The sequence below is a fragment of the Lycorma delicatula genome, chromosome 4 (assembly GCF_047948215.1).
Source record: "Lycorma delicatula isolate Av1 chromosome 4, ASM4794821v1, whole genome shotgun sequence".
NCBI lineage: Eukaryota > Metazoa > Arthropoda > Insecta > Hemiptera > Fulgoridae > Lycorma > Lycorma delicatula.
In genome coordinates, this window is record NC_134458.1 from 63,096,588 (window position 1) to 63,673,303 (window position 576,716).

Sequence of the window (576,716 nt, forward strand, 5' to 3'; positions counted from 1 at the left end):
TCACTGGATTTTAGGACATTGTTTAGGTCTAGAGTTTCATAGTATGTTAAATTATGTTGTAATTTGTATTATAACTCTAATGATATATTTCCAATCAGTTTGAAGGGTCATATATACTGTTCCTATTTGCACTATGGTGATGTTCAGAGAACTTGCATCTCATTCAGAATGGTTTTACAGTCAGGTCATACATGCCTGTAAATTGCTTTCATCAGAATAATCAGACTCATTATTCATTAAAAGAATTAGTTGCAGTATTGTAACATTGAGATGTGTATATTTCAACTCTGTTATTAATTCCTGTTCTTGAAGATTTTCTAGTTCTATTCTTTATTACCTTTTAACTTTAAAAATATACTTCATGAAAAAAAGATTCTGTTATGTAGTTGATTATAAATATGTGGGAATTATAGCCTAAACAAAAACCTACTCTTTTGTTATAAATGTAAGCATTGTTTCATGCATGATAAAGCTGGAATGCAAAAACGAATGTAAAATACAACTAATATGAGTATTAAAGACATGGTGCTGTTCCCTTTGCTATATACAAAAGAACATTTTGCACTTCATAACAAAAGAACACTTGACACATGACAAAATGTATTTAAAAGAAAGATTTAAATGTATCTAAGAAGAAAATGTATTTAAAATAATGAGAAATGCTCTAACAGATGAACAGCTAAATTTGAATAAGATACTATAATTTGTTTTAGCAGTGTTCGATTAGGTTATAGCTGATGGGAAATTAAAATTAATAAATTGTTACTCTTAAAATATTAGATCCTGATGTCGAATTAAAATTCAATACTTCGCCATAAATTTCAGTTTTGCACACCATATAGCTGTTTCTAAGTGAATTCATTGCTGTCAGAGTTACTACATTTGAATTTGTTTAATGAAATTGCAATCAAGTTGTAGTTTGAATTTTAGAAAATTCCAAATAGTTAACAAATATCTAATAGACTATTAAAATCAAGTTATGAGCTTTAAGACAAGAAAACTGTAATTGAAATAATCGAATGTCGCTCAGCTCAGAGAACTTTCCAGCAACCATCACTTGCTTTCTAAAATCTCAGAACTTGTAGATCATACGGCCTAATTTATTATATTATTTTCTTTAAAACATATATTAATAAGACTTTCAGTTAAGAACTGGTTCAGCATTTAAGAGAAATTTCCTGTAAAAAAAGAGCCTTCTTTCTAATAAAATATAAATTAATAATATTTAGATAATATTAAGAATAGGAGATCAATTCTATTCGATCAAGCCTGCATTTAGTTTACCATTTCTTCTACAACTTCAAATGATATTTTCTTACTCTGGCTATTTTCTATAAATCTAGGGTTTGAATTTGTAATCTCTGAGTCACCTCTCTGGAGATAAATTGCATTGAGTTGTAAGTTATATATGATTGTTCACATTTTGGTATTAATAACTGCCATCATAATTTTCCTCTCATTGTTAATGTTAACAAACTCATAATTGTATTACCTGGAACCCAAATTGCATCATTAAAAATATTTAAAAAAAGTAATCAGATGTACAAAACAACTGTCAGCTATAGCCCTCTTTAAAATAGAGCCTGACACTACATCCCTTGATCAATTTCTTTTATTGTGGCCCCACAACCTTTTCCTTTAGCTCAGTTAAAGCGAACTCTATTTATGCCAATTCCTTACCTTTGTATAATACTGCCAGATTTCTCAGATCCTCAGTGTGGCTGCATTACTGTGGCTATACCAGTGGTTACATACATATCAATATATTTATACTACATCTTAATTGATGCAATATCTTTGCATCTCGAATCATAAAAAATGAACTAGGTATTAATATTAATTGGATTACATTCATTTTTTCTTTATTTTTTTCATTACCTCTTTCTGTAAATTCATTTATTCCTTAAGTCATGTTTACCTCATGAAATGATATTTAACTATAAATTAATCATTATACAGTACAATAGAATTTCTTTATATCAACAAACATCTTTTTAATTTCACATATGTATGTAAATGTATATAATATATCTTCTTATCAAATGTTTAGATTTTCTTTTTCTAATGCATTCTATATAAGTATGTTTTAATCAATTTATGTGTAATTTTATATTTTTAATTTTTATTTGTATATAATCATCTAAATAATTTGGGAAGGTAAATGAATGAGATCACTCTTACATCTTGTCTTCATCATTTCTATGAGATAATGTTAAGTCAATGTCATCGCATCAGACAGTAGTTGCATGACATCTAACATGTTCTGAAGTTTACTTTAGATGTGTCAAATAAAAGTATGAAAAAAAATTTATGTTAATACCTGTCTTAAACTGAGTTGAGGTAACCTACCCGCTCTTGAAGGGATAACTGCCTGCCTTGCTTGTTAGCCTGGATTAGATATGATTCATCACTTAACTCCAGTTCAAATATGAAAACTTTATTTTTATATCTGTTTATAAAAATAAATAAAATCATAGTTAATTTGTTGAACATAGCTGTTTTTGTCTTGTGTCAGTTGGCGTATTTGTAATCATTTGCATTTTAATTGCCTGAAAGATAGACTGGGCAAACACCACTTGTTCATCTGGACTGCTAGATTAGAATAAGCTGCATTATTCCATAAATATATTATTTCATAATTATAAAATTATTATAATTTAACTGGAGCAAGCTATGAGTTTAACAGATTTATATCAACAGGCAAGTTGACCCTCTCAGCAAAAGAGTACCTTCACTGAACTTAAGATGATTTGTGTTATGTGATAAATGAATGTGATTGTTTTCTGAAAAGTTTTTATTTTTATTAAGCACTTAAATGTATGATACTAACAAATCTATATATTTTAAAATAATATACGTCTAAATTAGTAATTAATATGTTTTTTTATTATCTCTTTAAAAATCTTGATTTGAACACTTGTATAATCTGTTTTATATTTATAAATCCTGTTTTTGCTGTTGTTTATTTTATTATTTCTCTATTGAATCAGTATGTAGTTTACATTATGAAATAAAAATAGTTTTATATTATACATATTTGTATGTCATATATTGTGATATATTGCATTTGGTGCATATAATATTATATTGTTAAAGTATAGGCTATAATATATATATATATATATATATATTCTGTATATATATTTTTTAATATGTTGTGATTTATTTTTATTTTTCCTTTATTCATCTGTTCTTACATTATTTTTCTAGTATCGCCTGTCATATGAGATGTAACTAATAACATATTGCAGAAGTAACTTAAGTTTTATTTAATTCAATAAGGATTGTTTTTCAGCTCAAAATTTTGTAAATTTTTGGGAATTTGTAAGACATTAGGAACTCATTAATTTACTCATCTTTTATTCGAATATTAGATAAAAATTTCTTCTGACCTGCACTCAAAATATTCCTAAAAATTACTCACAGTTTACACTTTTAAATATCCTGCCGTATTATTATATTATGTTGAAATTATTGTTAATTCTAATAATTCACTTTATTGATCTTCATCGACTGAAATTTTCTATCTGAGAAAATTTAGTTGAGACATGTTTACAGTATCATGATTGACACTATAAACATAAAATGGTACCTAAAATTTTAACTAAAATCCAAATATTATTTCAGTTTTCATTTCATATAAATATATTTTGTGCGATACCAGGCAATTTTCTATTTTGGAAAAGTGATTATATAGTTAGGTATTTTACTAATAATCATTCTGCTTTGTTTTAGGCAAAAATGGTATAAAAACTCCTTACCTGGATAAAATAATAAGTACCTTACCTCAAAAATACCATAAATTTAAAAACTTATCTCAATTAAATGTCTACCTTTAATTTAATACCTTACTTTTTTATGGCAGAGTTAATTAGCTCCAAGAGTTGGCCAATAAGAAATCATCAAAGTTTAGACAGATTGAATTGTGCATAGTGCATGTATTTAATATGTTGTCTAACCAGATCCCTAGTCTGTTACACATAAACATACTCACTTTATTCTGTATTAAATACATATTAACTTGTATTAACGTGTTATGAATAAATTTCGTTGTGTTAGTGAGAATATGTATGACAAATGTAAGAAATTAAAAATTATTTAAATCAAAAATACTTGTGTTACATTTTAAATAACACAAGTAAAAGGTCCCCAAACTGTTTATGATAAAATCATTCAAATTTCCAGTAAAATCAAAATCTAATAAATTAATGTATTCTTTATTTTTATTTTTTGTTCCTTTTTTTAAATAACTTTATTAGTACTTTGTACTTTTATGAATGCATTTTTTCCTCTTTTGTTAATTACAGCTTACAGTGTGTTCTTTCTGTACTATTCTATACTGCCTGCTGCTGTGATAGAAAAATATAAGTTCTATTTACTTTTAAAAAAACAGCAGCAATTTTTTTTTCGTTTGGACCACCTAGGGATCACATTGAATAGAATTCAATTTCCTGTCCTTCCAATATTTAATCATTCTTTCTCTGTGATTCTTTCTTCTGTCCATGCCAAGCTTTTTAAGATGTTCCTTTCCTCTGGAAACATAATTTCTGAAAAGAGATCGAGGAATTCCCTGATTGTTAAATGTAGATCTTCATTTTTAAACATCTGATTTTCATCCAAGGGTATTATGGTTGTGTAACCATCTAATAGAGCTCTGATGTCCAGTCATTCTGAATGCTGTATGATCATTGGGAATGTATGACCATGCTAGATTTTCATCTGAGGTTGAACGATCTTGCACATTTCATGTACATAGTGATCTGTGTAGATGAAAAGGGAGATCCTGGCGTATGAGGGAAACCTGTCATGATGGGATGGAATCTATGGTTGGATGGACCCGTAGAGTGCTTTAGCTTCCAATTCAACTAAACCAGAGGGCAGAACTTAGCCATTGCTGGTAAGTCGACTTGTCCACAACTAAATATCTCACCTTTTGTGGACAGGTATGATCACAAAAACCCCCTGTTATTATTAACTTTGGGGATCTATCAAAGTCTGTCTCATTATTAGCTCTGTTGCTTGAGAAGTTATATCAGGATATGGACCAGTGGGTGGGGAGCTGAGGAAATGAAGATTGTAGCATATATTCACTGAAGAAACATAGGAACAGTAAAACCACATAAACCAAGAGACAGCTTTTAAAAGCTGCTAGCAACACAATCCACTCATTCACACAGCCCACTCATTCATTCATTCAGATTCATCTGATTTCTTTTGAGTTAAAACATTCATGAATTTCTTCTGGATACCTTAGGAATGTGGTTGCCCAAGCTATCCTCTCTTTGTTTTGTTTTCTGAGACTAGGAGCGGAATCAGTAACATCCCTTCAGGACTCCTCTGGTAGCTAGATCTTAATCACTAGACATAAGCTAGGTTCCTTTGTCAAGGAAGACTAGGTGGATCCGTGCTGATGGTGGGCCTCAAACGACTGTTAGTGTCTTCTGATCGACTTCCATCTGTCAATCAATTGGTTGTATCCTTGTAAATTTTACATTCTCTAAAGCTGAAAACAGTTTATTTTGTGAAGTAGCATGAGCAGACTTGAATTTTGTTAATGGACCTGCATTCTTATGGTGTAGGTGTTTAAAATCCTGAAAATATAAATTTGTGCATGTCCATAACAGAGAGCACTATTATTTGGTTAACAATAATGTCTATGAATCTGGGTTACAGAAAATTCAAACAATTTTCCTGTTGAATGAGCTGATTTTTTTATTAGTATTTTTGTTTTCCCTATTGTCATTTCTATCTTAAAAAATGTACAACTTGACATCACTGAGTATGACTGCAGCTAACAAATAAAGGACTTTCTCTAGAAGTATCACCTTTGGGTAACTCGTCTCTGCAAGCATATGTAGCTCATTACATCCTGCTGAATGATCAAACCATCAGTCAAGTATGTTCAGACATCTGAACGACCGACTGTAGCTTGCATCCTTGTGGTAGTGACATTTTATGAAATGTAAGGAAACAGGAGGAAGAAGGTAATGTTTCTCCTTCCACTACATTTTCAGTCACTTGCATCCTTTAACACCTTTAGACAATAGTTCCAAATGCTGGTTAGTAGACAGTGAAACACAACTACTTTAGAAATCCATGAAATTCTTTACCATCATCTATATCAGCCGATACATCTGCCTGCGATAATTTTGAAACACGATTGTTATTACCAGTTTCATCATAAGTCTTGTATCCTTCATAGATTGAGTAGTCAATGCATACATAGATTGCCTCAGTAATGGTAAATGTCTGATCTCAGAAGTCGTCAACACGCCTTGTAGTTAAATATGTGGGAGTTAGACCCTTGTGAACCAATTACTGGACTCCAAATGCATAAAACTGTGTGCGATCTTATTTTTATGCATTAAAACATCAGTGTTCTTAAATTAATAAAAAAAATTGTACTCATTTTTTAATATTTATCGATTAAGTGACCAGTTATGGATAAGTAACCGGTTAGAAAACAAAAAAATTTTTTTTTACTGTCTGCACTTTCCAATGGAAGCATTGGAAAAGGCAAGGAAGGAAATATAGTGGGTGAATACGGGCTGGGCAAAAGGAATGAAAGAGGGGACCGACTTATAGAGTTTTGCACGAAGTATAATTTAGTAATTGCCAACACCCAATTTAAAAATCATTATAGAAGAATATACACTTGGAAAAAGCCAGGCGATACTGCAAGGTATCAGATAGATTATATCATGGTTAAGCAAAGATTTAGAAATCAACTCGTTGACTGCAAAACTTACCCTGGAGCAGACATTGATAGCGACCATAATTTGGTGATAATGAAATGTAGATTGGGGTTTAAAAATCTGAAGAAAAGGTGTCAGATGAATCAGTGGAATTTAGAGAAGCTTGAGGAAGAGGAGGTAAAGAAGATTTTTGACAAGGACATCGCAAGAGGTCTGAGTAAAAAAGATAAGGTAGTAAATGTAGAAGAAGAATGGGAGAATGTTAAAAAGGAAATTCTTAAATCAGCAGAAGCAAACTTAGGCGGAATAAAGAGAACTGGTAGAAAACCTTGGGTTTCAGACGATATATTGTAGCTGATGGATGAACGTAGAAAATATAAGAATGCTAGTGATGAAGAAAGTAAAAGGAACTATCAGCAATTAAGAAATGCTATTAACAGGAAGTGCAAACTGGCGAAAGAAGAGTGGATTAAAGAAAAGTGTTCAGAAGTGGAAAGAGAAATGAACATTGGTAAAATAGACAGAGCATACAGGAAAGTTAAGGAAAATTTTGGGGTACATAAATTAAAATCTAATAATGTGTTAAACAAAGATGGTACACCAATATATAATACGAAAGGTAAAGTCGATAGGTGGGTGGAGTATAGTTTGAAGAGTTATATGGAGGAAATGAATTAGAAAATGGTGTTATAGAGGAAGTTGAGGAGGATGAAATGGGAGAAACAATACTGAGATCTGAATTTAAGAGAGCATTAAAAGATTTAAATGGCAGAAAGGCTCCTGGAATAGACGGAATACCTGTAGAATTACTGCGCAGTGCAGGTGAGGAAGCGATTGATAGATTATACAAACTGGTGTGTAATATTTATGAAAAAGGGGAATTTCCGTCAGACTTCAAAAAAAGTGTTATAGTAATGATACCAAAGAAAGCAAGGGCAGATAAATGTGAAGAATACAGAACAATTAGTTTAACTAGTCATGCATCAAAAATCTTAACTAGAATTCTATACAGAAGAATTGAGAGGAGAGTGGAGGAAGTGTTAGGAAAAGACCAATTTGGTTTCAGGAAAAGTATAGGGACAAGGGAAGCAATTTTAGGCCTCAGATTAATAGTAGAAGGAAGATTAAAGAAAAACAAACCAACATACTTGGCGTTTATATTCCTAGAAAAGGCATTTGATAACGTAGACTGGAATAAAATGTTCAGCATTTAAAAAAAATTAGGGTTCAAATACAGAGATAGAAGAACAATTGCTAACATTTACAGGAATCAAACAGCAACAGTAATATTGAAGAATATAAGAAAGGGAGTCCGACAAGGATGTTCCCTATCTCCGTTACTTTTTAATCTTTACATGGAACTAGCACTTAATGATGTTAAAAAACAATTTAGATTCGGAGTAACAGTACAAGGTGAAAAGATAAAGATGCTACGATTTGCTGATGATGTAGTAATTCTAGCCGAGAGTAAAAAGGATTTAGAAGAAACAATGAACGGCATAGATGAAGTCCTACGCAAGAACTATCGCATGAAAATAAACAAGAACAAAACAAAAGTAATGAAATGTAAGTAGAAATAACAAAGATGGACCACTGAATGTGAAAATAGGAGGAGAAAAGATTATGGAGGTAGAAGAATTTTGTTATTTGGGAAGTAGAATTACTAAAGATGGACGAAGCAGGAGCGATATAAAATGCCGAATAGCACAAGCTAAACGAGCCTTCAGTAAGAAATATAATTTGTTTACATAAAAAATTAATTTAAATGTCAGGAAAAGTTTTTTGAAAGTGTATGTTTGGAGTGTCGCTTTATATGGAAGTGAAAGTTGGACAATCGGAGTATCTGAGAAGAAAAGATTAGAAGCTTTTGAAATGTGGTGCTATAGGAGAATGTTAAAAATCAGATGGGTGGATAAAGTGACAAATGAAGAGGTATTGCGGCAAATAGATGAAGAAAGAAGCATTTGGAAAAATATAGTTAAAAGAAGAGACAGAATTATAGGCCACATACTAACGCATCCTGGAATAGTCGCTTTAATATTGGAAGGACAGGTAGAAGGGAAAAATTGTGTAGGCAGGCCACGTTTGGAATATGTAAAACAAATTGTTAGGGATGTAGGATGTAGAGGGTATACTGAAATGAAAAGACTAGCACTAGATAGGGAATCTTGGAGAGCTGCATCAAACCAGTCAAATGACTGAAGACAAAAAAAAAATTTCTGCACTTGTTATATTGTGCTGTCAGATATTATCTCTACAACTGATATTTACCTAAAGTATTAATTTACATGATGTATTTCTGAAAACCTACTTCCATGTATAAATCAAGCATCTAATGTAAGATGTTATGTTTACGTCTAAAAGGAACAAATTTGCACCACTATCACCATAATCGTTAAAATTTGTTAATACACTGTATACACTTATAGAAGTTTACTCTTTTGTACATTTAAATACTGTTTATAAGTGATCTACAATTTAATATTAATGGAAGGTAATTTAACCAAATGGCGGAAGAAGTAAACTGTACAGGACAACTATAATAAATGCTGAAAATTAATCTGTACATCACCTACTTTTAATGATTAATCATAATGTAACTTAATTTACATTATGTTATTTATATAATGTAACTTTAATTAACTGATTAATTTTAATGTATTTAAACATTAATCATAATATAGCTTCTGATTTTGTTGTAAACAAAAATGAGATAATATTATAGCACAGTATCATAACATCTTAATTATAGATTTTTCATTTTTAGCTTTTAAGTTGGAAGCTAGCTTTGAGTCTTAATGAACTCTTGTGTAATATTACATCCCTGAGCCCGGATTTATACTGTTGTATCTAGAAAATCACTCTTGTGGATTGTATACATACAAGTACTATTAGTCTTCTGCATTAATAGTGTCTGACCGAAACTCAAAATTTGGCTTTTGTTTGTCATAGACACAAACCCAATGTAATTAATAGAAAACTACAGTTTACGTTGGTTTAGCATTAGCCTGAAACTGTTATGTTGTGTGTAAAACACCATCTGATCTCGTTAACGGTATTTCTTATCAACGTTCATTGCATAGTCTGTAACAATCCCAATATTGTAGCATAACAGTTTTGTAGATGAAATTTAAATTAAACGGTGGTATCCTTTTTCAGAACTGACTTGTACTAAATACCGTGCCCGATCGTTTTGTGTAGCGGTCAGCCAGCCGGTCCTGAGGTCGATTCCTGTTTATAGTCAGACATTTTTCCTTCCATATTACATACATAGACGTCATAATAATAATAGCACCCGGTTTTGAAGGATAACTGCTCCCGGCGTCGTTCGAATTGAGCGGTTGCTACTCGCTGAAAAGTTTCATGAGTTGAAAGGTCAGGTTGAATCGAAGAGAAGATCGCCGTTTCGCATAGGATCCGCATTTTGCAAGTAAAATATTTTGTATGAAAAAACTACTTATTATCAGGGCTTGAGTTCATCGAAAGGCTGGAAACTACCCGTCTATAACTATAGAGTCCTTCAGAGTTCGATTGAACGTTCGGATGTGTAGAAAATAATTATGCAGGAACTACATCAGGCGGCTGGAACTATCATTTTGAACCGTCGGCAATAACAACCGGCCGACTGGTAGTGCAATCATTACTTTCAGCTATACAGAATTCCTGATTTTTTTATCTGATTAACAGAATCATATAAATGTGTGAAAGAGCAAAAATCTTGACAGTAAAAAAAAAACAACACGATTTCCGTTTTATGAAAAAAAAAATTACTATTTGCACATATAGACAATACTTACAATTTTTAGGAATATATATCTTGCCGTAATCGAATCCAGATAAACGGTTTTTAAAAAATATTTTTTTTAATTTTATAATAGAAAAATCTCGTCGGTTCAGGCAAAACAACAACGCTTTCTCCTTTTTTATGTGAAAAATTAACTTTCATCGCTGGTGAAATCCTTAGCGTCGGATCACCTCAAATCTGCTGAGATGATCCTCGTAGATTTCTGCTCTGTGTTCAGGGGATTTTATTTTATTTTTTTTTTTTTGTTAGGTTTACTTTAGATATTCTTAGGATGTATTTATTTTTTTTTGTTCGGGTAGCCTTATTTTAAAGCTTAACATTGAAATTGTTATTAAGCCTTGCCACGAATGCGCCCGTTACGCGGTGTTCAAATCGAGCGTAAGGAATGCGTGCACCGTTTCACAGGACCCATTGTCGATGCTAGAAACTTCCCTTATAGTAATCTGACGATCCTACACCCGAGAAAATTCTTGAATCCGAATCCCGACGTATAGGGAACGACGCTCCTCCTCATATAAATTCGTAAAGGCTACTGCGTTATGTATATTTTTTTTGTAGGTCTTTATACGCGAGCCACCGGGTTGGTCTAGTGGTGAACGCGTCTTCCCAAATCAGCTGATTTGGAAGTCGAGGATTCCAGCGTTCAAGTCCTAGTAAAGCCAGTTATTTTTACACGGACTTGAATACTAGATCGTGGATACCGGTGTTCTTTGGTGGTTGGGTTTCAATTAACTACACATCTCAGAAATGGTCGAACTGAGACTGTACAAGACTACACTTCATTTACACTCATACATATCATCCTCATTCATCCTCTGAAGTATTATCTGAACGGTAGTTACCGGAGGCTAAACAGGAAAAGAAAAGGTCTTTATACGCAGTTTATCATATCACGCAGTTTTTTACAGGTCATGGCAATTTCAATGAGTACCACCATCGTGTTGGAAGAAGGCCAGGTCCAGAATGTATGTACTGTGAGAGAATTGACAATACAGAACACACATTTTTCTGCTGCGTGAGGTGGGCAATTAAAAGGAGGAACTGTGGCATAATAGGTATGAGCCCAGCTGAGGTCCTAGAGCACTTGTTGAGGAGCGAAATAAACTGGAAGAAGGTTTGGGAATTTATAGTAACAGTATTAACAGAGAAGGATATAGATGAAAGGCGACTAGGTTACTAGTGTAGAATAGGGTAGGGTGGACATCCTCAGTGGTGAGAGACGGCACGCTGAGGTGTGTCGTTCTCAATGATTCACTGAGGACTCCAAGGATTTAGATAGGTTCTGATGAAGAAGAAGAGTAAGAAAAGACCCGGTGCCACGTTACGGCTATTCGAGGTATGTCGTGGTTACCAAATGGGCAAACAGAAAATCACTCAAAAGAGCTGACACCGGCGAGCCGACCTGCCATCTGCCGGCGGGGAGGCTCGTTAGAGTTTACCAGACACTCCCCTGGGTGGCGCAATACCAACCAGTCGGACCGGCCCAGGGGAGTAGAGTGGAAAAAAAAGAAGGTCTTTATACGCAACCCACCGGGTTGGTCTAGTGGTGTCTTCCCGACATCTTCCCAAATCAGCTGATTTGGAAGTCGAGAGTTCCAGCGTTCAAGTCCTAGCAAAGCCAGCTATTTTTACACGGACTTGAATACTAGATCGTGGATACCGGTGTTCTTTGGTGGTTGGGTTTCAATTAACCACACATCTCAGGTATGGTCGAACTGAGAATGTACAAGACTACACTTCATTCACACTCATACATATCATCCTTATTCATCCTCTGAAGTATTATCTAAACGGTAGTTACCGGAGGCTAAACAGGAAAAGAAAGGTCTTTATACGCAGCTATAGTGTGCACAGAAGAGCCCTGATAGGAGTAGTTGCCGCCTACAGGACGGTTTTGTACGAAACATTATGCGTTCTTGCCTCGGTCCCGCCAATCGAGTTGCAAGTAAATGAAAGGGTAGACATAGCATAAGGCCTGAGTAAGCAAGATTGATTACGGAATGGAAGAACAGGTGGGGAGCAAGAGGGGTAGAAAAGTGGACCAAGAGGAACATGCATGATTTAGAAGCGTGGAACGGAAGGAAATTTGGACTTGTGAACTATTACACAACACAGATTTTAACGCGACACGGTAATTTTCAGGATTACCTACATAAAATTGGTAAACGAGAGTCATCGACATGTATGTTTAGTGAGGAGGAAGACTGTGGAACACTCAGTCTTCAGAAGTCTACGATAGGACACACTGCGGAATAGGGCTGGAATTGCTCAGTGTACACCAGACGACCTGGTGGATTTCATGTTAAACAGTGAAGATCAATGGAGGAGAGAAGACGCATACGCTAAGGAAGTGCTAAGTAAGGATCGAGGGCAGGGCATACCTAGGTGTGACAGTACCAATGAACCTCTGGGGACTCCAGGGGATAGTAGGCTGAACACTAAGAGAAAAAACCTGACGCCGTGTTTTGCAGAATTGTCCGGACACGATGTCAAAAAGGCACAAAAAATTCCTCAAAAGAGCTGATCGGTGAGCCGTCCTACCATGCATAGGTAGATAGATAGATAACAGCCGGTAGGTGGGAAGGCTCATTAGAGTAACCAGACACTCCTTCAGGTGGAGTTATACCTACCAGTTTGTTGTCCGATCTGGAGGAGTAGAGAAAAAAAGGCCTAGTCTTGAAACCCACCGGGTTGGTCTAGTGGTGTCTTCCCAAATCAGCTGATTTGGAAGTCGAGAGTTCCAGCGTTCAAGTCCCTAGTAAAGTCAGTTATTTTTACATGGATTTGAATACTAGGTCTGGTTACCGGTGTTCTTTGGTGGATGGGTTTCAATTAACCACAGATCTCAGGAAGGGTCGAACTGAGACTGTACAAGACTACACTTCATTTACACTCATACATATCATCCTCTGAAGAATTATCTAAACGGTAGTTACCGGAGGCTAAACAGTAAAGAAAGAAGTATTAAGAAAGTAACATCATTTTTCGAATACAAAACAATTATTTTTATTTTATTTTTGTTTCTCTTGCTTTTCCATGTATATAAAGTTCGGCTCTGTGGTTCTGCCTCTCAGTACGGTTCTTTTGGCATGCGTCGTGCAATTTATTACATAGTTAATTAATATACGATACAATATTTTAAAAGGTTTTTATCGTAGTTTACGGTTCAAATCTTTTAAAGTTGTACATTCACGTGCGAGTAGTATAACTGCATTTAGATCTGTTGTGAAAGGTAAAACACTTCGAAGACAGGCGCGCGAAATTATAAACAACGTGTATGATTTCATGAAGAAAGAATCTTGAAAGTTGTAGGAAAATTAAGAATGACGAGCATAATTGCTGTACAGAAGTACGAAAAGAGATCTGCAGCTGCCTGTGGCATTTCCAGGACTCGGGTTCAAAGCCTAAGAAAAAAAATAGAATTTCTTCGATCCAAGGGGCCAGAATGTTCGTTCATCACCCCGAAAAATAAACGTTCTAAACCAGGTAGCGGATTAGATGATTTTGATAAAAGTGTGGTTAGGCGAACTGTGAATGAATTTCACACAAAGGTAGAAGAGCTGCCTGCCAACAGTTAAACTCTGTAAAGAATTAAAATTAATTTTAACTGTAGTGAAACTAGTTAAAGAAGAATTTTGAAAGAAGTGGCGCAAAATAGAAAACGAAAGGAAAATTTTAGTAAAAAATATGATATTAGGTAAAAAAGGATTTCATATTTGCAGGCAATCGTTAATTTTAGAAAATGTAACCGGGTGATTGTATCCTTAGATGAATCCTATGTTTTATCATCTCATTCAACGGCAAAATCATGGGCTGACGACAGCGGTGCAGGACTTCATTTACCAATAACTAAAGGTAAACGCTTAATTATAATTCACGCCGGTGGTGAATGAGCTTTATTCCAAACTTAGACGGCCAATACAAAAAGTGGCGATTACTATGATAACATGAATACTAAAAATGACTTGAAATGGGCTGAAGAAAAATTAGTTTCTAATCATCCTCCTGAGTCTGTAATAGTTATTGACAATGATTCGCATCCATAATACCCTTTCTGAAAAACTTCCAGTGTCTTCAAGCAAGAAACAGATGACGTTTGGTTACAGAAACATCATATTCGATTTTCGTCCTAACTGATTAAACCTAAATTGTATGAACTAATTAAGTTGAACAAAAGTAACAGAAAACGATACCGATTTGATGAATTGTTGGTAAGAAATGGGCATCAAGTTCTGCGGCTTCCACCTTACCATTCTGATTTAAATCCAATCTAGATGGTATGGACAGAGGTAAAACGACATGTTGCGAGCCACAACACAACGTTTAAGATGTCAGAAGTGCAGAAACTGTGAAAATAAAATGAATTCAATGAGCGACGAACATGGGAAACCTTACTGTGAAAGGTTAAAAAAATCGAAGGTGAAAAGATTGGGCCAAGCATCGTTAACTGATTCTCTGACAATCTTTTATTGTCTCTTTATAAGAAGTGACAGTTATAATGAAGATAGTGCACAGCCAGAAGAGCGTTCTAGCCGAGGAATTAAACGGATAATTCATTTTCCAGTAAGTAATTAAAGTTACAGTAATAACTATCTATCGCAATATTTACAGTGTAATTAGAAATAAATAATATTTTGTCATCCGTTATTACATTTCACATTGTACAGTACAGAATTAGCAGACTGTATTTCATTTCAAAATTGTTGCATTCGTTTGTTAAAAAGAACAATTATTTGGTAAGGGGGATTACTAAGAACGGGAGTATGTTTTTATGTTGGGTAGTAATCGTCGCCACTCCAAGCTTGCCCTTGGCGGCGATTATACGGCAATTTTAGTTTGAAAAGGCGTGGTGGGCATATACTAAATGTCGAAAGCATATTACAACCTGTGTTTAGTTAACCCGAAGCCGAGATACCTCTTTCTATATATATCGGGTGCTTACCAGATTTCAGTTTACTCAAATCAGTGTGTGTGTGTTTCGATATAAGGAACTATTTTACACCGTTGTTTTCTGAAGAAAACAATACTTCGATGTACGCATTGGCTGAACATACTTTTCTTTCACACGGTCATAGAAAGTTTCAATAGTCATTTGTTTTATTTATTTATTTTATTTTTTAATATAAAGTACAAAAAGTAACCTAGCGATCTCACAATAATCCATATGCTGCAAAGTTGGCGACACCACATTGATTTCTGTTTCTTCTAAGGTGCATGTAACCGTTCTGTCCCCAAGTTGTACTCCACCAGTTCTTCAAAATCCAAGTCGTCTTCGTGTAACCGATCAGTAACATCGCATGATTAATTGTATCCGAAGAACAAGCTATGTCATCGTAGACGCCGTTGCTGAAAAATAAAGAAAATATCGTTAAAAAGAAGCAAAAACTATAAAAAAAAATTGTGGTAGCAAAATGATATATCTTATGGTAACTTAGGTTTATCGGAATAAAAGAGGAAGACCGAATTCAACCGGTTTCGTAAAAAAGTATTGTTACAGCAACCTTTTTAAATTCCAAAGTCTATATTTATTATAGATTGGTAGAACTACATATACTCTCGTAGGAACACAGACCTTAAGCCCGTATAAACACCTGATGTGTTTTTTTACAAAAAATAAAAATCATATATTAAGTAGTATGATATTTTTTTTTGCGATTCCTCTGTTTAAAAATTTAATAAAACTGCGTAAATAATGTCAAATAAATTGATGTAAGCAGCGACTTGATATATCAAAATAAAAATCGCATGCTTTTAAGAAAAAGATAACTCTTGCTTAATCATTCGAGTTCGTAATTCTTTTGTAAGACTCTCGATTCGGTTTCCAAAGGCCGCCTTCTGAAAAAAAGTCGGCCGAAATTGAGTTTATTTTCTCTAGTCTATTTTCTCATTAAGCATCAGCCGTCTTCATCGTATGGATATCTCCACCCAGGCAAGTCGTTTGCCACGGGTTCACCTCTTTTCTCCTTTGTTCCCGGCTCCCTCTTAGGTCGTCTATATTATTTACTCTTTTCTGGCCGATTTTATTTTGCACTTTCTGATTTAGCACGCTTTAATCGATCTTTTTCTTCTCTTGATACGTTCCGACGGATCGGATTTCCTATTCTGGGTCGTTCCGATTAATGCATTAGCAGCTGATGTTAGTAGATTTTTAATTGCAGTTTTTTAGTCGTAAGTTTAGAAGCGATTTACTTTAATTACGTCAGCGTATTGTTTCGTACTTCTACATTTTCTATTCAGACCTCAGGAGTAACTGCTGTAATTTAGTTTTTAGAAATGCTATGACTGCGTAGGAGAAGAAATTTTGCATTTCTTCATTTAAATAAATCACAAAACCCTATCACATGAACTTGAAATTATTTCGTTTAACCAAGACAGATAGATTTTCGTCGCCCCACGATCTTAAGGATAAAACCTGCAGTTTGCAAATTTTACTCTCTCTAATATCGGCATAATTGTGATTTTATGATAACTGCGTAAATAAGTGCGTAAATAAGTTTATGATAAGTGCGTAAATTGTTATAAAATTGTGAGAAATCTGCTGACGAAATTTATTAGACTATTATAAACGTGTAATGTAATTTCCCTTTTTGGTATAACTGAAAAACGACAAGTTTATTTTAATTTTCATCAAAGGCTATGCACGTACAAACGCTTACATACTCGCTTGCGCGTGGTCACACACACACATATTTATAAGTGAAGTGTGGAAAACTTTAAATAAATTCTATGTACTTAAACAATTATTGCAAATGGAATCTGAAAATCTTTCTCGATTTGACAAGCCTAACAATTTTCATTCTAAAAAACAAACGTATAATATTTCTATTAAGCTTTAAAAATTAAGTTGGTTTTGAAAATGGATTATATTCATGTGTTACAGTTAACGAAACATTTAATATACACAATCTTACAATTTAGTAGGCGGTCACGATTTTGTGTATACTAGTAATAAAGTTATTTGTACAGGATTATTATAAATGAAATAAATATTTTTCGTAGTATGTAAAATATTTAGTTTTCAAATATGGAGATTATTACTTACATAATTTCACAGGAAATTTCTTAAAATGTGTATCTATAAGTGTTCCGTTTGGTTTGCACAGCAGACACGGTAGTCAGATTCATTCCAAAACACGTGAAATATATCCTCTCGACTCTAGCAATATCGTTGGTAATAATTGTTTTAATTCGTGTATACCAGCAGGAAGAGGAGGGACAAAATGTTTGCCTTTTAAAAACCCCACAAAAAGTAATCGCAAGGCGTTAAGTTTGGTCTTCTTGGAGGCTGACTTATCAATACCATGTTTTTTGTCGTTCGCTTGGTCGATCCGACCTCTTGAAAGGTGTTCATTCAGTTAATTTCAAACCTCTTGTGCAGAATGAGGCGAAGCTTCATTTTCTACGAGAGTGAAGTACTCAGCGTCTTCCTCGGGTCGAGACGTTAGCCATTCGCTTAACGTGTCAAATTAAATTCCTCCAGTTGCTGTGTGTTCGTGATAAATAGAACGGTCAGAACACCTTTTCGCAAAAAGTAACACAAAACACGTTCACTTTTTTGTCAACGCGGACGGATCTCGTATGCTGCCCAGTTTTTCTCGGATTTTCTGTTCATATTTGTACGGTTTTCTGTTACCCTTTCCAATATTGAAGTAGTGTGTGGAGTTGATGAAGCAGAATGTCTCCTCCAGCATTGATCGCTTCGGCTGCGACCTCATCCACTCCAGGTGCTTTGCCATTCTTCAACAACCTTATTGTTGCTTTGACGTCTTCAATTGTTAGTTGGTCATGGTATAATGGCGTTGCTGGTGCATCAATTTGTGGCGGGGTTGCGGGAGATCCTTGTGGAGGATTGCGGTTGTAGTGTTCCTGGAAAAACTCCTTCCAGAGCTGTAGCCCTTCATTTGGTGATCGCATAAAGAATCCATCCATCTTTCGGATATTGTCGTTGGTCGATTTTGTTTTCCCGCTTAACTTTCTGAGTGTGCGGTATAAAGATGGTATTTGTGCTTGGATGCGGGGCTTCTTTAAGGTCAGATGCTATCTCATTCCAATATGCCTCCCTACCTTCTTTCATTTTCCGTCAGATGTCTTTGTTTAATTGCCGATAGTGTTCATAGTTGATTAATTTTGCTTGTTTCCGTTTCTCTACCATGTCCAGGCACTGATTTGAGATCCATGGCTGCGTTCTATGGTGGATGGCAGGGCACGATGGTTTGGCGCAATCCATGATGACTTTAGATATTTGGTTCTCCTCATCATCGACATCTGTTGTTGCCAGTTGTTAAAATCGATTCGAAAGTGCAATCTGGAATTCCTACCTGAGTATGGGATCCAGCAAGTGTTACCAGTTAAGTCTGGCTGTTGGTGGTAACTTGTGTACGGCCCGACGAAGACGCCGATATATTTTGGCCGGAACAAGGTAGTGAATAGATCTCTAATCTGGTCTTCCCATGGCACGCACATCTTGGAGTGATGACCAGAATCGAGAACTAATCAGGATATAATCCAATAATGCAGAGTCGATGGCAGATGGATTTCGTCAAGTGATCTGGTGCTTGAGCAGGTGTTGGAAGATGCTGTTTCCCACAACCAGATTATCTGATGCTGCGAAGGACAATAAGCGCAGGCCGTTGTCGTTGATGACTCCACTCCCGAAGTTGCCCATTGTTAGCTCTCATCCAAGCCTACACACACGTGTGTCCAAGCCTTCACACCGACTTGGGCATTGAAATTGCCTGCCAGGATGATTACATCAGTTTTTTCGGATTGAATCCAGTGTGTGCTGGAACTGGGTATAAATTTATCCTTGGCTGAATCGGAGCTTGTTTCAGCTGGGGCATAGACTGACAGGATGTGGGTCCTGATGGTGCCATCGATGCTGAGGACTGCTGGCTGAATTGATAATGGCTGGAAGGTGATTACGCTTTTAGCCGTTCGGCTGTCCACCATGAACTCAACACCTGCTTCCCGTTTATAAACACCGGAGTAGAATAGTGTCATTGTCTCATTGGCGACTGCAGGTTGTACTGTCATCGATCCAGATCCAGTGAGTCGTAGTTCAGACAAATCTGCTATCGATATCTTGCATTCGGCTAGTTCCTGTGCTATGATCTTCATTTGGCCAACATGATGTCTAAATTCAACTAGCTAGTTGAATTCAACTAGTTGAATTTCTTCTTTCGGACTGATCACTAATTTCTTTCTTTCTTTAGCCAGTAGTCCACTTCTCATCAACACTCTGGGTTTCTAATGTTTTGGAGCATCGGTTGCCCTGTATGCGGTAGCATGAACGGTTGAGTTTGATTCAATTTCCAAACGGTTTCATCTCTTTCCGCTAGTAGTATGAGAAAAAGAATTAGTTAGTATGAGTAAAAGAAAGTAAATTAATTTTTATCATCTATTGTAAGACCGACGGTATTCCAATTTTAAATTCACAGTTTCATATTAAATCGATGAAAAACTTCCTTCTCGTTTCTTTTCTTCAAACATAATTTTTTTTCAGCGTTATATGACTTATCTCAACATTGTAAAAAATATCTCGCAAATACGGCGAATTAATTTCTAAATTGTTATAAAAGTAAATTTAAATCGTTTATATTTTACACTTTCTTTTCCGAATTATTAGAAATATGCTTCTGTAAGATCTTTCCAGAACAAAGATGTTCATCGCAACGCGTAAATTATTACAAACAGCACGTAAACCGTAAAATCCCCGTGGTCGAAGGATGTGAAATTTATAAAAAAACAGTAAATTTTACCGAGAAATACACGATATAGACGAGCTATAATCGTTTGTCCATTCCTTCTGCGATGTCGCTAAAGAAGGAACTTCATCGTCCTTTTAAAAAGTATCTTGGGAAACTGCATTTCCAAGTATTTAGAAAAAGAATAGTTTGGTACTTTTTATAAGAAACAAGTTTTTTCGGGCCACGGTATATATAATGTCAAAATTTTAAATTAGGCTATTGAAATCTGTTAAAATGTAAAGCGTACACTACTTATAAATTATTTTTCCTCATAATCTCTTGTTTTCGCTTACCGTTTAAAATAAGCTTCTGTTATATAACTATCGTAAGACACTTTTCATTTGTACACAAGTATTTTTAGAGAGAGGAAACAAAAATACTTCGAAATTTTGAAGAAAAAACCTTCGTTCTTCAGTCTTTTTACTGACCCGTATTACTTTCCCGTCTAAAAAGCGCTAGCTCTTGAGAAGGGAAAGTATCGTAATCAGTCCAATTTAGGCATGTGCGGTTTTCACCGGATCTTGACGTTTTGACACCTAAGTAACCCAAAAAACCGGTTGGAAATTTTCCGGATGTTAATGTTCGTATGTACGTGTGTATATTCAGTTTTGGCATCTAAATCACCTTATATCTCCAGAACTACTGGACCGATTTTGACCAAACTTGGTCAGATTACTTCTATATATGGGGCATTGATGCCATTAAAGTTTCAACTTAAAAGGTCGAGGGGGTGAGGCTGTAGAGCAAGGTCTCAGTATCTTGAGATTTCGCCTAATTAAGGTTGTATTTTTCTTAGGCACGTTTGTTAAAAAATAACAATAGTTGCAATAAAAATATTTGCAAAATCGCACCCCTACTCCAAAAAATTCTGTTGTAGTCGTCTGCTATACTGTGATGTCACAGGCGAGCGGTAGAATTAACTAAATGAAAAATATTTAAAGTGTAAAAAAGTAACTCAGTCTGGCTGGGTCTCGAACTCGATCGCCCGGATGACTGGTACCTCATGCGTTAAGTCTCGGGGCTACACCAGTCTGCCGAGCGAACAAGCGAAATTTGTTCTATGAAAGTTTGAAATTACATTAGTTTAGTTAGTACCGCCACACCCGCGTGAATTAAATACGGTATGCGTGCGCGCTTTAGTTAGAATCATTGAATTAAATAAACTAAAAAATATATTTAAATAAAATGATAAATATTTTAAATTAAGTTGCGTGTGTAAACCGTGCATCGGAAACAACCCACAGTTATAGGACTTTCTTTTTGTTTTTGGAATTTTTTTTTTTTTTTTTGGTACAATTACTGTTTGTTTATTTTTAATGTTTAATAACGACATAGAAATAATATTAGGCCGCTGTAAAATTAATAGACGTAGCTATAGAATTAACAGTGAATTTCAATTAAGTTTAAATTTATATCTTTTGATTTAACAACATTTTTCCTTGAAAAAAATTATAAAGAGTATTTTTGAATTTAATATACCAAAAAAGTATATGTTTGTCCTTATTTATTGAAATTCCCTAAAGAATTATTTCTGCAGCTCACGATAAATTTCTTCAGTTTTATTACCGAGCTGTAACTGAATAAATAAATTTTTTTATACTCACTGATACAACTGAAAAGTTGACGGGCTGGCGTTTATTGCGACAGCGATCGGACCGATTACAGCGACTGCAACTTTGAGTGCGTACTCATCTTTTGGTGGAAGGACAGTCCAGGTCTTTATACGAGTATGTGTTACTTTATGATTCTTATTGTACTTGCATTTTGATACCTGTGAAAAATAGATTATTTTAAGATATATGCTTTCCTTAAGCGAAAAGGTTTCCTTTGACGTTTAGGCAAAATAAAATGTAGCCTATTATTTTCAAAATAAATTAGAATTTTTTAATTAAAAAAGATAGTTATCAAAAATAATTGTTATTACTGTTTTGTTTTATTCAAATTTTCCCTTTTAAAACTTGCTGCTGTGATTTTATTTCGGATCCGTTCATGAACGTCCGATAAACCACGGATTCCTACCGTTGTAAACGGGATTAACCTCACCGTTTACGGTTCCTGTAAAACGCCCTAGTTTTGATAAACTGCTTCTTTTTTTTTTGTAAATTATGTCATCAGGATTAACCAGAGAAACAGTTAGAATAGGCTTATAGAAATGCGATCGGTTTTGATACGCACGTCCACCGTTCCTTTATTCATTAATTGATCTCGTTTCCACAGATTTCTGAAACGATCAGAAACGCGATACCAATGTACTTTGACGAAATTCAAATTTCTTGTCTCAGTATAATTTAGTCTCATAAAATTCTTTGTTCAGCAGTTCTTGTTCAGCAGGGGCGCTTCGTGCACAGGCATGCGGTTTGGTCGTTGAATTCGACTCTCTCATGCGGTTGCGGATGCCAGTGGCTGCCGCATCGTGGCTTATGCCGACGATGGGTTGCTGCTGGTCGAGGGCAACTCGCGTGCCGAGATAGAGCTCAGAGCGACGCAGGCATGTAAGGTTCTCAGAAGTATCTGGGTGTTATCCTTGATGAGAGGCTTCAATTCAAGGATCACCTTCAGTTTGTTGCAAAGAAGGCCATCGATGCCTTCTTTGGTGTCCGTAGAGTCATCCATCCCGATTAGGGGTTGAATTATCGTACCATGCGTATTCTTTACAAAGGTGTCTGTGAGGTCATAATGTTGTACACCCGTCTGGGCTCTTCGTTTGCAATTCCAGTGTTATGGGAACATTCTTTTGCGGGCCCAGCGTCTTCTATTGTTAGATGTTGTCGGTGGCTACAGAACTGTATCGAGAGACGCAGTCTCTGTGATCGCTGGCATTAAACCCATTGACATTCTAGCTACGGAACGTAGCAAGCGGTACATTTCTAAGAAGGAAGGCCTTCTTACTTCTGGGAGTATGCAAGAAAGAGAAGACCAATGTTTTGACTCTTGGCAAGCTAGGTGGAACAATTCTTCCCTACTTCCACGCATGGTATCTTTCCAAATGTTAGGGAGCTGCGAGCAATTAGTTGGGTTTTCCAATCGGTATACAACTCAATTCCTTTCGAGACATGGTGCCTTTAGGAATAGCTTGATTTGGTTGACTCCGGCTTGTGTTCGGACTTTAGGGTCGATGACACTGTGGACCATGCCTTTATCTTTGTTCCCGGGACGAGGCTGAACGTACCAGAGTTGTTAGGGAACTCGAGAGAGTGGACTCCTTCTTTGATCTGCGTATTAACTGGAAGACTCGCAGAAAATGAACTATTGTGGCTAGCTTCCTTCGATTCCTCGCCCTGAGCAGGACGGCTGAAGGGATATAGTAGAGTAGTACCTCGGGTGGCTACGGACCGCCTGGGTAGTTGATTGGCCGGAGGTAGGCGTATTGGCGACGAGCCACAGTTAGATAGAAATTGTGGTGATTATTTGAATGTTAGCAATCGGCGGAACGGTGACTGCACTGCCGAGGACATGAGTTACTATGCAGCCGTAAGGTGTAGCGCCGTTTTGACGAGGGCAGTTTGAACGAGCATACGACACTGTCGGCGGGATGACGACTGCATTACCGAAAGCATGGATCCCATGCCGCCGTGAGATGTAGCGGCATCTCGACGATGGTTGAAGAAAGTAAATGTCAAACGGGACTCTGCGATGGAGCTGAGTGGGAGTAGGAGGTCTGTCCGCCTCTCCCTTGTAATTTACGGAGTCCGTAAATTAACCTAAAGTCAGGGGTATTAACTAAAGTAGAGTTCACTAAGGGAACTAGGACTAAATTTTGTTGTTGGGAACAACATTTTTTATGGTATGTTGTTTTTATTTTACCTCGAATTTCGAGACATTTACTAGAAATTGGCTCAATAAAAGTAGAACTAGGCGCGGGGTTAAGGTACCAGCGCTGCCCCCCAACGGGGATTTCGTTAATCATGTGCGTGCTGAGCGTCTTCGGATCTACCGGCGTGCCCGTAACACATATGTTCACGCCATCAAGGAAGCCAAACTCAAGATTTGGAAAGACTCCATGCTCGAGTTGCAGCGCGATCCTTGGCAGCTCGCGAAGACCTGCTACCGACCGAAGCTATTGCACGTGTTGTCCAGTGTTCGGTGCGGGTTAGGTGGTCGTGAGCACACTTTAACATCTGTGGCGACTTACCGGGCGTTCCTGGATACTCTGTTTCCAGATGCTCCGGAGGGTGAAGCGGAAATCGGCGTTAGGGCGGGTGAAACACCATTCCCTGGCGTTCGGACCGTGGAACCCGAAGATATAGACCGAGTGGTTTCTCGAATGGCATTAAAGAAGGCACCGGGGATTGACCAACTTGACCCGGATATTTTCCATCATTTATTGCCTGTCATAAGAGAGCCACTCGGCAGACTGTTCACGGGATGCCTAAGCTGGGGCTGCTTTCCGGCTTGCTGGAAGGTTGCTTTGGTAAGGGTACTCCTGAAACCTGGAAAGGATCCTGGTGAGGTCGGCAGTTATCGACCCATCAGCCTCTTGCCGGTTCTCGGCAAGTTGCTTCAAAGGCTGGTTGTGGAACGGCTCGAAGAAAGCATCGATATGAACTGTATTCTAAATCGAGGCCAATACGGTTTCATGAAAGGGGTTGGCACCGAGGATTGCATCTTAAATGCTCTTACCGAGGTGGAAAGCGCCGACTGCAAATATGTTTTGGCTATTTTTATTGATATAGAGGCAGCATTTCCTTCCTTGTGTTGGAGTTCTGTCCTCTATGCTTTGGAACGCCGCGATGTTCCCGAAGCCATACAGGCCGTGGTACGAGACTACTTGTCTAACCGTACGGCTCTGTTTAAGGATGCGCACCTAGTTGTGGAAAAATCCGTCACCAGGGGAAGCCCGCAGGGTTCCGTTCTCGGTCCCCTGCTGTGGAACCTGGTGTTCGACGGGTTTCTGGGGTTGACATTCCCAGAAGGAGTCACGGCCCAGGCTTTCGCCGATGACTGTCTCCTTTTAGTTCGTGGAAATTCACGATCACAGCTAGAAGGCAGAGCGCAGGCGGCTTTGTCAACCGCCGAAGGCTGGGTGGACATACAAAATTTAAAGATTTCTGTGCCCAAGATGAAGTTTATGCTTCTGAAGGGCGCAGACAAATTATCATGCAGTCGAAATCCCCACATTAAGTATAAAGGCTGTCTAATCAGCCGAGTAAGGGTTCATAAGTACCTAGGTGTTTTGTTTGATGACAAGTTGCTTTTTAGCAACCACATTAAACAAGTTGCGGCGGACGCTGTCTCTGTGATGCACAAACTTAGAAGGATTGCTCGGAAAGACTACGGGCTGTCTGGTCGCCAGATGTACTTGGTGTACCGAGGTGTCTTCGAGAGTATGATCGCATACGCGGCGCCAGTTTGGGCGCACAGGTTGGATAGAAATAGAGCACTGCTTCTAAATTTAAGGAGTGCCCAGCGCAGAGCCTTAATTGTATGCACTGGTGTTTTTAAAACAACCTCCTACGAGGCTACTACCGTATTGGGAAAGGCTCTCCCAATCAATTTAGTGGTGAAAGTTCGAGCAGCCATGTGGAAGTTGCGAAGAGGTCGGGAAACCGAGGTATTTGGGATGCGGTTTCGGGCCGGGCTAGAACCGGATCGGAACGGCTATCACAATGCACCGGGTCTAAATTTCGAACAGTTGCCCATTTCCCGCCTGCGGAAGAGGCTTTGGAGCCTCGTGATGGAGGCATGGCAGCATGAATGGCACACCACGACTAAGGGAAGATCTCTGTATAGATTTATACAGGATCTGGGGGGATGGTATGCCTCGAGTTCATTTTTAAGGGCGGCGGGTGCCCAAGTGCTCACCAACCATGTGAATTTGATACAATATCTGTTCAGGTTTCGCCTAGCGGCTGATGAGTTGTGTGTCTGCGGGGAGGTCCAGTCGAACGAACATCTAATGTTCGACTGCCCTGCTCTTGGGGGGGCCAGAGACCGGGCCACCCTGGAACTTAGAGGTCAGAGGGAAAACTGGCCGCTCATAAACGGCGAGTCAATGTGGCGTGAGCTGCATTGTCGGATCGTGTGGGAGTTCCTCGATGAGGTTGCGATGTTCAACCGTCATCGTTAGATTGTTTAATTTAAATGGGATTTATTGATTCCGGTAGCGTGTCTGTGGGAAGTCTTCCTTGAAATAACGGCTGCCATCAGCCAGTAATAAGCTCTAAGCGCTTTAAATGGTGGACAGGCACTAGCTGGCAAACAGCGACCGAGGCGTGGCGGCTTAAATTGCCGTCTTTTTAACTTATAACTTTTTTAGTTTTAAATTGTAACAAGGGGTGCGCCTCCCCGATCTAGTTTTAATGTGACAAGTGAGCGGTAGGGGCACATAAAGCGGGTGCTGTACGGCACCCAGCTTAACCGCTCACGCAAGATAGGAGCTCACTAGGAGCATTAGGAATAACGAGGTCGCAAATCTGTTTTTGAGGCACAGTAGCCGTTATTTGGCACGGAACATTTGGTCTATGCTCTAGGGCGACCGAATGGGGTGGTGGCGGGAGAGATGCCAGCTAACCAATAGGCGCGGGGTTCGTGCTTCCGCGAGCTCGGTTAGCTAGTTCAGAGAGCAACGATGTAGTACATTCAAGATGTCCGGATGAGGCCTGCAGCGAAGGCAACAGCTGAGTTTAAAGATCACCGATGTAAACGTCTACCGAGGCATTTACATCGGCGGCATCCCAACGAGGCCTGGCTTATTACTATGAGATGTAAAAAGTTAGAGGGCGAAAGACGACTCCCGTTAAAGCCCATCAGGGCTATGAATGGGGGCGGGGGTTGGCGACCGAAAGCGTCACAAGGCGGGTGTATTCCCCTACGGGATGTACCGCGGCAGGCGATAAATTGAGATATGGTAAGATTAAATTTTCGATTACTCCAGCAACTAAAAATTAAGAGAACGAGTACGATTTTTAAAATTTAGATTCGCTAATTAACAAATTACACCGTAAAATCAAGATTAAAAAAACTTAGACACAAAATTATAATTCATTTACATTTTGTATACTTATCTTGTAAGGGAAGCCCGCTTCACGAGTTCGATTAAACAAACTTCGGTAAAAATTAGTTTAAGTAAAGTGGAATAAGACAAACGCGTACGACTGCCCCGTTACATAAATTATAAAACAAATGAAGAAAAAAAACAGGCCGATCGCCGGCTAAGGAAACGATGTGAAGTTGTACGTGTAAAAAAATATAATTCGACGTGTCGAATCTGAATTTCGTTAGCGAAGTACTTCGCCTGAAATTTTCGAAGTCGGAAGTCGGGCTGCACTCGAAACGACAGTCGGTAAACATTACATCCGGTTTCGGGGAAAACTGTCTGTGTGCGAGGAAACTCGACGATGAACGTCACCTTATTTTAGAAAGAGTAATCTATACCCTCTAAAGCGATATTGTTTCCGGACGACTCTATAGAACCTTTAATATTCCCGGTGATAGTGATCGAAATTATCTATAAACAAGTAATATCTATAACGCATCGTAATTTTAAACATAATGCAGGAGTTATACAAAACTATATTTCAACTACGAACAACCTTTGCGGTATAAGGATACACAGAGTCTTCGACCAGCCCTTCTTTCTGTATGTAGGACAGAGTATTACGGAACGATCCTCCGTTGCAGCCCATATTTCCAGTAGTTGTTGAACAATCGACCATTTGCTGCACGCTGCAATAATAAAGATTATAATGTTAGACATTTATATTTATAAACGAATGTTAAGTAAATATAAATAAAGATCTATGCTAAACGGTTATCAAAATAATTTTGAAAACAAGAAAACACCTTTTTAATTTAAAAAACCGTTTATAAAAGATTTTGAATAAAATCTAAACTAAATGACCGTTTCCATCGTTTAGATTTTTATTAAGTTTTAAATCGTAGAAACAGTAAACGGTTATCCCCTTCCTTAGATTTTGTTCATGAGAGGGGATTTCTCTTCGATCGCTTCACATTGTATCTATTTTTCTGGAGATACATTTTTATTTATCGTATGTATATAAGAAGCTTGCATTAAATCGTGATGGGCTATCCGAGTCAGAGCTTTCAGTGGCTTGGATAGTTTGGAAATAAATTTACTCTTTCTTTGAGATCGCCTAAAACGACAACAGCCGTTTATGTATATATATATTTTACTCTTATTCCAAAAAATTGTTAAAATACTCCTTTTGTAGCGTTTCTTAAGTAATATTTTTTTTTTTATTAATATTTATTATTTCTTGTTTTTTTCATTATTTATTTTCTTGTATACACAATTCCTTCGGTGTCTATCGACGATGATCGTTTGACGATCAAAATCATCTAGTTTTAGATTTAAAGTTTTTAATGGTTTTGAGCGTTTTCTTGTTTTTCGATTTAAGTATAAGTTTGGCCGATGTTAACGATATCATTTAAATTAATTTTCTATTTAAACTGGGGATAAAAATTAAGTTTCAACTAAAGGTTTTATAAATGGTACTGTTAAGTAAAGTTAAATAATCTAATGAATGTAATAATTTTCTGTTCTAATAAAAAAAAAATTATCCTTTTCCTTTTCAACTCCATAAATTCGAATGGATTAATAAAGATTTAATAGATTACGTTTGAAAAAAAAATTATCCCTGTTTAAAATAAAATAAATATTACCAATTAAACATAAAACTAATAATTTAAATACTCTATAGAATAAATCCAAATCGTACAAATATTTGAAATAAAATACCTAAGTATTAAATATAACAGTATAGAAAAAAATCTAAATTAATAATAGCAAAAATTAAATCTTTACATTGATTTACTTAAAAGGAAAAAGGCAATAAGTGACAGATTATACTTACTAATACCGAATAAGTGCAACTTGTGGCTTCCATAGTGTCGGGATATAAATGAAATTCGTTTTCGTGTGGACCACGATACGAAGAGAACTTTTCGCGATTTTTAACTTAAAATATAAATTTTTAACCATGTAATATCTATTTGTTTTTAATATATAGACCTATGAAATGCGGACTGAAGACGTGTCACTGTTATCGCGTGAAAATGTTAGGCGGTTAAGCGTTACAGAATGTTCGTAATCTAATACAACGTACAGATTTTTTTCTCGCAATTTCGATGAATCGATTCTCATTGCGTTCCAAAAGACTAGATATCTATTTCAGCTTTCTCGATCGAAGCCCGTAGGCGGCATCTGCAGCTCGTCAGATCCGTGAATCGGCTGGTCAGAAAGTATTATTAATTAAAATCCGACTGCAAAATTATAACCAAGGAACATTAACGTATGTTTTAACCTTCGAAGATACGGACCGAGTAGCTTATATTTTAAAGCTATTCGGGCCGAGTAGGTTTAAAATACAAGCGATAGTATTCCAAAAAAACGAGCTCGATATTTCGGCTGCGGTATGGTATTAAAAATCGGCTCGTTTTTCATCCGTTAAACGACGTTAAGGGCCCGTTTACCGGGTTCAATTTAAGCGAATCGAGAGGACTCGAACGCATTTTGTGCTCAATTATGAAAGAAGAAAATCGTGAATGTACAAAAACAATAATAGGTCCGCAGTTTTTCAGAGTAAATTTTAAGGAAAGAAAATTCATTACCTTTTTTTTTTTTTTAGTCTGATTAAAACGCTTCTTTTAAGCGGAACGAACGATAACGGAAATTAACGAATCGACTCTGAGGTGAAGTTAAGACGATCTTACAACCTCCTTTTACCCGTTTTCCCCATAGCGATGTACTGCTACCGTACCGTTTGGGATCTTCCTGCAGATCAAATTACAACGGCCCGACAGACATGGTACGGTTAATAAAGACCGATTTATAGCTTTGCATTAAAATAGTACGGATAAAACCGCACGAGTAATCGAATTTCAACGATTCGGCCCTAATTATCCCGCTTCAATGCCGTTACGGTCCGCGTAATTAAATTGATAATTCCGTCCATTTTTCGCTGTGATCGACAAGGGAACATACGGGTACAACTTTTTTGAGAAACAGGAAGTAAGTTTAGTACATCGGATGTAGAAAACGTATCGAAATAGATTTTCTACTCTCCCGTTTCAATAAGTTTTACTATATCGCGGCAAAATCTTACCTTAAGATTTTTAAATGTCCTTTCTTCTTCAAATATTGTGCTTCCACCATCGATCCGATCGCAAACGCATAACAAGCACCACAGCTTTCCTGATTCCTAACCGGCGTGTTGTAACCCTTCTCTCTCCAGTCCAACTGCAAGTAATACATATGCGGTTTCAAGGATACTCTTAATCAAGAATAACAAGCATCAGCGCCAAGGTAACCGGAGAAAGTGAGGAATGAGTTTGTTACCTTCTTCATTGAGCCGTATACACTGTTTCACAGCCCTTCTAGCTGAGACAACAGAAACTCAAAAAGCCTTAATCTCGAAAAAATTCCCTACACCAAATAGATTATTGGAATTTATTATAATTAAGCTACTCTACCGTAGCGCGATTTTGGTGCTTATTGTAAAATTCGTTAGCGCTCTTAGTTTTGCTCGTAATAAAAATTACTTGCGAGGTTTTTTATGCGAAATTTCCTGAACTCTATATTGGTGCTTTTTATTTTTACATGCAATTAAAATTAAAGCCGGTGTTTGCGAAAAACTAAAAATCTTACCTTAATTTGTTAATAAATTAAATAATTAATCGCTCGTGTCCGCTAAGGCACGCTTTTATTCTACATATATTTCTGAACCCATTCCAATAATTTATTTGCTGTAGTAAATTTTTTCGTGGTCAAAATCTGTAATGACTCAGCTATTCGTAATTCGAGCCATATTCAACCCTATAAGTGATGCGATACGAGGTTCACATAGGTCTCAATAATAATGGCCGTGATAGATAGTCTGAGGTAACGAATTAATGAACCCCTTTCTATCGTGAAACAGTGTATCGTATACGCTTTCTCTGCTCGGAGAAAGCATTACTAATAGTTATTATTAATAGTTAATAATAACGATCTAATACAATCAATGGAATAGAATGTTTAACTACTACATTTTACTGAACGCAGATTCAACCTACAAAATAAAAATCGGACGGAATATACAATCAGTCAGACTACTATAAAAAAGGAAATTTCTCGTCTTAAAATTCTTGAGTAGAAGGTGTCTTTTTTCTGAACAATCCGAAATATGTGCAGATAAAATCTTTGCTGTTTATTCCCTTTTGTGTCAGTACTTTATACTAAAAAAACTTTCACATGATGGAAAATTTGCGTCCGACACTCAGATAAAATGACCTGTGTGTCATTAAAATCGTGTCGAAAAACTCGTTATTTACAGCTAGAACCGATCAGGTTTAATACATACTTTCGTACCCATGGTACTAATTAATATTCGTGTAATTTTATTCGTAAAAAGACTATTTCGTTTTCAAATAGCGACAGTAAAATGACTTTTACTGTAACGTATGGTATAACATTATCATGTTGTTTCGCGACTTTATGGCGATGAAGGTCATTTTTGCATTTTCAGTATTTTACAGTCGTTTGTACGTACCTTCGATATACAGAGTGTTCAACTTAAAAGAGGCCCCGTAACTTAATTTAGTCTATAAATAATAGTTTATAGGCAAACACATAATAATTTTCAGGAGTTGAAAATTATGTCCATCCTCATCACACTCATCCTCTTGCAGTAACGCTATGAACTGTTGGATAATCTCTTGATAGACGGCAGCATCCGCAGTTTTTTTTTTTTTCAAAAAACAAGGATCCTATTATTTACCGCCTTGAAACCGCATACTATACGCCTAAATTTTATGGGTGTAGGGGAGATTCAGTGAAAATGTGCAGGTTTTCAGTACACCGAGTCTGGTTGTTCTGACTATGAATATACCCACCGAGGTGAAACCACGCTTCATCTGTGAAAAACGCTTGATCTAAAATGCCGATGTTGTCTAATGATGTTCTTGACATTTATGAACTCTTTTAGCATAATCAGCATTAGTTAACTCATGGAAAACCAGTATTCAATACAAATTACATTTCTTCATTCTCCTCACAGCAGCGTGGGCTGAACCTACTGAAATGATCTTATCCCGGCTTAGTCTCCGCAAAGATCTATGAGGAAATTTTGTTTGTAACGCCGAACCTGTTTCGCGAAATGTTTTAACTAACGTCTGAATAACACGTTACACTGGTGCTTCCTTTTCAAATTTCTCCCTGAATTTTCACCGACACACAACTTGAGATTTCATTTCCAAATAAGTAGTCTTCATCGTGATTTAAGTTTTTCAACAGTTAACCGCATTGTAACAAACAACGACATACGATTATGTAACCTTGTTCAAAAGCCAGTGTTTGACACAGACTGGCAGTACTGAAATATCCAGACAATGTCCTCCCTATTCCAGCTCCAGTCGTACCAACATCTTCCACGTTATTTTACTCATTTCGCATCAATATATGCATTTTAATTAAATTATACATTTAGTATAAACTATGGAGTGATAGCCGAGTCTCTTTTATATTGAACACTGCAGAATTTCTATATCGATTCTTCTATGTCAAAAGACCTTGCAGATCTCGTCGCGCCACGACTGTAAAATTCGGCCTGAAAATGAAGAATATCCTTTAACGATACCGAGCGATCGTAATCGTTGATTTTAAATTATGTCGATAGGGTGTAAGCGGTAACGTCGGCGAGTCATCACCGCATAATTTATTTCGTCTTGTATATAACGCGGTACCTTTACGGTTATCGAGAAGGAAGTAACACTGCAGGGGGAGGGAGAAGAACGACTCGAAACGGATTTAATTCATATTTTTCGGATTTTTTTATCCGTATGACACCGGGACTCGCTGTTCTCAGAGAAAGCGACTCTTGACACGTATATTTTGTATTTCGGTGGTAATAATAAATATTGTAAAAAATTACGCGATGATATATAAAAATCAAGCAAAGAGTATATCGAGCGATCGAGTACGGTTTCTTTGAATTTAGTGATTTTGCTTCACAAATATGAGATAATGACGTTTAGCTGGTCGGAATCTGAGAACGACCGCATGTCTCTACGTTTTTAAATCTAATTTCTTTCCTAGGTTTCGGGCAAAAAAATCTAATAAAAGATTAACAGGTTTCATAACATTTTTCCATCGTTTATTCGTTATTCGAAATAGATTATTCCGCGATATAGGATTCGCAGTTGACTTATACCATTCATTGCTGGTTCGTGTTCTACAATTTTAATCGTTAAAAGTCTAATAGGTCGCAGTCGGCTACTTGTACGGTTTACCTTCGTATTTAAATTTAAAGTTTATGTTCCTATGAGGAATACAAATAAGTTCAGTTCGATCGGGCCGCTCCGATAAATTCTTGTAAGGTTTCTTTTGTCAGATGCAAATATAACCTGTATTTTCCCAAAACGGTCGAATTCCGTAGAATGACTTCATAAGATGTTTTAAAATCGGCTATAATATTTTATTTGGAATTCGTAAGGTAACCGGAAAGTTTTGTCATAGGATTTTCAATTAGTTTACATAATGGGTTTCTTTCCCGAGCTAGATCACAGCTTCTTACCGCGCTAATGATCTAATAACTGTAAAAACCTAAACTTCTAAAATTAATATCGATGTATATGAAGTTGACATATTTAATGTTACTTACTACTGCCAGTACATTGTATTTTTCGTCGGTGTAATAGTAAAGATGTTTTTACGAAATCATTGAAAATTAGTAATTATATATTTGTTTGTAAATACGTAAAAAAATGTAAAATTATACGACAGAAATGTCCATGTAGTCAAATCAACAATTTGGTGAATTTACGTATCTTAACAAAAAACAGAATTACATTACGTTTGAATTTATAAGGTAATAATTAACGAGTAATACAAAAGATTACGATGAAAAAATTAAGTGCGTACTACAAAAATATTAAATAGAATTCTTTATTTTTCGGTATGTAAATTAAGCGACAGCCTATAAATCAAATAAAAAAGGAAAGCAATGATATTTCCAAAACACCGTCACAAACACCAAATACTAAGAAAACAATAAAAAAATAATAAAAAACCCATAAAAACAATTATAGATAAAAAATAAAATAAAATATAGATCAAATAATAAATATTCCAAAACCAAAAGATACAACAAAAATGTTTGTGAATAAACAAAAGAATAATTAATCTAAAAATTAACAAAAAAGATAAACATCATAAGGATTAATAAAAATAAGGAAATAAATAATAAAGTAAAATAAAAATATAATAAAATAATTAAGTAAAATAAAATAAGTAAATAAATAAAATAAAAGAATATAATAGTCAATCCGATGATTAATCGAAGCAGACAATCGAATAACAGTCCCGTTCCAAACTCGCCTCCGATTATTGTATCATTATCGGACGTAATTAATTCATGAACAGTGCCACAAGTATGAGTTGTATCGGTTAATATACCAGAGTTATTTATTTTATTTAATTCAATATTTATTTACCTTTATAATGATTTGTTCTTCCGTTATTTTTTCTTAAACTTGCCTTTTTTTTTTGGTCTTTTATTTTTTTTGTTATATAAAAACTAGCAGATTAAAAGTTGGAATATTGGGGGTAAATTTCATCTTTAGTAGCTCGGTGACTTACTGCCTTTTTTTGATGATGTAACAAAAATGTTTTACTTTTTTGGTCCTTTAATTTTTTTTTATATATAAAAAAACTATAATATTAATATTTAATAATAATTTCTTACAAAACTGAATATAAAATCAATAAATAATGAAGAATGCTGAAATTATTTTCAATAGTCGTTAAATTGTCTTAACCGAAAGCAAAACTTAAATATTGATGTATCATTATACGCTCTCATACGTTTGTGTCGTACTTAAACGACAGTAAATAAAAATAAACAAACTTCTATTTGTAATATACACGAATCCGGTCGTATTACAAAAACTTGATCAATATTACAAAAATTGATTATTTTAAAATACAACTAGTTTAGAAAAAATAAGCAAACTACTCAGTCTATTTAGAGTAACATCATTATTTTATTTATTATTTTGTAATAGAAATAGCCCCGTGGCGTGTGAATTTTTATAATATTTTTCAAGTTTTTGTACGATCTCATTTATTAAACAGTTTTTCTCTGCGTTTGTAGCAAAGTATTGTGTTTTAGATAAGTTTGAGAGTAGCAAATAGTATTCAGTTTCTTTGAATATCGCTTTTTTCGGAATCGGGGCAAACAGTTATTTTTTGAGGGATATCTTCACACTGTAAATGTTTTTCTGGGATTTGTATTATTCAACATTTGTTTTATATCATTCTGTTTTTTGCGTAAGAAGATTAAAACTTTAACAATGAAATTCTTTTATTATGCGGCTGTGATATCAGTTATTTTTATTACATCTTCCATCACTTTCGGCACGATGTTTATGATGAAATAAAACAAACAAAAAACAATGTATTTAGATCATTTTAATAAACCAACCAATTAAATACGTAAAAGTTACCTTTAGATTACAGTTGATTTCCTTACAGTCTCAGCAATGACCGTCTGTGACTACCGATATCAAGAATAAAACCGTCGTTGTCTTTGAAGACAACGACGGTTTTCCCCGGCAAAAACACTTATTTCACGTATATGTATTATACACTATTTTTTATTATTTAATAATTATTTCCATTTAATTGGTAATTACCTTATCATAGATCAACTGATCGTATTCAGCTGTAATGTTACTGTGATTACCTTTCATCTTAATAATACACAAAAAATATAATTACCTTTGTTATTATTTAATAATAATAAATATTATTATTTTTATTAATAATTATTATTCATTATCATTATTCAATTTAAATACATAATTTATTAAACAATCTTTTCATAATAAACTTTTGATATATATCCTAGTATTTTCTGAACCCTGATAGCTTGCGCCATCTGACGAAATATAAACGGAAAAATGGCGGTTTCATTTTTCTTGTGAAGAGTGTAAAACAGGTAAACGTATCATTCTATCAATATTTGATAGTGAAAATATCTTTCATATAAAGAAAACTGCAAAATAAAGTGGTATTACCGACATGTTAGTGTATGTTTTTTTAGCGAATGAAAAGTCGACCTTTTATGTGAAGCAACTGTAAATAACTCCCGTTTGTCATTTTCTTGTATTTTTTTTATTCTTGTGTTTGAATTTTTATCGAAGAATCACTCGACTCCCAAACGGGGAGTCGAGTGAATCTCGATGTTTCGCTGGATCGACGACCCCGTTCTGTCAGTAACAAAAAAAGAGAATGGGAACGAGAAATCGAGTTGTCGATATCGCGGGGTGGGCGTCACCAAAATTTCGAATGGCAAATCAAATTATTCGTTAAATGACCTCTGGATACGATCGTATACGACGTATAAATGTGCAGAAAACGAATTCGGTGGAGTTTAAATGTAAAAATCTAAGACACCAGTCAAATTACTACTTATGTAACAAATACTATCTAATTATTAATACTAATATGACCGGTCGCTTACCTCTTCTGGAATTTCGGAAGGATCGTGATGCGGTAAACCCAGCATGTTTTGACTGCTGACCTTTCGTAAACTTTTTAAAAGTTTTATCATTTTCTTCACGTACTCTATAACACCCTGTAAAATACATATTTCGAGAGTTATTTGTTCATTAAAAATTAAAACTTTCTGTACGCTCTGTCAAAACGTACAAAACGGCTACTTGTTCGACTAGTACAAGGTGCCGCAAAAAGCTTTATCGAAATTTATTTAAATAACCTGTATCTTTTTGTTAAAGCCGGACCCCCATTTTCATCGATAGTTAAAGTAATGTAGAACCAGGTTAACTCGCCCGCTACCTCCGACCGAGGTTCTTCCTCTTGAACCACACAATTTAATTGAAAACTGACAAATGAAAATCGTCTGCAATTGTTTCTTTGTTTTAGTACATATTTTTAACACTACACACAAATCAATATATACAAGAGGGTGTCCTTGGAAGAAACGGAGAAACTTTCGGAACATGTTATACTGGTGAAAAAAATGGAAACGTTTATATAAACATAGGTCTGGAAACGCTTTGTTTTCGAGTTACGACTAGCGAAATATTTCGCCCGGTTTTCAGCTTTTCTAATAAAAAGAAGCCATGCTGTAATTTTTGGGACCCAAATTAAGGAGTAAAGTTGGTGGTTTCTTATGTAATTTGAGCTGAAAAATAGCATAAAACAGATCCCACAACTGTAATTTTTAAGATATCTGAAATAAAAAACAAAATTCGGTGTCAAAAAAGTTTTTTTACGTTTGTAACACCATGGCTTTCTTAAATGACTGATAAATGCGGAAGATTTAATAACAAAACTTGTGGAGAATTTAATTCTAAAAAAATATTGCAAATATAGCCAATAAAAAGTAATAAAAACTTTTTAAATTTTTTTTATTGAAGCAAAACAGATGAAAAATAGATAGAAAATCATATTATTCTTTCTGTACATAATAAACATTATTCATAGTACAGCAAAACAAAAAAATAAAATACATGAAATGATAAATAGTGACAGAATAATAAACTTCACTTACAGTAATTGTTCGAAATTCCCTCTTCCCCAAAGTACACAACACTCTGTCCGACATAAAATATTTCCGGTGGCTTTCCGTATCACCTCAGAATCGTTTCGTATAAATTCAATAACATTTCGTATTTTAATGAGTAACTCTTCTTTAGTATATATTCTTTGTTGGTATACTGTAGTTTTTATGGCCCCAAATGAAATAATCTAGTGGCAGTTGATCATGGTATCCAACGCAATTTAAGAAATTAGTATTCAAGTGATTTCTAGCTACAAAAGAAAAATGTGGCGTTGCACCATCGTGCTGGAAAATCATTTGCAATCTAGTTTGTTACATCCTCCAAGAGAACCGGCAAATTATTTTTCAAGAAATAAACGTATGCATCTTCCGTAAGGTTTTCATTGAAAACAAACTGTCCCAGAATTTTGTCATAAATAATGTCACACGAAACATTAATGTGAAATTTATGCTGGAAACTGGTTTCCACACTATCATGTGGATTGTCTTCGTTCCATAAATGACTATTTTTAGAAATAGTCCGAGAAGACTCCGTTTCTCGTAAAAGTGGTTTCATCAGTAAGTAAAATTGTATTTATCTTATCAACGTTTTTTAGAAGCAAATGATATAAGTTTAACCGCCGGAGGTAATCTGTTGGCCGCAAATTTTGAACCTTCTGCAGGCGGAAAGGATAAAGATTTTCTTTCCGTAGAATGCGCCACACTTTGTTTTTTGACAAACCAGTGCTACATGAAATTTGCTTTGTATTAGTGCCTAGGCTACGCCGAATATGTTGAATCACATGGTATTCATCATTAACTGTATGATTTACTTGGCGTTCAACAGAAAACGAACACGCTCGAAATGATCCTTCGTTTGTAAATGTCGATACACCGAAAAATATTTAAAAAGAGTACCTAAAAGAATGCTTTTAGAAGAATTTTATTAGATACAAAAAGAATAATACGATTTTTTGGTCTGTTTTGCTTAAAAAAAATACCGATTTTTAAACGTTTTTATTGGCCATATTTAGATTAATTTCCACAGAATTAAATTCTTTACAATTTTTGTTACAAATCTTCCGCATTTATTTGTCATTTAACAAATCTTTTGTACACAAACGTAAAAAAAAACTTGTTTTCGACACCGAGTTTTGTGTTTTACGTCGGATATCTTAAAAACTGCTTGAGTTGGAGTTGTTGTATCTGTTTTATCCTATTTCCCAGCTCAAATTACATAAGAAACCATCAACTTTACTCCTTAATTTGGGTCCCAAAAATTACAGTAGGGCTTCATTTTATTAGAAGAACTGATATCCGGGCAAAATCTTTCTTTAGCGTTAACTAAAAAAAAAAGCGTTTCCAGACCTATGTTTCTATGAACTTTTTTCATTATTTTTACCAGTAGAATATGTTCTGAAAGTTTCTCCGTTTCTTTGTGAGACACTACATATATTCTTGTATTATTTATTTTGACTTGAAATATAAAAAATTAAAATCGGAAATGTGTACCGTTCTGTCGGAGGCATGTACTCACCATGTCGGCCAAGTGATTAATCCTAAGAGTGTAATTGTGGAGACCCAAAGCGGCTTCGTCATTATGTTTCACTACTTTCAAATAATTTTCCTTCCAGATCGCTCTGCGCTCGTACTCGGCCTCTAAGGTGTAGTTTTTACCGTAGGTTTCCTGTAATTTAATGTATTTTAATCACTTTGACATATTTATTTTAAAAGATGAAAAAATTATGAACATGAAAACGCGCATTATCCGTAAATAAACACTTATGCAAAAAAAATCAGGTTTTTAAAAATATTTTTTTAAGTAACTGTATTGTTGAGTTTATGAATAAAGTCTACATAACATTTTTTTCCATTAAGAGTAAAACGTTACTTTTTTGTTTTTCATTTATCTTTCCACATTTTTATCTCTCGACGTTTTCTTTTTTCATTTCAACATTCATTTTCATTTTCTTTTTTTTATCTTTCATTATTTTTTCCATTAAGAGTAAATCGGTACTTTTTTATCTTTCATATTAAGATAAGTAATTATTTAGGAAAAAAATTGTTTTTTTCCAAAACGATAAAAGGACTGTGCTGAACAGCAATTGAAATAAATTGTAACACAAAAACCGTTTACGAAAAAAGTTACCTAACATCTAAAATTACATGGATAGTTAAATACCATTATCATCTGTAGATAATGAGGAATTAGTACAAAAAAAAGACACTGATCAATGAATAAATAATAATTGATTAAGAAATAAATAGTACTTGTGCATAAGTTAATAGGCGATATCATGAATCGGAAGTTTTAAAGTTTTGCACCATTTTTAAGTTAATTCTAATCTTTCGACAGGAATCGCCTAAAACGTACTTGCTGTTTTGGTCAGTTATATTAACACCAGAAGAAATACCAGTTTTTTAGTGTTTCATAAGTATTCCTTTTTTAATAATCGATTAATTTTTTTTCTTTGTTATTTCTTTCCGCTCGGTTATCATCAGTTATCGTTTCATTTGTAATACAGAGATTGCTGGGTAATAGATACTAGCCATTTACTTTCAGATTTTAAGAAGTATGGTATCTTGTAAAGGGTATTCAGCGCTTTCTGTTTTATAATTTATTTTTTCACGTTAAAATTTTTAATATTTATTAAAGTTTATAATTAAAAATCACTGAAACATAATAATATGGAAAAATTGTTTTACTCGACTGCATTGCTTTTACTGTATAATATAGATGACTACAACGCCCCGTATATAAGTTCATATGTAGATATGAAATCGCTGATGTTATTTTTGAAAAAAATATTTTTAAGAAACCATCGATTTGTTGTAGTATTTTTGTCCGTAACTCGATCGGTTTTGTTCTTATATATTTACTCAAGACCGGCATACGGAACACTCTTTTGCACCAAAAATTCATAAACTAAAAACATTGTTATTTGATTATTTTTTTATCGTATAGAGTAAAACAAAGAAAAAAACTCGCAGTGGGATTTTTTAAACTCTAAAAAAAACTTATACGTTTTTTCTAAAATTATTATTTTACGAGATATTTAAAAAAAAATACCGTCCATTTTATACACCTTTTCTCCTCCCAAGCCGTTAAAGACGATCCTATCTGCTAAGACTTTTCAGAATCTTAATAAGCATGTAAATAGTGGCGTCGATCTAAAATATAAACGGATAAAATATAAAATAATTATTTCACAGTGACATCCTATTTTCTCTCTATTTTTTATTCTACCGTACTTGTTAATTTTTAATTCTATTTGATTTTTTTACGTCTCATATGGTTTACAATATCACCTTGATGAAATAAAAGATGAAATTAATCGATTAAATAAATTTCCTTTATTCTGAGGAAATTTTGAATAGATTTTTCAACCACTCGGTTCAACCGGTTATTTCTAGATACCCTATCGATAAAACAGTACCTTAGCACACGATTAATATTGTTAGAATTTTTGTATTTTTCTACCGGTTCAACGAATTATTATAGACTTTTTAATTATCTTTAATTCGGTAATAAAATAAGTAAAGCGGTGAAGATAACAATATTTTTCGACTTTACCTTCGGGCAAAGGGTGGTTTTATGCAAATTTGTATGGAAAATGTAGTAATACAGTCGTCATTTTTTATATAATCAGCTTTAGTTATAAGTTTGTAACCCCGATATTTTTTTAATTAAACATTTAGAAAATAATGTAAACGGATAGTAACGCATACATTTTTATGTATCATGCTGTCGATTCGAGTGCCAATTCGACCCAAATTATTGTTTATCGATGAATTAGTTACTAATTACCAGTGAGCAGAGCTACTAGTGAAGTTCCGTACCAAAGCTCGTACCAAAACAGGAACGATGCCGATTAAAAATCATGCCGAATCAGCGTCAGGAACGATGACGTTCAAGGAATGATGCTCGTACTGCAGTTTACCGTATGATGATGTTATTATTCTGTATAAATTACTTAAAATTAAATATATATATATACATATATATATTTAATTCGCTGTCGTATTTAATTACAAATAATTTTCGTCATTCCTGTTTACTATTAATACAATTATTTATATATATATATATTAAGTCTTTAAGATATCAATAAAAAATACGTGTTTTTAAAAAAATCATTTTAGAAATAAAACGTTTCTTCTGCGACAATTTCTGATTATTTCGTCCATCTTTATACTGTTTAGATCCAAAAATGAGAACGTCCTCGCCATCTTCGACAGACAAATAAAAAGCATTCTCCTCGTATCGTATCCGACTCGATATTACAGACGTAGAGCGATTTGAGCGAACTTGGATAGCTGTAATTTAAAGTTTCAAGAATTATAAGAACGTGAGGTATACTGTACATTTTATTCACCGGAACGATCTAAGCGAGCATCCATCTACTCACAGATTATGTTACACGGCGAGTGAACCGCGCAGTCTTACGCGGTTCATTCGCATACCGATCAACGCAAAACAGCGATAGGACTCGAGGAGATATTATCGGGTCATCGAGGTCACCTTCCATTAATATGTTGATACTAACGATAAGCGCTATGCGTGATAGAAGATAAGTCAACCTATTAACGAATGTTCACGTATCGACGTTCATTTACAAGCTTTACGGAGTTCGAGTACAGTAAATATTTATTTTTATTGTGAATATATGTAAAAATGATAACCGGATTCGCTATCGTATTTAATTACAAATCATTTTCGTCATTCCTGTTTACTATTAATACAATTATTTACCGAATCATTATTTAAAAATTTTTAAACTAGCGGTGCACCGTGAGAGAAAGAGGTGTATCGTATTCGACCGATAAGTCCCTTTGATTATCCCTGAGAACAACTCGATGGATTTTTTTTTTAGCGAGTTTCTTCAACATATTTTACTCTCTTGATAAAGCAAAGATCGTCAATGAAATAATTGTTGAAAATAACATTACCGATAGTGCTGTCTTGAATACTGTTAAGCTTATTTACTTCAAAATGTAGTCACCGTCTGCGAAATCTTGCCCGGGAAAATTACGACTAATCTTCTTCCCTCTTTTTTAAAAACGATATGAATGTTGGGTACCGTGACCTAACGGATCGGGGGTGACGCGTCACGAAACGCGAATCGCTTACGAAAATGACAAACCGTACTCGAGTATAACTATCATCTCATGACCGATCAAATTAGGTAAAACGTGGAATGAAACTATTTCCTGTCGCCTTCTTCACCGAGCCGATGTATTGCTGCGGGAACACGCTGAGCCGGAAGAAACGGGAATGATATCGAGGCGTACGAATGACACTTTCACTCCTTTATCGCATCGACCATGTTTCTAAGAAAAATGGCCCTGACGTTTACGATTCGTACTTCGGAAGCTTTATATTCTTCTCGCCAGAAAAAAAGAAGACACTCAGTAAACGGTGTAAATCGACAAATTAATAACAGGTAGTCTAAAAAGTATTGAGCCTTTTGCTGACAAGGTAGCGTTAGCGTATTCTGGCAAAAATCGAGGAAGGCCGGCATGTAACCAGCCATGACATCGCCAGTGACATAAACATCCCATCACCAAATAGCGTTAAACCGTTTTGAGAAAGCCGAATACAAAAAGAAGTTCGACGTTTGGGTACCCCACGATATAACTCAGAAATATTTACTCGATCGACTTTCTTTCTGCAAATGTCTACTGAAACGCAACGAAATCGAGACGTTTTTGAAGCGGTTGATCGCAATTGATGAAAAGCGGATAACCTACGATAGCATTGTGCGAAAAAATCGTGATCGAAGCGAGGAGAAGCTCCACGATCTATGACAAAGCCCGCACGGACGCCCAGGAAGGTTATACCATGCGTTTGGTAGGATTGAAAGGACACCGTGCATCACGTGCTGTTGCCGCTAGGCAAAACGATAAACTCAGATCTATACTGTCGACGATTAGCTCGATTGCACTTATAAGTTTAAAAGAAACGGCCTGACTGGTGTCGTATACCGCGCTGACAACGCCAGACCGCATACATGTTTAACGACCCGTCAGAGATTGAGAGAACTTGATTCGCTTTAATACTTCTATTCCAGAGATCTTTCTCTAACCTCGGTAACTAGAAAATAAAAGAATTTTTTGAATAGTCGGGAGTTGGAGCCCACGATTTTAAAATTAGTTTCATAAAAAAGTTACTGAAAATTTTACGGGTTTTAAAGATTTTACAAAACAAATTCATGAGTAGACGGATCCCTTAATAAATATCATCAGTTAAGACCTATCTAATATTTCAATCGCCATTATAATAAGTTATGATAAAATCACTACAGCCGTTCTTGAATATACTAAGAAACCAAATTCTGAGACGTGTAGGTTTATTTTGTTTAATTTTGTACGACATATTTTGAAGAATATTCCATCGATTTATGAAAAGAAACTTACAAGAAGAAGGTAAAGCATTTTACGGACGATGTAAATTTAGTCTACCGCTTTCATCCGATATTTGTAAGGAACAAATTCATAAATTAATTAAAGGAAATGACATAAATCCCTTGCCTAATCGACGCGATGTGTATAATTCATCGATTCATAACAAAAAGGAATGCATATTAATCTGTCGCTTTACGCTAGCCTTCCTGGTGTTTCTTACAGCTTTGACGCGTATAAAGGACTTCGAGTACAAGAGGCACCAATCTGAATATCTTTCTCTGATAGTAATGATGTTTACCGCTCGGCCGGTTCCTGCGGTAAACCAAAGGAAGGTGTCACTTGTAGGGCCGAATATCACCTGCGTTTCAGTGGATTTGGGGTACCGATACGCGACCGTATATTCGGCCGAGTGAAGAACAAAAAGGAAAACCGCTTAGTTCCTCTTTCTCCTTTGTAACTCTAGTCAGTACGGGACGCTTGCTACTCTTAGAAATTGCTGTGTCGTTTTCGGAGACGACTTCTGATTCTTGTCGGGTCGCCTACGATTAGATCATGGCACTAAACATGGCAATCTTTTTAATCGATAAGAGATAACCTCGTTTAATTTTTATAAAAAAATTTGAGATTAAAACCGAAAAAATTACTGAAATTATAAAACAGAATCGGCTTTAGCGCTTTTGGATATTACAAAGTACACATTAGTATACGATCTTTGAATAAGACATTTTTTTAAAGATATATACATCAAGATCGATATTAATTTTTTAGCTTCTCGTCTTCAGAATACTCCAGCACAAATAGCAATTAAAGTCTTAAACGATGCTAATGAATTTACATAATAAAAATCCAACGCAAAAAAGAGTCTATCGAGAGATAAGTAAACTTAATTACAGTTTTATTTATATAATAATAATAAAAGTTTTTTTTTAGTAACACGGTCACTATTTCAAATTTGAAATTTGTTTTGAATATGAACGTTTGTATTTATTTTGCTTCTACGATTATACTTCCTGGGGTCGGCTACTGTGTTTTGAAACACTCCGTGTACATTTTAAATCCAAGACATAGGATGAAGTTTATTTGATATATCAAGAAAAAATAATAATCTTATTGGAATAATAAGTAAGATTGTTTAATATAAACGATTAAAACATTTGACATTTTTAAAAAATTTACGAATAAAACGGTAATCCTAAGGACGATATAACGGTAGAAACGCAAAAGATATTTCATTTTGTGTATTCTATCTGTAAAATGTGTAGTTTTATTTTTATTCTTTATTAATTTTTAAAAACATTTTAATTTTAAAAAACATTTAATTTTAAAAAACGTTTTAAAGACACATTCTGTGAGATTCTATTTAATTTTTACTCGTATAGCGTGTTCTAAAAATACTTGATGAGATTTATAATTCGAGGAAAAAAGGATTAGTGTTCAATTTTTGCATCTCCTAAGCAGAAAGATATCTACGAACTATACATTTTTGCGTAAGATCTGAGAAACCTATTTTAGGTTTATTATTTGTTTATTTACTGTTACTCCTTAATCTATCACTTGAACAGCTATCGACAAAAATTAACCTTACTATTTTAGATGTATACATTTTCCTTTCTTACGAAGAAAAATTCCTTTTAATACAAATATTACTTTTTTTTTTTTAATACAAATACTATTTATCTATCGAATTACTTTACAGTGAATATTTTTCGACTGCCGGTATCATACGACATTATTACTAGAAGCCGTTATTAAATAAAAGCCATCACCTTGTATGATGTCCATTCCTCCATGAGTTCAGCATCCTTGAAATCCTGCAGTGAAACTACATTTCTTCCTCTTAGAATAATAGTTAATAAAAGATACGACGCAAGATATTGTTTCATACGAACAACGGCAGACGTTTCATCGACTGACATCTCACATTACGATCGGTTACGTGTACCTTATTCAGTTACGAAATTAGTAAACCGTTAATATTTATGTTTTTTTTATTATCTTTAATAATAGTAACAATAAAAAACAATTATTAATAAGCAATTATGGCGATTACAAGAAATGTTTATTAGCGATTCCGTTGCTAGTAAAAAAGAAGCGTCGAATCAGCATTTTAATCGATCACTTCTGGCCTAGAAACACACTTTACAATTATTAATAATGCAATATTTGTGTGTGTGTGTGTGTGTGTGTGTGTGTGTGTGTGTGTGTGTGTGTGTCTTCGCACAAACACGAGAGAAAGAGAAGTATTGCGTTTGTGTAATGCGATGCAATGTTATGTAAAGTGAGGAGATCGTGTTATAAGTTCTTACAGATTTCAAAAATAGAAAGTAACTATTTTATTTTTGAAATTTACGATAACTATTTTACAGTAGAGTTTGATGCAAAATAATCTTAACGGTCGACAAATCCTTTTTTCTGACGGTTCGGGTCTTGAGCCGCCGAATGTCATTAGGTTCGTATAATTATGACGGTAAATAAAATTGGATGTCCTGTTTGTCAAATAAAATCGTGTGTAGCGAGAAGAACGGAAGCGAAAGAACCTTCGTTGTAGGGACGCTTTATTATGATGACCGCTGTGTACAGACGCGCTGTCAAAATCGACGTCCTATATTCCTATGAATATAAAGGTTTTTTTGTGATGAAGAAAACGAACCGAATCCGTAAGAGGAAACAAAAGATAGGAAACACGTCCGAGAGTAAACAAGAGGCAGTAAAAGGTAAAGCACAATGAATTTATAACAGGTCTTCATAACTGCGATCATATTTCAAAAAACATACGTCCCACCACCGAGCGGCATCCCTTCTATCTTCTCCTTCTACCGTGCCCTTTCTCCATAGCCTTCCCCTTTTCCGTTCGTTTACAGTTCGCATGAATTTTGCCGCCGTATTTTTCCAAAGAAAGACATGAAAAGGGTATATGTACCGGTTCGAAGCGTTAGAGATGTATAAAAAAATACAATTTCAGCACCTCTGTCCCTAGAATCCTTGACGACAAATAAGTGCAAGAGGATACGCGTAAGTCGGTTAAGTTTTCCGCGCCGTAATAAATCGACACAGCGGAAAAATCTTTAAAGATCGATAAACTTAAGTGAAAGCGTTATAAAAAATATCTTTTTTCTTTTATTGACGGATGATGTTATCATCTTAAAATCGATTATCGATAAATAAAAACATACGATTTTCTTATACGAACATTTCGATTCTTCTATAAATTAATCTGCAAATTCCTTTAAGAAAATAGCTCGGCTGAAAAAAGTTCGCTTTCGCTGTAGGTAAAGCGGCTAAGACATTATTGATTCGAACGCCGTCTCGCATTTATACCAGTCTATGGATTACTAATATCCTATTTTACATCAATACGAGTGATGTCAGTTAACGGAAGAGTACAGGAAGTAATTAAAAAATTTGATTAAACTTCTTAATATATTTATTAAGATAAAATAAATAAGCTTAATAAATTTAATTAAATAAAGAATTAATTTTAAAAAAGTAAAAATTTGTCTAAATAAAAGCCGCTTCCATCGAGATGAGCACTACTTGCAAAGACAAGAAACACACACACACATATATATATATATATATATATATATATATATATATGTGTGTGTGTTTTGTTTATTTTTTTCTCTTTAATTTTTATTTACCATTTTATTTCATAAACAAGAAAAACCAAAAATAGCTAATTACAAATCTTCATTTTGTAACCTTATTACAGTCGGGAAACTGATTCCCCCATACCTCAAACCAAAAAAGTGATTTTTTAAATAAAAATAAAAAATATAAAAATAATGGTAGTTCCGAGTTCCCATTCACAAGCAGCGTTCGGTTACGTTGTGAAGAATTTATTCATAATCCTATTCCAAAGATATACTACATCGATTTAAAATTAAACTATAGAAACGATTTATGAAACTTGAGTTTTATACCCGAGTGTTTTAAGATTCTATTTACATATTTTTTTAAAAGTTTTTATATGGAATTAAGGATATACTTCAGAAAAGTAGATCGGCTAGTCCGCCTCGACGGCCAGTCGTCTGTAAGTTGTCTCATATAAATGTAAAAAAAATCCCGTAGGTTTTAATACTCTTAAAGTTTTATATCCTAAAGACCGTTTCGGAAAAACCGTGACGAATTTCAACTTATAATCGTTCGGGACTTAGAGAATTAGAGATGAACGAGATGGGAAGGGAATTCCTTTTTAAACATACAGATCGGGTTGCACCCCCTTTTCTTCTCTTTAAATCGAATTAAAATATGGTTCTCGGTTCGAGCAGAACATTTTGGCCTAAAAGGCTTTTAGCGTGTCGCTCCTAAACTCTGAGATTACAAGCTCAGCTCTACATTTTAAAAAAGATGAGGAGGGACTTGGAACCTAATTCTGGAAAGAAGGATGTTTCAGAGATTAAAGCTTTTTATATCGAAGCCGGTAGCATTTTAGGAACACACCAGTCGAATACTTCTGCACCCCATCCGACTCGAGGAACAACTGAGTGCGGTTTCATTAAAAAGTCCGAATGCCTTGTCAGTTGGTCATTTAGTTCCTGAGGAAAAGCGATTTCCTCGAAGCATATTTCCGAGCCGGAAAGAGCAAAATCTTCCGTCGGGGATGAGGTACTTCTTTTCGGATTGAAAGCGAGCCGATTTCCTGAAACGCCACCGCCGAACAGGCTAACCGAAGCAGGTTTTTAATAGATTTTCTGGTCTTGGTCGTCGGTTTGGTCTCGCGGTTTCTTCGCGGATAAATCATCCTTTTTCGCTATCCACTCCTCATTTTAATCTATATCCCATACCACGCGCTAAACCGTTTCTTCTATTTCCGGCTAAATATTCGATCTCTGTTTCATCACTTAACTAAAGCGATAGATCATTTTAACCCCAACGGGTAGACGATGCTCTTTTTATTCTCTCGATACTCTCGGCGACCCGACAATTGTAAAATGGTCTATCTGGATCTAATATTGAAATAATATTTGAATATTTATGAACGATAAAATGTAATGTTATATGTAAATACTTTTCTTTATTGATAAACTGTAAATAAAAGTGTAATAATATCAAGGGTCCAGATTTAAGACTGTCGTATGGGGAAAGGGAGAACTAACAGATGACCGGTACACACAGAACGAAGAGGGGAAAAATATTTGAGGATGCGCTAAAGGAGGAAAAGGAATCGATTTTGATCGCAGGCTTTATAATAAATTTGTGTACTAGAACCTGAATTAACAGAGGTCTGTGAGTTTTTTACAAGAAAAGGTCAGAAGGATCGACGATATACCGTCTGAAGGAACGGAGAAGTAAAACCGAATAGGTTGTACAAATTATTATGAAGTCGGAGAAGTATTCTAAACTTTTCATAAAAGCACCATTTTTATCGTACCAAATAAAGCGAAATCAGGTAAATATGATAATAATTATCGCGCTGCAAGTCTAAGGTTTCACACTAGGCAGAATAATCGACAGAAAAGTCAACTCGTATTACACGAAGACGAATTTGGTTTCAAAAAAAGCACGAGGACCTGAGAAGATGTTATAAAGTCACATATTTAGAAAGCGGTTGAAGAGAGTTACATTTTCTGTTCTAAATCTGAACGATTTGATAACGTAGAGGAAACCCGGTGTTTAAGATTTAAAAAGAATGGAGCGGGTTAAAGTATGGAGAAAACAGAGTTGTTGCACTACCACTATATCGTCTAATGATAAATTATCCGCTGAACGATTTTTATACACACGATATATACTATTCTTCTGTCGTTCCTAGACGAACTATTACTAAGTTTCCGATATTTATTTATATTTTCAGAAACGTAGTATTAATCGTATAACATATCGTTTGTTTTGTTAATGTTGACGCTTTTTTACTGTGTTTTTTAAAATCGTTCTGATATGCATAACGTGTGCTACAGTTATGAAAATAAAAATTGGTTATAGTTTATTAATTATCCATCGAATTAAACAAAAATTAACATGTCGATATAGCGTGTAAATCGACTTTACATGATACATTTTTTTTATCGCAATAATTTTGATTGTCACATAGATAATCATTATTATACATTTGCTGGCTATACTATACGAAGTCGTTGTTACAACTAATTTTCAACTTACTGTAAAAACGACAGTACCGTTTTTATTTGATTATCTCTGTCTAGCACACCATTAAAGGAACGGTAGCGTCCTATTAGATAAACGATAGGTTCTGTCATATTTTACTGCATTTGACTATCGTTGAAGTTCTAGAGCATAAGGATGTTAACGAATTTACGAATGCGAATGAATGAGCGAAGAATCTATTTTTGAGTTTTAATCTTATTTGTAACTAGTTACTGTTTATTATTTTTACTAATTTACAGGCAATTTACTAATTACCTGTTCTATTATTACTAATAATAGAAATCATTAGTAACTATTTTTTATTTGATTACTAAAGAAAGTAAAGCCAGGCACAAATTTGTCAGATTACATAATTTTTGAGATCCATTTTAACAATTTCAGCTGTTTATGAACCGATTTGAAATAATAAGATGTCATTTTGTTCACAATAAAAGGTCTAACGTTTCTTTTTTAATAAAAAAAAAGACTCGAAAATCTAATATTTAAGGAGTTATTACTGATCAAAAACTTTTATTGGCCGCCGTTTTTGAATTTTCATATATTTTTTTTACAGATGTTGTTTGAAGAATATGTTTCTGTACTACCGTACACCTAACTTTCTTAAAATATCTCCATAAGATATATGTTTTTATTGAAAAAACACAAAAAGACGGAAAGAGGGAAAATGTAGCGAGGTAGGGCATTTATCCAAATTAACTTTTTTTTGTGTCCTGAATCAATCCCTTAAGTGCGCCCAACACCTTCCGGAACACTGTGTACTGTCATAAACAAACGATCTGATCTCCATTCCGGATAATTCTCCAAAATTATTACTGCTAATTTTGGAAAAGAAGGGAGTTGACTGGATAGAGGCGCCTAATAAAAGAGCTGTACTATAAAAGTACCAAGATCTGTACCACAAAGAGAAAGTGATGGTAGGAGACGAAATGACTGGAAGAATAGGAATTGGAAGGGGAGTGAGGCAGGGATGATGCATCACACCGACACTGTTTAGTATATATCTGGAAGAAATATTGAAATTCTGTCTGAATGGGAAAAGAGGAATAAAGATCGGGAGAAGAAGAATTGAACGTATACGTTTTGCTGATGACATGGCGGTATTGGCGGAGAGCCGATGTAAACTAATAGAAATGCTTGATGACTTAAATAAAGCTTGCGAAATTCAGGGTATGAGGATAAACGAAAAGAAGATAAAATGTATGGTATTAGGTGGAAAAAAGGAGAGGATTGAGATTAAGATAGGAAATGAAGTTTTAGAGCAGGTGAAGAAATTTCAGTACTTAAGGAGCTTTATGACCTGACTTGTACAGTAGAAATTAAAAACCAATAGCAAGAAGTAAGTATGCATTTAATAAAAAGGAAAGACTGCCGAGTAGAAAGTTAGACTTAGCGTTAAGGAACAGATTATAAAATGTTTTATTTGGAGTGTGATGTTCAACGGAGTTGAAACGTGGACGATGAGAAAGGCAGACGGAAAACCAATTGAGGCTTTTTAAATGCGGGTGTGGCGCAGAATGATAAATGTCAGAGAGCAAAACCATGTAATAAATGAAGAAGTACTAAGGAGACTCGGAGAGAACAGGAAAATGTTAAACGCGATTGAATATAGGAAAGGAACCGGCTAGGATATTGTATGAGAAGAAGGTGTTTATTAATGGATGCAATAGAAGGTTTTGTGAGTGGAAGGAGAAGAAGAGGAAAGAAGAGATTTCGAATAGTGAATGGAATTATGGAAAATATGCTGAAACAAAGTGGTTAGCAAAGATAATACAAGGTGGAGGGCAGCAGCCGTGTCAGGACCTGTCCTAATGGCAGAACACTATGAATGAATGAATCTCCGATCCGAGTCATCGCCGTCGGGTAGGGTGATGTAGCAAACTTCAGCAAATATTAACGTGTATATCCTATGAAAGACGGCAAACGAAACCGCATTCCTTACGACCCGGAGTTTTGCATCACTTGAAACTTCTCGGAGAACGATTTAGTGGAAATCGGAAGGATGTGAAGTAAGCCTAAAATGGCGTTGGAAGTAGTTAGTAAATCGGTTCCTATAGATCGGAAGTAAAACGACGGCTGCGGTTTCACCGCATTCTGAAGGAATTTATTAGTCGGTTAAAGTTTTAGATGACAGCGAAAGATTTCCGGAAAATTTTCAAGAACAAGCTTAAGTGTTCTGAGGAAAATCGAAGCGGTTTCCCTTGTCTTCTTCACGGTTTTTACATAATACGATATTAATGACTATTTTATGAATGATAGTATACAGGAATACTTTACGATGAAACTGGTCGAAGGGTTTCAATATTTTAAACTAATTAATTAAACGGCATTATTATTTCATTATTTCAATGTATTATAACAATAAAATTTATTTTTAAGGAGCCCTTAGGTACACAATATTCGGTTATCGTCAGCGAACCGACTAAACTGTAGACATTTGTATATATATATATAAATCGGATTATCTCAAGTTAACCAGACTATCCGATTTTATCGGCTCACTTCTATATCACCGAGACACAGAACCTATCCTATAGAATCGTAACCTTCATCAGTGGAAAGACCGGAAATTATTATTTTTTCGTTTCAGGACCCTTCACTTTCCGGAAGTAAACGACTGCCGGTGTCGAATCGTGTCTATGATTTTTCTTGTTTAAAAAACTTACGGTTTTTTAAACATTTTCTGAATATGAAAACGGATCGCCTTCCGTTGTGAGATTTCGCGTAGGTAATATAACATAACAAATAACCTGATAGAAATTTACAGGGTTCTTCGTCGTGAAACCTGTAAATTTATCGCGGGACCAGTTCTTTGCGTTTCAGTAATTTCTTCGGTTACATTTCATACGATTGTAGTTTAGCCGGTGATATAATTACTATGGAGGCCGGATCGGGTACGATCGATGATATCTTAGCACCCTTTTCGCCCAGAAGGCTGATTCTCGATCCGGGAGTGCCGGAACACCGATTCGAGTTCAAGGCCGTTAAGAAACGAGAGATTTAAAAGCCTTGTGACATTTTCACACCGGTAAAGAAAAAAACCGAAAAAATTACGTATGCCATTATGGTTCCATCTTAATAATGATTCATTTACTTTATCGGTACTGATCTAGTGTGATCGACTAAAGGTTAGTGCCGTTAGAGTCCGATGAAACGTTTTCGCGTTGAAATAAGAATTAAATTTAAATTATTACGTATAAACAAGAGAATATCATGAAGTCAATCGTACTTTCATGACTTCCGATTGTTACATCCAATTAAAAAAATAAATAAATAGAAAAAACTGACAAATATGTCGCGAACTTCCCCGTCGTTCGCGTAGAGCTTAGAGTTTAATTCTACTATCGTAAAAGTTGAAAATATGAAAACTTATTTTCTTATTCAGTAATTTTTTGTCGGAAGTAAGGAAATAAAAAGTTTGTTGCCTTATTTATTGAATTGGTAGCGAGTAAAAACGAGTAATTATTATTAATTTGTGTCGATATACAGTGCCATCGTAAAAGTAATCAAAGCCGCATAATAAATGTAATATGCGAAATAATCAAAATACACCCTCTACCTTTGCGATTGAGGGCTGAAAACTATTTGTGATAGCGTTTCATTCAAAAAAATAATTCGGATAGATTGAAACTCATAAAATTTATACGAGTTTATTTTTAGACATCCAGGTCGAACTGAACTCGCGTTCCGATAACACTTTAATTAAAATAAATAATTAAATTTAAAAAAATAAAAATTTTAGTCGTTCGGTCGGTAAAAATAATAGGTCAGGAAAATTTATAAAAAATAAATATTTAGGGATGAAGTGTTGAAAATTGTCTTTTTCAACGATTTTTTGATAGCACCTTTTCCATAGATGTTATATTTTAGATATATGTTTATGCAATTGGTTTTATTCAATATTTATAAACAATATTAAAATCTCCCTCACTTAATTATAAATCACAATCAATATAGTCCCGCATCAGTTTTTTACTGTTAATAAAATCGATCTCCCTTGAACGAAAGTTATCGCAACGAATTTCATGGCTGTAGATTAAACCCGATACAGAATTGATCTTGAGATATCAGTCTTAACTCGATACACACTTGCATACGTACCCTGATATCGGTATTTTTGGATAGAAAGAAATCCGGTCCCTTTATTCGACCTTCACTTAAAATAACTGTATTTCGAAAATTACTTTCTCTAATAAAAATCGTTTCGGAAAAAATCGGATAAAAATTTTAAAGTTTTAGAGTGAAAAGGTTAAATACAAATATTTATATCCCTGTTCAACGGGATTATTTACTTTCGAGCGAGAGTTTAAATGGGTGAAATTGAAATTCAAGTGATAAAATTATCTTAAAATTTTAAATTCATAAATTTTTTTAATAGGCCAGTATTTTAGTTTTTAGAACAATTTGAAACTAGTCTCGTAAAACTTGTTTTGCATTATTAATATCGAGTATGATAAATCTGATGCTAGCCTTAAACGATATACATGTTTTTGTTATGCGTCCTACAAATTTACAGATTTTTCATGAGCTGCATTACTTAATTTTTGATAACGCGATAAACGAAACTTCTTTAATCGGTTAGTTAATTAAAACTTAATTCGTACTACAGTGTTTTTTTTCGTTCATCAGAACAACGAAACATGGAAATCGGTTTCAGATTTTTGTTATCTCTTCCGAAGGAGCTGAACTGGATGCATCGCTATACAGGGTTCTGCTAGTAGGCTTCTAAGATAGTTAAGGAAATTTTTTTATTAATTTTAAACCGACTAGTTAATCTTTTTTATATTTAAACTAAACTTGTAATTACTATCAAGCTTCCTGTGTAAATTAATTTCTGTAGTACTCACCGACTGCTATAGAAGTATAATTAGTTACGACTTCAAACATAATTTTTGTATTTTAAGTTCAAACCGTTTAGTTTTAGTGAGTTTTACCGTTTAATATGTAAAATGTATAATAATAATAATAATAATAATAATAATAATAATAATAATAATAATAATAATAATAATAATAATAATAATAATAATAATAATAATAATAATAATAATAATAATAATAATAATAATAATAATAATAATAATAATAATAATAATAATAATAAAACAGGTCTTGTGGTGGAGTGGTCCACCACAATCTTTCCGAGCCGACAGTCTTAGATTGAACCCTACTTCTGTGACAGATCGACCACCCCAGAACGTTGTCTGACATACGATTCGATAACGGGAAACTTCTACAACCTTCAGGAAACGACTCGCATCGTTCGACCTAAAACTCACACCGCGTCAAAAAATTATTTTACGCTTTCAGTTTTCCTATTAATTCGGTGACCGTCATAAATGAATAATATTAGTGCGGGGCTTCTCGTTCGATGGTGCACAGAGTTCATTCTTTAACGAGATTTATTGCGCGTTGATTTCCTACGTGAAAGGACAATGCCTCGGATCAGGAATGCATAAATTGTTGCGTTTCACCTTTCGAAGACTCGGTACCGGCCGCTGGTGGCCTCTGGCGGAATTTCTAGGTACTCCGTAGTAGTTTGAGGGTGGTAGGGGCAGGCGCTTGCTCTCTTTCAGTAAGAGTCGACCTATGTATGCGGGGTTGTGTCGGATTGTTGCGTTATGTCGGTCTGTTGTGAAATGAAAACCTGTCCTTCGATAGTTTGTTGTTTTATATGTTTCTATACGTTTGTGTACACCGTGTTATCTGGTCGTGTGTATTAACCTGCGTTTAAAATATAATCGAGTCGTTAACGTAATATACGGAATCGAATAGCACAGGAATATTGGATTCGCTTTGTGGCGTCTGGAATCCGGGTGCATTTGTGCAGCTGCCGCCGCAGATCGTGTGAAACGGCTGATGTAGCCCCTCTCGTTCTTTCCTTTCTTCATACGAATGCGCTTTGGAACTCGTAATATCGGATACGTCAAAAACGAATTGTTCTAGATAGGTTTAACTGTTTTATTAATGTTTAAATATATTATATATTTATTTACAATAAACGGCATGTTATTTGTTAAACGTGTGTTAAATGCATCGCGTTGAAAAACATACCATGATAAACGGTCGGGTTAAATAGGCTTCAACGAAACTCGTTAAAATATGACAGGGAACACGGTATCTCGTGTTAAGAATTATGTGTGGCATAAATTATGTGTTTGTGCATTGCGACTGATATTATTCTTATTCACCTAGGCTTTTGTTAAATACTTTTTTCAGTTCTTAATAAAAATAAGTTAGTGTGTTGTGGTTGAAATATTGTGTTTTTGGTGTTCAAGAATACATATATTCTACAGTGTTTGTTATGCTTCAGTTAAAAATACTGGCTTCCAAAGTTTACCTGAAGAAGAGATCTTCGGTATCAACTTCCTAATATTTCAAGAAAACACCCTCTTCCAAGTAAGTTATCGCATTTCATTAACGTGCTGGAACCACAAAACACATTTTAATCGCTGATGTCATTGATAACCTTTTATTTCTTGATTTCGTACATTCATTGCAATACTTGCAGCGTACAAATAACGGTCGACGTTTAGATATTCAGTGCTGTTTGAGCGCTAACACAAGGCATAAGTAATGCATGAAATAGCTTAGGTGAGTCTAAAAATATTAACTTTAACTTGTCTTCTTATTACCCACGTATAAAACATTTTGATATTGCACGTGGGTATAGGCAAGCCCGTACTCCTGCATACATTTAATTGTTTTATTACCTGGAAATGTATGGGGATTGGGACACCGTTGTTACCATGCTGTTAATTTTTTATCGAAGGGAATGAACTGTTAGGTGTATTTAGTGTCGACGCTGCAAAGTAAAAATTAAGGGGTGTAACAAAATTACTTTTCAAGTAATAATTATTTTGTAATACTGTGATGTGTCATCAGGATAAAAACCCGGGTTGTCTGGATTTTATATTATTTTCGTTAGTTAATTACATAATATTAATAAATATAATTTTCTGGAGAGTGTTCCATTTTTTCATAAAAAAATAAAACGTAAATGTGTTTTGTGAAATATAAGCAGGTTCAGATTGAAGTTACCGTTGTTTTTAGATTTTATTAATCGGTTATTAACATATATCAATGCATGTGCATGATCTTTGAAATTTTTTTTAAATCGTTTTCCATCGGCTAAAAAATTACGACCATTAAGCGATAAACAGTACGATTGAATAGAAAATTGTGTACCATAATTTGATATTTTTACAAGAAACATCTCGAAATAATTTTTATTGGAAAAATTTTTTTTTTTGTAGACAATAGTAACCTACCGTAATCATATCTCTTTAATTCGATGTATGCCTTTTGTAATCTGACTTGTAATTTAAACGGTTTTTAAAACATGCGCGGTCTAATATGTCGCCCTGTAAATTAATAATCGACACGTAGATTAATCCATTCTGTAGGCCTAAATTCTGTGTAAATAAATTCGGTGAAGGTCGGGTAGTATCGAACCGAACTATGTATGCACATACGTAATTATTTTTTTGTGAGTTAGAGCGAAGTGCAAAGTACAATATATTATAGTACGATATCGTTAAACGATTAACTGCAGTAAAGCAGTATTACATCGCAAAATTCACTCTGACTTCGGTTTTCTCGACCGGTTAAATCTGATTCCCGATGAAAAATTAACTATTCACATTAAATTTGTAATTTGTGTGTCTACGAAGGTTTGAGATTTTAATGTTATACATTTACGTTGTTGTTTTTAAAACTCTTTAACTATACTTCTGACCGCGACCTTCGACAAACACCGATCGGTATTTATCTAATATTTATATGCGGATACCTAGGGCATCTCGGTAAGATACCTTGTACCGTGCAGTTATAATTTAGTGGACGGCCCCGAATCAATGAGATCGTTACTTAGTGGTTTTTGTTGGGGGTCGACGAGTATATAGAACGGTAGAAAAGTTTGTAAAACCCTTTAAAAAAGAAGGCTTAATATCTGTGTTGTGGGTGGGGGAGGGAACTGGGAACAAATGAAGTAATAGAAAACTGCTGTACTTTAGACGGTTAAGTGCATCGATTTGAATATTGATAGCATTGTTGCCCGCTCGAAATCTGATTCGAAACTATATTATATTATTATTAAACTCGTATTATATTCGAGATTAAAAAATATATTTTAAAAAAATGTACGAAGTACATTAAAAATATTCTGTAACAGTGTATTAATTTTATTCGTCTGATTATAGTTTTATTCTTTATAATTTATTCATAAAGCGAGTACACTATTGGATTCTATAAGGCAGTTATTTTGGTAGTTCTGAAAAGATCTTCCGGATTGTCATGGAATTTCTGCCCGTAATTTACTTACTATTAAGTCGGCCCAGTTTGAAAACAGCTGAGTCCGTTAAAAATTTATCAGTCGGTCAAGTGTATTTATATATGATATTTCTTAGCTTTGATGTTAACCTTTTATATTGTTATTCTTTTATTTGTTGTTCGCTAGTATAGTACAACCTCGATAGCCGTTCCAGACCGTTCGCAATACGATATTTTTGAGTTAATTAATTTATTTTTTAACAAAATCCATATACATATTTTTAATTAATACTCATTTATTGTGTTGTTTTTTTTAACGTATTGTTTTTTATTTATTGTTTGTTTAATAATGCGGTAATGTTGATACCGCGTTATTATTGTTTGATTATAACTTCGCTATAGTTTTTTTTTCTAACTTAATCTTAAAGATATATGATTATTATTTATAAGCTCCGCTTTAACTGTAGTTGTTAGCAACCGCAATCTTTATGTGCAACCCTACACGAGACACAAGGCATACCCGACGATGCCATAGCCCTGCCATGAGCAGGGCGATCGAGAACAATAAACGGGTATAAGTACTAAGAAACATTCTGTATTTCCAAAAGCACCATTTTTTACCAAAATGATAATTCTTGAATTATCTGAAATTAAATGGTCTTAGTTTCTTCTATTGTCCGGTAATTCTAGATCCGAACGTGATATTTTGAAGTAAAACAGTAACGGTTTGTGGCACTGTTTTTTATTTTGGCATTTTCAATTTCCCGATTAAAATTCAAAAACTCTCCCAGAAATTAAAACTCCCATCCTGCCACTTTTCCAAAACGACTCGGTTTCAGAATTGCCACAGAAAGTGTGAATTTTACAACAACAAAAAAATCGGTCTTAATTCGTTTTAGAAATTTATTATTTTTCCACCGTTGTTTTATTATTTTTTTCCTAATGTGTGCAGCCTGTTCAACTAGTGAACAATAAGCAACCACCCCCACAGCCCAATGCGATGAGGATATGTATGACTTGTTAGTGAGGTGTAGTCTTGTACTGATTCAGGCCGACTATTTCTGAGGCGTGTGTTTAATTGAACCCCAACCACCAAAGAACACCGGTAACCACTGTCTTAGTATTCAAATCCGTATAAAAGCAACTAACTTTTACTAGTTCTTGAACCTCAGAACCTTCGACTTCGAAAATCAGCTGTTGCGACAATGAATGGGCCAATTATTTATTTTAGTATTAGGAAGATGCTATGTTCCGTTTGAAATTGTAATGTTTATCTGATTCATTCGATTTTTTTAAGTCGAATTTCGAAACTATTTTTTTTATTACCTTTCTTACTATGATTTTCTCAGAATAAAATTCTTTACATATTCTGTGTTTATTAATTTATGAAGAGATTTCATAAAGTTAATCTATGGTAAATCTAAAAAAAGGAGTTTACGACTCCAATTTTTTGGGCTTTGCAACAATTTTTATGTTTATTAGGAATGTTTTTCCTTATATCGATGACCCGGTTCGGCTCCCTAAGTATCGTAGTGCAATTTTTTATCGCCTCCAAATAGAGAATTCTATGCGCGATAGGTAACAATGTAAAAGTATGCATCGGCAGGTTACACTAAGTGAACTGATGGTTTGCAGCCCCCTGTCTTTGTCAACCGAACTGTCGGCTTTCGGGACGGGCGAGCGGGTTTGTTGTACTATCTAACCAGATGACATCATCCGATTACTAATAACATAACACACATTTATATAAAATGCAAACTAGTACTCTAGACACAGCAGTAGGTGAAGAGGAAAACTTTCAGCTCACGTATTGTACTTAGAGGGCAGTCGTTCGGAGGTTCAGACCGATACCGATTATGGAATGCGTGCTTTCGGTAATGTTGCTTAACATTTAAGTTCTGCAGTCACCGTACAATCAGTAGTTGACAAACCTTATAATCTCTTGTAAACTGTATAATCCATTATTAAAAATAAACATTGTGATACAGTATTTATAGTTATACTCTGTTATTTAGAGGGAAAATGTCTATCGATCGGTGATTTATACGTACGATAAATTTCTTGTTTAACACTTTTGTTCGCTTTAATGCATGTTCTGTTACGATACGAATATTTTTCATCGGTCTTTACTCTTTTTCAGTCGCATAATGACATATTTTGCAAAATCCAATGAGAACATAAGGCGTCGTTATTATTTATGCTACCGGCGCAGCGTTCCTGCCGGTGGCACCGGAAGAAAAAAAAAGAAATCGGAAGAGAAGAAAGATATAAAAAAGAAATTAATTTATGTTAAATAATTAATTCGATTAAACATTTTCTTCGTCTCATATCCTGAATTATAGGAAAGCCTGTTCGTAAACACGACTAAAAACATAATGAGAATCTAACATAATTATTACAGTTAATTTATTTTATATAAATTAATAGTAATATTACTAGTTAACCCTCTCAGGGCATCGGGAATAAGATGAAACTTCCTTATTCACCCGTCAAGCGATAGGCGAATTAGAATTGACGAGAATCAAATTGAATCGCTTAAAAATCCAAAATCGTAAAGTATCCTTTTTATTGCCAATAAAATCTAAAGAAAAAAGTAACAGCCCAAGAAGTATAAAATAAAATTCCCGCACTTAAAACCGACGCAAACGATTCGCGTCTCTGTAAAGGGTTCTCTGTAAATCGAAATCATTAAATATTCTGATGTGGCGACCTTCATTAAAAAGCCGATTTCTTACCTTCAGTTTTCTGTTTAATAACATAAAAGCTTATTTCAGTTCCTCCCCCCGATTATATTATCAGGGGTCGTACAACGTTCACCTGCGTCACAAGTCCTTGAGTGTGTGAAATAATTTTGGTCTTTCTTGTGGTCGCGTTCGTGATTAAAAACGTATTTAAAAAGTCCTACTCTGATATCTGTGGCTATTATAGCAGAAAAATTTTCTCCTTCCTTACGTTTGTAAATGGATACTGTTCATTTTTTATCCAGAAAGATAAAGATTACATTTTTTTTTTTAATCAATCGTTTTCGTAGAAATAACGAAGTTCAGGTTCAGTTTCGTCCGTTGAATAAAATAGTATAATCTTAATAACTTATAAAACGGTTTAACCGATCAGATGATACTAAAACGTACATATTTACCGACTAGAAATCCCATAAATATATTTTCTGTTGAAACAAAATTATAAAATAATTTGGTCTTCAACGCTAAATAAAGTAATTTCGCCTCGTAAGCCGGGCTCTGTTTCTCTGGACGTATCCGGAATATATGTCGTAACCGTACCCGATTTCGATCTGATTGTACTTTCGTCTCGTCCGTTCGTATTCAGCAGTGTTGCGTATCGAAATGCGATCCCGGATAGATCATCGATTTCAGTCCGAAGCTAATAATTACGAATAGGAGATAGAAACTAGAAAACGGTTGGGTTAAAACAATTAACCGATGCCGCTACGGCGTCGCCGTGGACGTCGAAAAGATGAGCGATTGACCGTCGCATTAACTGACTTTATCGTGGCCGTGGATATATAGGCATTGAACTGTGCGCAAGAAGACCGATGATGATCGATGAAAAGTGCTGGATTTACAATGTACCCGAGCCGGTCGATTTTATTCTTAGCTTGATTTACATGTTTATATTGTAAAAAAATCGTCTCGTTAGTCAGATATTTTCGTCGCTTTAAAATTTAAGGTTTTTCGATAATAAACTTTTCTTCAGAACATCATCTGCAAAGTTTATTAGAGAAAGCGAACGCAGCCAGTGTCACAAGGTAACACGCCGATTGGCATCGGGTAATTTCGAATATTTTGTAGGCCTTTTAAGTCTTCTCATGTCTTTTTAAAGAAATCATTCCTCTTCCGTGTTTTGTTAGTGTGTACGTACGAATTAGCGGGTGCATTTATGCCCAGTAAGCTCCTCGTTCTAGGGTGGAATTTGTATACTATATGCAAATTTACCTTATACGTCCGGCGTAAGTAGGTCCTTAGACAAATCTTCCCTACCGAACCGAACTGCACAAATACTAATCATTCGATATCTTATACGAAATCTCACAATCTCAGCACGGATCCGTTTTTTCTGAAAAATTGTGGGATCTTATCCTTCTTATACGTAACTTGCGATGGGTTCATCGCTACTGGAATGTATAATTAAAAAATCGTAATACAAAACATTTGTTGCTCCGACTGATTACATGTTCGATGTCCGTGTTAGAAAGCACATTACAGCCGTTAAAAATAATAAATTTTACCGTTTATAATTTTCCCGATTATTATGAAAATTAAGCACAGGTAAGAATCTAAACATTTTATGAAAATCTTGGACGTATTCGATGACTATTTACGTTGTAAAAGTTAATAGTGCAATAATAATAATAATTTTTAAAAATAATAATGATTTAGTTTGTGTACGTGTTAGTATTTTTTTCATTTATTTTTCTTTCCGAATTTATTTGATTTAAAATCTTTCCGTTTTCAGTCCACACGGAGTAATAACGTTGACCTAGAACTGGAATGAAAAAAATGTATGTACTTATGATAGAGAAGTATCCCTAATTATGATCCAGCATCGACAGGATCATTTTATTACATTTTTTGGTTAGATTTCTACGTCGTTATAAGTTCTGTTTATTTTCGATCCGTTACGTTGTTATTATAAGGGTGACCGATGCATTTACAGAAATTTGGTTTTGCGCATGTTTGAATCGGTAGTATAAGAAATTTTATAGTGTCCGTTTTTAAGACGATTAATTTAAAACTGTAATAATTTACCTAAAAAACCGTTTACCGATCGGATTTATTTATTTGATGTGCCGGTTGTATGAAATCAGGAGGGACGACCGTTTATTTTCAATTAAATCCGTGTCGGCAACGGCAACACCAGCAGTCGTCGGTATCGAAGACGTAGTCGGGATAGGGCATTGAACTCGAAGCCGCGAGATCGGCGTGTCGGTCGAGCCGTTGGCATTTTTTAGTCGTAAATATTGTGACTGCAGCGAGTCGTTCCTCTCCTCCTTTTCACTTTTTTACACCCATTTAAGCTTTAAATTTCTTGTAACAAATGGATCGTCATCTATAGGAGCCGTTTAACGGGGAAGTTTGCATCTCTGTTATTATGTACCGTGGACTTACTGATTTTACCCGTATGTGTTTAAAACCGATTGAGCATTCCATTATTTAAGCCCTCGCGCGGTTTACACACAAACCGCTGTTTCACAGAAATGACAAATAGTCGAATGAGAGTCCTTCACTATCCTCAATGCTACTACGTTTATCGGGATGACTAACGAAAGGTTACAACCGCAAAAGTTATTGCGGGTCGATATTGCTGGACGCGCACGTATCCCGTAACGATTACTCTTCTTGTCTCTTTCATTACAGAGTGCCTCGGAATCGCTTTCTGACGCGTGTTCTTATCCGTGCTACGTATAAGTTCCCTGTATAATGTGTATATGTTGTCTGTTCGGATATGTTTCATTTATATCGGTCGAACTTTGCTCCCTGTGTTTATTGTCTTAATTGCGATAAACACACACCCACATATATATGTATATTTTTTAACATCCCATTTCGGCTTTGCCCGCGTTGTATGGTTACTTGCTTTCCCCGTCACCGGTAATTGCTTTTATATTATATTTTTTAGTCAAGTAACCGGAGACAAACGTAGCCAGTCGCGTCGCACATATAGTTACAGTGACAATGGCTGTATTGGTTGAGCCGCCGCGACGTATATTCGCATGAAGATTACACACACCAAAAATTAAATGGATGTTTACATTTGTTACCGAAAAAAAAAATTGTAAATTTCATTGTTACTCCATTTTAACTCTTTAAACTCGGAATTTCAAAAACTCCTTCTTAGTGTGCACTTACACCATAAGAAGAACACGTGTACAAATTTTTATCAATTTATCTTCAGTAGTTTTTGCTGGACTTGATTTTGAATGACTCGCGACGTATTATGTTGTACATATATATATATATATATATATATATATATATATAAGACAAATTTTAAAAGATTTTATTTACTTTTTATTGACTGTATTTACATTAATTTCCTCAGAATTAAATTCTTTACAATTTTGTTACAAATCTTCGCATTTATTTGTCATTTAACAAATCTCTTGTACTACAATCGTAAAAAAAACTTTGTTTTCGACACCGAGTTTTGTGTTTTACGGCTTACAGCAAAGAACCGTGCTATATAAAGTTCGGGAAAGGGAGGTGCTACTTTGTTACTTGATGTCAAATCTTAAACCCGAGGCTGTATGCACTTAGCGATCTAGAAGTAAATGTTTTCCTTCGGTTTTACGAAGAAAAATTTTAGTATTAAATAAAATCGTAAATAAAAGCGATCCAGAAATAAAATAAATCGTTCTCGATTTCTTACCGTCGTTATGGAAAAAATGTTACTCATCAAAGTTTAGAAAGCTCAATCGACGCACAGAATGTGGATGAATTGCTGAACAGGCCTTGTTGCTACCAATGAAATCTTTGTACCGTTCACTATCCCGGCTATACTGTTAGCAGTTCCGACTGTACTTGTCATCTCGAGTAGAACTACTGCTCATCTTCTACTGCTTCCTAAACTTTGATCGGTATAGTGGTACTGATTTTTACGACTGGTTTAATATTGTATTTATATGGTTTTACCTTTTTTTAATATCGTTATCTCTACGCGCTGTGCTGATGGTTATCTACGTAACCGTTACGATGAATACGTTTACTGCTTAAGACCGTGCTTGCCTCGTTAATTTCGCATCAGCCGTCGTCGACTGATCTCAGCGTCCTTGATAATGTTTATAGCGTTTGCGAAACTATACGCTTGACCGCTATTTACGTGCTTCACGCTGGCGTGGTATAATTTATGTTATTGTGTAGTCGTAGCACGTTTATGATAATATCGTTAATTCGTCTAATAGAATAATTATTGATATCTTTTTCTAACTTAGTAAATATTTTTATTATCTTTAATGTTTCAATTTGACGCTTACTTAAGTTATAATTTTTAATTACTTTTACGATTTCTGCATTCTATTTTAATTATTTTAATTTTTTTTTTAATCGTTTTTTCCAATGTTTATATATATTGTTTCATTTATTTTTATCACTGCCCCATTCCGTTCTCGAAACCGATGAAAAATACCGAACCGTAAACTTCTGCTTTGAATTTTTTTTTCTTGATCAGAATGTTGTGCCCTGAAGATAAGATTTAAAAATATAACGAAAGTTATTAGCAAACTTTCGGAACGATTGTTAGCGATTACATTTCGCACCAGTTTTTTGATCTTGTCTATTAAAAAAAAATTGGCAAATAACCCGTTTAGTAGCGACTAAATGTACTTTCCTACTGCTTTTCTCGTCCATTACAGATCGCTCTGACTACAGTTATTGCTGCGAGTTGCGTTTAATATCGCATATTAAGATTTTAAGCGAAGTAAAATTTTGCACCGCAGAGCGCTATTTTTGAGATGATCGCGAAAAAGCACATACGAGTTGAAGATCAAGGTTGTGGTTTTAGGATTTTCAAGCGTAAAGTTATCAGGGATCGGTGGAAGGATTCTTCGGCTATCCGAGGCAGGACGCCCAAAGAAACTGCCTGACGAAGGGGTGGTTGATCCTCGGTTTAACATCGAATAATAAATGGAATAGTGCAGATAGAAGCATACCGCTGTTTTCGTTGGAAAGGCTATTTTGACTACTGTGTTACTATAAATAGGTCTATTCCAGGATTTAATTTAGAATCCATCTAGTTTAATTTAAATTTAGACTATTGTCTTGTTGTACAGTGCGTTTAATATCGGGCCGTGAACCGTTGCTATTTGAAAATTTATCGGTTCGATAACAATTTAAAAAATTTAAGTAAATGACAAAAAGAATTCTAATTATAAATTACAATTTTCCATAATTTTTTTTCGGTTTCTTAAGTATTAAAATTTTTGAACTGTGAAGCAGAACGGTTTATCATCATCACATGGTTATCTTCCCTGAGGCGGGTCCCTCGCACCGTATTCGTTTACATTCTTTTCTATTTCCAGCTCGACTTTTTGATAGATTCCATTTTCTTAGATCGTCTGTAAATTTTACTCTTTTTCGTTCTTTCTTCTAAGCGACCGATTTTTTTTTTAATCGATCCTTCTTTCTCCTCACGATATGTCTCGGAAGGTGAACTTTCCTATTTCGAATCGAGCCGATTAAGCTTTTATTTTCGTTCACTGTTTTCATCACTTTCTGTCAATCTAACTTCCGATCTCCTTCCTGTCCGCTTTCAAAATGACTCCAACCTTTCTTCGTGTCTATGTATCACATCCTTTACGCTCTTAGTTTTTTATCCCATACGACGAGTGTAATATTAAACGGGGTTATACCTATCGGGTTATCGAATTCAAATTTGGCAACTGTGTCATTTCTTTCCTGGAATTTCAATAAAATCTACATTTAACAATTTACCCGGTGATTAAATTGAAAATTATTATTACCTTTGAGATGTTATTTTCATATTTACGTATCGATTTGTTTTATCGGTAGTAAAGGTTCAATTATTGTTATAGCAGAAGAAGTATATATTGGGTATTAATTTTGTAAACACGACTTATAACTGCACCCAAGTTAGACACCAAAAGTCATTTTCAGATCTACTTTTCTTGAATTCTATGTAAGTATGAAATATAGGCTGTTTAAAAAAGAATATCAGAATTTTAAAGTGATTTAATATCGCTTTAACTTTGGCAGTTACGAATAACAAATGAAATGGAAGAATAATACTCATAGTTTTTCCCTACAAGTGTTTAATGTGAATACTTTTCGTCAACCGGCACACATCCAATCGATATGAAAATTTGTCTCGTACTTTAACCAGTTATATGGAGTAATGGAAGGGACGATTGCTTTAATTCCGTTCCTCAAATCAGGTAGATCAGTAGGTAGCGGAGGCACATACACAAAACCCCAAAGGAAAAATCACGGGGTCAGATCGGACACCTTGGAGGCCACCGCAAACAAGCTCTGTGATCGGGTCCATGCCGACCGATGCTGCAGTTGAAGAAAGGTGATTCTTGTACAGAGTTATGCCAGTGAGGTGCTTTAACAAAAAAGAATGTCCCGTAAACTTGCCGTCAGGATATCGCATAGAAAACACTTGATTTTGGGAGTCCCTTTCGGATAGTAAGAGTTTATGGGGCTTTTCTGAAACTCAGTTACGGACATTACGTGTGTTAACTTTTCTGCTAAGATGAAATGTCGATTCTTCACCAAACAGTACTATTAAGAAAGTCGTCATCTTCATGCTGCGCTTTTTCTATCGTAAATTCGCCACGCACAGCATAATCCGTAGGCTTCAAGGCCTGTAACAGCGGTTAGGGCATGGATATATATGAAAGCGTTTCCTTAAACTATTCCACACTGGTACCGCTAGTTCGCGGCCGGTCTTCCAAACAAATGTTTAGGATTACGCAGGAAAGACTTCCCGGCAAGTTCAACATTTTCTTCAGACACTCAGTCGTCCTCTACTCTTCCCTTTACACAGACATCCAATTGTTTCAATCTGATTATGCCATCGACAAATGTTATTGTCACTTGGAGTATCACAATTAAACGTTTTTACGGAACGCACTTCGAACTAACTACAGATTCACATTTAGCAAAGTGCAAAATAGAAGGCTTTTTATTCTGGAGTCACCATCTTTTCTAGTAGCGCTGTCAAGCGGTACTATAGGGAATCACTATAGGGAAGACGATACAAAACAGGTGGGGTACTCGAATTTTTATTGCCCCGAGACGTTATGCGACACAACTGATCTTTGTTTGTCATTAAATGTGTACTTTTTGCATGAATCTCTACGGAGGAGGTGCACTGTCCGTCGTTATCGTCGCTACTGCCTCAGCTTTCGATTTTGTTATCCCTATTATCGTTTCGTCTTCCGTCGTGGTCTGGAAGCACAATTTCTTCGCTCCCTTGTGTCCGTTCTGTGTCCACGTCAGAGTCGGTCTGTAGTTTGCGTTTAGAATTGACAATATACTGGACCATATCGTCCGTCGAATAATCAGACTGCTCGTGTTCACCAATAGCAAGTATAGCTTGGCGCCATTGTCTTCCACCAGGAGTTGGAAAATGGAATCCAACTCCTTCAGTGGATCCACAAATTGGTGATTGTGGGTGTTTGTTATGATTTGTTTTATGTCGTTTAGTTGCTGGTCCATCATCGTTGGCTGTCCTGGTTTCCGTATCAGTTGTGTCACATAACGTCTCGGGGCAATATAAATTAGAGTACCCCACCTGTTTGTATCGTCGGATAGTTTTGTTTGTCCGTTATCTGGTTCGGCCAGGCCCATGCTCGGTGTAATTGTGTTAGTTTGTCCATGCTTAGAAAAAGATTGTTGAAGGTTACCTGTATATAACTGTATCTGTCGTTCTCGTTCTTGTAGTTCTGATCTCTATTCTTTGTATGTAGAGTCCTCGAAGTCGTCGTATGATCGTCCGTTGTTAAAAAATTCCTTTACGTAGTTTTCCTTGTCTGCTTGTAATGGTGTGAACCAGCCCGGGCACTGTTGGTCGACGTTCCCGCAGTATACACAATTTCACTTTGTTCACAGTCTGTATGTATTAATTAGGCAGTCTATAACTTGCTCGTTGATCATTTTTTGATCGACTGATCCCGTTGTCAGGGATGCTCTCTTTTTATACTGTCGGAGTAATGGACGTGAAAAATAGCGTGATAGTTTGCTTGGAAGATGTGGACAATACTCGGAGCCTCCACATGGTGACTGACGTCTTAATTTCTTGTTCCATCTTCCTGTTGTGGATACATATAATGTAATCCTTAATAAAGTTGCTTATTGTCAGTAATCTGAGAAAGAAATATATATATATATATAATCTTGTAATCTAGTTCCTTCCAGCTCTCCCCCTTTGGGTTCTTTGTGTGTCTATATATACAACAGTGTGTGTGTCTATATATTTAATTATAACTGTAGTACAGTTACGAAGAACCCAAAGTATACATAGATGACCCTTTTTGCTTTTTAATTTTAGTTATGTGTTTTACATTAACACAGATGATGTCGGGTCATCATGGATGTTTTGGTTACTATTTAAAAAGATTCGGCAAGAGAGACACACTCAACTGCGACCACTGCCAGGAGGTGGACGACGCAGAGCATACGATGTTCGAATGCCGGAGATGGGCATAATACAGACAATTCATAGCAGTCAATAACCTGAACGCGAATAACATAGTAGAGTGGTCGCTAAGGAGGAAGAAGAACTGAAACGTTTTTAACAATTTCGCCGGTACGGTTCTTCGCACTAAGGAAGAGGAGGCGCGACGAAGGAATCGTTAGGTTTAATCGTTAATAGAGATAGGTGGACAGCCCCGTCCCTGAGAGCCTGTATGCCCTGGCGTGCAGGTTTCGGTGAGGGGACGGGGACTCCGAGTAGATTTCGCGGGGATAAAATTAAAATACCTAGACCCGGCCGGTGTGGCTGGTTTTGGGGGTGCGTGCGCTCCTTGTGCTGGTCGCACCGGTTTGAGGCAAATGGCATAAAGACCGAAACCCGGTTTCTGTAGGCGGCGGTGGGGAACGGCATAGCCGGGCTTTGCCCTCGTCGGCGGGAATTAGAGGCTGGCAAGAAAAGATCTAGTACCGGGGCGGTTGACCTGCCGTGCCGGGTGTAAAACCGGTGGGCGGGAAGACTGCCTTAGAGTCAAAAGACACGTCCCTGGGCCGAGTATACTTAATTGGATGTCCGGCCCAGGGATGTAGGGGGGAAAAAAGAGATTTTTTGTACGCGTCATATATGTATAATAAAAGTATTTTTTGAAATATGTTGTTTACCGATGATGTCTTGTATTAACATTTTATAAACGTGCTTCTATACGTTAGTCTTCTATAAAATATCCATTCGATTTCCCCGTTTTTCTTGGAACATTTCCTTCGGCATTTTTCTCGAAAAATATTGCTTGTAATTTAAGTCCCGGTGGGTTCTTAAATAAATATTTAGCAACAAACTAACAAAAAGGGTAATTATTTAGTGCGCTCTGTAGTTTTACCGGTTAGAGTTCGGAACTTAGGTAGTAACATTTTTGATTTTTCATTTTGTACCTTTCTGTTTTCAAATTACATTTATATATCCGGTTGATTATACATAATTCCAGTATAATATTTAGCCTGCAGTTACATATGGGTTAATTGTAAATACATGTGTGCATTGTTTATGAGACTTAGTAATTTATATTATAAGTATTGTAACTCATACCCACGCACAGATGTTGTCTTCGTGGGTATTATTACACTTACCACACTAATGTATTAAGTAACGTCATCTGTTTATTGTGAATTAAGGAAACAATAAAGATTCATTTATTCAACATCGTTGTTACGATGTTGAATAAAAAATCAAGGATGTATGCCGATTTTAATAGAAACTGTCGTTACGTACCAATTTTTGGTTTACAAAATAACTTGAAAACAAAATTTGGTTTACCTTTGGGTAAATGTCTTTACCGTGTTCTTTTGTGGGCCGTTATCAAGTATTTTGTCGTTCACCCGATCTTATTTTAGCTTATTAAAAGCTCGATCTGTTTTTTATGGGGACCGTCCCTCGTCTAATATTTAGTGAGTGAGCTACCACAAAAAAAGAACTTTCCTCCGTACATCCCTTAAAGCTGAGTTTTGACCGTAATACTTATTCCGACGTTACCTAAAAACAAATTATATCCTCCTTTCGTTCTTGATCCGTACTGTCATGGTCTAACCGTGACAGATTAACCCGTCGTGGTCTAAACTTGAAATTCGACCGATGTATCACTCAAAATTAATCCGAAAATATATCTTGGAGTATCTGTTTAAACTGCCCTTTAGAAGATGAAAAAAAATTTCTCGACCTCCGTTTTGGAATATATATGCAACACCACGTGAAGCGTATGTGTTCGGCTGCCGAGCAGAAGTTATGAAAAAAATAAGTCAACCGTCTTCGATGGACCGAAGAAGACTTACGATGCGAAATTAGCGGTTCCTAGACCTCTTGAGGACGTAAATACGTCCTCAATACGAATACGACTTATAACCGACACACGACGAGACTGATGAGTCTTTAGATGGCGCTAACTTCCCCTCGTTGGCGGCGGTCCCCCTCCTAGGTCAGTCGTAACGTGTTATGCGATAAGAACGTCAGTTGGTTTATGATCGCTGATGCAGTTGGTCCGTTCACGATATCAATAAACGTTACGCGTTAGCGGTTCTCTCCGCCTTCGTTATCATTCATCGCTGAAAGCTTGTATGTTCCGTCGATGTTATTTACCAGGTACTTGGCATTATTAATAACTTAGCGCTAATTTATGACGTTTTATCAGCCCGAACGATTAATAAAACTGTTGATATTCGATTTTATGCGGAAGAAATTGTATATTTAGTTTTAATTTATTCGATTCGATACTTTTCTTTTATCGAACGACTTAATGAAACGTAAGGAAAATTTAACGTTAGATCGAAATCAAAAGTAGATTGTAAAAGGTTATCTTGACTATCTGTGCTCTTTTATTGTCTGCCGGCCGGTCGAAGGCGAATTCTTTTAGAAAGTACTAAGATCGTTCGTTTATCATCTTTCCACCTTACGAAATAAGATCGCACCGAAATTTTTTTATAGTGCAGCGCAGCAGCGTTGAAATTTAGTCTTGAGAAGTTTTATTTTGACTGTTCGATAAAAGTTATGCTCGACGCGGTCTCGATGAAAAAAAAAAATCAGGTTATCGGTAACTTTTACCGTAGATAAACAAAGCTCATATAGATTCGAGATTTCTAAAATTAAATGTGATAAGTTATTAACCGGAAAATGTGTGATTAACTGAAATACGATATTAGACACTTTGCCCCAGGCCGAATTGCAGATTTTACAGGTTTTTTATTTTAACTGCAAATTAATTTTTATCGTGTAGGGGTAAAAATTTCAGTTTTAAAATAAGAGCATACCTCATACAGTGGATCGAACGAATCTTTTGTGCATTAAAATGATCTAAGATCCACCGACTGCTGTTAAATGTAAAACCTCTTAAAATAAACAGTCTTGTTTATCTGTGATACATTTTATGGACTTTCATTATTCTTATAATTTTGTGATTGTCTTCAAAAGAATTGCTGTTCATTTCCACGTAGAGGATAGGATTTATTTTAACCATCGTTGGTGTTAAAATATATTCAGAAAAGGGTGCGTCATTAAACCTTTGGACTTTATTGAACAATTCGGTCGAACTTTATTCTAATTAAAATTCCACCCCATCCACCCCCACAAAAACAAAATAAGTAAACTATCTCATCGACGATGATCTGTGGTGTACCGGTAATCGGACTTTTTTATCAGCTTCTGAACGAATCGCTTAATATTAAATGAGAAAGCAATATTAGTAATTTAAAAATAGGGATGGATATTAAGTATTAATCGAGGTTAAATTCTGTCAGTCGTAAGACTTAAAACGTTTGTGGGAGGATATCCTATTAATTTTTTATAATTCCGCTATTTTATTATTTATAACCGAATGAAATACAATTTTGCACATTTTACGTAATTTGATGTAAAACCGTGCGCAAACGAACCGGCTTTTCATTCCATTTTTTTATCGTTATAAATATAGACGCAAAACATCTATCGTATATTTAAAAATGTATCTAGAATCGTCGGTGATGTGCTTTTTTTTATGAGAAATGATTAATTAAATAATTAAAAATCGTTTTAAGTTTTTATCGATTGCAAACTTAAAAAAAAATTATTCGCATAAAACGTCAGTTATTCCGGTATTTAATTCACTTGAATGAAAAATGACCAATTTTTTTGTAGCAGCGTTTTAATATTAATCGATCAATAATAGCCGAAGCTCATTTATCATTCGGAAGGGTTTAGACAGCGATGGCCTGCACTGTGGATTCGTGATTCCACGAATCTCTTGATTTTTAATGACAATTGAATTTCAAATAAAAAAATAACGATTAGAAAACTTGTTTAACTGCTGAAAAAAAAAAGATTTGAATGTACTACATGAATAATTTTGTATCTAAATTAGCTTTATAGCGGTATTTATATATTACGTTGCATGTTGAATACGGCCTTTAATGTTTACTTAAACATTTCTGAGCCGAGTTCGTAAACGTTAATCGAACAGAATTATGGAATCAACGAATTCTTATTAAAATCAAAATAGAATTCAGAGATTAGTAATATCGATATCGTTCTATTACATATTAACATAGTAAACTATTAATCTGATGTAATAAATATTTATATTGAAATGTAAATTAGATTTATATTTATATAACTGAAGGAAGATCGGATTGAGTTTCTACGGTGTATGTATAGAAAACTCGGAATTTGTAATTGTAATGATTTACGAGTATGACGATTGTTCGGTATAAATTTATATAAGATCGGGCAGGAACTAAACGTTTATTTTACTATAAACTACGTAAAAAAAAACTGGAGGTTTCACGCACTGAAACGATCGCTACTCCAGTTCAACGTTATTCGGAAGTAAATTTACTTCAGAAAGACAGAGAACGGGATCACCGGAAGGTTGCGGTGTCTTACGGATGAATCGACCGGGCGGTAAAAACCACCGCAACCGTAGGTAAAAATGCTCTTTACAACGAAATTTTGATTAATAGTCTACAGAACTATCTGGTTTCACAAGAATCGTTCTGCCGAGTGGCCGGATCGAATATACTTGTGTCTGCTATTTCAGGTCCAGTCGGCTCATCTAAACGGGCGATTGTTTACGAATTCAGTTAGATTTTTTTTGGGGATATAAATGTAATATTTCGTAACGTCTTTTAATTCGATCAGCGTCATCGAGGAAGTCGGCCGAATTTCCGTTTTAATCGAATACTTTATGTATTTTCGCATAAGCGTCGATATTCCGTTTTATTTATGTTTTTTTTTTTATTTTATGAAAACTTATTTCGGGGTTTATTTTACGTTATTTTATTTATGTACTTTTTACGTTATGTACTTATTATACGTTTTATTTTATTTATGTAAACGATTACAAAACTGGCCTTCATAATCGATCCTATCCGATAAAAAATTTATTTTATTTTATTTTCAAATATTTTATCTTCGCATTGGAAACGAATTTTGGAGAACACCTTATGTAAGTGTTCCGTGTTGAAGTTTTGAATCGTAAACTTATCGCAGCGTGTGCCCGTAACTTTCGCTCGTACGAAAAGATATTTGAAAAAATAAAATAATTACAAATCGACGACGTAATATTATAAAAATTAAATAGCAGTCGGTGCTAGAAAGCAAGACGAAGAGATTTCTTTGTCGATCTTTGTTTTTAATAAATTTCGGTTCATTAATTATTAGAAAAAAGAATTAATAAACTAATTACAGCCGGTCACATGCAGCATTACGATTTTAATCGAGGCGTGCGTGTATGTGTGTGCGCGCGCGCCAATGTTGGCACGATAACTGTAAATGAACAAACGATGTTTTTATGTGATTTTCTGAGGTCGAGCTGATTGTTAAGTTATCATAAGGTCATTATGATGTGTAAGCAAATAAATGCATCAACAAACGTACTTTTTAATTCCGTTTAACAAGTATGGAATTAAATTCTCCTTATAAGATTTGTTACATCTGTGCATGCTTTGATGATCTACAGAACTACCGCATACATACATTTGCGGATCGATGTAATAATATTAAAAAAAAAATAGTTACCGATCAATATACATATTATTAAGAAGTGTTTCGCAAAAGCGTAGGCTCGCTTAGACACATAGGTCAATCCATTTGTAGTGTCCCAAGAAAACATAAGCTGGTGTTTGACCAATTCTAAAAAAATTGAAACTTAACCCACTTATTTCCTACATGTCTCAGGACCTTAAAACTATTTACTTATTTTTTTATGTAAGCAGTTTACCTGTAGTGACAAGTTTTGTTACGGTATGTACACCTATTTTTGTGATTGTAAGGGTTTACGGAAAAAATCATAACTAAAAATCTATTGCTCCTGGAAGGATGAAACAAAAAGCAATTTAATCATATTTACTCAAGGTAAAAGATCGGTCGAGGGGTTTATTTACCTATTTCTTTTCCTTCTGTGAGAAAATTACTAATACATTTGAACATGAAAAACTGTGAAATTTCACTTTTGGTAATTTTTTTCAAGAGGCAGGGATGGCATACATAGTTTGAATTATTTGTTTTATATGTAGGTATATGTTAGTAGTTTTACCATAAATAATATTAATGGTGTGATATACTTATCCCTAAACTTTTATGAATTTTAGAAAATAATTTTTTTTTTTTAAATTCAAATTTTGGTTTCAAATAACTCTGATAGGGCTGATGATAAAAATCTCAAATTTGCACAACTTTTTGTGTTTTTGTAGATCTTTATGGTAAAAAAAATGTTTTCTTGTGTATTGTACTAATAAAAAAGTTATAACTCCTCAAAAATCACGAAAAACCTCTTAAAAGCGATACCATTTGATTCACTAAGTGCTCCAAGGGGATTTCTTGTCTTCTTGGCACTTAACATTTTTATACTTATTACTATAGTTGAAATAGACTTGTTTGAACCATTCAACTGTGAAATATATATGTATATTTCACTTTCTTTTGGAAGCGATAACTGCCGTGATTTTGCGCCAATCATTTTCAAATTGATACATTAAACATAACGACCCAAAATCTCCGTTGAGTTCGTTAACGGGCAAAATCGGACCGTGTGGTGGAAATGGGGGCTTTTATGAAAATAAACATATTGCTCTAACGTTTTTATTAAGTAAAATATCGAATTTCTTTAAAATCCTACTATTCTTTGGGTAAGGGCTTAAAACTTATCTAAGTAAAGTTTCTTGATATCACCAACCATTGGCCCAGGGGGTTGAAAAAGTGGGGTTCCGAAGACAAAAAAAATCATACCTCCCTGAATAGGCACAGTATCGAATCGGTTTAAAGTGGTCGTTAGTTCTCTAAGCATTACCTAAAACGTTTGTCTGAAACAATTTTTGATATGAGCAACCCTTACGGCAAGGGATGACCAAAATGTTGCTGGAATTGTAAGATAGGGCTTGTCGTATGCTAAACATGTGAAACTTTTTTTCACATGCAACCGTTGTATTGAGTAAATTTGAAGTTTTTCTTAACTTTAAGGTGGAAATTTTTTTTATCCCCTACTTAGCACCGGTGTAATCTACCTCTGCCTTCCGGCGTGCCGACAGGGATTTTTTATAATTTTTTCAAGGAAATTTAATTTAGTATCTTTTTGTATCGGTCTTGTCGCGTTTTATATCGGGATTTGAAATGACAGTTTAGTTTTTTCCGTAGAGGAAACTGCGGATGTGTTGGGGTAGATGGAGAATAGCGTGAGATGATATCTCTCGCACGAGTATTAACTTTCCATTAATACCGTTGTGAACTCGTCAAATTATCCGATATCGCGACATTTTTAGATGATTCTTGTTAACGGTCACAGAACAAGGATGTAAAGAGTAAATAAACTGGAAGAAATAATAATAGAACACTTCCATGTACACAGATTATTGCTATCGTATATATTTAACCACAATTTTATATATTCGCTATGCGGTTAAAATGCGGTTTGAATTTTTTTTTTATAAAAAAAAAAATTTCTAATATTTATCGTTATACTGTACATGCAAGCAAGTCTTTATTTTATAGTGGAGGGTTTGAGATCTTAGCGTGACGTCATTATACGAAGTCGGTCGACTGCTACCGAATGTAAAAACCGGCTTAACGCTACACGTCTTGACTCGTTACGATCCGGCTTTTTAGATCTAAAGAAGCAGTACTTCAGAACCCGTCTTTGTTGATCTTTGCCGGGAATAATTATGTGTACCTCTCTTTTCCTATATTACAGTCCGATCTAAATTGAAACCTTACCAATTTTTTTCGTTCCGCACGGTCGGATGCATTCTCCGAATTTACAAATGCCTTGTAAGTATTTTATCATCTTAAGCCCGCTTTTAAAACTAATCTGAGGGACGGAAAGGCCTTTCGTGTACCCGAGTCCTAACGGTCTTCCGAGATACCCCTTCCACCACGCGTTCTATCCGCCTGTAACTTGTTCTACTTATTGTTTTTCGATGCGTTATTTATCAGATCGATGATAATGCACCAGCCGTCGTACCTACTGCTTTCTTCGGTATAAAAATACTTAACATTTTAAAAATCTGTAAAAATTATCCGCTCTCAACCTCTAGATACTAATCCCTATAATCTGTTGGTCTTTTTTCTAATATTATATTAATATAATTGGTTGAACGCGTCTTGCCAAATCAGCTGATTTGGAAGTCGAGAGTTCCAGCGTTCAAGTCCTAGTAAAGTCAGTTATTTTTATACGGATTTGAATACTAGATCGTGGATACCGGTGTTCTTTGGTGGTTGGGTTTCAATTAACCACACATCTCAGGAATGGTCGAACTGAGAATGTACAAGACTACACTTCATTTACACTCATACATATCATCCTCTTAAGTATTATCTGAACGGTAATTACCGGAGGCTAAAGAGGAAAAAGAAAGAAGATTGTGAACTAGCACCCACCGGGGTGGTCTAGTGGTGAACGCGTCTTCGCAAATCAGGTGATTTGGAAATCCAGAGTTCCAGCGTTCAAGTCCTAGTAAAGGCAGTTACATTTATACGGATTTGAATACTAGATCGTGGATACCGGTGTTCTTTGATGGTTGGGTTTCAATTAACCACACATTTCAGTAATGGTCGATCTGAGACTGTACAAGACAACAGTTCACTTACACTCATATTTATCATCCTCTGAAGTAATGCGTGACAGTAATTCCCGGTGGCTAAACAGGAGAAAAATAAGAAGGTGGTGAACTAGGAATGGTGGGCAAGATGAAGGTGGCTGTGACGTGCATTTTGGAAGTATGACGTATCTCTGATACAGTTGTAAAAATGATCAACTATGTAAAATCTCGACCTCCAATTTATATTATTTAAAATTTTATGCGATGAAACGGGTAGTCGACATATTGAATTTTTATTGCACACTAAAGTAAGCTGGCTATTCAGAGGTAAAGCGTTATGGAGAGTGTTTAAAGTGCGGAGCGAGTTATTACTTTTCTATTCATGAAACAATTTGGGGCAAACTTTTATGGAATTTTTTAACAAATCCTACATGGTTAATGTAACGAAATAAATTTATCATTATAAGGGAGAAACATTTCCATTTTTAGTTTAACGGAAATTGCGTCTTTCAAACGAAAATTGACATTCTCGATTTCACTAGATGACCTTTTGAATGAAGAAAATTTAAAAATAGACAGTGAAATTCACAATGAAATTTTATAACATTTGGGTGACTTGCAGTTTGTTAACATTTGATCAATATTTTCCTCAGTGCCAGGAAGACGATTCTTGGATTCGAAATCCTTTCGCGACGATAGCTAAGCTAACAGATATGAGCGCAGCCGATTTCGAAAAGTTAACTGATTTGACAACTGATTCTGGCATAAAACAAAAATATTATAACTATCGGTAAACGAATGTTGGTTAAATTTTTCAGAAGAATATTCAAACTTATCAAAACAAGCTATTCATATTTTACTTCCTTTTGCGATAACGTATTTGTGTGAAGCAGGTTTTTCACATAACGCTACAACAAAATATAGAAACCGACTTGATGCTCTGATATAAGAACTCAGGTTTCTAACATTGTGCTTGCTATTAAAAGAATTTGTAATCCGAAGACTCAAACACATCGAAGTCATTGAAAAGTAAAAATGTGTTAATTTCTTTTTATAGTTTCATTTGATTTTTTGTATAATTAAAAATTGTTCTTTTATAGGTACGATATAAAAATTGGAATAAATGTTTGTTTTGTTTATCTAATATATCTATGTTATCATATATTGTAATTAATTAAACATAGAAATTTACTTTAATTTTCCTTAAAAATTTTAGAACTTAAAAATATGTTCCACGATGAGAAAAGTTTCGAAAGTGACGATCGTGACCGTTCGACGATTTTCGCGGCAACTCATAAAGTGCTATTTCTAACTGTTCATCTATATATCGATTCATTTTAAAGGTATGATCCAAATTCGATGACAGTTCGCCGGTCTGACGTGTATACGATGTCCTGAGCGATCGGTTAAAATATTTTTCATTGCGCTCCGAATCCGCTGCATTGAATTGGTCGTCGTTATAAAATCATTATTACTTACTTTATTTAAACTATAAACCTACTTTAAATTAATGATCGGTTATTTTTATTTGAATATTCATTTTTTACTTAAAAATTTCAGGTAATTTTTGGTTTCAAATTTGTAAGTTTCTGGTTTCCAAATTTACTTTCCCTACAATTTGATTTTTTTCTTCGTCGTTTTACCGATTTTTACTTTTATCAAGAAGGGGACACTATTAAATTTCCCGAAATTTAATTTCGGGGAAAAGTTCTAGTTTAATTCGCTCCCTCCCCGAAATTTTTAATTAAAAAGCATCTCTACAGAAAAATTTACAAAATAATTGCATCCTCCTCTGGAGACGAGTTATCATTTGAAATCTCAAAACGGTTTCGTATGAAGGCTTTTTAAAATTCCATTCACTTTCATTTTTTCGCTGAAATGTATTCTCAGCGAGTAAGTCGTAAATATAAATACGATTTTGTAAACAGGCAGAACGGAGCCCCCTTTTGATATCTTAAAGTATTTCCGAGAAAAGTTTTTCAGGTTTCATCGTAATTCAATTTCTGTAATGTGGAATCGTCTTCTGAAACGAAGTGAAAATAATAGACGTTTCAGCTAGACGGATACGAAGTTCCTAAAATAATGTATATTCTTCAAAATTAAAAGTTTAACATACAATAATTTTCGTTTAGTTTAAAAAAAATTGTCTTTTGTGATTTTAATCGGTAAAGTGCATCCTAAACCCTAAACAGTTAACAAATTTTTTAGTTTATTCATCGAAAACCAGGCTTCCCGAACTTGTAGCATATCTATGATTTGAAACTAGATGTATACGATTTATCCTACATTAATTTCTTAGAGTTTGTTTAAAATGGTGAAGACCGTTATCATCTGATAGTGTGATCGCGACCATAAATCGAGGTAATCTGCTAATTTTCTTCTGTTTAATATGGAAAAAAAAGAATACAAAATTTGCCTACGGTCGTAAAAATCTTTTTCAGTAAAATTTACGAACCGGTTGTATGCCGATTTCGGGTAGGGAGTCAGTTCTTTCAAAGCAAAATCTATTTACGGCTTACCTTCGGGTACACGCCTTTACCGCATTCTTTTATAGCCTGCTGTTTAGTTTTTTATCACATTCCTGTCTGCTGCATCGCTTAATTTGCAAATCCTACACCTCGCTCGTAATTTTCTTCTTGAAACGTATTGCAATCCTATCGACCCTTAAAATTTGTTTATATCGATTTTTTTAACATGAATTTCTCGGTGTAACTAAGAAAAGGAATTTTAAGGGCTATTCGGTATCAATTAATCATTACGGTGGTGGGGTGTCGGTGTAAATTTTGAGAATACAGTCAGCGGTCGTGTAAGTTCGAGTAGGGTAGTAATATTTTTAGTTTTTATATTACAGTTTTTTTTTCTGTATTATTACACTACAAATATTATAAATTAATAACTTCTGTGCACTTCATCCCATAGTAAAAGCTTACATCTGTGGGTGGAAATATTTGATCGTTATCATATGCGTTTTATTTTCTTAATTTGTCTATTATTGCTTTTTAAGCTGCTTTCAGCTGAGGCTATTGTGAGTTGGTAACTATAGGATTGAATTTTGTTAAAATAAATTTTCAAAACTGCACCAGGGAGCCGAACCTTCGCTGTAACCGGCGATCTTTGAGGGCAAGAAGATGTCCTTCGTTAAAGCCACTGCTGGCTAGGAACGGAGAGGGTGGTGTAGCGAACTGACACGCTACGAGGCAGGGATCTTCTCCCCTCGGGGGGGAATCGAGATGTAACCGATCGCATTCCCGCCTGTAGCTTCGAGAAAGTCATAAGGGTTAAATTTAAAGATCCGTTAATAAACAAATTAGTACATCCTCACAAAATTTTATGTTATTAAGTCGAACAGTTTCCAAAAATTTCGGCTTTATCAAACGGATCTCTTTGACTCTGTATAAGATGTTGACACTTTTGACTTAGATACTGAACGCTTATCCGCGCTTAGAGTACAGAATTTTGAATCCGTGTTTCGTGTATTTTTTCATTTCGGCTCTCAAAAGTTTGAGAAATGCAAAATATGCAATAGTATTTTTGAGCGGCAGAATTATATTCCACAGTGGCGTCCGGTTTTTTGAGGGACTTGCACGATGTAATCGAATTCGAACAATCCGAATTAGTATTACGAAACGCTACGCTAGACGGTCGTACGCTTCGATGTCTGTAGTATGCGCCATCCGCGTACATCACTTCATGATCAACCGACACGCTGAGCATCAGATTATAGTTTCTGTACCTGATCGTAACCAGGTATGTTACGATCGATTTGATTTAATATCCTACTCTGTCACTTATCGATCCATTTGCTAAATAACTGTTATCGATAATTTTTTAATCGATGTATGAAACTTGAGGTCACCGAAGAAATTAATGTTTCTGTAAGCGTTGACGTTTTATATATTACATCAGCGGTTACAGAAACTAATGCGGGACTTCTAGTATTTTCTTACAGGCTAATAAGTTATTCGTGTTATTTACATGATGTAAATTCAGAACGTGAATTTTGGAAAATAATGTCGTAGCTTATTGACCCTTCGTGCTGTACACCGACAACGTGAATACGAATCGAATTGGGTGAAATTCTATTCGAGAAAATTGCACCTCTGTAATTTTGCGATCTCAGCGGTTCGACCGATTTTCGAGAGAGAAAGTATGGTTTTATGTAATTAAACATCTCTGTCTATTATAACTCATGTTCGCTACAATTGCTGTGTCTATGAGAAACTAATTTATTCTATACACATTATGAGTCGTGATAAACGGTTATCGGAATCAAACAACCAGAGTGCTTTTACTGACCTTTGGCAGTAAAAATAAAATACGCATTTTGATCTTTAAACTATCATCATCGGCATTTATGACCAAATCTTTTTTTTTATTTTTATTAATAATTGTTTATAAGTGAATAAGACGTGAGAAAAATGTGTGATGTCCCGACGTCGTTGGAAACCAGGTATAAAGTTACAGTCAAAATAAAAAAAAGGAGAGCTTTAGTCACTATCGATTACTTTTTTTACACTATGTAACGGTATTCGAACGTGCTCTCAGTTATCATATTTTTATTTAATAATAAACAGTAATTTCTCATTAATTTATTTATCGTATCCGAAATAAATAATTTTTTCCGTCTTTTCTCGTTACGGTACAATTATTTTCTCGAGCCCTGATAACAGATCGATCGTTTCCTCGTCTTACCGTGCGCTTTTTATGGTTTCGGTAAATACCATGCCCCCTTTTCGTTCTATTGGGAGCCTTCTTTATCAGACACTTGATATCGCCGCACAAGTGCGGGCCGAGCTGAAAAGATAAGAGGAAGGTAATAAGTGTATACTATAACTATAACGATTGTACGCATTCGACTTTTCTTACGGTATTGTACATCGAGTTGGTCAACTGCGAAAAAATATTGAAAATAAAATAATGAACAAAAGGTACTCCCGTTATTCAAATAGATCGACATCAAATGCAGGGAATTCATGGGTGTAAATCTGTGTTTAAAATGCTTGATATTCTAACCTTACCAGGCCCGGAGCGGCAGATTTGGGGGGAGGGAAATAGTTGTAGAGAAAGATAACCTTTATAAAAACAAATAAAAAATGATAAAAACATGAACGTGTCGTACATTTTCAAGTAGATACTTAAGAAGTTAGGCGACCCTTCAGTGTGCTAAATGGAAGCACGTTGGGACGGCATGCATTCTGAGAGCTTCAATAGAATCTCCAAAGTGGCTATGGTGAATATTGGAGGGGGCTTCAACGTGTCTTAACGTTGACGCAAATCAGTCACCGTGCGGACCCTTGGGGGCGCGCCTTCCAGATTATTACAAAACGCCTTGGAAGGCGTCTGCCAACTCTAAATAAGGATAAAGTGGCACAACAAATGACTATACTTTTCCCGCGGGGGGAAACTGAGAGACAAGGTACAGTCCTGTGTGAACGTGGCAGGTTCACACAGGACGAGGTGACTGCTGCAGTCAATAATCTGAAGAATAAGAAAAGCCCGGGCCCAGTTGGGGTTCCGGCTGCAGTCATTAAAGGTCTAATTAGGATCGTCCAGTGGGAGATGACGGACGTCGCCAGTTATGGTTTACAACACCGCACATTCCCAGACTGTTGGAAGGCTGCGAGAACGGTCTTCCTACCTAAATCAGCCGCTAGTCTAGGCACCAACGACTACCGTCCAATAAGCTTAATAAACATGGGCAAAGTCGTGGAAAGGCTTGTAGCAATCAGGCTACAAGAAGAATTAGAAAGAAACAACAGCCTGCACGGTGAGCAATACGGTTTTCGTAAGGATCGCTCGACGGTAGACGCAATAAATAGGGTGGTGCGATGGGCAACGGAGGTCCGACAGGGCACTTGGCGGACGAGAAGGATACCGCTAATGATACAGCTTGATATAAAGAACGCGTTTGGGTCCGTTCCGTGGTCGGCTATAGTGGCAGCGTTGAGAGGAATGAATATAAGTGACTATTTGATTAATCAAATAAATTGTTATCTCAGTGACAGATGGACAGAGGTCAACACGGTTGAGGAGACGGAGAGGTACCAGATTTTTGGTGGTGTCCCGCAGGGATCCGTATTAGGACCCCTGCTATGGAACGTCTTTTATGATTTCGTGTTTCGGCTTAATTAACCAGACGGCGTTACAATCGTAGCATATGCCGACGACGTTGCTGTACTGGTTAAAGATCGGGAGCTAGACGCTGTGGAGGCAAAGGCTAACCCCTCCCTTAGATTGATAGACGAGAGGCTAGCGAGAAATAGTATGGAGGTGTCTCCTACCAAAAGTAGGTGTATCCTCTTCACGGGTTGACGGAGACTTCGCGGTGTGAATATTGCTATCCGTGAAGAGGATATTACTAAAGTTACTAGCACAAAATATCTGGGGGTTGTGCTAGATAAGAATCTAAAGTTTGGCAGGCATATTGAAATGGTATGCAAGAAGGCTTCGTCGACAGTAAAAGCGATCAGGGGGCTGTTTGGTGGACACACAGTACCTAGAACGTCAAGAAGGAGGCTCATCACGTCTGCGATGGTGTCGTCTGTACTATACGCGGCATCAATATGGGCTGATGCTGTAAATATACAAAGAAACAGACAAAAACTGACAAGTATGCATCGGGCGGCGATATTAGGTGTAGTGGCAGGTTACCGTACAATGTCGTACAACGCGTTATGTATTTTGGCATCAGTTCCGCCAATTTACCTTCAAGTCAAAGGTAGGAGGCTAAGGGCGGCTGGTCATAATAAAATTGAAGCAGAGAGGTGGTCAAGAATGAGTGGAAGACGGTCTGGACCGAGTCATCAGTAGTAGAGTGGACCAGGCGACTAATACATGAATTAGATAACTGGCTGGACCGGCGTCACGGTGATATGGATTACCACATTACCCGATTAATGTCTGGCCATGGCTGTTTCAGCACCTACCTGAATAGAATTGGTAAGAAGGAGGCGCCTGTTTGTGAATATTGTCAGGGCGTAGATGACGCCGAAAATACACTGTTCGAGTGCCATAGATGGGCGCAACACCGCCAACGATTAGTAGATGAACGCATTGTGACGGGAAATCTTGTGGAGTGGATGTTGGCCTCTGAAAATAACTGGAAATGGTTCGCAAACTTCGCGAGAACAGTTCTCCGTACGAAGGTGGAGGAATATCGACGCCGGGGTTACTAGAGTGCTAAGTGTAGGGAAGGATGGACAGCCCCGTCTCGGAGGACCCGTATGTTTAGGTGTACGGGTACCTGTGAGGGGACGGGGACTCCATGGGAAAGCCTTCGCGAGGGGTTAAGTTAAGACCGAGACCCGGCCGAGGGTATTGGTTTTCTGGGGGTGCTGGCACCTTTGGTTTTGAGGCAAGGAATAATGACCGAGACCCTGTTCCTTGGGGTGGGGTGGGGGGAATGGCATAGCCGGGCCCTGTTTCCCCCGCCGGGGATTAGAGGCAGGCACAAAAGATCCAGAACCGAGGGGGTTGACCTGTCGTGCCGGATGTTAAGCCGGTGGATGGGGAGACCTCCTTAGAGTCGGAAGGACACGTCCCTGGGCCGAGTATACTTAATTGGATGTCCGGCCCAGGGATGTAGGGATTAAAAAAAAAATCACCGTAATAAATATTTTGAATTTCTTTATAATATATATAATTCAAGAGAGATGACTAAGACTGAGCTTTTAAATCATTGCAAGGACTTGGAAAATATTTTAACCGATGAAGAGTCATCTGATCAATAAATGCAGTAGACCTTGCATATAAATTGTGAGTTCTGTGCACATTAATAGAAAAAAATGTCTCCACGGGAAGCGTTAAATTCTTTGCATCATTAAATTTCGGGCCGATTATTAATATTGCCCTTAAAATTATACCAACTTTGCCGCTATCCGTAGCAAGTGGTGAAAGAAGTTTTTCTAAACTAAAAATTATTTGAGATCGACAATGACTCAAGATCGGCAAAATAAATTGGCTACGATAGCTATCGAACATGAGTTAGTTTCAAAGAATTTATAAGAGATTTTGTTGAAAAAAAGTTAGAAGTAAATTTTTTAATATTCAATTAAAAAATACTTTTTAAAATTATTATTATTATAAATTTTACATTTTTTAAAACCAATTTATTTTCTTTCATTTTTAATTATATATATTTAAATATTTATATTGTTTATTGTACTTGAAATGAAAATTTTAAATTTGTTGTATTTTTTTATGTTATTTTTTGTATAAATAATTTTTTTTAACGTTTTTACTTTTTAATAATATCTACAAAAATTCGCTACCAAAAATTATGTTTCAAAACAATAATGATAATATGTAAAGGGCGGCGAAAAAGATGGATCGGGGCGTAAACCTTATTCTTAATTCGAATCGGTCATTGGGCAATCGAAGTTAAGTTTTAGTAAACGACACTTCTTTATAATCACAAATTACAGTGACATCACTACGTTACAGTGTTTCGAGCATGTTTAGTTTTTTTTACTGTCCCGTAATAAAATCACATAGTTATTAATACGCTGCTGGAATTGTACGACCATAAAACCGAAGTTCGTCTTTCAGATCGTAACGCGAATCAACTCTTCGCGGTCCGTTCTTCTGTCAGATGACCCAATCGCACCGGCTAAGCGTACGATATTTGGGGTGTATTGATCGAATCCTCTCTCCTGAGTGCTATGGAATACGTAGACGACAAACTTATAATACTTGAATTCGGAAAGCACCCTTGTTTATATGATGTCAGCTATAAAAATCCAAACAAAAACTAGATGTGTATGTGTGCGCGCGTACGTGTGGATGGGTGGTTTGGTTGGTTGGCTGCGATCGCCAGGAATTCGTTGGAAGATACGAAAAGAGAAAACAGAATTAGTGTTCACATTAACACGTCAATGTAAACAAAAAAATAAACAAAGGCTAATAATAAATAATAATAAAGACTGATAAATTTTGTTATTAATACACAACTGGTATTTATTAATGTTGCAAAAAATTAGTCGTATGTATTAAATTGCTTGATGTGAAATACATTTCATGACTAACAACGCCCTTAATTAAAATATTGTTATACGATTATATGGTTTCTTTATAAAACAAAAATGCAACTAAATATCATTCGGTAAAGAACTCGAAAGGCTCTTGCCTACGCTGAAATGAAAGCGCTTTAAAGATTGATCACAGAGCCGATCGGTTGTGAAACCCGTGTTAGACAACGTGGGAATTAATTTATAATTTAACGTACAGACAAGCCGGGCTTGAACTAAATAAAACGCCGCGTTAATTGTTAAAAAAAGCTATCGATAATTAACGACGTCTATCGTACGATTGGCCATCCTGTACCTATACCGTTTGCAAAAATACATGTATAGTTCTGGTTTTGACAAAAAATAAGCTTTTCGTTAATTATAACGACGGTTAATTGTAATATACTTATACGGGTTGTCCCATATTAAACGCAACCCATCAATCACTCATCCATGAAATTTCAAAAGTCAAGCTTACTCCTCTACTCGTTACTGAAATGGACTCGTCCAACATCTGAACATCGCGGCGACGCAGTAGAACACTGCCGATTTTAACAACAATGCAATCATAACGTTCAGTGTATTGCTAGAGACAAGATTGTGTTTTCGCTAGATGAACGTGTTTTCATTGTTGAGTCGTACTTCAGTACGAAATCAGTGGTTGCAGTGCAAGATTTTTTCGCCATAAGTACCCAGATAAACCAGCTCCTAACAAAACATCAGTATTAACGTTAGTCGCAAAATTTAGAGAGACCGGTTCTGTTAATAACAAGGAACACAAAAGATCTGTGTCAGTGTTGAATACAGATACAGTCACTGAAATCAAAGATCGATTACTCGCCTCGCCAAGTAAATCGATCAGACGTTTGTCTGCTGAAATTAATTTGTCTAAACCAACTGTTCATCGGGCGACCAAACAATTACAATTACGACCGTATCGCATTCAAACGGTTCATCGACTTCTTGAGCCCGACAAAGAAAAACGGCTACAACATTGTCAACGGTTCCGTCGATTTCTGTGTGAGGGAATTAATGTTATGGATTCGTTATTTTTCACAGATGAAGCACGGTTTCATTTGGATGGCTACGTAAACAGCCAAAACAGTAGAATTTGGAGTGCTGAAAATCCGCACGTTTATCACGAAAAACAATTACACCCGCAGAAGTTGGACGTGTGATGTGCGATATCGCGGAAGAAAATAATCGGTCCTATTTTTTTCGAGTACACCATTTATGCAGAAGGATATCAGAATATTCTATTTCAGTTCATTGCACTCTTGGAAGAGGAAGACAGACACTGCTGGCTACAACATGAGGGTGCGACATCGCACAACGCAGGTTCAACTTCTGATTTCGTTCAGGAATTCTTTGGTAATCGTGTTATCGGTGGAGGCTTGTGGCCACCAAGATCTCCAGATTTGACTGCGGCGGATTTTTTTCTACGGGGTTACCTCAAAGAAAAAGCCTACAGCAACAAACCACGAACACTTGAACAATTGAAAGTCAATATTGAACAAGCTGTATTAAATATCCAGCCACAAACTTTGAAAAAAGTTGCAAGAAACGCTGTAAAAAGAACTGAAGCTTGTATTCAAGAAGATGGCGGCCCCTTCCAACATTTACTCTAAATGTAAGATAATGGATGGTAATAATAAAAATTACATTTATATGTACACATGCCTTTTTGTTATTTCAATACCTACCAATATAAGGTTGGGCTGCGTATGGTACAACCTGTATAATTAAATCGTGTTAATTAATCAGTTTTGTTTTGTTGCCAATCCTTTTCGCGGTCCGAAATATATTTTTTTTTTATCCCCCCCCCCCCTCCAGTCGATCTCACTATACAGAAAAGTACAGATTTATGAAAACGTTACATTCATTCGACTGTAAACAGTACTCGTATCGAGTTACATTGAGAAACTTAGTAATATTTCATGTAATTAAACACATACATTTGTATTTCTAAATTTAATTTAAAAGCCGAGTAATTTTTCGGAAACCCCGTAAATAACGTATATTTTTCAGATTAAGACGAGAGTAATGATTTAAAAAGTAAAAAGCTGTTCAGTTATGAAAACAAAAATTCCTGATTTTTAGTAGTTGAATTAGTTAAGATATAAAAAATTACAACAACGCCTTCTATCGAAAATCTAAGAGAATTTATTGCTTCTATGAAACCGGGGTCGACTGAACGCAAGGATTCCGTAAGTTTATTTATCACTAATATGAGTTAAAAACAGTCGAGTATGGATACTCAGCCTGAGTGGACGTGTATTTCTTGCTCTGCGTTTTATGCGTTTTTGGTTTGGTTTTTTGCGGCTTTTTTATTGGACAAGTAGTGAATCATTTCGAGGTAAGGATAACGGACAATTGTGTAAGATTTTGTGAATTTTGGTGACCGGACTGTGCTGTAATTACGTTTTTTTTTGTTTTTTTTTTCTGTCGTAACGTTTTTCTCCATAAGAGCCAATATTAAATTGGCTGTTGAGGCTAGTGAAAATAAGTTAAGACAATAGACAAGTAATCTTATCTATAATTACTTTATATTATTAATAACAATAGCTTACAGTGATAAGCTATTGTGGCTTGAACAGAGTTAAATTTATTTCTTTTGTTTGCGTTATCTCTTTATAAGAGACCTGTAAATATAATATTAAGCTTTTTTATTATATTAAGACTGTGCGTGTAAGACTATACACAAGTAAGTATACTTGTGTATAGTAGTGAGTAAACTATTTACATTTAACTGCATTTGTGTGTGTGTTATTAACATGCAGTGTGTTAGTATATAAATATTTAATTTATAAGTTACTGGAATAGAAGTCAAGTTTAATCTTGTTATATATAGACCTAGTTTTATTGAAATTGCTTCTAGTAAGTGACCCCCTGACCCCCGTATTGGACCCCCTCCGATTATAGTGAGTGGGGTATCAAGTTAATTGGGATTGAGTTGAGAGTTAGATTTCTTAACATTTTATAATTTTATCTGCTCTTGCTGAATTGTGAGATGGCTGACAAATGTTTTAAACCTAAAAAAACACTGGCTCGTTCCCCTGTTAGAATGGAAGTATCGCAGCAGGAACAGTCTGTGAGCCAATTGGAGAGCGTGTCTCCGCAGACTACACCTAGTGTACGGACAGTTCCACTTCCACAAAGAGACAAGAGAAGGGAGGCCCCTGGCGATAAGCCTCAAAAACGTAAACTAGAGGAGATTGAAGCTAGCACAGATAGTGATTCTATCGAGGGCACAGACTTTGATCAGTTGATGAAAGAAGTTGGAAATTTAGTGAAATTAGTGCATGGAAGCACTAATACTAAGAAAGAAATTAAAGAATGCGCTTTTAAGATTCTTGAATTAGCTAAAGACTTAGGAACCTCGGTGAGGGCTCTTTATGAGCTCTCACATCCGAAGCAATGTAATGAGATTCCGACTCAGACTGAATTGCCACACCAAAGTCAAGTAGTGGACATTATGGCGGATATAACATCGGACGATGATCTGATACGCCTCCTACATAGGAAATGGCCTATTGATTTATTGCAGCGTCTTGTACAACTAGAGGAATATCCACAGGAGGGTGACACGTGTCATTTTCATGACATTGTGGAAAATAAAAGCGTTCAAGAATCTAGGAGGTACCAAGCGAAACCAGGTGAAATAAAGCAAGATATCTCTACTATAATGTGTAGTGATGCTTCTACGATTCAATTTACGCGATATACAATATTTTATGACTCATCGGAGCATGAGGAGCCATTACTCAAGACGATATTAGCTGCCTTGAAAAGAGTTGTAAGTAGTTCTGCAGTGCCGACTTTCGTTCTTCCTGGAGGCAAATTCGGGACAAGCTTACGCAAGATTATATTGTACTTGCTTCGTCAACAGGAGGAAAACATTAAGATTTATGTCCGACCAGGAGAAGGACGTCAAGAAGTAAAACAGGTCTTAAGAACTACACCCGCGGTAACTGATAGCGGTACTGTTATTGTTAAAGCGCAGGGAAGATCCTACGCGGATTTATTACGGACTGTCAAGTCTTCGGTGTCACAAGAAGAAGTGGGTGATATTTTGTCACTAAAGAAAGGTGTAAATGATGATTTATATATTCGGGTCCAAGGTTCAAAGAAAGCTGCTGAGCTGAAAACGTTATTGAAAACCAAGGCGGCTGATCTTAAAATTGATCTCAGGTCACGTGAAAGCAGGCGGACGGTGGTACATGTTAAGGGCATAGCCATGGATACAACAGAAGAAGAAATAACCACTGCGTTATCGCGAGTACTCGGTGAGGACGAAGACTTTAAATTATTGTCAATAAGACAAGCTTACGGTGAAACTAAAAACGTCACCGTAATCACGAACTTCCGGGCCGCAAAAAAATTAACGGAAAGACGGGTTCGCATCGGCTGGGTTCATTGTGGAGCGTACATAAGAGAACCGGAAGAAAGATGTTTTAGATGTTGGTCTTTCGGCCACGTCTCTGCGACCTGCAAGGGTGTGGACCGTTCGCAACTGTGCTACGGGTGTGGAAAAGCGGGTCATCACAGAGCACAATGTAAAGACCTGACAACGTGCATGCTATGTGGTAAGGAGGGCCACAGGACCGGTCGGTGTTCTGTTGCAAAATAAGATTTCTACAAATCAATTGCAATAGGAGCCGACAGTCATTGGCTTTATCGTGGGACACCGCTTTGACGGAGCGCTCAGACATCATTTTTGTGTCGGAACCTCCTTATGATCTCACTTCTGGAACAGGATGGCTAGTGGATGCGACAACGACAGCAGCTATTGGTTTTCCGGTGTCTGGGATCCCTATAATTAGCAGTGGCAGCAGTGACGGTTTTATATGGGCCGACCTCGGTGAAATCGTAGTATTTTCTTGCTACAATTCTCCAAATGCGGGAATAGATAATTTTTTAGTATTCCTAGAAAATCTTGCAGGAGAGGTTATGAGGCATAGAGGTCGTAAAGTCTTAATCGCTGGAGACTTTAACGCCAAAAGTCCCGAATTTGCGGGAACTGTAAACAGTCTAAGAGGGCGTCACCTGAGTGAGTATGTTAATACACTAGGGCTGACTTGTATAAACGGTGAAGATATGACGTTCCGTAGACGAATGTCGTGTTCGACAATAGATTTAGCCTTTACAAGGAGTACTGATATTAACGACTTCTTTGATTGGAGGATTATTAATAAAGAGAGTTTATCGGACCATCTATTGATAGCATTTGAGTCCCGATCCAGGGAAATTCATGTAATGTCGGGAAGGCTGATCGTCTCCAAAAAAGGATGCTTACGGTTTAGGGACAGAATAATCCTAAGACTTGCTGGCGATATGTCCCCCGAAGACTTTGTGGAACAAGTTCAAGAGGAATGAGGAAAAGCGGGGGTCTTAGTTTATCCCCGGAGGCAGCAACATGCTTACTGGTGGTCGCCTGATTTGGAACAACTACGGAAGGCAGCATGGAAAGCAAGAAGAGCCTACCAAAGATCGGGTAGGCAGAATGCTAGATTAAGGGATGCTGCGCGTGAGGTATACGTGGAAGCAAGGAATGCATATAATGCATCAATTAAAAGGGCTAAAGCCAGTTGCTGGAAGCGACTGTGTCAAGATATAGATGCTGATCCATGGGGCAGGGGTTTTAAAATTGTTACCAACAAGTTAGGGAAGAGATTACCTGCCTTAACAGACGATAAGATCCATCGTGTTGTTAAGGAATTATTTCCTCAGCAAGCGGATCCTATTCGGGAAGAGATTGTGGATAATAGCTTTGAACTTCTTGACGCTAGTGAGCTATTAATGGCGGTGAAAAGACTGAAGCTACATAAGGGACTCGGGCCAGATGGCATTCCAGCCGAGATAATCAGAATATTAGCAGAGAGGATGCCTGCAGAGCTTCTTAATATCATGAATAAGATCCTGAGAGATGGTTGTATTTCAATGCAATGGAAAGAGTCCAGGTTGGCCCTTATCAAGAAACCGGGAACCGATGACTTACAAGTAGCATATAGACCTATATGCATGATTAATAACATCTGCAAACTCCTAGAGAGATTGTTGGAATTGCGGCTGAAAAATGCGATTGAAGAACATGGTGGCCTTTCTAACGCACAATTTGGTTTCCGTAAGGGGCGTTCTACGGTGGGTGCTGTTAAGACAGTTATGCGTCTGGTAGACGAAGCGGCATCGGGTACTTGGCGCACCAGGAAGATACCAATTGTGATATTGCTTGATGTGAGCAATGCTTTTAATTCGCTGAAATGGGATGCGATCCTACAAGCGTTGAGAGATAAGGATATTCCTGGATACCTAAGAAGAATTATCCAGAATTACCTACAGGATAGGTTTGTTGTTTGTCACCAGGGTAGATCCTGCTTCCGCTTCAAAGTGACGTGTGGAGTGCCTCAAGGCTCTGTCTTGGGGCCACTCCTTTGGAATCTGGTCTATGACGGAATTCTCGGGCTGAGTTATCCTCTGGGTGTTTTCCCAGTGGCTTTTGCTGACGACCTGGCCTTGGTTGTTACTGGAAAAACTGAAGTAGAGGTATCGGAGAAGGCAAACGCAGCGATACGAATGGCAGAAGTCTGGATGTCTACTAAAGGCTTAAAACTTTCGCATGGTAAAACAAAATACGTAGTCATGACAGGTCGTAGGAGAATATCTGACATCCTAATTCGAGTAGGAGGTAATCTTGTCCAGCAACAGACTTCAGCCAAATATTTAGGCTTATTCAGCAAATATTCAGGCAAATATTATGGCTTGACAAGAGGAGAAGTTTTACGGCACACGTGAATGAAATACGTAAACGAGCTGAATGCACGGTCAAAAATCTTAGCAGATTACTCGGTAATATGACAGGATCCAGAACTGCGAAGCGTAAGATTTACGCTCACGTAGTTAATTCCATCTTACTTTACGGTATACAAGTCTGGGAAAGAGCTCTGCGTGCCGACAAGAACAGAAGAACCCTTGAAGGAATTCAACGGCGCATGGGCTTAAGAGTGATATGCGCATATTCTTCAGTCTCCACCGAGGCAGTACTCGTAATTGCAGGAGTTCCTCCGCTTAAACAACTGGCGGAGATGCGAGTGAGTATAGCATGTGGACAACCTTCTAAAGAAGCATATGAAGAGATGCTGCGTAATTGGCAACATCGTTGGGATGTAGCCAACACGGGACGATGGACACATCGTTTGATACCTTTGATCCGACCATGGATAGAAAGGAAGTTCGGGGACATAAATTACTGGATAACGCAATTTTTTACAGGGCATGGGTCGTTCAGGTCCTATTTATGTGCGAGACTAAGGGTAGATAACAACAACTGTCCTTACTGTGGGGCTTATGATTCCCCTGAACATGTAGTATTTGAATGTAACCTTTGGACTGAAAGCAGGCAATCCTGTGTAAGACGTATAGGGCCATTATCTACGGAGAATGTGGTGGATAAAATGCTACTTAACGAGGATAACTTTAATGTGATCTCGTCGTTTATAACCGTAGTTATAAAGAAGAAAGATGAGGAAGCTCGTCAAGAAGAAACCGCTCGCTGATGACGGCTTGTCGTAGGTGGAATTTCCACCTACGAAATAAAAGAGCTAACCGGTGAACTGACCTGCCGTGCCGGACATACAGCCGGCGGGCGGGGAGGCGAGCTAGAGTAGAGGACACTCCTCTGGCGCGAGTCAAACTTGATTGTAGATCCGTTCCAGAGGAGTAGGTGGGAATATAAATTAAAAAAAAAAAAAAAAAAAAAAAAAAAAAAATACGAGTTAAAAAAAAAAAAGTAACATTAAGTAGCCGTTCATTATTCTTCGAAATGTTTACTAAATAGACATTGAAGTGGTTGGTTATAATTACGTAATTATTGTCAAAATGTTTCTGAATCTGTTATAAACATTTACGTACACTAGGATAGCTTGAACGTTTGAAAATCGTTTCCCACGCTTTAATTTGTTAAAGGAAAGAAAAAACTATTAATTTGTTTCCGAAACATATGTTTTTGTATGTTCTTCTTTCGTTATTAATGTCAACGGCTTGATTTCGAAACCGCATCGATGACAAGACTTTACGGGATGGTATTCGTTTTTTGATTCCCGTTCCGTACGGGATTGAAACGCCTGTGCCTAAGGTAACTCGTTAAAGCCCGTCATACAACGAATGGGGGGGGGGGGGGGGTATGGCGACCGGAATCGTCATAAGGCGGGTGTCTTCCCCTGCGGGGGTTGGAATGTGCCTAAGGTGGCTATTTCCGTACTCTATTCCGGTTAAACTTTTGATAGCCCTCTTTTTATTTAGATCACCCATAGTTTTCACTATTTTCCGGTCTGTCTTTTTTTGCATCTTTTTACTGTGGCACCGTTTTATCACCTACTTGTTTTGTTTTGTTTTGTTCGACCACTTTTGTTTAGTTTTTGTTGTTAGCACTGTTTTTTTAAAGTCTCTTCACGATAACTCTTGCTCTTGTGATAGGTCAGTTTAATAAGAGTTTTGGAATATGTGAAAATTTCTGACTTTCAATTACTAGCGGGTTTGTTGTAATGCGATGATTTTGTAATTTTATATCGTTTTAACGACATACCGTCTTTACTGTACCGATGCTCGTATACTGTGCGATTGAGTTTCCTTATCGTAACTGGTGTACTGGTGATTGATTCTAACGCTTAAATTTGACAGGTCGTGGAATTACAAAATTATCACCGTGGCTGAGGTTACATTTAAAACTACGATTTCCATTTTTGGGATTTATCGGTTTGATGTAAGGAAAAATTTGCCTTGAGACATCTGATTCTTCTGTTCTGTGAATAAAACTATTTTTACTGATAAGAAATTATTAAAAATATAACAGTGTAAACGAACAGAAGGAAATAGTGTAATAAAAATACGTAAATAATCGCATACTAGTCCACTAAAGGAATTTTGGTTTGATCTATCGTCGATAGTTGATTGGACGTTATTTTTACTCCATTTTCTCGTGCTAACTTTTATTAACGACGTGTAAAATTATCAGCGCTCTTTTTTATACGATATTAAATAAAACTTATAATTCTCCGTTCGTTTGTATTTGGAAAAAAACTACTACCGCATTGAACTGCGGAAATACAATACATAAACTTATCAGAAAGGACATAATCGCTATTTATTATGAATAAATTACCATCCTTGTAAAAGATTTTCCTCTGATTTATTTGTACGTTAATTAACAGTTTCTTTTCATTTGGGTAGTTTACGAGTAAAGTATTATTTAAAATAATATTTTATTTTCAAGGCGAGTTATTAAAATTTACTCATCTGAAAGATAGTGCGAAGTCTAACTTCCTCGTTCGTGTGTATCCTGAAAACTGTGCGTATAGAATGCGGTTGTGCCCGCAATTGTTGCTGACACCCCCGTGGACTACTCTGCCCTTCGACCGCGTAACCGTCCCTTTAGGGAAGCCTAATGAAGATTATTTGAACGATTAACACCATCCGTTTTCAAAAGTAACTCATGAAGAGGAAACTAAAAGAAGAACGACACACTTATACGATTTCCTGAGGGATTATATTTCGAGTATACATCAAGGATAACGGTTAAAATACCGCCATATCACTGAATTAGTGCGAATTCTGAACCGGGAAGCTGCTCCAAAGTAAAATATCCGTGACCGACATCAGAACACATCGTCTTACTTATGTGAAGCGGTACGTTTTATTTGCAGAAAAAATTCTTGATAAATATAAGCAACAGGACGCGTTATTTCATATAAGGTTTTTCTTTTATCCGTCTTAATACGGTGATCGAAAGTCAGATTAAGCCAAAAAAAAATTTTTTTTCTTTAACTAGTTAAAAACGAAATCAAATTTTTTTTGGTAACACCAAAAGGATCGACTTTAGAGAGATGTTTCGAGGACGGTTGTGTAAAATTTATGACCGTCACAGAGTTTTGGCCTAGGATCGAAGAATGCTTCTGTAAAATATAAGTGAAATTTGTAGCATTTGAACTATTTAAATTGTCGAGTTTTCAACAACTATGAGTTTTTGGATACAAAAATGAACTGTCGCACTTTTTTGGCTCGTAAATATGAATCCTTCATATCGTATTAAGTAAATAAAAAAATTCTAACTTATTCGTGCGTAAGTTTACAAACGTGCTACTTAGCTATAAAAAAAAAGATACTGTTTTCTTATTATACGATATAATACTTGAATACTGTCTAAAAACAGTCGCATTTCCCGGCCTACGATGAAAGGCCTTTATTGCTTTGCTTCCGTTGTAAATTTTATTTATTATTAAACTATCTTTTCCCTTTATCTTTAGACTGAAGTATATGAAAATTTATTTTTACAAAAACAGTATTATTCTGTCGAAGTAGTTTGTATTAACCGAATTATTTTTTTTATTAACGCCTTCAAAATTATTATTTTGTGTAACTAGCCGGTCGGGCCTCGGCCCCCTGAGCCGGCCCCCGGAGCCGGTCCAAGAGGTCCCCGAGGCACGAGGCCTACCTTAGGGCTGCAGAGTTCGCCGTTCCCGTCTAGTCAGTGGACTCCGTCCCCTGGATCCCCACAGTGTTCGTTACCCTCATGGTTGTGAGAATAATACTGATTAATAACAGTTAAAGTATTCAATTTTTATAGAAACCTGAAAAAGAAACTAAATTACAAAAGACAGTATAGTAGTAACTAAATTACACACATCTTTAACGGGGAAAAGTTAATAACATATTTCTGTTGCCGTGGTGACAGAAATATAATAATGATGTGAGGGATTAATTTTATTTCTTTAATGAATATCTTTTTTCACAACATCACTTCCATGGAGGCTGGAGCCTCGGACTATGGCTTAAAACCTTTTCCTGAGATCACACGAAACTATCCTGTAAATTTGTAAGCAATCGTTCGGTTGGTTCTCGCGTGATGCGGTAACAAATAAACAGACAGACAAAAACCTTCGGATTTATAAGTAAGATTTATTCATTTACTCTTCTGCAGTTCTATATATTGACTTTTCACGTTATTGTTTTTGTATATTAACATAAATTATAACCGCTTTTCCATTGTAAGCATTAAACCTCCATGGCGAGTGACGGTCCATTTTTTTTCTTCAAATTCCTGACGAATCTTTGTAGCATATAACTATGTATTTTGTGTAGTAATAATACTTATCATGCATAATTATGTATTATAGTTATGATCCGAACAAAATATGTGTTTACCGCTGAATGTAAAAACGAATAATGTACTAAACGGCCGAATTAAAAATGATTTAGTCCGGTCTAAAGACAATTTAATTATAGAAGAATAACTGTGCAATGAGAGAACTGTGTTGATCTTATACGGCTAAATTTATTTATGACTATATTTTTTATACGTATAAAATTCAAAGACCGACGATCAGTTAAACCTCTCATTTCCTGATCGGATAGTCCCACACGTCGCCGGGGACGGACGACGTGTTCCCTATAGAAACTAGGTACTTGTTCTCGGTTAGGTCATTAATATCTGAAAGAAAATCAGTTTTTAATATGTCGATAGCGAATATTGAAACCGCTCCGATCCCGGATAAAAATGCTTCCATCTCCCGAGGAATTGTAGACGGTTTACTCGTTTTCCTTAACTTTGATATTTTCTTCTTTGTTTTTTATACCTTCGGTCGGTACAATAAAAATTACGTTTTGTTTTTTAAAAATTATATTAAATCGATTTTTAATTTTGTACTGTGAAACATAAGTATACCAATTTGTCGGTATTAAAATGTTCTTAATCGTGGATCAAACTATTACTCGTTTGATTTCACCCTAGGGTACAAGCTCACAGAAATATGAGGTTAATCTAGGTCAAAAATAATGTTAATCTTAAAGAGAAAAAAAAATACCATTTAAAACGAAATTACTGTTCCTTTTCTTGTAAATTACCATTATGTGTAGTTTCGATCGGTATTTTAATTCTGTTTCGTTATTGTCCGATTCGGTGTAACTATAACTAAGTTCTTCCTGTACTTTGAAAGATTAACCGTTTGATAAAAATCAAAATAAAATACCTCATTTACCGTAAAATTATTAAAGTTGCAAATGTGAAATCGTATATTTCATATTGGTATCGCAAGTATTCGCTTTGCGGTCGCTTATAGAGTGATCTTAGGTCCGACGGAATGTGAAACAATTGTAGACTATTGAAGATTGCAAGTGTGCTAGAATACAGCAGGAAAACTTTCTTTAAACGTTGTGCTTCAAGCCATTTACAGAAGCGACGGAAGAAAACTGGTCACCGGAGGAAGCCGTGAAGGGATTAATTTATTATATTTGACGATTATATAATAAGACAAAATAAATTGAATCGTGCGCAAGGTATTATATAGCTGTTGAACGGACCAAGAGTTCCGAACCGGATCTTTCGTTATAATCAGATCGAACTCTTGCTCGAAGTAAGCACATTTAAAATTAAAAAAGCTTATAATATATCCATGCGTGTTCTTTTATAAAGGTATTTATGGGGGCGTAATGGTCTACGCTGCGCCTGTATGGGCTCATTGTATCCTGTATAAAGGTTATAGGGACATTTTGTACGAGCACAGCATCTTTTAGTGTTCTGTAATTGGTGGTTACAGACTGTTCGCGAAAAGCAGTCTCTGTTATTGCCGGTATAAAATCTATTGATTACCTCTTAGCGCAATTTGTGCTGTATTGCTAAAAAGGCCAGTTCACATCCGATCACAGATTAGAAATTGAAGACCGAGCTTTCAATCTTGGCAAGTTGAATGAGTCTTCTCAGGGTCTTTACACGCCTGGTATTTTCCCAGATGTTATAGGTTTACGTTTCTTCTTACTATAATTGGGTAGAATCTTTTTGACGTAAATACCTTCCTGATGGATGGCATCTTTTTATAGACTCCTCAAAGCGTAGTTTGAAACCCTTCTGTATGTTGGGGATAAATTCCATTAATCCCTCTAGTTCAAGCAGCTCATTTGAAAATATGAGCTTGTGTTGGATGTGATTCAGTATGAGAAACGTTTGTGGGGGCCTGAAAGTGATAGCAGTTACTCAGTTTACAAATTGGTTATATTAAATTTTGTTGCTTCTTGTGTGAGTGGCACAGCAGAGATAGGAAGAATCTTTATGTTAAGAAAGTGTGTCCAAAAGCAAAGGAACATGACTGAACGAGAGAACTTTGTGAATCCGGCACTGATAAAACCCGATAATGTTTACCTTCCGCCGTACACATTAAGCTAGGCTTAATGAAAAATTTCGTTAGCGCTATAGTTCGTTAGGGACTGGATTCCACTTTCTAAAAAACAAGTCCCTAATGTAAGTGATGCTAAGGTAAAGGAAGGCATATTTGTTGGACCACAAATCTGAAAACTAATGAATGATGTAGAATTTGAAGACAGTTTGAATAACTGTGAGATTACTGCGTGGAAATCTTTTTAAAAGATTGTGAACAACTTCCTTGAAAATCATACGGCTGATAACTGCAAAGAACTTATAATTGAGCTTCTTAAAAATATAAAGGCCCAGTATGTAATATGTCATTAAAGATGAAGTAAGGGTTTACGAAATATTTTATCTTCATATGTTAGATATAAGCAGCAAAAAAATATTTGCAAGTAAGAAGATTAATGCAGGTATCGTAGATGTAAATAAAAAGAGTAGCCGTGGAAATGAAGTTTTAGATCCGATGTTAACGGCAGGAGTTTGTAGACAAATTTAATCATTTTCAGCCGCAGTCACACTGCTATCGAGCAGAATCTGAAGGAACAGTATTTCGATGGTAGTCTCAGTTGTATAAGGATTTATGTGAAAATAAAAGTGAACCGTACGCGAAGCAAAGCACGCATGAATTCATATTTAACGCTGAGAAGAACCCTATGGAAAAGGGTTCTTTTATCTAAAGAAAGATCAATTTTTGATCAAAGCAAGTTTTGTGTGTTACTGTGGAATATACGCAGATTCACAAGAGCTCGACAAATAATATTTTTGTACCCGACTGAGCGCTTCTTTTTTCAGCCGGTCATTTTTAATATAGAGTATTTCCTGTCTGTGAAGTCCCACTCTCATAAGAAACAACATTGTTTAGTATAACCTAGCTGTAGTCCTAATAAAATGGCCTTGTAAAGCTCAATCACCTTAATTAGACTTTATTATTAATGTCTGATCACCTTTAGATTTTCACGTAAGTATCAAGTATGCTTTTCATATTGCATCATCGTTAGTAAAAATTTCATACCGCCATATGTATTCTTCATTTGTGGTGCAAACGCTAGAGGAATTGGTTACTAGTTTCATTGTGAAGGAGGACGGCTTTCAAACTCATTTTAAAAGAATCTATAAACGATCTCCGTTCCATAAAATTATGATGCTGTCTTGGTAAATCCAATAAAGAATTTACGTCATTACGGTATACTATTTTCTTGTAACGAGAATAGGTACTTCCTTACACAAAAAACCGTATTTTAGAACCACTTTCGAGAAGGTTCCGGCCTTTTAACCTTGAACCCTGTATTAATCGAATTTTAGACGAATTAAGATCACGAACCGGATCGTTAAGCTGTGCTCAAATAATTTACCTCGGAAACCTGGATTCTCTTCGTTATTATTTTCTTAATCACCATAGCCTTCCCCATCGTCGACATTTTCTCCTAAACTCTATTTTTCTGGAGAAACCTGGACCGGTAACTTCACCGTATGAAATCGATGTTACGGCTAAATAAAGATTAGATTACGCGATCGATTTCTCGAAATTTTTGTCACGACTTTGATGTTTGCGATGTAAAAATAATAGTTGTCGAGTGGTCGTTAGACTCTTTCCGTACCGTAGAATAGCAAAAGGCATATGTCGCGGGTCCCCACTTAACCGGCCGCTTAATAAAGTTACACAAGAATTACAACAGATGCGAGGGGCCCCGATATTTATCCCGATCTATTTTACACCCAAAATAGAATTCATATGATTTTTTTAACCGAAAGAGTAATATTTCTTCTTTGAGATTTCAAAGTTAATTCTCCACATGGCAAAAATTGTCGGGATTATTTATACAACTTTTAGGTATTTTAGTATAAATTTCTAATAACGTACATAAAGCAATACTTATGGAATGTAACAAAAGCTGTACGCGTCTGTATTATATTAAGTAGGAATAAAACAAAAGGCCATATTCCCATGGTGTTCGCATTAAAGTCAAAATGAAACGATTCTCTTGTGTGGATTCTTCCATAGTAAGAATAGTGATCGAAATGACTACCAATTATGATGTGATTAATAGGGGTTATTGATTAAATCCTATTACTGCGATAAATTTATTTTCCTAGAAGAACCGAGCGATAATAAATATTTATATTCGATAACATTCTATGATGTAATACATAAGTCACACACCATCGTCAAATTATTCCAATCTCAGCCATTTTTAAATACGGTTTGTTTATAGATAACTTCAGAGATTTGTATTTCATTCTAACAAACCTTTACGAGTGTTTAGAGAAAATAAATCGTTGAAAACGATTTATAAAACGAAATATCGTTATTTTTTAATTATCTTAAGTGTTTATTAAGATTTAATTTAAGGTAAAGCCGAATTCAGTCGGTTTTTAAGTTAAGAATAGTTAGACAACAATAGGTTCATTGTAGCAGTCGTATAGTCTTCAATTTTTGTTTAATTTTGAACATTTAGGTAACTAAAAAAATCTTTCTTAAGGTTTTACTAATTTTAATCGGTTTGTGTTATTAGAGCTTAGTACAACATCGTTATAAACTTTATATTTAATATTTAACTTTTTTTATTTCTTAAGATTTTTAAAGAATTTCGTACGATATTTAAGCGATGCAATAATGTGTTATAGTTCAGAATTCGATAAAGACACATTCAAAAAATGTTTAATTTCTAAAAGAAACTATATTGCGAAAACTTCTTTAAAATTCATAAATCCCGGTTCGATAGGGTGACAGCCGCGAAAAAACACTTTTCACGGTTTTCTTTACGGTTATCATTAAATTGATTATCGTATTACAAATATTTAAATCTATACTATTATAAAAAATTTAAACGTTAAAGATAATGATAAGCGACGAGTAAAAACAACAAAAAACTGTGTCTGTTAAAATATACGAATTAATTTTTCTCAAGACAAAGTCTTTTTAAATTGTTGAATTATTAAATCGAGTAATCGGTATGTCGAAAAGTAATCGAGATCTTTATACCGCATTTGATTTATCGTAATCTGCACTCTTATATTAGGGTAAATAAACGTAAACTCGTGGAACATAGTTACATTGAATTATTAAAAAAATAGCTGTAGATTAATAAAATAATTGTCGGTTAAATGGTAGCTAAACTAAATAAAAATTAAAAGAATTTCGTAGGAAAAATACCTAGTATTTATCATTTCTTTAATTCTTCAGTCGACGCAGGTTATAATTAAACGCAAGGATCGAGTAGATTTTAGATTAATTACCTCTTTTTAAGTGTTTTAAAATCATTCGACTTCGTATTTAAATAGGCAATTTTAATTTTTTTACATTACCTACACAGCAAAAATTATAAAAGAAATATTTAGTACTTATACCGGTCTATTAGAAATAATTACAGCGATCGATTCATATTATATTGTTGATATATCTAGGGTTGCAAATTTTTTATATTACTTAAGCAGATCGAAAACAATAACCATTACGCAGACTATTAGATGTGCTAATTTGAAACGAACCGTTTTCCTGTAAATGAGAACATAACCGAGTCTTTGAAATAAATAAACTACAGAATATATAAATCGACTTCATTTAACTATTATTTATAATAATCTATTGTAATTTTCTACACGTTCTTGAACAGTTACTTTTTTTCAAACCGCTGAACGATCGTCTCTTGACACTTAATAATTGTAGATTATTATTTTAAAAGAATTTTCATTTGCGTGACGAAATTTTATTAAAATTTTAAAAAGCGATAAAAGGTTATTGTAGAATTACGCGTCCATAACGTTAAATTGTAAGTAAATCATTAAGATTAAGTAAGTAATCGATTTAATGATTTACGAATTACTACAAAGCGACGTAGGGATAAATGTAACTTACTTGATGATACTTAACGATTACTTAACATGTAATTGTTGCGACTAGGAATGATGGTTTACACGTTTCCCTTTTAAAATGCAGAACGTTTTATTTGAAAAACTGCCGATATAAACTTATTAGGTATAATTTAAGGTATAACTCATTAGGTAGGTGATGGGTATTAAGTATTTTTAATAACTATAATATCAGTGAAAAATAATTCTGTTCTGTATTTATTTTAAAGAAAAAAATCAATTTTCTCATATGTTCCTGATACTTAAAAAATTGTAATATTTGGATTAATCCTCATTGATTAATGGATCCTAAAACATCATTTAACTGTTTGTAGACGATTTTTTTTTTTTGTTGAACATATCTTAAACTGACGTTAAAAATAAATCATTAAAACTAAGTTTTTTTCTCTCTAGTAATAATTGAACCGTGGACGATCGTAAACGTGACTTAATCATTTTACGAGGAATTATTACGGGACGCAAGAACGATGATTTTTCATTGCGCGTTATAGATTCTCTTACATCTGATACAGCAACGGACATACTGATATTGCTGTTAACGCATTGTATTAATTAGCCGTTAAATAAATACTGTTTTCAATGTGTCCTTTACTGTACTCGATGTATACAGTAGTCGATTTTTCTACAGTCGTGGCGGTTCTTTTGCCGATTCCTGAATAAAATTGTGACAAATAAGAATCCGTTTATTTACATTGGGTACCTTATTTTTTCTTATCGTTTTACTTCTTTTTGCGTGCAAAATTAGACTTCCGTTTGAATAACTTTTGTTATTTTTTTCTTTTTGATTTTCAGATACATTTTAGGAAAATATTTCAGCGGGTAGAAATAATATAGATTTCATTCGGTTTTGGTCGGAACATTTTTTTAAGATTTCTATGACGAGTTCAAACCGTCTCTGCTGAAAAAAAACGTTTGTTTGCGATACCCTTCCTCGGGAAGCTATTCAGCGAAAAAAATTAAAGCTTATAAAATTTTATAGCGTTCTACTTATCGGAAGTTTTTTCTCATGCGGTAATTCCTTTATTCGATAATTTTAGACACGGAGGGCGTAGAAGGTTCCTTTCCTTAAATCGTTTATTGCTGATAAAATAACAAATTATTTGTGTTCGCCCGTTATATTTAACGATAGCTCGTTTGTAATCGACTTAACTGATCGATTAAATAATCGTTCTTTATTCGATACGATTTTACTAATGTTTTACTAGTATTTGTACGCATTAAGGCGAATCCTACCGTGGAAAAAGCTTTTGGTAAAATATCAGAATGGTCGTTTTGCGTTTTGCAACGATCTTTGTCTCTCCAGAAAAGAAGTAGTTAAAAAAACTTAGTCGTCGACACAAAAATTCAGAAGAGAATTAACCCAAAAAATAAAAAACCGGATTTTTCTGAAAATTTAGTTAACCAAAACATCACGTAAGAATTAATTAACATTTTTCTTTTTGGAACGGCCGTCATGAAAATAAGTCGACGTCGGTGCTCGAGTAGCGCCAGAGCTCGCGTTCTTGTACAGCGAGGTCAGCGGCCCACACCGTCCTTGACGGCCGACTCGTGCAGGCCGCTACAAAATGAGGTCATCTGGCTCGCCCGGTCGTGTTAAAATCGCATACAAATATCGGGCATTTCTAACATAAGTAGAGTTTATTAAACGTGGATTTCAGTCGATCGTTAGATAAAATTGATGCCGATTTAATGTAACTCGGCTTAAAATTACCGGTCGTATCTCTCTTTTAGGGTACGAATCCGTTGAATTCCAGTTATTTCGGTGTTGTATTGAACAAAACTAAATAAGACCGCTTTTTTTAATTCTTCCTTTGTTTCTGACCTAATCATGTAATATTTTTTCATCGGCCGCATCGAATACCTTTTTAAAAATTAAATAAAATAGATTTACTACCTATCGAGATTCTTTCGTGTAAATTTCGTTGATGTAACTCTTTGTAAATCTTAGGAACTAAGATTTTGTCGATCAGAGATAGGACATACGTAGAAAATAGTATTTTATGTGTAGTTTAAAATCATTCGGTTTAAATTTCTTTTTAATTTTCATAAGGATATTGAAGAATATTCTACTCGATAGGTGTATGATAAGAATTTTTTTTCTTGATATTTTACCTTCATTTTTAATTAGGGTACGAAAAATTCAATAATGAATCTTAAAAAAGTAAACAAGAAATCTTAATCCGTCGAATTTGCATTATAACTTTACTCATTTGTGCCGATCCTTTTCACAAAAAAACGGATAAGGTTGTTTGGTGATTTGCTCCTAAAACCATTAGGATTTCCAGTTTCGGCAGAAGCTGGAAATTTAAGGAAAGCTGGAAACTTAATTCCTTAAATTTCTTCTAAAGTTTAATAGTCTTCAAACGATTTTAAAAATCGTGTACGAATTTTCCAATCAACGCATGAAGTGCTTTGGACTACTCGATAACTGTCCAGTTTATTTACGCGGTTACGTTGCAGATACGAAAAACCCACTTTTAATTTTTTTGTTCATCTTCAAACGTTTTCGGTGTCAGTATAGGATCTATATCTTATTTATTATCACTGCTGTAAGTGTCAGACGTAATTAGCTTAGTTAGAGTAATTAGGTTATCCCCGTGAAAGGTCGGTGTTAAGAAATAGTTGACAATTTTTGTGGAAATTTCGATCCGAAACTGGCACGATAAACTTACCATTTATCAGGCCTTCGTAATTTTTTTTTTTTAAATTTAGACCTTAATTTTAACCGCGTATAAACGAGATTTCGTTAGTCGAAATTTGAATAATGCCGATTTTGTTGACCCCATTGTAGTTTTTTCGATTTCTTGAAATTCGGTTTTTTTTAGTTTGGAAAGTACAAACTTTTGGGGTTTTCTCATTGTTACGTCCGATCGATTTAAGGATTTTTAAAAAATATTTATGGAACCTCTCCGTAATCGTTGGTATCATCGATTAAAAAAAGTAGTTATTAAAATCTCTCCATATGTCAAACCTCTTACCGAACAATTTATAATGTATTCGAAAAATTTCAGTTTCAGAGGCCTTTTTCTCTCTAAAAATCTCATAGTCCTGGGAAATTGCGGGTTGTTGTTTCCAGCACCGGCAGATCGGGGAAAGAAACTAACTTTCTTAACATACGAGTATATAACAATAATCGTAACAACGACGATAATAGCGGGTGACTGGTATCTACCGGAATGAGCCGTCCGTTTCGTATGGGTTACCGATTACGGTGTTAGTGGTGGACGGAGAAACACGCCTCTGAGTTCTACGAGAGTAAATCACTGCCTACGAGAGTAAATCACTGCGTCGATAATTACTGTTAACGCGCGGTTTTCTTTTACTTAAAAATTATAGATTTTTCTATAATTTTAAAGTAAAATTTAGTTTAAAATTGATCTAGTTTTAAAAATAATAGATTCGAAGCTTGTTTTTTCCTGCTGATAGGTTAATAATCATTTACAAAGATCTACTTTATCCGAGGGAATCACGAAATTAAATGATATTTCACGCTTCACTTAGGCTCTGAGGGAGGTCGAAGCGACAGTTCGATTGATCCCTTAGTGCCGATAAAAATGATGGATATTCTTAAGTTCTTACGTACCCCCCCCCCCCAAACGGATCGGATTGATATTCGATTTAGTTTACGGTTCTACAACCCTTGTCCATTTTATTGGATCACCCATGAGGACAAGAATCGAAGCGCAGGTAGTTTTTGTTTTAAATAATTGTGTAATTTTTTAGTTGTTCTGCCGGTGAATAATACTTTTCGACATTGCTGCCCGCAAAATTCCATTCTTATTATCGTGATTATTTCGATAATGGTAGGCTGAAGCGTCTTTCAAAAAATAAAAAAGGGCTGTGATTTCAGGAACCTTAATTTTTATTTACTTTTTAAGTAAAAGAGAGAATTGAAAAATGAAGATTTGTTTGCTTGCATTGAAACATCAGGGTAGCGAATAAAAAAAACTAATTTCAAAAAACTAGAGAATTTGGACGAAAATATTTCTAAGACTTTTGCCGATAACGGAATATTAATATCCAGGCCGTATTGAACTAGTAGGCCTCTATGTTTTTGTTGTATTTATAACGCAATAGCTATGTGGTAATATTTGTGAATTTAGTATGAAGCATACTTTTTTGCTGTAGTAAGTTTATTACTTTACGATGCAACGTTTTTGGTTTTTATTTTGTTTTAACGAGCATATGTTTAAACAAGTTATTTATTAATTATTTTTTTCATTTCACGATTAGTATATATACACCCCTTTTTAATTCATATCTCCTTTTCTTTTATTAACTTTTTTTAAAGTCCGTTTTATTTTTACTTTTCTTTATTCGTACTCCAGTCGTCTACGCGTAGACAAAAATTTTTCGTTTCGGTATACAGCGCTTAAGTTTACAAATGACGGCTTTATTCCGGATTATATTATTACTGTTCCCAATCCTTCGTCCTTTTCCTTTCTGTACTTTATTCTCTCTCTTGTTCTGCTTCTTTTGTAGCATCAGTAGTGTATCGAATTATTTCATTCACAACTCATTGAAAACTGAAACGAACGGTCGACTCTTCGATTTTCATGCAGTCTACTTTTATTAACGATATCTAGAATTCGGGGTTTGTGTGAGAAAATAATGAGTTGGAATGTGAAATCGATGTTTTGACTGGAAGAAAAGAATGAATTCGGCCCTTTTTTCGATTCCTACAGCTAAAGCACAGACCACTTCCTAACGTCTTCCTTTGATTTTCATCGGCGAGAAATATTTCCACTCGGCTTTAAATTTTTTTAAATTTTACATCGAAAATGATATAAAGAAAAGAAGAAGAGAATCGGCAGCGATGGCGTTTCTGTACGCTTCTACTCTGAGCGATCGGTTAATTTCGTTTCGGACGTCTTTTCCAGCATCTAGGAGAAAGGCTCCGTTTCTTTCTGTGCGATCTTAAGAGTGATACATAAGAGGAATGAGACATGTTTATAAGGAATTTCGAAAGAAAATCGATGAAAATTTGAAACGTTTTGTTTTGACCTTCACTTCGGCTTAAGCTCATTGTTCGATGGGGCGGGCCGATACTGTCATTTAAAGGAGTTATTTAATTTAACCAACATCATTAGCCTATGTATCGTTTTTTTCCGGATGTGATCTTTAAGTGCATAACTCGAAGATCACATCTGTACTCTTCGTACTTCCAGGCCGCTTTCTCATGGTGAAAATAAAGAAAAATGTTCAGTATAAACTTAGGTCTGGAAACGCTTTGTTTTCGATTTACCTCTAGCGAAAGATTTCGCCCGGTTTTCAGCTCTTCTAATAAAAAGAAGCAAGCCCTACTGTAATTTTTGGAACCCAAATTAAGGAGTAAAGTCGGTGGTTTCTTATGTCATCTAAGCTGGGAAATTAGATAAAACAGGTCCCACAACTGTAACTCCAGTAGTTTTTAAGATATCCGAAGTAAAACCCAAAATTCGATGTCGAAAAACAATTTTTTTAGGTTTGTAGTACAATAGGTTTGTTAAATGACTAATAAATGCGAAAGATTTAGTAGTAAAGCTTGTAGAGAAATTAATTCTTAGAAAATTAATGTAATTACAGAGAGTAAAAAGTAAATTAAAACTTTAAAAATCTTTTTTTATTGAAGCAAAACACGAAAAATAGACAGAAAATCGTATTATTTTGTACCTAATAAACATTATTTTTAATATAGTCGAACAAAAAAATAAAATACATGAAATGATAAATGGTAAAAAAAATAACAAACCTTAGTTACAGCGTTTGTTCGAAATTCCCTATACTACATTATTATGATTAATTTATTTTCATTTATAAAAATACGGCCTTCTGAAAATCACACGGATGAATGTCAAGCTGATCTTTGGAATCGAGGTTTGTAGCCGTTATTTCCGGTATTGTGTCTAGATAATTCGGGTAATTTTTCGGATTTAATTTTTTGTACATCTTCCTGAAAACCATTCATTTTTCTTTTAAACGCATTGAAAGGGAAAATTTTCCCCCCCCCCCGATATATGCACAATGGCATTAAAACTCCGGCAAAATGTACATTTTATCGCGTAATATCAAGAACTTATTTCGTTATTTTTTTTTTTATGACAACTAATCTATTTCATGTTTAACCGTTTTTTATTTACCTCTTCAGCCTTGAAGAGCATATATTTTTAATCTTTTCTCTTTCATCTCGTGTTATGTAACGGTTCCTGTAGGTCCAAATTTAACAAGATTAATTAAATAGTATATGCGATTGCGTTTTATTCATTTAAATGAGTAAAATTTCTTGTTTTCATTATATGAAGTAAGTCGTTTATAGACGTGCACGGAATTGTTTTTTCCTACTATCTTTGTGCTCTCTCTCTGTGTGTGTCTTTATCTTTGCGCTGAACCTTTTGTGATGCTTTTTTAATGTTTTTTTGATGTTTTATGACCTTTTCGTAGCTTATTGTTTGATGCTTATTTAAAATTAAACTTTTCTTTGCGTTAAGTTTCTTTTTTTTTGTGCTTCATGCTTATGATATTTTTATCTCCTTTATTAATATATTAAATTACCGTAGTTAACACCGTCTTTCAGTTATCGGTGTTTGTCTTTGTTTGTTTTTACGTTGAATAATTTTTGCTGACTTCGTTTGCGTAGGATTTTCTTGCGGTATAAATTCGATTTTTAACCGGATTACGAATATTTTATTCCTTATTTCTCCTTAAGAGGTGAAATTTAAAAAAAATTACTAGTATCTTAGTTTTCGGGATTAATACGTTCTTACAAACATGTTACCTAGAGTTCAAATTTTAATTAAATAAAAAACCGAAAGAAAACCTTTTTTAAACCGCTACAGTGAGGTTTTAAACTACGTGAACGGTTTTCGGAACGTTTAGTGAAGTACTGCTTAAGGAGCCGTGATCCCAAAAACGTGTAACAAGAAATTGATTTTTAATTTCGAAATTGAATTGAAAAGTTTATTTTAAATTCACTGATGAGAATTAAGAGATGTGAAGATTAGATAAACCTACAAGACCTGTATCGAATCAAGTCGTTTTTTAGCTTCGGTATCACTCGGTTTCTTTTTGTGCTTATCGAATCGTGCGGGTCATGCGGCTTGCTCTATCGATTGACTATCGCTTAAACCTTAGGTATTTCCGTAAAATCTTTTTACTCGAGCTATCTTCGTTTAATATTTACTGGTTTCAGTTGTTACGAAACTGAGCGGTTAAGGTTTACGGAAAATTGCCGTATAGTGTCAGGCGCTTTTTTCTCAGTTCATGTAAAAAATGAAACTGCAATTTATTTTATTCGGACGATAACGTATATTCGAGGCATATTCATAAAGTAAGGACCGTCGGCTTTTATTTAAATATGAGCGGGTCTGAACACAGTTTCACGCATGCAGGGCCATCTATCGGCTATTTACGAAGCCACTGCAGTTGTTTTGATTAAGTACTCGTTTGCCTGCCGGTGAATGCAGATCGCAATGACTGCGACAATTGTTTCTTCCGCCAGTTGTGAAGTGCGCGCTGTGATTCGATTATTGTGTGTAGAAGGATCTTCAGCTGCTGAAATTCATCGGGAGTTGTGACTAGTGTATGAACCTACAGTAATGAGTGAAAGAAAGGTTAGACAATGGTGTCGAAACTTTAAAAATGGCCGCAAAAATGTGCATGACGAAGAGCGGAGTGGCAGGCCCAGAATTCAGACCGACAAAATCGTTGAACAAGTGAACCGAAAACTTCGATGTGATCGGCGATTGACGATTAGTGCTCTGGCTGATGAAATCCCGCTTGTTGGTCGCACCTCTGTCTACACGATTATCACAGAAAAGCTCGGATATCACAAATTGTGTGCGAGATGGGTACAGAAAATTCTCACCGACAACACAAAGAATGTGCAGTGGACGAGCGTTTTTGGACCGCTATCGACAAGATGATTTGTTTTCCTACATTGTTACGGGCGACGAGACGTTGATACTTTACACCGACGCAGAATCGAAACAAGTCAATGCAGTGGTGCCATTCAAGTTCCCCAAAACCAAAAACGTTTAAGCAATCTCCGTACTCGATTCGAAAAATGTTGGCCACCATTTTTTGGGACGAAAAGGGCATCATTTTGGTTGATTTCATGGAACGTGGATCAACAATTACAGCTGACATGTTCTGCAAAACGCTCGCCAAACTGAGACGTGCGATCCAAAATCGACGACGCGGGAAACTGTCGTCCGGCTTAATTTTCCTTCACGACAACGCGCTTCCTCATACCGCTGCCTTAACCAAGAAGAATATTCAAGATTTTCGTTGGCAACTTTTTGACCGTCCTCCATTTAGTCCCGAACTTGCAAAGTTGCGGTTTGAAAACGACGAGGAACTCGACTGCCGTTGTCAGCTGGTTCAATTCCCAGGCGGCGAACTTCTATGCAGAGGGCTTAAAGAAACTGGTGCAGCGTTACGAAAAGTGCTTAGAACTGAATGGCGATTATGTGGAAAAGTGAAGTAGATGTGTAGTAAACTAAAACCGTAAGTAAAAACCTTTTCTCACGAGTTAATTTTTTTTAATGACCGAACGGCTCTTACTTTATGGATATGCCTCGTAATAAGACCTGTAACCGTCGAGTTTAGTTTACAAAATTGTGAATAATTTTTCGGAACTTCTTTAAACGTCATTGTTTTACAGACGGTTACCAAAAGGGATATTTTTAAAAAAAGTGTTTTGAATAGGTTTAACGCTATCCGAATACACGCGGTACGAGTTTCAAATCGGTTTTTCGGTCGCGTTCTAGAAAGGCACAAAGTCAACCCGTTTAATATCGCAAAGTATGCCGTTCCTTAAAGGTTTTGTCGACTTAAACTGTTAACGACCTTCTCATGTCATTACCTACCGCGAAACCATTTGTTTGCGTTTCGGCAGGCCCGTATTTAACTGATAGCTGCTTTGGCTTTGGAATGGATATTTTGCTGTGAATTTACTGTATTGTTTTTAGGATCTTGGGAAGCCATGATGTGGAACGGTCTAAATACTTAATGAAATATATCGCGTTAATATTGACAAATATTAACGGAATAGAAATGTATGTCTTCTAATTTCTTTCTGAACCGATTTAAGTTATTAAATATTCTTTGTAGTTTCATCTATCGTCTTTCTGTATTTCTGAAATTAAGATAAATCACTCCGTACCCATGTGGAATTGTGGAAAATATTGTTTCAAACTATAAAATGGATCGGTCTATCGATTATATCGCATAGAATAAAAAAATATTTCCTAATAGGAATTTCTAACGATATCGAAACAAATTAATAGTTTATATCGGTGTCGGTTTTATTACGACAATTTTGATAGGTAATTAATTTTATGGAAGTCAGATTGATAACATAACGGTGTATTCAGTATTCCTCGCGACAGTGTCGTGTTCTTAAAATACAATGATTTTCCAGCGATGCCATTAATAAAAAATATCGTTCTGTCATTTTGTAATTGACCTGTTCAAACGGGCGGAATCATTACCGTATAGTGCTATATGTGCGCAAAATGTGTGCGGGCTGTGAAAATAAAATTAATTGCCGACGATATTTTTCAGTTTTCACTGTTGTAATACCGTACTCTAGCGTAATTATCTTTTGTTTAAATCGTGTATATTTTCTTAAATAATTTTATATTTTTTAAGTTTATTATTATCGTCTACATTTATTATTATTATTTATTTATTGCATTCGAAGTACTATTAATAGATATAAAAGAAGGAAAAATCGAACTATTGCGTAATAGATATAAAAGAAGGAAAAATCGAACTATTGCGGCGAAATCCTGTAATTTATGATTTAGGAAATGAAAAGTACACGATTTTAAGTCATAAATACACTATTTTTATCGTAAACGTTTTTTATGATATGATATAGGAAAGAAAGTTGTGCCGACAAATAGTACTACAGGTTTGCGGCGCGATCCGTCGGAACCGCAAACCTATATGCGACAGTTGTACTATTACGTCTCTGTAGCGAGTTCAGGTGCAGATCGCGATTCCGACGAGTTTACTTTCCGGCGTTTATTTGAAGAATGTCTCTTTGTGAAGTGGAAATCTTTTGTCGATCGATTTTTTTTACTCGCACTAAGAATTAAAGTTTTTTACGATTAAAAAGATGTTTGTTCATTATTCTGTTTCGCGTAATAAAAATAACAATAAATTAAATAATATTATGAATACCGATAAGAATAATATTTGAAGCATTAATTGTTGTGGAAACGGGAATAATTGTAAACTGTGGTTCGATAGAAACATCGGCTGCCGAATTACGATTACGTGTATGATTTCGTGCGTACAAGAACGAGCTTAAAATTCGACTTTGTAAGTATAAATATTACAAAATTAATTAGTTTCTTTCGCCCTAAACGAACGACTACAGCGGATATCACATCATCGTTCGTCTCCAGCGGGTATCTTGTTTTTTTCAGATGAGATTTTATTGTAGTCAACGATAAAATAAGTCGTTTTGAAGTACTGGAAAAATTCATCTTCGTCAATAATAGGTTCTTTATAAAATGCAGCGTTCTCCTCCGGTTTATCCTTTTAACCGCACGTCAGGTATCCGTTTTCTTTTCCTCTTCTTCACCGATTATTAAGGTTGTGATTGAAGGTTGGTTACTGAATCTTAGTGGGGGCATCGATGTTGAATAGGTGCTAATAATAATTGCCGAGAAATGGTATACGTAACCGGCAAATCTTATCTCTGGTGGAAAGGGTGAGCGTGACTGTCTAGCGCCTCATCATCGGGCCAACTCGGCTAAGGTACTGCAATCCTGGTTTAAGAGTCCCTGATCCTCCAGGTCTGGGTGGTTGGTCGTAGTGCTCTACACCTGGAAACCTTGTTACGGATCCAAAGGAAGAACTTCGGATAGGACTGGAAAAACGTTATAAACAAAAAACGGAATGACATAATTAAGGCTACATGAAATGTACGGACGATGATGACACCGAGAAAATTTAGAGGTCGTGAATGAAGTTTTAGATTATGGAATCGATCTTACACCGTAGGTGTGAAAAGTTTCTGAACTAAATTTCTTTATTCGATACAAGTAGCGCCATCTCTTGGACAATCAAGGAACTGTGTAATACGATGTCTGACGAGTGCGTGAAAAATATTTCATCACGATTTTTCACTCGTCTCGAGTTATATTCGGCCGCGTACGTTGTGTTCGTGTGACCTTATGCGAGCTCGTGACGCGCTTCTCTGTTTAAAAAGCGTGATAAAACTTCGTGTTCGACTTCAAAAATCTTTTGTTGAAGCTTGTTCTATGATACAGCAAGCATTCGGTGATGAAGCCGCATCTCATACTACAACGTACACGTGGTGGAAGCTGCTTAAAGACGGTATAGAGTCGGATGAAGACGAACGAAGCGGGAGGCCGTCAACAGCTGTTCACGACGAAAACGTTGCGAAAGTGCGAGCGCTCCTGCTGGAACAACCTCATATTACCCTACAGGCCATAGCAGACCTCGGTAAAGAGGCGGTACGCACAATTTTAACAGAAAAAATACCGCCGAAAGGTGTGCTCTCATTTCGTACCGCACTTCTTAACCGAAGAACAAAAACAGGTGCGTCTTTCTCTCGCGCAATACTGACTTCGTTGAAATGCCGATAGCGACCCGAATTTTTTACAAACATTGTAATTGATAATGAGAGCTGGTGCTTCATGTATGATCCGCAAACGAAGCGTCAATCCGCTCCTTGGTTGAATCCTGGCGCACAAAGACCGGCGAAAGTCAGGCAGCAAAAATCAAGAATGTAAACGATTTCGATTGCATTCTTCCACTCAAAGGGTCTGATTCACATGAATTTGTCCCAACTGGTCAAACCGTGAATTCTAAATTCTGTTTGGAAGTAATGAACGCCTTATGCGTCGCATACGTTGAATCCGACCCGAGTACCGGGATCCGGGCAGTTGTACTCTTGCACGACAATGCCCCGCCACACATGGCAGCAGTTTTAACATGTTATTACGTCGAAAATCAAATCACCGTGTTATCCCCACCCGACTTGGCTTCAGCAGACTATTTTTAGTTTCCGAAAATCAAGATGAAGATGAAAGGCCGCTTTATCGACCACATTCCGGCCATCCAAAGAGTTTGCACCGAGCAGTTGAAGGCGATACCACAAAGTAATTTCTCCAAAGCGTTTGACGGGCTCTACCGGTGGTGCAACGAGTGTATAACTAGAGAAAGGTTCTATGTAGAGGGCTGATGTGAGTAAATTCGTTTATCTTTAAATCTGTATTTCTATTTAAATTAGTCGGGGAACTTTTCAGACATACTGTGTACAGCGCCGCAAGAGATACGATGGCAGGGACAGTGGAGAATGCAGCAATTCGCAATGATTTACAATACGTCAGATAGAAGAACCGGATAGTTGGGCTCTGAATTTCTGTTGAACAGAAAAATGGAGACTGTTGGAATATGAAAAGATAAGTGACAAAGCTTGAAGAATTAGAATTAATTAGAAGCTGTGAAACACAGCAGTAATGTCAGTGCAGGCACCATCGAAGAAAAGGAGGAAATAAAAAAAATTCTATGATTTGTTGGAAGAGGTATTGTAAAATCCCAAGAAACGATGCCTTTATTATATTGGTTGATTTTAATGCCAAAATTGGACAGAAGAAATAGAAAAAATAACTAAGGGAAGCAGCGGAACATCATTTAACGAGCGTACACTCATTACTCAGTGTGAGTAATGAAAATCGTAATACGCAAAATTTACTTTTAGAAACAAATTGTTTATAAGGAGTACCACTTTTCTACATAAGCGTAAACACTTGGGAATTTAGGAATTACCTGGAACGAGCGAAGTGAATCGGCTTCATATTTTGTCGATATCCGTGCAGAATTTTCCTCGATAATCGAGTTAGAAAGTACCAAGAGTAAAAATAAAATGTAGGACACATCTGAGTTAAGCAGAGAATCAGATTGGATAAGAGTTACGAAGAGGCGATTAAAGTAGAATCGACTGAGGACGGATATGAGAACCGGAGAGGCATTGAGGTAGATAATATTGCTAAAAAGACGGTCGGTTTGAAACAGGGAAGAAAGAATGAAGACTGGTTTGATGAAGAGCGGGCTGTGGTAGTGAGGAGATTGAGAAAAAGCAAGAGAAAGAATGATGGAGAGAGAAACCAGAACAAACTGTGAGGAATGCAAACGATTAAGAAGGGAAGCCGATAGAATATGTAAACAAAAGAAGAGGGAGATGGTAAAGAAGAAACTGAAATTAAATATTCAATTTATTTAATTAAATAACATCAGTTAAATAATCAGAATGAGGGATGAAAGTTTATACACCGATGGACAGGACAAGGTGATTCCATCTGTGGATAAGTGTAGGTATATAGGGATAGGGATGGGAGAGTGATTGGAGAGAAAGATATAGTAGAGAGAAAGGTGCGCAGCACATTAGAGAGTTATTAAATGGCCCAGAGGATTATGAGGGAGGAGATGTTGGGTTGGTGGAAGAGAGAAAGGGGTTGCTGGTGTTGAAAACCACCTTCAGTACTTGAAATAACGAAAATAAAAGGGTACCAGGAGAAGATAACATTGTTAACTTTATAAATATGGAGAGGGACGATATCACAGCCCATACATGACCTGATATTTAAACAAATATAGGAAGAAGAAAGAATGCCAGCTGCTTGGAGTGCTGGTATATTGTGCTCGATACTTAAAAAGGGCGTTCAGATTGGAATATAAAGTTATAGAGGAATAACTTTGGTTAATGTAGCGTATAGAATATTATCTAGTTGTATAAATGGAAGACTCAGGAGAATTACTGGGAAGAGATTATTGGTGAATGTCAGTTTATATTTCGCACAGATAGTGGTACAACGGATCAGTTATTTATTATTAGACAGGTGATAAAATGTTATCAAGATGGAGTGGATCTGCATATGCTTTTCGCGGAATTTCAACAAGCTTTTGATAATCTGAATAGGAAATGACTCTTAAGTCATGAAAGTTATGAAGATTCCGATGAAATCATTAAATGTGATTTCGGTGAAAATGTTTTTGAGGTAGTTAATAACTTCAAATACTTAAGGAGTAAGTATTACTCGATTTGGCTTCACTAGTCGATAGTGAAACCAAAACGCGTAGTACAGCGAACCTAAGACGGGAATAAAATATACTTTACCGACTTGGAAACTGTCAAAGGAAGATAATAAACAGAAAGGCAAAGCTGCAAATATATACAAAACTTATAAGACCGGCAGCTATGTATGGATATAAGACCTGAACGTTAATATATTAAGAACATTTGAAAGAAGGAGATACTAAGGCGAATTTATGGCCCTGTCAGAAGAATGGAGTATGGAGAAGAATCAGTAACAGTGAAGTGATAGACAGAATAATTGAACGGAAGTTATCGTACGGTTTCTGAAGACTTGAAACGGCTTTGACTGGTTGATGTAACAAGGATGAGTGATGTGGCAGTCCCCAAGAAGATATTGAGCGCAAAGTTGTAAAAAAAAAAGTGGTAGACCTAGATCAGGATGGATGGATGATGTGGTGGTGGATTTGAGGATAGTGAAGGTGACAGGATGGGTGCGGAGGGCGAAAGATAGAGTGTGGAGGCTAATTGTTGAGGAGGGTATGGCTCACCCCGGGCTGTAGCGTTGAGAAGAAGGGTGGAAATAGTTTCTAGAGCTTTGTCAACCGATGAATTGACGACATTTTTTTAATTATATTAATTTTTTTCGAATACTTCAAAATATTGCCGTACTAGTAGTATGTTTTACGATTCTTTAAACCTCGAGTGACTCGGGACGAAATCGAATTCGTTTTAAATATAACTTTTTACTGATTTAACGAATAATATAATATTCATCTTATAGGAATATACTAGTCCTGCGAAAGGCTTAAATTTTAAGCTTCTGCCAGTGAAGTTCAACATCATAGTTGACGGCAGTTTTAATTATTGTTTACTTATCTTAAATCGATAAAAATATTTTGTACTTTTAGGAGTCATTAAACATTTTACTGTTTAATGATAGAAAGTTTTAAAACGTTAATACCGAGTGAGTGTATAAACAAAAAAAAGCCTTTGACCAAAAAAGGCGGCTTGTTTTTTTTTTTGTGGTGATACATAACGAATTCTACATCGGATTTGACTTTTGCTTTTCTTCTTTTAAGATTCTGTTAATAAAGGTATTTTATATTTCTGTATTAGTAGTCGATTTACATTAGTGTTTTAGTGGTCTTTCAGATTTACGGCACATGAATCTATGTTTTTGTCTTTGTGACAGAGAAAAATTTGTTCGTTTATAATTGTAATACATTCGTCCCAAGAATCGGCGTAACGTTTCGGTTGGAATACTTATTGAATAGGTCGGTTTTATTTTTTAAAAGTATTCGAACTGAAATGTTTGTTGTTTCTCGTGCTCGATTTATAATCGGTCGTGAAATCGTTACATTTTATCTAGTGTTATGATTTCGTGATATTTAGCCAGCCGAGTCGGCGGTATCAGCTCTGTTCGGAAGCGAGCGGTGTCCTCCGGTTTAACTGCTCCTCGCTCGTGTTATATGGTAATGACAGTATGTACCTGGCCGTGTATCGACCGCTTGCTCTTGCCCCGCTTCATAGCAGTGTTGCCGGATAGTAGCGGAGCTACATTTGGCAATCTCGCTGCCCAGATCCCCACTCGTATTACCCCCCGCACGCGCGGCACCGCTCTCGCTCCCCCTCGTATCTCGTTCGCGCACCTCTCATTCCTTCTTCTTCGCTCGCTGTCTGCTTCAACTCTTAAACGTAAGGCCGATTTTCCGGACCGATCTTACCGAAGATTTCGCAGATCGTATAATTTCCTCCCCCCCTTATTTTTTAGGAAGCGGACGGTAAAATTAAATGTGATTCGAGGAAGAAATATTACATTGAATGATGAGCTTACATGCCTTTGCGGTGTTAAATCTTGTAATCCTGTTTTCTTTTTATTTTAGCTACCGCTATTATAATTCCTTTGAAATAGATTCTTTATTTTATTTTTATTTTTTTATAAATTGATTTCTAATACAGGGTAAGAAGATTTTTTTAACTTCTAGCCGTTATCGAAACACCAAAAAGTGTCCTCTCCAGCACTCCTCTTCGACGATGATTCTGTTTACAATTGTCACGGCTGCAGAATTTATAATTTTTGTGGGTCATATTAAATTACATCGTAATTTTGTGAATCGCAGTTAAGTTAATGGAAACTAATTACACCAATAAATAACAAAAGAAAGTAAACATATATGTTATTTGATTTTCATAAAATTATTTAAAAAAAACACATGGTTGATGATTGTGATTTTTTAAATAATTTTGTGAAAATTAAATTACGTATTTGCTTATTTTCTTTTCTCAGTATGGATTATCATCAAGTAATAACTTCATCAATCGAATATTCGCCAGTAAATAATCATATTTTACACTTTCTGTTGTACTCGTACTTTATTAAAATAATTGAATACGTTATTTTTTGAACGAACGAATACGTTTTATTATATTTTTTAAATTTAATATCGTGAAGATTTTCAAAATAACTAAAATAGTTGATTTAATAATATAGGAAGACTTGTTTTTTGATTAGTCGAACGAACGAACTGATCCGTTACTGTGCAATCTTAAAACATTAAACGATGAAATGTTCATACTACGTATACCTAAATATCGTGTACTTAGTCTGGAATGTAAGAGTCAAATCGTCCTGACCCTCTAATAAAAGTATTATATAAAGGTACAAATATTACCTCGAACTTTAATTTCCTTTGTCGGTGTTAATGATCACCGTACTTACAGATGCAGCCCCTGCATAATAAACCTTTAACTCTTGAGTCCATTATCCGACTAGAGGTGTGATATATTACGCGTTTAAATGTCGTGTACTGTACGGGCCGCTTTTATGCAGCCCGGAAAAAATACTTCTATGTGCTCGAGTATGAAAAATCGATCGATTGTAATGGAAAGTACACGTTTCTTCAACTTTAGTGGATATCGCATGTTATAAAGGAATTATAGCTATCGTATCGTTCTAATGGCATTACTGTAATCATAAGATGTTCGGACTTAGGCCATAACTACGTTTGTGTTCACCAGTATTCCGTTTTTTCTCCGTTACATTAATTTTCTCTTCTATATTTTGCACCGGTTAAGGTTATTATTCATCTGCATTCTCTTTTCCGTTCGTATCCTTCTGCATTAATGATCTTAAGCGATATATATTTTTTCATGATGCGTCTTGACGTCCCTTGAATTATTACAGTTGATCGTTCGTAAATTGTGCGGTCTATAAAACATAATCTAGGAAACATCTATTTTTCCTATTAAAAAAAATTATTATTAATCTAATCGTCCGTATAAAATTATATTTTTTAGTTTTATTTTTTTTTTTGAGAGAGGATCCGCTCTATCTGCACGGTTCTGTTTCTTATCGGCTCGTTTTTCGAACAGGTTTCGACGTGTTGTACGTTTATTTTTCTTCGTTTTTCATCGTAATCGGTTGTATGACCGGGTAGGAAATGATTCCCGATGGAGTAATCGGTTCAGGACGCTGTAGCCCTCTAAAAATGGCGATAAACGGAGAATTTATTTCGCACTTGACGCATTGTTAGTACGCGGTTTGGAGAATAAGTTGTATTTTGCGAATCGAAAGCCGGTTCTTCGATAAGTTTTAAGAAGTCTTTTGCCCCGTGCTGTCGTTTATGTGAAATCCTTTACATGTATTCCCGTCTACGATGTGTCAAAATTTAATCAGTAACGAAATCAAGGGTTTTAGTTGAACTGCCGCGGTTTTAAAAACGGCTTTCCAAGAGAGAGAGAGAGAGAGAATCGCTATAATCGTTTTTATTTTGTTCTGTTAAGCATTTTGCGTTAACAATTTTAGTGCTACACCTTTTGTTTATGACATATTACGTGTTCAGTTGATGCATTAACTATTAATTTGCTATTAAATAATCAAGAATGAAAGTTAACCCGATGGGAACGAAACATTGTTGTTAACACTACGGCAAGCATAAAATGCCTGTCTTTCCTATGAAGCGAGCTGCATACGGTCGTGTAATTTATTATAATTCTTTATAAAAAACGATAGTAGTTGCATTAATAATAATAATAATGACGGGTTGTTACGTTAGCGCTTGCATTAAAATGAAGTGAAATTGAAGCAGCTTTTGTAAAACACGCTAGAACCAACACTGAGGTTTAATTTACATTTCAGTTATAGATCGAGTGTAAAATATGATAATGATCGAATCAATTGTTTGTTCTCTCTCTTTGTGTGTGTGCGTGTTTTTTGTTTCTTTGTTTATTGGTTGTTGTAAAAAATAACGAAGTCAGAGATTTGTTGTTGAAATAATTTAGAGTACGTAGACCTGAAATTTATCAAAAATTTGTCAGACGTTAGTTATCATGGCAAACTGCATCCCTTATGATCTGATCGTTTCAAAACACTGGGTCACTCGAGTAACGGATACGGCACCTTAAAATTCAAGAATGTTAAGAAAGGATGAAATTCTGACGACCAACCCCGTATTCAATTACCGGGTTCACGACCACCGAAGTTAAAAAGGTTTAAAAACCGCCAGGTGTAGTTTCACGGTTTGCTCTGCTGGTGTTTAGTACCGACCTCTATTCGAGAACCGATCGATGCCGATTTTGGATTCGATGGTGATGAACGCGACACCGAAGTACTTTTGACGCGGTCCATACTAGACGAACAAATTACAATGAAGGTGATCTTGAAAGTTGTAGATCATAGTTCGTTCGCTTTCATCGGATGCAGTCATCTCGTCGACTGTCATTCTGTCGGTAGGTATTCGCCGATCTCAATCGGTTCACAGAGAGCGTATCAGTATTTTATTTTATTCCTTTATTTCTAACAACGATCAAAAAATCATTTTACATAATAACGAGCGTAAATAATACCCTTTTGAATACGTAATTATAAAAAGAAATCGAGTGTTCTCCTAACAAAATGTAGAAACGCTTTGTTCGCGGGATAGTAGAACAGTTATATTACTCGGAATACAGACGTCAGTCTATTCTGTTCGCGTTGGAATGAGTTTGATGCTTGTTCGCCCGCTTCATAATGACTAAAAAGTAGATAGTGGTGTTATAATTTTTCTTTATTCTCATTTCAGGTTATTCAAATCAGTTAAAAGCCGAAGAGAAACTAAATTATCCGTTTTTTTTATTGTCTTTTCATCCGATACTGATTTATGCCTGTCCGAAACCGCTAACAAAATAAATATTAAAAACATGTTCTTGCTTAATATCTAATTTTTTTCGTATTGTTCGTCCGATTTTGACGTTTTTGGTCTCCTTTTTATGGTGGTTTTGCGTTTTCAACACGCATACGGTGGAGTCGCGCCCAGAAGTATTTAATAAACGGTACTTTTATTTCGTTATTCATTTTTTTCAAGAAGAAAAATCAAAAGACTGTACGAGAAGATTTTCATTTATGAAGTAAAATTTCACCGGTCGACAGTAAACAGAACAGGAAATCAAAAGGAAGAGCGCCCTCGATTATTTACCGTTATTATACGACTTTAAACTCACCGGCAAATTAATCGCGTGACCGGTATAAATCGGCGAGGAATTTATAATTACAAAATTGTGTTTCTCTTTGTCAGGATAATTAAAAAGTGTGTTTTGTTTCTTTACACGGATCGGTGAAGCAAAGGGAAATATTACCTTTTTTTTTTTTAGTTCTGATATTTGTGATACCAAAAGGATTTTGTACAGTAAAGTTAACGGAACTTTTCGATGGATATCAGGGACGGTTGAAGATTATAAAAATGTCATATAACCGATTCTCGTACGCGAATGAGTGTGCATTTTCATTTTTATATTCGGATCGACTTGTTTCTATTAATTAAAAATTTTCTCTCCTTCTCTTTTGGAGTTGTATAAATAATTATTTTATTTTGATATGTACGTAATAATACGTTAACCGTGTTAAATAATAGATAACTAACGTCAGAAACGGGTAGGCATGATACATGACGTAAAAAATGGAATCTCACCGTTTTCATGGAGGGATAGATATTAAAAAATCCATTGTTAACGGTATATAAAGTACACGATTGATGATCGATCGATTGTAAAAGAAAGTCAAAGTAAATGTTAATACTTAAAAATAATAATTAATCGTCTACGTAAAGATAACGAAATAACTATTTATTTATATATTGAAACTTATTTCAGTATATTTGTACGAATTAAAAGAAGATGCTGAAAATTCAGAGTAACATTTTAAAAAAAAGAAAAAATGTATATATACAGTGGAACGCCAATTTTCTCCTTGTCCAAATATCCGGACTGCTTATATCTCTGATATTCAATTAAAAAAAAAAAGAAGTACTATTCAATAAAGATTTGTTTCTGCAGGAAATGTTTTTATCGATCTTTGTTTTTACTGACTTTTTGCAATTCGTATTGCACAAAACATACGTAAGTAAAGGCCTGTGTTAATCTATTATAAAATTAACTTCAGCAGAGATTGATGGAAACACATTAATCGGTTGAACATGAACTACGATGTTATGAAGTTTTTCTTATGGTGTTGTGCATATACATTAGGTCAAAAGTCCGCTTTCAAATTAATAGAAAGACCTTTCAGAGCTAATTAATTATTGATACTTTCCATAGTAACGTTTCCGGTAGCAGTTCCTGGTTACAAGGTAGCAGATTTTAAAATGTCTTACAAAATCTTATGCGCGTGAATGAGTAAATATTCTCAAGCGGATTCATTTCTTGGAAATTATTTAATCTACAGTATTAAAATTGGTGTGATATTCTGTGTTTAGGGTGGTCGATTATATATATTTGTATTTGTTTATATGTTTTTAAATTGAACTACGTTTTATAATTTAAACATTGTTTCAGAGTACACAGGGTATATTAATTTGTTGATTTACACTACCTGCTCCTACGTTTAGCGTAGTCGCGATGTATGTGAAGCATCCGAGGTACAGACAGGGCTAATCGGAACCGCAAGCCGCTTTCTCTGAGGCTGATGGTTTTTGTTGTACTGCCGGTCCGTGCGGTAACGGAATGAAGGCGCCGATAAACGGCCTTACAAAGAAGACCAATGGAAATTGTTCCACTCCTCACCCCTCTTGAGGCTGTCACGGGACGCTTGTTATTCGTAAACGGTTATGTCGTGTTCCGACTTGCGACTCTTGTCGGTCGTTTACGATCGTTACGAATCTCAACGGAGTGATTCGATAAGATTTGTTTCGTGGTAATTTTTGTAGTATTTTATCGATTTAAAAGATCGCTTTGAACCTCTGTTTAAAAATTATTTTCCTTTTGATAAGACTCTAAGTAAATAAATAGATAATAGAATAATGAAGATCTTAAAAAGGAAAAATAGTTACCGATTAAGATCTATGTAAAGACCAGGGAAATATTAACGAGAAGTAAAGACCAAGGATTTATTAGGGATAAATAAAAAGATTTTATCAGATTTTTTATTTATCCGAATTAACTTGATATTGCGCTCTCTAATAATTTTTAAAACTTTTAAATGTTCTCGAAACAAATATTACTCGCCTCTGGACAGTAGGAATCTGTTGTTTTTAATGACATGATGCGTATAAAAGGTCGACTTGTAGTGAAGAAAACATTGAAAACAGTTAACGATAGCGATTACATTAAAATTATTCGAATAATGTACTGAACTTCTATCTGCTGCCGGAACGTTGCCGATTCGATTTACGAAAAAAAAAAATATATTTTTTTTTGATATATACATATACACATATACACACAGCGTTGTTTTCAGCTTTGATCTCGTCTCCTCCCTTTCTCGACATATGTGCAACTAGCCGTTTTATCTTTTGACAGATAACCCTGCCCGGATCGAAATCATAGGAAGCATAATCTTAGCGCCGCAAAAAAATGTTACTTATCTGTTTTATTCGTTTATCGACTTATAACAATAAATTATCTTCGTTTCGTAACGTAAGTAAAGACAAAAAGTCGGTGGAAAGTAATAAACGATGCTATTTGTTGATAATTAAGAAAAAACTAGTTTTAAGTAAATTATGGTATAAAAAGTTTTAACGAATAGTATGTTATAAATCATTAAATTTCAGTAAATACTCTGATTTTGTTTTTAGGGCTGATTATTATATTTTTAAATTCGAAATTAACGGTAGCGAAAGAAGTAATAAGAGTAATTAAAAATCTGAAACGTATAAATTGTTTCATAGATCGACAGACCCGATCGGTGTTTTTTTTTTTTTTTAATAGAATAATGCCGAGATCATATACTTTTACGAACGACCGTACGCACATCACTTCGTATATGCTACATGTAGCGACGGTTACGGAAGAATTTAATTGAAAGAAACAATTATAAGATGGAATTATGACTTATGATGTTGGAAGTCAACTTCTGTACGGATGTGAAACACGGGCGCTAAGAAACGTAGGAAAAAAAGGTCAGATACGCTTAAGATAAGACCACGAAGGAAAATGGAGAAAATTAAACGGACAGAATGAAAAATGAAGAAATAATGAGGAGAGGTAATTAGAACGGTAGCTTAATCAGAACGTTTCGGAATAGGAAAGCCGAACGGTCGGAAAATACCGCGAAAGGAAGACTAAAAACGATGCTGGAAGTATCAGTAGAGGATGCGTAAATGACAGCCCGGATTAAAGATTATAAATTTAGACGATTTAAAAACAGATTGTACTTAACAGCTATATAAAACTGAAAAGTTTAGCTGAAAATACAACAAAATGATAGACACGGTATAAGACACCTACCTACATTACATTCACTCCAAATACCAAACATATAACACTCCTTTTTGGGCAGTCGTGTAATAAATTGTTAGAGTATAAACCACAGTGACTGTTTTTTTAATCTTAATTTAAAATATTTTAATTTTCAAACGTCTATAAATTTTTTGTACTAAAAACAGCTGTTTTTCATTTTTACAAATTCATACGATTTTTTTGTTAAGTGTTTTATTAATAAAAGTTGATTTTTTTAAAAATTGTTTTTCATACACTTTATTAAATTAATTTTCTCAGAATAAAACTCTCTACACGTTTTGATAAAATTTACGCATTTATTATTCATTTAACGAACTTAAATGAACTTAAGTTAGTTACCCACCGGGTTGGTCTAGTGGTGAACGCGTCTTCCCAAATCAGCTGATTTGGAAATCGAGAGTTCCAGCGTTTAAGTCCTAGCACCACCCTAAATACACATTACATTCTTTTTTTGGGCTGTCGTATAAAAGGCTTGCTTATAAATATTCTATAATTTATGAATGCTGTTTGTAAAGATTGGCTGCTACAATTTATATTGTCGAACGTCGTAACAGTAACTTGTCCTTTCGGATGAATTTTACAAACTTAGATTATTGTGGGGGTTGCCTTATATCCTTTCCGATGAGTTTGAAGTTTATAACAACTATTTTCATATGATGAAGAAAAAGTGGGGGTTCGTATTTTGTTGTCTAATCGGTTTTCTGAAAATCTATAAAATTTCATTTTTTTCTAGTTTTTCTTCAAGACAAAGAAAAGTCAGCTTTTTTTCGGATACTTGGTGACTTAAATGGAATTTACGGTCGTTTGAAACGAATAAAAAAAAAGTAAAAATATACCCTATTAACCTCTCGATATATAACTTTTCACTGCCGTCGCCCGATTTAGATGTTTTTGGATCAATTTTCGAGCAATTACTGATTTTTTTTTATAGTAGCTCAAGCAAGAATAGTAATTTTCAAAAATAAAAAATAAACCTTTGTATCTGTAAAGGAACCTTTATTACGATTGAGATCGGTGATATTTGAAAAAAAAATAATTTTTTTTAAAATAACTGCTGCGAAGAGGGAAATAATATTAAAGTTAAGTAATGAATAGGCTATAAAGCTGCTATTGTGTACCTGCGGTTAATAATTTTTTTAAGAGAGTTACAACAGTACATTGCCCGTACTGCCGCCAAATTCTTAATCGTATATATTTTATTAATATTTTTAGAATTTCATTTGCACTTTTTCCGCCGACCGAAATCTATTAAAAAGAGTACTACTAATTATTTAGTCTCGCTTTACTTTTTTTTTTTGAATAGGTAGTTTTTAAAGTATGTTTTAAAAGTTAAGGGATCGGAGAATAAAATAATTCTGCACTTGATTTTTTACCGTACATTATGCTACAAATTCGATGGCAAAGTTACACTGAAAAATTTATTAATTAACCATTAGAAATAGGTAATATTTAAGTTAGGCAACATTTTGCTCTCCCAGATTACGGATTTAATTTTAAAAAAACTTTTGCGGTTTAAAAGCCCTTCCTTTCATATTCGTATTTGTGTGTTGCATGTTTACACGCTTATATATTTCTTTAATAAATTGCACCGAATGATTGAGAAGCAGTCGTATGATATTTGTAATTTTATTTCTTGTTTTGTTTGTTTCTCTGGAAGATAACACTGAATCGTTGTCTAGCCCGCCGGATAAATATTTTTCTTTTTTTTAATTTTAAAGGACATCTAAGCTAAAATTGCAATTGGTTTTACCCTCAGAAATTATCATTGTATACTCTACACGTAATTGTGTATAAAAGGCTTATAAAAAAGAAAAATATGATTGAAAACGTTAAATGGATGTCCTGTTTTTTCATAGGAATCATACTACTTAAGGTAACAAATTTTACTTTCATTTTAATTTTCCGACTACTATAATAGAGTATAAAAGAGGAAACATACTGCTATCCTGTGAAATATCTTTTACGTATATATATATATATATATTTTTTTTTTTATTTTTGAGTCAGGATCATGAAATGTATAGATCCAGCTAAAACCCGCTGACTAAAACTATTTACCCTATATTTTTACGTGTCTTGTGTACGTGAATGGCCTCTGTTTCGCTTTTTACCACAAGAAGTAGTTGATGTAAAAACCTAAAATTCGGTAGGATGACTTCAATATAATACGGGGGAATTGATGTTATATGATTTAAAAAAATCCGTTTGGGATGTGGGGAAATGCAGTGTCCTGTCTAGTTACAGAAGCCTGAAGGGTACTTTCCTACTTTTGCCTTTTCGATATAATGCGAAATAAATTTTAAAAACCCATCCCCTCACCGAACGATTTCAAATATACGAATTTCAATGAATGTCAGTTTTTAGGTAAATTTTATAAAAAAGCTACCTACTGTAATGGCTGGGTACCATGATTCGACTTCCGGAAAATTTCGACATATCTTCGCGTTTCACATCCCTCATACCCTAAAACCCTGTCAGCTCAAAAGTTTATATATGTCTTAGGGAAATGATGAAAACGTCTTCGGGATTTGTCCTCCATATGTCGTAGGGATTTGATCAAATCCCTATGGTAGATGATCAATTCACGGAAGATGTTAAAATTACAATTTTGTGGGTGATTCCCTAAAGAGAGTAAGTGGTTTTGAACAAGCGGCATGATAAAGAACCTCGTTAATCAGACGAGGTTAGCGAGCGTAGGTTATGTTTGATTAGATTATGTCGAATCCGTGTGATGACGTATCGCGCATTATAACAATGTAACCTAACCAAACAACTATTCTAGATAAATCTTCAGGTAATTCAGAATTTTTAACAATTTTTTTGGTTTGAAAGGTAATTAAATAATAACGATGAAATGTTGTAAACTAGTTAATACCGTCTCCGTGGCTGATTTAGCTGTGTAATAAATCGTTCAGATTCCTGGCCGTTGTAGTAAATTAAGTATTTATATATAGATCGACTGTGCTATTACAATATCGATCGAATCTTACCAAAAGTTATCGTCGACTGTCAGCGGAATATTACGAAATATTACGAAACGGTCGGTAAAGAAAGATCGAGTCGATTCACTACCTGGAAATATTTATTCACACAATGAAAAAACATTCGTTTTTACAGTTAATTTTTATACTTTTTAAAGACGAAAAAATACGTAGCTATTAATTGTAAATTTGCTAGTTCTGTTCTTTTTTTCGAACAACGCGGTCGTCTTTTCATCCGCTTGCCGTTTTTATTCGTAAGGTTCAGTATTAGGTTTACTGAATTTTAATCTTCCATATTCATTTTCCATTTTTTTACTAGGACAAATTTTTTTACATCGCTTTCGAAATACCTAACGCGCTGTAAGATGAGGTAATAAAAAGATGTAACGATTATACTAGTCGCAATATAACTGTGATTGTAAGTTTAATGTCTCACTTCAAGTAAACTTAAGAAATCGAGAACGGTCTTATTTTATTTATCCCTAGATCGTTTTTCTTTCAGAGTATATGAATTCACTTTTTTACTGAACTTATCTTAAAAAAAGGATTGTAAAACCGAATAATATACTCCTTATCGACTTATCGACTACTTTTCATCCGGTTCGAATTTATTTATTTATTTTATTATAAGCGGTATTAAGTACTTGATAACAGATGTTTTCTTAAAAAAATGTATTAGGCCTCTGTAGCAGTAATAGACGCGCGATATCGTGCGTTTATTACTTATACAGAAGCAAAATACATTCTTAATTGATCGGTATCCATTTGTCTACGAATTACGGAAGAATAGGGATATCAATTTTAAATGGAAAAAATTAAACCCTTGTGTAATTTACAGCAGCAAAACGTTTAGGAAATATTTTCCGAATTTTCAGCAGGGAAATTTTTTATGATTTTTATTTGCCGAGGATGCTATTTAAAATAAAACTTTTGAGAGACAAACGTATTAAAACTAGAGTTTCGAATATGTTCGTACGAACATTTTAAAAATCTGACGATTGGTCCGACGGTCTTATTTTGTTTTGCGATTTACACTCTTAGAATGGGTTTTAGGAAACGTTTCGAGGACAACATATACGGCAAAATAAAATTTAGTACGGTTTAGAAATCGTGTTTTTGGGTCTTGACCCGGTTTTTATCAGCTTGCCCGTACTCAAAAACTGACTAATGGTTAACGTCGGGTCGTATAATGTTTCACAGATGCGTAAAAGTGTAGCCATTCGAAACGTCTTTTTTTTTCCATTTTACGATTTGGTTAAATATCACGTGCATTAAACTTAAGCGTATCTTTTAATTATCTACGTTCACTAGAATAATTTATGAAGTATGTTTTAAATCCTGACGCGTGAGTACGACGTTAAAAGCCGTTTTGTTCAATTTCGAATATTATTATATCAATTTTATGTAGGAGCCGCAAAAGAATAGGAACGTTGGTTATCGTTAATACTTATACGTGTATTATTGTTATTATTCATCACCGAAAAATATTTTCTTCGTTAAGTTTCGGCCTTTTAAAGTCTGTAGTTTCGAATTGCTCTGTAATCCTACGAGCGTTCGACTGGATGACGTAGTAGATTTTGAAATAGGTGTTTGTTTATTAATATCGTTCAAGAGAAAACTCCTTACCGATGCCGTATTTACAATTTTCTTTGATAAAATTTGTATTTTTGCGTATGTGTAGCGATTACCACGAATGAATCGTTGCATTTTACGACGTTTAACGTATAAAATATCGGACCCGAAAATAATATATATGAAATTAAAACGCCGCGGATAATACGATGATATGCATCCCTAATGAACTTCTGTTCCTTAACGGCCGAACATTTCACGGAATTGAAAATGGAAGGGTATAAGGTAAAATGGAGACGGCTGGGTGCAGTTTCCCCGCGTTTTGGCATTAAATGGTGGCCGATGATGTAGTAGTAGATATCGATGGAAATAAGAAAATAAATTTTAAACAATTTGGTAAGTTAATGTGAAACGATGTTGCAGACCTAAAACAAGGATAAATATATACACTGATAATATTGTGGTTATAATTCGAATCAGGCTTATAAGGAGCTGTCATAAATCCACACGCATGAAGTCGGATTTATCCATCGGTTTTTACTTTTTTGTTTAAAAACTTTAAAAAAGTTTCGTATTAACTTCAATCTCAATAACTCTTCGTATTTTAAATATAATTCATTTCAAAAACTGCGGCTTAAAAACAGACCTACATATTAAAATTTTAATACGTGGTTCCGTAATAACGAATTTACGTTTATTTTCGTAACTTTATCTACTCTTCACTTAAGCGATCGCATTGTCTATCTAAAATACCGAATTATGTACTTAAAATTCAGAAGTTATAGGATTTTCCTTAACGTGGGTTCCGGTCGTAAAATACAGCTTTACTGTAATGGTATATTCTGGTCATCATTCCGTAAAAGTAACGATCTCGATATTTCTTCCATCTCGAAGACAGAAAAATACTTCCGCCATCCCGAACTCGTTCTTTTTAAGATTGGAAAAAAATTCTCCTCAACAAAGTTAGATTTAAAAGATATTTGGCAAACGGATGCGTGTCAGGTTTTTCCTTAAGTTCTGTGTTAAGCGAAATGTTTTATCACTGATCTTGCAGAGAGAATGAAATACGAAAGGTTTTAAGAAAATTACGAAAAGATATAATGAATATCTTTTCATAGAACGTTCATATCAATTCATAGAACGTGATGAAATATTTTAAGCGCATTAAACAACTCCTCGAGATACTGGCGCAGACTAAAGAACGGTTTCCCATGCGCTGGGAAAAATACAGGTAACGGCTACTAAATATAGGGTTGAAGCGTTAAAATTTTTAGGGTCTGTAGCTTTTTCTTCTTTAGCTTGCGAATATTATTTTCTTCTATTGTTTAAAAATTCGGGTCGACGGGAATCCGGCCTGAAGTAACTGTAGCCCGGTAAATGTTTAGAAGAAAATGTTTCTTGTCATTTAGTATGAAATTTTAGATATTTATAAATGTTGAAGAGAATGTAATTAGTTGCGATTCCTGTTTATATGTATGATTTATGTATACTCGGAAGAAAGGTGCGATAAGTTCGGACCCCTAAATCCCCAGCCTTGTTGCTTTCTAGTTAAAATTCCTGAGAGAAAGATTGTAATATCATTCACGGAATGTCATTTTTATTCGTACAAATTGTGGGATTTTAGAGATTATTATCGAAAATAATAATCGATTTTGTGTGTTGATGCTTCATACAAATGACACCTTTCCGTTAAATTTTAAGCAAAAAGTACAGGGAGGTATGTAAACGATGATCGTACGTCGAATACATACAACAAGATGTTAAATCTCATATCTGTAATCGTGGGTATGAACTGCATTATAATTTTAGAAACGTATTAGGTCCGATGTTGAAGAACTTCTCTGTCGTTAAAATTCAGATAATACATAAAAACCTTCAGGATACGAAAAAAACTGTAAGAGATGTAAATATTAAGAACGATGTACAGCTAGTTTCTTTAACTTCGAGCAGGCAAGTTAACCTTTGCTTTAGCCGCTTAGATGATCTGTAAACACTATCTCAGCAAGACATTGTTTACACACGTTATTTAGATACATACGTGCACAAAATTCGAGTTCAGCGATAACAAGAAATATGTTGTATTTTCCGAATCGATAACCTACCGTTGAAATGAGGATAATATCCAAAATCATAAGATGAGCGCTATAAAAATCTTAAAGAATTTTATATTTATAGACTTATTTTAGTTCTTGTCGGGTAAGGTATAAAAAAAATCTCCCTCTAGGATAGTCTTATCGATCCTGTCTACCGCATGGGAATCTGTGGAGAAATTTGCTAAGAATAAAACCCAGTACGGAAACTAAATAAATTTTCATTATTTGCAGTTTCTCCGATGAAGTTAGGGTCGCAAGATTTATATAGTTCAGTCGGCTACTTCCACAAGACATCTCTGGAGGAATGAAGGTATTCAGTTAGGAAACTCCTCGGCCTCCTCGAGGAAAATCAACCGAAGTGACTCTCTTCGGCTGCTGTTAAGCATCCGGGAGAAAAGTATTTTGTTACAGCATCATTTAAACCGGTCAGTGGGAAAAGTTTCGATCGGTAATTAGTTTTTATGCTGGTAAAGATGTGCCCCGAAGGAGTTTGGGAGAAACGGATGCCCGCTGCACGGAAAAGGCTTGATGCACTTATTTGAAAGAGGTCGTTTATCTCAGTTCGCAGACTCTTTGTAGTCAGATATCCCGATTATCTCCACCCGTCTCCTTCTTTTATCATTGTAGTTTGCTATCCGGTGGTTTTATATCGGTTTTTACCGATCCTCCTTTTATTCCGAATAAGAATACGGGGACCAGTTCGAATTACTACGTTCTCGGTGCGGGTACGGTTCGGTGAGGGAAGCTTTGCGGTATGGACCGACGTCTGGTAGGTATAATTATACATAAAACTCCACCCAAGTACGAGAATCTCTTCAGATAGAGTCGGACCTATTAATTCTTTCGGTTACAGCAGGATACGACTATCGACGGTTTAAATAATAAAAATATCTTCGTTGTATTCACCAATTTTTCAGTTTGCATACCTAACACCTTATTGTCTCTCGAGAGTAAGTTTTATTGGATAGTCCGCGGACTAAAAATAAAAACAGTGTGATACTCAACTTTGAAGCTATACATTAGTAGTTTTTAATCTCAGACGGTGGTCAAAAAATCCAAACCGGGCATCTGTATTCAATGATGCCATTGCAGTTGCCGTTGTGGATTTCAATCTTTTCTTATTTTCTCCATGTTTTTTTTTTAGACAGATTAAGTAAAAAATAGTAAAAATGATGATTAATAATATCAAATAGCATCATAACTGTCCTAATGTCATGCGATATCATTTTTGCAAAATCTCATTATGTATGATTAGTTATACGTGCTATTTGTGCTTATTGTAGAATTTAATTTGAAATCGTCGCTCATGTATTAATGAATTTGTAAGCGGTACATTCTACTATATAAATCACTTTATGATGAGGATATCTTTAGTGATAGCCAATATTTTAACACCGGTTGACGAGTTGAACTCGCTGTTTTTTCAGGTCGCATATCCAAATTTATTTCCGGTGATTATGAAACAAAAGTTACTGATTTTATGTATAGTATTCGAGTTTAACTTACAGTTAAGTTTATTTGATATTTATTTTTTAAATAGTTATTTATAGGTTTATTCAATTTAATAAATTATTTTTGATTTCGTTTCAGGCATGGGGATGCGGTGCCACGTCTTGTCGGCTGTACTTCTTTGTAGCATAATGGCGATTCCACTGTCTTATGCTCTTGCTCGCAATCTAGGTGAGTAATTCATCGTGTGTAGTTAATTTCCAGAAAATGTCTGACTTGTAGGTTTTAGAAGTCGAAGACATTTTTACAAGATTCTATTACTGTTAATATAGATCGGCCGGTTCATTTTGTTTGTACCAGCGCATGAATTTAATTTCGATGTAAATTCGTGCGACTTTTAAAATTTGTAGTCGCACAGTAACCGGACGTAGAGCCATCTCGGAAAGGTAGTTAAGAACTGGAAGTATCCTTAATCAGAAAGACACCGGATTGCACCCGTGTGCATTTCACCGTATTCATCTACACGCAAAAAATTATTTATTTTCTTTTTCTTAAAACTTAAATTTCTAAATTGAACTTTTCAAAAACGGTCTGTACGATTTAATAAAATTTGTCTGCTTTATCTTTCTGCGGATGCCAAAAAATGTTTAATGCCACGAAGAAAAGTCTATAAAATACGACAAATATCTTTTGTTTTAACGTATTATCTGAAACGTATAAATCTTATCTAATTCATAATTTAATTAATAAGAATTCATTCGTGGTTTCCGTTAAAGTTTAGGGGATGTCAAACTCTTGTCAGGGAACATGATACATCTACCTTATGTTTGCGTGTTTGCAAGAGACACACTTCCGACAGCAGGACGCATATCTCTTTAAGGGTATATCTATGAAATGTACAAGATCTGGCTTGTAGATGATGGAGGATGTGGTGATGTAGAAATTTGCTAAAGGACTCTGTAGTGGCAACACGGTTTCTGCTTGTTATTCAAGTCCCGGCTGTTGCTTTACCTGCCAAAAGTAATATTTGCAGTTGTATCTTCCGTTCGTTTCTGATTTTTCAGAACTGTATCTTACCGCGGTTCTATCGCAGCTTCTCTCTTTTCTTCGATTGTTGTTAGCGATTTCAACGCACACCACTCGTGGGGTTCTTAGTATTGCTCTCCGATGGGACTTACTATTGATTAAGCGGGGCAAAAGTTTTTGGACTTCTGATTACTAAATGATGGATCGTGGATCTTTCTGTACTCTTCTTGTGGAACATGGTCCAGCATGATTTTTCCTTGTACCCGCTTTATTCTTTGACTTAAAGAAGGCGTATGACACGCCTTGGAAAAGGGGTATTTTAAGTGATCTTAAGGAATACGGAAACAAACCGACCAGTATTAAAGGGCTTCTGAGCGATGGAATTTTTGCATTCGCATTGGAACGACACTTTCTAATAAATTTAGCGTTAGAAAACGTGGGGTTTCGTAGGGATGTGTACAGAGTGTTTTAATTTGCAGTGGTAATATTGTAAAATGTATCCGAAAACCTGTTATATGTCGGTGATTTTTCAATCTATGTTGCCTCTAGTACCTTAGCTACTAAAGAGAAGTTACTACAAAATACAATATCTCTGTTAGAAATAGGTTCCAAATTTTCTGGTTTTACCTTCTCCCAAGAGAAAACGAGTGTATCTCCTGTTCTATTAGCGACATTTCTACCTCCATTATGGTTGTACGGTGACCCGATTGAAAATTTCCCTACTGTAAACTTCTCAGGGTTGTTTTTGGACGAAACGGTGAACACGAATTGAAGGAGGTTAAAGTTAAATGTATAAAAACTTTGATATGCTAAGAGTTTTGGCCAGTACCCGTTAGGGCGCGATTGAATACGTATGCTACGTTTTTATCGATCTCTAGTCCGGTCCCGCTTAAATTACAATTGTGCGGTATACTCTTCAGCACGAAATACTGCGTTAAAGATGCTTGACGGTGCACGTAACTTTTTCCTTTGTCTTGCTACAGGTGTCTTTCGCTCAAGTGCTGTGGCAAACTTATTGGCTGACTACGTGAGGCATAACATTGTTATATGATGCAGCAGTTAATATCTTACACAGTCCGAATCAAAGCACAACCAGAATATCCAGATTACGACATTCTGTTTTCGAATCCCTATTTTCTTCGGTATGAAGAGTATCATCTGTGTTCGTCTCCGGTGGGCATTAGGTTTTACTGTCTGTTTCAGTCCTTAAACTTAAAATTTTTCCTTTCAGTCAGTCCTCTTTACCACCTTGGGAGATATGTTTACGTAATGTAAAATTTACCTTAAGTACATATAATAAGAAATGTACAAACCCGGCTGTTTTTCAGCAGGAGTTTTAAAATATCGTTACTGATGTAAACCCCGATTGTATACACTGACGGCTCAAAATTTTGTACAAAAAAATTTGGAAAATTTTGTACGTTGTGCGTTCATTGTAGATGGTAGGATGTATACGTTTGGACTACTATGTTTAACTAGTGTGTATGTTGCCGAGTATATGCCATTAAGAAGGCGTTTAGCATTATTATTCCACGATATCACCACATTCTCGTTTGTTTAGATTCGATCAGGGCACTGCAGGCGATAGGAGACTTGTATGTCTTGAATATACGTTTTTCTCAGAAATACCTTCGGGTTTTGCTTGAGTAATTTTGCCGTAATATACGTCAGAACTTTTGCTGGATTCTAGCCGTATAGGAATATCCGACAAACCTGCGGATAACGCGGCTAAATAAGCTTGTAGTTAGCCGGCTTTACAAAAAGGCGGGTCTCATCTTCAGCTTCAACCTGTTTTACAAACGACTTCTGTGTAATGAGTGGACTGCTGTTGTGAATAACAAGATCAGCCGCATCTGGGACTGTACTGCGTTCGAATTAATCGCCACGACGAGGAAGTTTTCATTTGTCGTTTACGTATCAGAACATAAGAGAGTCACTCATTGGTATTGATGGACCCAAGTAACGTCCCGTTATGTGAAACATGCGATTGCCGCCACACAACCGGCCACATTTTCGTTTACTGTGTGCTTTATGCGGGCCTTGTGAGCGTAAGTTTAAGCTATCTACTTGTATTCGTGGAACGCTATCGAACGACAAAGTTCTTGATAACTCAACGTTTTTTGCTGAGCATTATGATGACTTTTTTTTATTACATTTTATTTTCGTCACGTCTTTCACATCGTGCAGGAAAAAGCTCTTAACGAACTCTTAATCGCTTCTTATTATTTTACTAATTTATCTTATCGCTTTATTATTTTTTTGTGCTAGTTTTTATTGTTATGTTTTATTCGAGTAGTTTATGCATGCGATGCCTCTATACATTTTCATTTACACTGTTATGTTAACTTATTAGTAATTACTTGTTACGTAATTTTATGCTATCTCTTTAATTTTTTTTATAGTTATATTTGAACGCCATTATATACGCGTCAGTTTTGTTATTTATTTTTAAGTTTTATTTACGATATATCTGTTTTTGTTTAAGTTTTTATTTAATATTATCTAATTGTAAGGTTCTAATTTTTTTTCTGCTTATTGCATATAATAGAATGATGATAACATTTACATGTTTTTAAAAAATCCAATAAAAAAACGATACGATGCCACGATTAAATAAATCTAGATTTTATTGATCGCTGTAATCCTGCTGTTTGAGATGACAGACGAAATGTGGTTTGTAGAAACGATGCAATGGAAGTCGAATTTTGTAATACATTTCTTTTATTATCGCACAACATCAGAGGACCGCCATCTGTGTAACTTTCTTACGTCAGCGAAGGTGGTGGAGCGGCAGTGTTTAGAAAGTTACAGACCCATGCTGTTGCCGTGAGAAGTGCTCCCACCTACGATCGAAGTTCATCGCGATTTCATTCCTTTTTTTTTATTCCTATGCGGTATTTTATGTTGTGAAAGCTCATTATTACATAACATTTTTATATTATTAATTTTTATTCGACTGACGTGAAATCTGAAATATATATATACATTTTTAAATGCAGGCCTTTGAATAACAAACGCATAGATGTCGGCTACTACCTAGCGCGTAACTACATATCGGATTCCCATAAAAAACCTACGTAAACACTTTTTAGACATTTCCCGAATGTTTATACCGTACATTTTTGCTATATTGATTGCAGTTTTTAGAATGTAATCATTAGTGTCGTTTACTGGTGTGGGGAACGATTCGTCCGTGAAAGAATTGCATACGATGATGCTTTCGAACGTCCCTCGTTTTGACAAGACTAAAATTCCTCGAAATCTTGCAAAATCCTTTATCTACCGTTCGACCTATTATTTTATTAATTGTTCTGTTATACAATTAGGTTCTAATGAAAAACCTAATGGCTAAGGAGGTGTAAAACAATCCAGAACTGAAATAAATTTATTAAAATGTACGAAGCAACTTTCTGTTCGCATTAAAGCTAAGTAGCTAAGCATCTGTCCATTCACAGGCTTAGATCGCGTTTAAATAAATCGTTTCTAGGAGTTCCCTTCTAAAAACAGAGCAGTACTTCAAAATTTGTTTGTACGTGCAAAGTTTCAATGGAATACGATGTCGCTGAACTCTATTCGCAACTTTACTGAACGATCAAGGGAATTATTACAAACTAAATTGCGCGATCTGATCGTGTCGTTTAAAAAATCTATCTACAAGGGAATTTTATTATTTTTAATCTGATACATCTACTTATTTAGTATTTATATTTGATTTTTACTTTCTAAATCCTTTTTTAATAGTTTAGATAATAAGTATGAAATTATACTTTTAACCGACGTTTTGTGGTACAAAAGTATCACCAAATATTTCAAAAATAATTTTCTTCTGCGAAGCCCGAAATGGAGAATTTAGAAATCAACTGCTAAAAAAAAAATCCGCTGTTACATAGGAATGCGCATCACTTCATCGTTTTTCATAATTTTTGAAGTATTTTTCTAATTTATAACGTTTACCTCGCATGCTTTGTTTTAAAATCCAGGCCGTAGGCTGCAAATTCTGAATTGATCGATCGTAAAATTTACACTATTAAGTACCCAGAGTTCGATTTTTTCCAGGTTAACACAAGAACAACTGTACCGATATGAGTCCGCCGATTAAGCCAATAATGGCTAGGAGCGGAGGAGGTAGTGTGGTAACCAGACATGTCACAAGGCAGGGTTTCTTCTCCCTCGGTGGAGAATTGAGATGTATCGATTTAAGACATTTTCACACCGTTTCAAAGGCTATTCCTCGAGCATCATAGCCTATATACTAATTACTTAACCCAAATACACTCCTCGAGTTCATTACCCCTTCATTGAAATATGACTCAATATTAGGTAAAACGTAGTCCAAACTATGAAACTGGAACGCATAAAATCACTAGGACTGAAAATATTCCTGCAAGTTTTTTTCAAAATTTATTTCACGATACAAAAATTGTATCGTGGCATTTATTCATCCTCGCTCTGGATGGACTTGTAATTCCCGGTCCCCTAAATTTACAAAAATGGATTATTGTGAAATTTTGCATTTATTATTTTCTTTACCCGTTAATTTTTTGAAATGTATTCTGTCTTAAGGTAAATATTTTTTAAATATGTAGAAAAAGTTCAGGTCTTGTAGTCCGAAGGTCTCGTGTTTCTAGTTTCCTTAAATTAACAAAAGTTGAAATCGGTGATATTCAAAAGTTTTATTTTTTTAACTGCGTTGCAGAAAATAATAAAAGTTTATCTGAAAATCTGCGTTTTCAGACAAAACCGGGTATCGTGATTATAGTTATATTATTATTAATCTTTGAGAAAATTGATTATAGTTGAAATCAACTTATTTAAAATTACAGTATAGTTTACATTTCCATAATTATCGAAATTAACAAACTTCTCTTGTGTAAAAAAATCTTATGAAAAAAAGCCGATTAGAATCCAATTTTACGTATTTCTATCAGTTAATTTTTTTTGTTATCACATAACATTGATACCGGTGTTTTTAAGATATGCACGGTTAGACTACCGTTTGGATGAAACAGGATTTTTATAAAGTAATTCATTTAAAAAAATCATAAAATGTAGGTCACAACGTCAAGGTAGATTATTCCCGCTAATAAGAAGATTCAGTTTGCCGAATTCTCACATCGTGTCAGTATTTTATCGAATGATAATAGGTTATTCCAGACGTATCTTACGCGATGATATGTTATTTAGACGGAGGAATACACGGACGCGTTTTTAGTTTAATATTTTTACTGTTTGTAACAGAGAGTTCTTTTAAACATTTTATTTGATAATCGTATATTTCTTCTAATTCTTTGCTGTAATAATACAATAACAATATCTACTTTTTAAAGGCCTCCATATCTCCAAGTTTAGCCATCCACAACCGACTTCTGAAATAAAATTCTGGGAGCTGGAGTGTAATGTTACTCTGCAAAATCAATCGATCGTATTTAAAATTCACGTTACAGTGCAAATTATTACATCACCTCCTAGAAATAAACGTAGCGATGTCATTTACGTAAAGGATGAAAAGCAGAGGATCCAAATTAGAAATTGATGAACACCAGATGGAGTAGCAGTATACATCAAACAATAAATCCAACCCGACACTTTTACATTAAACGTTCGCTCAAATATATAGCACTTTAGCCAAATTAAATACTAATTTGGACCAAATAGAGCAAGTTTTTTCTAAAGTAAACCACGAGGTATCTTGTCAAAGGCCTTTTGAATCGTGAAATATTGGTGGATAATTTTTTTCAAAACTTTTTGAAACCACATTCAACACTGAGGCCGCACACAAGCCTGCAGTTTGAAATTAAATGGAGATCTCCCTTTTTAGGAACAGGGAAAACCAGAGCTTCCTTTCAACAACCGGGAAAAATTCCACTTAAACAGCTGTTACACTACTGGAGCATTACTAGATCTTTGATTATAGACGGTGGAATACCATCAACACCAGCTGCACCTCTAGGTTTAAGAGAATTGACGGCCCTTATACCTCTTATTTGGAAAAAAGGCACATCAGTAGTATCTGTATTGTTATCTCCATCACAGACAGCAGTATATGCGGGATTATTATTTGAAATCCTAAATGAGAATAATATCCCGATTCCTCGCACAACTCCTTTGCATTAATAATTATCTTATAGTCCTTTTTAATTGGTCTCGACCATAGTTTTCATTAAGAGGGACTTTACGTATTTGAAAACGGTTTGTTGTCTACGTTTGAGATCAACTTCTGCAGGTCTAGCTCTAGAAATTTTATCTTCCCTCAAAAGTATTTTGGATTGTTTTCGATACTCTGAATATCTATGATAGTGAATATCAACCCCATGTTCCGTGTATTTTCTACGGTCGGTGTTTTTTTTTTAATTTTTATCACCGTATCATTACCGTGCAGGAAAGCACTTCAGCAGCGATTTTTTTGAGGAATATGATTTTTTATACGGTTGTAAATCAATTCACCAAAACGAGAAGCAACTATATTAATGTCGGCAGAAGAAAAGTCACTATACTGGTCCTATTGCCTGACAGATTCATAAAAGCCTGAATAGTCACCTAGATGTAAATCAAAAGTAAGCCTCTCATAATTTTACGATACTACTTCCTCAGCTGTTATGTAAATACCAAGGAAATCATGAGGCGCATCAGAAGACAAAAGATGATCGGTCACCGGGGTAACATAAAACTCGATGTTAAATAACAATATCAAGAATACTTTTACCGCTTTTTGGAAACATTATAATTAAACTACTTCATACCGAGGTCATCCGTGAAACTAAACAAAAATCCAGCGTTCTTTTTTAACATAAAAATGAGCATTAGGCTTTATACAGCAGTTTATCCGATGAATGCCAGCTGATTGAAATCATCGATGATCGACACACGATGTAAACTTACGTCAATAAACTTAACTATCCCGTTAAAATACGACTCGAGTAAAACTGGGGGAGTATCTGGACTAAAAGAAAGATTACCGAAAAGGTAATCTTTCCGGCCGACTTAGCTCGACCGGAAAAGATGTTGAAAGACTCCGTACTATATGGAAAATGTAAGATGGTAAACCACAACTGTCTGTAAGAAGACAAGTCGACCCGTATGAACCGTAGATTCTTTTTGCCTCTTTAAGAATATATCCTTCCAGGAAGTACCTGGTTCACGAACGTTACTCGGCCGGACCGGCAAAATACTTTAACAGTAAAAGGGGTCTCGGCATCTATGAAGGTGTAGTTTGCCAACTAGGAGGTACACTTCCGCTATTTAGATAGATGTTAAAGGCCACAGTGTATACGCAGGAAGTAGAAAGAAAATTAAATCACCTACGCTACGACATACTGAGGAAGCACGGGGCAGAGGAATAGAATTGATAATGACCGTAACCATAAGATCATAATAATAATTATCATAAATATTTTTCTCACTTTTGACAATTTACTGAATGATTAGAGAAATTTGGATCCTTATAAAAAATGCTTTAACTTTTTCTGGAACGTCTATTTGAAGTAAAAGTGCCGATTAGATCCGATCATTCCATGAGGAATACGATGTTTATCTGCGTCAACTGCTATTTATAACCTTTTTGTTCGTGCGTTAATCTATCGTATCCGAAGTGATTTTAAAATAAATTCGCATCTAAGATAATGTGTCTGCGATGATTCTACTCGGGAAGCTGTGAATATTTATTTATTGTATATACATTTTCAAACGGCTGTTGCTGGGAAAGGACCAATCCGCTTTTGTATAAGGATACCTTTACCTGATGGCCAGGGCGTCTAATTTTAGTCTTGCAACGGTCAGCTCGAAAAGGCCTCGAGCTAGTGGCCGCATATATATTTATGTCCGAGTTGTTGTCATCTAACAGTTATAAGTTACAGCAAAATTCGTAATTTATCTGGTTGTTTTTACTGTTAATAAAATTCGATCGAAAGTGTCGAATCGCTGAGCGAGGAAATCGTTTTCATCTTTTGTCCGACGGCATCCTTTTATCGAGGATAAGTGTTCAATTTACTGTATTTTACTCGTACATCAAACATTTTTATACAAATTATGGGTGCATTCGTTATTATTTATTTACAGTCGATTACGAGGAATTATACTCGTATATATCAGTAAGTATGACGCAATCATTCTGTGCGATGTCGATGACGTTCTGTTGAAATCACAAAGGAGACGGGACCTCGTCGACCGCAGTATCAGAACGTTCTCAGCCGGTTTATCGGCCTAACAGTTCTGGAGTGGGGGAACAGCAGACAGCGGTGCTCGGAATGTCACTCGTCCGCTTAGTGACTGATGAGGGCCACCCCTGACCGTCGGTATTAGTTCAGTCTTCCAGTTCTCGAGTGGCTCGAATCGTTCGGACGGAAATCTTAAAAATTTAGGAAGCCTAATCGGTCCGTTGTGTTTTTTTTTTCTTTTTATGAAATCATATAATTATTAGATATTTATTCTAGTTAGATCGCTTTCTTGCACGCTTGTATTCCTCCCGACATCCGGAAATATATTTTATTATGATTCTGATGCCCGCTAAAAATGAGATCCTGAGGAAGAAAAGGAAATTTTATCTCCGAATATTAGTCTTATGACATTATTTAAGATCGAAAAAATTGTTAATTTTTTCTTTTCGAAAAAAACCAACAGTAATTGACATAACTTACAATCGAGAATAGTCGCAGACATATTAAGCGGTAACAATCGAATTCTCATCATCCAACGATTTAAAAAAATGATCCTGTGATTTAAAAAGCACAGAAATGAGGAGAAAAACTAAAATGATATAGATAACGGGATATTTTTCCCCTAATAAATAATTGTAGTTTTATTACTATATTCCTTTTTTTAAATCATCAAGATGCAGGAAGTTCTTTAAATTTAAATTCGATAATAATGTATAATGTAGTACGGTGGCCGTATACGATCAAAGAAGAGTTTTTTGCATTTCGTTACGTGAGCCATAAATAATTACACTGAAATAACTAATTATTATTCAGAATCGAGCATGCGTGTGGCGTATTCGAGTCGCAGGTTGTAATTTGTCTATCGGTTATTATTAGTCGGGTCTAATTTTCCCGTTTCTGAGAAGGAGCGAAGGTCACCTCGGCGTTTGATGTGCGTGTTCAAAGGGTATACGTACGACACGTAATCGTAATAACGATAAAAAAATACTGTAACGATAAACGACCGATCGATGGGGCAATGGTTGTTATTTTGTCCCCTGAAAATTCTTATAAAGAAATTTAATGATCTTTTTAGCACCATTTTACCTCGTAGTCGGTCAGGCATCAGCGCGTTCATCCGTCGTGTATTGAGTGTACGTTTCGGTAGGTATTTTACGGTTTGCAACAGGGAATCGAGGTTGCGATTGTTCAAACGATTAAGGGCACACATGTCCGACTAAGATTCGTCTCAGAACGTTTCGCTATCATCTGTTACGGAGTCGATTGCAAACAAATCGTTAATAGATACGACCAGGCCATCTAATTAAAAATTAAAAAAAGAAGTGGATTTTGAGTTGTACAACAACAGTTTTAAAATTTAAAACGTTCGAAATTATTCGATGAGGCTGAAAAATTAACTTACGATTATAAAGTGTATAAACTAAAGACGTGTTCCTGAGTAACTTTTTTTTGCTGATTTATGAAAAAGAGTGCGTTTATCTGTCTTGTGATTAAAGCGTGCGGTTCTATTTTCCGAAGCAAAACTTTTTGTTATTACTTCACATTTTTCATCGATTACATTATTCGGAGTTCGATATATCTTTTTTAGGACGACTGAAATCAAGCGATCGGTCAGCTATTTCGACACCGAATATTCTATACGTTTTATAAACGGTAATAACTTCTGCATTCACGATGCATTTCACTTCGGTGAGTGAAGTAAGTTTCGTACCGTAAGCGAGATGTGTGGGTCGGCCCTTGTCAGTCGGAGAATTTTACCTGCGGCTATAATAATCTTTTAACGGATTGTAAAAATAATACGCAAAGGTGAATTAAGTGTGAAGTAAGTGAAATTTACATAAAAATTAGAAAGTCTTGTTAACACTTACCGTTACGACCGGTAGCTGTAACAAAATCGTCAATTAAAATACAGATACGTGCATGCTACCTGTAGAAGAATTTAAAATATTCGTTACGTTTTATAATGAATCAGAAATCTATCCGATAAATAATTATAACTCGTTAACGATAATTACATAGTTTAACAAGGTTACGACAATTTAATTAAAGTATTTCTCATGTCTCTTTGAATTATTTTTTATAGTAAGCCGTTTTATTATCGAAAAAAGAAGAAAACTTAATTAAAATATCCTTTCAGATTGAATTTTAATATAACGCGGTTTTACTATTTTTTGGCATGTGAAACAAACATTGTAAATTTCTTTTAAAAGACTGTACCTGACCGAAAAATCTCTAGGCCATCTCGATAAACGACCTGTAACCGGAAAACTAACGGTCAAAAATTCTCAAATCGAGCGAGATCAGTAATTGCCTTCGTTAGGTAGAGAATTAATCGAGAAAAGGTTTTTTCCTTTTGTAGTCCGATGAAAGATTTCAGCATTAAAATGAATTTTTTAGTATCGGATTCTGATGCGAAAGATTTCTACGCCGCCTAAAATATGATCCCATCCAAAACTTGTCCTCAAAGTACTTTCGGTTAAAATTTAAAAAAAAATCATTAGACACAGCGAATTAAAATTGTATTTTACCCGGCTTTTTAAAAGCAGCGGATATGTATTTTAAAGAAGCAAAAAAAAGTATATAAATGCGATTTACGCTAATTTTTTGTCGATTATGTTATTTATTATTTTGTAGAAATAATTTCGCATTTAAGCGAAAAAATAACAGGTCACAAAAATCGCTGACGCCGAGTTCCTCGACTAGCTTTATTCTGTGTCATCATAAATAATTCTGAAGATATCTAGCGACAAATAATAGTTCGAAATTCCATGTTAAATTACACTGACGAACAGTAAATTAATTTTTATCTTGTCAACGGTCGGTAAATCTTCAGAAAATTCACCGTATGTCGAGGAACTTTCGCTCGATATTTCCTCCTTCAAACGGTACGAATTTTCAAATACCGATTTTAACTTCGCGTAAGAGGAAAATTCTCTTACGCGAGAATAAATACAATTTTTATTATTCTAGTATTTACTTAAGCGTACAAAAATTATTTACAGTCGAAAAGTTACTCGTTATGTGACTTTTTGATATCGATCAGAATTTAATATAAATCGTTTCATAGCGTCTAGAACGTTCCAAGATAATCCGGATACGTTTCATATTCGTTAGGTAGTTGTAAATTTTGCGTGAAAATTATAGTAATCTTTTAAGATTAATGTTGCGTTTTAGGTATACTGGGGGTAACGTCACGCTAAAAGCTCAAGTTCCTGTTCGTCAAAGATAAACGGCACCTAATACTTTCATTTATCGCATTTAATAACTATTACTTCCGATCGGTAATACATACTGCCGCTCGATTTATGTTTCCGGTGGCCGATTAAAAAAACTAACGCATAAGTAAAAAAATTTACATTTTCTGAATATACATCAACATATTTGAATTTTGAGTCGAAAGATAGAAGTAGAAGGTAGTAAAGCGACATTAATTTTGGTAACTTTCGACTTCAGGCTACCCTAAGCGATTTATCGTTAACGCAAATTTCATTTTTTAACATACGTTTTTTCCTGCCGAAAAAACATTCGTTCGATTTTAAGGTATACATACTAAATTAAGGAAAAACTATTAACAATATGTAAACAGCAACTATTAATAATATTTTAGCAATTTCATTCTAATTTCAGCTTCGTGATAAGAATGATAACCATAAACATTACAAAAATGTAACAGAATTCTAAATTCATCGTACGCGTATATTATCGTATAATATTTCGAAGCTTAATTTTATTTTACTTCTAATTAAAAGAAAATGATTTCATTTTAAAGTTTGTTATTACATTTATTAAATTTCTACCTTTGTACAAACGATGAAAAATATGTATTTATAGAATTCAAGTTATGCGATTCGTAACGTCGTAAGCTCGTGAATTTAATGCTTTTTAAGTATATCTTTGTTAATTTATTTTGGCCGTTATGTGAAAAGTATATATTAATAAAATAAATAAATAAAAAATATAAATAACTGATATTAACGAGAGAGTTTTATCCGTGTTATATAAAATAATAACCTAAGGAAACGGGAAAGGGGATTGAAGTTGCTAAACATGTGTTTACTGGTTATCGAGTTATCGAGCTACTATAACAAAATCGAATTTTTCGTGAATTTTCAAATAAAATTCTAACAACCGAATTCAGGTTAAAGTCTTAATGGAGTAACGAATATGGGTTTCTAGTTATAAGATCGGTCTCTTTTACGATAACGGGTCAATCCATTTGAAATGTTCCAAAAAAACATAAGCTGATAGTTTGAAAAATTCCAAAAAAAATTGAAACTTATCCACATGTTTGCTACATGTCGCAGGACCTTAAAAATATGTTTTTTAAAAAATTTAAGCAGTATACCTGTGGCGGCCATTTTTGTTACGGTGCGCACACGTATTTTTGTGATTGTAAGGGTTTACGGAAAAAATCGTAACTAAAAAACTATTCGTCCTGGAACAATGAAGTAAAAAGCAAAATTGGTCCGGCGGTTTATTTACCTATCTCTCTTCTTTCTATGAGAAAATTACCAATAAAGTTGAACATGAAAAACGGTGAAATATCACTTTTGTAATTTTTTCAAGAGGCAGGGATGGCATACACAGTTTGAATTATTTTTTATATGCAGGTGTATGTTAGTAGTTTTATCATAAATAATATTAATGGTGATATACTTACCCCTACACTTTTATAAACTTTTGAAAACTAATTTTTTTTAAATTCAAATTTTGGCTTCAAATAACTCTGATGCCAAATGATTTTCACAACTTGCAGTGTTTTTATAGATGTTTATGGCAGATAAAAAGGTTTCTTGTGTATTGTATTAATAAAAAATAACTTTTTTATTAATACAATTAATAAAAATTTTATTCACGATCGCTGATTCACGATCCTGGTTTTTATCAGAAAATAAAGTATTTCTTATATATGGACCGGATTGAGGATAACCTCTCAAAAATCTTGAAAAACCTGTTAAAAGCGATACCATTTTGACCTGCTAAATAAGTGCCCCAAGGGGGTTCTCTCTATATAATAGTATAGAGATATAAGTATTAATTTAGCGGCAGGAACTGCCCATCGCCGCGCATTAATATCGTTTATTTTGGGTAGAACCCTGTAAGGAGAGTTAAGAAATTATACTAAATGTACGATTGACTAAGCTTGTTTGTGATCTCATCTGTAGATCGGATTTCTCAAGTATTATGGATCGTTTTCTTACATATTACTTAATATAGATCGATCTCGATTTTTTGGGGTAATAGAAAAATAAATTTAATTTAATTTTCGTTTACTTATTACGTATATTTTTCAGTAGTTTTGACCGTTAAATAATATTACGTATCGATCGAAGCGACCGCAGCATCCCAAAGAATGATTTAATGTGTATGCCCGCCGGACTCTATCTGTGACGGGATTTTTTTTGTGCAGTCTATTCATGGTTTTTTCAGGAACTTAAGATCGAGACGTTTAGGATTAACTCTTCGTGTACGTTCGGTCTCGACGTTAAAAAAAGTACCGGTCAGGCCGGTAGAAAACGGGTAGACCGAAGTATTTCGAAAAATACCTCGTGTTTCACAGAACTTCTAGAAATAAAAAATCGATGCCGAGTCGCGAAAGATTCGTTGATTTAAAAAACAAATTATTTTTTTATAATAAATCCTTCACGAGGTACTCTCGATTCATTATCGAAGCTGGTTTTTCGATTTATCGTCCGAAACAGTGGTCAGATACATATGGAGTTTCAATGTGTTATATCGGAGAGGAAAATAATTTTAACTCTGCGAATTAAATTTTTTTGTGTTTTGTAAGGCGGTATCCGAGTATCCTGCATACTTCTCGGGTAAATTGACGTAAACAAAAAACAAACGTTGAGTATAACTATTTTTAGTAGGATTTTATTTTTTAAGATATTATTAATTTAAATTTAATTTTTCGTTTCTCTCGGCGATCTGTAATCACAGCATTTAGTTATATCGTACGTACCCCATCGTTCCTTTTGAGATAACGGACATTTAAATTTTAATATTTTTAGTCATACGGATGAATTATTTTAACTACACGAAATAGTCTGCATGCTGTGCTGTTCTTTGTAGTTAAAACAATTAACGTACCCCGGGATATTAAAAATAACATTATAAATAAGAAAAGTCAAGAATTTGTTAATGGAGTTGCAGTCCTTTCTCAAATTAAAGGTTTGCGTTTAGACAAAACATTTTCTACAATAATTTACGTTTTTATATATTTAGTAAACCCGATTTTCATCGGTACGTTCTCGAGCCTCAGCTTAAAATTAAAAAAAAAATTAAGTGTTCAAAACGGTTGGACTAATTTTTTGATATATTCTTTCATAAAATGTAATAGACAAGAAGAAATATTAATTAAAAAAACACTGATATTTTCACGTAGATGTTTTTATTTTCACTGTAGGCGTGGATAGTATTTTGAGAAAGCATTAAAGTTTTTAAAACCGTGCTCAAAAGGAAAGCGGTACTGACAGAAAATGTTTTGTTACACTTCTTTGATAATTTGTAAAAAAAAAAAAAAATCGAATAGGTTTGTTACAGACAAAAATTATAAAAGCGATTGAAATCGCCGCACGCGTATCATCACGAATACCATGGAAACGATTTCGCTAAAAATTGGAAATAACAATCGCATTTTTAATTTTACAAATTAAATTATTATTTACAGATTACTTATTATTTATTTATATTTTCTTGTCTAAATTTTTATGCGAATAACATGCAGCCGATTTCCCCCGCTTTTATAGCCTAAATGTATTTATTTTGTTAAGGCCGTGTTTCCCGCGACAATTATATGTTATAAATTACGGTTTGTTATATGGTACTTTTATTTATAACTTTGGAATTACAGTACTTGTCGATAAACCTTTCCATAGAGACATTGATACGTGGTGTTTATTATTTTACGCCTCTACCTTAATTTATTCGTACGATTTCTATCTTCCTACTCTGGAATGTGAAACTCGATGAAGAAAGGAAATAAAAATTTTGATAACGATTTGAAGTTTCCTTTTGATCGAAAGGAGTATCATAAAACGTAAAATTTTAACATCCGTCTATTTCGGTTGTAACTATTCGGTACGGTTTTGATTATACCGGAATCGCGATTTACAGCGACTACGATTTACGTCGTAGACGCTTGTGTGTATTACAAGTAAAATCTATTCGGATCGACTGAAGACAGGACTTATCTCTCTTTTGGGTGCGAATAAAACGCCCAGGAAAATTTCGTTTCTTCCATTTCGTAATTTTTAGAATAAGGGGTAGATTTCGTTAAGCCGATTGTGAAATGGCCTATCTACGAATAAAACTATAATTTATGTTCCCTTGACCTCCTGCTCTAGCCGCTGTTACATCGGCGGGACGATCGACAGGTGAAAATCGGAAAATTACTAGTATCCGTCGAGAACGGTTACCGTTGGACCTCGGAATCGTCTGACAACCCTCGGATTAGAAGAAATATTAAGTCTTCGCTTGGGGTCGATTTTTAAATTCTGTGGATTCGTTTTTGTTCAAAATCGTATGTATCCGGTCATTAAAATTTACTGTATTTACAAAGCCGTGAAGTTAATTTAATAAAGGAGATTTTCTCTTTACGGGTGTTAGGCTTAAACGTTCGATTTACAGGTCGGCGCATTCATCCGCTCCGTAGGATTTTGTGTGGCATATTCGGTTACAAAACGTTCTAACTATCTGCAAACTGTAGGGTTTTCTGAGGTAAACGGTTACATAACAACGACTTGGAGTTTCCCGTCCCCTAATCCCATATACTGCATTTCATCGATTTCGATCCCCTATTATGAAACGCATTACATCGTTCGTAGCAAAATCGGTTACACGTAATGTATTCTATTCTGTTACGTGTACAGCTTCGGTTTGAGCCGTTCGATAATTATATTTTTTCTTCGGTAGATTTCTGTCAAATCAAAGGCGGTCTTGTTGAAAAACCTTTAGTATAAAATCGAGCACGATTTAGTTCATTTTGTCCATTAATTTACTGATTACAATATATTTTGATTTAAAATTTATGTGTACAATATTTTCCTCGCCGATTATTTTAAGTTCTGAATTTAGCTCGTACGTGTGAACGATTAAAAAAAAGTTATCGCTTTACGTTTTTAACTATGCGGTTAAAAAATACATTAAGAAAAAAAACTGCTATTTATGACGCGTACTATTTTTTATTAATTTTTTGGGTTGCTTGTTTTCCCGACACGTATCTTTGCTGTATGTTTTGTTTAATGTCGTCTTGGCCCAAACCGCGCTATAGCAGACCCGATTTAAGCTTTAATCGATCCCGATTTGATTTATTTATATCTAAGGGCGGTATTGATCTGTCTGTGTACTTTAAATGTATATTATGCGCTTGCCTGTGTGGGTAGAAGTATATCGTGTACTCTAATTTCGTTGTGACAAGCATTTACGTAATCCAAACGGATTTAAAACCTATGTCGTAGATGCACTACGGTTCATTTACAAAACATACCTCGTTTACCGAATTGCATATTCGTATATGTATTGATTATTATCCTTTTAGTTTTTAGGGGGGGGGGGTGATAAATTTCACGTTCGCTATCTCTGAGGTTATCGGAACGGCGACTGCTGCTTAAGTTTCTTTGCTTGATGTTTTTGGTGAGCGTTCGTTTAATTCCATTAATTTTTTTTCAGGTGACAGGTATTAACGCTCTGTAGAAGTTTCTATAAACGAATTATTTCACATAATCGTGAAGGTATGTCGGAAAATTCGAAAAACCTACTTTTGAACATTTGTAATATAGTACAATGCACATAACTCCTATAATAATCGCGTTTGAAATAGTGAATCTTTTTAGCGGATATAAGGAGTTTGGCTGATTAACGTCCCTAAATTTCTTATTCGCCCTATCTAGATCCAGTGAAGGTATTACATTAAGCTGAAACTAATTATTTTTTTAATTATAATTAAATTATAAAGATTAAGAAGTAATTTTACGATAATTTTAAAATTAAAATCGATGTATGAAATCCGACTTCGATCTCGAGATATAAATAAACGCGTTATAGTGATCGCCCTCGATACAATCTGGGTGGTCTCTAGGCTAGCCTATACCGCGTTCTTATTCATTTACACGCAGATCTCTCTCAAATTGCACATTTTTCTCGTTGGAACATTACGAATATAGATTCGAGTATATGTAGGAAAGATCTTTATCTAATTTTATAAAACTTAGTTGCAGGGCCGATAATATTCGGGTTAACGAACTTATCACGTTAACAATATTTTTTACTTGTTTTTGTTCGTTCTATAAACTAAAAATGTTTCTTCTTAACGGATTGTAATTAATAATTAAGAGATAATAAAAGCATTTTATATATTAAGTGAAAATCATTGCAGGTTTTGATGATTTTTTTTTTTTTTTTCTTAAAAAGGGCAAGGGGTTTTTTGGAAGATGCACCGGTTCATCATATGTAACGAACACTTCCGTTGCAGTGATAAAGATCGTCCGCGGAGGTATGTGAAGGGGAAAAACTGTTAGATAGTAATTTTTGTCGTCTTAACGACAGGAAAATAATTTTGCGACTGACGACAGTACTTTTTTTCACGGGAATATTTTGTCTCGTCATTAAATCTATAAAATTGTAATTATTACAGAAATTTAGCCAATTCAAAATACGACTTACGGTCAGCTAAAAGTAACTGAATACGATTTAATCGTAAATTAAAAGTTCAGATCGATAAAAACATTATCGGTTAATAGAAAGAAATGTAGTCGAAAGAAGAATAGAAACTTAATAAACGTAACTCAGTCGTACCAAACACATAAAAGATAATTAATCGCCGGCCATGGTAAAGAAGTGCGTACAGAATCATAATTAATAGATTACTTACTTAAATAAAAGAAAAAATGAAACAGGAAATGTTTTGTGAAGAAAAATAAAAGTAACAAATTATATCATATAAAAATACTTCGAGTTTTATAGAAAATTATTTTTAACGTAAAAATCATGGATTATCGGATTCAAACTTCCTAATAGTTTGTTTCATATTATTGTCATCGATACATTTCTGTGCGGCAATAATGATAATTATTCATCCTTAATTAAATTAATGCATGTATGAACTTTGTAAACGATTTCTCTTCGTCGATCCTTCGTATTTATTTTCGTTTCGGTCATAGTTTAATTAAATTTTTGTTTAATAGCGTTTACGTTGTCGTTAGCCGATAAAAAGTTTCGTACTCACACCATTTTGCATTTTAAGCGTATCACATAAACTTGTATACGCGCACCTGCTTCAGCGCGCAGATGCATGTTTGCGCAACAGGCTTTAGTTTGGCCCCGTTCTTCCCCACTTCAGTTCTTTCATCAGATTAATAATTTGTATGTGTGTGTGTGTGTGTGTGTGTGTATATGTTTATATAAATAAGTGTGAGCGCGCGCGATTCGATTATTCCTGTACTGACATTATCTTAACCTTTAACATTTATATAGCTCGGAGAACAGTAAATCAAGAAGGGGAAAGCAGTCGGTATGTGCATATGTAGGGATCGGTTCTACGCTCATCATCGACCGGAGTGTAATCATCTGATTTCGACGTTCTTCGACACGGAGAACGCACAGCAATATGCTATGGGGTGGCCGGGGTCGGCCTCGTTACATGGCCACCTCTTGTCCGGCGTCAAATCTCGTTTACTTTCTCTTCGCAAAGAAACTACTCGTGATTTATGCAGCTTAAAACCCCGCTCGATAAATTCCTGCCGAACTCATGGCTTTTTTCAAAACGGACGTTCGCGCGCGCGTTTCTGTTCATATCGCAGAGCTTCTGCGCGTAATAGCTTTATAATAGGCGAATGGATTTAACGTAAATAATCCGAAATATTACTTTTACGGAACACGTAGATTATAATAACGATCGGGTAAGAGCGTTGGAATATCATCATAAAAATTAATTTTTTAGTAATTAAAGAGATTATAAATCTTTACTTTCGATAAGTTAGTTGAATCGACAGTTTTACGAATTGTTTTATTCAGTGTTTACCTAGGATGATAACTTTCCGATTGCGTTCAAGCGATTAGCGCTAAAGAAATCTCATGAGCGTTTGAAGGTTATCAAATTTAGTTTATTCACAGGACATTGTGCACCAACGTTGTTATAATAATAAAATAATAATATAATATCGATAGTAACATTTGAAGAAAGTTTTATTAACCACAAAGGGGCATCGGGGCTGAAGCCGCAACGGGGATGTTAGTATTATTTTAAAATAATATAAATTATTTGTATTCTTATTATAATACCGGTCGTGTGTTGAATCTGTACTGATGAATTTGGATTTAATAATAACGGTAAAGATTCCAAGATCGATGTATTTCTTCCCCCTTTTCTGTTAATCTATGCGATTTCATTTCGTTATAAAAATTTCCCTTAAACATTTGAAGAAAAAAAAATAGTCTATATATTAATTTTATTTAATTTTAACACAAATTTATATATTTTTAAAATGTACCTTTTTACCCGCTTAATAACTGAACGTTTCTCATCGTTCTAGCGAAAAATAATGGCATATTTTGATAGATGGTTTTGCGGACGTAAGTCGCTTTCCAGGCAATAGCTATTACAGTCAAGAATTGTAATTTTAAAAAGGGCCTGTTTGTTTGTATAAACCGATTAAGAAATTGTGTTATTTATAAGTGGAAACCTTATTCTCAGATAAATCGTGTTTGTAAATAAAGGAGCGTCGCGTCGACGCGAGCTACTTATAGTAGTGACAAACCCAAGAGCGATTACGTTCAGCTATTCTACACATTTTTTTATTCGTATTACCAAAACGATAATACCAATTTTTTTTTAAACATCAATTCTGTAGTTAAATTGCTATTAATTAAAAAACTGAGCTTAATGAAACTATAATTTGACAGCGTGCACATCACATGTCTTTTGAATTTCTGTAATCGTTTTAAAATATCGCTTGGTCGTGTACTTATAACGGTCTGTTCGATTGATTAAAGTTTGTACGACGACTGAATCACGACAGATTCAAATCGATCGCGGTGGCATCGAGTAATCATTTTTATAGTAAGAACAGGTCGGCTGATACAAAATAAATATTTTTTTATTCATTTTTATAGTACAGTAATCGTACCCCGGACACTCGGGGAGTCGTTCAGGGGCCGTAGAGAGAGAAAATCGGAGCGTTTATATCGGTTCCGACGGGATACCGACGCCGGCGGCCGCGGGTCACTCGAGACACTGAAGTCAGCGGGTGGAGAAGTTCGAATCGAGAGGTAACGAGGAGCCTCGGAACCGGTTCCCGGTGTTGCCGACTCGTCGCATCGTTGCCGATTTCTGGATTCACAAAACATTTGTTTTTCGATACACTACTCGAGCCGATGCATTCCTATTCTCTGTATAATCGATTTCCAAGTCCCGTCGCTTTCTCGCTCTCTCTCTTGTCGTTTTCTCTTCTAAAAACATTCCCTCCTCGTCGTACCACATACACACGTGTGTATGTGTACGTGTGGATATATATATGTATATATATATAATATGACTAAGTATAAATTTCTATAAACCACGTATTAGTGGAATAAGTGATCTGCGTATGTTAAAATATTCATAACTGAGTTAAAAGATATAACATTTTAAGTAACAATGCGAAAACAAAATCGCACATAATGAAACATAGTTCCTTTTTTTAATTTATAAAAAACCAATACGCTCAGAAATACATTTCATTCTCTGGTGATAAAATTGAATTTACAATGGTTCATGAAATAAAAATAAACTACGAATACAATCAGGTTAAATATTAATTTAACAACTAGTAAAGTTTTTGTATTTTTTTATAATTTTCTTTTTATAACTTTTAAACCGAAAGGAACATAGTTAAATAAAAGTGGATCGAACTGGTCCTGAAAAAACCGTACAGTATAAACGTAAAACAGTTAAAAGTCTGAGAAATAAAATGCAGGTCCCTTGTAATTTTATGATAAACAGGGTGCGCAAATGAGAATTTTTTAACAAAATTTTATATATATATATATATGCATACACGCATAAATGTGGGTTATTGTATTAAGCGATTCGATAAACCACGTCGTGGAATAGAAACGTCAAAAATTCCAATTGGAGAACGCTCTACGAGTTGGCAAGCGTGCGTGGACTAGACGTCATAGTCCTCGAAACGCCGACTTCTATCAGTGCAAGGGGTCGGTCGAGACCGGGCGTACTCGACAACACGATTCTGAAGGCTTTAACTATATTGTACGCGATAGATAATATCGAAGACCTCAGACTACATTGTACGCGATAGATAATATCGAAGACCTCAGCTCAGACCACTAACGGTTTGACTGGAATTTGGATTAGTAGGGGCCTAACGTGACTTTCTCCCTATGTATAAAAGGTCAGTTAACTAGAAGACGTTCAACGAGACGATCCTGCGTACTGTATGCCGACGGATCAGATCTTCAGAACACACCAGAGGAAATCGACGCCATGGACAACCGCGTCACGTCATTTATCAGCGATGCCTTAAATCGAAGTAAGACGGTAAAAACGGCCTACCCCCACGAAACACGCATATCTCTGAGCCAACAGCAGAGAATAGCATAGCAGCGTGTGTCTTAGAGGTCCTGTTCATGCTGAACCACGCTTACCCGACGACCAAGGCACTATGTAAAATATTTCAACGATTGATTTCTTTGTACGCATTAAACACGCCCCCAGCGGAATAGATTACGTCTCTGAGGACGAAGTATCCACGGCCATTTAAGTTGCAAGTCCGGAGAAAGCCGCTTGAATAGATGGGGTTAGAGCCTGAGCATTCCGGAACGTATCCGGCAATTTAACGACCATCGCCACGCTATTTTAATCGATTTCATATGTAGTGTACTTTCCAACTTCCTAAAAATCAGCATGGGTTGTATGCTTAACGAAATTAGGGACAAACTTTGCTTTTCCTTCAAAACTACAGACCGATTTAGCTACTCCTAGCGTTGTCGAAGTCATTCGAGAGAGTTTTCCTCGAGCGTCTCAGGTGATAATAGGGGCCTGAATTCCGGTTTGAAAAATATGAGTTTCGAGAGGACCATTCAACGGCTCTCCCACTGGTCGACACCATCGCTAAAGGTCTAGACAAGAAAATTGTAAACCGCAGCCGTTTTTCTGGGTGGAGCGAAGGCTTTCTACAAAGTTAGCACGACGGTTTACTCATCCTGTCGATTTTCGGGTCGCTATATCACAATGTTTCGGCCGATTACCGATGCGACGGAGCGTTGCGGCGCAAATATTAAAATTGTGCGTTTCGTAACGAATCGCATATTCTCTTTTAACATTTATATCCTTCTTTCTCGCGTTTAAAGTTCGGTGACTCGTACCCGAATAAGATAATCATCTCCAAAACTTCCTTACTTTATTCGTGAACGATATGCGGAACGTTCATTAAAGAAGGATCATAGTTACGACTCGTAGGTAGCAGTAAAACGATAAATGGAATGCAGCGTGACCGGTAGCGGGTTAGTATACAGATACCTCATGTCCGTTCACCGCTCGACTGCCGGATCCGTTATCATGTCGCGTCGTTTTTATTCTGTTAGGCTTATTGTCATCTGATCTAAACTTATCGATATTTTCTGCTCGTATATTAAATTCTTGAACTTTAGTAAACTGAGAATTTAAAGTTTAATTTTTAACTCCAGACTAACGCGAAGCGTTACTATTACTTCGCCATGTGTAGTTTCTACGACCGTACCCGTAGAAATCGAGTCAGCCGTTCCGATACTAAAAATCTAATGTTTACGGATTATATATTCGCAAAAATGAATTCCTTCTTAAATGTAACGAAATAGATAAACGGGTTTAAAATATCAAAAAATATGTGTAATAATGTAAGTTTATTAAGAATGCTGTGAATATATCCAGATTACAGAGAAGTATTCCAAAATTTCTAAAAGTCTAGTATTACTTTTAAAACATTTCTAGCAGATTTAATCGTTTGCAGAAGACATTTAATAAGTTCATATATACAAAATTAATAAATTTCGTTCCTATTAAAATCCTCTAAATACAAAAAACTTATTTAAGATATGAAGAAATGGATCATGTCTTGTAATGTTTTCGAAACGCTTTCCTATATACTTAAATAATTATAATTTTGTATAATTATATGTATACGATACGTAATTATTTTACTCTTTAAACGCGCGACTAAAATTATTTGATATCTACCGTTAATCATAACGTCATTAATTGTAAATTTAATTCCTAATAAATGCTGTCGGTTTTTAAAATCAGCATTTTAATCGTCTACAGATTTGTAAGGTCATATATATGACCTTGAATACACATAATTTTTTTTGTTTTATTTATATATATATACATATATATGTATTTCAAGTATGTACAAAAATGGAGATAAAATTACTTTTTAATTGAATTTAATTTTAGTTTAATATTTGACAACTAATTTACTTATATATATATATATATATATATATATATATATATATATATATATATATATATATATATATCAGAACCGATTAAGTGACATTTTTAAATCTTAAATTTTTTATACAATTTTGACAATAATTTTAAATATTTGCAAACGCAATGTTTGTGAAATCTCTAAAACAGGTGTATGTATATGTATAAAAAAAGGTAGTTTCAGTATCTTTGTCAATCGTCTCCTGAATGATATTTCCTTTCTTTTATTTTTGCATTAATTATCGGTTATCTATTCGCCTTTACATATCTATATTAATTTATGAAAATTATCTACGCTTTCGGAAATTATTATCTTTACATTCTATCCATAAGAGCTTTATAATACGTTTATTCGTTACTTATAAGATAAATTTCCTTTTGTTTTTTGTTTGTAAAAATGTTTTTATTTTATCGCGATTATTTGTCAGCTAATTTATTTTCCTTCTATTTCATTCTTTTCCTTTTTTTAAATATGTGATTCGTACTGGATTATACCTCTGAAGGTATATTCGTTTCTGTATTATTTGTTATGTATATTTCAAGTATGTACTTAAAAAAATGGAAATCAAATTACTTTTTAATATAATTTTACGTTACTGTTTTACGACTGATTTCTTAAATTTCTGCGAAAAAATACTCCAAACATCGGGATATTTATTTTTTCATTATAAAAAATCTATACTAAACAACCATGATTGCGATAAAAAAATAATGTCCGTATAGAGGATGTGATTTTTCGTTTAAAAGATCTTCCGCTAGAGTCGTTAGGAAAAAACATTCTACGGTCCTACATACAGTTTATAGAGGAAGAACTTCTGAAAAGAATATAAAAAAATATTCATTGTCTTCACAGGTATCAATTGTTCATAACCGACGCAATAATTTCCCTCCATCGCTGTCTGATCCTGGCAGTTCCTCCAAGTCGTGACTCTCAATCCACCACACATTTCTCTTGATCCATCTTTTCCTTGGGCTGCCTCTGCCTCTCTTCACCTTCATTTGTATATTGCCTTCTTAATACTAGAATCCTCTGCTGCTCGTGATACATGCCCCGCTCATCTCATTTTTCTTTTGTTTGCCAGCTCTCCAATTTGGGGTCTATTATACAGCTCGTATATTTCCGTGTTTTTCCTCCTTCTCCACTCCTGGGTATCTGTATCTTTTACTGGACCGTATATCCATCTCAATATTTTATTTTAAAACACTTACAACTTCGCCTGTTGTGTTTTCGTCAGTGCCCAGGTTTCGGCCACAAAACCCGGTCACAACTGAAAGTAATACAGTGTTGTATACACGTATTTTGGATTCCCAGATTTCTTCAGGTGAGCTTAATTATCTTGTGCATTGCTCCCCAAAACAGTTCTCCGCCCGCTTTTACATGTTTTCCTGTAATGCCATCGGATAGGAACCTTATTATTCCGTTTGATGGCTCTTCTACCATTCTCTCGTCGGTTCTTTATTCTCAGTCGCTGCAGTAGTACTGCATTCTTCCAAGTCCCTATCATCCTAGTTGTCATGTATGACGTTTAGGTCATAACAGTATTCTCTCCATCACACTTTAACATCCTCCTTAGCACAAACCACTTCTCCTCTCTTGTTGTTGACAAGTGTCTTACTTGGAACTCTTCCTTCTTTTTTATGACTTGTTCGTAGAATTCTTTTTGGCTTCTTTGTTTATAAGCCTCCTCCAACGTGTTCGGTTCCTTATTTACTATCTCCGTTTTCTTTTCTCTCAACAGCTTCTTCGTATATCTTCTTTGTTCCGCATATGTATGTAGATTTGCCAGGTCTTTTTTATCGAGCCATTTCAATCGTAGTTCCTTTCTGTTTTCGATTGCCTTAGCACAGTCTTCGTTCCACCATTCATTCCATTTCTGAGGCCCTCTTCAGTCAAACATTCTTTAATCCTATTCCACTCTCCACCTATGTTCCCTTTACCGTCCACCTTCCTACTCCTTTGGAGAATCTTTCCCGTTTCATTTACGGTATTCCTCTGCTGTTTCTTCGATGCTTTCGATATTCAGTTTTACCCCTATTCCCCGATTCTTGTTGCCTTTCCCTGTTATCATGACCAGACAGTTGTCTGTATTAACATCTGCTTTCCTCTTGGTAGCCACGTTAATTAATGACTGTTTTGCCACTTTTTCTCGATCAGCACGTGGACAATCTGGTTTCTCGTGATACCGTCTGGAGATATCCGTGTAACTTTGTGAATGTCTTTTCATGTCATCATTGTGCTTTTCACAATAAATTCTTTGATATCGTGAAGTCGACTACTGACATCTCATTGTCGGTCGATATGCTCTGCAGACGGTTCTGTCCTATCATTGGTTTGCAGCAATCCTCTTTACCTTGGCGTTCAAGTCATCCAGAGAACGTTTCACAGTATCATTCGGTAGGCAGTCATTGACGCTCTCTAATAGGCTGTAGAACTCCTCTTTATACTAATTACCTACATCCTCAGTCGGCGCAAGCACATTAACGTTGATTATATCCTTGTGAACGTTCTCTTTATTCAGATCCATCCCAGTCTCTCACTTATGCTTATATATATACATATAAAACCAGGAAACCCATCCGCAACTCATGACAGTCGCTACCTCCATAAACCAATGTGCATTCACCCTTCGCTGTGCTTCCGTCCATCCTGTTTCTTGCAACGCAAGTTAGTTTACATTACCTTTAAGATATGTTTATACATTTCGCCTTTAAGTAGCAGGGTATCAGAGCTCCCTATGTGTATAGAAACTGAATTCCATCTGCCAAGGCGTAAGTTCCTTTTCCTAATTCTTTCTTTAGTGTATTTTCCTTTATTACCCGAATGATCCTTTCCAGTCTGAGGCAATATTTGCGTTATTTAACGGGTTTAGTTTTGGTAGGAATGAGTTGTTAGCCTATTGCCCAACCCCCAACTTGTAGGACCAGGTTATTTTCTTTCAGGGTTGTCTTCCCTTAACCTTTACAGCGCCAGCTCTCAGCTACAAGACAGCAAGGCACTAGTTTTACCCTTCTCAGGTACTTTTTCCCCCTGGTACCCACCATATCTGGTGGTATGTGTTCCCTATCCGCCAATTGTGAGACGACCGATGGAGGACTAGACCCCACACGGGAATAATAATTGTGTGTATATATATATATATATATATATATATCAATGAAATTATAATGGTATGTATATCAATGATAATCTGATGCTTTATCACTTCTTTAATACTTTTGTTCGCCTGAAAACCGTATCGATTCACATGAATTATATTTGTTTAAGTATTTAACTAATCGAGATTTAATTTTTTGCCGTAATTTTGAAAAAACTATGTAATAAACTTATGAGAATAATTTGAAGGGATTTTTGGGACACCAGATTTAATTACGGCGCGATATTGACAAATCAAATTCTTTTGGAAAATATCCTTCTACTAAACATTTATTACAGCTTTCACGGGCTTAATTATATACGTGAACATTTTTTAAAGACTTGACTTACCTATCGATTCCAGGAGCCGGATTATTTTCAAAAAAATTGGTTGCATCGATTATTTGTATTTTATCGGTCGGAGGTGTGAAGAAAATAACGTTTGGGGGTACTACGGTTAATAACCCACCGGGTTGGTCTAGCGGTGAACGCGTCTTCCCAAATCAGCTGATTTGAAAGTCGAGAGTTCCTGCATTCAAGCCCTATTAAAACCAGTTATTTTTACACGGATTTGATCGTGGTTACCGGTGTTCTTTGGTGGTTGGGTTTCAATTAACCACACATCTCAGGAACGGTCGAACTGAGACTGTACAAGACTACACTCATACATATCATCCTCATTCATCCTCTGAAGTATTATCTGAACGGTAATTACCGGAGGCTAAACAGGAAAATGAAAAAAGGGGAGATACTACCGTATTAGGATATTTACTCCAGTCTGTTGCTAGCGATTTCATTTGATAGCTTTTCTGCGTAAATTTTTCTTGCTTGAGCAAAATAGTTTAAAAATCAGAATTTATTTTACGGCTAGACGTATTCTGTTTACCACCGGATAAAATAATTTATACAGTTCCAGGATTTTTTCGCCTTCAGATCGTGAGATTTTGTTATTATAATAGTTATTATTGTATCTTTTTATTAATTTTTTTAAAACGATTTTTTACCTTTTGTATTCGGCTTTTAAAATAGTGATGAAAGATCTCTTACTAAGGGTCGTGAACATTTTGTAACGTTATCGTATGGAGTGTATTAATATGGCTTTTTAAGGGTTTAAGTTTGTGTGATATTACTTTTCCTACGGTTACATTTTTTATACGACTCGTTAGTTTATTTGAAATAGAATGGAGCTAATCGTCTACCTTTATACCGGAATCGATTATATTTTTCTGATTTTCATTTTCGAGGTTAAGTAATAGATTACTAAAATTTGTTTTTTACAGTAAAACATTGCGTTCGAGTAACTTCTTGTTATCCATTGCCAAGTCCTAAGCGGAGACCAGTATAACACTGATTTATATCGCTAGTTTCAGTACTTAAACCGACAGTACTGTCAGAATCAAGTGTTATTTTTTTTTAAATAAGCGGTCGATACGGGTTTTTCAGTTTTGAAACCGTCGGCTGAGGTTGTAATAAAATATTTGTTCACCGCATAGGTATTTAAACGGATACTCAAGTCCCCAATTAAAATAGTGTTATCGTATCTTTAAGATATCGTAAATTTAAGCCGTTCTCCGAAATATCAATAAACGCTGAAGGAAATCGATACACGGTTGTAAGAGTAATTCTTTCTTTTTCCTGTGACATTCCTAGATTTAAAATTATCTAGTCGACTTCAGAGATTTCATAATTTATTTCTACATTTATAACATTTTTGAGAAATATACAGATAACATTATATTCGTTAATCTGTAGCTCATTAAACACCTAATATTAGTTTAAACTATAATAAAAAGCACTCTTGTCGACCACCTGAGTTTCAGCTAATATTATTACATAAAATTCACTTTTATAATTTTTAATTATATATGCGAATTCGTGAAAAGTTTTATTTAAACCGCGTTTGTTTATTCGAAGTACATCGAAGGTAAAATTAAACCTCGGCGTTAAAAAAAAATCCGGTTGAAATTTACTTGGATACTATCGTAATATTCCAAAGAATATTCTAAATCACAATTATTTATAAGAACTGAAACAAGAAAAAAAAAGTCTAAAAATTGAATTATCAAACTGTGAAAATAAGAAAGATGAAAAAATCAAAACATTAAGCTCATGCCGACATTTTTTTTACATTACTTTTTCAATTGTAAAAAGTTCAAAGAAAAAGTTAACTTAATGTTGTATAATAAAGTAACCTTTCTTTATAACGATAGCGATAACCTATTACGATACGCAAACAATTATTAAAACGCTGCAGTATGTAGAAATAAACAATAGATATCAATAATTACCACATTAATATGGTAACAAAGAATGAGAAAGACTAATTTTTATTTATCTCATTTAATGTGTAATTAATTCAATGTAATTAAAAAAAAATTATTTATAATAAATGTATTAAACAGAAAAAAACTGTATTAGATTTTTGTAAAAAATATTATTTCCTACTGATCAGTAATTAATTTTAATGAGACAAACTTGATGAAAAGACAATATATAAAAAAAAAAACATTGAAAATTATCTGTATATTTTTAAAATAGTTCTTCTCACTTGTGAGATTAAAATTTTCTTCTGATTAGAGTTTTGCCATCATGCACCCTCAAAGAAGCTAGTTTATTTCCTTTTTAAGACAGGTAGTCGGCTCCAAAACACCTTTATATTACGATGACTGGAGTTCGTTAGTTATTTTACTGTTTAGTTGATTTCAGTGGTTAGTAATCTTCGCTTTCTCTTTCCTCCCACCATCCAGGTCATCTTTATTCTTCTAGAAACAGATTTGACTACAATATCTGTCGATTTTTTTAATCTTTGGGATCGTACGGGTAGCCTATACATCTTCGTATTTGAATTCGACCTAAATGGCACCCACTACAGACTCGAAGTCGCTGAGTAAATTTTTACCATCAGTTTGCGGAATACTTGTTATCTTGGTGTTTTATGCTGAGGGAAGTATATCTCATTTTGCTGTAAGACTCGTTATTAACCGGGTTGCTTACTTATATTCATCACATCTTCTAACGATTACATTAGGTTCTCTAGAAAGTTGATCCGAATGATTTTGTTCTATTCAGCAGTTTTTTCGATCTAAGCAGGCAGCTCTCCAATTTTTGCAGAAAAAAGAGAAGACAGCTCTGAACGCAAATCGGATTCCTAAAATTTGTTTCAATCTGGCTTTACAATGAAACCTTTTTAGTGACCGACACATATCCAGGCGGCCTTAGCTTGATTATCCTTTTCAAATTTTTCAATCGATTGGAATCCGGTGTAAGAAGTACGAAACGAAAGCTTGGATGGAGTACTGCGAATGGTTTCAGCACCTGGTTGGCGAGGATGAGGAATTGGCAGGGAAGTTTGGATGGGCTGACGAGGCGTAATTCAACCTTAACGGTACTGCTAACCGCCACAATTGTGTCTACTGGGCTCCTGAAAATCCTCACGCTCATGTGAACAAGGCAGTGAATCTATCGGGAGTTGATGTGCGGTGTGGTCTATCAATGCGTGGTTTGATCGGTTCCTTCTTCGAGGGACTATTACTGAAGAGGCGTATCTTGTTAGGCTTCAGACAAGGATTTTGCCTCTTATCCAAAACCTGTATGGTGATGAATGTTTTTACGTGCAACAAGACGGAACCCCGCCTCACTACCATCGAGATGTCAGGTTGTATGTACTTCGATAAAACTTTACCCGGACGGTGGGTGGCTCGAAGAGGTGCTGTTGAGTACCCACCTCAGTTTCCTGATCTGACATCTGCTGGATTTCTACTTCTGGGGAACCGTCAAGAATGACGTGTATCGACAAAAAGCAGCAACAATCGACGAGCTACGTGAAAAAATCGTAGTCATGTACTGCCATTACGCCAGATACATTATCAGCTGTAGTTCGGTGCCAAGATCACTGTATAGAATCTGCTGGTGTCATTTCGAACACATACGATAACCCTCTCTCAGTGTCAAAAATTGTCACGTCAAGTCAAATTTGTCACGAGATATGGACTAGCAAAGAGTGAGAACATTTTTTTGGGCCCCTTTTTATATATAGAATGAATGATGAAATATTTTCTATATTATGGATTACAAAATGATCTGGTAATGATAGAAAATAATAAAGATAAACGCAGTAGGACAGTGACACTTGGCTTAGATGTTCATTTTTATTTAATCTTTCTGGAGTCAACGAGTCCCCAGCGTATTCGATGGAGCCGGTAGTTTTAGAGAAGGGAGAAAGGGATCTATTTTTAAATGTCAAGATATCTGCTTTACAGTTAGTGGAATTTCTTATACTTCGGTTTTTGCTATAAACAAAAAAATGTGTGAAGTACAACGTTTTTAAGTTAAAACCCTCTCATAAAAACCGTGTTCGTAAAATACTACGTCTTAAAATATTATAATATACTTATTTAAATACATCCGGAAAAAAATATTTAACTTGTCGATAGCGCTTCGTAAGATTATTTCGATTAGTACAGATATTTTTTTAATAATAGTGTTGTAAAATAAAGTCAGATTAGAATTTTTATTTTAACCGGTTAACAATAAGTAAGTTAAATAAATAAAAGTGTTTATTCATGCAGTATTTTGATGGTTTGTTTTTTTAAATGTTTCATGGATACTACGCTTGAAATGTCAGTTCCTGATGGTACCAACATTTTCCATAAGTAACCGTTATTTTAATTCTAATTCTACATGAACGTCTTGTAAAGATTTTTATAAAACAAAGAACTTCGGTGATAAGTAAAGCCCATAAATTTTTTCTGAAATCTGTTATTTTTCTATTGCGAATAGGGTAGAAATTGTAGTCTTTAAAATTTTTCGACGATACATTTTTTTATTTATCCGTAGAACAGCTTGAATACAATGAGAAAAATCCCTTTCGGCGCGCCGGAAGGCGGAGGTAGATTTCATCGGTGCTAAGTAGGATATAAAAAATATTTCCTCTTAAAGTTACGAAAAATTTCAAATTTACTCAATACGACAATGGTTACATGTGAAAAAAAGTTTCACATGTTTTGCATACGACACGCCCCATCTTGCAATTCCAGTAACATTTTGGTCATCCCTTGCCGTAAGGGTTGGTCATATCAAAAATTGTTTCAGAAAAAAGTTTTAGGTAATGTTTAGAGGACTAACAACCACTTTAAACAGAATTCGATACTATGCCAATTAAGGGAGATATGATTTTTCTGTATTCGAAACCCCATTGTATATTCAATAAAAAAGTTATAGCGATATTTTGTTTTTTCAAAAAAGCCATTCCCATCCCCATGGTTTGATTTTGCCCATTAACGAACTTGATCGAGATTTTGGGTCTTTATATTTTACGTATCAATTTGAAAGTGATTGACGAAAAATTACGGCAGTTATTGTGTCCACAAGAAAGTGAAATATATATACACTAAAACATCCCAAAACGGAATATGACGGGACCGAGTAAGAATTCCGTTTTGAAGAGGTGTTGCAGAGTTTTAAAAATCGAGCTAATTTATCGTGAGGTCCTATGTTATGAATTATAAAAATGTAAGATGAAGTCGGACACGTTTGCAATAATCCGGAAATTATACTACATATTTAACCATTAATTTTCAAAAATTGTTCAGCTACACTAAAAGAGAGGGTGTTTTTTATTTTTACAGGTTAGTAATTTTTCATTTAAAAGTTACGTTTAATTAGAAGAAATATACTTAGCCTAAAGCACAACATGATCTAACACTAATTTAAAAATAATTAAGTACAGTTTTGTTTCAGTAAGTTACCCTTGGAACTGTCGTTTTCAATAATTATGCACTTCAGTAATACAAATAAATAGAAAAAATTCAGTTAGCCTAAAACATAACACGATCTAACACTTAATTCTACAATAAAATCACTTTCTAAAATAATCAAGTACAGTTTTTTGTTTCAATAATTTCCTCTTGGAACTTTCATTTTCAATAATATTTCTAGCGGTTAACATATTCTGTCGTAAATCATCGCTATTTATACGATCCGCGAATTCTTCCAGCTGTACGACCATACCTAATGCTTCTCCGAAACTGTTAGTTTTGTTTTCTGTGTCCTCTCCTTGTCCTTCTTCTTCTTCTGAACTTTCGTTAATCTTGCTAGTTTTAGACAAAATAATTTCATCTACAGTCTGAAATCCTTCTTCGGTTACCATATCACTATCAATACCCACGTAGTCTTCAGCATGGACCGATGTTTGACCACTTTCTTGCAACAGAAATTCAACTTCACGTAATATTGTTGTATTGCGCAAAGTACATGTATCGGGAACATAATCATTACCCGTTTCCTTGTAGAAGCCAGCTTCTTTAAACTCATTTTAACACAGTTATTTGTCATTTCTTTGTACGATGAAAAGAGCCATCTTAGTGCGTCCAGAACAGTAATCTTATGCGTTTGTTCTTGAACAGATGAACATGACCTACCGGCGACTAGCGACTACACATGTTTCCGATAATTAATTTTTGTTTTTAACAACCCCCTGATCCATTGGTTGAGTTATACTAGTTGTGTTTGGAGGAAAGCGCACAAGTTTTATGTTAGAATAATTTCCATGAGGGTGAAGACGCATTGTCTAAAAATAGTAGAATATTTCTATTTTCAATAACCATTTTTTCATTTAAATTATAGCCGCCATTCTTCCATTATGTTAAAAGTCATCCAAGACTTTTTATTTGCGTACTATTCCACTGATAACTGAACGACATTTTTGAAACATTGCGGCTTCCAAGATTTACCTATCACCAACGGTTTAAGTAACATTTCATCACCAAAACCGCACACCCGAACAGTCTCTTGTTCTTTGGATATTTTACCTCCCATACACCTTTCATGTTTGAAACACAGTCTTTTGTTCGGTAAAGGTCAAAAAATAAACCGGTTTCATCCCAATTACTGATATTTTCTGGTTCGTAACCTGGGTTATATCTTTAATTTTATTTTTCCAGTTTATAACTATTTCTTTGTCTACATTTTTAGCCTCACCTAAAATCTGATTGTAACAAATACAATGCCTCACACGAAACTTTTGTAGCCGTCTATTAGAAGCACTAAATGCTGTAACTCCTAACTTAGCTTCAATTTTTTTCGCCTTTTGTTGCAGGATAGGCCCCGAAATAGGAAGAATTTTTGATCTTGCATGTATGTACCATTTAAATAAAATTGAATCTATTTCTTCATTTTTGGTTTTAGTTTGCCGTTTACAATTCCTTTTTCAAATATTCTTCCTTGATTTTATCTTTATTTTATTAAAATGTCGTAAATTTGTGATTTTACACAATTAAACTATTCACTAAGTTTTTTAACGTTAGTTTTAGAAATTAAATTAATGACCTCTATTTTGTCCTTCAAACGTAAATTATTTTTTCTCGGCATAATTATGACTAAAATTTTAAAATAAGAAAAGCGCACCTAACTAAAACTAAAAAAAGTTAAAATTTTTAAAATGGTAAATAAAAGATAAAGGCATGTATGTACTGTATTTAAACTCTCAAACAGATAAACAGAACGCGTTACTATAACAATTTACTTCTACGACAAAATGAAAACTGCTGCGTACCACGGTGTTCAAGCAACTGAATAAAATTATTCTCAGTATTGTACATGGAATGCTTACATAAGCTGCCGCCCGCTATCAAACTTTATTAATGACCGTTGGCTTATATGCCGGAAGTTTGGAGCCAAGAATTTGGCGTCGTATAATTAGATAAATTATAGTTACAGTACTGTATAATAATAATAATCATCGATTAGATTTATTATTTGTAAGTAGTGGGAATGTACAATCTTTTTTTTTTATTTCCTTTCCGCCTTATGGGACAAGATTAATACGTATAATTAAAAGTAAAATCTACGTTTCCTTTCCGTTTCTGTATTGCGGAGTTTTCCGTCTTGAAGAGATTTATTGCGGAGTTTTCCGTCTTGAAGAGATTAATTTCTATAAAAGTATATCAGGACTTGGGAAACCGTACGTTTTGAACTGAAGGTAGTTTTTGGGGTCTGGGGGATGTGAAACTCAAAGATATGTCGAAATTTTCCGGATGTCGAATCAAGGTACCCGTTACAATAGGTAGCTTTCTTATGAAATCTACCTAATAGCTTTTGTTTTCGAGCGAGGATGAAATAAATGATTACAGTTTTAAAACCCAGAAAATTTACTAAAAATGCTAACTTAAAAGTTGTTTGACGAATTTATGCCCGAAAAATAATAAAAATATTAATGCATCTTGTATCGTTCTTAATCGGGTTAGCGTCCGATTTCGGAACGCGCAGACGTCAATTCCGCTAAGATGGAAACGGACGAAGTAAACATTAATTTACGTTTTCGACCTTGTTACTGGTAATTATTTAGGATTTTTTCGTCTAGAATATTATAATCATTAAATCATTGATAACGTTAAATTAATACGTATAAAATTATAATTATTTATTATTGTTATTATTCTAGTGGCCCCGTGCTTGCAGTGTGTTATTCGTTGACGATTTAATTTGTTGTTCTTTCTATGCATGTACTATGGTCATATAAAATGTATACAGTTGATGTGTTCTACATGAGTGTTTCTCAACTCAACTGATACTGCGGATCTCTAAAAAATTTAATCTTTTATTGCGGACCACACAAAAAGTTACATACCAAATTGAAGAAAGTATGCTGGTCTTTTTTATAGTAATTCGCGGACTAATTACAGTGGGTAACGAAAAAGATTTTTTTTTTCAGGAAGAAATATGCAATTCTGATAGGACTTTCTCTCCTGAATTCAAATATGATATCGTTTTTTCCCATCACGCAAGGTTTCTGAGAGACAAACATTTATAATTTCAAACATTTTAATACTTTCTGCATTCTTAACTACACAATATTCAAACATTTGACTCTCCTAGAAAGTAAGAAGAAGATTTTTATTTGCTACATTTTGCATGTGGAGCATCCCTCTTGATGGTCCCAACAATAATCGGTTAGCATATTAGGATTCCATACCTCTTTTCCGTAGCAGAAATCTCTTGGTGAAAGTGTTCCCCGTGCTCATCGGTCACTGTGCCAAGATTTTCCAGGAAGAAATCTAGGTGCGAGTACTTTTCAGGACATATTACAACCCAGATATTTATAAAATGGTTGACAATATCATGGTAATTTTCCGCGTTTCGATTTCCCCAAAAAACTCTAACGTCTGTGAATCCTTGCCAAGCTGCTTTCTCCAGTGGATTCAATAGTTCCTCAAACTTTTCATCAGTGATCGTATTTGTGGACCCACAAACATATATTCAATTTTTGCATGACTAATTTTAGGAAACTTCTTTTTTAAGTACATGAAACCAGGAGTATTGTCCATGGCCTTGACGAAAGTTTTCATTAATCCTAGTTTGATTTTTAACGGATGTAGATACACATTTTTAGGATTACTCAATGTACCATGTTTCACATTTTTTTGTTCAGGAATGAGTGATTCGTGTTTAGGCCATTCTGTTCCAATGAAATGGGGTTTTCTCTCCCTACTATCCCATTCACACATAAAAACCAGTACTTTGTGTAACCAAGCTGCAGACCAAGAATAAGTGCAATTACCTTCAAATAACCACAAATATTCCATTCATACAGTGCATATTGAAGCTTTTCCAATATAAATTTAAAGTTCTCATAGGTTTCTTTCATACTAGCAGAGTGAGCCACAAGTACAGATGGGAATTTATTGCCATTATGCAGAAGCATAGCTTTTAAACTAACTTTTGAGGAATCAGTGAACAAGCGCCATTCTGTTGGGTTATGTTCATTACAAAGTGTCTCCGTAAGAGAAGAAATGTAATTACAAAACACTAAGCCACTTTCTTCAGAAAAATAATCTTTAAATTCAGAATGAGGATTACGATAAGTACATATCTTTGTATTCTTTTGAAGAAGATTCCATTCTTTTAGCCGGAAAGCAAGCATTTCAGACTGTTTTTTGGATAACTTTAAATTTCGTTTGAGATCGATGAGATTTCCTTGAGTCAGTAAATGAGACTGAGATGAACTGCTTTGTTCAAAAGTTGTATCACCAGAATCTGTTTCTTTTTCTTGCCTACTTCTATCAGACCCTGAGCTCTTATGCTATGGACAATTCTTCGCAGTCTGGCACTGATCTCATTGCAGATTACAAGTTAGGAATACCATTGTATGTTTTTGGTTTTGACGTAATCCCTTTAATGTTAAGCAAAAATAACAGTTATTAAGAGTGATCTTTGGGTTCACTCCAAAACATAGGTATAGTAAATGGCATGTGGCGTGTGCCATTTTTCCATTCAGTGAGAAGCCTAGAACACGATAAACAACGGATATGTGGAGCCCAGGCCCTTGTTTGGTCGTCGACTCTATACCCAAAATAAAGTTCATAACACTTTTTTAGTAATGGAGTAAGGAATAAAGAACAAGCTTTTCAATAAAAGAAAATGATTCATAAAAATAGATCTTCAATTCTACTCCGAGCATAAATATTCTCTATTTAATCTCATTATCTTCTTTAAAAAATAGTTTCTAAATTTAAATTAATATAGAAAAATATTTACTCAGCAGTAGATTTACAGAATTAATAAAATTTTTTCGCCTTTGGGACTTGAGCGTCACTTCATCACATACACAACAAAAATTGTTTGGATGATTTAAACAAATTACATTTTGTAAGTAACGACTGATTAAAAGAAATAAAGTTATAAATATGTAACACAATAATTCAGACACACAAAGCACTCACAACGATGTGTTTACTTGTTCACTACTATCTCACAACTGGAACCGTTCTGATGAATTTGTGCTATACTAGATGACGTTTGTACATGCCTATACGCGTCTGAACCTGCACAACAGTAGCAACACTAACCTTTGAGTTAGCTCATTTGGTTCCATCATATTTACAATGCTCTAGGAGCTTTTAATTGACAATGGACAAATGGACTAGAAAATGTTAAAAATATTTAAAAAAATTAAAATTAAAAAAAAAACTGTGGGTGATGGAGAAATTTCGAATACATACTTGAAAAGAGTCTAAAAAACTGCTTTAAGTACACCTATTGGTACTCGTGAGACAAAAATCATGATGACCAGTGTTACCTAAAAAAAAAAAGCTCAGAGTATACTATAAAATGATGGTATACTTTTCAGTAAAGATCGTGCACAAGATGCTCCGGTAGAGGAAGAGGTGAGAAAACGTTTTAAAAGTTATCTCAAGCAATAGTTTCTGGAGAAACCGTAGGTTTAATTTCTTTTTAGATTCATACATTGTCATCAAAGACTTCTTTGTGCAAATTTTAGAAAAATTGGTGAATTAATTGCCATATTTGACAGAGATAAATAAGGAGGTAAACAGAAGATAATTTCAATAAAACTATGTAATAAAAATATACAAAACCGAAACTTTGAATTACTTTTTTACATTTTAAGGAATAATATTAAACTTATTATATTGCAAACTTAAAGCGATTGTTTATGTTTTTTTCATTTATTAGTTTGTCAATTCTTGGAACTATGTTAGTGACTGCCATACGAAAAGCTGAATTTAAATTCATACGATTGCTCTGTTTTGTTTTGATGATAGTCATTGACGAAAACGTTGATTCACATAAATAAGTTGTTGGAAATGACAGCAATACTCTTATGGCTTTTATATGCAATTCTGGATATTCAGTACGAATTTTAATCCAAAATTGAGTTATACTTAGCGACTTAAATGACACCTGTAATGTACTTTCGCAACTTAATTCTATTAATTTTTCTTGTTCCAAACAGTAACACTGTTTTCTTGTTCAACAAACGTATTTAAAATCCACGTACTTCCTCTTTTGGATAGTATCGATCAAATGCAGAGCTAAGTGCTGTTACATGTTCGACAACAATAGTTTTTTATTTATATCGGCTTCATTAATATATTCTGAAAATAAATGAAACATATAGTTGTTTTCCTTCACACGATGCACCATAACTGTAACTTTTTTTTGAACGTCTCTACTTTATTCCACAAGTCAAAAGTGGTAGCATTATTTTCTTGCTACGTTAAATTGAAATCGTTTAGTAATGAAAAAATATCCGATAAGTAAGCTAGTTTTGCAATCCAATTGCGATCGAGGAAAACATTTCTTAGTTCTGAATTTTTTATTTCAAGAAATGTTTTTACTTCTTAATTCGTTGTCTTGTTAATATTCTTCCCCTTGACAACCATCTTACTTCAGCGTGAATTAATAAATGTTCATGTTCAGATCCCATTTCATTGCATAATTTTGAAAATAGTCTGGAATTCAGTGCATTGCGTTTGATATAGTTTTTTTTGTTATCGGTTGAATAAGAACAGTGTTCAAATTAGGAGACAACCTTTTAGCAGCTAAATGCTTTCGACGTATAACACAATGAGTAAAAATCATTTTTTCATTTGCTACATCTTTAATTTTTTTTGCAACTCCTGAATTTTTTCCAGTTATACTTGCAGCCCCATCAGTGCATAACCCAATTCAATTTTTCCAATTAAGTGAGTTCCTTTCTATATAATTATCAATTGCTTTAATCATTTCTGAACTAGTTGTATGATTAAAAAGCTCAAGACAACAAAAAAATTCTTTTACGTCATTAATTTCGTTTTCAATATAACGAGTGTAACATAAAAGAATTACTTTGTTGGTAACATCAGTAGATTCGTCGAGTTGAATAACGAACAATGATTTGCTAACTTTTTGGATTAATTAGTATTCAACATCAGTTGCTAATTCATTGATTCTGCGCTGAATATTATCGTTAGAAAGCGGTAAGGTTTTCATTATATCTGCAGCAGCCGTACCTAGGGTTTCAGAACACACGTCTATTAAGAACGGTTTTATTAAGTCTTCGGCAATAGAATAAACCTTTTTGCACTTAGCGATTCGTAAACCAACTAAATTTGATGCTTTTAGAAAAGATTTCTCGACAAGAAGAAACTTCTCCAAAGATAACTATTGATTTTTAAATTCAAAACTTTTACCTGCAAAATATTCAAGCGGCTTGTTTTGTGGATTGGAATGTTTTTTTTTATTTGTAAATGACGTACTAATTTTGCGGGCTTCATACATTCATTTGATAAAATTTCTCTGCATGTGGCGCATTGAGTTCTCGGAAAATCTTCTTCCGATTCTGTCGATGAAATAAAACCGTATTTTAAGTAATCCGGGTTATAACGACGAACAAGACAGTATCGTTTTGGTGGAGATGAATCTTTTACAGAATAACTAATATCAGAAGCACTACTGCTACTAGTGGTCGGTTTCTGAAAAAGTCCGTAATACATTTTAATATTTTCTTTTCATTGCTCATTTTAAGCGCCTGAAATGTACAAAAATAATAGTAATAATAAAATTTTCATAATGCTATCTACCACAGAAGAGATTTAACTATTTAAAACTCAGTAAACAGTATAACAAAACACCAATTTCATACGACTGACTGTTGCGAAATGTAAACTTCCAGTTGTATAGTAAGCAAGTGCTGGGTTTTTTCAGTTGTATGCATTATTATTGTCGTTAAAAAAAAAGAGTAATAATGCATTTAAAGTTTGTAAACCTACGTAATAAATATAAAGAAGTTCACGGACCACTTAAATTTTTCTGCGGACCACCGGTTGAGAAACAGTGTTCTACATGCTAGTTGTGCAAACTACACCTTCGTAGGTGCCGAGACCGCTTTTGCGGGAAACGTAGTTTACCTATCGGATCGGGTAACGTGCTTTAGCCGGGCATTTCCCGGTAAGATATGTTCTCAGGGACGCCAAAAGGATGTACGGACCTGTTTTCCTACAGACAGATGGTTTACTATCTTACTTTTTCCATAAGTAGACTCAACATATTTTCCGGTCGAGATAGATCGGGAGGTCAACCGATGTTTTCGCTCGATCCGTTGGCAGGTCTGAGAAGCGATCTCATTTTCTGATTCCCTTAGCCAAGGGTTAAGGCTTTATGTATATGTTTTTTTTTTAATATATTGTAACAGATATTTGCATGATTTCTGTTTTTAGAAGACGACCATTTTGAAATGTGAATTTTTAATTTAGGTTATTTTTAGATGTAGTGACTTTTGATACGATGGCTTCCAAAGAGGATTTAATTTGTTTTGCGTATGATGAAGGATTTTGCTGGGAAGCAAAACTCCCTACCGTATAAAGGCCCATACAGCAGGAATTTTCATCCATCTTGTTTGTAGACTTGAATTGATCGAGTTCGATTTCTATTCAGTTCTCGTTGAATAGATATATAAATTTGACTTCTGAAATATCTGATTTGAAATGTGCTAACAGATTGTAAACTAACCGGCTGATTCGTACCCTAAGAACAAAAAATAATGATGAAAATGTAGTACGCTACAGTCAAATGCCGACTAGGACATTATCAAAAATTCTTTTGAAAAAGATTATTTATCACTTATTTGTCACCAGGTTTAGCCGTTCACCAGGTTTTGCAGGTAATGAAATCGAAAAGGTAATCATTGTATCCATATTAAGGAGGTGAAGTGCACTAAGTTGTCTACGAAGACCAGATATAGCTCTTTTTATATTGAAGTGGATGAATGTTATTTTACTTTGGTTTCGGTCTGCCTAGTATGGCCTTCTAGTCCGTCCATTCTGTGGTCTTTCTTCTAAGATTCTTTTATTTGGAGATGATGTCAGAATTTTCGCTAACGTGATTTGTAAGTATGATCAGTTTGATTTTTCTGAGTCATTAATACATACATGAATAGTCTACTTTTAATAGAATGCCTCTCTAACTAGAAAAAAACCGTTGTCATTATGCATTCTAAAAAAACATTGCAAGTGAAATATTTGTATGAGGTTTTAGAATACGTAGGGAAGATGCAGTTACGGATTTTGGAGAGTTTTGTTTGATTGCAAACTGTTTTTTAACGACCTGTTTTCTAATAATTCTGGAACAGCATCCAAAGCGAGGAGAAACCTTTACTGCTTTTATGGGTCTGTCTCTTTTTTCAAGATGTTCGATCGATACTTCATTTGTATAAGACAGTGGTTATTTCAGTGCTAGAATATTGCTCCCCGTTATGGAATTACAAAAAAACTACACTTCTAATTTAATTGAAGCTGTTCAGAGACGTCTTTTTTAATTTTTGAAGTGTGAAGGTTTTGTTGAAGCGTCTTCTGAATATAAGACCTAATTTAGTTTCTGGGATCTTAGCTTTTAGAACGATCAGCGGTTATTTCAGGATATTATATTTGTTACTAAGGTACTCAAAAGAATTCTTCTCAGTTATATAACCAATGTTGGAATACGACTGCCGTATCTTAGATCCACAAAGAGTTGTCTTTTTCTTTGGATGCAGCAGCCAAGTCCCTTTGGCAAGGTGCTTAAAAAGAAATAATTTTTATCTCCCTGGTAGTGTGGATGTCGTTGTCTATGGTATTTCATTAATAAACGAACCCATCTACTGTAAGTAATTAAGCAACCCGTTGTATAACTTCTTTTGATAACTTAACCAAGGTCTTAGCTCTTGGCCTTTATTATTATTTTATGCGGATTTTACATTCCATCATGCATGACTATTATTGATTTTCTGTGTGTTTTACATATATTTATTTACTTTTTTTTCATTATATTATCGTTTAAATTTTTCTGTTGCTATTTTTCCCTTTCTAGTCGTTCCAGCTTTCCGGAATTTTATTTCAGGACTAGTATGTGAATGGCTAAAAGAGGAGATGTGGAGGCCATAAAAAATTTATTATCATCGTTATTTTCACATTTAAGTTTTAGTAATTTTTTTTTATTTCTGATAGAATTGACTGTAATATTATCATTAAGAAATAATTGAAGTTTTATTAAATAATAATTTTTAATAATATATGCAAATCGATGCTCAGATACATCTACATTATGTTACGTAAATGATATAAGGTCTTATAACGTCGGTTTAGTACCGACGTGTTTTGTTGGTAAAATATTTATATAATTAAGCGGTATAAAATATTTTACATCTTGACCAAAATTTATGTTTAAATTTGTATTTTAAGTTCTTTTTTGCGAATAAATTACGAAAATTCTAATCGAGGTGACTCCGATTTTTTTACGTGCTGTTTTAAGTTTTCTTTTTTCTACGATACAGACATCAGTTGAACATAATGTAAGAAATTTGTACCGTTCAGATTCTGGGTATTAACCTAATTAAATACTATCAACTTTATTTGCGTAGAAGGTTTTGTTGTATTTTCGAGTGAGTTGTAAAAATGAGGTTGTTCAAAGGAGTCAGAAAGGATTATACCTTCAAGGCGTTGTATCTGATCATTCTTTTTTCATTTAGTACATCGACCGAACAAAAACAGGGTTAAAGGAAATTTCATCAGGTCTAAAACAGCTGTATTGACTTTATTTAAACCTCTTATTTTTGGAAATTTTATAAAAAAAGGAGTGTCCCCGGTTTTCTAAGCTGCCAGAAATAGTCGATCGTGCTATGATACATTGATTCTTCAGAGTTTGTAAAAAAGAACGTTTTTATAAATTTTCTTCTCGCCTCTATTTTGTGTTTATCCAAAAATTGATACTGTACCAAAAAATATTGTTTTACTGTACTAAAAAAATGAATCGGCCAATACCATTTTTGTTTGTCAGGGCCCATAAACTTAAGGCTCTTGCGATCAGCCCGATAAGTGTCACTATGCTTGAAAAACAAACAGTCGATAATATCGGGCACGATATCGTCGGCTTATTGAAAAAAATCAGAAGTGAAGTAGTCTTCTGTCGTCTTTTCACAGAACCGAATTTACTGGTATTTTTTCGTATCAGCAAGCCGGCCCCACGAAGATTGCAGACTTTATTCGGCCTTACTAGTGGCAACTTGTTCCATTTATTTTATATTTGGCCGTATATTACTTTCACTGAAATCTCTTCTGACCGGTGTTATAAGAAATATCGGGAAAATTGCGAAAAATAAACCACGAGTATTTCACGATTGGTAATTTCAAAACGGTTTAAGAAGTTTTTTTTTGGTGACGGTTGGAAATATAAGGGAATTTAATTTTAAGGGGAATTTTCTTTTTCGGGATGAAATATAGTTCGTACAAAAATTTGCTTTCAAGAATGTTTTAATTAATTTTCAGGTTTAATCTGAAGAATAAATCACTGTAAATGTGTTTAATTAAAGACAAACAAACGATGTTGTAACTTAAATTACCATTCTTTATTAAAACTTTCTTTATTCTTATTCAGTTTTTTCTCAGAATAAATAACGAAACAATTAAAAATAATCAAACTGATATCGAAACACAAAAAAAGTTAAAAAAAATAATACTACTCTGTTATTTAAATATCGGCTGTTTGAAGTCGTCGCTAAATTAAACGCAAATAGTTTTTTTTTATTCATTCACTAATTGAAGCTTGTGCGTGAAAATTATGAAATGCAGTTCCTAACCTGCGCGATTCGATCACGGGACTTTCAGGATGAAAAGCCTAAACGCTACTACTTACCTTTAATCTGGTGCCGACTTCAAAAGTCGGTAACTTAGAGAAAAATTAAACGGTACTATACTATCGGTGTTAATTACAACTTTTTCCAAGAAAACTATCTTTCTGTAAAAATTCGGTACATCGGATTCGGAATACCGAACTTTTTCCTATCAACGAAGGTCGGATATTAACAGGTATTTTCTTCTATCCCGGTTAGTGGTATTTACTTACGGAAACGGTGTTCGGAATTAGTCTGAAGGAATTAGTCTTTACCATTAAAGTAAAACTTATAATAGACTATTGACAAAAATAATTTGGCTGAACACATTTAGGCATTTATACGTGTATGTGTTTGTATATGTGTATAGATGTTCGTTTAACCCTTTGAAACCTCTGGGTCGATCCGAATAAATGTATTCTCGTTTTTATTGAACTCTGATGAAACGTGTAGTATAAATTTTCCGGATAACTTTCATTTTCAGGCGGGCAGTAGAGTTAAAACCTAGACCAGGCCGTATTATAATATCGATCGTGAACTGTGGTTGTGAAGATTTCGATGATAATAAATTACATTCCATAAAATATTAAAAATTATACGGTTCGCAAGATTAAATTTAGAAAAAATATAAAATTTTATCGTTTAAACATTTTCTTACTTTCGCAGCGTACGTACTGTATACCGTTTTTAGAGTCGATTTATCGTTTGATTTACTATATATAGTTTTTACAATTCGCAGTTTACAATGGCTGAAAGGTTGAATACAACCTTTCGTACGAATACTATATACAGTCTCTACAAGTTAAATCGCTTTACGATACGCTGTTTACAACACCATAGCGGTTGTAAATATCTAAAATGTTTTATTTTTTTATTATCGGTCATCTTTGTGTTTTACGGGAATCGAAATATAAATTCGATATTTTAATTTGTGCCGATCTTCTTGACTCGTGTCCGTTGTAATGTTCAGACGGAATATCCAGGAACAAAATAACTTTGGTTTTACGAAATTCGAACAAGGAATTTATTTTATATAACATAACGTTTTTGGACGTAACCACCGATACTACCGAAATTATAACCGACTTGTGTTATATCATATCTTGGATTAAAGTATTTATCTGCTGACCCCGCTTCATGCGGACAAAGAATAAATTTTGGTATTTATTCTCCCAGTAATAACGTGCAACAAAAAGAAAAAAAATAGGTCGAATAAATCAACACCTCTTTTATTGACGATTTATTTTTATTTATATGCTAAAACTTTTGACAAAAATAATATTTTTAATGATTTTTCTAGGAACGTTTCTTTACCATTTCTAACAGGGACGGAGGTTTCACCATCCTCTCCGCAATGATGCTTGTATGTGGAGCTCAGAATACGTATTAGTGATAAATTTCAAGCGATGAAAACGGATGCGAATAAAATTTTTAACTATTTCATTAATATTTCTTTCCTAATTTCAAACGAAAAATTCATTTATCCATCTTACGGGAGCATTTTTGATTAACTCCTGGAATTAATATTTGTGAAAGAGAACAGGAATTAAAAAAAAACAATCGAAAAATATTCAATACGATCATTTTTTGGAATTTCGATCGAGTTTTCCGGAATGCTTTTCCGGGTTGATGGTACCTCGAGGTATTCGATCGATGGTACCCGGTGATATCATTCAAAGTATTTTCAAGCGAAAGGAATTAGATTTTGTTTATTTAAGATAGAAATATTGTAACAGACTAATACCGTAATAGTAAAATAGGATTACAATTAAATAATCTTGTTTTATATATCTACAAGCTTTTCTCGATAAAAATATCATACAAACAATATATGTCGATTCTGAGAAAACTCAAGAAGGAAAAATGTTGAATTGCATTACAGAAATGCACATGCACATGCGATCTCAAAACTTCGCCACCTCTCGATATCTTCTTATACGTACATTCCATTGAATTCATTTTTTTCCATTTATTATAATTTTTTAACTATTTAGATACGGTTTATGGTTTGATGCGGCTGACCAACACTAACAAATGTTGATGAGCATTCTACGTAAATAAGAGGTAAATATTAAAAAACACGACTGCAAAAAAAAAAAAATACATTGCAAACTAACATTGCTTTTTAATTTAGGTTAATTACTAATAAAGAATAATTAAAGAGCGTGCGGGTGACAATTTTGTATATAGTATAATTTGGTTTTAAATTTTTTAAATTTATTTAAATATATTTATATATAGCCTATGACACTCCTGGTAATGTAAGGACTCCTACGCGGGTTCGTACATTTAAATCGGTTCAGCTGTCTGAACCGATCGTAGACTAATGACATCCTTCTTTAACTGTAGATTTCGGTTATTTCTTTTCTTACCTGAATCCGGTTTAGATTTTGCCGATCCGATTTCCACCGAGCAATCCCTTTGGAGGTATTATCTTTCGTTTCATAAGTATTTTGTAATATTTTGTTTAGATTTTCACCGCTTACTACGAAAAATTATACGTTCTATTTATATTTGTTGTTTTTATTCGCCGTTACATTTTTTACTTTTCCGTAATCCTCACCTCCCTTGTAATTTATTTCCTCGACTATTAGATCTTATATCTCGGCTCGAGTTCAGAATAATTTACCTTTTTCGTGTTATTGTATCGAACTTTTGCGAATTTTTTTTACTCTTTTTGATTCATTACTTTATTCATCTAACTCTTCTCGGAGCGATTTTATATCGTCTACCAGCAAAAATCGTAAAATTCTTCATTCTTCGAATTATTTGAAATATTTCGCCATCGATTGGTCCGGCTTTGATCAAACTATATTCTCCATTAATAAATTAAAATTTAACTCGCCGTACTTTTAACTTCACTTTTGTCCAAATCTCGAGAACTTTTAAACCCCTATCGGTATATTTATTGTTACCGGGTAGAAAAAAAATCGAAATCTCCTTTTCCTTTAGTACGCACTGACAGGTTGCCGGTGTGCGTATAATTTCGTAAACACAATTATTAATAACAACCATAATTCACTGTTAAAATTTTAACAGCGTGGTACAGTATAAAAATAAAAACACTTTTTCGAAAAATATAATGGCGTAAAATAGGTGACGTTAATCGCCTATGCTATTAATGCCTCGTCGATCTTTATTATTATTATTCTCGATTCCTGATAGGAACATTATCTTTCAAAGTCGTCTCTCATATCGTCTTATCATGATACGCTTCTCGTATTTTGTGTTTACTGCTAACCGCTTAATTTCACGCCTCCTTATGTACGATGATCGTTATATATAAATATATGAGTTTTTTCTTTTTTAAATTATGGAATCTGCATCGGATTAACGGCCAGGAGTTTGGCGACAGTTTTGTTTTTTATTTTTGTTATATATTTAAAAGTTAAATCTAAAGGCCGAAAACGCATTAATATTTTTCTTTTCGGTATAAAAAATTCGTCGCTTTCGTATAGATTTCTTACTACGTATATTTTCCGGGCTATATCGCACCTATATCGTATGTACCGACGTATTCTGAGAAGTTATTGTAGTTCGTGCAAAAATAAAGAAATAAGTTCCTATTGACCTGTTCGAAAAGCTTTCGGAAAATTTCAAATCGTTAAAAATTTTTTGTAAACTTCATTATTCTCGAAAGAAATACATTTTTAACGGCGAAAGTCGGTTAAAGTGAACGTTAACATTCAATGAAGTCGGTAAAGTTCTTTACAGAAGGTACAATAAACGATCTTTATTTTCGTACTTATATATTTTTTTTTTAAATATTAACCGACAATAATAATAAAAATAATTTAATAAGGAATATTAATAATAATAATTTCTATTATTATTATTATTAAACTATGATAGAAAACAACAAAATAAATACGGCAGAATGCTCCACCGAATCGTACAAATTTGAACTCGTTTAGAATTGTCGTGTTACTATGAAAACTGCTTATATTCTATGCCGTTCATCGCACTAGGGTTTGTATGGAAAATATCGAAGAGGTCGTTTTAAGTAAATAGATCATTGATTCCCAAAGTGGTCCAGGTGGACCCCCAGGGGTCCACGGGAGACTCGACGGGGGTCTACGTTGGCGTGACAAAAAAATGGGGGTTCACAATTCGTAACCGCCGTCCGCAATTGTAACTATTTTGTGATTGTCATTGTAGAAGTTACATTACGTTATTAATGCTTATCTTTAATTATATTTCGACAATTTTATTATATTACATTGCAATATGATAACAATAATAATTAATAGTGTAATAATTACATATTTGAATAAATGCAACACAAAAAAATATACTATTTTTCTTTTGCTTTTTACCACTCTGAATGGGAAGTTTTCTAAATAAAATAAGTGAGAATCGATTGCTTTCTTGTGCTGTGAGTAGATGTCAAAAATGTAAAGTTGGATGGAAGCATTTTTTTTGCTCGGCCAACTTTACTTTTTTGACATCCACTCACAGCACAGTCAATCAAAAATTAACCGATCAATTCTCATTCTTTTTTTGGAAGCTGTTAGTTCGTGGAACTCAGCCGTAAGTCAAATTTTCATAGTTAGATCTAATCTTCACATTTTCCGTCGACTGGAAATATGGTAGAAATGTAGCTGCGGGGGGTCCACCGGAACCAGCAAAATTTTGAAAGTGGTCTATGAGAAAAATAAGTTTGGGAACCTCTGAAATAGATCATGATTTTAGTCGGTTTGATGTTAGTAATGTTGATTTTTGTTCGGTTTAATCATAATTATCTTTACTGCAATTTTTTTCATTATATTTTAAATTAAGGTCGAATTTCTTCTTAACCTTTTCATATCGATCGACTTTGCTGATATAAATTTTCTCAGTATGAAATTATCTACAAATTTTTTCGAGTTTTGTTTGTAGATAAAAGTTTAGCGGAGTAATCTTACGCCAAACCTTAAAAACATGCACTTTTTGAGTTAATTTTTTAACGTTATTTTACTTTTCTTGCAAACTACCGAACATACAGTTCTGGGACTAGTTTTTCTCTAAGTGTTTAAGTAAAATATCAATTAAGTAACGCCAATTCGGCTTGATTTCTTTTCTAAGAACCGTATATAACATTCTTTTACTTTTGGAGAGCGAAATATTTTTCTAGTCGTTACCATACACATTTACACAATCGTTTACTTCAAACTCCCTAGATCGCGCTCGTAGAGTAGCGGTATAACCTCATTAAACACCTGTATATATATATATATGTGTGTGTGTGTGTGTGTGTGTGTGTGTGTTACCGTGAAAGGTCGATATTTTTCGGTGAATGTCGACACATACCAAATACGTCGGTGAAAGACCGAATTATTTGCTTATACGTTCGGACCTTCGCCGGTATTCGTCGACAAACACAGATAAGGTCTGGTGGGAGTCCAAACGATAGCTAGAAATTAAAAAAAAAAATCCAATACAAATTTCTAAGGTAAATAGATTACGAGAAACCCTGTAAAAAAAGGAAGTTTAAATTTAAGCTAAACATAATCAACGCTCCCTAACCTCGTCTAATTAACGTTAAATATACAGATTATCTATATTATTATCCAGCATTGAGGGGATTAATCAAATTCACCTGATTTATAAATAAAATTGAATGAAATTTTCAGAATTTTATAAATTTAAATGGCCAATCAGGGTATACAGAATATGTTATATGTTAACTACATGGATGAACGATAATTATACAAATAAATGGTCAGATGGTTTGCCCTTTGTTCAATTTTTGTATAAAAATATTTTTATTCAACTTACACCGTCAGTGCATGCTGAATGCGGATAATTTGATTAATCGCCTCCAGTGTTGGAAAATAACATTTATAATTTGCATATTTAACTTTAATTAGACGTGGTTAGCGAGCGTAGGTTATGTTTGTCTTAAATTTAAGCTTCTTTTTTTACGTAGGTCTCTCGTAATCTATTTACCTTAGAGATTATTATTGGGTGAATTCAGGGATCCTTTAAACATTTTTAACTGGTTAAACTCAAACGCAGTAGTACAGTACTGAAAGAGAACATCTTTTGTGAAGATCGTCTATATGGGACGGTAGTTTATTAAAAATGGCGATTGAAGCCCTTAATTGGCATAATGTCCTTTCTCGTAAGCCGTAATATCGCATCGAGTTGCACGAAAACGGTCCTGTAGTCTGGTTTGATAAAACGGACAAAGGTTGCGAATACGTAAATAAAGGGGGCTTGTTTTAAAATACAACCCAATTTAAAGAAAACTAATTTGCTATATTTAATGCGATAAGTTAGATATTAATATTACAATTATGTGTGCAAAACAAATTTTTTTTATACCTAATGTTGAAAGTTACCACCGTTTTCATCAGTGCAAACTCTCGTTTATCATATTCCGTGCAACCTTTCGTAGTGTACCTTTTCTAATATCTCGTAATTCTTGAGTTATGTTAACTTTCAGTTTTTCAATGGTGTGCGGCTTGGTTTTGAATGGCCAACCTTTTAAAAAAAGGTCTGCAGGAGAAAGATCAGGTGACCTAGCTGGCCATAAGCCCGACACGATATCACTGTTTCAGAAAGAAATCTCTCAAAAGGTCCATGTTGCTTTTGCCTTGTGACATGCGGCCCCATCTTGTTGAAACCAATAATCTCTCTCATTTAATTGTAGATTTGTAACAAATTGCGTTACAATTTCTTAATAGAGGTTTACATTAAGAGTTTTTTCAATGAATATAGAGCCGATTATTTTTCGCCTAGAAATTGCATGCCACTCTAATTTTCTGTGGCTGTAGTAGTCATGAATGGATGATGTGAGGATTGTTGTAGCTCCAGTAGCGATTGTTCCGACCGTTATCGTAACCGCTCGAATGAAACCCAACCCTCAACGGTAAAAAATACATTATCCAACACTTTAATACTCTTCCGAACAAACTGATTAAACCATTGACAGTAGTGGAGCCTAGCCGTATAATCTACTGGGTGTTATTCATGCGATACATGAATTCGGTATGGCTTTAAATGAAGTAGCCGGGCAGCTTTAAAGGCACTATACAAAGAAATTTCTTTCTCGCGCAAGTTTTCGTATATATTTGTTAGGAGAGTTTAAAAAGCTTACCCTAAAATCTTCCAATGATTTTTCATTAAGAACTGAACGTTTTAGGCTGCGTCTCTGATTGCAAACAGAGCTCGTCTTTATATTTATCGACGATGAATTGAAGATTTATTTGTTGAACTGCAATTGAAAAGCTTCTTGGCACAAAATAAAAGATTTGGTTGTTAAAGTAATTGTCCGCTATAAAAATCCTTTCTTCGGTGTTCAAAACGATTTCTTCTTAATAAAAAACACAGATAACCAAAAATAACTAACTGTTCACAAAAAAATTTATATATGAATAAAATTATATTAACTGATTATGAAACAACAATAGGTAGTGCTGCCAACTTCTTAATTCGAAATTATTTATTAACTTTTCTAAAAAGTAGTTTGTACGGGTTGCGTTTTAAAACAAATACCTGGTATAAACGCGCGCGTAAGTTAACATTTTTAATTTTTACAAATGACATTATTACTACTGTTATCTTCAGTGAGAATACCATCCGCTCGATCACGGATTTAATATTTACCTAACCTAATATTCTACTGAGACTTTCATTCGAGTAAAACATTTTTTTAACCGACATGCTGGGATAAAAATATTGAGAGCTGCATCAGGATCGAAACACAAATATTGACTTTCTTTTACGAATATGGTATCGCTGTCCGCAGAATTACTCCAGTTTACCCTAGTTATCACCGGATACGTAATCCGAGATTACGTATTCGATGAGAGTGGAGATAATCTTGATGAACTGTTAAGAGAACAGATTACCGAACGATATTTCAAAGAAAATAACCTGAAACAAAACATAAAGAAAAGGACTTGTTATCCTATATCTTATATTAAGGACTTGATGTTACCGAAAGTAAATAAATTACACCGGTCGCGTTATATCTGTGCCGATAAGTTAGAAGTTTAATACTAGTTTCCTAATAAAAATTCGAGCGCTTGCTTATTTTTTCCGGATATTTTTCCTGTTAACCTACGTGAGTTCATTTCATTACTGACATTTTTCTTTAAAAACTGAAAAAAGTTCTGTTATCGGACTATTGTTTAACCTGATACGTATAGAAAGATACCTGTATAGAAAGTTCTGAAGCTCTTTTTTCATATCCGCTTCTAATTCCGTTGAATAAGGAATTACATAATTACCTAAAACAAGATCATTTGCGAAAACATTCCGTTTAATTTAAAATCTTCTCGTTTAGTACAATTTTTAAGTTTTATACGAATGTTTCTTTAATATTTTTTAATTTAATGTGCAAATTGATATCTCCTTCCCTGTACAGTGTCTTTTTTTCACTTCTATTTTATGTATTATTATTCTACACATTTATCGTAAGCAATGTTTTGGGTCCTTCAAAAAATACACTAGTGCCGGAGTTCCCACGGTTTCTAATCGCAGTTATTATATTTTACTTGAAATCTGAGGCCATTTTTCCGGTTTCATACATTTTTCGTACTGACTTTTACAGGATATTACATCCTTCTCATCCTAGTTGTAGTACGAGAGACTAAAAAATAAAAAAGTTTTATTAACGTTCAAAGTTATTTATATTATGATAGGCTAAACATAATCCTGTGTTGTAAGGTAAATTTCTACTTGTCGACCGTTTAGTATTGCGATTCGTAAAAATGACTTCGTCTTGTAATCACACAAAGTATTTATTATTTTTTTGCTGCTTAAGTTAACATGAATTCTTCTGCTCTTTTGTTTTTTAGTGAAACTTCGCGGTTTTGATTACATAGTATTTCACATTCGACCTGTAAAAAGGATGATGTGATACACTATAGTACTTACGTTTCGGTAATTTGTACGAATCGAGTGAGATTTGTTTATTACTAAATTTCTTGAATGTGGTTCCGCTGGTATATTTTAATAAAATAATTAAAAGTAAATAAGTGATGTAGCTACCTTACCAGCAAATACGTGTTAAGTCCTCGAAGATCTTTCGGTTTTTCAAACCATCATCAGGAGTTAAAATATTATAATCAAGTCAAAAGTTAAAATACGTATACAGTCATACCAGTATACTGATGAGAATATAAAGATACTCTAATGGATTGAAAAGTAATTAAAAGGAAAACCATGTTATCAGAAATGATATTTTAGTTATGATTATTACTTCTTTATGTTTGTATTTAGTACTTGTTTAAATAATTCATCTTTAAAAAATTTCTGTTCATTAATTAGATTTTTTTTCTGTTACTATATATGTGGACTTTCTCTAAATTATATGTATTAAAATGATTGTAAGAAATATCTAAATTTATTTGGATTGTAAGTATGACCGTTATCTAAAATAGGTTTAGCAAAATTAGAATTTTCGGGTTTATTGTTTTTGACATTATCAATGTGTTCTTTTGCACGTATAGAAAATTTACGATTAGACATACAGACGTATATCATACTGCAATCCTCACAACCTAGACTATATATTCCCCCTGTTTGTTAAGGTTAGAATAATTAATGTTTATTATCTTATAATTATTATTAATATATTTAATTAATTTATTATTTGTAGTGTAAGCAGGTGTTTATATTAATCTTTTTATTAAATTTGTCAATTTTTTGACCATATGCAGTGCATTCATTTTTTACGTATATTTTTTCAGTTTTATCGAAAACATTTCGATATGATATTTGTCGGTATAATCTAATCCGTCTTCTTTCTTTTTCCTGTTTAGCCTCCTGTAACTACCGTTTAGATAATACTTCAGAGGATGAATGAGGATGATATGTATGAGTGTAAATGAAGTGTAGTCTTGCACAGTCTCAGGTCAACCGTTTCTGAGATGTGTGGTTAATTGAAACCCAACCACCGAAGAACACCGGTATCCACGATCTAGTATTCAAATCCGTGTAAACATAGCTGGCTTTACTAGGACTTGAACGCTAGAACTCTCGACTTCCAAATCAGCTGATTTGGGAAGACGCGTTCACCACTAGACCAACCCGGTGGTAATCTAATCCGTCTGCTAATATCTATTTTTTCTGAATATTTATAACCGATATTTTAATCGTTTTTTGCCATTTAGAGAATGTTTTTCTAATTTTGGCCAGTGTAGTGTTTCATCCCGTTCTAAATTATTTAAATTCGATTTTCTTTATGAATTGTATTCGGTAAAGTAGGGGTTTTATTCTAAATAAGATCAAAAATTGTATCTCAACGATCAGAATCGTATTACGTTCATCAGGATATCGTGATCTGCAAAACCGCGGACATTGATACGTTATTAGGAATGTTCGAAATAAGTAATAGGTTCTGAAACCATAAAAAAATTGAAGTTAAATAAAAATTTAAAAAAACACTGGAATAAAGATAAAACCGAATCCGATTAAATTATCTTGCAAAGATCGTCATTATTTGATTAATAAAAATTAAGAATTAATAAGTTATGTAATGAAAATAATACGCTTGTAAATATAAACGTCTTTTATGTTTACTTCTTTTATTTACTTAAAATGAACTACTAAAATGTTTCATTATATTAAACTTTTTAACGATAAATCATATTGCACCATTAAATAATTAAATAATAAAAAATAAATAAAATTAGTATTAAAGATGCACTACACACATATACAAATATCTTAGTTGTTAAAAGAACATAAAAATTATTCGCATTTAAAAGAAACGGAACAATAAGACGTTAGTTGTAAAAAAAATGTTACATAAAGACACGGTTAAACGATTTGAGTGTTATAGTTTCGACTGTTTGTTACGATATACGATGTTGCTAATTTATTTATTAGACGTTTGTGATGTTGCAACTTTTAAATCCAGTTTGTTGTTTAGTGTAAATTACAAAAATAAAAACCGGTTTCTTGTATGAAAATTCGGCATAAAAACAAAAAAAAAAAACTGCTTATACCATGTGCATCACCGTAAAATTAAATTCGCGCGTTCAGAAAAACTGCTAACACCAAACTGCTATGTGTAGTTTTTCATTTAAAGTTAACTTTTAACGACTATTTCTTTGGGCTATTTTTATCGGAATTATAACGTGAATAATATCTTAACGCTCTTTGGTGTGAAAAAGAAAGATTGCAGAAATTTTCCGAAATAGGATTCTACAACTCTTTCTGTTGTTTTAACACGAATATCGTTCGAGACGAAAAAAAAATTGATTCAGGCGTTCTTGTTAATGTTGATAGACTAGGAAAAATTCAATCGTAACATTACCTGCGATATACCTGAAAAGGATCAAGAAACCTGTATATGCCTGGGTCTCGGATGTTGTAATACGTATCTTTCATTAAAAATTACTGATTTTACTTATGTAGGTTAATATCAGTTCAAAAGTACGTAAAAAACTGAAGGACGGTTTAATGAAGCCCTCCAATTCCAGTGTATTAAGCGTATAGTATATCTTTTTAGAATACCTATTCCGTAATATTTATTCTAATTTTATTTGTATGTTGAAGTAAGTAGTATGCAGTAAGGATGAATGTAAATCTGCGGGTGTTTTCCGCAAAAATATTTCCTACGTCAAAAAAGGACCTTAAAATAAATTTTAGAAAAATTATTGAGTATTTATTTTTGCGAGTAATTGTTTATTTAGAAACGAACTACAAGACGGTGATAAAACAATAAAATCTAGAACCGTTACCATCATTGTCTTAGTTAAGACCGACCTGTTACATTCGGTTCGGTTGTTGAATGCTCTGTCGATAATGGATAATGGCAGTTATTTTACTTGAAACGGTTTCGATGCATTATCTGTTTTTTATTATAGTCGTTTGAAAGTTCACTTTGTTAACATACATTTAATCGAGGTACGTAATGAAACAACGTAATGGATTGAAATGAATCTTGATCGTGATTACTATCTGCATTTCTGTGTTTGTTTACTTTATCATAATTTAATTTGGGATCTTTTAAACAAGTCTTAAATTTGAAGTAAATTAATTTAGATTAAAATTAACTCCTAACTTTTGATTACTACTAGGATATCTCAAATTTAATTCCATTATACGAACTATCTCGGTCTTGCTTATGTTTTAAAACTTCAGTCGTGTAAAGAAACTGCCTGATGTAATTATAACTCGATAAATATTATGTACGAGTCAGATCTGCTACTTATCACGGGTAAATACTCCTTTCTTAGATAGAGAAAAACGCGTCTTTGTTAGATAAAGGCGTTTATTTCCATCTGAACAGCAACTTTTCTGCTTGTAAAACGAAACACCGTAAGATTTTCTCTCTATTTTTTCTATTTAAAAAGTGACAATGTGTACCTATTATATTCCTCCCTATCTTTTTGTATATTTGTATCCATATTCAAAACGACTGATAATGCTTACACGAATAAAAACATATGATTTTATCCTTTACGATAAATTTGGGCCAATTATTTTTTTGTCTTCCTTTTCTAGTTTGTTAACCGTAATCGTATTAAAATACAGTTGATAAACTACGTTTTGAAATATGACCTGTTTGAACCGCTTTTAGGCGTAGATTGAGTCTTCCGTGAAACATAATTATATTAATTATTTTGTGACCTTAAATAAAACTAAAATTTAGGCTAAAGTTTAATTCGATGGTCTTCATGCGATCTGCTAGGCTCCAACCGATGACGATATGGCTCCAGGGTTATAGCTGCTGGTGAAAAGAAATAAAATTGGTATTTATAGGATAAATATCTATTATACCAAAACTATTAACGCCGATGAAAAGGAAGTATTTCTTAGGTAGCTTCGCAAGATAAGATTAAGTACTAGTGGTACCTGGCGCGTGAATGATGTTCATTTGTAAAGCTTCAATGAAGTGGGTATTGTTCTCATTGTGTATGGAACAGAGAATATTGTACTGGAGCAGAAGCTGATTTTAAGCTCACTGCTTTGCATTTTAAAATTGTAATTTATTTTATAAGATTTTTAAGTTATGTTATAGAGGTGATAAAACTACATTTTTAACCACAGTAGGAGAAGACACCTGCCTTGTGACGATTCCGGTCCTCACACCACCACCTCCGTTTCTAGCCCTGATGGACTTTACCGGAGGTCGTCTTTTAGATTCTTTAAATCTGATTACATATCTCAGTCATCAGTTTGGCCTCCTTCAGGACGCCACCGATGCAAATGCCTCGGTGGACCTCGCCCACCGGTGTCTCACTCACCTACAGTGCGGCCGGGAAATCAACGTACCCCTAAAGTTAACGAAAAATATGAGTTAAGATATGTGCTTAGAACATATTTTTCGTTGGGGTCGGTCGGCAACAGTTTTTACAACGTCACACATTCTGACTGAAAGACAGTTGTGCTAAGATGGCTAACACGAGTAGTTACAGCGTCGAGGAGCTGTTAGTGACAAGTGTACGGGTCACGAGCGATAACACTAATCAAAAAATGAAGCTAATTTGTGATACGTTTCGGCAGCGCGTTAATAACCCTTCACCATGAAAAGCAACAGTTTTGGCGTGGGAAAGACATAACTACTACAATGAAAAGGACTACAATGCAAGACCATATGAAAAAGGACTTCACTGTTAGGCCATTTCGTCCGATGTTCATCAGTGAAGTGTCAGATGCAGACATGGAACGTCGCACTACATCCTTCCGGGTTTTATTAGAAAAATTCCCCGCCGCAGTGCACCGTGGAAAGGTGATTTTTACTGACAAATGGGCAATCTATCGCAGTTCGCTTGCCTGTAATGTGTTATTTTGGGCGAAAGAAAATCCTTATTACGCGTCAGAGTTGGAAAGAAATCCACGGCACGTCATGATATGGTCTGGAATGACAGCTCGTCATTTATTTGGTCCTTATTATTTTGACGGGCCAGTGAATGCACAAACTTATCTAGAGATGTTGGAGGCACGGTTAATAACCGCAGCTTCAAAAGAAGGATCTCATGGAAGAGTATGGTTGCAGCAGGATAGAGCACCTGCACATTTTGAATAAAAAATTCCCAGGACGTTGGATTGGCCGCGGTAATCCAGCATCACCAGTTGCGTTATCGTGGCCACCACGAAGTCCTGTTCTCATCACACTAGACGATTCATTATGGAGAATTATCAAGACACACGTAGCGGGATGTCACTACACCACAAATGAAGAATTGCGTGACGCTGTGAGGGACGCCTTCCGTAACGTAACTCCAGAAATGCTCCGTCGCATGTCACAGAGGACGTGGGTGGCGACGTGTAGAATTGTGCGTGCAACATGAGGGCGAACACACAGACCCACTGGACTATTAAAATTAATACTATGTATCAAGTGAGAAATAAAAATAATTCATTATTATATCGTATTTTTCATTTGTAACTCCATTAAAAATGTTTAGTTCTAACTTTAGGAAATACGGTAACTTCCCGGCCACTGTACTTTAATTTGTAGCCTTCTCAACTAACTGGTTAACCGTTCCGCGGAAGCGCGATCCTCACCGCCTATCTCTAATACAGAAGGACTTATACAAAATTACCATTTCCCATAATTAATTTTCAAAGTAGACTACTATCAAACATTTATTCATCTGAATTCTGTTCTTATACCTCTTAAACAAGTTTGATCGCAACGACTACAATTTTATCGTACAAACACCAAATAATTTTAATGATTAAAACCGATTAATAATGATTTAACGAACGATAATTTATTTAAAAACTTTTTGATACGCTTCTTCGTACACCATCAGGTATAGTTTCAGAATTTATCTAACGGGTTAGGAATAAGTTAGAATAAGTTTTGTTTTATCGAGTACTGATTTAACTTATTAGATTGAAATAATCAATTAATCACAGATATAAAAATTATAACTTTTCGATGTTAATGATAGAAGGGAGCGATTTAAAAAAAAAAATTAAATGAATCATTAGAAGCCATAAACGTGTAATGTGTTAGGGCGGCCCGTTGTTCGCCTATAAACTTTAAAATCCAAATAGAGTTTTAAGGAGGTATGATACACTGAAAAAAATCAATTTTTTTTACATTTTTTCAAAAAAAATAATTTTTGCTTAATTTATAGTCCATCTCTGAGATTTGATAGTCAAAACTGAGATTTAAATGAGTAGCCTACATCTTTTCTTCAAGAATTCATTTTTATTTTTATGTTGGTTTATTTTTGTAAACACTATCGAAGAAAAAATAAATTGTAGCAAAATTTTAATTATTCTTCAATAAAATAGCTTGTTTATGTATCAATGAAAGTTTATTAGTTAGTGTGGTTAACCAACAGCTGTTATATTTCTTCTGATAATTCTCTTGAAATTGTGTGAGAACGACCCGTCATTATAATTATTTCAAGTGCTGTCAACTTTCTCAATTTTGATGTAGTTAATAAACCCAAAATGCTACAAGCGGCATCCAGTTGTTCAATATTGTGATGTGGGGCAATGTACTGCTTTTGGTCTTCGCATTCATATAGTTCTTTGGTCTGCTGAGAAAAACTGCTACTACTGCTGAGTTCTAGGATATAATTAAAATTTTTAAAAACGTGTTCTTTAAGAGCTTGCTCTAATGTTATTTGTCTTAAGTTTTTCTTAACTTAAGTTAAGTTATTTAACTTAAGTTTTTTTATGAGTTCTCAAAGGGTCACAACAGAACTATCCATACAGGTGACTGAATTATGACAAAAACCTTTTCTCATGATATTTACAAACACTAGTGACATCTAAAATACGTAAAAAAACAAGTTGTTGGTTTTCATTACTAAATTCACAAATTTTGATGAGTTAGTTTGCCACTGTACCGTACACTGCTTTGTGACATTCTTCATTCACATAAATTCCCATGGAACATAGATCTTCCATTGTTTTATGTGAAATTACTTGAAAATAATGTAAAAATTTCAAAAGTTGTGCAAATTTGAAATTTTATCTCCAGCCCCATCAGAGTTATTTGAAGCCAAAGTATGAATTAAAAAAAAAAATTAGTTTTCAAAAATTCATAAAAGTTTAGGGGTAAGTATATCACTATTAATATTATTTATGATAAAACTACTAACATACACGCGCATATAAAAAAATAATTCAAACTGTGTATGCCATCCCTGCCTCTTAAAAAAATTACCAAATGTGAAATTTCACCGTTTTTTATGTTCAATTGGTAATTTTCTTATAGAAAGAAGAGAGGTATGTAAATAAATCGCTGGACCAATCTTTTACCTTTTGAATAAATTGCTTTTTGTTTCATTCTTCCAGGACCGATAGTTTTTTAATTATGAATTTTTCCGTAAATCCTTACAATCACAAAAATAGGTGTGCGCACCATAACAAAAATGGCCGCCACAGGTAAATGCTTAAATAAAAGATTTAAAAAAATTAGTTTTAAGGTTCTGAGACATGTAGGAAATAAGTGGGTAAGTTTCAATTTTTTTTTAATTGGTCAGGCATCCACCGTTGGGTCACTTTAAGTGGATTGACCCTTAGGTATTTTTGTTACGATTCGCTGTTTACCACCGATTTCATAGTTTTAAAGAAGTAGTGTGTGTATCAGCCGGGAGAAAGCCGATGAGTCGGCAGGACCTCCTCGGATGGGCCACGAACGGGATTTTTTCGGCCCGGCCGCTTCCCCTAGTGGAAGTCCTTTGATCCGCCACCGCTCGTGACCTTATTTTACAAAACATAATGTAGGTTTTCAATGCCGCAAAAAAGAAGAATGAATTCTTTGAAAATAATGCAATATTTTGATTATTGTCAAGGAAGAAAAGTGGAGCCGATTTTCTTTTCGGCTACTTTTTTATTGCTCTTTAAATAAAATAATGATTTTCGAAATGTTAAGTAACACTCCGATATTGACCTATAACTTTCCTGCGACTTCAAGTCACAAAATATTTTAAGATATTTTAAAAATAAAGTGACTAAAGCAAAGCTATTTGTTTCTTGTCTCGACCCGGTTGTTCTTTTATTAAAGTCCGATTGAAAAATATAACGATACAATAGGTATTCATCTCGATCGACTATCTTTCTGCACTACTGGATATTATATTCGGATGTCGCCGTACATATCAGGTACATAAAATTTCTATCGGTTTAAGAATACTCTTATCGATACTCTGAAAGCGAAAATCCTTATTTATTATTCGCGTTGTGGAAACCGTTAAAAAAGTAATCGGCAGAAACACGAGATGTGTGTTCATATATTTTTATAGTCCGGCAATGTTTTCGGATCGACTGATTTTACTGATTCTTATATTTGCGATGAGATAAAGCGTAAGCGGAAAATAAACAGATATAAGAATTTCAATAAAAATCTCTTAAATACTTTGTCGGTGACATGTTGAGATTCTGTAACGGTAGGATCTCTGAGTTCTCAAATCTTAGTTCCGTCCTAAGAAATGATAACGAACCGTATTTCATTTACGATCTAGGAATAGTTTTACTTAAGTATATCGCATTGTGAAGTACGATATATTATCATTTTATCGCTTCAGATCTACACTGATAGGTAAATTACTTTTGATTCATTAACGCTATTCCTTAGATTAACGAAAAATTCATTATAATTTTATCGCTTAATTTTCATGTAGAATATTGATAATTAGGATATAACAGTTGTGATGAATAGTTGAAATCGATTACCGCTTTATTTCACGCGACCCGTTTCTGTTATTTGTTAGAACAAAAATCTATACGACAGCCCCTTTATTATAATATTTATTCTGTAATTTTTGAGTGCTGACTCGCCTAGCGTAATCTAGTGTTAGATTCAAACACGTTGAAGCCGTGTATTTTTTTTTAAATTGATTAACCGTCGGTAGTAACAAATATTACAAGTACAGTAATACAATATTATAGGAATGGAAACATTACATTTCAGTCGATTTTAAGTGGAAAAAAGTATTATATATGTTTTATATTTTCCTCGGCGTATAATTTTATTTTATTCATAATTGTTATGAATAAATACAGATTATTTATTAAAAATTGGGATTTTTATTTCGGGAGTCACGACGTTCGAATTCGAAATTCTGACGAAGCCGAACAGATCGAATCAGAAGACATTACGATCGGTTGCTAATTCCTACATACCCGCATATTTCTTGTTTACCTGTCTCACAGGAAAACTATTCTACTACTTGTTCGAAACGAATTCATAAAATTTAATCTAAATATTATTATTGGGGTTAAAAATCTGGTGTTGTTATCCCTCTATCATTCCTTATCGACTACTTACTAGGCTGTTGAAACGGTTAGGTAACAAAAAGATTTTTTTTTTTTGTGAATCACATTGAAACATCGAATTTCCACATTTTTTACCTGTGAAAAAATTAGTACCTATGATATCAACGGAACCGTTAACTTTACGATCGGTTAAATAAATAATTTTAACTGCCGTAAATACCCGAGTCAACAGAAATTTTAACCTCGAAAAATTTTACTACAGAATAGATTATTGGAATGGATTCGGAAAAAATATATAGAATAAAAGTTTGTCCTAGCGGACATGAGCGATTAACTATTAAATTTGTTAAAAAAATTAAGAAATATCTTTTAGTTTTTCGCCAGTAGCGGCTTTGTTTTTAACCGCATGTAAAAATAAAAAGCACCAATATGAAGCTGAGGAAATTTCGCATAAAAATTTCCGGGTACTATTTTCTACGAGCGGAACTAAGGACGCTGGCGATTTTTACAATAAACACCAAAATCTCGTTATAGCTATCTTACATACTCGTAGGTAGCGTAACTTCAGGGCGCGCAATATATAAATTTCCATAACTCTGTTCCTGTTAATTAAAAAATTCAAAAAAGGTACGAATTCATAAGGCCCAAGCCTATAAATTAGTTAAATTTTCGAAGTATTTTTAATTTCTCATCGCCCGTTAATCCGGATCTACTGTGAAAATTTGCAAGTTGTTGATAAAATTCCTATAACAATAAACAAATTGCAAAAAATGAAAAATTCAATATAGTATTCTGACAATATACAATTCTAAGATATAGAGATAACCCTTACAGAACTCGTTCCGTAAGGGATATCTCTATATCTTATTTGATAGTTTATTTATCAACATTTGAAAATTGATTTTTTTTTCTTTTTAGAAAAAACGATTTAGTACCTTGGCTAACGCTGAAAACCGATCGTTATTAATTCTGTTTTTTCAAATATAAAAATATTTTAATTGTTATTTTTAAGGTAAACCATATACTTTAAGATGGCAGTAATGGTTTTTCAAAAACATTCTTTTTTCAATGAGATTTAGGAAGTAAATTTTAGTACTCGTATACTTCGTAAACACATGAAAATGACGCTATAAACAAATTGTTATAAAAAATCTATGAAAACATAGATTTTTATACAACATTTTTATACAACTTCGTAGATTTATGTAACAATACGTCATTTATCAATATTTAATCTTTTATTTCATTAATTTTGCAAATTTTTGCTGTTTATGGAAAAAAAACGTGGTATTTTGTAAACTTATCTAGTTTTTCGTCAGTATTTTCTTTATTTTTAATCTTATGCAAAATAAATACCACCAGTAGAAAACTAAGACAATTTTGCATGTTAAAGCTCCGAACACTTTTTTCTACGAGCAGAATTAAGAAATTATGGATAAATTATTAATTTATACATTTTATCTTACTGTATACGAGAAAATTCCCGGTTTCCAAGCTACTCTACCATATTGCGATTTTGGTGCTTATTTAAAATTCACTAGCGCCCTCACGTTTGCTCCTAGAAAAAAGTTCACGGGAGGTCTTTTATGCGAAATTTCCTCAACTTTATACTGGTGCTTTTTATTTTAACATCGATTAAAAAGAAAGCCGCTGTTGGTGAAAAACTAAAAGTTTTCCTTAATTTGTTAATAAACAAATTAAATAGTTATTCGCTCTGTCTGCTAGGGCACACTTTTATTCTACATACTTTTCTGAAGCCACTCCAAAATTTATTTGTAGTAGTGATAATTTTCTAGGTTAATGCCCTTTTGAGTATCTGTTGACTCGGCTAAAACAAGTAGTTAAAGTTTTATCTTTTAATAAGAATTCGCATGTAAAAAGCAGGTCCTAGCTGCAAACCATACAGAACGCGGAGCGCCACAGAGACGTGTCCTCGATCGATCGTTTTTTTTAAATATTTTTTTTTATTTTTAATGATCCGTCCCAAAATCTTGAGCCATCCGCTATTTCCCTTTTTGCATATGAGTACAACTGTATATCAAAAAATATTTATTTATATCGACTTGAATATCCAACGTTAACCGTTCTAAAAGTAAAAATCGTCTCATTATCTTCTCAAATAAAGGTAAAATTGTTAATCGAGTGGGTAGAATTCCCATTATCGATAACGATAGTATCTCTGTTATCTATAAAGCGAAATGTCTTGGATTTTTTTCCCTTTGAAGCGTCTTAATAAAACATTACGCTAGTCTTCATTATTAAATATTTATCACTTTTACGTAAATTATCACATATAATGTCATCTCTTGGGCTTCTCTGAAAAAGCCAGAATGAGTATTCAAGATACAAAAACGGGATTTCATATCATCGTCTGATGCCTGTAGGTAATGACCGATATTTTGAAAAGTTAACTTATCCTTGTTTTTGTATTAATGTGCAATCTTTGCTAAAATAATAACGGTTCTTAAACAATAACAATATTCATTTCTATCGAACTGGACAACATCGGGAATGTAACTCTTTGGGACAACTTTCATGTAAAGCGAGATAATACTTTGGCTTACTGAAAAGGCCTTATTATGCTTCTGTTACAGTTTTTAATTGGATAACTATTATTTGTTGCTAAATATTTAAAGTAAATGAAATCTTCATTTAATAATGAGTCGGTCATCGATATCGGTGACTGTCGCGCTCCGGCGAGTGGACCGTACGGTAAATTATAACGCCGCTTACCTCCGGCAGTGAACGATGACACCTTCTTTGTACTGGAGCGATTGCGTTAAATCAGTTAATCTGTTGACCGATCGGTTGACGATATCGTTTATTTTAATCGTTTCTTTCGTATTCTCTAAATATTTTCAGATTATTACACCGCACGTACAACTGCTGATTTTGATGAGATAGGTTTTGGTTTAAATACTCATTTGCCGGTATGCCGTTGATTTTCGCGGATAGTTTACTACGGGTTACGTATTTGAATGCCGTGACGCTGTAGGCGGCGATTTTTATGATGCGCGTTGTCCGTGCCTTTACCTAAGCGACGGTTTTTAATACGTCGCCGTGAGTTTCTATTTTATTCTCAGTCACGTTTGGGTAAATGCGACGATCCCTATGCGACTGTATTAACAGTCGCATACATACTGACTGTTCAAATTTATCGCGCGCGCTCGGATTCACATCGCGATTCTTTAACAGGACCCGGCTGATGCTGTAGAAGGCTAATTCTTAAAAATATTGTCGGACATAAAGCGCTTTAAACGGCAGTACGACCTTCTGTATTCTTTGTATCGCACAGAAAAATTTTGCATTGCAGTTCAGATAATTATTCACGATTCACTTTTTTCGAGGGAGACGGATTAGAATCGGTCGTCTCTGTTTTTTCGGTGGTTAATCTCGTGACCAGGGATACATTTTTTGTGTTATGTTTAAAAATAATAACTATTTTCTTTTGATGTGAATTTTATTTTTAAGCTATTGTGAGATACATTGTGAAGTCACTTGTAGTTAGTAATATAGCAAGCGATTTATTTAATTAATTATTAAAATCTTTACTGCTAGTTAAAACTAGTTGCCTTTTAAACATGTTTAACCCCAGATGACAGGATCGTTTCTATCTTATCGATAGTCGTCTCCCTAGAGTTTTATAGCGCTCCCGAAGGAGTTACAACACCCTCTTTAGGGAAAAGTTATTGTTTTAACTCGATTTTGGTTTATCAAAATATTAATCTCATCGACTTAAGATTTTTATTGTTATTCTCGGATGGGCAATTCGCTCTCTATTTGTTTCTCAGTTCTTTTCTTACTCTTCCATATACAAATTATAAAGTAAATAGGACATCTTTGTCAAGGGTGTCCTATTTGCTTATCTTTCAAAAACCCAAAAAATGTTATTTGTAAGGGTGTCTTCTTTGTTCTATCCGATTTTTGTTATGAGGCTCGTCTTTCCTTGTTTTCTATTTTTATTTTTGCTACAAAACCGATTTACAAATTTTAAGTAACTTATTTCTCTACACGTCTACATGGTTTTTTTAATCTTCACAGTTATACATTTAATTGTTTTCTACATAATCGAATGCTTCATCGAGATCGATAAATATTATTTATTTATTATGTTAAATTTAGGTGAAGAGACTGTGATTAACAGAATCGTCATTAAAAAAAAACTCGTTTTTATTTAAAATTAATCTATTAATATTGATGCTTTTCATGTCTCTGTGCTTTTTTCAGTGACTGAACCTTCATTTTAGTGTTTCGGTTGCATCGTGATATTCTGATATTCAGCTGGATAGCGAATAGTTCTTTATTCAAGCTTTTTCTTTATCACTTTGTTAAAACGGATGCTTTTATTAAGATTTCAAGATATTTCTTCGTTCTAATAGTTTTTACGTACTCTTCTACCGTTTATGCCGTACTACATTTGCCGTACGGCGTAGTAATTCGTATATCATTTCCTTCGGCTTTATTTTTATTAATGTCTTTCAGAAATCGATCGAATTCAATCTTAGTACGGAGTTTCTCTGAAGTCATACTAGGATTCTTTTTGTTGTAACACATAATATCGGATAATTTTCCCCCCTTGATAAACGGAATCAAACGTTTGAGATTTCAAGGAAACTGCGGTCGATATATAGCGAAATAAGAGTTATTCACAATTTTTATAAGAATTATATAGCAGAATATAAAAATAAAATACGAGGAAAGGTGAGTCGTTATACAGAAAAGAGAAAAGGACGGGTAGTCTATAATCTTTTTATTCTAGTTTTTACGCGAAAAATATAATTAAAGAAATAAAATAGAATTTGAGTCCGAGCAAAAAGTCAAAATATAAAAATTTTATAGCAAAATTCAAAACTTATAAAATGCTTCACAATGGCGGTGTGTGGTGTCGGAAATATGTCGAGATAAAATTGCAGAATTAACCGGAAAATAATACTTAGTGAACCGTTCGAATGACTTTTGACAAAAAAAAAAAAAAAATGTTTCTAGTTATGTGAAATATCACCAGAAATTGTTATCAACAAAATTTATAAATCGTCTACGACGTTCAATATTTAAATTAGCAGTTTTCACCGTGAGGAGTAACGACCAGGTGATCGGCAAAAACAGATTTTTGTGCATTTTTATGTCGCAGCCGCTGAGGTTTATTCCTTTACTTATAATAAATATACAAGAATTTTATGAAAAATGAAGAAGAGTCCGATTCCTGAATATAAATTAACGCCTGACGACCGGTGTACGCTTTAGAGGTTTTCAATCTATCGCTCGATCTGATTTACGTAGTCGTAGGTCGCATTCGGATTAAATTGTTTTTCTTGTAGCGAATTAATTGGCGAATTACTGTCAGAACGTCGGATGCTGTAAAATCCTAGACGGGCGATATTTTAAGTGAACCGGTGTTAAGGTGTAACCGGGTCCGGTGCAGTGTAATACTTATATGTACAACACTAGAGGCGTTTTCATTATTACTTACCACCCCCTTGCCGTCAGTAGTGTTACGGCTATTTATTAAAAGGTGTGCGAGCGACTGTGGCCGACCGCGGCCGCCCGTTTCAGAAACCGGTTTTACGTGGCAAAGGCGAATGGATGTATTTCATAGCCTTGCAGAAAGACTGGCTATGGCCGCTGCCGCCGCCGCGGCCCTGCGGGCCTCCTCCTCTGAAACTAGTATTTATGTCAAGAATACCGGACATATTATTGTTTGTTTGTGTCTATGGGTGTGTGTATGTGTGTGCGTACAATTCGGTTCCATCGGACGATCGTATTGAACTTCTACTCGCTTTTCTTCCTATTGCTTTATTAAATAAATAATTTTTTTATCCGAACTCTCTTATTCTTAAGTTTTCTTTTAAAGGCCACTCTGAAAACATATGGAGTACCGTTTCTATATTTATTGTATTTTTTCCTTTCTGTAATAGCCGATAGGTCTTTTTTTCGGCATGCGCGAAGAAGAAAATTATATTCGTAATTAATATTCCTGTTAAAAATTGAGATGCGGACGGTGCACGATTTTACCACCTTCATATTCCCTTCGCTTTAGCTTTCTCTTCGTTCTTAACGCTTCATTGTTTTCGTATTTATTCTCTCTTTCGCCAATCGGCATAAATTATGTAGTTTATAAACTATATAAATTATATAGTTTTGGCTGCTTGTATGAATTTGAAAAAAATCCATAGATATTTCTAGTTATACTTTGAAATTTAAAAAAAAAATGTAAAAGAAAGAATCCGAGAACCGCGTAGTTGTGCGATAACTGTGAAAGATTTGTATACTTGGAACAAAGAATAAATATTTGTATTCTTAATACGATAATGGAAATAATTTATTTTGTTCGGATCATTTTTGTTTAATCTGTTTTATGTTACATTTTGTTTACCGTCAATAGAGTATGTATTTAATATTAATTATAGTGTGTCATGCCGAATGTCATTCGTCTTTAAAGTGTTTTTTTAAACGTCTTAAAACATGAACAAACAAAATGCCTTTATAGAAATTACGATGTTATGTATTTATTTATTAAAGCGTCCTTTATGATGTGAAAAAGTTTCAACCGGTATGATTTTCTATCGAGTTCAATTTTATTAACTTACGCGTTTCGCGATGTAATGAATATTTCTTGAAAGGAATGGCGTCATTCATATCTACAGAACGATATGAATTCGATTACGGTGTGATAGTATATTAAAATGCTGGAAGTTCTAATGAATTCTTGAAGAAAATAAAAATTATATTTGAAAAAGCGAACGGTTCGTTAGCGAATTAAAATTTCCACTACAATGTACAGGTTCCGTTAATTATCGTATTACTCTTCTTAAAATGTGGTTTCTATTGAAAATTTATTTTTAATTTTTTGAATATTTGATTTTTTTTTGTTGTAATTTTTTCGAAATCTAGAACAAAAATTTAGTTACGGGCTTCTTCTGCCGTAGAAATTATAAAAGGAGACTTAAATAAACTATACAGACATTTTCTATGAATTTGTATTTCTGATTCCTTTTCCCTTTCCTGAAGTCAAACTGTTCTGCATTCTCTTCCATTATTTTTACCGATTTCGGGTTTAGGACTTAACAATATTACAGCATTATGGGATATTAAAGGTATTATTCTGTGCCTGTACATTTTCTGGTATCAGTTTTTTTATCACAATTGGTATCATTACCGTTTTCACAAAGTCTTTAGACCAGCCTCCGTACTGTACATCCTGTTACACCGTTCAATTATTTCTTTTATTCCTTCCTAATTTATAAAATTCTTCAAGATTTTTATCTACTCCAGTCGGTTTTTATTCTTCGTTTCTTTAATTGCTTTTTATACTTCACATTTTAATACCGATGTTCCTTTATCTTTTTCGGCTACCTCCTATTCCTTTTCTACGATATAGTACAGCCAATTTGTCATCAAAATATGCTGTATTTGAAAATCCTTACCTACCGATTAATCTTTTGTCCATACGTTAGGGGTGATGAGGGAAGCTTAACTCTAGATTTTTAACATCCCCCTCCCATAGATCATTGAAAAACTCGAAATACTCAAAAAGTTTTTGAAATGCGTTTTTCTCTGAATCTATGCATTTTAGAGAAAAGTTTTTCAAACAAAAAATGTAGAGGACATTCTTCTCTACAATTAATGTCTTTGAAGTTATGCCGTATAATTTGAAATTGAAATACTAGGTGGCGCTGAAGTTGTAAAAACGTGTTTTTTCGGTTTTTTCACCGGGAAAAAATTTTTTTCGTCTGTATTGCATTTGAAAAAGTTGTTAATCTCAACAAAAAAAACAGACAACTTTTATTTAAACAATTTTCTTGTACGACTTACCGTTTTGGAGCTGTAGTTTGTGAAAGTGTGAAAATGTTATGAATTGGGCACGTGTTCCAAACCGGTCTAGTCGTTTACTCCTTCGTTTACAACGTTTTTGTACAACTTTTGAGTATTTCGAGTTTTTCAAAGATCTATGGGAGGGGGATGTTAGAAATCTGGAGTTAAGCTTCCCTCATCGCCCCTAACGCATGGACAAAAGATTAATCGGTAGGTAAGGATTTTCAAATAAAAATACAAATTGACTGTACTAATAAGTTCCCCAGGTTTCTCTCTTCTCATATGCAGGTCCTCCACGTATTCCTTCCATCTTTCTCTTACTTGTTTTTCCTCGTATACATTTTAACATCCTTTTCCTCAATTTCTCTTAGTTTATCATTATTCCCTTTCCATTTATCTTTTGTAATGAATGCTCTTCATCTTGCCTTACATCATATCGTACCTTCCTTTTTTCTATATCATCTATATCATTGCATTCTTTTTTCGACCGTCTTTCCCTAGCTTTTTGTTTCCTTCCTTAACTCATTGTTTAACTTGCGAAAGATCGCTCTTTCATTTTCTGCTTTCTTATTCTTATACCTCCTCATTTCTTCCATTTTCTTTAACATTTCTGTTGTAACCCGAGATTTCTTGGCTCTTATTTCCCTGATGTTTAGCCTATTTCTTCCTCTACTGTTTTTACTACAGCACTTTTTATTCTCATCCGAGTCTCCTCACCGTTTTAATTTTTTTCTTTCTTTAATTCCTTTAGCGACTTTTTTTCCCGTTGTTTCCTCATCCAATTCCTTCAACTTTTCTGAGTTTCATTTCGTATCTACTTTCTCTTTTCTTTAAAGCTGTTTTCATTGACATCGTAAGTAGCCCGTAATCATTATTGACATCTGCGTCTGGTAATCCACCGGCTTTCTTAACAGCATTCCTATACATTTCATCTACTAAGATATGATCTATCTAATAGCGGGGTTTTCTCCAGGGATACCCGCTTAGGTATTTCTCTTCCTTTTATGGTTTTTGATTGAATTTTGGTTGTAAATAATCTTTTCTCTTGGAAAATTTCTTATACGGTGATTTTCTGGGGGTTTCTCTATACGCCCTTGGATCAGTGTTAAGGACAATGGAACCTCTTCGACTCGTTTTGACGTCGTTTTGTGTTTGCGTGGTTTGATGAGCATAAAAATACATGTTTGTCTGCAGATTGTACAAAAGTTTAAAGTACTTCCATACGGTGCTAAAGTGCTTGTCAGGTAAAACGTGATGCTTTCTAATATGATATGATAAATTTTAACCTATACACTTTTACAGTTCCATATCCGGCGGTGACTTACAAAATTAATTTAGGATATGTTTATAGCTTTCAGGCTAATTTTTGTAAAAACAACCGTATAGTTATTACTTGAAACGTTTGGTGCTTTTCTATTGCTTATTTCGTAACTTCAGGTTTTTTTTTATTTGTACAATTTACAACTTGTACAACTAAGTTGTACATATTTTTACAACTTAGCAAAGGCGTAACTTTTTTCAGTAGTTTTTTGGGGTTATAAGCAATTTCCTTTTTTTATCGACGGAAGTTCGGTTCAAGTTTTTATTTTTATTGTTTCTTCTATTTCTTGTTATTAAATAGTTCTTCGATTAAGGTCCGTGGAATTATATTAGTCGCGCCGATGGGTAATGAAAAGCCGAATAATTTCTTTTAGTTATAAATATTTTGTTAATATAGTTAACTATATTCGCGGTAAAAAATTTTAGAGCGGTCTTAATAATTCCCCGATCGCTTTGTCTTTTACTTAAACATGAACGGGAAATCGATCATTTGTTTAATCGCTGTTGATTATCTTTTAATAGATGAAGAAAATTTGAATAAAAGTACCCTTTTTTGATAAGGTTTTATTCCGATGTGACTTCAAACTTGTGAAAATTTTTCATTAAAACGTCCTATTTACCGATAAATTTATAATATCTTATCATCATTCTCTTCAAGTTCGGTTGTTTTTGTATTAACGGTTTCCGGTTATCGGCTATTTTTTAAGTACAGGTATTTCAGTCGAGAACGGTCATTTTTAGTAATTAAAAATTATCACTACGTTTATTTTAATAAAGGAATAATAAAATATATATAGTAGTAATTAAAAGTAGCAATTATTTCAGGTAGGACGAGGTCGCTATACGAAACATTTTTTGAAACTATTCTGTCGTTCATTTTCGCGGCAAGAGAAGCAATTAACGGTCGCGCAGTAACATCGCGTTTATGTAGCATATGGTCGCCGTTCGTACGACTAATTCTTCCGGTTACATCGCTCTTATCGGCACAAATTATATGATCTTATTTTTTATCTACGGATGTCGTCTTCATCCGCGATAGGATAACAGTCGTTTTTCATTACTGTTAACTTTATCTTTCTTGACTTTTCAGAACGAAAACAAACTTTTTTTTTAATTTTTAAAAATGTCCGTTCTTAACTAAAATAGCCGTTAAATTAAAACCTTGCCGATAAATGAAAATACCTCGGTCAAAATCGCTCCGCTCGTTTCTATGAAATGTGAAGAGATTTTTATTTAGCAATTAATAGGACAAAGATTTAGAATTTAAGTGTAAATCGAAATTCAATTACAAAGGGGTTTTTCTTTGTTTATAAAAAAAATTTAGTAATAACTTGAAATTACCCAAGCTAACAGAAAAATGATGTCTGGATTAAAAAATATCCCTCTCAATTTTTTATTATCGTAATGAAGCATTATGAAGTAGGATAACTACCTACTTTTGCTATCTTTGGGCACATCCTTCTGATCATTTGCGGCGTACACGCTTTCGGTTTCGTCCTTTATCTGGTCTTCGTCGGCGCTCTTTGTCTCTGTCTGTTAATTTTACAATGAAAAGCCCCGTATACCCTTTATGTTTTCTGTTTTTTCGCTATCGACGTTATTAGATATCCGTTATATAAATCCTTCGTGATTTTTCTTCCGACGCTGTTCTCGTTTGCGTTTGTCTTTTATAACATGAAACATCTTACTCGGCCAGTTTTTTAAATCTGTTTAATTCTTTTTTCCTCCTTGATTTGCGTCCTCACTGCAGATGCGCTCGGTAAGATGTCTTCGGTCGAATTACGATCCGAATCTTACCATCTCAGATCCATCATACGGATCCTTCCGTATGACCTAATAGCACCGGTTTCCTGCTATCCGTTTCGTATATATATATATATATATATATATATATACTTCTTTAAAGTAATTTATTACGATGTCTTCTAATCCGTTTTTCCTTCTGGAAAGCATTTAAATAGAATTGTTTTTGTGATTTCGATAATCTTTTAACGCGCATCGTAGTGTTTCGGCATACGTTCAGATATCCATTTAAGTATTCCGTTCGTCTAAGAGAGCTCCTTTTGTTGTTCGTCTTTCTTATATTTTTGGCTTTATTACAATTACGTCAGTTTCTCTATTGAAGCTGTCAAATTCCGTACAGTTAGCTTGACGATAAAATTTCAACGTTTTATTCATAGTTTTTTAAATTTTCCGTTTAAATGATTTCAAAGTTTACTGTCCTAAAAATATATCCTACTCTTATAATCTCAGATTTTGTATATAGGATATTGATAATATTTACAAATTTTCCCGCTTTTACGGACGGTCGAGTAGACCATCGGTGCAGGTACAGAATGAACCGTAATATTCTAGTATCTATTCTAGCCGTAACCCACCGGGTTGGTCTAGTCGTGAACGTGTCTTCCCAAATCAGTCGAGATTTCCAGCGTTCAAGTCCTAGTAAAGTCAGATATTTTTACACGGATTTGAATACTAGATCGTAGATACCGGTGTTCTTCGGTGGTTGGGTTTCAATTAACCACACATCTCAGGAACGGTCGAACTGAGACTGTACAAGTACACTTCATTTACGCTCATACATATCATCTTCATTCATCCTCTGAAGTATTATCTCAACGGTAATTACCGGAAGCTAAACAGGAAAAAGAAAGAACTATTCTTTCTAGCCGTGTGAATTAGTGTGGATGGTCTTTGTGTTTGAACATTAGTATTTGTTTTTTTATAATTTTCATTACCATCAATAATATTGAAGATGCTTATTAATTTTTTGTCAGGCATCTACTACTTAGGTCATTAGCCCTCATCAAATAATTTGCAACAAAAACCCATACCTTAATTTCGACCGGATCAACCAATCTTTTCTGTTTCGGTAAATGCTTCATCAGTTTTAAAATTTTTAAAATATTCATTCTGAAGAGGGAGTTGTAAGGCCCTCATCAAAAATAAAAATTAAAAAGAAAATACCTGGCCTTTTACGGATTTAAAAGGCCTGTAAAATAGTCTTAGCAGCAGTTAAAAACATTTAACACATATTACAAAAAAAAACAAACTATTAACGTTCTTAGATATTCTAATAAACGGCTTCCATGCAGACACTTTTTATTTTATTTTCACCTTCCTTGCCTGTCTCAAATTGGCTCAATCATAAAGAGTGACTAATAGATATGGTGAATAGATTATGTAAGGTCATTATCGCACTCAGCAAATCAGACCGATTAAGTGTGGATCGAAGATGTAGATCAGACCGATTAACACTGTCTCTTTGTTGTAATGTATAAAACGACTTGTTGGCTGACCTATAACTCGGCTGTACAAGCTACATGTATTACTAGCTCCCCATTAATGTCCATCGTCGTTTCTACTATGGAGCATCCAGTTCCATTTAGTATTTGATCCGTCGATGTAAATGCGGGTGTAATTTCTGAATATTCATATACTAGCTCCATAAATCTATTCTGAATTATAGTCTAGATATATTCTCTTCTGGTCTATATTAGAGAGATCAGGTCTTACTATGACTTGAGGAATTAGCCATGATAATACTTCCTTTTTTGTAATATCTAATACGAGTGGAAGGACAATATTGTACTTACTCATTATTTTCGCTGCGCGTATTCTTACTGGCCGTGATCGTAAATCTTTCATACACTTTCGTCGGTGAATGCACAATAATTTGTAATTCAGGTGAGTTTTAAATGACCAAGCATGCGTTGCACATCTCAGTATAAAAATCTATTCTATAAGACAGGGTAATATCCCTGCTTCAGAGAAGAGTGGTTGTATTCGGCTCTTCGTAAACGTTCCCGTGACGTACTGAACTCCTGCATGTGTACATCTAACTTTTTCAGATGACATGGACGAGCGGATGAGTAAACAACGCGACCGTAGTCCATTCTCGACTCTGTTACCGACTTGTATAAATTCAATAGAACTTCTCTGTCTGAGCCCCAATTAATACGTGATGGAAGCATATGGGTATTTGATTACATTTAGGGCTTTCGTACATTGGTTGCTTTTTTCGATTTGAGTGGGCCACTATAGATATTTCTCGACCGTGATGCCTCAGAATTTCACGTTATCTTTTATCTTATTTCACGCATATCTAATGAAATGTGGAAATGCGAAGAGGCAGGGAGGCCGAGGTATTTGGGATGCGGTTTCGAGCCGGGCCTGTACCGGAGCGGAACGGTGATCTCAATGCACCGGTTATAAATTTCGAACAGTTGCCCATCTCCCGCCTTCGGAGGAGGCTTTACAGCCTCGTGATGGAAGAATGGCAGCAAGAGTGGCACGCAACGACTAAGGGAAGGTCCTTGTTTAAATTTATACAGGATCTGGGGTGGATGGTATGCCTCTCTTTCTTTTAGGAGTACTCGGGCAACGGGAGCCCGAGTACTCTCCAACCATGCAAATTTAAACCAATATTTGTTTCGGTTCCACCTGGTAGCGGATGAGCTGTGCGTCTGCGGGGAGGTCCAATCGAACGAACACATGATGTTCGATTGCCCAGCTCTGGGGGGGGGGGGGGAGCAGGACTCAGGCCACCCTGGAACTTAAAAGTCAAGGGGAAAATTGGCCACTCACAAGCGGCGAGTCAATGTGGCGAGAGCCGCATTGTCGGACCGTATGGGAGTTCCTTGACGGTTGCTTTGGTCAACCGACATCAGTTGTTTACCTAAGGAAAAAGACTACCGCGCTGCTGTAGGAAGCTAACCGAGAGATATGGCTGGCTACCAGCCAGATTCAGGCTCCAAGCACTTTAATGGTGGACAGGTACTTTCTGTCATTCAGCGGCCTAGGCGTGGCAGCGAATTGCTGTCTTTGACGAAATAAATTTAATTATTGATAGCCATATATGTTTTAGTAGTTGACGGGGTGCGCCTACCCATTTTAGTGATATATGACAAGTGGTCGGTGGGACGCGCAAGCGAGTGGTGTATGATACCACGCTTTTAGGTTAGCTCTAGGAGGTAGTTAGGACACTGGTCGCTAAACTGTTTTGTGGCTCAGTAGCCGTTTGTGGCACACACATTCAGTCGTATGCTTTAGGGCGACCGAATGGGGTGGTGGCGGTTGAAATGCCAAGCAAACCAAACGCCTATCTAAATAAAGTGTCGGGGTTGAATGTGGTAATCTCTTTCTACAGAAGTTCACGCAACTTGTCTTCTCTGGTGAAAATCAAAAACCATTACTTTGACTTCATTTAGAAGGGTATTAATCGCTGGCTGTAGTTTGAATTTCATCATCGCAGTATTATTGCTTCCGTAGAACACTGCTAAATCATCAAAATATAAACTTTTACCAACATTCTCAGGTAAACCGAAGATTAACTTATTTAGGGGAACGGCGAACACGGTGCCAGTAAACCCTGGGGACTCCAATTTTCTAAAACTCGAGAAGCGGATGTTTGATTGATATTACGTACTTTAAATGTACGAACTCGCAAGTAATTATCGATGACAATTGGTAATTCATCTCTGAATCCCCAGTCTTGTAACTTTTTCAATGTGCTTTATCTCCTGGTCATATTAGAAGCTTTTTCTAGATTGCAGAAAACGGCAACCCAGTTTTTATTTACTATGAACCTAGTACATAATTGTCTAAGTTCACAAGTTGGTTGTTTGTAGAGTGTAACCACCAGAACCTTGTTCGATACGGTAATAAACATACATATTCTAGAATCCAGAGAGTCGTTAAGTCAAATATTTTACTAATAATATTTGTTAGTGACATCGGATGGTAGCTCTGCGGATCTGTAATTGGTTTTTCTTTTTTACGCAGCAGAACGATAATAGCTGCTTTCTACTGGTTAAGTTAAAGCCCATTGCACCAGATCATATTAAACAGATCCAAAATTCTTTCATAGCAGTGGAGCTCAATGTTCTTTGTATGCTGTCTGAACCGGCTGCCGAATTGCCGGCTTTTTCAAGTGCATAATTAAACTCTCATTGTAAAGACTATTAAAATATAAACGTCATGCGGTCATGAAATTTATTTCTGGTTCATTAGTAGTTTTATATGCTTGAAAATCATTACCATATTATCAGCCTTGTTCTTAAATTTAAGCTGATACTTCAACGTTCTCATTCGGCAAATCATTATATTTGTTCTTTTTGTTTAATTTTTTATTGTTTTGGTCGGTCACCGGATGGATGTCAGATCCTCCAACTATTGCTTTCAATTTTTTTCTGCCGCAGTAGTTTTTCTGTTAATAGATGAAAGCTTTTTTTCAATAGCGTTGGGTGTAAAGTTGTACAATATACCGTTGTCAAGATTTCTTTTTTGCATTTAACATTGCTCTTTTAGCAGTAGCTTTACATCCCTTAAAGGTGATCAGATTGTCTCTGAAAGCGTTTCAAGATGTTATATACTCTCTTCATTATCTTTACCCCTTTGCTTATTTCTGTACTGTTTCCCGCCAAGGAACTTGTGATCTACCTATTTTCCCAGATTTACTGGGAATGAGTTTTATGCCGATTTAAGAATGACTGAAATAATCTGAACTCCAGTTGATTTTGGGACCTTAGCGTGTTCCCAGTCAACATGATTATCAGCCATCTCTTAGATGTTGTGTAGATGGTTCTCTTTGTATTCGTTGACATTTGTATGGAAAAGTAATAATTTTCGTGTTAGTCATCGATCATTTTACAATTCAAACCGATCGCTAACGATGGGCTAGATTATGTTACTTCAATGAATGATAATGACCCATCTCTGGCGTTAAAATGCGTTCCTGCGCCTATTTTGAATGATATCTAAACATAAGGAAATCTTTTATTATTCTTCCTCAAGGATCGAAATGGTTTGATTCCTAAAGGTTGTTATAAGCATTAAAATCTCCCGGTAGAGGCGGGAGATTTTAATGGTTGAGGCGGTTGATTAATGAGATACAGTAAATCATCTATATTCCAAAAGAACTGCGGTAAATAAATATTTCGGATAGCTAGAGGAATTGCCCAATGAACGCGGATTCCAACCGCGTGTACATCTGTAATTATAGGAAGTGCTTCTACAACACACCTTTTTTTTTTTCTTTTGAAGAGGTGGAGGAACCGCAATTACGGGCGCCGAAGCAGTGTCGGGCTCGCTAACGGGTTCCGCAAGATGTTATTAATTGCGTATATATTCCTGCGCATTACCGACTAAACCTCCAACCCTGGAAACTTACAACACACTTAATCAAGGTTAATATACCTACTCCTCTAGCTCTCATGACAGTAGGTCGATCTTAATACATTATACTGTTCCATTTTTAAAGTGTTCATTTGTTTTTAAGTGTGTTTCATGTAAGCAGACGCACATTGATTTCAAATCATCAATTATAGCTTGTAATTGTGCTAAATATCGTTTGCATCCATTTATATTCCACTGCAATACCACTCATTTATATTCCTGAGTCATCTTCAGGATGACTCGGGATCATAAAATTTTATGTGAGAGCTTTAACCTTAGGTCAACCCCTCTTCTTATTTCTATATTACTTCCTTATAACTTCAACATCGTTATAAAAATCCGTGCTATTGAAGAAAGGTCGCTGTCGCCCCCAGTATCTACAACTGCAGGTTCAGTGGTTTCTGCGGTAACGGCGGGCGAGAAAGGATGGGAGGCGATAGATGACATCGACCCTTGAGTGACAGGGAATTCAATCTCGTCAGTGGCTGGAGCCACAAATAATGCGTCTCCCGCCACGTGTCAATTTGAATGAATAACTTCCACATCATAATTGGCTCTGAGCACTAAGTTTAGTTTTCTGAGATTTAGGTTCTTCTGAAACTTTCTCACTACGTCATTTGATTTTTAGACATTTCTGTATTCATATGTTTATCTTTTTTGTTTGATTTATCAGATACTTCACTAATATTTTCCAGTGGCTTTAACAAATTTGGTCATTTTCTTTTCGATAATGTTTTTAATCATTGAGGCTAGTGACGGACCTAGCTTATTGACCAATTGGGCAGCGTCAAAAACAGAAGATGGTGTTACGGCATTCTCGTATCGAAATTGCTGGTTTCGGCTGCCTGGCTATAAAAATATTTTTTGCTTCGATGTTACTGATTTTTTTTTTTTCAATTATTAATTTCTTATATTGTTACGTTTCTATACGCGGGACAGTTCCGTGACGATATTTGTCCTTTACAATTAATGAATTCAGGATGATCTCGACAAGATTCTTCCTGATGAAGTTTATGTCCGCAAACACAATTTGTTTTCTCTTATAGTTTTTGGCGGTGTGACCAAATCTTTGGTAGGCAAAACAGCGTAGAGGTTGTGGGACGAAAGCGCATACATCCAAACGATGAATTCCCGCGCCAACATATTCTGTTAATGTAGGTCTGTCAAATGTTAATATATGCGAAGCAGATAGAGTTGTCTCGCCGTTCCTTCTGGTGTTCAAACGATTACATTCTGCGATGCCTTGCAGTGCTAGTCCTTGAACAATTTCATGTATGCAGTTTGGAAGGTCTGTGCACATTACAACCTTTTTCGATCGATTATAAGCGCCGTGAGGTTACTCTCCTATTTTCATTTTATCTAGAGCAGTTGCTTATTAAAGTCGAGAAGAATGCATATCATTTAGTTTCATTAAAAAGGCTAGCGAACGTTCTCGTAACCTTTTTCACTGGACCACCTACAATCTCCGTGATTGTATCTCTACATACATCTCTTTGCTACGACGAAAGGGATTACTTTCACCGTTACATTTCTTTCAGGGCTGCCAACCGTGGAGGTCCAACTTCGTACTCCGGTGGAGCCGGCATTTGTCATGGAAGAGAAGGGATGTGCAGCCCTTGCACTGAATCCAGGCCCCTTCTCACGGAAGCTTTCAGGGCTTTTATGTACCGACACATGGGCACTTCGGACGTGCTTCTATCGCGGGGGGCATTTGAACAACGGAAGGGTTTCTGTTCCACAGGCTATCACTTCCACTGGCCTTCACATGGCCAGCTCAAAAGTTAGTGTAAGTCCGTTACCAAACTTTTTCTCATGGATACATTATATGCAGGTGAAGACGAAAAGTCCAGTCCGTGAGCTGACCTGAAATTTTAAGCCAGGTCGGAGATCATTAAAAAGTATTACGTATTTTCTGAGGAAAAGACTCGGAGCACCGTTAGCTGGCTCCTATAAGCTAGGAGTCAGCTATATGTACTGTACCTCTGTACATCTGTTACTGCCCTCGACGTAAGTCGTAAAAAGAAAGTTGTACTCTTTGTCACGAAATAAAAAACTGGTTTTTGATAAAATTATATTTTACGAATCCCTTAATGGATACATTTAGTTTTATACCGTATTAAACATTGTTCTTTTACAGTAGAGAGTTTCAATTTATTCGATAAAAACTTCTAAAGATAAAGAAAATTCGGATAAAAAGTACACTTATTTTCTAATAAAAAAGTTCTGTTTTCCTGATAATGGGATTTCAACGTTCCATATCTTCGTTAAGAAATTATATATGAGAAATTAGTGATGTGAATTTTAAGAGCAGAGATTTTATCTGTCGTTAAATTATTTTTTTTTAAGTTTTCCTACACTCGGTTTGTACATCATACTCGTAAAAAGCAATCGTTATTAAATCGATAAAAGAGAGAAATAATTTTTTGCTCTGGGCTATGCGTTATAACTACTTGTATTACATTACAGGCACGGTTTCATAATTTCAGTTAACGAGAGAACGGAAGGATTTCTTTAAAACCGTTAGGCATCTCGACCGTCCATTAGAAAACTGTACGCTCGCTTCGCGTGAAGGTTCGGTAACGTAAAAGCCTTTTGTACGGTTATTTTCGCTGCGGAGTGACTTGAAGGGCAAATAATAACATTTTTGTTCTAGATTTACTACTCGACTGTTACGTAGCGTTTTAAGCGACAATGTTGAATACTTATTTTTTTTCGAGATAGTGATTCAAAGCTAGGACCCGTTTAAGATTTAAACGAAAATAATCGGCGGTTTTGGATATCTTGCGGCCTTTAAGGAGCAGGTCGCGTGAAATCGCGTTTCATCCGGAGGGATGAACCCCGGAAATCTTGTTATTAGAAGATCTAGCCTTCGACGCAATTATGTTCAAAAAATAACGTCCGATGGGTTTTGTTCTTTTTTTTTTTTTAATAATCGATTTTGAAATTTTAAACCGATCGGTGGCAGAAAACAAATTTAAATTTTAAAACCGGTAGTTTAAGTCGTTTCATAGCGCGTGAGTTTGCAAATAATTTATCGTTTTCATCGTAAAGCATTATTTATTTAGACATAAGTCGATCGATTCGCGAAGAAAATATGTAAATCTCCCGGTGGTGGTCCTGTGCGGTGTATTTTGTCGACAGTCAAATAATAAATACTAATTAATTATTTACGAATATGGATTTTGTTACCGTAGTAGTGAAGTCTATTTTCGAATTACGGTTTGCGTACGTATATCGAGCGTATGTCTGTGTTAATGACATATCGATCTATAACGTACTATTATTTTACGCAAAGCATTATTATCTCGAAAGAAAATTAAAATAAACAACGATCACAACACCCGTAAATAATTCTGCGATAAATCTTTTCAAAATGTTTTCAAAAAACAGATTTTTTTTCTCGTCGAGTTATTTTTTTATCCGATTCATGTTATTTCAGACAGATCGTGTACGTAGGGGACCTTAACAATTTTTTGTTATCTCTATCTAAAAACAAACTCTTACGGGAGAATACTTTTTTATTACGGATGCGGTCTTTTGTAGGCCTGTACAAAAAGATTTTTTGAACTTTGACGTAAAATAAAATTTAATACTTATTAAGAACAATTATACAGATAGTTAATAGAACCCTTGAAAAAGGAACATTAATAAAAAGGTTTTCCTAGGAATATCTAGGAAAATACCTAGGAATATCGACCTTCTGTTAAAAAAAAAATATTTATTAAGATAGCGAATAATAAATTCGAACGAGAAACAGTATTTACTGTACGTAAAATTAAGAATGAACATCTGTTCGAAAAGATTACTTTCCTCGAACCCGGCTTAAAAATCGGGGAAAATTTCCGTCGATGGAGTTCGGGACGCTCTGTATAACATTATTTGAATTTTAAAAATAGGTTCGGTGCCACCATATGTAATGTTTATACGATCCTGATATAAATTGCGGCGGACTGATTTTTCGTTGTTCGACACTTTTCAAATTACTCAACCCTAAATATCAGGCAAACTTTTCATACCCGTGGCCCGATTCGATTACTCTCCCCTTGAATTCATCGATAAGAGGAGATCTTCTAGATCGTTTCTGAAAGCCTAATATTTTATTTAATTATCGTTTTTCTTGTTTTTTCTATAACAAATTTTAATTATAATTATACGTTGTTTAATTACCATCATATTTAGATGGCAGTCAATTCATTTGAATTGACCCGTTCATTTGATTTATGTACAGGTAACTTAGATTAGTTCTTATTGTTTCGTTTGATATGGTGAACAATTTTTTTCCCAATAAAAAGATATTAAATTTTTATTTAAATAAATAAATATACATATGCGTATAATCTAAATTTGAAATTTATATGAATAATGTTACCGTGAAAGATCGAAATTGGAGAATGTCAATAATCTCCGGTGAATGTCGACACATAACAAATACGTCGGTGAAAGACCGAAATATTTGCTTATTCGGATCTTCGCCGGTATATGTTGACAAACACAGATAAGCCCTGGTGGGGATCGAAACGAAAACTAGATATTAAAAAAAAATCACCCAATACATATTTCTAAGGTAGATTACGAGAAACCCTCGTAAAAAAAAAAGGAAGTTTAAATTTAAGCTAAACATAATCAACGCTCCCTAACCTCGTCTAATTAACGTTAAATATAAGGATTATCTATATTATTATCCAGCATTGAGGGGATTAATCAAATTCACCGGATTTATAAATAAAATTGAATGAAATTTTCAGAATTTTATAAATTTAAATGGCCAATCAGGGTATACAGAATATGTTATATGTTAACTACATGGATGAACGATAATTATACAAATAAATGGTCAGATGGTTTGCCCTTTGTTCAATTTTTGTATAAAAATATTTTTATTCAGCTTTCACCATCAGTGCATGCTTAATGCGGATAATTTGATTAATCGCCTCCAAAGTTGGATAATAACATATATAATTTGTATATTTAACGGTTATTAGACGAGGTTAACGGACATAGGTTAAGTTTGGTTTTTTTTTTTTTAATTTGCAGTTATCATTTCGATCCCCCCCCCCCCGAGCTTATCTGCGTTTGTCGATATACACCGGCAAAGGTCGGAATAAGCAAATATTTCGGTCTTTCACTGACGTATTTAGTATGTGTCGACATTGTGTAATTTTGGTCTTTTTCGGTAATATATACATACAGTAGAAACAAAGAATAAAACGCATTGTTTCATTGTGTTAATCTGTCTCTTTACTCTGCCTGTTCCGAAGTGTACAGATAATTCCGAAATTCGCTTTTTGAGAAAGCAAATCAATTTGGTTTGTTTTCAATATATGGCCAGTACCTTTGATCAACACGGAATAAAGGTATGGCAATTGTAGAACCGAATATCATCTTTGATTTGGCGGGCCCACATGCCGACACACACACACACACACACACACACACACAAACGTTCAGAAAAGATGCCTGAACAGAACTAGGAGTATTTCATTTTCGCATATATTATATTTTTAACAAATTCCTGCAGTTTCCTTCTCGGTCCAATAGTTTTACTTGTATGGCATTAAAAAAAAAAAAGATAGCAACAAAATCAGCCCTTTACAATATTTTAACAACTTTTGTTTAATATTTTATTTTTTTATTTTTACGTATGTAAATCTTGCTTATACTTAGAACAGAGTGTATACCTAAGTCTACAAGACTATAGTTGCTACCATTTCGACACGTGGGTATAAACAGCCAAAATAAAATCTGTTTCTAAACAAGAAAACGAAGGATCGTACAATTCAGATATGAAGATTTTATAGTTCGGTAATGACAAAAAATTTCATTCGCATTTTCTTCGACAGAAAAATGTTTTATACCTTAATAAGGTAAATTAAAAATTAAAATCATTTTCAATCGTATTTATGTATTTTTTACTTCATAAAATGCTTATTTATCGTAAAAAATTTAAGTTTAAAAAATATTTACAGAAATAAAAAAGGTGAGGAAGATAGACTTCACAAAAGTTTAAAATTGCTCGACATGGCAACAGCGCGCAAAGAATAGGACTATTAGAAACTCTGTAACAATAGACAGAGACGGTAAATCATTTAACTCCGCTCCACACTGCGAAAATATGTCCGTTAGAATGTTATTGTAAGTTTTCCATGCGGTCATATCAGTCTGAACTGACAATATAATACTGTAGGGATGAGCAAGTTGCGTTTCTTTTGTTTTGTCTCTTTCTAAAAACATTTTACTAGTTCATTTATTTATTTTTTCATTTCTTAAATAAATATTCCATTTCCCCATTAATATATAACAGTTAGTTTCTTCTAAATATATAATTCGTAATACCTTTTTTAATTGTAAAAAATATTTTTTTGTAAAAGTACTGTTATTTTCGTTTTTTATTATCTATATTACTTTAATGTTCCGTGGCTTTCAGGATTTTAATTTTAATTCAATTTGTAATTTGATATCTATAGTTTTTATACAGCTCTACGGGATATTGTTATTTTTTTATAAACGAGTAGCAAATAAACAAGTTTACGTCGAGGACAGTATTTCGGTTTTACACGTCGAAGTCTAGCAGTCGTAAGTGAATCTATGCTCTGAATAGGAACTTCTCACTACCGTCTTCCTATACCCCTCTTCCTAAAACAAAAGAGGGTCATACGATTGAAAGCGCTTCTTATTAAAACAATGGACGCTTTTGTTCGAGAACCATCGTTGTATGCCCTTTTCTCTTTGACTGTTCCTTAAACTCTGTTTCTCGAAAAAAATAATTTTTTTTCTTTCGCGACCGCACGCTACTACACCTGCGCCACCTCACTTTGCATTTTCAACGTTTTCTTTTTTTTCGCTTCGTATAAGAATAATTAGAGCTTGTATCTAGTCTGCGCCGACCGTGTTCGCCATTATTTTACTGTTAAGTTATCTAATTCGTTACTCGATGTAAAAATAGATATTTAAATAAACGTAGTACTTTATTTTATATTAGACCGGCATAATTCCTCTAAGAGCGCTACGGTTGTAAACTTCATATTTACTAATTTAGAAGAGAAATTGAGTAATAATATAAGGGTGACTGCTTTAATTAATTATCAGTTCGCTGGAAAGCTAGTTAAAATTTTGATTCCAAAAACACCGTATAACTTTATTAATATAATACATTTCTTTCTCTAGCGTTTGTGAGGATATATCTCAAATCGTTTATAGTAATAATAACGTGCAGTTTTAGGTTCCTATATTTTTAAAAAGTAACTGAATCAGAAATTATACTTTTTTACCTATTGCTTAAAGAGTAACTATATGCCGTATCTATTTCGCGCGAATAATGCCGTTCGTGTACTCGAAAAAACCCGCGATGAGATTTACCTCATTAATTGTGACGACCAGGCATCATTTTTTCGGTTCACAAAAAAAATATATTTCAGAAAACAGGCGATTTTCGCTCCTGTAGATCCGTTCTATCTGCTCGGTAATCTTGTACTATTCGTAGTACTTTTAGTGACCATTCTCGTTGTTCGTCGCTTGTGCACCTGAATTCGGCGGAGAAAAAACAAACCGAGAACGTTAAAAATTTATTTTTAATGACGTTCTGCGGTCTAGATTTACAGACCACTAGAGAGTCGTCTGTTAAAAGATCATTATTTCCAGATTATTTCTTTCCAAAAAGGCCGGATAAAACGTCTTCAAACTTTTGGATTTTGTTCAACGTGAAATATTTTTAATTCGAAATACAACCTCTTAATTTAGCGTTGTTTTCTGCGGTAAACTCGAGTTAAAAATTTCCAAAATCTTTCTTGTATTTATTTAACGGTTCGACAAAAATCTTCGTAATTCTCGAATTTGTATGTGACGATGGTAGCATTATGATATTCGATCAGAGTAGCAGTCGTCATCTTTGAAAAGTTGTATCTTGCCTACCACTCGATGGGAAAAAAAAATATATATTTTTTATAACAAATTTCATGTTAGTTTTAATAAACCTTGTTTTTTCTGCTTTATTCTTGAAATTTTCAATTAATTTAGATAATAAGTTCGCCGTGAAGTGCAGTGTTCCGAAGGAAACGTTATACGAGCGAGTACAAGGCTTACACACGAATGTTTTTATGAATCGCTTGTACTCTTTCGTAACAAATGATTGAGAATCCCAGAAACTGTACTGAGATTCTTTGATGGTTTTTTTTCTAACTTTTTGCTGATTAAAATGATGAAACCGTGTGTGTATATAGGAACGTGTCTTTAAACGCATAGTCTTAGCGAAAACTAACATTTTTATATTCATTGAGAGCCGAAATTCCAGTTTGTTTTTTTATTTCCGCATCGAAACATTTTTTAAATAATTCAGATAAAATTGATTTTAAACCTATTCAAACAATTTTTTTTTTTTAATGTAATATCTTAACGAAGTTACGGAAAGTTAAAAGCACAGCGAAATCTAAGTACTTTCAATGTATTATTTTTGGTAACTCCTACCTGTTTTCTTCTTATAAATTGAAACTCTCAAGAATAACGCAGAAAAGTACAAGGTTTTAGAAAGTGTAGAACTCATTTTTTTTTCTCATCAAGCGACTATTAAAAAATACTTTTATTCATTAAACAAAATTAACGATCCTCTTACTGTTTGTCGGTTCTCGCCGTAAAATCGCCACTGCAAAAAGATAGGCTTTCTCACGCTTTATCAAAACACTCGATGCCTGTTGTTAGGCAGAGTTTATTTCTGTCTTCCGAGATAAATTAAAAGTAAAACCCGTTACCGTGTGCCGTGATTTCTATGTCGTCTACCTTGAGTTTTCGCGACGAATTCTCTACACAAGTAATAACAAACTATTAAACGTTTTTACGAGTTCGATTCTAATAATGATATAAATTACCAAAAAAGGTTTTATTAAACCGTGAAATAACTAAAATTAAATAAATTTTATGCGATAAAATAAAATACTGCTATAAAACGTAGCTGTAAGTTACAACACCCGTGGTCAAAGTTGTACCAAATCTCTGTAATGATTTGTTTCCGATTTCATTGTCGTATCTGTACGAATTTTGTTTCGGTGATAAAATAACTACAAGGTACGATGTTGCGTTAATCGGACATAAAATCAGATTTGAATGAACACGTTCATCCTGTGTTATTTTCGTATCTTGCTTCGTTTATTGCATATGTCGTACACGGGATCTTATGACACGATCCTTGTATATCGTTATGATAAAATAAATTATTAATCGCAATTTTTGTTTGTCGAAAAGTTTGATTCTTGTTAACTTGTTTCATGACCGCAAAAGATTCGAGGGCAGTCTTATTTTATTCCCCTATCGCTTCTCTTATTTTATCGTATCTTTACTGACATCCGTTTTCTAACGAAGGAAATCTAAAAGACGTAAATTTTGTCGACTATTTAACCTCGACTGAATTTTTTTTCTCTTCGCAGTGGTCATTTCAAAAGTTTTTTTGGAATCCCGATTATTCTCCTTCGTAATAACCATTATTTGTAATTATCACATTAATTTTCTTGTTCCGTTTATCATAACTACCGATATCGGCACAGACATTTTTAAAACAACCATTCTCGACCGAAATAACAATTTCTCGGAAAACTGCCGATAACTGGAAATCTGTTATTCCAAAATCGCCCGAACCGGTCTGAGGAAATGAGGGAAGTTTAGCGTTCGGGCGGTCGACGGGTGTAATAATATATTCAAAAATTGTTATATTAATACATATTTTATTAGCTGCGGTAATTTCAAAACGCGTTGCGGTAAGGTTTTTATGAATAAATATTCCGATTTCTAAAGTGTTTACATAAAACTGTTTAAGTTTTTGTTCTTAAAAATTTTTTCACCGCCGTTTTTGTAGCAGGCGCGCGCGCGTGTACGGTATACAAAAATATTTGTATAATTACATGAAAGTTTGAAATAAGCTTGGTCTAATTTATCGTACGGTTAAAGTTTCCAGCTAGTGTAAGTTAATTAATATTAGCGTGTTGTGAAAGTGAAATTTTATTTTTTTCAAAAGATCAGAATCATATATAGTGAATATAATATAGTGAAATTTATGCAAGATATAACAAAAAAATAAAAGTATAAATTTAACAGAAATTACATTGTCGGAAAAAAGCTCGGAAAATTTTACATTTACATCGGGAAGTTATGATGTAAAACGATGTTTGTAGAGTATTCGATAAATTTTAAAATTTATTACAGAAAAAAAAGAAATGTATCGGTTCTTAGACGGCATGTTAATAAAAGTAAATGTAAGTAGGATTTCTAGCTTACTCCCTGCGATTACACATGAACCGTATCGTAGTTGATCGTATACCAAAAAAATTGTTATCGATGGTGGTTATCGTTTAACCTCTTCATAATTTAAGGCGTAGATAAATTTGCACCCGTCAGTTAAAGTCAATGAAAGTTGTAATTTTTATGATAATGGAATTTTACCATGTACTTTTTTAATATATATTACGATCCAGCTAAGGAAAGAAGGGTTCGAGTCATAAGTTTGTGACTGACTGTTAGAAAAAACCTTTCTGTATTTTAAATTAAACTTTATTCCTTTAAGAACTCGTTTTACACCGGGAAACGCATCGTTTATGTTTACAGAAAAAAAATTCATTGAAATATGTAATTGACGTATTTCAAAATATGGATTTTTATATTTCACTTGTCAGATTACAGCCCCTTTAGGCTATTATTTAGGTTTTTAGGTTATTATTTTAAGTATTACAATAAAAATATTATTTTAAGTTACAAATAATGTTATCTCCATCCATATTATCAAAAAAATTATCGAAATAATTTTTGGCTAATAGTAAACGGTTTCATAACAGAAATAATAACATTTCGCCGTTTCGTTTAAAACACACGGCTTACGTTGAGTCGCCTAAATTACAGCAGTTAAACGTAATTTTATGTAAAATATAATCGAAATTATTATTTTTTAGGAATTTTTAATTATAAACTTTTAAAAATATTAATCGTTAAAAGAGATTTAAAAAGAAAAATTAATTTTATTAATCATATCCGGTTGGTATTGATATATATTAGTTTCCACTTACCAACAATCTTTAATAGTATGTCTGATCGCTTTCGGATTAGTAATCCATCCTCAGGAACATTGATGTGTTATAATTATAATAATTTACTCCACATATTATTAATTATACTAACAGGAATTTAAAAAAAACAATAATTATAAATATAACAATTGATCGTCAAAACGTAAAGTATTGTCATCGTCATTCGTCATGTTGTTTGATAACAATTGAGACCTTCATACCGACATGACGGATAACGTTGACATTATTTTACCTTTTGACAATCAATTGTTATATTTATAATGTTTCTTTTTAAAATTCAAGTTAATGTAATTAATGATAAGAAGTGGAGTAAATTATTATAACACATCAATGTTCCTGAGGATGGATTACTAATCCGAAAGCGATCAGACATACTATTAAAGATTGTTAATAAGTGGAAACTGTTATATAAATAAATTTGAAGAAATGATTTTCGAAAAACGTTTTTCAAAAGAAGTTTTATAAATGTTCACCGACTTATTCCTCACTTAGTTTTATCTAGATCCTATAAGATCGTTTTTATAGGTTATCGCTGTAACCGAGTTGTTTCCAATAAAGTTTTTTTAAGAAAATTTTCTCTTTCGTATGTATCGTCCATAATTCGATCGGTTATGAACGGACAGTAAAGAATATAAAAGCAAATTGTGTTCGGACGGACACGAACGCAAACAAATACAAAAATTTTAGTTAGACATTATTTATGAAAATAATGTCTAAACTTTTTCATAAATAATGTCTTTAACATTTTTGTAACTTTTGTTTTATGTTGCGATCGAGTCGATCGAAAAGAAGCATAAGCACCGTTTCCCGTAAGCCTAAATAAATTCAAAACGTTAAAAAGTCATAACTCTGTTATTCTTTATAGTACAGAATAATAATTATGCGGTACTGCGTGGAATCCTGTAAATTTTAAAAAGATCTAGTGACTTTTTTTTGTTGTAAAACTCAACAGTTTTTGTGGTGTTTGTAAAAAATAAAAATCCTTTTACCCCCGTCCAAACCGTCTACGGACCATTTTTTTCCCGTAGGATTCTATAGAATCTTAATAACTAGTAAAAATTACATCTTAAACGAACAACTCGATGGTTAATTAATCATTTCTTACTACGCAGTTTTCTAGGTCCATTTTTACTATTTAACAAATATTATGCGCGCATAAAGTATTGTATAGCCTTTTTGTGATGGAATGACTAATTTAAGCTTAGGTAATTAATTATACATATATATTTATTTATTTAATATTATGTATTATTTGGTATGTAATAGATATAATTAAATTACATTTATAACATAATAGTGTAACTCAGATCGGAGATTAAATGTTAAAATTATTTTAACGTAAGGAGTATTAGACTATTTAGGAAACAGTTCTTACGTATAAATTGTGCGTTTTCGATGTATAGTTATGTGTTTACAGTGTAATTATATTTTGAAAAAAGAGTTAGAAAAATAAAGTGAATAAGTTATGGATATTACCGAGATTTTTATCGATCGAAATTAAACTGTGAAATATTGTAAAATATTAATTGTAAATTTATCCTGCATTTTATGTAATTTTTACGTTAATATTTCGTTCTTCCTGGCCCTATTAGTCTTGCAAGTAAGTAAATAAAAGTATGTTTTATGAAGTTTCAGCGCGATTGTCTACTTATTTTGTTTCGAGCCGGCTACGAGGTGAGAGATTCTTTATATTATGTGAAAACATAATATAAAGAATCTCCGTACCTGTCGATCCTTCAGGATCGACAGGTACGCTAAACGGTAAAGGGATTTCATTACAGTCGGCCAACATTCGAACAGGTTATCGCAGAAATTCACGCAAACCGTTAAAAAAAAAACAATTGAAGCCTTTTGTTTCGTGAAACCACCGGTAAGTACGTATAAAAGAGAATCAACTGTTTTATAAAAAAGAAATTTGTAAAAACCAATTTTTACAATCGATGTTTAGAAGCTTTTCAACACATATGTGTGTACTTACAGGAACTAGGAAATCTAGCTTTATCAGATAAGCATCTCGGTCCTCACTTACATCGGCTTTTCGTACATCTATCGAATCGGAAATTTAAGATGGATAGTGGGTAGGCAGGGCCGCCTTTACCGAACTGCAGTAATTTAAACGAGTCCCTGACTTACGCGTGGACCCAACGGAAATACCGTCTACTTAAAAAAACGACATAACACAATCGGAATAGAAGAGATTAAAATATCCAAAACGTTAATATTTAAGGCAACGCATAGGTTGCGGTACAAAAGCTCTTACATCTAGACGTTTTATTCTAGCACGTACCCTCCCAGGAAAGGAAGTTCTATAGAATGTGAGTACATGAGAAGCAGAGGGAGGAACCTCACCATCTCTTCTCATGGTCAGCCTTCGGCATTCAATCACACCTTGCTCGACAATTTTTCTATTATTTCTTCTTTAGTACAGTTTAGTAGAACATGAAAAACGACAGCCCCTCTTGAATGCTCTTGCATTTGGCCGTCATTTGCAGTTTCAACGTTCAGACCAGTAATTTCTTTTACAGAGTCACTAACACACCTTATAATCTCACGGGCAATCAAGAATGGACTCATTTTAGAAAAATTACCATTCTCCTTTATAATCACAAGATCCTTGGTGTCGGCGCACTGTTGCTAAAAAAATACCTGTCGACTTTTCAACTCTCTCTAATTCTATCTGAATGTTACTTCTCTTCCGTTTTGCTTCTGGCGAAACGGCTGGTTCTGAACGACGGTGTTTACGTGAACCGAAGCTCTCAGGGCTTCCGTGCACCTTATTACATGCTTGCCATCGCGGAAGGCATGCGGAAGTCTCTTGTTACACCTGCTATCACAACGACCATCCTTAGAGCTGGCGAACTGGATGGTATCGCCAGCTCTAAGGATGGTATAAATCCTTATTCGAAATCGATTAGTAACATGATCTGCAGTAGACTAAAGAGTCCAGTCCTGTGGTGACCTGAAGTTGGAAAACAAGTCAAGATCATTATTATCAAGAACGACCACTTGTCCGAAAATACTCGGAGCCCTGTTAACCAGCTTTATGTTGTACTAATATACAGCTGTAATCGTCATGCAAGTAGAATAATATTTTTTTTTTTTAGATAAGAAAATTAATAAGCGAGGGGTTAAATTTAAGCTACAAGCAAACTTCGGGAAAGTTTTACTTTTTCCTTAGCTATGTTTATTCTTTATTTATTTATTTTTTGTCTATAAGCAAAAGTTAATTTTAAATGTAAAGTAATTTATACGTTTTTTACTTATTTCTGATATAAAATTAATATTTCTTTTTTCGAAGATATCTGATTCAATAACTTTAAAATAACATAATTTCTGAAGGGGGTGATAACTTTAAAGTTCATGTCATTAGTAAGTTTTTCTCTAATTCTCTTAATATACTATTTATAAGTTGCTTTTTTACTGGACAAAGTGGAAGTAAAAGATTGCGAATTCAGGTACTTTATTTGAATATTAGGCTTGTTTAACGGATATGATATTTTATAATGGAATTTTCAATAGTTCTGACGCAAAATATGAACAAAATAATGTTTTTACAGTTTTTTCTTTCGGGATTTTAATCGGTTATTTTCCATAAAAATCAGTTTTTATCATAAAAACACAACTCTTAATTAGGTTTTTCTTTGAATGGATTAAAACTATTGTCACTTAGAAGATCAATTGATATTGATCCCATGAGTTTTACCGTAAAAAAAAAATATTCCGAAAATTACATGAGGTTCATGATTATTATTATTATTCTACTTCCAAGGCGATAACAGGTGTAATCAATACAATATAATGCTGGCTAACGGGGCTCCGAGTAATTTTCTTATATGTGGACGTTATTTATAATGATCTCGACTTGTTTTCCAACTTCAGGTCACTACAGAACTAAACTGTTTGGTCCACTGCAGATCATGTTTATTACTAAACGATTTTGGGTACGTATTTATACCATTTTTAGAGCTGGCTATCTGGCGGTCAGGGCGTTGTAATAGCAGGTGTAAGAAGAGACCCTTCCGTTGTCTACCTGCTCCTCATGTACGTTCATGATTTGAATGCTTGGTATAAAAATGTAACCCATCGGGTTGATCTAATGGTGAACTCGTCATTGCAAATCAGCTGATTTCGAATTTCAAATCCTTGTAAAGGCAGTTACTTTTATACGGATTTGAATACTAGATCGTGGATACCGGTGTTCTTTGGTGGTTGGGTTTCAATTAACCACAAATCTCAGGAATGGTCAACCTGAGACTGTACAAGACTGCATTTCATTTAAATTCATACATATCATCCTCATTCATCCTCTGAAGTAATACCTTACGGTAGTTTCGGAAGGCTAAACAGAAAAAAGAAAGATATAAAAATGTGCATTTATAATCAAAGTTAAACCGTTCAAAAATGTTAAATTAAGTGTTAAACGCGAAATCAACATGATATTAAAGAATAAGCCAATGATGGAGACCGTGTTCCATAATGGCACGTTCCCTTTTTTCGATTTCTCATCAAAAAGGTGTATCTCTATTACTTAGAAGGGAGAGTAGACATATTAGTAAGGAGAAATATCAATCTTATGTTTTTTTCCTCTATTGAGCAGCGTTCTGAAGGGGTACGTTATTAAATATATTGAATGTTTTTATTTTTCCGGTGTAAAATAAGCTTTAAGAAAAACAGAAGTTTTACATTTTTTTTCTTCGAAGGTGATATGAAAAGTTTTTATGACCGCTAGAAATTTTAAAACCGGTATAACGGAATAAACGCTTTTTAAAAAAATAAACGAGAGACCGCGCATTTATCTTCTGATTCGACTCGACTTCAGGTGCTTTAAAAAACTGCGATAATTATTTGCAGCGGGCTAGGCCGTAATTGTTTTCTTCGGTCAGTTTCTGCCTGCGTGCCGTTAATATTTTTGCCGGAGGAGTTATGTCTTTGCCGATGAGTTCTATATTGATAATTTGATCCGTAGTATCTGTAAAAAAATATCGAGGGCGATCTTGCTTTATTTTTAGTTTTTTAAGATTTTTTCTTTTAATTTACATAATTCAGCTCTTTTTTGTTCAATAAAATGAAAATTAAGGAAATCTAGGAACTTTTATAACCTTATTTGATTTTACAGTACCGTGAAACGAATGAATACAATCTTAAAAATACGCTTTATTAATCGCATAATAATTAATAGTTTCTTCTTGCCTTCGGCTGATTAGGAGTTTTTGGATCTACTGTTTTCCATTTACCAGCAGTTTTCGTAGTTATAGTTTGTTTTTTGTCGGGAACGATAATGTTTAGACATTTTCAGAACAGGTGTATTCTTTTCGATAAGCCGAACGATAAAGAAAATAATTATAGAGATTAAAAGTAACCGTCGTCATATTGTCGATGAATTATCTGTTAATAAAAATGTGATTAAAATATCGGGAATGATTTGGATTTAAAAAACAAATGGTTTTTAAAATAACCTTTGTAGCAACTGCTGCGCAGAGGAAAACGTGCTGCAACAACACAGACCGTAAAGCTGCTAGTTTTTACTACTGCTCCTAAGATGATGTGCCGGGTAATCATTTTTTTGCAGAGTTATTATCTTCGCTTCACCGGCTCTCTCCTGGCTCGTGTCGGCCTACTTTTGGTATGTGCCTTTGTCGAGCATCCTTGTTTTTTTCACCGGCCGAATTGCGAATTCATTTACATACTCGTAGTTCCTATTTACGTATTTTTCAACTATCGTAAAATGAAATAACAAGATAGAAGCGAACTAAAGACTCAACATTTAACATTAATCTAGTCAGCACATACGATCGTATACGATATTACGGATATTTTACGAACAAGGCGTTCGGATAATATCCGCTAACACTCCATACGTCCGAACATATCAATAACAATGTAAGATATTGATATTTATATCGTTACGAAAGAAGTATGTTTTAATAAATGACAACGGGGTCGTTGAAGTTATTACAAAACGACTATCTATAATGAAATATTGTTTTCTTTCAATAAAATGTCTAAAAGCTATTAAAAATTAGTATAAAATTTTAAATAATTTCGATGTGTTCATTATTTGTCGCGCCGTTTTAGTTCTATAAGACCGCCTCGAATCCGTCGAACATATGCTATCGCATAGACTACGGCTATCTATGATCAGTATTGTCAGCATATTTACGTATATGCAGTTCTAACCGTTTGGCCTCATCCATTTTTTCTCCCTCTATAGCCGTGAGAATTTATAGTGATAGAATTCGATGATATTGTGGAGTGGAACAAACGGGCAGCCAGAAATCTTATTCCTTTTGTTTTGAAAGTGGATTCTGTTCGTAGCAGTTTGTGGCCTTTTTCAGTGGTTTTCTTATGTTTGAAATCTTGTATAGGTCATATGTAGTAATTGAAATTTGACACACTTCCTGTAATCCAATCAAGCTGAAATTTTGCACACAGCTTTGGTTCTGATGACAATATATCATATTTAATATTAATATTGTTCTAAATACGATATGGCGAACATTGTGAAAACATATTTCTTTATTTGCATACGGATAACAAATCATATGTTTCGGTAACTAAGGGTTTGTTATGATAGCGATAGGATTTTGTTACGATGGATTTGTTACTAAAACCTATCGTTACTGATTTGTTACTTTAAGTTATCTGATTTTGTAAGTTTTTGATTTTTTTGAATTTTGTGATTTTTGGTGTGGGCGGAAAACTAAAAAGCAAAAAATAGATCAATTAAAAAAAATTTAAACAATCGTTTTCTTTTAAAACTGAATTCCTGTAAAAAGTAATTTTTCAATGATAAATAATCAAAATAATTTTCATCATTTGTAAAAAGAAACCTTTGTGCGCTCATAAAATATTACTGAAGAATTCGAGTAGGTGTTCTATGAGACTTAATAAAGGTAAAAATATGAACACAAATTAAAATGATTAGATAAAGTAATCTTTTATGAGCGGACAATGGTTTTCTTTTTACAAATCTTGAAAATTATTTTGATTATTTATCGCTGAAAAATTATTTTCTACTTTTTAGAGCAATTTTGTTAAAAAAAACCATTGTTTCAAATTAAAAAATTATTTCTTACGCGTTAAATTATCATTCGTCTGTACTATTATTGCAGAGTAGAATCGAGACAATTCTTAAACCGCGTACAGTTTCGCAACAAAACGGTTCATCGGCTGTTTAAGCGAACCTATATCGCAGTATAAACGTTATGCGCGACCTCCGGACGAACACATTTCTATAGTGTTGTAGAACTTTTTTCGAGTGTTCACCACTAGACAAACCCACCTGGTTGGTTCATCACTATGAACGCGTCTTCCCAAATCAGCTGATTTGGAAGTCGAGAGTTCCAGCGTTCAAGTTCTAATAAAGTCAGTTATTTTTACACGGATTTGAATACTAGATCGTGGATACCGGTTTTCTTTGGTGGTTGGGTGTCAATTAACCATACATCTCAGGAATGGTCGAACTTTTTTCCTTTTTTTTTTTTTTGCCCTACATCCCTGAACCGGACATCCAATTAAGTATACTCGACTCGGGGACGTGTCCTTTCCGGATCTTTTAATTGCCTGCCTCTAATATCCAGCGTAAGAACCAGGCCCGCTGGGAACGGCTATGCCGTTCCCAGCCCCCCGGCCGGAGACCGGGTCTCGGTCTTTCCTTTTGCCAGCCTCAAACCGACGGCGCAGGAGCCAAAGCGTATCCGGGAACCCACACCGCCGGCCGGGTCTCGGTCTTTACATTCATTCGCACCTAACGGACCCCAGGAGTCCCCGCTCCATCACGGGAACCCACACACCAGGGCATGTGAGCCCTCAGGAACGGGGCTGTCCGCCCAGCCCTACTATAAACTACACCCCTTAGTATCCCAGTCGTCTTGCCTCATCTTCTTTTATTCTGATAACTGTTCTTGCAAATATTGCAAAATTATTCCAGTTTCCGGACATAGCCAAGAGCCACTCCGGTCGGGTATGCATCAGTCCTGCATTTACACGTTGTTCCTCCCATCGTCTGCACTCAAAAATAGTGTGTTCGGCATCGTCAACCGCATCGCAGTAACAACAGATTGGTGACTCTCTCCTGCCAAACCTATGCAGGTATTGTTCAAACGCACCATGTCCCGACATGAGTTGCGTTGTGTAGTAATCTAATTCACCATGAGAGCGATCTAGCCAAGCATCCAGGTCCGGGATAATTCTTCTTGTCCATGCGGCCACTGCTGAACCCGCCCATGCCACTTTCCATTGTTCTCGTATAATAGAACTGGCCTCATCTTTGGCTACACCGGACGCCCTTAGTTTTCGTCCTTTAATCTGCAATTCTATCGGGGGCACCGAAGAAAGCACGCACAGTGCATCATACGATAACGTTCGGTACCTCGAAACTACCCCCAGAAGCGACTTCCTATGACTGCTAGTCAATTTTCTTCTGTTGCGCTGGACATTAACCGCATCAGCCCATACCGGGGCAGCGTACAACAGAGACGACCTTATCACCGAGGTGATAAGTCGCCTCTTCGACGCACGTGGAATTCCTTGTCCCGCAAAGAGACCTCGCATGGCACGGATTGTTGTTTCCACTCTGTCGCAGATCATGGCCATATGGCTGGAGTATTTGAGGTGTTTATCCAGTAACACCCCTAGATATTTAGCCCTTTCCACCTCGAGAATTGCCTCTCCTCTCAGGCGCAGATTTAGTCTTCTGAGTATCCTCCTACCAGTGAAGATGATACCCTTGCATTTGGAAGGAGAGACCTCCAAACTGTTGTTGACGAGCCATTCATTAACTATTTCTGAGGTAATATTCCCCTTGTTTTCCACTTCATCTAAGGTACTGGCCTCCACTAGTAGCGAGATGTCGTTCGCGTACCTACGACATTCACCCCTGGCGGGAGGAATGGTCGAACTTAGACTGTACAAGACTACACTTCATTTACACTCACACGTATCATCCTCTGAAGTATTATCTGAAAGGTAATTACCGGAGGCGAAAAAAGAAAAAAAAAATCTTGCAGCGAGGAGCTTTGTCGAATAATTTTCCGACCCGTTCGACCGACATATCGTTCTAGGCCACACGGCCATTTCCACCAGATGAAGTTACGCAAAACGGTGTTGCAGAACTGCTTGCAAGTTTTCCCGGTCGTTCGATTCCCTCTGATAAGATGGGATTTTTTCAAACTACGTTGAGCCATCCGGTCGTGTCGTTTCATAAATTTATTTACTAGATTATTTATTTATAATCTTTGTTTACTAGAATTATTGTGTTATCTTTTTTAGATAATTTGTATGTTAGATTACACGTTTAACCGACGTCGTTGTACTATATCTAAGAATAATTTTCTTTCCCTTGGTGGTATTCGATATGGAGAAATTAAAATTAACCGATAAAATTCTGCGATTAAAGAGTTCAAATGCATATTTTTAATACATCATTTTTCATAAGTTTTGGTATTTTTTTAATGTTCTAGCACGTTTACCACTTACGTGACTAAAAATTGGTTTAAAATCCAGTTCAAGCTTTTCTAGACTGCATATTTTGACATAAACTGTTCGATTTACACTACTATGAACACAGTTAGCCTTTTATCGACTAATCTCAAAAACTACTGAATCGATATGAAGTATCCTACAATCTTTTAAATGTTATTCTCTCTTGGGTATAATAGCCTATACAAACATACATAACCTCTTTTACATCGCCCTAGTTTCTTATCTTTCGTGGTTGTACGATTAATAATGTGTAGGTAAAAAATTTATTATGGCAAAATCATTTCCCCACGCGTCTACCAGACTTTGGAATTCGATCTGATCTTTTGAATCTATGGGACGAAAAGCATAAAATCATGAAGGTCGAAACGATTCTCCTATGGCATCCTTGGACCCATCCCACCACGCAGAGTTACTTCAGTAAAAGTTTGAATTATCACGATATTAAGGTTTTTATTTTCAAATTTGCGTACTACGTTCAGAAAAGATAAAAATATTGTTACAAAAGAAAGGGTTAAAAAGCTCTCTTGTCGACCAACATCCGGCTAAATTAGCAAAAACTGAAGTAGTTTATTGTCGAGAAAATAATCAAAATATATAATGGTTTCCAACAGTTTCAGGAGTCCTAACTCCTGAATTAATAAAAAAAAAGAAAAAAAAAGAATTATTGCGACATCGGAAATATTTTTCTACAAAATTTTACTTCGATAAAAAAAGAAGAAAAGCAGATGTTTACTCTTTCTGACTCTTCCATGCTGGTCCACCTCTTTTAACAAAACTGTATTTCGATATCACAACCTTATTTTTTCATAAAATTGTTTTACTTTCTAACAAAATTTAAAGTTGGAGAAAAAGAGCTTCAAGCTTTCCTTATTATAGAGTAATCGTGCCCCTTACCCCCTCAGTTAAACATAATTTGAGATACAGAACCGGATTTTTAATTGTATATTATCTTCAGAAATGACAGACCTAGAGGTTTTGATCCCCTTCTTTTTAAAGGAGTCTAGCCTCTTTTCTTCTTTACATGCCATCTTATGTCAAAAAACGATTACCGCTCTAGTAATCATAAATTAATTAACTGCGGCTCTAAATAAAAACGACACTGTTTGAAGACGGCTTACACGATCGCAAACCTAAACCGACGTAACGGGTCGAAACCGAAATAGCTTCGGTTTACGGAAAGGTAATTTGAAAATAGAACGCATTCTTAGCAGTCTACAAACATACCTGAACGTATATAATGCAGAGACGGAGGTCTGTATGAGAAATTATGTCACTCTCCTATCGCCCGATGCACAATTTTCTATTCAATTTTTAATATCCGAAGAAGAGTTCGTCCAATCTGGATAAACGAACTAATAAAACTCTATTTTCCGAATTCGGTTCACCGGATTAACAAACGGCCAACGGTTAGAGAATGAGATTTAATCCGCTACTGTAAATAATACATGAAAAATGAAGCCGTAAATATTATACATTTTTTCGGTTTAAACCTTACCGTTCGCAAAATAGTAGAACTACCTAGATAAATTTATGCTTAAAGCCTTCATTAAAGTTAAATAAGCACAGCGGTAAAATTATCAATCAAATTGATCAAAGAATTTTCGAATAGGCATACATCAGTACAAAGAAATACACGGATATTCGATTTTTATCAATAAATATTAAAATGTTTTCGGAACAGCAGGCGATTCGTTTCCGCTCCATTTTTGAACGATAATCTCTTCCTAAACTTTTTATCGATTATTTACAAGTATATGTAGTAAAAGAGATCGGTGCAAAGTAGCACCTCACGATCGGTGGTTTATATTTTTGCTAATGAATTTAAAGTTTATTACTTTGTTCGTAATAAAGATAAAAAGTCGTGGTCGGGCTTAAAGATTGTTCTCGACAAATTTGAAAATTTTTTGATGATAGCTTTCTGGTGATCATCCGTTTAACTAATAAAATTCATCCGCAAATTTATAATTTGTTGTTTTCCATTACTTTTTAAGTTTTCATATAAAGCTTATCGCAACGAACGTACTGGTTATTTTTATAAAGAAAATCTATTCCTGATCGAAATTGTTATTTATTGAAAATTTCTCGTTTCTTGAAAAATCATTTTTCTAAAAACGCCTAAATTTGTTTAGGACAATTGAAAATATTAGGAAAAATAGGACCGAATTTAATAAATCCTTTCATTCGGTTTAATGTCGAGTTATGTTAAACGGTAATCGAAGGAGGTTGCCTTTTGATCACGAGCCTTAAATTCCAAAAGTTAATAGAAAAGTGATCGGGGAGGGGTAATAAAATGAAGAGGAGTTTCGATTTTTGCCGTTATTATTAAGCGAATTATTAAACCTCAAATTCATGGCGCATTCGACGTCATAGATGTAGCGTCGAATACAATTTTCCGGATCATATCGCTGATGAACGACGCTGTTCTCTTCAGTGAAGTGTTTTTATGGTAGGCTCTTAAGGAATGGTTCGAAGAATCGTTCGGTACATATGCTGTCTATAGGCATGTACGCAGTCGATTAACAACATGTATTATAATATACGAAGAACAAATTATACGAGCCCGCCTGACTTAGAAACTTTAATTTTGAAATTCTAGTAATCAATTTACTATCTCGCGTCGACAGATAAAATATAAACTGTCTGCTCGAAACTAATTACTAAATTCGTTATAGATTTATTTATATGCGATCGGGATCGGTAAAAAATTAACTAACAAAGACAACGTATAAAAAGTATTATTTACTTATACGTCTTAAATTTATATAAAACTATTAAGATAATTATAATAGTAATAACATAGTAATGAATATAGAAATATTAATTAATAGTAATTTATTTGTTTACTAGAATAATCAATGTTTACTTAACCCGCGCGCGCGTGTGTGTGGGATCTACAATTTGAAACCGATGTTCTATAGAATAATGTAAAAGTTATTTTAACATCACCGGTTGCCGTTAAATCTGGTCTATTATGCGTCGTTTTATATTACTGGGCGAATTTTGGTGATGTAAACCTGTATTAAAATAATGAAAGTCGTATGTCTTTTTATAGATAAACCCGAAAGTTTGTCTGTTTGTTTGTTCTCGCATCACGCGAGCATTACCGTCTTGCCGGGGGCCCACCTCATGGCAAGACGAGCGAAGCGAGCTCTGCGATCCTGGGATAGGCTCCGTGGCCCCGGGGAGCCCCTGGGTCGGCTCCAGGGTTTGCCTGGGCCCCGGGGGTCCTGGGAGCGGAACCCCGATCGGCTAGTATATTTATAAAATTTTTAATACGCATGCGTATGTCTGTCTTTGACAAACAAAACGTGAAGAAACCTTCATGCGGTTCGACTCGCACAGTGGACGGAGGATTTTTATAGAATAAAAGGGAGGAAAGGATAATATAAAACTTATAACTACGTAAAAGATTTTATTGTTATATAAGAGGGGTTTAATTTATATATTTCTTTATCTTAGGAAAACTTTTATATTTGTTTCTGTGTAAAGAAAATATTATTTTATACTGCTAGCCGTTAATCGCCGCTTTCAGAAGTTCTTTTTTGGAGTTGGCATTTTTAATATCCTCGTCTACGTGTAATACGGTAGAAGATATTAGCCGTGAAAAGTATAATAAAAATAATACGTATTGAAAGACGTATGGCGTCGAGAACTTAGAAAAATCCTTTTCTTTACGACTTAATAAAACCTTTCGTATTTTTTTTTTACGAAAGCTCACAAAAATCGAAGTAAAAAGACTTTGAACGATATCGATAACGCGTGCGGGACTTATGTCGGGATAGTCGAGTAGATCAGGAATTCTATCGCAAATACCGTAACGATGAGATCACAGCTATAACCGTTGAAAATTTCCACACGTCAGCGCGATGACGATTTATACACATTCGTCGTTCTATTCACTCAATGCGTGTCTGTTCACAACCGGAAAGAAATGTTAACTTAATTAATACCGTTTCTGACGCATAAGCAAAGCTATTCGCTTTTATCGATTCGTTTCCGTAAGTAGCTTACCGCTCTACTTAAGAAAATTACGGGTTTTTTTCATCGATATTTGTTCGAAAAAATATATAATATAAAGTTATATCGTTAAAAAAAACATTAGTAATTTTTATCTTTATTGTTTTTTTTTCTTTTAATGATCGATATCTATTTTTTTTATAGATAGGAAAATGTTATCCTGACTGTACAACATATGTTTTTACGAATTAGAAAAAAAAATCCACAAAATAAATATTCGGTTGAAATCTGTCTTTAAAAACGTGTTTTTTTAAAAGTAAAGTATGAAAGTACATCGTTATTAGAACATCGTGCTAGAAAGGCGTTTTCCAAAAGTTAAAAAATGTATGTGGTTGGTCCGAGGAGTTTCTTTTCTATAAAATCTCTTCGATTTTATTTTATTCGATGATTAAATGCTGAAAATCGAATATCAGTAATATTTTTTTCCGATCCGGAAGAAAACGGTACTTTTTTAAAAAATCTCATTCCGCTCAAACCGAATATTTTTTTCAAAAGCAAATCGACCATTTTCGATTTTTTGACTTGTTCCACCGAGCCCGACAAAAATTTACTCTATCAGACCTGGAAAACCTTTTGATTACAAAATTAATTTTCTGTGTCGTGTGTCCTACTCGAACATAACGTATCATCGATATGAAGTAACGATAAACATAACTGGACTTGTTAACCGGCGTCTCTTTTATCTTTTCTCCGATCGATTCCCGTTCGATCTAGCTCTGATCGAGATAATTACATTAATTCGTGCATCAAAATAAGGAATAAATAAACAATATACATGGTACAAATACATTGACGGTCCGATGTTATTGATCCGATAATTGTACTAACTTTTCGTCTATCGCTTATTATCAGTTAATCGGGAATATAAGACGATCCCCCGAGTTCCACTTCTTTACGTCTAGCATCTTCTCTTCCGCGATTATGTTTATTGTCGCGTCGTCTTGTTCGAGCGAGAGTTATGTAGCGCATAATTAAAAACGAGTCGTGTTCCCGATGTCGCTGCGATTCGAAATATATCTTTCGTTCCGGTTTGCAGTAAAATATAGGTCACTTAATTATCTCGGACGAAGGCGGACACACGCTTAAATACAGCGATTCTGTTCCGTGCCACATCACGATCGGAACGGTATATTTCTCAGAACGACACGTCGGTTTGTTGAAAAGTCGGTGATTCATTCAGTCCCTTTTTATCTGTTATTATCCCGTCGTTTATAATTTTGTTACCGCTCACGTGTCGTTCAGCGAATTTTTATAAACAAGTCGAACTAATCTCGGAGTTCCTTCGGGATCCAGACTTTATTTTACCCGGAAAAAAAACGCTCGGCCAAAAAAAATGTCCGGGTGTTTCAAGTGAATATTACACGTAAATTCATATGAACATACGTTTGGGGGATTCTATATATACATATATAATTTTTCAAATCCGAATTAATCCTGTAACGGTAATTTTCTCATAAATTCGATGCTTCATGTATATATGGTTTTCTTTGCACTCCGCTTTCTATTCGTCATTCAAGTTTTGTGACAATTTGACGACGGAAAAATTTATATTTCTTCCGGAAATTAAATTTTTGAAACATAATGAGGCAGATAATCGTTACAGATTCTATGAAAATTGATCGCCGAGACTAAAAAATAATGCAAAACTAAGGTACTTTTTCATAGCGATTAACGATTTAAAACTATTTTGTAATTTTATTCTATTTTAAGGAATAATTTATTTTTTTTTTGTGATCTGTTTATGTTCACGGACGTTCCATTACTTTGCTTCAATTACTGTACCTTTTTCCGGATTTGTTTTTTTTTTATGTCGAAGGAAGGTAGCTCCGCGGTCACTTTAGTCCTCCTTCGTAGCGTTACCCGCGAAAGCACTTTTCGAAAAAAGGTAGTGGAGTAGTAGACGGGCTTTATGGACTTGGAAATACAGAGAAATAACCTCCTCTTATCTATCAGTTTATTTTTTTACTAATATTTAAGAAAGCGATGACAGTCCCGTTTGTATATACGTATACAGGAAATATCGGGGGTGAATGGACTACGAGAAATTATTAAAATATTTGCTTTTCAATCGAGCGATAAAACAAATGTATTGTAATTTTATACGTGCGATCATTTGCTATTTTTAGTATTCTACGGCCAAAAAGAGTCTATTTTTACTTCGTTCGTTCTAAAAAGATTTTACAGATCTTTTTTTTTCTCATTATTGGCAACGATAGTACGACAGACATTTTTCGCTTTTCATCCGATATAGCTGTAGCTTATAGCGGATGCTCCAGTCCCGTAGCGGAGATAGGAAGAATCATTATGTTAAAAAACCGTGGCCATAAAGAGAAACAATTGACTGTAGGCGAGAAGAACGTTGTGAGTCTAGCGCTAGTAAAACCTGAAAAAGGTTTACTTTCAGCCACTACACATTTAGCTGGGTTTAATGAAACATTTCGTTAAAACAGCGGGTGGGACTGGATTTCACTTTCTAAAAAACAAGTTCTTAAATATAAGTAATGCTAAAATAAAAGAAGGTATATTTGTTGAATCGCAAATAAGAAAGCTAATGAATGATATTAAAGACAGTTTGAACGACTGTGAGGTTGTAGTAGCGTGGAAATCTTTTAAAAATATTATAAACTTCCTTGAAAATAATAATCCAGATAACTATAAAGAACTTTAAAAATTATAAAGCGTTCGGATGTAATATGTCACTAAAGATCCACTTCTTAGATTCTCATCTGGATTTTTTCCCTATCAATTTTGGAGCTGTGAGTGACGATGATGGAGACGCTTTCACCGGTAAATATCCACTATGGAAACACGCTATCAGGGAAAATGTAACCCAAGAATGATGGCTGACCCTGTTAGAATCTTAAGACTGATGTACCAAGAGCAAACTGCACCAGAAAATCCAAAAAAGCAGATTTTAGACATTTAGAGATTGCAGTTTCTACACATTGTGTAGAAACAATATTGTTCTATTTTATTGTCTCGCGTAATGCTCTCTTCTTACAACAAAAAATTATAATTACGAAAAAACTATGCTTGGTAGAAAGAAACCACTTACACGTTTTAAATCGGTGTCAAAGGTACTGTAACGGGTAGAGAAGCTTCCAGAAGAAAAAAGAGAGAAAAAATGAAGAAAGAAAAATGTAGTAGAAATGATAAAGAAATTCTTTCTAGAAAGGGTTTACGGAACGGAACGCAAGATAACGGGGGGGGGATACATATCCCACAATTAATAGCAGAACCTGGAAGACACAGTCCCTTGCTGCTGGGTCTTTCTTATAATCGGGCGAATATTTTTTTATTTAGAGTCGGCTATATATTTGTTTTATTTATGGATGGAATTACGTTCCGACATTTACAGTTCGGTTTGAAATATCATTACTTGGGCTCTCCTTGGGAGACTAACTATGTGTTTGTTGCGTCTTCCTCCCGGCGCAGTTTTATAGAAAAGCATTGAAATTGCGGACAGAGACCATTACGCTTCCACAAACAAAAGGCGGTTTGGCTACTGGTACTGTAAGTCGGGCCCTAAGCTCGAAGATATAAATACTGCCTAGGACTAGCGGAATGACCGCATTCTGTCGGGTTCTTGCTCTGAAAACTCCTTTGGATTGGAATTCAGTCCCAAATTCAAAATCACCGTGAATGCAAGCCAGTTTACTATTTATTATCCGTCAGATCATTAGAAAGACCCAGTAGCAAAGGACGTAAGTCCGTATACTGCAATAAGTAGGAGGGTATTGCACCCTCCGACATTCTTGCGTTCCATTCCGGAGTGACAGTTCAGTACAATGTTCGATAAACGCGAATACCGTTTGCGGTAAATCAAGCGTGCGAGTGTATTTGGAATGAATGTGCGGTTACAAACAAGCGAAGAGTGCGTCACGATTATTCCAATTTGGACATTGGTTAAGAACGAGAAGTTATTCGGTGAGTTTTTGTGAACTGGAGTCAAGGTGACGTTATTCATTTATAAAGTGTAAGCAAGTTCTTTTTATTAACATTTAAAAGTGGATAATTTTTTGCATAAAGTGAACGGTTGAGTTTTTTATCGTTATATTGTATAATTTCTTGTTAATTCTGGATTAGTTCCTATTTACCATTGTAAGGTGTATTAATAAATCGGAATTGTATTTTGTTATTTATGATTGGCCTGTTTTGTACATATAAGTTATTTAAGAGTAATAAAATGTAAGAATTCTTACGTTTACTATCTTTCAATCCTTCTCGAACAGAGAACACGCGACAATACTGTAAGATTCAGCTATTGACGTTCTTGTAACAAACAAAAAACGAAATTTTGTTGTCCAGTGTTATTAGAAGCCCCGACGGCTATCCGTCAAGTTAAATTTATTGATGACCTGAAACCTATACCCTGTTTCGATATGGAATAAAAGGTCTCGCTTCTAATTTCAGCCATTAGCATTTTTTAGGTAATTTTAATTTGTGATCGAAGGGCGAATGTGTGGGTAAAAAAATATTTATTAATTGTACAGCGTTTCATTTTATCGCGATTCCATTTTTTTCTGCGATTCTAAAATTCCTGTATACATTCGTAGCATTGTATCCCGATATAAAATATTTACTGTAAAAGAACGTTTATTGGGTGTAGAATATTGACTGTATTCCTGTGGTAATAGTAAGTTTTTTTCCAGAGCAACCTCAATACGATACCGCTTACGCGTGTGAAGGAAAGACGCTGAAAATCGAGTGCAAGCCCGGCGAATTAATCCATTTAATTCGAGCCAATTACGGCAGGTTTTCCATCACGATCTGCAACGACCACGGCAACACCGAGTGGAGCGTCAACTGTATGTCGCCGAAGTCACTGAGGGTACTGCATACTAGGTAAACGCCAATAACTATTGTACGATAGACTAGATAGTGCTGCTTTGTTAATAATTTTGTTGTACAGTTAATGTAGACTTCCGATTGCTTTCCGTGTTGTATTTCTTACCCAGGTGGGATAGTGGTGAACGCGTCTTCGCAAATCAGCTGATTTCAAAGTCGAGAGTTCCAGCGTTCAAATCCTAGTAAAGACAGTTACTTTTATACGGATTTGAATACTAGATCGTGGATATCGGTGTTCTTTGGTGGTTGGGTTTCAATTAACCACACATCTCAGAGATGGTCGACCTGAGACTGTACAAGACTACACTTCGCCCCTACACTCATACATATCACCCTCATTCATCCTCTGAAGTAATACCTGACGGTGATTCCCGGAGGCTTAACAAAAAAAAGATGGGATAGAGACGTAGAGGGAAGGCCGGCTCAAGAAAATGTACTTTACTGTTCAATAGCATATTAAATTATAAAGTTTCTTGAGAACGAATGTATTTTTTTCGTCAGTTTTTTTTGTATTATGTCGACGACCGATTTTATAACAATAAAGTTTTTTTTCCAAGTTGTGTTATTCGTCTCTAGATCTTCAGTATTCGGATTTAGTTTTCCGATATCGTTTTGAATTTTAGTTACTTATAATAATAATTAGAATTATACGCTTGTAAAAAATAGAATTATTCAAAATATTAACCCGTATTTTTAGGGATTTCTTAGAAGGATGAACCAACAAACCCGGTCTATATCCCTTCTTTCTAGCGATTTAGGATTTATATGAAGAAGAGGCAAAGAACCGGTTCTTTGGGCACGGTCATATCCTCCTTATTAAAAACTTCACTCTTGAGGATAGGTTTTTTGTGTAAAACAGCTTGTATATGCTGTTTCAACATAAAAGTTAAATTTTAAAACAATCTTAATTAAAGCATCTTTTTAGCATTCTACTTTAGCACCGCATTTCAGAAGCTTTAATCTTTTCTTCTCAGGTACTCCGATCGTCCAAGTTTTATCTTGGATATAAAGCTACACTCCAAACATATACTTTCAAAAATGTTTTCCTGATGTTTAAATTAATTTTTAATGTAAGTAAATTATATTTTTGACTGAAAGCTCATTTCGCCTGTGCTATGTGGCATTTTATATCGCTCCTGCTTCATCCATTTTTAGTAAATCTACCTCCCAAATAACAAAATTCTTCTACCTCTGTAATCATTTCTCTTCCTATTTTTATATTTTGTGGTCCATCCACATTATTTCTACTACATTTCATTACTTTCATTTTTTCTTGTTTATTTTCATGTGACAGTTTTTAAGTAGAACTTCATCCATGCCATTAATTGTTTCTTCTAAGTCTTTTTTACTCTTGGCAAGAATTACTACAGCATCAGCAAATCGTAACATCTTTATCTTTTCACCTTGCACTGTTACACCAGATGTAGATTATTCTTTAACATCATTAACTGCTAGTTTTATGTAAAGATTATTAAGTAACAGGGATAGGGAACATCCTTGTCAGACTACTTTTTTTTATTACTGCTTCTTTCTCTTTTTTATGTTCTTTGATCATTACTGTTGCAGTTTGGTTCCTGTAGATGTTAGCAATTGTTCTTCTGTCTCTATACTTGAAATTTAATTTTTTTTAATGCTGAACATTTTATTCTAGTCTACATTATCAAATGCCTTTTTTAAGCCTATAAATGCTGTGAAATATTGGTTTGTTTTTCTTTAATTTTCCTTCTACTATTAATCTGAGCACCAAAATTGCTTCCCTTATCCCTATATATTTCCTGTAACCAAATTGGTCTTCTCCTAACAGTTCTTCCACTCCTCTCAATTCTCCTGTACAAAATTCTAGTTATGATTTTTGATGCGTGAGTAGTTAAGCTAATTGTTCTGCATTCTTCACATTTATCTGCTCCTGCTTTCTTTGGTATCATGACAATAACACTCTTTTTGAAGTCTGATGGAATTTTCTTTTTTCGTAAATATTACGCACCAGTTTGTATAATCTGTCTATCGCTTCCTCACCTGCACTGCGCAGTAATTCTGCAGGTATCCTTTTATCCCAGGAGCCTTCCTGCTATTCAAATCTTTTAATGCTCTCTCAAATTCAGATCTCAGTATTGTATCTCCCTTTTCATCCTCTTCGACCTCTATAACACCAGTTTCTAATTAATTTCCTCCATATAACTCTTCAATATATTCCACCCACCTATCAACTTTTTCTTTTGTATTGTAAATTGGTGTTCCATCTTTGTTTAACACATTATTAGATTTTAATTTATGTACCACAAAATTCTCCTTAACTTTCCTGTATGCTCTGCCTATTTTACCAATGATCATTTCTCTTTCCACTTCTGAACACTTTTCTTTAATCCACTCTTATTTTGCTAATTTTCCCTTCCTATTTATAGTATTTGTTAATTGTTGATAGTTCCTTTTACCTTCTTCATTCCCAGCATTCTTATACTTTCTACGTTCATTCATCAGCTCCAATATGATATCCAAGGTTTTCTACCAGTTCTCTTTGTTCCGCCTAAGTTCATTTCTGCTGATTTAAGAATTACCTTTTTAACATTCTCTCATTCTTCTTCTATATTTTCTACCTTACCTTTTTTACTCAGAACTCTTGTGATTTTTTCCTAAGAAATTTTCTTTACTTTTTCTTTCTCAAACTTCTCTAAACCATCAATTCATCTGACACCTTTTCTTTAGGTTTTTAAACCCCAATCTACATTTCATTATAACTAAATTATGGTTGCTATCTATGTCTGCTCCAGGCCAGGATAAGCTTTGCAGTTGACGAGTTGAATTTTAAATCTTTATTTAACCATGGTCTAATCTATCTGATACCTTACACTGTCACCTGGCATTTTCCATGTGTATATTCTTCTATTATGATTTTTAAACTGGGTGTTGGCAATTACTAAATTATACTTCATGCAAAACTCAATGAGTCGGTCCCCTCTTTCATTCCTTTTACTTAGCCCATTTGTATTCACCCACAACATTTCTTTCTTTGCATTTTCCAATGCTTTCATTCCAATCTCTATTATTAAATTTTCATTTCCTATATGTGTTTAATTGCTTTGTCAACTTCTTCGTATACACACTCTACTTCATCATCATCATGGACACTTGTAGGCATGTAGACATCAACAATTGTTGTTGGCTTAGATTTTGATTTTACCCTTATTGCATTGATTCCATTGCATTTTGAAATACTCTACTTTCTTCCCTATCTTCTTGTTAATTACGAAACCTTCTCCTGCCTGCCTTTTATTTAAAGCTGAGTTAATTATTGTAAAATAACCTGGTCAAAAATCGTTTTCTTCTTCCCACTGTACCTCGCTAATTCCTACTACATTTACATTTAACCTATCCATTTCACTCTTTAATTTTTTTAACTTGCCAACCTTTCCTAACATTCCATGCTCTGACTCGTAGAATGCTATTTTTTAATTTTCTGGTGATATGGCCGTTTAAGTCCTTACTACACCCTTAACAACTACTGAAAGAGCCGCTGCACTCATTCAGGAATCATTCCTTAGTCTGGCTTACAACAGATACTTCTTCAATATGGTTACACCGTCAGTCCAGCTACTCTCTATCAATGAACACTCAAGCCCCCTCACCATCGGCAAGGTCTCATGATTCATAGAGGGAAATAATTTACGTAATATTATTAAATTCAAAAAATGGATTAAGGAATGTGTTTAATTTCGAATAAGACCCAGTTAGAAATGTACAACAAGAAAAAAAAAATATATTAAAAATTCTTAGATAGACTTTTTTGTATCCAATTTAAAAGAAAGTGATAAAACATGAACACATGCGATATGGTTAGTTTTATTACTGAAATATGAAATATGTGCCGTGTGACAATAAATCACAGTACTCTGCATAACATTTATGCATTATGATGGATCATTGTAGCCGACAAACAATGTAGATAAACAGTTATTCTGATTTGCTTGGTCATATTGAATGGATAGCTCATGAAAAAAATGTATCCGTTAATCGACTAAAATTGAAGATTCTTCTGGTATTGATCACGGCTCTCATATGATAAATCCTTTTTTAGAGCCTTTCGTGTGTACCTACCTTTGTGTGAAGTTTTATTTCCTTGGTTTTGTGGTGCATTAGGTGTGCAGAACTAAAAATTTTAGATTTGTTTGCACATGGAATTAAAAATAATTTATTAGTATATGTGTTATTTACCGGATTACAGATGTAGTCAGCAGCAAAACTGTAGCATCCAGGCGAGTACAAGTCTATTCGCTGATCCATGTCCTGGTACTCTGAAATACTTGGAAGCTCATTACCAGTGTATGTCAGGTAAGCAAGTGATTTATTTTTACAATTTACACATAAATGGTCTTTATTTTTCTCATTGTTCTTTTAATTCTCTGTGTTGATTGTTATATTATTCTGTGCATATTTTTATTACTGTCTAGATGATGAAGTAATATAAGTCTTTGATAAGACAGCAATAATACAAGTACTTCTTTCATTCATGAGTCCAGAAGTATACCTGAGTGTCAGTAAGTGGCAATCATCAGGTGATGCATGTGAAGTCTTATTTGACCTAAAATTAGTGCAGGATTGTAATATTTTTCTCTTCTATCTTGGCTTTGACAAAATCTCTTTTTCATCTGTAATTCTAATAATATATATTAGAACATCCCTGTGGGTGTAGGAATTGAAGAAAGATGAAGCAAAAGACAGGTACTAAGAAAGAGGTAATCTATGTGTAAAGAAACTGCAAATTTTGATAAACCACTCTGACAACTTGGCCTTTTGGCTCTGTTGTCCAGATATCCACATTATCTACAATCTGTCAGGTTATCTTTATTCAAAACAGGAGTAGCACATTACTGATCAGTGTGGGTTGTTTTAAGCACAACAAATTACTTCCTGTCTGGATGTTAAAGAATATCTTAGAAAAGAGTCAGGATTCTTTAGCTCTCTTACTATAGGAGAACCAGACACCACTACTGCCGTAGTCACTTGTGTTTGATTTTAAATTGTGCGCTAGAATAATTTTGTACACATAGATCTCATCACTGTACGTAATAATCACATTAGTAGTTTTTTGTTCTCGTAACAGTTTGTTAATTAGGTGAAATTGTCATATAATTTTTTTCAAAATTCCTTTTAATAATTTTTTTTTCTTAGAAACTAGTATAAAGTTTTTTTTTTTCTTAAAAAAATTTTTTTGATATAATTAATGAACAGGTAATCATGATGGGGGACTCGGCAATCAAATCATAATACAATCCTGCTTCGCCTAACATCAACAGTATTCATTTTGATCAGTATAGTTTAAATTTTTTTTAATGAGTTTTTATATATTCAGACTGAATTAGTTTAAAAACTTGCAGAGTAAAATAATCGAAAAAATTAGTTTTAAAATTTTAAGAATTTTATAAAATTTGATAACAAGATTTTTGTATTACTTTACACCAAAACTGATAATTTTATCAACTTTTTTCTAACGATGACAAACGTTATTACAAAAGTAATAAATGCATTCTTCTCAAAACAATCTCATCATGCTTTTAGTTATTTTTTACATTCATGTTCAGTGACTGGTACTGCTGTTGTCGTTCTTGTGTCAGCTAGGATAACATTGTTTTCATGGGTTTTAAGAAGACACATTTAGAATGTGTTTTAAAAGTGACTAAAAATTTGAATTTTTAGTCGCTGATTGATTTTAATTTTTTTGTTTGTTTGGTATATTGTTATGTGTTCTTATATATTTCATGATGTTTGACTCTGTTAAAGTGTAGTCCTTTTTTCTTATTTACTTGTAGAATTTCAAGATTATTATCTTGTGATTTGCATCTATGAGACGGTCAGCAAACCCCTCTTAGAAACCATGTCCAATTTCACATCATGCATTTAGAGCAGTTTAGTTCATTTATTCCAGGGGCATCATATTTACTTAGTGATTGTTTTGTTTATTTTTCTAAAGACCGCACGTTTTACCCAGATATTTCAAATTTGTAAGATATATCGTGTGATGAGCTTTGTTTATGTATGTTAGTCTGATGGTTTGTTTACATTTATTGTAATTTTTATTTATTTTATGTATGAGTTTACTGTCACATTTATTTGTACTAAATATTTTATACCATTGAATTCTACATGAACTACATATGACTTGGGTGTTTAATACCAAAGAGTGGTGTATTAGAAACAGGTGATTTTGTGTCATTTTTACAAAGCCATAGTTTTAGTTTGTAAGACTGCTATGACATAATTTTTTTTCTCTGTCACTGCTATCCAGTTATAATGAAGTGTTTGTCTGGTGTATATTGTGTTTTGCAATAAAAGCATTTTGTATTGATATTTACAAGAATACCATAAATATGTGATGAAGCACTATGTATAGTGAATTTATTGTCACTTTCAACTTTGCTACCATGACCTGGTTCCATCAGGTCCTTGCTGTGAAGGTACAGGTTATACTTCTTGAAGCTATGCATTTAGATTCAGATGCTGCATCCAGAAAACAAAGTGTGATGAAAACAAAAATTTCTTAAAAAATCATTGAATTCTGACAGTTCACTTCAATCTAAACATCTGTGTTGAAGATGTAACCTTCACCGCTGGACTGTAAAAAAACCCTTGCCTTTTATTCTTGGGACTATTTCACAATGAAGTGGTCGTTATTGTGCTCTGTGATCTAAATGAATTACAAGGCCATATTTAAAAAAAAATAACAAGTGGCTTAGCAGTTACTGTGAATTCATAATACCCATTGGTGTAAACGATTTCAAAAATTTGTTTTGGAAATCAAATCATGTACCAAAGTTATGATATGATTGAGCTTGTAAGTACACCATGATTTTTGGTATATAATTTCTGTTTATTGAAATTTTTAAAAGATGAGTGTTCTTTCATGTTTCTCGAAGCATTATTGAACTAAAGGTAAGGATTTGTGAAGAGATTAAAATTAACTCTATCAAGATATTACTGTTAGTTTGCAATTAATTTCCATTCTTGAATGTAAGAGTATTACTCGAAGAGTAAGAGTAGAATGTAGAGTACGTAAGAGTATTCTTGATTGTATGTATGAATAGTCATGAATGGCTGCTATCTATAGGATGTTATCTTTAAGAGATGCCTTTGTGTAAAATCCATGATGAGTAACATAATTCTAGCCGTTTAATAGCCATGTAAGTATGAAAATAAAAAGAAGTTCCAATTTTGTTATCAGTTTATTTAAATTGTTTATTCCTTCGCCTGTTTTTGTATGCAGATCATATTTCGGTAAGCAGATAATTATGAGTTTGGGTGATTTGAGTATGAATGAGTGTATTTATCACTGTTTGTTTTGTGTACATTTTTGGAAAATGTGCTTTTTTCAGTTGTATTTTGTTATTGTGACATCAATAAAAAGTATTTGTTTATTGTGTTCATATTTAGTTTTTAAAGTTAAATTTATTTTTTATTCTGTTTACTTAATGGCAATTTGATGAAATTTATACTGTATGCTTTCTGTTTAACTGAAAAAGTATTTTTCTCATGCTCAGGTTAAAATAAAATAAAAGTGCATAAAATGAAAGTAAATCAGTATGTGTTAATAACTTGCTGATTTTGATAATGTGACATAATATTTGGTCGGTTAGATGCTTTATGTTTTTTTGACCTTTCTAAGCCACTATTTTCTTCAAAATTTAGGATAAACTGTAAAATAAATAAAATGGAATTTATGAATAATTTAATACTTACTTCACTCTCATGTTCTTTGATCTCATCTTTTGTCTCTATTTTTGTCTTTTATAGTGTCATCGACTGCTGTGTTCATTAACCACTAATCATTGATAACTAACAATAACCATTAATTCATGAAACTGTATCTGATGTAGTTTACCTTAGGTGATTTAGAGGACCACTTTACTTTATTAAATGTGATTTCATTTGTTAACCATACTTCTCACTTTTAAATATCTAGAATGCTAATATTTCAGGTTTTGTGAAACAATCAGGTTGTAAGAGTTAGAATAACAGGATTCAGGTTGCAAGATTTTTTTTTGCCCAGGATTCAGTATTTTTCTCATTTTGAACATAATGAAATGGTAATTTGGAAATAAATGAGTGTTTTCAGAATTTATTGTTTATTTATAAATAAATATAATCGTAAATAAATGAAAACTTGTGTAATGAATGGTTTAGATTATCTGACTCATCTCTGATTAAAGTTGTCTATTCAGGTACTTTTATCTTGTTTAATCTTCTTGTGAACTAAAAGAAGCAAAATAACTTTTCTTTCAGCACGTTTTTTTTTGTCGATAAAAACTGTTTATTCTTAATTAGTTTAAGCTTTATTATATGTATAGATTTATTTGATAAATTGTTTGATTACTTGTGCGATTTGTATTCTGTTTCAGCAACTATGACGACAACAACAAATCGTCCCAGCCCACCAGTCCTGATGACCTCACAGCCTAGTTTTTGGAGTACTGCCAAGCCTGCGACACTGCGACCTGCCATTCACCAAATTTCCACTACAGTAAGGCCGCATCCACAGCCACAGCCGCAACCACAGCCTCCCCCAGCACCTTTACCTCCGATCGAAGAATCTGCCCTCGCACCGGTACCTGTCCCAGCTGAGGATACTGAACTCCCTGACACAACTGTTGTAGCGATTACAACGACTTCCATTCACCTGCCTTCACCCACAAGTAATGATATAATAATTTTATGTATCTGCTTTCAGTAACTTGCTTTTATTACATGTAATCATTTTTTAATCTGCTGAATAACATGTCATATGTATTCTATGTTTTGTGTTGTATTCTTGAAATCAGTTAGAAGAAGGAAGAAAGAATAGAAAAAGTAAATAATTACAGATATTTGGGGACTATGAGATTTTTTGTTAGAGGCTGTACTTTTTTTACTGTTAATAAACATTTATCTTCACCTTGTTCCAGTGTGTGCCGGTATATCATGATGGGCTTTTATCAGATAGGTATTACTTAATTTTTTGTTGTCTCAATTTTCGTTTACGCCTGAATATGTTAAAACTATTTTAATGGACTTTTTAGTATTCATACGTTCTACTGAATTACAGTTATCTCAGTTTTGATTGTTTTAGCGTGATAAATGAATAAGGTAAAAGTCCAATTGGCTGCATAATAGTCTATTAAATTAACTCATGAAATTGAAAAATTTCAGCTCTGTATATGAGCCTTTTAATCTTAACTGCTTGTGTTCTGAGAATCTATTCCTGATCAACATACCAAAATCTTGTTCTTTACCTTACAGTTTCACTCTCACTTAAAGGAAACTATTCAGGCACTGTAATTTATCTTCAGATACATCTTTTTTTACTCTGTCATTAATATGTTTGTTTTTAATTGCAAGTCAAAGAAAAGAGTTGTCGAGGATTAATTTACTTCTAAGAGATCAGTGGCCTTGCTTGGCCTTACTGTTTCTGCATCAGTCGATAAGATTGTTACTTCTTATATGTTGGTGCATATTTTATTTTGTTTATACGTCAGTTTATTTTTTATTTTTTTGAGACTACTCTGTCAGGAAATACAAATAGACTTGGCTGTTTATAGCCGATGACACTTTCAGAGTCTCCTTGTCCTTAATGAGGAGACATAGAGGAAATGTAAATTGTTTATACATCAGTGTGAAAAATTTCATTGCAGAAAGTAATGTCATAGTACTGTGTTATTAAAGCCTACCTTGCTCCTTAATTTAAAATACAGTACAATTTTCATGTCTTACTGCCAAGGATTCATCTAGTTTGTCCACATCAGCATTTAATGGTTGAAAAAAATGTTTGACTTGGATGAGTTGTGCTTTTATAATGATTCTTTTTATATAATATACGGAAAGTTACTACTGTAACACACAATAACTACTTAGCATTCATGACCAAAAAAAATCTAATCTCCTGATTGGTCATAAGGAATCCTAACTATCCTCATATCATAAATCCACAACCTTTGCATTCTTAGAAAAATTGTTTTTTTGGTAGTGGTCTTCTGATTGTATACTTTTTAAGCCATTCTCACAATAGATAAAATCATCACATCATTTAAGGATTTTATACTGTGTCCCTAAAGATGACCCGTGCATTTGAACTATTGTATCTTTCTCGGAAGAATTTGTTCATTAAAAATGAAAGCATCATTTTAACCCAAATATAGTAAGTGATCTTTATACTGAGTTAAATTATTACTTTAATATTCTCAGTTAATTCTTAATAAAAAAAGTCTCACCTTTTTTTTAGCCGTTTTTAAATTTTTGCATCAGTGACAATTTTATAAATTGTAATAGAAAGTTAGTGATTTATAATCTTACATTATTGTTATTATTTTTTTAATCTGAATTGATTTAATTATGCCCTATGATCTTTTAATTAGTTTAAAAAGTAAATAACTAACAATGAACCCATTACAGAAATATAATAATTATAAGATTCTATTGTAACTTTTTTTGTATGTTTACTTTAAAAAAAAGGAGATAGTATATGAAGTAGTTAATGTGAAAAACAGCAATTTTTAAAAAAATTTGTTCAGTGACCACTATGATTTTTATAATTAGTCTTTATTTAATCTAAGAAGATACACATTAATTATATGCTGTTGTGACAGATAACGCAGGTCAACAAAAAAAAACAGGTCAACAAAAAAAAAAAATAATTTGGAACTGAGATAAAAGTAGGTGAATTAGAATGTATTTTTTGTGCAGAATCTTAAATGAAATCAGTTTTTCTTTATCACCCTCAGATTTTTAGTTACGACTGTTTAAAATATTGAGAAACGTCTTAAGTAATAGAATACAAAAATAATTATAATTACAATTAAAATTCCTACCTTTATTTTGCAGATATTTACATTTAGCTTAATTTCCTTTTTCTTATTTCCCTTTTGTGTTCACAAAGTCTTCTCTTTTTATCATCCAGCAGTAGTCACTTATCATAGATTCATCCCATCTGTCTTGATAACGTTATTCCATCTGCAATATATCTTGGTGGAACCTTTCTCCTTGTTTATCGTTGATGTCACCCAAGTTTAAAGAGAGAAAGTCCAAATGAGAATGTAAAAAAAAATTTTCAATGACATTCTGCAGCCTAAATTTTGTAGTTAACTAGAATTCATTTATAAGTTGATCATGGTTTTAAGCTTTTTTGTTTACAAGAAAACCAGTAATAACATCTTTCAATCACTTCCATGCTGCTAGTTCTTCAGGATTCAGTTTGCTGTCAACTATATTTTCACAAATTAATTTTCTTATTTGTTTCTTGATAAATATTCCCTCATAATTTGGCTTCACTTAATTGTGAAAAAATCTGAGCTAAATATTTCAATTCATCTCCATCTTTATCTAATGTTTTTACAGAATTCTTCATCAGGCCTAGTTTTATGTGCAGAGGTGGTAAAATAATACGATATGCTTTGACAAGGAGAATATTGACAACATTTTCCTTTCCTGGGGAAAGGAAGTGATTAACGGATTTCTTTTTTGCCAGTCTTTACTGCGTAGTGTTTATCTGTAGCTTGACTATCACACAAACACTAGAAGCACATATATGAAGGAATTTGAAAAGTAACTTCTGTTTGCTCACTATGCGGGAAGGAGTGGGGCTAGCACTACTGTTTTTATACATACTTGCATGGGAGGCAAGTCGGCATCCAGCTGTGGCAGTAGCAAGGTCATGTGATCGCTCGTTGATTTTCTGTGGCTTGTTAAAATGTGTACTGCAATAGAAAACCCCACAAAGTGTCAACTGTGCTCTGTTATAAGATTTCTCACAGCAAAACAATATTCAGCTGCAGATGTTCATCAGGAACTTTGCATTGTGTATCGACCAAAGATTATAAGCGAAGGAGTTGTATGCAATTGGGTTCGTTCATTCAAAAATGGACAAAGAAAGGAGTGGCCGTCCATCTGTGGTCAATCATGAACTGGTTCAAAAGATTGATGCCGAAGTGCATTAATATTGACATTTTACTCTCAGAGCTTTCCAATTAATTCCTGTAAATTTCCAGGACTGTTTTGTTCGAGGTTTTGATGGGAAAGTTAGGCTACTGTAAGTAAGTTCTATAAGTAAGGAATATTTTTGCAGCCAGAATTTCTAAGTTAGTGACAAGGTACAATAAGTGCCTAAATTTAAATGGTAATTATGTTGAAAAGTAGAGGAAAGATGTAGTTTTAAGATATGTATAATAAAATGTATTTACCTACAACTGTGTTTTATTTATAACCAAACTGAGGTCACTTTCCGAATGGCCCTCGTATTTTGTAAACCCACTCTTGAGACAGAAGCCCTACCACTTTCAGGTCAACAGTTGCCATGAGTATTCATCATACTTAATAGCTTTTAAAATTTTTGAAATACTTTCATATGTTTCTTTCATTCCTACAGCATGTGCTACCAGTATAGAAGAAAAATTATTCGAGTTATACAACAATATTGCCTTTAAGCTTCTTTTAAGTGAGTGTAAATAAACACCAATCATGAATAACATATTCAATCTTTAGTTCAGACATTAGCCCCCTAAGATCATGGCAGGGACAAATCAAACCATTTCTTCTAAATTATTTTCTAAAGTAAATTTTCACTTTGATTTCTATATACTGAAATTTTAGTATCCTTGTTTAATAAATTTCATTCTTTAAGACATGAACTAAGGTGTTCTGAATATTGTTTCGACAAATACAAGGCACGAATTAAGTCGCTCAGTTCTGCTTGTGTGATGAGGTGAGGCTCAATATTTGATTCTTTTGGAATGTAATTAATACCTATTGAAGTTGAGGATTCATCAGCGAGCCTTCTGGGAAATTAGAAATTTCTTTTCAAGAAGTTGGAGCAATCGGAATCAGTTAATCAACACCATGAAGTACTGGTCTCATAGCTGCTGATGAACGAACATTTTGGTGTGCAATACTGCTTTTATAGTTTAAATTGAAACCAGTTACATTTGTTAAGCAAAAATAGCAGTCCTCATAAAGGGTTAGTAGGCTATTTCCAAATCATAGGTACACCAAAATGAAAATTCTCTTTTCCTTTTAACCACTGGGTTAGTTTAATGTAGTACTTGATGCGTGCTACATGTGGAGTGCAGGATTTATCATGGTCTCCCAAGGGACAGTCAAAATAGTGTTTGTAAGCAGTTTTCAGCAGATTCGATACTGGTTTTCGTTGATTTTTCGTGGTGAATTCTTTGCATACGTAAAATATTTGGACAAATTTTTACAAGCCTGATTTTTCATTCATTGTAAAATTCGAAACGTTTTAATGAATGAAAGTAAACTGAAGTATTACAGTAATACTTACTTAATTATAAAAATAATAAGTGTTTATTAATAAATACTTAATTACTCAAAGTACTTCATAAAATTTTTTCACTGTGGAGTGCAATAAAACTCAGTGTGAAACACACACACACAACTTAACAAATCTTGTTCAATAAAATTATACCAAAAGTTGTTCTGTCATAAAAATTTTTCACTAAATTTTTGGTATCACTTATGAAACAATCTTTATATGTATATGTAATAACCAGTACCACAACTAAAGAACACAGCAAGTCATTCCAAGAGTTGAACTCATTCTGAAGAAAATTTCATCATATAGAATTACTCATTACTTGACTGACATGTCTATACATGAAATGACGTCATTCAACTGTTACGTATCAAATATAGGTCTACAGCATGCATCACAATATAAATCAGATATGAATATGCAGACATACTGACATACTAACTTGTACTTGTTCTACAAATGATGGAACAAATAAATTTAAGGGGGTTGTAACTTAAAAATGTTACATGAAGGGTTGCTTCAGAATACATATGCAGTTTCAGCAAATAGAATACTACATAGAACACCTACTCCTTTTTCAGTTCCAAATTTTATGTTGACCAGTGTAATAGAGAAGGTTCAAAATATATTTTTGTAGATAGTATCTATGTTCAAATCAGCTGATTTTGAAGTCGAGAGTTCCAGCATTCAAGCCCAAGTAAAGTCAGGTATTTTTATACGGATTTGAATACTAGATCATGGATACCGTTGTACTTTGGTGGTTGGGTTTCAATTAACCACACATCTTAGGAATGGTTTGACTGAGGCTGTACAAGACTACACTTCATGTACACTCATACATATCATTCTTATTCATTTTCTGAAATAATACCTAACGGTAATTCCCGGAGGCTAAACAGGAAAAAATAAGGTAGTATCTGTATTAGATGTTAATGGCTTTCTTTTATAAATTTTGTTTTGTTAGTAATGAATAATTTTTTTAATTTTATATTTCATTAAAAATAATGGAAATAGTTGTTAAATATTGAAGAAATTGTGGTGGGGGGGTGGCAATTATGTCATTAACATTGCCCTTTTGAGATTGTTTATATGAACAACTTGTACACTTTACACAGCTAGTATATTCTGGTAGAGACTGCACTTCAGAAATGAAACGAAATTATCACCTTTTTAAACTTAATTCTTATTTCTTTAACAAACATGTTACAAGCATTCTAATTATAGCATTATAATTTTTTTTTATACCATAATTGATTTAAGGTTATTCTGAGGATTCAAATGATGTCACCCTTTCTGTAACAGAATTCATTATGTTAAAATTCACAGTTGATTCAAAATTCACTTGAGAAAATTAATAATTTTTTAAGTAATAAAGATCGCTTTGTCTAACAAAATAAATTTCTAATTTTCATTTCCACCTATTTTTGTTATGTAAATATTTAAATTTTGTTTTTCTAAACACTACCAAAAAAAAATAAAAACCATGATTTTTCCTTTCAGTGGCAATGGTAATTAAACCTACAAATAAAGTTTTGTGTAAAAATAGTAGTAACAGGTTGCACCGATATTTTTATTTTCTTCTTTTTGTTATTTAATTAGCTCTTTTTTATTAGCAAGATACAACAGTTAAATGCAAGCATCATGTTTCATAATCCAAACTATACTGTATCTTTAGTCATACATGAGAGGATTCACGGTTTCAACAAGATGATGTCACAGTGATAATGACATTAAACTTCTTAAAAATATTATCTTGAAAGGCCTATTGTCAGCTAGATTCTGTAATCTTCTTCCAGTGTTTTTTTTTTGAGTTCATGTAGACTCCTGGACAAAAAAAAAACTGTACGATTCAAGAACTGAAAGAGTATAATTCACCTGATAGCAGGAGTAAGTAAAATCATACTTTAAGATAGTTCAAAATGCAGGGAAAAAAGAGCAAAAATGATACTTTTATTGAGAAAAATTGAGTATTCCCAATACTTACTCTGATCAACTAACTCATAGTCTAACAAACAAACTATAGTAATTTATTTCTTTGAGTTTGTTTTTCCAAAGAACATTCTATTTAAGATTGACACTGCTTGAATTATTTCATTATGTCTAGGACGCAGAAATAATTTTTTTTTTAATAGTTGCTGAAAATCCTGAACCACTTGAACTTTGAAGATGAAACTTTGATTTTCAAACTCCCTCACATTTACAGAAAGCAAATGAAATGCAAACAACTGTTATTTTGTGATGTGAGGAATGTTTTTAGTTTGACGAGGTTGACAAATGAGGTTAATTTTTAGGTTTCTGTTTGTTTTTGATGCTTTCCTTAAGAGCCCATACTAGACATTCATGTAATAAATATTTAAGAATTATTGTCACTAGATGGTTACAATATTTCCTTCAGACTGACAGTTTATGTATGTTTTATTTTAATATCTTAATTACAGTGTGTAGGTAGAGCCAGTCAGCTCATGTGTAAGATGTTCTATACCAAAAAAAATAGCTATGAATACTCTTGGTTAGGAGTAACTTGAACCACTTATGGTTGTTACTTATTAAATTAAAAATTAATGGTAATTTATTTTTATGTTTACTACAGATCACTTTGTGTGAAACATAGTTTATATTATTTTAGGCAAAGATCTGGGTTTCACAATTACAATACCATGATCAAGCAGGCACTTGATTTATGGGTTGTTTAATTAAAATTGACTAAAAGTAGCTGGACTTATGGAAGTGTATATTTGTTCAGCACTCTTTGTATGTCAGCCTGGTTAATGATTACATGTCTTTTAAAAGAGAGCTTCATGACTGGTTGATAGTAAGTTGCATTCTAATCTTTAAATGAATACCTGAAGTGCAGTATAAAATAGTAATTTAAGTGCTGCATGTACGTTAAACTTTTAAATTAATATTATGAATTTAAGTTATTATGTAACATTCTCTTTAAATCATGTATTTTTAACAAATGAATAAAGATTATTATTAACATTTGCATTAATGCATTAAACATGTACAAGAACATCTGCTTCAAAGGACAATTTTTCATTTCAGAAATTGCCAATACACAATTTCAAATGCAATCTTTATGGAAAGATTGAATAAAAATCTTGTACTTATTTCTTCATTAACAGTTTTAAAGGGCCTGAATAACTTAACAAGCTTTAAAAATTGTCACAAATGATGTATACGGTTCTAATCCAGGTTTATCTTTCTCATATGATTGAGTTTGATGTCATGTTTACAATTTGTTGATATTTACACCTGAAGCAACTTTAGATGTGTAGTTGGCAGTATACTCTGAATTTTTCCACTGGATGATCAGAATGCCCATTGAAATAATTTTTTTATTGCCATTTGTTCTTAAGCAATCACCCGCAGCAGATAGTTGTAAAATGAATTATAAAATTTTATTGTAAATGTGTTTTCTGTATTTTAGTTAATTCAAGGTGTGATTAAAAATAAGGGTTTATAATATAAAAAGCTTTGAACAGGATATAATGTGGTGTTACTAGTATTTAGAACTATTTCTTTTTTGATTTAAATGATGCAAGTTGTAACAGCATTTATGAAGACAATGACATCTTTCATGCATATAGTGATGTGTGATGAAATAATAATGATAAAATTCTCTTTTTTTAGCAGGCCTGACGAGATCACCACCAATTGTAGAAGTGTCAGGATCTGGGCCTGGTTCAGGAAACATTTGGCCTGATCGTCCAGTGACTACTGTTGGAGCAGAGTACTGCGGTCCTACATCTGCTCGTAACCTGTACTGGAACTGGACACAGGTTTGTTACTTTTTAAAATATCAGATTTTCCTTGCTCAAGCAATTCATTTCATTGTATAATTTAGATTTTTTTTTTATTGTAACCAAACATACCTTTCAGTTTTAATAAGTACATATACTAATTATTGGTATCTGTTTTGTGACCTGTTCTCTGTTAATATTTGTGCAGTCATAGTTGTAAACAACTGGCAATTTTTTTTTTTTAATTACAAACATCCATAGACCATATGCCACTTCATTAGTTATTGTTGGTGTATGGTGGAATTATATTATTTTTTTTACTTTTTTATCTGGTGAAATGTTTGTTCCTTTCTGATGCTGCCTACGTTTTATGCAGCCCAGCAGATAAGTTACAGAAAACCACTCTCAAGCTATGTTTACATACATACTTATAGTTTTTCTTAGATAGTTGGAATTAGCAATATTAATTTACAGCATCATTTGAAAATAACTTAACAGTTTATGTAAATCATGTTAAGAACACTAGATATGCTACTCCTTGGATATCAAAAAAAGTTTCTCTAGCATTGGTGTGAATGGATCAAGGGAAATTGTGGAAAAACATTGAACAGAGCAGTGTTTCAAAAAATATATAAATTATAAATAAAGAAGAGAAGTGATTGTAATCTATATTAATACATAAAAATAATTATTTTAAGAATTAATAGCCTTGCAACTATGTGAAGATAATAAGTAAATAAATCGGTACATGTTGAAAGAACAATTTTAAGGCGTTAATTGGTGAATATCAACATAAATATTTTGTAAAACTGGGAAACAGCTGTGCAGATTTTTTTCCTACCATGTTAAAGATTGCTAAATGTATTTTTTTTTTATTAATAAAATAAAAAAATAAAATCAGTCTGTAATTTTATAAATTGAATTCAAAACCATTCCTGTGGATGGAAATAACAATTAAACTTTTAAGATGAATGGGAAATACTATAGTAATGTAAAATTAATTAATTAAATTCATAAAGTATAATTTAGTAATTGCCAACACCCAATTTAAAAATCATAATAGAAGAATATACACTTGGAAAAAGCCAGGCGATACTGCAAGGTATCAGTTAGATTATATCATGATTAAGCAAAGATTTAGGAATCAACTCGTTGACTGCAAAACTTACCCTGGAGCAGACATTGATAGCGACCATAATTTTGTGATAATGAAATGTAAATTGGTATTTAAAAACCTGAAGAAAAAGTGTCAGATGAATCGATGGAATTTAGAGAAGCTTGAGGAAGAGGAGGTAAAGAAGATTTTTGAGGAAGACATCGCAAGAGGTCTGAGTAAAATAGATAAGGTAGAAAATGAAGTAGAAGAAGAATGGGAGAATGTTAAAAAGGAAATTATTAAATCAGCAGAAGCAAACTTAGGCGGAACAAAGAGAACTGGTAGTAAACCTTGGGTTTCAGACGATATATTGTATCTGATGGATGAACGTAGAAAATATAAGAATGCTAGTGATGAAGAAAGTAAAAGGAACTATCAGCAATTAAGAAATGCTATTAACAGGAAGTGCAAACTGGCGAAAGAAGAGTGGATTAAAGAAAAGTGGAAAGAGAAATGAACATTGGTAAAATAGACAGACCATACAGGAAAGTTAAGGAAAATTTTGGGGTACATAAATTAAAATCTAATAAGTGTTAAACAAAGATGGTACACCAATATGTAATACGAAAGGTAAAGTCGATAGATGGGTGGAATATATTGAAGAGTTATACGGAGGAAATGAATTAGAAAATGGTGTTATAGAGGAAGAAGAGGAAGTTGAGGAGGATGAAATGGGAGAAACAATACTGAGATCTGAATTCAAGAGAGCATTAAAAGATTTAAATGGCAGAAAGGCTCCTGGAATAGACGGAATACCTGTAGAATTACTGCGCAGTGCAGGTGAGGAAGCGATTGATAGATTATACAAGCTGGTGTGTAATATTTATGAAAAAGGGGAATTTCCGTCAGACTTCAAAAAAAGTGTTATAGTCATGATATCAAAGAAAGCAGGGGCAGATAAATGTGAAGAATACAGAACAATTAGTTTAACTAATCATGCATCAAAAATCTTAACTAGAATTCTATACAGAAGAATTGAGAGGAGAGTGGAAGAAGTGTTAGGAGAAGACCAATTTGGTTTCAGGAAAAGTATAGGGAGAAGGGAAGCAATTTTAGGCCTCAGATTAATAGTGGAAGAAAGATTAAAGAAAAACAAACCAACATACTTGGCGTTTATATTCCTAGAAAAGGCATTCGATAACGTAGACTGGAATAAAATGTTCAGCATTTAAAAAAAATTAGGGTTCAAATACAGAGATAGAAGAACAATTGCTAACTTGCTAACATGTACAGGAACCAAACAGCAACAGTAATAATCGAAGAACATAAGAAAGAAGCTGTAATAAGAAAGGGAGTCCGATAAGGATGTTCCCTATCTCCTTATTTCTTTTTGAAAGTGTATGTTTGGAGTGTCGCTTTGTATGGAAGTGAAACTTGGACAATCGGAGTATCTGAGAAGAAAAGATTAGAAGCTTTTGAAATGTGGTGCTATAGGAGAATGTTAAAAATCAGATGAGTGGATAAAGTGACAAATGAAGAGGTATTGCGGCAAATAGATGAAGAAAGAAGCATTTGGAAAAATATAGTTAAAAGAAGAGACAGACTTATAGGCCACATACTAAGGCATCCTGGAATAGTCGCTTTAATATTGGAAGGACAGGTAGAAGGGAAAAATTGTGTAGGCAGGCCACGTTTGGAATATGTAAAACAAATTGTTAGGGATGTAGGATGTAGACGGTATACTGAAATGAAACGACTAGCACTAGATAGGGAATCTTGGAGAGCTGCAGCAAACCAGTCAAATGACTGAAGACAAAAAAAAAATTCATAAAAGTGACAATAGCAGCATCTATGACTTTTTTAAAAATTTCTTGGAAGGAATTTCTTTGGTTCCAACTGAATATTTGTCCTTCAATAGAAATGTTTTTTTATTGATCTTTGTTCGTAATGGGTTTTTAATTGATTTTTTACAATCTGTATAGGGCAAAACATATGTAAATTTAGTTCTGCATTAAACTAATTATAAAATTAACGTCTGGAATGATTGATGGAAACACATTAGTTAGTAAAGCATGATCTATGATGTAATAATGATGTTAGTTTTTATTCTGTTGTGCGTGCACAATACGTCAAAGAAATGACATCATAACTGTATTATTTGCCACCTTATCTAATTTTCATAATTTACACAGGGTGGTCTGTGTAATTTTAATGACATCTTGATGAAATCGCTCAGTTTTACTCATGTGATTATTTTAAGCCTATACCATTAAACCTCTATAAATTCACCATCTTAAGGATTCTGTATACATAATTAATTTAATTCTAGTGCTGTTATCAAACATTTTGATGTTTGGGTTCATTAACATCATCTCTGCACAAAACGAAAATGAGTTGTTTTATTAGTGAAAGAAAAGATAGAAATCTTAGAAATATTTAAAAATGGTGTATTGGGTAAATCATGAAGACTATGTAGGAACATAAACTATTTCAGACATTAAGAAGTATGGAGACAATATTATGAATTATGTGTCACAATTTGAAAAAGAAGAAAAAAGTTTTTCCAAGAAGACAATGAGGAAAGAGTCCATCAAAAAGATGAATCGTGCTCTTTTCTAGTGGTTTCTTCAAAATTGATTCTTTGCTGAGGGAATTTCTGGATGAATTCTAGTAGAAAAATCCATTATTTTTAATGAGAAACTAAATGGAGATGAAAATTTTAATGTATGGTGTGGATTTGAAATTTTAAACAGGATTCGGCAACTTGAAATTCCAGGAGAAAAATTATCAGCTGGAAATGAATTTATTCAACAGTTTGATGATTGTTGTCAAAGTTTATGATGAACACTGTTTAAAATGTTGACGAAACGGGCCTTGAATGAAAAGCTTTTTCTAGGAGGAATTTAGTTTCCCTTATTGAACAATCAGCTCCAGGTAACAAAATGTCTAAAGAATGTACATTGTTGATTAGTGGTAATGCAGCTGGAGACCTCTGATTAAATATTATGCTGATTGGCATATCAAACATACCACTTGCTTTTAAAGGTTTCTGAAATCTTCCAGTTATTTACAAAAGCCAAAAGAAAGCACAGATGACTTGCAATATTTATTCAGATTGGTATGATAATTATTTCATATTGGAGGTTAAAAAATACAAGTAGATTTCAGGTAAAAATGGGAATGCCTTTAAAATTAGATAATGCACGTACTTGTTCTTCAGCAGGCTGCTTAGGAGAGGACAGAAAATTTGAAGTTCTATTTCTCCCTCAAAATGTAATATCCATTTTACAGCCAATGGATCAAGGAGGTTATTATTTCCCTGGAATGACTTTAATGCAAATAATTAATGAAAACAATTCTTTTGGCTGATAATGAAAATGTAAGCGGCACAATTACAGATGATCAAAGACATTAATTTGGAAGATTGCTGTTATAAGATGACTCATGGAATTTTGTGAAAAGCATGACACTGGCAATTATAATTAAACAATGTCTAGCAAACTGATAAAACTTATTGTGAAGATGTCAAAAATATAAGGAAATTCATAGAAGAGATATTAAATTGTGCAGACTGTGACTGAAAGAGTGTCAATGAATGTATCATCAGTGACAAGAATGATCCAGGGTACCAAATTTTGAGGTACAACAAGATTGTAGAGGCTGAACGAAAAGATGATCAGCCAACTTCTGAAGAAGGCAAAGACTTGCATCCAGGGCTGTCAGTTGTAAAAGCTCATGAATGTTTTTCTGATGCTTTGTACAGATTCATTGTTTAAAATGATTACATGAATTTGAAGTTCATAAATGAAGATCAACATTAAAGTGTGTACAGATTACAACATTTTTTAAGAACAAATAGTCTTTTTAAAGGTGTGTTTTGATTATTGACTGAAATTTTATTCTATTAAAAGTAACGTAATTTTTTCAATTTTTAGTAATTTTTAAGAAATGATATAACATGCAGTGTTATAACTTGTATGCAGTGTTGTAATTTAGTAAATTTCTCTTAGATACATTTTGTGTAATTCTTCCTTATAAATTCTTTTTAATAAGTTTTTAAGTGGTATTTTTTATAATACAGTAGTGTAGTAAATTTTTATTTTTTTTCTGATAATTTTTATAAATTCTGATTCTTTTATTAGCAAAATTTCTACTCATTGTATTTTTTTTTGTCTTTGTGGACCTCATATGATCTGTCCATAGCTATCTTGTTCCCAGACAAAGATTGGAACTCTTTGATATTTTAATTAAATAAAATATGACTATTTCTGGGAAATTTTGATTATTCCTTATAAATTTTGTACTATTGTTTTACTGATTTAATACTGAACGAGTAATATCTCTGTTTGAGATTTGCTGTGTATTGACAAGTAGTGATCTTAATTGCTTAAGATTTTGTTGTTTGCGTGATGTTATTCTTACAGATTATTTTGTGTTCTTTTTGTTATGTGAAGAATGTTATGTAAATTTGTGAATTCTATAGTATTATTATATTACCTCAGACATGAGTTTACATATGTATTTTAATGAGTAACTTGAAACGAATGAAGTTCAAATAAATAATGAATGAGGTGACAGATGGTTACAATAATATTTACAATAAAATTTAAAACTAGTTAACTTACCAGTAAAAACTGTATGCTTAGGACATGTATTTTAATGAGAAGTATTGATATATAAATATATAATTTTTAAGGTGGGTGAAGTAAGTATACAACCGTGTCCTGGAGGAGCGACAGGTTTAGCCAGGTGGAGGTGTATTGGAAGTGAAACTGGATCTCCATATCGGGTGCCATCTTCTCCTGATCTCTCCGAATGCCGATCAGTATGGTTGACTAGTCTAGAAACTCGGATCAATGATGGCGATTCTATAATTAACATCGCCAATGATCTCTGCCAGGTCAGGTCTTATATTACATAATAAAAAAATTAAAATAGTATGAATGACAGTGGTAGTTAGTTCACTGGAATGCACTAATATGTGAATACTCATGTAAAATTAGATTTGACAAGTATTTTCAGACAATTAAAGCCACACTAAAATTAAAATTGTTTAATTGATATCTTTTCTCTTCTGAAATACCTAAAGTGAAATAACGGTTGATGGTGTATGTAGAACTACTTATTTTAGTACACTTTGGTGGTGTACATAGAACAGTGTATTTTAGTACTCTGTCGGTGCACAACATTAGCTGATCTCAGCAGGTTAACAGTTGATTCAACAGGTTGGCTTGAGGCAAGTCGGTAGAGTAACTTGTTTTAAGGCTTTGTTGGTGCATGTATCACTAGTCATTAGTTATTTTCTTAGACATTTATAAAGCAATTTTTTGTAAATAAATACAACAAAATTAATAATAATAATAATAATAATATATAGTAACTCTTTTTCTGTGTTTATATTATACTGCTTAATTTTTAACTTTATTTTAACATGTTAATCGCAAATATATATTTATATATGAAATAAAATAGTGTTATTCGTGTGAATAAAATAAATACATTTTTTTAAATAAATTTAAAGGGTTTCTTTATTTTGGGGTTTTATCATTTTGAGTAGTTTTCAGTAGAGTAAATATCACTAAATTTACTAATCTTCTCCCATCAAGTATTGTGACTATTTTTTACTGCATTTCAAAATGCATAGGATATCTTAGCTAAGTTGTATATTTATTTACTTAAAATAAATAAATATATTTTTTTTAAATCAATGGTTTTCTTTTAAAACAAAGTTGCTCGAAAAGTAGAAAATAATTTTTCAGTGATAAGATAATCAAAGTAATTTTCATCATTTGTAAAAAGAAAACCATTGTGCGCTCATAAAATATTATTTTGTCTAATTTCTTTAATTTATGTTCACATTTTTACCTTTATTAATTCTCACAGAACACCTATTCCGAATTCTTCAGTAATATTTTATGAGCACACAATGGTTTTCTTTTTACAGATGTTGAAAATTATTTTGATTATCTTATAATCACTGAAAAATTATTTTCTATACTTTTTAGAACAATTTCATTTTAAAAGAAAACCATTGTCTTAAAATTTTTCTTTAAATTTATTTATTTTTTTACTTTTCAGTTTCCCACCTACACTTGTTCATTCAAATGTCATCAATTCATTCACATTGGTTTATATTTTTTCTCATTCTATCTAATTCTACTAGCTCTGTGTAAAAAATCAACTCTCACCTGCTTCATCTTTTTACTTTGATTCACTCACTTTTCATGGTATTTCTAATGTGCTTTCTCCAACCATCTTTTACGTTGTCTTGCAGTTTCTTTTTGTTTTGTATTCTTTGGTTTCATTTTTTGTTACCACAAGAATCTTTACTATCCTAACATGAAGAAAAATTATTTTGTTAAAATAACAAAAGACAGGATGACAAATGACAAATGACTTGTTATAGTAACAAAATTCATTTACTTGTGATAATAAATTGGTATGTCATCATAACAAAATCAGATAACTTACAGTAACAATTCAGTAACGATACATTATAGTAACAAATCCATTTTGTTATCGTAACAAAACCGTTTTGCTGCCACAACAAACCCTTAGTTAACAAAACATATGATTTGTTATCTATATGTAAACAAAGAATTATGTTTTCACAATATCTGCCATATTGAATTTAGAACGATACTAAATATTGTCTGCCAGATTGGGTGTCGAACTGTTTTTCATCAGAACCAAAACTGTATGCAAAATTTCAGCTTGATTGGATAATGGGAAGTGTGTCAAATTTTAATTACTGAATTTGATTTATATAGGATTTTGAACATAAAAAACCATTAAAAAAACAGCTGGTAACTTAGCAGATTATCTTTAATAATGGACGAGTTTTAGCTACAGTTTCTGACTTCTGCTTATTCTTTATATGTAGTTAGCGTACTGATGAAATTTATTCCTACAGCAGCCTCGGTTAGCAAAGGGCATTTTTTATATAATTTACTTTAAAACTCGTTTTTTATTTGTTATATTCCTACCACTACCAGACTACTTCTGACTAACTTAAAATATTGCTTGACAACCATTATTGTTAGTAAAAATAAGGATTGTTTTTCTTTTGAAATAATAAATATATTTATATTTAGTCATAGATTTATAAATTAGTTACCGCTTTTTTTTTTGTATTAATTCTGTATAATAGCTGGGCTATCAATAATGTGTATCAATAAATGTGTAGTATATTTACACACATGCACGCGCACAGAGATATAGTGAGAGAGAGATTGAGATAAAAACAAAGTGAGAAAGAGAAACTATACTTTGCAGATTTATGCTATACTAAATTCTATTATTTTTATTAGCAAGTTTACTACACCGACTAATACAAATACTGAAGGTGGTAGACTGAAATTTAAGACAGTAAGTAGGGATGAATGTTTAAACATGTTTCATGCTAGGTTTATATAATAAAACCTTTAAGTAGAGCTTAAATAACTGAAACTGGGATTTAAAAGTTAATTTATGATTAGTATTTGTTCATGTGTAAGTATTTTGCTGAGTTATAAAATTGGTTATGGACAGACATGAAGTAAAAAAATAGATGTCAGAATTTTTCATAAATTTTACTACTGATTACTGGTAACGTTTAATAGGTTGTAATTTGTAAAGTTTTAGTAATTCGCTTGTATTTTTGTATGATATTGATAATAAAATGAACAATAAATTTTTTAATTGGATTATTGTTATTTTGTTCTGTGTGTATGTTTATAAGATAAATCTTTTGAGGATGCAGTTCTTTGACTGTATAGTATTATGTCCACTTGTAATGAATTGTATTTTAGCTGTTAATCAGGAACTTATTTTGAACACACACCTTGAAAAGTTGTTATTAATTTTAATTATTAAAAAAAATGGTTTATGTGGCATGTTGTAGGTAACAGACAGCAAAACATTGTACGGTGGAGATATGATGACAACAACCAAAATCATACAGAAGATGGCCCTTAAGATGTCAATAAACATACAAACATTTCCTGATCCTCGTCAACGTGAAGCGATAGTGACAGAATTGTTGCATGGTGTAGTCAGAACTAGTAGTAATTTACTGGATTCAGCACAGCTTCCTTCATGGAGAGATCTCACTCATAAAGAACAAATGCGTGTTGCAACATCATTACTTGTTGGCATTGAAGAAAATTCATTTTTATTAGCAGATACAGTTGCTCGAGAAAAGACTGTTACACATTCTGAGAAGAATATTTGTAAGTAAAAAGAAATTTATTTTAAAGTACGCATATTAAATTTTAATGGGAGTACTTAGGTAAATATTTATGATTTTTTTCTTTTGTAGTCACAGTCAAAGCTTTACATATAACAGGATGAGGTGTTAGATTTTTTTTAATGGTGTGAGCTGTTGTATGGTGCTTAAATCACTTATTAAGGGAAATAATTCCAGTTATTGTTTCCTTCCTAATGAACACAATTTTCTCCTCGTATCGGTCATCATGATCATGCTATTTCTTATCAGTGATTACTACATAGAGTGTTGGCATCTAATTTTTAATCCTAAAAGCAGTGGGATTACTTCATTAAAATGTCAAGGCATATTTAGACCAGATGTAGTGCTTGAAAAAATTTTTTCTCTAGATCATGCTATTTAATAGTTTTCCTTAAAAAAAAAAAAAAAAAATTATAAAAAAATCTGTATTGCATAAAATTAATGATGAAGCCTGATTTAAAAGCTTTTATGCTTATATCTTCTGTGAAAAGTCATACAAATTAGATTCATGGCTTTACTGGAGTTTTTCATGTTCTTATCTTAATTAATTAGTGCCAAACAAAATTAATTAGAGCAATAAATACACCTATTAATAAAGAAAAAAAATTTAGACTTTAATTCCATAAAAAATATATTTCATGAGAAACAAACAATATTTTGAGACTCCATATTTCATGTGATTTATGACAAAAAAATTTCCATCAAAACATATTCTCACATATTCATTTTTCATTATGCCAGCAAAGTTTCAGAAATATTTTTTTTTTGAAGTTATACTTCTTTTGGCACGTTAGGAGAAACTGTATTTTCAGCACGTTACATAAGTTGCGTGTGCCGATGTAACACACAATGAAGATCTGTGCAGGCCCAAGTGGATCAGTTTGCACGCACATGCGTGTAGTTTCTAATAAAGTCAGTCGTTCAATGCAGTTAAGTGATAAGCATGTGTTGTAAATATAACAGATATTGAGTCGTAATAAATATATATTTACATACGCAGATTTCTGAAGATGAATATTTTAAACTGTGAATATTATTGTTCATATTCATAAGACTTTTTTCATATTGCAGCTTATATTTATTTATTTTTTGTGAAAATTGTATATCAAGATTTGAGGTTATATTTATGTAAGTATTATTTTTTATGAGTAAAATTATATTTTTTAATGACTGAAAATAGCATGCATCAGATAAATTCTTGATTTTGCATAAATAATTTTAAATTTACCAAAAATAAAATTTTTGATAAAATACACTATTATAAAATAAAACTATTTGTATCATATTTTTCATATCATAAGATAACCCTTGTGCCTATTCAATCTCATCTGAAGAATTAATGTAACTAAACTGATTGAAATATATTCTATATACTTTGTTTTATATGACAATAAAACTTATGTTCAATGCTTTTTAAACTCTATAAAAAAACTGTATAAAATAAATATTATTTAATTTAAGTGTTATTTATTCAAACTTTTATTCATAGTATTTTATGTTGTCTATCAATTGTTTGACTCAATTCAAATTTGTTTGAATGCGTAAAAAAATTCTTTTTTTATTCACACCAAAGATGTATAACTTCTTACATGCATACATAAGTGCATATGAGCTTTTTTTTTAATTTTCGGTTCTAAAGCAGATAGCTAATGATTCACCACTGTTACACTGATAAAGTAAAAGAGAAAAGGACAACATTTTAGTACAGTCTGAGATTTTCTGTAAATGAGTGCGGAAAATTGGAAAAATTGACACAGTTTTATTTTTTAAGTTTTTAAAAAAAAGGTGGGCGACTACATAACCCTTGACAAGAGTAATAATGCCAGTTGGTAATTATCAGTTTTTTTAGTATTACTTTTTATCCACAATGATCATAAGTGCCTTGGCAGAATTATATTTACTATATTCTGATGAGATTAATAAGCAATTGAAAAAAAAAACATTGAATAATTGTGAAATAAATTCAATATTTATGGAGTAGGTAAAATATCTGGTTTTTATCTCATTAGGTGTCATTTATGTAATTTATTTTTAAATATGTCATCAATACATGTTATTTCTTCAATTAATGTTTTTACAGATTTTTTTAAATAAATTTCTATCAGTGATTAAAATTTATACACCCACCCATAATGGTACATAAAATAAACAAAACAAAATATATTGCAGTTCTTATGATTAATTAGATGAGATGTAAATGTAGTATATTACTTAGACTGAGTAGTATAATTAATTAGTTGTAAAGTAATTTAACAATGATTCATAAGCAGAGGCTTCATTTTCTTTACTTTCTTTTACTTAAATGTCAAATGTAATTTTTATTATCTCTGATCAAACTGTTTGATGAAGAAACAGTACAAACTTTCTTCTACTCCCAATATATTATCAAATCTGTGACATGTTGTATATCACACATTTAAGTTTATATTATTCAGTCAACTGTGAAAAAGATCCCCTCACCTGTATTAATATTTACTTGTTTTCAGAAGCACTTACGAATTAACTTTGATCTGTTTTATAAGGAAACTAAGAGAAAAGAATATTTATTTAAATGTAAGACTGACCCATTGTTACACTGTGCAGTAAGATTCAGGATTGTTACATAAATTTTATACATAAAGCCTGAAAATCTGGTTTTTCACAATCTCAGCATTATAATTCATTAGATTGCTATACTTAATGATATTCATAAATATAGAAAGTTCAGGCATTATCCAAAAGAAATCTGAAACTATGCAAATCGATATGTTAGTATCAGTCTATAGTTCAGTGCTATACAAAAAATGCAACTTTTAAATAGGTCCAGATTATTATAATTACATAAAAACGACTTCCAAAAGTTACATACTATTATTTTGCTTCAACTACAATTCAAGAGAGGTTTGTTTAGAAGTGTGTGTTTATGAAAGTTGGATTCAGAAGCTTCTGACTCACAGGCAACAGATATATAGCAATTGAAAATAGCTCAAAAAATTTTTAAAAATTATGAAAATGATGTCAATATTACAGACTGTGTAGATGACTTCAATAAATACTTCATTATTCCACATTTTTCAAAATATAATTAACTTACAAAGCTCTTTATACAATAAAATTTTCAATAAATCTCGCTCATTTTTACCGTATTCCTTAAAAATTAATAAATGTAATAAATTAAGAAAAAAATAATAGGAGTAGAAATTTTAAAAAAATCAGTAAACATAAATAAAAGCTTATAATAATAGGAGTAGAAATAAATTTAAAAAAATCAATAAAAAGTATTAATTAATACATGTGGATATGTGTGTATGTGAAAGTGCTAGGCATGTTATATGCTTGTCTACCCATTGTAAATACAGAAGACATGCTTTTTATGTCTGCATTCTTCTTATCTTTTTCACTTTTTATTTTACTTTTACATTTTATTCTTTAAAATAATTTTTCTAGGTTAAATTATGTATTGACAACCTCCACAGTTGGCTAATCTAAACAGGCTTGTACTATTTTGGTGACAATTGAAACTTATTTCTTAGGATTTGCAGTATTTGCCTTTTCTGACATCCACAGCTTGTTCAGAAATCCATTGTCCATGTTAATATTTGCCATAATTTTTGACGGGAATCAAAGTGGAACTGTTGACCATTCTCTTTCAGTTCTTGCACAATCTGTAACTTGTAAGGATGTAATTTTAAATCAAAATGAAGAATTCAGAGAACACTCTTGGGCAACCTGATCACAGCTGCTTGTTTACGAATTGAACGCTGTGGGCTCTGTACAACTGGAACACATACAGGCTCAATGTTGTGTGGAGTATAAGCACTTCTTGGTCATCTTGTTGGTTTCTTTTTTAGAGCTGATCCAGTCTTCAAAGTTTTTAATCCACATTTTTATCTTGTGTTTTGATGGAATGTGCCCTTAATTTCTTAAGAATACCAATATTTTTTCTTGTGGTACTAAAGCAGCAACTCTTCTTTCATGTTACTCCAGTAAGAACACATCTGTTAGGTACTCAATAAAGATTTGTTAAAATGAAGTAACTTAATAATTATCAGTACAAATATTTCAATTACATTTAAAAGCTTTACAGTTCTGTACATTGAATGTATAGTTAGTGTGAAGTATTGTACTTATTTTTTCAATTCTCTAGCTGGTCTGCAGCAGTTGATTTTTTCTCCAGTATTTTCTTTAAATTACAGTAAAAGCAACCTTTTATTCTCCTTATTTCAAATATTTACTAATTAAAATAAGTATTTATGTATAATCTTTAGTAATTACTGTACTAGTTCAGTAAATACCCAGGAAGTTGAAAAGTAAATACATATAATTTTTATTCACTTAATCTTAAGTATTTACTTAGAAATGGCCCAGAAAAGGTAAGTACTGTTGTATTCTCATCACTGATTGAGGTTTCTTTTGCATTAATGCAAAAGATTATTGTGTTAATGCATTAACACAATTGTCACAGAGTTATTATGAACCATTAATATTGGTAAAATTAATATTGTCAGTCAAATTTTTGCAAAGCTCATAGCAGTGATGTAAATTCTATTTAATTTACTAAATTATATATTTCTGTTCAGTAGGTTTGTAGTTTAATTACATTTGAAAAATAGTGTATAATTTCTTTCTCCTTTTTTTATTATTAAATTGTGTAAATATAATTTTAGTAATGACTATTTTTTATTAACTATTGAACTTACTATGTTATGGTCTTACTGGAATTACTTGTATGTTACAGTGTTGAGTGTTAGAGTAGTTGAAGTAAGAAATGTTGGTGCAGAAGTTTTTCCATCAGATGTAGCAGTACAGCATTGGTTAGGAGCCAGGGCTGGTACTGCTCAGTCGAACTGGCTAAGACTTGAACGTGGTCCTCTTCTTGAAAACAGTGAAGGTGGTCTCGTTCGAGTTGTTTTTGTTGCATTTGACCGCTTAGAAGAAATACTTCAGCCGCAAGCTCATAATGCCACTCGAGTGATTAATAGTAAAGTTATTTCTGCATCACTAGGGAAAGGTAGACACATACAGCTGGATCAGCCGGTCACAGTATGTTTGCGACATCTGGTCACCGATAATTTGACTAATCCAACATGTGTGTTCTGGGATTATACAATGAGGTGAGTGATGATTTAATGAGAGTTGCTGTAATTTATAAGTGCATATTTACTATTTCTTCTGCCCTTCTTTTAAATGAATACTATTTTTTTAAAAGTTGTTTGCCTGTGTATTTTCCCTTAAATAAGTTTTTGAAGTATGCTGGAAAAAAATCTGTTGTATATTTTCCTTTGCCCTTCAAGGAAGTTAACCCTAATGTTTTTTCCCTTTAATCCCAAGCAAATTTGTGGTAAAAATATTACTAATGATACCATAATTTTGGTTTAAAATCCATAGTAGATCATGACAGGTTTTACATCAAATTAGATTTTATTCTGCTAACAACATTGTATCAAGTTTTTATATACATATGCAAAAAGTATATTAATAGATAAAACATACAAATAATAAATTTTGTAATGTAGTAGTATTAATAACTAATTTTATTACGTTCAGTAAACAGTATTTCAAAACCTCAAATAAACTGTACAGGGGAAGGAGAAATAAAATATTTATGGTTTATCATATTATTATTCTGATGATGGAACTTTTTGCATCAGATTTTTTTTATTAAAAGATTCTATTTTTTCCTGCTTTCATAATTGTATCTGTTACTGAGTTTTTTATATGTTGATTAGGCATTCTGAAGTGTGACCAATTTTTCAAAATTACTGAACGTTGAGATAAATTGCTTAAACTTCTCTAACTCCTCTTGATTTTAAATATCATTTATATCTTTCTTTTAAAAGCCGTGTGCAGCTCTGTATCATTGATCTTCTGAAAGTAGTCAGTATTAGTCAGGTCATCATTACAGGTTAATTCTTCAGATTTAGCATCATTAAGGCATAGTGTTTTTAGCTGAAGCTTCTGTGTGAGTAAAATTATATTCCTAGTAATTTTATGTTTCCTTTATCATTTTCAGACTATAATTTTTTTCTAAATTCCTGTCATTAAATTTTCACTGACTTTTTTTTCAAAAGCTAGAAATATTTTTAATAGCATTTTAAAATGTTAGATAATTTCTTTATTTTTACTTTGAATTACTTTATTACTTTTGGTAACAATAATTGCAAAAAAAGTTGTTCTTCATTTTGTAGTAGATTTTGAATACTCGTGTCATGCCCTACTGCACGGTTGGGGTGAGCAAGATGTTACCAAGAGATCTTTACATTAATGCTCAATTCATGTAAAAATGTTTTGCCCCTATATTATGACCCGTGCTTTCAAATTTGATTGAAAATTTGTAGGTAAATTATCTTTTACACCGTTGATCACACAAGGACTTTATTATGATGCATCATTAGAGGCTCCTGATTTGTAACCGGCTTTTTTACTACTGGATAGCAAGGAGATGTGATTTTTTTGTTGCTTTTAATTGGTGCAATACCTTCTCTGATTTGGAACATAAGTCATGTAGTTTTCCAGTATGGACTTCATCAAAATAAAAATTTACACATTTTCTGAATATGTAATTTTCTAAAATGTACATTACTGTTATTAAAAAAAAAAAAAACTGTAATGAAGAAAACTAAAGAACAACATTGCACAGTTTGCCCAAACAGAAATTTTAATATAATAGTAAAATAACAAATACTGACAAAAGTGGCAATTGCAATTTAGCAGTATACAGAATGTATTTTTTTCATGAGATAATTATTGATTGTAATATGGTTTAGGATCAGCCTGTGTTGTATCAGCTATGTACTTTGATCTAATTTTTAATTTATATTTTGTTTACAATGGATATTGTGTCAGCACCTAAGTGGTTATTACACTTAAATATTAAAAAATACTAATCGTCTCTAAGATGATGATGCTTTTCTAATTTTAACTCACTTTCTGGTAATGTACATGTTAGAAAGTTTTTTGGTTTTTAAAAATAAAGTAAAACTTAATATACTAGCTAAAACAATTCAGGGGGGTGTCTCAATTACAATTGATTAAAAAGATAATTATGATTGAAATCATGAACAGATGAATTATCAGACTATTATTAATTGAAAAGTTTGACTCCAGGTTTATGTGTAATGTGCCCAGTGTATTGAATATGCTTAATGAATTTGTGATAAAAAACATAATATACATTTATAGAATAAATAACTATCAAAAGCTGTAAAAGAATTTTTTGTAAAGAGGAAACATCAGACTCAACAAAGTTTGCTGCCGGCATGGTATAAACATAACCTCTCTCAGTTTTAAATTACAAACAAGAAGTAAAAAAATTCATTTTTATGATAGAAAAGTTATTTTACAATATTTGTATAAGTTGAAGTGTTACTTTGAATAATATGTTATGTACTGTGATTTACAACTAATTATAATGTATAAAACTAACATAATTATAAAAGTACAGATGTATGATGCATTATAGAGCACAATCCTACAAATCTTATAATAAAACGTAAGATTTTAAAGAGTGACACTTATCATAACTAGGGTTATTTAAAAAATATGTTTTTGTGTTGAAGTATTGCTAAAACTTTAAACAGCTGTGTACAAATGAATTTTTCTGTTGGTGTGTGTATATCTCCATTAGGCTGCTTGTGCATTATCATAGGTTATAAAAACATCAGCCCTCCTGATGTTTTTAATCTGTACAACTTGTGTTACTGGTATTATTCTGATCTTAGGACTACTTTTCTTTCCAGTAATTGCATTTTGTATCCTTATTATTAAGCAGTCGGTGCTTTTATTTTTTACTTATTGTAATTTATAATTCTAAGTACTTTAAATTATCACATCAGTATTTTTTACTTTTAAAATCGATTAAAGATTGTAATAAATTGTATAAAATAGGAATAAGGCAACTTTTAATTTAAGTCACAAATTAAACAAAAACTATTATGTTCATGATCGTTTTCCGGTATTTGTGTGATAAGGTAGGAATAGTTATAATTTTTCTTGTAACCAGCAAATTAAGATATCTCTGCTTTTAAATTTTATTATTCACAGTCTTGATAGTCTGTTTATCTGTAGAGCTATCAGTGCTTTTTCATGTTATTACTGTTTGTTTTGTTAAAAAAGATTATTAAAGAATTAATATTGATTATAGACTTTTGTATTAGGTAAGCCTGTTCTATTTTTAACATATTTATGGGCCCTAATTTGGTTTATTTGAAAAAGAATCTTCCTTTTTTTCTTATAATATAATTTAGTGACACCACTGGTCTTAAAGGAAATGTAATTAGATCTTGTATTTCTTTACATCCACTCATTTTAATTCTGTCATATTTTAATTGTATGGCAGTATGATTAATGTTATTGTTTGTTCATAATATCTAGCTGTAGGAATTATAAAAAAATTATAAACATATGATTCATAATTAAAATTTTTTTTCTCAACCTACTCTTTTTTTGCTTAATATCATCAAAAGTAGAGTAAGCGGTAACTGTCTTTGAGCTTACCTTGAGACTTATTTGCTATCTGTGGTTTCTACTGAAAGTTTCTAATAAAACTGGCTATAAACTAGTGGCTATCTCATAAAGCTAGGTTTCCTGCTGCTAAGTTATCTGTGTAATTTAATTTTAGGTTCCTAATTCAGATTTATAATTTGTCAGGTATGGCTTATGATTTCATTTTACTTTTATATATGGGTATACCTCAACCTTATTATCTTAAGTTTAGTATGTTAATTATTACATTTTTTATTTATTTTTCAGTGCTTGGTCTGAAGACGGCTGTAGGATCGCATCTACAAATGAAACACACACAATATGCCAATGCAATCATTTAACCAATTTTGCTATTCTGATGGATGTTCAAGCAACTTATCTTCCTCCATCTCATCAGATGGCATTACAAGTGATAACTTATATCGGCTGTATAATATCTGTTATTTGTTTAATACTGGCTATTATTACATTCCAGTTATTCCGTGGTCTGAAGGTTTGTTTCATAAATTATTCATTCTAGTTTTGCTAGTAAACAATTTTATTTACACAGTTAAGTTTAACTGTAAACTTTTAACTGTTGCTGACTGTTAGACATAAATATTTAGATAAATATATGTATTTGTTTTCTAATGACTGTTTTTCAGGTAGATTTATTGATCCATAGTATTATTGTTCATTTCAGCTTCAAAATGTCATGTTACAGGAATTGTTGTGATTGTTTCAGCAATTTGTATATTTTAGATAATTGTGTTTACAATCTGTTTACAGTAGTCAATATAATTTTAAAGCAGATTCTTTTGTAGGGATGCTTGTTTTAAATCAAAGTGTTTAGTAAGTAAAGGAGTTGAATGAAACATGTATTACTATTTCTAATGGTGACTTCATTGTTTTATATAAAGTTAAATCTTTCAATGCCAAACTTTGAAACAAGTGGCTATTTCTTTCTGGTGGCACAATTTTTCCTTTGTTGTTTGATGATTATTGTTAACCGAACATTTATTTTGGTGTTCTTAAAAAAATATGTATATATTAATGAATTTGTAATTCAGCATCCTAGCAACATATAATGATTATTATAAAATAAAAACATCACTTGCTGCTTATTTCTTTAAAAATTCTCGCACAACACTTTGTTGGTGTGCACTGCTTCATCAGATGTATAAAAAATTTTTTTTTTTAGTTTAAAGAAGAAGGATGTTACTCCTTCTTAGTCAGATTGTGAAATGTGACAAAGAATTAACAATCTGACTAAGGAGTAACATCCTTCTTTTTTAAATTTTAAAGAAAAATTTTTTATATGTGATGAATTAGTGCGCACTGTGAAAGCGTTAATTTGAGAGAACTTTTAAAGGAATAAGCAGTAATTGATATTTTTACTTTATTTATTTAATAATATATCTAGATTAATAAATAAAAATGTGTATATATTTTTAATATTATTCTAAATGTAAGCTACCAAAACACAATAATTGGATAAGTTATACTCGCCATATTAATTATAGTAATTGATTTTCACAGGATCTTGCATCTTCAGTTGGTATTGAATTCTATATTTACAGTAAAACATATTTACAATTTATCCAAATTGTTTTCTTTTAAAAATTTTGAAAATTATCTATGGACGTATATGTAAATTCTGCTGTTCAGTACTGGACAAATTATAAATATGTTTTAATGTAATTATAGAATTCAATACCAACTGAAGATGCGGGATCGCATTAAAATCGATTATTGGAATTAATATGCTAAGTAACTTCTCTAATTACTGTGTTTTGGTGGTTTATATTTCATATTATATTAAATTTTATTAAAACTGGTCAATATGTTAGTTATGTTCAATATGTTAATGAATTATCTGAATTTAAAAAAAAATATATGTATTAAAAAATTATATAATATATTCCTTACATATTAGCAATGCAAAATGAAATTCACTTTCATGATGATCTCAGTGACTACAGTCATAAGTGCTACAAGCCGCATTCATTTTAACTATATCTTATGTAGTAGTCTTGCACATTGTTTTTTTTTACCAAGGAGAATTTGTGTGGCCTTCCGTTTTTTTAATTTTTCTTTAAGAAATTATAAAAAAAATATTAGAACAGGCTATAAGATGAATGAACTTTAATTAAGACTATTTCACATTGATTAATACTTAAGTGTCTGTATTGGATGATACCATTATTTATTATTTTTTCGTATTTTTCTTATTTTTTTTTATTCTTGTCTGCATACAAAATGTCTTGGCATCTTTGCAGAGCACTGTTGACACAATGTCTCAGTACTGTGTTGCTATGTAACCAGGTATAAATAAATGTGTAAATGTGTTTGCACTATTAATCTGTTACGATCTAACTTGTTTTTGTTGTTTTTAGTCGGATCGTACCACAATACATAAAAATCTATGTATGTGCCTGTTAGTGGCTGAAGTTCTGTTTCTTACTGGTATCGGCCAGACTGATCAAGTGGTTTTGTGCAGTGTAATTGCTGGACTCCTTCACTTTTTCTTCCTTTGTGCATTTGCTTGGATGTTCCTTGAAGGTATGTTGAAACTCCATTACCTATTTATATTATCTTACTTTTTTTTTATTAGCATTATGAATAGTGTCAAGTCCATTAATTTGGGTAATGCATCTATTTTTATACAAGAATATTTACAATAATTTTAGAAATTTTTTTCTTTTAGTATTAAATGTCTGAGTATAGCCTGGATTCAGTATATTTATACACAATGTGAAGGAGTTAATTTTGATTCTCACGCCTGATGGATGAGAATAGTAACTCGTGTTTTCACCTTTCTGTATAAGAAAGTACTTGGTCCTAAAACAAATTTGTCTCATTTTGTATATTTTTTTCAGATAAAGAAAATAGTTTTAAGTAGATTATAAGCTCCAGCTATAAAGTTCCATGATCAGTTGTATAAAACAGTGTTTATCAGCCTTTTTTTTTATGGTAGACCAGTAAAATTATAGTAAAATATATAGGGACTGGCAGACCCTCAGCTTAAATATTTTTGATGAGCCAAAAAAAATACTTGTAATATTTTTATATTATTGGTAATTAAATTTACAAATATATAATATTAATATCATTTCTATTTACAAACAACAAAATAATATATAAATGAAAATCAGAAAATAAATAACAAAAAATAAATATAGGTTGTTTTATTTAAAAATAGAAACTACAAACAAATCATGTTACAAACCAATTGTGAATAATGAAAGTTAGTCAGAAATTTGTTGTTGCTTATTTTCCACAATTGTTTCAGTGTCGGGTTGTAAATTACTTAAATCTAATCAAAGAGATGGATTTATTGATAAACAATTTCTTGTTTTGGTTTTAATAAGCATCATAGTTGAGAATCCAGTTTGACACAAATATGTGGTTGCAAAGGGAAATAGTATTTTCATGGCTTTGTTATGTAAATTTGGATATTCATTTTTTATTCCAATCCAAAATTTAATTAAATTCATAGTTGAAAATTTGTTTTTTAATGTTGTGTCTGAACTCAGCTCCAAGAGATGTTCTTGGTCTTTGTTACTTAAATTTATATTATTGCACTTATTCTCAATAAAAATATTAGTTATCCATAAATTCATCTCCTGCAAGTTTATCTTTGTAGGGAAATATTTTTCAAATTCATCATATAATGACTGTAAATGTAAACTTATTACTACATTCAGATTATCAACTATTCCTTTTGTGTCATAATAAAATCATAATAAGAATGAAATAAATCAGGATTATTTTCTTCAATTCCTTTAACCAAAATTTAATTTTTTTTTAAATGCCCCAGTTTTGTTAAATAAATTAAAATTAATTGTCATACTTCCCCACAAACTTAAATTAAGTTGTTTATGTCACTTAAATATGCCAGTTTCGCAGTCCAGTACATATTGGAAAAACATTTTGGTAATGGAGACTGTTTTTTATCAAAGATATCTCCACATCCATTCTTAATTCGTTAAGTCTGGTAAGCACTGTTCCTCACGAGAGCCATCTTACTTCTGCATGAAGTAAGAGATCCTGGTATTTTGCTCCTACCACTTGATAAAGAATGGCAAATAATTGAGAATTAAGATTGCTTTTCTTTACGAAATTAACAATTTTTGTCGATTCCAGGAGAACATCATTTAATTTAGTTGACATATTACTGGCTGTTAAGTGCTGGCAATGTATTATGCAGTGTATTAGTAATATGTCAGGACAAGCGATTTCTTGAATCCTTTTTTTACTCCATAATGTTTCCCAGTCATATTTTCTGCTCTGTCGGTATACAGAACAATAAAATTTTTCCAGTTTAAGAAATAGTTCTTAATATACGAATCCAATGAATCAGTAATTTTGGAACTTGTCATTTGGGAATCTAAATCTTTGCAAAATAATAATTCTTTAATTTCTTCAGAAGAATAGTCAGAGCAAAATAGTTTTTTTTAGAAATATCACATGATTCGTCGATCTGGATGGCAAACATTAGTGATAATTTAATAAATTTTATTAACTGATATTCAATATCTTCAGATAGAGTTTCACCTCTACAACTAATCGTATCATTTGAAAGAGGAATTGATCTGATCTGCAGCTGAGGGTACAAACATTTCACTGCAAACATCAATTAACACCGGTTTAATTAAACTTTCTCTGGTTGTGAATGGTTTTTTTTTGTTTTGGCTGTATGTAGTGCAACTAAATATGAAATTTCAATTGTGATTTATTTTGAATAAAAGTTTCTCTAAATTTTTTCTTTTGGAGATTAAATTCTTATTTTTGTTCAGATTATTCCAATGGTTTCTATTCTAGTTAAGGATGTCTTGATTTTAAATGTCGCAACATTTTGGGCGGTTTCATAGTATTATTATTAACTTTCTTTTATATTATGCACAATGGACATACATTGCCTTCTGTAGAATCCGACCAAAGTATAAAATCGTTTTTCAAGTATTCATTATTGTAGCATCTTGTGAAAGCAGATTTATTTTTCTTGTATGGTGAACATTCATTTTCTGTTTCACTCGATTTTTCTATATTTCCATTTCCCAGAGTAGAACTTTCAGTGTGTAAAAAATTATGTAAAGTTCCTTCTCTTTTTTTTACTTGATTTAAAAGTAATAAAAATTTATGTTTTTGTAATAATTAAAAGTAAACCACTTCACTGTAATACTAGTAGTTGACTGCGTAAAGTAAAGAATGTAGTAAAGAATGAATAAATGTAGTGTTTTCAATAAACTGAACTTGCACATAGCTGAGTCACAAAACAAAGGTACCACCAGAGCTGCACTCTTTAGTGCGGCGTTGTTTTGATATTTTTTGCACTATACTTCATGTGTCACAAGATAGTTTGTTGTTGCCGATTGTGCAAAGAATAACATGCATGCAATAAATTAAACACGTATCAGTATTCACCAATGTGTACATACAGAACATTATTAAATAATTATAATATATAAATTTTATATTACCATTATATGAATTTTTTATAAATGTTCATTTTTTTCTCATATTTTTAAAGTTTAATTTTTTTTGTGGGTCAATTTGTTCAGGGACTGGTAGCATTATCTCATGAACCATCACTGGTCCCATGGACCGGTGGTTGAGAAACAGTGGTATAAAATACATGAAAGTTTGAGCTTTTAACAATTGTCTCCTTTGATTTACTCTCCATCTTGGCTGGTGCTTTGCCATTTGCAATGTTTTTTGTCATTCGTGCTAGAAGTTTTTAGTTGAAAGGCTTCTGAGCTCAGTTATTTTGCTTTTGCATCTTCTGTGAATTAAAATAGTTTCCCTGCAGCAAATTTTCAATTTTTTGAGTATTTAAAAGTCGCAGGATGGTGATCTGGTGAGTGGAATGAATTTTTCAAAACTTTGATCTACATCATCAAAACCAGTTTCATAGATGAGGAGGTATGCAGGTGCATTATCTTGATAAAGACTCCAGTTCTCGTTTTAAAAGAATTTATTTTTCTATCCACTGGTCTATCATCACCCTGTTAAGTATTATCACTCGGTCATCAATCACTTTGAATAATTTCATTGATTTTTTTTTAAAGTTTTCATCCACTTTTCATTCGATTAGAGGTCTAAAACATAAGTTGTTTTTGACCTCTGTTCAGTCCTCACAAAACATTTTTTGCCGATTAAAACAACCATTAAAAGCCAAGAAGGAGAAAGACATGAGTGTAAATATAGTATTTCCAGGACTGTATATGTTGATTTTTATGATGGAAATAGTATACTTTTCCCTTCAAGACATTGCTGCTTCTTGAAAACCAACCAATAATCACGATTATAGTATACAAATCTTTAATTGTAATCATAAAACTTTTTTAAAAATGAAATGTTATTAATAATAATACACTCTTTTGTGTAAATAAATTTATTGATGTATGTTTGTTTTTACAAACATTGAACTCTGAAATAAAATCTTGTTAGATTTATATTTATGTAGTGAAAAATACATGATTTATTTGTAATGACAACTTATACAAAAATCTGTATAAAATTAAGGAAAGATTTATATATTAATAAATAATGGTATATTTTAGTTTCAAGACCATACATTATTTTTTTTAAACAAAGGTATGAGGAGAAATGGGGCAAATTAATATTACCAGCAATTGTGCTGGATCTTGGAAATCTTATGTGATTGCTAACTAGCCTGTCTGCCAGGTCATATAAATCTGTGTGATAGGCCTTAGTAGGGTCTGGTAAGTTGGTTTTTTTTTTTTTAGTGCTGTAGGTACCTACTAAGGGTTATATAATACGTATATGTCAGTCAATTTTTTTTTTTTTAGCTATTTCTGCTCTTAGTTTTTGTGTGTAGACTTTGTCTTTTCACAGATTTCATAACATTTTTGAGGATCTTATATAATGTTTTTTTTCTATATTTTACTTACTTTTAATATTTATCATTAATATTAATAAAATTAATTTATTTTTAAATGTTATATCTTAATTTTTTTCTTAAACATATTAAATATTTTTTTACAGTACTTTTTCTGATAAAAATTCCTTTTTCTTTCTTACCTTATACCCATTTTACTTGTCCACAGATTTTTTTTATCTTTAATATTATAACCTTTCGGATTGATTTTTTTGTTTTTTCAATTTAATCTGTCTTAGAATTATAAAAGCATTCACTTATCTTTTGTCATTATTTTTAAAGATTTATTTACTTGTATCAATAATAATTATTCCAGTTATGATAGTTTTCTATTTCTATTTATAATTTTGTCTTTTATTATTTCTGTTCCTGCCTTTTTAATCATCTTGTTTTCTATACAGATTAGAAACAGTTTATGAGAATAGTTTTTCTAAATAAAATTCCTGAAAATAAATTTATTTTACTTTAGTATATTTTATCATTCATTTTCCTTTGGTGTAGATTATTTATAAAAAAAAATTGGTTGTTACTATTATTAAAAAAAAAAAAGATTATAATATTTTTAACATGACCGGAAAAATATCAGCGGCCTATGAGTTCAAGTGTAATCCAGGCCCAAAGCAAAGTCAAATTATTGGAGTTCTTATGAGGATCAGATCACTCAAATCATTGAAAGATGTTTTTTTTTTGTAATTTACAACCCCTTCATTATTCAGATTGATGGAAAAAAATTGGTTAAGTTGGTGAATTAAATAGAAAAATAATTATAGCAAATGTGTTAATTCAACTGTTGGCAGGAGGTGACTTTAATGCTTCTATGTGGAATGTGTTAAAAAATTATGGTTTCACTGTTATCCTGTAGCCATAATTATATATATGATAAGAGTAAATTTGATTAATTGCCTTTGCTGTGTTTGGTTACACTTGCTTATGTTTGGTTTGATTATGTTTATTCCATGTATTGACAAGTCGTACGTACATTGACATAATCTAACCAAACATAACCTACACTTGCTTCACTCGCTAACTTTGTCTGATTAATGTTAAATATACTATTATATATGTTAGTCTCCAACATTGGAGGCGATTAATCAGATTCACCAGTAATTATGCATAATCACTATATTAATCAAATTTTCCATAACATGTATATATATATATATATATATATATATATATATATATATATATTTAATAGAATATTATATTGTATATATAGATATTTACAGAGATATTGTACATAGGAAAAAATGGACTATAAAAAGTGTAACCTAAATACATTAATATAAATTTATATAAAAACAAAAACAGTTTACAAACTGTTAAGTTTTTTATGAAATAGTCATCAGTAGGTTATTCATTAAATTAAGTAGGTAATATTGGCTGTAATAACACTTGCAGCTACTGTATTAAAATTGACTAGAGGGTACATCATTTTACTTTGAGACATGGATTTAGCCTTTTTATAAAATTACCAATATTGGCTATTATTTTTGTTGATATCTAACATAAATTTTGTAATCTATCTGTAGTTAATGTGTTTAAATGCAATAAGAATAGTTGAAATGTTGTTGGTAATGATTTTAAATTTTCTTTTATACTAAACAATATTAGTTCTTTAATAATATAATCTTTTATTACATTGTAAAGAGTATGTATCTTTGGTGTTACAGGTTTTCAACTGTATGTAATGTTAATAGAAGTTTTTGAAGCAGAGAAGTCTCGTATCCGATGGTATTATTTGTTTGCATATGGAGCACCTTTGCTTATAGTTGGTGTATCCTGCTTCATCGACCCGTTTAGTTACGGCACCGATCGGTATTGCTGGTTGCGTGCAGACAATTTTTTTATATTCAGCTTTGTCGGACCAGTCATTGCTGTGATACTCGTAAGTATTTTATTTATACAATACTTCCTAGAGCCAGGTTGTTCTTACTCTGTTTTTTAAATCCATATTTTTTAATCCGTTTCTTTGTTTTTGAAAATTATTATTTTTACATAATGAGAAGTTGATTTTATTCTATTTTTTTTTTTGTACTGTGTCCAGAGATATCTTTATCATGAAAAATATAAAATTTTGTTGGTTTGAATAGTTATTCCTAAAATCAGGAGTTTTTTCTGTTTGTTTATTTTTTAATTAATTTTATGTAAATTATAAACTAGAATTTTTTGACCTTGCAATCTTTTTTTGGAAGATCATGCTGAAAGGTAAATGGTTCTGTGTAGAGAGTTGTAAAAAACATCTTTTGGGCACCAGGGTGAACCCAGTTGTATTTAGACCTAGCTCCTGTTCACATGTGCTCTGTTGGAATTGTTTTTATTTTGTTGGTACTTGTGGGAGTTGAATGTCAAATGTCCCTGAAAACTCTATTGCGGTTTGTATGGAGATGCTAACAATTGTGAAGAGAACGATGCATGCGCAGTACCAAATGAAAATGTTAGATTTACTGTAATTTGAATTATCCAGGAGGATAGATCCCTTTCAAAGATCTCTTTCTTTTCCTCACATATAGAGTATTGACTGGTGCAAGTGGAGCACCTAAATGTGCCTAAACTGAGAAATAATGATTCTAGTGAAAACACTTTCAGATGACTGAAGTAAAGCTCTATTACGTCTAACCTTTCTCAGTGATGTAACTGTAAACAATGTCAGGCATAAAACGCTAAATACTTGTAAGGACCTAATTTTCTGTTGTGATTTATAGGAGGTTGACACCAAGGAATACCTTATTGAAGGTTGATAGCTCATTGCTTGTGAGCTTGGTCCCAAGGTTTGTTGGTGTGGGTCTGAAATGGACGAACCTACTTATTTCATTTTCCTTACATTTACTCTCTGTGTTCTGCCAAAATATGCTATCTCTTGGGGTTCAAATACAACCGTTCATTCCGAATCCTGAAAGGTGCTTAAGTTTCAGAGTTATGGGCATACTATAACAACTTGTCAGAAACCAGCAGTTTATTCATGGTTCAGCACTCAAGGGCTTGATGACATTGACTCCCAAGCAGAGGAAAAATGTGTAAACTGTAATGGCAGTAATTCAGTTCATTTGTGGAATTGTCCTTCCTTTAAAGAAGAGAATGCAATTCTTACAATGTCAATGGAACTAAAAAACAAACACCATATCCATCTCTACAAAGGAATATAAGAAAAACTTAAGCTCACAAAACCATGTACAACAGCATTTCATTTGCTACAATCAGTTGAGCACCTGTTATAAAAGAAACCAAGAACATGGATCGTGCAAAGAGTTAAAGAAGTTGTTTCAGGTGTAATCTGATCAAGTCACATCTCGAACTGCCATAACTACCAAGTATAATAAGAAAAATAAATCTTCGGCTGTCACTTCTGGTATACAGAATACTACAAGTGATGTTATTACCCTACCTAAACCACAGATGCTACTTGCTGCTACTACACAATCCAACCACTACCCGATCTCCATCTTACAAAAAAGAAAATTCTGGGAATTCCCCATCTTCCCAGTTCTCTAAATTTTTTAAAAGATTTTCTGCCAAAAAGAAGAGATCTCCTGTAAGATACAATAAATCTTATAATAAGTTTATTTTAACTTATTCTCTTAAACATATAAATTAAGATTTATATGTTTAAAGTCTTCATAATTTAATAAAATTATATTTAAATGTTTCTTAATTTAATAATCGTACAATAAAACGTTTGTCATCTTCATTCCCATTAGAGGATAGCAGACTCTTTGTCAGTGACATGTTTATTTTGTTTGCAAGAGACACGTCTCTGACAAAATGGCAACATATCTTTTTATAGCTATACCTATGAAAGATATAATAGGCTTACAGATGATAAAGGATGTATTGATGCAGAAATTTTCTTAAAGGACAATATAGTGGCAGGATAATAGGTTCTGCTTGTTATCCATGTTCTGAGTGTTGTTGTAGCAGTCGTTCCCATCAAATTAACATTTGCAATTTGAATCTACCACCTAATTATAATTTTCCGGAACTTGATCTTACTGGATCGTGATGTTGCTTCAGGTTCCTATTCTTTGATTGTCAGTGATTTCAATGCACACCAGTCATCATGAGATTCATCATATTGTTCCTTGCAAGAAAATATGATTGATAAAATAAGGCAAGATTGGGACATCTGTTTACTGATTGATGGATTTTCTTCCTTTCTTTTCTTTTCTTCTGGTACATGGTCCAACATTGATATTTCCTTGTAATCACCTCTACTTCTTCACCTCAATTGGACCATTTGTATTGATCACAGTCTAATCATTACATCCATGTGTGATGTTACTGCTGTGTTTCCAAGGCCACAGAGATGAACTGTTGGAAGGGGAGATTGGATTTCTTATACAAGTAGATTTGTTTAGGATTATGACATAAGCAGTGATGTATTAGAACAACTCTGATTTTTCATCATTAATAGTTGAAAATGCCATTGATTATATTTCAAAATCCTCTGGGAAACCTAAACATCCTCTCGTCATTTGTGGAATAATGATTGCTATCAAGTACTTCAAGAGTGTTGGCAAGGACTGCACAAATTTAATTGCAAACCCACAATTTAGCTTCTTTTGGTTAACGTAAGGCTTGTATGACTTCTCATCATGTTTTGCTAGTCACAAATTGTGAATTGTGAAGCCAGTATACTAGCACTATCTCTCAGACTAGTCTAACTTCAAGAATGTAGAGAAAACTGAGGAGTTTGTAACTCTTGACCAATGCACTCACTTCTAGGGTTGATATGTAATGGTTCTCTGGAGTTCCTTGCAGACTGGCAGATCATTAGCCAAGTTTCTACATTTTGTCTTACTGCCTGGACAAGCTCAAAGTGGAAATTACCTCTTTTTTACATTATTACAACTTTATATTTAGAACTTTATTATGAGAACGTTATATTTATGATTAGAACTTTAAATAACAAATTGAACACTCCTTTTATATTTGATGAACTAATGTTTTTTTCAAAAATTATAGTGATACTTCCCCAGGGAATGGTACTGTTAGATCTAGTACGATTTCTCACCATCAAGATATAGCATTGAACCATCTTTTGTTATCTATAATGGAATCTAATCTGAACTAGTTTTATCACATCATGGTTAGAAGCCTTGTTCATCCTAATCTTCAAACCTGGTAAAGATAAGACTTATTGTGACAAGACTTATTGTTCCAACTATCTTGTTTTGACAAGTGTCCTCATTGTCCTATCTCATTGACAAGTCTTGTTTGCAAGGTGATGAAGAGAATGGTTAACTTTGGGCTGGTTTGGTTCCAGGAGAAACTCTTTCATTTGTCCTGAGCAATGCAGCTGCAAGGTTAATCTTATGTCAATCACCTTTTTGGCCTCGAATTGGCGGTACAGAATGCTTTTCTTTCCTCATACTGCCTTCTTTTACTTAAAGAAAAGGTTTGGCACAGTTGGAAAAGACATTTTTTAAATATTCTCAAAGAGTGGAGAACAGGTGTAAACATAAATCACATTTATGTTTACATGGGACATTTATCAAAAACAGTTACTACATTACAATTTTTTTATACACAAAAAGAAAAAAAACAAGCTGTATAAGTAGCAGCTAACAGGGTTTACATTCCAAGTGGAGACGTTAAGCAGGATAGACTGTTTTTAAGCTGACTTTCTATTTTTGACTTGGTCTGATTTACACAATACTGTATAATATTTTTTTTATTTTTTAAAAAAGTGAGAAGTACTTATATATTTTAAATTATAATCATCCTGTAATTTACATAACTTTTCTTACCGTACCTATAGGTATTTTAGTATAAGATGCCTAAATGTAGTCGGCAAACTGATCAGTTTATTGGATTTGTTTAAACTGTAATTATTTCTGAAGAAAGTATTATGAACTTTTTTATTTTATCTGTATTAATGACTTAATAAATAGTTTAGAACATGTAGGATGTGGGGTTTAAAATGGTCTGCCAGGTACTAAACACTGATGTATGGATCGGTAATTTGGTCATATAATTCTTTTTTATTTTTTTTTATTTTGTTGGAATTAAAATAAAAATTAACCACTTTTTTAATTAAATTAGTTAGTACCAGTAATTAAAAGTGACTGATCATATGTAAATTGGTTTCTGACCTTTCTAGCTCTTACAGATTTTTTGACTGTGATGGGTAATATGAACACTTAACCGAGTGAAATTTATAAAATTATAAAATTACAGTTCGGAGTAGTTCAATACAAATTGGGTATTTCACTGTTTGGCTTAATATCTTAGAAGTGCATGGTTATTTCCAATCCTGTGCATCATTATTAGATTTTTTGAAACAAAAATGTGTAGCTACTGCTGTAGTTAATACTTCTAGGTAAATATCTGTATTAATTAATGTTATCTGATTTAATTTGAGGGTTATTTTCTGCACTTCCTAGCATTGTCATAACATTATTATAGTGACACATTTTGGAGTACCTCCACTCACAAAACTATTTTTAACACTCTAAAGTGCTAAAAGAATTTTTAGAGTGCAGAGTTTATGTCACATCATTACATCATAATAAAGTGCTAAGAGTGTTATTAGAGTGCTAGTAGTAGTTTTGTGAATGGAAGTACTCTGAAACACGTTTTTCAGATTGCTTGTTATTGTAATAAATTGTAATTCTCCATTACACTGGATTTTTTTTTATGTTTTAGGCCAATCTAGTCTTCTTAAGTATGGCGATTTATATGATGTGCCGACATGCGAATGCTTCAGTATCGATGAAGAGCAAGGAACATTCACGTCTTGCCAGTGCGAAGTATGACCGTATCTGCTATTTTTAATTTTTAATTTTGATGTCTTAGCAGTAAGCTAGTTTTATTTTTTTGCCTAAGTCAGATTACATTGTGAACTTTTCTGACAATCAGTATCTTCTAATTATTGGGCACTAATTACTAGTGTCAAATTAGTTATTAAGTAACTTTTTAAAACCCTTAATTTTTTTACTGTTATGATATCAGACATTTATTTACATACGTATTTTTAATGAGGAATGAGTAAAGTGGTTTTTGAAAACATGTCAAACTATTGTCAGGAATTCAACCTGAAACCAGCTGGCTTAAAAGTTGACCCACTGACAACTACATTTATTGATTGTAATTGTTGATAGTTATTGTGAGATTATAGTTTACTTAAATGAACTCCCAGTTTGAGCTGTTTCTTTCTTTTTAAACTAGTAAACAATCATGATCACATGAGTTTTCTCCAAAAATTGTAATTAACAATTCAAAAGAGGAAATTTTATAGCATATATATAAAATATAGAATTTTTCTTCAACTTCTTCAATTTTTTAGTTAATTCTATCATTATTGAGTGATTTTAAGATATAATAACATTTATATTTCCATTCCCACTTTTTAAATTACTTTTTCAGTATAATAAACAGTTTTCAACAAAAATAAAAATAAAAAATGAAACTTGTTTAAAAAAAATTCAAACTACTCAGTCCTTAATAAATTGAGTGGTTGTCTGAAGGCAAAATTAATGAAACTTATTATGATAATAAAGAATTTAATGATTGTTATAAGCATTTGGTACTATTAGACATAAATTAATAAAGTACCCTTTCAGAGATTGTTAAGCCCAGAGTTTCTTTAGAGATAGTGTTGAAGTTAATTTCTGAACCAAATTCTAGCTGTTATCATAGTCAGTTTGAAAAATTATATGCGAACTGTGAAATCCCAGCTTTTTCCTTTTATTCTGTTTATTTCAAAGTATACCAGAGATGTTTCTGTGCCTCCCATTGATTGGGAGCCCACTCTTTTTCACTTCCATAGCAGTGAGTAAAACAAATGCCCTCATTACAGCAGCATAGTTTCTTGGATATACTTAACTGGCTGGTTTTAAGTTTCCAGCTTATCTGGGTATCGACACTCCTTTCAATTTCTATTAAACCCTTAGGAGCATTTTAGGAACTCTTATAGTATGTTAGGAGTGTGTAATTAAAATAATACTTCCTTCCCTTTTCTGGATATCTCTTTCAAATAACCATGAAAAATTTCAACTTAGTAGTCATTCAGGAAATAGATGAATTAGATCTAAAGGTGTCACTGAGTTCTTTCCCACTTATATGATTATTTCCCTTTAATATAGATTATTTTGCAACACAGTTATGATTTTCAGTGTAGATTCACATGAAAATCTGCTCATTACCCAAATATTGTATGATAAAAAAACTTACTAAGAACATTATATTTTACCGCCATTACCATGAAGCTTTACTTGAATGGAGTTTTTAAACTATAATGAATAAATAGCACAGCAAAATCTGGAAGTATGATCTCAATTTTAATTTTGTTCATTTTAATATCGATCGAATTTCTCTTTCTAAAGATTTTTTATAGTCTGATATCACTACTGTTATTTGAAGCATCCTTATGTTTGTTTTATGTGTATAACATTTTTAGTGTCGCTTAATATGTTCCCTGCATCGTCTACAAATATGCAAGCAAGGAGCTGTCCTGTGCTATGATACACCGGGGTGAACTAGAATATTTCTGTTTCATCAAACCTTGGTGGAGGCCACCTTATTCAGAATGCTTTGTGTTAATAAGTTTCTCAGATTCATCTGTGTTATATTATAGTGCAGTTTGAGTCTAGCTTTTTATGTACTTTTTTCATGATATTCTGAATGTTATTTCAAAACACAGTGTTTCTGTATTATTAAGTGATTTTTTGATTTTTTAAGAATTAAAGTATTTATTTCAATTTTGTAATGTAATTAATTCTAATGGAAAATTCAGTTATCATTTGTGGGATTATCTTATCGAATGCATTTTTCCATTAAATTTTAAGTATATTTCTTTGAAAATTTCATTACCGATTTGACAAATGAAATCAGTTTACAATATTTTGGTTGTATATCTTATTTTTATTGTCTTAAGTGAATTATTAATAACCTACATTAAATGTTCAATAAAAAAATTACCTTCATATTTATATAATTAATTAATATCACAGAAAATATAAAGTCAGTTCGGGTAATTGAAGATGAGTGTGCTTGGGTATTTGTTCATAACTGTTTTCATCTGTAATTGTTTATTTTAAAAATAAGCGTCACTGTTTACATATCTTTTTTTAGGTTATTAGGATTTTTTCGTGTTTTCAACTTTATTAGTGTTTTTCAGTAGAAATTACCCTGAATTACGCATTCAGGAAATATAATTGTTTTGGTGTAATTATTACTCAGCTATTACACTTTGTCAGACATCAGCTAAAAACATTATGATACCTCTTTATGGGTAGGCTTTGACAACGTAACGTTGCCTTATCTTCATTCGCTCTAAATACTTTTCTGAACTAAATAGAAACAAATCATTTCAACTATTTTTGTTTTTCTTTTATGCAACAGTGAAAGAAACAAACAAGTTTAACGGAAAAAATATGGCATATATCGCATTTATTACAGTCAAGATAAAAAGATGGTTTACTGAAAATTATTACATCTTATGAAGTTAAAAGTATTCAGTTCAGCAGCAAAAATGTTTTTTGTGCAATTAAAATTGTTCAAAAATACTTAAGTATAGAAATTTTCATAAAAATACTTATGAGCTATAAAGTTATGAAAACTTAGAAGTACACTTTTTTCATATTGAAGAGCAAGATAACAATTTTATAAATTTATTCACTTTATCACTTTCTTGCAGAACGCGTTTATTACAAATGCGTGTCATAGAATAAATTTGTACAGTTTTAGTTACCGATTATTGATCTCTGTATTTGAATAATATTTTCTTCTGTTGGACTGAAATGATTGATAAAATGCTAAATGTAGAAATTAAGAGTTCTGCACACGGATGTCGAACTTCACATTTTCTGCTCGTTTAAGAAAAAATTCATGATTTCAGAATTTTTGTTTTGTTCAAAGTATTTATGTGAGTTTGACATTTTTTAAAACAATGTAATTTTATTCAAAAATCTTAATTTGTACATTTTAAATATGTAAAATAAATATATTATATTATTAATCATCAGATCTAGAATGCATTAAGAAAGTATGTTACTCTTTATTTTCTTCGTAATTCATGCATAATTCTGAAAAATTTATACTGATTATTTCTGTTATTACAAAAGGAATATCTACTCAGAAAAGCTTAGTAGAAAAGATTTGGATCGGTGAAAAAATTTCAAAAACTTTACAAAAAGTATCTTATTTGTTTCAAGGAGCTTTTTATATATGTAGTGCAATTAAAAAATAACAAGAGTTTAAATCTTTATTGAAAATTATTTATTTATTCTTCTTTATTCATATTGACCTATTGAAAGTAGTCTCTCAGAGGTGCAACACACAATCCAGCGTTTCTTCAAATCCTCAACACAATTGCGGAAAGCATTAAGGTATAGCCTTAAGTTCACTTAGTGATTTTTTTCTTTATTTCTTCTATCAATGCAAATCCAATAGTATTTAATGTATTTTTAATCAGTAAGAACAAGAAAAAAATCATAGGATGCACTGTCTGAAGAATACAGAGGCTGTGGCGTCAGTATTATTTTTGGCTAAATAATCACGAATTATTTTTGAAGTGGAGCTGAAGCTTTATCATGGTGCAAGATCCAAGAATTTTTTACTCACATGTGTAGTCGTTTTCTTAGGATTACCTCTTGTACAAATGACAAAACTACTAAGTAATACCGTTTGTTAACCACACGACCATTGGATAAAAATTCATAATGATCACACCATTGTAATAGAAAAAAAAACCATTAAAAAGAACCTTACATTCGATCAGAATCAATGTGATTTCTCTTCAGGAAGCTTCTGTGGGAATGATTGGATTTTCATTTCGGTATCATAACAGTATACCCACGTTTCGTCACTTGTTATGACATATTTGAGTAATTTTGAGTCATTAGCAATATCAGCTAACAGTTGTTTTGCGATTGCAAAATTTAACAGTTTTGGAATAAATTTTTCTGTAATTTGTTTCATACCCAAAATGTCAGATAAAATTGTTTCACAAAAGCCATAAGAAACTCCCACATTTGCATGACTTCTCTAAAAGTGATTAGATGATTATTGATTACAATGTCCTTTATTTTGTTGGTATTTTCATTAGTTGTTAATGTGTTAGGATGTCCAACCCTCTTTTTGACTTTAACTTCTTTACAGCTTTCTTTAAACCATTTGTACCACCTATAAACCGTTGGTGTTGACACAACTCGCTAAAAGCCTTCTCTAACAACTTCAAAACTTCACTGTACTTTATTTCATTTTTAGTGCAAAATTTTATCCATTTTCAAACAATATAAAACGTCACTCGTAATAGAATACATATTAATTATATAGCTGCCAAATTTGAACTGTGCAACTAATATGGCTGAAAATATTGATGTACATTATAGACAGTGTTGCTATATGCATTTTTTGCTGAAGTATTGCTCAAAATAAGCTCAATTATAAAAATTAATGGGACGGAATTAAAAAATTCTTTTAATCACACTTTATGTAATTTTTTTTGCAAACCCCTTCATCTTATTAAATACAGATTTTTAAAAATTAATTTATGTTATAAGTACATAATATATTTAAACCAATCACTTTGACAGTCAGTTTACAGGCTTACTGTTTGTATTTATTTTTTTTTCATTGTGTTGTTAGATTGGTTTTGTTCTAGAAGTATTATTAGGTTTAATATGCAAAAGATTCTCTTTTTTGGTTGATATTACTACTAGTTTTATCAGTCTTTGTTAGGAATATGTGTTAAGCATTCTCCGGTATTATTGGTTTGTGGTACTTCTAGACAGATAATAACTGCGGTTTCTTTGATAGTTTTCCTTTGATTGTTTTTATCATTTTTGGCTGAAACATTTTTTCAGTCCAAAAGTTATTTTTCATAGATAACAGTGAACATTTTTTTCCCCGGTTAAAATATAAAAATTAATTGATGCATTTAAGAATTATAGTTACAAAGATAAAAAATAAAGAAATACATGTTTTTTTATCTTAAACTGATTGGCATAATGTCCAAAACATAGATTTGACAGGCGTATTCTTATTTGTAATGAGTGCACTATTATAGATGTATCTTTTTCAGGTCATTTATTTTGTAAATTTAGCATACATATTTACATGTAGTTACTTAATAGAAATGTTTCAACAAAAGTTAGACAACTTTACTTTTGTATTAAAAGGAAATTCTTTCTAAATGCTTGAGTTTTTTGAAGAAAAAAAATGGACTGAAATTACAAAAATGTGTAGTAACTCTTTCAATGTGGATTTGTTTTGGAATGCGCTTAAGGGTGGAATCTTTTTCTCTTATTTTGTCAGTAACATACAAACATATAATTTTTTAACAACCACCTTGTTATAGATTTATAAACATTGTTTATAAATGATTAAAATCATCTAGCAACAACGGCGAGTTATGGGTAATATGATTCATTTTACTGAAGCAGAGCTGTTTTATCACCCAACAAGCTGTAAACTGCATAAATAGTTAATGTTTTAGATTTTTATGTTATTAATTTTAATGAAGTCTATCTATTTTGATCTTAAATTAACTGCATTTTAGAACTTTTTTATGGCTATCAGCTTATATCATTTCAGTATAAAATATATTATATGTTTTTATTGTGCTTAATCTATAAAATTTAGCATTATTTTTCCATTGTCTTATTGTTTGTATTTTTTTTTATCAGCATTTTATGATACAGTTGACCCTGTTGTTAACAGACTCCTTCTAGACCTAAAAGTTAAGCAAAAGGTGCTTAGCAAGAGAGTCTGTTAAACTTGAGTGTTATCGCTATTAATAACTGTTACAATAAGTTGTGAATTATTTATATGATGACTGTTTAAGGTACTATACAATAATAAATACATATGTGAATTATGCAATAATTTAATTTGAGGTCTGTTTAGAAAATAACTGAACATTACTTTAATCTTTGTTATTAATTTTACAGATTATTGGTTCTTGTCCCCTTCAAAGTATTCCCCTTCCCTATTCACACACTTATCCCAGTGGTGTTTTCACTTCACAAAGCAGTCCTGGAAATCTTCATTTAAAACAGCCTTTAAGATCCATGACGAATTTGCTTTAATGTCATCAGTAGTCTCCTTCTTTCATCACTGAGCATCCTTTCAGCCTTCATTAAAAGGCATCATTTTATCACTGATCTTAATTTTGGAAATAAGAAAAAATTGCAAGGAGCCAGGTCTGTGAGTAGGGAGACTGAGGACAGTCATCTGATTTTTGACACAAAACTGACGAATTGACAAAGCTGAGTGTGCAGGCTCATTATTTTGGTGAATGAAGTATGAGTTGTCTCAAGTAGACAAATGCCCACTCAATGTTCTTTCTGCTGTACAGTCATCAAAAGAGGAACAAACTTTGCTGCAGCCTGGTGCATGTGCAATTTTTCAGTCAAAATATTGCTACTAATCCTTATACGCGTTACACTTAAATAACAATAACATGAAAACTAAACAAGATATCAACAATTCAGTAACATGTGATTACAGAGGAGGTTATGCGGAACACATTGCTGCCAAGTACATGTCACTAAATATCTCTGTTGACACGTAATTAAATATGTTCGGTTATTTTTTGAACAGACCTTGTACATATATAAATTGTTCTAAAAAATTTTTATCAGTTAATAACTGTAAAAGAACACATTTTACTTGAAGTTATTGACTTTTTTTTTTATTAATTCATGTTAAAATTTACAAACATTATAGAAATCAGCAATTTTTATTAACTTTAACTCATAAATTTCTATAATCAATTCAGTTAGCTAATACAATAACACTACTACCTGAGCTTTCATAGATTTTAAAAAAAACTGCAATTTAACTGATTTTTTGATGTGGTGAAGGGAAATTCTTATATCTGTTCTAGTTGTGAGTATGCTGTTATGATTATAAAGTGTAGTTTTGTTATGTGCTGATCACAAATGATTTTACTTCAGTTCTTATCTTGTCTGTTATTTACTATTTATTTAGTCTCTTGTTTGTCGACTGCATTTATACCCTAAGCTATTAGTTCTTTATGATTTTTTGTTTGTTATTAAGTATTACATGAAATTTAAGCATAAAAATATGTGCTTTCATTAACTAAATATCCAACAAGTATAAATTTAAATAACCTGTTGATATTATATAGATGTTGAAAAAAATTAAATAATGAAAAATCTCCAACAGTTAAGTATATTAATACAGTACGGTAACCAAAAAATTAGTTATGAAGTACGATTGCAGATAGAGTAAATTTTAAACTGCATTGAATGTTGTTCATCTTCGGTAGAGGAACTGGTTTATTGTACATGGCTTAGGATGTTGGCATATCTTTACTTCACAACCTTCAGTTTCCGATGTTATTTCCTGAGCCATTTCAGGGAACTGTCACTGTCACAAAGGTTTGAATTATTTACTGGACAACAACCTACTAGCAAATGTTCTCTTACATGATTTGTTTCAAAGTTGATGTCTTAAAACTCTGATCATTGTGGTAACTACTAACTGGGTACCTTAAGACTTGCCTGGTGTAGAAAAAAATATTACTTAGAGCAAAATTCAAATGTGGGTTTGAACCTGTTTCCTGTTTTACTCAGAGTTTGAAACCATACAACATTTTCATTTCTTTTTGCATTAATGGTTTTCATTGAGTCTAAAAAAAATTTCACAGAAATAATTCCTATCTCGTAGCAAAGTCCTATTAATGATATCTTTCTGATGTGTTGTTGTCAGGTATTTAACAAAAGTTTTCTGAGTGCTGGGTTGTTCTGGTCATAGAGACACACATGAGGTGGCTTTAGATGGTCTCTACACAGGTTATAGTTTTAGTCTACAATGATATGTCGTTCTGGAAGCAAACTTTTGTACATAACGACTGGGCTCAGACATAAGGTTAAACTTTTGATTGAGAAATCAACAGTGTGGAACTATTGCCTGGGATTAGGTTCTAGGAATAACAGACCTAGTTTTACTTGATAGCCATGTTGACATTTACTTAGGCATTTTAATGAGAGCTAGATCAGAAATTAAGTTCCTATGTAGTCTCCACTCCACTGAGTCCTGATTAAGAATCAGCAGCCACCCATTGTGTACTAGAAGGTTCATTATGGTGCCACAGATGGAACCAGGATGATTGCTTATACAATACCTGAGGTACTTATCCAGGAAAGAAGAATAATAATGAGAAAAGGGACAGTATAGAGAGAGGGATGACCAACCCATAGTCGTATCTTTGGTATTATGTCTAAGCTAGATTGATTACAATTCAGTTTTTTTTTATGTAGAGCCTTAGAAATATTCTTATAAGTTGTTTTATTTATTTTAAAATTGTTGAATATGTATTTCTATTAGTTGTGCATTACTCGAATAAAAAATCAGCAAAATCTTTTGTAAAGAAAAACAAGGAAAAGTGTTTACTTAGCTAGAGTATTATGTGAGCTGCTGTGTCACCAGTCCTCCAGACACAAATATTACCATTATGTCTGCCATTGTTTTTAAATTGTTTACTATTAGGATGCAATGTAAAATTTTATTAAGTTTGTTAATTACATTATTAAAGAAAAATTATGGAAGTTACCACCTTTTCATTATTTCATAAATGTTTACTTTGTCTCAGTCTAGAAATGTTAGATTATATTAGATAGTCTGTTAACTCATTAAATGTTTAATTATCTGCTTAATTAAAGTTTTTGTTGGTCATTTATTTAGCATCATATCCCTTTATTTTATTTCCCTCCCTTATCTGGCATTTCTTCTGCCAACATATTTTTGACTGCTGTGTCTTCTTTAATTACTGTTTATCCAGTTTGTTTCTTTGAATTTTAACTTTTAATAGTGACCAGTTAATCTTTATTTTTACTGTTTATTCATTTACACCCTTTTATTCCTTGTGGGTTAGTATTTACTTCCAAAGATTATTTTTATCTTAAATTTTTTCCCATGCGAAGTAAAACTCGATTGAAAAGATAGAAAATTTTTCACTTGAGACTTGTACGCAGAAGTATATTGTTATGTTTGTTTATTATCACATATGTGTAAATACATGTGGCGTAAGATATATATAATTTTTTAAAAATTTTTATTTATTTTATAATGTTTTTTTACCTAAAATACCATTTTTGAAGTCTTCAAGTTTAACATTATGTTTGCATTTATGTATTTTATGATATAAAAATAAAAGCCATAAATAGCATTAATAAATCTTAACTCAAGATAAGATTTATTATATTAGTTGTTAGCATTTATAACGGATTAAATTTTTTATGATACATTATCGCAAAATTTTGTCACCTTAAGTACAATTATGCTTTAATTGTTTTCAATCGAGTATTAATATGTTTGAGTACTGGAATAAAAGTAGAACAGCAAGGCGATATTAACAAGTAGGAATGATGGATTTCAGCAGTATTATGAATTCATAGTTCTCAGCAGTTTACAAACCACATTTTAGGACTTGATTAATGAATCCATTTATTTTAGATGTTGTCAACCACACCATTTAAAATGTGAAGACTGGGTTTAAAAGAATGTAAGATGAAAAGAAATAATTGGTTTTTTAGATGTGAAAAGCTTATTATATTTCAGTATCTGATTATTAATTGTTATGAGTTTTCTAGTCACAGGTGTGATTTCCATCACACAGTACACACTCACACTTACTGTTTCTGTTATTTCATTTTGTAACCCTAGAATGAGTTGGCCAAGCCTTTCTTCTGTATTTCCCTACTTCTCGATTCGAAATCAAAAATCACAATCTACAGTGTTATTTATATGTACATTTTTTAAAAACACATATGGCTGATTATCAGCCCTGTATGATTCATCTTAGAAAATCTGTCGGTATATATACATCACTAATTCCAGAGTTACATCAATTTTCTCTGCCCAGTCTGACATTTACATGATATTTAATGGCTTAATGATGGTTTGGTGAAGGCCAAATGAAGGTTTGGTCTGAACCGTATACATTAGATCTTTTCCATCTGACTGTTCTAACCGTAATGTAAACTTACCCCTCTGTTATTTGAACATTGCCATGTTAATTTATATGACACAAGACACATTATGCAAGAAAATTTTGGAATGGTTTTGGTGAATAATTTTGATTTATTGTTAAAAAGAGGGTTTTATTTTATTATAAATTTTGAAGGATAAATTTGTTGATAATTGCCAATATACTCATATATAATATACTAATTGCCAAGTACCCATTATTTATTATTATTATCATTAAACGCCTTGTGTATTTCAGTGGGATTAAATCTGCTGATCTCTTTTTATTTATTTATTTTCATTTTTCATATTGAAAAATTCAGTAGCAGTAGATTGAAAAAAGAAAATCCAGGAGAATATGTTTTAAAAATTGTTTTTTTTTTACTGCAATAAGTTCTGAAAAACTGACGTACAGAGAGTAGATTGATTTTTCATATGAGCATTGTCTTTAATTTGAAGGTTTTGTTATTAACACAAAATTTTCTTTTCTCTTCTTGCATGGCATAGTGGGAAGGAAGAAAGTGCACTCCAGAACAAATTGCAATCACATCTGTAAGATTATTATTACTATTATATTTCTTATTATTACTATTATTTATAATGCTGCTACTGCTGCTGCAACTATTCTTATTACTACTACTACTACTACTGCTGCTGTTGCTGCTACTACTACTACTACTATACTCTTACTAGTACTGTTATTTTTAGAAATTGCTTGTAGTTTGTAGATGTTTATTTCAGTCCATTATTTTGAAATGGTAATTTTTAACTGTTTTGATTATTTTGTTTTTATTATTATCAGTGGTAGTTTTACATTTTATGTAAATATATGCTGCATTGAACATCATGCATCTCCATTTAATCTGGGAATTTCAGTTTCAAAGCTATTAAATTTTGTTTTTGTTTTATTTTTTACGGATTTTAGTTTTGTTTCAGTTGTGTATTGAAATTTTATTACCACTCTTGCAGTGTTGCGTAAATATTTATGATATGTGGTCAGTCTTACTTATTTAAAAATAAAGAAGTTATGCGCTATGCTTGTCGGTGTTATATTTTAAAAATTTTGTTTATTCATACAATAAACTAAAAGACTGTAGGTTTATGTAGAATTTTTAGAGCACATTTAACTTAATTTCACAAATTTTTTTGCATGTTTTCATTTTAATTCAGTGTTATTTTATCTTTCCTCTGATCCTTTTAAACTGTTTATACATTTTTGTAATTATTATCAGGAGTAATGACGGAGGTTTATTGGTTCAATAACAAGTGCGAGATTGTTTGTGTGTGTGTTTATGTTATATGTTGGCAAGGAATATTTATTTATTTACTAATAGTATTAATATCTGACCTATCAGATTTTGAGGTAACTTTTATTTTGATTAAACGATCAAGTTTGAAGATAAATATCTTGCAAATTGAGTCAGATTTTCATAAAGTGTTCATAAAAATTTAGCTTGTGGAGTTGTATTTTATATCTTTACTATTACAAGTTGGCAGGGATATGAGACACACTGTATCAGCTTGTGTTATAAAGTCATTGGTATAAATTAAATTTTAAAATGAAGTTATGATATGTAGGTGTCATTTTATAATTTATTCATTTTTGCATGGTGGTGGTAACAGAAAAGGAGCTCAATGTCGCCAGATTTGTTTTGGGCTGCCAACCCAAAAGATCTTTTACAATGTAAATAATCTATTTACTTTTATATCAAAAAGTAATCTGACAATGTTGAGCCCCATTCTCACTAAGCCTACAACTTAATAAAAAATGTAATTATTAAAAAAATTTCATTAAATTTTGGTTTAATATTTATTTTTTTGTTATGAAGCATTTTTCCTACAGAGACATCGCATCTTCCTTAAAGCATAAAAAGTTATGAGTTTCTTGTCTGAGAATGAACAGATCTTCTTAAATATTTGAAACTGAATGAGTAATACTCGATGTTTGAGTAATACTTCAATATTTGAAATGATCTTATTATGAATTTTGTGAGTTTTAATAGGTGAAAGTAAGGCCTTTGGAATTAAACTATAAAAATAGGTCCTTTTTTAGATTTACCTATTAAAAATCTTCTGAAATCAATTATCTAAAAAGTTTTATGAGCAACAAATGTAAAATTTATGCACATTTTATAAAAATTTGAGAGAACATTTTCTTTAAATTTGATCACCCATATTATTTAATTGTGTAGCAGTTTATTGTAATATTATGTCAGAATTTATTACTTTGATTAGCCAATTAATGCAAATAACCTTTTCTCATAAACCTACGCTTTGGTTGATGTAAACTAAATGACTAGAAATTCCTGGAATTTGTTTAAAGTACTCTTTACTCAGATTTGGTCATTTAGGTAAATAGAGAGGTGTCATGTGATTAAAACTAAAAACTGCTAAACCATATTAGAACTCTGGAACCAGTTTCACTGTAATGTTTTAACATCATACAGTTGTTGGTGTACTGCGTTTCAGACAATTTTTCTATTATATCATCTCTAAGATGCCTCAAGGAAAAAATTGCCTTATAGTACAGTCTAATTGTACCATAAAGGTTCATTGCATTTTAAACAAAATATTGCATATAATTTACTAAGAAATATGTAATTAAAAGTACAGTGCCTGTAAAATGATGAGCGAGAGAAAATGCTCATCTTTTTTAATTTGTTGAATATAATTCATTAAGATATTCCTAATTTTTAAAATGAATTCTACACTATCACTGGAAAAAAATACTTTTGTTTTAATTTTACCCCATCTATAAAGTAAGCAAAACATGTATATTTATAATAATAGACTAGAACACGCCTTAATCCTATGTAGAAAATTCTACATAGGATTTTAAAAAGATCTACTTTACCTATACAGAATCAAAGATAAGTCATTAGGGAAGTAGCTGTTCTTCTAGCTAATACGTTTGACCTTAAAAATTGAATAAATGTGGTGGCAGGTACGATCTTCCTGATTCCTATGTGGGAAAGGATGTTAGGAAATTTGAAATGATAACACAAGAGAGGAACTTAACTTTAAGCTCTTAGGAATATTAGGGTTGGTTATTGTCTTGCACAGGACTATTGCTGAGTAACAAGAAGGGAACTAAGAAAAAGAGAATAGGAGATACTAGAACACAAGTTAATACGTAAAGCTGAACGGACAGCTGTTTCTTGGTAATTTTTATGACTGGAAAAATACTATGAATAAAAATCCATTCCCCTTCTAATCATTAGGGGACAAAAACGTAAAAAATCATACATTTAATATTTTATCTTTTTAAATAGAAAGAAAAGTTTAAGTCAAAAATAGAGTTAGGGTTATAAATATCAAAATTATATTTTGAGTAATATGGTGATTTTAGTTTTATGTTCCTTTATATCTTTTTAATAATTGTAAATATTTTCATGACCTTAACTCATTTTGGATTTTGCTTATTTATCTTTTTCATTTTTTAACTTTTTTGTATTCTCAAAGCTATTTGAATAAATATTATTATTATTATTATTATTATGTACTACGATTCTAAGACTGTTCTGTTCCACATGTCTTTTTACCATGGTCTCTGGTTGCATTAGTGAGAGGAGGCATCAGGGTGTGAGGGAGTATGGAAGCTCTGAAAAAAAAACTTTTACTTTTGTAATGTAATTGGGAGTAGAGGCTGGGCTAATTCCATGCATTATTGTTAGTTTTTGTTATGCAAATAAAAACATGCATGACGTCTAGTGTATAATTAACATTTTATTTCTTCTAATAAGTGTTTTGTTGATTTATTATTTAAAACTATTCTGTTATATATTTTAAATATAAATCTATAAAATCTGTAATTCTTATGGCTTTTAGGTAATGCACAATGAATAATTAGTTTATCAATTTGACTGGCAATATACTGAAATTTGATTGTTAAATTTGTTAATTCTTTGAAATGATACTGTCTAAAACATTTTACTAGAAACGAGCAATTCTGACTTCTTTTTTCCCTATTTTACCTTTCTCTTTTTTATTATGGTACTTTGTACCATAAAATTCTATTGTCAGTGTTAACATTCAGAGAATAAACATAACTTTTATGATCACTAAGGTTCACTGAATTTTTGTGTTTATTATGTTCTTTAGTTATCATTTATGCTTAATTTTGTTAAAGAGTTAGACATAAAGATATTTAAAACCTTTTAGTTATAAATTGATACAATAGCAATAATTCATGAGTGATAAATACATTTGGTATTGAGAAAAAGTGATATACCCCTGATATAAAATGATACTTTATAAAGGATTAACAACTGACTTATGAAAAACTGTATCACTTTATAATTTATGTTCGATAATGCGGTTGAAATCTTACCAAAGTAATAATTCATATTGAATGAATATAATATTCAATAATTGCATTTGAAATTTATTGACAACACATTTCATCAAATTAAGTAATTTTGAAGAATGAGTATATTCTAGGGTATGAACCAATAATAATATCAAGATCAAACAAAATCCTGTGGTGATGCTTCAAAAAAACAAATGTTGTGTGTAAAATTATAAATGTTATGATACGTAACAACCAGTACATGTACATTATATGTCTCTGTTAAAAGCTAAAGAAGATTTTATTTGTGAATTTTTTTTCAGCAGTTTTTACATTTTTTAAGTAGGAATTTTTTATATTGCTCCAAATTAATATTTATGCTGTATTGAAAAGCTACATATTAATCATTATCAAAAGTAATGAGTACACTTTTTGTGAAGTGTATACAAAAATTAGATGTTATAAGGGATCATATGAGTTTTTAAAATTATATTAGATTGTTTTCAGATATCTTTGCTGCATTCATCCTCAGAAATAAATGAAATCCAATTGTTACCTTTTAACTGAGCTCCACTCTTACTCATTTTGCTTATAAACCCTTGTTTTGTCCCAACCACTTTGCTTTGGTAGTCATTTAATGCAATCAATCCATAAACTGTGACTCAAATTTTATCAAAACTTTGATAACTCATATGTTTTTTTAAATTTTAAATGCTATAGTTTATATTAACGTAAATAACATTTTTGGTCGGCGCATTTTCATGACTAATAACAACTTTTGATCGTTTGAACATTTCTCCTATACTTTAGCTACTTGTCTGAGCTCTCCATTATCATACAACAGTTTTAATGATTCAGTAATATTTAACTCAGTTACTGGTGCCTAGAAAAAGTAATGCTTGATGAAATTTTAAACCAGAGTTAATTCTTGTGTTTCTAAATTTTACTTGAAATCATATTATTTCATCTTGATGTTTTGATATTTGTCAGAAATTTATTGCGTCAATATGAGATAAGATTTAGTATTTTTGAAAATCTGAAATGTTAGAATAATGTCTCAAAAACCATCGCCATGTTACATAATAAAAATTGTATCATTCAAAACTCACTAGTACATTTGATAAGAATTATCTATTAGAATATTTTCAGAAATCTTGTTATGTTTCTCTTAGCAGAAGGATGAAAATCAGAATTTTAACTGGCAAAGTTTAATGCAAAAATTGTGAGGTGGGAGACCTACCTTGCATCATATAGGTAATAGAACAGTTATCTGATTTTCATTGTGTTTGTTCATTTGATGTCTGATTGCGTGTTAAAATATGTTTGTAAATTTGATATCATTTAAGTGTATTGAATTTATAGCTTGTATTTTATGTTTTATTCTGTGCTATTTTTAACATCTCAGATTTCATGTCCTTTATTAATTCTGTTGTACTGTGAAGAGTTGTGCCAAGAATCAATATTCACTGGCCATTTCATCAATAATGGACACATAAAAACTGAACATTAAAAACAAATGGGAATGTTACATATAATTCAAAAAGCCACATACTCATCGGAATAAATATTAAACACTCTCAAATACATGCAGAATCCATATGTTAAACTGATTGGCATAACAAACCAAATTCAGTCACTGGACTCATGATCTATTTTCAAATTGTTCCACTGACTGCAACAACAGCGTTGTAGCTACTGCAACACATCTGAAAATTCATCTTTCCATGAAACTGTTAGAGTAGGTAGTTCAAATTGAATTTACAGGTGAACTTTGAATGTTATAATTTTTAATATATTCTCATACATGATATGTAATGAATAATTCAAGTTATTGTGGGCAATAAATAATTGTCTAAAAAAAAATATTTTATTTTGATTGAGGAATAATAAATTGTAAGCATATGTTTTGATTGAGAAGTAGAACTGATCTACTGGAACCATCTGATCTCCTGTTACTTAACCCTACCAACACTTCATCTTAATGACATGTATATTTAAAATCTTTTTTACAGTTATGTTTATTCCCTTATTGTGATGAAAAATGTTTAAAACTGGACAAATAGATAAGTGATGATGGAGATTTGCAAAACCTAAATTAAATAGATAAAATAATTTTTATTTTAGTAACACATTTGTGAAAGAAATTAAGTAAACTGTTGGAAATATTGTTCATTATTTGCCTTGCCTAATTTTTCTTTCACGTTTGTAAACATAACATTATTCTAAAATCTATCTTACTTTCTTTTTATTATTTCATGTCTATTTGATAACCAACAAATTTCAGTCACTTGTAAAAATTTATACCTAATATGTGTTTGGACACGACTTAATTTAATTTCTGTTTTATATAAAATAAGTACATTTAATTATGTCTGGATTAAACCTAAATTGATTGAAGTGATGTTTAGTTTTAATTTAAATCTGTGAAGTGAAAAAGTTTTTTTTTACAAATCAAGATTTTTTTATATGATTAATTTATATATTTAATTCTTTGTCTGTCACTATAAATTTATTTTTTATTTATAATCACATTATATATGATTTTCTGTATTGACTTTTTTTTTTTCAGAGCGTGGCTAAGAGGTGCCATTGTTCTTGTCTTTCTTTTGGGACTTACATGGACTTTTGGCCTTCTTTACTTAAATGAGGAATCCGTCTTCATGGCTTACATATTTACCGTATTAAATAGCCTACAAGGATTATTTATATTTGTATTCCATTGTGTTCAGAACGAAAAGGTAAGGAGAATTTTGGGCCTCGGTCATACAACAACTTTGCTGTAGATCCTGCCATATTATCTGATGTAATTTGTAAACAAAATTTATTTAATATAGACTGTGTCACACAGAATAAAATAAATATATATATATTTATATATTCATAAAAGGAATGTTTTTGATGTAGTGTATATAAACTATTTGTTCGGTAAATTATTGAGGTGTCTTATATTTTGGTTAAATTTTATTATACATGGTTCAATTTATAATTGAAATTCCATTTGTATAAGGTCAATAATAATATTAAGCAATAAATAGCTCTAGTTTCCTTATCCTTCTGCACTGTATCATCTGTAAGGATAAACATGTTTTATGATTTAATTTATTTTTGGAATCTACCTGAAATAAGAACTGTATTGAAATTGTATTTATGTTGTCAATTATCTATTTGAATGCTTGAAATGTGAGTTGAAGAGAGAGAGAGAGAGAGAGAGAGAGAGAGAGAAGTGTGTATGTGTGTGTGTGTGTGTACTTTGTAAACATTTTATTCTTTATATGACTGGTTTTTATTTTTTGAAGGGGTTTGTTACCCTCTAATCTTTTTTCCTATTCTGCTTAGTCACATTGTATTAGATTTAAGTTTTCGATTTAATTTGTATAAATAATATTTATTAGTATTTGTATGTTTATTCATTAATTTTTTTTTAGAAAACATAATTTAAAGAAAAGTACAGGTTAATAATGATAAATCTTTATTATATTTATGATACTGATAGTTATAATTTCATTTCATCTTATTAAGACATTACTGAAAACACATGGCACATCTATACATTTTGTTATTGTTTAATTTGATTGCACTATATTATTGTTACGATTGTAAAAATATATGATGTATTATAACACAATAATAAACTACTTCATAATTATGATTATTGTGTGTCAACTTTGTTTTAAATATGCCCAAACATACTTCTGCGTTTACACATGACTGTAGTGTATTTGCATGGATGTGTGTATAAGTAAGTATGTAATGGATATAACATTCAAGGGTTATATTTTCAGTATACATCTTAGAATCAAACTATATATTCATCTTAGAATTAAACTATATCAGTTAATATAATCTTAATTGAGAAACTACATTTTTTGTTTTATTGAACTAGTCTATGTTTAATTAAAAATATTTTACATATATTTAGAGTTTCATTATAATCATTCACGTTATTGTTATTTTTTTTCTATTAATTTAGTTTTCTTTAGCTATTATTAGGATAATGACGACAGTTCAGTGTTATTAATAGTAATTGACTGTTGGTCATTACTTTTTTTTGCAATAAAATCTTTTCTGACTGAAAAATTCAGGAATAACTGGCTGATGAAAATCATTTATTTCTGTCATAGATTTTTTTATTGTGTAACTACCTACAAGATGGTGAATTTTTGTTACATTCCTAACACTGAACAAAGGTTTTCTGTAACAATATCTTAGAGTTATTTAAATTTCAAATTTGTCCAAAACAATTGTATAATTATCTACTGTAAGCTGGTAAAAATATAGTTTTTGTCTAATCTACTGCTGCTTTACAGATTAAGAAAATTTGTTTAAATTGAATTATCTCTAAAGATGAAATTATCTCACTGATTTCCCACATTTTATTTTTGTTGTAAATTTATGTTTTATTTTTTTTGTCTTCAGTCATTTGACTGATTTGATGCAGCTCTCAAGATTCCCTATTTAGTGCCAATTGTTTCATTTCAGTATACCTCCTACATCCTACATTCCTAACTAATTTATTTATGGTCTGTAGAAAATGTTTAAATATATAATCAATTACAATTTCCCGCTGAATTTTTAACTTTAAAGAGAAAAAATTATTAAAAGTTTTTTACTGCATATAAATCCATTAAAAAATGAAAAATTCATAAATAAACTGAAGAAATTGTCACACTAACATGTCTATGTAAACTGAAGATTTTAAAAATATTTCTTATTTAATTTACGATCTCTAAAAGTAATTACAGGGAAGACATTTTACAAAGTAGTATTCAGTTATCAAAACTGGTGTTCAGTAACAAATAGAACTGATGCGATTATTATTATTTTTTTTTAATCACTGCTGTTAATAATAAAATTATTAGCTATAAATGAAACATTTATGTTTAAACTTATTTTGTGTAGATATTTAAAATAGTTTTAGTAGATAAAATATGGTTATTCTAAGGGTATCAAACACCTTGTCCCTGTTGCTGTTCCCTTGAAGTCACAATACAATGTTGCCCGCATAATATCTGCTTTGTGTTTAAAATAATTTTTCTGATTTAGAGAATTTTTATAGCACTTTTTAATACTTGAGATTTTAGCAACTAATCCCCCTCCACATGGGAATGGAATTTAGCTTACGCGTGTGATAGCATTACACACAATTATTTTATTTCGAACACAAATTTAAAATTCACTCTCAAATTTTATTTATGTATATAGAACTGTAAAACTTAGTTTATTGGATTTGAAGTTTTTCTTGCTCATTTTTTGATTTTATACATTTTTATCAATTGCATCAAAATTGTGGAAAATAAAATAAGGTTTTTTTTTCCACTCTATTTTTAACATGTTCTCAATATTTCTTTTAATATAGATTAAAATATGATTCCAATAAATTTTACATCAGGTTTTATTAAAGATGTTATTTATTATTTTCCATACTCTAATTTAGGAATCCCGTATTTCTAATTTTAGAAAATTTAGCTTTTAAGAGAAGAAAGAATGTTAGTGTAGAGGTTATACAGAAGCTAGAATACCATTATTCACAATACTGCATGCTTATTTACAATTTTCTGATTGTAATAATAATTACTAATTAATAATATAATAAATAATTAGAAATAATAAGTTTAAAAATAGTAAATGAAAATTTTTATATTGAACAAAACTTCAGCTATAACTATGAGTGTGAAATGGAATACCTTACTGTACTCTGTGCTAAAATAACATAATATAAAAGTAAATAAGGTGGACAAAATTAAGAAACAAAACAAACTTTCAATCTGGTCGGCCGATAGCTTTTCAACTGAAAATTTCAAGTAATCATACATTTTTCAGAAATTATTTATATTTAAAAATCTGATACTGTGTCAGGAAATTTGAGATCCCTTGTATGTTTTCACTCCTAATATATTGCATTCGGTCATACAGTATTTTGATTATATTAACAATTACATACAAGCTGAGTGCCATTTTTAATTCTACATTTAAATTTATTTTTTAATTTAGTTAATAAAAATTTTAATAACTAAGTTAGTTAGTTAATGAGTTAGTGTTAAAGAATTACTACTAACGCTAGTTAGACAATGCATGTTATATAAACATTTCTTGTATCATATGCGGTTGAACCTTGCTACACTGAAAGAGTTTCTCTTTACCGACTTTCAAAGCTCAAAATCCAGGCAGAATATGATAGTGAGGATTAATTTTTGTTAGTACAATTATTTTGTATAAAAAGATAAAACCTGTAGCTTTTACCACTTCACCACCTTTTTTTTACTGCGGTATGCATGCCAATTACTATTTCTGTTTAAGTGCCTTACAGTTATTCAAAATAATGCAACAATATTTCATTTTCTTTTAAAATAAAATTTTTAATAGTTTTTTTCTTAGAGAGTAGACCTTACTCGGTTAAAATTTTGTGATAAAAGTTCATGTTTTATAAAAAGAAGAAAAAGAGATAAATATTAATCATTTTATCAAAACATTTTCCTGGGTACCTGAAAGTAACACCCTAATGAAATCAAAAGTAATAAAAGAATACAATAATAATCTGGGTATTAGATTTTGGACTGAGCAAAATATATTTGATTTGTACCATGCATTTTTAAAGTGCAGTTAATTTTTTTGAAAATATCTCCTACCTAGTGGACCTGAATTGATAGTCATTCAAAGTAACATAAATATTAGCAACTATGGTAGAGTTCCACTGGAGGTTAGTATCTTTACTTCATCAATAGATAACTCTGTGAAGTGGACCATTCAGCCATTAACCATTTAGAAGTGTCAGAATATTGACTAAAATTGGCCTCTGACTGTTTAAATGTTCTAGATTCTTAATAATGTTACTCGACTGGGATCAATTTACTGATGCAACTTTACACATATAATTTTCCAGTTTTACATATCAGACCACTATTTACATTCCTTCTTCTGGTTCATATGGCTGTTTGTTCGGTAGGAAGTCACAAAACTAAATTATTATAAAAAACATTTAAAAAAAATTAAAAACAGTTAATCCTGCCATACCTTGTTTTATTATACTGGATGTACTGATATGAGTTGATTTATGTCCTGTGATAGGGGAAAAATACATGAAATACAAGATAAAATAAATACAGTAATCTGCCATAAATAAATTTTATGACAAAATTAAGGAAAGTACTATGATCCTTTTCAAACTGTGGTACTGTAATCTCAGATCTATATTAGGAATAGTGATATTTATTAACTAACATAAATATTATAGTAACTAATATTATATTTTACCTGTTCTTGTATTAATTGCATTACGTACTGTTTTATTATGGTACTTAATACAGAATACTGAATGGTGCACGTGACAAGATCAGACCCAAATGAATGAAAATGTGCAGCCCCCCCCCCCCCCATAAAGATGGAACTGTGTTGTTGAATTGTAGCACACACACACACACACACACACACACACACACACACACACACACCATAGAAATGTGAGAGCATGAAAGACCTTCTCAAGGCCACAAGCATCCTTGCTTGCATGAAATCCTGCCTGATTATGTGTCTGTAAATTGCCTCTAATAATCGGGTAGATATTACATATATATTTTTTCTGTTGTTTACATTCATGTTTATATCAGTCTTTGGTGCAGGCTTTCAGTCTCCAGAACCACAGAAGCTTTTCAGCTTTTATATAAAAAAAATGAAAAGAGTTTAAAAAACTCAAATAAAAGAAAACAAATGAAAGAGTTTAAATAAAAATTTTATGTTTTTAATCTTATTCACATTCAATTAAAATTTTACAGTGGTGATTTAAGTGGGTTTGGACATGATCACATACTTACCAGTGCAGATCATGTCTTCCCTCTGCTTTAAACATCAGTCTACATGTTGTTTATGTATGAAATTCAGGTATTGTTAACAAAATGAAATTTTTTCTCAGCTTTCAGTTGTTAAGTATAAGTGTACTAGACACATTACATCATGAAGTATGAATGTTAATGTTGATGAATTAAAACTTTTTTTAATAGGACGATGCTATTTATAAATCAGCATGATAAAATTTAGATACTTTTGAAAAGAAAGGAAAAAAAATTAAAAAGTTATGTTAATTTTAGTCATTTTTTCATCAAAGGACAAATGTTATTGTGTAGTTTTTAATATTAAATTTCAGTGAAGTAAAAAATTCTTTCATTAAAAAAAATAATTTAAAATAGAATAATTTTAAGCTCTGTGTGTGTGTGTGTGTGTGTGTGTGTGTGTGTGTGTGTGTGTGTGTGTGTACACGCACATGTTTGGGTTTGTTTGAATGGGTATTACTGTTGACAAACTGGTTGTATGTAAACTGTACCAGTGGAATTACCTGCTTTAGTTATCCATTCCTAGACTGAACAGGAGTAATGTTGCATAGCAGAATGACCACATTTTGTGTATTTATTAACTTCAATATTATTTTCTTCTGTTACTGTGTACTATTTTTAACAAAAGTTTATTCCATAATATCTCATTTAACGTGTCATAACATTATGCAGTCAACATCCCCAAGAAGCTGAAAATATCTTGTAGTTTGTTTTTCACATCAAGCAAAACCTTTTGTCTTTCCTTTTTCTTGTGATTTAAAGATACACATAATAATTTCTCTTAAAGCAGCTTTCTTTATCATTTACTCAATCAGAACACTACAAATATCAGCATCAAAAACTACAACACTAGTTACCAAGAACATAAAACAAAGCACTTGCTTCACACAGAAACTGCAAAAGTAAATTTGTACCTTACATTTTAAGTTTTGCTGTGTCTGAAATAAAAACTTCTGATATTACAGCTAAGATTTTTAACTCTGGAGAAAGTTTTTTTTTAGAAGAGAAAAACATATTGCTGAAAATTAAAAGCTATATTTTAAAATTAAGATTTTTATTTTCGTATAATTACAGTATATGACGATTTCTAATATTTCATTTTTTTCTGTTCAAATGGGTATACGATTTATTTACTAAAATTTAATGTATCATGTAGATTTTTTTTTGTGATTATTAATAATAACTAATTATACTGATAAGTACTTAAGATTAATATAAAGTAACCACTTTTATAGAGCATATAGTATCATGGTTTTATCATTAACAAATTTTATTACATGATGAAATAAATTGCATACTTTTTTACAATACTGCTGTCACTTCTACTCTTGGATATATAACACAGAAGACATTAAAACTGTGCAATGAAATTATACATAAACTTAAATTATTAGACTTTAAAACTGGATACTTGCTTTATTTGTCCAAGCCAGCAAAGGCCTACAGAAAATGATTTATGCTAAGTGGCAGTAAGATACTATTTATAATTCAGTAATTGTCTATAGTATTTCTTTTAAAAAGGAAGAATAATAATAAAGTTATTTATACTTCAAAAAATGTATTTAAAATAATTTTGTGCTAAATGAAATGGATAAAAGTATGTGAATTAATATACATAAAATTGGACTTCGTGCTGGTATTGTAAAAATACATAACTACAATTTATTTATTTTTAGATTTTGTGTGAATGTGCGATCATTTACTTGTTTGTTTATAACTATTTTGTGATGTGGTACAGTAGAAAGCTACTGTGACTCCTTGCCGTAAAATTTTTGTGATGCATTTCTAAAATATTAATTGTCATTGTTTTAATGTTTAATATAAATTATCCTTTGTAGCAGGCTTGCTTTAGAATGGTGGCAAACTATTGTAAACAGAAGACAAGGAATTTTTTTTATTTTTAATTGTCTTATGAACTGTGTTAACTGAAAAATATTTTATTGGAATAATTCAGTGTTCCAGTTTTCCAGTTGTTCCATTTGATTTATTTATTTATTAAAATAAAGTACTTGATTATTGTTACACTAAATTTATTTATAATTTTTTTTTTCATTTTATATTTTATATTGTCAGATATAAAAGCTCATTTTACCTGATTAATTTTTAAAGAATGTAAATGTTAAAATTTTTAATTATCAGGTATTTTCTTACAAAACTACTTAATTTGTCAAAATTAATTTTGTTGTATCTCATTGCATGCCGCTCATACTAATGCAACCTGCTGGTAAAATAATTGAGGTAAGGATCTTGCCACATGTCTCTTTTATGTTTATTTGTGTTTTCAGTAATGTTTATTAATATATTTTGCAAATTCAACTGTTGGGCAATAATAATAATAATAATAAATAGCATTATCTGAAATTGGATACTGCTTACGTACTTTTATATTTGCCGGAGGAAAATATTTTTATTTTCATTTGTGCATAGTTATGATGCTAAAAATTAACAGTTTGTGTTGAGTAATTAGTAAAGTTTTTCTGTGGAGTAGCATTAGTTTTACGTTTGCTGTAAAGACAGTGTTATCATGTTATATTATGTGTTATGTATCTTTTAAAAAATAGTTTGGTATATCGATGGAGAAAAAGCATTTAGTGAAAAATAATGCAAAATTATTATTTTGCTATCGTACTCTATACAATGGCTGACATTTATGACTCAAAGGCAGTTATTAGATTTACACATTGGAGGATGCCTAGACTCTCCTCTGCTTTCATGCTCTAAACTAACTTAACTGTTAGCTCAGTCTTACATGTTCCTGTAGTTTTAGGATTCTCATTGACTTAAATTTAATCATTCATTAGTATTCTAACCTAAATATTTATTCGAATATTTTTTGCCTGTTGAGATAGTAAATGAAATCTAATCATGAAATTTACCCATATGTTATCTTGTGGTCAGGAGTTTGTTCATTAACCCTTTTGAGGGTTCTACATTTTTAAATAGTAAATTTTTTTGATTTTCAGTGGTGAATTTAATTCTCTTTCTATTGTGAAATATCTAGAGTTACTAGTGGTCTAGCTATTTTATATGGATTAATAAAAAAATCTTTGCAGTTTTTGTTTCTTTGAGAGGTCACAAGTCATTCAATTGATTTGATGTTTTCTACTTCAATTTGTGTTCTACGACAATTTTTTAACCTAATTTCTGTTTACTGGAGTCTGCAGTCTCGGTTATCTGCTATGTGTATTCCAATTTTTGTCTTCCACAGTTTTTACCTTCTCTGCATTCGTCTATTACTGAATTACTAGATGTAGATGTCTTAATATATACAGTTGACTGACCTAGATTGTCTTTGTGAGATGCTATTTCAAATTTTTCTCTATTTGTATCAAGATGTCTTAATTGAAAGTTTTATCAGTTTACATCATTTTCAACATCTGTCAATTATATCACATTTCAGAAGCTTTTGTTTCTAACATTTGTATGAAATGTTTAAATTTATTCTAGTACTATTTCATTTTTTTTATGAAATGACCTAAATTAAATATCTACTTTTTCACTTGCTTTTCAAGAAATACAAAAGTAAATAGGTGACCTGTCACATTGGTAACAGTTGATTTATCCTTCGAGATTTTCACATCTGTGAAAATTATGTTTTCACATCTGTTCTTATTTTTTGTAGTTTGTTAAAAAAAAATTTAGAATTATTTTGAGAATATAGATGTAATTTAAGATTTACTAGTGACACTACCACCAGATATTAGTTCTGTGAATTGAATCAGAAAACAGGAATTGTTCAGAAATATTTTATCAGTAATGTAGAATGATTTGGATGTGAATACATTGTTTATGAATGAATGTGGTGTAATAGCTGTAGGTTTAAAGAAGTGTTCAGTGTAGTGTTAACTGCAAATAAGAATCTAAACATTTCTGATAATACAATTTGTTTAGAATCTATAAGTTATTTCTCTAACAGTCTATCAATAAAAATATTTCCTGATTATTATTTATTTTGTGAACTAATTCAAACAGAGATTTTATATAAAATAAAAATTTTTTTCATCTGGAGTCAGTGCCTTTGGTGTCAATGCCAAAGTGTTATTAAGTCAGTGCCTTTGGTGTTAAGTGCAGGTACTGTAGGAAATGAATTTTTTATTCTCAATTTAAAATATGGATCTTACTAAATATGTGTATCTTTTCTGATTTGATGTTATCATAAAGGTTTATAATCCTGTAATATGTAGCAGCAGGTACTTCTATTATAAGTTAGGTTCAGAGAGATGTGTAGTTTCTTCGCTCTCACATTGGTTTGTAACTGCCAAATAAGATTGGCAGATTCTTCCAATATGTAGTATGTTAGAAAAAATACTAGTGGGATGTGAGAAGAAACTATCATAGTTGTGTAATATCACAATATAACAATGTTTATGACCATAAATTAGGATCTATTATAATCAGGCTTTAAAATTCTCATTAGGTGGATAATTTTCCTTATGGTCCTGTGTATGATATTAGTTTCATTGTAGAAATGTAACAGAAATTTTTTGTTAAGTACATATTTATAGTATATATTCTTATAATTATTGTTTCAGGTTCAGAAAGAGTATAGGAAAATGTTGCGGCAGCATCCTTGGCTTTCAAAGTGCTTAGGGTGTGTTGAAGTGACTTCAAATAGCAGTACAGGAACTAGTGGTACGGGGAGCGGTTGCGGGAAGGAAAGACGTTCTAGCTTGTATACTGGCTCAAATGGGAATCCAGCACAGAGCAGTGACTTAGCCACAACTATGACACCGCATGGAACAAGTGTGGGTACACACAACACTGAACACTCCCTTCCCCATGCCCCCAGCCCTACGCACCAAGGTATCAAATTATGTACCCTTTTCCATTGCTTCCCACTAACTTGGAAGGCTGGGGGCAAAGGGCACACTGCTGCATGTTAAATTATGCATTTATTTCACACTAACATAATTAACAACTTTTCTGACCTCTGTTTTGCTATTTATTAATGTTTCAGTTCAAATATTATTTGCTATGCTTTTTGTTTTTTATGTAGTTTGCACAGCAGCATTTATTTTTAAATTTTATTTTAGTGAAGCATATATCTGTTTTTTATTATGAGCAAGCATACATATTGGCTCAAATTTAGGCTGTTTTTAAGTTAAAAAAAACTCAATTCTTAAAAATTAAGAGGAAGCTTCTTACATGCATAAACTTTAAATAATTTTTAAGGCACTTAATCAAAATAGTGTGTTTTCCCAGTTTATATAGATCCTGCAATATTTTGTTTTTAGTATTAAATGGATCAAAAAAATATTACAAGCATCAAGAAACTTAATGTAATATGTGGAACTATGGTGATTTCCTCTAAAATTATTTTTTCTAAGTCAGCAATATTTTCTTAGCAGTTTCTTAGTTGATGCAACAAATAGAGCCAATAGTTTTGGTGTTGGGAAACAATAAATTTACTATCATGTTGCCACTTTGGATAAATGGTATTAACAGGTTATTGTTTATTCTTTAGTGCACGTATTGTGAATGGGCTTCGGTCAGTTGGTCATTCTGAATTCTTTGTTGTAATCTTGTTTGTAAACTTGTAGATTCATTAGTTACATGTATCTGACATAATCCTGGTTCTGTCAGCAACAAACATACAAATATCTACAAAGCCATATTGACTCTGAAGGATGCATACTGCAGTGAAGTAATAATACTTCATTTGTGTTTATGGTTTCATTATTTAAATTTCAAAATGAGTTTTGATCAGTTTCACTGAGTTGGTTTCTTACTTATTATTTAAGCACTAAGTATGAGTTTACAGTCAGAGGGCAGGTGATTTACTTGGAAGAGACAAAGAATTGGTTCCCATTTTTTTTTCTTTTTGCTGTTATGATTAACCATCTGGAATATTAATCTTCACTTTGTTAAAGTTTGATGACTAGTGATCAGCATTTGATCAGTTTTTGTACTACACAATTTACTGAAGATATTGACTCTTAAATTACCTTTTTCCTCAGAAGTTATTATTTTTTCCAGTTTTGTTGATCAACATTTAAGGATGTGGGTTTTATTTGGGACAGTATGTTATATGTGTATATTTTTAATGATTATTACATTTATGAGCCACCATCTAATTTGTACGATTTGAATATAGAAAAAATATATTTCTCACAGAGACAGTAAAATTGAGTGAAAGAATTGCTTTTCAATGAGATCAAGCACTTTTGCTGTATACTTGAAGCTTGATTAGTCTAAAAACATACTAGATTTAATACATCAGTTTGCATGCCATTAAATAAATAAACTGTTTCTAGTCAACTGAAAAATTTTTCTATTATCTAATTTGTAAGCATACAAAGACTATTATTTCTAAAATTTGTCTGTTGGTCAGTTACTTTGCTCTTATCTTTAACATTGTATGTGTGTTTTTCAGTGTGTTACTGGCAATGACTGAAATCAAACAGTGACAACAATAACTAGGCAATGATGACATTGCCTAAAGTTATTAGGTAGTATCATCATTGTCTAGGCATTGTGGATAATGCCCAAAGTGCTCTAGGCAATATCTTCATGAAAATTAATTTATTCCTCTATGATTCATAGGAGACTGCTATAAATGATAATATAATAATTTGGTTTCAATGGAATAAAGTTATACATGAGATTAAATTCACTTAATTCTAAATTAGGTTACACTTAAGGCATGGGTTTTGGTAAATTTGCAATATGCATTACATAAAAAGTAAATAACATGGTTTAAATGAAATTTGAATTTAGGTCAATAATAAGGTTAGTTTAGATAACTAATGATTCCATGTACAGTATCAACAAAACATAATCTATTGCTTGCTTCGCTCACTAACCTCATCTAATTAATCTTAAATATTAAATTGGTTGATTGTTAGGCTGAATCCATTATTGTGTATGATCAATTATTTAATCTGAAAATAATGTGTATTACACTTGTACAGTGCTGAATTACAACATTTTTTGTGACTGTTTTGTGTAACTTACAAGGGACATAACTCAGGTAAAAGGCATTTCCAAAAAAATTTCAGTTGTAATGAATAACTTAGGTATAAATAAGGTGTATTTCAAATTTCATAAAAATCGGCAGTGAGTCCATAATTATATATGGACGTTGGTAAAATTATGTATTATGTGGTATAGTGTGGGCATTGCCTAAATCTGCTCAGCATTGTCAACATTGACGAGTCAGTGATGACATTACCTAAAAGCATCAGGCAATTTCAATATTGCCTACATTTTGGTTGTTAATAGTAAAATATATATATATATATATATATATATATATATCTTTCAAGGTCGTCTTTTTCTTTTAAAGAAGCTTGTTACAACTGGTGAAGTTCATATATTTAATTCACTTTACCACAATGATGCTAAAGTTTGTGTAAATGTAGTTTATTTGGGATTTATCTAAAGTAATGTGATGGGTTATCAAGCAAAATTAAATTTTAGTTATATTATGTACTTTAAAAACAAATACAGTAGAAATAACATAGTAGAAATAAAATAAAGAACCAAAGCACATAGGATAAATGCCCAAAATGACTACCAGCTGCGGGGACAGCCAGATGTGCTGTGTAACATAGACTATTACAGTATTGCTGGTAAACTGTAATTTGATTATTACTATAAATTACTACTACTATAAATTAATGACATATCAGTTATGTTGATCAATAATGATTTATATATAAAAAATGATTCATTGAACATGTACACATGTTTGAGTATTATAGTTTGATTTACATCAGTTTTCTTGTGTGCTTGGCTCTTTAGTTGTATATTAATTTTCCTAATTTTCTCTGAATTTTTGTAATTTAGCCCCAACATTTTATTTATAGTGCTTAAATTCATATTCATCTAAAATTATTAATGTAAATTCTTGATATGACATGATCATTTTTTTTCTAAAGCAAATTTGTCTATTATGGAATCTTCATTGATGCTACTGAAACTTAAGTGTGCTAGTTTTAGATTTTTTTTCTGAAACAATTAGTTTAATGTTAATAATTGCAAAACGTGAAATATTACAAGAAATACCTTCCATTTACATTAAGAGTAAACTAAATTATGTTAAAATACCAATCATGATTATGGTCATAATCAGTCAACAGATTTAATAATAAGATCTTGTTCTACATTAGAAAAGGATATAAATGATGCAGATATTATGACATAAAAGGAGTTGTAAAATAAATACCTGGGACTGAGCAACACAATGTTTAAGTTGCTTCAAAGAATGAACAAATTTACTTAAAATACATTTATGCTATTTATACACCCATTTATATGACTTAAAGATTCCATCATTTTATAACGATTTTTAACTTCTTTGATAAAATTAAAATTTAAATAAATATTCTGAAATTTTTCTTTTGTTGTTTTGGAAGTTATTATCTAATAATGAATGAGTACAACAACCTAAATAAAAGTTATTCAGAAGTATAGAAAGAGTTAAAGCTGTGCGATGGTAGGACACTGACTTTGCCATTGATTAGTGAATTCACACTCCAAAAATTTGCTACTTCTTTACACATATCTATTGATTTATACTAACATCAATATATATGAGGTTTTTCTCTTGATATTTGAATGACATTTGTTTATATTGATGTCTAATAAAAATAATAATAATTTTCTAGTCAAATTATTTCTTTTTAGTTGTGGAATGTAGCAAGGTTCATTCCAAGAACAAGAGGCCTCACTTGATACGGTCTCACTTTTATATGAAGTATATCACTTACTTCTTTTCCTTGTGGTAATTAGTAAAATAGCATGAGAAGCTATATGCTACACTACCTATGCACCAACATATCATGTTACCATGTACCAACGTACCTTGTGCTAGCACGTAAGAGACGAGTAGGAAGGTCGTACATTTCTTACTCCCACTATCCGTATGACAGGTTGATGATATCTTTAAAAAAATAAAAAATTACAATGTTTCAGCCTAGTATATTTATATATAAACTTTAATAATTAAAGTTGATAATAATAATATTAATATATTACAACATTTCTTCCTCTTCACCTTCTGGGTGAACTGAAAAAAGTTTTATTAGATTGGTTAAAAATTAGACTACAGCATAAAAAACACTTTTGATGATTGTTAATGTTTAAAGGAACAAATTCTAAAAAAATTGCTTAATGGGTCAATATTGACAAATTTGTGTGGTATTAGATGGCTGCCTGGATAATGAAAAAACACTATAATAAGTTTTAAAAAAATGTTATATAGATTATAAAAATACTTAAATTTGTTAACAAATAGTACTTGTAACAAACCAATGATTTATGAAAAAATTTTAGTGATTTAAACTTATTTTGCTTTCAACAATTAATACATATGTGTGTATATATATTGTAAAATAATTAAATATAATTACTCTTAGCTATTAGTTAAGTTTTCGTACCATTTTTTATTGTACTTGGTGGCTTTGATACTGTATTCAATTATTTAATATTATTCATTACAGTAGATAGAGTATGTTTGGAAAATAAAACAGTCAAACTTCTCTATAACAAAGTGTCAAGGGAGAGTGGGAAAATTTCATTATAAAGAAACATGCAATATACACAATACTTCTAATATTACATACCTAAGTATCTGGTATCCACAAACCTCATAGTTTACTGAACTTGTAAAATTTTATTTCTTCATTGAACTGCACAGTATCATGATAATAAATGTCTAAAATTTGCATATTTAAAAAAATTATGTAACTTTTTTGTTTTAATTATTCATATTAGTTAGTTTTACTTATTGTTATTGTTCATTTAAAAAAAACAAATCGTATATTTTAGTTTGGATATACTAAAAATTGTTTTGTTTTCAATGAAAGATTCTAATTTTTTTTAATAAATTAACATTTCTTCCTGTACACTTTCTTGCTGTTGTATTCCAGCGTGTATTAATGAAAAGCCATTTTGTAAATCACTAGTGCTTATCCGGGCATTCATCACATCTTCTCCAATTTCATTGTTGCTAGCACAGAACTGAAAGAAATCACTTACAATTTCGTTGTCAGTGGGATATTTAGTAGCTACAACTCCATCATCAATATCAATGTATTTCTGTAATGTTACATCATCAGTCAAAAAAATCTTGTCTTTTATTTTATTCTAACTTTCGCATAATAAGTGTAGAATTTTCTCTATTTGAACATCATTGTTCATATTGGTAAAACCAGCCTTACTAAAACATTGCACAATTACTTCAGAAGTAGCATCATTAACCCATGCTTTTGATACTTCTGCAATACAGTCTTTCATTGTAATTGTAGTGTTTCCTTTGTAAGAGTTATTATCAGTTGCGCTGATCACTTTTATCAACACTCATTTCCAATAGTGAACCTTCAAATTCTTTATAATACCTTCATCCATAGGTTGGAGTTTTGAGGTTAAATATAACCTCAAAAAAATGAATTCATTTTCATTCTGAATTCATTCAAAAAAATGAATTCAGTTAAATGAACTTTAACTGAATTAATTTTTTTCTGAAATTGATCATGGATGTGCAGGGCAGTTATTGATGAAAAGTAACATCTTTCTCTTTTGTTTCTTCGTTTCATGATCAAACATATGGAGCCTTTCACATTAAATATTGCTCGTCATCCATGCTTTCGCATTAAAATCGTAATCAGTTTGTAGTGTAAACAATGTGATTTTTTACTTTTTCCAGTTAACAGAATCTTATGTTTTTGGGTCAGTCATATTAGCACATAACATGAGAGTCTCCTTTCTTTAAAACATTTTTCCTTGAAAACATTTATTGTTTTTTTAAGGCAAGAGTCTTACTTGGCAGACACTTAAAAAATAATGCTGTTTCTTCTGCATTATTAAAAACATCATTTTTATCATACTGATGTAAGAGGTTTACTAAAACATTTTTTTCTCTCGCAAGATGAACAGTTGATTTCATGTACATTGGCACTTTCACTGCTGACGACTTTCTGAGAAGTTCCATGCCTGTTTTTAAATTTGTCCAACCAACTCGTGCTTGCAACAAAAACTTCATAACCCATAGTTTTTGCAAACTCTAGCGCTTTTTCTTTTATTATAGCACCTAATATGGAAATATTTTTCTTACAAACCACTACCAGGAATACGTCCTGGAACACCCATATCTGTCATAGGTATAACATTTATACTTTAGTATAAATAATATGATAGTAACATTTTAATGTTTATGAAGGCAGTTAATTAATTTTAATCAAAATTAGATGATCATGAATACTGTAATGTATAAAATAATTGTACTTATTTATTTAAATAATAACTTAAGCCCAGCTGTGCTTATTATAATATAACACAGTAATAATTTATATTTTTATTTCAGGCAAAAATTTTTTTAGCGGAGTTATAAATAATCTATGTAAAATATTTTATAACACTTCAAAAAAATTATGTAACGTGTATCATTTTAAATAAAAAACAATGAAAGTAATCTTATTCACCTATGCACAGTATCATTTCTGGTTCTCTTGGGTTCAATATCAATGAAAGTTTAATTCTTGAACAAAATCTTTTAGAATTTCTGGTTATAACTTAGTTTTTTTGTAATACATTAATGAGACAGGAATCAAATGAAAGTCGACTTAAAACTCTGCCAGCTTTGTTATAAGTATGGAGACTTCTTGATTGAATTGTAAAAGTAGAGCATTAAACTATGCTTTTTAAAACAACCAAAGGAGGTGTTCATTTTAAAATATTATATCCCAGTTAATTTCTGTTATTTAAAGATCAAACAAAAACTAAATTAAAGGAAATTTTTATAAGCTTTAAAAATATAATCTTTACATTTTTATATAAAAATCTTATTGTTAGAGATATTATTTTAAAATGGACAATTTTCTCTTCCCCTCCCTTAAAACTATCAGTCCCACTGATCATATTGTGGTCTTAAAAAGTAAAAATGAACAGCTATGCTCTACTAATTTTCATTGCTTTATTACTTTTTTCTTTTTATTCTCTATTCTTAATGTGGACTATTATTCAAAATTTTTTGTATTGTAAGGTATTATTTATTTTAATTTTATTGGATCCTATTACCTGAGATTGTTAACTGTATTTATTTTATAATTATTTTTTGTTTTACATTTAATTATACTATTACATCTTGATTTTTAAAATGATAATTTAGAATTATTATTTATTTATTTATTATTAGAATTATTATTAGGTTCGGTGGGAAGAGGAAGGCGACTTTTGGTCAGGTGATTTTAGAATAATTAACTCAGCTTCAAATAATGGGCAGGCAGGAGTAGGTTTCATAATGGAACAAGAAGATACGGAAGAGAGTAGAGTATTTCAAAACGCATAGCGATCGAATCATTGTAATAAGGATAAAATCAGAACCTAAACCAACAACGATTGTTAACGTCTATATGCCTACAAGCGCCCATGATGATGATGAGGTAGAATGTGTATACGAAGAGATTGATGAAGCAATTAAACACGTAAAAGGAGATGAAAATTTAATAATAGTTGGAGATTGGAATGCAAGCATTGGAAAAGGCAAGGAAGGAAATATAGTGGGTGAATACAGATGGGCTAAGCAAAACCCACCGGGTTGGTCTAGTGGTGAACGCGTCTTCCCAAATCAGCTGATTTGGAAGCCGAGAGTTCCAGCGTTCAAGTCCTAGTAAAGCCAGTTATTTTTACATGGATTTGAATGCTAGATCGTGGATACCAGTGTTCTTTGGTGGTTGGATTTCAATTAACCACACATCTCAGGATTGGTCAAAATGAGAATGCACAAGACTACACTTCATTTACACTCATACATATCATCCTCTGAAGTATTATCTAAACGGTAGTTACCGGAGGCTAAACAGGAAAAAGAAAAAAAGATGGGCTAAGCAAAAGGAATGAAAGAGGGGACCGACTTATAGAGTTTTGCATGAAGTATAATTTAGTAATTGTCAACACCCAATTTAAAAATCATAATAGAAGAATATACACTTGGAAAAAGCCAGGCGATACTGCAAGGTATCAGATAGATTATATCATGGTTAAGCAAAGATTTAGAAATCAACTCGTTGACCGCAAAACTTACCCTGGAGCAGACATTGATAGCGACCATAATTTGGTGATAATGAAATGTAGATTGGGGTTTAAAAACCTGAAGAAAAGGTGTCAGATGAATCGGTGGAATTTAGAGAAGCTTGAGGAAGAGGAGGTAAAGAAGTTTTTTGAGGAGGACATGGCAAGAGGTCTGAGTAAAAAAGATAAGGTAGAAAATGCAGAAGAAGAATGGGAGAATGTTAAAAAGGAAATTCTTAAATCAGCAGAAGCAAACTTAGGCGGAATAAAGAGAACTGGTAGAAAACCTTGGTTTTCAGACGATATATTGCAGCTGATGGATGAATGTAGAAAATATAAGAATGTTAGTGATGAAGAAAGTAAAAGGAACTATCGGCAGTTAAGAAATGCTATATACAGGAAGTGCAAACTGGTGAAAGAAGAGTGGATTAAAGAAAAGTGTTCAGAAGTGGAAAGAGAAATGAACATTGGTAAAATAGACGGAGCATACAGGAAAGTTAAGGAAAATTTTAACAAAACTTTTTTCACAGTTTAGATTGATTTTTTTAAGAAAAATTGTGAGCCAGATCTTATATTTAATTCCCTTTCTCTATCAATTTTGAAACATTTATATGTAGCAGTAGTGTCTTGGTAATAAATGGATGGGAAATTGGGATAAACCCCTAATAGTTTAAAACATGTTTAATTACCCAGTCACTCTCAATCATCTCTAGTTTCGAGTGCATTTATAATAATTATGTGTTGTTTAATCTTATTAATGATATCATTATTGCATTTTTTTTTTAACTGACTTCATTAAGATAAAACAGGAAATGTTATTCATTCAATTGCAGATATCTATTTGTGATTTACTATGAAAATCTTGCTGCAAAAAACAAAAATTACTGATGCTTTTTAATCGTTTCTAGTTCCACTTATATTAAGAAGTCCTTTTTCTCTAATTTTTTGAGTGCATAAAACCATAACCATATAAAAATATACACAAATAAGAGACAATTACATTACAATTCAAGAAAGAAATACATTGTTTTTAATTTTTTTTTCATCATTATATGAATTCGTATAACTTTTTGAACTTGTTCAATGTGTTATAGTTGTATTAAATTTAGAATTGTACAGACAAAAAAAACTTTTTTCTATTATTAAACACACATTTGTTACTAATAATAAATTAATACTCTTTTATCATGATCGTAGCTTACAAAATAATAAATAAATATGGAGTATACCCTCGCTTAGGAATATGGTCACCATATTATGTTTGATATGTTGTGTTTTGATTGCTAAACGGGCTTCTTACTGTAGAAGATCACAGATATGATCTGCAGTGGTGATCACACTTCACCAATGGTACAGAGGGTTAGGAGGCCCCTCCTAATCTCTTCATGATAAAGTGCCACCATCTTCTGCTGAAAAACCTACCAGGGTCAGACCCACATTCATGGAATCATCCTTAGACCTTCAACAGAGAAGATGGAATCAAAGATAAGGAAAAAGAATCGCTGTTAGAAGTAAGATCTACTCTAATGGTTATATCAAGATAGTATGAATAATTTTACCACTGGCAGAAAAATTAGATGGTGAGGAAATAAGGCCGATTAAAGAGTTGAATAAACTTAAAAATTAGGTGAGAATAGGAAGAAAAGTTAGGCATAAAACTGAAATTCAGTCGGATTTGATCAAAAATTTGTTGGAAGACTCACAAAAAAATGAATTCAAAATTAAAATTCCAATGGCTTTGCTTAAAGAAATTTAAAAACAGTCAGAAAATGTCAATAAAATTAAACAGTTTTAAACTGTTGGCATAACAGATAATTATATAAATGTAATATTCTGTCCAAATTGGTTTTTGAATATTTTAGAAAATGGAATCGAACTGAATTTGAGAAGTAATTATTATAATAGTAAAAAGAGTAAAATACTGCTTCTTGTGGACAGTTATGGTTCAGTAATTTTCTAAATAAGCATTAAAATAAATCTTGTGAGATAATCATTTTTAAACCTTAAAACGTTTTTTTCTTTATTATGGGTCAGTTAATGGTTTATGTATCCATAAACCATTAATTCTTCTTTATAGGAATCTTTAAACACATCTTTAATCTATAAAACTATGTTATAGAATCAAATAATATGTTCTAGAACCGTAATGCTGAACTATCAGGGATCACATCACATTAACCTTTTTGTATGATTTTCTAATGGAACAAGGAGGAACAGGCAAGATAAATGACTTCTTGGATGAAAATAAGAGTCTTATGTTGAAAGACTCTTCCAATTGACCCAAAAAAAGCTAAATTAATTATAAATATAGCTAAGTATGATAAGCCAGAACGGAAAAACAAATTTGTACACCATTGTGTTAATTTAAAAAATAAGAATGATAAACTTATTTATACCATAAAACCCCTCCTAACTGAAACCCGAACAGGGTTAACTGTTTAAATTCTGTTTTAGTGTTGAATAGATTTGAGAAAATAGTTTAATTTTAAACTGGGTTCAAAATGTAAAAGCTTATATACTCATGCAACGCCAGTAAATCTAATTTGTAAGCATGCTTTTTTGCACAGTTGGAAGGGTTATTTAGACACTGGTGAGGGAACTGTGATGTTTTAGTGCCAGAGAGGGCAAAACGCACACACGCATCACTTGAGTACGTGTGTCTTTCTGCAGGCAGCAGAAGCCTGTCTCATTTCCTTTTCCATCTTTTATTTTACAACTACATATGCTCATCGAACCGACATTTATTCAAAGGCAAACAAAATGAACTATTGTTTATCGACCGATTATGCTTATAAAACTTAGACTTACTGTTCTGTTATAATTTGTTTCTTTACATTCTTAACTTCAAGATGTTTTCTTAGAGGTAATAAATGTATGAAACATTCCATTATATTTTGTGAAGTTCAGATAGGTATGGATGTTTAAAACCAAAACAGTTTTTTCACAGTACTGTTTCACACTCGTTTGTTCAGCTTAATTCTTCATTTTTACAAAGTACTATTCTACAGAGTATAAATTGCCTCATCATTTAAAGGATCAGTTTCTTAACTGATATTAAGTAAGTTAGGGTCAGAGTGTGTGTAATTTCCTTTCTCACTTTTATCTTAATTTACCATACTAGGCTATTAAAGCTACTATTTCTTAGTCCAAGTTAACTTGCCGTTAGCTCAATTTATTATTTTAAATTAAAGTGATCATGGCTGAAAACAAAAGGGTTTTTTAAACTTATTTAAACTAAAAAAAGGTGAAAGATAATTAGACAAAGACAAATAGATGATAAAGAACTGTTTAAAAAAATACTGTGGCAGATTTAATGTCATAACTTTTACAGTGTCAGATTTGATAAAATTAAAAGATAAATTATATTAATGATTTATTTGAAAAATACCTTGTAACTAATCAGAGTTTAAACAGAAATCATTGGAAGTGACTACATACAGATAATTAAATGAAGCATTTTTCCATTGGTTTGTTAAACAAAGAAAAAGGAGGAATAAAAATTATATTCAAATCATGAAATCTGTTACACATTATTTAATAGCTTGTATTGGGAATCATATGTTTACAAATGTACAAAATTATAAATAAAAAAATGAGAACTGGTTTTAGCAGTATGATAAAAATAAATAAGTACTTTACAAAATTATTTTGATGTAACATTGTAAAGATATTAAATAAATAAAATCTATATACGATAAAATAATTTTAAAATCAGTAATTAGTAAGTGTTTGAGTATGTACTTAAGTTCACATTAAGTATACTTGAAATTAAGGTTTATTTAATTAATAGCAATTTAATAAACTCATCATCAGAGTAATATTTATTTATAAAAGGAAATCTTGTAATTTTAGGATGATCTTGATTTTAAGATAAATTCATGGATCTACGAGATTATTAAAAATAGATATGGAAGAATAATGAGATCTATTATCTTAAGCCCAGTGTTTTAAGTATTATGCTCTATGATGCAAAAGTGGTTGTGTTATCTGGTTTGAGTCGAGTGAATATTTTTATGTTATAACAACAAACCACTTTTTTCATTCTTTGTATACCAAAGCCGAGTTATTCATCAGATGTTTTATATACAGAAGTATATTTTTAATTTAATATATACATTTTTATATAGTTATGAATTTCTTTCTACTTAATTATTTTTATACTTATAGAATTTAAGATCTTTTAATATGGTGTATTAATATATATTAATGTCTACCTAATTTTGAATTTATTTTCCAAAATTTCTCCTAATTTGGAATCTGATTAGCCATTATATTCCGATTAAATGAAGGGAGTTCCTCTGTATTTACCTCATAAATGAAAGGTTAAAAAGATAAAATTTTACTAAATAAGATTTAAATTTAAGCACTTCCAGTAAAAGTGTATTATTTATTAAATTAACTGAGTTGACTTTATGCCATTTACTAATGAAATAAATTTGAGTAAATTCAACGCCTAAAAATGTTTTAATGAAGTAGCAGAAATGTAGAAAATGAGCTTAAAGAAATAGACAAAAAATTAAAAAAAATAATATATTCACTCAAAAAAATGGTGTAAAACAGTAGCGGTTGCATAAAATCTAAGCACTTCAAGGTATTATATATATATATATATATACACACACACACACACACACACACACACACACACACACAAACATACTGAAGCAAGACTATGGAATAAAAATATTTTTGAGTTATAATAGATGTTTTTAATAAATGTAATTTTAACTTAAAATTTTCAAAGTTCACTGAGCCCAGAATGAAAATAAGATTTTTACTAAAATCCTATGCAAAATACACAGCATCACATCAAATTATTTAATATATTTCAAATAATTGTGATTTTATAGTTTTTTTAAATCATATGATTAGATTTTTTTTTAAATCACCTTATCAAACATTGTGGTTTTCAAGAAAGTAACAAAATGTGTAAGGAATTAAAAATATTGTAAGTGCACACAACCTTCAAATTATCACTCACGTTTATACTAGAGTTACAGATATATTTGCAGTATTACAGATATACCAATCTTAAATATAATAGACAATATTTTAACAGTTTTAACTGACAGTCAGATTTCTATAGAAAGTAATAAGTTATCAGACTGTGAATGCAAGCTATTGGTTCTCAAAAAATAAATGATAAAAAGTAGAGACTAAATAAAATAACAACATTTTTTAAGAGCTTTATTCCAGCTAATTAGAACTGAGTTTGAAGAAGGAAGACCAATCAAACAAAACAAACCTACTTTGAAATATAATAAATTTATTAACTTGTTTATGTATTATTTCATTGAAGCTTGTCCTGTTGAGGAAAATTAAGTTAAAATTAAAAACAAAAATGGATGGATATTCAAATAGTTATTTTGTTTAAGAGAAAAAGTTACAGAAAGATATAATTGTTGGAAAGCAACAAAAACCATTTGGGAAGAAGATATGGAAGTGAAGTTCAAAGAAGTAAAAAATTAAAAATTGCAAAAAAATTATTGCAGTTGTGTGGAGAGTAGGAAATGAGGAATAAGTTGATTCAGGCAGTAGTGACTGTCAGAAATACAGCTTTGTAATGAAAATGTGTTATCAGAATGGCAGTGGACTCAGTGGTTTGTTTAATAAATTCTTTCAGATGGCAGTAGTTAATTATATAAAATAAGAATTTGTCATGTCATGCAATGAAGATTCAATTTCTGTTTGAGGTAGTTTCCAGAATTATCTTCGGTGGTCTTAGAACAAGTCATAAAGGAAGAAATTGATAAGTAATAGTCTCAAAGAAAATAATAAATGTTTAGGTAGAAATGAAATATTGTGGTCCTAATAAATTTTAGAGAATGAATTAGGATATTTGTACGATCCATCACTTGAAGCTGCAGGAATGGTCCCTGAACAATTTGAGATAGCCAGAATTAGACTTTGTATAAACTCCATGATAAAAACAAGTTAAAAAATGTGGTCTTGCAGAGTCTGCTTTCATAATTATAAAGCATCCTTTATAATATTCTTAACAATGATGAAAGCAGACTCGATCACAATCTCATCTTAGTGTAATATATTGATAGCAGAACAACTTGGGTTTGTACAAGGAAATCTGCAAAAAGCGGTTTAGTAATTTTTTAGAAAATTTAATTACATACAATCGATTCAAGAGAAAAAGCTATATCAGCCTTCTAGAACTAAGTAAAGCTTTTGACATTGTGAACTTAATCTCTTAAAAATAATTTTAAAAATGGAAAAAATAGCTGGATCCAATTATTTTTAGTATATATCAGTGAGCAAGCATTTATGAGTTAAAAAGAGTCAAATAACCCTTTATGCAGATGATACAACATTGATTTGATACAGCCGTAATAAAAATACATCAGAAATACCTTCACATATGTACATTCAAAGTTTTAAGTTAAGTTTATTAAGCTTATAAACTTTTATAAATCTATATCAGCTAAATTTTTATTAAACTTTAGAAATAAACATAAAGAAGAAAATTATAATGAAGATGACCTGTGATAATATATTTTTTTTGTAAAATGAAGAAAGCAGCTTTTAATTAAACAATACTTCCTTGAAGAATTCCTTTCCTTAAGAGGATTATGCTGTTATTGAAAACATTAAATAGGATGTATTACTACAAATGCAATTGAAAATATACCACGTAATAATTTGTTTGTTAATATTGTGTTTTAGATTGATTTTGTAATTACTCTTGAATTTTTGTTCATTAGTTACATTTAATTCTTATGCAATTGTTAGTTTTGGATGCAATTACCAATTTTTTATTTGATTTAGCTGATTGTTTATTTTTTGCTATACAACCATTTTACGGAGATAGAACAGTGCTGTAGCTGCTTCCATTTTAAATTTCTTAGAAGATTTTTTTTAAGTTAGTGAGAGTTTATTAATTGAATATCATAATTATTAATAAGGATTTGAAATTAGAGTGGTATATGGCTTTAAAAAATGTACATAGACAATATTTTATCTATGTAAAATGATTGTAGGAGTTATAGTCTGAGTGTGTTACATTGTGGCAATATGGTTCCTGTTTAATTGCAACTGATGATAACATTTCAATTTTAATAATACTTTTAATCGCAGTCACATATTACCACAAGTTAGAAGTTCAAATCAGATAATAATCCTATTAATAAATATTATTTTGTCATTCACTTTTAGCTATAAATAGTATTTTTATTGTTAATAGTTATTTAAGCAAAACTATAAAAAAGTAGATTGTTAAATGTTGCTTATCTTAGCACTGTGTGATGTTTACTGTTTTACAAATGGCATGTAAAAATAATGAAATTTCAACAGTTTAATTTTTACAGAATAGTATAGTAATTTAATTAGGACAAAACTTTAAATTCAGTAATTAGAAAAATTAATTTAAGTATTCTTAAAATTTATTTATTTATTTATTAATAACACTACATTAAAAGATGTAGTTTAAATGAACCTAACACTTGTTTTCAATTAAGGCATTCTAGTTATGCCTAACTTTCATATCAAGTTGTAGATCATTTTACTGTATTATGAATAACAGAATTTAAAATTCATTTTTTGTGTCTTATATCATCTTCTATGACTACAGATTTGTAAGTAACATTCTAATCCCTTGGTTATGTTATCACTGTTGTACTGAACAGAAAACAAACGAGTAATATTTGATTGTTTTATTTGCGGTTAACAGGTAGCAAATAATTTTCTAAAGAAAATTAAAACACATTTTTAGTTTTATTTTTGTCATTTTTAAATAAGTTCTTTTTACCACTATTACTTTCTTGATTTCTGAATTGCAGTAGAATTACAATTTCAGTTTTTAGTAATTGGTTTTGCTGTGTTACTTATTACAATAGGTTTCTCATTGTCATTCACTTTTGCTGGTCGACTGAAATAAGAACATTTGAATTTTTTAAATAGACAGGTTTTATCTCCATTATAGATGTTGTTAGGACTTTAATAATTTAGAAATATTTTGCTTTCATTTACGGACTTTCAAATTTACAACAGAAAATTCATTCCTGTCATTATTCCACACAGTATTGTGTCTATTTTCAAAGTTATTCAACCACCCGTTAGAAGTTTTAAAATCGGGTTTACCTATGATTTAGCAACTTTAAGAGCCTCAGATTGAATGAGCACAGACTGGCATTCCTTTTACTCTATGCTTACAAACCATTCCCAGACTATTATTTATTTATTTCTTCTTTCAGATGATTTCAATTTCTTTAGTTTTTCATGAACTTCAGTAAGCATTTGACCATAACCCCTTGTTTTATTGTGTCATAAATTTGAGGTTTACTGTTTTTAAATTTCTCAACTAAAATTTTAATGGACACTGGTTTTGTGTTCTGTTACCTTTGCTTTCTCACTGTTAGATAAATACTTTTAATCTACCGTTACAGATCTTTTTAAGAAGAAAATGAATTGAATCTGATAAGAAAAACACTATAAAATGATAAATGCTAATGAAAATTTTGAACGATAGCCATCACTAAATGTAAATAAAATACAGCTCGGTATTTGAAATGACTGTACAGTACCGGCTAGTGTGTTTCAGTACAAACACACTTCTGTTTGTTTAGTAGAGTATGTGCTACTAACAAATAATCGTCTTTTAGTAAGACATAGGGGGGGATAACAATTTCGTAGTAAGAATTTATATGAAAAATAAAATTATGACTTCTCTCTGATGTTATTAAATGTAATTATTTTCAACGAATCAGAAAATCGAATAAGCTCTAAACAGGCTCTCAGTAAACTACCCTTCTCTTCCATGAACAAATTCAGTCCCTCTGTGGGTTGAGTTTGAAGCCCTATTTCTTTATTCCCTTTTTCATGAATGAATACCATGCGAGTTAAGTTTTCTGTTTCTCTAGTTTCATCTGTTGGGGCTAGCTACCACCTTCTAGTAGTCACCAGAAAAGCACCTCCTTTATTGGGCTTGGTTGGGTTGCAATCCTTTTTTTTCCAATAAAACTACATAAGGACTTTATTTCCTATATGTAGTTTTCTCACAAAACCATACTTATGGTCAAAGTACTTACTGAATAGAATTAGGCCTGCTAATCATTATAAAATATAATTTAGTCTACACTGTATGTAGTGCATCATCACCTATTAATACCCAATACCAAATTTTATGTGTCGTGAGACCATATAAAATTAAATAATTTGTAGTAATTATTGTTAAAAGTTTATTGATTTGCTAGTTTATAATTTGCACTGTAACTATGTAGTTTAATTAATTATATATACATAAAGTACTATACTGAAGTTATATTTATTTTCCGTTAATTACATTTTAGAGAGTGAAAAATAAATTCAACTTCAAACAAAACTCTTGTTCTATTTTGTGTGCTACAATTTCCATAAAGAAAGGCTATTTCTTTAGTTAAAATTTATGGAACTAATTTTTTTCTGATTTGTAAAGGGACCATCTTATCCTTTATTGTACTTAAGAGTGACAGTCAAATATAAACCTGACTTTTGTCTTGTTGGCTCACACACGAATATGAGTAGGTTGGTACAGAGGTATAGTGACAGTGGAGATGTGGTGGGAAGATGGAGCTCCGTTGCCTTGGCATTCATGTCTCTCTGGTCAGTAGCCTCATGTCAGACAAGAGGTTCCATCATTGGTTTTATAATATATTATTGTGCGGTTTCTCACTAATAAAGGTGCCAAACCCTCCAAAATTTTAATTAGACTGAATGAAGAAGTCTGGGGATATAATGTCACAACCCAAGTTTATTACTGGGTCAGACAATTCAAATGAGGGCATAAAGCTATAAAAATGAGTCACTGTATGCAGTCAAGAACAACTGAGACGGATGACAGTATTTGATCAATATGTGACCTCATTGAGGATAATTGGCACTTTATGATTGATGAAATTGCTTTGGAAGTGAGTAACACTCATGAAGTGCCCATTCCATTATCATAAAGCACCTTGGGTTCCACAAAGTCTGTGTGAGGTGGCTTCCAAGACTTTTGACTCAAAATCAGAAACAGACTTGACAGAAAATATACTGAATGCTTCTGAATTAATTTAAACTATAGGGAAATAATTTTCTAGATCAAATAGTACGTGTGTTGAAATGGGTCCATCACTGCATTCCTGAGTTAAAATCTGTTAGTATGGAGTGGCATAGTAGTGAATAGCCTTGCCCTATAAAGGCAAAAACATATGTCAGATGGAAAAGTCCTTGCAATCGTCTTTTGGGACTGGAAAGGCATATTTCTTGTTGATTTTCTTCACAAGCATTCTAGTATGCTACATACTGCTGACAGCTCTTGGACAAAGTGAAAATGCCTAAAGGAACAAACGGTACAAATCAGACAATCAGAGATGTGATTCACCTTCATGACGACACCAGGCCTCACACAGCCTTAGGACTTGAAATAAACTGGATGAAATTTACTGGAAAACTTTAGAACATTCTCCCAGACCAGGTTTATCGCCTTGATTTCCTTTTTGTTTAGCAGTTGAAGGAGGCACTGGAAGACATAGATTCCAGAGCAACATTCAAGTAGAGTTCATGCACAATTGGCTTGTGACACTTCCTCAAATGTTTTGTAAAGAAGGAATCCACAAGCTCCCCACATGTGAAAAACGTGAACTGCAATAAATTTGTAGAAAATATGTAAATGTGTTTTGTATTTTTATTGTGTACTAATAAATTTTAAAAACAAAAGTCTGGTTTACTTAAATTTTATTTTAATGAATTTTGTTACTTTTAAACAAACTTTCAAAAAAAAAAATGTCATTGTGTTCAGTGGATTGTAACTGTATTCCATCCATGTATAACATGAAAAATATGATTTCTGGTAATCTAATTTTCTGTGCACATAATTTATGTAATTTTAATTGATATACTCTGACCTATTAATTGCACGTTTATGTCCTTACTTTATTATACATCAGTAGTATTCTTTTACTCATTACAGATTCTGTTCATTACTACCATAGAAAATTTTACCTAAATGGTAATGTCATTGCTGAAGTTCAGAACATGGATTAATTTTTTTCTATTCAGATAAGCATCAGTTATCTTGTGTGAATGAATTTTAATTTCTTTCTCTTGTAATCAGTTGCTTCTTTTATTCAGATAAGATTATTAATATTGTTGTATCTAAGATTATAACTGTAGGTTTACATTATCTCTGTATTTAAAAATTGAACTTTAATAATCTTATTAAAATAATGGGTATTTTTTCGTAAAAGACAATAGTTAAGTTGTTTATGATAGTACTTATATTTTTTTTTACCCAGAGAAGTGTGGACAATATTAATAAAAACGTTTTTGTTAACTACATATGTTGGTAAAATGCAGATTTTTTTCTGTATTTGAAGTATAACAAATACTTATAAGATGGATCTCATTGACCGTTATTTAAATTACTAAATTATTTGCTGTTGCTCATATAATAGGCTTGTAATATTTGTTATACTATTTAAGGACTTCATAATTTTTGTTACCCTCCTTTTTTTAAAGTTATTTTTGTTTGATTGCTTAATGAATTATCTTTGATGTAAAGTATCTCTTTATATTTGTTTTTATTTTAGGAATTAAAAGAATGTACTGTTGTGCCAGTACAGTTACTATATCGGTGTTTCTGATGGGTGTTAATAAATAATTCTTTAATGTAAAATTCATGCGATAAATATTTTTTCTTGGTAGTAGTATTATATGTTTACTTTTTTATTTTATAATTGTATAAATGTTTATTTGAAATTTATGCTGATGGGGCATACAGAAAGTAAAGATACAAAGACCAGAAAAAGAATTAAAACACTTGGTAAGACTTTAAAATTAGAGCATTTATTCAATTTTCAATAAGTACATCAAGGTTTTCTTGTATTTGATTAATCTATAGACAAACTTCTTAAATGCTCTCATTAAAATCTGCTGATTGTTCAGTTAGCTACTTTATAACCTCATCTTTGGTTTCATCATTATCATCAGTCTCCATAATTTATTCATTCATCCTCTTAAAATGTAGGAAGAGCAATACTTGTATCAAGGCTGAGGAGAGTAATCCAAGATTTTCATCTGGAGGATTATGCTGGATGTCTAGTTCTATATGTTGTCCAGCTGACAACTTTTCACCACAATCTTTAACTTTTTTTTCTGGATCATTCATCAAATTCTTTTTATGTGTCACAGTATGGAATATCACATGTGATGTCTCATGTAGGTCATATATTGTCAAAAGAGAGCCCGATTTTCTTTAGAAAGTGGTTGCCATTATTAATATTTAGGCAGTAATGTTGACGGTGAGATTTTTTTTCTGTGATAGAAAACACTTATGCTGACAACAGCTAATTTTTGGATGTTTGGTAAAATAACAGTGCTACATTCCTTTGTTACTCTGAACTCCAGAAATAGATTTGAGTTTCATGGTAATAAATGATTGTATTATAGCTGCTTGACTTATCTCGTCAGGTAATATTTTTGGTCCTGATTGTGCAGAAGGATTCCAGTAGTCTAATTTCTCAATCACCATAAACAGTTTTAAACTTTCTGATCGTGTTCATGAAGTAAACCCCTATCCATCATTAAACATTTGTGAGCATTAAATTTATTGAGTGAAGTCATTAACGATGACCAGTAATCTCTCTGTTTTGATGTTCATCGTGAACATTCAGTTCTCCTGTTTTATGTTTAAGTCATTTTTTTGCAATATTTCCTGTAATTGTACCGGTCATAAAATACTAACACAGTTAATGATGAATTTCAGATATATTTTCTTGCCTTGTGGCAGGAATAAGAACCATTACTGTCTTTATAAAAATCTACTGCACGGCTAGAGTACTGCTATAGAATTTCCTGGCCTCTTAAGTGAGGTGAAGTCTAGGTGATCGATCAATGTAACTGAAATTTTTTTAACTAAGTAATTTTTTCTCTCGACTACTGGCTTTGTATCTTTAGTTTCTGCTTTCCCCTTATAGGTTTTTGTATTAAATTTTATCGGAAATAGTAATATTTGTGTTTCTATTTGTAGTATTTCCTGCACCGCGGGTGGAGCTTGCAGAGCGGGGACATGGGAGGGGGGGATGGCTGTGTCACCACTTTGTCATATGACCACACGACCCCTGCCTCTCCATCCGTATCTGCGCCCACGCCTGGTACCAGCACTCGGCCGCCATCTCCTTTACAACCGATTCATCCTTCACTTCCTGTCTGTCCTTGTCCTGATAGACCGTATATTCCTAAGTCCGCAACCACATGGGGACCGCTTCATAAACCTTTCACATGGAAGGTGAGCCGCTTCAGTGTCACGGATGTGCCCTCTCTTGCATGTCATGAAAAGCATGGGTTTATTTTGGCAGAATATCACCTTCTGATGTTCCTTATAGTGAACTGTGTAGAATTTTGTTGATAAAGAAACTTATGACATCTTCACTTCTTGTGTAATGGTTACTTTTTATCTTTTACTCGATCATGCGTTTTACAGTTCTTTACTTTTTTACATGATCCAAAAGTGATAATTTTTACCATACTATGAATAGATTTTTAAATCGCTTATGATTTTTGTTTAGTTGCTTGTTAAGAGAGTGATCATTAATGATAAGGATTATTATAAACTCATCAGTGTTCTACTGATACCAGATGAATCACATTTGTGTAAAGTAACTTTTTTCTGGTACATTTCTTGTGTTTTATAAAAAGAAAATCATTTAAGAGTTCTTAGCTATTATACTGCATTAATGTTGGTCTCTACCTAATCTCATTTTTATATACACTACCTTTGCATGTGTGAACTGGTTTTATGAGTAGGTGCTTGTATCATTTAGATTGATTCAATTTCCCTTGTCTTATCATTAAGAGTATGAGGTCAGTGTAGTGTTTAGTAGAAAACTCTTGTACTAAAGCAAAATTTTTACAACAAAAATCTAACTTTTATTTTGTTTGTTTTAGTGTTTAGTATGTATCATTGTGTTGTTTATTCTTTTTTACTATTAGTTTAATATGTAACCTTAACATTATAAACATATATTCAAAATTTTCCCATAATTTGTATGCTAAAGAATGATTAAATAGATGTTTATAGATATAGTGCATATTAACTTTTTAGGACTACTATTAGTGTTCATCTGATCTGTTGGACATGGACAAGTAATTTATTTTATTTTCTAATATTATTTTAGTTTATTTATTACATAAAACAACTCAAAAAGTAATGCTGATATTCATTTTTGTGTTAATATTATGAGATTGGAATTAAAAAAAAAGTTAATTTAAGTATTGAATCCATTTCATAAATTTCTTATCAGTATTTTTTATTCTGTAAGTTATTACTGTTGGTTTTATCCTTATCATTTTTTCATTATCTTACAATTTTAAAAATTCCTCTTTTTCTTGATAGATTGCTTACCTATATTATTTTATTGTGGTTATTATTACTTGCCTTTTATCAAATATCTACTTATATGTCATATAAAATCTGTACTATGTATATAAAGTTTTATTTTAATCATCTGTGTGTGTTGTGTGTGTGTGTGTGTGTGTGTGTGTGTGTGTGTGTGTGTGTGTGTGTTAAGTGTTCTTGTTAAGCTAACATTTTTTTAAATGGATGATTACACAAATATTTTATTTATGCTAATTATAACCCTTTAAAATTAGTACCATGCAACCACTTACCCAGACATTAACTCTTTTAACTTGAGTGAGCTACATGACCCAAGATTAAAATTGCCTTTGACTATCAATTTTATGCTTATTTCACAGAGTTCACTGCAAAATCTTTATTTGACAAAATTATTAAATTAAAAACCAACAGAAATAGATATAAATGCGACTGAAGTTCTTTACCTTCATTAAAACATAGGCCACAGTTCTGTTAAATAAATGATAAAGTTTTGACATATTAAGATGAAAATTGTTATCATCAGAGTTACCATGAATATGTAAAGATACTAATTCAATAAAACAAAACGATTGAAAAGTAAATTTCTTCATTCATAAGTTATCTTTTCTGCATAATTTTTGTTGATTTTATAGACACTTGTGCCTGGACATAAGTTTTCATATTCTGGAGTCGTAGAACACCTGTGACTATAACTGCATAATGACCTTGCTTTTTGTCTCTTCATTTACATCAAGCTGTGTTATTTTGGAAACAATCCGTAACCTTTTGACGTGGAGTTGTAGGGATGAGCTAACAGGATGTTATAAAAGATCCATACTTTGCAATAGCATCTGCATTAATGTATACACATGCAGATTATTTTACAATAAGCTAACAACATGGCACTAGGCAAGATAATAAAATACTAAAACTGGAGGCAGTCCTGTGAGTCTGATTATCCCCTTCCTCTGTTCTTTCCCATTCCTTGTTTTCATCCTTTCTTCCTCAATCAGTTATCATGGGAACTGTGTCAGTCTTGCCTTCACTCCATTTGTGAAGCTATGCTGGCCCTTTGCAGCAGCCTGCAGGATGAGTTACTTCTTTATTGAAGTGGCAACTTTTCCTGTTAAACTTTCTAATTACTCTGTTTCCTAACAATTTTATAAGCCAAAGTAGTGGGTGATGTGCTTGTCAGCTAAAACTAAGCCTCCTGTCCTTTTAAAATCTTAATCTAAACCATTAATTTTGTAATAGAGCAACTTTGGCCTTTTAATTTTATAATCGTCTGTATGATGTACTATTTACAGTGCCAATTTAGACATAAAGTCCATAAAATGAAGGTTCTTGATATGCAATATATGTGAAAATTCAAGAGTACACTGCTTTGATGATGAATTTTTACTAAATATGTTTATATTACAACTGAGTTTTCATGCCTGGTGGTTACTATATATTTTTATTAGAAAAAAAAATCAGGCTGTTATATTATTCACTGACCAGTTGTGGCAGGGAGGAAGACTTTTAAGATATAAAAATTCAAAAACCTTGTGCCAGGCTTAGCATTTTGTTGGAAAATGTTGGCTCTTGTATAGAGACGTAACTAAAGGTATACGTGAATAACAGTAGATAGTTTACCTATCATTTGTATTTTGTTTCATGTTACTACAGTTTTTAAAAACTGCAGTCCTAAAAAATAAATTCAGAATGAATCGTGTAAGATAATGTCACAGTACTAAAAATAAAATTAATTTAATGTTGTTACATTTGTATTTATGTTGAACTGTGCTACTGAAGGTGATCGTTTTTATTAAGTTTTTGTAAAAAAATTAGGAAAGTTTAACTGTAATAAAACCAATAAATTACTGAAAGGGAAACACTAGTATAATTTAACAAAAATCTGAGTCATCCTGTTTTAAATATCTTTAAATTATTTTGAGAAAACAAAATATCAGAATCAAAAAACCAACTCAAAGGCTTTTTCAACAGTCAGTTGAGCAAAATATTAACTGTTCTGAGCTGCATTTAAGCTAGCCTGTGAATAAAAAAGTCTGAGATATATTACCTTAATTCTCACAAGAGTATCTGAATGCTATTGTAATTGTATCGCATCGTTGTTATGAATGGGTTTAAAGTGTTATTCATCTTTAAAAAAAAAGAAAACAAGTGGCTGAGAATTCATTCTCAGGATGAAATAAATTTAATTTTTGTTTTATATTATGTTTATATCTTTGTGATTATATCATATATGTAGTATTTTTCATAAAATCTTTAGCCAGAAGTTGTACTAAATATTTTTGTGAACATATCTGGAGAGTGTGGTCACAACCATCATTTCTGTGTATTGTACTGTTTAATACAGTAAGGTCTATCGAGGGAAATCAGAGGGACTTTATATTCAATTAAAATAGTTGTATTGGAAAATTTACAATCGTCTCTCACAACTCCTGCATTCATTTTGCTAGAAAACATTAAAACAAAGTTATTGTTATCTTTTATTAAAAAATGAAATATGATGATTGTATAGTTGTATTTTGGTTTTTATAGTAAGACTAGTTAGTATTCATTTTGTGGTGCTGTGTTGTATACTTATTGTTTGTTAATGTTTGTAACTTAAACGTTTTTGTGCTAGAACAACTTATTAGAATTAAGTATTGTTTGTTATTAACATTACAGCACTTCATGAAATAGATTGCACTGTTTACATAATGATGATGTGCTTGTGTATCTGTTATGTTATTTAACTTGATCTTGAATTGCTTTGTGCTATCTTCTATATTTCACTGAGTGATATACAGGTTTTGTGCATGTTCTTGGTGTTTTGGGAATATAATGTTTTATAAAAGTGGATTGAAATTTAATATTTTACATTAAGGTTTGATGAGTGATGGTTATTAACCAGGTAGTTGTTGCATCTTCCAATAATATAGTGACTAAGCTATATTCTCTTGAACATAATACAGCAGCTACAAGGGTTGATTTCTTTCATCTGAATAATTTTTCTTTTATTTTGTATAAATTTTCTGCATCATTTATTGTTAGTTTTCATATATGTGAAAAAATAATTAAACAGTGCTCAAATTTGTTTGTGTTTTTTCTGTAAACCTCAAGTTGAGAAAACTCTCTTGATGTCAGTCGATTTGACCTTCTTGGTTGTCAGTCTGACTGCGCAAGTTTTTTTGAACATATTCATGAATGTGTTAAGCTTAGCTAATTTAAACTGCAAATTACTTATAAAGATTATTTGAAAAAGTGCACGCATAAACCATCAAATATATTATTGGTTTTTTTATCTTTACTTCTCACAGTGGTGATAAATGTTTTTATTTGTAGTGCTGGATTCAGAATAATACATTATCTGCATTAAGGAAGTTTCATTTACATTTTGACACATATCCAAAAATTACAAATATAAAGCAATTTTTTAAAACCAATTTTTAATAAATTTTTCAAAATTATTTATCATATGTCTTCCATCAATCAAACATAGTAATCTTTATTACCTTTTTCATTGTGTAACTTCTAATGTGGTTGTGCTATTGATTATTAATTAGTTACTGAATTATATGGTAAATTGCCCAGTTTATCTACTTCTGATCACTTTACTATCTGGTTGAGTGAGTCCTTCTGATTACAATCCATAAACCAGTAGTACAAATAAAATTATCTGCCGATAATAAGCAAAAATTAAAACATTTTAACCCATCTAGTAATTTTGACAGGCCTCATCCCGCATTTTGAATGAGATAAATAAGGATGAGTACACCCATCCATGTAGATTTAAAAATGTACTTCATATGAAAATTCTCTAGATCTCAAGTTAAATGTTTTGTCAGGAAATAAAATGTATTCCTTGATTTTTTCTGAATTTACATCAATTCTGACTGTTTAAATGGAATTATTCTCTTTGCATATCTACTATGTTTGTGTAACAGTAGAAAATTTATTGGCTATTGAGTTGATTGAAATTATGTTTCATTGTAAAGCTCTAAATGAAGTTAAATAAAACTAGAGTAAATTTCGTTTGTTTTGTTGTGTAAAATTCTTTCTAAATTTCTTGTGATTAAAAATTTCCTTCTTTTTGGTGTTTCTTACAAACTGCTTATCTTAAAAAAACTGTACATTTTAAAAGTATTATTTATAAATAAACTACTCTAATAATCTATTCTAAAAACATATTTTAACATAAGATAACAATCTTTGATAATATCTTTATTGCATGGAAATGTTTTAACCCTTAAGAACTGATTATTCATAGACATGCATTACTTTTGCAAAAAGGAACTTGAAAAAGATACTGTTACAAGAACCACTGTTTTCCTTGAAAAATTTGTTACCAAATGGGTTAAAATTGATAGAATATTGCAAGAAATTCATTTTTTGTTTCGATTAACTTTTTTATTGTACTGTTGTATTTTACTATACAGTAATAGTGCTTTATTGACTAAAAGTTATCATCCGTAGATGCCAGAATTTTAATTTATGATCACTAAATTGATGGCTGTTTATCAATTTTTTTTTTAGATTATAAATCTAAATAATGCTTTCAGTCTTTGAATTATGTACAATATTTATTTTGATTTTTATTAAAAAAATTAATTAAAACTTTAATTGAATTCTTTTCACAGAACATTTCTTTTAAATCATACAGTCGAGATTCTGGTCACGGAGGTTCAGAGCAGGAAGAATCTCCAAGAGCATATGGAGGAAGCCTTGCTGTGGGAGTCTCCTTAACAAATCCTCGGCAACGCACTTACAACATGGCACCTCCTTTACATCACCTGCCTCCACCCACGACACCTTTACATCATCGTGGAAAGCATCGACCTGCTTCTCCATGGAATCATACATATACTGAGATTCGTGAACAAGTAGGATCAGCAAGAGCTGAAGAAGATCCTGTCTATGAGGAAATAGAACGTGAACGTGAGCGTGAACGTGAACGCGAGCGTGAGCGTGAGCGCGAACAAGGCAATGATATTCAAGTGAGTGATATGAGTGATGAGGATGGTAGGAGACAGAGCGATATGTCTCGCCAGTCATCTCGTAGTTACGGTGATCATCGTCCTCTTATTCCTTACTCACCACCACATCCTCTCACACCTGACCGAAACTTCCAGACCGCTCTCGATGTAGCATTTCGCCACCGCTTGAAAGAGCAGACTCGCCATCAGACTGGCACAGTAGCTGTTCTTGATGGTGAAACTGTAGTTTGTCATCTTCAGCCGGACTCGCAGCTTTACTCTTGCCGGACTGCACCTCATCAGCCGTACAGTGAGTGTTAATGCAAATCTGACATTAATATATAGGTCAAGTTTAAACTGCATAATGCCTTAAAAACAATCTTTGAACTGATTTAATGCTTAGTATTTTATTTTTTACTTTGTTTATAATGTAAATAATATGCTTTGTAAATGTTGGAATTTGTTGTGATGTCTCGCGGGCTAACAGACATGTCGCAAACCGAATGTAATATGTTTTCTTATGACTTTTGATAACATCATTCGATAGACATGATGTATCGTAAATTAATTTAATAATAATAATTATAATAATAAAAATAATAATAAATATAATGATGATTTAGGTATAAAGTAAGAAAAAAGTAATAATAATAATAATAATAAACCTGTGATGATGCCATTGTAGTGGTGATTATTTATAAGACATCACTACCTGTAAGACTGTGTATCTAATGTATATGTATGTATATCTTAAAAATTACCCAAGACTCAACATTTGCACAAAACTTTGCAAATAAAGTTTAAATTATTTGAAATTTATGTGAAAATCATTTTAAGAAACCTGTGTCTTTGTTATTTAACATAATTTATTTCAGCACTTTGGGTAGCATCGTCTATATGCTAGTATTGTTATTTGTAGATTCTTGATATCTCAAATTAATTTTTGATGGTGCTCTTTATTGCTAGAGAGTACCCAAAAATGCCTCTACACTGACATGATTTTATAGATGTTATGAAGATAAAAACTGTTATAATGGGTAGACTGCAGTGACTTACTTTTTAGGCTATTGATCTCTAACATACATTATTTCATTTAACATTTAGTTGAAATAATTTTCTTTATTATTGAATTAACAAAAATTTCTTCAACATTCAGCAACTTACAGAATTTAATTTATTATGGTATAATTCCTTCCAGTTTATTCAAATTAACTATCTCGCTTTAATGCATACAAGTTTGAATACATTTCTGTATCAATTTTTGTTAGGAACTGCAGTTATTTAAATATCTGTGATTAGAGGCTACTGTTTAAATAATTTTTTTTTTTTTAATTTTTTTTTTTTTTTAATTTTTTTTGAAGAAAAGGATTTTGCAAATAAAGGTTTCCATTTTTTAAAAAGTGACCCTGAAAACATTCTCTAAATAAAAGAAATGATAAAATTGTCTTCATTTATAAAACAATACAGCTGTTATCATCAGATTTTTTTCCATTAATAATCATTCTAACTTTTCTTTGTTTTATTCAACTTATCTTAATCATTTTGTTCAGAATTAAATTCTCTACAAGTTTAATTTAAAAGTTTTATCTGTATATTACTCATTTAACAAAGTTATTTTATTACAAACAAAAAACAGGGCTTTTTACCTCAATTTATTGGTTTTCACCCCAGATTTCTCAAAAACTACTGCAAATACGGTGCTTTAGACCTTTTTTAATTCAATTTTTCAGGTCAAAAACTATAAGAAATCACTAATTCTGCCCCTTAATCAACAGCCTAAAAATTTCAGTGTGACCTCATTTCACTAAGGTAACTGAAGTGCGAGTGAGATCTTTCTCTAGCGATAACTCGGAATAAAAAACATTTTAGGTCAAATGTTTATGTGAACTTTTTCCATTATTTTCACAAGTAGAGTAGGTTATGAAAGTCCTGGGAGAACTTCTAGATGCACTCTGTATAAATAATAACATAAGCAAACAAAGATTACACTTTATAAGATATAACACCGACTGGTTGACAGTGAAAATGTATTGTCTAAGAAAAAAAAAATTCTGTCATACGTTTCAGCTGATATGGTAGTGTTCAAATTTTTTGTCATTAAAATCAGTTTTATTCCCAATAAATCAAATTGAACATGTTTCTTTAGCATCATTCAATAAACTAACATTTTTTATGTACATTAGTAGAAAAAGTATCAAAATAATAATGTATGATATTAAAATTACAATCTACTTTCTCTGTATTCGTAGATTGGACAAAGGCATTTTTGAAATGAGTACGTGACATAGGTTAAATGAGATGTGGGCATCAAAAGAACTAATTATTTAGAAACTTCCCATTGGATTCCATTTAAAATTTATTCTTCAGCACTAAATACATTCAACCGTTAATTAATTCTGTCAGATCTGCTGGTAATAATAAACTGATGGAATTATATATCCCCAGAAATCAAATCATTGCTGCTTGTGAAAATTTTGTAAGATAGTAGCTTAAAACTAGGATTTCTGTTCAGCACTAATACTAGAACATGCATGAAATGATTTTGGTCAACCTTTCAGTTTTTCTTTCTAGAAAGTTAATATTCTGTGACTGCTTCATTACAGCATGTTCCTTTTTGTAATTTTTTATTTTATAATATATAAGTATTTCAGTTTGTTATTAAATCCGCAAATTTAAAGCCAATGCACATAGAATTTTTATTGTGTACATTGGCAGTTTGTGACACTGTTTTTATATTGAATAAAATCATAATTGTTCAATTCAGTAACAGATTTCAATAGTAGTAATAATCAAATAGCTGGACAGTCATTCTGAGTAATTCATAATGTTAGTAATGAAATAAACAAAACCGTATTTTGTTTTGGTAGGTTTTTGGAAATCTTTAATTAAAGTTCTCAAGTGATCATCTGTATGGTATTGGTGTTTGTTTTTTGTATTGTTATTGTGGCTTTAATTCAAGTGCCTTAAAGGAAAGTAAGTAATTTGTTCCCAAATAAATATTATAGATTGTATATGAAGATTATTCTTTTAGGGAAATCAGTTGGTGAGATTGTTTCAATGCTTCAAGAAGTTTTAATCCTTTGAGAGCTTGCTGAAACAACTTGTAGGTGTGGTTCCCCACACATACACACAGTCGACTAGACGTCATTTCTACTGAATGTATTGTTTATCTATCTACATCTTCCCTTGTTTTATCTTAAAATTTTGAATAAATCATGTTTTAACATGCATTTATAAAACAAGCTTTTAAAATCTAAGATACAAAAATGTAATAGAAAAAATGTTAATTGATCAGAAGGGATAAACAGAGATAAAATTTAATCTCATTTAATTCCTTTATAGTTAAGATATTTTTCCATTGGCAGCTATGAATAAACTTAATCTAAAAGCTATATTATTATTTAAAAGCTATCTTCTTTTCAAATATATTGCTAGAAAAAAATTTTTGACATGACATCACTTTTTAGTTATTTAAACCACTGGTGTACCTAGCAAGAAAAAAATGCTACGCACTCGGTGCAACAGTTATGATATAGACATAACAAGTATCAAACTGATAGAAAACACTTCCCAATATCCAAGAAGGCCCAACAAGTAAGAGATATTATGTATTGAGACTACATCAATCTATCAATTTTTTTGTTCGTCTTGGTCAGACTGTGAATGAACAATTTTATCTGGAAGTATTAAATAAAAATTGTGAAATAATGTGTAAAGAAAGCTGTAAATGAAAGGCAGATATTTTGCTGATTTCAATGAAAATAAACTGCTGGAGGCCTTGACTTGAATTGAAGACTTGGAAAAAACATCTGGGCAAGTAATCAGATTCAAAAGGGGAAACCTTGAAGTAGATTACACAGATAAGTTTATAAACTAATGAATTATTATTTTTTTAAATTCTTGTTAGTTTTGGGTGGACCTTCATTTTGCATTTGCATTTCAGTACTTGATTTTTTTTATATATATAGCATATTGTTTATTTCTCTATACTTATTGTAAATTTATGATTGAGTGATTGACTTTGTAGTCGATTGCTTTTCAAAAATTTATGCTAGTTGTTTACTATAAATAATTAATTTTATATGCAAGGCTGAAAATAAGTAATAAACAGAGTTCAGTTTTTAAAAAATCAACTAATGCTTTTCCATAAATTCTGAAAAATTAAGAAAAAACCTATAAATAATTTCAATTCATACAAAATCAGAAATATTTTACTTCTGAGATGAGTTTTGAAAGCTACTGATGTTGGAATAGACAGTTTGTTACAAATTAGCCCACTAATGATGTAACAATTACTTTTTTTAACCTCTGGTACCACTATTAGGTATTATTTCAGAGGATGAGATGAATGATATATAGCATGTGAAAATGCCATGCCTGACCGGGATTTGAACCTGGGACCTCCAGAAGAAAGGCCGAGATGCTACCACTCGCACCACAGGAACCGGCATGTAACAGTTTTAGAGTAGTTGAAACAGATTTTACTTTGCTCTTTGAATTAGGGTGAAAAATATAATTTTGATTGTAGTTATATAAACATTTTCAACATACTCAAAATTTTAAAACACAAAATAGGCTATATATTAACAAATTAAAATATTTAGCGGGTATTATTAAAACTCACTTCATCCATTTTTATAAAAACAGAAGAATTTAATGATTAATTACTGTTTTATACATTCAATAAAATATGTATTACTTGCTCTTGCTCTTCCTCTCTACTTATACATTGTTGGAGTCTGGAACTGCTTCATATTAAAAAAGTGAGTTTGATAGAGATAGATACAGAATGTGTAAAGACAAAAACATACTATTTTACAGAAAGTTTGAAATATCTGTTTGCCATCTTAAGCCATTTCTATTTTTTCAGTAGTAAGATCTTCATATATTAATGACTCCACCTTACATTTAGAAGATAACATTAATTTAATTAAATTTTTTTATATAAATTTGTAATTCCTTTATGTTTTGTGACACAAAAATCTGTTAATCAATGTTTTTTAACAAATTCTGTAATTATTTGAATAAAAATTAATTTAAGCAATAACTTGAGAGTTATATAAATTCACTTGTACTACTTTTTTTGTTCTCGGGCCTTAGATTTGATGGTGACTTCCACTATGACAACTAAGCATTGGTTTCTAGGTCATACCTATACACCCAAGATTCATCACTGGTTCTTACAATCTTGATGAAGTTAGGATCACAATTTCACAATCTAGCATGCTGTGTGCAGTATCCAAATGAATCTCTTTCAGTTCAAGCGAAAGCAGCTTTGGCATAAATTTTATGGCCTTTCTCTGTTTGAGTATTTGGAATGGACTGTTGGCCGGTGATTTTCATTATCAAACTGGATATGTTGTTAATGACATTTGAATTTTGGCTTGTTAGATATGAGGGTAAATCAAATATAAACCAGAATTTTTGTTTTATAATTTATTGAAGGATAATAAAAATATATACAATATAATTTTTCTACATAATTTCCTCTTTTTGGAAACACATATTTCACAGCAGATAGGTAGATTTTTGATCCCACTATTGTAAAATGAAGGTGGGCATGGCGTCAACCAACTGCGCATGAACGCTTCAACAGCAGCATTGTCTTCAAATTTCTGTCCTCCAAGTGCTTCTTTTAATGACCCAAACAAATGATAATCATAGGGCGATAAGTCCAGACTGTATGGAAGATGCTCAAGTGTAGTCCAGAATAAGGATGCAATTCTTGAGTTTGAGCCACGGTATGGGGCTGAGCGTTGTGAAGCAGAATGACATCTTGGATTGGAAATTGACATCTTTCTAGATGATATACGAGTTTTGCTTTGTCTAAAAATTGGCAGTAGTAAGCAGAATTCACTGTATAACATTCATGGAGAAAATCAATATGCAAAACTCCTTTGAAATCAAAATCTACTGTGGTCAGAACCTTTCCAGATGACAGTCGAGTTTTGGCTTTAATGGGTGCAGTTTCTCTCTTTTTTCACTACTCCATACTTGCCTTTTTTGATTCTGGGCTGTAATGGTGCACCCAAATTTCATCACAGGTCAGGTGACATTGTGATACTGACTAGAAAAAATAGAGTTGGCTTTCTAAGAGTGGGATCCCCTCCGTATATCCCTATGTACAACATTGAGAAGCCATGCCCCTCTCCATTAGCCGTGTGTCAACAACAACAAAAATTATGGTTTGATTCACACTTGTATTAAAAGAAGACTCCCCTTTTAAAGCCAAAATTATGATGTTAGAAGCTTTCCAAGAACAAAAGATCAGGAAAGAAAATCTGAAAATGAAATGGTAGAAAAAATGCAAAGAATAACATGCAGAGAGAATAGAGAGGTACTGGAAAGTGAGAAAAGAGCAAAAAATAAAGAAGTAAAAGAGGATGAATGTGCCCCTAAACTTGTTTGTTAAAAATATTTTAATAAATAATATACAGAGATTTGGATGATCACATAGATAGTTATCCTCAGTTCCTGAAAGATTTGGGTTTTTGTAGATCCAGATTAACCAGTAAACAAATGTTTAGGGCCCAGGTTTAGTAGGAAAAATAAGTAATAATAGATTGTAAGAAAATGTTTTTTTTTATTTTATCTTTAATGATATAAAATACTAAGTTGTTATTTTCAAATAATACAAATAAATGTCATAGTCATATTTGAGAAAGTAATAAAATTGGATTAGTGCCAATGGTAAATCCAATGGGGCTATGGTGGCTCCCCCTTGGAGTTTACATGATGTATTTTTTAAAAAGAAAATTAACTTAATTATTATCTTTTAAATGATAATGTTTACTTTAAAGTTAAAAAAATGCTAAAACAAAAGAACTTTTTCTTTTTAAAATCAAACAAAAATATGAGAAGGCAATTTAGGAAATTTCCCGACTACCCTTCAATCTTTGTTTGATGTTGTCCCCAACTTATATAAATGGGGCTCCAAATTTAAACTTTGTCTAGGGCCGAATAGGGGCTTAATCCAGTACTGGGTTTTTGTACCTGTAAAATTTTCCAAGTCTTTATTTGTAATCATTAAGTTTTGATGGAACATTACATCAGTTAGTTGTGCATAAATTAAGTATAAACTTACTTATCGTAACTCCTTATGTATCGTCAGATGAGTATTTTCATTTAAGAATAGAAAGGTTTAAGTATGCATTTGTGATACATGATTATCTACTAGTTTTAATACAAACAGTCTAGTCTAACTTTAATTTTGTGTTGAATTTACTAGTGAACATTTTAATATCAAGTAAAGCAGTATATTTTCTCAATGAGAAGATTCAACATTTCATGTGTTCTGTCTTGTCTGCCTGCTACATCCCACGCTTATTGACTAACCTGCTAAGTACTTCAAAAGAATTGGTTACAAAACAAATAGAAAAATGATACAATATTAAAATTTTACTTTATTTTAATAATTACATGATATGGTAAATCTTGTACCGTCCTTTATTTATTATCATATACTAACATTGTATGATAAATATATTAATTCAACATTGATATTATTATTAATTTGTGCAATATCATTGCAATGAATGGTTAAAGTAAAAATATTATTTTGTTTAATGAATAATAATCCTGGTGCTACGGTCTGATGTGGAGTTTGGCCTTTTCAACAATTCACCTTCAATCCTCCCTTCTCTGAACCACTGCTCTCCACTCCTATTGACCTCAAGTCCTCCAGCATCTATCCAACCAACGCTGCCTCAGCATTCTACCAAGGCAAACCTTTTTGTAACGTTACTCTTCTTGTATTGTACAACAAGCTATGCAATGTCTGTCTTGCAAGTTTGTAACTTGGCATTCTCTCCACATGTCCTAACCAACCAATTCTCTTGGACTTAATAAGACTAACAATGTTTTGATTCTGGAGTATATATTTCTATTTCTTTGTTACATATTATTCTCTACACTTCTTCATTAATAGGCACATACTTCTGACTAACCTTTCTCTCAAAAACCTTTAACATGTTTGAGTCTGCTACCTTCAAAGTCCATGCCATAACTGTATATTACCACTGGCCTTATTAAAGTTTTATATACTTTCATTTTTGTATTGCGGGTTATTACTTTGGATCTTTAATAGATTTCCTGTTTGCAGAGTATGCTTTGTTATCCAGCATGATTCTTTTCCTTATTTCTTCAGAAATGATGTAATCTTTAGTAATTTCTGTTCCAAAGTATGTAAAGCTTTGTACGTTTTCACACAAGTAATCATCAATTCTTGTTACATCCAACTGTTTTTATTTCAAATCCCATCCTCATATGTGTAGTTTTCCTCATAAACTCCCTCAAGCCCTTTTCTCAGTAACAAATCAAATATCTATTGCAAGGCATACATATTCCTAGCAATCAGAATAGTATCATCTGTTATGCAAGCATTTGAATGGTTCTGTTCATAATGTTTCCTTCCTCTAAGATTCAATTCCCCTACCACTTTGTGAAACACCAAATTAAAGACCAATGCCACCATTGTATCTCCCGGCCTAACCCACTGTCTATCTTATACTCTCTACCTACTTTCTTTCCCGTCAGTATTACAATGAGCTGTCTAAAAGTGTAATTTTTACTAGCCTTGAAAGTTTACATGGTATTCCATAGTTCATAATATCCAATACTTTGATTTTAATAATCCTGTCAAAGACTTGCGTAAATTCTACAAACAGCATATGCACATCTATATCATACTCATAACATTTCTCCATCATCTGTCATATTACTAAAATCTGATATGAAGTTCCTCTTCCTTTTCAAACCACATTGATAACCTATTATCTCTTCCACAAAAGAACTTAATCTGTTTGTAAGTATACCTGAGAACACTTTGTATGCAGCATCCAACAGCGTGATTCCCCTTTAGTTAGCATAATCCTGCTTATCACCTTTCTTATCTATGGAACATACCAGGTCTTTTTTCCAGTCTTCTGGCATCTGTTCCTTATCCCAGCTCAACAAAATTAATTTATGAAGCCATCTACAAGCTTTCCACATCTCCAAAATTACTAAATCTTCCTGTGCTGCTTTGCTATTTCTTAGTCTTCAGTATTTTCTACCTTCATTAAGAGCGGGTCTAACAACCTCCACATCTGCTGTTTCAGACTGGCATCCACCCTTCAAAACTTCTATGGCATCAATCTGAAAAAGCTCTTCAAATTATTCTGTCCATCGCTCCATTACTCTCTCTTCCTCCCTTAGGGGGTTTTTGTCTTTACATACATCTCTAACTTGAAAGGCTTTCATATTTTTTACTGCATGCTAGAATTTTGTAGCCTCATTAGTCTTGTTACTCTTCTACGTTTTCCAGTCTCTTTTTCATGTACTTTCTCTTAATAATATATTAGCTATTCTACTTTTCTTATAAGCTTCAATATTCTGTCTTGTTTCCCTTAGCATCACTGTTAGCCTCCATTGATTCTTCTGTGCAGTCACATTCTTGCATTTATCATCAAACCATTTTACATTCCTACCCCCACATCTTTCTCTCTCCCCAATGGTCTCTTTTGCTGCATCCACCACTGTCTTTATGGTGTTTCACACACTGTCTTCACTTCTCCCTCTGCCTCCACAGCAGTCTCTATCCCATTCTCCAACTTTGTTTGATACTCCCTCTTTTCTCCATCCTTAAATCCTTCTACATTCCATATTGGGCTTTCCTGTTTATGCCCTCTATCTGCAAAGACTATCCTTTGTAAGACAATAACTCTTACTATATAGTGACTGGAGTAATAGTTCGAACCTGAAGCCACCCTGACATCCACCACTGAACTCCTATGCCTTTCTGAAGCTAGCACATGATCAGTCTGGTTTACAGTACTTGTTCCAGGTATTTTCCAAGTACTCAGATGCATTTCTTGTGTGCAAAGAGAGTGCCAGCAATTATTAGAGACATGCCTGCAAACATCCTTCCATTTCTATTTATCTCATCATGCAGTGTATGCTATCCACCTACTCCACACAGAAATGGCTCATTTTCCACTTTTACATTAAAATCTCCCAACAGGACATACATATGTATTTTGGTATCTTTCTACATTCTCTGGCAAGACATTTGTTAAATTCATTTTTAACTTCATCTGTGGCTTCCTCAGTCGGCGCAAATACAGCAGTCATAGGTACCTTCCCTTTAACATTATTCTACAGATATGTTCTGACATGGTTCAAAAGTCAAGAGATTTCTTTACTTCAGCATTTATCATGAAAGGGGTTCCATATAGGCCATATCACCAATATGAAGTAGACGGTGGGTGACCTTACTTGTCTATTCTGCTACTTCCTCTCCACCTAACCTCCTGTAGCACCATTATGATTTCCTTCCCCTAATCAATAAGCATCGGCTTTTAGGTGCCGGTCACTCTTACCGACATAAAGGACATGATTTGCTGGTTTTGACTTCTTTGTCATGTGCATTACTTGATATTTAATGTCAATGTTTTATTGGCATTAATGCTGACTTCAAGACACCTATCCAACCATTTACCATACTTCCCCAGCCCCAATATTCTCAGGCTGATACTCCCTAAGACAGGTATTATGAAACCATCGGGTTGCAAGGGACGCAGTTAAATGTCTTACCTGGAATTCATAATTAATATTTATTAAGGAAAAAATAACTGTTAAATAGTATTTTTAGCTGTTCTAACTTGCTTGTTTTAAATTGTATCAGAAGTCAGTTGTAGTTACAGGATCAATCTGTATTATATGTATAATATGTACTACATCATATTTACTCACATAATTCATGCACCTGAATTTTTTAAAATATTCAGTCACATAAATATCATTCTCACGCTGATTATCACATTTTAGTTTCATTATAAACCTATCTAAAATCGTTTCCTTCCATAAATCACGTACCTAATTTAAGATAAAAAATGTTGGTCAAAAAAGTCCATGAATTACAAAAGTACATATGATATATAATTATTTCAATCCAGGTTTGGACTCTGTGCTATGCAGATGTGTTAACCTGAACACTGGTTTGCATTGCGCTCATATCTATTTTTCCTGTTTAAGTTCAACTATGCTAGCTAAAAGTTTTAAGAATACATTCATTATTATTTAACGTCCTTAATTTTATTTTATTTTTTCTATTGAAATATTGTTTCTCTTTTGTCTGTTTTATTTTTAGTGTTACAGTGTCTTACATTAATAGTGTTTAATTTCTTTTTGTTTTAGTATATATTTCTTTCTGTAGCTAATTTTTAAGAATATATTTAACATTATTAATTTCTTTTTATGTTTGAGTACATTTGAAAATGGAGTATTTGAACTTGAAGGTCCTGACCAGAGCGAGAGGTGTCAGAATACGTTCTTTCTAGCTTGCCTTTTAGTAAAAAATTAACTGTATAAACATAAAAAGAAATACTGATGTGGATACCACATGACTTCCTTGTACGCCTATTAAATTACATATACACATTTTTTTAAAAAGAAAAGTACAACAAATTTTATTTCATTAATACATTCTGATATTTTTTCTTTTTTTTTATTATTGTATATTATTCATTGTAATTTTTTTATAATCAAAGTTAATAATTATTAATAAATCAATACATTTAAATTAAAAAAAAGGAGACTAGGTCAAATTTGAACTGATGTGCCCTTCCCCATGTAAGATCAAAATATTTCATTAATTAAAATTTTATTTGGCTATAAGTTATAGCCAGATAAAACATTGTAGCCTATAACTCTAGAACCAATGATAATAAGTACCACTTATGATATATCATTGAAGAGCTCTCAATGAAGGCTTATTACTGCAGTTAAGAAAAGTGCAAAATCCAAATTTTTTGGATTTTGGGCTTTTTGAACACTTTTGGTCCAGTCGATTGCAATCAAAAGGGGAGGTGAACAACTAGATGTTACAACAGTCCTAAATCCAAAATTTCAACGTTGTACAGCTAATTGTTTTTGAGTTATGCAAGATACACATGTACATACATAAAGACTTCAATTGGGATTTGGTAAGCTGTTTTAAAATTATATATAAGATTTAAATTGGGTGCCATTTTTTCTGTTGGTTTGGCAGTGCTCTCTGAAGCACCTGTAGTAATAACATTCTGGTTATTAGTGAATTAGTCGTGATGGATAAATAGATGATGCAGGAACATGTAACTATCATGAAAATATATTACAAATACGTAGTGTTGTGTTGAAATTGTGCACAAATTATGTGGTATATTTGGGGCACAGAAGATCCTTGTATCATTGAAGAAAAGCCGATTTATTCCCAATGATTGTCTGTGTGGTGTGCACTTAGATGTTGTTGAATTATTGGGTTATACTTCTTCAAAAACGAGCCCAGGAATGCAGTTACTGTCAATGGGTGTACGTTATTGCACGATGATAACAGCATTTTTTTGGCCTCGGTTTGAAGCCGTGGACTTTGGCTTTGATGTTGATAGTATGTTCTTTCAACAGGATGGTCATCTGGCATGTGAAATTAATGAGTTGTTACAGCAGAAATTCCATACGCAGCTGATTTTCCACAACAGTGATCACAATTTGCCACCAAGGTCATTCAATCGTATACCCTGGGGATTTGTAAAGTCCAAGGTTTACAGCAAACGCATACCAACCATTCCTGAACTTAAAGAATAAATACAAGTTAGCACAATTGAGCCACAAGTCTGCAAAAATGTGATTGCAAATTGTCAAAAAATTGCATGAGTATCCATGAGAGGTGGAGGACATTTGCCAGATATTATTTTCCGTATTTAATCGGATTGTTTACGCTTTCAAAATATGTAACAACTTTGCCAATCCAAGCATAATAAATAAAGGTTCATTTAGTAAATTTAAATCCTGCGTTACTTCTTGGACACTCTTTTTTTATAATTTAACTTATATTGATATGATCTATATAATATATTTTTATGTTCCGATTAGAATAAAGATTTATTTATTTGTAGATTAAAAATTAACAATTCTGCACATTTATTTTGAACAGTGTGATGCACTCATTTATTCCTAAAAATCACAATATTAATTTTTATCAAATTAGACAAGACAATTATTTTTGTCTTACATACCACATAATACATTAGCCTATGAAAAAGGACATTATTACACTAATACCATTATCAGAAGCAGCACTCAATTTGTGAATTACAATCTGTTTTCAACATATTATTACTTGTTAGAGTTTAGAAAGCTGGTGGTAATCACAGTGATATGCAGTAGTTCTAGTTGGGGTATCTGGCACTGCTAATATTACAGTGAAGGTGATGATGTACCATGAGAGAACGTCATAGATAGTCACTGATCCAGCAATCCATTCTCACTCTACATGTCAACTAAGCTTTAAAACTTTTAGGAGCAAGATATATAATATTTTATCTGATTGTTTCTCATAAGATAGCTACATGTAGTAGCGACTGTTTTCAGAGTGTTGGAAAACTATTTCAGCTTGGAGACTAGAAGTGGTTCAACTGACTGGTAAGACTGGTCAAGTGTAATATTTGTTATATGTAAATTAATTTTATTTAGTTTGAAACGTAAAATTGTTCATCATTCAATTATGCATTGAATATGTTTATATTGGGTTTATGCCAGTGTGGATTTAAGTTCACTTTACTAAGGATATATTTTAACATTCGGAAATATTTTAAGTACTCTTATGTAGACCATGTATAATTTTAACAAAATGTTTTTTTTTTTTTTTAATAGTTTTAAAGTACAAGAAATGACTGTTAAAGATTGCAGTGTAAGTCACAATTTTGAATAAGTCTTTTATATAAAATGAAAATGAGACAGTTCATGAGGGGAAGTTGTGACTCAACAGTTTAAATAAGGGACATCCATCAGGATGACTAGTTGTCAGCAAACATGGTTGCATGCAATTTAGGTAATTTAACATATGTACTTGGTGTTAGTGTTTTTCTACATAGAGTTGCTGTGCAATTTATTTTACGAGTAGTATGACTAGTTTTGGGGGGAACCCACCGGGTTGGTCTAGTGGTTAACGCGTCTTCCCAAATCAGCTGATTTGGAAGTCGAGAGTTACAGCGTTCAAGTCCTAGTAAAGCCAGATATTTTTACATGGATTTGAATACTAGATCGTGGATACCGGTGTTCTTTGGTGGTTGGGTTTCAATTAACCATTGAGGATACTTTATTTAAATCGTTTTGAAATATCACACACTGTCCCTAGTCCAACACCACATTCAGAAGCTATTTGTTGTGTCATACTGGTATGTTCAAGAAAGAGAAACAACTTTCGAACACTTTCTTGGTGTTAAGTCCATTATTGAATATTTGACACAAAGAACAAAAAATATAAAAATATGATTCTGTAATAAAAAATGAAATAGACTTTCATTGAACACTATTTACTACACGAAAATTGCTTCATAACCAAAGAACAATAAACTGACATTTCACAGATAAATTAAAATTAAAAAATGGGTGTGACCAAGCAGTGTAATCACAACTTAGAAATGAACAAAAAATTCCCCATGTTCAGATTAATCTGCATGCTACTGTAAGTAGGAAATGATTGCAGCCATCTGCATCTCTTTTAATATTATTTTGCTGTCTGATATGGGGCTGGTGTCTGGATTACGTTTTGAAGGATCCTTATTGTTGTGATATAATAGATTAGTGAGTGCAGTCTGGATTGTGTTTGTTCATTGAGAATGTTAATTTATATTTTTAAGTAATTTTAGTGTGCCTAGTTTTTGTTCTTTAATGTTTTATGTAAGATTTTCACGTTTTTGTTTATGTTTAAGCACATGTGATGATTCAGTAAGTCAGTTTCAAAACTGTTTTTGGTAATAGAGAGAAAGTGGAAGTGGTACAGCATTCAGTAAGAATTACTGAAGTTTTATTGTTCTTAAAGTTTATTTGTTCTTTGTATCATGTAAACTAGCTGCACCTAGTTTTTCCTATGTAGAATTTATAACAGTTAGAGCAGTAAAAAATACAAATAATATTAAAAAAATATTTGAATTTATAACTTTACACTTAAGACTACAAAATTATTATTTTAAATCCTGGTGAAATATATATTTTGATTCTTACATTTTGAGCAGCTCAAAATGGGTAAGTGGCAGTCATAGTTTAAAATGTGTAAAACATTTAAAAAGTTATGATATTCTTAAAAGCTTGGTTTCCTACTATTAACTACAATAAAGTGGAGTTGTGATACAACTAATACTATTAATATATTGTTATTTATTTATATAAACAACCTGCCTTCACTTGTTTATTGTCTAAATCACCTTTTTGATGTGATAGCCAATTACTGGCAATGATCTGATCATGGTCATATTCTTCCATGTTATAAAGTAACATGAAATACTGAATTGATGTGAATCAAATTAATAGCTCTTATATGATTTTTATCTATTGTACTACTAGTAACGATAAATATAGACAGCTCAAATTTGTTTTAAACATAGCTTCTTCCTCATTGTGTCCACCCAAAACATTATATGTCTCTCTTGCTGCTTTTGATATTCTGAAACTACTAATTTGAATAATTATAATCTAGATAATGATACCTGAGTTTGAGCTGTTATAATTTTGTCTGACAGTTTAAAAATACATGATCTGTACCAAATTAAAGCATGTTCTGTTTTATTTTGTTTAATTAAGAACTTGTTTAAAAAGAAGAAAAATGTTTATACTTTCTGAAAAATATGGGAAAACACCTGTGCAATTTTTCTTAAATAGAATTTTCAAGTTCTACAACTTCATTTAAGTAACTATTTTGATGATAAATGGACTTTTAAAAACATTGCCCCTATAAAAATAATTTTTTAACAGTAGTAAACAATTACATAACAGAAATTAAAAAAATATTACCTTTTTTATAAGTACAAACAGCAGGTTAAAAAGAAAGAATAAAATTAATGAAAACAGAATTTTATGTAGACACTTTCAGTCAACTACACTATGTTATCGGAGTAGTGGTCCCTTGCACAAACTACAGTCACTGTCCAGTGACAAAAATATTTAGGAATTGCTTTTACAGAGTTCAATTAGTCATTAGATTCAATAAAAGTATACAAAAGACATTGTCACCTACCTCAGTAGGATAGTTAATATTTCTTAAATTAGTGACCACTTATCACCATACAAGATTATCTATTGCACTTTAAAACTGAATAAGGGATCTCAGCTTATTACTCGGATCCCTTATAACATCAAAGAAGAAAAAAATATCAATAAAATCACAAAATAAAATAATCATATATAATAATGCTTTTAATAAAACTAAATCAATAAAATCATAAAACATAATATAAGCCTCTAAAAATATATTAAAGTTCCAGTGAGTTAATAAAAAAAATATATTTAACTTGATTGTAAAAATAAGTTCTGTATAAAATAAAAAGGATTGCTTGGTAGCATAATTATAAATCTTAAAACATGACAAAGGAAGTCAGGAGAATTACTTTTAATTAACAATAAGATTTTATACAGATTAAAAACTTATATGTTTCTATGAACAGTAGATTACAATAATCATGAGGAGGTCTACAATAATTCTGACAGCCTTTTTTGGAAAGTAATAACACTATCTGCTCCCATGACATGGCAAATAATAATACTAATTCATATCTTATGACCATTTAAGATAAAACAATAAGCTACTTTATTAAAGGCTGATGTTGCATATCTTTTTAGTTTACACAATAAAAATGTGATCTTGCGACAGTTTGACTCGTATGACTAAGTCCCCCCCCCCCACCAGTTTAGCTGTACAGATAACAAACAGTTTTATATCATCAATATTTAGGCCAATATTATTAGAAATAAAGTTGTTTCTTGTCTCCTATTGTCATTAACAAAATATCCAATAATTCTAAACCTGTTTAAACAGTCTCAAAAGAAAACTGTTTAATTCTGGATAAGTGCTCTAAACTACTAAAATTCCAGATTGTTATGTCATCAGTGTATATTAATGTTCTTGAGAGACTACAAGATACATAATTCAACAATCATTGTTAAGTACAAAATCGATCTGAGTATGGCTGACATACACGAAGCTTTATGTTCATCTGATTAGATTCTCTTGATGACTCCCTGATAATTATCAAGGTAAGAATAGAATACCTTCAAGTGATTACAATGTGTACTGTAGTACTCAGTATTCTTTCAAAAAATGTCATCAGTCCAATCAAAGGGCTACTCAGATCACACAGTGTTATGCTCAGGCTCATGGTTCCTGAACAAAGTCCCAGACCAAAAAATTTATTAACTAGCTTTTTCACAGGTATAGTATATCTTCCTGTTCTATCATTATGATGACCAGGACTGACTGAAGAAATTTTTGGTTTCAAACCACTTTCAAAGTTGTTTTTTAGTACTTTTTAATTATTTTAGACAATACAGTTTACAAGAGATGGGGATGATACTTTATCTGTGAGTTTTGATCCCACTTTTAATAAACAGTAATCACCCTAATCGGCATCAAATTTGGGGAAAGACATGAGCATAGTTTCATCAAGTAAGTAAATTATTTTATTTAATAGTAATTCTGAAATATTTATTTAAAAAAATTTGTTTGAATTTGTCCCTATCCAAGTTTTTACATAATTTTATTACACATTGCATAAAATAACTTTAATTCCCTTTTTATAAATCAAAATTTCTCTTTAATATTAAATGAATATTTTGATAAAACTTAATTATATATTCTGCAGATGTGTTGAGTGTACAATTACATAGATAAAAAAATTAAACCGCTTCAGCATTTTCTTGGATAGTTCAAGGTTCAATACACATGGTAAAATCTTGACCTGAGCAACAGGTAATTATAAAATTAAAAAATAGAAATGGTTGAAGTCCACACTAATACCTATAAACAATAAATACTAGTGAAATAAATAAATATTCGAAGGTATGGAATAACTGGAGTACGTTTAAAAAGACAACAATTTAAATCGTATTAGTCTAATGGAAATTACTTGGACACAATGTTAATGAAATTATAGAATGTCCAGAGCTTTTTTTGGATTAGTGCTTTTTAAGAATTCTTTCTCTTCTTGTACACTGAATTACTGTGCTGAGTTATATGAAAGCAGTTGCTGTTTGGTTTGATTGATGTGAATGATGTTTATTTTATAAGTGTAAGTGACTATTTTATTTAAACAAAGGTAGCTTATTCATAAATATAAATACACGAATAAATAAAATCTTTTAATTTACTAAATACTAGTCTACACGATTCATATCTATAGTTACCAAGCAATGAAACGACAGCCCATTTTTCTTGATAACTTGTTCTACTTTTTGAAGGAATCGCAAAAGATATTTCACACAAGAATATAAATACAGACATACAAAACATTAAATCATAATGAAAAGCTTCATGTTTAATTAACATTCTTTAGAGCAAAACAGTGTAGTATGATTTTTTGAAAATGGAATTACTTTGATTATGCCATGAGAATCTACCATTTAGCAAAACATCTAGAAATTTCACATTATGAACAATGATGGAAATAATATTATCAGTAATATTACGGCGATAGCAATGGTATGTCTGAGTATCACAATGGAATAGTTTTATTCATATTTAAAGTTACAATCCATCTAGTTCTGCATTCAACTGTTCCAAATATCTTAGATAAATTATTTATATAAAAGAAGAGTATGGGCCGAAGAATGATTCTGGGAAGAAGATGCCAATAATCACATCAGACTCCCAATTCTGATCGTCTATTGGAAGCTAAAACAGTCTTTATAGAACTTGTCAGAGGTTTAGACTCATGAGCTGGTTCAGCTGTCACTATTGTCTACTACAGAAGCTCAGACCAAACGATTCTTTTCAAAGCCAGCTTATTAAGATGGATGCCAACCTGCATCAGCTGCTACTGCTGAACGCCCAGCTACCAATATTCAAGATGCCTCTTGTTACTTTATGGTGACATATTGAAACGCTTACTTATTAAACATCTAATATAATTTATATGGCTATTCTTTTTATACATTAAAAATATTTCAAATGTTGAGAGTTTAAAGATTCAAACTGATGTGTCCATACCTTAGAAATAGCATACATAAAACATAGAAGGTTTATTTGGTTTTTTATTCTCAAAATCTGTCAATGAATTTTTAGTGTTGTATTAATTTTAAAAAGTACAAGAAATGACTGTTAAAGATTGCAGTGTAAGTCACAATTTTGAATAAGTCTTTTATATAAAATGAAAATGAGACAGTTCATGAGGGGAAGTTGTGACTCAACAGTTTAAATAAGGGACATCCATCAGGATGACTAGTTGTCAGCAAACATGGTTGCATGCAATTTAGGTAATTTAACATATGTACTTGGTGTTAGTGTTTTTCTACATAGAATTGCTGTGCAATTTATTTTACGAGTAGTATGACTAGTTTTGGGGGGAACCCACCGGGTTGGTCTAGTGGTTAACGCGTCTTCCCAAATCAGCTGATTTGGAAGTCGAGAGTTACAGCGTTCAAGTCCTAGTAAAGCCAGATATTTTTACATGGATTTGAATACTAGATCGTGGTGGATACCGGTGTTCTTTGGTGGTTGGGTTTCAATTAACCACACATCTCAGGAATGGTCGAACTGAGAATGTACAAGACTACACTTCATTTATACTCATACATATCATCCTCTGAAGAATTATCTAAACGGTAGTTACCGGAGGCTAAACAGGAAAAAGAAAGAAAGGACTAGTTTTGGGGGGGGTCTTTTTATTGTTAATATTTCAATCCTTCTCGATTTAAGTGAATAGTTTCACCTTATATTTTTCATTATCCACTACTTAAAGTTTGCATGTAAAACATTGAATTTCAAAGTAACTTTTTTCAGTTTTATTAGTGCACCACCTTAAGATTATGGGTTTTTCTAAAATGAATTCATGAACTATTGTGGGTAAATGGATATGATTCCGATTGTTGGAAAGTTTTTCTGAACCATTGGAAAACATGTGTGAAAACTTACATATTTGTACTGGATGGGCAATAAGATGTGCTATGGATAAGCAAGTAAAAAAGATAATTGCAGTGAATTTTCTATATGTTTTGTAGTTGTGCTTGTCTACCTTGGTTATGATGTATAAAAAGTTGAAACTTATATTTTGGAGTGAAATGTCAATTGGGGTGAAGCAGAATGTGCAGCATTTGAAAACCAATAAAAAACCCAGTTGAACTCTTCCATTAGCTTAATCCCACTATTTGCTAACTCAAACTGATATTGTAAAAATCATAACACCCTGAACCCATCACCTATTCTCTCTCTGTATAACACATGAATGATAGAACTGGAAGATGAATGTGCAAGAAGGTTGACACATAAATGTGTCAACCTTCTCAACTGTTAAGTAGATTGCATGGAAAAGTTCAGTAGAGAAATAGGGATGATTCCTCTTTGTACTTTCATAATAGATTGGCTATACTGCTTATTTCAGTTTTTTTTTTTATTTTTAATGAATATGACATTATCAAGTATTCCCTTTTTACATGACTATGATTCATCATAACAATGTCAATTTTTTTCTATCTTTTTCATTGTGTATTCTAAAAGTTTCAACACATTAAAAATTATAAATAATTCTCTTTCAAATTCACAGAAACTGTTCTTCCAGATGACGCCTTGGAGCTCCAAAGCAAAACTGCATAATTATGCACCTTTGTGTTCAGTGGTTTTACCAGTGGCAATGTGATAATGTTGCCCATCTGAAAATAATTAATCTCTTAAATAAGTGGTCGAATATACTTTATCTACATTGTGTCTGTTTTGTTCATTTAATATGTTGTTTTACCGAATTTTTTATGTTTGTGAATTTCATAATATTCAAGTGTGCTGAAATCTTTAGTTTCTTTGAGCTACATTGAGTGTAGTAATTGCATACAAGATAATTTTTCTATGTTGTAATTTGTACAAAAGTTATGTTTCCTAATGAAGTGTGGTTTTTCTTCTTATATATCAACTGTCTCTTTCTAAGAAACAATCTTGTTGTATATAATGTACAAATTGTTTATAACAAAGAATGCAGATGTATATTCTCAATTTTGTCAATTGTTTTTTTATTTTTTATTATATACGAGTAATTTTTATTTATAAACACTCAAATAATTTTGTCCATATTTTATTTTTTTACAAACATGAAAAAGTTTTGAATTCGATACACTGAACAGTACAAAATTGACAAATACATCATAATAAATTAACTGATTACAGATAAAAAATAATATTTAATCACATACTGAACTGATCTATTTTTCAATCATTTTACAGCCAAAAGTACTGAGCAAAAGACTAGATTATACTCCTAAAACTGTATGGAAAATTCACCAGTTAATGCGAGCCGCGATAACTTCTTTAACCTCATTTCTATGTACGTACATATGAACGGCCAAATCTCATAAGTGCTGCGTACTATTGGTGATGTTGCGAATCAAAACTATTGTCCTTTTAAAATATAGAATTAATTAGATAATGAATAATAGGTTAGTGTACAAAATAACAAACCACCAACCTTATCTTCCTTTTTATATCTAATAAACTGATAAGCTAACATATAAACTCCATTGTTTGTAGATTATGGATTTATTCGATGATAAAACTTACTCTAAATTTTGATCGATTTTTTTAAAAAGTAAATCATAGAAATTTTAAAGAAGAATTGGAAGAGTAGAAAAAAATTATGGCTTCTATACAAAATTAAATTGCATATTTTTTCAAGCTGCTATAAAGAAAATATCTCAGAAAATCTAAAACTACATTTTCTCATCTGCAGAATATAACTTGTATCATTCCTTTCGGCACTTTCTTTAACTAACATCAAGTCACATGCAGCACTGCGCATTGTCGTTGTGCTGGACGACAGCTCCCTGTCTGTGATAACGAACTGGGACGTGTGATGTAGTTGTCGGTTCTTACTACTAATTGACAAATATCTTTGACTGATTTATTAAGGTGATATGATATATTTGTGCGTTAGATTAGAATTTTAAATTAAATTCCTGAATTCCTTTGCGGTAACGATGATGCCGATTTTATGCAGTGAAGTTTAAAAAAAATCGTTTGAGGTATGACAGTGTTGAGTAAATCTGTTTGTGTAGTTAACCTTAGTGATTAGCTTGGTGTTGGTGTTTTTCACCATAGAGTTGCAATGTATTTTATTTTATGAGTAGTACGACTAGTTTTGTTGTGATCTTTTATTGTTAATATTTCAATCCTTGATATAAGTGAATAGTTCATCTTATATTTTTCATTACACTACTGAAAGTTTGCATGAAAAACCGAATTTCAAAGTAATTTTTTTCAGTTTTATTATTGTGCTACATTCTTATTATGGGTTTTTTTTCTAAAATGAATTCATGGACAATAGTTCATTGTTAAATGGATAAGATTGCTATTATTGGAAAGTTTTTTTGTACCATTGGAATTAGGTGTCTAAAGGTGAGACCTTGAATAGTAAGCATTGACATAGTTGTTTATGTATTGGTGACCAAGTCAGTGTCAATACTTAAAATATGATTTTAATCTGGTATTGTACTGAGCCATCCAGTTCTTCTGCTTTTGCTTGTTTAATAATCATATTTACAGATTTAAAAGTTATCCTGCAATTAACTATTCTGTGTGGTTAAAGCTGTAGCTGAGGTCACAAAATTAATATATGTATCAGAAAGCCGTAGACTTTATTTATAACTTTTTAGTTTTAGGTTAACCTTGCTATTGAAAGGGGTTAATGTGTGAAGTATCATTTTTTTAATTTACATGCATATTATTTATTTTTTGTAAATTTTTTGATCTTATTTAATGTTATATTTATAATATCTTCCCCAAGCTGTCTTGTGATAAATATGTAAACATGTACTTTTTCAGTCATTGTAATTGGTGGGGTAAAAGTGTTTTATGATGTCTTAAATGCGCAAGTGCATTTTTGTGTAGGTAGAAATTTAGAATCCTGTATGAGATTTGTCTGTGTTGAATATTTAGTAAGGCAAACATTACTTCACTGAATGCTTAATGTTTGAGGTTGCTTACATCATGGCTTTGTATGTGTGCTAGAAATGAACTGGATACGTGTTCAGTCACATGTGTAAAGAATATATTTTTGCATTATTTACAGCAGCAGAATCAAATTACCTTGTAGAAACAGGATGTATGTACAGATGATCTCAACATGCAAATTTTATACATAACATGTAAAAACTAAAATTTCATCGAACTCCAACCATATATAATTTAAGATCACAGAATTTGACAGACAGTATATTAATTAGACTGACACTACATATATTGAATTTGTTTGATTACATAAGAGTTTTTATTACTTCACTACATAAGGGGCTTCCCAAATCTTTTAAAATAATTGAGGTTAACAACATCGCTACCAGAAACTTCAATAAAGAAAGTGCTGTTACTTTGTTCTGAAGGGTGCTATGGAAGAAAAAGTTACAAGATTATGAAAGCAAGCCCAATATTTAATAAATTTAAAGTTTTATCACATACTGTCATACTCTTCAATAAATCATATGTATAAAATATGAGGTAGCTGAAGAAATTTCCCAGAATCAGCACCGCCTGTGTGAAGTGGTAACATTGATAATGAATTTATTGTTTCATAGATTGAATGATTCATGACATTACAATATGATCTGTGTGATGTTCTTGATTCCTCACAGACAATAGGAACAGTCATAGCTGTGTGTTGTATCACACCAGATCAAAATGTCTGTAATTTTGCAAATGTCCAATTTTATAAATTATTTTACTATTGTCTTTATATTTTATTAAAAAAAGAGATAAGACCATCTTATATTTTTTTGAAATAAAAATAACCGTGGGTTGTATAGAGGTTTATCAATTGTCATGCAAGTACCATAATTTGTACATATATCAACATTTTTGTCAAACTATAGCCTAATAGTTTTGTATAATACTTATTTGTGTAATTTGCAGATTCCCTAAATTTTGGTAGGTAATAAAATAATTAAATTTTACTTTTAGTTATTAAAGCTACAAGCAAGCACAAAACACAAAGGGCTAAATTTACGTGTATGGGCACATCAGTATTCACCAAGTATATTTGTTCACTTATAAAAGAGGTTAAATTGTTAGTGGTTTTTATTAGTAACATCTTGAAATTAATTTTTACTGAATACGGCCTCATAATCAACATGTTAATTTCATTAGAATTTTTAATTATAAACTAGTTAGTAAATTTACCAGAAAGAAGCTTGAAAGAGAACAATCTATATCAGCAATATTTGGGTTGCTGATTGTAAATTTTTTAACTTTTCAGTGAAGAGATGCTTTGAAGTTGCTTACATTAAGTTATTGGAAAAGTCAAAGTCGTTGGCATCTATAGACCACCTACAGGTAAACTGATGCAATCTTTGAAATATTATAAGAAGTTACAGACGCAATAAATAACAAAAATATTATTGTAATTTTTTTTTTCTTTCCGTAGCGGAGGAAAAAGCTCTGCCAGCCACCATCAGGCCCGCACTGACAGCAGTGCGGGGCTCTCACCCGCTAAAAAACCTCCCCTTCTACCATGCAGGGGCCAGATCTAAGCCATATGGTATGTACAGCCCCTGCATGATCACCCAGGCACTCCACTATCCGAATCCGTGTGACCGAAAGGTGTCCCTAGGGGGCGAGCGACGACTGAGGAGCTCCCGCCGCCCACCCCCAGAAGCTGGCCTCCCTTGATCACCCGTCATCGAACTCCAAGCCTCCATAGATTCGCATCAACTCAGCCTGCCTTTGCCTCTCTTCATTGGCCTTCTCTCGTTTCATTGATGCGATCGTAGTCGAGACACACTCCCTATTGTAATTGTTAGTTAACTTTCATGTTGATGATTTGGTTACATAGTGTTTAAGGATATTTTTGAATCTTATGATTTTATTGAATTATCTGTTAGAGCTATTAGAATTCTAACCAATTCATGTATGTCAGTTGATTATGTTTTGATTTATGTTGGTTTGAATGACTAAATTGTTCAACATTGATAGTAACTTATTTGACGCCTAGCACATGCAGTGTTTATTAAAAATTGTAATATACTAGGATGCTTCTTGTAAGGATATGTTAATGTAAAATAGTAATATTAATAAACTTTTAAGATATTTAGTGTTGATTAATGGCAGGATGTCATAAACTCCATTAATGTAAATGAAAAATGGAAGGAATTGATTTATAACTTTTTTCTTAATTTCAGTTGTTTAAACTGAACAGGACAGACATATACTACAGTTTGATTAAGTAATTTGGTAGTCTTATTACTTTTGAAAATTCCTGAGTAATTCCTAGATTTTTTTTATATAAAACTTGTATAAGTTCTTGAACTACCTAAGGCAAATTTTTTCTAAAAAAAAAATTGTCTTAATCATAAAATAATGTTGTAGAGTTTAATTGTTTGGATTCTTAAAATATAAACAATCGGAGAAAAGAATTTTTAACCTTTGTTTGTATTATAAAGGTGAGAAACTGCCTTTGAGTCAGTTTTGCTTTTTAATTTTTGAACTTTATTTATTGTAACTTCAGAAATAATTCATTTTATTTTATTTTTTTTATTAGAAATCAGTATAAGCTAACTGTCAACATTCTCAATAAAGTAGTATTGTTCTAAATATGATTGTATAATAAATTAAAATATGGTTTATTGTTTTAATATCAAACAATCAATTTAACCATTTTACAGTTATACACTTAGTATAGGTTAAATGTATGTTCACTTTGTATGAACTCTGGGTAATTAGGAACTAATATTTATGATAAGATTTTAAATACACAGATATATGTGTCGTTGCTGGCAGCAAAAGTAGTGCCTGGGAATGGTTAATAATAATGAAATAAAACGGTTAAAACAAGAGTTAGGGGGCAGTATTTGGTTTTATATTATGTAAAATACTGATACTATAAATTGAAGATTTTCAGTTAAGAAATTATTGCAGTAAATTTAGAAAATTAATATTTTTTATTGATGTGGAGCAACAATCCAAAAATAAGACCAAGACAGTGTAGTTGAGATAGTGCATTGTTCATCACTGTGTGTATCTTCTAGTTGCCTAAAATGTTGTATTATTAGATTAATTTACAAAAATAAGGGAGATAAAAGACTGTGATCCAATTGTTGTTCTTTGTCTACTACTTTAATTTAAAACCTTTTGAAAAAATTTTTGTAGATTGGATGATTTCTCTGAGAAAAATGGTTTGCTGTTATCATTCCAACAGGATCTCTGAAAAAACTATTTTTACATCTCCAACAGGACCAAACAGTACAACAGGAGTATGATATTTATGAAAGTTTTTGGTTTTATGTTTTTTTCTTTTGTTTATGATATATCATTGGAGGTCAATATAATGATAATAATCATCATACCTTTGCATCAGGATGTTTGTACTATTGTAGTTTATCCTCTGATTATTAAAATTGCTTGCAGGAAGAAATTCTGTAGTCGTCTTCAACTTGCTGAAAATTTTTCTATATTATTATTTTACTTCTGAAGCTTGTTCTGCATTTTTTATGGTTATCTTTTAACATCTTTCCCAAATAAATTTTGTCCCATTTTATGTAACATCATTCTAAGTTTTCTTAGGTTCAGGAAACAGCCTAATTTTGTTTGTAGCAGTAAGCTTTCTTTTAGTTTTGACATTTAAATAATGTTACTTGAAGAAAAAAGAAAAATTTTTTGCTGCTCAGTTTCCAGTTAGTTCTGTTTCTTAGATGATTTTAAATGTTTTGCTTGCATTATAAGAAACACTTTTGGTTATATATAGCAGTCACTGTTCAGTCTCCCTTTAAAGCTTATCAGGGCTATGAACAGGGGGGTGGCGACTGGAAATCACTAGGCAGGTGTCTTCCCCTACGGGGTTGGGATGTCACTGTTCAGTCCACCGGGATCGTTTACTGTGATTCAGATCCTGGTAAAAGTAAAACTTTTGTATGGAATTTAATACTAGATCGTGGATACTGGTGTTCTTTAGTGGTTAGGTTTTAAATAACCACATATCTCAGGAATGGCCAACCTGAGACTGTACAAGACTACACTTCATTTACATTCATACATATCCTCTGAGGTAATACCTTACATGGTTCTGGAGGCTAAACAGAAAAAGATGTCACTGTTCAATCATGTTGTATGAAATCAGAGTAAATTTAAAACTAAACTACATTGTTAGCACACTTGTGCTAACAATTAAATCGATATGCCAAAACTTAATTCCTGGGAACAGCAGTGTTTGAAATGTTTATGATTTTTATTGCTCATTTGCATGTGTTAGTAGTAAGTCATATTTATTGTGATTTTAAATAAATCGCTGTTATTGCCTTCCAGATTGTGGATTTGCTTACTATATGGTATGTAATGACTTTGTGATGACTTCATTGTTACGATTGTGATTTATGCTGTTTATGAAAATGTTTTCTGCTAAAGACGAAAGCTGTACAAATATGATGATGTCATGGTATATATATACCATTTTATAAAGTAAATTTATTCAGCATTAATAATGGCTTTAATGCATTAAATAATTTATTAAATTGAATCCTGATTGCAGAGTGTAATTTGCTACTTTGTAGATTTTAATAGTTATAATTACTGCTGGTTATATTGGCACTGTTTTAACTAGTTAAAGGTTAGGAAAAAAATCACCAGGAACTAATCGCTACTTAAGATAAACTATCATGATTATTAGTCAGTTGAAGAAGTTTTAAGTCTGATAGACTAGTGATTTTTTATTTATAATTATGTATACACTATTTCTATCCGAGCTTGGATTTTCCTTATTCATTGCTCAATCCTTTGTCTTGATTAAATTGGTTTCTCTTCTCTGAAAAACTAAAATTTGTATTATTATTATTATAAAATGACTTTTTTTCAGGTGTGGGTCACTCTCCTGTGTGTGTATTATTGAAGTTACCATTTAATTTTAAATTATGGCATCTAGTTCAGCTACAGGTGATAAAACTGTTAATAAAGTGGCTCTTTGTTCTGCAATATTTGCAGGTTTTGCATATGTAGGGTACTCTGTTGTAAGGACAGCATTTTGTCGAAAGCTAGGCAGGAAGGAAGGTGAAGGTGCGTATGTTTGGATATATTTATTTGTTAATTACTGAAAGAGAAGGGTGTGAATGGAGCTGAATGTTGCTAGTTCTGGATAATGTGATTTTCATCTTTGGAATTTTTATAAAAATAACTGATAGCAGTGTTCAGTTTCATGTACTCCTTATTATTTATAAACAAACTACGTAACTCTTTTCTTCTTACTTATGTCAGGCATACTTACTTATGTTAATCAAGTTTAGTTCAACAGCTGTTTTATAATATATATATTTGTTCTTGATAATGCTATTGTTAACGTACTTTTCATTTAAGTTGTTATTAAAGTAAATTCTCTCTCTCTCTCTCTCTTCTAAAATGTTGTTACAGTAAAATCATTCTCTTTAAAAATGTTATTAAAGTAAGTTCAATAAAAGATGTCTTAAAGGTTAAATCAATGCTATTTAAAATGTAACTTAAAAATATGAATCTAAATAAATACTTAAATATAATACTTCAGATATGAATATTGTACATGTTACTGATTAATCTCAATAATGTGAAACAAATGTAGCTACGAATATAATAATAAAATAAATGAGTTATATCTAAATCTGTAATAAAATGTATATATAATAAAAATATCATTGAATACATTAACAAAGTATTTATTGAAGATATTATTGATTCCGCAGTGTAAGTTTCAAATACTGAAAGGTGCAATTAGCACAGTTATTTGAACATTTTTTTTTGGTCCTCGTGCCATTGATGTGTGAAGGTTTAATTTATTGTGGCATTCTTCAGTTAAAGACCATCCAGGTTACGTGTTAACAAATCTTTCAACATATCAATTTATGGTTCAACAAAAAAGGAGTTATTAAGGTTGCCAACTATCCAATGAAATACAGCCTACGAATTATTTCTTTGTTATTAGCAAGTAATTTCATTTAATTATTTCTCATTTAATTCTTATTTATATTTATCATTGTTAATTAAGACTATTAATTCATAATGAACAGAGAACAATTAATTAGACAGAGAGGATCAATTAAATCCTCTATAACAAGAATTGGTACATTTATTGAAAAATATAATGTTTCTCAAATTGATATTCATCTTATATGAATTAAATTAAGAAACCTTCAAGAGTTTCAAGGGAAATATGATGCCATTCAAATAAACTTGAAATGGAAAATGATGAGGATATTTGTGCAGATCATATTCAGTTGAAGACAATTTATGCAATTTTGAATGTAAATTACAATGTTTAATAGGTAATATTAAGCAAACGACAATTGATCAATTACAGCAACTAAGCAAATGCAACTACAACCAAATAATTTACCATTTTTCAGAGGTAATGTTCTTGACTGACAACATTATTATAGTTTATATAGTGATTTAGTACATAATAGAAATGATAGAAATTAAGTCCAAAAACTTCACTATTTACATATTTCCTTGAAGGACGAAGCATTAGCTATTATTAAAAATTTACCGATTACGAATGAAAATTATACAGTTGCATTAGATTTTTTAAAAAGGCGTTTTGACAATAAATATTTAATTGCATCTCATAATGCAGATTGTATTTTAAAACTAAATTCCATAAAGGGAGAATCTTTGGATAATTTATCCAAATTTATTATTGAAGTATCTCCATATGTCAGTGCTCTTGAAGTAATGATTAATCCAATCAATACGTATGAATTTATTGTTGTTCAATTGTTAACATCAAAGTTAGATTACAATACTTCCAGATTATGGAAAGAGAGACTTTCAACTCAAAGGTTTCCCACTTTCAAAAATTTCATAGAATTCCTTGAATTTAGAAAATATTAATGCAAATAGGTCAAACCAGCAAGACATCTCAAGACATAATTCCAAGGGACAACGATACAACAATGGAACTAAATCCTGTACTAAACGTTTTTATATAAATGCTAACAAGCAGTATAAGGCAAATAATTTTAGCTGTTATTCAAAATTTAATTATTAGCAATTTCTGATTTGTAATTCTAATCATTATTTATATTGTAAGAAATTTTTAAGTTTTTCTGTTATTGAACGGAAAGAATTTCTGGAACATCACAATTGTTGTTTAAATTATTTGACTGAAGGTCATTCAGTTGATGAATGTTATTCTAAACCTGTATGTGAGATTTTTTCTCAAAAACATAACACTCTTATTCATATAAATAATATTAATTCTAAATCAAAAGAATAAGTTTGAAAATAATAATCATACGTCATTTAAATTGCAGTCAAATAAAAGCATAATCTTATTTACTGCATGTCAGGTTTTACTAGACTCTGGCACTGAAGCGAATTTTTGTACTTATGAATTCGCATGAAGATTTGAACTTCCATTTATGAAAAATGATATTCCTCTCTTAGGAATAAATAATACACTTTCTCATTCTGAACGTAGTGTTGAATTGACACTGCATTCTTTATATATGAACTTTTCATTCCAGTTGCAATGTGCTATTTTAACAGAAATAACAAATAGCCTACCGACCTGTACCTTTGACATTTCGCATTTTAATTTACCTCATAATCTGTTTTTTGCAGATCCTGAATTTAATATAAAAAATAAAATTGACATCCTTATTGGAGCACAATTTTACTTGAATTTTATTTTACCTTCAAAATTTATTCAAAACTTTAAATATCCTGTTCTCTAAGAAACCAAATATGGATATATTCTCAGTGATTGTTTTCCTATTAACTGTAAGATCAATTATACCATTACATCTTTTATTTCTCCGAAGGACTCTACAAATCTTTCAACTGCAGTTGAGAACTTCTAGAAAATTGAGGAAATTAATACTGATATTCCATTTAGTGAATGTTCTATTTGCAAAAAAACATTTCAATCCAATTTTACTTGTACCAATCAAGATAGATCTGTAGTGGCATTACCACGTACACCCAACAATATAAGGCTAGGTGATTCTTTCATAAATGCAAAGAAATGATTTTTATCATTGGAAAGAAGGATATACAATGATCCCAATCTTAAACGTGACTATTCCACTTTCGTACAAGAATATTTGAACTTGGGTCACATGTCATTACTTAACCCTGATGATTTTTTTTTTAATAGACAAATTAACTGTATGTTATTTACTTCAGCATCCGGTATTTAAATCAACTAGTTGTACTAAACTTCGAGTGGTTTTCGATGGTTCATCTAAAACCAGTAACCATTTAATAATACTCTACTTGTCAAACCTGTTGTCCAACAAGATTTATTTTCTTTATTGTTAAAATTCTGAATTCATAATTATGTCATTACTTCTGTCATAAAAAAGATGTATCAACAGATAAATCCAGTGATTCTAATTTACAATGGATTCTCTGATGTAATTCTCCAAAACAAGAGATAAAAAATTATGCACTATGAGCTGTAACTTATGGAACCTCTTGTGCACCATATTTAGTCACAAGATGTCTCATTCAAACAGCAATTGAAAATAAAAATAATTTTCCACAAGCTTCTCAGGCTATTAAAAATGATTTCTATGTTGATGATCTCATTAACGGATCAGTTAACCTAAATGAAGTTATTCAATTAAAGAACAATATCTCCAAATTATTACAACACATGGTATTCTAACAATTGCAGTATTTCTACGTCTAATCATAATTCATTCATACCATCTAATCAAGAACACAACGTATGTACTTTAGGAGTTCTGTGGAATAACAAGTCATACACTAAATTTCCAAATCATTCATTCTAATAATTCTAAAATGTATACCAAAAGGAATATTCTTTCCATCATAGCTGGTGTCTATGATCCTCTAGGACTCATTGGCCCTATTATATTTTCTCTACAAACAGTTTTATGCAGTCATGACAACTCAAAATTGATTGGGAAGAAATATTACCCAAACCATCAATAATACAATGGCTTTCAATCAATAACATTTAATTGAGTCATTTAAGGTAAGTAGATCCATTAAGTATGATAATAGTAAAATTAATTCTATTCAATTACATGGATTTTCTAATGCCTCTGTTAAGGGCTACGGTTGTTGTCTTTATATATGCACTTTATACTCCAACCACGTAATTACATCTAATGTAATGTTCTAAATCAAAAGTAGCCCCCTTAAAACAAATCACATTACCCAGACTTGAACTCTGTCGCATTTACTACTGTCACGTTTATTCGTGAAGTTATCTACTGAATTAAAGATACACTTATTCAAGGATTCCACCATAGCAATTTGTTGGATTCATGGACATTCTTCGAGTCGAAAGGTATTTATAGGTAATAGAGTTTCTGAAATTCAACAAAATACTTCAATTACCAATTGGAATTACATCAAATCCTCTGGTAATCCAGCAGACATATTGTGTAGAGGTTGCTCACCAAGCAAGTTACTTCATATGTCACTGTAGTGCTTGATCTTCCTTGGCTATTACAGTCATCTTCCCATTGGCCAATGGATCGTAATATTACATTCAGTAATGATAATTTAAATCTCGAATGCTTATTAGAAAGACAAAACTATGTTAACTTCATGTATATCTAATGTTGTATGCGATAACACACAAAGGTTTTCATCTTTACATGCTTTATTACAAACATTTATTTTCTGTTTCAGGTTCATTTACATTATTAAATCAAAACCGTCGGAACATAATTTAGTACTTTAACTACTAAGGAATTAGATCATACTCTTTACATGTCAATCACAATCCATATATTTCAATAATGAGATAAAGAATCTTAAAAATAATCAGATCATTGATAAACAAGGTTAGCTTAGTTCACTAGGTCCATTTTGAATGATTTAGGTCTAATTTGTGTAGGAGGTAGACTTCAACGTTCTTTCCTACAATATCACATTAAACATCCTATTGTTTTACATCCAAGTATGTACTTTACAAATGTAACTGTCAACCGTGAACACTTAAAGACTGTTTCACTCTGGTGTACAATTAACATATCATTCATTGCAACAGAGATACTGGATAATAAATGCAAAAAGAATCATTTTGTCAATCATTTATAAGTGTTTAACTTGGTTTAGATTTGACGCAAAAACTCAATCCCAACAGCTTGGTCAATTACTGCCTATTAGAGTGATTCGTTCCAGAACATTCTCTTCTTGCGCAGCAGATTATAGTGGCCCAATTATAATTCATCATGGTGAGCAGAGATATAAAGCATTGTGAAAGGCTTACATAGCACTTTTTATATGTTTAGCCACTAAAGCTGTTCATTTAGAGTTAGTTTCTGATTTGACTTCACAATCATCTATTTCCACCTTCAAAAGATTCATTTCATGCAAACGTATATCTACTAAAATATTTTCTGATAATGGTGCTAACTTTCATTCTGCTAGAAATATTTTTTACAACTTGTATCAACTTTTAAAATCAGAGAAGTTTTAAAACAAATATTCAAACTTTTTCAACATCACAAGGAATTACGTGGTCATTTATTCCTCCTTCATCTCCTCACTTTGGTGGTTTATGGGAGAGTGCAATCAAAAGTATCAAATATCATATACGTCGTGTAATAGTAAAACAATTCTCAACTTTGAGGAATTTTATACAGTATTGACACAGATTGTGGCTTGTCTTAATTCTCGCCCTATTTTTGCTATTTCTTCGGACTATAGTGATCCAGTACCACTTTCACCAAGACATTTTCTTATTGGATGTCCTCTCACAGCTTTTCCTGAACCCAATTATCAAAGGGTTGAAATTACCTGATAGGTCATTGGCAACTGCTCCAAAAATTTATACAATCTATTTGGAAACGATGGTCAAAGGACCATCTGCACTATATTCAACAATGCAACAAATGACTTTTGCCACCCAAAACCTGTCGGTTGGAGATCTAGTTCTGATCACCAACAAAATACTTCACCCATGCTTTGGAAATATGGAGTTGTAATTCAGGTATATCTGGATTCTGACAATTTAGTCAGAGTTGTAGACTTACAAACGGCTAATGGTTCACTAAGAGACCTATACATAAATTATGTTTTTTTACCAACTTTTAAAGACACATAAATTTTATTATTTAAATAGATAATTAGATAATTTAAAGGTTGATACTTTCAAGATATTGGTTGATTTAATACATTGTGTTATTATTATGATTTCATGTTAAAATTGTAATCTGATGTTATGATTTAATTTGTTAATTTATTATTACAAGCTAGATACATCAATATAACTATTACATTATGTTCATCCTGTTGTACACTTTATACAATTTACAGTCGGCTATTAATTACATTCATGTACAAACACACATTACATGTGTACATACAACACAAACATACAAAATACCATTATCCCAGTGTACATTAAGCAGGCATAGATGCAGTTACCCAATTTACTTAAAAAATGATGATTAAAATATTTATGCACTTATTTGTTACAAAGAAAAATTTATGATAAATCGAGCTCTATTATTATTATTCATTAATTTTTATTGTTGTGTTATGTATAACTGATGTGAACATAATTTGAAACTATTGATTCAATAATTTAACTGTAAATGATATGTGTAATTAATTTTTTCACTGATATCATAATGTATAATTTACATTTAAAATCATTATTTCATGTTATTAGCTGTAACTTTGTTCAATCGTCATGTTATTATACAGCGTCTTAAATTATTTTACTTTATATAATAGTATTTATAATTATATTGTTAAACTTGTCAAGATTACAAATATTATTTCTTAACATATTATAAAGGAAAAAAGCCTTGGGATTTTTTGACGGGCAGTTATGTTCAGTTTCATGTTCTTATTATTTATAAACAAACTATGGAACTGTTTTCTTCGTACTTATGTCAGGCATATAGATATGTTAATCAAGTTTAGTTCAAAGCTGTTTTATATTATATATATTTGTTCTTTATAATGCTATTATTAAAGTACTTTTCATTTAAGTTGTTATTAGAGTAAATTCTTTCTCTCTCTTCTAAAATGTTACAGTAAAATCATTTTCTTTAAAAATGTTATTAAAGTAAGTTCAATAAAAGATGTCTCAATAAATATGTTCAATAAAAGAGTAAATCAATGCTTTTTAAAATATAACTTAAAAATATGAATCTAAATAAATACTTAAATACAATACTTCAAATATAAATATTGTACTGATTTATCTCAATAATGACAACAAATGTAGCTATGAGTATAATAATAAAATAAGTGAGTTATATCTAAGTCTGTAATAAAATGTATATATAATAAAGATATCATTGAATATATTAACAAAGTATTTATTGAAAATATTATTGATCCAGCGCCATAAGTTTCAAATATTGGAAGGTGCAATTAGGCAGTTATTCGAACATTGTAAAAATAAGATGAACCATATTTTCTTTATAAAAATTTGTTGTATGCATCGGTAAGTTTTTTTTTTGTATGCTCACAGTCTTGTAGTCGCTGTGATTTTTGTATGCTATCTTTCATACCATTTAATTATATTCTTACAAATGTATTTAGAATTTTGTCGTAAAGGTGATTAAATATCGATGGAAAAACTGTGTAATATCATTTAATGCCATCTTACATCATATTGAAAAGCAGCTTGGGTTACTGAAGTTTTGGTTGTGGTGAAAACAGTATGTTGTGAAAAATAAAATTATTGTTCAAGCAATTACAAATTTAGGGGAAGTTTGTATATCCTTTTTTTATTTTTAATATTAACACTCTGTCGGTAGTAGAGCTTCTCTACCCCTGCTGTACTCTTTTTTTTACAGTGATATAGCAAATTAGCCATAATGTAGTCAGTTGTTTATGAATTTATTACATTTTCATTCTATATTATGTCAGAAGATTTTTTTTTGGATTCAAAAGAATGCTCTTCCTAGTCATATAATGATTAGAAAAAAGAGAGAAACGTTGAAACTTGATACTACTGTGCTTAACAATAAGATCATAAATGTTTTACTTTTATTACTGTGTATTCTTTGATATTTATCGAAGGATAATTATAAAACTCAAAATTGCAGACAATGTTATGCTGAAGTTTGCTATCTGTTGTTCAAGGTTAGTGGCCTGTAACATGTTCATAAACCACTGTATTATTATTACCAACTGTACTAATAAATGATATATTTTGAAATCTGTTTGTATTAATGACTAAGAAATTAAGAGACATTCTTTAAAATATTTGTACAGTGTCTACATCACGTAATGGTAGTTAAAGATTGACATTACGAAAACCAGAAAAGTAAATAATAGTTGCCTTTGAAGTGCTGCAGAAGAGGTGGTTGATGGATAAAAAAAAAATGACTGGTTTTAGAATTAATTGCAGAGGTATTTTTTGGAGGATTTTTAGATAATTTGGATCGAAAAGAGATTTGGCCAAATCTTGAAAAAAAGAAAAAAAGCTTGGTGGGTCATAGTCTGTATTAAGGTACGTAGGATTAGTTAATCCGGTTATAGAAGGAAGTGTAGAAGATAAGTGAAAAGTGTAAGAAGATAAAAATAAGATTATTTAAAACAGATAATTGAGGTTATTGGGTGTAAAGGATGTTTGAGGGTAAGAGATTAGTGAATGTTAGAATAGAATGATAGTGAAACATTCAAACATGTGGAAACAAAACAATTTGTGATTTATGCTGTATTATTGGGACAGTAGCTACCTAAATGTCTAATACTGAAGTTCCACCTAAATGTAGGTACAAGAATCAAAGTAATGGATGTGACTTTTTTTATGCAGATTTAAGTAAAATAGATAACTTCATTATTGTTTTTTATTTTTTTAAATGTAAAGTTGTTAATATTGATTTCTGATATTATGTTCTCTTTAATTAAAAATATTTATTTGCTTTCCTGTAATATGATCAGCATAATAACGTGAAAGTACATCTCAGCATTTTTTTTATTTTTTCAGTAGTTGTAGTACTTACTTATTAACAGTAAAAAACCACGTATTACCACATAACAATAAAAAAAAAAAAAAAATGACCAACTGTTTTTTTTCTCAATGTTTTGAAGTTTCTGAGTTCAGAAATAAAATCGTGGTTATAATATTCTCAATTTAAAAAAAAGAATTGTTACTGCTTATCAGTCAGTTTTTTATTATTTCTGTTAGGAGCTTTTGCAGAGAGTTCTGTTTTAGAATGGATTTTCATTAACTAACCTTGAAAACTGTGAACATAAATCTTGACTACTGTACCATGGTCACTGAAGTAAAATAAACTTCTCTGCGGTACAATCTTTGTAGATAGTGAAACTAATGGGCGTTGTCATGTTAAAATCAATTTTTTTAATATGAATTATATGTTTATAAATGATCTAAAAAAATATATATTTCACTAAACTGACTGTTGTTTACAGATTTCACTTGTTCATTGATTATATTTTCATTGCTGCGTTTTACTATTTGTATTTTTGTAAATTTGTTAATATTAATCTTATTATGTTTTGTTTAATTAAAGGTGGTTTATTTTCTCTACTGTAATCAGCATATTATGATTCCTGTATTATATTTATATGCTCCTAAAAGTTTTTTAAAATTACTGTTGTCATTCATAATTTTTTTTTTTACTGTTTTCTTATAGATTATTTTATAGACATTGGAATTAGATTTTGATTTTTTTTAAATTAGTTTTTTCTTAATTTAAGTTTGTTATAATTAAAAGGAATTAAAAATGTTATTTTCTTCTTTAATGTAGTGAATTTGTTTATTTTTTCATTTTTAAATTTATGAGGGTCATCCAGAAAGTTAGTCGTTTTTGTTTAGTAACAAATTGTATTTATTTTAACATTAATATATGCCTCTTAATCTACATTTTTAAAGTTATTTCTCCACATAATCACTTCATAAGTTCAAGCATTTGTCAAATGATGGCACTAGCTTTTATGTGCCTTTGTCAAAGAAGTCTACCACCAGTCCATTAAGCCATTTATGACCAGCTGTCTTGATGTCATCATTTTTGTAACGATTCCCACCGAGAAACTCCTTTTGTAAACAGGTGGAAATTGCAGATCTGGACTGTATGGCAGATGATCAAACATATTCCATCCAAAACCTTTGAGAAATTCACAAGTTTTTTTTTTTTTGACGTGGACATACATTGCCGTGAAGCAAACACTCCACAAAAGAACACGGCAATTTTGAATTTGAATTGCATAACTAAGTTCCATAAAAATTTTTGAACAAAAGTCAGCATTAATCATCTCTCCAAGGCATAAACTCTCACAATAAGATTCTGTAATGATCGCAAAAAATTGTGGCCATGTTTTTTGTGTTTTGAGAGTATTTGTTTATATTCTTTGGGTTTGAAGGCAATCAAGAATGATTCTACTTTAGTGATTCTTATTTACTCTCTGGTGTGTAGTGTGAAACTCTCATTTCATCACCAGTCGATATGTAATCTAGTATTTCATCGCCATCTCTATGGTACTACTGCAGAAATGACAGAGGAGCAGACACACATTTTTTGTGATTATCTTGTTGGCATTCTTGGTACTTATTGGGCATAAATTTTACGCAATTTAGATGAACAGTCACAATTTCATGTAACAGAAACCATGAACATACAGGAATTTTATCAGTAAGTTTATCTAACATGAAACACTGGTTCTCTTTAACATGTCTGCCAATCTGCTCTTTTCAACTGTTCAATAATGAGAGTAGGAGTCCTGAGCATTGCTTATAATGAACAGATGTTCTCCCGCTATAAATAAACGACACCATTTCCTTCATTCATTATACTATCACTATATATGGCAGTAATTTGACGATGAATTTCCACAGGATGAACTGTGCATTCAAAAAACGCATGACCGATCAAACCTTACAATGCTCGCATGTGATGCGCAGCTTCAGTCATGATTCTTACTTTTTAGACAACCATAGTAGTTAATTAATTTATTTATACTTAATATTATAGTCATTCCTTTTATTTCTGTTATATATTTTACTAAATTGAACTCTTTTTTTAATAATGGTTCAGCATTTAAATATGCTGATCACATTTGGAAAAGTTAAACCTTATTTTCAGGTGTAGAAATATGTCAGTATTAGAAATCAGTAGTAAATCCCTTGTATTTGAAAAGCTACACAAACAAAAAACAGCAATGAAAATATATTAATAAATAAGATTCAAAAATCATGATTTGGCATAAGGAAATAAATTTAATTGAAAAATTTGTTATTCAAATTTAAAATTTATTCAAATAGTTAAAAAAAATTCAAATATAATGTTAGGATTACAACATAAAATGTTAGTAGTCATCCTCCAGTAGATTGTGATAGCAGCAAACTAACTAAATATTTTAATCCAATGTGTGAGATACAACATTTAATGTTTCTCTGCAGTTTTTAATTTTTTAATTACTTTTATATTAAAAGAAATTTGTTCTGATGAACAGAAATTTCTGCAAAAGGAGTAAATGAAACAAAAAAAATTTAAGTGTCAATAATAAATCCATTTTAACAAAATAATTATATTCTGCCGAGTAGGATGCGATTTTGAAGTTATGTGTGTGTGCATGCACGTGTGTTCGTCAGAATGGTATGCATTACTACAAAATTTTGTATGCAGCTTGTTTATTGAAGGAAATGATTCTGTTAAATTTCTGAAAAAAACAGGTGACATGTCAGGTATCCCACAATGAACATGCTGATAATGTAGCCAAAGAAACCTGCACTCAGCCAGTGTTTACGAATCATATCTCAGCATATGACTTCAACCTTTTTTTAAGTGATTTCTTCTGAATGATTGGACTGCTGTAGTCGTTAACAAGCTCTTATGCATCAAGGGTACTAAACTGCCTTAGAATTCTTCCAGTCTGTTTTATAGCTGGAGGGAAGTCATGATTACTCATTTATGAATTGGGCATACAAAAGTTGCTGATCGATTCCTGATTGAATCTAACAAGCCTGTTATTTGATAGATGTGATTGCCTACCTTTTATTGTGGAGCATCCATATAATTGACTGTAACACAATCATCAAGGAAACTTTTTTCATTTAATTTTTAAAGATATTGCTTTTTACAGTTTCACTTGGACTGCTATTTTTTTATTTTGTAATTTTATGTAATCTATTTTGTTGTTTTTGTTTTTTATAATTTATAAAGTTTTTTTAGTCTATAATAACTGGATCTTTCACCCACACTGTTCTTATTTATTTTTAAATTACTTGCTGTGATAATTTTTTTTTGTTTTAACTTTTATTTCTGGTCATTTAATTATAAGGCCTTGATGTTTTATTTGTTTATATATTTTTCTTAAATTTTATTTTTATTGAGGGAGATGATAGCCTTCACGTGTTTTTTTCAGCTGGAAATACCATTAAAACATCTTTGAAAAAAAATTTCCTTTGAAGCATCTACCCTTACATCAAAATTCTATTTTTATAAGTTTTTCTAACTTGTATTTGTTTCTACTTGTTGACTAAAACCTTTTTTTTAGATTGAAATGTTACTGAGATGGGAACTGTTCTCAACTCTTATAGGTTAATACCATCATCACCCTTAAAAAGTTTAAGTTAAATTTTTCTTGTTCTTTATTATTCCATGCTTATTATTAATACCTGTTATTAAATGAAAAAAAAAAAATGTTCTTCCCAAATGATATATTTTTTGGGGATTTTTTTTACATTTATCATAGGGGTAGGAGGAGGGATATTTAAAAAAATTTAAACAGCATTTTTCCTTTGTTCAAATAGCTCAAAATACTACCGTTTAAAGTATTTTAACTGTCTTCCGTTTTACATTAAGATAGATTACATTAGCATGTGCTTGAGTTGGTACTAATTTTTTGAATTCTTTTTTGGTTAAATAAATAATTGCAGAACATTTTAAAAATATTTTTCTTTTGATAAGAATGTGAGTAGGTAATGAATAATAGTTGTCATTTTTATCTTCAAGGAAAAAGAATTACATTTTAAGATCTATACACGTCCCAGTAAAGTTCAGCAAAATATTTTCAGGTTTTTCTTCACTTTGTTGTGTGTTTTATTTAGAATAATTTTGATTTGTCAGCAGTAGTTATTCTTACCAATTAAAAAATATTTGATTCTTTATTCATTCAGTCTTTGTTTTGCAGTTCTGTAATTTTAATGGAAATTTTTCATTGTGAAAAAAGAATTTAGTGCTTTATTCAGGCTATGGGTGTTATATATTCAGAATCAGTAAAGTTTTATTGTGTTCAGGATTACCAGGAGCACAGCTGCATTTCTACTAATGTCTGTCAAGCTATTTTTTTGTGGCCTATTTATTCAGGTTGTAATAAAATGTGGTTGCAATATTATTTTCATTCTTTTAAGAATGGTCCTCATTCCAGTATTCATATATTTTCAGCTCTCCTAATTGGTAATTTTATTGTACTTATTTTTAAAGAGCTGGAATCAGAAAATATAATTTATTACTGTATTGTAGTTGACCTTTAAATTTTAATGGTAGCCAAGTTTAATGCACAAACCATATTGGTGCAAATTGTGTGACTGTAAATGCCATCATAATAATGTCTCCCTGATCAATACCCCAGCCTAGGACTTTTAACTAGATGTACTATTTTTTGGGCTTACTGACCACTTTACTTCCCTTATATGGCGCCTAGTTATTCCCTAAGCTGAAAATATCACTACAGGGTTATGATTGAGAGTTGAGAAGACATAATGAAAAACTGTATTTTAAAACTGAATATCATTCTAAAACTAAACTTTAGAAATGTTTTGAATCTTGAGAAAAGCTCTGAACTGAATGATAAAAGTATACTTTAAAGGAGATAACAGCTAGAGCCAATTATGTGAGGTATTTTTGTTTCTTGTCCTGAAGTCTAATAAATTTTAACAGACCTTGTAAAACATTATCATGGGTTACTATATGTTGTTAAATAGTATTGTATTGCATCTAAATAATTTAATTATTTATTATTCATATTGTGACATTAGCACTCAAAGCATTTATATAATTTTTTCCTTTTTTTTTAGTATACCCAGAAGAACACCGTATATATTTCAGAAGGCTTTCACAGACTACTCAGACAGATGTTCTTTTGGGTAACCTTGACTTGTCTGGACCTGCAGGAAAAGTTGTTCTTCGACCTCTAACTGTTCAAGAAAGGATAAGGGAATTAAATTTACGAGCAAGAATGTTTACGGATACAATGCTTGCTGTGCAAGGAAATCTTGGGCCGGGATCACCTAAACAAACCCCGTTACCTGGAACTACGAGTTTACAGGTTAGTATTTTTGTTCTCATGCTGTTTCTCTATGGATTCTTTTCACTTTCTTTACATGTTATTCATGCTCCCGATTATTAAACGGTTTTTTAATTTACTTAGATTTAGAGGTTTAGATTTTGATAAACTGTAAAGAAATATTGAGACATCTGTTGAGATTTTTTTTGTTAAAAATTGCTTTAAGTTTCATTATGTCCTTTCCATATGGTTTTTGTGATAACTTCGTTGTGATGCAGTAGTTTTAAAACTATTGACACTGTTTAAAAATATGTATATTATTAACTAAGTTTTGTAACTTTTTAAAATCTTTAATATCTATTATTAGAGTTAGAAAAATGTTTAGGTAGTGAGAAAACTACTTAACAGCATATAAACAATTCATGTTGCATCAACATGTATTTGAAATTCTTTTGAAATTAAATAGAAAAACATTTTTAAAAATCACTAATATAGTGGGCTGATTTTCTGTAAGATAATATGGAAAATGGTAAACAAAAATGTTAGTGGAGAGATTTGCAAGACATATATTTTTTGCTTGATTTTCTAAAAATTGTTATACATGCTAAATTAATGTGTTCTTTGTGATAGAGTAGTTATCTATAACAGAATAAATTTTTCCTACACCTTCGGCCTGTAATAAAAATTAAACATTTCTCAGTTAATGGCAATTATCAGAATTTTTTTTCTAATTTATTCTGAATAATAAGAAAAGGCATTTTATATTGAATAATAAGTTAAAAAAGTTATGAACTTTTTTGATGCAATATAAACTTCGGATATTTTCAGTGTTAATTTTCCCTCACCATGTACAAGTTTATTGCTTAAAAATAAATTGTTTTATCTATATATTTTTTATTAATGTTATTGTAAGAATTTTGAATTATTTTGAAGCATAATATTATAATGTACAATTATTTAGGGAACCACTATCACACAAAACATTTCAAGTAATGAACATTGTGTGCATACTATTTAAAATAACAATGTAAAATTAAATGTTGTATACCTGTTGTAATTTTGTAGCTTACTGTTAAAGAGTATAGCAGTAGATTTATCGTCAAAATTTTCAAACCATGTGACAAAATTAATGCTGAAAAAAGTTTTTTGATGGTAAAGTATCTTATTACAAAGAAGTGTGATGAAGACAGATAACCTTAGCTGTGGAGGAAGAGAGAAAACATTAGAGATGTAAACATTTATGTTGTGTCAATCTGCAATTACAGTCAAATTTATGATTACAAGATTCTTGATTGCCATATTCAATTGTTTTTAAAATTCATATATACAAGAGTCCTTTGAGCTGACAACCATTAAATTTTGTGAATGAGAACATAATTGTAGGCTATTCAAGAGAACAGAATAATTGGTCTCAATCATAACATGATTGTAAATTGGCGTGATTATTTACATGGTGGTTTGTTACGTCTAGATTATTAGTGCGCTGTGGTTATTGGAAGTCCTGATGAAATTTTTAAAATAGATAAGTCTCCATTTACAAAGAGAAAATATGTCAGGAGGTTACAAGTTCAACAATCGGTGTTTGGCAAAATAAGCAGGCAAACTAAAAAATGTTTCTCGCTTGTGGCAGATCATAGGTGTGATGCTTAATGCTGATTATTTGTCATCATACAGTCATCATACAACAATGAGAGTGTCTACTAAGTGATGTGTTTCATTGGCATACGCAACCGTAATTGAAATCAACATTTTAATTTTATCACATTGAAAATTCTGTTGATCTAATATTTGGTTAACAAACACAAACTATTGGAAGATTGTGGAGGTCTGCCAAACCTCAGCACGAGTGTTGCAATAGCACATCAAATGCCAGCTACTTAGGTGAATTTCTATAGTGCCATCATTTTCCTGTTGGGATCAACTCGTTTGAATAAATTTTACATGATATTAGCAAGTATCGGCCTCTTCAACGGCTAAGTTTATATTTTTCAACATTAGCAATGTTATGATTCGAAAGAGGAAAGAATTTCATATTGGAGGGGAGCAATAAACAGAACAGATTGGGGGGACAAAATTTGTGTAAAAGATCCTTGGCGTTTTTAACAAAATAACGGTGGTCCTAAACCAGGGAAAATATGGACAAAATAAAAAAAAATTAAACATTAAAAAAAAAATTTCTAAATGTTTTAATTAGACTCACTGTTTTAAATTGTTGATTCTTAAAAAAGGTTTTTACAGACTATTCAGTTTCATTTTACTGTTAGACTCATCTGTAGGTGTAACTGCCCTGAAACCAACTTCTGAATTAAGAAAGATGATGGACAGCAGAAAGTAGACATCGCTGTTTTGCTTCTTTAGAAAATTCTGACAAAGAGAAGAGATAACTGGATGAAGTGCAGAAAGAAGTTAGTGAAATACCTCAAAATTTGTCACTTCTCGAGATATCTTGCGAAAGGTATCCAAACATCTAAATATTTTAAGATGTTTGTTCTCTGCGTCTCAGGCCTCTTTCTGACATTTGCTCGATAGGCAGCATTGTTACTACCTTGTGCAGAAGGTTTTTATGAACAGAATCTGGCATGTAATACCAAGAATAAAAAAAACAAACAATTAAGAATTTTCAAAAGTGCACTTTTCCAAAACTGAAACATTCACTTAAAGTTGCAGGATATTGTGCAAAAATTCATCCTGAATTTTTGACTGAATTCCCTGTTAATTTCTGTTTGTACATAAAAATATTTCATTCTCAAAAATTTATCTTGCTGTATTTCTGTCATTAGTAGTGAATTCCAGGAATTTCTTATTTTTTTGTCTGTCCTGTTTGGAGACATTCATGTTTGCTAAGAGTTTAGCAGAGCTTCCAGTAATTTGCTCAAACTTTCATTTTTTCAACATTTTTATCTGGTTCTACTCTCAGTAAAATCAGTTTGGTTTCTCTGGCCTAGGTGATTAGTTCTACTCATAATCACAACCTAAAATACATATAGTCTTTACTTAATCACTCCTATTAAAAAAAAAAAACTTCTTTATTTGTTTAATTTCTTTGTGAACTATGATGAAGTATCAACTTTAAAATCAGATATATCTTTTTGGATAATTTTTTCTTTCTCAGAAAATGTTCAATTGAAGCATCTCATACTGGATTTTTTACTTCTTTGTACGAGGTAAAGTATGTATTGTGATTGTGAAAAATTTTGATTTTTAGATTTCAACGGAAATATCCATTTAGATGATCCCTGAATCCATTTTTACTAGTGACATATATATACACGTATGTATGCATCTTGCATAACTCAAAAATGATTAGCCGTAGAATGTTGAGATTTTGGATTTAGGACTGTTGTAACATCTAGTTGTGCACCTCCCCTTTTGATTGCAATCGACTAGACCAAAAGTATCCAAAAAAGCCCAAAATTAAAAAAAAATTGGATTTTGCACTTTTTCTTAACTGCAGTAATAAGCCATCATTCAGAGCTTTTCAGTGATATATCATAAGTGGTACTTACTTTCATTGGTTCCAGTTGGTTCATTGGTTATAGCCAAATGAAATTTTAATTAATGAAATATTTGGATATTACAAGGTGAAGGCACATCGGTTTAAATCCGACTTCATATACATATATTTTTTTAACATGTTATTTTTTAATTTAAATTTATTGATTTATTAATAATTATTAACCTCTAATTGAAAAAAATTTACAGTGAATAATTCAATAATAAGAAAAAAATCAGAAGTTATTAGTGAAATAAAAATGTTATGTACTTTTCATTTTAATTCAAAAATATTTACAGAGGTTAATAATTATTAATAAATCAATATATTTAAATTAAAAATAAAAATAAAAAAATATATGTATATGAAGTTAGATTCGAACTGATGTGTCCATGGTTACGAATCCAACATGTTCTCACGTACACCACATAAGTGACGTGAAACAAAATTAATATATAAACTAATATAGAATGCTTATACAGACACCACAAAAAAATGTGATCCAATGTTGTCTAGCACAATGCAATTGTGTAACTGTCCACTTTATTAAAGAATTGGTGGATCGTATCTCACTTGCAAATAAAATAAGCTTAAATGAAGTGCAGCAAAAAATGTGTATACATAATTTAATAGGCGTTCAAGGAAGTCATGTGATGTCCACATCAGATTTTTTAAAATTATGACCTAAACTTGTTTTCCCATGATAATTTTAAATAAATCACTATGTGAAATCCTAAATTCCATCCTCTGCCTGGATCATATTAAATATTTTTTTAGGCTGGCTCCCTTTTATTGCTGTAGTAGAAACTACAGTGTATGTCTATATTTTTATTCAGGTATTACAATATTAATACATTTTTAGTAAAACCTGAAATTAAAAATTTATCTTATATAGTTTTATTTAAATTTATAACTTTTTTTCCACTTAAACCAATATTTCCTAATTCAAAGGATAAGAAACAGAAAAAAATTTTATACCATCTAAAAGTACATGCAGTCGGAATAATTTACAAAAATGTGACTTAAAAGAATTTTTTGTATTGCGTACTTAAATTGCCGTAATAACCAAGAAATGAAAATTTCAAGTTTTGATTATTCAAGTTGTGTATTTTTTATAGGCAGATCATTTTTATAAATACGGATTGGATTAATCAAGTATATAGTAAATTTATAAAATTCAGGAACGCTTAGCTTGTTTGTCCTCTTAAAAGAACTGTATGGAAAGTGAAAAGATAAGCACAAATATATTGATAGCTTCATACTGAATAAGATAGATAGATATGAACTACAGAACAACTTTTCTTACTACAATTTGATTTTCTTTGATCAGGTTTTTTATTAATCTTATCTTAGGACTACTGTGAAATGTGATGAAAGAGTGAATGCCTCTGAAAGGGTTAAGATAGAAATAAATTAAAAAAAACCTTAGTGCTTGCTTTTTGTAACTGTAGTTATTTACACATCCAAGGGCTGCTTCAAGCTAATTTCTGGAGGGGGTGAACTTTTTTCTGTTACCAGTACCTAATTCTAAAATAAATCTTGCTCCTTGACTAGTCCAGAATTTTTAATTATGAAATCAATAAAAAAATGTTAAATCTCAAAGGATCAGTTATCTCCACATAGTCTTTCTCCATCCCAGAACCATGTCTGTATTTAGTTATTAAGCACAGTGTAATTAGTTGTGTTGAATTCACATTATTAATTATTTTGAAGTGTCTTCAGAAAAAGAATTACAGTGTGTAGAAAATTTACCATATGGTCACCGCATGCTCCCATTCTTCAGCTTAAATTTATCCAACTTATTGCAAGCTTCATTCTTGTTTACAGTGCTCGCCATGGGGTTCCCCGAGAATATTGAGTCCAGTGGATGTCAGACACATACTGGCCAGTCGGTCTTCAGAGAACTTAGTGCTGCTGGGTTCACCTGTCAAAAGGAGGTGGACTAGACGGTCTTTTAGAAGACAATCTCCTCACAGTAGTAACTCACAGTCAGTTAGCTCTCATGAATCTACCACGGAAGCAGAAGCTGAAAAACTACTGAGAGACACTCAAGATCAGCTTAAGAGTCATCTGGAATCTCTTTCACGAAGAGACAGGTGAGGATGTTTATATCCTTTGTGTTCGTGTATTTTTGAACCAGAAATTTCAGGGTAAAAATCTGTGTGGAAAAAGAATTATGGTATTAGTGACATATAGTTGAATTAATCGATAGTCTGTAATTATTTCCTTATGTACAATGATAACTGCACTTCTTAGTTTATTCTGATATTTTTACAGCGGAATGGATGTAATCCCTTAATTTAGAGGAATGGTTTTATTAAATTGCCTCAGATCTAAGGTGTGAATGAATTATGTTTATTTTAAAATTATTTAAGAATATATTTTAAGAAAGTTGAGCAGTGGTACTTATAAAGAAAATGTGAATAAAAATTGAACACAAATGTTTTTACTGTTGCTTAGAATGTGTACTGGGTTTATAGGATCACAAAAGTTGTGAACATACTGTTTCTGTGTATGCTTTTATGATATTTGAACATATATGGCTGTAGTTCTAATTCTTATATGCGGATGTTACAGTTATTTTAATAAGATATGTTGAAATCTGATTGAATTTCAAGATATTAATTGGTAAGTTTTATTTAACCACATACATTCAACAGTACATAATTAATTAATTTGCTGAAATCAGTTTAATGATCTCTAGCACTCAAAGGGGATATATAGAAGCGATTTACCTCAACAGTAAAATCATGAATGACAAGACTTCAACATAATTATAAAAATTAGATCACATTCCTTAATGATATATTTCCTTAATTTTTTCTAACTTGTTAAGTTTGAGATAGTTATCCTCTTAACATATTCAGTTAGTATTTACTCATGAAAATTTTGCAAACTATCACTTTAATAAAAATTAGGCCTTCATTAAATTATAAAATAAAAGGATGGTAATTCCAATTAAATTTTTCATTTGTGCTTAATTGTCAACATACGAATACTTTATATTATTTATTAAAATAATATACTCGTATGTACTGCTAGGAGCAGTGCTCTTGTAAGAATTCATATAAAATTTTACTGTATCATTGATGTCACGTAAAGTCATCTAAATCATCAATTAAAGTCATTTCAAACAATTAATTGTTGTATTTTTAATTTTTCTATTTAAATTTAATTCATAGTAAATTTTAAAAAATGTATAAATGATGTTCATCAATGAGGTGTTGACTTCATCAAGAGCTAAAAAATTGTTAATTTTAAATAATCTTAAAACGTTCTTCAACCAAGTAAATAGATTTTTTATAATTTGTTATATTTTTTACAGTCTCCTGTAATTAGAGCTCTGAGAGAAAGTTTTTGGTTTGGAACTTCATGTGGAAAGTACCCTTCAACAACAATTTTTGTAAATGAATCTGTCATAGTAGCATTGACTTTCACTAATAAGATCTGTGTGGAAAGAACATGCTAGGTCAAATAAATTTAACCCACCGGGTTGGTCTGGTGGTGAATGCGTCTTCCCAAATCAGCTGATTTGGAAACCGAGAGTTCCAGCATTCAAGTCCTAGTAAAGCCAGTTATTTTTACACGGATTTGAATACTAGATCATGGATACCGGTGTTCTTTGGTGGTTGGGTTTCAATTAACCACACATCTCAGGAATAGTCGAACTGAGAATGTACAAGACTACACTTCATTTACACTCATACATATCATCCTCTGAAGTATTATGTAAACGGTAGTTACCGGAGGCTAAACAAGAAAAAGAGAGAGGTCAAATAAATTTATTAGGAGAAATATAAATGTATGTCTTAGAAGAAAAGTGTTGTATTTGATTTATTAATTAAGTCATTTATCTGAGACCACCCACCCCGAGCTGTTTTCTAATTTAACACCTAGGTTGCATGATCTACTGATCTACAGGACTAGGTGGTGAATTCCATCTATTCTCCAGATTTTCAAGAGAAATTGTGAAGATTTTGTACTCCGAGGAAACTAAATGAAATATCCATTGTACATTGAATTGTTTGTTTCTGTTTATTGTGGTATGATCTGTCTGTCTGTCTAATATTTTTAATGGAAGTAGGTATTATCATAAAATTTTAGTGTAAATGTCTTCCCAGTTAAGTCAAATGTTTATAATTTAATAAAAGAGTTTACTGTTCTGATGTATTGAAGAGTGAGGGTTAATTTCTATAATTATCAAGCCCCAATTAAGGTTTAAATTAATAACTATTTTAAAATATCTGTTTGAAGTAAACTTTTCCATATAAAATGTAATTTTTTTATTTTTAACAATTTCAAAATTGTACACTAAAAAATTTATAATTTTTTTCAATTTATTTCTGGTAAATAAAAATAGCTATATTTTTTCTATATTTTGTAATTGTTATCGCATATGAAACAACTTAAAGTAAGCTTATTATTCAGTAACTATTTTCTTTTCTTTTTTTTTTTTTAAATAAAGAAAAATTACTCAAACTTTTTTTGAAAATATGAATTCATAGAAGTTCGTTTAATTGTACCTCAAAATTTTTAAACCCAAACAATGATTTTTAACTGGAACACCAAAATCTATTTTTAAGGGTGGGTCGATAAATTTGAATTGATTTCTCTATCTGAAAAATAAATATACTTAATCGCTAAATTTAATTTGATAGTTTAAGATTAATATAATGATTTAAATTAACTTTTATTTGATATTATAACTATGATTATCTTGATTATATTTTCAGAGTAATGACAGCAGCAGAAGCTAAGAGTTTAGTAGCCCTTTTACATAGCAAAGACGATTTACTTGTTGAAAGAACATTAACGACTATCGCTAACTGTAGTACTTTTGCTGCTAACCAGGTAAATCAAAAGATATTTACAAACTTAACTACTATATAACTCTGATATGATGACAAGAAATTACTTAACAGTTAGCCCAAACAATTACTAACAACTAACAATTACAACAAACAACAAACAATTATTAACAACTTTTTAGTAAAAAGGTTAAAAATTAAGGAGTTTACCTATTGATTTGAATTACAAATTTTTTTTTAGGGATACCTGATATTTTGTGTAAATTAGGATTTTACTAGAAATAATAGATGTTTAAATATTTATAATTTCAGTTCATTGATTTACTCATGTTACTTGAATTTTATATATTGAAGTGACTAAAAAATAGTGCTCAAGTTAAAACAAAATCAACATAATAATATCAGAAATCATTGATACTGCTGTGATATATGTCTGATAGAAAAATATATATTAACTTAAAATATAATTCTCAGATAGCAGTTATATAAGTTTTCAGAAAGTAGTTTAATAAAGGTGGTTGCAGTAGTGCCCCTCTGGAACAAAAAATTGAAAATAGGAAATTCTTGTAGTAGAGTTTGTAATGATATTGAAATGATTATGAACATATTTTAAAAGGTTATAAAGATATAGTGAAATTCATCACTTTGCTATCTTTATATTAATTTTAGAAAAATAATAACATTTGTCTAAATCTTATCGGTTGATGACTCGTATCTGAGTGTTAACAATGATATTGGCTGTGAAGAAAAATATGACATTTGAGATAGATGTTTCCTCATAGAGTATGGGAAATAGAAACTAAAAATCTACAGCAAGATTTCAAAATTTCAAATGAAGATTTTGTTATTTATTAAGTTTCAAACCTATCATTAAGCTATTATGAGGAAATGGGAGTTACTGACTTCATTCAGTTATCTGATATAAATATATTAATGTAATTATTTTATTTTTGTTATATCTATATTAATAAGTATTTTCTGCAGTCCCTAATTAACCATTTTTGCATGATGTTTTAAGGAAATAATTCTTATATTATGTTACAGATAGATTATTAACTTAGTAGTTAACTTTTGATCAGTAGTTAATTTTTGATAAAAATTATAAGAGTTTATTATACATTAAAATAAGTTAATATTATTAACACTGTTTAGTTATATATAATATGCCTACTTGCAGTAATATCAGAGAATTTTAATCTAATTTAATAGCTGATATTTCAGGAATTAGTATAACATCTCACCTAATTTTATACTTACTGTATGTTTTATATATATCATTTTGGTGAACATTTCACAGCCAGAATGTAAGTGAATAATTTGATTTGTTTAAATTAAGGAGAATGGCTTGTAGAACTATGCTCTGAAAATAGTTAAAATAAATATGAGGGTAATTTAAATATAAGCTGGAATTTGTCTACATAGCTCTTAAGATGTTAGATAAAATTATGAATGAATTGCCTTATTTTTCTTTAGTTTTGTTCAACAGAAATATATTTTCTCTACCAGATAGGTAGCTTCCTGATCCCCTCATCAAAAAAAGCAAGATGGCTGACTCAACAACCAATAGCACACATAATGCTCAACTGCAGCATTGTCTTCGAAATTTTCCCCTCCTAAAGCTTCTTTCAGCAAATCAAACATATGGAAATCATACTGTGACAAGTCTGGACTGTACAGAGGATGTTCAAGAGGTGTCCAGTGAATTTTATTGAGTTTATTGTGAGTCTTAGCTGCTGTATTATGGGGAAGGAGGACATTACAAATCAGTCCCTTGCGTTGTTTGTTGGATAAACAGTCCTGACATATCCAACAACTGGCAGTAGTATACCACATTTACCGTCTTTCATTCATGCTGGAAATCGAATCAGCAGCACACATTTTGAGTTCCAAAACATTGTTGCAAGAACTTTTGCAGCTGATAATCATTTCTTGGCCGTGCTCTCTCCTCACTTTTCCACCATGGCAAACTTTTTCTTTTGCTTTCCAGGGTGTAGTGTTGGACTCACATTTCGTCGCAGGTTCAAATATAGTCCAAAAATGCCTCTCCTTTTTATTCAAAGCAATTCAGAAGCTGCTGACAGATGTCTTTCCAGACATTTCTCTGTATCTTTGTTAGAAGATGTGGGACCCAACTCACCAACACTTCTGTATCCAAGAGTTTGACATGATATTCATACTCCCAACCATACCAGTCTACAATGTAGTTTCAGCTACAGTTTTGTGGTGGTCACCTTCTACAAGGTCACTAACAGCCTTAATGTTGATGGTGGTCTGCAAATGATGTTTGTGACTTTTTTTCTCCAGTGCATCATGGCCATTTTTAAATTTTTTGGCCCAATAAAACCTTTAAGTTTTTGACGAGTTAGCATCTTCGAACTTTGCCTGAAGTCAAGTCAAAATTTCAGAGGATTTTATACCTTTGTTGGTGAGAAATTGGATTATAATTTATTGCACAACAGAAGATGGTACCTCTTGCTCAGACATTCTGCTGCTGATGTGGGAACATGACCTGTGAGGGTCACTGGCCTGTTACACCCCTCTACACATATCCAACTTACTACTCACAGCACCCCTACCTCATTCATTGCTCTTTCTCTTTGCATGGAAAAATTCCAGCTTATATTTGAATGATCCTCATGTTGATAATGGGGGAGGTTGACAAAGCAGAGGAATTGGCCAAAAATTTCATGATAAAGAATGCATGATGAGCCAGTGCATTGTTGTGGTGGAGGACCCAGTTCTTGTCTCGCAAGAGTGCCAGATTTTCTTCCACAAATTTTCACACAGATGCTGAAGGACAATTTTATAATATTCCTGGTTGATTGTCTGCCCCCTAGCGGCAAATTTGTGATGCATGATACCCGTAGAATTGAAGAAAACAATCAACATTGTCTTCACATTCAACCAACTTTGTTGCACTTTTTTGTTTGTGGCGAAGTTGCACCCTTATACTGCAATGTTTGTTGCTGGGTCATACCCATAAATCCATGATTTGTTGCCTGTAATTACCCTATTTAACAAATTGGGTCAGCTTTAGCCCGATTATTCAGTTCTTGGAACATTTCAAGTTGGTGTTATTTCTGCTAATCTGACAACAATTTTGGAATGAATTTCATAACACTTGACATATGTTCAGATCTTTAGTTAAAATTGACTGAAATGCATAGAAACTTAAATTTGGTTCATCAGTCATCTGATTGTAAGTCTACAATCAGAGTGCACTAAATTGTGAACTTTCATGTTTTCATTTGTTTTAGAAGTCGAAGGTAGGCCAGACTGTGGGTGATCTTCAACTAATTCCTAGCAATTTATAAATCTGTTGAACGAGATAAAAAACATTTGATTGGCTCAGACATTTATCTCTGAAAGCTGTTGTAAGAGTTCATAAATCTCCTAAACAGATTTCCCGGTTTTCAAACAAAATTTGATAAAAACTTGTTATTCCATTTTTTTATTCATTTTGCGAAATCAATAATCCTCCAAGAACCAAAAACACATCCTAACTCATAAGGATTCCACTCCCTACTGAATAAAGATATTGCAGTGATCTTTTCAGGATGTTAAAAGGACAAAACAAGCTTCCCCTTCCACACCCGTGGGCAAACTACCCTCTCGTATTGAGCAGTGGTGGCACCTGTCTTAAAACTTTCCAATCACACCTTGTATTTTAAAATATAAGAAAGAGATATTACTATTCTTCTGGTCATTATGACTTTTTGGTTGTTGTGATTCCAATGTTCCATAACTTTGTTTATAGATTTTATAAAAAATTAGGTTTCAGATATATTTAAGAACAGTTTTACCTGTATATTAATAAATTATGGCATGGACAAAAAGGAATGAAGAATTTCTATTAAAACTGAGGGTAATCTTGGTAATCTGTAAGGAAAGTGTACAGTTGCTTCACGTAAGTAAAGAATAGAATACAAATCTTTTGCTCATGTACATGATTGTTTTTCATCATCTAGTAATGTGAAGTGACTCCATTCTCTTTTTCAACTGGCAGTCAAAACTGTTCGTGACCTTTTTTCATTTTGTTTTTTATCAGAATGTAGATAAAACTGCACATAACTACATTTACCTAAATGCTAATTTCTTTTTATAATCTCTTGATGAAGTTATGGACTGTTGTTGCATAGTTGAAAAAAACAGGTAAATATGAGGTCATTTTTTATTGAAAATTTCATTAAGTATTCTTATATAAGTCAAAACTCTTTTTTTTTAGAACAGAACATGTTTTTATGTGATGACAGAACTCGATCTTCTCTACAAATAGTTTGTGAAATTTAACTCTTCAAACACAAACTTTTTTTAGAATGGGTACTGGAGTATTATTTCCTTAAACCACCACTATTTACTTACCAAAAATATTATATGAGGTGTGATCAGAAAGTACCTGACCTTGGCTCATAAAAACAAAAATCCTTAACCTATTTAATTGAATGACTTGTTCCCTTCAAAGTAGGCCCCTTTTGATGTATTATACTTATTTCAGCAATGTTTCCATTGTCGGAAGCATTTTTCAAAATCATTTTTAGTGAACTTCATAAGTCCTTTTGTCCCATTTTTATCTCTTTTCTACCTTCATATCTTTTTCCTTTAAGTGGAATTTTAACCTTAGGAAAGAATCAAAAATTGCAGGAAGTCATGCCTAATGAGTAAGGTGCCTACTGAAGTTGTTCGATTCTAAATTTTGCCAAAATTTTCTGGGTAAGTTTTGATGTCTGGCTGGAGTGTTATCATGATGAATTTTCTAATCGCTGTTTTCCTAAGCTGCAGTCTTGTATCAAACAGCTTCTCTTCTTCCAATGAAGAAGAGCTATATAGTACTTTATATTGACAGTTTGTCCTTGAGGGCTATACTTGTGATGAACCATGCCTTAATAATCAAAAAAGAATGTCAGCATGACCTTACATTGCTTTGTGATCGGAGAACTTGGAGTTTTCCAATGGGACGACCTTGCATGCCTCTGTCTCAAGGTCATATCCATTTGCCCATGTCTCATCTCCAGTTATTACTTTTCATAAAATCAGGATCACTATTAACACATTCCAACATGTCTAGCGCAACTTGCAGTGTTTTGAAATTGCACTGGCCAAATGGAATTCTTAGTTCATCTTCAAGCTCTCTAATTGTTATTTGACAATCATTCATCTTCATTTGTTGAACTTGTATGAGATTTTTTGCTGATGAAAGGTCTGCTAGAGCATTCATCGCTTTCAACAAACATTCACCCATCTTGGATAGGTGAATGTTGTCACACACTCTTTCATCTGTGTAACACTCATAGCTTGGTCATCAAAAACTGTTTAAATTTTCTATATTGGCTCTACTTGTGTGTTACCAACTTTCTGATAAAATTTAATGTAGATTTTTTGGTCAACCTCTTCAGCAATTTTAAATGGCAATGAAAACATGACAAGCACTACTCACCCATTTTACTTTCATGGCTGCTAAACAACAAAACATTGAATCTTATGCAATCAATGTGAGTAAGTCACATTCCACGACAGTCCCCCTCCTGAGTGACAACTGGTTATCACAATAAAAAGTAAGGTCTGATACTTTTTGATCACACCATTTTGTAATGTATTCAAAATGTTTTATTTTTATTCTATGCAGCATTTATTTTTCAGAAGTGTCCAAAATTATTTTAGATAAGCACTTTAAAAGTTTTTCTTATTGTATGTACCAGATGGTGGTAATGTTTCTGTCTGCGTGAGGAAAAATTACTTTTTGATTTCATAGCTATGCCATATATATATATATATATATATATATACCTATGCCATATATCTATGCCAGATTCAGTATTTCACTTATTAAAACAAAATCTAAACATTTAACTTAAATCTGATCTAGAGGGACATTTTCATTTATAACTTTGTAGTCATTATCTGTAGATTCAGAGAAAGTACTAAAATTGAATATAAATCCTCACCCCCCCCCACAAAAAAAAAACCTCCTAACATTAATAAGTTAAATAATAAAAAGAAAACCTTTGGGGTTTAAAAATATTATTGGAAATTAAAATGAATTTTTTAAGAACTTTAGTTCAGATAATCATAACAGAACAGCAGATTGACATCATTCTTTTAGTTTTTTGTTGATTTTTGAAAAATAAATATCTTATTATATCACTTATATTTTACCTTGAAATGAATGATGTATTAAGTTGTATTCTAGATGACATCTAATGATGGATTTAAATAATAATCCAAAATAAAAAATATACAGAAGGAAATGCAAGGGAACTTAGGTACCCAAGTAAGTGTAAAGGTACAGATGTATTTTATGATTAATCTTTAATCATTTAAACAATTTAGTCACTTACAATGACAAAATTGTGTTGTTCGCTTCTAATGGATAATGGTGTTTTTTTTTAAGGATATACTTCGTGAAGCCGGCTGTTTGTACAGATTACAAACACTTCTTACTAGTTCTAGTGTTAGTATTCAGTTAGCTACTATTAAAGCTTTAGGAAATTTGGCTCTTAATGAAGGAAATCAGAAAGAACTGAAGGTTAGTGGTGAAATTCTTGGTAAATTTTGTTCTTGAAAATATATAATACAAATATAAATTATTTATAATGCATTCATCTTTCTGTCCTCTATTACTGACAATTACTAATTATTGTTTTATTAATTTCTACGTCAGTTCTAGTTACATTTTGTTTTTGAATTTTCTCTTTTATGTGGTGGCTATTATATTTTGCATTTACATTGTTGCTGGATTTTATCTTTATTTAAAATTACTGGAAAAAAAATGTTTCATGCTTCTTCCTTTTTTTAAAACATTGATCATGCTTTTTTAAAAAAAAGCATGATTTCAGAAAATTATTTTGTCTAAAAAATTGTAGCTGTTTTATTTCCAAATAATATATAATCCTATTATTCCATTTATTGATAAACAGCATATTTTAAATAATTTTTTTTTATTTGTGAAATTAAGTTTCATTTACATGAAACAGTTAAATTTTTTTTTTATTTGTTGTGTTTTAGTGAATTTTTTTCTGTAAATTATTGTGCATTCTAAATAAAATCAAAAGAAATTATAGTGAATAACTAATTATATTTACTGATCTAGTGGTGTATATGGATCATTGGTGAAGGTAAAGCTGGAGTTGGTTAAAAATTATTATTATTATTTTTTTTTATTTGGCCCATTGGTTCAGTAATTGTTTAACCAAGACAGATAACAGCTAATTTTATCAGTTATTTTTGTGAATATAAGATGCTTTTAATATTTGTTTAATGTGGTTAAGTATTTAAACTTTTATTTATTTTGTTTTTACCTTTTTCCTGACAATATAAAGTGCCATAGGTTACTACAGTACTAAAAAAATAGTAATGCCTTAGGATGGGATGAAATTCTGATAAAATTAGTCAAATTGGTTGTAGGCAATCACAATTCACATAAAATAAACTATCTTTCAGTGTTAATTTCTACCTAATTTGGGATTGCTTGATATTTGACTTGTTTACATGAAGAACTCCGAATCTAATATTGATAAATATAAACCTATTGTTAATATTATAGCTTTGTTGCTAATATTTTATAAATATAAAAAAATAATAAAACTGTTCATAAAAACTTTATGATTTTTTAGATTCATGTAATATGCTTAAATGTTGGATAAGAATATGTCAAATTTGTGAATCAATAAGACAAGTGGAGTAATCCAGGATTCTATACCAAACCTGTTGTTTTTCCATATTTATATTAATGATTGCAAAATAATGTGCCATGTGGTTTGATTTTGATTGCCAATGATATCAAAGCAGTTCTTCCCAGCAAGGTTGTTTTCTATATTTACACATTCTGATTGCCAAGTCTGTTAAGGACTTGAAGGTGTCATTTGATTTAGATGGCCTTAGATTAAAAGCCTTTATTTATAATAGACTTCAACTTGAGAATTATTGATTGTGCATTCCAGAAATTTACTTATGATAGCCTAAAGATTGATTCACTGAGACATCTGTATTTTAAGTTATATTGTAATATAAATTGGAAAGTATTTCTCAATAATCTTGTAATAAAAACTAAATAAAGCTTGTTTTCAGATGAGTTATAAATACTATTGTTGATTTAAAAGTGAATTTATCTTTAGTTTGCCTGTCTCTACTCTTTACCATCTAACAGGATTATTTTGTGAGTAGCTGCATGTGGATGAGAGGAAATTTTCATTTAAGCTACAAAAGAAAATAATCAGTCATTGTTAGTGTCTCTTAGAGGGCTTCTTGTAGAGGACTGTTTAAAAAGTATAATTTATTTACTTCATTTTCCCTATAAATTTACAAATCAGTCACCTTTGTTCTAAAGAATAATGAAGTTTATTAAAAAAATATGTACTGACCCACATAACTATTATTCATACCCTAGTATGAAGTGTAGGAAATGTTATAACTACCTTGTATGTAAGTTTTCTGCTTTCAAAAAATTTCATTTACATAAGTATCAAATGTTGTAATAGGTATAAAATTTCCATTAATTTAATGGAATCAATAATCTGATCTTAAGAAGACTCTGCTTGAAAAATGGTAACCTTATAATACTGAAGTTAAATTATGTTTAAAGTCGATAACATTGTTTTTTTAAGACTAATTTGCTAACCACTGTGCTACATCTTAGACTCATCATTTGCATTTGTATTTCATTTTTGTACTCAATGTTTTGTTATTCTTATTTTTGTAATTATAATCTTGATCATCAGATCTTGATTTTAATTCAAATACTGATCACTACAACAAGATCATAGATCATAGATAAGATCAAGATACTGATCACTGATTACTACAAGATCATCAGATCTTGATTTTAATTCAAATACTGATGGCTGGGGCCATGGAATATTGTGATTAGTTTTATGCTGTATGTAAATTCAGGTTTTTTTTTGTTTATTATTTTTTTTAACTGATTGATAATTTGGCTTTTTTCCAATTTGTTTGGTCATCTATCAAAAACTATCATTGTGGGTGTTGAATTACATAAGTATGTACAATGTATAATAAAAATACTTAATGATCTAACTTTCAAGTTATTGTGTTGTTTAATTTAATATAACATATTATCAATTAAATTAAACTGAATTGTTGACTGTTATATAATGCCAATAAAATAAATTAATTACTGAAAGACATTGTTACTGTTATATGTAGATACTGTCTTTTATATCCTTAACTCCCAATTTATAGCTTTGGAAAAATATATATCCAAAACCTAGCATAATAATGGTAACTTATTGTAAACTAAATATTTTTTTGTAATTTGTAGTTATGAAGTAACAGGCTAATAAATAAATAATGATAATGATATACTTTTATTATAAACTTAGAATAATGTGAAAACAAAAAAATTATCACTTGACAGTACTCCTGGTTCAAGGACCATTGGAGGAGATACTAAATCAGAAGAAATAAAAAATTACAGAAAATAATAGCTATAAACAAAAATGTTAACTTAAAAAAATAATATACAACTACCTTTAACCCCTTAAAAATAATTTTCAAGAGTTTGTTATAATTTCCATTAATATGATGAGTATTATTTAAGTAAGGTCCATTTAAAAAAAAAAAAAAGAAACACTAAGCAAGTAAAGATATTGTCAAAAACTTTTTTTTATTTCACTCTACACTTTATGCTACTTTTCTATATAATTTCTATAATACCCTTGTTTGTTTAAACATTTATCATAGCCTACATTTGTTTATGCCTACTTCTAGAAATCAGCTGTCTGTGAAGACAACCAGTCTTCAACTGTGGTTTTCACTTCTTCACGGGTGATTAACCACTGACTGCTGAGAAACTCCTTCAGGTATAGGAACAATTGGTAATCATTTGGCACAAGAACTGGGTTGTACAGTGGGTAGTCCATTTGCTCCCATCCAAAAAATCTGATTAACTTTGGAGTTTGAGCAGCAGAATGAGGTCGTGTATTGTCATGCAGCAACAAAACTCCAGATGACAGTAGGCCGCGTCACTTATTCTGTATGGCACATCGAAGCTGTAGTATGCAGCAGAATTTATTGTTGTCCCTTTGGGTATAAAATCAACTTACAGGACACCATTTCTATTCCAAAACACAGTTGCCATAATCTTGCTTGTTGACATTCTATTGACTGCTGCTTTGATGCTGGAGTGATTTGAGAAACCTATGTCTTGTCCCCTCTGATGTTGTGGTCCAACAGTTGATCTCCTTCCTCACTGTTGGGTCAAAAATGTTAAAACACTAGCCATTCTCCTTTTCTGGTGTTCTTCAGAAAGCAGCCTGAGAACCCATAATGAGCACAGTTTTTTGAACTGCAAGATTTCAGAAATGATTTTTTATAGCACTGACCATGAAACTTGTGGGAATATCAGTGACAAAGTGGAAGTTGTGAATCACCAGTCTCCACAAATTTTTGCAACAACTTCACAGACCCGATTATCTGTGATTACAGATTGTCAGCCTGATCACGGTTCATCATGGATGTTTTCCTGCCCATCCTTGAACAATCTTACCCATTTATGTACTTTGCTGTCACTCATTGAATTAGGCCAGTAAACTTCACATATCTGGCGATGAATATCCACTGCTGACATATTCCTTGTGGCCAAAAAACAAATCACAAAGCGTGTTTTATAATCAGTGGGCCGCTTAATTATTTGAAACATTTCAACTTCACAATATAAACTGCACACAGTTACGCTATGACTGCAAATGACATCTGCATTTGTGCAAGGCATGCCACGAGATGGGGTGCAAGGTGCATGTGTGTTTCGACAGCCACGTAAAATTTACATGGCTACAGCTAATTGGAGCTTACTTAAAAAATAGCCCTCATAATTAAATTCATTAATTAGCTGTAGACTTTTCTAATACCAGGTTTGCATGCTGTAATTATTTAATATACACCAGTTATTGCGATTCAAATTTTCTTTCACTTCACACCCACTTAATATGCTTTTCACAAAGCATTTTTTTTTAATTCTATTAGGATAGGACATGCAGTAAAATGCAGAGGGTCCTCCTAATCACTAAGTGTTTTCAGGAACCAGCTTTGTATGAATATTTATTTAAATAAATTATTTCAGTCTGGCCTTTGAGAAGCAATTAATTGTACTGTATCTCTCTTACTGTAAATGTTATCTTTGAATTCCTTTAATTTTTTTATATGATACAAATTGCTGACTACTAAAGTTTACTTGTTTAATATCAGAAGACAATTTATTCTATATTTTATTCAGGATATTATCCAGTCTCATATCACCTGGTAGATTGTCACACATATGTATATCAGATTTCACACTCAAGAAATCCTGATCGATATACCAAACTAATTTCCGTCTTATACGCATATTTAATAAAAATGTTGGATTACTGTCCTAAGAATAACATCACTTTCTGTTTTTTAAATGCTTTTAACTATGAACCAAAATGTAGAAAAAATCCCATTAATAAAAAATTTCTGCAGTAATCCTACCATTTTTTGTTCCCTTGTACTCTTATAAATATCTAATGATGAATAAAAAAAATTTCATAGAAGTGTTCAAGCCACAGAGAATCTGTTTTTTCCTACTGAAATATTGTTCAGTTAACTTATCATGTAGCATGTGAATATACTATAATGTTTACATATTGTGTATAATACAAGGTCTGTTTTTAGAATTTATTTTTTGAGATCATAAATCATAAGAAAATTGATCAACCCCGTAACATTTAAGAATACGAAATCACTTGTGTTTCTAGTTTATTACAGAACTAAAAGATTATGTAGATGGTCACAATACACGTTTTGAAAACAAATATGTTTTTGCGGTCAAATCATATTTGTATAATAAAGGGCTGTTCTAAAAGATTTTAATATTGGGTAACGTTTCATGTTACTCAGATGCAAATGAATCGGAGAATTATTTTTTTCAGTATTACTTATTCTCTAATGTAAATAATAGATCTTCTATTCTGTTTGGTACACAATAATACATTATATAGATCATTTCAGGAACAGTTAGATATTATACTCTACAGATGATAAAGGAACTGCTCAAGCATTTACCTGGATGGTTTGAAGGCAACTGTGGTAAAACCTTGATCAGAGCGGCATCACAAAATGCACAATTAGTTATTTGCAACTTTGCTAAGTACAACCAATTCGGTTGCTAATAAAACATAAATGCCAAGAGAGACTTTACTTTCATCACTTTTGAAAAATTAGATTATGGCATTGATTACATTGAGTATTTAAAGAAAAGAAAATTTAACAGATGCCATACATGTGAGATTATTAAGACATACAGGTTTGCTCAGGCACTGATGAAAGTCATTGTCACAACTTTGCAAAAAATTTAGCTTCTACCACATTGACCATCCTACTTTAACAACAATACAATTAATTTATATCATATTAGTTAACTGGTGTTTTGGTATAAAGAAGTTTTAGTAGAAGTCAAAAATATGAATCCTTAGTGAGAGAACTTTCGATGACATTTATGAAGCTGACATCAATAATTGTGTAAATTCAAAAGTCATGTTCCTGATGAACAATTGTCTGATAATGAAGATAAAAATCAGCAATTTTTAATGATGGGCTTGGAGTGATTAGTGTACAAGAGAGCAACAGGAAGCTGAAATGACAGATTCAGTTTATTTTTAATAAAATCAATAAAATGGTGTAGTCATGGCTTACTATTAATAAATAGCTTAATACAAAAATGACAGATTATTTTAGAAGTGTTGAGTAAGTAAGGTAATTCATTGTTACTGTTAATTTACTTCTAACTTAATTTTATATTTAGTTAATGGTAAATTTTTGGTCATGTTGAAAAGTTTCACATTCTCATTAAAAGTAGAATTTCATTGTGTTAGTTAATGTTATTTTAATTTTTATTGAAAAGTTGTTTGTTTAACAGTTTTGTGTGTGTGTATGAGTGAGTATTGTTTATTTTTGTCTGAAATATGTACTTTTGTTTTTATCATTTAAATGGTTAGAAATGTGCCAGTTTGTTTTACTTAAATCTAATTGAATTAAAATTCAATCTGTAAGAAGGATTACATTACAGTATTTATCTGTGAAGATATCCGGTTGTCTGATGTATACAAGCTTTTATAATAGCTTATTATTCTAGACTGTGTTGTAATAATGTTGTTACATGTAAATTTTAAATTAAATATGTTTCTACAACAGTACTTTAATAAAAGGTAGTGAAACAAAATTCAATAGTAAATTATTCATTTAAAAAGAATCTTATAAAATATTGTTCTGCTGAATTTATTAACTTAAGTTAATAAATAATATCTTCTATTAAGTAAAACATAGCATGTTTTTATGAATACAAGCATTAATAATTCTCAGATGATGTTACAGATCCATTTATAAGATGGGCAATACGCTTATACGCTTGTTGGGATTAACAGTTAACTGTTTCTAAAATTAAAGAGCAAAATAAGATCAGTTTTTTAATGCACTGTTTTGGAATTGAAATCATATAATTTTCTTTTGTTTTATATCATCACACTGGTATATTTTATTATCCGGTAGCAAATTTTGTTTAGATTTAAGTAGAACAGGGTATAATATAATTCATGCTTGCACATTGTTGCTTATGGTTAAAAGCTCTTTTTTGGTCAAACAGGAACTAATTGATTGATTTTTAAGATATTCTGAAAGTTTTCATATAGATTGTACATTTTGTTTGATCAGAGCCTCAAGGCACTACCATATCGTCCCTTGTTTGTGTTATATATATATATATATATATATTTTGTTGTTTTCATCTTTGAGACATCAAGCCGGTGTGTATTATTATTAGATTTTTTCAGTGAATAGTGACCTGAATACTGTTTTATAGACTCTCTAGAGATAAAATATTATTGGTCTAGCTTGGCCCCAAACTGTTAACCTTATTAAGTTTTTTTGAAAATGGCACTGTTGGTAAAATAACTATTATATACAATTTTAAGAACAGTTTACCAAAATTTCATTTGACTTCCTCAAGTGCTTTCGGCTTTTGTGATACAATAGCCAAAACACAGAACAATTGTGATACTATTATAAAATGGACAAAGTTACTTTAACTTATGACTACAAAATCAGAATCAATTGTTATGCATTTAATTTTATTATGTGAAGTTTACATTTTTACATATTTTAATTATGAATTATAAATCCTCCTGAAGATGGTAGAATATCCAAAAGCACTTGAGGAAGTCGAATGGAATTTTGGTAAGCTGTTCTTAAAATTGTATATAATGTTAACCTTATGTTTGGCAAAGGTAACTGCTACCTTAATAATATGTGAAATGTAGTGCAATAAACATCCTTAACTGTTTTGACAACAAACATTCATCTGATTATATAGAAAAAAAAATTGTAACGTTTTTCAACATCACTAGGACAGATTTCAAGTAAAATTTTCCAGAAATACAGTCATTAGAGCTGGTTTTGTCTATATATTATTCTTTTAAAATTGTTTTAAATAGTGCAAATCATATAAGAATAAAGTAAGAATAAGCGATGTTATTGCTGGCAATGCTTTGTTACATCTAAACTTGTACATAACAGCATACAGTATTCACTGTAGTTAAAAATGGATCAAGTTATGTTTTTAGTCTTATTATACTTTCAGAGTGCAATTACTAGCGACTAAATAATCGACAGTTATCAGTCTGTTTAATCTCATACTTACTTCATAGCCTCCTGAGACAAATTTTCTAATTTACTTTTGCAAAATTTTTATTTGTTTTCGTTAACATTGTCACAGGCTTATAATTCTAGTAGACAAATTATTGAAGTTTCAATAGGTTTTTGTAGATTTAGTTACTGATTTTGGCAATGCCATCCATGATGTTCTGTACAGTATCACTTATAATGCCTTTTTGTGTATGTCGATAGTTTTATGATATAAATTTGAAGATACTGAATTCAGGAAAATTTGTTCTTGCGCTTAACTTCATGTACTATGTTTTTTGTCATAAAGGTTACGTTGCTGAAAATTGTATAATAATACTCAATATAAAAATTAAAAATTTTACTTTTTATAGTCAGAGTTTTAATTTATGATTTAGTTTTTTCTTTTCTTTGCTTAAAAAAAAAATTATTTATGCATTTTTTATTATTATTTAAATGGTTGTTTTTTTCAGGATACAGTTCCAGTCCTTTTGTCATTTGTGAACAAGCCACAACCTACAGATAAATTAGTTTATCATGCACTAGTCACTTTAACCAATATAGCTGTGTTACCTGCTTGGCATGATGAATTCTATCCTGTTTTACACAATCTTTATCGGCTTGTTGATGATGGCAAACCACAGATGAAACTTCAGGCTCTTAAATTATTGATTAATTTGTCTTGCAATGAAGATATGGTCCCTAGTCTTTTAGCTGCACAGGTTTGAATATTTTACACAATTTTACAGTCATTTTATGTTTTCTTTGCATGTTTGTTAGCTGTTAGTCAGTGTTCTGAGAAGATTCAGATGAACAGATAGATTGTTTTGTTGCTGTAAAAGTGTGAAATATTTTTAAAGCATGTATCAGTGTTATTAAAGAATTTTCTTCCAGTAAGTTCAAAATGTACTGTTTATTCAGTAGTCCATGAAATATTTAAAGTAATTAACAATTAACTGTACCTTTGGTGATTACTGCTTAATCTAGTTAATTTACCTTTACTAGTTTGAAATCAGCAAGACTGGATCGTGCTGTCTATATCCTAGTATACTGTATTTTATGTCATTTTAGTTCTTATTTAACTATTTAGACCATTCATTCTCAAAGTGGGTGATAACACCTCCTTGTGGGTGCTAGCGACGGGGGGGGGGGGCAGTAGAAGGCCCACAGAAAATTGGTAGCACTTAGGCGATGGCTGATTAAAAAAAAAGGCAAAAATTATGTTTTCCTGATATTTCAACTAAAATTAAATGCCTACTACACTTTTTTTTTTTGTCTTCAGTCATTTGACTGGTTTGATGCAGCTCTCCAAGATTCCCTATCTAGTGCTAGTCGTTTCATTTCAGTATACCCTCTACATCCTACATCCCTAACAATTTGTTTTACATATTCCAAACGTGGCCTGCCTACACAATTTTTCCCTTCTACCTGTCCTTCCAATATTAAAGCTACTATTCCAGGATGCCTTAGTATGTGGCCTATAAAGTCTGTCTCTTCTTTTAACTATATTTTTCCAAATGCTTCTTTCTTCATTTATTTGCTGCAATACCTCTTCATTTGTCACTTTATCCACCCATCTGATTTTTAACATTCTCCTATAGCACCACATTTCAAAAGCTTCTAATCTTTTCTTCTCAGATACACTAGTAAAAAAAAATTAAAGGGTCATAATTATACAATTATTTTGTATATTATAATTAATTGCATTATAAATAACTATAAACTATTACATTATAAATAATATTATGATATATGATAAAAAATTATTGTATTCAAACTGCTTTAACTTAGCAACCAAGAGGCTTAGAGAGACGAATAAAAAAAATTAGAGCTTGAATACTCAACTTTTTGAGTATACTTCAGATTTCAAAAATGATCAAATTAAAAAAAAAATCAGTAAGAAATTGCTCTCATTTAAAATGTAAGTTTCAACTCAGAAATAGGATATGCCACCTTTAAATTATTATTTTTAACAAATGGTAAGTTTAAAAATTTTGGAGGGCGCTAGAAAATGTTTGATTCTCAAAGTGGGCTATGGGGAAAAAGTTTGAAAATCAATGATCTAGATGGTCATGCTACAAATCTTGTCAGATGAGATTTTAAGTTTCCATTCTATACCAAAATTCAGCGATTTCATTGGAGCAAGAAATTCTTCAATGAAATTATTAAATTTTTTACTTTAATTTATTTGAGATTGGTCTATGAAATCCTTGTTTATAAAGTTATTTCTTGGCTGTGTTTCAGTATCATGTGTTTCTATAAATTTAATGTACTTATTGTAATTTTTTTTTAATAAAATGATTAAAGAAAACCATAATGATGGTGTTATTGAAAATTTGTTGACTGACAAAAATAGTTTGTAAAAATTTAATTATGAGCAAACAAAATTTAGATGATGTTTTTCTCAATAACCCTATTTGTAATGAAGAAACAAGTGGTAATGTTATGTAAGATTCCAAATCAGAGTGATTCTTAGGTAACAAATTTACTGATTAATTCTTGAACCGAATCAAGTAATAGTGTGACTTCCATAACATCCAAAAACAATTTCTCCAAAGTACAGGACTTCGGGAGAAACTGACTAACTCACCTACTATGCATTATTTTGGCCAATTTTACACAATGATGTGGAATTTATCCCCAATGACTAGGATAACAGTATTGTATTTCTTGAAATCTCAAAATAACATTTTAAAAATTAAATATACTAAGTTTAACGTATTCTGTGTGGTCAAACTAATTTCTTGAGTTCAAAGGCTGCTTTCTACAGCAAGAAAATGCATATATAAAATTTAAATTATAGTATGATTCTTCTTGTCATTGTGCTTAATTTGACATATATAGAATTTGTGTATAGTAGCAATATTTTATCATTTTTGAAGTCGGGGTAATAAATTATAAAATTGATTCTAAATGGCTAGCTACATTACAATTAATGTAAACTTGAGGTGTATTTTTCTTTCACCGTGTCTGCCAACCTGTGCAGTTTTGGCAGACTACTAAATATTTGTCCTGTATGTGGGACAATGTTGTACAGCAGTAGCAGTATAGTTTCAAAGTTCCAGGAAATCAACAGGAGGTGTACAAAAATAGTTTTTATCATTATTTGTCATTAGAAATAATCTCATGTTATTCTTTAGTGATCTGGGCAGCCAGCACATTAATGACTCATTATTGCAAATGCATGTCCTACCTAACCAAGTGCAAGTTTTCATCAAGATATTGTCATTTTTCAATGGGATAATGGAACAGACAGCCGTATTGTTTGACGTAATCATCCCTGTTTTCTCTATTCTGAGGTATCAGCCAATTTTACCACTTGTCTGAGAGCATTATCGCTGTAATAGTAGACTTAGCCAAGGAAAATGACCCATATACGTTGACCTTTGAAACGGGACAAAATATATTTTGGATTTGGCAAGTCTCTTACATTTTTAGTAACTGTGTGGGGGCACACATTATGATAATTGAGCCTATACACATGAAAAGTTGTACAGTAAATATAAAATATTACAGTATCACAAAAAAATTTGAGTAAATGGTTTTTGGAAAACATTGACCCAGACTTTGACATACTGATGCACTGTTTGCGCATTTTGATGAATTTCTTTGCCAAGAATATTGAGTGCCCATACTGGCTGAAGCTTGTAGATCTTTTTAATTTTCAGTATCTTTCAACGAATTCATTCATTTTTGGTCGCAAAACACTGAGTTGTAAGCTCATATGTGTAGTTAATTTGCCAGGACTTCATACATAGGTTTTTCTAACATTTTCCATGGTCGATCCAGGGTATCTTAAGTATACAGGGAGCCTTCATTGTGAAACTTTTCATAACGCTTCTGTAATTCTACTCAAGATTACTGATACACTGTCACAGCATATGTGGTCTTCAATTATTCTAATAAATGAAATGCCTTTACATACTAAAACCAAGCTGTTTTTTCCTACTACACTGCCACCTAGTAAGGAAACCATGCAACATGCATGCATGTGTGTAGATTTTTCTTAACAGTAATTTTATTACTTTATTTTCATTTTAATGTAATACAATTTAACATTTGCTTCAAAACTTGTGAACAGTATCTATTTAAAATGTTCCATGACTTCTGATAATCCAGATATTTCTAATTTATGATGTGATGATTTACTGATTTACTTGATTAAATCTGATAGATATTGATTTATTATTTTAAAGTATTAAAATTACCTGAATGTATTATAACATCAAAAAATGAGTTATTGCTAAATAGCTATTGAAATTAAATCACAAAGAGAAACCATAAAGAACTGTTTATCCCTTCGGCGCCAGAGGATTTAAATGCCCTGACCACAGTCCACGGATGAAGGAGATTTAAATAATTTCAGTACAAAATGCACATCTTTGTTAAAACTTCTATAATACAGCCAAAAAAGTGAAATTTTTACTAAATTTTCACCATTATACACAGAAAAGTACATAAGATTGTTATTATCATCATAAAATAGCTGTTATTCTGTTTGTATTATTTGTTTTTTTGGTACTATCGTATGAAAACTATTCAAAAGTGCCATATAGATGACTAATTTTATTCCTAATGCTAATTATATAATGCAAGAACAATTCTACATACGATTTCTTATTATTCTATTCAATTCTACAATACAAAAGAATTATTGCAGCCTTACGCTATCATTAGAGTCACGTAGAAAAGAAAATACAGTATTTTGTACTTTTTACTATGTTGTAAATAAACATACAGATTTAATTGAAGATTAAAACCTTCAAATAAATTTATTACAGGTAAGCTTTGTTAGTGTCATGCAGATTCTACAAGAAAATGCATGCATCCGTTACCTTAGAAATTAAGTTTGGTGTGGTAGTCCTCAAAACATCCTTCCAGGCACAAACCAGCATCGCATTGTGAAAAACAATATCTTGTGTCTTTCTTGTTCTTGTTCTTAGTGCAAACAACACACCTTTGTGGGTTAGCTTTTTTCCCGACCCAGTGATTTTTCTAATAAAGTGTCTGTCTCAAACTAGGAATTGTGTTATCCATTGGATGACATCCAGCTACTTTCCTATCACTATCAGCATATTTAAGAAAAATATTTACACAAACAACAAGTTGGTCAATTTTTTCACCTGTGTTTTCTCTGTAAATTATCATGCTATATAAAACTATAGCGTTTAGTAATCTTCTAAATAGTTTCATATACCACTTGTGCATGCATTTTCTTTCAACTTGGTATGCCTATAATAATTGATCTTTGAGATCAATTCTCTGCATATGTTTATTGTATTCCATCGCACATTCTGGTTTTTGTTTTTCTTAGAAGAATAACTGTATGCCCTGTAAAGTATTATATAATTTATCAACATGCTGCTATGTTTGTTGGTCATAAATTTTCTACAATTATTTGAAAAAAAAAAAGACTAACAAGGATGGAATAACATAGATGGTCTCTGGGATTTTATGTCTTAGTTTATGCTTTACATATTGATATAACACTGTAAATGTTAACGGGGTCACTGACTTATAAAACCAAAGTTTATTATGTCTGCTGTAATGCTACGCGGTCAGATTCTCTCAAACTTCAACCTTGAGCACATGTGAGCAGTGCGAATTACATCATGCACTAGACTATAATTCTTACAGAGTTATAATTCATAACACGAAAGTTCAGTTCGTATGAAATACCAAGGTCGGTGTCAAGAGGTTAAACAGTTCGTTATGATACAGTGCTTTTGAAAAGAAAAAGCTAGAAATAAATACATAGTTTGATTGTTAAAAGGATAACTGTCGTCATCAATAGATATAGAGAAATTAAACATTTAAAAAAAAAAATTAAAATAAATAAATAGATTATAAAAGAAATACTTAAATTAAAAAATTAATATTAGAATGAACTAATTAATCCATACAAACTTGGACTTATGGTTAATTATTTATATTTTTTAATAACTATTAATATTTTTAGACCTCAACCTTTAATACATACAGGCATCATCGTACCTTACTGTTCTGAATGATCCCTATATCTTATGTGGGCTTTTGTTTTAAATTTAATCAACATTTTGTGTAACTCAGAGTATCATTAATATATGCTCAGTCATATGAATTTTTCTTAGTTCATATTTTCCACAGTAGATACTTTTTTATTTATAGGCATTCTATGAACTTTGAACATATTCATGACTTTTTCTGCTATCATGAAAACAGCTTTACGTAATTGTAATAAATCTTCACTACAAGAAGTATTAGATGATGTAGCTGGTTTGGTTTAGCTATAGAATTTATATATCTTTATGTTCATAATTAGTCTAGCAAATTGCATTCTAACAGCAGAATATAATTATAAATTGTCTGTATTTGTTGCTTTTATTTTTTCCTCCACATTTAGGTAATAGAGAATCTGCTGAGATTTTATTTGTTGATCAGAATATTGCTAATTTAGAGAACTTGACCAAAGCTGTGACAATTTTGGACGTAAATATTATTTTTTAACTTTTTTAACATTTTGACTGCCATCTTGTTTCCAGCGTATTGGATTCAACATAATTTTTTTTTTCTTTAAGAAATGGCAAAATGGTCTATAACACATCATTTCAACCCAGACGGGCAGTCTTATTCTTTAAGACTTTTGGGATTGGTGTCCCCACGGCCTTAGTCTCTGCAGCTTTTCTTCCCACTACATCCTAAGCTGCAGAACACTATACTATACTTATACACTACACCAAGAACACTGCACAAATTACAACATATACCCTTGCTCAGGTACACAACAACATTCCACACTATTTCCTCTTTCACTTACACTCAGTGACATTGAGACACCTTACAAAATGCAATCGTAGCCCAAGGTGGAAACTATCATGCTGATGAGTGAATGGCTCTACGTAGTGTCTCAAACAATGCACTCTGGGCACGTGGGTGAACCCAGTTGTGATTATCTCTAGCTTCAGTACGCATGTACTCTGCTGGAGTGGTCTGTTATATTGCCGGTACTCATGGGACCAAGATTTCAAGTCTACAAATTAACTCTATGATGGTTGGTGGTCCATCTGAAAAAAGCCACCAATTCTTGTCTAATGAAAAGGCTTCAGTCAGCTTTGTCTGATGAGGATAATAATACTGCCGAAGATATTACATTAAATTCTAAAGCATGAAATCTAAAATACAGAAAAATTTGTTTTGTTGTTGTTCGAAACTTTCAGGAAGGTCGCTCCCTCCAAAAGGTCTTGCGTTTCCTAATTAATAAAGTTGTAACTGGTTCAAGTGGTTCTCCGAAGAACATAAAAATACTACGAGACTGAACGATTCTAATAGAAACTTGTAATCACGAGCAGAGTTGCTCTCTGTTATGTCTTAGCAATATGGGCAGCATAAACAAAGTATGGTATGCCACAAGAACCTAAATACCAGCCGGAATTTTTTGCCATGATCTTCTGGATATGGATACAATTGAAGTAGCTGATGAGCTTTGTAATCAGAAGTTGTGGAGGTGAAACGACAAAACAGAGTGGAAGAACGTACACCTTTCCTTTTATTAACTTTTAATCTTCCCACACCACAAAAGAAGATTCATATGGGTTACCTGTCGGTTCGGGTGTGACCTTTCATTCCCAACCCACGACAGTGTTTCCAATGTGAAGGTTATGGCCATACCACAACTTCTTGTTCAAATATTGCCATATGCGCTCAATGTGCCAAAGAAGATCACAACGACACCAACTGTGAGAAAGAAGAAAAATATGCTAACTGTGGCAGTACACATACAGCTCGATCTCAAGATTGCCCAACTTTTAAACAAAAGAAGGCAATCGTAAATCCAAGCAAAAGATTTCCTTCCCAGCCACTTGAAAAGAATATAAAAAGGTACTTAGCTCTTAAAACCTTGTTTAACTAGATGTCTCTTTCGCCACTGCAACATCAAGTAAAGCTCCTGTAAATGCAGACAACCAACAGTGCAGATCACGCAGTCAGCTGAAGAAGCTTGTTCAGATGTTAACTGATCAAGTTACTTCACTTACTGTAACTATTTCTGAGTTAATGAAGATGAACAAGATATCAGTAGTTACAACAAGTGAGACTAACACTAGTGGGATCCCTCTCAAAGTTCCTGTTCCTAAAGTTCTACCTTTGCGGACATCAGTAAATACAGCTGGTGGTAAGCCACCAAATAAGCTCCCTGTTAAGGGAGCCCACACAACCACCTCCTCTGGGATGTCTACAACTTCCCATTTTTCAAAACCTCTCCCCCTGCAACTCCACATCTACTGAAGGATTTGGTAGAGGAACCACCCGATCACAGAGCATTGGAGTTTTTAAAACAAAAAATTTGAAAAAGAAATATCACCTACAACTAATTTTTTCATATATATTTATCTGTATTAAATATCTGACTACCTTTATGAGCATTATTCAGTGGAATGTTAAAGGTCTTCGGTCCCGCATTGAAGATGTTGAGTGTTGATGCGCGCACATGAACCATTTAATAATGTGCTTCCAAGAAACACATCTATTACAACAAGATGCAGTAAACCTCAGAGGCTATATCTGTGAGAGATGCAATTGTCTTGTAGATAGTAGAGGGAGTGGTGGTGTTACCGTTTTCTTGCGGAATGTGGTGTTGGCTATAAGACTATAATTAGCTACCCTTATTTCTGTTGTATCTCAGTCCCCTCTAAATTGCATATCTGCTATTTGTATCTCTCATCGAACTTCAGTGCTCTAGAAATGTCAAATTTCCTCCCGCAAATCCCATCGCCGTCGTTAATAATAGGAAACTTCAGTTCCCATCATATTTCCTGGGGCTCATCTTTCTACTCCTCTCGAGGAAATATGATAAACAGAGTGGGACAAGAGTTGGACCTTTGTCTGTTAATGATGGGTTGCACACATTTACAACCTCATCTTCTGGTACACTTTCAAACATCGACCTCTCCTTTTGCTTACCAAATTAACTCCCTTGGCTTAATTGGTCTGCTTGTGACAACCTTCACAGCAGTGAGCACAGGCCAATTACTAGCTTTTGGTATCGATGGCAATATGAATAAAAGACCTTGCAGATGGATTGCTGAAAAGGCAGATCTGAACAGCTACCATCAAGCCTTCCTATCACAGTGTGTCGATGGTGAAGACGCCCGTGTTGAAGCCCGTCTCTGATACTTGACAAAGCTAACAGATATATCCCACTAACATCGGGAAACCCAAGACGTCTTTCCGTTCATATTATCATATCAACCTTTATTTGTTTTGTTTCTTATAAAATAAAAACTATCCATAACTGCCATAAGCAGGATCACAGTTAGCATCTCATTCATTTTATTTATTATAAACGTAACATTTAGTGTTAGTCAATTTCTCATTTTTTTCTGACTCAGTTTTTGTGAGCTATTAATAGATGTCTAAAAGTGTTACTGTTTTCTAAACCTTCAGGCACCTAGAAGGCTGATATACATGCTTGATCCATTGCTTAATGAGGAGCTGCTTCTTCGTGTGGTGACACTTGTGGCAAAACTGGCAGAGACTGCTCGCCGACTCAATATTGACCCAACAATAGATCTTCCTCCTGAAGACAAGGCTGCTTCTCCTGATACAATGTAAGTCATAAGTATTGGTCTTAAATGGAGGTTGTTCTTAACTCCTTAAACTGCCAGTGGTGACTACTTCTTTTGCAGTACATTATATTTGTAATACATAAGTTGTTGCCATGCAACTATTATTTTTGTACTGTCTTTATTGATAGATGTACTATGCATTATAATTGTGTCATTTTCTTTGGTCATACATTTTTTTACCAATGTATTTATTTCGTTAGCTTTGATAATCTGTTACTGACAGGTAAGGAGTGAAAATTTTTAATTTTGCAACGTTTGTTAGAAGGTTTGTATACATAATTTTTTTATTATGAAATTTTAATTAAAATATAAATAGTGCCTTTTTTTCATATTTTGAAAGGTGTAAATAAATTTTACTTACGATTAATAAAAGCAAACATTTAGCCAAAATAAAAAAAACAAATTTATTTGTTTTTCTTATCATAAATAATTTAGCATCTGTAATGTAGAATTGGTTTACATTTCTGTGAATATATTTATTTTATCTTTTTAAAATAATGGCAGTTAATGTAAACTCCATGAACACATGTAACTGAAGTTCCATAGTGTTTTTATGTTTGGTGTTTTACCCCTTGAAATTGGTGTTATACTTGCACACAGGTAGATCTAACATTTCTCTGTTCTTTTTTTGTAATGTGGTACTCAAGCTTAGCCACATTTAGCAATTAAGTACCACGTCCCTAGTGTCAAATATGTGAAAAAGACTAGTTTCTTCTAAAAATGTTTCCCGTCTTTTGTTCCCTATAGATCTACAATATCACATATAATATATAAATTTCATGAAATTGAAAGTTTAAAAAATAAAAGGGATCAGGTCAACCTCAATGTTGAGTCCATTAATTCTCTAGGACATGAATGTTTTACTTGCTTATCCAAAAAGTCTCATAAAAATTTTATTTTAGTTATCGTAAAAACTAAAACTGACAGATTTACTATCAACATTCTACTGCTTTTGGGATCACAAAAAAATTAAAATGCTTGCTGCATCAGTGTTCATGAATTGAAAGAACTAAACCATTAATAGGATTTACAATATTATTATTGGTTTCAGTTTTTTGTTGGAAACTGACTTGATGTGTTAGATTGTGTGTATTGAAATGGCGAGGTTTAGTTTTAACTGGATGAAACAGTCAAAATAGCAGAGTATGGAGGGATGAAAATACTTGCACTTTTCACAGTCATCACTGAACAGACACATAAAATTGGTGTTTGGTGTGCAGGTTCGGATGCCATTAAGCTTTATCATTTACTTTTTTCTTTTGTAAAACTGAAGTGAAGTTTATTGTGACCAAATCCAACAGTTTATTCCATCATGATGAAATCAAACAAAAAAAGTAATTTCATTTAGATAGCTTAACCTGTCAACCACATATTAAAGCATCCTGGAATAGTTGCTTTAATATTGGAGGGAGAGGTAGAAGGAAAAAATTGTGCAGGCAGGCAACGTTTGGAAAATGTAAAACAAATTCTTAGGGATGTAGGGGGTATACCAAAATGAAACGACTAGCACTAGATAGGGAATCTTGGAAAGCTGCATCAAACCAGTCAAATGACTGAAGACAAAAAAAATAACCTGTCAACTGTAAATGAAATGGTAGCCATGTTTCAAACATGTTTTGGTGATCATTTGATCTCAAAAGATTTGTGGTTGCCAACCTTTCGCTGATGTATTGTAAATGCTTAAAAATTTAGATTTTTCAGAAAAATCTTCACTTTTAATGAACTAAAACTTTGAAAGTAAGATTTCAAACATTATGAATAAGATTAAGAGTGCACATTTCACAAAAATATTAGGAACTGTATCTGCTTAGAGAAATTTGCTTTCTACATTTGTTCTAAAATTAAGAATATTTTTAATTTTAGTCTTGTGAAATGATTGTTCAAATATACATCTGTGTCAAAATTTGGATTTTCCTTTTTGAAATTTTATATAAGGTATGGATACAAAATAAATGGACTATGTTTTAAAATGTTATTCTGCAAGTTACACAGTAGAAATGTTTAACTCTTTCAATGTACTCCCTCTACCTAGTTTCATCAGAGCTCTATGTAAATATTCTGCAAGCAATGCTGCAGGTCATCTGCTTACTTCTTCATGAGCTTTGTCGCTTTTACCTTCACTACATCTATGAACATGAAATGGCTTCCTTTTAATGAAGACCTAATTTTTTAATACAAAGATAACACAAGAGGCTAGGTCAGATGAGGATTTCCATACTTCACCAAAGAGGTGTTGCCGTAGTGAAGAATCTGTAAGCCATTCTTCCATATTTTTGGTATTTTTCTTCTCACCTGCTCATGAAGGGTTCTAGATGTCTTAGTAGTAGACTAACAGTTTGGCTTCAGGCATTCAGTTGATACAAACAATCTTTCGATATAAAAAAAAAAAAAAACAGTGTCATTACTTTGAATTTGGACATATTTATGCAGGATCAGAAGTGAAACTCTGGATCATATGTAAAAATCCATGAATTATCACAATTTATTACATTTTTAAAAAATTAGGATTATGTTCAATGTTCTTGAGGACGTTGATGTTCATTTAAGTTTCCTATTGCTCAGGAATGAGGAATCTCTTCACCATCTTGGTGAAGAGAGCCAAGGGTTAAGGCTTTTATTTTTATTTATTTAACTAGATACTCATGCGTGATTATTTTTATTTTAAATACGTGACCGCTTGAAGTCTGAGCTTTTAATTTAGATTATTTTAGGTCTAGTTTTTATTGATATGATGGGTCATAGAAAGGATTTGATCTACTTTGTGGGATAGCAATTTTGCTAGGAAGCAAAAACACCTGCCTTGAAAAAATTAATGTAGTAGAATGTTTCATATATCTTGTTGTAAAGTTGTGTTGACCGAATCTGATTTTTATATGGATGGGGTAGTATATCTAAATATCTCTACTGATTGTTCTAAGTTATGCAAGGATGATAACCCTCCAGTGGGTTGTCAGGTTGATAGGACTCCTTTAAGTAATAGTGTAAATACATCTTGATTGTACTTCTTTTCATTTTGATATTTTGCTTCAAAATATTTCAGCTAAGTTTTGGCCTCACCAGAAAAAACTCAGACAAAGGATTTGAATGTTGACTCTTTTTTGGAAATTTTGTTGATGAATTATTTGAATTAATGACTGGTGTGAAAAATGATGCTTGTTTATTTCTTGACAAGGTCTCTAGTTTGATTGCTGAAATATCTGATTTGAAATGTGCTAATAGACTGTTAACTGAACAGTTAATTGATGCCCTAGGAACAAAAAATAAAGATAACAGTGTAATAAGTTATTGTCAAATAACAACTCAGACATTACCAAAAACATTTTTGGAAATAAGATAAAGTTAAAAAAAATTAACAAGATTGACCAAAGTATCAATACATTAAGGAAAGGACAGGATGTCACTAAGCCTTAGAAAGGTATTTTGGTTGCTGCAATTAAATATAGTGTGGAGGAGGGAAGCGGTAATGTAGAGGTGAGTGACAAAGATAGGATAATTGTTAAATCTCATAGTAAGGATCAAAATAAAAAAAAATATTAAAAAAAAGGCTTTAGTTGGTAGTAGTGAAAAAATTTTCACATGGTAAAGCCTTATTTGTCACCAGGTTTCACCCTTCTATTACAGATAGATGAGATACTTAAAGGTAGTTATTGAAGAGATCATCATTGTACCCAGTTAAAAAGATGAAGCACACTAAGCTGGCTACAAAAAGACCAGATTACAGCCCTTTTCATGTTGAGCTGGATGAATGCAATTTTAAAAGGTTTCATATTTGTTGATATGACCTTTTACAGTGTTGATCCTTCCATTCTATGGTTTGTTGAAATTTAACCAGGTGTTATCTTCTGGTAGTAATGCTAAGAAATCTGAGGAGGTGGGCACTTCTAGTCATATTAATGACTTGTAAATCCCTTCTAGTAATATATCAAAATGTTAAGAGGACTTCCACAAAATCAGATTAAATGAACATTTTTTGTATGTGTAGCAAATAGCCCTTTTGATATCATTGCTGTTACCATATCTTCTTTGAAAGACAGTTCTGTGTTTTCTGATAATGTTCCCAGCAATTTTGTGATGTATAGAGTTAATCGTAAAGTAATTATTTCAGAAAGGAATTTGGTGGTGGTTCCCTAGTTGCATTTTTGTCTTCAGTTCAGAGCTGTTGTAAAAGTGATTTAAAATTTGCACCTGAATGTGTTTGTTCACCTCAGGCTGAAAGGCCGAGGTGCTACCTCTCTACCATGGTGATCAGCATATTTTAATGAGGTAGCTAAACGGATTGATATAAGTTTATATCATGTATTGATCATCGGTGATTTCATTGAATCTGATACTAATTGGATGAACTGTTCTATTAAGCTTAATGCTCATTTTTATGTGAACAAGAAAGCTAGATTTCTGTACAGTTTCATGGATGACCTTGGACAAGGGTAGTAAACATGTTCTTGGTATTGTGTTATCTAACACCGAGATTGATGTCTGGAGACTAATCGTCTTGTATCTCATGATGCACCTCATGATTGATTCCCTTGTTATTTTCATGATAGCTGAGGAAGTAGTTTAAAAAAAGGCTTAGTTTTGATTTTCATTGAGATATTGGTCTTCATGCATCTATTAGGAAACAGCACGGGAGTAATATTTTTTCTGCCAACATTAATGTAGCTGCTTCTTGTTTTGATAAATTGATTTATAAGCATATGGATAATCATGTTCTTCAAAAAAGGTTGCTGCTCAAGAGGTTTCCTGCATGGTTCTTCATGAGACTGATATGGTGTTTAAAATTAAAAAAGAACAATGAATATTAAAAGGTGTAAAAGAACTGGGTATGATATTCTCTATTGTAGATTTTTAGAATTTCAAAAAACAAGCCAAATTACTTTTAAAGGAAGATAGAATTTCACAGCTAGAACTGCAGAGGCTGATCTTAAATCTAGACCGCAAAACTTGTTTAAATATGTAAAGTCCTTTTTAAATGAAAACTCTAGTGTGAGGCCAATTAAAAAGGACAGTAGGATAATTACTGATCCAGAAAAACTGTGATGAATAATCCTGCTTATGCTATCATCTGTGATGGGGATTACAATATCGATAATATATATGCCTTTTGTTTTTAATGAGGAGGTATTGAGGACCATCTAATCTCTTAGACCTACATCTGCTGCTGGTGTCAATGGTATTCCACTGTATCAAAGATCTTGGTTATCGTAATGTTCCAATATTGCAAAGAATAATTTAGGTTTAACTAGTGGAATATTTCCCAGTTGATGGAAGAAAGCTCTGGTTTCCCCTGTTCCTAAAAAGGGAGATCTACATTTATTTTCGGACTACAGGCCTGTATCAAGTGTTGTATATAGTTTCAAAAATTAACCAGCAATATTCATATTCTACTCCGTCTCATAGTATTTTGCCTTGTCATTATTGTTTTATGTCTACAAGGTCTATCTTAATGATGTGTTATCGTTCACAGGACCTGTGGTCAAGGGTAAAAAAACAGTTGTACATTTCAACTTTCAGAAGGCCTATGACAAGATACCGCATGAATTATTTTTGAAAAAATATCACTTTTTGGTATCAGAGGTAGTGTGTTAAGTTGGCTAAGATCCTACCTTTAAAAAGGTGTTTGGTAAGATTTCTAGTATGTATCGTGTTCCATCTGGTGTTTCTCAGGGTTCTAATTTGGATCCTCTAGTTTTTAGTCATTACATAAATGATACTGCCACCTTTATTTCTTATAAGATACTTTTGTTTGCAGATGTCAAAATTTGCGATATGATGAATTTTAAAGACGATCATTTCATTTTACAGAATGATATTAATAGAGAACATGAATGATCTATTGTTAATAGAATGCCTCTCAGTCTAGAAAAATGTATTGTCATATATTCGAGAAAGACATTGAAAGTTAAATATTTTTATGAGTTTGGTCAATGCTGATTACTAGAAAAGTGGTTTATGGACTTGGGTGTTTTGTTTGATTGCAAACTGTTATTTAATGAACATGATTTAAGATGTTCAATCAATCCTTCATCTGTATATGACAGTGATTAGTCCAGTGTTTGAATACTGCACCTCAATATGAAATTTGAGTAGAGACTTCTAATTTAATTGAAGCTGTTCAGAGATGTCTTTCATTTTTGACAGCTAGAGATTTTGGTAAAGCGTCTGTCTACTGATTGTAGTTCCAATGGGTTTTCTGGAGTCTTAGTTCCCTTTGTTCGGCAATTATTTCAGGATGTTATATTTGGTAGTAAGGTACTCAAAGGAAGTATTCTCAGTGATATAGCCTATATTGGTTTACAAGTGCCTTATGTTAGATCCAGGAAAGAATTGTCTTTTTCTTTGTATGCAGCAGCCAGCTTCGTTAGTTCTTTTTGGCAAGGTGATTAGAAAAAATTAATGTTGTTTGTCTTCCTGGTTCTATGCTTGTTGCTGTTTGTATTTTATTAATAAGTGAAGCAATTATTATAAGTAATTAAGTAACCTGTATTAAAATTTCTTATAATTATTTTGGCTTGTTTCAATAATTAAACCAATGTCTTAGCTCAGGGCCTTTATCTCTGTTATTATTATATATGGATTTTATATTCCATTTTCATGAATATTATTAATTTCTCGTCCTTTGATCCCCAAGCACAGACTGTCTCTTCTGAGTTGTTCCCAAAAATTGGGTTGATAAGTGTTGATGATGATGATCATAATAATATTGTGTAATAACTATAATAACTTCTAGGATTGCTAGTTTGCTTTAGCAGCTCTATTCTATTTTTCATTAATTTTCAGATTTCTCATTTTGGACTACTTCAGTACTTTAGACTAACAGTCTGTGTGTCATACCTCGAAGATGTATTGGTTGGTGGACTTGTCTACTTTCCGGCCGGTCTGGGGCCTGTTAATATACTATGGTTTTGCCAGAGAAAGTATCCTGTTGGATTCTCCCACAGTACAGCTATAAGGATCAACATTTCATAGGGTTTGATCTGTTCTTCCCTTTACTTTATCTGGATAATTTCATCTATCCCCATTGTCCCTTGCCATTAACATCCGGTCCCAATAAATAGGTAGGTCATAAGTCAAACCTTTTTCTGATCTGATACAGGTCAGGGAAGCAATTCCTTTCACACTCACCTTAGGCCAAAGACTGACTTTAATTTCTATATAGATTATTTTTTAAATATTTTTTTACTGAACAGATATGCCAACTGATGGCATACAACATTTTTAAATTAGGTTAGTTAGATTTAGTTTTTGATAGAATGACACTACTGTCTAATGTCAAGTATGAGGAATGTGTAAAGGTTTTTAAGCAGAACCATTTGCCACAGTCCAGTGGACCATGCAAACGGTCCATTGCAGAAGTGCAACAGTCCCAACAGGGATTGTTGCAAAACACTCAAACAGCTTTATTTAATTTAGAATGTTTGAGAATTATGGATGAAGATTATGATTTCCTCATTGTTAACGATGTTAGCCCATATATTTCTGATGATTACTCACCAAGGGTGATCATACGATTACTGGTGCTGGTAATTCACATTTAAATACCAGAAATACCATTAACAGTAATATTAAAATTGAAAAGATGACATTACTAAAGCCAGTTATATATGTGATGATTTGGTTCCGAATTTGTTTGGGCTCATCTCTAATTTATAAAAACAAATGAGTCAGATGTTAATGCAAAAGAGCAGTTAATAGACTGCAATTAAAGACAGAATGTTTTATTGGGAGAAAAATTAGATTACATATCTACTCAAGTTAAGTTGGATTCTGCTCCTGTAAATTATATAGTTACACCTGAGTAGTTGGTAAGAAAATTGGAGATTTTGGATTGAAAACAGAGCGACTGAGTAAGGGAGAATCCTGTAAATTAGGAAAAAGTGGTGAAACCTTGTAAACTCTTGACGAAATCTGGGGAGATTAAGAAAATTAATGAAAAATGGAGACTATCATGAGCAGTAAAGTAGTTAACTTATATCTTGCCAAACCTGCTAGAAAGAAGGTTCTATTTGTGATGTGGTTTGAAGACACTTCTGAAGCTAGATTAAAGAAATTGCTTGCACCAATATCAGAACTAACAGAGAAGGGTATAGCTCTTTTCGTGTTACTGTATTAGAGGAAGGTTATGAGAAGACTTGCTCTGGAGGTTTGGCATAAGAGAATTTTGGTCGTACCATTTTATGGATCCTTGAAGAAAGACCAAATATATAAAATGCCAAAAAATCAAAAGATGCCGAAGGCAGGTGTAAAGATTATTAATGCATTGTACTGAACTTTATATTTTGTATGAAAACATTAAGAGGCCTTAGCACTAAAGCTTTTACATTGGAGGCTGGAGTACAACTTGATATTGCTGTCACAAAGATATCTTTTCTTGACAGCACTTTAACAGCAGATTACTTACCTGACAATCGGATAGTTTTTAGGGTTGATAATTAACTGAACTTATTAAAACTCATGGAGGGGGTTTATTGGAGTTTATAGAAAAATTAAATCTTTTAGGAGGAATGACAGAACTTACCACAGAATGCGTCTGGGTTGAGGTACGGGTGAAGGATGGTGTTAACCTCCTAGTTGGTAATCAGATAGGGAGCAAGAGCTCTTAGCAAAAGTGAATGCTAAGCGACCTCAGTGTGCCAGGAGTTAATCGGGATGATTGCTTCCTCAAACCTGGAATTCAATATTATGTAAGAAAGAAGGCTGAGACCCTTTTTGAGTTTACGGATGATACTAAACTTGATCAATGTAATTTCCATCTCCTGGAGGGTCATACTTCAATCTTGGACCTTGTTTTATATAATGCTGATGTAAGTGTGGATATGGATATCGATCATGTTATTTATCCTGATGCCCCTCATGATTCCCTTGTACTAAATGTCAATGTGCAGAAGATCGTAGACAATAAATCTGTCAGGCAGGCTGTTGATTATGTTAGAGGTGACTATTAAGTGCTGTAAAAGAGACGGGTAAAAGAGAAATGTAATCTGTTCTTAAAATATTAATGATGCTGCCTATTCATTTTGTTAAATTCAACCTACCAGAACTAGGGAATTAATATCGTATTTAAATTTGAAGTTTTGAATTCCTAAACAGAGGAAATGTATCTACCTGGGAACATATTTTCATTAAGCTGATAAGTATTTTTCCTTTTTTGATGAAGATTGATTGCATCTACAAGTTAAATTTTTGTAACGATAAATTTAATTTCTTTCAAGTTCTTAGTTTTATTTTTTGTCATTAATGCTTCAGTACTTTTTATTCTGCCAAAAGTGTTTGATTTTTCTATAAGCCATTTTCCAGTCTTTGAAAGTATTTAAATTGTTTAAAAGATTTACAGTTTAAAAGAGTTAATAATTTAAAAACATTCCATTTTCAATTTTTTGCATTCTCAGTAAAGCATTCGATTTAGTTACACATTTTTTTCTGATGATAAATTAGTAGCTGTGGTATTAGAGGAACTGCTTATAATTAATTAGTCATACCTTACTAACTTTAAATAGCAGCTGAAGTTTCTTTTTTTTTTAATACATGTGTAAAATGTAGTGTACCTACATGTGTAAAATTTACCTACTTCAAGGTGTAGAATATGGAGTGCTGCAGGTAAATGTCCTCAGTCTGTTAATTTTCTCATTTATTAATGATCTACCAAAAAATCTTAAACCATTTACTGTTACTATCAGATGATATGACTATCTATATCAGAGTATAATTATCTAAAATGACTTGAAAATTCTACATTAGCTGTTCAAAAGATTATTCACTTGATAGATTGTAACCATCTGACATTAAATATGGGTAAAACTATTGCATCGTGCTTCTAAGGTAGGCATAACACTGCTAATCAAGATAGAACTTACATCAATGATAATGATAGTATTTACTTAGCCATGGTACAAAATTTCTGGATGTATTATTGGATAATAAATTCTGTTAGGATGTTCAAATTGATTTTATTTAAACAAAATTAAACCATACTGTTCTGCTTTGAGGCATTTTAATAAAATGTTAGGCTTATCATTATTGAATATTTATTAGAATAAATATTCAGTATATGTGTATATTACCATCTGAAATATAATATCTCTTGCAGGTCCCTAATAAAATCAAATTAAGTTTTGAAGAGACAAAAATAGGCTATCAAATCATTATTTGGACCCCATAAGTATGAATTATGTAAACTGATATTTAGTAAATTTAAAATGTTGACTTATTCTTAAAAAAGTAACTGTTCCTTCTTCATTAAACTAGACATGTAAGCTTTTTTGAGGAGCTTTATTGTGCTTTTGTTTCCATTTTTAATTAATATCAGAACTACTATAAGATCTTCATGCCGATGTATTTAAAATATAACTAAAATATTTTCTTTTAAGAAACAACATTAATCTGTAGTTATTGAATTTTAATTTTTGCCTTAACCAGGTAGTTAACTGTAGATTGAAGTTGGCATCCATTTCCACCAGTAATTAAACTTAACTACTCTCTCATCTGGTGTTCATTTTCAGAATATTTCCCACTACGGTTATAAAAATAATAAATTGTATTAAATTATATTTCTAAAGTATCAGTGCCCAGAAATCCATATACTAAAGGCTTTACTCCTGTTTATAGTAAAATATCATGATATTGTGCACTGATTTAGTTGAATACTAATTTTCGTCGGATAGTAAATTGTCATCGTATGTGAGAGCTTATTGCCAGTAACACTAAAAACTTTGAGTAATACTGTCCTGATTTCCTACAGATTGATAATCCCTTTTTTCCTCTTCCACTGTTATTTATTTCTGCCTTTCTTTTTCTTGGAGGAACCAGGCACCATGGGAATTAGATTTCATGCACCACCTGCTCAGTTTGTGCTACTGGGATAGGTCTTGGTGGGGTTGTGGCTTTGAGGTCGCACTAGTGGCTGATTTGCATATGAGGTAAAATCAAGGATACTTTAATAAAAAATACAGTAATAACTAGTGTCCTTTTTTTTATATCGCTCCCCTGAGCCAGACCCACAGTTAAGTATAACGCAGTACAAGGGAGTGTCCTTTAACTCTAACGGGCCTTCCCACCCACCAGCTCAACATCTGGCAAGGCAGGTCGGCCTGCCGGTTGGATCTTTTATACCTGTCTCTAACCCCCGGTGAGGAGACTCCAGATCCAGCAATGCCGTAACCTTCATCCCCGCCCCAGGGGCCAGGTCTTGGTCTTTTGAGTGCCTTATGCCTCAAATAGAGAGTCCCCAAGGGGGTCCCCCACCAGAACTGTGGTTTTAACTGCTCCCTAAAAGATGTCAGGTCCAGATGATTGTTTTCTCAGCAGAAAGCATCACACTTCACACATGGAGTCCCCAGCTGATCATTGGAGCCAGCACACCAGGGTATACCGGCCCTCACAGCTGGCGCTGTCCAACACCTCCTGCTAGAATCCCCTCCTCCATTCCTCATTATCCTTGGCTCGAAGCACCGTCCGAGAAAAGAGGCCGAACGCATCCCAGCAAGCTGCAGAAGGTAGCAGGGTTGCAGGTGACAAGCCAGTAATCTCTGTACGAGCCCTTTGTTCCTCCCATTCAGGGCACTGAAACAGGGTGTGTTTGATGGTGTCACGTTCTGTGCAGTACATACAATTGGGAGTAACACGCCTCCCAATATGATGAAGATAACTGCCAAAATTGCCATGACCTGTGAACATTTGAGTGGTGTAATACTCAAGGTCACTGTGTCGCAGGTCCGGTATTAAGACTCGTCCAGGCTGCCGTTTTCACGGCCAGCCACTGATCTAGCCAGATGTTAAAAGTTGAGTGCTGTACCAATGTAGCCAATATCCCAGCGTGCCTGTCCATCCGTTCCTTTAACCTAACTGACACCTGGCGTCAAGAATGGACCACAAAGCAGGTAAGCAAATCCCATGTGTTACTCAAAGGCCACCGGGTTTTGACTTGCCACGTACGACATGGTCAACGCTAAACAGAATACGAGCATGGTAGGTGCATCTATTTCCTGTATAAATAAAACACCAATGCCCCTTTGTGAGTGTGGTGAAAATCAAACTGTTAAACACATCACAGAAGTTTGGCCATGGACTGCTTAGGAAGGGAATCCTGAAGATTTCCTGATGGCGACTCCAGAATCAGTAGCATAAATTAATTTGTTAAATCTTTGTAATTTTTGACTATAATTGGTGTTGTCTTTTGGTGCCATGCGCTAAATAAATAAATTTACCAATAGATCGATAGGGGGAACACCTGTTAGCACACAGGCAGTATCATATAAGGTGGTCTGATATACTGCAATGATCCCCAGCAACAAACGTCTATGCACACTCCAAAGCCTGGTAAGGTTTCTTTTAATCAGCAATGTTAAGCCCCAAACTGGAGCAGCATACAAAATAATAGATGCGACAGTAGGTATAATGACTCTGTTTTGATGCTTGAGGCGCCATCTGGATTGAGAGAAGTCGTCTCAGGGCAGCAAGAGTGTTCCCTGCCTGTTTGCAGACTGCGATGATGTGGTCCCTGAATCTACATGATTTGTCAATAGTCACCCTTAAACATCAGACAACATGTTTTGACAGAATCAGGTGCCCTCCAATGTATAGGTCTATTTGACCAACCCACCTCCAACCGGTGAGGACGTTATATTCACTCTTCTACTACAGTATCCTAGCAAAAATGATTTTTTATTCCTCGTTCAGGTTTCTTGATATTTATTTAATTTTTTAACTTAAAACCATTCAGTTTATTTTATATTACATTGTGAAATAAATTTTTTAGATTGAAGATAGTTTTTAGAATGCAATAAACTCTTTTGCTGTTAACTACAAGAGATTATCTCTAAAGTAAAGACCGTTTCATTGTATAAAGATTTATTCTGAAAACTATAAATATTTTCATTTCTCTTAAATTACATACCTAATACGACATCTCTATATACTAGCCACATGAATTAAGACATTTATCGTAGATACACCAGTTTCAATATACCCTCGTCATGTGCTTCTGGCGCCAGTCCATTTAGCTACTGATTAACAGAATTTCTAAGTTCATTGTCACCTGTGAATTGCTTACCACTCAAAAATACTTTCAATTCATTCACCCAAACAAATGGTAATCAGAAGGAGCTAAGTTTGGACTATATGGTGGGGGATCGTAAATTTCCTATCCAAATGTTCTCAGTAAATAATATGTCAGACCTGCAACATATGGACATGCATTAACATCGATCAGCTGCCCATGTCTCCAATTTTGAATGGCACACCATAACTTACATAGAGTTTCGCATTAGGCTTCTGCATGTATAGTGATTCCACGTGTCATGAAATCAATCAGCACTATGCCAAACTGCTCCCAAAAGACTGTCACCTCAGTTTGTGTCCAAATGGCTGTGGCTTGACCTTTGTCGGTCTGCATGGTGATTGAGGATAATGTCATTCACTTGACTGCCATTTTCTCTCTGGCGTGTAATATGAAATCCATGTTTCATTACCGGTAACAATTGAATTAAGGAACTCATCACTTTTTTCTGTGTAGCACATCAGAAATTCCATAGCAGATCCCATTCACATTTTTTTGTGATGTTCCATTAAGACGTGCAGCATCCAATGTGCACAAACCTTTCTGAAGTCTAAATAGTCATGAACAATGCAACCAATAACAGCTCTTGAAACATCAGGAAAAAGAAGGGCCAAGTCGGAAATCATTGAGCGATGATCTTTTCTGATTTCATCATCATGTTTCAACAAGTCCTCAGTGATTATCGAGGGCCTCCCTGAACATTCTTCATCATGCACATAATTCTGTTATTTCTAAACATTTCACACCATTTTCAGACGTTTTTTTCATTCATTACATTATCACCATATACAGTAACCAATTGCCTATGAATTTCAGCCAGTTTAACATTTTGGTGGTTTAAAAAATGTATGACTACATTTTTCACAATCAGTGGCAACATCTGTTTTCCTATTAATTTTATAACGTAATAACTCACACATAATCAACGATACAACACGACAACTTACAGACAACAATGCAGTGTGTACATTACTAGTGTGGCCATGAACAACACAGGTTCGCCAACCCTAAGGAGAGAAATTTCCCAGCGGTCTTTACTTTAGAGATATCTTTTGTAATTAATCCATTTTTTTTTTTTTTTTGTAGAAAGACTACTGTAATTCTGGAAAAAACACCATACAAATCAGTTTACAGCAACGTTCTCATTAATTTTTTTTTTAATTGTCTACAAAAAAGTAAATTCTTAAGTAGATTTATCCAGAAAATTTGTTTTTCTTTTTCACTTGCTAATAACTTACTCTTTTAATAAGTCCAGGGTTTCTGTTTCTTGTACATATGCTTTAAATCCGTGTTTGTTATTTTTTTTGCTGTACATTTGTCCATCCTTCATAATAGAATGTGCTGAACTCTACATACGAGTAAGTAAAATTTACTCATTGTATGTAAACTGCTACCCCCTCATATATAAAAGACGTAACTTGTAGTTTTCAAACGTTTTCAGTGGTTCATTGAAGGAGTAAAATGCATTGAAAAACATTTTTCAATAGTCATGCAGTGTATCCATTAAATGTCTCATTTTGTTGGTTTTAGACTATCTCGTTCTTATCACAGCTTGTGTATGCTGTATGAAGACTAAAACCATCAATTCATTAAGGAAATGACAAATGTCATTGTAGGAAATCTTAAGGTAATGTGAAAATCAGACACAAAAGTAATGTTTTTCATTGTATGAATGAACAGGCCTTGAATAGTAAATACTTATAAAGTATGAATTAAAGAGAACTCATTCTACCGACACCAATTTTATTTTTATAAAATGAGAAGCGTAAAAAATTGTGTAAAATGCAAACAATTTGAAAATAATTTTCTGAATTTTCTTTTGGTCTCTTGTACAGCTAAATAGTTTGCAATCCAGTTCTCTAATTGTACATTTAAAAATTAAAACTAAATTTATCATGTATTCTTCTAATTGTACTTCTATTTTATACATTATTCTACTATTTTATTCTTCCATTTGTGCATTTTTTGTATTGTAATAGAATGTGATTTTTAGGTATGCTGCTATATTCGGAGTAAATATAATGGAGAAAATTCAGAGCAAGTCATTTGTTTTAATGAATCAACATTTAAATGAAGATATTCGCATTCAGGCTCGTAAGATATATGAATCTGTTAAATCTTGAGACCCAAGGTACAGGTTAAACCATCCTAGACAGAATGATAGCAGCTCGTCAGGCAGAGAATCATATGAATATTTGCAACAGGAATACTCACAAACATCAGTAGTTATTATTGTAACCAGACATTAGTTATTAATCACAACTAAATTATTACTGCATATGGTTGAGGCCCTGGTACCTGGTATATTTGACAGTGATTCAGTGTGCAGTTGGAGCTGCTATGAATGTATGTAGAATTATGTTATCAATACTGATGTTGTTATTCAGTATATATATATTTGCTTGAAGAAAGCTTGTTATTGTATTTTTGTTAAAGATGGTATTTTATTTGTAATATATAAGATAAAATGTCAAATATCTGGATATATTTTGTTATATCGCACACTAGTTTGTCTAATATAAATATTTTATATATGTATGCTTTCTCTTGCAAACTTCATTCATATTGTTAAAAACTATTGTCTAGTTCTCTGCACAAATGTGTTATCTCTGATCGCAGATATATGCTTGTTATTCATGTCAATATTTTTATTACAGCATTGAGCAGTATTGTTCCTGAGAGCTGAATGCCAAGTAAAAGTTAGCATATTTTATTCTTTCATTTTCTAATTTTTATTATATTTTGTGATGATTTGTTTTACTCTCTTCTGTGTTGTATTCTTCTCACAGTGATTCTTATTTATTTATTCCTTTGTGCTTCAGTAAAAGAAATGGTATTATTAATATATACTGTTTTGTAGTAAATTTTTAGTTCCATACAGGATTTTTAGGAAATGATTTTCAATGAAAATAGTTATACATTTTTTATTACATTCCCTTTGGTCAGTCAATTTTTTTTTTTTTTTACACTGACTTGTCAGTTTTTAGGATAAATTATGCTTGTCCATTTATTCTTTTTTTAATTGAAATTGAATTTATCTTCTGCTTCAGTAAAAGTCTTATCACTTCTTGTTTCTAAAGTTGAAGTCGTATCACCATGCTTCTATCATTGATGAAATGTATCTTTTAATAATTTTTTCTGGTATTTCAGAACTACATTTGTCATTACTGACCAGTATATGCCATGTTTATTCTATTCTGATTTGTTTCTAGATATCAAAGTGTGATCATCTGATCTTATATTAAAATGAGAAATTACAGTAATACATTGTCTTTTGAAAGCATGTTTGTATGATATGTGGGTTTGGGTTAAAAAAAGTTGAACTGAAAGTAATACATTTAAATCCAGAAATTTAATTAAGTTATATAAAAAAAAAGTTACAAAAATGTTACAAAAAAAAACAAAAATAAATTAGCAGTTTCATTCTGAAAAAAGTATTGAATGTGTAATTTTTGTAATGAAATTTAAAAAAAAGAATATTGTAAGTGGTTAAAACTACTGTGGTTACTCATATTGGAACTATATTGACAACATGTCGTGAACTGTACCCAGTATTGTTTGATTTCAGAGATCTGAGGAAATCAATTTATTAAATGTTGTTTTGGTTATTGCCATTGTACCTTACCTCACACCTTTCAATTTCTTGGTAACTACTCTCTGATATGTTGAAGATATTGTGGACCTATCCTTGTTATTAGGGATGAGTTAAGTGGTTTACTCAGGACTTAATTATTAAATTAATTAAGAGTAATTTAGAATCGATTTTGATATAAATGTAATTATATTTCTTTACACCCAAATGATATTTTGAAAAAGGAGTAACATCTTTAAAACTGAAGTACATAAAGATCTCCAGTGGTTGTAGTAATGTTTAATAAAATGGTTTCTGTAGTTTACCAAAGTTAAATAACACTGGTTGTAGTTTCATATGGTTGGATAACTGCTTACTGAAGACATTTTTTGGATAATGACATCAGCAATCAATGCTCTATATATCAGAGATGAGCAACTTTTTTTTACAACAGGGGCCAACTACAAATTTAAAAATTTTTTGCGGGCCACATGTAAGAAACATATTAAAATATGAATACTAGTTAATAAACACAAATTATCTCTTTATTAACAAAATAACAGTCCTATAAAAAAGTAACACAGAATCTATAATAGAAATACCATAAAAAAAGCAAAAGATAATTATTATGGGAAAAAATCTCAAACAAATTTCAATGAGAAGTTTGACATTGCTTCTTTGCAACCAGTTTGTCTATATTTGCAGTTATAGACGTCACAGCAACTTGCACACAGCTTTTCAATTGTATATCATTTAGCCTCAATTAGTTGTCATGTTTAATTATGTTCATTGTGGAAAATAATTGCTCTCAAATATAAGTACTTCCAAAAAGTGTTATGGATTTGCATTGCATGCATGACTAATCATCAAGATTCTTGGGAACTCTCATAATTTTGATAAAACTTTTGGATGCTCACATTCTGAAATTTATTTGCCAAAACAGTGTTGTTTTGTAAATCTATCAATTCCATTTTTAACTCATCTGGAACTGTTTACACGTCTGTAATAAATGACGAGGAAAAGATATTAAAACTAAGAACAGTTTTTCCAATCTAAATATTTTAAATCACGATTCAAATTTGGTTATTAATTTTTATATTTGCTTGTCATATTTTCATATTTTTGAAGGAGTTTTTTTTCTCAAGTATGGAAATTTTGGTGTGTTGTTTGACAACAGATGTTTGTTCCAAATTTTGAGTTTGCTTTCAAAAGCTTTCATTTTATCAAACATGTTATGTATAACATATTTTTTCTTCAACTTCCATATTTAAATTATTCAGATGCTGAATTATATCTATGCGAAAGGAAATATCACACATCCATTCTTTATTGTTGAACTGGGGAAATGGATATTCTTTCATTTCCACAAACAATTGAATATCATTTTTTAAGTTGTATATTCTTTTTAGCATAGCACCTTTAGTCAACCAGCGTACTTCTGTGTTATAAATTACATCACCACATTCACTTTTGAAATCTTTTAAAAATTGTTTAAATTAGCAGTGATTTAATGCTAGGGATTTCAGAAAATTAATAAGATTTTTTATAAGTGTGGTGACATCTGGCATATTTAAAATTTTTGGGCAAATATTCTGATGGTGAGTTATGCAATGATTAACAAATATTTCTCTCTCTGTAAAGTTTTTAATTTCATTAAATAACAAACCTGCGACTCCTACATTCATGTTTGCCTTGCTTGTGCTCCATCTATTGATATGCCAATAATCTTTTCCAATGGAGTTGATAAGTTCTCCAACAGAGATTTTATTTCCTTGTACAGGTCTTTACCTGTTGTAGGATGAATAAATTCTCTCTTTTATTAAAATAAATCTATCAGAAACAATATGCATAATCATAGTTTTTATCATTAGCATCAATGAACTAAGTTCTTTAGTTATATTAAAATTGGAATCAGTTCCTCATACAAATAGGGTTGTGATGTGCCACTAATGTTAGAGCTCTCATCAAGTACCAAGGAACAGCATTTAAATTTTTTAATGCGTTTACCTAAAGTTGCAGTAACATTTTTGGACTGGTCTTCAATTCTTCCAATTGTAAATCTTGACAAACTAATTTTGGAAATATGTCTTTTTTATTAGGAAATGCTACTTTTTCAACAGTAGTTAAACATTCCTTAATCATTTCTCCATTAGCCAATGGTTTCATTTTTTTTTTTTTTGGCTAAAATTTGACTAACACTGCAACTAGCTTTCACTGCCAAATTTAGTGAAAAACTTTGAACTTTAAATATATTTTACTGTTGTTTTAAGCTTTTCTCTGAAGATTACATTTATCTTTTCGCATTTAGCCTTGGATGTTTTATAATCTGTCACATGTTTGATATCATAATGTTGTTTAATATTATACTCTTTTAACACATATACTGAATCTTAGCATAAAAGACAAACAATCCAAAAAAAATTTGATTATTTAATCTTTTACAAGAGTGAAAAAATAATCCCATTTTTCATTAAAACTTCTATTTTCATCCCCAACTTTTCGTTAATTTAACACATAGAAATATGTATTTAAAAAGTCAAAAAGCAAAGCTTTGACTGGGTGCATGAAAAAGTGAGTTGGGCGACATGTTGCTCATCCCTCCTCTATATACGAGGGATACCTCTAAAGTAAAGACCGCTGGGAAATTTCTCTCCTTAAAGTTGGCAAACCTGTGTCGTTCATGGCCACGCTAGTAATGTACACACTGCATTGTTGTCTGTAAGTTGTTGCATTGTAGTATCTTTGATTATGTGCGAGTTATTACGTTATAAAATTAATAGAAAAACGGATGTTGCCACCGATTGTGGAATATGTGGAATCATACATTTTTTAAACCACCAAAATGTTAAGCTGGCTGAAATTCATAGGCAGTTGGTTGCTGTATACGGTGATAATGTAATGAATGAAAGAAACATCTGAAAATGGTGTGAAAGGTTTAGAAATAACAGAATTAATATGCTTGATGAAGAACGTTCAGGGAGGCCCCTGATAATCACAGAGGACTTGTTGAAACACATCGATGATGAAATCAGAAAAGATCTTCGCTCAACGATTTCTGATCTGGCCCTTCTTTTTCCTGATGTTTCAAGAGCTGTTATTAGTCACATTGTTCATAACCATTTAGGCTTCAGAAAGGTTTGTGCACGTTGGGTTCTGCACATCTTAACATGACAAAAAAATCTGAATGATATCTAATACAGAATTTTTTATGCTCTACACAGAAAAAGGTGATGAGTTCCTTAATTCAGTTGTTACTGGCAATGAAACATGGATTTTGTATTACACGCCAGAGAGAAAATGGCAGTCAAGTAAATGGCATTATCCTCAATCACCATGCAGACCGACAAAGGTTAAGCCACAGCCATTTGGACACAAACTGAGGCGACAGTCTTTTGGAAGCAGTTTGGCATACTGCTGATTGATTTCATGCCACGTGGAATGACTATAAATGCAGAAGCCTACTGCGAAACTCGATGTAAGATATGGCGCGCCATTCAAAATCGGTGACATGGGTGGCTGACTGACGGTGTTGTCCTGCTGCATGATAATCCAGATCTATATATTGCAGGTCCAACACATGATTTACTGAGAGCATTTGGATAGGAAATTTATGATCACCTACCATATAGTCCGAACTTAGCTCCTTCTCATTACCATTTGTTAGGGAAATTGAAAGAATTTTTTAGTGGTAAGCAATTTGCAGGTGACAATGAACTAAAAAATGCTGTTAATCAGTGGCTTAATGGACTGGCAGCAGAAGAATACGACGAAGGTATATTGAAGCAGGTGTATCGCTGTGACAAATATTTTAATTCATGTGGCAATTATATAAAGAAGTAGTATAAGGTATGTAATTTTAAGAGAAATGAAAAATATTTATAAAGTTTTCTGAATAAATTTTTTTACAATGAAACAATCTTAACTTTAGAGATAACCTCTTGTAAAAATGTGATGTTTTTAATTTTTTTTTTTTTTTTTTTTTTTTTTAAAAAGGGTCCCTTAAAACAGAATTAAATAGCAAGTTAAATCAGCCTAAAAAATATTTAGTAAATGTACTTATATTCATTTTTAATCAGATAAATATATTTAATATTTTAATTATTAATATATCATCTGGTGTTCTGTCTGGCAGCAGACCCCTTACACCAATGCTGTCTCCATCCATTTCTGTCATAAGCCTTTTCCTTCATCCCTTTGTAGTTTCCAATCTTCTTCTCATCTGTTAACTTCACCCTTCTTCCTCACTTTCTTTCTCCTTCTACTGACCTTCTGACATGGTTGTCAAGATTCCACTTCCTTTAGCCACATGTCCTAACCAGTTTCCTTTTCTTTTGTGCACTTCTCATGTAAGTGCTCTTTCTTCTTAATCTTGTTCATTACTTCCTCATACCTCTCTCTATTTGTCCATCTTACTATCTTCATCCTTTTCCATATTTCAAAAACCTCAATACAGCCCCCCCTCGCCCTTTTTCTCATCATCCACACTTCAGTTTCATACAAGACATTCCGCACATAGTGTTTGGTTAACCTCTTCCTTAACTCTTAAGTCTGGACTTTTAACCTGGCGTCATTGTGGTAAGAAATTGTTATACGGATGTTGAGGTGGGTCAATATAACCTGTGATGTAATGTACGACATTTTCATGTTTTATTGAATATATTCGTAATCTTTGTCATTATAATGCATATTTACACTCTGATCTTAGGAATAAAAGAAAAAAATATTAATTACAGAACATTTATTCTAAGTATTTAAATTTTTACTTAAATTTACACAAAATTGAGATCCCTTAGAGCTTCATCACTTTACTACATTGAAATATAGTCTTTTCACTCACATATAGCACTTATACCTAACTAATATATCTTTGGAAAAAAAGCTTATCGAAACTAATTCGAATCCTCATTGCTTACACAATCACTGCAGAAAGGTATGATATTCTCAGGGCAAATATATTTGTCACAACCTCGACATGTGTGTTTCATTTTACGATCTCTTTGTACAGAGCATACTTGGCATCTTTTACGGGCATTAGGTATTTTAGCAGGAGGCTCTTCAGGTGTTGCACCAGTAAACTCTCTGATTCTTTTACGCATTTCTCATGGCAAGCGATTCAAATTCTGGTTTTCAAACGATCACTGACAAGCAGAGACATAAGCTTTTCAAAAAATGACGTTGTTTTTCCATTGGCTTATTATTGTTTATCCGGTGTATTATATAAGACCGTTAATGCCAGAAATGTTCAACATAGCGTAAAAAATGGTAAGAGGCCATCTCTACGAATTACGGCTCAGGTCATATGTAACTATAAGTTCATCAGCGATGTCCACCCCACATTTGGGTGAGTTATAGTAGGTGTTAATTTCAGGTTTTCGTTTTTCTCCAGTTGAATTGTCAATCTGATCACCATGGTGCAAACTTGACATCAGCAAAACCATCTTGTTTTTTTTAGGGATGTGAGAAACGAGATTAATATCTTCTTGAAAGCCAAATTGGGATGAAAACACTTTAGCATTACGAGTTTTAGTGAATTCAGGAGGGATTTGTCTTTTGTTTTTACGCAAGGTTGCAACTGATGTTAGCCTGTGTTTTTTGAGCAGATGCTGGACTAGTTCGTAACTGGTGAACCAGTTATCAAACGTTATACTGCGGTTTGATTTTGAAATAGGTAGCACAATATCGTATGGTTTATTACTTGCAGCAAATGGACCAGTGGGTTGTTTTCCGGCATATATTTCAAGATTCAAAATGTAGTAATTTTTAGCATACACCAAAGCTATTATCTTGATGCCATACTTTGCAGGTTTTGATGGTATGTATTGGTGAAATCGGCACCGGCCTCGAAAAGCTATTAGCATTTCATCAATAGTAAGACAATCGCCGGGGATGTACGCAGTTTTGCAATTTTCAACAAATGTTTTGAATAGTTTTCTGATCGGTGCCAAGTTGTCAGTGTTCTTCCTTTCTTCACGGGAAGTCTCCTCATCAAAGCACAGGCAGCTTTGTATAAAATGGAAACGTTGTTCAGACATCACAAGTCTAAATATTTCGACTTCTGTGCCATCAGATGACCATAGGTCACTCAAATTCTGTCTTCCTGAACGAATGTAACAATATATAACAGGCCAATAAAAGCTTTGAGTTCTGCCATGCTACATACCTTCATATAAGTGTGCTTCGATAAATCTGGGTAGGAAGCCATTTTGCGTTCAATGCGTGCATTTGTGTACGTCGAAACGTTTTGTAACATATCATTACTGAAAAACAAATTCCAGCATTCTCACTCAGAAGTAGCAGATTTTGACTTTTGTGACACACCTGGCAATTGTGTGATTATATTTTCTGCTCTAGTTCTTACAAGACCTTACCACAGTTCAATATAGCGTGGACGTATCAAATGTCATGAAGATGATTCTGGAAAAACAGGACGCCCCTGCTGTGGCAGCGTTGGATGATTTGCACTGGATTGCAACTGCGTTTTAATTTCATGTAGCGGGACATTATCATCATCACTGTCTGAACACTCCTGTTCCGTATCGCTTGGCTGGCTACAAACACTCACTTGATCCTCTTCAGCCACATTATCATTATCAGACAAGCCTTCTTCTGAATCGGATTCCTCAAGAATTGACAAAATTCTTTGGTTCTCTCTATCCATGTTTCTAACTACCTTGAACCAAGGAAAAAATAGTAAAATCAAAAACATGAACATGAAAACATAAGAAACAACTTAAATGAACACCAAAAACCAATCCAGTAATAAAAAATTATACTTATATAAGGCGCGAAATTGTTATGTTAATTGTGAGGATGGGTCATATTTACCTTTTTGACAAATGCGCGCGTTTAGCTCCCACCGCTGTCACCGCTCGACTGATTTCTTTTCAAACACGTTTAGAACACAGCGTTGGCTCCAGCTACGGAGAAGAATGGCAACATCATGCGCGTATGTAAAAAATATTTGCATTTTTAAACACACTGGATCATTTTGACCCAATCTCAATGATGTCGGGTTAATACTTAGTAATTACCTCTTCTTACTGAAGCTTTCATCCTTTGCAATCGCTATCCTTCCTTTTATTTCCATTGCACTCTTCCAGTCCTCTTTCCCCAGATGTCTGTAATTTTTAGTTCTCTATTTTTTCCCTCACTTGCCCTTACCACTAAATCCTGTTTGTTGTTTACTTCCATTACCTTAGTTTTTCCTATATGTATTTTCATTCATTCCTCTCAGACTGTTAATAATATTTGAAGTGCATGTGTTCCATTAGCTAGAACTACCACACCATCAGTAAATCGTATGCATCTTATTTGTTGTCCTACACTTATTCCTTCTTCTCTCCTAATATATTCCCTGTCTTATGTTCAATGTTAATGTTCAACATTGTTGGCAAGAGGCCTAACTTGTCAACCTAGACCCACCCAGTCAGTCATTCTCATTTATTTTCATTGGTGTTATTTGTCTCGCATATAATTCTTTCATTAACCTTCAGTGTTTGCATTCTACTTTTTTCTTTTTAAGAATCTCCATCATTATTTCCCATTTGACTCTATCAAATGCCTTCTCTAAATCTATGAAACACAAACTCAATCCTCTTCTTCTCTCTAAATATCTCTCAAACCATCCTTAGTAGCCTGATGGCATCTCTGATTTCTTTCCCTTTCCTGAAGCAAAACTCTTTACTGAAATAAAGTTTTGTTCATTTCCTTATCAAAGTTTAGCAGTAAAGAACATTTAATAAAGTTCAATGAATTTATTACCGTATTGATGGTGATTATTGTGATCATCTTGTAATTTGACACCAAAACATTTAAGCTGACCCATTTTATATGTTGCCTTACTAAAGCATTTACTTCAGATTATGATATCGCTTGTGGTCCGTCGGATTCCAGATCTATGCATGAATTATATATTCCTCAATAATTCATGCTTCTTCATCATGAATGAAGTTGTAAAAAATTTTTAATACTTCATCATGTTAACCATAATTGGCTGTGATGATTGGCTTTCGTCAGATATCAATAGCTGACTGTATGAACATTCTTTTCTGTAGAAAATAGTGGTGCGTTGGAACCATATGGTTTAGATTGCGCTGGAAAAAATTATGCGTGGGAAAACCTTCGCCTAGCACAGTAGAAAATGAGAATATGATTTCACTATACTATAATTATCAAGTGTTTTGTAGTAAAGTAGTGAGATAGTTAAACAATTTTACTTTATGTTCAATTTTTGATGGTATGATACAATCCCTGAATAACATGTAAGACAAATCCACATTATTAAAATTATCATTACAATTGCTACAACTTAAAAAAAAAACTTGAAAGTGTATGTTTAAGCTGCAGTTTATGCAAATCATGCAGTACTTACAGGTATTGTTAGTTCAGAGAATATTAAAATGCAACAACTCTGTTAATCCCTTTAGGACTGTATTGTCAGGTACTCTTTGAATATGTCTTTAAAATGGAAATGCATGTATCAAATTGTTCTACTTGTTTATGAACAGATTGCAACTGACAGAGATAACCCAATCCTGCTGTCTTTATTCAACAAATTTGCATGAAATTTCAAAATCAAAACATACTATTCAGGATTTTACAGATTCATAAAAATATTATTACACACCTGTACACAAACATTTGTTATTTCCCTTAGTATTTTCAGAATTGCATAAAAATGATATTGTCATTGTGTATCAATATCTGTCAAGATCTCTTGTAGGAGATTTTTTTTTTTATTTTACTCAAAAAACTAATTCTTTACTGTAAAAAATAAATGTTCCAATTCATGGATTATATTTCCTGTTATCACATATTTATTCCTTAAAATGGACTACTTTACTATTATTATGAATGTCAAATGTCTCATTCCATGTTTAAAGGAGAAAATAATTAGGCCTACTGTTTATGACAGGCTTTATAAACTTGTTTTCCAGTGGTTAAAAGTTTGTATTATGAGATGTCAATGTTAATAAAAAGAAAAATAATGTATTCATTTATCTAACATCAGTGACCTATAGCTCTAACATATTTTGTAAGGCCTGAAGAAAAATATTTTATGTTATGTATTCCTTTGTTTGAATCTCCAGTCAATTCAGCTGCTTTATAGAATAAAGTTAAGTTTGATAATCTGATTCATTTATATAATACAGCACAAGAGATTTCCTTATTATTTAAATCATATATTTATTTATTTTATTGAATTATATTTTTGGGAAGTCACACCTATAAAATTAAAATGTAACAAAATTTTTGTTATTTCCTGAGTGTACTAATAAATTTAGTAATAATGTGCTGTGATAGTGAGGTTGGACTGTTGAATGTACTGTACTGATGTCAATGTGTCAGTCTAATCTTGTCCTGTTGCCAGGTACTGAATCAGTATTGTTAAATTTTTATATTGTATTGTAAGTTCATAGATGATTTATATTCATAGGTTTTTGTGTCGTTTGAAAGTCCTGTGTATCTCATTAATAACCTTGCAGGCATTTTATTTATTTTTTTTTGTTCATTTTATTTCATTATTTTTAAATATGACAAACAGCCATAATAGAAAAGAAAAATTTATGGAAAAAGTACAATAACTTACTGCCATGTAGATTGTGAGAATCTGCAGTTATTTTTAGTGATTTCAAAGTAACATTATATTGTGTTTTTCAGTTACGAAAAGATTAATTCCTATGTCAAATATAACACTTCTTGAAAAAGATAATGTGAAGAAAGGAAATATTTAACTTTTAAACAATCATCACTAATGGTTAACTCGACCCCAGTTCTTTGTGCCTGAGAATTTTGATGGATTAGTTTCAGAATAATCCTAACGACTAAAGGCAAAAAAAGATTTCAAACCAACATATATATAGCTGTTATAAATACCTAATAAGGTGCGTTAAATAAATAAATCTTCTCTTATACATGTAACTGTGCGGCATATCTAAAAATTATATATGAAAAACATAAAAATGTTCTTTTAACCAATAAATACTAAGGCACTTATTCAACCACTTATCAGGATTTGAACAAAATATTGCATAGTAAGGACATGAGAAAATGAAATTTGAGTAAGATGAGGAAGATAGAAAAAAATTGCAAGGAAAATTAGTATGTATTTTTGTTGCGTTACAATATTTAAAAATCTGTCATTATCTACTATTAAAAACTAGTATTAGAACTGTTTTTAAAAAAATCAGGGTGCAGTGGAGAAATATAAGAAGCTGAATGACAGAGATTTTGGAAGTTGAAGAAGGCAATAAACGACTTGATGGAATGCTGTAGAAGAATTAATTTCAATCTCTCATCAACTAATTACATCGTTTCAAAATTATTTAAACGAAGAAAGATGATAATGACAAACCAGAAATTCCTGTCAGTATTGCTATAGAGAATATTGTGTTTTTTATGATAAAACATAATTTAGCATTAAGAGGAGGAAAATCAGAAGTGTTCAATCAGTTGAAATGAATATAAAATTATGCTTTTGCTCTTCACAATGACAGTGTTCAAACACTATGCAGTTACTTAGACAAGAATAATTTCAATTAAAGCTAACATCTGAGTTATTTAAGATTTAAAAGATTAAGAATACTGTAATAAGTAGAACTTACTATAGTATAAATTAGAATGGTAAAATAAAATTGATTTATTTTCATTACGTTTATTCTGGAAGACTATCATGAATAACAAGAGGTCAGACAAAAAGCTTCTTCACTTTCACACTTGTCTGCTTGTATGTGGCCTTTTCAGTGGCATTATGATGATGTAAGATCGGATAGAAGGCTCTTCTGACTTTCAAATACTATTTGTGTGTGTTTTCAGTTGTGACATCTTGAGGAAGGAGCTAGAAGACTTTCAACAGAACAGGTTTGGCCTTCTGTTCTAGCCCTAAAAATGATCGATATAGTAATTTAGAGAGCATACCACATATAAAATGACAGTACAAAATTTTGCCTGGTTGTGATTTGTGACTGGATTCTCAGTTTTGGTTGTTAAAAGAATCTATTTATTAATTTCTAATTAATATTAAAAAGTTTTATTCTACCAGTTCCAAGTTTGACACTAAAATATATTTTTTAGGTTATCTAAGGTAATGTGGAAACGAAAGAAAGTTGCTCTCAGTAAACTTATACCAGGCTTTGAATGAAAATTGTCAGATTGAAGTTCCTATTTGTGGTAAATCCCTGAACATTTACTGCTCCTTGATTGAATCCTTTTATAATTTTTTTGAAATAATGGGAAGAGATTATGAAAATTAAGACTAAGCTAGTATTTCAAGCATCACTTAGAATCAGAAATATCCCTGCCAGAAACCTTTGTATCTGATACCCCTAGATATTCTTGAGGGTCAGAGGCTGTCAGAACATACTAGCCGTAAACAGATGGTTTATCAAACTGTTCAGCCTTTAGGTCACTCCTTGATTATTTAAATCTGCATTTGTTATATTTTGATTAAATTGTTATTTACTTTTCATCTATGTTCTTGTCCCAGATCATCAGTATAGGATTTCAAGTTATCGTAGCTGAGGTCTACAGATCAGATCTGTGAAAAAATTTATTTTTTCTGTGAAGTAAACATTGTACTGCAGTAATCTGGTAGTAATTGATTACTTGGTAGGTGTTTTTTTTAATTAGATGCTGATTTCAGTCTTCTGGATTTAATTAACAAACAGTTATACTGAAATATAATCAGCTGTTTTATATTGTGTGTGTATGTATGTGTATATATATATATATATATATTCAATATTAACTTAACCACCAAAACACAGTAACAGATAAAACCTAAAAATCTAATTCCAGTAGTCGACTTTTGCAGGATCCTACATCAAGCAGTACACAAAGTCTACAATTACATAAAACAAATATTAAAAAACTTAAAATTTAGGTTATGTTTCATAAACATAAACTAGTGTTTTTTAGGTTTTATCTGTTACTGTGTTTTGGTGGTTAAGTTGTTAATATTGAATTTAATTAGCACAGTGGTCAATATGTTGATGAGTTATTTGAATTTTCAAAACATATATATATTTCTTTACTGAAATTAATCTTTTTAAGATTCATAATATTCCTCTGTACTGTTAAATTATATTTAAATTCTATTAAATAAACCACCGAGTACAGAATATTTAGATAAGACATATCTTAACGTAATTTTTCATGAAAGTATTTTCGCGGATCCTGCATCCTCAATCATGATAATACAAATACTAAAGTAATGGTAATTGCGTATTAATTTACACAAGTTCTGCTATCTGTTACAGTTTTTATAAGAACGTCTTCCTCAGACACAATTTGATAGAATTAATACGGCATCTGCCATTATTGGAAACTAATGGCGGTGAAGCTGTGTTGTTAATACAAATTTTGTGGTTTTGTTATTTGTGAGTGTTAATGTTCTCTAAATTTTTAAGTTTTTATTTCTTTTTTGTTATTGGTTTGATGTAATTATAGAATTTTGTATTGACTGATGATGCAGGATCGTGTGAAAGTCAACTATTGGTTTTAGTTTTTTCTGTTACTGTGTTTTGGTGGTTAAGTTATTATTTTTTGAATTCAATTAGCACAGTAGTCAATATGTTCATGAATTATTGAATTTTCAAAAAATTATATGTACATATATATATTAAATGTTAGCTATTCCATTGTTAATAAAATGATCAAGAAATGAATGTGTATTAATAATTAACTTTTTACTGAAAAAGATGTTTTATTCACTGCAGTGAAAAGTAATGTGTTGTGTTTAATCTATATGAATACTCCAGTTAGTAATTGAATACTAAATTATTTTTTTCTAAATTTTATCTGCTGCTTTCAGTTTGATTTTTAATTTAACTATTCTTTTGTATGTCTAATTAAATTTATTAAGCTTGTAAACAATTTATTTCATTCATATGTTGTCTATTGTTGCTGTTAATCAACGCTTAATTTATGTTCTTATGACCAATTCTTATGTTCAGATTTGATTTGGTGAAGGAGTTCATAAACTAGGTTGTTATATTTCTTGGACATTCACTAAGTAGAGATTAGAAAAGGAGTAAAGGTATCATGCTTGAAGAAAAGCTGTTGTGCTATATAACAGACAAATAATATTGTTTTTCAATTTTCTACTGTATTAATTCTGGATCATTTAAAATTTAACATTCAAAATCATCCAGTATTTACTAATTTTCTTTGAATAACATGATTATGTGTCATTTCATAAATGCAATATTTTTTATGATTATTTTGTACATTTCTGTTTGTTATAAAATTCAATAGAAAAAATAATTACTTTCACATTTTTATTACACTGGTTAATCACATTATGAAAATCAGTAAATCATTAATATTATTATAAATTTGCATGTTTCTTTGATTTAATATCATGATGATCACTCGTTTTACTCCTATGGTTTGAGAAGCTGTTTTCCTATGCACAATAGCTTCTGGTGATTGTCATCTAGCTGGGTGAATATCAGTTTGCTAAAACCGCTCACCATTAGAGACGTTACACTAACAGGCAAATTGTATGTAATATTTTTCACCTCAATGTGGATAAGACATGGGATTTTAAAAAGTAAATTTTAAGTTCATCCACCTAATTTATGTTTAACTAGCCATCTGCTTTTTCACCTTGCAAGTAGATAAACAAAGGTTCACTATCTCTAGTCGGCTAGAAATTCATATTTTACATAAAAATGAACTCATTTTACTTCAAACAAATATAAAATAATAACTGAAAGAAGTATCCTCGCATTAGGTAGTGAAAGTAATCACAGACTGATAACAGCTTGGAGAGAAGTGGATGTTAAAGACCAGAAAATACAGTTATATCCAAACAATAAAAGTAATATATGTATTTCTCTTAGCTCGAGATAAAAAATTATCTAAATGATGTTTATGAATAGATTCTAAGCAGGTAGTTATATACAGCAGATAGTTACCTACATATTATAAGCATAATGTTATGTTATTTAAGATGTATGAAATGGGCACTAATTAGTGAAATTTAATATATATATTCAATTTCAGTATGATTTTTGAGATATATCGTGTGATAAAATGTATTTAAATGAAACTGTGTGACTGTAAAAATTAAACATTGTTGTTAACTTTGTCTTGTATTCTTGAGATGTTTTCCACATTTTAATAACCTCTTTAATCATTTAGTTTATTTTTATATGTTAAGTTTTCAGTAAGAAAGTTTGATTAATGTACAGATAACATTTTTATCATTCTGAATGCACCTGCTCCCTTTATTATTTTTTTGCTGCATACATTCAATGTTAACCAGAATGTGATTTAGGCTATTCTAATTAGATTCAAATTCACATATCGTGGTAAAGGAAACACTTTATTTTTCAGATTTAGCAAGAAACAAAGATAAATAATTATTTTTTTTTTTTTAGTAGACAAATTACTTGTCTACTCGATGACAAAAAAAAAGACAAATTTAGATTATTATTCTATTGATGATGTTTCAGCCAGAAAGCTATAACATATGTCAAGAACTGTTATACACTAGAAAATAATAATTAAAGGACCAACTACAATGTCCTATGGTATTTCTTGGATAACAAGAGAAAGTTTTAGATTTTGCAGTAAATATTCAATCATGAAATAGATGCATATACATTTTTGTTGAATCATTTTTTTGCCCCTTCACCTGATCAGTCGTTACTGTTGGACATAGTTCATGATATATTTCCTATCTATGGATTATATTTTCACTTATTTTTCACTATTTTAAGGAATGAAAGAGGTCCCCTCTTTCATTCCTTTTGCCCAGCTTACATTCACCCACTATATTTCCTTTCTTGGCTTTTCCAATGCCTGCAATCCAATCTCCAGCTATTATTAAATTTTCATCCCCCTTTTATGTGTTTAATTGCTTCGTCAATTTCTTCATATACACACTCTACCCCATCATCATCATGGGCGCTTGTAGGCATATAGACATTAACAATCGTTGTCAGGTTAGGTTTTGATTTTATCCTTATTAGAAGGATTCTATTGCTATGCATTTTAAAGTACTCTACTCTCTTCCCTATCTTCTTGTCATCATTATGAAATATACTCTAGCCTGCTCTATATTTGAAGCCGAGTTAATTATTCTAAAATCACCTGACTAAAAGTCGTTTTCCTCTCCCCACCGAACCTCGCTAATTCCTACTATATCTACATTTATCCTATCCATTTCCCTCTTTATAAGAGCTTAAAACCTAGTAAAAATCCTAATATTTTTTAGAGAATTAACAAATTGTAAGAAATAATATATCTCTTATTAATTGAGGTAATAAAAATAAGTAACTCACATGTTTAATAATGCTTTTGAGTGCAGTACACTTGGTAGCATTCAAGAGCTGAGGACACATCACAGACTGAGCATTCAAGGTAATTAGTGCGTTAAGGATTATTTTGTTAAATAAAGTCATTTTTGATTGTATGGTAAGTGAAAAACCTTTTTTAATGAGTAAATTCAGTAAACAGTTGTTAAATAAAGATAGTGTGTGAAACTGTTAGCAACTATGTGTACGTGTATAAATAAATTTTAAATAAGTAAATGTTATTTTATACTATTAAAAATGTGTTAGAAATATTTTTATTAATCAGTGAAGTAAAAAAATTGTTAATGAAATAGGAGAAATATTTTTACACTAGAACTTAGGAACTGGTTGTTGTTTTTAATCAAATAATATTTGTAACGCTCTTTTTTCAGCTTATTGACTAAATCTCCATATCTACACAAGTTTTGTAAAAGCCAGGTGAAAATGAATTTATTATTAACTTGAATTTTTTTATACCATCAGAAAAGTTGAGCTGACAACATTTTTTGCATTGGTGGAAAGCATGGAACCTAGTCAGTTCTTTATGGTATTCCCAAAATGTAGACCATGACTGCACTCTGATGTATTACTTTTTAATAATACGGTTTGTTCTTTTACTAAGTGATTTGTGTATATCTGTTAAAAATTATGCGTACATTTTTGACATTAAATATTAAGATTTTAATCATTCTAAAAATGACGCTATGCAAACAGTAAGATGATGTGAGTATATGTATAATAGTACTGTCAAATCTTTAGTTTTATTGTACATCATGTAGGTAGAGATATTCATAAAATAAAAATTCAAAGACCAGAAATATTTTTAAAGCATTTTATTTGGGTGCGGAGCTATAATGCGACTATTTTTCAACATCACTATGGACCTCGATGCATTTGATGAGCCAATGGTCAGATCTCTTGATCTATAAATCACAGAAGTCTCCATTCCATCTATTGACCAGTTCAATGCACCAGATATTTTTTTGAAGCATCACTATGCTTCAAAATCGTCTTTGGTCAGATTCTTTTTTAATTTTATAAATAAATGATTATTTTGCAGTGATTTTTGCATGAAGGATAGACCAAAATTCTCTGATGAAATTTCCTGTTTACAACTGTGTGATGCAGTTAGTGTATGGTTGTACATCGTCATACAGCATGTAGATGTTTTTCATTAACATTTCCACTGTTGGTTTTGTGCTGCCTGATGCAATTTTTCAGGGTCTTAGAATAAGCATCAGCGTTTATAGTAACTCGCTGATCAGTTTTTAATACAGATTCTCCCCTTACAAATCGAATTGCTGAAGACAGTATGGACTCTGTGAAATTTAGAATAAACATGGTACTTTGAACATAAGAAAAATAGAGTAAATAGTACACTCTATTTTGAGTGTGCATGTCAGGATTGTGCATATTCTGTCAAACATGATAACAGAGCTGAATGTGAAAAATTATTTTTATTTTTTACTTTCCAGTTATCCTTATAAATGATCTAAACGTGATAATACTGATGTAGCTTTTCAAGCAAATTTTATTAATAAAAAAGATCCTATTATCCATATTAATAGGTATTAAATCATCATTAATTTTGATGTTAAATAATTTAGAGAAATTGTGAACAGTTTAGATTTCTTTGAAAAAAATAAATAACTTTTTTCATGTGAAAAAAGTTTCACATGTTTATTATATGACAATTCTCATCCTACAATTCCAGCAACATTTTGGTCATCCCTTGCTGTAAGGGTTGGTCATATCAAAAATTGTTACAGACAAAAGTTGTAGGTAACGTTTAGAGGACTAACTATCATTTTAAATCGATTCGATACTGTGCCTTTTTAAGTTATTTTTTTTTTGTCTTTGAAACCCCATTTTTTCAACCCCCTTGGCCAATAGTTGGTGATATCAAAAAAATTTACTTAGATAAATTTCAGACTCTTATCCAAAGAATACTAGGAACTTTAAATGAATTTGATATTTTACTTAAGAAAGTTATAACAATATTTTGTTTTTTTGAAAAAGCCCCCCCATGGTCTGATTTTAGCTATTAAAGAACTCAACTGAGATTTTGGGATGAGTTATTTTTAAGAAACAAAAGTGATTGGTGCAAAATTATGGCAGTTATTGTGTCCACAAGAAAGTGAAATATATATATATATATATATACTCATATATAAACTTTTGAACTGACGGTGGTTTTGGGGTCTGGGGGATGTGAAATGCGAAGATATGTTGAAATTTTCCAGAAGTTGAATCATGGTACCCATTACAATAGGTAATGGTAGATTTCATAAGAAATCTACCTAAAAAGCGTAAGAAATAGGATTATTATAATTGATCGCTTAAAAAGTTGAAAGAATTAAAAATTTAAGTGCACTATAATTTATTAATATGAATGGTAAGTGTAACACCACATACTGATGAAGTATGACATCAGTAATAATAATAATCTTTATTCAGAGTTTAAATGATGATTTGATACCAAATATGTCAAAAATTTTTCATGTTAAGTTACACTTTACAATGAAGAATTGAATTATAACTCATGATTACATTTAACGAACGGTTTTTCAGATACTGAATTTTATCACATATTTTTGTGCTTTTAACATTATCCTGAAATTGAAAAATCTGTATCTGCTGTACTAAATAATTTGTTTTCTGTTTTTATTCATTAATTGTAGTACAAAAGTGAATCAAAAGTATTACATTTCATAGAAAAGTTAAGGATTAAAATGGAGAGGAAAATAGGAAACAGAAACTCCTAAGAGAGCCATCTAGGTATATAGACAGCTATATAGGTATAGTAGCCCCTGCAAATAATGTATTATATAAGAGAAAGTAAAGGAGAAAACATACACTCTTACTTTTATATTTATTATAGACTGTATTGTGGAATTTTTCTGCTAACTACAAGAATTCAAATTAATTATTGTGTAAGAGTTTTTCATGAAAATCTTTGTTATTATTGAGAATTAAAATAATTATTTGTTTAATATTACTTAAATATTAATAAGATGATATTCATGCCTTTTATATAAATGAAATTTAATTTCACAGAAAAATTCAGAAACGAGTATAGAAAATATAGGTTTTTACTGTTAAGATAATGGAGAATGAATAAAGTGATATAATAAATAAATACCATTAACAAATGTTACCTTTTATGATGTTAAGTAAATGACTAAAATAAATATATTTTTACCACTAAATTTCAGTAATTTTTTAGAACAAACTTCATCATTATCAAATCGCAGATGCCTAATTTCTCATTTGAAGAATTTCCATGGAAAGGCATGGCTTTAGCTTCCTTGATAAAAAAAGAACTTTTTGATTTTCTTAGTCTTTTAGAACATGCAACTTTCAAAGAATAAAATCTTCATGAAAAAGTATCAGATTTATTTTAGGTTTTTTAAACACCTATGTATTGTGATTCTAGAATTATTTTGATGTAAAGCATAAGATCAAGAAATGTATATAACAAATCATCCAACATTGTAAGAAATAGTTCAAGTACGGGCTGTGAGGCACTGCAGTTGATTCACTTCATCTCAGGAACAGGTACATTAATATGTATGACTTTTCTTCTGTGACAACCATCTTACCTTTGTGGGTTGCAAAAAAAAACTTAAAACTAGGTGACTTATAAACAATCATTGTTATCAGTTACTCATTGTTACTGAGGAATCTATAAAAAAATGTTTATACCTAATAATTAAAAAAAATGATTGAGTAGTTGTAATGTTAATACTTGAGTAAACAGTAATTATGAAACTATGCGTGTATTTCTGCCCGAGTTTAAAAAAAAAAATTTTAGATAATACCAGTCAAAATCAAAAATTTAACTAATGTTAGTATATTTCTTCTTTAGTACAATAATTTATTAATTCTATTTTTATTTTGTGGATTTTTTTTATTCTAACTCCTGAGCATCTATTAATGATTGTTTTATGACTGACAATCCCACTAGTTTTAGATTTAGAATCTTCAAATCTTTGTTAATAGTTTTTGATTATTTTTTAGCTTTGAATTTATTTCAGTAGCTGTTTATGATGGTTCTTTCTTTGCATATAATTATGAAATTTATTAATCTTCTATTTGGTTACAAAAGATTATTCTTTTCTTTTTTTTTTATATAAAATTTTCTCTGAATAAACATGTATCTTGTCACTAGTGTGGCAAAAATGGTAGTTCCTGGGTGAGATTTTAAATGTTTGATTAATCATTTCATTTTTCTTCATGATTAATACTTTGTTTGCTGGTACTTCATAGCTTTAGTATGTTGTAAAATCCATATAGTGATCTTTAATACCTTTTACACAGATCTTAAAATGAAAACCCAATTTGTAACATTGAGAAGAAACACTCCTGTAATGTTTACCTGTCAATATATTATGATAGATTTCAATGAAACAAATTGGGATTTGCCGTGTCACCTTCTCATATTGAGAAATGCAAAATATACTGATCTTAATACTTTCAGTGACCACAGCTTTTTTGTTCTACCTAATTTTTCTACGTTAACTAGTATTTAAAAATGTAGTTCTTCAATATTACAATTGTGATTCTAAACTAGCCGTGAATCAAGAATGGCCTCAAATTTATTCATGTTATTTACAATTTTTGTGTACATGCTATCTAAACTGTATTTATTTTATTCACAGAGAATAATATAATGATATAAAAGAGTGTAGTTTTTGTTGGTTTCCATACCTGTTTTTTTATAGATTAAACCTGTATACTTATTTAAAACTATAAATAAATTCTAATGTTGATACATACTATTGCAATAATGGTCCCAAACTAAAAAGCGTAACAGCAATTTAATCCTAAAGACATGATTTAGACGGCAATTCCTAAAGCAGAAGTTGCACCTAAAGTAGCAAAAACTATTATTAATTAATTAATAATTATTAATTTTCATAGTATTATTAATACTATGAAAAAGTATTATATAGGTGGTTTTGTACTTCTACACCTACTATTTCACAGATACAAGGTAATCCTTGAATAGTATGACACCAGAGTGCTGCTATTTCTACTATGGTGTCGAAGAGTATGTGGGATTTGAATTGTGTCTGTTCAATTTAATATTACATTTTGACACCATTAATATAATTATATGCATGTATATATGAATATATATAATTCAACAACATATTGACCACTGTGTTTATCAAGTTCAATATTAACTGAAATTTAAACACCAAAACTCAGTAACAGATAAGTAAAATTAACACCAATAATAGATTTTCATGGGATTTGTATCATCAGTTAGTATTCAGTTTGTCTGTAGCAAATTTCAGAATTATAAAAGAGTGGTAGTTTAGGCAATTCTAAATATAAAATTTTTAAATAATTGATCTTGATGTAATTATAGAATTGAATACTAACTGATGATGCAGGATCCCATGAAAATTGATTATTGGTGTTAATTTGGTAAGTTTACTTATATGTTACTGTGTTTTGGTGGTTAAGTTTCAGTTACTATATATAAATAAATTATTATTTAAGTGATTTTTAAATTATTGATTTGAAATCATTTAAATAATTTCATTTTAATGAAGAATAGTTCCTCATATTTAAATAACATAAAACTCTTCAACCATTGAATTAATTTCTACTCTCTGCAGCTTACCATGAAGATCTAATTTTCATTTTGTCAAACTTTTTTTGTGTCTGTAAACAAAGCAGCTGTGTTGATTTTATTTATTCTTTCTAATGCTTATTCCGTAAACCTGTACAATGCATTCTCTATGTTCAGATCTATTTTGAATCTAGACTTATCCTTAGAAAAAAAACTATAATACAGAAATGCCTTTTTTCAGTTCACTGTTCTAATAAATTGGAAAACTGATAACAGAGCAATTTGACAGATTAGCTTGATTTACTTTTTCTCTTCAGTTTGCATATTGGTAATACAGAGTTAGCAACGTAAAACCGAACCCATAACGTAACCGCTGCAGAATCGGTAGGTTATGTTGGAATGATACGGATAAATTAAATAAGAAAAACATAAAACGTTATCTAAATGTTGCATTTATTTTCCTTATTGTTACATAAGATGTTCAAAAAGACCACCCTGGGCATCGATGCACTTTATGCTCGACTGATCAGACTGGGAGTCGTCTGACGCAAAACTTTGTTGTCAATTGTGTTTATTTCTCATTGAATGTTCACCTTCAGTTCATCAATATTGTGGGGATTAGATGCATAATCTCTCTCCTTTAAGTAGCACCAAAGGAAATAATCGCAAGTAGACAACTCTGCGGAACGTTGGGGCCACCGTCCTCTACTGACAGCTCGTTCATTTGTGAAAGCCGCATGAAAATGTTTCAGTGAAACGTTTGTTGTTCGACACGTTGATCCATCTTGTTGGAAGAAGCTGTATTATTTTTCATTATCAGTTAATTGCGCATACAATTCTTCGAAAATGGCATCGTCTGGACTGGCAGTAATTCTCCTTTCAATATCGGCAATGGCCTGTGGAGTCCTAACGGAAGGTTACCTGTTTCGTTTCGCATTTGAAACCGAACCTGTTATACGCCTTTTTTTAACTAAATCGTGTATGCTACTCTTCACTGGGATACAAGCAATTGGAAATTTTTCTATGAATACTTCACGTAACTCTTCAAACGATCTACATCGAATGCAGGCCTCAACTGTAGCTATCCTTTACTAGGCTGAATAAGGCGTTTTACACAAACAAAACGTATACTGCACTGACACGTAACCACTTGACAAACGGCAGCAACAATCAATAGTAACATATACATCCACTAGTCGCGCTAGTTTTGTGAGAGTCATAATAGTGTTGAGTAGCGGTTTCATTATGGATTCAGTCTTATGTTGCTCACTCCGTGTAACTGTTCTCTTTGGTTCTTTAAAAAGTACTTTAATGAAACCTAAATATGGGTATTGATGATTAGGTAATAAATATTTTTGCTATATTTTTTAATATTGCTTAATCTTACAACCCTCAGAGGACTTTTCTTTTTTAAATAATTAATTTCAGAATGACAAAAAAATTTATCTTCTCTTTTACTGTAACAACTATTTTCAAAAATATTAACTCAGTTTTTCAATTATTTATCATTTATATGTTAAAATGGGGAAAGCCCTTTTGGATTTGCTCATTAGTAATTATCACATTTCTTAACTAGAAAACTGAAATTTAGCATAGTTAGTCCTAAGGCAGTCTTCAAGAGAAATATGGAAAAATTATTTTGATTAACAACTTCTACAGGATTAAATTAAAATGGAGTGTCAGGACTGGAACAGCTACAAACTTGAAACTTGGCAGGGATGTTCCCTACAGGTAGTAAGTTAGTACTGTATAAGGATTTCCTCATGTGTACCCTAAAAGGTTATAAACAGATTTTTGTAAATTATCATTTGTTATTCCAGGTTGAGATACCAGACTAAAATATATCTTTCTTTTTTTCCTGTTTATCCTCCAGTGATTACCTTTTAGATAATACTTCAGGGGATGAATGAGGATGATAAGTATGAGTGTAAATGAAGTGTAGTCTTGTACAGTCTCAGTTCAACTATTCCTGAGATGTGTGGTTAATTGAAACCCAACCATCAAAGAACACCAGTATCCACAATCTAGTATTCAAATCTGTAGACTAAAATATATAGGAATATTAATTCCAACAGAACTCAAAGTAGTACTCCGAGTGCTGTTGGAATGCTGCTTAGAATTAAGGAAACTTTTATCTCAATTAACAATTCCTCGGAGATTAAAAGATGTATCCCTAAGCTCAAAAATTCAGTGTTGCCCATGCAAAGATCAAGTACCTGAACTAGTCATACATGAAAAAGTTCAATTTATTCAGTACTGAAACATGAAAACATTAAAAAAAGACTGTTCATAGAATTAAGATAAATTGAAAAAAAAATTTAAGGATTAAAGAAGACCCTCAGGAAGAAAACATTAAATTAACTTGTGACCATGTAAATTATGTAACCTTAGTAACTTAATTTTATATAATTTATAATTAATGGTTTTTAAGTTTCAAATATGTTGTTAGAAGTAAATGTTGATATTTATTTTGGTTACTGGATTCAGAAAAACATCTACTGTGTGGAGGAACCTGTAATTTAGAGAAAAACATCATATTACAGTTCTAGTTAATGAAAAAGTTTTATTTTATCACTTTCTAATTACACTGCATTCTGCAAGCAGTTGAATAAAAGGAATTAGCCAACAAACATGGCAATAAGTCTATAACCTAAACATAATATTAATTTCAGTTCAGTTCACCAAAATTATTCATTTACCAGAATTTCAAACAAATGTCAGTTCTAGCCATGTTACTTTAGATTGACTACAGAATATTGAATATAAAAAAAAAAGAAAGCATACCATATTTTTCATTTAGTCGACCAGTTGGTGCATTTTACAACAAATTTGCATTACTCATATTCAACATATCATTAAAGAAAATTTTAAGTTAAAAAAAAATAATAAGTCTTTTAAAATGAATTTCATTGTATGAATTATTATTGAAATAAATTTTATGCTTTTATTACAATTATCTACTGGGTAAGATAGTTTCTGAAAATAAAAACATAAGTGTTTGCCACCTTGAAAGTAGGTTTGATATTGGCAACTCCTGTAAAACTATTAAAAAATGGATCTCCCCAGAATATGTTGTAATCTTTAGAAGACTTGCATTGACAAAACCTTGTCTGAAAATTAAAGGTCACTGCTTTATCATTTTATGTAAAGTGCAGGGAATAAAATTTTAATATCTCCACTTTCTTGCTCTACAGAGATTTTCACTAATGTTTAATAAAAATTTTAATTCTATGTTGTGTCAGGATATCAAGTAACATTATATAACAAATTTTAATGTAATTTCTGAAATTTACATCAGAAATTATGCTTCCCATAAAAACTCTGCTTTATGAAATTGTTTAAACTTAAGATGAATTTGTTTCGATTTGTACTGTGCCGAAAATCAGTGTTAATGGGTATGTGCATGGTTGACTAAATAAAGATTGACTGATGGCTTATCCAGTAAGCCTTATCATTATGTCTTCTGCAAATGAAGAATAGAAAACAAATAAGAACATAAGAAATGTAATCTGTTTGATTACAGTACAAGCTGTTTTTATAACATGACAAATTTATTTGTCAAATTAATTACCAATATGTTCTCTTATATGTTGTTCTAAGTAGCCACTGCTTCGAATATTAAGAAAGCCAATTTCAAATGACTGAATTTTAAAACTCTGTTTAGAATTATCCATATTGTGAGTTGTCCATCAATATTGGTTTCACTGTGGTTATCATTACTGAAGCTTTGTGTTTTTTCTTTTTATTTTGTAAGTAGATATTATTTACAAAACTGTTTCAAGGATGTAGACAAATATAATGGTAATTGGTATAATGGTAATGGTAAATTTAGCATTAAAAAAATGGACTCAAAAATATTCAAAATAAAAAAATGGTGAATTTTTACATTTATTTCTGAATTTTAAAAACTTTGTAGATTAGAAAATGATGAAGTATTATGTAAAACAATTCAGGGTTTTATGTTACTCTTATATGTGACAATGAAACTGGCAAAGTATTACTATGTTTAACTATTACAATAGTACTATATGACATTCTGGTTGGCATTTGTTAGAATTAAAAAAAAAAAAATTATGAATCAAATTGTAAGTTAAGGTGTCAGTTAATTGACATAATAGCAAGTTTCGCAAGAAAATTGGGTAGGACACATGCCTATATTTACAGATATTTTAATATGTCAGAACTTTACTGGCATAAATTATTCGTCATATCAGATCGTACCAAAGTAATCTTACTATTTGACCTGGAATTCGTCAGTAAACTTAGCAAAGGTATCTTTAGTCGTTGTTTTATTTAAAGATCCCGCCATGTGTACGTAGTGACATTTCATTTGTGGCAGTATTGTATATAATTCGCTATTCTTTTGAAAAGAAGTATGTCATGAGAAACCGGAAAATGGCTGTTAGAGACTAGCTACAAAGTGCGCATGCGTCGACGGAAGTGAGGAAGCCATCGCCCATTATAACGGTAGTTGTCGAAATTTACTCCGGATAGATTCATTATTTTCTGTTTTTCCTTTTCCATATGTCGTTTTGTCGCTATAGTGTTTCTTGATATTTTAAAATTATATTCGTTAACTAAAATAAATATTGGTACGTTCAACGGAGTGTTGGAATTATGGCGGAGTGAAGTCGTAGTGTGTGTTGAGCCCACTTGCAGTTTAAGGGGCTGTGCTCTTAGATCTGGTGATCTGAATTAACAATTTATTATTGGTATGTGTTCCTCATACTATAATTTGAGTATGCAATGTATATTTTTTTTGGTAGATTTTTTAGTCGAGTTAATTCTCCGGTCACTAGTTTTATTTGTGAGGCTGGGTCTTGGGGCTGTGAATTCGTTACAGCATTTACATCATCATGATTATTTTTAGGTCTTAGTCGGTAAGTTACTATGATTTGAACGAGTTTTGTTTTCAAGGAAAAGTGCTGCATAAAATATCTGGATAAACAACAAACTGTTAATAGTTTTATTCTAATTTGTTGCAAACGTTGGGATTGGTAACGTGTAGATTCTGCTGCGTTCATGATTATTGAAATTATTATTGGTCCTAAATGGATGCCCAGTAATGTAGAGTAAATTTGTCAGTTGTATGAGTGGTTTTTTATATATATAATTTAAAGTACTGTATGTTAAATTTGTTTCAATGCTTTTGGTAACTGTATCTGCTAATATTAATTATGTTCTACAGGTCAGCCAATTACATCTGTCGTTAGTCATTATATTAGTGTGTGGATGATGTTAATTCTCTGTTCAGCTGCTTACTCAAGTGTTAAGTTTTCGGTTTGGTAGAACTGTTAATTTTTTTTTTAATAAAAACTTAATGCCAGAGTTCAACTTACTGTTTATTTTGAAGCTTATTGTTTTGAAGTATTTTGATTTATTCTCTTGGTCATGGTATTGTCTTTCCTTGTGTATCTTGTAGTTTGAGTTTGTTCAGTACTGAGACTGCTATTCCTAGTATTGTGAGAACAGCTAGTCTTCCCTTTGTAATTGGTTTTTAAAGCCATTTCAATCTATAGATAGATTGACTAAGTGGTTAACATGATTTGTTATTAAAGAGGAGACTTTCAATGAATAAGGTACATTTTCTATCGCCTATGTTAAGTTTGCCATTATTACCTTATAATTAGGATCAGTAGAGTGGTAGAAGAGTTTATTTGTGCTTTGCTTTAGCTTATGGTAATTTTGAGTCAAATTTTAATTATTTGGATATGAAAGATATTTTTTCACTGATTTTCTTTCCTTGTTGGTTTTTGTGATAATGTTAAAGTACAGTGATACTAATGAATAAAAAGTTATATGAAAAGTAAATATGTAAAATTTCTGAAATGAACTAAAAGCCCTATTTCTGAATGGAAAGAAAATATTATTTTTTGTTCTTGTGATTATAGCTGTGTCAGTAACATCCAAATACTTGTATTTGTACTAGGTTTTGGTATTTCATTTTGTGAAAGATGCAAGGGAGATTGTTATTTTACCGATTCTGACTATGTTGAATTGATAAGTTATAATGTTTTGACTTAGATCATAGAATGAGGTAAGAGTGATTGTGGTGCTCATTTGGTAGATACCATAATTTAACTGCTGTGTTGTATAAAATGTGTTTAAGTCAATTTATTTATTTTTTGTTGGTTTGTGAAAGTGCCTATTTTAATTAGCAAATAGCATCTGCTTAAGCACAAGTATTTTGCATTCATTATCAGCCAATTATTTTTTATGCTGGCATTGCCCATCTTCTGTGCTTAATATTATTCCTTTTACACCATAGAACAGTTTACTTGATTAAACAATTTTACAGGCTATACTTTTATTATGCACATTTGCCTTAATTTATTATTCAGAAAAATTTTTTTCTGTCTGGTTGTGTAGTCAGTCTACATTTTGAGATTACAAGCATATGAAGTGATTATTTTAAAATGAACCAGAATGTAACTGATTTTTACTTGCATCATAAGATTGTAAGTCTTTTAATACTTCTAGTTCATTGATGAAATTTGTGAATGATAGAGAAATCTGTTTTGTTTTTATCTCAAAATAATGTTTTAGTTTTACTGCCAACTTTAATCACAGTTAAATAATTCAAATTTAAGAGTTGTTTAGTGTATGCCTAAGTAATCAGTTTTTAATGATAAATTCATTTTTTTTATTATGGGCTGTATTCTAATAATCCCTTTGAAATGGATGTTTGACTTTATTATGAACAGGGACAATGGTAGCACCAGGGTGGATATTCATTAATTATTGATGGTAGGACAATTGTTGACAAACTAATATTTTCATTTTGTGTCTGAATGAAATAATTAGCTTATGACAACTTGTATATTAATGCAAGGTTGATTTTTTCTGTGTATGTTTAAACACAGCTTGTTAAGATATTTTAACTAGATTAGTTAGATTAGGTTGTGTATCTTTCAGTTACCATTTCAAATTATTTGCTACATATAATAAGATAACTGTTATTTTAGGTAATTGGTAGGGGTTGATCAGCTCCAATTGTGGAAATGTTAGGGAGTTGAGTTTTTTTATGATCTTGCTTAGACACATTTTAATGTGTATTTTAACAAGGAAGATGTGAATGAAATGATTGCTGATAAATATCAGACTTGTTAGAAATTGAGCCTAAATTTGGTTAACAGTAATAATTATTTGCTTAGAGAGATAAAAATATCTAAGTGCATCCTGTACTTGTTTCAGTAGAATTTGTTTTTGGAGAAACTATTTTATTTATATTACCTATTCAAAAAAATTGTCAGTTGCCTGTGTGTAATAAAACAGTTTATTACAGATTTAAAATCTCATTATAAAAAAAAGGTGCTGCTATTTTATTTATGATTTATCATAATATAAATTTTTAAGAAATGTTGATTGTATTTCAAAATAAACATTAAAGAATATCATTTTTTGGCAAATGCAAAACCATGACAAATAATAAATCGAATAAAAGATCTGCTTCAAAATGGCACCACTTTTTTCAGGTCTGGTGCTCAGTCAGGATTGTAGTATTTGGTAATTATATTTAATAGAATGTTGATATTATTTTAAGTCCTGCTTAAAGCAATTTTTGAGTATTGCTTACCATTTTTATAATTCAAAAACTTTTAAATTTAAGGGTAGAAAAAAAATTAAGCAAATTTAATGGGAAGGTACAATAAATGATAAATGAACTGGTTTCATGACATACTTTTTTTTTGACTGTTGTTTAGTATATGTGTGTGCACTTTTGAGTGATTAAACTAAATAAATTGCTCATTAAGTATTTTAATAGAAACTGTTATCAGTTACATTACTCAGAACGTTGATGTTTGAATCAATTATTTCCTGCATCCAGCTGCTTTGCCTTGCTTTAAAAAAGACCACAGTTATCTAGCTTTGGTTGGCTTATTAACTTTTTTTTGTTATATTTATACTTTTTTTATTACTTCTGTAATAATGTAATATGTACTAAATTGTTTTATATTTTAAGTGTGTTTTGTTATAAATTAATTTTAGACATATGTATTAGTTATTTTTAATTTATTGACTGTCCAATAGTCAAAATGTATTATAAATTTAAATTTTTTATTTATTTATATGATTTTATGATTAAGTATTTTTAGCTATTTTGATGTATTCTTTTGATTGTAAGTATAAGAAATATCTCATTTTGTATAAATCTTAATTTTGTTATTAAGACATGTCAAGAACCTTGCAGTATTAAATTGCAAAATTGCCCCAACTGCTTGGTACAATATGGCTACAAGTAGATATGGCAATATGGCTATGTTATTCCACAGGGAATGGAATCCCTGTGGTTTTTTTCCTTAGGAAATTTCCTGTATAAACCTAGCCTAGCAGAAAAGCTATTTTTCGAAACTGTGAAGTTTTTTTTAATTTGAAAACTATTATGAAACAACCAGTATGGTTGTGGATCATTTCCTGTGTGAATTTCAGATCTCAAAATTTCTGAGGAACATCTAATTAAATATTTGTTGCTCTTTCTGCTTCTAAAATATATTACTTGCTTTTTATCATTTCTTTAGCATAAATTATATTCTTTTGAAAACATTTTTTCTTATTATATTAATCCCCTAGCATATGAATTGAGAACCAGAGAATATGAAGTGTATTATTATATGTTCTACTATGTGATTTCTTAACGTCATCTGTAATCTAAGAACAGCAGTAAAATTTAGGGGCAGTCTATTAAAAAGGAAGTAATCTTTTTATTGCTACTGTCTAAAGTTTTGAGTAGCTTTTTTTAATTTTCCTTTTTTCAGTAGGTTCATTTCGATATAAAAACATTAAGGAAAAGAAATGTATTTTAACCAAATAAAATTATAGTATCTATATAGAAATTTTATATATATATTTTATATCATTTTTTATACGTTTCAAAATATTTTTCATTTTGTTTCTCTGGTTTTATGCCATTGAGAAATCTCTTACTCTACATTTTAATATCCATCCATTAATGCCATTTTTCAATTCAATATTTTTCCAACGTGTTGTGAGCCATATTTAAGACACAGAAGAGAGAGAGGAATGATGAAATTTCTTAGTTAAATTGTTGCTACATTTACTGAGATTTCTTTTTGTTACTATACTAAATTGCCAGTTCATCGATAAAAAAAAATTGAACAAGCTATATTCCTTTTCATCCCCCTGAAAATAGTTGTGAAATTTCTGGTTGAAGATTTTGTATTATCCATTTTGGTAAAGAAGGATGCCATTAAATGTTCCTACTGCTCTTTCTCAACTTATGAATGTAAGCATTTATGTTATTCAGAAACTATATTATTCACTTATATGCATTTAGTTTTGTTGAGATGATGCCAATTCCTACTTTCGGTTTTGAACAGTTAGTTTTGTTTCCTTTTGCTGATGTCTGAATTTCATGTTAAGCAGCTGTATATTATTCTGTAGTTAATTATTCATTGATTATTTTCTAGAAAGTAATATGCTGCTGTTACATAATCTGTTGCAGTTTAATTAATTTATTAGTGGCCTTCAGGTTCAGCTGATTTCTGGGTTAGCATAAATTGTTTATCACAGATAATTTCTATTCTTATCAGTACCTTTAATGTTACATTGTCAAAATATTTTTTACTTTGACTTCCAGAAACACTTTTCTGAATTTTGATTTTATTCTTTCTCGGGTGGGATTTATTTTTTCTTGTCGCGCTAAATGTGAATTGTGTTTTACTACCAGCAACGATTTATATTAATTAAAAAATTTTTGCTTCTTTTTTTACCCGCTGTTTACAGTATTCAAATTTTAATTGTCCATAGGTGTTAATGTAGTATGGTGCATCAACATTTGTATCTTACAAAATTACATTTTTGAATACTGTAAATAATATCTCATAATCATAATATGTGATGAGTAGACAACCACTCTAAGGTTTTATCTCTTCTTAGTATTCATCACTCTTTATCACTTAGTATTTTATCTGTTCTTAGTATTCATATAAAATAGACAGTTGATAGAATATAACAGCTGCACCATACAATTTCTAAATTTGTGTTGTTGATTAATTATGTTTTTCAATTTAAATTTTGCATATGTGGGATATTTGGAACAAAGCTATTCTGTGACTCATCATATGCAGTCTTCTGGGATTTCTCGTATAATTATTTTTATAACCCCCCTAGTCTTAGCTATTTTACATTAATTTATGAATTAAATTGCATATGTAAACTACTGTGTTTTCTGAATATTCAAATCTTATCTTCTTAGAGATATTTCATTTAGATTGATTTTCTGAGGTCTCTCACTGCTTGTAGTAATATAATAGTTTGCGTGTTATGGTCGGTGCTGTTCCATCAAAATTTCACGTCACTATTCACTTGCTGAGAAATTTTGGATTCGACATAAAAGTTATGTGATGAGGTTATGTTTGTGAAGTCTGTTACCCCCTTACCTGTTTTTTTTTAGGTATAATTGCAGAAATTCCATCACGTATATATAAAATATTTACACAATTAGCTTTATAATTTTACCTGCACAAAAATTATTTACGTAATTTTATATTTATAAATTTTATGTTTAGAGAATTTTGTGATATAATAAGAAATATAGTGCTCAGAGTCCAACTACACAGAACACTCTAAATAAAGAATTGTCATTACAGCGGGTTAGCTAATTACGATCAAATACACAATGATAATCCCTCAGTTTACACTGTATTAAAAATAACAACTATCGTTATCTATCATTGCAAAATACTACTAAAAAAAAACTATGTAAAGTGATGGAATATTATGACAGAGAATGAATTAAAACTGGACAGAAAGTTGATGTTGGAATATTCCAACAAAGGTCCTAATCGTGCTCATCGGCTATGTCGGAATATTCTGTCAAAGACCAGTAAGGGGTTAAGATTATATGGTCTTAGGGTGTATAGTACATCTTGCTAATATTTTAATTAGATGGTGATGGTGTTTAAATGTTCTTGCTGAGGTTGTTACACCTGAACTGGTTGTAGCAGTACAGTTACTACTATGTGGTAGTACTAGCATGTAGGAAAGTGAATCAAATGTGCCAGGTTGTGTGTAAATAGGCTGACATTGGAAGAAGTGATGTTCATTTATTTGTTTGTTTGGGGTTGTGTAAACACAGATTTTCAGAATTGATATACAGAAAAAGATAGAAATTGGCTTAATTTTTTTTACAAATGTGTAAAGATGCTATCCAGATCCTGTCAGATGTTCAGCTTTTTTTTGCAGCTGTTTCACTTGGATTTCCTGTTCGAGGTCAAACAACCTTAAAGGTATTAATATTAGAAAGTCAGTTCCCATGACAATTTTTCAAAATGTAACAAAAATTCTGCAGATCAACCAGAAGCATTCACAAAGGTCATAGAGATGATTCTCAGAGAAGAATTGTGTTAGTAAAACTGTGAACATATTGCATTTAACTAAAAATCTAAATTAATGCTAATACAAATTGGAATTAACAAAAAAAAATTGAATTTTTTATTTTTAATTTGAAAAACTTCAAAAAAATTAAAAACATGGATTGCATTAATTTTTGAAACCGTTCTCTCTGCATTGTCGTGTAAGAAGGGCCAGTCCCTGAAAATTGGACCGAATCATCTTCAGCTTAATTACTCATATTGTGTCAGCTCTACCATAAATTATAGAAATAAAAATGTTTTTGAATAAAAGCTGTGTTTTTTTTGTATCAAAGTATAAGAAAGTGGTGTACTTTGGAGTGTACATTCCATAAAAGAATTGCCAGGGAGATTATTCAAACTAAAATTGACTTAAATATGTAATTGAAATATTTATTTCATAATAATTTATGTTAAATTGTGCACAGCTTTTTAATTTAAATGGTGTATTGCTTTTTAAGTTATGTGTATCATAATTTTAATAACCTCATTGTAAGTAAATGCGATTGATTTAATCGTGGATGACATGTGGATTCTGAAGCATGTCATTTTAATGTATATACATTGATGAAGTCATAGCAGATGCAGGTATTGAGATTTTTTTTTATTTGATAAATTATGTTTTATCTAATTTTCACCTACTATCACCACATTTACTATAATTTCTTCTTCTGTGTTTCTGGATGTGTTTATGATTGTTTATTGGATCAGTGCTATTATGATATATACAGAATGTGAAATAAAAAAAGGCTGTCATGTTATACATACATTCTTATTGCCTCTAAGGAAACTGCAGATGCTTTAGAAACAGAATTGATGGCTGAAAGAGTGGGGTTTTTCTTACCCGTGAATTTTGGATAGTTGGATAAAGAAAATATTCCTATTTTAGTAGAGGTTACTGTTATATGTTTTCATTTTATTAGGAATAGTTATGTATTTGTTTGCATTAGCCATGTATATTTCATTTACCCACCAGTTTGCCTGAAATTTTATATGAATGCCAAACCAAATTAGCAGAAGTATATAATTATTATTTGTAATAATTTATACCAAATAAAGCATTAATCTTTAATTTTTGCTTGCAGAAAGAATTGCAACCTTTTCAAAGAGGCTTCAGTTTTTAATAGCTAGGAAATTTATTATTTTATAGTAAAACAGTTAACATTACTGGTGTAATAAGCAAATTTTTCCTATGAAAAGATCATGGTGAAATGACTACTTTAACTTAATCCGTTAACAGGTTCATGTTGATGTAGTGTTTCATAAAGTAGGTGTAAGGATATGCAAAAAAAGTTTTTGAATTTGAAGGATTTCTTCAAACCCTTCTAAGTTCTTAGCAGTGTTTAGGTATGGAAAAGTCAAGAGTTGGGCAAGGTTAAAGTTAACAGTTAAATCTGGTGGTCTTTGTGGTCAATATGATGTGCATATACCGTTCAAAATTATCTTCATGAAGCTTGCTGTTTTGTCTATTCAAATTATCTTTAAGAAGGCTATGATAAAGTTTAGAAAGTACTATGTTTCTTTACAATCTTCTCCACAATAAAATTTTCCACTCAAAGTGTGTGAAGATCAGTATTCAGATATATAGCTATAAAATATCTTATTGATTTGCTCTTTTCTCGTCAAAAGCTGTATTCTGAGCACAACACATGCGCATTTGAACAGCTCATGTTTTGTGAAGGAAATTTCATCTGAGTTAACAAAATTATAATCATTACTTCATTTTTTTGTAAATATGGAAAAGCTATACACTGTATGCCAAAACAATATGTCATGAGTCATGTAGATGACAATAAAAACATGATTTTTAGTAATTTAAATGTTTAAAAACTAGTTATTTATTTGGAAAGGTCACCATTTTTTTTATATGGGATAAACATTAATAGAAGGTTTAGAATTGCAATTTTAAGTTTAAAGTAATAGTGTAATTTAAAGGTGGTATGTCTGGTTTTTTGTATGGTTGTTAGATTCTTTAGTCTTCATGATGGATTAGATAGATGCCCTTACATAGAAATAGTCATAAGGAACAAGAATGTGATTATGTGTGCCTTTCTTTCCTTTTCCACGAAAATAATGTGTGGGTAAAATATTCTTCTTGTTCTGTCAGTCTCTTTTTTCTGTTTGTCTGTATTTCAGAACTCATTGTTAAGTTAATTTTATTAACTAATACCTTAAGAATTTTATTGGGAATAAGATATTAGATTTATTTTTTAACGAAGTAACTGCATGCAGGCAATGACAAATTTCAATTTTTTTTTGTGCTAGTTTTCATTTCCACTAATAAAACTAAAAATTTATTGTGAAACTTTTTTTGTAAGATTTCTGTTGAAATGATTTTTTATTGGATTCCCAAAATTTGAATTTTGAAGAATTAGTAAGCTAATATTGATAAACCAGTTAAATACGAGAGATTTACACCACAGATAAAATTACAATATTTATAACGAACTTTTTTCTGCAAAACAGACTTAGCTAAAACTAATTAAAGGGCTCATATATAAGGTTAAGGCACATTCTCTTCTTGTCGAGAGGAAATTATTCAAGTTGCATATAGTAAATCCTTCATTGCAGTTATCAATTTACCTTGATGTAAGTCGGTGGGTCTTCAACAAAATGTGTAATGTTTATCAGATTCTTCCAAAGCTGTTAAAGATATACCTATGCCGCCTGTACATACTGTACCTTGTATAAACTGGAGTCTTAATGAATCTCTCTACAATTAAAAATAATGGGTTGGAAGGAGATCTTGCCAGACATGGAACTGTGACTGTTGACTGATCCATCAATTGGGATATGTAATACCGGGTGTGATATATAAAACCAGTCTCGGTCATCTGACACATTGTGTCAGAAGATGGTATGTTTGTCGCACATGTATTTTAGTTGAAGGCCATTGACTTGCTCATAAGCCCTTCTCCCTCCTCCCATTCAGTGGGACTGTAGTGTTTCTGCGTGTTAGTGTATTCAATTGAGCAGCATGTTTTTATTGTGGCGGGCAATAATATGTTTACACAACTTCAATAAATTTGGTTTGTGAAAGGTTTCAAGGGATGTTCCTGAAAGTAATGTTAATGCAAAATCAACAATTCAAGATTCAGTGAAAAAGTGAATTGTGTTGGAAGGAGTCCTCACAAGTTAACACAACGATTAGCGCAACAAACAGGAGTTTCTCGAGCGTCGTATGTGCGTATACTTCATTGTTTACAAATGAAAGCCTATTGTATGAGTGTTGTGGATGAATTATAACAAAATAAGGGTAAACAAGTAAATTACTGCCAGTGGCTCTTACAGAATACAGGGTCATCGAAAAGGTTGCAGCAATTTAAAAAAATTGTATCTCAGAAACTACTTTTTTTAAATTTCACCAACTCCAAATATTTTTTTTCATACCTTGGAATGTTTCAGTATGAGCTCTGTTGTTTGTTGTGCAAACATCCAGCCAATAATCAACTTCTGCCCAGGTTCACTGGATCACCACTGGCATAACTGTGACAGCGGTGATCCGTTGTCTTAAATGTGCATCCCTGATTTTCTCACTGTAGATAGTGTTTTTAACTTATTCCCATAGAAAAAAAGACGGGGTGTCAAATCTGGGCTTCTCAGAGGCTAAAGCACAGGACTCGCCCTACCAATCCAATGATTAGGGAATCTTTCATCAAGAGCGTGTTGAACACCTAGGTTAAAATGTGGGGGTGCATCATCTTGAAACATTACAGTAATATTACTTTTATTTTCAATTTGGTCAACTTGCAGGAAAATGTACAGTTGTAGCACATCTAAATAAGCATTTCCTGTGATAGTAGGGTCATGAAAAAAAGGTAAGGCAATCACACAATCAGACATCAAACTGCACCACCCGTTTATTTTTGGAGAATCTGACATACCCAATAATTTCATAGGGTTGCTGAGATGCCCATATCCTGTAATTATGCCAAAACATTTAAGATAACGTATTACCGCTGCTATTGTCATAGTTGCCTGCGATGATCCAGTGGAACCTTGGAAGAAGTCGATTATTGGCTAGATGTTTGCAGAGCGACCAATGGAGCTCATATTGAAACATTTTAAGGTAAGTAAAAAAACTTTTTGAATAGTTGAATTTAAAAAAAAAAAAAAGACTAGTTTGATTATCTCTATTAGTTTCTGATACAATTTTTTTTAATTGCTGCAGCCTTTTTCGATGACCTTGTATTAGCAAAAGGCTCCTTTTCTTTTCATTTCAACAGATGAAGTGTGGTTCCATTTATCAGGCTAGGTTCATTTGTGGAACATGTGGTGCTGGGCTATACAAAACTCAAATGAAACTAATCGTAAACCACTCCACAATCAAAAATTGGTGTTTGTGTGCAATTCTGGAAGCTGGATCATCAGACCAATATTCTTTGTAAAGACCGTTAATACCATCTATTTATGACTGTACAAAGAATTTGCGCATAACTTGACTCCAGAAGAACTTTCTTATGGATACTAGCTAGATAGAGGAGCGACTTGCCACATTTTTAATTGGTCTCTCACTCTAATCCATGGAGATTTCATGAAGGATAGAACAGTCAGTAAGGCCTTGTGGCTACCCCAACCTATCTATTAATCATTGTGTGATTTTGTCCTCTGAGCCTATCTGATAGTCTACAAGAACAACCCATGGATGTTGGAAGAGTTGAAAGACAAATGACAAGAGATTGTCAGACTTCCAGTTGGAGAATTGTAGAAAGTTTTTGTGATTCATCCTGCTGAACTTTGTATAAAAGTTGGTGGAAAGCATTTTGAACAGAGACTTTAAAATTACATTGCAACATTGTACACATTTCATTTTTTTAAGGGCAGTAATCGAAAATTAATAAATTTAAGTAATTTAATATTACCTTTTGCTTTTCATTTAAAATTTTTATTTCCTGGAATCGGTTTTATTTGGCCCACCTGTATTTAACTATTATGAATGGTATGGTTGAAAAAATATGACACCCCGTTAATTGTAAATGACTGTTTCATTCAAAAGTAGGTACAGCTTCAATTAATGTCAGCACATGTAAAAAAGGTGAAAATAATTTTTTTTATTCTGTAACATTAAATGAATGCAGTTGTTGCTGATTGTTCCACCTGACATATTCACATAGAATATGGTGTTGAGGATTATGGCATGTGGCTTTTCTTTGCTCAAATGTTATTTATGCAGAAGTTAAATGTATCACTTAGATTTATCAATAAATCTGACTGTAAGAAATCAGGGTCGGCACATCTTTGAAAAAAATTTTGACATGCAATTTTGAAGTGCAAATACAAGAAGTATAATCGATCTAGGGAAAAGAATGCATGCTATGCATAACTGAATATATATGCTGCTTGTACAGAATTCTACCAGTACAAGTATGGTTTACATTAAATCATCCAGTGCTGGGTTCAGGGTTTATTTTCTGTAATAAAAGAGAACAGGGTTCTCTTTTATTACATGAAGAATTTTCCCATAATTTAGGTCTGAGGACTTTTACATTGATTAGCTTCTTATTGAAAAAGACATTTTGATTAGATAAAGAAAAGCTTCTTGATAAAGATGTGTGGTGGCTTCAGGACTTATTATAATTAGTTCATCCAAATGTTAATTGTATTTCTGTCATTGCAGCATTTGAGTACTCGTTACTGTACTCATTGCAAATGACATGCTATCACTAGAAAAAGTACTCTGTTAATATTTAAAGTGATTGCTAGCCATATAAATTAAACTACTCAACATTTTATTAATTTCAGTTATTCTATTTTAAGGTAATATACATACACTTTACTACTTTTACCCAACACCTATACTAAAAAGCAAAACATTTTTGTAAACAGATTTTTGTAAATTAAAACATTCCTAGAAAAACCACATTTAACTTTATTTCAAAATTTTGAAAATCAAAAAAGAATAATGTTTATATTGACAACTAAGAAAAAAGTCATTTTAATTTTGGAGGAAGTGAAAACTATCACAAAATGATTTTCAGATTTCTGTCAATATTATTCTGGTTGTTTAATTTAAACAATTTTTTAAAATGTGCTATTATATTTTTATATAAAAGTCTTATTATTTTACCTAATAAGACATTTTACTAAGCTAATTTATATATACAGTATTATTAATGATTTATGTTATATAAAGTATATTTATTATTTTAAGAATTACTTGGTAAATTTGTATTAAATTTTATTAAAAATCCAAATCTTTTTTGAGGCATGAATTGCTAAAAAAAAACAGACAGCTACCAAAGCATTTTCTGATTTCTGTTTGTATAGTTTTTTTTGTACAAACTTCCTAGTTAGGTTGTATAGTAGTGTTGATACACTTAGTGTGTGTAGTGTATCATAAACATAGTGTTGATATGAGTGCACACTCACACATGTATGTATATTTGCAGAAATATATGTTTATTTGTTTATTGTGAATTAAAATAAATTTTCACATCATTTTGCTAATTTTGACTTGAAAAATTTCTCCTGGAAGTGATTTCATCACCGTCAAAATTATAAAGAATTACTAAGTAGTAATTCTTTATAATTTTGAAATGTCTGCGATTGAAACAGTTGTTAAAGGTGCAGAAAAAGTTAGATAATTTCTTGGTGTGAATTTGGAATTGTAAGGACAATGATCAGAATAATCAAATATTTTCCAGAAAATATGGTACTACCCTTGAATTGGTAAATTGGCTTTGTGGGGTTATTGTCAAAAACCATTTTTTGTCATGATACCATTTAACAGCTTACCTTCAATTTTTGTTTTGAATAAATTATGTCTTGCAGAGTTTGATGCATGCTTGAACTGATGGTGATTTGATAATCAAGAAATTTAACAAGATCCCTTTGAATACCAGAAAACGGGCATACACCCTCTATGTTCTTTATATTAAATCATCCTCAAAACAAATGTGATCATCGTGTAACTTTGCTATAGGTTACAGTATTTGACCCTTAAATTTTATCCAGAATAAAATAATAATTTTTTTTTTTACTTTTAACTTCCTCAGTATAATTGTTTTCACCATCAAGAACCGAGGTATAGGTGAAAAGTTCAGATTTGATAGTTTTATTGTACTATTGACAGTAATGTGTATAAAAAATGTATTTAGTATTTTTTATGTTATAAATGCATAGATTATGATAAAATAGAGTAGAATTTAAGAATGATTTCAATTAAAAATCGAGTTCACATTTTAGTATAACTTATTAATTTATTTGATTTTTACATAATGAGTTTGCTTGTTTTTTTGGTTTGTTACAGTGTGAAACTGGAGCACTATGCGTGAATACAAGATAGTCGTGTTAGGTAGTGGAGGTGTAGGTAAATCTGCTTTGACTGTCCAGTTTGTCCAGGGGATTTTTGTTGAAAAATATGACCCCACAATAGAGGACAGTTACAGAAAGCAAGTTGAAGTAGATGGTCAGCAATGTATGCTTGAAATCCTCGATACAGCGGGAACTGTGAGTATAATTTGTTAATTATAGTATGCCATTGTTTTAAGTTTTAATTTGTTATTATATGAATGATGTCAATAATGAAATAACATGTAGTTGCAAAAAAAGCAAAATTCTTTGGGTAATTTTCTTCTTTTTTTATCAAGTAAACCTAATTTTTTTCCAGTTATTTAAAAAAATTTGTTATATTTTTCATTAACTAACCAATAATGCCTTTGTAATTAAAAGAATAAATAAACAAATATTAATTTTTGACAGATCAGTAATGTGCTGTAGTTAAGTTATGTACCTGTGGGACAAATTGATAACCATACATCATTCATTAACATTTGAATGGTGTTTTTCTTAACTATTAAGAGATTATATGCTTCACTGGGAGTAAATGTGACAAGGTATGTTTGGGAGGGTGAGGGTCTGTATCTTCCATTGGTAGAGAAAGAGTCGACATCTTTTATTGATTTACTGCAGGTATGCTTCTTGAACAGAAGTCCGATTTACTTTTAGTTAGTTCATTGTAATTAATTAAAATATTGTTAACTGAACCTTGTGATTTATTTTATTTTTGGATATTTCCATTGTGCATTTAGTGTTCATTTTTTGTAGGGATGTGAACAGAATGTCCGCTTGTGATTTTCTTCTAATATCTGATGACAGAGCTTGATTTATTTTTCCTTTTAATGTTAGAAACTCCCATTGGGTTTTTGATAGTATAGTTTTTATTAAGAGTTTGGTTGAAGGAAATTTTAAATTACCAATAAAAGCCTAGTTTTGGTTTTCATCATAATAATTTGTAGTTTGTTCATTGTATAAATATATATTTGCTGGCCAGCTATTTACATTTGTCTATTTGTGTTGTAGATCACTAGCAATAATAATTTGGATTGCAGTAGTATTTTAGATTATGAACTTTTTGTTTTTTATATTCATTCAAGGTCAAAAGTATGCTAAATTAATGCCAACTGACCACAACTATCAGTATTAATTTGTGGTGATTATAATCAATTTATTTAAAAAAAAAAGCTAGGCCAATTTTTCATATACAGATTTGAATAATATTGTGATGAAGTGTAAATCTATATTGCATTATATATCTAGTACAAATTAATGCAGACTTTCTTTCAAGTGTGTAGTTAGAGAAGATTTATTAAAAGAAGCAGGTTTCTTAATGTCAAACGGGTATATTTTGACCCCTTTTTTATATTGCTTTTCTGCATTCTGTTATCTTGAAATATCTGTTTTAGAATTTAATTCTGTTTTATTTATTTGAGAATTCAGTCATTATTTCACTAATGAAAGATTTCATATGAAATTTTAATTCTCTTCATTGATAAATAATTTCTTGCATATTTTACTAGTTATCATTTTTATATGAGTTGTCTATATATATATATATATATATATATATATATAAAAATATAGTTGCTATTTACAACCAAATGATTTTCCTAGATTATAGTTACTTTTTGAGTGGAAATTTTATTACCTATAGCATTAAGCAATTAAAAATACAATCATGCTTATTTACACCACATTTATATTTTAGCCATGTTAACAGTGATAAATAGCGGTAGCAGAAAAGCATTTCCACTTACTTTTGAAGTGCGTACTGAAATTTACAAGCATGTAGAAGGGGGATTGTTAAGACCACTTGATAACACAGTTTACTTGAACCTGTACAATCACTTTTGCAGGAACAATTTACTGCTATGCGTGATCTTTATATGAAGAATGGGCAAGGATTTGTTCTAGTGTACTCTATTACAGCACAGTCAACATTCAATGATCTACAAGATCTGCGAGAACAAATTTTAAGAGTCAAGGTCAGTTTAAACAAAAAATAAAACTTAGTAAAAGATTAAAAAAAAAATTTAGTAGTAAGTTTTTAAAGAAAACAGTTTAATTTATCATTTTACTCATGATAAAAATTAGTTTAATATGTTTTTGCCATTAGTAGAGACCGGATTATATGCATTTGCATATTTACTTATGCATCTGCATATTAAGTCCATTCTCACCGGTCATTGCATATTTTCCTTAAAAACTAATGATGATGCTTATGTTCGCTGTACTTACAATATTTTTCAGTAGGGTACCTAGTTAATAAATGAAATCTTACTTTGTAGCCGGCCAAATCTATTAGCCGTATGGTTCTTAGAGTCCACTTAGCAGTTGCGCATCTATTGTTTTGGTAGGATAATATTATTATGAGGCCAAGTAAGACTCATGAGACAAGGGTGGATGATACCGTTCTGCTTCATGCATGCCTACTGCAGCACACCTCCCACTATTAAGCATGTTATTGTTGATGCGCTCATTGCATCAGTTTAGTTTTTTATTTATTTGTGCAAAGTTTAATGTGTACCATGCCTCCGGAAAAAATAATGTCTCTTTGTGAGTAGTTGACTATCCTGGAACATTTACAGAATGACAGAAATGTTTTTATATTGTCGAGTTTCTGAGAAAAATATTTCATGCACAAAAAAAGTTTCAAGTAGACAGCATGTCAAGACAAGTCTTTATATTGCAGGATTGCAACAAACAATTTATAACAGCGGCAAGTAGCCGTGATTTCACTTCCAAAGGAACAAAAAAAAAACCACTTTAACATGGATTTTTGCGAAGCATTGCTTACAAGTGATATTCCTCAACACTAACTTACAAATCCTACCTTCAAAGATTTTCTATGAAAATACTGCTTGAATCGAAATATACCAGATCAATCAACATTGCGTAAATTACATACCGACAATCTACCTACATGTTCTGGAAGAAATACACATTGAAATCAGGATAACATTATTGGGATTTCATTTGACGAAACTACTGACAGTTGTGTCTGTTACATTGCAAATTTAATTGTCAGTGCATTAAAACTAGAGCCTTCTTCTTCCTATTTGGTGGCCTGCAAAGACCTTAAAAAGACAAATCATTCTGCGATCACCAGATTTTTGAATGAGCATATTAAAAAATTTTCCTGAATTTTTCGCAGATGAAAGAGGGTTTATATTTCTTTTAGATGCTGCTCCCTATACAATCAAGGCAGCTAAAGCCCTCCAAGTATTTAATCCCAATTTGATTCATGTGATGTGCGTTGCTCACAGAGTACATCGACTTGCTGAAGAAGTAGAATGCACTTTTGGGAATCTAAATAAAACTAATTTCATCGGCAAAGAAAATATTAAGGCACCTGCTTGCAATAAGGCCTATAAAGAAAACTTGCCAAATGTGCCTTTACCTCCCGAATTAGTGGTAACTCAATGGGGAACGTGGATTGAAGTTGTACTGTTTTACAATGAACATTTCAAAGGTATCAAAGGTATAGTAAACGACTTTATTATACGACTTATAGTAGTGCAGAGGCTATGGCAGTTTGTCAGTCCAAGGAAGCATTTAACGATTCTAGTATTAAAAAAGCTGTTATTAGCACTCATTTATTCCACATACCTGCAAGTATTAAAAAGCTTGAAACTCAAGGTTTGGTGTTGACTGAATCTATTCAGTTAATGAATAAAATCCGCCAGGTGAACCTCGCATTGCTAGATGTATTCCCATGTAGACTTAAGAAAGATTTGAAGACATTTTGAACAATAACCCAGGCTTTGAACCTTTGTATCAAATTGATAGTTTTATTAATGGGACAAGTGAACTTTTGCCAGAAACAATAAGTGCTATCATAGCACCCAAATTCAAATACTGCCCAGTTACCTCAGATGTAGAGTGATCCTTTTCCACTTATAAGAATATTTTGAGTGATCAAAGATACAATCTTACTACCTAACATTTGGAACAGTACCTGATTGCTTACGTTTACAAAAGTAACAAAATGTTAAATAATTGTTAATTATTGAATTTATCAATATGTTATTCAACTACTTACTGAGATTACGTTTAATTATTATTATTGTTACTACATGAAAAGAAAGAATTTTTTTAATTTAATGTGGGTTTATGTAGACCCTAATGGAGAGTGAACTCGCTAAAAAGGGTCCACGTATTCTCAGAATACAAACCTTCAGTTCTGTATATTGTAGTCATAAAACTAGTAGGAATTTGGCAGTGTGATGTTTTCAAAATTGCATGATTTAAATGTAATAAATTTTTCTCTTTTAATTTATGCAGTTCTCTATAATCTGGTTGCAAGTTATTGCCAAAACTTAAGCTATTCAATTATTTTTAATATTAATTTGTCTTTGTAAACTGGTTTCTGCACTATTTATAAATTTCTTAAATTCAGATGGATAGAAGCTTATGATAGAATCAGTTTTTATATCCTTTGTAGCTTGTATTCAAAAGGTTTTAATCCTGACATATGGAAAAAGTTGAGACTATGGTTTATTAAAGGTGATTTTGACTAAGTATGAGATTACATTGTATGATATAACATTGCAAGTTAATTATTTATAACTAAATTAGATATAGATTCATTGTTTACTGCTTCAAGCTTATTTATTCTTGCTCTTATTTCTCTGCTCCATCTGCATCCTGTCTTTGTGTTTTTTTCAAGTCGAGGTTGTACTGTACTAGCTGTTTCAGAAGTTTTGAATTTTGTATCCTCATATGTCCAAAAAATCCTACTAGTCCCCTCTTAACACATGGTATCAGTGATGGGTTCTAACTCTTTGTGTATGACTTTGTTGGGCACAATCCACCACTGCCCATCTTTCTAGTATTCTTATTGATGCAGCTTCTTCCAATTCTTCTTTTGATTTTTTTGAGTCTGTCCACCTTTGATTGTTCATTAAGGTGGAAGAGTGTTTCTGCTGCGTAAGTGGCTTCTGGTTTTGTAACTGTGTTTTAGTGTGTTATTTTTGCGTTTATTGATAGGAATTTTTTATTGTAAGTGTGTACCAGGTTAATTTTGGAGCTTTAGCTAGTTTGTTTCTTCTTATTTTGAAGGTTTTTTTTTGTTTAGGTTGCTTGTTATTATTTCTCTGAGGTATTTAAATCAGCTTACTACTTTGATATTATTATAGTTTATGTTTACTTATTTTAATCGTATTAGTTTTTGGGGCATAATTTCTGTCTTTTCAAATCGTATTTTGAGGCCAGTTTTATTTACAATGTTTTGAAGTTGTAATATCTGTGATTTAGCTTCATTGATGTTGTTTGCTAGCAGTGCTAAGTCGTCTGTGAAACTAATACAGATTGTTTTAATTTTTAGCCTATTTTTACTTATGGGAGTCATTTTTTGAGCCATTTCCTCATTACCATTTCTAGAGTGCAGTTGAATAATAGCGGTGAGAACCCATTGCCTTGTTGCAATCCTATTTTGATCTCAAATGATTCTGAGAGCTCACCTCTGAATTTAACTTCGACTTAGTGTTTGTGAGGGTCAGTTTTATCATGACTATTAATTTTGTATGAAGTCTGAGGTGTCATAGAATTTTAAGTAGGGATTCTTTGTGGATGCAGTCATGTTTTCTTGAAATCTACAAATGCTATCACCATGTCTCTGTTTCTTTTCCTGTTGTAATCCATTATTAGTTTGAGACTCATAATCTGGTCATGCACAGCTCTTCCAGGGTCTGAAACCTCCCTGGTATTCTCCTAGTTGTTTCTTTAGTTATTAATCTATCCTGTTGAAGATTATTCTTAAAAGAATTTTGTATGTTGTGTCTAGGAGTGAGATTCCCCTGTAATTGTTAGGGTCTGTTTTTCCCCCTTTTTTGTGTAGCAGAAGGATGAGGGCTGTCATCCAGTGTCTTGGTAGTTCTTTGATCCAGATGTTGACAAGCTGTTGATAAAGGGCAATTTTTGCTGATCTTCCTGCATGTTTCCAAATCTCTTCAAAAGTCTAATCTCCCACTACTTTGCAATTCTTCATCTCATCCACTGCTTGTTAGACTTCTTTTATACGGGAGGATTGATATTTTCTGGTGGTGTTGAAGTTTTGTAGTTTTGTCAGTTCTTGCAATTTAGGAGTTTGTTGAAATATTTAGTTATGGTTTCCACATTGTCTTATGGGCCGGTTTACTGTTTTCATTCTTTATTAGTTGGGGGGTTCATATTTTTAGAGCTGATTTTTCAAGGTTTTGTAATAGGGTCTTGACTGTGTTTTATTGAATTCTTCTTCTGTTGACTTCAGCGTCTCTTTATGGTGTTTTTTTATTCTGCTTGGGTTTGGGTGGTTTCTTTTCTTTATTTTACTAGATTTTGGAAGGATGTTTCTGATTTTTGGGATTGGTGAAATAGCCATGCTTAATGTCTTTTCTCCACATTCGTCACATTCGCTGTTCCACCATTGATGTATTTTATGGGATTTTATTGGGGCGATTTCTTCTGCAATTTGTTTAAGGTTCTTGACTAGATCTTTGAGTTTATTTGTGACTGTTATTTTTTTTGGTAAGTTTCATTCTTGATTAGTTGGGTAAAGTCAATTTTTCTTTTAGTTTTAATGGCTTGGTTTTGTTGCTTTCTTTGGGGAGTAAATTTAATTTTTATTTTGACTACATAATGATCTGAGCTTGTGTCTACTGCTCAGAGGACTTTTACATTATAGATCTCTTTGTGGTTGTGTTCGTCCATGAAGACATGGTCTAGTTTCCATTCTCCTTTAGTGTAGTCAGAGTTTTCCAGTTTTTGAGGTTTTCTCTTGGATTTTGAGATTAGGCTGTGGTTTCTGCTGAGATCACGAGTCTATCTGTTTTCTTTGGGCATGCCATTTTCTGATGCTCTGCCTAGTTTAGCATTGAAGTCTCCGATTAATTGTTTAACATTGTTTTTGGGGGATGTTATTTATAGTCAGGTTCTGTAGATCCTAGAGTTTTCTGTTTCTTTATGGTCTTTGGAGAGTTATTTTTATTATTAATGGGTGCATGGGCGTTTATTATAGTGTATTATAGTGTAATTTTATTAGATGCTTTTAGGATGGAGTGTTGAGATTCTTGGGGATTGTGACTTGTATGGAGTTTATTATTTTGAGGCTGACTAAAAAGCCTGATCCAAAGTGAGGGACTTTTCATCATTCTCTTCCCAGGTATACCGTTGTAGAACCTATATCAATGAGATTCTATGGCATCCCGGTCAGTGTTTCTTATTTCCTGCAGACCCATGATGAGAACTTTGTGTTATACCATTAGGCCAGTTGTTAGTTTACCAGTCTGCATGAGCGATTTTACATTGTGTGTGGAAATATAGGTGATTTTCTTTGGTTTGATTTGATTTTGGACTTAATATTTTTCTTGTTTGTGTGTAGTGTTGGACATTCCAAAGCTTCCGGTTGCATGTTATTTTCTAAGTGGCAGCCCGCTGAATCTGAATGCTGTCTTCTCTGAACTCTGGTGTTGCTTGGTTTAGCCAGTGGAGTATTCCTTGAAAGACTTTTCATGGTTGAATGTCAAGGGGTCGCCTGTGGTGGGACTAGGTTTTGAGTTACAACTCTAAATGTGATCTAGTGTGGTGTGATTTGATAAATGCAGCTGAGAAGTTTTGTTTAGATTCAGTTCACCAGACAAATTTCTCTTATTTTTTCTGGATATATCCAGGCGCATCTCGTGGAGGTTCAATCTGACTTCTAAAATTGTTATTTTAGAGAAAAGTTACAAAGTCTGATCGTAAACATTGCACCCTTTTCACCTACACCTGGCTTTGCTTTAAGTACAGTAATCTGCAAGTAATTTCAAAGTTAATGAAACTTGCTTTAGTTATGTCAAAAACAGTACTTTTATAGTTACCATTTTGAATTCAAGCTCATATATAAATCAGAACCAATTAAATGTAATTTTTTCATGTTTAGACCTAAACATGAAATTTAAATTATACTAAATTTCTTATACTAAAGTTGACAGTAATTTTAAATATTTGCAAATGCAATATTTTTGAGTTCTTATGTCTTCCAAAAAAAAAAAGAAAAAGAAAAAATATATAAAATCGATAGTTTCAACATTTTTAAAAAATATTATTTCTTTTGTTATTTATGCATTTAGTATTGGTTATCTGTATTTTATTTTATTTATTGTTTTTAATTTATGAAAATTTTCCTAACATTATTATCTTCACACTCTGCCCACAAGATTTTTTAAAAAGTGTATTTATTTGTTACAAGGACAAATTATATTTCCTTTTTTTTTATAAGAACTTTTTGTTTTGTTGGAATTATTTATGAGAGATTTTACTTTTTTATGTTGCTATATTTTTCTTCTTTTTTTTTTAATACGAGTCATACCTGCGCACAGAAAACTTCTTTGGAGGTATTATTGTTTCTATATTTTATGTTATAATTGTGTGTGTTAAATGGAAATAAATTTACTTTTTATTAAAAATTTATTTTAATATGTTGAGTAACAGACTCTGGGAATTAGAAAATTATTCAAAATTTTATATTTAAGGTAAGTAAAGTTAACATATTCTAGAACTGAACAATGGCTTTGTAATTCAAATATGATTACTGCATTTCAGATTATATTCTTTAATTTTATCCCATTCCTGACATCAAATCTTTAAAAATCATTTCTTTTCCTGCTGAAGGTCTTTCAACAGCTTGAAAGAATCTTATCTGTTTCCAGATTTCTTAAGTCCATCAAACTTCCAAGAAAGCATTACTTAGATGAAGAAAGATCACCATCTTGTCTCCTGAGTCTATGAAAGAATCAATAACCCACCTGTCTGTATTATCTATATGTACTGAGCAATGGTCACTTTAGTATGTCTCCTAGGTTTTAAGCCAAACCGGTTGTCAGTGGATTTATTATTTACCTCCAGAAAGTTGAGTAGGTTATTCTAGACAATTTTATTAAATGTTTCTAAAGAGCTTGATAACAGAGCGATGAAATTACTGGAACCTTCGTTTTAATTACAGATATGAATAATTTTGATGATCTTTAAAAATCGACAAATTCTCCTCAGTCTATGTATTTATGACATCTGCTATCGGCATACTCCTAATTTAAGATAAGTTTAGGAACGTCCTTTTACTTGTTAATAAGTATTAAAATATAGTCATGTCCTGCAGTGTTTTGGCTGAAAATGTTTTATCTTCTCCATGTTTTCTCTATGTTTTATCTTATCCAAATTTTAGTATGAGATGAGTTCAAGCATTCAAACTGATATCAGAATGAACTACCATGTATCAAACCTTATTTTGAGTAGATAATTCCTGCAAGACCTGAGTAATTCACACTGAATATTTCACTTAAGGTACAGTGGTTGTTGCTTACCTGCTATTTCCTTTTATTTTATAGTAATGGTGATTTTTTTTTTTTGTAGAGGAAGGATTGATAATTTTCTTTTGTTTCATTTAACATTAATTTTTTTTTAGCTAGTCTGATGTTATCTTCAACTGTTTTTCATCCCATTCCTCTTTTTCCTCCCAGATAAATGGATTTTGTAGTAGAGTAAAAAAAAGTTAAATGCATTTTATATTGTTTTTATTTTGTAGTCTATTATAACAGTGGTTTTGTAAAATTGAAATGTTTGTAACTTGTTCTTTCTTGTCGTGATTAATAATAACCTGAATAAAAATAAATATGAAATATTTATTTATTTATATATATTACTATTGAAACCGATTTAATAACCAATTACAATGTTTTTATCTTCTAAAAATAAATAAACTACTGATATGCTGTAATTCTGATTATACAAGTTGTATAAATAAATATTCGTTCTGTTCTTTCTATAGAGTTCAATTTCCTACATTCTGCTGTCTTTTAAAATGTTGTCAATTTCAAATTATTCTCTGAAATGTTTTCTTATTCTGTGTGTGTAAGTTATTAAATTTTTATATGTATGTAATGAGATAGAGAAATTTGTTATATTTTTAACTGCTTCAGCTGAAAAAGTCATTCATAGACTTAAAATTTAACATGCACTTTTTGTACGCTTTAACAAAACAAATTTTCCTTTTTTATGAAAACTGCAGGAAAGATATATGTTCGACTGAACTCATTTAAATTTATTTGTTTGGTCAAACCTTCAGCACAGTGAATAGCACTTTATTTCAAATGCTAGTGTGAAATTAATAAAATGTGAAAATGACTGGCATTTTGACATTTAATTTGCTTTTAAATTTTAATGTCAAAATATAATGCCGTGTTTTCTGTACCGTATTGTAGATGCAATGGAAATGGCTGTTCAAATGTAATTAAAATTTCCTTTAAATTAGCAGTATTTTATATTTACTACAAATTTATTTTGAAATAAAGATAAAAATAATCTTTAATAGTTTTAACTGTAATACCATAATGGTATGATGCTGTAGTTTACATCGTCGGTTTTTATTTACTTACAAGATGCATGAATTTTTCTTTAATTTGTTTTTCTGTTTCTTAGATGAGCATTGTAGAAATTAACAGAACAGGAATTTTTTTATTAAAATTCCAATTTTTTTGTATCTAAAAGATCACAGTTTGATGCTTGAAAAGAAATAAGTTTTAAGCAAGTGAGAGCAAATTAATTGACTGCCAAAATATTCAGAAAATATATTGTTATAATACTTTCATTTTTTGTAGCTGAATTTTAGTAAAAAAAAAATTTTTAAGAAGAAAGGAAAGGCCTTTTATTGACCTAAATCTGAATTTTCATTTAAGATCATTTTCCTTCCTTTATTAGAGGAAAACAAATACCTACATTTCTCTCATTAAGTTATTGATAATTATTAATTTATTAAGGGTATTTGATAAGTCTTAACAAAGTAAAAAATCAAAACGTTGATTGTTGAGATCATTCTTATTTATCTGCATCTTTACCAGGAGTGTACACAAAGTGTCATTTAGATAAATTCATAATTTTGTTTGTTGGCTTGACGTTCAGTCAATCTGATATTGTGATTTGTGAAAAGTGGATGAAAGAAAATTTTGTGTGGAGATCAAACTTTACTTTTTGAAAGACAAAACTGCATAGGAGACTAAAAAGAAGTCGGGTGAATATGGTGAGTCAGCTCCATTGATTTGAACAGTTTACAAAAATGTCATTACATTTGGAGCAATCATATGAGTACAAACAATACTGAATGTTCTGACAGTCTGTTCAGATTACAAGAAAATATTGAAAAAAATCCATGATATGGTGATGACTATAGAAGATTGTTAGTGTAGGCGATCACTAATGCAATAGGCCTATCCTAAATGAATGGGTGCATCATATTTTACATGGGTATTTATATAAATGAAAACTCTCCATAAAATAAATGTTGCGTTTGCTCACTATTGATCAAAAGCACAATGCAAAACTGAGAGAAAGTCATTGTTTTACAATTAGCAATCTTTCTCTAGAATTTCCAGAAGTCTTAGTGACAAGATTGTTGAGTATTATGACTGACTCTCTAGGTATCATAAACTGTATGCATCATGGGTGTTGAAAATGTTGACAAGTGCTTGCAAAGATCACAAAATGATGTCAGCACATGCTTTTCTCGACCACTTTAACCACAAGGGATTCAAACTTTTTTCCCATATCATCACTGGTGACAAAATGGATTTCATTTGGTAGTACTAAAATGAAACAAACAATTCATGCAGTGGTGTCATTTTGATTTACCTAAACTGAAATAATTCAAACAAGCCCAGTTTTGAAGGAAAACGATGGCAACTGTATTCTGGGACCAAAAGGGTGTGCTTTTGATTGATTTCATGGAACCTGGAATATCCATTACATCACAAGTCTACTCTGAAAAACTTTCTAAACTGCTCGTGCCATTCAAAACATATGATGGGGAATACTGAAATTAGGAATTATTATTCTTCACGATAACACATTTCCACACACGGCTGCATATACAACAGAAACAGTTCAAAAATTCGGATAGGAGATTTTTGATCTTGCGCCCAGTATCTATCATCTCTTCCTACATCTCAAAAATTGGTTTGCATCTCAATGATTTGAGTAAAATGAAGAGTTAAAAATCTCTGTGCATTAGTGGCTGGCTACAGTCCCAGGTGGTGGAATTTTATGTAGTGGGTTTGAAGAAGCTTGTTTCATAGCAAAAGTGTTTGGGATGAAATGATTATGTAGAAAAATAAAGTAGATATTTAAGTGTGTGAAACCATTAATACATTTTTTAACTGATTCATTTTGTTACTGATCGGGCCGATCAGTAAGGGCTTGTAAGCAGTAAGGGCGCAGTTCAACAGTAAGGGCCTTACTGTTGAACTGCGCCTTGTACCTTTATTTTTACACAGGCTTGTCTAATACCCCTCATATTAATTAAGCATTAATAAAATATTAATATGTTTAGAAAAGATATTGCCTAATCCGTATATAATATTAGTAATGAAAGAATTATGTAAAAAAATTTACTTTTATAGCTGATTAAGCTTTATTTCTTTTTGTGTTGTATTAAGAGCTTCAGTCTATTTGCAAAAAAAAACATACAAAAACTACAGGAAATAATATATAAAAATTGCCTTGTGTTAGCTTGCTTTCTTGGTAATGCAGTTTCATTTGCTAAGAAATTACATAAGAAGATAGTATTTAAATTTATTTAAGAACAGTTTTCTATCAGTTAAGGTTTTTTTGTATTGTTGATTTCATTAATATGACAAAAAAAGGAAATACCATTTCTTCTCTGTAAAGGTAGAAATGTGTTCAGTACTGAATAGGTTTTGAACGACTATTGTAATTTATTTAGACTTTATGATTTTAATTTAAAATGGGATGGAAAAGAGTCATGAAGGAATGAAGAATTTCAGTTAAACGTAGTGTTAATAATCTTACCTTTTGTCAGAGAAAAATGTCTTTTCAGTGTGCTCCATAAAGAAACAGTTTAGACGAGTACAAGTTGTGTATTGTTTGCTTGTATGAAGCCACTTTTTTCTGTCAGTCAAGATTGCACCAACAGTTTTAATGGAAATTCTTTTATTTCCAATTATGAAACTTTATATGTATCACTATAATGTTAACTAATAAATAAAATCTACCTTTAGTTATAACTGAAATAGCAGTTAATTTGAATATGGCCATCATATTGAAACCAACCATTATAACGCGCAATGAAATATGTTCTTTAATGTACATGAATGTGAATAACTTCTTTTATATATATATATAATTTCTCAGCCGAATTAGAGAATGTTGAAACTGCATTTCCAGAAGGAAAAACAGGTAATTTACTGTAATTCTTGCAGGTTTTCATCAAATAAATTGCTTGAAATGCTCAAGAATATTGCAGAAAAACATGTTTTACTGTAGTACAACTCAATTTTTTTTATCGAATAGTTATAAGAAATTACTTAAGTACAAGTTTTTTTCTTTCATGTTGCTTACTATGCTAATGATGGCTTATAATAAAAAATCATTACTTCAGTGTTTACTTTTATTATTTTTATTTTATTTCAACAATAACTTGTGCCTTTTAACAATATGTTTATAATTTTGATGAAAATTTGATTGATTTTGATCCTAATTAAGTGGGCAAAATGTTATCTTGAATAGTGGGGAAAAACTATTTATTGGAATAATAAAAATAACTTTTTGCCCTGCTAAGGGAATGATAATGAAAAAAAATATATATATGGTTGTAGAATTTAAGATGATGTAACAGTTTTTTTTTTATGTTTATGAATTATTTTTTCATTGGACTTGTAGGTGTATAATATACTGCTATAATGTATTATTCTTCCCTGTAGGATACGGACGATGTGCCGATGGTTTTAGTCGGCAATAAATGTGATTTAGAAGAAGAACGTGTAGTCGGAAAGGAACATGGAATTAATTTAGCACGTCAGTTTAACTGTGCTTTTATGGAGACTTCAGCTAAAGCCAAAATTAATGTAAATGATGTAAGTATATATATAATAATTGTGTGTTTGCTTGTCTCTTTTTTTTGGCCTAATTGTTTTGCTGATAAAACTATATTCATAGTTATTTGTTAAATAATTTCCTGTTAAAAAGTTCCTAAATGTTCCATTTAAAACATTTTAGACTTTCTTATCCTATATGTGTAGCTTCCATTCTGTTATAGTAGTCCTTACAAAGCTATATTGGCACTGTGCCATGTCTAATAATCTTCAAGAGCCTTCTGGAGAAACCAAACACACAAACTTCACTTACAGCTTGTAAATTCCTTCTATAATATCAAAATTAGGAACCAAGTTCAGTAATATGTGGTGAATGCGAACGATCGGCATGTATACCAAACTTTTCAGTTTTCTCAGAAGAAGAGTGTTTTAAGAGCCAGCAGTAGTTGCATCTTAGTTTTGGTAATTAGTGGTGTATGTCCTCTCTGATGCCAATGGTCATTACTCTAGAACTTTAAATTTATCATTAGACCAGGAAAGACAAAATTCCATTGCACAACCTCTAATGTACCTCCAATATTGGTATATATAGTTAGCATTATCTTTGTTTTGTTTCTTACTCTTTGCATTCTGTCTTCAAGAAGGTGAACTGATATTCCGTGCTCTTTTGGTCACTCTAAATTCAGTTTTTGGTATGCTTGATTATGTCAGTTGAGAACGTCAACCCATTGTTAATGATTTCTCAAAGCTTCTGGCATTTGTTGCACTGATGGTTTTCTTCAAATATAGGAGTGTGGATACTATCTTTATGATGACATGAATTAGATTAACTTATCTGTGAGGACTGTAAAGTTAGACTGTATACCGATCCCAGAAGTTAAGATTTTCTGAATATCGACAGGTGATAACCTCATAGGTAGGTTTTCATATATTTTTGTGTTTTGTGAGGCCATGTATGTATACATTTATCTTTTACTGCTCTTAGATGTGAGTGATTCTCAAAACTTAATTGTGGTCTGTGGCTCAATGTATTGAGTTATCACTGATGTTCCAAGCTTTACTGAAAATTTGGTGTACAGCTAATGATCATTTCTAAGAGTTGAATGTTCATAGATCTGCCCTAACATATCAGTGTAGGGATGAATTCTTTTTTATAGCAGATTGATCTATCATTTTAAATTGAATCCTGAACTGCATTGCTTTCAGTCATTAAAAAGTGACTTCTATCAATAAATTTTTATAGTAAATAATCATAATGTCCTCTGGCTTTTTGTGATCATGCTAGTGTCTTGTAGTTTAAACTGCTTCAGATCTGTTAGGTTTTCAGGTTTTTTATTTCTATACACAGAAGTTGAAAATAAGTAAACTATTTTATTAGAGCAACACTAACTACTATTACCTCTTTTAATTGCAATGAATAAATATATATATTTATATGACTTTTAATTCCCAGAGTTTTTACTTTCTATTTCGATTTGAAATAGAATCCACTATGAATCATGAGATCTTGCTGTTGGTGAGGGAGCTTGAGTGCTCAGTGATAATAGTAGCTGGACCGAAGGTGCAACCATACCGGAGAAATATCTGTTGAGAGACAGACTAAGGAATGATTCCTGAAAGAGGGCAGCAGCTCTTTCAGTAGTTATTAAGAGCGTAGGTCAGGACGACTTAAACAGCCATATCAACATTACTTAGTCCTCCGAGTACTGCGCAGCTGAAAGCAATGGAAAACTACAGCTGCTTTTTTTCCAAGAAAATGTAGCTCTGCATTTTCATATAGCAATGATGAAGGAGGTGCCTTCCTTGTTAAAATATTCCAGAGGTAAACTAGTCCCCCGTTTGGATCTCCGGGTGGCGACTACTAAGGAAGGGGTCACCAGAAAATTAAAAAATAACATTCTATGAGTCTGAGTGTGGAATGTTAGAAGTCTGAAAAAGGTTGGTAGGTTAGAAAATTTAAAGAGGGAAATGGATAAGATAAATGTAGATGTAGTAGGAATTAGTGAGGCTCGGTGGGGAGAGAAAACGACTTTTGGTCAGGTGATTTTAGATTAATTAACTCAGCTTCAAGTAATAGGCAGGTAGGAGTAGGTTTCGTAAGAGAGTAGAGTATTTTAAAATGCATAGCGATAGAATCATTGTAATAAGGATAAGATCAAAACGTAAACCGACAACGATTTTAACATCTATATGCCTACAAGCGCCCATGATGATGATGATGAAGTAGTCTGTATATGAAGAAATTGACAAAGCAATTAAACACATAAAAGGGGATGAAAATGTAATAATAGCTGGAGATTGGAATGCAAGCATTGGAAAAGCCAAGATAGGAAATATAGTGGGTGAATACGGGCTAGGCAAAAGGAGTGAAAGAGGAGACCAACTTTTAGAGTTTTGCATGAAATATAATATAGTAATTGCCAACACCCAGATTAAAAATCATAATAGAAGAATATACACATGGAAAAAGCCAGGTGATACTGCAAGGTATCAGATAGATTATATCATGGTTAAGCAAAGATTTAGAAATCAACTCGTCGACTGCAAAGCTTATCTTGGCCTGGAGCAGACATTGATAGCGACCATAATTTAGTGATAATGAAATGTAACTAAAAAACCAGGAGTATTTTTCGGACAATGTTCAGAAATTTGTGGAATAAATCACAGATTCATACCAATCACTATAGAAAGAATTAATATAAAATCATTCATTAAATGAATAAAAACATAAAACTAATAAACATTAAGTGACTGAAAGAAAGTAATGGTCTCTTAAACCAAAATATAGTAAACATCGAATACTCTTAATGAAAGAAGCTAGTTTAAAAAAAAAATTTAACTGTCAAATAAAAAATACATTTAATGTGCATCTTGATTCCACAAATATCTCCTATTATATGAAACATCATATTAATAATATCAACAGCCACAATCATAATAAACATAACAAAATTATTCTTTATAACTAATCTAAACCCAAATAAAAAAAAAAAAAAAATAAAAATACATATTATCTGAAAATGATAACTAGACTATTCTCAACATTTGACCCAACAACTAAACTTTTACAAAGAAACTGAATAATTATAATAATAACAACAATAATTTTACCAAAATGATACTGAACCAAAAAATCTCGAATAAATATAATAATAAAAATAATAGAAAAAAACTAATAAATGAATTTAAATTAATAACTCACCAAAAAGAAATTTTAATCATAGTAATATCAATCTTTACATTTATCATAATCAGAAATATAATAGAATTTGGGGTTTAAAATCCTGAAGAAAAGGTGTCAGCTGAATCTGTGGAATTTAGAGAAGCTTGATGAAGAGGAGGTAAAGAAGATTTTTGAGGAGGACATCGCAAGAGGTCTGAGTAAAAAAGATAAAGTAGAAAATGTAAAAGAAGAATGGGAGAATGTTAAAAAGGAAATTCTTAAATCAGCAGAAGGTAAGGAAAATTTTCAGGGTACATAAATTAAAATCTAATGTGTTAAACAAAAATGGCACACTGATTTATAATGCAAAAGGCAAAGTCGATAGGTGGGTGGAATATATTGAAGAGCTATATGAAGGAAATGAATTAGAAAATGATGTTATAGAAGAGAAAGAGGAAGTTGAAGAGGATGAAAGGGGAGAAACAATACTGAGATCTGAATTTAAGAGAGCATTAAAAGATTTGAATTGCAGAAAGGCTCCTAGAATAGACGGAATAACTGTAGAATTACTGTACAGTGCAGGTGAGGAAGCGATAGATAAATTATATAAACGTGTGTAATATTTATGAGAAAGGGGAAGTTCCGTCACACTTCAAAAAGAGTGTTATAGTCATGATACCAAAGAAAGCAGGAGCAGATAAATGTAAAGAATACAGAACAATTAGCTTAACTAGCCATGCATCAAAAATCTTAACTAGAATTCTGTACAGAAGAATTGAGAGGAGAGTGGAAGAAATGTTAGAAGACCAATTTGGTTTCAGAAAAAGTATAGGGACAAGGGAAGCAATTTTAGGTCTCAAATTAATAGTAGAAGGAAGATTAAAGAAACATAAAGCATCATACTTGGCATTTATAGACCTAGAAAAGGCATTTGATAACATAGACTGGAATAAAATGTTCACCATTTAAAAAAAATTAGGGTTCAAATACAGAGATAGAAGAATGATTGCTAACATTTTCAGGAACCAAACAGCAACAGTAATAATTGAAGAACGTAAGAAAAAAGCTGTAATAAAAAAGGGAGTCTGACAAGGATGTTCCCTATCCTCGTTACTTTTTAATCTTTACATAGAACTACCAGTTAATGATGTTAACCTTTTCAGATCAGGAAGCCAGTAAACTGTGCGGTGACAGTTTTAAAACGCTGTTACAAAATCATTTTATATGGGATCTAAGTCGGTTATTTTTTTTTTATATTCACAAAGGAATCAGTTTTATTATACAATTTGAACTATGGTTATACGAAGTAAAATGTTTTATTTGGACAAGAAAGAATATGACCATTTTTTCTCAGAAATGTGCTTGTGCGTGTGTGTGTGTGACTAGTGTATTATAATTGCTATGAGGGTTACGGATTTATTTATTATTTACAAAACTAGCTTATTATATTAGCAACATAACGATGTATTGAAACACATAATAAATTATGTTATACGGCACACAAAAAAAAAGAAGGAATTTGTGGTCATAAATGTGTCACGTTTATTTGAGGCCTAATAAATCTTTTCTGACAAAAGATATTGGCATCAATTTAACACATACCGATTCGTAATGAATTACAGTAAAAATGGGTTTTTGTCAATCTGAATAGCCTTTTAAGTGGTGGGGATTTTTATAAAACGTAGTTTTCTGAATCTCTTTCATTTATACTAACATATGTTACTTTATTGTGTGAGTGCACGCAAATGTATTACATGCGTACAACTGCAGTAAGTAACTTACTATCGCATACCGGCGTTCCGTTGGTAATATATTATTTCATTATTTTTTTCAAAATTACATCGGTTTTTTTTATTCAGTGCGATTTTTTTCACATATTGGGCGTTTTTTTAAAATTTGTGATTTTTTTTATCGAGACAATGAATGACGAACATATTAGGTTTGCTCTTGACGAAGGACTTTCAGATTATGACGAAAATGACAGTGACGACCTTGAGGGCTTGGACGACATCAAAAATACTGAAATTTGGGGTATCGATTTTTCGGAACCGCATCTCCTGAATTTTAGTAGCGACGATGATGATCCAGGTCATTCGATTAGTGATACTGACACGGAACAGAAAATAAATGTAGCCGGTTCAGTTCTACATCCACATGCTGAAGGAAACGGTAATATATTTCATGAAATCCATTATCGTTCTCCAGTGCAGTTGGATGTTGAAATGCAACCAGCTGTTGATTTTCCTCTCCAAGATGAGGAACTTGACACGGCGGAGTTACAAGAAAATCCAACTGACCGGGCCCAAAATGACGAAACAGTTACAGATGACGAAGGTTACGAGTTGGAAGGTCGTCTGCCGGTTCTTGGAAATCCCTGGTTAGTTTGTACTGATAGGTGTAAATATGACACACTAAACAGTTTGCCTTTTACGGGTCCGGAACCAGGTGCATTTGTAAAGAATCCCGACCTTTTGGCTAAATCCGCTCCTCATAAGAGAGGTCGGCCTAAGAAGCGTCGTAGGAATTTACAGAATGTGCCTGGATATATTCCTGATCCCCGTATTCATGGGCAGACGCCGTTTGCCGTATCTATGTTGTTTTTTGGGGCTATCCTTGAAAAAGTAACATCACAAACTAATTTGTATTTTCAAAGCCGTAGACCTGATAGACCATTACCTAAGGACAGAATTCAAGGTGACGTTAGTCTTGACCAGATGAAACGTTTCTTTGCAATCATCCTGGAAATGGGTCATACTGTAAGACACTTTACAAGAATACTGGTCAACTGACGAGGTTTGCCATATCGCTTGGTTTGGGAATACATTACCGAGAACTGTCTTTCTTCATATTTTGAAGTATTTACACTTCACTAACCAGGATCCACCAATAGAATCAGAAATGCAAACTGGGAACTATGACCGTCTCTGGAGAGTACGCGAAATATTTGAAATTGCATGTCAGAAATCTCGTGAACTCTGTAATCCACGACAACAAATTGTAGTTGATGAGGTTTTATGCGCCTACAAGGGTAGAGTCTTGTTTCGGCAGTATATACCTAGTAAACGAAAGCGCTTTGGGATAAAGGTTTACAGACTTTGCAATAATTCTGGGTACACATTCGATATGAGTGTATATCTCGGGAGACAACGAGAGGAACTAAATGTAAACGAAACGATTACTGAACGTACAGTTATCAATCTAATTGCAGGTTATGAAAATTGTGGATATCATTTGTATATGGACAATTTTTTCATCCCTGCAATTATATCGACGACTGAAAGATGTGGGAATTCTAGCTTGTGGAACAGCTCGATCCAATCGTGCTGGAATGCCAGCTGAATTCACACAAAACAGACGTAAACAATTAGGTTTGACCAGACACCGGTTAGCCTGTCATACGACACTGGATGGAATATCTTGTATTCTATTCAATGACAAGCGAATGGTAACACTTCTATCTTCTATTCATGGGTCTGCTGAAGAGGGTAAATACAGTGTAACAATTCGCGGTACAGAAAATGTCGTGAGACCTGTAATGATTGTAGATTACAATAATTACATGGGGGCTGTTGATCTATCTGATCGTCTGTCTTCAAGCTATTACTTACATAGGCGCATGACAAAATGGACGAAAAAACTTTTTTCCACATTTTTGATATGCTCCTTGTCAATGCTTATACGGCTTACAAGTCAGTCAATAAGATGGAGAAGAACCAATCCTTCAGATGGTTTCGAAATGAGGTTTTGAAAGGGCTTGTTTCATCATCTCCTACGAGATTTTCTGCACGAGGATCTTATGTAAGAAATCGTGAATTGTTATGTCTTGAAAGTTGTGAAGCAAGACATTTTCCTAAACGTGAGGGAACAAACAGTTTTAGACAATGTGTTGTGTGCTCGGCAAACGGCATTCGCGTAAGATCAGTCTGTAGGTGCTTTCTCGTGTATCACACACGCCAAAATATCACCAACTAGGGGTAAGAGCTTTTTATTTATAAATTTATTACTTCATTTTATTTGTTTAGGTTATTTATTATTTGTCATCTATTTCATTCTTTTGTTTTTTTGGGAATCTCCCATATTGCGATTTATATGTTGATTTAAAAACTAGTGCGCGCTCGTAATTTCTTATTTTATATATATAATATATATTACGATTTTATATACATAGTAACATAAAAAATACCTGTTGTTTGTACCGAACAGCTTGTAATTACTGGGGTAATTATTATTATGCGTTTCATGAACTCTATTGCCCCCCCTCCGCGGCGTGTAACAGCAATTCTCTGCTGTAAAAAAAGTTTTTTTACGTAATAAATGCTCTTAGGAAGTCTTATAATTTTTTAAAAATAAATTTTACATTATATGTAACGCAAAAAAAAAAAAAAAAATAACTATAAAACTTTCTCGAAACTGATATGCTAATTAATCTGTGATTTATGACACGGGTTTTTCATCATATTTTGCCCAACTTTCAACCGATTTGCTTGAAAGTATTTTTTTTTAAATCAGCAAACTATGTTTCATAAACACAAAAAAAAAAATTTCGCTAATAAAAAACGCGGTAGAAATGCGCAAAAAAAATTCTGCAATTAAATTATCGTAATTTTTGTACGGTTTCAATTTTTTTGTTGTTACAGGCATAAAAAATATCCAATCGTAAGGTTTTTTTTTTGTCAGAATCTGTTAAATCTCGTTAATATACTGTAATTTTTTGAAATTTTTTCACAAGAGGGTAGCATAAGACTGAAGGGAGGCAATCAGATACCAACATATTTTTGCGGAGCGCTAAGAAGCGCGGAGCATTGTGATGGGAAAAGGTTAAAGAACAATTTAGATCCGGAGTAACAGTACAAGGTGAAAAGATAAAGATGCTACGATTTGCTGATGATATAGTAATTCTAGCTGAGAATAAAAAGGATTTAGAAGAAACAATGAACGGCATGGATGAAGTCCTACGCAAGAGCTACCACATGAAAATAAACAAGAATAAAACAAAATTAGTGAAATGTAGAAATAATGAAGATGGACCACTAAATGTGAAAATAGGAAGAGAAAGGATTATGGAGGTAGAAGAAATTTGTTATATAATTTTGGGAAGTAGAATTACTAAAGATAGATGAAGCAGGAGCGATATAAGTTAAATATAACTAAACGAGCCTTCAGTCAGAAATATAATTTGTTTACATCAAAAATTAATTTAAATGTCAGGAAAAGATTTTTGAACGGATATGTTTGGAGTGTCACTTTATATGGAAGTGAAACTTGGACGATTGGAGTACCTGAGAAGAATGGATAAGAAGCTTTTGAAATGTGGTGCTATAGGAGAATGTTAAAAATCAGATGGGTGGATAAAATTCAAAAAAATATAGTTAAAAGAAGAGACAGACTTATAGGCCATATATTAAGGGATCCTGGAGTAGTTGGTTTAATATTAGAGGGTCAGGTAGAAGGAAAAAATTGTGCAGGCAGGCAACGTTTGGAATATGTAAAACAAATTGTTAGGGATGTAGGATGTAGGGAGTATACCAAAATGAAACGACTAGCACTAGATAAGGAATCTTTGAGAGCTGCATCAAACCAGTCAAATGACTGAAGACAACAAAAAAATGTTGATTTATAATTATGCATAGGAGTGGCTCATGGGTATTCCATCTTAATTCAACAAATGGTAAGTGCATCATTATTTTTGATTTTGATGTTATTTGGTGTATTATAACTACCCAGCTTGTAGTGGCTAAAAAATATTTTTCTATATTTAAAAAAAAAAATTTTGTGACTAATAGACTATTTTCTAACTCACCAACAGGTAAAAACACCTTTTTTGTCACTTTTTCCATGAGCTGTAGCATTCTTATTTTACATCGTACAGAGGGTCAAAAAGGGCTTTTTGGAAAAAGTAAAGATAAAACATCATCTTAGTGTACATTTTTGTTGGTGGTGCACTCACAAACAGTGAGTGATACCTAACCCACCAGCCAGAACACAAAATTTAGGTGTTAAATCAGCAAATTTTGAAAAACCAATTTTTAAATTATGTTTTTCTTTGAAGGCTATGTACAATTCTTTCAAGTTATATAAGATAACCCTTTTTTTGAATATTAATTTTCTTCCAGTCAGCTTGTCTTACAGAGACACAGTACTTCTTGCTTGGAATCATTTGGCTGTGCTCATCATTCTGGTAAAAATCTTGGACACATTTAATAATATTTTCATCAATTACGTGACTGGGTTTCTTTTTGCTGATTGGTGGCAAAATTCACCTTGTTTTAACTGATTGTTTGGATTGACGGGCTATATACTGACTAACAATAAACTCATTTTGAATTCTTTGATTGCTCCAGCTGTTTGGTAATAAACTTCAAATATTAATTTTTTCCTTGAGTGGTGTAGCTGTTTTCATTTTATCCTTCATTTTAATGTTTAATACTTCATATTCCCTACTTAAATCAGCATAATTTTGTGATACTAAACTGGTTTCTTCTGTAGAAATATTTAAATCAAAGGAATTTTTTTATTTACTGGTAACTTGGCTATTTCTGTAACTTTATTTTTTAAAAATGGTTCCTTTGGGCTGCTTGGTAATTTTTTAACTTTAACGGGGGAAATGTCAAGTGCTGAACAAGCTTTATTCATCAACTTTATTATAACACATTGAGGCCCAAATATATCTTGACATTCGGGTTTACGTTTTGTATCATCTTGTGGTTTTTGTATTTTGTTTAAGCATTTTGTACACATTGCTCTGCCTGGAATTAATTTTAAATTTGGTTTGCTTGTTGAAAGTCTCAAAGAGATTTCTTAACCGGTTTAGTGTGACAATTAAATGGATTAGAGCAACTTTTCCCATTAATATGAAAATATTTATCTGAATATTCAGTTTTATGGAAAGTACAGATATTTTTTGTTTTAGTACATCCACTTCTTAAAGATATCACTGTTATTTGCTGTTGAGTAAACTCTAAAATATCTTGCCATATTGAAAATCTGTTGTAAGTCAATTTGCGACATACTGTTTCAGTGGTAATGGTAATTGAACACTCCATAATCCATTTTTATAAAATGTAACATGGGTTCTTACAATAACAGTACAGTTAGTATAAATTTTAAAACTACCAATTGCACCTTACTTTGTCTTATTCCAGTTTCTCTTCAGTTAAAATAAAAATTTTGCTAATTAATAAAATAAATAATAAAAGAGGAGTTCACTGTAATAAAATTACTTTATAAATAAGTGTACATTACCTAACCACATTAACACTAGTAACATTACAACATATTACATTGAAATCAAAATAATAACTGAATCTTCTACAACGTTTGCATTCAGGATTATGCAAACATTCATGTCCATGCATGTTTAAACATGTGTTTGTGTGTATGAGTCATACTTTAAGTAAGAAACCACCTAGAATATAAGCTATATCATTATAGATATATCAAAATATTTTGTACAGTAGACCTACAATATTATCTGAAAAAATACATGCTGTGAGTTGTTTGGATACATTGTTCATGGTTAGAAGACAGCATTTTCAGCGCTTTTGATGGCTTCATTACTTGTCAAAAAATTTATATGGTTTTAAAGAACATAAAATGTACTTAACTGCTGTAAACATTTCAGATTTTTCCCCACATGTGGTCTTTTGGCCCCAAAAATGAGACATTTTCAAAATCGTACAATTTGGTGGCCATTTTTTTTTAATGAAGGACACTTGATAACAATCCAATTTTTTTCTATTAACAACTACTACTAGTACTAAGGAGTTAGAAGGTAAAAAACAAGCCTGTTACTCGAACCCCTTCATTATTTATTTTGGACCCAAAATTTGAAAAATCAACAATTTGTAAACATGATTTCAGTAAACATCACAAGATTTGGTTATGTAACAAAATGAATTTTGAGTACACTAAGATAAAGTTCCATCTTTACTCTTTCCAAAAAGCCCTTTTTGATCTCTGAATGGTGTAAATAAGAATGCTACAGCTCATGGAAAAGTGATGAAAATGGCTGTTTTTATCTGTTGGCAAGTTAGAAAATAGTTTATTACTCAGCAAAAAAGTTTTTTTAAAAATATAAAAAAATATTTTTTGTCTACTACAAAGTGGGTAGTTATAAAATAAATACAATTTTTAAAAATATGTTGAATTAAAATGGAATACCCTGGCATGAATTCTATGATGACACTGACTACTAAAATTGTCATTGTGCATTCTGCTTTATAAGTTGGTTTGTGGTTGATATGATATTTGTGATTTTTTTGTATTAGTGCGCTGATATTAAATCAGCTATTTACTTTTGTTCGAGTGTTACATGTTTTAAATTTTAGTTGACCCAGTCTAAAGTTTATTCTAACTGAAAACAAATTTTGCTTTGTATATATAGTTCAGATTTTTGTGACCAGTTCTGACCATGTGAACTGCAGCTTAAAATATGAAAAAAAAATCTTAAATCTGGGATATAGATATGAAGATAAATTTATTGTACTGTACTATTCTGGTTGGAGATCGGTTATAATTATAATATTTTCAGAAAACATGTACTTGTTTTGTAAATTTTTATCCCATTATAAACTAGTAAATGAGATAGTATGGAATATCTTAACTAATATAAGCTCAACCTAAAAGTTCAAAATTAAACCTGTTTTTATGTTCATCGCTTATTATTTTGAATTATTATTAATAGAACATGAAACTTTCTTTCAAAATAATATCGACCAATTGAGTCTTCATGATAAAGGTACCTATAGCAATCGCTGCCAATTGTATCCTCATATAATTCTGCTAATTAAAGTTACTTAACTACTTCTAATTTCCTTTTGCTACTTAAGGCTGCCATTGAAAATAATTGTGAATGGACTTTTTAAAATCATCTTGCTTTTTAAAATAAAATTTCTATAAATGAAAATGTAAATGCTCGTTTGTTTAAAATTTTAAATCTCCAAAAGTTCTTTATTGATTACTTTGAAATTTTGGCACAACATTGCATTCGAATATGCATGTGTTTTATATTCCCACTATTTATATACATAAGATGTCACACCTGTGACAGGTAAAAACATAATTTTTTTGAAAAACAGTGCTATCTGTTAGAACTTAAAAGCAACACACACTACACTAAATATTTTATGATTCCATTTCAATGTTTCTGATATGTGTGTCTGCTATAGACTAAAAAAACTACTGGACTGATTTATGTGTGGGGAAAAATCGGAAAAAGTAAAAGGGAAGAAGGGGAAAATAAAAAAGAGGAAAACAGGAAATGGAAAGGAAAGGAGAAAAAAGAAAAGGGGAAAAGGAAATAAGAGAAAGAGAAATAGGAAGGAACAGGAAATGGGGATGAAAGGAGGGAAAAGGGAGAGAATGAAAGGGAATGTGGTAAAAATGAAAGTGGGTAAAAGGAAAATTGTGAAAAGGGGAAAAAGGAAAAGTGAAAGGTTAAATTTTGTGAAGTTCTGTAATTTTCATTTTGTTAATATTTACCAAACTTTAAATTGTGTTCATTTAATCCATTGTATACTCAAATCTAGCAATATTGAAGCATTGCCAGCTTTGCTAGTATTATAAATGTAATTGTCCTGAATCTAATAAATCATTTATGCAACTATTAATAAGATAAATTATGTGTGTTTGTGTCAGCACATCTATTGATTATGAATAAGGCTGTTTTGTTCCTGATTTGTCCATTTTATTAGAAATTATTTCACAACTTTGTACTCCACCTGTATCCTGTTAAGAACTTGATTCATATATCAATTAAAGTATACATAATAACATGGTTAATTAAGTTGAGATGATATTATCTAGTAACAAAAGCCTCATAAACCCACTGGGTTGGTCTTGTGGTGAACGCGTCTTCCCAAATCAGCTGTTTTGGAAGTCTAGAGTTCTAGCATTCAAGTACTAGTAAAGTTAGTTATCTTTATATGGATTTGAATATTAGATCGTGGATACCAGTATTCTTTGGTGTTTGGGTTTCAATCAACCACACATCTCAGGAATGGTCAAACTGAGACTGTACAAGCTACAATTGATTTACACTCATACATATCATCCTCTCAAGTATTATCTGAATGGTAATTACTGGAGGCCAAAAAAAAAAAAAAGAAAGTAACAAAAGCCTTATATTTTTTTTTAAAGAGTGCTTAGAACTATTATTTATCAAGTAAACATTCATTTATTTACTACTCCTTTTGCAATTATAGGTAAATCTTAAGGTAAATTATGCTCTTTTTTTTTAGAGTCAATGAATGTCGTGTTATCTTTAGCTAAACTTAATTTAGTATTTATTAACATAAGTAGCTGACCTGTCAGATGTTCCTGTCATACCTATAATTATTCAATTCAAACAGGGAATAAAAACTAAAAAAAAAATTATTTCTAAAGCATAATGTTTATTGTAATGTACAACAATATTCAATTTATTTTAGACCATAATGTATTTTTAGTCGTTTTATCGAGAAACGTCTGACAATTCAAGTTTTGGATTGAATGCTATTTATTGAAGTGCTTTTGGATATACAATGTTTTTTGTTTTTCCTCCTGGTGCATATACAAATAAATTGGAAGGTTTTCCGACGCATGAGCAAGCCACATACAGGTTCCATGTGAGAAGCATGGATTTTCCAAATTCAGTACACATTTGAAGTGATTGTCTTGTGCTTTGTTGATGGTCATTGCTAAGGCAAGTCTTTGATTGGCGAATGTTGAAATTGATTGTATTGACATCGTTGTTTTTGGCTGCTAATATAGCCCGTGCACTCAGCCATTGATGATTTCTGCAATTTTGTGCTATATTTGGGAAAACTTTGTCAATTAACTCGTCGGTGGTTGCTGTGATATTACAGAAATTTGTTGGCAATGTGATGCGTTGTGTTCATCAATGGCCATTTTCCCATTCCCAATATCCAACAATTATTTTTGCGAAACAATCAGTGGATGCATCATTTTGTAGTTGTACACGCATATTGGTCTCCAAATTCAATTAATGTATGTATGTGTTGCCATTAAACTGATGATATGAGACATGCGATAAGTTCATCAGCTGGTGTTGAACATGATATTACTGGTAGTTTGTCGAAAATCACCAGACAATAAAATGATTGCGCCACCGAAGAGCAGTTGATTTCCTCTTAAATCTTTTAGTGTACGATCAAGTGCTTCTAATGCTTTTTTGTACGTCATAGTACACTCGTCCCATATAATGAGTTTACACGTTTGGAGTATTTTACCCATTCCAGAATTTTTGCATGTTGGTCTTTCAGTGATTTGGATATTCAACGGCAGTTTCAGTGCTGAATGCGTTGTTTCACCACCATCCAGAAGAGTTGCTGCAAATTTGTTTGTGAGCAAATTTACTTAATTTGTCAATGTCAAACTGTTTTTTTTTTGGTTGCAAAACACGATCGAAAAGGCTGTTTGCATATCGATTCGGCGCAGGCATTCCCAGTTGTAACAGTGATTTGTTAACGATTGCCAAACACATCAATCGCAACCAATGCCTCATTATACACATTTGGTGAAAATTTAATGTCTGGATTTTGATTCGTTGTACGCAAATGATGCAAAATGTCTTCACTCATGTAGTCTTTGTAATTTTCCCAAAGATCTTTTAAATTTGATGGGAAACATGTCAATATTATCGCAAATAAAGTTCGTATTTGTTGTGGTCGAGCAGAAGTCTATGCATCTGTGAGTGAAGTGTCCCAATGTGCATCGTTTTCATGAAGATTTAATTCTTGGCAAGCTTCACGATATGTCGCCCAAACTTGGCCATTCACTGTTCTCAATTGTTCAAAGGAGGTCGGTCCACGTATGTTGATTAACAGTAATCGCAAGTAAAAGCATTCTGCATTGTTTGGATGAACAGTGTACAGACGGCCTAACGCATCAGTTGAATATAAATTGGGATGTCCTTCAACTGCTTTGCCTTGTTTGTGGCGTTGAAACTTTTTTGCTGATACATTCTATGTGTAATATAATGGCACTTAAGAGTAAAGTAGCGTCTTTGCAAATACATCTTCGCTGCACAGTGAGAAAAATGCATTTAACGTTGTTAATGGTGGTGACAATGCTCTTGTACGTACATTTTCTGTCCTGAAGTACACGCGCTGGCCATTTTCAAGGTGCACTGCCAAATGAACAACTGTTGGATGTCGTTCATGGATTGGAAATGATAAAATGTGCCATACTGCTTCATTACTACTGATGTAGCGTCCCAGTTGATATTGATTGATTTCATCTATAGATGTAGTTGTTTGTCCGAAACCAAAAACTGCCATATCACTTCCTTTGTTGATATATTTGCAAATGTACTTGATCGAATTTACTGAATTGCAATACTTGACATTGATGTGTGCTTTGAACGTCTTCGAGAGTAACTGTGAATACGGTACAGCCCAACGATTATCGATTTCAACATCATTGTTCCGTACTTTAAAAGTGTTGGATTTGTCACCATCTTCAGTTGATCGTCGACGATAGAGTGGATATCCGTCATTTCCAGTGATAGTCTCGGCAACTAAAGCTCTTGGGTATTGTTTTGTGCATTTCCCATCAGACATGCATGGTGAATGATTGTTAAGTACACCACATGGGCCATGAATCATGTTTTTTATGACGACTTCAAATAAGTCTGGATCGCTGTTGGCATCTGGTATTTCTGCTGAGATGATCTGATCAATGTGATCTGGTGTGAGTTTTGTGATCAATCAAATTAAAATGTGTGCATGTAGCAGTACTCGTTTTTGCCACTCAATGGAATACTTCCAACAGCATGTCTCACCAAATACCTGATGCTTAACAAAGAAATTCAATAAAGATTTCAATTTTTGTTTGAACACACCTGTGGTAATATCATGAAGATCCGAAGATGACTGTATAGGTAACAAAAGTTCTTTAATTTCTTCCCACGTAGGATTGCATGTGAATGTAATAAACAGATCTGGACGGCCATATGCGCGAACATATGTCATTGCATCTTGTGCATATTCATGCATGTGCCGTGGATTCCCTGTGAATGTAGCCAGCAGACCATTTTCCCCAATTCGTTGGGATTCACATTGCCATCATTAACAATTTTATCACGTAAATGAATGTATTCTTCTGAACGCAACTTGGTTTGATTCAATCGAATGTAGAGAAGTTGTTCGGTTTTTATTTTCACATACATATCGACAATATATTGATGGAACAATTGTCGACATTTCAATATATGATTTTCAGCGTTTTCACGAAGCATCAAATTATAGGAATATTCATGGCACTGACTTTCTTGTTCGTTTCCTCATCTGTTTGTGGATTTCTCATTTTGATGTTCAAATGATATCCATCTTCATCTTTCCAAAATAAAATCGGATATTGCAATCCGTCGTATGAGTGATGTGTTTCTGTGGCTCGCTGAACATTACCATTTCTGCGATGAAGAATTATATCACGTGAGTTAAATTCTTCGCCAACTATAACGATCGTCACTTCATCAATTGTTGGTGCATTGTATCGTCTTTCGTATTGGCCGAGAGAGGTTTTGTCTGCTCTAACTACAACTCTGTAGTCATCAGCTGGGATTTGGTCAAGGGCAGTTCTAAACAATTGAATCAGTTTGTGTGTTGATCGAATAAAGTTAGTAATGCAGCGACAATTTCTCATCTAGTGCCCGTATTGTATCAACAATGTTGATCGATTTGTTCATCAGTGTTTCCAATGAAATAAATTGGAAGAAATTTATGTTTCGTATCTGGAAGTGGTAGTAATGATCCAGCACTGTGATAGATTTGACCTTGCACTTTGAATGTTGGCATGTAATTGTCGTGCACGATATTGGTTGCACCGAGTGATGTCATTTGGAAACATGAATTGTACTTGTACTTGTATGTTCGTTAAGAAATGTTTCGATTCACCTGTGTCACCTGATACCAATGTTGATAATGGTTCGGGTGGTGGATGTAATTCTGGCAATTTTATTTTTCCACATAAGCTCATTCACACAGCACAGCACATTCCTGGTGCTTCATTCTTAAATTTGAATGCACTACAGTATGTGCATAGTTCATCCATTTTTCCAATACCCACCCTTGGATGAATGCTGTAATTATAATTAGCATCGTAATGGAATGTACTGAGATTCAAATCAGCGTGAGTGGTTGTTCTGGTTCAAGCAGTGCTCACTCCAATGGTTTGCAGTCTGGATTTTCATTGCTTGTTTGTTTCTGATGAACGGGCTCGAGCCTGAAGTTCTCTGTCGGTTTCCAATCTCACTTTTCGTTGCTCGTTTGTTTCTGATGAGCGGGCTTGAACATTACGTTCTCGATTGGATTCCAATCTCGCTTCTTGTTGCTCGTTTGTTTCTGATGCTCATGTTGTCTTTTTCTTTTGTGCTTGAGATGTAGAATGACCGATCGCTCATTTTTGGGAGGCATACCTGCACAGAAATAGCGTTGAAATTGGTTGAAAATTAAAATGTTGGAATGCAATGTTCACAACTATTGAAAGTTTTATATTTTAATTTTCAAAATAACAGATTTAAATTAAGTACGCTATAATTTTTTAAAATATAAAATCACCTTTATCTTACAATTCTAAGTCTTGCCCCTATATATGAACTCCAGATTTTTAAAGTGCAATATTATTTTTTTTAAATATATCTCATTTTATCATAATATAAGCATAGTAATTTTAGGAGTTACTCGGAAAAGTTCGGGAAATTTTGGAAAACCCCGAAACAAGTGTTTCTTGTTTTTTAACGGGATACCTATACACCAAATTGCACTACTATATCTCTATTGGTTCCAGAGATATGAAGGCTCTACTCCTAACTTACACCATTTTTAGTTTATTTTAGAATTTATTTAGAAAAGTTTCGGAAATTTTGGAAAACGACGTATTTTACAAACTCAGAAACCTTCCCTGGCATGCGTTCAACCATTCCCCAAAGTTTCATCGCTATTGGATGAACGGTTTAGGAAGGCATAAGAAACATACAGACAGACAAACATTCATCTTTATTTATATAGATTGTTAGTTATATGTTACAATATTTCAAAATTGTAATTATTACCATTGTTATTAAATAATGTCAAATAAAAAATCGCTACTGTGTTATGAAACTCGCTCAATAAGTTAACAGACCAATGTATATGTGGGGAGAACTAGTTTGTCTGGTTGATTGCATGGTGAACAATGTTAGTACTAGTGTATGCTACACAGTGATTTTTTTTTTTTATCAAGGTGTAAAACATGCCAATATCTTTTGCAAGATGTATGCTTAATGTGGTGTTAATTACTACATAGTAGACAAATTTAAAATTTAAAAGGTGAAAAAAATGTTGAAGCACATTCTCAATATTTTGATTTACAACACACTGTTAAACTGGCTATGGAGTTATGTTAAAGAAAACCATAGTCCAGTCTTTCTGGAAAGAATTTGAATTTAGATTTTATTTAACATAGTACTTAGAATTCCCTCACCAAAAAATATCTTCTAGTAAGATATAAAGTTTGATTTTTTATTTAAATTTGTTTTGAAAACATTCTTTATTACATTTTTGCTTCTTATGAAAGTCATGAAGTATTGCGACTTTCTGTTAAATCTCTCATATCCAAGAACAGTTTACCAGATATTTTATAAATAAAGAAAATATAATCCAGTCTTATTTTTTTATATTTCTGGAAGCCTTTTCTTAACAGAATATGAATTGGTCAGCAACCGATATTACTGTATGAAAGATAATGCTGTGAAATATTACACACCAAACTATTGGTTTAAGCCTTACTTCTCATTTGATATAATTAAGTTATTTCAGAAATTTACTCCTGTAACCTTTCTTAATGTTCAGGTTTTTAAAAGATTGATTCAGATGGACTGAGCTGTTTTTGAGCATTAAATAAAATGTTATATAAATTGAAACATGGAGATTGTAATTTTATATAAGTATTAAAATTTTTTTTTTTTTTTAATAGTAAAATTTAACTCCTCTTTTTTAAACGATAATCTTGACTAAATATTGTGTCATCAAGTGTATGTAGTATGCTTGGTATAATACTCTACTTTTCTGCAGTATACCTCTGATGTCAAACTTTCCATTACTGAAGAGTCCTACTTTATTATAATTTCTTTACTATATTCGGCCTATTCTTTAAGGTGCTTGTACAGTTACTTAAAAAAAAAAACCTTTTCCTTTTAGCTTTGTTAATCATGAGTCTTTCCTTCTTTCTGGTTTTGGTCATGGTCTCATTTTTTTGTGTTTTAACTGTATGTATACAATTCCATCATTCCTCCCTTGTACTTAGCTGCTCCTGATTTCTTTTAATTCCTCATCCTATACAACTGGGTTATCACACATTTTGTGAGTGGTCTTGATTTTTACAGCACTTTTTTATGAACGCTCTTGTTTTCTTCTATCCCACCCCAATTTCCTTCTGCCATCCAGTGAGAATGGATGAAAAAGCATTTCCTTGCTTTAGGTATTTTTTAATTTTTATTTTGACTTGTATTTTTTCTTTCTACTCATGTGCACCTCCTGCTCTATTTAAATTTCTGCTCTATTCGGCTTGCCATCTTTGTTCCTTTCCTATAGAAATTAGCACTTATATAGAGATCATTATCGTTTCTCTGTTGTGTATTACGAAAGACCATCGGCTGATCTTTCTGGTTCCAATTTCACTGTTGTAATTATCGTAATGTAAGTGTAGGATCTGCTGAGGGCCTTTCTGATCCAAAATACTTTTTCATTGATTTTGCTTTTGCCCGAATTCTTTTCAGTAACACCTTTCTGCATCTGTGAATCTGTATGATCCCCTTACTATTCTCAGATATTTTTCTATTCCTTTTTATGAAGATTAAAAACTTATTTTTTTATAATCTGAATTTTTTCTCTTTCCATACTGCAGATATAGCTTAACAGACCATCAATTCCCTGACATATTTGCCGCTTCTGTGTTCAATTCATCTGTTTCTTTTGTCTCATATATTTCTTCCACTTATGTTAGTGTTAAGCCCTTTAGTCTTTTAACGCCTGGATAGGTTAATTTTTATTCTTTAGTTACATTTATATATACTTTTTGTTGTTATAACGGATTTTTATTAATATTTTATGTGTTTTCTTTTTTAGATATTTTATGACTTAGTGCGACAAATAAATAAAAAATCTCCAGAGAAGAAACAAAAACAGAAAAAGAAAACATTGTGTGCACTCGTATAAAGAAAATGAGAGGTGGCATGCAGCAGCAAAAGATATGAGCCAGTTAACAACGGAGACATAATGTGTTAAATAATAATAATGATTAAGATTACATCATATGGAGATAAGAGCTGTTGAAAACGTTTTACTGCATAAATGTCCAGTCACAGTTACTGTAAACATCTGTCTTCGACTTCAGTAATTATTCAGTTCTAATCAGAAACATTGTCACTCTTACTGCTAAATTACTACTATTACCACCACCACCACCATCATCATCATCATCACCAACACCACCACCACCACCACCACCACCACTTCTGTTACTACTATTACTATTACATCGACTAGAAGTGTGACTAGTTTGTGTGTCGCCTGTCCTTTGCAATACAAGAAACTATAAATGGCTTTGCCTCGGTTTTTCAGAGTTGCACAAGTGTATTAGTTATGATCGACTTAACACCTGTGTATGCGTGCATGTGTATGTGTTCATCAATGTATATGTGTGAAGTTTTCACTCATTAACAGAAAGAGAATGAGGTCGTTTGTGTATTCATTTAACAGTATCCTTATGAGGGAATATCAGAAAATTTTTTTAAGCAATTAAATGTTGGTGACACTGTTAATAGTTAATCACTGCCATTTAATAACTAGAAAACATCACCTGGTGGTTTTTTTTTATCTTTTTTATTCTTTCATTCTTCATGCAGTACACAAAGATGTGATTAGTATGCGAGTGTGAGAGAAGTGAAATTATATGAATGATCCGTGAGTGTATGTGTGTATATATGTATCTGTTGAATGTTTGTATGTATTACATGTATATATGAATGCAGATGCAGTGATTAAAAAATGGTTTGTGTTATAGTGATTAACAATTTTTATATGACATACTAGTGATTGATAAAAGTAATTTCTTTATCTCAGATTAGTTTTGGAAAATTTGTGTAGGTGGATGGGTGCATTTATATGCACAAGTAGTCTGTTAAGTTTTTTGTTATTTTTCAGCAGCAGTTTCTTCACGTGTTATATTGCAGTTACCGTTTCAATATACAGTTAAAAAAATAAATCTGAAAGACTTGCTTTTTTAAATATTTTTATCATACCGGGTCTGCCAAACTGTTATTAGTTCCATGTGCAGTTTTAAAATTTTTGTTTCGGCCGTAATTTAATCGCTGTGTAAAGTGTCTTATAATTTTTTTGTGATGACAAGGTGTACATCTTGTCTTCATTTCTGAAAAGTTCTCATCTCTGTGATCAATGTGCAAAAAAAATTAGTGGTTTGCTGATGAGATCAGTGTTTTAATATTTTATCAGGTCTCACAAAGAGAACAAAATATATCAAGTGTGATGTAAATAAATAAATATATGATTGATAAATACACACATGAATAAACAGTCATGTATATGAAAGCGATACCTTTTCTTTGCTGGACGGGAAGATGTGCTCAGTTTTACCTTTTATTTCACGAATATCGTTAGGATATGCAAATTGTATATACGGGTACAAGGAATAGTGATTCGATGGTTTCTGTGATTGTGTGGATGGAGGCAGTAAGATTATTCAGTTTATCCTGAGTATAACTTTAGTTTTCTTGGAAAAAAAGGATGAATAACTAATTATGCTCGAATGCCTATTGGATATTGAAAGTAGTTTTCAGTAACGCATGTCAGTTTGTATTTATTTATTATAGTGTTATTTCATGACACTATAGTCAGTTTTAGTATGTGCTAACCCTTTTACTGCTAATATTTTAACATGATCTTGATAAAGGAAATTAAGATGAAATCTTAAAAATATGTCCCTTCATTTAAATACGGTTACTACTTTTGTGTACATGTAAAAGTATTAACTGTCGTTCAGAAATTTCATTTTAGTTAAAAACAATAATTAAAAACCACAATTTCCTTACAAAATTATTGTAAGTTTAAAGATTTGTATCAAAAGTTTTTACATTTTAATAATAAAATCATGTTAAAAATGTATAAAAACTGTCTTTTTACTTAAAAGTAAATAAATGAAAAACATAAAGTTGTTTATGCGTGAGCATGTATGTTTGTGGTCAGTTTATTTATAGGAACGGATATCAGTGCTATATTGTTAGTTTTATTACCAAATTAGTACCTAATACTTGGTTAGCACTAATGAAAGAAATGCTATTATTAAGTCAGTAGTTTCCTTGTTTATTTGATGACTGGTGTGTAGTTTAAATTACATTAAAAAAAAAAAAAAAAAAAAAAAAAAAAAAACAATAATTGATATATGAAAATAGTGTTAATATCAACTTTTTATCAATTAATTCCTTTTATAATGAAAATCATTGACACTGATCTAACTTCAATGTAGGTATTAACATACAGAACTTTTTGGACAGTTTAGTATTTGCAAGCAGAGTTCATTTCAACTGTTAAAATCAAAAAAATAAAATTTTTGATTTTTCTTATAATAAAATGGGTTAATACAGAAATAAAATCTAGCAACAGGTTTTTTTTTATGAGCATATGGGCAGAAGTTGGCAGGTGATGTAATTGTGTTCTGTTTGACAGAGTTGAATGATTTGGCTAAAGGGTTAATGTGAAATTAATAAAAACATTTTATGCATAAAATGTATTTTGTGAGGAAATTGTCTGCAATTTGTTTTATTGGGTCAGATTTTAGTTTTCACTGTCATTTTTTTTAACCAATATTCAGGTTTAGATGTTTTCTAATTGATGTAAAATTATAATTTTATTTCAGAATTAACTAAAATAATTTATAACGTTCACTTATTTATTAAGATTTCATTCATCTTCCATTAAACTGAATTTGATATGAAGTGGCTTAAACTGTTTAATTATTTGGCTGTAGCAGTTCTGTGTTAGTTAATGAGGTTTCATTTACTAGACTCGAAGTAAGTTATGTATCTGCCGCTCGCATTATATCGGCTACTTAATGCTTTTATAGTTTTATATTACCCATTGTATTTTTTAATGATCTGTATTACTTTTATTATTATTATTGCATGCAAATCGTCTCATGTTTATTTCTTTTTTCCCCCCATTTACTGCAAATGGTCTCAAGTAACTTATTCTACTTGTTAACTTACAATACGAGGTTGTTATTGTGAATAATCAATCTTATATCCTTTTGCTTCTCCAGTGTTTTTGTGATTCATATTGCTGAAATTATCATCGACCAAAAACTGACTAGAATTCAGAGCCGCCAGTGACCATGTTTACTGCTTTTTTAATGTGAGAATCAGTGCAAAGTGAATGTTACACTTTTTATAATTATGTTTGTATAACATCACAGAAATAGTGTATTCTGTGATGTTATGTGCGCTACTTAATAGCTATCATATGAATAAAACTTTTCTTTACAATCCTAATTTATATTTGTTAATGTTCAAGTACTTTGTTCTTGTACTATCCAGCCATTTATGGTAGTGCCTGTCTGTCAGTAATTAGCTTACTAGTGAGGTTGTAATTTGAAAGTTTAAAAACTTTCAAATTACTTTTGAATATCTTTATCTAATATTTATTTGTTAAATTAAACAGAAAACAAGAAAAATTTGTAACTTGGGTAATATTATGTGTACTGGTCTCTGCTGCCAAGTGTAGACCTAAACTAATTTTGATTTTTAATGATTATAAAAAAACATAAATTTACACTTTGTTTATAATTGTTTTAGCCTGTATTAGAAATTTGAAGATATATTGTGTAAACGCTTTTCATCAGATAACATTTACAATTTCTATTCTATACTGAATAAATACTAAATAATATTAGGATAATAAATAACTTTTTTCCTGGTCTATTCTAGATCACATTTTTGTAGCCATGAAGGGTTTTTGGGGCTCAGGAGGATGCGCAGATTGAAAAAGACTACTCATCATATTTATATCAGTATCAGTCTAAATAAAATTAATAACATAATTCATTGAATATGTCATTTCATACAGGAAATCTGAGGAACTTCTTAAAAGTTCAGTAAAAATGTTGAATCTTATGCTTGTTTAGTTTGGTTAGTAATTATTCACTGATTTTACCATGAAGGTTATCTTCATCCACTTTATTCAGTATAAATACAAATCTAGTAGGTTTAAATAATAAATGGAATACATTGTATTACCTAAAACAGTAAGTTTGTTTGCAAACATTTTGATGTTAGCTTTGAAATAAACAAAAATGGGACATTTTTCAAAATAGAAACAACTTATTTTGGTATGAAAGGAAAATTTAGAATGTTCTCTTTAACAAGATACATCAAAATTATATAAAATAGAGGGGATTACAAGAGGTCACCAGTAAGTAGTCTTGCCAGCTACTTTGTTTTTTTTAAGAGCTTCAGTTATATGCAAAGATTTTTAAGTTAAAATATATATTAATACTATGTTAACATAAAAAAGTGCTACTGTCTAAAGAAAGCATATAACTTAATACTTTTTAGTATAAAGTTGAATCTGTCATGAATTTACTTATCGTTATACATACAGTTTTTATATATGGTAAGTAGACTGCTATAAAAGCATTATGTTTCTATATATGAATAAAAAAAAACATTTAAAAGCTCACTTTTGTAGTTTTAGTTATTGAAATATAAGTTTATATAAATATTTGAGTTTACATGCTCTAATTCTGAGGAAATGTTTTAGGTTATTCTATATTCATTTTCCTTCATTTACTCCAGTTATTAGAGATATCACAGTTAACTAGTTTTAAATTTTATTGATATGTGGTATATTATTTCAGTTTTATATTGTTCACACACTGCTGTTACTTTTCCATATAAACGATTTTGATGAATAGTTATTTTTCAATTTTTTTTCTTAAATTAAATTCTGAAATACAGTTTACTATTATTATTTGCTGTAATTGTTGTATTGCTATTTCTCACTTTTGTGGTGGTTTTTGATAGCTTTGATGCTCATATTGTATTCAACAAAGTATAAGATTAAACAGTAATGAGACATTTTTTATGGGAATAGTAATTTTATTCAAATTCTTAGTGATTTTGATTTATTTGTAGTTATTAAATTAAAATGTTACTAAATGTGTTAAGGCATTGCATATTGCAAATGTATACAGCCACATTTGGCCCTTCATATCATCAGCTAAACAGTTCGATTTCTGATTCGGTGCTTAGTCATTAATCTTTGGAGAGTGTTGTGAGCTATGTTTTGCTTTCCAAGATATTAAAAACTTAAAATGTTAAAATTCAGTCTTTTGGAGTTAATGTTGATATTAGGCTTAGTCTAAAAGGGTTTAGTTTTTAGAAGTGTGAACCATTAATTTTGAGTTAGATATTATTTTCATTTAAATTAGGATTATCTGGTAATACACATCATCATTCTGCAAAGTAATATTAGCCATATCAGTTTTTTAACAAATAAATATTCACTCTAAAGCAGATTTATGTAAAAAAAATAAATTTTATATTTTCAATTGATCTCATCTAAGCCAGGATGTCGCTAGGAAATGGATGAAGTAGTATTCTGAAAATGTGAAAAGACAAAATTGATTTGGCCCCCTGCTGTTTAATTGTGATAATACTCCGTGAAATACAGGTTTTTCTTATTTGTATTAATAGGAAAGAATGTGGTCCTTTTAATTAATAATGATCATCCTTTAACAGACCTTTAAACGGTAGTCTGTTAGCTATTTGCTCAGATTTTATATTTGATGAAGTACGGTGGTATTGCGTTTTTATTGAATATTTTTATTAAAATGCATTATTTTAATACTTGTGATTAGTAATTCAGCGGATCCACTTTCTTATCACTTACTTAGACGGTTCCATTTTGTAGTACTGTTAATTAATCTAGGTACATTAATCTTTAAATTTTATCAGCATACAACTCCGATATAAGCTGTTACTTTTAATTTCTAGGGGGGAAGCTTATTTATTTTTACTGTAAGAATTTAAGTTATTAAATATATAGTTCTCTAAGTCATTAAATATGCGTATCTACTTTTCAGAATGTACATTGTTTCACATATCAGTGTATAATCGGTTGGAAAGGGCACTTATTTAAGTACATATATCCTTCAGCCGTCAATGAAAATGCATTCGCTGAGCAAGTGTGCATCTACCTACAGTGCGTATGTCTTATTTAGGACCCTGAAGTGCGGAAGGAACAAAGAACTTAAAACATTAAGTGTTGCAACCTTTGTTATTTTATATTAATAATTTCTGCGATGAATTTCTTCTGTACAGAGTCTCTGCAGTATAACTCTTCAATGTTTTCTTGAAAATAGGGTTTTTAATTGTTAATGTTTAATATAATTGTATATAATAAGGGCTAATAAAGAAATTTTTTTAAATGTTTAGTCGACACTATAGTAAAAGTTGCTGAAAGACTACATGATGAAAACTAGTTGTCACACGTTTAACTTTTAAGTGAAGAAATTCTACCAACAGATTGACAAGTCATTTAGCCATTACGTTGCTTAGAAATCTTAATGTCGTGCTGATTCTATAAAATTGTATTCAAAAGTAATTTTGTGTTTGACCTCTGAATACATGTGTTCTCTTAAATGCATATATATTTAATATATTTATGTGTGATTTGTCATTTGGCTTCAGCAAACCCTTCAAAATTGATTTATATAAAATGATAGAGAAAAAAAAAATTAAGTTATTGTTATTGACAGCAAGTAATTCACTCGTCAGTGTAATTGCATCAGTGTTTTTTTTATTTACAGTGCATATGAATTGCTGAGTCATCCCAATAAATTATTATTGTTATTATTGTTACATAAATGGTTATCTTTTATATTGTTTAATTATGTTGTATGCCATAGCCTAATTTTAATCTGTATTTAAATATTTTTGTTTGTTTTTGTTTTTAGTACATATATATATATATATATATTGAATAAAGTGATTGCCAAGAAATTGCAAAGTGTATAACGTTTTGTATAATTTACTTATTTATATTGATGATAGATCTTATCCATTGATATATAATTAGGTCTAAGCATAATCGATTATAATACAGCCAGTGAGTTGATTATATAAATTAATAATTAACTGGATTTAATTATTATATTATCAAATGGATTATATATATATATATATATATATATATATATATATATATATATATATATATATAATATCTTGAATTTATTGTTTTATGTAGGTGTTAAGCCTTAGTCTTATTATTTTTATTATTGTAATATTATTACTATCATTTTAAAATTTTAAGTATGTTAATTGTTGTAAGTTGTATATAATTGGAATGAATGTGCAATCCTTAAACCACATGAGTTAAAAAAAAATGTTTGATATGTACACTTTCATTATACAAAACACACACACACACACAACTCAATACATATACATATGTACATATATACATGCTCTTAAACATACACAACGCACATATGAACCTATACTATGTATACACCATGTTATGTAAATCGTGTACATTATAATTATTAACAGTTTATTGTACAACCATTTTATAGTGTTTGTACAGTTTAATATATTATACACAAATTATTTTGTAATTATATTAATAATTCATTCATTTATTGTTTATTTTCTTAATGTTCCTGTCACTTAATGTAGCTATTATTTGTTATGGAGATATAGTGGTTCCTAATGAACTAATTTTGTTAATTAGTTTCTGTATGTGATAATCAGTAAGAGAATTAAGTTTTTAATCATCTTTTTTCTATTCAGTTCTTATCTGTTGGTCACTAGTGTTTATCTCTTTATATGTATACACTGTAGTGTGCTGGTCACTAGTGTTTATCCCTTTATATGTATACACTGTAGTGTGCAAATTAATCTAAACACACATTTTTTGTTTATTTCTATGTTGTTATACTGCTTGACCACACCCATTCTTTAATTTGTCTGTAATGGGAGGTTATTGTTTAGTTATTTAACAATGTTCATGTTATAAATAGTGTTCTATGAAAGTATTTTATTTTTTACATATTATAAAATCATGCTTTCATATTTTTTGTTCTGTGTGTTGAATATATAACAATGGACGTAACTCCAAGAAAGTGTTTGAAAATTGTTTCTCTTTCTGAGCATACCAGTATGATACTACAACTAAAAGATTTTGAGAGGACTAGGGACAGTGAATTCTATTTAAAGCAATAGAAAGTGGTTCCTTTTCACTTCAAATGAAAGGAAAATGTGGCTGAAAAACAAAAACTGTTCCAGCACAGTATTGGTTATTAGTGAGAAAAAGTAAATTTCATTCAGAATTATCTGCTGTTGTCTTAAATTGAGAATTAGCAGCCAGTGGAACATATTAATACATGACAACCAATAGCTAGATGAAAAGCTTGTTGGCCAGGTAAAATGCAGCTTTAACACCAGGAATATCTAAAGAAAGACTCTTGTGGACCAAAGCACTTGCTAACTGGACCAAAGAAGACTGGAAAAATTGTTATGTTTTCTGACAAGTCGCATTTGTATGTTCGGAGCCAAAAGGTTCCATACATTAAAAAAGCATCAGATGAAAATACATCACCGGCTCATATCCAGCAATCAATTAAATATCCCCAGAAAAAAATGTTTTGGGGTTGTTTCACATTTGAAGGTCCTTGTTTATTACTTCCAGTAATGAACTGGATGGTATTCAACATACCATCTGTTCCAGATGGTATGTTGGAAAAGTAATGGATATATCAAGATTCTGAAGGATAGGCTTGTGATGCAACTTCAAAATAAATTTCCAAAAGGCAGTGGAGTGTTCCAACAAGATTGGCACCATGCCATACTGCCAAAAAAAGTGAAAAAAAAAAAACGTTTTGAAGAATGAAACATTAAGTGCTCCTGTGGCTGGGAAAAACTCCACAGACTTAAACTCAATTGAAAATTGTTGGACAGTAGTCAAAAACAACTCAACAATGTTGAATTGTACTACAAAAATTGACCTCATTAAAGTAATAATTTCAGTATGGTTTCATGATGAATAAATCAAAAAAATGTGTAGTACACTAGCTGAATCGAACCCTAATCATGAAGTGACTTGAAGTGATAACTTCAAGAAGTGAGTACTTGAAGTGATAAGAATAAAGGAAGACTTATCAATAACTAGATATTCACAAATTGTACAGCTATGTTTTTTTTCTAAAGTAAAGTTTTATTAAAGAACATCTCTGTTTCAATTCATTTGCATGCTTTTATGGGTATATACAAGCTGCAGGGTGTGCCTACAGCATGCCTCCGCAGCTAGGCCCTCACTTCATGAAGTGAGTACTTGAAGTGATAAGAATAAAGGAAGACTTATCAATAACTAGATATTCACAAATTGTACAGCTATGTTTTTTTTCTAAAGTAAAGTTTTATTAAAGAACATCTCTGTTTCAATTCATTTGCATGCTTTTATGGGTATATACAAGCTGCAGGGTGTGCCTACAGCATGCCTCCGCAGCTAGGCCCTCACTTCATGAAGTGAGTACTTGAAGTGATAAGAATAAAGGAAGACTTATCAATAACTAGATATTCACAAATTGTACAGCTATGTTTTTTTTCTAAAGTAAAGTTTTATTAAAGAACATCTCTGTTTCAATTCATTTGCATGCTTTTATGGGTATATACAAGCTGCAGGGTGTGCCTACAGCATGCCTCCGCAGCTAGGCCCTCTGGACAGGTTGCCCTGGTGGGCAGTGTCTCGGAATTGGATTATTAGGTGTCTAAAATTTTTAGCTCGTGTAAATTTTTTTTTTTTTTGAATGATGAAAATTGATCAAGGAAAAGTGAAAAAATATCAGCAAATCTACCCAATTAAAATTGGTTTAGATCAGTTTAGGCATCTTTTAAAGATACTACACTCAACATTTTCATCAAGGTCCATAATATTCACATGCAAATTCATTCACTAGAAGAGATGGAAGCTTAAATTAAATTTATTTATTTATTATTTATGTATTGCATTCAATTTATAAAACAAATTATTGTAATACAAAAGTAACTTTCTGACAAAACATCAATGGATTCTGATGACAAAAATGTCGAATAATATGCCACTTTGGTTCAAATTCCTTGGTTAGGTTTAATTATTTTAAATAATTTATTATTTGTTGGTTCATTCAAATAAATAAGTCTTTATTTCTACTGTAATTTATTTTTATTATGATCTTTGAACTTGTCATTCGTATATATAACATTGTATTAATTAATTATACATTCGTAATAAACACATGGTGAGTCTCTGAAGGATGGAACAAGACTGACGACTAACGATAGAGCAATGGACAAATTCGTTTAATAAGAGTAACAAAAAAGTGAAGAATTTCTATTTTTACAAATAAAAAGGGAGGAAATGAAACCCGAGTCAATATAAATAATCGATTTTATGACGAAAAACAATTACATAATTAAAAATATAATTAATATATATGCGATATATCGATATATAATAATATAACAAGTATACGCCTGAACACTGTGAGACGTACTAACGAATCAGGATTTTCCACTAGTAATTGGTACATTCCGGTGCTAAGCTAAGCGGGATGCACCCACATATCAATGCCTTTTAGTAGGGTAGGTTATATATTTATTTGGATAACTTAAAACATTATATTATATTGTATGAAATATAAACTACCAAAACATCGTAATTAGATAAGTTAAACTTACCATATTAATCTCAAAGAATCTATTTTCGTGGCATCCCGCATCTTCAGTTTGTATTGAATTCTATAATAACATTATATATATAATTCTTTTAAAAATGTTTAATATTATTATAAATGCATATGCAAATTTTGCTGTTCATTATTGGAATGATATAATCTTTAAAACAATATTTTCCTAGGAAAATATTAAATTTTAAAGAAATTGCATATGCATTCATAATAGTATTCAAAATTTTTAAAACTGAGAACAGTATAAAATAACAAACTTTTAAGAGAATGTATATAATGTAATTATAGAATTTAATACCACCTGAAGATGCAGGATGCGAAAATCGATTCTTGCAAATTAATATGGTAAGTAACTTAACTAATTACTGTGTTTTTATGGTTTGTGTATCAAATATTAAATTTTATTAACACAGTGGTCAGTATGTTAATATATATACACACACACAAACACCAACTCCAAATTATCTCTGGTAATGACCAGGAACAGGACCGCGGATAATCCAAAATGAGCAGTTGATCCAAAAATAATTTTTAATAAAATAATATATATTAAAATGGTCTAATACTGTACTGCAGTACAGTATTTACCTGCACTATTATATTAAGGTATAACAGTATGTAATAAAACAAAATACATTACCACGTATCCAGTAAAAATAGTATCCAGAAGTTTCACTCTCACTATTAATGTACATAATTAGTTAGTACATACATTAGTGTGTGTATGATGGAATGAAATAACAGTCTTATTAAACCTACAGTAGCTAATGAGAAAAGAATTGTGTGTTTTACTCTTTCAGATTAAAAAAAATAATAAAACGATTGTTTTAGTGACTGAAATTACTTTCTTTTAATTGAACTTCATAGTTTCCATAATAATATAATATATATAATATATATATATTATTTATTATTATAGCATAATAATATATATCGCACAATAAACTATCATCCTGTCATATCCACAATGAACTATAGTACAGCATTATCATATTCAAAACGAGCACTCATTCAAGTAACAAATGAATGAAGGAGTAGAACCTATCAAAGAATGAAAAATTTTTTAGCTTCTTTACAAGTTTTTAAAACTACTTTTTCTGTAGGGGCATCACGGCTTGCAGATACTCGTATATTTAATTTCTTTTTTTTTTTACAGTGGTTTCCTTTTAATTTTACAATTTGCGGCAGTTCTCTTGACTGTGCCTCAAATGTAGTATCTGCATTTAAATTTCTTCAGCACTTTTTACCATTTCCTGTTAAGTTATTTTCATTTTTATACTTTGGTATTCTGTTTTTTACAAGACTGACCAAAAAGGAGTGTAATGTATTTAGGGTATATGTATGTTTGTTCCACCATAACAACTCAACGGCTAAACCAATTTAGATGTATGCCCTCACGTTGGAATCCTTATATTACTGAAAGTGTCATAGGCTATATAAATATGTATATATTTAAAGACATATGTATTAGTAGAGATTTTCCAGTTAACTTTTAATTAATTGAATTGATGAACTTTAAGCCTCTATTGCTGAGTTTGAACTGAATGACTCAAATCAATTGAATGAATAATACTACAAAAATAATATAATTAAATGATGGAACCAAACCAGAAAACAAAAAGAGCAATGTCTTTTTTCAGCAGTCATGTTTTTTTTTACATTTATCTGGTTTACTAGTCTGTTGATGTGTAAAATTGCATACTTCTATTAGAACTCAAGTTACTTTTTCTCTTTATATTAGGTTTGTTACTGTTCTCTTGTACATCTTTACAGGGAGCATTTCATTAGTTTATACACAGTATGTCTGAAAAGTTCCTGAACTAAATCTCTGTAGTCGATATAAGTAGCACCATCTCTTGGACAACCAAAGTTGTACAGTGTGTGTACAAAATTTCACCACGTTTTGTCTCTCCAGTCTCGAGTTATATTTGGCTGCATATGTTGTTGTGTTCATGTGATGTGGAACAGAGAAGTACGATAAAATTTTGTATTCGATTTTAAAAATATTTCGTTGAAACTTATTTTACGATACAGCGAGCATTCAGTGATGAAGCCGCATCTCTTACAACATACATGAGGTGGAAGCAGTTTAAAGATGTTAGATAGTCGTTGGATGACAAATGAAGTGGAAGGCGGTCTACGGCTACTCACGATGAAAATGTTGGGAAAGGTGTGCGCGCAACTGGTCAAACCGTGAATTTTAAATTCTATTTGGAAGTAATAAAATGCCTGATGGGTCGCATTCATCGAATCTGACCCAAGTACTGGGATCCAGGCAGTTTGACTCTTGCATGACAGTGCCTCAGCACACACATCAATAGTTTTAACATGTTACTCTGTTGCAAATCAAATCACCGTGTTATCCCCACCCGACTTGACTCCAGCAGACTATTTTTTGTGCCCAAAACTCAAGTTGAAGATGAAAGGCTGCTTTTTCAACGACATTGCGGCCATCCAAAGGGCTTGCACAGAGCAGTTGAAGGCGATCCCACAAAGTGATTTCTCCGGAGCGTTTGATATACTCTGCCGGTGCTGCAGCGAGTATATAACTAGAGAAGGTTCTATGTAGAGGGCTGAAGTGAGTAAATTTGTTTATCATTAAATCTGTATTTTTATTTAATTAAGTTCAGGAACTTTTCAGACATTGTGTACATTTACTTTGTTATTTCTGTTCCGTATCCATACTTCAAACTCCCCCCAGCTTTTTCTTTTTTGCATTAATTCTGTATTACTAATTTTTTTCTGATGAATGCATTTTTCCCCACCTATACTCATAAATACAATTTTGCAGTTTAACTTAATATGTTTTGCTCGATTGTGTTGCTAATATTTTTTGATAGTGCAATTTTTTGTTTATTTTATACCATACAGGCGAATTTCAGTGGATAGGTGATGTTCTACCTTCTGGTGTATAGGGGATAAGCAGTTGATGAACCAAATAAATATCTGTGATACAGTGGGAAGTAGTATTCATCATTTGGGTTTAAACATTTATCTGATGGAGAAATTTATTAATAAAATAATTAAACATTAAATAACGCTTAGGATCCTGCTACACTGTGATGAAAGGTTGCTGAAGTTTATTGAGGGATAACATAATAAATTAATTTATGTTTAAAAATTATAAAAATAATGCCTAGTACAGTATAACATACAGAACACTTTTGGTAAACAAAAATGCTGTAAGCCAGGAAACTGTACTAAAGCAATGTAATCATTTTATTGTAAATTATTTACAAAAAGTTTCCAGTTATAAAATTAATTGAAATGTAATGGATTGACATTAATAACTGAGCTTATACTATGTATTTTACCAGAGATTAAAACTTTATTTTAAAAAAAATGATTAGTGGGTTAGCTGCAACATTTAAAAAAATAAATTTTGGATCGACACAATTTTATTTTATCCATTACACATGAATCCCAAAGTCTTCAAGATTAAACTTTTTTTTATCTTCGTTTATCTCTGTTTCACACTTTTATTTAAGTGAAATTCTTTCCGATTGTGCATTTTCCTCACCATATTTTTTATTTTCTTTTGGTTTATAATTTCTATATTGACAATTTTCATTATGTTAATTTTTTCTGTTAATCAAACTTTCCTCTTCTTTTTTTGTGATTCACTTCATACCCTCTATGTTCTCTTAGTCCTGCATAAGTGTTTTTATAATTTGAGGTATACGTAAAAAACAAAAAGTATAATTTTTTTTAAAGTATGTTGCAGTTTCCAGTATTTTTATCTTTTGAAATTAATATGTTTAAATTTGGTGTAAGAATAATTTTAGTAACAAAATCTGAAATAATACTGAGGTTATTGGGATAACTCTTCCTGTATGATTCAACAAACTTTAATATTCCATTCTGTAAATGCTATTTTTACGAGTGAAGATGCTAGACTAAGGAATGCTTTCTTAAAAGGGATTGATTAATGGTTGATAATAACTTAATTGATAAAAAATTAAATTGATTGATTAATATGTTATTTGAGTTTCAGATATTTAGTTTTCCTCGTCTTTGCCCATAGATAGCCGTGTCATCAATTTGTGAAATGAGTGTAATTACAGTGTGTTTCATCCATAGGTAATCGGACTAGCATGTGTTGTTAATTAGAATTAAACAGAATGGTGGCTAGAGACCGTGTCGAGAGGCAGTAATTGTCAACATCAGCATATTTACTGTTATGCTATTTTTATTATACATATTCCCCTGTGTGAATTATTTTTCCTTTTGGTTTTTCAGAATCATATATAACTGTGTAGTATACATGCATGATAATAGTTACGTGTATGTTTACATGATCCATTAAATTTTGAGGTATGATAAAAAGATATCAGCCCTTAGGCCAGGAAAAGGTAACTTAACTAAATGTTGGTTTGTTTCAAAATATGCTACTTCTGAGTTGATACATTTTTGCATTAAAAAACTTTTGTGTATTAAATAGACAGTTTTAGATTTTAAAAACATTATATTTAGAGATTATTAAATACATAACTACATGTAGAACTCTATGATGCCTACATAAAAATAAAGCTGATTTTAAGTAAGAAATATAAAAATAAATGGAAAAAAGGAAAGGAAAAGTAACATGTTGCAGAAAATGTGAATAAACCATGCTTTTTGACAAATTAACTAAATATTCAACTTATATGGAATTCAATGTAAAAAAAAAGATCTTAGACACGTATTATATTAAAAATATTAAATGTGTACATTGTTATTTATTATTAAATGGGAAGTTCAGCAGAAATTAAAGTGATATGCCTTTGTCTTGTTAATATAGAAACAATTAAAATTTCTGTGATTGTTATATTTTTATTTCTAAATCTTTCCTTTCATCATTATCTGCATAAAAATCATCGCTAACAAATTTTTTGAGCCCAGACCATCATACAAAGAATATTGTGCAATGGTGTTCTGGACCAAGGATAAAACTCATCCATTGCAACAAAAGTTTTCATATTCAAGTTGTACACAGATGAATGTTACATGTACAAAAATGTTAAACTGAAGTATAGATAAATTACCTTTTGCAGAATAACTTGCTCTGCCCTGTTTGGATAAAATAACTTATATTCTTGCTGTATTTCACAAATCACTAATACTTCTTAAGTAATAAGAACTGAAATCAGTAATAATTAGATGGTTGGATCTTCATTTAGACTGTATTAACAGAATATGAAATATTAGATTTAACTTATTGTTTTTATATAGTTACTTTTGAAGATGAAAAGAAAAAAGTTACATACATGTATAGGACTATTAACTAAACACAGTACAGTAATTACTTTTTGTTTTGCATTGAGTAGTATATCAGTTTTTTATGGATGGTGTTTTTTACATTTTTAATGGTTGTGGTTTTTTTAACATTATTTGTAGCTGTAAATTTGTCTACAACATTGCGTAGAGACAAAAAATCCATTCATTATGAATGTAAGAAATATATACACATTGCGTCATCAGATAAACACATTGTAGAAATATACATGTTTCAATATTCTAAACCATGTATGTTAATCAGATGATGCATTTCAAACTGTGATTCCAATACAACACTTTTCCCTTATTCAAGTGTTTGTTAGTTAACCAACATCTGTGAATTGGCTGATTGAAAAAGATTAAAACATACTGCACATTGTTAAACACAGAAATAACTTTGTAATGGTATATTAAATTTTTATAAATTATCACTGATGAACTATGTATTTTTAAGCTAGGCTTCTCTTCTGTCATACAGCGTAATACTTGTGTGTAAGTTTATATGTTCTGAATTCTAATAAAAGAGAATACATGGATGAATCTGGAAGCAGGTATGTTGTAACACACCTTTTTTTGCGACTATTGCAGCAGAGATTACTTTAACAACTTTTACAGGTATAAACCCTGTAATGAATGTTTTCAGACGTACATTAAGCTTACTGTAACTTCTGATTCCACAAAGGATTTTGATATAATTAGATTAAAAAAAAATCTTGCTCTGCATGGATAGATATTTTAGGAGCTTCCTTTTTTCATATGTTAAAAATCTTCAAAACGATTCGTAATTATTTTATTAAATATCATTCTAGGTAAAGATTAGGATAAATTTATCTGTCGTTAAAAGGTCTAAACCAAGTCATATGATGATTATGGTACTGAATAAAATAATTAGATCAAGAGTGTTTTGTTGGAGGATTTTTTATGTAGTTGGGATAAAATATTTTTATATGTGTTACTCAGATTGTGGAAAGCAGCCTTTTTTTTTTTATAGAGGCTGGAGGAAACCCAGTTATGGACTCAGACTCGCTTATAGGTTCTGCAAGGTGTAAAGTGCGTATGTGATCTGTGCCCTACCGACTAAACTTCCTTTCCTTCCCACTCAGGGTCTGACCTGTCCATAAGATATAACACAGCCCTGAGTGGTGTTTCAACCAGAGAAAGGAAACACCGGTCACACCCCAATCTACTGACATGGGGCACTCCGATATGTGTACTCCTACCCACCCTCAAGTCACAGATGTTCTAGATTTTATATTCTTATGTAGTTTTCAGTCTTGAATCTACCCCATCAGGACAATGGTTCCCCAGAGTCCTGGGATCCTCAATAGGGGTGGTCTGCCCCAGCAGGTCACCCCTTCCTCGCCCAGGCGGTCTGTCTTTTCCTACTGTGGAAGCACACTCGTGGTCATCAACATCATATTGGTCACAGGGTTTTATTTTTTTTCCCCCCATCTATTCTTTGTCTTCTTTCTTTGGCCTCCTCTTCTTTCTTACCAATTATACTCTTGGCCACATCCTACCACTGTTTTTCCCCTCCGAGCATAAAGTTAATGAGGTTCTCTGGAGTAAGTCCATTCCTCCTCACATGCTACCATCTTGGGCAATCAAATGTAGTGTGTTGGGCATTGTCCATCTCATCGCAGTAGTAACACTGGGTTAGTTCTGAACTTAAATCTGTACAAGTAGGCACCAAATTCACTGTGAACTTTCTGACCCTCGCTGGGTCAGAAAGTAATCAACCTCACCATGGCCTCAGGTTTCTTTATCAGGCGCATATCCACCTTCCCATTCTACTCTGGTCCTATTTTGTCTGCCACTCTTTTAGCATCCATCGCATGCTTCGCTTGGAGGCATCCCCAGCTTTCGATCGTACCTTTCTTTGTCTATTAGCTGAGCTGGCAGTACACCGACGCCAATCGCACTGCCGTCAGCTTGAGCACTCGATTTAACCTCGCAGCATTTCTCTTTAGTAGTAACGCCCTACTGCATATTAGGGAATCATAAATCATGGTGGATATTACCACTGAAGCAATTATCCTTCTTTTCCAATACCCCGGTAATCCGACGTTTGTCATAATTTTGTTTATCGCTTGTAAAATCCTCTGTGCTTTTTGCAGCTTTCTCACTTGTCAGGTAAACCGTCTGTTTTCATCAAGCCTGATACCCACATATTTGGCATTGTTAACAGACTGCAATCTTTCTCTCCCAAGCGTCACGTTTATTGACCTTAGCCTTCTCCCGACCATTAGCAGGAGCTTTGCTTTTTCCTCCGCCAGGTGTAGTCCCCTACCTTCTAGCTGTGCTTCAACCAAGTGCAAGGATTCTCGCGATCTTTGTTATATCTCCTCTTCGTCTCCCCGAAATCAGCAACGCGAGATCATTCGCAAACACCAAGGGGCGCACCCCATCCGGGTAACTGAGCCGCAGCACCCCCATCAAAGACAATATTGCATAACTGCGACCCCTGGGGAGCCCTACCCGTCATGTTGGACTAAAATGTATCTTCTTCCACCTCGACCTTGAAGTTTCTGTTATTGAGATCCATATTTCGTCTTCTAAGCTCATTTAAAATACAGTCCCATTTCACGTTGCCGAAGGCATTTCTTATGTCCAGCAGGATTACCGCAGGTATCCTCCTGGATCCCGCTGCCTGTTGATCCGCCCAATCCACCAGCTTTTCCAGAGCGTCCATCGTGGTGGATCTTCCTTTAACAAATCCATGCTGGTCCTCACCGAGGCCGCTGGAGCGTTGTACCTCCTCCTTCAATCTGTAACCTATCATTCGTTCGTATATCTTGCAGACTGTATTCAGCAGGCAGATGGGTGATATCCTCCTGGCTCCCCAGGGCTATTGCCAGGCTTCTCTAGCAGAATCAGCCTACTAGACCTAACAGGCTTCCCTAGCAGGTTCTTCCATACCATCGGGAATCTTACATGCTGTAGCTCCCCCATTCATTATATCAGCCATTGTCCTCGGGGAGAATTTAACGAGCGCCTTCGCCATCTAGGGACCTTTCCTCCTCCTCCAACGTCTGCCTGACCGGAAATAATGTCCTAACCATACTATCCGCTTGTTCCCTTGTTAGAACCGGCAACCTCTTACCAAAATTTTCCAGTACCACCTGATAGGTACTGCCCCACGAGTTCCTTTCGAGGTCTTTGCATAATGCTTGCCACGAATGTCTCCTTTCCTTCCTGATAGTCTTCTGGAGTTCTTCTCTTATCACCTGGAACTGCTGCAGTAGCTGCCCCGCTTCCTCGGCATCCTCCCTCTGGCTCTTTGTGCCCTCCAACGGGCACCTACCATCATCCTATCGTTTTCTTGTTTAGCCTCCAGTAATTACCTTTCAGATAATACTTCAGAGGATGATATGTATGAGTGTAGTCTTTTACAGTCTCAGTTCGACCATTCCTGAGATGTGTGGTTAATTGAAACCCAACCACCAAAGAACACCGGTATCCAAGATCTAGTATTCAAATCCATGTAAAAATAACTGACTTTACTAGGACTTGAACGCTGGAAATCCCAAATCCAGCGTTGGGAAACGCTGGAAACTTCCAAATCATCTGATTTGGGAAGACGCATTCACCACTAGACCAACCCGGTGGGTTACCCACCATCATCGTGTCCCTCAATTCGGCTACGTCGGGAGTCCACCAATATGCTATTTTGGGCCTCTTGTGTCATCATTGTGACCCTGCTACACTCAGTGTTTACTAACTCGGTTAGATTACTCGGCCCCCTCTCAGTTCCCTGTAGATAGATACTTGCACTTGCCTCTGCGATTAACTGCACCTGACTTGGTGTTGTCGTCCAAATGTATTGTACGTGCCAGTCCGGGGCCTGTTTACTTTTAATATTATGCTAATAGCTCTATGGTCACTGCCCATGTCTTGCTCTACTATGCTCAGCTGCATTCGGCTTGCAAGGGTCTCCAGGGCGAAGGTGACTCGCCCTTTTCCTATATATTTAGCAATTTTGTGTTCGTTAAGAGTAACTAATCCCAGTGAGGCCATCACTAACATGAATACCCCGCCTCTTTGGGTGGTTCTCAGACCTCCTGTCTGCAGTGACTTGACGTTAAAGTCACTGATGACCACCAGTGTCATAGCTCTTCGAACTCCAGTGATCAGTCTGTCTAGAACAGACTGGCTGCAAGGGTAAAAAGTTAGTTACAATCAGAAGTAGTAGGAAGGTATGAAAATTTATATAATTTTCCTTAATATTTTATGTTTCCCATGTCGATTTGACTAATTTCTCAATCCTCTTTCATTTTGCCCTTTCTTAAAAACATTCAGATATAACTAAATTTGATTATTCATTTTCTGAGTATTATTGCAAATTTCAGTAAAACATTCAAGGTTTAGAAGGGTATAAGGCAGCAATAACTTTTATTGTTTGTGGAGTACAGCTAAAAATTTCACTCTATTACATCAACTTCTCCATGACAGAAATTTTAAGTTTTTTTGTTAATTGTTCCTCTAAAAATGTGTTCCTATGTCATTACATAGGGACACTTTTTTAAATTGATTTAAATGTGTGTAACTTAATGCAAATCAATACTTGTGGAACATAAATGATAGCAAACAATCAACCTTAACATGAAAATGAAATAATTATACAAATTATTAATCTATAAATTGCTTGAAAGTTGGTATTACTCAACCTGTTATAGCTTTGGACACAATTCCTAAATACTGTTAAAACTGTATACTAATTGGACAATGGAGAAGTGCAATTTGTAGCCAATTAAATTTGTAAAATCATAGTCTTGTAAATCGTCAACATTATCTTCAATAGGCTGATGAAAATTACTGCTAGAAACAATACAGTCCATAAATTTTTAAAAATATTTTCGTCAAATTGGCCTATATGATGTGTGAATTCTTTTTCTACTTGAATTTTTACAAAATCCCATATCCTGGTTTAAAACTATTGTCGTCATCAAAATCTATATCTTGAAAGCTGTCACTGTCAGACTGTTAAAGCTACTTTAATCTAGTTTCTCGCTGTCAGAGTAACAAAATATATCGCCATAATATCCAGTCTGCCGCCCTTCCTTCTTCAGTAATTTAATCCCCGTTCTCAGAGCTGCGGCTCGTACGGCACTCAACGTGTGACACAGTAGCCGTCATTCAGCATTCTGAGAAGGCAGCATTGTTCTCACTAGTGTTGTGGGTGTCAAAGCATATACTGAAAGAGAGGAAAGACCATCAAAGCCGTGCCGCTTATAAAGAAGGTACGATAATAATACAGACCTTGTAATAAAATAAGGCTGACACCATATAAACGTACTTGTTGTGAAACATATTGTTGGGACAGCTCTGCAGTGCGTATATGAAATATTGTACATTGTCGAACGGAATGCATCGTTAGTCTGAGTTCAGATTTTGTTGTGGAACGTTACTTTAACGTTTTGTGCAGTTAATATTTTTAAATAGAAACTTCACATTATCATTCCGTGTTCTTTAATATGTCTAAGCGACCTTAAAGTTCAATTTTACAATTTTTTAGCAAACGTCGCGTGACGGTAGTGATTCTTATAACGTTAGTGAAAATTTCACATTGCCAAATATTTGTTCGCTGCCGCAATGTGACGATGCTATCGCAAACGTTCTTCCCAAAACTAATTTCACACCCTCCTGTGAAAATTCGGCTGGTATTGAATGTATATCGACATAACTCAATAATGTTGACGTGCCCGCTGAATCATAGAAGTGATAAGTGTATTGTTCTGGTTTCGGACGCTTCAATATCTTCCAAGTTCCTGTCAACCAAACGCTTTTGATATTGGTGTTTACGTAGGCAAAGACTTGTTTAATGGAAAAAAACTGGTTGTCTTGGACAATATTTGGGAACCAAATCCAGGGTTTGTTTTTCCAACAAAAGGAAATTGAAATCTGCGATTTCAGTTTTAACGATTTTACCGCTGGAAGTGGCTTGCACATTTCGAATTTAAGAGGAGTTTTAGTAAATTTTTTGCTCCAAGAAATGGTGTTGGATCTGGCAAACAACCCTTAGGTCAATTTTGTAGTGAGAAGTTTGACATCTAGGAGGATACCATCGAGCGATTTTCAGAACATGAGAAGTGTCTTTATCACAAAGAAAGTTTAGAGGTGGCCGATAATTTGACCCAAATTTCATGTGGGAAGGAAAAGTCTATAGATGTGCTAATAGATACTGCAACAATTCAAAAGAAACTGGAAAACAGGAAATAACTATTCCTATTATTGAGAGTATTTTTTTTTTGCGGGAAACATATCGCTCTGCGAAGCCACAGGGATTCGGAACGAATAGAGGTCGTGGTCGACCAAGAACCAGAAGAAAATGATGACAATTTCAGGGCACTTCTTCGCTTTCGGAAGTAAAACTGATACTATATTAAAAAATATATTTACGTGTAGTGGAAGCGTGCAACGACTTGATTGTTCGAAATCTCGTGAAAGAACTTAATGCCTCCAGTTGCTTTTCTATTCTCGCCGGTGAGACGTCAAACATATCAGGCATAGAATACTTATCACTGTGTGTTCTTTATGTTGATAGAGAAAATTTCACTGTGAAGGAAAATTTTCTACAATTCGTACCGTTATACGATGTGACCGGAAAAGAAATCGCAACGGCGATATTGGACAAGTTGAGTTCATTAAATGTACACATAAATAAGATTCGTGGTCAAGGGTATGACGGAGCTATGTCCATGTCAGGAAAACTAACCGGAGTCCAGACACATGTAAAGGAAATAATTCCGTCAGCTTTATACATCCACTGCTCAGCACACAGCCTCAACTTAGCTGCATCCAGGTGCTTGTGAAGTAACTGCCATTAGAAAATGTGTGGATACAATATCGATTCTGTACGAATTTCTTAATACCCTAAAAGGCAACATGTTTTAAAATTGTCGATAAGTGAAATGGAAATTACAGCTTCACGCCGTGAAAAACTCATTTAACTTTGCGCGACACGTTGATTGAAAAGATATAATTCCGTGGCCGCGGTGGTGGAATTGTATGACCCTATTATTGCAACCCTTAAAAGCATATTAGAATGGAATGACAAAGACTCGTCCTCACAAGCAAATTCACTTTTATGTGCTTTGACCGACTGTCAATTTGTGATATCGCTGTTTTTTTTTATTCAGAGACTGTTTTCTTTAAGTCTCCCATTGTGTAAATTCCTGCAGCATTCAACTATTGATATCTTGGAAGCAGTAATCGTGCTGAAGATACTAACAGTGAAATGATATTTATACGAAAAATGTTGAAGAATTTTCTAAAATTTTCATTTGTGCTTCTAGTCTTGAATAGGTTGGGGGTCCTCCATTAGAATCCCTCACATGGCAGCGCGAGCAAAACCTGTAAACTTGGACTTATCATCAGTGACGTCAGAATTTTACTTCCGTGTCTACTTTTATTCCATTTCTGGATATCTTCATATCCCAACTAGATTCGCGTTTCTTGAAACACAAGGAATTATTGAAAGGCTTTCAGTAACTTTTACCTACGAACCCAGACCTTCTGCTTCTGCGGCCTCAAGTTTCCTCTTTTCACTAGGCTCACAGAATTCTATGCCAATGACATAAAAAGCGGTTGCCAGGAAGACTTGGAATAATTAATTAAATTTATTGTACAGAAAAATTGTACGTCTTGAGAAGGGAGACCAACCTACAACGGCCGTAGTTGAGTTAACTATGTGCAATCCCAACATACTGCCAAATATATTCACTTTGTTAGAAATACTAGTTACACTCCCAGTATCCACATGTACAAATGAACAATGTTTTATCAACATTATGCCGTCGACAAACATATTTGCGTAATTCTACTGGAAATACACGTTTGAACGGATTAGCATTCCCTCAGCATACATAGACACTACACTCCAACTGCAAAAGATGTGTTAAATGAACTAATGAAAAAGAAACGTCGTTTCGATGTTATATTGTGAATGCTGAAATTTCCGAATGTAATAAAACGTCGTAGTAATATACTGTAGGCTACGTATATTATAAATACTATATTAATTTAACTACCAGAACCCTTTAAACAATGATTTTTCAAAACAATAGTACACTATAGTAGAGTACCGATTTGAACGTTTGAGACAATTGCATTCAATTCTTTATTGAAGTTCCATCTTGAATCTGACTCATCAGTGTCAATTTCATTCTTCAATTGTAATAATGGCATGTGGCATCTGCACAAGCATTTTTATTATACAAAAGTAACTAATGTTAAAAAAATTTTTAGCCTAAGGCTGTGAAAAAAATACGTTATAGAAGATTTTATTAGGGTATTTATGAATGTGTTGTATTCGAACATTGTAAAATAAATATATCATAACATGATATAATAATAAAATAACACAACATTTAAAATACCGATGTCAATCGTAAACAATTTTAATAATGACCCCCCCAAAATTCTGCATACAACACTGGTTTGCACAGAAGCATTTATCTTATTCCTCTTTATATAAATATGATCCAACCAGCATCATACATTACATTAAAAAACCAGTTAACAAATAAACAATGAACTCTACTTTGTAAACATAATCTTTTAAAATAACGTACACTTATAAAAACAAAAACATGATATACTATATTTTGGAATACAGTGCACCCATGCAAAGGCGGTTATCCGCCAAGTGCTGAATTTACTACACACCCCGGATATTTTACTTCATATTTTAACATCATAATTGAATTTAAAAAGGATACAAATCTGGGGCGCTACTAGTACAACTGTCGAATTAGTTTCTACTTATTAATGTGACTGCCCGGGGTACTTACAAAAAACGGGTATTTATTAATGTGACTGCCCGGGGTACTTACAAAGAACGAGTATTTATTCTCTTAAAACTAAATTTACTTCAATTTGTCAGCATAAAGAACGAAAAGGATAAGTTTTCATCAAAATTGGCATCTGTGAAAGAATATAAGCGGCGTTTATTAAAAATAAACAATGATTTGTTGAAAGAAAATAAAAAAACTCAAAATTGTCACCCGCCTCCTAACAAAAATTAATGTTAAGAAGACATATTAAAAAAGTTATTAATATCGACAAATAAAGAAAGATGTATTGTCAGTCTGTCCAGATGCTTCATCTCTTATTGAACTATGAATATCTTTGTTCTTATAAATGCTCAGCATATCTTGTAAATGCATCACATATTTGACCGATTTGATATTTCAGTGGCTTATAGCATCAATTCAATTTTCCTACCTGCTGTTGCTGAAGTTTTAAGGTTAGTTTTTCAATGTGCTTTAAAAAAATTGCCCATCTGAATGAAAGTCAATGAAGAAAAAAATAAGTACAATTTTTGGACAATATTAAAGAAGTTGGCTCCTTCTAATGATGATTAGGCCATATCATTTACCATCAGGTTAAGAGAGTGGCTACCAAACCGTATACAAAAAGCAAGGGTTGATGTTTCTAATCATTGCTTGCACCCCCGCATATTCTATATTCTCCTTTCATATTCACCACATTATCGTATCCTTGGTCTCTTATTTTTGCCAAAGGCAATCCCAGGTTTTCTAGTTCTTGAAGTAAGACACCGAAAAGTTGACTTATTAATCTTTCAGTTGGAAGAAAGCCCAAAAAATGTTCATGAATGTTGATGTCTTCTTGTTCAATTGACACGTACTTTATAACGAAGGCCATTTGTTCTGTTTAACTCAAGTCAGGTGTGCATTCTAATATAATTGAGTAATATTTATTTTTTTTCACTCCATCTAATGTGACTTTTGACATTGTGTACAATTAGGTGAATGACCCCATTTTGAATGGTTTTACTAAAATATGTGGTTATTTTATGTTGTTTGTTCAAAAACCTCCTTACATGGTCCTCCACGATAGGATTAAATTCAGCTAATAGTTGGATTAGCTTTTAAAAAGATTCCATTATCATGTTCATACAAATTTTCATTGCTACCTCTAAATGCCAAGCAGCTTTCTCCTACAAGTTACAATTGAAACTACACGTTGAAAAACAGCGTTCCAATGCTGGGTTTCTGCATTCCAAAATCTTTGAGAAGTAGCATCTATTGTTTGTGAAGTTTTTAAACATATACTCAATTAAAGCCAGGACTTTTGGACTTCAAAATGTTTTTTTGTAGTTTCATGATTTTTGAGGGTTAGTACTATGTGCTACCAATTACTATTGCCATCTTTTACTAAAGAAGAAGATGTAGCAGTTGCAAAAGTTTTTGCAGTAGAAGCAGAAAACTGAGTCTTTGGCTACAGAATATACCAACCAATTTCTTTCAATTTTCTGCTCATTGCTGAGATACCTTATGTAGTTGTTTGAGGTGACCCTACATCCGTTGGTGTCAGTAGGGAAATCAAAGTTGTACATTGGGGATGCTGGACCTGCTTTCAAAAGACAAATCCTTTCTGCATCAGAAATATATTCAGGTCAAGTCCTGGATCAGAACTCAAAACCAAAATGACAATGACAGGATGATCATCTGTTTCCACCTGCAAGTGTGATGCATTTTCTACCTCTTCCGCTTCTTGTTGCTCAACACGATCAAGTACCTGTGTGCTAGAAGACCACGCAGAAATTGATGAAGACTGCTCTGTTTGAACAACGACATCAACTGCAACGCTGTTTAAATCATCTTGATTTCTTTCACTAGTACTTGACCTAGAATTGTATTGAAAAACCTTTCCAAAGCCACAGCTTGTTTTTTAAGGATGCTTCTATCTTTAGTCTTCATTTCTGAACTGGCTACCAGATAATTTCTTTTTACCGTACGACATTCTGTAAGTAAAGAAACAATGGAAATAAACAATCACCGAGTTACAACTTTAAAGAGAAAACCTATTTTTAAATTAACAATCTTTCATATTTACTTTTCTATTCCCCTTATATATCATGCAAACATTTTAGCTTTGGATAAAAACACTAAAACAGTTTGTTAGGTGTTTCATCTATATGAAACAACATTTCAATATAAAAAAAGACCGACCAAATCCATCAGTCCGTTTTCGAGCTAACAAATGCAAAATACCAAAATAAAGAAAAAAATAGCAAAATTTACTAATGAAATACAAAATTAAATATTGAACCATATTAACAGCATAATTAGAAAGTAAATAATCGCAAATCTTTCATAGAACTGCAATGAAAATGAACGGGATTAATTTCCTTGGCGGTTATTCAAGATGTCCATCACAGAGAAAATACTTTCAAACGGAATCTCTGGGACAGAATATATATGCCACAAAGTAAACAAAAGCAAAATACCAGATAAGAATCAAAATAAAAAAAAGATTATTCCCCTATACAATCTTTATCCAAATTGTTAGTCGCAAAGTAAACAAGAGCAAAATAACAAAATCAAAGTAAAAAAAAAAAAAAAATAAACGAATGAATAATAAGTAAATGTTAAATAAATAAATGCAAAATGAACTTCAAACGGAATCTCCTGGCAATCTCATCCCATAAATTTTCCGATGCAGATGTTTATCACAGAGAAAATACTTTTATACAAATTGTCAAAATAATGCATGTTTGACGGTGAAATATTTTATAATCATTATCCAAATTGTTCTAAATTCCAACAGTCTGAACAATTATAAACAAAAATGGATAAAAGTCTTACCTCTGGGCAAACATCCTTCAGGAGAGCTGTATAAAGATAAACTTAACAAAAATTACAGTTATTTAATGTGTATTATGTATTTCGTTTGTTGCTTAGGTCAAGGCCTAGCAAAAGTGGTTTGCTCACTGTTACCAAAGATTTAAACAAATTAAGAAACCATCGCAATTCGAATCAAGATCACTCACCCGTTCCAAATAAAATTACTCACTAAAAAATTTCAAAAATATGTAAATTAATTTAAAATCAATCTTATCATCTTAAGTGATACGATGGTGTACGGGCGGTGGCTCAACCAACACACCCACTGCAACTGTTATTGTATGTACGACACGACTGGCTGCACCTGCCTCCAGTTACTTTACTAAAAAACATAAAATAAAAAAAATTGACTGCGACGGGAAATCCAAAATTTAGATGCACTAAATAACCACAACTTTGTCTCTCCCCCAAAAGCACCAAATAGAATTCAATAATTCTTTCACACCTCATAACGTAAACATGCCTTATTTAGCCCTTCCCCTTTACCCTTGTGACACGCATCAGCCAGTTACGACGAACTGAGAAAGAAAGAAAGATGTTTTCCTAGGAGCATTCAGAATTAACCACCGGGTTGGTCTAGTGGTGAACGAGTCTTTCCAAATCATCTGATTTGGAAGTCGACAGTTTCAGCGTTGAAGTCCTAGTAAAGATAGTTACTTTTACATGAATTTGAATACTAGATCTTGGATACCGGTGTTCTTTGGTGGTTGGGTTTCAATTAACAACACATCTCAGAAATGGTTGAACTGAGATTGTAAAAGACTACACTTCATTTACACTCATACATACATCCTCTGAAGTAATACCTGAACGGTAATTCCCGGAGGCTAAACAGGAAAAAAGGAAGAGAAAGGAGCGTTCAGAATATGCTTAACGGGGGTCATTTTTTAAATTGATGGGTTCGGAAAAATACGATTTTTTAAACGATTTTCTTGTCTGATTTGAATAATTTTTCTTTTATTTGAAAGCCAGCTGTTGAAGGTAGTTTCTGAAAAAAATTAATTTTTTAACACAGGTAGTTAAGTTTTTACCGCGATTTACAAAAATACTTGACGGGAAAATAGCGTTTCGTCGGAAAAAGTGACCTTATTTTAATTAATTACTGACACGCATTTAATTATCGTACAGATTTTTAATTTGTCTCGTTGTGGAGTATATTAAATAACATTCAGGTGGTATAAAAAAATTTTTCTGTACCTCTTCAATTTCCGGACTTTCAACAAGTTTAGTACGGAACTTCGCTGAAAAAGGCGAAAAACTCGAACGCACACAGATATAGACACATATATATATATATATATATAGATTACTGGAGTAGTGCCTTGAAAGTTTTTTGGTCATTAGTACATAAAATTAGATTGTTTTACTGTTTTTTAGAATTTTTTCGGAAAATTTTCTAATTACTTCAGAAAATCTGTTGTGATTTTTCTCTCATTTTGTTTTGACAATTTTTTTACTCCATGCCGGGGCACGGATTAACGGTGTGTTCATCTGGCACTTCTGATATATTTAATATAGTTTTATTTATTTATATAGAATACAACCTAAAACATTCCATGGTATGGTTACTTAAAATACATTCATATAAGATAATAACAGCACCAAACAAAATCAACGTAAAAAAAAAAAAATAAATAAACATATGAATAGCAAGTAAATGTTAAATAAATAAATGCATAATATGGCTGTTACATTAACTACATTATTAATGTAGTTAATTTTCAGAAGTTGGATCCTTAAATAATATAATAAATAACAAAGGATAAAATCATATTGTATTCAAAACTTTAAAAAATGCACATGAACATATCACATTACGACAACCACAAATCAGAAATATGTAATACTAAACTGCACCTACTCCAACAATATTATAGGGACAAACGAGATGCTCTTTCAGTAATAGATACATAAGATATGTTTAAGCTTTAGACATTACAATCTTTGAAAATCATTACTGTGTTTCAGAAACAGGACAAACATGAAAATTTAATAATCACATAATGCTAACTTAAAACATAGTCATGAATTCTACATACTCATGAAATTTAGAAACACATAAAAATTTTATAAAAAAAAAAATCATATTGTATGATTAAACAAACACAGATCAAATATACTGGACAGGCTTGACTACATTTCAGCAGGGTTTCCTACCATCACTTAACAGGCATCATACACAAATTCATTTACTAAATCACCAAAGAAGGAGCTGAATACATGCTATGAAAATATCTTCAGGAAGCACATTTTAATGCATTTAGAAGTGAATTTTATTTATATTTAACAAAAAGAAATTAAATGCTTTTCTTTTAGATGATGAGGAAACTGAATACATTTCTGAGAAAATTTTAGCGAAAAATAAACTAGTTATTTACTGTAAAATTGAATATACTATTGGCTTCATTAAATATCATACATCAGTATGACCTAATTTTAATTATATTTTATAATTTAAAGAAATTTAATATGAAACTAGTAATAATCCAGAACATTATCATCCTGTTAGTTTAGCAAGTAATTTATCTAAGATCAAGGAAAAATAATAATTTATATAGTTAGGTATGTAAATATGAATTAACACAAAAAAACCAATTTGGTTTCAGAAGGAGAAAAGCACTGCCGATGCTTTAACTGAGCTTATAAAAATTTTAACTATTTTTAAAATAAATAATAAAACTCTTACTGTGTTTTTAGACCTGGCTAAAGCCTTTGATTACTCATGCAAAACTTCAAAAAAAAAAAGTTAGAAGATATGAATTTTTTTGGCATAACATTGAAACTTATTAATAGTTATTTAAAGAATAGATCCCTAATCCTTACCTTAAATGGAGAACCCAGCAAAAAGATTCTAACTTAATTTGGCCTACCTCAGGGTACAGTTCTCTCACCAATTCTATTCTTAAACTACATAAATGGTTTATGAAATCTTTTTTTTTTGCTTAGCCTCTGGAACCACTGTAAGGTACTACTTTAGAGGATGATATATATGATTGTAAATGAAGAATATTCTTGTATGGTCTCTGGTCATCCATTCCTGAGATGTGTGTTAATTGAAACCCAACCACCTAAGAACACTAGTATCCACAACCTAGTATTCAAATCCCTATAAAAGTAACTGCCTTTACTAGGATTTGAACCTTAGAACATTTGACTTAGAAATCAGCTGATTTGTGATGACGAGTTCAGCACTAGACCAACCTGGTGGGTTATTTAATCATAGTCTATTTAAATTTAGCTGTTCAGATAACTATTGAATAATGTTATTAATGGCTCCTTGAAACAAATCATTATTTTTTTCTATAAATGAGAATATTTGTCTCATCAGCAAATAACATAAAAGAAAGGGAAGCAGACAGATCATTGATGGAGGTTTTTGTACTGATATGACTTTAGAAATGCAATATTTCAGTCAAATATTAGAAATACTGTTGTGGAATGCATTTTATTTTTTAGGAGACTGATAATATTAAAAATTTCAATTATATTTATTGGTAAAAGAAAAATTTGTGAATATTTATTTTGATACCTTCACAAATATGAGAGGATTTTTGCTAGTTGAAAGTCTATGAACAGAAATAAAATATTATTAAAGAATTCGATCTCTAAATTATTTTTAAATTTTAACTAATATTTATTATAAGGAGTATTTCCTCTACCTGTTGAAGGTTTAACAATGCTCTACAATGTTTTGCTAGTATTTTGGTTTTATTTATGAGAAATTATCATACATCAGTATCATATATTACATTAATAATTTCTATCATAATAAATAGTAAGATTTCTTTTTTTAAATTGTACATTCCATTTTTGTATATCTTTTGTCTTTAATTTTTGCAAGAAATTGTTGTACCTCTGGTAATCCAGCTCTTATTTTTATTTTTATAATCGCTACTCAACTGTACTTTTTTCAATTAAAAACATATGTTACAGTAGTGAACGATTTTATTTAAAAATGTATCTTGACACTACAAATGTTTCAAGATTTATCACCAATAATGTTTCTTTGGATAAAATTCTTAAGTAGCTGTATATCAATTTCCATGATAACATTAGTAAACTTAAAAGAGTAAACAATCATTAAATCAATTACTGAGAACTTGTGGAAGTAAGTAAAACATTAATATTATCAAAACATAATAACAAGCAGTAGAGAAATAAGTATATACAGTCTGAGAAACAAATTTGGCTTATATAGTATCATAAAGTATTGTTGATATAAATAGTGAAAGAGAAGTAAAAATAATATTTTTTTTTTTTTTTTTTTTTTAAAGGGAGTCTGATGGCTTCACCTGCATTCTTAAACATCAAACCTCAGTAAGAAAATTTTGGTTGTATAGCAAATAATTGTTTAATGTATCATTTAACATGTACATGATAAATTTAATAACAATATCTTTTTTACTTTTAAAAATAGAACAATTATTATGCTAATCACTACTTACTCTTGATTATAACACTAAATTAATAATAATCTGCTTTGCACTGCTTCCTTATTAATAAAACAGCCTTAGTCAATAAAATCTGTGTAAGCCAACTCTAATTTTAATTTTTATCCTGATGGCTTATGTATATAGCACTTCAATATGAAACTGTTTAAACATGTTTGGGTGACTGGAGTACTTTTCTACTTATACACTGTATTCCCCTCTGAATTTTATCATCTTTTCCTTTATGGAGTAAAAATAAGATAATTCTTGCTCATATAACTAACTAAATTAAAAAAAAGCATACAAATTTAAATCATACCCTCAGATTATAGTTTGATATTTTACCACCAAGCTTTCATTATAAAATAAGTATCAACAACTCAGGCTTCAGGTTATGAAAATTAGAAACATATATTGAAGAGATAAGTTGGGTTTTTGTTGATAATTATTAATTACATGACATCTTAACTTTAACTGACTTAGCCAAACACAAATTAAAGGATGAGAATTATGACTGACAGATACTGCTGAGAAAATAACAGTGAAACTTACCAGTTTCACTGTTATTCTCTCATAGCTAAACACAGTTTTCATAAAATAAATTTACATTAATACTTGTCCTATCACAATGTAAACAGTTACTTGATTTGGTTTTTCAGTATCAATACTGTGAAAAGATCTATGAAAAATTCTTGTGAATATTTTTCTGAAAATTTATTAATAAATTTTTCTGAAGCTGGAGATAAATTTATCTTGTCCTGTAATTGGCAGCTCACCGGTTGCCACTGAAAAAGCAAGCAATTCACAAAAAAGAACTGTAAGATTGTAAAGGCTTTATAAAAATATTGTATTGGATTAAATTACTGTACTTATATAAAACAAAATTAGTTAGAATATATGCTAAAATCAACATTAACCAGATCATATTCTATCCATGAATAAATAATTGCATGATTTAAGAAAAAAAAATTAATTTTTTTCACATTGCAATATGTCATATAAGATATTAATTAGTATAAATCACGACGTGAATATAAAACTTTTTGTAATATTTTAATACAAACTTCACATTCAGACTCAAAGTGATAGAGATAACCCCCAAAATGGGTAATTATTTAATTTACGCGGACTTGCCAATTGTTTATGCAGTATTATCCTAAACGTAACTTTCGTGGAAACCAAATAACTGCTGCATACAAAATCATTTTTAAAAATTGTAAGAAATTTTTTATTTTTGTCTGTACGGTTTTCTTCACGTCTCGCGAGTCGGCAACGTATTTTTAAGTCGCAACGTTTGATTAGTCGTCCGCTACCAACATTAAGAAAAATATAATTGGTATTGCACGATAAAAAAAACATCAGTTCTCTTCAAATTATTGTTAACTGCAGGGAATTCGTTTATAGCAGAGGACAAACGAAAAGTATTCTTTTTTTAAAAGTACTGTGTAGGTTTATTTTAATTGAATTATTATTTTTGTTAATAATTTTAGAAATGTAGAAAAGTTATATTTATCTTTATTGTTAATGTACTTGTCCATTATTAGTCCCAAGTCGTAATAGTAAATAAGCCGAACATTTTAGGTGAATACTTAAGAAAATAATTTTTTTTCAATTATCTGTTGAACAGATAGAAAAAAGTCCTAAACGTATATTTGTATGTTCTTATGACTAATGCTTGTTATAGTGATTATTTGCTACTGAAGCGTTAACGATATTCGCAATCATAAATAAAACTTCCAGTGATTTATGGCATTAATTCATAATTATGAGTTTCATTTTATCAGTGTAATTTTCCTTTTATTAAACTATTAAGAGGACATCACTCATTACCGACACGTTAATTCAAAAGTTGGACATGAACCTTTCGTAACACATCTAGTCACCAGTGGAAAAATGATATTTAAAAGGCTTAAAATTTACCGCCGAGAATCTTCTCAGTTCAGTACCGCATTATTACTTTCAAGCCATCTTCGATTTCCAACCGTTGGCGGCAGGGATTTTTAGGTAAGACTTTTATGTTTAATTTCCATTACATGCTTATTTAGTTATTTATAAAGAACTAGATCTCTTTTAGAAGTTTTATAAGTTAATCTTGTACGATCAAATGTTAGATGTAACTTTTTTTTTTTGTGATAACTTAAGTTCAAATGCTGTTTTTTTAGTGGGACGTTCAGGTATTACCTGTTAAAACTGAGGTTTTGAACTACTTTGTATTAATTATAATTAGAAAATTATGATGTGTACGTTTCAAAACTTGTAAATAATTCGTGTTAAATTTTGTGTTTACTGTTAAATTTCGTGTTTATATATCAGAAATACAGTGTGATATTTTTGGCGCGATTTTTTTCTCAGTGCCTAGTCTTGTAGGTTGAATTAATCCCGTTCTTAATTTAAAACATTCTATCGTTTTACATTCAAAATGACACTTGTTTACCGAACATTCAACCATATAATTATATTTTGATCAGTTATTGATTTTTGTAATAAGCGAAAGAAGTTTGAAGTTAAAGGTTTTTCCTATTACCATAATGAAACCAAAATACGTATAGTTTTGTGATGTACTGGGAAAATGTAATTCTTACTAAATGAATCAAATTTTGGTGTTACCACAATGTACGACCAGTTATGGTCGTACCTTTGTTAATAACAATCGGTTTATGTTGTGTACAGACCATTGCAAGTAGTTATTTAACCTAATTTTTTGAAACTTTAGTTTTGAGTGAATGTCCCATTTTTCTATTTTGTTAGGTAATTCTAATTGTTAAGTGCCTAGGTTTTATTTTGAAAGATAGATTTTGCACAGCAGGTCATCTAAATGTCGTGATGCTGGGGTACAGTCAGAAGTGATGAGTTAATTTTGCAAGCTTGCTACAAAGCAGTAGTTTGAATTATTTGGATCGGCGACTAATTACAGTGAAAATATGTATGGTTTATTTATTATTTAAAAAAAAAGTATAATTTGTGGTAGAGTTTGAGGATAAAAATAAGAAACAGACAGAGATATTTTTTTGAAGTTTGCATCAAAATTTATCATGTTTTGTGTTTTATCTTTGTTGATCACCTGTAAGCGTTTAAGTGTCCAGACATTTTATTTTTCAATTTTTTTAAAGTGAATCAGAAAAAAGGTCCTGGCTTTGAAGTTCTTGTTACAAAGCCATTCTTTGGCCAGTTGTAACTCCTGAATTCCATAAACACTTAAGTGTTACTTGTAACTTTGTTTTAAATAAATTATGAATTTTTACTTTTTGACTCATAATCCTCAATTTCCTCCACAAGTTCAACTCCTAGCTAACACAATGTATCTATGTTATACGTATTGATTGCATAGATATCAAGATGTATTTATAAGAAACTTAAAATATGGAGAAATTAAACATTTTGTGACTTAATTAATTAATTTTAAAATTTTGTGACAAATGTTTCAGAATTTAATACAATCTAATCGTGGATTTGATGAGTTACGTCATATCAGGTTATGGAATTAGAGCTTTAAAAACTGTTTTTTTTTTTTTTGATTCCTCTGATATACCTCTTCTTTTCGTATATCTGAGGGAAAGTATGAAAAGATTTAATGTATAGATTTTTATTTTATTTTATTTTATTTCTAGTAATAATATTACTTGTGTAATATTAATCTACTTATGCCTAGATAGAAATTTAAATGTAGTTTATGAGTAAAGATATATGTTTTTCAAGTGATTATGCTTATTATTATTATTATTATGCTTTTACGGCCAACATGGGACCACTTAAGTCAATTTTAGTTGGATCTTTTCTGAGAAAAGCGTGTTATTTTACTCTTTCGAGCTGCCCAGTATTTCTTCATCCGTTCAGATCTTGCTTTCTTTTCTTCATCCGTAAACACCCTCTTCGTTGTATTTTGTTGTTTGTCTGTCTTTTGTTTAAATCTAATGCTTTTATCTTTTAGCTTTGTAATTTTTCCAGTTTTATTCTGTAGGTCATTCAGGGAAATTCCCAATTCTTTCATATCTTCTCTAATTTCTTTGATCCATCCTACTTCTAGCTTTTGGAACCAGAGCTTTTCAATGATATTTCTTGACAGTCTTGTTTGCGGTGTCCTTATGAGATGACCGAAGAAAGAGATTCTTTTTTCCGCATAGTATCAGTAACAGGCTCTATTTCTCGATACACCACCTCATTTGGCACAATCCACCATTGGCCTTCTTTTTGGTGTTTTTTATTGATACACGTTCTGACAATTCTCCTCTCTATTTTCAGAATTTTTTCAATTCGGATTTTCTGAGTGATTTTGAAAAGGGTCTCGCTTCCGTAGGTGACTTCTGGCTGTACTGCAGTTTTATAATGTTTAAGTTTTGTTTTAGCAGAAAGGCATTTTTTGTTATATGTTGACCAAGTTAATTTTTGGGATTTAATCATTTTATTTGTCCTGTTTTGCCATGTCACTTTTTCATTTAAATTATAAGTTATTATTTCCCCTAGATATTTAAATTGTTTTACTATTTTAATTTTCTGATTGTTTACCGTAATGTGCTCTATTACCAGAGGATCTATGGCCATTAGTTCAGTTTTTTCGAAAGAGATATGAAGCCCTATCTTTTGTGCTAGGTTTTGAAGGCTCATGATTTGTGTTTTGGCTTCTTGAATATTATTTGCTAAAAGAGCGAGGTCATCTGCAAATCCTAGGCAATTTAGTGTGATGGAGTTTTTCTTAGTACCCATTTTTATATTTTTGGGATTTATTTCATACCATTTTCTCATGACAAATTCAAGGGCGCAGTTAAAAAGGAGTGGTGAGAGGCCGTCTCCTTGCCTCAATCCAGTTTTTATGTAGAAGGGTTGAGAGAGTTCACCTCTGAATTTCACTCTGGACTGGGTATTGGTTAAAGTTAATTTTATCATGTTTACGAGTTTAGGGTGAAGGCCCAGGTTTCTCAGAATATTCAGCATGTATACAATCATAGGCCCTTTTAAAGTCGACGAAGGTGATTATTAGTTGTTTTTTCCGTCTTTTATATAAGTCCATCATAAGTTTTAAGGATATTATTTGCTCCGGGCAACCTCTCCATGGCCTAAATCCCCCTTGGTATTCCCCAAGTTCCAGTTCAAGTTGGTCTTTGCATCGGTTGTATATGATTCTCGACAGGATTTTGTATGTGCAATCCAGGAGAGATATGCCTCTGTAGTTTTCAGGATTAGTTTTATCCCCTTTTTTATATAATGGATGGATGAGGGCTGTGGTCCAGTGTTCTGGAAGTTTTTCTTCGTTCCATATTTTCACGAGGCATACATGTAGGGAAGTTTTGACTGAATAAACTGATGAGTGTTTCCAGAGTTCTGCGAAAAGCTGGTCTTCTCCGCTTGCTTTGTAGTTTTTTATTTCATTTAAGGCTGCGAGAACTTCTTGAATTGTTGGCGGGTTGATATTTACTGGTGAAGTTTTAACTGGAGTTTCAGTGTCAATCTCAAAAAGCTCTGGGGGGTCGTCACAGTTGAGGAGTCTATTGAAGGTTTCTGCCAAAATTTCAGCATTTTCTTTATTGGTGTGGGCCATATTTCCTTTTTTTCCTCTCAGCATAAGGGTGGGTGGTTCATATCTTTGAAGAGCCTGACCAAAAATTTTATAATAGTCTCGGAAATTAGTTTTCTTGGAACTTTCTTCTATTTGCTGAATCAAGTTTTTTTGGGCTTGTCGTTTGGTTCCTCTTATAATTTTCTGAGTTATTTTCCTTTGTTTGATGAATTCATGGTTAGATTCTTCAGTTTTCTGGGTTTGGTGGTTGATCCAAGCCCGGTGTCTGTCTTTGACTGCTTTGTCACATTCTTCATTCCACCATTGGTGTTTTTTTCTTGGGTTTATAGGGGCTAGTTCTTCAGCTATTTCTTTCAGTTGGGATGTCAGTTCTTTTAAATTATTAGTTAATTTGATTTTTTTTGTTGTTTCTTCAAAGATGGCATTGTTTATTAATTTATGTGGATCATAAGCTCTTTTGTTTTTAGGTTGGGATTTTTTCTTTTTATGCGGGGTGAATTTTATTTTAACTTTAATTAAGTAATGGTCCGATCCAGTATCTGTTCCTCTCAAGACTTTTACATTATAAATCTTCTTGTGATAATTCCGGTCCATGCAAACATGATCCAGTTGCCATTCTCCTTTTTTCCAATCTGGATGTATTATTTATGTATGTGTATTATTTATATATATAATTAACAAAAAAATCACTCTTGAACACCAAAACAGTAAGCATAGTAAACTTACCAGTTAATAAGTTTTTTGAATTCATCTATATATTAGTAATTATAAAATAATATATCAGATATTGGATTAACAGTTCCATGTAAAAACTGAAGTAGTATGGTCAGTTAAACTAAATATTATATAAAGGCAGTTATTAAAACAGGTATGTTTTACTATATGACGTGTTTAATAAAATTTTAAATATACATGTATATTTTTTAAAGTTATTATATATAAATATAAAATACATAGTACAGAGTATTGAGTTATGAAAAATCTTACCATAATTTTAACATGATGTACTTTTGCAAGATCCCCATTCTCAGTCGTTATATTATAATGACAATTCAATTTGCATTATAATATTACAGTAATGCAACAAACATTACATCATGTTCATGGTTTATTTTAGTATTTTTAACTTATTAATATGCAATTTAATTATAATATATAATATTTAATAATAATTAATCATGACTGAGGATGTGGATTTCCACAAAAGTACTTTAATGATAAAATTAAGATAAGTTATTTTTTATCTTGATATTCTGTACTAGGATGTTTATATTATTAGAATTTAAAATATAATTTATCATTACTGAGGAATAATATGAATTTTAAAAAGATTAATTTCAGTAAAATAATATATATATTTGAGAATTTTTTTAGGTGAATCAGAAAGGGGCCCTGTAATGTTGCCCATTGTTAGGTAAGGTTTTCTATCTTTAATTTCAGTTACATGCATATTTTAGTCATTTATAAGGAACCAGAGATATTCTTAATAAGAATATTACAATGTATAATACACCCTAAATACAATACACAATATTATACATATATATATATTTTTTTTTTTTTTGTCTTCAGTCATTTGACTGGTTTGATGCAGCTCTCCAAGATTCCCTATCTAGTGCTAGTCGTTTCATTTCAGTATACCCTCTACATCCTACATCCCCAACAATTTGTTTTACATACTCCAAACGTGGCCTGCCTACACAATTTTTCCCTTCTACCTGTCCTTCCAATATTAAAGTGACTATTCCAGGATGCCTTAGTATGTGGCCTATAAGTCTATCTCTTCTTTTAACTATATTTCTCCAAATGCTTCTTTCTTCATCTATTTGCCGCAATACCTCTTCATTTGTCACTTTATCCACCCATCTGATTTTTAACATTCTCCTATAGCACCACATTTCAAAAGCTTCTAATCTTTTCTTCTCAGATACTCCGATTGTCCAAGTTTCACTTCCATATAAAGCGACACTCCAAACATACACTTTCAAAAATCTTTTCCTGACATTTAAATTAATTTTTGATGTAAACAAACTATATTTCTTACTGAAGGCTCGTTTAGCTAGTGCTATTCGGCATTTTATATTGCTCCTGCTTCGTCCATCTTTAGTAATTTTACTTCCCAAATAACAAAATTCTTCTACCTCCATAATCTTTTCTCCTCCTATTTTCACATTCAGTGGTCCATCTTTGTTATTTCTACTACATTTCATTACTTTTGTTTTGTTCTTGTTTATTTTCATGCGATAGTTCTTGCGTAGGACTTCATCTATGCCATTCATTGTTTCTTCTAAATCCTTTTTACTCTTGGCTAGAATTACTATATCATCAGCAAATCGTAGCATCTTTATCTTTTCACCTTGTACTGTTACTCCGAATCTAAATTGTTCTTTAACATCATTAACTGCTAGTTCCATGTAAAGATTAAAAAGTAACGGAGATAGGGAACATCCTTGTCGGACTCCCTTTCGTATTACGGCTTCTTTCTTATGTTCTTCAATTGTTACTGTTGCTGTTTGGTTCCTGTACATGTTAGCAATTGTTCTTCTATCTCTGTATTTGAACCCTAATTTTTTTAAAATGCTGAACATTTTATTCCAGTCTACGTTATCGAATGCCTTTTCTAGGTCTATAAAAGCCAAATATGTTGGTTTGTTTTTCTTTAATCTTCCTTCTACTATTAATCTGAGGCCTAAAATTGCTTCCCTTGTCCCTATACTTTTCCTGAAACCAAATTGGTCTTCTAACACTTCTTCCACTCTCCTCACAATTCTTCTGTATAAAATTCTAGTTAAGATTTTTGATGCATGACTAGTTAAACTAATTGTTCTGTATTCTTCACATTTATCTGCCCCTGCTTTCTTTGGTATCATGACTATAACACTTTTTTTGAAGTCTGACGGAAATTCCCCTTTTTCATAAATATTATACACCAGTTTGTATAATCTATCAATCGCTTCCTCACCTGCACTGCGCAGTAATTCTACAGGTATTCCGTCCATTCCAGGAGCCTTTCTGCCATTTAAATCTTTTAATGCTCTCTTAAAACCAGATCTCAGTATTGTTTCTCCCATTTCATCCTCCTCAACTTCCTCTTCTTCCTCTATAACACCATTTTCTAATTCATTTCCTCCGTATAACTCTTCAATATATTCCACCCATCTATCGACTTTACCTTTCGTATTATATATTGGTGTACCATCTTTGTTTAACACATTATTAGATTTTAATTTATGTACCCCAAAATTTTCCTTAACTTTCCTGTATGCTCCGTCTATTTTACCAATGTTCATTTCTCTTTCCACTTCTGAACACTTTTCTTTAATCCACTCTTCTTTTGCCAGTTTGCACTTCCTGTTTATACCATTTCTTAATTGCCGATAGTTCCTTTTACTTTCTTCATCACTAGCATTCTTATATTTTCTACGTTCATCCATCAGCTGCAAAATATCGTCTGAAACCCAAGGTTTTCTACCAGTTCTCTTTATTCCGCCTAAGTTTGCTTCCGCTGATTTAAGAATTTCCTTTTTAACATTTTCCCATTCTTCTTCTACATTTTCTACCTTATCTTTTTTACTCAGACCTCTTGTCCTCCTCAAAAATCTTCTTTACCTCCTGTTCCTCAAGCTTCTCTAAATTCCACCGATTCATCTGACACCTTTTCTTCAGGTTTTTAAACCCCAATCTACATTTCATTATCACCAAATTATGGTCGCTATCAATGTCTGCTCCAGGGTAAGTTTTGCAGTCAACGAGTTGATTTCTAAATCTTTGCTTAACCATGATATAATCTATCTAATTCCTTTGCAGTATCGCCTTGCTTTTTCCAAGTGTATATTCTTCTATTATGATTTTTAAATTGGGTGTTGGCAATTACTAAATTATACTTCGTGCAAAACTCTATAAGTCGGTCCCCTCTTTCATTCCTTTTGCCCAGCCCGTATTCACCCACTATATTTCCTTCCTTGCCTTTTCCAATGCTTGCATTCCAATCTCCAACTATTATTAAATTTTCATCTCCTTTTATGTGTTTAATTGCTTTGTCAATCTCTTCGTATACACACTCTACCTCATCATCATCATGGACGCTTGTAGGCATATAGGCGTTAACAATCGTTGTCGGTTTAGGTTTTGATTTTATCCTTATTACAATGATTCTATCGCTATGCGCCTTGAAATACTCCACTCTCCTCCCTATCTTCTTGTTCATCACGAAACCTACTCCTGCCTGCCCATTATTTGACGCTGAGTTAATTACTCTAAAATCACCTGACCAAAAGTCGCCTTCCTCTTCCCACCGAACCTCACTAATTCCTACTATATCCATATTTGTCCTACCCATTTCCCTTTTTAAATTTTCTAGCCTACCAACCTTTTTTAAGCTTCTAACATTCCACGCTCCGACTCGTACAATGTTATTTTTTAATTTTCTGGTGACCCCTTCCTTAGTAGTCCCCACCCGGAGATCCGAACGGGGGACTATTTTACCTCCGGAATATTTTACCAAGGAAGGCGCCTCCATTATTGCTATGTGAAAATGCAGAGAGCCACATTTTCTTGGAAAAAAAGCAGGTGTAGTTTTCCATTGCTTTCAGCTGCGCAGTACTCAGAGGACTGAGTGATGTTGATATGGCTGTTTAAGTCATTGTGACTCACGCCCCTAACAACTACTGAAAGAGCTGCTGCCCTATTTCAGGAATCATTCCTTAGTCTGGCTCTCAACAGATACCTCTCCGATATGGTTGCACCTTCGGTCCAGCTACTCTGTATCCCTGAGCACTCAAGCCCCCTCACCAACGGCAAGGTCTCATGATTCATAGAGGAGGATATATATATATAAAATTCAAATTATAAATAAATCATATAAACATAAATGTAAAATGAATAATAAAATTACAATATTCATATAATATAATTCGTAACTATTGTTTAGTCATACAATATAATTACTATGCATTTTTGATATAATACATTTGAAAAGATAAGAGAATTATATCATAATTAACATTTTTTTTTTATATAGAAAGGCTAATAATATGAACAGAAAATTCAATAAATTGAAAATAAGTAATCAAGATAAAGATATATAAACTGATCATCAATTTGATAAACCATTTTCAAACTTAATAGATATTACGCTTCATAATAATGATATTCAGATTTTAAAATTAGGATTAACCATAATTATCCAAACAAGTACAAAAATGATATTAAAAATAATATAATGAAAACAGATCACTTTCTCAAAATTCCAAATAAAGAAAAAAATTAATACATAATATATCTTTTACTGTAAAACATAATATTAATGGAATAAAAAATAATAACAAAGAGAAGAAGAATAACTTAATAAATTAAAAAATTTTAAAATGAAATTAAAGAAAATAATGCTATAATAGTAAAAGCTGAAAAAATGAATGTTTCTGTTATTATAGCTGAAAATCAATACAATAAAAAATTGACTCATTTAAAAAAAAAAAAAAAACAATAACTAAAAAATTAAATAATTCAACTAATAAACTAAACGAAAAACTTATTAAAACATTAAATAATTATAACAAATTGATAGAAAAAAAAAATATATATATTAACAATCCATTATCACCTAAATTATCAGGGCTTATAAAAATTCATAAAGGAAATTTCCCCATCAGACCACCTATGAATTATATAGAAACATTTTCTTTTTTAAATTTCAAATTTCCATCAGACCTCTTAAAAATTAACATCAAACTTAATAACATAACAACATGAAAAATAGTTTTGAAGCTATAAAAAAATTAACTGAAATAAAATTAGATAACAAAGTCATGTTTCATACGATATAAACAATATGTAAAGAAAATTTTCAGTCAAAGATAAACTTTAAATATTTCTATAATAAATCAAATAATATCACTTTTGGAACTAACCATAATGAATTTTACTTACAGGAAGAAGGTTTACCAATGGGATCCACATTAAGTAATATTTATCCCAGAATATATTAGTATTTATCAGTGGACATTATAACAGTTTTATAAATTCCTCATTTTGAGTTGTATCCTCATCAAGCCTACTCACTAAACTGCATAATAATTTTGATGATAAATGTCATTTACCTATATTAGAAAAGTCCTTCAGACTATCAAATTTTGACTTAAAATTTCGAGTCCATTTTGACTTCATTGTAACAGATTTCTTGACTAAAACTACAAAAATAAATTTAAAAAATATTGTACTTTTACATTATTTTTTGTTCCTTTGTGATAATTCTCTTTTTATCTACAAATTGGTTTATTTTTTTATATTCTAGTTAGAATGGAGGAAAATAACCAGTTCGCGGTTAAACAACATTACATGCATAAAATGTGGATTTTAGTGAAAGAAAGTGAAGGTGGGCATCAGCTTATATTGCTAAGTAACCTTACAAACTTGACATCACGTGCTAGACGCTTTCAGTTGAGCCAGTTACTTAGAGTATTTAATTCACATATGGGTGTGTAAGTATTATATTGTATCTCTTAGCTCCTTATTTCGTTCTTTTTAATGTGTAAGAGAATAATAAAAATTATTTGAGTAGATAAGAAGAAGTGAGTAAAATGTAAATGAAGTCTGTTCTGCTATGAAGGAAATTCATAACTTCAAGTTGACAGCTGTAGTAATATTAAATTCCTTTTTTTTTGTAATTTTAAATTGTAATTAAAACCTGTTTATCTTAGTCACAAAAATGTGATGAGATCTGAATGTATGAGTAATTAATTTCATCCAGTTGTTTTTGTTTATATGGAGAATTAAAAATCTAAAACCGTCATTCTGAAATTAGGTATTGTGTTAAGAGCAAGAATCCATTTCAGTCAGATAATGGAGTCAGTAGTTATATTCTTGCAAGCAGCAGCCCTTTTTCTTTAGAAGGAAGCAGCTCAGCTTTTGGTTTCAGTTAAGAGATTTTCTCAGCATTTTTTGTGCACTTGATAGATTAATGAGTTTTGATAGTGCTTTGTAACCTACTGAAAATATTTAACTGCAATGACCATGCATTTTCCTTCGGTAATATTAGAAAGTATATGTTGATAATCCAGTACATCATCTCTAGAAAATAGAAAGTTGTAATAAACAACTTTAATAGGATAGTAAAATTTTGAATTGTATACCAATTCTGTTGTACTTACTGGTTTTTATGTATATTAGTGATGTGTGTAGTGTTTTATTTCCTAAATGAATTTTATATGCTGCTTTTTGTCTCTGGAGTATGGTAAGTTCTTATCCTGTTATTTAAGTCTGTATCTTCATCTGAACAGCAGGTTTCAAGCTAAAGGTCATTTTTATATTATTTAACCGCAGATGCACTTTATTTTACTTATATACCAAATATTATGAAAATAATCACTAAATATTTATATTTATTGTTCATTATCAACTCGTTCATTTCCCCAAAACAGTTTTTCACAAATCGTTAATTTATGTTCTTTTCTGAATAATATTATCTTAGTTTTATTCATATTTGCACCCAGTCATGATCACTTGCAACAAAATTTTAAATGATTAATTATCAACTGCAATGCATTGGATAGATGCTGTAATCACCAAATCATTCACATATAATAAATAGCCCCCTTATATTAAGATCACCTATTTGTACATCCTCCCAAGACAGTCTATTATGTCTTTAATAAATAAAGCCAAAAGCACTGGTGACAACAAACACCCTGTTCCAGACTGTTAGAAGTGATAAATTTCTTTGGTAATCCCATGGTACACCACACTGCTGCTTTGGTGCCTTTATTCAACTCTCTTAATATATTAAAAACTTTCTGACAAGTCACTCATGTAGTTTATAATTATGCATTCCATTCAGCTAAATAAAAAACAACCCTAATTAAAATTAACCGACATAGAATGTAGTTTTCTACCCTGACCCAAAGTTTTTGATTTTATCTCGCAATTAGTTAAATATATTGTTTACTGCTCAATAGCCCTTTCTAAACCTCACCTAAAATTCATAAAATGCACTATTTTCTCTTTTTCACTTCTCTTACTTGTTTAACTACATATCCAAAAAAATGTTTCCTACAACATTTCAAACTAAACACTCCTGTAGTTTTGTAGAGCAAAGACCTCTTGTTTTTTATGCAATGGGAAAACCACCACTTTTATAAAATTTTATGGTACCTGTCTTATCTATATTATATTATTAAAATAATTAAGAAATGTCCACAGAAAGCTTGTTAACGTGTTGAAATATTCTGCAGGCATCTTATTATTCTGAATTTTTTACAGCATTGCCACCAACTCAGATTTTGTGAATTCTGTCTAAATAATAATCCACATTAACGATGGAATATACACAGTAAGGACTGCACTATTGTTGCATGAAAGCAAACCTTTGAAATGTCTGACTCATTCTTCCACTATTATATTTACACAGTATTTAAGTTATTTATTTTTAATATATTAATAAGTTCACAAAAGCCCTTAGCATCCTCCTAAAGTTTCCTATTTTCTAAAGTTTTCTATTAACCATTATAAAATTCATGTTTTTTTTTTTTTACATAATGTAGCATACTCTATTCACTTCTAAATATGTTCCTTTACCTTGTACAGAATTTGCAGTTCCATCAAGGCATATGAAACTTATTTTTTTATATTCCCATTCAAATAATTTTTGTTTCCTTTGTCTCTTAACCTCTTTAGCATCTGAACAGGTCTCGATAACTCACAAAACTGATAGCTAATTGACCAGAGTACTGATAATGCAGCATGAAATTTGACCTTGCACAGATCACTTGCTTTCGACATGTAAATTTTGTTTGATCCTAAGCATATCTACTATGGTATTTTAAAGTATGAACAAAATTTAAGTTGCTCAAATAATTGCTCTAAATTACCTAGTTTTCTAATCAACAGAAATGTTGTTATGTAATAACACTATTTTATACATTTTTGCTTTATATTTTGTCTTATTTTAAATATATTTTTTTGTTATTGTTAGCTTTTGAGATAACATTGTAACTTGTCACCAACTATTGAATATTATTCTTGCTCATGACACGATATGACAATATTATAAATCAAAGAAACAAAACCTATATCATGTCTCAAATAATGAGAAGCAAGGTCAAACAATATGTGGTCAACAGTCAATAAATTGATTATCAATGATAGTTTTTTTTTTATAAAATTGTCTTTATTTTTTACTGTAGAATTCTGTGCATGTTTATAACAGTAAAAAATGAAGAAACTTTAGTTATTTGTATGAATTACTTTTATGATTTATTAAATTATATCAAAAAGTATTTTACATAAGCATACTCTGATTTCTAATACTCGTAAATATTGATTTCTATTTCCTTATGTTTTTATTAATTTTTCTTTTAGGAATCTTGTCTTTAATTTTATTAAAAGATTAGACTTTAAAAATGTAGTGAAGAGATTGGAAGTACATAATGCAGTGGCATTCCGTGCTGTCGATAGAGTGTTAATTGAGCTCTTCTCAGGATGTACTATATTATTTGAATTTGAATGCAATAGGCTGTTGTGTAAGTATACCAGTTAGTGAACAATAAATTTTTAATTTAGAATTTGTGTAATGTCTAGATTAATAATTATATTTAAATTATATATATATATTGTATTTTTATAATCAAAAACCAACTTGAGCAACTCAAGGACAGAATTACAAAGTAAATGAAATCTACACTTACCTTTTTTTTTTTCTATATATTTCAAAAGCACTTTCGCAGGATCTTGCATCATCAGTTGCATATAAGATGTATTTATATAAAATTACATATCAAACAAAAATATTTTTAAATTAAAATTAAAATACTAAAATTACAGTCATATATACAAAAACATATGAAGTCAATTAAATAAAATTAACTACTTATATATAAATGTGGCGTCATAATTAAAAAATTTTAAATTAAAATTAAATGTAAAATAAAATAATTAGAAAATTTATACTATGTAATCTGGCCAGCCAGTGTTACATACTGAGTGGATCTGAATTAAATTATTTAAATACATTATGATTATTTTTATCTAAAAACGTGCAGTCATCTGTTTCCACTTATATATGTATATTTTAAATATTAAATGAAATATAAACCACCAAAGCACAGTAAATAGATAAGTTAAACTTCCTATATGAATTTCAAGAATTGATTTTCGTGTGGTCTTGCATCCTCAGTTATTATTAAATTCTACAATTATATTAAAACATATTTATTGATGATTTGTTAATTTGTCAAAATTATTTTTTGAAATTTATTATGGATTTTATATATATATATATATATATATATATATATATATATATATATATATATATATATAAAACAGGGTGTATCACAAATCTCCAGAGACTTTCGTAACCTATTCTACTTGTGAAAATAATGGAAAAAATTCTGTCAGACAGTAAACCAGTGAGTAGTTGTAACACCTAATTTTTATTTACTTATAGAAGGTATATGACAGTATATAATTATTTTTTCACTGGAGCTATTTAAGAGATGTACTGCATAGAAGTTTAGTGGTGGTAAGTTTGTACCGGATAAAGTTGTATCTTGAGTTTCTTAGACAAGAATGTCGCACAACTCCAACTTTATCCAAAAATCTGTCTTTAAAAAACTATAATGAGATGGTGGTAAAATGAGAGTAAACTTTTCTCTCTTATCTTTGTAATTAATCGGGTGATATTTGTTGAAGGCTAGTAAAGTAGGAATTTCTAAGATAATGATAAGTAAAAACAACAAATCAGAGGTGAGGTGGCAAGTAATGGCAAAAGATTACAATGTATTTCTTGGTATATAAAAAAAATTAAAATATATTTTTTCAATAAGTGCCTCGAGAATGAAAACATTTCTTTTTAACTGCTGTAACTCCCAAACCATGTACACTGAAATTTTGCCAGTATGTTTAGTAGATTATGTAAGAATATTTCCTCAGAAAGGCAGTTACTTATTTTGGGAATGATTGTTCTGCATAGTCCCAAAAATAACTTTAATGGAGTAAAACTGAAAGAAATGTCTTTTTTAGCAGTTGTAAAGTTCTCTTATAAAGTGTACTGTGTACGTATAAATTCAGAAAAGAATGTGCTTTAAAACAAAAAGTTTGTATAGATTTTTTATGATTTTACTGCTCATTTTCTAAATTTATACTTTATTTTTAGTTATTTAAAGTACAGTAATAAATAGTAAAACAGTTCTACTTTAAAAAGAAATATTCCAACAGATGGGACTTATTTATCTACGACTGTAAGAATTTAATGACAGTCCTGTCAACATTCATCCATCTACATTTTATTCTGAAGTTACTAGGTAAGATGAAATTATGTCCCTTATATAAAATTATATATCTGTTTACTTTCATGTTTTGATTGGTCTTCATGCAGTTAAAGTCAAGGAACTAATGTTGCTTAGTGAAGTTCTGTATTGTAGTCTCATTATTGCTGTTTAATGCAACCATTGTTATTGGATGTCATAGAACATCCTGCTATTCTGTCACTTTTTAAAGTTCAGGTAGTTTGAGAATAAATTTTAAGTTATAATTGTAATTATTCAGAGTAGTTCAACTTCTGAGTTTGTGTCTAGCTTCTGACTAAATATGATAAGTATTTTTTGTTTTGTTCTTCATTTTTAATATCTTTTTTTTCTTTCTTTTTTTTTTTACCTGTATAAGTGGCAATAGTCAAGTTTTGTCATTGCCAGCAAATTTGTTGAATTTTTGCTGAGGTATTGTTAATTTTTGGTTATTTTGGCTGTAAACATTATTTAGAAGATAATTTCATGAATTTTTACTTATTAATAAATACGTTTCTGTGACATCAACGATTTTAGACTTATGAAGTTAATAGAAAAAAAAGGAAACAAATTTTGTCTTAAGAATCAAAGTATAAAGTTATTACAAAGAAATGTAAACAGTGAAATATTCATTTTATATAGGTTTTTATGGTTACTAACTAAACATTTCAAAATATTTTAAGGGTGCACAATTAAATAAAAGGGGAATTTTGTGGTTAATGTTAATCAAACTAATACCCCTAAAATCTAATTTTATCAAATTGTGGTTGGGATTTCCAAGTGTACATTTGTGCAGTACTGCTATTATTATAATAGAGTCATAAATTCTTACTTCGTTCAACAAGGCACATGAATCTATTCAGAAGTAATATGTGATTCATAATTAGTCCTAATTACTGTCATTACTAACTATTACTAAAATCTTCTATTATAAATCCAATGTCACTTTTTTTTAAAGGTTCATGATATATTTTTATTTATAAAAGTAAAGAATACAACAAAATCATAACTATGCATATAAAATCAAGGTTAGTTTGTACAGTAACCATTATAGCAAGATTTTCAACCAATTAACATGTATAATCATATCTATTAATAGTGGTGTATTCAGAGAAAAAATAACAAAGAACATGCCATGAAATCTGCTTCTGTTCTTTAGAAATTCTATTATTAGAGAATTGTTCAAGTATTTCTCCTAATGCCATGAATATCTTCTTTATCTTGTGGTTATTGCTTCACGTTGTTGTGAGTTAATACATTTAAACAATTTTTTTTAATGAAACTGGTGAGTTGTGGGCACACCCGTGAAGGTTTCTGAATTAGTTTGAACCTGTTAGGTGGTGCTGGGGTCTAGATATTTCAAAAAATTGTATTTATAATCTGATTTGGCCCAATATTCGGAATATGTTACTTGGAAAAAAATACCTCTGCAAAAAATGAACTTGCTAGATGGTGCTGGGATTGAGATGTTGAAAAATTGCATTTATGGTCTGATTTGGCTCATATTCAGAATATATATTAGTTATGTGAAAAGAATAAGTTTTGCAAAAATTGTACCTACTAGTTGGCACCGGTGTTGAGATATTTATGAAAAAAATAACAAATATAAATACAGACTCTCTTCTATATATATATATATATATAAAAGGCAATGTTCATATGTGTGTCTGCTGTGGACTAAAAAACTACTGGAGCGATTTACGTGCAGGAAAATGGGAAACAGGGAAAGGGAGAAATGGGAAAAGAGGGAAGAGAAAAGGGAGAGGGGAAAGAGGAGAATGGAAAAATTTAAAAAGGGAACAGAGAAATAGTGGAATAGGGAAAAATGGAAATATGGTAAAAGTGAAATTTAACGTGAAGTCCCATGATGTTAATTTTTTTAATGTTTTATCAAGCTTTCAATTGTGTTAATTTAATCTATATATATATACTCAAATCTAGCAGTAGCGAACCATTGCTGGGTCAGCTAGTTAAAAAATAAAAACGTACTTAGAAAATTTTAAAACATTCTAAACATTGAAAATATATTCATAATTATTGATAATCAACAACGTAATATCATAAAAATACTATTATGAGGAAAGATTAACAATAACTGGAACACAAAGTTGATGGATATTTGAGTTTCATAGCCACACCTGAAAATAATAATCTTAATGGAAAAGAATGGTCATAAAGCTGAGAATTTAGTCTTCAAAATCCTAAAATACTAGTAGAATAGTAAGAGTAATTGTTCAAAAAGTGGACACCATCATCTGTCTACTAGGTTAGAATTAATAGAGCTACAATTTAGGTATGAACTATCCACAAATCTCTTCGACAGATAATGTCTTTAAACTAACTTTTAACATAACTAGTTGCTATGGATGGAATTGTTTTTTATTTTTAATGTATATTTGAAATATTTACGTTTTAATGTCTCATTTTTTTCAGCTGATGTTGTAAATGGATGGAGATCTGTTAACAGATTTAAACTAACTAATGTACCAAGTTTTCAAGAACTTTGCCTTTCCGATACATCTGAAAGGTAACTGTTGTGCTGTTGTATTTTTCTTTTTTAGTCTTGTAATTAGTTTATGAATAATATGTATATTATATTATAACAGAATGAATAATTTTTTAAATGGCATCAGGTTTATTAAACCAGTATTATGGATGTAACCAGTTTTGGTGTAAAGCATCTGCTTCATCGGTGACCTATAATTTTTGTTAAAGAGTGTGTACAATTCTAGTAACTTCACATTGTGAACTGTATTTTTCTTTTTAATTTCACATTCATTCAAGAGTGCTACATAGCAGATCCATGAACAATTTGTTTCCAAAACCAATTTTTATCTCAGTTTATTAATTAATAACTTTATAAACTTTTGTTTGCGGAACGAAAGACTGAAATTTATAAATCAAGTAGACTTTGTTATAGTCTTAAAATTGCATATATTCAGTTTTAACTGGAATACTACAATATCAGGATTTTTACCTTTGTAGAAAGTGAAAAACACTGTAACACGAAAAGTTTAAATCATGAAATTACAGTTCATGAAAATAATAAATTTTAACAAGTGGATCAACAATATTGTATTTCTTAGTAATAGATTGAATTGACTATTGAAACCTAATGCTGATTGATATTTCAGCATCAGAACAAAAAACTGAATAGCCTTGTCTTACACCTCATATTAAAAGACAGTTGAAAGGGTCCTCTCTCAGATTGTCAGGTTTGTTTATTTCATTATAAATCTTAGTGAAAAGATAGGTATGGGAAAATGTATTGAGATGGTTTAAAATATTTGTAACAGTTCCAAGATACCATTATGTAAAGTTTAATTATTTGGTAGGTTTGAAATGACCTCTGTTAAGAGTCTTATGTAATGAAGGTGGTTTGTCATTCCATCATACAAAAGATTTTGTATTACCTTATCTATATTCTGTATATAAATTAGGATTTAGATAGTTGGAGTTGAGGATAGTATTGGGAATGTGGATAGAATATGCAAGAGATGATATGGGCTATATAGATGACTGTGTAACAGACCGATTTAATATTAGCCTATAGTGAAATAATGTAAATTGCATTATGCAGAAGTTATGTCAGCTTTCTTTAATTGTTAACCCTCAAAAGTTGGTCACTTTCATGGTTATTGGTCTTCTGAAAATATTAATGCAGAAATCAGTAAAAAAGAAATACATGTTGAATGGTTGTGCAAAAATATGTGTGTGATGTACTTGTACTAACAGTGTTATTGAAATTTCAAAACAGATGGGTTATGGGTTTTATTAAGGTGTAGTCCACTTCTCTTTATCATATGAAGTTGAGCGTGGTGATCAATAAAAATAAATCTATGGTAAGAATTTCTGAAATTCAGAAGAATCCATTTCTCTGAATTTTTAATCTGAAAATGGGAGAACAATCATTTCGGCAAAATAAAATTTGACTCTCATCCTGTAGTTCTTTCATGTGTTATGTTAGTTTTTTTCTCGAACAGACATTTAAATTATAGTAAAAGTTCTCCATATAATAATAGAAATGTATACCTTACTATACAAGCCATAAAACTAAAATTTTTTAATAACAAGTTATCCCAAATTGAAGCAGTTCTTTTCTGTTAATCTGCCTGGTTTCTTAAAAATGCTTATATGGAGCAAGGTAAAAATCATTAAGAAGATTGTTATATAGAATCTAATGAAAATTGTATTCCGTTTATAAGTGTTAAGCACTCTTTGATAAAGTTAAAAAATAGAACATTGTTTTAAATATTATTTCATTTATATATTTTTGTATGTGGTAGTGTTTCTTATGACTGATAATCCAATCCCTTAGTAATTAAGAATTGAATTTTTCCAAATGAATAAACAAATAGATACTTTTAAGAATATCTGATGGTAGCAAAAAATCTCCTAACTTGTGCCAGTTTGCTTATGGTGTCAATCTTACTTTTTCTTTTTTTTTTTAATTTTACTTCCTAGATAACATATTTCTGCAACTTCTGTTGTATTATGATTCCCTATTTTAATGTTTAATTTCTCATCTTCCTTCCTGTAACAATTAATTTTTCTTGTTTTAATGATATCCATTTCCAAACTGAATTTCTTTACCAATAAATCCATGGCATTCACAGTTTCTTTTAATTTAGTTTTGGATTCTGTCAAAAGAACAGTGTCATCAGTGAATCAGAAGTTAATTAGATTTCACAAGTAAATTACATTTTATTGGCGTCTGTAAAATATTATTTGTTTTTAAATTAAATTTCATTTCAACTTCAGCGTACAATGAAAGCATGTGATCTCTATGGTGATATCAGCTTTACTTTATGTAACTTTTCTTTGATGATATCATCTCATCCCTATTTCTAATAATGTCATCATATAGCATTGGTTATAAATCTACTCCTAGTTGTATTCATTGTTCCCAGACCCTGTTCGAATAGGCGTTGTAAAATTTCTCTTCTCTGAGCTTCAAAATTCTTTTAAACAGTGACGTATATTTTAACATTATTACAGACAATTTTTTCACTACATAAACTTATTGTTTAAAAATTGTGTGAATTGGTCATAAGGAAGATTATTTGCTTGCAGATTATCAGGAAATTCAAGTGTAATTTGAAATTCATGAGTAATCGATTTCTATAATTTTTTATTTCATAATTTCTGATTGTGATAAACCATGGTAAATCATATTTTTATATTTTATTGGGTATTAGAAAAGTAGTACTACATACCTTTTTTTTTCAGTGGAGATATGACTTCTGTTTCAACTGCGGAGTACAAGAAACCTGTCATGGGTAATTATTTTTTAATGTAAATTAGTAATTAACTCTTAGCTGTTAGAGTTAATAGTATTTCAGAAAACAGGAATTAAGTTTACCTTATCTGTATCTTACAAGCATCAGATACATAATGCCTGTGTCTAAATTCATCAGTAGAAAATACTTATCTTAGAGTTACTACTAGTGTTCACATCAGACATTTGCTTATTAATCTCACTCTAATTTTACTTCATTTCACTGTATTTTTACCATGTATTATTGATAGAGTTAAGTGACTAGGATGGTACAAAGGGTTAGTGCTTACTATCTGCGTGGGCAGATAGTTGGAAAACCGATCAGTATTAGTGCGTACTATCTGCGTGGGTAGATAGTTGGAAAACCGATCAGTATTAGTGCTTACTATCTGCGTGGGTAGATAGTTGGAAGACCGATCAGACAAATTATATTTTAATGCTTAATGACATTTCATTACAATCTCCTGAGTACTGTTCTCTCAAGGAGTAATGTACACACTGCAATGTTGTCTGTTAGTTGTCGCGTTGTATCTTAATGTTCGAGTTATTACTTTATAAAATGAATAGGAAAATCAATGTTGCTGTCGACTGTGAAATACTTGGAGTCATACATTTTTTAAACCATCAAAATGTTAAGCTGGCAAAAATTACCATGTATTATTGATAGAGTTAAGTGACTGGGATGTTACAAAGGGTTAGTGCTTACTATCTGCGTGGGTAGATAGTTGGAAGACCGATCAGTATTAGTGCTTGCTATCTGTGTGGGTAGAAAGTTGGTTGCTGTGTACGGTGATGATATAATGAATAAAAGAAATGTCTGAAAATGGTATGAAAGGTTTAGAAATAACAGAAATAATGTGCATGATGAAGAATGTTTGGAGAGGCCCTCGATAATCACTGAGGACTTGTTGAAACGCGCTGATGAAATCAGAAATGATTGTCGCTCAACAATTTCCGAACTGGCCCTTCTTTTTCCTGATGTTTCAAGAGTTATTATTGGTTGCATTGTTCATGACCATTTAGGCTTCAGAAAGATTTGTGCACGTTGGGTGCTGCACTTCTTAACAGAACTTAAAAAAATCTGCTTTGGAATTTTTGATGCGCTACACAGGAAAAGGTGATGAGTTCCCTAATTCAATTATTTTGCAAGTTTTTGATGGATTTATAATATATGTAATTTATGCAGCTGATAATGCGAATCAAATTCGCGAAAGCGCTTCTGTTATGTAATGAAATAAGGTAAGTCATCCTCTTCTTTCTTTTCCTGTGTAGCCTCCGGTAATTACCTTTCAGATAAGGTAAGTCATCCTATTCAGTTGTTCTGTACTTAGGGTTGATCTATTAAATATAAGTTAATTTGTATTGGTACAGGAGGGGTATGGTTATTAAAAGAATTGTTTTTAAAAAAATAATACATATATATGTATATATATATATACATACACACGCACACAAATACCGAGTACTTTGTAAATTTTTTATACAGGTATAGTTCTCATATCTAATTTCTTTTTATTCAAAACAAATGTACATGTATGAACAAATAAATGCCTACATACTGGACTCTTTTTCTCAAAGATACAATTTTCTCCTGTCAGTTTGAATAGGAAGTAATTTCTGTGGAATTTTTGGCATGTATTATGAAATGTATCTTGAAATACCAGGTACAAATTAAAACTAAACTAATTAAAACTTTCTAATATTATTTATTGAATCTTGTCGTCACTGCATTATTGAAAAAGTAGTTTGAGGACAGGTAAAAGAAATAAGTGTTTAAATTAAGCTATTTGTCTTTTTTGAATTTAAACGTATATTCATGTTAATGTTTATATCTTTATTTTGATAATGAAATTTATTACTAAGTAAATAAAGTTACACCTTTAAAGAAAACAAATGGTTGTTTATCGCATGTGTTTTTATAACTTTCTTATGTTAATTAAATTTCACTGTATGTAAAATTAGGGAAACTTTTTGTAAATAGATAATTAGAATACTTAAAATGCTTAGAATTATTTTGGGGTGCATTAATAGGATTAAATACTGTTTGAATTCTGTTCACGAAAAAGGATGTAAGATTATTGTTAATATAACTTTCTTAAATTTTAATTTTTGTTTTGCTAAAAAATAAAATACAAGTTAGGTAAAAAGAATTGAGGTAAAATTGTGCTGTTCAAAGAACTCGATGTTAGAAAAGTTTTTAATCTTTTGACAATTTTTAAAATTATTTCATTATTGTTAATTAAAATAAATGTTAAATTATGCTTTTAGGCAATTTTTAATATTGAAAATTGTTGGTGAATTTATTTTTCTATTCAGTTCTGAGAGTGTGAAGTTTTATTAATAAATTTCTGTACACGTAAATGTTTTCATATTATTGCCTTGAAAAAAAATGAGTTTTAGATGTAGTTAGATAATTTGTAATAAATAAAACTGTTAGAATATATTTAATTTGTTGCTGGTGAAATTAGAAAGGTAAATTAAAAATTTGTAAAATTTCTAGACAAATATAAAATGTTAATTTATTTAAATATTTGTATTAGAGGAAAAAATTTCAGGTTACTGAATAGAGTTAGGATATTTGTCCAGTTAGATAATATTTAGCAGTGCAAATTTGGAAGGATTTAGTTTTTTAGTTATGAATTCTATTTTAGAGTGTAAAGTTTTATGTTTAAATTTTGGTTCATATATTTGTTACTTTTTTTTGTCATGTTGCAAAATGTATTTTACATTATTAAGAGGGAAGTTTTTGGTCTAATTAGATAATTTGTAAAAAAGATCGTTAGCATCTGTTTAGTTTGTGATGAGAAATAACATTACATTCTGTGTTTCCAGTGTCTAAAATATGTGGACCTAATTTGTATCCTAGAGTTAAGTGTTTATTTTCTTTTTAATCTAAGCTAACAATATTGCTCACCAAATCAGCATTTTGCTATAGATACAGATGCTGATGAAAATCTTAAAAGGTTGTGAAATTTAATGCTTGGACTTGAAAAGTAAGTTTTTTGTTTGAAGTAAAATGTTAGCAACTGATTTTAAATTAATCTGAATGTTTTAAGTAGTTTTTATTTTTTTACTGAAAATAGTATAGATTTATACACTGTGAGGATTTACTATTGTTTAATTATATCACTGTGTCCAATTTGCAGAGAAAAAAATTTCCCTGGGATAGTGATATAATTGGATGGTCTTAACTTATTCATACTTTTAAACTAATTAATGTAATTTATTTCCTCAACTTCCCATTTTAGGCTGTTTACTGACTGAGATGTTCAAATATCAGCTCTTTAAAGAAATTCATTTGTGGTAGGGAAGTTTGTTATGTCCTCATAGCATAATCTCAGTGCAAGAAGATGTGAATAAAATACCACTTATTGTAGTCAAACATTGAACCATATCAATATATGGAAAATCACGTACATAATACAGCATAATATTGGAAAAACATTGTGAATTTTTTAAACAATTTTGCTTTTATTCTTTTTCCAGATGAACAAAGTATTCAGTCAGAAGAAGCTGTTGATGATGTAAGTTAATAATGTTTGTTACCAAAATAAAACAAATTGTTTTCACATTTTTTACGTTTTGTGTCTAGCGTTTTTGTTCTAGGGAAGTTTGAAGGGTTTAAAGTGTCTTCCAAGTAGAATAACATGTGGATCAGGGATGCATGTCACCAGCCACCCATTTCTTGTTAGCTTATCTTGCATCCGTCAATAATTTGTTCATTTTTCTTAAAAAAATTATTAGCAAATTGTATTTTTTGTATGTCATTCATTTGTACACAAAATACTTTGGTTTTTGTTCAATCCAGCCATAAGTTATGGAAAAAAATTAAAAATTGTAATTTTTTTCACTGCTTGTTTTCCTTTTCAGCAAATGTTTTAAATGTTAGGTGTAATGTAGTTTAGAACATTAGAAGTAATGAGTGCGGAATTTGATAATGAAAAGTTTTCATCGTCAAAACTTTTCTGATAATGTGAATATTTTACCAAAATCTATCTTAATTAACAAAAAACGAGAAGATTTTTAACAGAATGACTTCTTTTTATCAAAAAATAAAATGAAAATTCTAAAATAGGTACTTTTAATTGCTTGTAGCTATTTTTTCTCACTATCTCTACAATTCTGACATTTTTAGACAACCATCACACATTCATAAATATATACTGAAAATTTACAATGTTTTTTTGATTATATGATTGGAGTTATCTGAGTGAGTATACAGTCTTACCATTTACAATCCAGGTTTGTCAATTATAGTGACAAATGCTCTTAATATTGATAAGGATTTAACACTGAAAGACATCAGCAAGTGACATTCTGGCCCGATAAATTACTGATCATGATCATATTTAGTAGCTGACCTTAACTACAAAATTTAACAAACATGCTTCTATTCGATCTAGGAATGAGACTGACTTAAATTAGGTTTGTACTACTGAAATTTCTTCTGAAATATGCCTGTGGTTATAGTCCAGAACAAGTAGGAAACAAATTAGGTTTTCTTGTAAATAAATTAAAGATATTATATTTGAAATATTAAGGAAATTATTGCATTCTTGATAGATCCTTTAATCTTTTCTTAAACTATTTATTTGTTAGTGCTATATTGTCATTAATTTTAAAGGTTCAAATTCAATGACAAAAAAGAAATACAGCTTAGCTTGTTTAGTTGGTCTGATGTCTGCCAATCTGCTATTGAATTCCAACTTTGTCTGTATTTTGCAATTTTACTATCAAGATAGTAAATGGAGCTAGCTATAGTGGTTCTAAAAATCCAACACAGTAAATGAGTATGGTATCAAGACGCTTCTGTTGTGCAAATATTTTTATCTCAACACATTTATTACATCCCCAGTTATCTGTTTTATTTATTTCAATTTTTATGTATCTTTACAGTTTTTACCCTCTAACATATACCCCTACCACCAAATTAACTAAATTCAGATCTCTTAATACAAATTAATGAAGATTTTTCTCCTTTCCTGTTTGTCATTGACCTCTTCTTTTTAAATTATATTAACTTACATACAGAGGGGTCCAAAGAAATGTACCCACTGTTTGCTGGTCCATATCTCATGTCAAGTTTGATTTGACATCACAGTTTTTGGCACTGGGAAAGGGTTATGGTATGTGTTCAAAATGACCACCAGCAGCTTCTATACAACGCCTATAGTACCGAACTGCACACAGATCTATGGCGGTTAATGTATCTGGTGTAATGGCAGCACATGGCTGGGGTTTTTTTCATGTAGCTTGCCGATTGTTGATGGTTTTTGTAGATTCATGTCATTTTTGATGGTCCCTCAGAGGTGTCAAATCAGGAGACCAAGGTGGGTACTCAACAGCACTTCTTCGACCCACCCACCGTCCGGGTGGAGTTTTATTGAGGTACAACCTGACTTCTCAATGGTAGTGAGATGGGGCTCCAGTTTGTTGCACATAAGAAAGTTTATCACCATACAGGTATGGATGGCAGGCAAAATCCTTGTCTGTAACATATCAAGATACGCCTCACCAGTTACAGTACCCTCAAAGAAGAAGGGACCAATCAAACCATGCACTGATAGACCACACCAGACAGCAACCCCTGGTAGATTCACTGCCCTATCTACATAAGTGTGTGAGGATTTTCAGGAGCCCAGTAGACTCAGTTGTGGCAGTTCACAGTACCATTAAATTTGAATTGTGCCTTGTCAGTCCACATGAACTTCGCTGCAAATTCCTCATCCTCACCAACCATGTGCTGAAACCACTCACAGTACTCCATCCAACAATGATGAGGAAGGTCTGGATCGTCCTCATTCATTGCATGTAGCAAGCTTGGAATGTACACTTTCCACTTTGTACTCTTCAGAATGTGTCTTACTTGATGGGCTCACCCCACTTTCATGCGCTCCCTGGTTCATTGATTTTTTGCAGTGATCGGGTGAAATTTTGCAGCACTGGACGCTGGACTTGTAGCTGTTTGTGGTCGGTGTGTTGGTGACAGTGTTCCAAACTCTGCTACTGTCGTTTTAGCTCGTGAATGTTCTCATACTTCCAGTACCACTTCAGTACAGCCTTGCATTCAACAATTGATAAGCAAACCTCAGCGCCATAATTGCTACTTGACTGTCTTCTGCTGTACTTGCTAATATGACTGCCTCATTCCACCACCAATCTCCCGCATATGCATGACATAAATTATCAGCTTTACTTACCATGACAAATTTAATACTTTACACTACACTACACATTAGATTAGTGAGTGTAAGTCTCTATGTTTAGATATTATTTAATTACAAACAGTGAGTAAATTTTTTTGGACCCCTCTGTAGTTTTCAACATCCTACTGTAACTATTTCCAGTGACTTCTACTCTTTTCGTTTATGCTTTTCCTGTTGTCCATGTCTCACTACCATGAAATGCTAGACTCCATAGAAATATTTTCAAAAATTTGTTTCTAATTTTTAGATGTCTATTTAATATTACTTGGATTCTTTTTTTAAAATCTACATTAAAGCTAATGCCTTGTGCTTGTCTACTTTTGATATCTGTATTTCTTGGTTTATTCTTTATAATTTTATTCCTTAAACAGCAAAATTCTGCGTTTAGTCTGTATTTAGTTCCCCTACTTTCATTTCTAATAACTTACATATAACTTATAATATATAACTATTTTACAACTTAAAAATAACTTATCATTTCTGTTGCATTTCATTACTTTTTTTTAATTTAATTTTTAACTGAATCTCTCTTCCAGCAATAAATCCGCATTGGTAAGCTTTTTCTTTGAACTCATATTTGATTTCTACCAAAAAAGCACTATCATCAGCTAATGTTAACATTTTACATTTTTTTCTGAATAGTTATGCCGTTCTCAAATTCATCCTTCAATCCTTGTTTTGCTGCTTTTATATAAAAGTTGTAAAGCGACTGGCTCAGACACTTCTAGTCTCATGATTTTTATATTTTCTGGTGATTTACACTTGACCAGCACCGCTCTACAGATTTGATGAGACAACTCTAGGATGTTTTTCACAAAAGGATGTCATTATATCAATTAAAAAAAAGCATGAGAAAGAAAACATCCTTAGAAATGGTGGCTATAGTTTTCTACTGTTTTCAGTAGCCCATAACTTATATATGTTTGTAAGAGAGTTATTTTATAATTCATTCAGTAATTGTGTGTGCTATATCCATTTTGACGATTTCAATTAGATATCCCAAGCTCAATATACAACATGGTGTGCAATGAGTTATTCAGGTAAAATAAATAGGAATGAAAAAAGTAAATTAGTTTTAATGTAACCTTCTAATGTACATAAAGACTGAGCTGTGCTTAACAATCAATGAGATGGTATCATAGAGAAAGTGCTAAAGAACTGCTTACAACAAATAAAATCTAAAATTAGTTTTTTGAACATTGTGCTGTTTAAAAATTGTACCAAAACTTGGATTTTAGATTTTATTTTTTTGTGATTAATTTATTTTATTTTTTGATATTTCTTTTGATCTGTGTTTTGTTATTATGGTTTTCTTACTTTTCAATTTTTTCTCTAGGTGGATTTAAGCTCTCTTGTTAAGCTTCCTTCAAAAAAAAGTATTGATGCAATAACTTTAATCGATGATGTACATACTCCACCACAAGATACAGAGGTAAGCTGAACTTTTTTTTTTTAAATATATAATTAAGTTCTTATTTTAGTGTTAAGAAAAAAAGTGTTAATAGTTTGTCAGTCTGATGTATGAATGGTGGCCTAAATTTTACACATACATTTGTTGTCTGGCTTGTATATTTATTTTATTATTATACATAAAATAAATATGTATTTCAATACATATATGCATATGCATGTATGTATTGATTGCATTATAACTACAAAAAAATATTGCACGTAAGAGCATACATTTTATATTTTGTGTGTATGAACTCTGCACTAGGTTTTAATAAAGATGAATTTTAGGAAGAAGTATGTTGAATTATATCTTTTATTGCTGTGATTTACTTTTTGTAAAAAATAAGAAAATACCAACTACTGATGAGTGATTCAGAGTGGAAAGAGGAAAGGAAATGAATGATATATTGTGGCTATAAAATGGATTCCATAAATTAATAAAATATTCATCAAAATAAATTTTCTCTATTATTATTATTATTTCATTTAATTAATCTAAAAAAAAATGTTTAAATTTCCATATGATTATAGACAGAGAAGTGAAATGATTTATTTGTCTCTGGGTACAAAATGTAAAATAAAAATATCCAGTATAGCAGTTACATAATTCTTGGTATTGCTCCATCTTAAATAAATTTGTTTTTAAATAATATGCTGGTTTATCATTTTATGTTTGAATTTATTTTTTTAAGTACAGCATTTTTCTAAATGTTTTTCTTGCATTTATTTAAGATACCTGTAATCGAATGTCCTTTGACATTTATATTAGTGATTGACAGTTGATATTAGTTATTATATTAGTAGTTGACAGTTTATATTAGTAATTTTATTCTTGCTAAACAGACTGAGAAATTAAAATATGATTATTATTCCTACAATAATATGCTACTCTTGCAATCCTTATAACTATTGTTACTAGTGATGTGATCACTTAGTAACAATAATTTTAGCAAAAATGCTCAGATTATTAGCTGTAATGATTGATTCAGTCTTAAAGTCTTTGCTTGACACTGCTACATGCCTGATGACAAAGATCTATTTTGTTATCAATCTCATGGAATGCATCAATGATATATTATTTTATATCATGTTTAGAATGAGCCTTGCATGAGAACATGTTGTTTGTGACCACCTCCTGGAAGATGTCCATGGGTTTTAGGTCAGAGACCCGATGATCAATCCACTTGCTTCTGGTTAAGTGACTTTGTCACTGATTGTAATGCAGTAGGTGATATCTTATTAAACGAAAATTCCATCATCAACCTCTGAGTGTGACAGTATTCTCCAACATGTCATTATAGTTATCACAATTAATAGAGCTATTAAAATATAACCAAACATCATTATGGCATAAGCTACCTCAGACTCTCTCATTTGGCTGATGAAGTTGCTCTTCAGTGGTTGTGTAAGGGTTTTCTTATGAACAGTTAACAACCCCAAAAAGGAACCCGCTACATAAAGGAAGCGTAATCTGAAAAAAGGATTTTTCCAGGATTCCAGTGCCTTCCCTTTCTTTATTAAGTGATATTTTACTCAATAAAAATTACCCTTGACAGCAGCTAGGGTTACTTTCCAGTAATCATCAACCTTGAAACCAAGACAACATAGCATGATCTGCAAGAAACTTCCAATGAAGTCAAGCTCATTTGATGCATTATGCGGGGATTTTTTTTAGGCTTTACATGAATGCTCAACAACTCTCAATTCATTATCGTTGGTTATAATCAGTCAGCTCCTTTTCTGTGCATCATGCACAGAACTTGTTCTGTCAGATTTTGTAAATGAACTGGCTTGCTGGTAGATCTGTGTAAAGTTCCCTCCCATTTCCTCTGAGTATTTTTACTGTTCCTTTGTTATTCATTTTTGTTATTCAGATAATTAATTTCCGGCCATCTCTACAGTAATAGACCTGATTGCAGATTACAAAATATTGGTAGGATAAATAAATGAATAAAACCAGTTTAAGTATTAAGCGATATATTTTAATGATAAATCAGGAATTGTCAACTGCTTTATAAGTTGCTCTTTATATTTCATATATTATTCTAATATTATTGTTATTAATCTGGTATTTTTAATTTATTTTCTGTATTTTTTCTGTTCTTAAAAATTAGTTCATAATATTGAGTATTCTTTTTGGATCCCCATCTAATTAGGGAAAAAATTTTATAAATATAAATAGAATTTTTACCAGTAAAATACAATCATATAGTTAATGATATAATTAATTGCTTACTTTCTTTCATCCGAGTTGCACACAAGGAGTCAAAATGTTTAAATACATTTTGAAATTTTAAATGGCTCTTATACATTTCAGAGCTCAGGATTCTTTCAAAATGTTTACAGGGTTTTCCATGATATACGAGGCTAAGTCAATTATTATCTGCAATGTAGTTATAAATTTTATTGCAATACAAATAGGAAACTTACATGTACATCATTTATTATTTCTGCAATGTAGTTGTAAATTTTATTGCAATACAAATAGGAAAATTACATGTACATCATTTTTCAACATAGTCCTCTTGGATTTCAATGCACTTGGTCAATCGTTGCACAAGCTTCCTGTTGCCATCATAAAAGAAGGTTTTCAGTTTGCACCGCTTCTTTCACCAGGAATGCACCGCTTCTTTCACTGTTTTGTCCGAGGTAAATTGACTTAATGCCTCTTCGAGTGGACCAAACAAGTGGTAGTCAGAAGGGGCAAGATCAGGACTATACGGAGGATGAGCCAGTATTTCAAAGATGAGTTTCTGGAGC

The 576,716-nt window shown here is 32.2% G+C and overlaps 4 protein-coding genes across 15 annotated transcripts; 3 read left to right on the forward strand and 1 right to left on the reverse strand.

The window, feature by feature from the left end:
* Positions 1-15,650: 15,650 nt before the first annotated feature.
* Positions 15,651-46,068, reverse strand: LOC142322629 (cathepsin K-like). Its single transcript, XM_075361706.1, has 7 exons — positions 45,919-46,068; positions 39,285-39,434; positions 36,707-36,820; positions 30,311-30,444; positions 27,779-27,911; positions 21,851-22,017; positions 15,651-15,846 (listed from the first exon to the last, which is right to left on the reverse strand). The coding sequence occupies exons 1-7, from the start codon at positions 46,066-46,068 to the stop codon at positions 15,651-15,653; spliced, it is 1,044 nt and encodes a 347-aa protein (XP_075217821.1).
* Positions 46,069-55,825: 9,757 nt separating this feature from the next.
* Positions 55,826-348,095, forward strand: LOC142323466 (latrophilin Cirl-like). 7 transcript variants are annotated; one of them, XM_075363116.1, is made up of 17 exons: positions 55,826-56,656; positions 135,315-135,404; positions 244,026-244,218; positions 248,441-248,547; positions 252,609-252,902; positions 261,140-261,288; positions 267,042-267,245; positions 270,228-270,555; positions 275,290-275,665; positions 279,303-279,528; positions 281,411-281,576; positions 287,592-287,806; positions 292,564-292,667; positions 309,714-309,882; positions 319,500-319,712; positions 340,973-341,230; positions 346,945-348,095. In XM_075363116.1, exons 2-17 carry the CDS (start codon positions 135,317-135,319, stop codon positions 347,599-347,601), a joined length of 3,747 nt encoding a protein of 1,248 aa, XP_075219231.1. In that variant the 5' UTR covers positions 55,826-56,656; positions 135,315-135,316; the 3' UTR covers positions 347,602-348,095. The 7 variants fall into 7 exon arrangements, with proteins under 7 accessions (XP_075219231.1, XP_075219230.1, XP_075219228.1 ...); XM_075363115.1 differs by lacking the exon at positions 55,826-56,656 and adding an exon at positions 71,699-71,827; XM_075363113.1 differs by lacking the exon at positions 55,826-56,656 and adding an exon at positions 89,583-89,607.
* Positions 348,096-369,025: 20,930 nt separating this feature from the next.
* Positions 369,026-439,590, forward strand: LOC142323467 (uncharacterized). 4 transcript variants are annotated; one of them, XM_075363122.1, is made up of 10 exons: positions 369,032-369,288; positions 371,511-371,587; positions 375,099-375,295; positions 389,199-389,449; positions 394,728-394,996; positions 397,634-397,751; positions 404,097-404,231; positions 412,828-413,076; positions 421,775-421,938; positions 437,001-439,590. In XM_075363122.1, exons 3-10 carry the CDS (start codon positions 375,154-375,156, stop codon positions 437,128-437,130), a joined length of 1,458 nt encoding a protein of 485 aa, XP_075219237.1. In that variant the 5' UTR covers positions 369,032-369,288; positions 371,511-371,587; positions 375,099-375,153; the 3' UTR covers positions 437,131-439,590. The 4 variants fall into 4 exon arrangements, with proteins under 4 accessions (XP_075219238.1, XP_075219237.1, XP_075219235.1 ...); XM_075363123.1 differs by lacking the exon at positions 371,511-371,587 and having other exon boundaries at positions 369,026-369,175; XM_075363120.1 differs by lacking the exon at positions 371,511-371,587 and having other exon boundaries at positions 437,001-439,589.
* A 24,314-nt stretch (positions 439,591-463,904) lies between these two features.
* Rap1 (RAS oncogene family member Rap1) lies at positions 463,905-519,332 on the forward strand. 3 transcript variants are annotated; one of them, XR_012756104.1, is made up of 6 exons: positions 463,905-464,176; positions 478,086-478,285; positions 479,971-480,099; positions 491,842-491,994; positions 512,221-512,487; positions 518,249-519,332. XR_012756104.1 is itself a non-coding variant. In XM_075363126.1 (6 exons), the coding sequence occupies exons 3-6, from the start codon at positions 478,103-478,105 to the stop codon at positions 512,308-512,310; spliced, it is 555 nt and encodes a 184-aa protein (XP_075219241.1). In that variant the 5' UTR covers positions 463,905-464,176; positions 474,736-474,905; positions 478,086-478,102; the 3' UTR covers positions 512,311-514,545. The 3 variants fall into 3 exon arrangements, 2 of the variants coding, with proteins under 2 accessions (XP_075219241.1, XP_075219240.1); XM_075363126.1 differs by lacking the exon at positions 518,249-519,332 and adding an exon at positions 474,736-474,905 and having other exon boundaries at positions 512,221-514,545; XM_075363125.1 differs by lacking the exon at positions 518,249-519,332 and having other exon boundaries at positions 512,221-514,545.
* Positions 519,333-576,716: the final 57,384 nt, after the last annotated feature.

Coding starts and splice junctions, on each gene's coding strand:
- Rap1 (XM_075363126.1), top strand. CDS start 478,103: ATGCGTGAATACAAGATAGTCGTGTTAGGTAGTGGAGGTGTAGGTAAA. Junction 478,286..479,970: donor TCCTCGATACAGCGGGAACT/GTGAGTATAATT, acceptor TCACTTTTGCAG/GAACAATTTACTGCTATGCG. Junction 491,995..512,220: donor CCAAAATTAATGTAAATGAT/GTAAGTATATAT, acceptor TTTCTTTTTTAG/ATATTTTATGACTTAGTGCG.
- LOC142322629 (XM_075361706.1), bottom strand. CDS start 46,068: ATGTCAGTCGATGAAACGTCTGCCGTTGTTCGTATGAAACAATATCTT. Junction 39,435..45,918: donor AGGAATGGACATCATACAAG/GTGATGGCTTTT, acceptor ATTAAATTACAG/GAAACCTACGGTAAAAACTA. Junction 36,821..39,284: donor TTAATCACTTGGCCGACATG/GTGAGTACATGC, acceptor TGTATTTTACAG/GGTGTTATAGAGTACGTGAA.
- LOC142323466 (XM_075363115.1), top strand. CDS start 71,803: ATGTTCCGTCGATGTTATTTACCAG. Junction 248,548..252,608: donor TCATTACCAGTGTATGTCAG/GTAAGCAAGTGA, acceptor ATTCTGTTTCAG/CAACTATGACGACAACAACA. Junction 261,289..267,041: donor TGTACTGGAACTGGACACAG/GTTTGTTACTTT, acceptor ATAATTTTTAAG/GTGGGTGAAGTAAGTATACA.
- LOC142323467 (XM_075363123.1), top strand. CDS start 375,154: ATGGCATCTAGTTCAGCTACAGGTGATAAAACTGTTAATAAAGTGGCT. Junction 375,296..389,198: donor AGGCAGGAAGGAAGGTGAAG/GTGCGTATGTTT, acceptor CTTTTTTTTTAG/TATACCCAGAAGAACACCGT. Junction 404,232..412,827: donor GAAATCAGAAAGAACTGAAG/GTTAGTGGTGAA, acceptor TGTTTTTTTCAG/GATACAGTTCCAGTCCTTTT.